This window comes from Archocentrus centrarchus, chromosome 4 (genome assembly GCF_007364275.1).
Source record: "Archocentrus centrarchus isolate MPI-CPG fArcCen1 chromosome 4, fArcCen1, whole genome shotgun sequence".
Lineage (NCBI taxonomy): Eukaryota > Metazoa > Chordata > Actinopteri > Cichliformes > Cichlidae > Archocentrus > Archocentrus centrarchus.
Window position 1 is genome coordinate 26,596,209 of NC_044349.1, and position 572,872 is coordinate 27,169,080.

General features: G+C 40.9%; 25 protein-coding genes and 1 non-coding gene across 42 annotated transcripts; 13 read left to right on the forward strand and 13 right to left on the reverse strand.

Annotated features, from left to right (window-relative positions):
• The first annotated feature begins 4,786 nt into the window (after window positions 1-4,786).
• Window positions 4,787-8,236, forward strand: LOC115779639 (cytochrome P450 2J6-like). The gene is made up of 9 exons (XM_030728403.1): window positions 4,787-5,058; window positions 5,883-6,048; window positions 6,138-6,290; window positions 6,397-6,557; window positions 6,718-6,894; window positions 6,988-7,126; window positions 7,236-7,423; window positions 7,527-7,668; window positions 7,778-8,236. Exons 1-9 carry the CDS (start codon window positions 4,792-4,794, stop codon window positions 7,951-7,953), a joined length of 1,569 nt encoding a protein of 522 aa, XP_030584263.1. The 5' UTR covers window positions 4,787-4,791; the 3' UTR covers window positions 7,954-8,236.
• Window positions 8,237-11,055: 2,819 nt separating this feature from the next.
• LOC115778892 (uncharacterized) lies at window positions 11,056-31,928 on the forward strand. Its single transcript, XM_030727262.1, has 18 exons — window positions 11,056-11,250; window positions 22,217-22,382; window positions 22,473-22,625; window positions 22,737-22,897; window positions 24,611-24,787; window positions 24,877-25,015; window positions 25,857-26,044; window positions 26,130-26,271; window positions 26,369-26,539; window positions 29,069-29,334; window positions 29,644-29,809; window positions 29,916-30,068; window positions 30,142-30,302; window positions 30,501-30,674; window positions 30,755-30,896; window positions 31,008-31,195; window positions 31,469-31,610; window positions 31,690-31,928. Exons 1-18 carry the CDS (start codon window positions 11,065-11,067, stop codon window positions 31,863-31,865), a joined length of 3,051 nt encoding a protein of 1,016 aa, XP_030583122.1. The 5' UTR covers window positions 11,056-11,064; the 3' UTR covers window positions 31,866-31,928.
• Window positions 31,929-33,725: 1,797 nt separating this feature from the next.
• On the reverse strand, window positions 33,726-47,875 carry hook1 (hook microtubule-tethering protein 1). Its single transcript, XM_030727863.1, has 22 exons — window positions 47,722-47,875; window positions 44,995-45,080; window positions 44,098-44,170; window positions 43,161-43,211; window positions 42,642-42,774; window positions 42,347-42,414; window positions 42,034-42,096; window positions 40,718-40,801; window positions 39,158-39,321; window positions 38,919-39,059; window positions 37,743-37,944; window positions 37,484-37,594; window positions 37,284-37,371; window positions 37,132-37,198; window positions 36,910-37,050; window positions 36,693-36,780; window positions 36,184-36,215; window positions 35,993-36,075; window positions 35,790-35,890; window positions 35,601-35,702; window positions 35,277-35,345; window positions 33,726-35,184 (listed from the first exon to the last, which is right to left on the reverse strand). Exons 1-22 carry the CDS (start codon window positions 47,764-47,766, stop codon window positions 35,026-35,028), a joined length of 2,151 nt encoding a protein of 716 aa, XP_030583723.1. The 5' UTR covers window positions 47,767-47,875; the 3' UTR covers window positions 33,726-35,025.
• A 1,914-nt stretch (window positions 47,876-49,789) lies between these two features.
• Window positions 49,790-53,230, forward strand: LOC115779611 (E3 ubiquitin-protein ligase RNF170). The gene is made up of 6 exons (XM_030728374.1): window positions 49,790-49,924; window positions 50,412-50,514; window positions 50,997-51,105; window positions 52,011-52,084; window positions 52,171-52,281; window positions 52,844-53,230. Exons 2-6 carry the CDS (start codon window positions 50,500-50,502, stop codon window positions 53,174-53,176), a joined length of 642 nt encoding a protein of 213 aa, XP_030584234.1. The 5' UTR covers window positions 49,790-49,924; window positions 50,412-50,499; the 3' UTR covers window positions 53,177-53,230.
• A 345-nt stretch (window positions 53,231-53,575) lies between these two features.
• pfas (phosphoribosylformylglycinamidine synthase) lies at window positions 53,576-70,714 on the reverse strand. Of its 3 annotated transcripts, none has more exons than XM_030728372.1 (28): window positions 70,400-70,535; window positions 68,283-68,405; window positions 67,965-68,100; window positions 66,729-66,834; window positions 66,431-66,629; window positions 63,395-63,500; window positions 63,165-63,305; window positions 62,923-63,047; window positions 62,694-62,822; window positions 61,434-61,571; window positions 61,005-61,133; window positions 60,830-60,903; window positions 60,593-60,749; window positions 60,437-60,498; window positions 60,161-60,322; window positions 59,771-60,007; window positions 59,458-59,688; window positions 59,088-59,268; window positions 58,848-58,931; window positions 58,501-58,656; window positions 58,142-58,261; window positions 57,911-58,056; window positions 57,614-57,821; window positions 57,102-57,187; window positions 56,897-57,011; window positions 56,670-56,819; window positions 56,373-56,516; window positions 53,576-54,275 (listed from the first exon to the last, which is right to left on the reverse strand). In XM_030728372.1, the coding sequence occupies exons 2-28, from the start codon at window positions 68,401-68,403 to the stop codon at window positions 53,965-53,967; spliced, it is 3,954 nt and encodes a 1,317-aa protein (XP_030584232.1). In that variant the 5' UTR covers window positions 68,404-68,405; window positions 70,400-70,535; the 3' UTR covers window positions 53,576-53,964. The 3 variants fall into 3 exon arrangements, with proteins under 3 accessions (XP_030584232.1, XP_030584233.1, XP_030584231.1); XM_030728373.1 differs by lacking the exon at window positions 70,400-70,535 and adding an exon at window positions 70,575-70,714 and having other exon boundaries at window positions 53,577-54,275; window positions 56,373-56,513; XM_030728371.1 differs by lacking the exon at window positions 70,400-70,535 and adding an exon at window positions 70,575-70,714 and having other exon boundaries at window positions 53,577-54,275.
• Window positions 70,715-71,745: 1,031 nt separating this feature from the next.
• LOC115778945 (importin-13-like) lies at window positions 71,746-103,764 on the reverse strand. Its single transcript, XM_030727329.1, is given in 24 exon segments — window positions 71,746-73,877; window positions 74,383-74,564; window positions 74,711-74,800; window positions 74,900-74,958; window positions 75,110-75,176; window positions 76,725-76,777; window positions 79,049-79,088; window positions 79,090-79,146; window positions 80,443-80,580; window positions 80,672-80,752; window positions 81,955-82,107; window positions 83,556-83,690; window positions 83,914-83,940; window positions 84,213-84,394; window positions 84,505-84,652; window positions 85,010-85,130; window positions 85,448-85,614; window positions 86,336-86,477; window positions 87,673-87,813; window positions 91,100-91,353; window positions 93,230-93,586; window positions 93,678-93,803; window positions 103,189-103,275; window positions 103,674-103,764. Coding segments are annotated over 23 exon segments (2,886 nt in total). The 5' UTR covers window positions 103,258-103,275; window positions 103,674-103,764; the 3' UTR covers window positions 71,746-73,780.
• A 2,332-nt stretch (window positions 103,765-106,096) lies between these two features.
• LOC115779586 (cell wall integrity and stress response component 4-like) lies at window positions 106,097-118,074 on the forward strand. The gene is made up of 5 exons (XM_030728336.1): window positions 106,097-106,366; window positions 109,391-109,528; window positions 113,430-113,909; window positions 115,029-115,186; window positions 116,288-118,074. The coding sequence occupies exons 1-5, from the start codon at window positions 106,297-106,299 to the stop codon at window positions 116,327-116,329; spliced, it is 888 nt and encodes a 295-aa protein (XP_030584196.1). The 5' UTR covers window positions 106,097-106,296; the 3' UTR covers window positions 116,330-118,074.
• A 65-nt stretch (window positions 118,075-118,139) lies between these two features.
• Window positions 118,140-129,693, reverse strand: LOC115779438 (dynactin subunit 1). 7 transcript variants are annotated; one of them, XM_030728110.1, is made up of 12 exons: window positions 129,646-129,693; window positions 127,706-127,783; window positions 127,181-127,223; window positions 126,825-126,985; window positions 126,635-126,716; window positions 123,937-124,120; window positions 123,679-123,752; window positions 123,466-123,542; window positions 123,250-123,350; window positions 123,076-123,167; window positions 122,857-122,991; window positions 118,140-120,169 (listed from the first exon to the last, which is right to left on the reverse strand). In XM_030728110.1, the coding sequence occupies exons 2-12, from the start codon at window positions 127,769-127,771 to the stop codon at window positions 119,997-119,999; spliced, it is 1,188 nt and encodes a 395-aa protein (XP_030583970.1). In that variant the 5' UTR covers window positions 127,772-127,783; window positions 129,646-129,693; the 3' UTR covers window positions 118,140-119,996. The 7 variants fall into 7 exon arrangements, with proteins under 7 accessions (XP_030583970.1, XP_030583972.1, XP_030583966.1 ...); XM_030728112.1 differs by having other exon boundaries at window positions 127,706-127,778; window positions 129,646-129,669; XM_030728106.1 differs by lacking the exon at window positions 129,646-129,693 and adding an exon at window positions 129,488-129,560.
• LOC115779664 (5S ribosomal RNA) lies at window positions 126,072-126,190 on the reverse strand. Its single transcript, XR_004019915.1, has one exon. It is a non-coding gene; the product is annotated as a 5S ribosomal RNA (ribosomal RNA).
• Window positions 129,694-129,746: 53 nt separating the features above from the next.
• On the forward strand, window positions 129,747-134,821 carry mmachc (metabolism of cobalamin associated C). The gene is made up of 5 exons (XM_030728113.1): window positions 129,747-129,863; window positions 130,278-130,475; window positions 133,050-133,202; window positions 133,300-133,476; window positions 134,010-134,821. The coding sequence occupies exons 1-5, from the start codon at window positions 129,774-129,776 to the stop codon at window positions 134,190-134,192; spliced, it is 801 nt and encodes a 266-aa protein (XP_030583973.1). The 5' UTR covers window positions 129,747-129,773; the 3' UTR covers window positions 134,193-134,821.
• A 28,159-nt stretch (window positions 134,822-162,980) lies between these two features.
• Window positions 162,981-180,336, reverse strand: lrrc52 (leucine rich repeat containing 52). Its single transcript, XM_030728247.1, has 2 exons — window positions 179,593-180,336; window positions 162,981-163,327 (listed from the first exon to the last, which is right to left on the reverse strand). The coding sequence occupies exons 1-2, from the start codon at window positions 180,239-180,241 to the stop codon at window positions 162,981-162,983; spliced, it is 996 nt and encodes a 331-aa protein (XP_030584107.1). The 5' UTR covers window positions 180,242-180,336.
• Window positions 180,337-188,865: 8,529 nt separating this feature from the next.
• echdc2 (enoyl CoA hydratase domain containing 2) lies at window positions 188,866-195,906 on the forward strand. Its single transcript, XM_030726807.1, has 11 exons — window positions 188,866-189,187; window positions 190,376-190,443; window positions 190,538-190,625; window positions 190,716-190,802; window positions 190,891-190,983; window positions 192,978-193,034; window positions 193,143-193,205; window positions 193,304-193,428; window positions 195,009-195,059; window positions 195,137-195,184; window positions 195,406-195,906. The coding sequence occupies exons 1-11, from the start codon at window positions 188,947-188,949 to the stop codon at window positions 195,481-195,483; spliced, it is 999 nt and encodes a 332-aa protein (XP_030582667.1). The 5' UTR covers window positions 188,866-188,946; the 3' UTR covers window positions 195,484-195,906.
• zyg11 (zyg-11 family member, cell cycle regulator) lies at window positions 195,802-207,400 on the reverse strand. Its single transcript, XM_030726806.1, has 18 exons — window positions 206,906-207,400; window positions 206,651-206,816; window positions 206,249-206,460; window positions 205,837-206,154; window positions 205,626-205,739; window positions 205,404-205,520; window positions 205,182-205,322; window positions 204,785-204,961; window positions 201,433-201,497; window positions 201,100-201,199; window positions 200,948-200,998; window positions 200,677-200,838; window positions 200,405-200,452; window positions 200,104-200,301; window positions 199,958-200,010; window positions 198,188-198,285; window positions 197,881-198,081; window positions 195,802-197,804 (listed from the first exon to the last, which is right to left on the reverse strand). The coding sequence occupies exons 1-17, from the start codon at window positions 206,933-206,935 to the stop codon at window positions 197,891-197,893; spliced, it is 2,241 nt and encodes a 746-aa protein (XP_030582666.1). The 5' UTR covers window positions 206,936-207,400; the 3' UTR covers window positions 195,802-197,804; window positions 197,881-197,890.
• Window position 207,401: 1 nt separating this feature from the next.
• On the forward strand, window positions 207,402-211,005 carry coa7 (cytochrome c oxidase assembly factor 7). Its single transcript, XM_030726808.1, has 3 exons — window positions 207,402-207,813; window positions 207,906-208,046; window positions 208,438-211,005. Exons 1-3 carry the CDS (start codon window positions 207,708-207,710, stop codon window positions 208,881-208,883), a joined length of 693 nt encoding a protein of 230 aa, XP_030582668.1. The 5' UTR covers window positions 207,402-207,707; the 3' UTR covers window positions 208,884-211,005.
• Window positions 211,006-211,563: 558 nt separating this feature from the next.
• Window positions 211,564-290,963, forward strand: ralgps2 (Ral GEF with PH domain and SH3 binding motif 2). Of its 6 annotated transcripts, none has more exons than XM_030726677.1 (21): window positions 211,564-211,747; window positions 235,069-235,177; window positions 236,654-236,784; window positions 237,103-237,210; window positions 237,896-237,946; window positions 248,559-248,642; window positions 251,491-251,580; window positions 251,674-251,766; window positions 252,416-252,542; window positions 277,495-277,632; window positions 278,668-278,758; window positions 278,942-279,009; window positions 279,386-279,524; window positions 279,629-279,780; window positions 279,864-279,918; window positions 280,554-280,631; window positions 281,667-281,772; window positions 283,067-283,159; window positions 284,112-284,217; window positions 287,000-287,091; window positions 287,190-290,963. In XM_030726677.1, exons 3-21 carry the CDS (start codon window positions 236,725-236,727, stop codon window positions 287,217-287,219), a joined length of 1,761 nt encoding a protein of 586 aa, XP_030582537.1. In that variant the 5' UTR covers window positions 211,564-211,747; window positions 235,069-235,177; window positions 236,654-236,724; the 3' UTR covers window positions 287,220-290,963. The 6 variants fall into 6 exon arrangements, with proteins under 6 accessions (XP_030582537.1, XP_030582542.1, XP_030582538.1 ...); XM_030726678.1 differs by lacking the exon at window positions 211,564-211,747 and adding an exon at window positions 212,648-212,707; XM_030726679.1 differs by lacking the exon at window positions 211,564-211,747 and adding an exon at window positions 231,110-231,128.
• On the reverse strand, window positions 258,989-275,484 carry angptl1a (angiopoietin-like 1a). Its single transcript, XM_030726683.1, has 6 exons — window positions 275,183-275,484; window positions 264,514-264,761; window positions 263,767-264,387; window positions 260,896-261,089; window positions 259,404-259,674; window positions 258,989-259,317 (listed from the first exon to the last, which is right to left on the reverse strand). Exons 2-6 carry the CDS (start codon window positions 264,701-264,703, stop codon window positions 259,130-259,132), a joined length of 1,464 nt encoding a protein of 487 aa, XP_030582543.1. The 5' UTR covers window positions 264,704-264,761; window positions 275,183-275,484; the 3' UTR covers window positions 258,989-259,129.
• A 2,038-nt stretch (window positions 290,964-293,001) lies between the features above and the next one.
• fam20b (FAM20B glycosaminoglycan xylosylkinase) lies at window positions 293,002-314,815 on the forward strand. Of its 2 annotated transcripts, none has more exons than XM_030728378.1 (9): window positions 293,002-293,169; window positions 294,211-294,568; window positions 295,109-295,356; window positions 295,454-295,540; window positions 295,646-295,755; window positions 305,034-305,205; window positions 309,876-310,067; window positions 313,616-313,675; window positions 313,759-314,815. In XM_030728378.1, exons 2-9 carry the CDS (start codon window positions 294,440-294,442, stop codon window positions 313,988-313,990), a joined length of 1,230 nt encoding a protein of 409 aa, XP_030584238.1. In that variant the 5' UTR covers window positions 293,002-293,169; window positions 294,211-294,439; the 3' UTR covers window positions 313,991-314,815. The 2 variants fall into 2 exon arrangements, with proteins under 2 accessions (XP_030584238.1, XP_030584239.1); XM_030728379.1 differs by lacking the exon at window positions 293,002-293,169 and adding an exon at window positions 293,307-293,974.
• Window positions 314,816-384,329: 69,514 nt separating this feature from the next.
• faslg (Fas ligand (TNF superfamily, member 6)) lies at window positions 384,330-386,388 on the reverse strand. The gene is made up of 4 exons (XM_030728059.1): window positions 386,035-386,388; window positions 385,366-385,411; window positions 385,209-385,271; window positions 384,330-385,119 (listed from the first exon to the last, which is right to left on the reverse strand). The coding sequence occupies exons 1-4, from the start codon at window positions 386,326-386,328 to the stop codon at window positions 384,701-384,703; spliced, it is 822 nt and encodes a 273-aa protein (XP_030583919.1). The 5' UTR covers window positions 386,329-386,388; the 3' UTR covers window positions 384,330-384,700.
• A 1,822-nt stretch (window positions 386,389-388,210) lies between these two features.
• On the reverse strand, window positions 388,211-392,003 carry LOC115779369 (uncharacterized). The gene is made up of 5 exons (XM_030727993.1): window positions 391,873-392,003; window positions 390,034-390,074; window positions 389,886-389,960; window positions 389,618-389,807; window positions 388,211-388,816 (listed from the first exon to the last, which is right to left on the reverse strand). Exons 1-5 carry the CDS (start codon window positions 391,937-391,939, stop codon window positions 388,263-388,265), a joined length of 927 nt encoding a protein of 308 aa, XP_030583853.1. The 5' UTR covers window positions 391,940-392,003; the 3' UTR covers window positions 388,211-388,262.
• Window positions 392,004-403,477: 11,474 nt separating this feature from the next.
• On the reverse strand, window positions 403,478-406,496 carry caiap (CARD- and ANK-containing Inflammasome Adaptor Protein). Its single transcript, XM_030727264.1, has 4 exons — window positions 405,332-406,496; window positions 405,026-405,209; window positions 404,310-404,532; window positions 403,478-404,227 (listed from the first exon to the last, which is right to left on the reverse strand). The coding sequence occupies exons 1-4, from the start codon at window positions 406,494-406,496 to the stop codon at window positions 403,478-403,480; spliced, it is 2,322 nt and encodes a 773-aa protein (XP_030583124.1).
• Window positions 406,497-409,561: 3,065 nt separating this feature from the next.
• Window positions 409,562-411,661, reverse strand: jun (Jun proto-oncogene, AP-1 transcription factor subunit). Of its 2 annotated transcripts, XM_030727245.1 has the most exons (2): window positions 411,463-411,661; window positions 409,562-411,228 (listed from the first exon to the last, which is right to left on the reverse strand). In XM_030727245.1, the coding sequence occupies exon 2, from the start codon at window positions 411,175-411,177 to the stop codon at window positions 410,302-410,304; it is 876 nt and encodes a 291-aa protein (XP_030583105.1). In that variant the 5' UTR covers window positions 411,178-411,228; window positions 411,463-411,661; the 3' UTR covers window positions 409,562-410,301. The 2 variants fall into 2 exon arrangements, with proteins under 2 accessions (XP_030583105.1, XP_030583104.1); XM_030727244.1 differs by having other exon boundaries at window positions 409,562-411,661.
• Window positions 411,662-490,673: 79,012 nt separating this feature from the next.
• Window positions 490,674-496,915, reverse strand: prdx6 (peroxiredoxin 6). Its single transcript, XM_030727779.1, has 5 exons — window positions 496,728-496,915; window positions 494,717-494,873; window positions 493,729-493,872; window positions 491,925-492,071; window positions 490,674-491,307 (listed from the first exon to the last, which is right to left on the reverse strand). Exons 1-5 carry the CDS (start codon window positions 496,817-496,819, stop codon window positions 491,182-491,184), a joined length of 666 nt encoding a protein of 221 aa, XP_030583639.1. The 5' UTR covers window positions 496,820-496,915; the 3' UTR covers window positions 490,674-491,181.
• A 1,782-nt stretch (window positions 496,916-498,697) lies between these two features.
• Window positions 498,698-502,761, forward strand: plpp6 (phospholipid phosphatase 6). Its single transcript, XM_030727778.1, has 2 exons — window positions 498,698-499,356; window positions 501,552-502,761. The coding sequence occupies exons 1-2, from the start codon at window positions 498,864-498,866 to the stop codon at window positions 501,917-501,919; spliced, it is 861 nt and encodes a 286-aa protein (XP_030583638.1). The 5' UTR covers window positions 498,698-498,863; the 3' UTR covers window positions 501,920-502,761.
• An 8,719-nt stretch (window positions 502,762-511,480) lies between these two features.
• LOC115778924 (dimethylaniline monooxygenase [N-oxide-forming] 5-like) lies at window positions 511,481-515,655 on the forward strand. Its single transcript, XM_030727301.1, has 11 exons — window positions 511,481-511,487; window positions 512,151-512,289; window positions 512,409-512,597; window positions 512,727-512,892; window positions 513,038-513,180; window positions 513,260-513,459; window positions 513,597-513,732; window positions 513,818-514,037; window positions 514,136-514,208; window positions 514,811-515,063; window positions 515,145-515,655. Exons 2-11 carry the CDS (start codon window positions 512,158-512,160, stop codon window positions 515,292-515,294), a joined length of 1,662 nt encoding a protein of 553 aa, XP_030583161.1. The 5' UTR covers window positions 511,481-511,487; window positions 512,151-512,157; the 3' UTR covers window positions 515,295-515,655.
• A 2,268-nt stretch (window positions 515,656-517,923) lies between these two features.
• Window positions 517,924-526,329, forward strand: LOC115778969 (dimethylaniline monooxygenase [N-oxide-forming] 5-like). Of its 2 annotated transcripts, none has more exons than XM_030727372.1 (11): window positions 517,924-518,054; window positions 522,475-522,613; window positions 522,760-522,948; window positions 523,053-523,218; window positions 523,303-523,445; window positions 523,650-523,846; window positions 524,352-524,487; window positions 524,585-524,804; window positions 524,983-525,055; window positions 525,241-525,493; window positions 525,591-526,329. In XM_030727372.1, exons 2-11 carry the CDS (start codon window positions 522,482-522,484, stop codon window positions 525,735-525,737), a joined length of 1,656 nt encoding a protein of 551 aa, XP_030583232.1. In that variant the 5' UTR covers window positions 517,924-518,054; window positions 522,475-522,481; the 3' UTR covers window positions 525,738-526,329. The 2 variants fall into 2 exon arrangements, with proteins under 2 accessions (XP_030583232.1, XP_030583233.1); XM_030727373.1 differs by lacking the exon at window positions 517,924-518,054 and adding an exon at window positions 521,395-521,437.
• A 4,961-nt stretch (window positions 526,330-531,290) lies between these two features.
• On the forward strand, window positions 531,291-537,151 carry LOC115779048 (dimethylaniline monooxygenase [N-oxide-forming] 5-like). Its single transcript, XM_030727491.1, has 10 exons — window positions 531,291-531,479; window positions 531,651-531,839; window positions 531,934-532,099; window positions 532,225-532,367; window positions 532,725-532,924; window positions 534,604-534,834; window positions 535,111-535,232; window positions 535,319-535,391; window positions 535,497-535,566; window positions 535,645-537,151. Exons 1-10 carry the CDS (start codon window positions 531,348-531,350, stop codon window positions 535,927-535,929), a joined length of 1,611 nt encoding a protein of 536 aa, XP_030583351.1. The 5' UTR covers window positions 531,291-531,347; the 3' UTR covers window positions 535,930-537,151.
• The last annotated feature ends 35,721 nt before the right edge of the window (window positions 537,152-572,872 follow it).

Consider the following 572,872-nt stretch of genomic DNA (forward strand, 5'->3'; position numbering starts at 1 on the left):
TAATACCCATGCTGATTTGTCAGTAATCAAAGACAGCTCACAATATGATTTTGTGCAATCTATGACATATGTTACAAATGTGATTAGTAGACAGTTTAAAATAATAAATGTATTTGTGAAAATCAAAAGCGGCACTAGCACAGTGGTTTGTTAAAAGCAGAAGCATGATTTCTTGGTGTTGTAGTTGAATTTCCATGCATGTGTCGAGCCTCACCCCCAAACTTCACCATAACAATCAGACTCACTTGTTACATAATCTGACCTTTCTGTCCACATTCTACAGTCTGCAGCCAACATTCTGTTCACTGTATTTATGCTCTCATTACTCCTCACTGCAACAAGTGTTGAAATGTGTAGTTTTTGTTAGTTAATGTAACTTTATTGTGAATAAACATTAAAGCCTGAAGGCATCTTCAATGTAAGAGAGATAACATATAAAGTTCTCAGTGAAATTAGTTTCTATGTCACCTGACCACAAAATCAGCTACTAAAACAGAACACTTTTCAGTTTTGTAATTATTGATCAAATAGTGAATTTAACGCAGGACACAACAAACAAAGTCCAATTCTTTGACAGCTGGCAGAGCATGTACAAGTGGTCAGGCAGCAAGGCAAACAATTCATGCAACTGCGAGGGCAAAAGGACAAAGAAGATAGTCGTTACCTGAGTGGTGGTAATCAAGCTCTCCTTACTGCATTCTGTTTTCTGTGAATTAATATCTGTATTAGTGACTTCCTCCTTCATTTGGATTCCAGATAAACCACTCCATTTCACAAATAAGACTATTTTCACCATAATCATTCCTGCTCCACCTGCCTCAGTCTTCGATAACACAACACAAAGCTCATGGCAGTAAATCCCTGAGTTAACCATGACTCAGGCTCTGCTCTAGTTCTTGTTGTCTCTCAATAAACCTTTTAAAAAATCTTCCTTTGGTGTATAGAGTCTGAATTCAGTCTTTATACAGTCTTTATTTTGCCAACATGACAAGGGAGAGAAGACTTCAAAAACAGCTCAAGTCCATGCACAGATTTTTAGAGCTATGAAAACTGTTGCAGTAGAATAATTAGTAAGCTATATAAAATCACAGCCTAATAACCTAGCCTTAGCCTAAGACTGGGGTTAGGGGAGTAGGGAACTATTTGGTAGTTCCCTCCTACCAAATAGATTATATTTGGTATCTGCATTGCTGCAGTGTTACTTTTCTGGGGAAGTCAACAACAAGGCTTCACTGTAGTCTACTGCTTAGATTTACAGAAGACTGTGACTGAAGCATTGAAGATCAAAGACAGAAAGTTATGTATAACCTTAATTCCACAAAGCTTTGGATACTGTGTAAAATGTAAATAAAGAATGCAATGATTTGCAAATCTCAAAGCGGAAAGGCTAGAAGCACTAAAAAGAAAAAGCTGAAAGAACATTTTGCAACTAATTATGTTAGCTGGTAAGAGGTCAGTAAAGAGCATCTTAGAGAGGCAGAGTTTCTCAGAGGTAAAGATGGGCAGAGGTTCACCAAAAAAAAAACTACATCTACAAATTGTGGAACAATTTCAGAATAATGTTCCATCAATCCATTCACTTCCACTTATCCTGTTCAGGGTTGTTTGGGGGGCTGGAGCCTATCCCAGCTGACGTAGGGCAGGGTACACCATGTACAGGTCACCAGCCTGTCGCGGGGCCAACACAGAGAGACAGACAACATCCACACTCACATGCACACCTATGGGCAATTTAGAGTGGCCAATGAACCTATCCCCAGTAAGTGCATGTCTTTGGACAGTGGGAAGAAACCAGAGTACCTGGAGAAAACCCACACAGACATGGGGAGAACATGCAAACTCCACAGAGACAGAGGGGCCTGGGTCAAGGTGGAATCGAACCCAGGCCTTCCAGATGGTATTCTAACTGTGAGGCAGCAGTGCTGACCACCGCGCTGCCTGTTTTTAAGGCAGAATAATGTCCCTTGGTGTAAAATTGCAAATACTTTGAATTTCTCATCATCTACAGTATATAATATCATCAAAAGATTCTGGGAATCTGGAGAAATCTTTGTGCATAAGAAAAAAGGCAAAAAAAAAAAAAATCAATATTGGATAACCCCCCGCGACCCTGAACAGGATAAGCGGAAGTGGATGGATGGATGGATGGAAACTCATGATCTCCGGCTCATCAGGCAGCACTGCCTTAAAAACGGGCATCATTCTGTCAAGTAAATCATTGCATGGATTCAGGAACACTTCCAGAAATCATTCTCTGGACAGATCTGGACAGTTTGCTGTGCCATCAACAAATGCAGGTTATACTTTTTTCGACCACATCTTTTCCTTCCCTTCGCCTCTCTATTAAGGTGCTTGGACACAGAGCTCTGTGAAGAGCCAGCCTCTTTAGCAATGACCTTTTGTGTCTTGATTGTGTAGCCTACAGAACTAGACTGAGAGACCATTTAAAGGCTTTTGCAGGTGTTTTAAGTTAATTAACTGATTAGAGTGTGGCACCAGGTGACTTCAATATTGAACCTTTTCACAATATTCTAAGAGAGGGAAATGGCAGCAAGGCCAAGAACACTTATCTCTTGCTTGTCTCTGTTTTTGGATGGGTGTTCTGAAATACTCGTTATATGATTGACATGTAACAACAAAAATTTGGTCCTAAATTGATTCTAAATTCTAAATTATTGTACAGCACTTTGGACAACTGTTGTTGTGTTAAATGTGCTATATAAATAAACTTGACTTGAATATTCTTATTTTCTGAGATACTGAATTTGGGGTTTTCATTAGTTGTCAGTTAAAATCATCAAAATTAAAAGAAACATTTGAAATATATCAGTCTGTGTGTAATGAATGAATATAATATACAAGTTTCACTTTTTGAATGGAATTACTGAAATAAATAAACATTTTTCAATATATTCTAATTTTATGACCAGCACCTGTATTGTATGGTCTTTACCTCAGAATATAAAGCACCTTGAGTTATTTTTATTTAACTTTTATTATCAAATTTTTAGCTGTCCACTCAAACACAGAAAACTAGATCTTGCTCTGATGAACACCTTTGAGAAATCATATTTTTATAAGGTACCTTTTCTAAAAAACAAGGAAATATTGTTTTATTATTTTTATGCTTATGTAGAATGGCTATGTCGCACACCTGTAATATGTGATCACCTTAACTGGTTTAATCCTGTGTGTTATCTATAGTTTTCACATGTAATAAACAAGAAGTGCCGTTTGTGCAGATTCTGGAAAAATCATATTTGGGTCAGATTTCAAGGTGATTCCAAAAGGGGGCGTGGCCTGCCAGGTGAGACAGCTCAGGTGCTAAATAGTCAGGTCTCAGTTTCTGGCATGCAGAAGGAAGAGGGAAACTGTTTTTCCTGTTCTTTACAGGTTAAAAGATACACGATCCCAAACATGTTCCATACAATGTAGAGATCAATTCTATGTTGGTTTTTGTCTGGATGTTTGCTTTGTTAATTTATGGCCATAGAAGAGGTTAACTAAACAGAACTATCACTCAACTATCAATGTAGTTCTGGGCTGGACCCAAACTGTTGACAACACGGGAAGGGGGGGGGGGGCACTGGAACAATAAATTAACTCCCTACAAGAAACCCCATTCCCCCAGTTAATACAGCAAATTTGTATATCTGCTGTGATACATGCAGTCATGCACAACCTGTATATCTGAGTTATGCATTGAGTGCAGGATGAATGCATATTATCAGATTCATATTTCAGTTGTGTGATTGTGGATACAACTATCACAGTCCCAGAAGTTCATCATCAGTTTTCTTGCACTTACCTGAATCCAGGTTGCAGGGGGGCTGGAGCCTGTCCCAATTATCACTGGGTGAAAGTCAGGTTACACTTTGGACAGGTTGCCAGTACCACATATGGTTAGTTCTCATAGTTTGGAAAGTATTGTTTTGTTAATAAAAACAGTAAAATGAAAAGAATCATCATTTATTCAGTACAAAGTATTCAGGAACCAACATTCAATGGTCCAAAAACTAACAAGGGACAAATGTGACTACTTCTGAGAGTGGAGAAAAAAATCATTATATTCAAAGTTCCCAGACACGCACAGCGATGACCCCAGTGTTTCACTCTTACTCTCATCGTGAAAAAGTGAAAACACTGTCAGATGACTAAAATGTAGCGAAATAAACAATTGAAGTAATTTTCTTTCTCTCTTTGAAATATTTTTTTATGTGGGTCACGTGTCATCATGCAGCGCTGTGAGTCTGGTTTAAAACAGCATTAGATGTGCATACAAAAACACCCTCAATTAACTCATGCTTGTCAAATACAGAACATGATAAGCAACCCCATAAACTGAGAAAAACCAAATTAAGTTCTGGGCCATCAGCTTATTGTCACAGCTGTTGCTTTAAGTGACAGGAAGTTTTCCTCTTGCTTCTGCAAACCACAAACTGAGAGCTGACTGTTTACCACCTGAGCCGTCTCACGTGGCAGGTCACGTTTTGTGGCACAGGTTGGAGACTGATCCCAGATTAGATTTTATGCAGGAGGAGGACAAAAGCCACTCTTTATTTATGATTTATACATAAAAACTATATATAATGAACAGGATTAAAACCCTTCATGTGACCGTATATTATTATTCCCATACAAAAAAGATATTTTTTTTATAAGCATTAAAAATAAGACTATGCTTTGTAGCCCAGCGTGTTATGCAATTACTGTATCACAAGCACCTTTGAACAGAGAAGTATTAGTACTATGCCATGACCTGTTTGTCCTGAACTGTTGCATCAGAAGAGTATGAACGACTTGTGTATGCAAGGAACAAACACATCTCCAGAGCACAGACAACCAGCTGCTGTTGTTTCTCTTCCTCCAACCATGTGGTTTTCCACCTTTTTGCTGAGCAATGAGGGGGTTTTACTCTCTATTTTTTTGTTCCTTCTGATCACATACTACCTCAAAAACAGGAATCCAAGAAATTTTCCACCAGGACCATTTGCTTTACCCGTTCTTGGGAATCTTCAGATTGTGGACAAGAAACACCCATATATTTATTTTACCAAGGTACTGATTTATACTTATGTATTCTTAAGGGGTTCTAAGCAAAAAGTACAATTTAAAGTACTGCTGTGTTAATTAGCTTTTGTTCTGGATATTCAGATGTGTCATTAGGTAGATTGTTGAATACATTTAGGTTCACAACCCTTCATGATAAGAGTTGCACAATTACTCAGAATAGCTGAACACTATGCAAACAGTTATAGTCTTGCCAAAGAACGAAAATAATAAGTTACTACAATTTTTTTCACTTATTTACTTTAAATAAAGTTTATAAAGAGTACCTTTGTTTTTGTTTCTTTGGTTTGTGTTTTTTTTTTATGCTAAGATCTATAGCAAAAATGGTATATTAGAGTCATCAGAGGGTTAAAAAATTTAATTTAAAGACCTGGGAACTGGGGAGTAATTAAAGAAAAAAGATTTGTTTCTACAGAGAGAGAAATTTTGGAAAAAAAAAATGCAGCCTCTGGGCCTAAATAATGAGGGTGACAGGAAACAGTGGTGGTAAAAATTACATTTCCTGTTGGTGTTGTTTTTAGAAGTTATTTGATGAATAAATAACAGCACAGCGTGTGTGGTACGTCAAAACAGATTGTGCTTCACATTAGATGAGTGAAATTCCACTGTTTTATTACTGTTAATAGGCATATATATGTCAGTCTTCCATCTATAGTGATAGCTTTACCAAAAAAACTTAACAGTCAACCCTCTGTCCAAATACAGTCATACCAAAAAAAATATCTCAAAAATTGTGGATCCCAGAAGTTTAATTATCCGAAGTTCATATGAAATGTGATATATCGTTCATACTTGTGTTGTGTTGTCTGCAGCTGGCTGAAATCTACGGGAATGTGTTCACTTTCTGCTTCGGCAGCAATAAAATAGTAATCGTCTCTGGATACAAAATGGTGAAGGAAGCTCTGGTGACACAAGCTGACAACTTTGTGGATCGACCATACAGTCCCATGACAGACAGGTTTTACTCAGGAACCTCAGGTTTTAAAGTCACCCTCTGTTCACGGCCCGATTCAGTACTAAAATTTTCAATAATTTGTTAACTTCTAAATCTGCATGTTTGTATTTAGATGGTCTGTTCATGAGCAATGGTGAAAAATGGAAAGCACAACGACGCTTTGCTTTGTCTACCTTACGAAACTTTGGCCTGGGCAAAAACCGCATGGAACAGTGTATCTGTGAGGAGATCCGATACCTGCAGGAGGAGATAGAGCAGGAGAAAGGTCCTTTACATTAAGTGGAACATAAGTACATACCCCTGCACAAGCAGTGGCAACACCCAAGAATGACCCTTAACCTTTTATCCAGTTGTCTCTTCTTCTTCGTCAGGTAAACTTTTTAGCCCAGCAGGGCTCTTCAACAATGCTGTGTCTAACATAATTTGCCAGCTTGTGATGGGGAAAAGGTTCGACTACAGTGACCACAACTTCCAGCTGATGCTGAAGGATTTGTCTGAGATTCTTCAGCTGGAGGGTTCCATATGGGGTACGGTAAGTCTAAATAATTGACTTCTTTCAGAACATGACACAGAAAAAACACTGTGGTATGAGTGTGGGATCTGTCTTCTCTAACTACGAGGCTGTCAGCATGATCCTTAATAAAACATAACTGCAAATTTAACAGCCTCTTATCACCTGTTTTTCCAACAAGCTCTATGAATCATTCCCCGGACTGATGAAGCATTTGCCAGGTCCTCATAACAAACTGTTCAGCCATTTCGACGAAGTCAAAGACTTCATCACTCAGGAGCTAAACAGGCACAAGAAGGACCTGGACCGCAACAATCCCCGAGACTACATCGATGCTTTCCTCATCAAAATGGAGAACGTATGTGGAGATTGTATTGCACATATGGCACTCTACAAGTTAACTTTTTCTATCATTTATTTGCAAATGTGTTTTTTCCTTATGGTTGAACAGCTCAAAGAACCTGACTTGGGTTTCACTGAGACCAACCTCGTTATGTGCTCTGCTGATCTTTTCTTGGCTGGAACAGAAACAACCGCCACCACTTTAATGTGGGCTCTGACTTTCCTTATCAGACATCCTGATGTCCAGGGTGGGTGATGTGCTGGGCCTTACAAGGAGCTTTAAAATAGCCAGGACATGCTAGCAGCTCTGAGAGGATATGTCAGTTAAAGCTGAAGTCCTTTAATTCCCTTTCACAGAGAAAGTCCAGGCAGAGATAGACAGCGTGATTGGACAGACCCGCCAACCATCCATGGCTGACAGACCAAATCTGCCGTACACTGATGCTGTCATCCACGAGATTCAGAGAGTGGGAAATATTGTTCCTCTCAATGTACTCAGGATTGCTGCTAAGGATACAACCCTGGATGGTTACTACATACCCAAGGTGCATGTGGTGCACAGCTACTTTAAGAGTTACATGTTTGTTGTGTCAAGTTTTATTGTTAAAGTGCATCTTGTTGTTTTCCTGTCTATCTTGTTTTTTCAAGGGTACCAGTGTGTTGCCCATCCTCACGTCTGTGCTGTTTGACAAGACTGAATGGGAGACTCCAGACACCTTTAACCCAGGACACTTCCTAGATGCCAATGGAAAGTTTGTGAAAAGAGAAGCTTTCCTACCTTTCTCTGCAGGTACAGCTCACAATAACTTTTCTTTTGTCACCACAATTTGACCAAGGGAAAAAAAAACAAAAAACATCCACAGCTTGTAACCCTACATGTGTATTTGTGAACTCCTCAGGAAAGCGTGTGTGTCTTGGTGAAAGCCTCGCCAAGATGGAGATGTTCCTGTTTTTTGTTGGCCTCCTGCAGAAGTTCACTTTCTCTGTTCCTGATGGGGTGGAGCTGAGTACAGAGGGAAGTACTGGAACTATACGTGTTCCTGAACCTTTTAAGGTTTATGCCAAGGCTCGCTGAACTATGCAACATCTCACTGAGTCATTTTCTATTGTACCAATGTATAACGGACAACACTGAGCAAAATTATGTTCGTGAAGGCTGGAGTTTTTGATTTTGAAGAGAAGGTTGTAATTATAATAAATGACCTGTTAATTCTTCACCTACACATTTGATTCAGTGTGATCAAGTTATTTTCACTTAATAATATTCTTTCATTAATGGCATTAACCACAAACTAGACAGAAATCCTATGCAATATGTATTTTATATCAAATGAAGCAATAATGTTTTTTTTATTTGTTATGGGTATGTTATGTGTTAGAAAATTTTTAATAAACTTAATTGCAACTAACAATATCCTGATTTGTGTCATTAATCTTGTTTAAAAAAACTGTTTACACAAGCAAATGTTTTCATTAGTCACGTCTAAACAATGTTAGTGAGTAGACTTCTGGCACTATTTTAACATTTGAAGAAGTTAATGCTCCAATAACATTTGTAATATAAAGAGCAATTATATATTACAGCCTATGACCCTGATGAAGGCCATAACCCAAAGTGATAGTTATTCTTTATACAGCAAATATTGCTGGAGCTTTAACCTTGTCATACTTTATGCTTTTCTTCATATATAGGTGAATATAGGTTAAGTTATTCCAGATATAGCTAAGCCGTTATAACATTTGACCTACTTCCAATCCAGTGCTATTATTAGTATTTATCATTTATGAGCTTGTGTTCTTTTTCATGCATTTTTTTCAAGTGTAAAGCCATACAGTGTAATTTAGGAACTCAAGGGTAAGTAATTGTTACTGTTGGATAAAGAACTCAGGGCTCATTAATACAACAAGGGAGCATGTGGACTACATTTCTCTTTCAGCAGGTCTTTCCTTCAGCAGTGAGAAGGTGTGGAGGAGACCGTGGCTACATTACGCACCTTTGGTTTGGCATGGAGGGCCCCATAAACACATCTTCAGCAGCTCTTTGGAGGTGTCTATTACGGAAGACATCAATAGCCACAAGTCGTATCTGGACTCCAACAACCCATGAGATTACATTGACAGGTTTGTCATAGAAGAGAAATTATGCTGTGTAATAATGCCTAAGTTTAGATTGTATGTATATCTTATTATTCACATCCAGAGTAGGTTTAAACAAGACTAGTTTTTAATGCCATCCAAGGCCACTGCATCAGAAATAGATTAAAATAATTAATAATACCCATTAACAAATTATACAATTAACCTAAAATTAATACAATTAGCCCAAAGGAAAATAGACAAAATAAGTGGACAAACCCATCAGACAAAAAAAAAAATACAAAACTAAATACAATTTTTTTATATAAAGGAGGCAATGCCCCCTTGTGGCACAGAATGGGAACAAAAGGCCCTACTTATTATTTACACATGAAAATTATAGGTATATTCACAGGATTAAGGCATTCAATCATATATTGTTGTCACGCAAATAGATCATTATACATAAGAATAAAAAATTGTAATATTTCTTAGCTATGCAGCAAAATGCACCTTAAACATTATTTCTCTGAAGTGATCATTTGATGCCTCCAGATGCCACATTTGCACAGCTAACTTCTAGTCATATATATGCAACACTGCAGAATGTTTGTGATAGATGACATTTGCCACCACTGCAGTTAATTTACACTGTAGGTATATGGAAGGCCAGCTTGTTATGCAAGCACCATATCGCAAGCACCTTTGTACAGCCAAGGATCCTTTATGAGCTTTATCATGACTGGTCTAATCTCAGCTTCTACATAACAAAGTGATTCAAGCAAGTGTGAAACAGGCTTATAAACCCCCTGGCATCTGCAAGGAAGACGCACAGAATACAGACATTCAACTGCTGTTGTCTTCTTTCACTGTATCAATGTGGTTTTCTAACTTTGTGCTAAGCACCAGGGTAATTATAGTTAACGAAAACGAACGAAATAATGAAAAACTGAAATTGAAAAAACATTGTCGTTAACTGAAATAAATAAAAACTAAAATTAAAAGGAAAAAATGATAACTAACTAAAACTGTATTGTGAGTTTCAAAAACTAACAAAAATTAGAGATAAAATGACCTTCCTTTTCTTGTTTGTCACTTTATTTAAAAGCCTTGTGGATTGATCACTTTCTGCTCTCCGAGTTTAAGCTGGGATCGCTGTTGGGCAGCTGTGTACGTGCTGCGCTCACCGAGCTGGTCCACAAAGTACTGGCAGCGGTCTGCCGAGAAAGCGGCAGAGTCCCATATGGAGTTTCTTTGAGTCCAATAATAGAGAAGTGTCTTGTTGTGAATGATGAAAAATGTATGGAACACGTCTCAGTGAGGAAAAAAACCAATGTCAAAGTCCACCTGAGAAGCGCACACAAGGCAGCTACGGAAACCGCTCTGAACCGACGTAATCTGGCGTTCACCTCCGGAGAAATGTGACTACTCCTCGCTGCCACGCAGCCGCAACATTGTGATGAACCTGTTCCGTCCTTGTGCATTTTCGGCCACTTTATCAGTGACAGAATAACAATCAGGAACAATCAATAAACACCCTTTCAGTTAAGTTTCGCTCGTGAGTCCTGCATTTTTGGGGTCTACCTGCTCCAGCCACACAGCACACCACGACACAAACATATTACAGCCCTCATACAAACAGGTGATTATACCTTTAAATTAAAAATTTCTTACTTTTACAGCACAGGCACCTTATGACATATGATTTCTCCAAGGTCATTCATGTAACTGATGCTTTCAAATACCACAATTATCCAGCTAGATTCTACTCATATATATAAAACTGCAGAATTAATCTGCTAGATTATTTTCAACACCACTGTGCTTTCTGTACATTGTGAGCAGGTGCAAGGACAATGAGCCTGAATAGATTTCATCATGCACACCCAAAGGAACTGCCTTCGGGTGTGCCTTAGAGGACAGGTTGTTGTGCAACGGTAATACAACAACCTTTGTACAGACAAGTACTGAATATCAGATTTTTCATAACTGGTCTGTCCTGAATTTCTGGATAACAACATGATTTAACCAAGACTTATCAAACCATTGGTTTCCGGGAGGAAAACAGACAGAATACAGACATTCAGCTGCCACTGTTTTCTCTTTAATAATGTGGTTTTCTTGCTTTTTGGTGAGCACTGTGGGGATTTTGCTCTGTATTTTTTTGCTTTTTCTGATAACATACTACCTCAAAAACAAGAATGCAAGGATTTTTCCACCTGGACCATTTGCTTTACCCATTCTTGGGAATCTCCAGATTGTGGACAAGAAACACCCAGATATTTATTTTACAGAGGTACTGATTTATACTAAGTATAATAAGTACTGAGTGTCATTTGTTGTACTGTTTTTTTGTTTGGATATATTATGTGCTTATGTGTCTGCACTGCTTCATCATCAGGACTGAAGCTGAGATGTTCATGTTACACTTAAAAACAAGTTATTTCTACTGAAACACTGGAAGAAGGGAATAATCCAAAAACAATTTTGAGCCCATACACAGATCGTCAGGGTTATGAAAACTGTCTATAACAGGAATTACACTCTTTCAGTTCTAAGGTTTGACATAATCAGGACATAATCAAAATAATCAGGTCCTCAGCAGGTCTTAATTAGGTAATTACAACTTCAGATGAACTTAAACAGGTAATTTTCTTTATATGCACAAGCCATGTGTGAAAGATTAAGTCCACCCCAATATTGAATAGTTTATAGAACCACCTTTAACAGCAATAACTTGAAGTATTCACTTTGTGTATCACTATCAGTTTCTCACTTCATTATGGAGGAATTGGTGTGAGATGTTTTTTCTAATATGCTACACTATATTGCCAAAAGAACAACTTTTTACTTTTACTCCCTACATTTTTACACAAACGTCTGTACTTTCTACTCATTACATTTTCAAAACAGCCTCGTTACTTTAGGGTTAATATCTGAGGGAAGTTTTTATTTCCGGTCACCACGTGCCTTCAAACATCAAACCGTACTCAGCCTAAATGGACGAGGGACAGTCATACTGGCGTATCCATCTCTGGGGCTTATCTCATAAAAAGACATGAAAGAGGCAAAAACATAACTTATAGCACTGTACTCAGGGGTTAAACTGGGCTGAGTACAGATGTCTGTAAGTTGCCAGCATCTAGCTAGCGCTGCAGAAGATGAGCAAAAATAAAGGGAGAAGCGGTTGTTGCAGGTAATTTAAAATGCAGCGTTTCTAAATGCTCAAATATCAGCAAACACACAAAGTCCCTGAAGTTTGTAACACAGTTTAGTGCCAGCTGAAAAGGTGTAGCTGCTGTGTTTCCAGGGAGAGAAAAGAGTGAGGGAGAAGTTCACTCAGAGAAGGAAAAAGATGGAAGAAAGAGGGGAGGAGAGGCAGAAAGAGGTGTAGTACGAGTACTGGTACAAGTGTAGTACTCGAGACCGGATTTGGTCTCAAGACCACTTTGTGATGGTCTCGGTCTTGTCATGGACTCGACCGCATTTGTACTCGGTCTCAGTCTCAGACATTGAGGTCTCTGCATTTTATTTCAAGACCAGTCAAGACCACAGCTGTGGAAATATCACTAAACTGCCAGAATATTGTCCAGTTTATTTGTTAATATCCTTACTTTTATTAGATGCAAAACATACTGATTCAAGTCCAAAAAAGATTGCGGTTCTCTGCCTTCTCCCAGGAGCGCACCCAGCTGACACCACGCACGACCTACAGTTAGGTCCCTGCTATTATTGCCACTTGCGCTTGTATCATTTCACTGCAATTTGCAATCTACCACAGGCCACGGGCAGTTTCATGCACAATGTGCACGTTTGATCTTGCCTAGGTCGTGCGTGTGCTCGATTTCCCGGGCTACAGAAAAGAAATGAACCCAAGGAGAAGTAAGAGGAAAAATGATGATCAAATGAAAATTTCAGGTTTCCAATTCAACCAAAAAAAAAAAAAAAATCCCAGCATGAAAGGTAAATAACCTTTATGTATTTTGATACACAAATTGAAAATTGAATGCAAATTTTAGGGCTGCAACAATTCCGCGAGAAACTCAGTTGATTAAAAATCCTCAACGCAAATTTGTTGCTTCGACGTTTCAATGTTTAGTTTTAACTCTGCAGCTCAGGTGTCTCCGTGTAAGCACTGCAACGGATTTCCATCATTTGGAAAAGTTTTTCCACACCTCCACTGCTCTGTGCTGTGTGTGTGTGTGTGTGTGTGTGTGTGCGTTGTGCAGAGAATGTCAGCTATTTTTTTTTCTTACTTTCTTTCAGTCACCAGAATGGATCACTATAACCACAGTTTGCTAGCGATTGTTCCATCCACCGCTGTTTGTTTCACACAGAGAAAAATCTGCAGTTAGGAAGTTAAAATTTGCAGATGAATTGGTAATAAAAACAATTATTTCTTATCCGATTACTTGAGTAACTGATGGAGTAATTGATAGAATGCTTGATTACTAAAGTAATCGATAGTTGCAGCCCTACTTGTCATCAGAAAGCCATAGTCAAACATTAGTTTTCAGCACCAGTGGAGCTATGAAAGGCCTTCAAGGAAAAAAAAAAAAAAAAGTACAGTTCCCAGCGAGATGATGTCACTTCTTGTTGTTAAAAAATGTGATAGTTTACGTTCACAACATGGGGGCCAATATTCGAAATGCTTTTAGCAGCTGCTCGTTAAAACATCTGGATTATGTTTTTGTTGTGAATGCTTTTTACGTGATTTCTGTAAATCCATTAGTGGAAGGAAACGGCACTCAGGGACACATTCAATCCATATTTAAGTGTAACTTCTGGATTATATGCAAAAATTATCATTCTATTGATCTAATAAGGCCTGAATTAGAGTTCCTATGCACATAACTGAAAATCATAACCAAAAATCTGAACCTAACCTGACGTGCACCTCAAGAAATGTACATACACCTCCACAAAGACTGTGATTACTGCCTAGGCTTCAGAGGTGCTTTCCAGTTACATACGTAGGCCCCGTCACTCAATTAACAAGCGGGAGCGCATTTAGCATTAGTTTACAATTAGCATTAACGCCTGGCTGAAAAAACATTTCTGACTAGAACCCTGCAGTTGACAGTGCTAAGACCCTCCTCCTGGCTCTGATTGCGTTTTTGACTGGGAGTGATGCATTTCTGCAGATGGCAATAGTAGCTCAGGGAGGAGGTGGAGGAGCTCGATTTTTTTCCCAGATTATCTGTCTCATACTATACTGTTGCAACATGGTAACAGTTTTGACGAATATGTAAAAAAAAAATGTTACATACTGCAGCTTTAATCTGTATATGAGAAACTTGTGGCTTTAGTTCTTAATGTTGATGATTATTTGCCATTTTTTCAGTTTTACACATTTAGCTTTGTGGTTTTGAAATAGAACCCATTTTTATAAATATTGTTGTTGGTTTAAAAAGAACACAACTTTATGTATTGTTTATGAAAGGCAGAGAAAAGTAAAGACTATTGTGATGAACTATGGATAATTGTTTTACATTTAGTGATAAATGATGGAAGTCACCCAGAAGTATTAAATAAAGATGGATATATTTATTTAATATTTAGGTGTTTTTATGGGAATGTGGCTCTTTCAGATCAATTTGAGAAGTGATTTTGATCATGTTTCACATTTTATTGTGTCATGTAGCATGGGGCACTGGACTTGGTCTCGATACACTCTTTTCTTGGTCTCAGGTTAGGTGGCCTTTACTACAACACTGGTAAGGACTGACTAGACTAACTTTGTGTTCTTTTTCTAATTTCGCTCAGTGTTTCACTATGGGAATCACCTTGGTGTGACCAACCACGGAAGCTCGAATGACACCACGTCTGAAAGCGACAGACCTGTCAAGCCGTGCTCAGCCCCCGCCACACACACACACACACACACACAGTTTACCAGTGTTAGTATGGGGGGGGGGGGGTTGTCATTTCAACACTTTTCGTACCCACAAACTTGGATTCGTGTCCACACAGAAGGGACGAGTTCGTAGTCGAAGAAATTAGAGTTGTATTCACAAGACTTTGCACTCACAGCTTTTAGATTCATACTCACAGAAAAACAATCCTAATCCGCACAGTTTCTCAATTACGAATACGAATGTTAGAATTGTGCACACACTTTTTTGACAGTTAACTTACGCCATAGCTTATCACCTTCACCCTAAGCGCAGGTCAGTTTCAGCTTCTTCTAATATTTCTCTGCCCAGTAAGATGGATCGTCTCACCGCATCCATATATCAAATGATGTACAAATATGCAGCACAGTCAGTGTGATCCCTTAATGCGGTTACACTGCTGTCAGCTTATCAGGCAGAGATTTTAGAGGACATGGGCCGTCAACTGGAGTCGGGGTCTCTGACCCCGGCCCTCTGGGATGAGGTCTGTGTGGTCAACAATCTCATCCTATGCTCCTCCAGGGGAGCAGTCCAAGGTTGTGGGTGTGTAATGGGCCTTGCAGTCTCAGGTGAGCAAGCTTTATGGCTAAACCTGTCAGGCTTGGGAGATACTCAGAAGGCTGAAGTCATGGACACAGCCTATGACCCAACCAAGGGCCTCTTTGGCCCAGCCTTGGAGAAAATGAAAGAGACATGCACTTGCAGAAAGCAGGAGGGAGAAGCTTTTAATCTCTGCTTACCCAGAAAATTGAACCCACAATCCCACCAGATACCCAGGGTAGGCTTCACAGCGGCAGCTGCAGCCGTGAGGGGTAGGCAGAATGGGGCTAAAATTCAGAGGTAAGCAGCAGGACCGCAGTCTTCCCAGCAGCTCAAGGCAGGAAACCCAAGGCTGTGAGGCAAGCACTCCTTTGCAGCAGGAAAACACACATTGCCCGCTCTTTTTCTCCCTGTCAGACCCAGACACCCCACTGGGCACGGACGCTCTGGCCCATACATGGCCAGACACACTGCTGTATGCCTTTCGGCCTCTCAGCCTTATCTCCCCAACCTTAATAAGAGTGAGGGATCAGGGGCTGTGGCAAATTTTAATAGCTCCACGGTGGCCGTCAAAGCGCTAGATAACAGAAATAATTCAGTTTCTGGCGGACAAACCATGGCTGCTCCCCATCCGCTGGGACCTCCTGTCTCAGGCGTGAGGGGAAATATTTCATCCTCACCCAGACCGGGTGGCTCTCTGGGCCTGGCCTGTGAAAGGTCGAATTTGAATGCTGCAGGCCTGCCTCTGAAGGTTATTTACACCATTCAGAATCCAAGAGCTTCCTCTACACGCTCTCTTTACAGTGGTAAATGATGTGTTTTTGAGGAATGGTGCTATGAAACGTAGGTTATCCCTTTTCAGTGCTCTGTGGTGGAGGCGCTGTTTTCTTCAGGATTTGATAGACAGAGGAAAAGCCCTTTCCACAATAAAGGTCTATTTGGCAGCTATTTTGGCCTGCCATGTGGGATTGGGTGATAAACCTGTTGGTCAGCACCCTCTTGTATGTTGCTTCATGAAGGGGGCACGCCATAAGCTCCCAGTCTCAAGGCCACTGGTCCCATTATGGCATATGGCATCATCTTGGATGCACTCTCCCACCACCCCTTCGAGCCGATCGAGGCGGTGGGGCTGAAGTTTCTCTCACTTAAAACTGCTCTATTGTTGGCTCTAACTACAGCCAAGCAAGTTAGTGAGTTACAGGCTTTGTCCATTCACCCCTATTGTTTGCAGTTGGCCCCTGGTCTTACTAAAGCATGCTTGAGGCCGAACCCGGCCTTTGTCCCTAAGGCGCTCGCCTTGCAGCCGGAAGGTTGCTGGTTCAAGCCCCTGTCCCTGCGCTGCGTTGTGTCCTTGGGCAAGACACTTAAACCACATTGCCTAACGGTAGCGCCTGTCTCTGGCTGCATGACCGCAGATGCTCGTCTCTAGAAGAGTGATCTCGAATGATCATTTCATTGTGTGCACAGTGACAATGAGTTGAATCTAACATCTAATTTCACCCCCCTCCTTTGTCCTCTGTAGAGGAGCGCAGGCTTAACACCTTGTGCGGGCCTTGGGAACATATGTGGACAGAACAGCTGGATTCAGAAAGTCAGATCAGCTGTTTGTTTCCTGCCCCCCCCCCCCCCCCCCCCCCCCCCCCCCCCCCCCCACACACACACACACACACACACACACAAGGACAGGCACCAGAGGCTATAACTCTGGCCTATAGCTGAAAGGGCACTCATTCCCCTTCTGGGCTCCGAGCTCATTCTACTAGGGGTATGGCCACATCCTGGGCTTTGTTCAGAGGTGAGTCAGTCCAAGATAGTTGGTCACGCCAAGGTGATTCCCACAGTGAAAAACCTCATTCTGTTATCAAAGAACCAGGGATCATGTTAAGTAACCCAATGTTATTCAGAGTTTGTGTGGCACGACCAAGGTTGGATGGATGGATGTACAGTCAGCAGTGAAAGTAAGCCGGTACGGTCCGGTACTGCGTACCACTAAAAGATTCTCCGGCGGTACTGCATACCGACAAGAGTTGGTGCAGCTGTCTGCTGTAAAGCCGTCATTCAGAACCGGTCACGTCCGTACTTTGAGTCACAATTTGTCCCATTGTGTTTTGGAGCAGTAAAGACCCATGGTTCTTAGCCTAGAAGAGAAGGGTGTGCAGTTTTTGTGTGTGTGCTTCTCTGTATCACCATGTTGAACTAAATCAGCATGGTGAGCACATATTTCGCACTTGCAAAATCTGGGGAATGCCTTTGGTACGTCTCCCATTAGGACCTCAGCTACTTTCAGAGGTGTATGCGGACACACTTTTTTTTTTTTTTTGGGGGGGGGGGGGACAGAAAGAGGGGAGGTGAAGGAGCACAGGGGTACCTAATCAGCGCCGTTCCTCTGTTACTAATCATATCACATGCACAGCTGTTAAATACAGAAAATGCGACTAGAGAAATAATTTGGTCGCATCGTTTTGGCGCCCCCCTCTTGTGCGGGTCCCCTATGCATTGCATATAGTGCATACCCACTTTTAGCACCACTGTCTCCCATCTGAGCTCGGATCTATTCTGTAAGTGCACTCTCTTTCTCCCACTCTTTATATTTTTTTCTATATTTTCCCCACTTACTGGAGCTCATTCTTGCGCTGCCTCCTCACTCTGGGCTGTTATAAGTGTCTGTTTGGGTGTGCGCCCGGTCAACTTGGGCAGGAGCGATAAACAGGAAACGGGGGCTTGGAAGGGACAAACTACCTGCCACTCGTCTTTTGCTTTATTATAGGGCGCCCAGAGATATTCAAGGACTTTCACTCGGAAAGAAAGTCAAGCCCAACTAAGCAACTCCACGTTCAAAAACAAGCCCAAAAAACCGCAACCCGCGACTCACGAGATTTGCAAGCGACTCTAGAAAAGAAGTCCAGTTGCCTTTTTTCAAGCTCCAGAGACTACTATGACCTGGATGACTGAGAATCTACACAGACATATTGCCTTGCACTTTGGGAGGAACACCCTTCAATTGGTGCAGGAGTATGAAAGGGACTCAAGAAAGCTAGCAGACTACAGGAACCACCTTCGTTTCAACTTGAGATGCAGACAGTCCAGACTGGTTCCCAAGAGTTTGCACCTTGGGTCCACAGTAAAAGGACATAGAGCTGATCAAATTCTATGGAGAGCACAGAACCACCTTTTGAGTGAAAGGATAAGACAGGTCCATTTCACCATAGATGCACTCCAGAACAAAATCCACCAGACTCAGCAGAAACTCTCATCCCTCTTACCTCACACCATCGTAGAAGAAGTTTTTACATTTGTGGACAAAGCCCAGCTCGCACAACACATCAAAGGCAAGGAAAGACAACTACGTAAATTTCAAACTCTGCAAACCAAGGCATACCATTCATCTGTTAACAAACAGGACGACACCATAAGCAATGGAAACCAAGAGAAGTGGGTGAAGAACCTATCAGACAGGGTCCTCACCAAACCAGAAGAAAATGTGCTAGCCAAAGGACTCAACTTTGCCATAGCCCCACAACACCTTCCCATAGTAGACCTCATCACAGCAACAGAAACCGCTATAAGAAATAACAAACTATCCCAACCTGAAGCAGAACAGATCAGGATGAAAGTTTCAGCCACCCTCTCCAGTGCAAGACTTCCTCCATCCAACCTCACCATTCAGGAGAAGAAGGCCAACACAGCCCTAAGTAAGGATCAAAACATCACCATACTGCCAGCTGACAAGGGGAGGTGCACGGTTGTTCTGAATTCATCAGATTACCACAACAAAATTACTACACTCCTCAGTGACAACAATACTTATGAAGTCTTGAGACGTGATCCCACAAGCAACTACAAGAAAAAAGTCATTTGCTGCCTGCAACAACTTGAAAAGGAAAAAGCCATTAACCGCCCCACTTACTACCGCCTGTACCCTGGAGAAACTACTCCATGCATTTATGGACTCCCGAAGATCCACAAAGGAGTCCCACTTTGACCCATTATCAGCAGTATAAACTCGGTCACCTACAACATTTCCAAACACCTCGCCACCATCTTATCACCGCTTGTTGGCAGCACACCCCACCACATTGAAAACTCCACAGATTTTACAAACAAGGTCCAGAATCTTGTACTGAATCCAGATGAAACCATGGTGTCCTTTGATGTGGTTTCACTTTTCACTTGCATACCCACAACTGAGGCAGTGGAGACCGCCAGAAGACGACTACAGGAAGACGACTACAGGAAGACGACTCCTTACTGAACAGAACCAGCTTCACCCCAGATCAGATTTGTGCACTTTTAGACCTCTGCCTTACCACAACATATTTTAAATACAATGATGGATTCTACAGACAGAAACATGGATGTGCCATGGGCTCCCCAGTGTCTCCCATTGTAGCCAACCTTTACATGGAGGAAGTGGAAAGTAAAGCTCTTGGTTCTTTCAAAGGGATGGCACCTAGCCACTGGTACAGATATGTAGATGACACCTGGGTCAAAATCAAAACCCAAGAAGTAGAAGCCTTCACTCGTCACATCAACTCAGTGGATAAATACATACGTTTTACCAGGGAGGACACCAGATATAACAAGTTACCATTCCTGGACTGTGCGGTGCTTATCGAGGAAGATGGAAGCCTCAACATTGAAGTTTACCGGAAGCCCACACACACAGACCAGTATCTCCTCTTTGACTCCCACCACCCTCTGGAACACAAACTTGGGGTGATCAGGACCCTACAACACCGGGCGGAAAGTGTTCCCTCTAAGGCAGAAGAGAAACAAAAGGAACACACATACCTCAAAACATGCAGTTACCCCAACTGGGCTTTCATGAAATCAGTTAAGATGCACAGGAATGAAGGCCAAACACAAACTACAAAGAATGGGAAGGACAAGAGGAAGAACATCGTCATCCCTTATGTGTCAGGCTTGTCAGAGAAACTCAGAAGAATTTTCTCCAAGCATGACATCTCAGTATACTTCAAACCAAGTCACACCCTAAGGCAAAAACTGGTTCATCCCAAGGACAAACCCCCCAAACACAAGATCAGCGATGTAGTGTATGCTGTCCAGTGCAGTGAAGAGTGCTCGTACCTCTACATTGGTGAAACTAAACAGCCTCTTCACAAACGAATGGCACAACATAGAAGAGCCACCTCGACAGGACAAGACTCACCTGTACATCTGCATCTGAAGGAGAAAGGGCACTCTTTTGAGGATGCCAATGTTCACATTTTGGACAGGGAAGACATGGTTTGAAAGAGTGAAAGAAGCCATCTATGTCCACTGTGAACAACCATCATCGAACAGAGGAGGTGGATTACGTCACCAACTTTCCCCCGCTTACAGTGCTGTCCTGAGCTCCCTTCCCAGACGTCTCAACCCCCATTCACACCTTTGTTCCAGTGACCTCAATAGGCCACATGAAACAATAGAGCAAAGTCCTAAATTGGTTTCAACTGAAACCACTGATTGAAATGACCCACGCCCCCCTTCCCACCTGGGCACATGTGTTTACGCACATGAACAATAGAGGGTCATAACCACCTCCAGGGGACTACGCCCACAGGGGTTTAAATACCTGGGTCTCTCCACCATTTGGTTAAGAAGCCTTTCGGATGAGAGGTGAAACGTCTTCAAGAAACAAAAAGAAGTCCAGTCGCCTTTTTTCAAGCTCCAGAGACCAGACACATTTTTAGGCGTTTTACACTGACTCTCCACTTCTTGGCACAGTAGAGCAAATGAAGCACCGTGAAGCTTTGACCCATGGGTTCACTGATTGAATGGAAAGCTTCAGTGCTTCATGAAGTGTCATCTCACCATTACTACAGGACACAGACAGGCACACCACTGAGAAGGGACAACACAACAAAGAACAGAGGGAAACTGAGGCGATATATACACAAGGGTTAATGATAGTAATATGCGGATCGATACTGAAATATCATACTTCCGATACCAGACCTTTATGCTTTGAAATCGATTCTCAGACCCAAGTATCGATACTTTCAGTACTTCAGTCATTTGAGATAATGTATCTTATCAAGAACACGTTAGAAAGTAACTAAATTATTGAGATCTTGCCTAAATGAGATGGGATGATGGGAACTACTTTTTCTTCCGCCTGGTAAATGTGTAATGCGTAGCAGCGTGCTGCTACTGCTCGCTCACTCAAACATAGACACAATGGCAAATGGTCACGTATGGATATTTCACCTCCATAAGTAGCCAAGCCGCAAACTATTTGTGGGAAAACAGTGAGAAGTTGTGGTACAGTAACACAACAAACCTCGTTAAACACCCCAGAATACACCACAATACTGAATACGAGGCATACATGATGACGCGAACCAAGGAGGAGAGCCAAACGTCAGGTGCTGCTGTTAGGGCAGGACAGATGGAGTCCTTTGGTGCTGCAGGCAGGTACTATCCAGGTACAGAGAAAGGAAATGTAGAGTTTTAAGAGGCGATAAGCACGGTCGCTGTTTGAGTTGGACAGATTAATTAAGATAGTATAAGTAATTAAATAAACACATGCTTCAACACATAGCTGCATGATTTCAGCTTGGAGTAATATTTGTAACACACATACGTGAGATAAAAAAAAAAAAAAAAAAAAAAAAAAGCCTAGATTTCAAATAAGCTTTCCTGAAGTGTAAGATAACGGAAAGTGGTTTAGTAGGTGTTGAATAATACAGAGCAATTGTGATTAAAAACTGCTATGGTGAAATATGAAAAAATATAAAATATAAAAAAATAACATTTTACCAATAAAATATAGTTCATTTATTATCAATCTACTTTGTGTTATTGTGCTCATTGTGTTGTCTGCAGCTGGCTGAAGTCTACGGGAATGTGTTCAGTTTCTGCTTCGGCTCGGATAAAACCGTAATTGTCTCTGGATACAAGATGGTGAAGGAAGCTCTGGTGACACAAGCTGACATTTTTGCAGATCGACCATACAGTGCCTTGGCCAACAGGTTTTATTCTACATCCTCGGGTATAGAAGTTACTTTCTATTCCTTCTCATTCAGTGCTGAAAATGTTTGTTATAAATTATTAACTTCTGAATCTGCATGTTTGTATTTAGATGGCCTGTTTGCAAGTAATGGTGAAAAATGGAAAGCACAACGACGCTTTGCTTTGTCTACCTTACGAAACTTTGGCCTGGGCAAAAACCGCATGGAACAGTGTATCTGTGAGGAGATCCGATACCTGCAGGAGGAGATAGAGCAGGAGAAAGGTCCTTTACATTAAGTGGAGCATAAGTACAGTACATACCCCTGCACAAGTAGTGGCAACAGCCAAGAGTGACCTTTAACCTTTTTAACAGTTGTCTCTTCTTCTTCTTCAGGTAAACTTTTTAGCCCAGCAGGGCTCTTCAACAATGCTGTGTCTAATATCATATGCCAGCTTGTGATGGGGAAAAGGTTCGACTACAGTGATCACAACTTCCAGCTGATGCTGAAGTATTTGTCTGAGATTCTTCAGCTGGAGGGTTCCATATGGGGTACGGTAAGTCTAAATAATTGACTTCTTTCAGAACATGACACAGAAAAAACACTGTGGTATGAGTGTGGGATCTGTCTTCTCTAACTACACTGCTCAAAAAAATAAAGGGAACACTTAAACAACACAATATAACTCCAAGTAAATCAAACTTCTGTGAAATCAAACTATCCACTTAGGAAGCAACACTGATTGACAATCAATTTCACATGCTGTTGTGCAAATGGAATAGACAACAGGTGAAAATTATTGGCAATTAGCAAGACACACTCAATAAAGGAGTGGTTCTGCAGGTGGGGACCACAGACCACTTCTCAGTACCTATGGTTTCTGGCTGATGTTTTGGTCACTTTTGAATGTTGGTGGTGCTTTCACACTCGTGGTAGCATGAGACGGACTCTACAACCCTCAGGTGGCTCAGGTAGTGCAGCTCATCCAGGATGGCACATCAATACGAGCTGTGGCAAGAAGGTTTGCTGTGTCTGTCAGCGTAGTGTCCAGAGGCTGGAGGTGCTACCAGGAGACAGGCCAGTACACCAGGAGACATGGAGGAGGCCGTAGGAGGGCAACAACCCAGCAGCAGGACCGCTACCTCTGCCTTTGTGCAAGGAGGAACAGGAGGAGCACTGCCAGAGCCCTGCAAAATGACCTCCAGCAGGTCACAAATGTCCATTTGTCTGCACAAACGGTTAGAAACCAACTCCATGAGGATGGTATGAGGGCCCAACGTCCACAGATGGGGGTTGTGCTCACAGCCCAACACCGTGCAGGACACTTGGCATTTGCCAGAGAACACCAGGATTGGCAAATTTGCCACTGGCGCCCTGTGCTCTTCACAGATGAAAGCAGGTTCACACTGAGCACATGTGACAGACATGACAGAGTCTGGAGACACCGTGGAGAGCAATCTGCTGCCTGCAACATCCTTCAGCATGACCGGTTTGGCAGAGGGTCAGTAATGCTGTGGGGTGGCATTTCTTTGGAGGGCCGCACAGCCCTCCATGTGCTCGCCAGAGGTAGCATGATTGCCATTAGGTACTGGGATGAGATCCTCAGATCCCTTGAGAGACCATATGGTGGTGCGGTTGGCCCTGGGTTCCTCCTAATGCAGGACAATGCTAGACCTCATGTGGCTGGAGTGTCAGCAGTTCCTGCAAGATGAAGGCATTGAAGCTATGGACTGGCCCGCCCGTTCCCCAGACCTGAATCCGATTGAGCACATCTGGGACATCATGTCTCACAACATCCACCAACGTCATGTTGCACCACAGACTGTCCAGGAGTTGGCGGATGCTTTAGTCCAGGTCTGGGAGGAGATCCCTCAGGAGACCATCCACCACCTCATCAGGAGCATGCCCAGGCGTTGTAGGGAGGTCATACAGGCATGTGGAGGCCACACACAAAACTGAGCCTCATTTTGACTTGTTTTAAGGACGTTACATCAAAGTTGGATCAGCCTGTAGTGTGTTGTTCCACTTTAATTTTGTGTGTGACTCCAAATCCAGGCCTCCATTGGTTAATAAATTTGATTTCCATTGATGATTTTTGTATGATTTTGTTGTCAGCACATTCAACTTTGTACAGAACAAAGTAATATTTCATTCATTCAAATCTAGGATGTGTTATTTGAGTGTTCCCTTTATTTTTTTGAGCAGTGTACTAGGCTGTCAGCATGATACTTTGAATAAAATGTCTCTTATCATTTGTTTTCCCAACAAGCTCTATGAATCATTTCCCAGAGTGATGAAGCATTTGCCAGGTCCTCATAACAAAATGTTCAGCCATTTTGACCAAGTCAAAGACTTCATCACGCAGGAGATAAACAGGCACAAGAAGGACCTGGACTGCAACAATCCCCGAGACTATATTGATGCTTTTCTTATTAAAGTGGACAATGTATGTGGACACTACATTGCACATATTGCATTCTATAAGTTAACGTTTTCTGTCATTGACAAATTTGTCTTTTCCACATGTTTATACAGCTCAAAGAATCTGACCTGGGCTTCACTGAGACCAACCTGGTTATGTGCTCTGCAGATCTTTTCTTGGCTGGAACGGAAACAACCGCCACCACTTTAATGTGGGCTCTGACTTTCCTTATCAGACATCCTGATATCCAGGGTGGGTGATGTGCTGGGCCTTACAAGGAGCTTTAAAATAGCCAGGACATATTTACTTTTAACCAAATGCTACAGTAACATCAACAAAAACAAAGCACTTTCATTCGGCAAGTCAAGCACTCTCACTCACAGTATTAACTATAATGAATACCTTTATTAGTCCCACAATGGGGAAATTAAAATGTTGGGTTAGCATGCATTCTACGTGGCGTGAGTGATGTCACACTGGATCAGCTAATGGTTGAATGTAAACAGTAACAACAATAGATTGGAATTCCCTCAGCAAGAAGTATGGATGCAATCCAACAGCTATCGGTTCAATATTCGGTCCAAAAGGTTCGGCAACCAGGTATTGTCACACTGTGAACCGAGAAGTATGAGTTCAGCCAAGTTTTTAGGTTTCTTTCTTAATCTTAATCATCCTTTTTTTTTTATTGCCCAAGGACCTCACATTCCCAATGATGACAGCTGGAACAGACAGCAAGGCCAGGAGCTTATCAGCACCCCCTCGTGTATCCTCAGAGTTGTTGCTTGGTTCCAGCTCTGCAGCCCTGTTTTTCCTCCTAGGCTTGTGTTCCATTCAGTAACAGTGGTATACTTAGCGCCAAGAGTTGGTCCTGTGTGTAAACAATGTTACATTGTGAGCAAGGAAAACAAAGTAACAAAGGTGTCAGCAGTTAAGAATAACAGCAACAGAGAACACACACACACGCACGCACACACACAGAGAAAAGCTGTTGCAGCTGGGTGCCACTCAACATGGTACCATGGTAACAGAGAGACATGCAATTCAAGGTGTAGAAATCTGACTGAAGCTGAAGTCCTTTAATTCCCTTTCACAGAGAAAGTCCAGGCAGAGATAGACAGCGTGATTGGACAGACCCGCCAACCTTCCATGGCTGACAGACCAAATCTGCCGTACACTGATGCTGTCATCCACGAGATTCAGAGAATGGGAAATATTGTTCCTCTCAATGGATTCAGGATTGCTGCCAAGGATACAACCCTGGATGGTTACCACATACCCAAGGTGCATGTGATACAAAGCTATTTTGCTGCATAAAGTGTTGTTGAAGTCTACCTTGTTGTGATCCTGTGGATTTTTATTTTTTAAGGGCACAACCTTGATCCCCATACTCACATCTGTGCTGTTTGACAAGACTGAATGGGAAACTCCAGATACCTTCAACCCAGGACACTTCCTAGATGCTGATGGGAAGTTTGTAAAGAGAGAAGCATTCCTACCTTTCTCTGCAGGTACAGCCCACATCATAGCTTGTGTTTTAGCATAACTTAACAAAGAAAAAAAAAAATCATCCACAGCTACACGTGTATGCGTTTGTGAACTCCTCAGGGAAGCGTGTGTGTCTTGGTGAAAGCCTCGCCAAGATGGAGCTGTTCCTGTTTTTTGTTGGCCTCCTGCAGAAGTTCACTTTCTCTGTTCCTGATGGAGTCGAGCTGAGTACAGAGGGAATCACTGGAATTACACGTGTACCTGAACCCTTCGAGGTTTATGCCAAGGCTCGCTGAGTTATGCAACATCTCACTGAGTCATTTTCCATTTAATCATTGTGTAACAGACAAGACTGGGAAAAAATCTATTTATGATCATTTTTTTTTTTTTTATAACATATTTTTTATTGTGCTTTTTTACAAACATTACAACACATCACAACAAAACGAACAAAAATTAACCTAACGACCTAACAACCAAAACTCACAACAACCCCAGGAGGGAAAAAAAAAACAAAAAAAAAACCTCGCTTTTATTAACCATCACATTCCCAGCCATCAGTTACGATATCAGTATCTCCGAGGAAACATAAAACAAGTTCCAAATTTCCCAAAAAATGTCTAACTTATTTTTAAGTGTGTAACTTATCCTTTCCAGGGCCAGATGCAGACACATTCCTTTCAACCACTGAGCAACAGTGCAAATTTTCTCATTTTTCCACATTATGGCTATACATCGTTTGGCCTCAAGTAGACAAATGTTCAGTAATGCTCTCATATTTTTAGATGGGTTGAAATCCTCTCTTAATCCTCTCTTAATATTAGCTAATATTAAGGTGCATTCCCATACACAGTGGAACAACGATCCCTTCAAAAGCTTACATTTAAACAGGTATCAAGGATGTTTACATTAAAACGGTGCAGTCTAGCTGGTGTAATATACAAACGGTTTAGCCATTTATATTGCAGTAACTGTAAGTTCACATTTATAGTTTGAGAATGAACAAAACGACATGCTTTGGACCAGCCTTCCTTTGATATATCCTCCTGCAAATCTATCCGCCAGGAGTGCAGAGGGCTGTCTGACGATTCTAGCGAGTGACTTACAAAGAGATTATATAGCAGAGAGACCTGCCCCCTAGAGTACAACGAGTTCACTACTGTTTCCTCCAAAAGAGAAAGAGGAGGTAAGTCCAAGCTGTGATCCTGACTGCTCCAAATAATTGCAAGTATTTAAAAAAGTGTTTTGGAGGTATTGCAGATAAAGACTTAAGTTCTTTAAATGACATTAAAAGTGAGCTATCATTATAAAGATCGGCTATCTTAGCTATACTCAACATTGCCCAGAGTTTAAATCCTGCATCCGCTTTACCTGGTTGAAATTTATCATTCCCAAAAATGGGAGAAAAACGTGATAATCTGGGACCCTCCCCCAGGTATGCCTCAGTGACAAACCAAACTCTTAAAGTATTCTTAAGAAAAGGATTTTTCATTTGTGTGATTAATTTATTCTTATTTGCAGAATATATATACAAGTTAAGGGGCATATTGATCAAATATGATTCCATTGTGACCCACGAGGGAGGAGATTTATTATCAAAGACATCCCAGCCCTAATCTGTGAAACCCAGTAATACCACTCAAGGTTCGGCAGTTGTAACCCCCCCCCACCCAATCGTAAGGTAAATATAACAAATTTAACATCAGTCTAGGGTGTCTATTGATCCATATAAAGTTTGAAAAATGCTTTTTCACATATGAAAAAAAGGATTGTGGAGGAGGGAGAGGAATGGACTGAAATAAATATAAGAATTTAGGTAATAATGACATCTTCAAAACATTCACCCGACCAATCACAGAGATAGTAAGTTTTGTCCATCTATTCAGCAGATCAGCAGATCCTTTTCATGATAAATGATTTTTTTCTTTTTTCTGTACATTTGATTCAGTGTGTTATTATGTATTTTCACTCAAGGATATTCCTTCATTAATGGCATTAACTACAAAATTTAAAACAATCATACACAAGATTAGAAAAACAAAGCAGTTTTTCCATGTAATTTGAAGTAAATTCATTGTAATAAAGTGTATTCATAACTTTTTTTTGCTGGTCTGTGCTGAGGTGGTCCGTGCCATAAACCTGGTTTAATTCAGTGGTTACATAAGAATGTGTGTGACTGGGGGGAAGGAGGTTTGCAGTAGAAAGTGCTTTTGCTGCTCAGTTAAAGTAGAATAGTGTCATACAAGTACAGTACCAGTGCATTTTACTGCAAATATAGTATTTATTATTTGTGTTTTTATTCAGGTTCTTTCCTCTTATATCCATTTATCTGAGAGCAGTTAATGTATTTTACATAAAGACTTCAGATCAACAATGTCAACATTAAAAAAAAATGTTGGTGCCACCTTCTGGTATCATCCTGTATGAGACACAGATCCACCCAAGTAGACAGTATATATAGATAGAATATATAATAATCCTTTATGAACTTTTTTGATCTTAAAGTAAAATGTTTATAAACCTTAAAATATCACAATCCTTACATAATCTCTTGGCAAATCAAAATTTTGTTATCCCATCATTGTGTTGGGATGTCATTTATTTGGATATTCTGAACAAAAGATGACTTAATGTTTAATTCCATTGCAGCGTCTTGTCTTGGAAACATGTTTCTTGAAGCTGCACTTGTTTTTGCCATGGTCTCTGTGTTTGGCTTGTTTGGGATTTTTATTTTTTCAGCGTCATCTGTGATAATAGACCCAGTGTCATTATATATACCTAAGTTGTGAGTCAGCAGTGTTCCAGCCCATTTCTAACTAGTAAGGAATGATGGAGCAAGAGGTCCTGATCACTCAGTTGATTCTCCTCTCTGGCTCTCCTTCACGATGCGGCTATGTGATTTGTTTCTTTGGCTTAATCTAAAGGGACTGCTGCTTTTTATTTTTGCTGGTCTCCTTGTAGCATATTTTCTACATTTTCTTAAAAAGAAGGATCCACCAGGCTTTCCTCCAGGACCTCCTGCTCTCCCTGTTTTAGGAAATATCTTCAGTATTGATTCTGAACAGCCTCATATTTACCTAACCAAGGTAAGCTGACACCATCAAGGAATTTTCATATTATGCTGTACACATTTCTTAAAAGTCCACTTGAGCAGCCTCAGCGTGACTCAAAGAAATAGCTGTTTAGTTAACATACTCCTAACATACAATCACTCCTTCAGCATGATGAGGTCATTAAGAATAAAGTTAACAAACTGTTCATATTTCACACTTTGCTAAAATAATGTTAAGTCCCTACAGATACAGATCTTAACAGCAGATTGAGCTGAAATATGCGTCTTATCAGAATCACATGTCACACAATAGGCTGCTTATTCTCTACTGCTGCATCCACAGCTTGCTGATTTTTATGGGAATGTGTTCTGCATACGTCTGGGAAGGCACAAAACGGTGTTTGTGTCCGGGTGGAAGATGGTGAAGGAAGCTTTAGTAAAGCAAGCCGACAATTTTGTGGACCGTCCTTACAGCCCAATGGTGACCAGAATTTATTCAGGGAACTCAGGTGAATCACAAAACCTTACGATACACCCTGCAGCACATCACTGCAGAAGGAGTCAAACCACCTTCTGAGCCACACCCGAGTAATGTTTGCTTTCTTTCTCTTTCAGCAGGTCTTTTCTTCAGCAATGGAAAGGTGTGGAGGAGACAGCGACACTTTGCCATTGCTACATTACGCACCTTTGGTCTGGCTAAGGGGTCCGTGGAGCAGAGTATCTGTGATGAAAGTCAATATCTGAAGGACGCAATGGAAAAGGAGAAAGGTTATCAGAAAAGAGATCACAATAACCAAAACACACTCAGTGTACTGTGACTGAAGACATTTCCTTTCTCCAGGTGAGCCGTTTGACCCAGTGCCGCTCTTAAACAACGCCGTTGCCAACATCATCTGCCAGATAGTGTTTGGGAGACGATTTGACTACAGTGACCACAACTTCCAGAACATGCTGAGGAATCTGACTGAGATGGCATATCTGGAAGGCTCCATATGGGCTCTAGTAAGATGCAAATGTAGCCCAAATCCAACCATAAAACCAGAATTAAGATGAACTTTCTTGATACACATTCAAATGAGTGTGTTACTGAGATGACCGGTGCAGATCAAAAATGTAGAATGGTTAATGTGTTACTGGAAGTGTAGAGAATTATGTGAGGTAAACCACCATTGAATACGTTCTTATTTCCTCCCCTAATAGCTGTATGATGCATTCCCAGCACTGATGAAACACCTGCCCGGGCCTCACAATCGCATTTTCAGCAGCTCCAAATCTTTGGAGGCATCTATCAGGGAAGAGATCGAGAAACACAAGCTGGATCTGGACTCTGACAACCCACAAGATTACATTGACAGCTTCCTCATAGAGGAGAAAGTATGGTGTTTACATTTACAAAATAAAATAATTCTGTTTAGTAACTGACTGCATGCTTGACCTCCTGCTTTTCTTGATAGCACAACAGAAACAGTAAACTGGGCTTTGAGGAAGAAAACTTGGTTCTGTGCTGTCTGGATCTGTTCCTGGCTGGCAGTGAAACCACTTCAAAGACTTTGCAGTGGGGACTCATCTATCTTATCAAGAACCCTGACATCCAGGGTAGGTTCAAACTAGACTAATTTTTAATGGTGTCGGCACAGGTCAAGGATTCAAATGATTATATGACACAGATACCTATTAATTAACAATTAAATATAATTTGCCTCCTAGACAAAGTCCAGGCAGAGATAGACAGAGTGATCGGACAGACCCGTCAGCCTACAATGGCAGACAAGCCTAACCTGCCTTATACTGATGCCGTTATCCATGAGATCCAGAGGATGGGAAACATTGTTCCACTTAATGGACTCAGGATGGCCACCAAGGACACAACCCTGGGTGGTTACTTCATACCCAAGGTGCATCTGTTCTACTCTGATTAGAAATAGTCTGCTTTTATATTACATGCTAAATACGTAGGCTATACATCAACAAAATACTTTCTACGGTTATCCGTGTTATTACCCACTTAATGGCATGAGCATTGAGAAAGTGTTTTGCTGTCAACAAGGCTTTGCTTGAGGTGGCAGGCATGCTTCTTTGTCTCTTTTATGAAGATAATGTTAATTTTTATCTTATTTACTCTTATAAATATTGCCTAGTTATATTTGACTGCTGTCTTCTGTGTGCAGGGGACCTCTGTGATGCCTAACCTGACTTCTGTGCTGTTTGATAAGAATGAATGGGAGACTCCAGACACATTCAATCCTGAACATTTCCTAGATGCTGAAGGCAAGTTGGTGAGGAAGGAAGCATTTTTACCTTTCTCTGCAGGTAACCTTTTAACATTTAAAATTGTAATTGCGATATTGGTTAGACAGAGTGATAAATAGAGTCATGTTCATTTTCCCAGGAAGGCGCGTATGTCTTGGTGAGGGCCTGGCAAGGATGGAGCTCTTCCTGTTTTTTGTCAGTTTGTTTCAGAAGTTTCATTTTTCCACCCTGGATGGAGTTGAGCTGAGCACCGAAGGAATCACTGGAGCCACTCGCACACCGTACCCTTTTAAGGTCTACGCCAAGCCCCGCTGAGCCATCCCCAACAGACTATACCAATATCTGTCTCAGAATCTTAAGTGAAAATTACTTATCCAATTCAGGGTCGTGGGGGGGGGGGGGGGGGGGGGGGGGGGGGGTTGGAGCCTATCCCAGCTGGCATATGGCGAGAGGCAGGGTACATCATGGACAGGTCTCCAGACTGTCGCAAGGCTAACACAGAGAGACAGACAACCATTCACACTCACATTCATATCTATGGGCAATTTAGAATCACCAATGCACGGTCATAGGCTCATAACTTGTCCATTACATAGTAATGCAAACGGTGCGTTTCTCTAATGGAGCTCCCAACGGGGGCTGGTTTGTGGCATCAGCACTTCACTGTGGCACCCTCAGATGCCACAACTGATGCCATGGCACTGGTTGTGGCAGTGCTGAGCAGAGGTGTAATTCTATTAAGTAGTGGAGCACAGCCTAATGTGTGCACGTGAACAATAACATGTACACACCCAATTGAGTTGTGGCACCTTTGTAAGGCTATACGAGGTGGAAAGTTTGCAGATATTAGTCAACTATGCTGCTACCTACTTTACCTTTTTTTTTTGCCACAAGAAATAAATCCATGGAAATTTTCCAAGGGCACGAGTTCCTGAAGTAGAAATAAATGTTTCCACATATGAGTAAATGTTTCTTGTGAAAGTGATGAATAAACTGATGTATAGACTGAAATTGTTGCTTTTAAGTTACAGTTGCTTAGTTGTTACAAATAATTCTATTGACATAAAGGCTATGATCAATTTTAAATGCAAATTTGCTTTAAATGACACATTAAGCAGATGCCTGTTACGTGAATGGGATTTTTTAAATGTATTTTGCTGTTTACTTGGATGAATCATAAATAAATTTTGATGTCACCAAGATTTATTTAATCTAAACATGCACACAATCAGTTCACAGCCAAATAAACATGAATATATTATATATATATATATATATATATATATATATATATATATATATATATATATATATATATATATATATAATTTTTTTTTTTTCTGTTAAGAATCAAAGCTCTGAGGTGCTGTCCAATTAGTTTTGCAGCATTTGGTTGAATCTGAGTATAGCCCCATCTCTTCAGAATTGATCCTGCTACTTATACCAGTAGTGACATCAATAAACAGTAGTGATCCATATCCACTTGCAACCATATGTGTCCATGCCATAACATTGCCTCTACCGTGTTTGGCAAATTTACATCGTGAGCCATTTTTCTCACCATCATTCTGTTCCAAGATAATCTTTTTTGAATATTTTTACAGAGCTGTGCAGGCTCTTTTAGATGTTTTCTGGCAAAGTCTAATTCGGCCTTCCTGTTCCTGAGTGTACCTAATGATTTGCACCTTTTGGTAACAGTCTGTATTTTCATTCATGAAGACATCTTTTGATTGTAGATTTTGACCGTGATAAAAACGACCTCCTCAATAGTATTGTTTAATTGGTTAGGTGTGATGAAGTTATTCTGTAAAAAAGCTGGAAAGCAAGATGACCACAACCTTGAGAGGACTGTCAAGAACTTTGGTTCATAAGGAGTGGACTGAGGCTGGTGTCAGTGCATCAAGAGCCACCACGCCATCTGAGCCACAGATGTCAAATTCTCCATATCAAGCCACTCCTGACTTGACCAGGAAAATAAACATAAAACAGTCATCTACAGCTTGTAAACCAGCACGTGTATGGGGTTGCCAACTCCCTGTGAAAACGTTTTGTGGATAATGTTTTCTGTTCGCTTTTTAACGCAACTCATAACATACAGGTTTAGAAAAAGAAAATGTATTTATTCACAAGAAGTCCAAAAGCTTTAAAATGTGGACTTCTTACAGTCCTGAAATTTCATTACGCCCCCCCCCCCCCCCACACACACACACACTTTTCTTCATTTACACACAAATTACACAACTCACAGTTTCTGTGCTGTGCTACACTTGATGACACTTCCTATTTTTACGAGTGACACTGCTTTAATATTAGCATTCCACAAGAATCATTCACTGCAAAGGAAAAATAAATCAAAGCTATCAGCAATAATTCTATTAAAAATGATGGTAACAGGATGCAGTTTTAAAGTTTATCTAACCGTTGTAGCATCGGGCAGCCAGAAACCAACAATCTGAAAGACAAAGTGTGCGCCGCTACAATGCTGATACTAAACAGCCTGAAGACATATTCATGATACAATCCTGCTTACAGTAACAAACATTTTTTTTTTCCAAGTTACAATTTGAAGGTACTGTATGAATGTCTAACCTGATTCTGACATCTGGATCAAAAGCTGGTGTTAAAATCATGTTTACAGCTGTACAAATTTATAGATTACACTCTTGGATAGTCACTGCTCAATAAGATTCAAGATATTCAGTGAACAGAAAGGCCCGTCAGTTTTTACTGCAAGCATGCTGCCAGTACTGAGGTCTCATTACTCCCTGGGAATATAGAAAACATTTCCTGGATTTACTTTAAAAGGCTGATTGCTGTTAATATGATTCAGGATTTTCACAGCTTTACTTTGTTCCATTTTAGTAAAAACTTCAAGTGGCTGATGTTTGATGCTCAAAAAGCAGTTGGTGGCCAGCACCAGATACAGGATTTCTTTTCAAACTGTCTGTTTTTCCTCAGATGCTGCGGTTTGACGACACTGCATACTTTGATTGTTCAGCTTGTACACACGTCAGTCATCTGAAGTTACAAGAACTTGGCTTTAGCATTCACATTCATTAATAACAGTAAGATCAAACTCTAAATAAAATCATTAAGCAGTCATTTACATTTCTCTCAGTCCTGACGGGAGATAAAGGAGCCCAGGCTAAACTGATTATAGCAAGTATTGAGCTGTACGGCAAAGCAGAGACAGGAAATGTGCTTTAGTCTAATCTAGTGTTGGTGCATTGTGCACTGCTTCAGATAGCAGTGGGTTAATGTTCTATGCATGTTCAGGGTTCAGGCTAATGCGTAGTCGTGAACCTCAGGTGGGTGACCTGTCAGGTTGGGTTTGAGAAGCAGCTGCTCACTGATGCCAGTCGGCGTACCCCCTCCCCTTGCTGAGAGCAGATGTGTTTAAGGTCACTTATGGGAGAGAGCGCTATGGACTTTTCCTTAGTTGAATAAGTGGAGACATTTGGCTCTGTGACACGGTCTACTTGGAGGTAGTGGCAGGCACGCTGATTGAAAGCGCCCGGCGAGGGGCATTTGAGACTTGCCGCTGCTGCGTCAAGAAGGACTGCCCGGGGGACAGCATGGAGCCAGTGCGCCCCCCGAGACGCGATTCAATGGCCAACTTCTGAAAGTTCAGACTCTGAGGACAGAGGGAAAACAGAGTATGCTGTAAGAGGCAGGAAGTACATATGTAAAGGATCATCTTGCAATCATCTCACTATTTTACTTTACCTTGTTATACCATGCTGTGACAATTAGCTTCTCCTCATATTCTCTCAGCCTGGCCTGCTCACACTGACGCTACGAGACAAACCAACCAAAATGTCAGTCCATTTAAAAAATAAAAGGCAAAGGGACCAAACTTTATTTGCACACTTTGGAAATGCAGTAAGGGTAAACATTCCTAATATAGGAGAATCTAAAAGAGACTGCCAGATTCTTTCTCCAGAAGTTTTTTCGTGTTTCTTTCATTGTGTCTTAACTTCACTTTCTACGGTTGTATATGTTGACCCAACATACAGTTTCAGTCTGACCAAGTTAAAAATGCAGACTTACTTCCAAACTGAGAACCTGCTTGTCTCGGTCTGCTAACTGGTTCCTCAGAGACTGGATCTCAGCAGTAGCAGGATTCAGCTTTGGGTCCAATGCTCGGATCACCTAGAAGCAGGAACAAAGGAAGGAACAATAGTGAAATACTAATACAGACAACACTCAAAATAACAAAACACAATTAATATTGCTCACATTGCGAGCTTTCTCCAGGTACATCTTGTATCGCTCTTCCATGGCTCTCATGTCATCATCCTTCTTCTTTAGAGCAGCCATGAGCTCATCCACCTTCAGGGCTTTTAAATTAAAAAAAAAAAAAATTATATGAGCCATCACTTTGTGTCTATGGCTGACAGGGTAGCAGGTGTTGCGTGATGATGGCATAATGTGCAACTTACAGGTCTGAGTGTTGTCGGGCTGAAGGTCCTTCAGCAGTTCTTTCTTCTTCATGATTTCATCCTGAGCCTCGTTCAGTTGGACCCTGAGGGAAAGAAAAATGCTGCTTCTTTACCTCCCTCTGCTGGAAAACATGAGTATTCATTTTGCATCCTTCACTTATGAATCAAAGCTCAGACCCATCTGCACTTACATGTGTGCATCAAGTTTCCGCTTCAGGTTTGACTGAAAATGAAAAGTACAAAATTAAATGTGGTTAAGGGGTTTCATTCTGGATGGCAAAATTAAATAAATTGGTTTTCCCCTGACTGACTTTCTCTAAAGTTAGGTCCATAAGTAGTTGGACAGTTACAAAATTATTCTAATTTAGTCTCTCTACACACAACAGTAATTCCTAAACTGTTAATGCTGTACTCTTGTAAAACCCCTTGAATTAAGGCTGGAAATCTGTAGTTCAATCGCATTATGACTGTTTGATTTAAAATCCACTATAGTGTTAGACAGAGCTAAAATTACACAAATTTTCAGAAACATATGGACCTGACTATATGCATGTATCCTTCTATACCAATATCAATCCATCTCAGGCTCAAGCTATTTTCCCTGCCTACCTCGTATAAGTGATAAGACTATGTCAGCAAAGCATAACGGCTGAACATTAACGTTCTCTGTACTGATGCCAGTCCATGTTGGCACACTTACATCATCGGGCTTGGATGCCTGACTCTGCAAAGCCTTCTGGAGGTCCTCAACCTGCTGCTGCAGCTCACTGATCCGCTCTCGGCTCAATCTGGAGATTGACCACAATCCAGAGGAATGAAACGTTAATATGCAGAACAAATTTGTTTGATAAGGAAGTTAAAACACACTAAATCTAACACTATCACATCCGTCAGTGCCTGACGCAAATTCTGTCGACCTGTTTTCAGTGTCCAGTTCGCTGCGTGTCTTGTGTGCTTCTTCCAGCTGCGCCTGCAGAGCAGCAATCTTCTCACGCTCACATTCTTCCTGCTGCACCCTCAACATCTTATTCTCATGCTGCAGCCGGATGAACTTTTCTCTGAACATTTACACATCAGTCACACACCACAGTTTAGCAGAAAAGACAGAAATCTTATGAAATGCAGCAACGAGATACTACCTGTACTCAACGGGCATCAACTCAGCTGCCAGGTTATCGTGACTGGGGCTGCTAGAGGGAAGGATGCCTATATGAAATAAGCATGTGAACTTTAGAATAACGTAGCAACACCGCAATAACTGATGTCAGGCAGGACTTTTCCTATGAGATACCTGCTTGGGAGAGCTGGTGCTGCTGGGCCTGAGTGCATCGAAGCTCCTCGTTGATTTCCTTCAGAGAATCTCTCTCAATGATGATCCTCTAGTGGTGGAGAAGAGATTTTTAAATATAGTGATAGTTAATCACAGCAGTTTTATCACAGCTAGAGGGAAAAATGATTATTTTGTTATTGCTAACAAAAATGCTGCTAAACCTCTTTCTCCTTCATTCCAGTTTCATGCTTCTCCTCCAACTTCTTCATCTCAAAAGCCAGGTTGTCTGCTCGCCTTGTCTCCTCAGACAACTTCCTGTGTAGCTCCTGGACCTAAATAGATAAAAATAAATAGCACCAGACTCACTCTTGCCCAGCAAATGCCAATAAATGTAATCATTACAGATGAATCAGTATTGTGTGAGATTTATAATTAGTATGGCTTCTGGATTCAATTTCGAGCTGTGCTTTGCATATTTACCTGTCTCTTGTATGTCTCGAGCTGTGCACGGGCAGCGTTGGCCTTGCGCAGCTCTTCCTCCAGACTGACAGTGTTTTGCATGTAAGTCATGTTGTTCTCCTCCAGCAGCTTCATCTGCCTCTTCAAATCACCCAGATTCTCCAGCTTACGCTTGTACGTTTCCACCGAAGCCTCCAACATCACCACCCGATCTGAGCAGTTCCTATACGGCGCACCCGCGAACAAAAATAAGAAAACTGGAATGTACAATACTGCAGCACACATACAGACTAGATGTGCACACAACTGGCACTGCACACTTCTAAATTAGCTTTATGATTTCATATTTAATAGTGCAAAAACAAACATTTTCCTGCCCAAGAATAAAGAATATGAAGAACTGTAAAATATATTTGCCATGCATTTGGTCCTTCATTATAATTGTGATGCTTAAGAAAGAAGACTTTTCTACCTTAACCTATATACCCTGGTTTCTAATACAAGCTAGCACATTTCAAAGCAAGGAAGATCCCTCCTGTGTTGAGCTTACATGCTGTCCCAGTGCTTGCATGGTTTTGCTCAGGGAGCTCCAATTAAAAAACAAAACAAAACAGGACACTCTTACAAAAGAGATCCTAAATCCTTTCAGAATGAGTAAATTTGTTGGAACACAATAATCTGTATCAGTGTTACAATGAGTTCACTTTAGCAAAATGACAGCCCTCAGTGTCAAGGTCAGAAACTCAAACATCAGCCAGTTTCACTGACTTCAAGGGTGCAGCCTTCCTGCTCTGACTAGTTTCTCAGCAGGAGGCAACAGAAGTCGGCTGCTTGTGTCTTCTTCTTTTGGCTGCTCCCTTTACGGGTCGCCACAGCGGAGCGGATCATCTGTCTCCATCTTCCTCTATCCCTAGCATCCTCCTCTATCACACCAACCCTCTGCACGTCCTCCTTCACTACATCCATGAATCTTCTTTCTCCCTCCTCTGCACATGTCCAAACCAGTTCAGCCTTGCCTCTCTAGCTTCTCCAGTCTAAGCTGTCCCTCTGATATACTCACTTGTAAGGCTGCTTGTATGTGTACTGCTCCTTAAAATTTACTTTTTAATCTTACTGAATTAATTTTTATCATCTTAACTCTACATAATTTAATACTTTAACACATCAGTCGCAGTACCCTTTATGACAGACACAAACCTCAGCACATCCAGTTCATCTTTGAGAGCCCGTGATTCCTCTGCCAGGCTGGTGAGCTCATCATTTCGGTGCTGAACTTCAATCAGCTGCTTCTCCAACTCCTCACAGTGAATCCGATAGTCATCCTTAGCAGCCTCCAGCCTAGAAAAGAAAAAAAAACAAAAAAAACAACACAAATAATTATTTTTAAACCATAAGTAAGGAGGTGCCTCAGCCCTCTTTAAAGGAAAGTGACAAACCTGAAGTTCTCTTCCTGCAGCGTCTCCAGCTGTTGCTGTAACTGGCTGTGTTTTCTTCCTGAGGGTGTGCTTGGGTCATCAAACGTGTCCAGCTGATTAGCTCGGTCTGTTAGGACGTCATTCTCAGCCAGTAAGCTGTTCCGCTCCTCTTGAAGAACGGCCACCTGTGCGGGAAAAGTAAGGTGACAAAGTCATTCTCACAAGTAGTCCAGTTTTAAAGTTGAGGTGAATTTTGATCAGCAAGGAAAAAAAAAAAACACACACACACACAACATTAAATCTCTTCTTGGTCACTTATTTCATACACAGCAAAATGTCACAGCTCAGCACCACTTCCATGAAAAATTACTCCCAACTGTTAAAGCAAACAGTGCAGTTAATCCATGCCGAAAGCAGAGCACAGACAAAGTGCAGCTTAAGCAAACACATTAATGCACAGTTAGTTTTCATTCTCAAGTCAGCTGTCAGGTTATCAAACATTATTAGTTTGAGAATAACACGTCATTGCTTAAAAACCTGTCCAATAATGTCCTTACAGCTCACCTACAAATGAGACTAAATTAGACAAAAACAACACAAAATACAGGAATTCAACTAAAGCGGTGCCATTTGGTTGAAATAATTATCATTATTATTATGATAATGACCACTGATTGGCCACATCATTATAATCACTGAAGCATTACAGTGCAGTATTCTCCTATTAAACAAAACAAAAACAGAGGTGGTAGGCAGATTAATGTTGTAGTTGACTCGTGTGTATGTGTGGAAACTATTGGAAAAACACACTTTCAGTTTATATACCATCACCAATAACGCAACTGACAAAACTGTTTATATTCTGTAACTCACAGTCTGGTTTATTCTAGCTAACCTGAAGCTATTTATTTTGGCAGCTTGACTCTTTCAAACAACACAGTTATTACCATAATATTCTGTGCTGTCTTTCAGTAACAGAAGACCCAGATACATTTCAAAATGATGTGATGTTGCTTTTCCCAAAAGAATATGACAAAGTGGTTAAATGTCCTTGAGTTAATTACTGGAATGACAGTAAAAATTATTAAGGAAACACTGCATGCCTTGTGTCTGAATCCCATTTGAGCCGTCTGTTAGCTGAGTTAGAGTAAATATTTAAGCAGCTGGTTTAGATGGGTTTAGTTGCAGTCAACAGTCAACCATGTTGGACTTACCTCGCCACGATCAGAGATGAGCAAGACTGGGGACAGAACAAATCAATCTGTCGAGAGTCCAGTTAAACAGTTGATCAGTCCCTATGCTAAAATTAGGCTGCCTGTTCAGCGCTGAATGAGGCCTCGTAGCAGCGGCAGAGCATGGGCTGAATGCCACGGTAGGACAAGCAGAGCCCAGACTCTAAGCTCACGGTCATTCTGCCACAGCAGCTCCACACAATGGACCAAAGCATTACACAATTCCTGTTTATACTGTACATAGGCATGTATGCGTGTAGACAAGCGAGCGCCAGTTAATCAGACTGAAGAATGTTTTTCAGTATAAATTCTCACTGGCACAAGCTGTTTGTATGAGGTCTGCATTCACCTGTAGGTCCAGCTCTTGACAGCGTTGAGTTAGCGCTTCCTTCTCTGCCTGAAGATCAGCGAGGTCCTCAAGAGCTTTTTTCAGCTGGACACATGAATTAGAAGATAATTAAACCAGGATAAACATCTATGATTCTCACATGGATCAGAAACAGCAAAGACTAAAACGGCTAAAACAGACACAAAAACATCAACTTAAGTTCCAAAGTTAATGCATGTAATACTCATAAAACTAATACAAAGCTGCTGACCATCCCTGACCCTTCAGTTCATTTTTCGATTGACGCCGCTGATGCCCCAGAGCGCTACAGCATGGATTTCGTGTTAATAATTGAGCTCTGGCAGTCTCTGCACAGCAGTAACGCTCTTCCTCAAACTAGCAGACCGAAAAATAAACACTCCACATATAGAAGAAAATTGGTTGGACTCCTTTGAAATAACACAATAATAATAATAATAACATAATAAAATTAACTTCAGCTGTGATGCCAACTGCTTGACAAAAGTTACATTAGTAACTTGTGCAGGTTGCACAGTAAAGTAAAGCTCAGCCAAAGCAAATTACTGTAAGCTGAACTACTTTAGTTGGAGAAAATACCATATTAAACACAACTGAAGTTTTAAATAATCAGATCAGCATATGTGCAAGTGATACCTGTGACCCAAAACTGAGGTTGCAAGCTGCTCTAAATGCTCAATTTCATTGCTGTTCCACCCAAACACCCAAAATTTCTTGGCTCTGTATGATGTCAAATTAAACCAGATATGCCTAATATGATCATTTCAGGTCTGGTTTGAGCACAGCAGCTCCATCCACTTGTTGTTCAAATCTTCTTTGCAAGAGGCAGCCAATCAGAAGAAAATTAGGAAGTGCAAACAGAGGATGGACTAATATGTCGCACCAAGGCTGTTAAAGAGATATTAGAATAAAAATTTATTACAGTTCAACCACAAAGCTAGTCTAGAAATAGAGGATTGGCTGTCACTCAGATGGTAGAGAAAGTCATCTACCAATCATAAGGGGGTGACTTGATCCTCAGCAGCTCCAGCCAACATGACAAAAGTATCCTTGGGCAAGATACTGAACCTTGAGTGACCTCCTATGTATCCATCAGAGTGTGAGTGTGTGTGAATGTTAGGAAAAAGCACAACCTGAGTAGAGAGAAGCTATACAAGTCCCAGTCCATTTACCAATTACTGGGATTTTGTTTGAGAAGTATTATATTTGTCATATCCCACTGACTGGACATTAGAAATGCAATTTCCCAGCACACTTTCTTTGAGAATCAGTGGGATATCTGTAGTAATAATACTGACCTGCTGTTCCAAGTCCCCTGACAGCTCTGCTCCAAATGGGGTCTTGGTCTCTTTACTCATGAGCTGAAGAGGAAATTGGAACTCAGTTTATTGCACACACACACTCATTAAAAAGAGCTGCAAAGCCTAAACCTATTTTAGCATATACAAGCACATATTCTGGCCTCCTTCAAAACTGTTGCTGCTGCTGCTGAAATAGTTATTTAAACAGTTATTTAAAATGACAGAACTGCTCAGCAAAGCTTTTTTTTCTGGACATGCTTAATACCTCTAAAGTGACTGAGCAAGAGATGTGGTATTAAAATGGGCTAACCTCCTGGATGGCTGTCATAACAACATGCTGCACAGACTCCTCCAAGGTCATGATGATCCGAATGTATTCTGGCAGTATAATGAGGGAGATGAATCACACAAACATACACACTGTTGTAATACTGTCATAATCTTTGTCACTCTCCTCACTGGTTTCTAATCCAGGCTGCCTCATAAGCTGTGTCTTTGTTAGTGACATGCTAAGACATTTACTTTGTAGATATTTCTACAAATGTATTGTAGTTGGGTCTGATATGAGTACTGAGATCATGTGTAATCCACAAGCAACAACAAACCTTGTTTGCGCTCACATCTGACGGCACAGCCCAGGATAAGCTGCAGCAGCCTCCCCATTTCAATGGGGTCTGACTTCTCTGCCACCAGTGACACATCTGGTAAAGGAAAATCTGAGATTTCCTGGCCCAAGACCTGATGGGGCGCAGAAAATAAACGCTGCACTTAAACTTTTCACTAAGGTGAAGCTTTATTTCCGAAGCTTTATTTTCACACTATCCCCCAGATTTCAACTTTAAAGAATTACTGATTAAAATATGAGCCCATGAGCTACTGTGTTGGCACAATAGATATTAAAAACTGCTTTGTGGCAGTGTTTACCATAGCTTATAGTCTGTGATCTGTGTTTTGATCCCAGCTGCACACTGTATTTTCCTTTAGGCTTTGTGCTGCATGAACAGTGCTTACTACACCTCCCAAAAGTGTAGCAAGCAGAGTCCAAAGCTCAGCTTTCACATGTTGTTGCTACCAATCCCTTAACAAATGTGAAAAAACAAAAACAAGGATTATGTACTTCATACCTCATTATAATAGTCAACTACCATCTGAAGGATCTTCTTCAGGTTGTTCATCTGAGGAAAGATATAAAATATTCTCATTTGTTACATGTATAAAACGGACAAACCACAACAGAAAATAATACATGTTCATGCAGACCAAAAAAAAAACTTTTCAAACACTCACATGAGAATGTCCTTTTTCATGGCAGATATTTTGAGTTGGCATAGTAGGTTAAGTTAATATTAATGACAGCTCTTAAGACCAACATGGGTCATTCCCTCTCAAATCATCAAAGTTTTTAGAACATTTTCTGCTCAACTTAAAAAATTTATGGTCTAAAATTCAGAATTATATAATGATTGCTGCAAAATTTTTCACAAAAGAAAAATAAAAGCCATATTATAAAAAAAAAAAAAAAAAAAAAAAAAAAAAACTTACATTGCAAAAATACTAGTGACAGTTTTACCAATAATGCAAAAAATAATATATGATTTTTTTAACATGAAATTCTTAGTCACAAGTTCTTTTCATTTAACTTTCCTGCTGCATAGAGCAAATACGACAAGCTGTACCACAAAAGCAAAACCTGAATTACAAGACTCCTCCAGGGGAACGTGTGTGCCGGGGGAAGCAGCAGCGGGGAATAAACCATCACAACCAAATCAAAGTAGAGAGAATGGCAGTTTTTTTTTTTCACCCTTACACTTCATGTAGCTGACATATTTGGACAAACACATTTTCACCAGAGGAGTCAGAGCGCAGGGTCAGAGTGCGAGCTTAAACCAGAAGCAGAACCCCTGGAGCATCTTGGAGATCAGTGTCAAGGACAGTTTGGCAGGTTTGGAGCAAACAGAGGATTTAGCACACAGGGGGTTCAGCAAAATAGACATAAAAAAAATAAATAAAGAAAAATCAGAGAGGGCAGTGAGTAGACGGGGGCATGACAGTACTTTGTACCTTTAACCTCCAGTTGTCATCAACATCTGATTTGATACGACTGAGCCAGCCATCAGTGAACCACGCAGGGTCTCTGTAACAGACAAAGGGTAATGATTTTTCTAGTACATGGGGAAGAGCCTGTTTTTTCATTAAAAAGACTGAATTTAAATAAGTGACCATGTGTTTCCATGGAAGAGAGGCTTTGTAATGTTGTTGCACGTTTGACTTTTCGAACAGCTGTCAGGCAAAAGTGGCAAAAACTGTGTCTACATTAGGCACACTGGGGGAAATTAGTGAATCCTAAACTAACCACTTATCTTTCATTTTATGAGTAAGATATTATCTTACTGGAGATTTATGCCACTAAAAAATAATTGGCCAAAACAACAAACAGATAGGGATTGATATACCTGCTGACCACTCAAAGCACTCCCCAAAGCAAGTCCTATTCACATAGCACTATGTTCTATACATTTGCAAATGCTTTATCTAGTTTAAATCTACCCCCATTACCAATTAAAATATCACCAATCAACCTAACATGCTGGATGAAACTTGAGAACTTCAGGGAAAACACACAGCCACAGCGAGAGCATCCAAACTCCATGCTCTCACTTAGAAAGACCCATTTGTAGATGGACAGCAGTTTTCATGATTATATATATATATATATATATATATATATATATATATATATATATATATATATATATATATATATATATATATATATATATATATATATATATATATATATATATATTAGAGGAACTAATAGGGGGCATCAGTGTAAAAAAATTCAAGCTTACTGTCCCAACTGTTTCACGTTTGACCTAATATCTAGTAGTAGTGTACGACATGAAATACTCAAGCTTGACAAAACTGGTTGCAAATAAATAAAGCATGTGCTCTCACATCTGCTGCAGCGCCTGTGACATTGCCGCTCCAGTGGTCAGCTCCTCCAATGTTTGGCAGGGTGCAGGAGTGTTGAAGGTCTGCAGCTGAGAACCAGAAAACATATGAGGACTGACGAACCAAAGGAATAAGCAATAGTGCACCATCAAAGAGTTTGCAAATATTCTGCATGGTGCTGTGAAAAAGTATTTGCCCCTTTGTTGATTTCTTGTATTTTTGCATATTTCTCAAACATACATGTTTCAGATCAACCAAATTTTAACACTGGACAAAGATAACCTGAGTAAATACAAGCTGCAGTTTTTAAATGACGATTTAATTTAAAGGAAAACAGAACCCATCGAAATCTGCCTGGCCCTGTGAGGAAAAGAAACTGTTCCCTAAACCTGATAATTGGTTGTGCCACCCTTGGCAGCCAGAAGTGCAATTAAGCATTTGCATTAACCGGCAATGAGTCTTTGACATCACTGTGGAGGAAATGTGACCCACTCTTTTTTGTAGAATTGTTTTAATTCAGCCACACTGGAGGGTTTTCAAGCATGAACAGCCTGTTCAAGGTCATGCCAAAGCATCTCAATCAGATTTAAGTCTGGACTTTGACTGGACCACACCAAAACCTTCATTTGTTTCTTGTTTTGTTTTTTTTTTTGAGCCATTCAGGGGTGGACTTGCTGGTGTTCTTTGGATCATTGTCCTGCTGTATAACCCCAAATGCACTCGAGCTTTAGGGGACAAAATGATAACCAGACACTCTCCTTCAGGATTTTCTGGTAGAGAGCAGAATTCATGGTTCCATCAATTACAGCAAGTTGTCCAAGTCATGAGCAGGTCATGCTGTCCAGCAGCAAAGCAGCCCCGGACCATCACCCTACCACCACCACGTTTGACTGTTTCTATAATGTTCCTTTTATGATTATGAAATGCTATGTTAGTTTTAAGCCAGATGTAATGTGATGCAAACCTTCCAAAAAGTTCTGCTTTTGTCTCATCAGTCCACAAAATATTTTCCCAAAAGTCTTGGGGATCATCAAGAGGTTTTTTGGTAAATGTGAGATGAGCCTGTGTGTCCTTTTTGGTCACTTTCCTCCTTGGAACTCTCCCATAGACGCCATTTTTGCCCAGTCTCCTCCTTACTGTTGAATCATAAGCACTGAAATTAACTGAGGCAAGCGAGGCCTACAGGAGTCATTTTGGCCACTCCTGGGAAGGTTCACTACTGTTCCGAGTTTTCTCCATTTGTGGATAATGGCTCTCACTGTAGTTCACTGGAATCCCAAAACCTTAGAAATGTCTTTGTAACCCTTTCCAGACTAAAAGGATTACGAAGTCTGTTCTTCAGTTTCTTTAAATCATGGCATAGTATGCTTTGCTTTTTGTGATCTTTTTAGCCTGCTTCTCTTAATCAGACAGGTTCTATTTAAGTGACTTCTTGATTCAACAGGTCTGGCAGTAATCAGGTCTGGGTAGTAAAATTGAACACCTTCAAAAATATGTAGAAAATCACAGTTAATTCATGATTTAATATATAAAATATCATTTAAGAAGTCTGTTTTGTATTTAGTTTGGTTATCCTCTAATATTAAAATGTGTGATGCCCTGAAATGTATGTGGGACAACAATTAAAAAAAAAAAAAAAGTAGTGCTGTGCAATTTAAAAATACAAATTTTTCCTTTGTTTGTTTGTTTTTGTTTGTTTTGTTTCCTTTACATGTGTACTTTTGCCCTTCTCCAAATGCAGAATGTTCCAAAAGTCAAATTACTGAATTAAAAAATCTCAATACTGACTAAAATAATTGTGATTATAATTGTAGCCATAATCGAGCAGCACTAGGACCGAGAAGGAATGATAAATGGATAGAGGGGGAGTGACAAACACACCGGCACAGACCCAAGTAAACACAAAGGCGTCTTAGATGTAAATAATTCAAGCAGCAGCCATGGTGTAAGGTTAATTCTCCCAGTTCAAGATCAATTTCCTCACACAAAAACCGTCCGACTGTGTCCACTATACAATTTAAAAGCTACCAAGCTTGGAGCCAAGTTAGAAAGTTAATAGGAAGTTTTATTTCCTGAATGGGACACCTTTATTTTATTTTTATTCTGCTCTGACACCGGATATGTTCATCTGTTACTTAAGAGACATCGCTTTTCAACAAAGTCATTAATGTGGCTTATGGATCGATACAGCATCCAGGAGTGAGATGAATCCTGCACGACATCTAATTGACCCAGCGCCTATTACTAACCACAGGACAGCCAGCAAAGCGGTTTCCGGAGGGTGCCTTACTACTTGCTGGTGTTTGCCCACATTTAATCACTTACATAACATTAACAAAAATCCAAACCGCGACATTCCACAAATACCTCCTGGTTAATTGGATTAGCAGCTTAAGTCTAACCAGAGCCAAATAAACTGGAGGATATTGTTGTCTTTCCGCCTGATAGGTGAAAACTTTAAATCCAGCTGAAGGCAGGACCCCCCCCCCCCCCCCCCCCCCCCCCATCCCGCCACCCCACCAAGCTACATTTCGTACCTATGGACTCACAGAGACGAACATGAAGCTAATCTCTCTAATAACCTTATTCTGCCATTACACCGCCGGACAAACCGTCCGCTCTCCTTCATTTTCTCTCTGATTATTGTCACTGACACCCCCCCCACCAGCTAAGAACAGGTAAATCAAATCCCTCCCGCGGTTTCGGCGACGCATTCACAAATAGACTCACCCATATTAAGAGACTTTTGACCAGCTCCGTTTTGTTTTCGTCCATTTGCTCCTCTTTAGCTTAAAGCTAAAATATTTTTTCCTCCACCTGTCAGCAAAGCTCTTCCGCTCCGTCCCTCCGCATTTGACCTCACCTGCTGCCAAAAGGTGGATTTCTAACGGCAGATGCGTATTTTGAAGATGAGTGAAGACCTGTCCGCCATAAGTTAGCGTAAGATGTTCGCGAATAGCGCAGCCTCGTAGTTATTTGACATCCAATTGCTTGCTTACAGGCTAGAAGCGAGGGGAGGGGGGCAAGCTAAGCAGAAACCAATCAGTATTGAGATCGACGATGATTGACGGCTGTTATTCCGGGCTCTGGCCAATCAGACAGCACGATTTGGAATTGTGTACGCCTCAATTATCTGGACAAAATTAAAAACATTCTCCATCTGTTCAGTTATTTTCTTTATCCATGAATATTAGGAGATAGAAATAAATGTATTAGAAGAAAGTGGAGCATAGGTAATTTTGTATCTTATATTATAGTATATAGTATGTTACAGTATCCATTTCCTCCAAGTGAGGACGTCATCTCACATGCCATGAATAGTAAAATAATAAAAACCCTGCTCATGTCTACAGCATCGTGACTATAAAATATTTATACAGTGATATGACAACTTTAGGAGAAAACCCCAAAAGGACACTCAGCCTTGCAGACAATGACACATATTTCAAACTATTTGCTGCTTGAAACAAATTACAACAATATAAAAAAAAATGTGACGTGAAACGCTACTGACCAACACACATATGCTTTAATAAATGGCTCAAACTTCCTCAGCCAACTTCTCTGTATTGCAGTTTGATTCAAGTTTGGCTGCTCTGCTTTAAAATACTCTATCATCACACCCAATTAGCTGGGAGAGCTCTAAAATAAATACTACTGGAATGATAATCCCTTGGACACATTTTATTAGCTATACCAGCATTTTCTGTAATCTGCACTGTTCCCAGACAGCCACTAAAACCCTGGCAGCACGCCACGCCAGCTACTCTCTGCAAGTAAATCATTTCTCATGAAAGCAATAAACTTTCTCATGTTATCCATTTATATGCCTTGTGTGAGGCTGTGTTTAATTGATATGAACTCTTCCTTGTGTCACATGTTTTCCTAAGCCACACACCATGGAAAATCGCAAAGAAATCTTAAAGATTGTTGCATCACCCTGCGAGCACCCTAATAATCACAAAGCAAAGCTAAAATGTGAAACAGTTACGTGCTTGAGCTGAGTCTGGACTTTACTCATTAAAATCTCACTGGGTAAGCACCTCATTTAGCTCCTGATATCTGCCACTCTGAGACCTTGACCCTATAGTGACTATTTTTAGATGATTTGATCCACATGGACTCCCCTTTTTTTAGCTTCTAAGGTATGGTGAAGTGCCAGGCCAAATATTTGACAGGATATTTCTGCAACAGCTGCCCTGGAAAACTATGTGAAGGTTGTCACAAATTTTGACACTGCCAGAGAGTTTTTTTTTTTGTTTTTTTTTTAAATGCAAATATTTGCCACAATGAGGCAATGCTACATTAATTTATTACTCTGTTGTTAGTTGTGCAGTGTTTTAACTATCCGCCCATTTGAGGTACAGTTTAAGAATAACATTTAAGACCTCTATCTTGCTTTCACACCACGACTTGGCTTTGGATCAAAGGATCAGTTGAGGTGCCCTTAGTGTAATAATGCTAAAGAAGAATGACACGGACCGAGCTTTGGCTGAGTAAACTCTGGGTAAATGATTCGCAAGTTCAAATCTAACCTACTTAAACAAATTGTGGGAGGAATCTTTTCTGGCTTTGATCTGGTCATGCGACCCAAGCTGGTTCCCTCTGACCAAACTGAAGGGATAAATATGTTGATTTTTTTTTTTTTTTTTGATTTATTTGAGACTAAAGGTTGACAGCTGCCTATTTTAAAGGGAAGTAAGTGAGTTTTGTGCAAAGCGCCAATGTATTGATCTGAGCACATTGCTGTCCCCTTTAAATAGAGAGACTCTGAGACCAGCTGATATTGGAAGATGTAGTTGATCATTAACAGGCAGCTCCAATTTATTTTTCTCAGTGATGCTGTCAGGCAGCACTTCACTTCCTTCTAGGAGACAGTGATTATCTATCTGCCTAACGGCAACATACACCCCTGCTACAGAGTTTAATCCTGGTGAGTCTTTCTTTCTGATGTTTTCTCTAATTGAAGTGAGGGTTTGCACTTACCGAATGGCTAGAGAGGATTTGGGGGAATTTAGTTCAGTGTGTTTTAATCTCACACCCTTCATATGATCTGCAAGAAATCTGTAAACTACGTTTTTACAAAATCATAAAAACTCTGTGGCTGTTGAGGCCATTAGGTGATTTAAGCCATAAAGTGATGCTGAAGTTATTTACCAAATGAAATCTGCAACAGACCTGCAGCCTTCTTTTATTTGAGTATGCATATTAGTTTTATATTTTCATCTGAAAAATTAATTTGACCTGTTAGTGCAGGTTAAACTTTACAAACCATTTAAATAAACGGTCAAACTGCTGAAGTCAGAGAAGAGCTGAGTTCTGCTCTCCTTATCTCAGAAGTCATCAATTAAACCATTAGTTAGATAAATTCGTTTGACAGGTGTGTTTATCTTATGTTGCTGGGTCATGTCACGTTTCAGATCAGACTGAAGCTCCACTGGGTCAGGGTCGCCTGTACGGTGATCAAGATATTTGCTGTGCACACCTGAGCAGTCAACATCAACACATATGAGCTGCCAAAAGGTGAATGTTTCACACAAACACACACTCGCAATAAACCTCATGTTCTGCAGGTGCTGAATTGTTATATTTTCTTGTTTTCAACGGGGTTACACGTCTGTCTGTTGCTATTTATGTCTGTGTGAAGTACTTGGGCGATTACATAAAGAGTTACATTGATTTGGGTTTGGGTTTTTTTTTTTTTAAGTTTACAAAAGAGTTTCTTCTTCTTGGTGGAAACTTCTTTGTTGTAACAATGCTTCTTGGCAATAATACCATTGGAAAGCCTGTTTATTTCCCCTTAAATGAAATGTATTTGTGGGTTGCGCCCATGAAAAACTTATAAGCTTATAAGCAGTTTTTCACTGTTCCATCAGTTTAAGATTTTTTAAAGATTAATAAAATGCACCAGGAACAGAAAATTTAGTGGCTTTAGGATTTTTGAGGGTATTATTCAGTTTCATATATTCTTCTGTCGTTCTTCTCTTCGTCTCTCTTGTTTTTAGGAATTCGTGCAGGCATGTCCATCTTCAAACAGACGAGACTGGCACTGCCCAGTCTGCCTGCAGGCGGCCAGATTCCCAGTCCAGACAAACTGTGGCCATTTGTTCTGTGGTACGAGATCATGCATACAATTACACAGACTGACTAAAATCTTCTCCAACTAGAATTCTTTTATGCACGCACCTGTTCACTCCATCATCAGTGACTAGGGCTCGCACTTGCTCACCTGTTGCATCATGTCTTAGCTTGTGTCATCCATTTACCGATCAGTGTAGCATTAGTGTGCTGTAGCTGAGTTTCAAGCCTCGGGACCCATCTGTTTGTCTTTTAATAATTAACCTTTGCCATGGTCCACCCATTCTGCCTCTAGATAGAGCAGCAAATCAGCAAAAACAGTAAGTTATGGATTCAGAGATAATGTTAGATGAAGGTCTTATTCCCCCAAAAAGGAACACAAAAACTGAATGTCATTTTTCTCGACTTGATAATCCACACTTGGAGCATTAAGGTGGGCAGTGACCCTGAACAGGATAAGTGGAAGAGAATGGATGGATGGAGGACTTACATTTTATTTACAGATTCTCATAAACAATCAGATAATATTCTTTAAAACATTCCAAATTAGGCGAAAGAAAATATGCAGAAATTTTGCATAATTTAGCAAAAATCATATCAGGAAGTGCGTCTCAATTTTTTTCAGGCAAATCTGAGATGGTCAGGTGGGAAGCCTTTGATTAACTCATATGAAATGACCTTATAATTAGATCACTTATGATTAATATTTATGGTGCAAATACACCCATTTTACCTTGATGTTATCGGTTATATATTAAATCGCTAGTTCTATGCCAACACACTTGCTGTCACGTTTACCTTCATAGACTATAAACACCTAATAGTTACCTCTGTGCCTGCACCTCCTACTGACATCTTACTCCAGTCCTACACACCCACAATTATGCAATACTAAATTTTTTATTAAGGTATAAAGTGTTAAAAGCTGTGTGATTCTGCAGCTCCCTGTCTGATCACCTACTGGAGACACGGATCATGGTTAGACGCAATCAGCTGTCCTCTATGCAGACAGAAGGTGCAGTATTTGCGTAGTTGTTTTACTGTATATCATAAATGTATTATGAGTGCGGACATGAAATAAAAATGCCTGTAATCTTGCAGGTCAGCGTGCTCTGCCACCTGTTTAATGAGAGCCGATCAGACCAGCAGTCGAAGGAAGTTCTTGGCGAAATCACAGCCTACAACAAACGTTATTCTGGAGCCCCACGGAGGGTCAGTACTCCCATCTTTAAACTTCAGATGAAACACACAGGGGGGCACGTGACTTTGCTTAACACCTGAAGAAAGGAAAGATGAGAATCCTTTCATTACTTCCTCTAAGGTTTGGTAACAGGAATAGCTCTTATGCAACCTCAAGGAGTTATTGTCCTGTATAACTGACAATAATAGACAAAAGAGTTATCAGGTTAACACCTCACAATGACACACCTACAGTAGGAAATACGTGACCTTTGTATGTGGATTTCTTTTCCTTTGAAAATGTATGAAACCAAATTCCCATATCTCGCCCACATATTCTCGTATGAATAAGCTTAGTGTCGAGGCTAAAGAATTATAACTAGTTTTGATTATAAATGAATGCAGAATAACTTCATTTCTTGCTTCTAAGGGAGACAAATTATAACAGAGCAGCTCATGATAGGAAATCAGTAGAATAGTGTACAAATGCTCACTCAAAAATCTTGCAGATCATGTTTAAATACTCATATCTAAATCAATTTGGTAGATAATCACCTAACTTGTTCTCCTCCTTCCTGCATACCGACTCCTCCAGCTAACGGACTACCTCTGTGACGCCCCCCTGCTTCTGCGGTTACTGGTTCGTGGCCTGGGTACCATTGGAGGACTCGTGTGGCTGTTTCTTTTCAGGGTGGCCCTGTGCTGCGTGGGGACCGTGATGTCCATCTCCTCCTCTCCTCTGGATGCTTCATCAAGTAACCTGGAAACAGACTCCTCCCTCTGCGGACTGCTAGAAGTCTTGGACGACCTGGTGGTGGTCATCCTACTCCTTATCTGCGTTATCAATATCAACCAGCAAATAACACCAGAAAGAGGACACCCTGCAAATGCGGCAACCTCACAGGGAGTGATGGGAGATTCACTTTAGAGAGCACGAGCAGCTGGAGCGTGGCAGCACAAGCTGTCAGACATGGACTTCTATTGAATTTCTCCCTTCTGGCTGGATTAGTGGATGGAAGAATACTGACAACTGCACAGCACGCAACAGTCAAGATCTTGTCTGAGCCTCTCTGAATGCAGACTCAGACTCCAGGTGTGTTTAGTGAACCATTTACTGTTTACAAAATGTGTTATGCAATGTGTTGGTTCAAGTCTTATGATCCTGAGTCCTGAAGCATTTCACTTTTTTGGTTGATATTAGACAAATGGTCAATGTCTGTTAACATGTATCTTTTATATTTTAATATGTATTTTTTTTAGCTTGTAATTTCCCAAGGAAAGATTGAGGGGTCTTTTAGGGCCGTTATGTAAAAATTAAGTTGTTCCGGTAAGCTACAGAACACTTGTCACATTAGTACTGTATTACTGACATACATGTAAATACTTGGCATTGTATGAATTTCAGTTTTTATGGCTAAAATAAACAATATTTATTGTTTTACATGGCTGTTCTTTATCATGTCACCCTACACCTCTTTCTTGTTATTCATTTATTATTAGCAAGTTGTGTTTCAGCAGACCAACACTAACAATGTCAGCAGAGCTGCAGTTATAAAATTCTCATTCAATCCAGAATGGTCTCAGAGTCATAAAGCACAACAGGCAGTAATGGTGCATAAACACCAGAGTAAGTAAAAGTGGGTTACAAAATGTAAACAGACAGTTTCAGTTGACACGCGACGCTGACAGCACTAGAAACATGTTAATGGAATATTGTCATTCTTTGTTGCTGCACCAAGAAGCTGCGTTCTTGAACAAGCGCAGCCAGGGTGAAGGTGTGAGAGAAGGTCTGAAGTCCCGGGGGGCCCAGGGCCACTGCCAGCTCAGGGTGCAGCGCTCCGGGTGGGGCATCATGGCCAGGTGTCTGCCATCCTTGGAGCAGAGTCCCGCGATACCATGCGGGGAGCCGTTAGGGTTGAGAGGGTACTCTTCAGTAGGATGACCCTGGTCGTCAAGGTAACGGAGGGGGGCCAGCCCACCAGAAATAATCCGGTCCCGGGCCTGAGCGCTACGGAATTGCACAAGACCTACAGGAAGGAGAGAGGTTAGGGGAAAAATCAATACTGAGCACAGGTGCTGATTACAGAACAAACTGATCTATGACTTATTAGGTAACAAATGAATCTTTAATCTTATGAAAGTTAAAAATGGACCTACAGTATTGTGCAAAACTCTTGAGCTACATCATTTCTTTATATTTCGCTAGGAAAATGGGAAATAAGTGTAGCAATTTATTGAAATATATTTAAATACACATGGAAATGCAGCATACAAAAGGTAAAAAAAAAAAAAAAAAACAGTTTGTATAATTCTAATGAGCTTCAAAGTCAGTGTTCGGTATGACCGCCTTTATTCTTCATAACAGCCTGAACTCTTTGGCATTTTTCTCATAATTTCTTTAAGTAGTTTCAGCAGTAATTCTCCAGGCTTCTTTGGATGTTGGCTGCCTTTTGTTCTTTTTTCTGTCAAGCTGATCCCACACTGCTTCAATAATTCAATTCAATTTTATTTATATAGCACCAAATGTGTGTTTTTCTATCCAAGTGCTTTTACTGCATAGGCAGTGTGTTTGGGTTCATTGTTGGGAAAAAAAAAACAAAAAACTTAAGGTGCCACCAATCAGAAGCTTTCCAGATGGTATTTCATGGTGGGTCAAAATCTGATCGTACTTTTCTGTATTCATAAGTCTATCAATTTTGACAAGATTGCCAACACCACTGGCTGAAATCTAGCCCCGAACCATAACAGAGCCTCAGACATGTTTTACAGATGAATGTAGACACTCGGTGTTGTACCTCTTCTCTTGACCTTCTCCGTACTGAACCAAAAACTTTCAAACTTTGATTCATCACTCCATCAGACCCGTTGCCACTGATTTTCAGTCCAGCTCTTGTGTAATGCGGCTTAATGTTGGCTTTCCCATCCATAAGAATGGCTTCTTGACAGCCATTCAGACCATTTCTGATGAGGCTTCAGCGAACAGTTGATGGATCAACTGAAGGGTCAGATGCATCTTTCAGGTTCTGTCAGGACTTTACTGGATATCTATTAGCTATTTCTTAAGAACATGACTTTCAGATACTGTTCATCTGCTGTAGAAAGGTTTTTAGGCATGCCATGTCTTCTTTTGTCTTCCATTTGTCCAGTTTCCTCAAAGGACACACATCGCATCATGCTGAGATATGCCTGGTTTTCGGCTAATAGTTCTTTGGGAATCACCTTGTTGGTGTAAAAATACTTTTTCATGCCTGTCAAAATCTGCTCTCTTTGACATTTGGTATTTTTCTAAAGAAATGAGAAGAAGGGCCTAAATATCATCACCTTCTTAAAATAATGGCTTAAGTCATTTTTTTTCCAGGGTTTTCAGAAAAGACAAAAAACTGAACCAAACATTGAAAGTAAGATTTTCATAAAAAAAAAAAAAAAAAATTTACTTAGGCCATTATTTTAAGAGGGTGACGATATACAATTTAAGATTGGTTCATCACCGAAGAGTCAGGTACAAGGGCTGCACTGAGTGAAAACGCAGCCAATCTCCAGAGAAAAACTTTGAAAGACCTTCAGCGTGCCTACAAGAACTACTGCTCAAGACCACTTAAAAAAGTAAATAAATAAATACAAGAAAGTCTTCCTCTTTGGTAGCAAAACATAAGTAAATGAGGGGTGGCTCAAGACTTTTGCACAGCACTGTATTTTGCTAATTCCCAGTTTTATTCTTGGGCTCCACTGGTTATCACGGTTCTAAATAATCCTGCTGTGTCTGCTGTTAAATATCATAGTCAACACAATAATTTAAGATATTTTTGTGTTATTCTTTCAGCTGCAACCTTGTTAGTATTACACAGCTTTGGTAAAGAACAAATAAAAACATAATTCAAACTGCTAAGTAGGTTCATTTGCAAATCCTTTAGGGTCAACAAGTGATTTCAATCTTGCAAAGATGAGGAGTTGTATTTTTTCATAGCTCAGGGGTTAAGATGGTCTCTGAGCACTCTTGTCTTATTAAGTGACTCACAATCTGCCCACTGAACTCCACACAATCTTCTAGTGTCTTTTAAGACTTTCACTGCCAACTCCAAATCCTGCTTAGTAGTTACAGGCCTCTCATGTGCTCCTGACTTTACCTTCTCCATGTGCAACCCAGACTCCCAGCGCTGAGCTCTCCATGCCTCTCAGCCAGATGGATGGGGACTCCTGGATCCCAACGCTGACGAAACGTGACTCAAACCTGCCAGACTGATTATGGCTCAGCACCACTTCAGATTCTGCTGAGAATACAACAAAACAGGACAAGACAAAAACAAATGAGTTAAAAGCCATTATACACATTTCTGTCTCAAATCAGTACGACAATGTTGTGTTTTATCATCATCACACTTAAAAGAAACATTTCCATTGCTTTCTTTGCCTTCTCCTCTTACCAGCTCCTTCCTCGCCTTCTCCCACCCAGCCAAGCAGGGCAAGCAGCTGACAGCCGTTACACACGCCCAGACTCACTGTGTCCTCACGTTGCCGGAAACGATCAAATTCAGCTTTGGCCTTGGGGTTGTAGGCAACAGTAGCTGCCCAACCTTTATGACAAAGTAATAGCATTAACACAGGAAAAAATATCAGTACCTCACAGTGGTTTATGGCCGAGCGCAGTTACCTTTAGCTGATCCCAGGACGTCTGCGTAGCTGAAACCACCAACAAAGACGACCGCTTTGAAAGGCTCCAGGGTTAGGGAGCCAGTGCACAGGTCCTGCATGGTGACATCCCAAACCTGCACACACATTTACAATCTGCGGTAAAATAATGAACACAGACAACACAGTTTAACAAATATCTGGTTCACATGGCTCTCATTAATTACCTCAAAACCTGCCATATACAGAGAAACAGACATCTCTCGATCTCCATTACTGCCCTCCTCTCTGATCACAGCGACACGGGGCTGGCCTGCAGCGGAAAGAACAAAAAGGATTTAGCAGTGCTGTCCAACTGCTAAATAAATATGGTTTCAACCCATTCACCATACAGTGAAGTGAAGAGAAAATAAAGAGGGTGAAACAAGATTATAAAGACATATAAAAGACCACAACAACAGATGAAAATGCATTACCAGTCACTGGCTGGCAGCTACATCATTTCAGAGCTAGCAATCAGAAAAAAATGCTTCGGAGTTCCTGGGGGACTTTCCTCAGTCTCCCCCAGGTAGCCCCCACAACTGTTTTGTATGAAAGTAGCAATTGTCAGACAGACAAAATTATAATTTATAGACAATTAAGCAATCAAAGAATACTTGACTTCACAATAAAAAACATTAATTGCAATTCCGCAGGACACCGAGTCACTGACAGCTGTCTCGATCCTCTTCAGTCTTACCAAGTTGGCGGATGCTGGGCATTTCAGTGGGGTTAAAGGACAGTTTAAAGTATGGCTGTGTCCTCTTGGATAGCCCCTCCTCTTCCTGTTTAACACACAGCTCATTGGCTTGGAGACGCTCCATTTGGAAACTTGTGTCCTCCCACATTACTCTGAGGTCAGGCAGCGGCTCCCTCAGCACCTCCCTTCCATCTACACGGATGCTGACCTGGAAGACAAGTAAGATGAAAGACGGCAGTCATCCCTGAAAAAGAGACAAGAGCTGAGGTAGAGTCCATGCCAAGCTCAACGTCTCACCATAGCTTCTGGTCCAAAGCCACATGTTCTGCCGATATGAAGGCACTGCACACCTGCGTCGCTGTATCTTTGACACACGGTTTCTAAATCTGACTGTGAAACCTCCAGAACCAAACCCAGCTCCTCGCTGAACAACAGCTCCATGACTGTGACAAAAGATCGTAAAGACACAGTTAATATCCTGTATGTGAAATTAACAGGTGAGGAAAGGGAAACGACACATTCACGAACCTCCAGCTCCTTGTGAAGACAACTCAACATCAATCCCACGGTTTCCTGCAAACGCCATCTCCAGCAAGCAGACAAGGAGGCCTCCGTCACTGATGTCATGACCTGCACTCAGCAGACGATCTGAAAGAACAAAAAAAGAAAAAAATACAATCCAAAGTCTTTCAACCGTTTTCAAAGATGACCACTAGGTGGCTCTCTTGTCACTGTGTAGAGCTGTGGCTGTGAACTCAATGGAGTATAAAAAAAAAGAAAAATCAAAAAGAAAAAAAAGCTGAAGAAAAAGTTTACTCACAGCCTAAATCACTGGAAACTTTCCTCCCCTTCAGTGGCAGGGAGATGTTTTTCCTGTGCAAACTAACCGTGAATGAGTTTCTGAGTGGTGTTGAAACAGGCTGTCAATAGTTCTGGCTGGTCCAGGTCAGGAGAGCAGTCTCCCAGCTGGCTGTAGCATTGAGCCAGGGCAGAGCCTCCCAGACGATGATGGCCTGGACTGAGAGGAACCCACAATAACACGCCTGCAGACAGAGGACAAAAGGTCAGAGGCAGGCCGTCTGTTTCTGAGTATGTGGCATGCTTGGAGAGTACGATGTGTGTCGTGTGAGTGAGAGAAACGTGAAAATAAAAGCTCTAAATGATGAAAATTATCTAGCTTCTGTTTCTTCCATTAAAACTACGACAGATTTGAGGCTTGGTGTGTGCATCGTACCTTTGCCATCTGGATCCTCAAGATCAGGCGTCACAGTGGCGGTGATGTCAGGGCAAACGGCATATGCTGAAATAACCAGAGCACCTGAAACAAAAGCCAAGTTTAGATAAAACACACACACGCATGCAAAAGCAAACACACACACACACACACACACACACACACACACACACACACACACACACACACACACGCACACACACACGCACACATACACGCACACGCGCACAGAGAGAGTACCTGGAGCTTTGACCGTCTCTTTCCCAACTCTAGCAGCCATGCTCAGAGAGTCCTTGCCCCCATCAATGGCCACTCCCAGCTGACCCATGACTGCACACATTGCTTTACAGGCTTCCCACAGGCAGGCCCCCTCTCCAGGCAGCTTGGCAGCCCACATCCAGTTACCACTGCACTTCACATCCTGAAACACATAACAGAAAAAAAAAGAAGTAAATAAAAAAGTCTAAAAAAAAAAAAAAAATGCAAATTCTAATCTATCACCTCATCACACAGAGATTAAAAATACACTTTCCATTCTAAACAAATTGAGACATTTTTAATTTTTTGCATATCTGTGATATATTAAACTTTTTCCTGCACATTGGCTCACCTTTAGTGCGGTGACTCTGGCAAAGACCAGATTGGTCAGAGCCTCACCCACAGCCATGCGAGCCCCTGCTGCAGGACACACCAGCCCTTTAATTGGCTGCTCCCCAATGGCTGTTGCAGCTCCCTCTAGGCTGAAAGGTGATAAAGCAACAACAGCCACATTGGCCAATGGGGTGTGAAGAGGGCCGACACACTGTTGCTGGGCAACCAACCCAGTCACAGACCGGTCCACCTGATGGAGAGAAGGAGAGCAGAGAATCGGATAGAGTCTGCACGAGTTCTCTCTGAAAACAGAGACGGGTCTATAGACACACCTTGTTGGTCAGATAGCGTTTGGACGCTACAGCAGGCAAACGTAAAACTCTGTGCAGAGCATCTTTGGGTGTCAGGCCAGCAGGGAGACTCAGAGGTGGATGATTCAGGGCCAGTCGCTCCATCTTAAACTCCTTCTGCGGCATCTTTCCCAGAACCCATTCCAGCTGCAGGTCTACAGGGTAACGCCCCCCATCTGCCTCGTCACCACTTCCTCCCTCATCATCAACCAGCACAATCTGAGTGAGACATTAGAAATAAACTGAGCAGGAATCTTATTCAATGATGTACTTGTGACATTATGACCCAGCCAACAGCAGCTAATCAGTAAGGTGAACTGACTGGTACGATGGATGTGGATGTTTATTGATTCAAGCCAGGCTGAAACACACCTTGCCGTCTCCTGTGATGTTTCCCACAAAGTCAACAGGACACTTCTCCCTTTGACACACCCGCTCCAGGAAGGACCTGTCTGATGGCTGCAGCAGGAGGGCATTGCTCTCCTGATACTCAGCCCCCCACAGCTCCAGCACACTCAACGTAGGGTCACCTTTCTACACAACAAAAGAGAGACAAATGCAAAGGCATTTATGTTATTGGATACAAAAAGAAATACAAGAAATTTCTATGAAAACATGAACAATAAGCCGTGTTCATGTGGTGATTACCTTGAATCTGTCGCAGTATATCACAGCTCCTGCTGGCTCGCTGAGCTCCTTGAGCACATTACCTAAAAATAAAGAGTATAGCTCAATACTTTGGCTCTTGTCTTATTTTTTTAAGCTTTACATAACTCCTTTTAAAAAAAGCCACATTTTTCATACCATTTCCTCCTGCCCCCTGATCATGTATACTGCAGATTGGATTTCCACTGCTTCTTTCCAGGCAAGCCCTGAGAGCACGGTTCATCTTTTGCTCCATCTCAGCATCTCCCCTCTGGACAGCACCCAGATCCCTATCACTGGAATTGTCTCCCTGGACCTACAAGCCGACATTGCATTTAAACACTGAAACACATGCACATCGGTTGAGGTCACTGTGATTAATTGCAGCTCCCATACTTGAACAGAAGAAGCTGCTCCTCCTCCTACACCGATCCTGTACACCGGCCCTCCGATCTTCACCACCTCCATTCCTGATTGACAGCAGAGAGACTCTATGAGTCACTGATCAATATCTGTAAACATAGCCTCTGAATTGATTAACATCATTTCACACAGTGTGTTGAAACATCACCAGGCTGTGGCTCTTCTTTCTTCACATGTATATCTTCAATAGAACCGAGACCACCACTGAACATGATTGGCTTAATCCACTCCCGACGCTCCCCATTAGCCAACCGCATGCCAAAGGAACGGGCAAAGCCTAAAGGAGGGCCGTGGTTTAGATTTTAAAGCAGCGCTGAACCATTACATTAGAAAACAGATTAATTACAGTATTAACAATGCAACGTTTCTGGGATGCAGTCTAAGGCAAAGAGTTTACACAGAGTGAAGAAAGTACAGAGTTAGGAGTTTTATTTACTTCCACAAATAAATTTTCTGCAACAATAAAGATAAAATTACATACATTAGATTGTAGCCTTGTTTATCACTATGTGTTGCTCAGCTGTGAATCTGACTCAGAGTCAAATGTATCAGTATATTTACAGGTATGTCCTCCTACCCGAGAGAACAGGCTCTCCAAACTTGTTGCCGTAGTCTGACGCTCCATCACTGGCCTCGATGGCAACCTGCAGAGGAGGGGCGAAGCTGGAGGGATATTCCCATCCCTCTCCTTTACACTCCCAGGGGAGATCATATCCTACAGAGGAAGAGACATGTTGACTCACGGTCAGTTTGTGTACAACCTGGTTTTCTGATTTTTTTTTTTTTATTAACAAAAACAACTATTTTTTTCCCAGTGTTTGGTATGGTGTGCTTCAGGGTTTAATTATTAGTCCAATATCCATTTTCCATATAGATGCCACCTGTGGGAAAAATCATTCAAGACTTTCAGCCAATGTTATCCATAAGACATCTAGGTTTATCAAACTGAAAGTAAATTACTTTCTTAAAAAGGTCAGTACTCTGCTTCTCCTTATTTTATGTTAACTATACACTGTTAAAATAGTGGATGCTCACATTAAAAATGGCCAAAGGTTCAAATGATGACCTCTCCATATGTGTGAGCCAAAAGTTCAGGCTTCAGGCTGTTCTAAATGCTGTTCTTTCTGCTCTTGGTTCTTCATGATTACATGTAGAGGATAACATTTATATGGTTATGTTAGACACACAGCTCAGCTCCACCCACCAGCTGTTCGAGCCTTCTATTTGTGAGTAGAAGCCAATCAGATGAAAGCTGGCTCACAGGGAGAGGAAAGAGAGCTTTATTTCGGCTTATTTCAGTAAGAGGATGAACTGAGGGGCTGCACTAAGGCAGAGTACAAGATAATAAAGATTATTTGGAATTGTGAATCGTGCAGCGGTACTCTAGAAGAGTCCAATAATAAATATAAAACAGCTCCAGCAATAGTCACAACACATTGTGAACAGAGCAATCTGTGCCATCTGCTGTTTCCATGTTGGGACATTATCAAGTGTGTCTCTGTGTTTTGTTTATTTGCAATTTCAGTTTTAAGTAGAAATAGCCTTAAGAAATATTTCCAGAAATTCCTCCAATTTTGAAGACAGACATTTTTATATACTGCTCTAATTAAATTTTACTTTCCTTAACTGGCAATTGACTCATCAACATCAAATTATAACCAAAACCATTTGAGCCTCCTTACACCGCTTCCCATGGCTTCAAAATGACTTAAAGATATAAATGATTCCATTTAAGGCTCCTCCTTTTCTGTTAGATTACACAAAGTTCTTATCTTTATGATATTATATTATAATGCATATAATTTGTTGACTTTAATTTGTTGTTGGAGTGTTGGACCTGGTATGTGCAGGTTTCCGAAGCAGTATCCCGCGGTGCCGGCGATGACGTGGCCTCCTCGTCCAGCGCTCTGTACATCTCTGATACGACCACCGGTCCCAGTGGTGGCTCCACTGAACGGCGCTACACCTAAGACGTCCGGCCAGATCAGGATTACTCTCAAGAAACAGCACACAAGGTAAAAATAGAAACCTGCATTGTAAGTAAGCACAAAACTGTGTGTCCTAACCAGTTGGGAAGTTGTGTGTCTCTGCAGTGAAGATGACATGTCTTAGTGAGCGGTGGGTCTCATACGGGCTCGCTTGGGATGAGTCTTTTGGGTAAATAAATTCAAGCTCCATGCCTTTGATACCGCTGAACGCGCACACACACACACACACACACACACACACACACACACACACACACACACAGTGAGTCAGTATAGACAGACACACCCACATATGTTCGCCCTGCTGTTACCACTACTACCTGCTGTTGTCACAGAACTTGATGACATTGTTCTGGTTGCTGTGCTGCTGCGTGTCCATTATGAGGCTGAAAAGAGTCTCCTCCTGCTCCTGCCCGTCGATCACCATCCGCCCCCGGAAGAACCAGTGACGACTGTGCTCACTGTGAAGGACGAAGAAAGCCTTATAGAGTATAAATACACAACACACACAGAGCAGTCCTGCCTGTCTGCTCACTGCAGACAACCCCACCTGTTGGACTGGGCCAGGTCAAAACACTCCACACTGGTGGGGTTCCTTTTAATCCTCTGGAACATCGATGTGTAGTAGTCCAGATCCCAGGAGTCAAAGGCCAGGCCTGCATCAAGAACAAAAAACACACACAAGGACCCTGAATATAAAAATAAATAAATAAACAACCACATGGTATCAGCTGATCATTTAAAGAGCAATGAGTAGTTTTCACCCATTTAATATTGATGCAAACTGAGTCATGGTTTTCTAAAAGCTGTACAGCACTTTGGTCAACATGTTGTCCTTTGAATTGTGCTCTATAAATAAATTTGAACAGGTGCAATTAAACCCTCAGGCAACATAAATAAAATAAAAAATAAAAAATCAATCAACACACTCACACGCACTCAAAAACGATCTGCACGCTTCAAAAGACCAGAAACCCAACAACTTTGAGGCGCGTTGACTGGTGCATACATAAATTTGATCACTTCTACAGCACTTAAACTTAAGCAGTACTTAAGATAATTACATTACAAGTATTATTCCAAGTATACACACTGCATAATAAATTGTGTCCCTTCTATTAAACGCCAAAACAGTGAGATTAAAATTGATTTCACAGGGAATTTAAGCAACTTTAGTCATAACAAATTCCACATAGAACCATTTTTAATTATCTCCTCAATTCACCAGCTGAGCATGGGAGAGCCTGCAAAGTATGTGTACTGAAATGATTCTCATCTCTTTGAGCTGCTTGTGAATTTTAATGAAGCCGAGTGAACAAGCAGAGCGTGAACATAAGTACGCACACCACGTCCTGTCACTGTGGCCGGTGTCCGTCTGAAGCCTGTTCATATAAACAGAGCAATAACCGGTCACTGAGCAAAGAGCGCGTCACAGTTCTGGATCATTACACAGTAAATCACTCCATTAGGCAGAACTGACTTGTTCTTATGGATGCACAATTATAGCAAAAATGAAAATAACTGCAAAATAATCACATTTATTGAAGTTGTTTTACAGGGGGTTTCCTTGAACTTTAATTTTCATCTAAATAATATTTAAAGAGGTGGACGGGGACACAGGACAGTGCGGTCACACAATAACAACTGCCTGTTCCTCCCCAGACTACAGGAACTCCTGGCTTGATATGAACTGAACTGTGAGTGAGTTTGGATTACATGGCGTGCAGCTGTTTAGAATAAAGATATGCCTGATTTATAACAAAGCTTATTTATTTATAAATCACACAAAAGGTCAAAGTGTCTTACACCAAGAGAAAAACCAAACAAATAGCACAATAAAACAGAATACAGGTACATGAACACCACAGGATGCCTGTCTGAATGTCTTTAGCTGTTTGCTAAAAGCTACCTCTGAATCAGTAAACAAAAGGAGGGGAAGGGCTCATTTCACCCCAAATATCTGAAATACATTGTGGTGCTTTACCATTCAAAGCTTTAAAGATTAAAAACAGTAATTTTTAAATGGACTCTAAGGCTAACAGGGAGCCAATTAGAGATTTTAACACTGGAAAGAGATGAGATCTCTTCTCAGAATTAGTTAAAAAATGTGCAGCTGTGTTTTTGACATATTACAAACAATTTAAAGATGATTTGCTAAGACGGGTAAACAGGGAGTTGCAATAATCCAAAACAGAAAAGTACGAACAATTTGCACCATTCCACCTTAGAAATGGCACGTGTTAACTTAGCAATGGTCCTTAGAAAAAAAAAGGTACACTTTTTATCTCAGTTATATTGTCATCATAGAAAAATCCTAAATGATATTAATGTCTGATTAATTACTGGGCTCAAGTATTCCTAGGAAACATAACTAACTGCTTTTATTATCCTGTGCAAAAGTTTCAAGCCGCCTCTAATTTCTTTGCATTTTACTTACTTTAATAAGTCCAGCAATTTATTGAAACATGCAAACTTAAAGGGAAGTACAGTAAGCTAATGAGCTTGCAAGCCAATATTTGGCATCACCACCCTTATCCTTCAACCCAGTCTGAACTCTGCTAGAGAAACTCTTGTAATTTCTTTAAGTAGTCTTCAGGAACAGTACTGCAGGCTTCCTGAAGGACATTCAGAGCTCTTATTTGGATGGCCTTTTGTTCTGTTCTGCCAAGATGATCCCTCAGTGCTTCAATAGTGTTGAGGTCCAGACTCTGTGGAGGCCAACCTGAGACCGTTGGTGTTCTGGTGTGTGTTTTTCTATCTACTTTAGGTATCTGTTCACTACATTCACAGTGTGCCTTGAATCACTGTCATGTTAAGGCTGTGGTCAGTCAGGTGTTTTCCAGATGTTACTGCACGGTGGATCATAATCTGATGATACTTTGCGCTAATAATTCTGCAGCCCCAAACCATGGAGCCTCCACCGTGTTTTACAGATGGTTGTAGACACTCACTGTTGTACCTCTCTCCTGACCTTCTCCGCTTCAGTAAACTTATCTGACAACTAATTTACTGCCAAAATAGTTCCAGGATTCTGAGTACTTGAGGAAGTAAAAAGAAAGATGGAAACATTTCGATATTAAATGTATATCTTTGAGCTCAATTCAGCTTTTCTCTTCAAACCCAGAAACATAAAATCTTGGTTTCAAATATCAGTCAGATCAGCTCATTCAGTATATGACCGCCTTCAGTCGACTGAGCCTTTATCTCTTTTGGGTTTTATCACATTAGACACACACAAGCACAAAGCACACACACATGCACGTGCAACATAATCAGCAGCATCACTGCTGTCCTGTGACTTTAACCAGCGAAGTAACAATCTCATGCATCATGTGACATTATTACCAGTGTACTCACAGACAGCTGAAAGACTAAGAAGAAACATGAAGAAAGAAGAGAAGCAGAAGAGAGACAGGACACAGTTCATTAAATGCAATAAAAGACTGATTGAGGGAAGTAAAAGCAGTGGTTAAAAAAAATAAAATAAAAGGATGAAGCTCAATAATGCTCCGTTAATTAAGAAAACCCCATTAGGGAAACTCCATTAAAGTGTTGAAAAAAAAAAAAAAACAACAGCAACACTCACCCAGGTCATCGTTTGCTCTCTCCAAGGCTGCACGGCCCTTCCCCAGGATGTCCACCTCAAACACTGCCTGTGGTTTGGTTTCCACAGTGAAAGAGGTGATGGGATGCTGATAGATACACTCCGTCATGCTGTCATACAGACACTCAATCAGCTTCTTTACATCTCCGCTGAGCTCATTCGCACTCTGTTCGTTCTTGGGCTGAAGAGCAGACACACATTCACGTATGCAGGAAACAAATTAACAAAAGAAAGGGTGCTTTCCTAAACGATTTTTCTGTGTGTCTGTCTGTCTCCACACCTTGATGAGAAACCTGCGCGACAGCTCGACTCGGGTGACATTAGTGAGGCCGGCACTTTGACAGATGGACACAGCGTTAGTGGACCAGGCAGTGGAGAAGTTCAACCTAAAAATACAACAACAACAAATGTCTGAAGGCATTTTCTTAATTTAGACTTTCTCTATTATGAGAAATTAAAAAACAAAAACAAAACAAAAAAAAACTATTTTAATTAAAACTGTACCATATGTTTCCCTATTTACAATTTAAATCAGGCTTGCCTAGAGCATGTGCAGCATTTTTAAAGATTTCCATATTACTTACCTCTGGTCACAGTGAATATCTGCCTAAGATTGTTCAATACAGATACTGTTTATTTTAATGTATATTATATACAACTAAAAACATGTTGGCCAGCACCCTCACAGCCATCCTGGTTTGCAATTTGCCAATCTTAATACTGTTTCCTGTATTTCATGACCATACTCTCGTATTTATATTCAAGTGTTTCAGCCTGTCAGACCTCCACGGCATCTGGTGTGATTATTGATTATCAGTCGGGGATGAATATTAATGCTAACACCTACGCCCATTGATTACCTTAACCAACACAAGCAATATTACAACGTGGTGGCTAAACTGCTTTGATATTTACTGAGATAACATGATCAAACCTTAGCATTGTGGATACTTTATGATCTTTCTTGTTGTATTAATGCTCTCATTTAACATTTCAACCCCAATAACGTTGACAATCCATGAATAGAAAAATGAAGGTTTAGTGCTGAAACATAATCATCAGGGTGATAATGAGTAATTTGTGTCTTGTTTGTGTCGTCACAGACTGACTTCCTTTCTCTACGATCTTGGACTGCAGCCGGTAGTCTTTGTTGTGTTCTGCTGCTGCCTGGAGTCGCTCCAGAACAAAACAAGGACTACCACTGCCAGCTAAACCAAAAACAGTGGAGTGGGCTGCTGGATGGGATCCTCTCTGGTGAAGCAGCTGAATGGTACTGAGGACCTTAACATGTAAGGATTCACAACATTGAAAGGACCAGGACTAGCTGGTTAGCAGTAACTGAACTTCCAAAACAAGAGCAGGAATTGTCTGCAAAATCATCTGCAGATGGCATTGCTCTGTGTGTTGTGCTTTTGTTGATAACAACTGAGCAAAACGACTGTGAGATGCAGCTGAAAGAACCACAAGCTACTACAAATACTACGAATGAACATTCACTAAGAACCAGCAGTAGTACCTGGGTCCGATCTCCACCAGTTTCTCCCCGCTGCCCTCTGTGAGGTTCGATTCCTCAGACAGCGGCTCTGCCTGCAGAGCAGGACGAAACAACCAGAGCAGAACCTCCTTCTGTTCAGCACCGAGACTCTCACAGCCTGCAGCACAGATCAGAAGAAAACAATCACAACAGGGCAAAATATTATAAAATAACGTAAATGTGAAGTTTCAAGTGGGAGACTAGTTTAAACCTTTAAGACTACATGGTGTGAATTCAGTGTCTTTAATCATCTTGCTGTCAACGTCATCGTGAGCAACTCACAAGCTGTTACGCACTCACCTGTCAGTTCCACATTGTAGCACAGCTCGGTCATGACTAACAGATGTGGGTAGAGTTTAGCTGCCCTCTGTAAGGCCCGCCCATTCAGAGCGCCATTACTGTAGAACCTCACGACAGCCATGACTGATGGAGAGACACAGAAATCCAGTTTAAAAACAGATGCTAGTCCCTTCAACAAGCGAGCAATAGGAGGTCAAAGATCATGAATTTTAGGCATCATTTGTCAATAAAATTGATTTAACCTATTACTAACTGTATGTTCCAAAATGATGAGTCACTAAATCAGACACCAAACTTAAAAACTGATGGCTGATAACAAGTAAGCACTCTCAAATCTTCTCACTGAGGTTGACCCTTGTCTCCAGATCGATTTGGGTTAAGACAAACTGATAATGAGATAGCAGTCCACTCATAAGACTGTGAAAGCCCTGCAGCCAACTCCAACACCCCTGCAAGGCCTCAGTGTGTTCAAGGAAGCCTGTGACAGCCATGCCACAGTATATCAATGTAATTTAGGTTAGATACAGCACTTTTCAAAAGCTTTAAGAACTTTAGATGTTTTGATTACAAGCCATTATGTTGAACCAGGATTGGGCTACACTTCATTCTGAACCCAAGGAGGAAAACGAACTGGAGTCATGCATGATGCCATGGCCCACACAGAGTCCTGATCTCATCATCACGGAGCCTGTCAGGGATTTAATGAAGGGATAAAAGACAAAGGAGGGAGTCTGAATCTGCACGTTTTGTGCCAAGTACTCCAACAACCAGCGTGCCAGGGACCTTGAAGGCATAAAAGCAAAGAGGGTTACATCACTAATTCTTACTCTGACTTAGGCTTTTTCTTAAATTAAGGGGAGCATGAGGAAAAGGATAGTTCTCAGCACAATTTGTGTCTTTGTTTGTCTGACATTCAGCAAAATTACACACACACACACACAAAAAAAACTTCTAGAATTTTAAGAAATTTAGTGGAGAGGTGGAGAAAAACTTTGATATGGATCACTATTTTAAATTGGAACACAAAGAATTTACACTGCCAGATAATGCGCCCTCTGAGTGTCTAATTTTCTGCACATTTCATTAAAATAATCAACAGGAACTAATATAATCTCACTTTATTTGCAGTTTTTCACTCCATTGTGTTTGATTCAAAATGAGAAAAATGTTGCATATATTACAGAAAGCCAACGTTTTGAGACTTACCTCATCAATAGCTGGATGTTGAACACACAACCTGGCGGCCAAGATACAGTTTGAAAATTGCACTTAAGTAATTAACCGCTCCAGTTATTCATTTAAAAAGATAACATAAGCATTACTAAACAGGAGACAAATGTCTGGAAACTTAAACTTATTTCTAGATCTGGAGAGGTTGTTTTGAATTATAAACATGTCAGACAACATTGTAGCTAGGTTAGAAAAACTATATGTGAAGCTTTTGTGACCATCCACTGTGATCTGTAATGTATACGTAATGACAGCAGACTCAAAAAATAAAAGGTTTTCCTGTATAAGACATTTTGGCACCTACCAAACAGGTACTGGCCTTCCCTAAAGAAAAGTTACCAGGACTATGATAAAAATAATGTAATTTGTGTACCCAAGTATAAAATAGATTTTCTGTTCACAAATTGTACAGAATTAACCCCAAACTGCATAGATGTCTGTTAAGTAAGGTTACACAATCTCAATCATGAGCGATCAGTCATAATCAATATGTTTGTAGCCACCTCCCCCAAAAGTCAATTTTGATCCAGGAAAAACATCTGGGGCTCATTAAATGAGAAAAATACTCTTATGTGGCTCATGAATTAAAATGAGTGACATCCCTGATGTAAACAGTCCACACTTTGTCTTTATTTCCCTGAGAATAACCAGTCAGAATGAAACAGCTGCTGCACAATAAATGTACAGTTGTGTCTCTCTCTCTCTCTCTCTCTCACACACTCTCACACACACACACACACACACACACACACACAGCGTCCTGATAAATTGATTGTTGCAGGTCACACACTGCACGGTCAGGAGCTTTCTGTTAGTACTTAACAACATGCAACAAACTGCAACCACCTTCAACATAAACACACACACACTTCTTTATCAACACTTACTGTAACGCCACCGCTTTTATCAGTTAGCATATACTCAGTAACAACTCCTTAATAAGTGAGCCGTGCCAAAACTTCAGCAGAATGACAGAGCTGGGAGAGTTTTCCATGTTTCCTGTGTGGAAGCTAAGCGGCTAAGAGGCAGCAGCGTTAGCAGAAAGCACGTTAGCTAACTTACGTGCAGCAGCTTCAGCAGCAGTTCACTCTGTTTAGGATGAAAAGTTGGTCTCCGCGGAAGTCCCGGAGAAACTTCTGCTCCTGCAGGCCGGACTGAAAGTGGTTGGGTTGGCTGAGGTCTGCACACTGACTGGATGAATGGACCTCTGCACCCACGTGTGAGCCGCTTAAACCGCAGGACGCATGCGCAAGTGGGAAAAGCTTTGGAGATTTCCAAATCTTTGGGACGTTCTGAATGCTTAATGTTAAATTTTCCAAGTGGGAAGCAACCATGTCATCATCCCATACATTGTACCATACTTTTTAGCATTTGATATATTTTTCATTTTAATTTACACCACAGTCCTAAAAGACCTAAAAACATGGTTGTTTGGTGCGTTTAGGAGTTAGTTTATTCAAAATAAATTGGACCTAGCTGAAATAGTGGAAGCAGCCATCAGAAGATGGGTACACTGTGGTCATAAAGGGATGGACATGGTCAGTAACAATACTCAGGTAGGCTGTGGTGTATAAATAATGCTCAGTTGTTACTAAAGGGCCCAAAGTATACCAAGAAAATATTCCCCACACATTACACCAGCAGCAGCAGCAGCAGCAGCCTGAGCTGATGATACGAGGCAGGATGGATTCATGCCTTCATGTTGTTTATGCCATGTTCTGACCCCACCATCTGAATATATGTGCAAGTAAACCCTGTGAGCAAAAATCCGCTCTAAATTCTCCAGTTTACAGTGTTTTCATCTTCTCTCAGCTGTGTATGTCAGTGCATGTGGATGCTCTTAACACCGTTACCTCAGGTACACAACTCTGGCTGCGAGTAAAGAAATTGCATCCAGCTGCTGTTTACAGCCATTTAAGTGAAAGAGGCATTAAAGAGAGGGGAGGGTGAACTATGAGGCTTGCACCCAGAACCAAAATGAGATAAGGATTATTTTGAACTGCAGTGCTGCTCCAGTGCAGTCTATATGGATATGGAGTTGTAGATTTGCATAATAGGATCCCTTTAAAAAAAATCTCTCAAGCAGTAAAAACCAATGAAATTTAGTTTCTTGTGTAAAATGTTTTGAAAACGTAAAATGTATGCAGGAGGTTGCAGTTTAATGCAAATGTTGAAGAAAGAGAAAATACTCCCACACACACATAAAAAGTCAAGAGCTGCAGTCTTAGATATATTTAATAAATTAAAGCCAAGGTACAAAAAAAACAAGTACATTTCATACCTCCCTCCCCTCCTCCACCTCCTACAAGCCTTTCTTTAAACTGTGACAAACATTGCTCCTTTTCTCACCTCAGTGTAAGCCCACAGTACAAACTAAGGATCTGTGTTCAACGTCACAGTTCATATCAGACTCTGAAGCAGAACAGCTCACTCCAAAGCCGATTCATGCCTCCGGTCTCACTCCACAAATCACATCTCTCCGCAGCATCTCAAACACCATTTTTCCTCCCGAACCCTACCCCCCCCCTCCCCACAAAACACATACATGCTACATGTCTGCAGGCACCGCGGATAAGACAGAAGGATTAGACTGAGATAGTTTTATCAGAGACCACAAAGTACATTTCAATGCTGAGTGTTATTAGATGTCAGCTGGTCGTGCTGATTCACTAGACAGTGTATTTTACAGCCCTCGCATCACTTCACCAATAATGTCTCAGGCATATCGGAGGAGCACAGAATGTCGGTTTCAAAAACTTTCTCAGAGGTCTTACTTTTTGTTACTCAACTCTCTAATCCTTCTTGGTCCTCTCCAAGGCAGTGACCCAGATGGGTAAAAGGATTCTGGGTAGCTTGTTTGCAAGCAGTTCGTTAAGAGCAGTAGTTGGTGTCAATAACAGATAGATGGATGAGTCTGGGCAATGATTTCTCCACATGAAAACAAGGTTTAATAGGTGGATGTGGTTGCTGGTGAGCAGCAGAGGTGAAAGTGGACGTGCACGGTCAGTTTTAATGAAGAGAGTAGCCTGAATAACAGCGGTATGAAGAAATGAATGGGCTCTTTGTTTAAAAAACGGGAGGAAATTGTGAACTGTAGGTCCGATATAAGTGCACTAAACAAGTGGAAAAAGATATAATCTTTGCGTGCCCACACACACACACACACACACACACTCTCTCTCTCATACATATGAGCACACGCATACACTCAAATAAACATAAGTGTTCAGCAATAACTGTTAATATGCACAACTTGATTAATATTTTTGCACAATTAGTGACTAAGCAGTCCACCGTCAGGATTATTATCCCTCCAAACAGTTTGTTCCCTTCATTTCCACCTTGAGCCGCGTTCTCCTCTTACAGCTACTACAATATATTTTCCTTTCAGCCACTCTAGGCAGCCCTGCTTTACCTAAGGGACTACTGCGTAATCCGCTATCTACAAACCTGAGGAGACTGCAATATGACTGGGTGGAACTGTATGTACATGAGGTACAGCCCTGTACACAGTGGGCTGGGCAAGACTGTCCAAGTTGATGTGGTCTTCAGCTTTCTTTCTTCATTCAAATCCCATAAAAGGCATTTATTAAAACGAACAAACAAAAAAGATTCATAATAATTTGGCAAATGCAGAGACCACAGGGGCAGGAGTAGGACTAAATATTATATCAGTGTCAGTCTTCCTACAGAACGCCCTCTTAAAATTGGTCCATCTCTCCTTCCTTTATAGCAGCAGCAGGACTGAAAACCACTGTCTTAATATATGTGTATACATATACATTTATATAATTAATTTGATTCATTTTGAAAAATAATGTCAAGTAGCTACGTACGATACCACTACCATTTCATATGGATGCTAATCACCAGAAACAACCTAGGAACCACAGGAAGATCTAGAAAGGCAGAACAAGACAGAGACAGAAGGATACATGTGGCAGCGCTCCTCCTCAAAGCTTTTCCAACAAAAATACCTTTAAGTAAGAGCAGAGAGGCAGAGAGGGAGAGAGAGAAACAATCAAGACCGTAACAGAAAAAAAAAACTAGCCTCTCTAGAGCCGTGGATTTAATATCTGTCCATTAATCTGATGGCAGGTCTGCATTGGAATGGTTCCATGTCTTGTTCTGCAGCGGGTTCGGTTACATTACAATCATTTCATTATATCTTCACTGAAGGGGTTGGAGAGAACTGTGTTGTTGTGGCATCCAGCTGTTTTGCACTGAAGACAGAGGTCACGGTTAGGTGAAAGTTCAAGGGTAGAGTTTTAGTACTCAGCTGCGTACTCCGTACCATGGAGGCCTCTGCACAGTAGTGTAAACTCCTTCACTATATCCTTCACCCGCCTCTTGTTCACTCGTTCTCTGCTTAAAAAAAAAAACAGTAGAAAGGGAAGCAGAGAAAGAAACAGTTATGAAGTATATGTAAATCTCTTCTTGGCTGCTGCTTTTTTTTAATCTGTGTACAACCGTGTATAAAACATAATCAGTACAGCCTTCGCTCAATATTTTACAAGCAGAATTATGACAAAAGGCTTAAGTATGCTGCCTCATCTTCCTGGGTTAATCTACACAAAGACCTAAAACTGTCAGAACTGGTTACTATGGGGGAGTTTAAGTCTGTTTTAAAGGCTTGAGAAAAAAGGTCTCTTGGTCAGTGTGATTGCTCTTGAAGTTGCTCTCGTTCATGTTGTGTTCACTTCACATTGTACAGTATTTCAGTTGTATTTATATAATTAATTAATGTGTAATTATATGTGTTAATTAACTGTGTTTCAGTTGTATTTGCTTCATGTGTTCAATCTCAACGAGACTTTTAGCTGATAAATGTAAGGATTATATTATAGATGTATATGTCCAGTGGTGTTACCTGAGAATCTGATGTGAAAAGTTGTCCTTCTGCTCAGTCGTGACCCGTGATGACGGGAATCCTGGAGGCTGCAGTGCCTCTTTCAACCACACGGCGAGGAGAGCGAAGCAATGCTTGTTCAGACAGAACAGCACTTCTGCAAACTGGTCCATCAGACTCCGAGACGCCCCGCCCCCAATGCCCTGGAGAAAGCGGAGGAGGCATTTTTACATCAGGGACTTAATTATGGTAAATGAGGAAGAAGAGTTTGGAGTGTAATAACACAGCAAACTGCAGGATCAGTGAAATGATGAAACATTTCTGTGGTGTGAATTGTGGTGCTTCTCACCTCCAGAACGGCCTGTACCAACAGCTTGCCGTCCTCCTGCACCACTCTGGCTAATGGAGGCACGTCTGAGCAGTGGGGTAACAGTTCAGTCTGAGGCAGGAACACAGAGAGAATCATCACATTTAAAGACAAATGACTCATTTCTAAACATGCCTGTATGGTTTAAGCTGTGTGAGTGTCTGTGCTTACAAAGAACAAGCACGTTGACTTGACAGTCGGAGCCTCGGGAAATTTGAGTGACAGAACTCCTAGAAGAGAGAGACAGAAACTACTGAAGGCTGGTGTCAAACATTTACAATTTGTACTTTATACTAACAAGCACACACTTCGCAGAAACTGCAGCAAAACACACAACAGTGTGCACAGGTGCATGGTTGTCTAACTCATGTGCAAACTTACCACAGTGGAACACTGCTTTCACGTCAAGGCTCTCAGACAAGAACAAATCGGGCTTCCGTTTGAGGGCCTAAGAGGCAGATAAAGACGTTAAATAGAGCATGTTTCTGTCGGCCCGACCCAATCGGTACTGCTTCACCACATTCCACTGCATAAGATCCTTCAAATTACAGGTATCAACAATACCCACTAAGCCTGGTAGCCAGATCTGACAGCAACACAGGCAAGGAGCCAGATCTGCCTACCAGGCTGCAATGCTCTCTCCGTCTGTTTAGGAAGAACTATATGCAAACTCATACAGAGATCCTCCAATGCAGAAGTCAGCAGGTATAACAAACAAATTGCAAAAAATCAAACTTTGAAATCATTTAAAAACTTAAGTCAAACTAAAAGCAATGGTGGTTTTTGGCCTTGTTGCTTCAACTCTATTATATTTCAAACATTACATTTCCTTGTTTTTGGTTGACTGGATTGAATATGCAACAGAAGTGTGTAAGTAATTAACATGTGCAGATAAAGAGAAAGACAACTCATCTCATAATAATGAACTCATTCAGGATGGAGGAGAGGAGAGAGGGAGAGAGGGAAAGGGAGAGATGAAGGTCAGATCTATCCAAAGATAGAAAACAAAGGAAGAAGAATGAAGACGAAAGACAAAAATATAAAACAGGAGAGCCATCAGCCAATTTGTCTGAACTGATTAATATTAGCTGAATATTAATTCATTTGGGCTTTGATTGGCTCTGGGCTGGAATGACTTCAGAGGAGGACTCAGCTCAGAGACTAACCAGTCACCTGAGACCACAATGCTGATACTCATGCTGCTGCAGCATCCTTCCCACGAGCATCGCATCAACTAAAATAATTCCTCTGTGGTTCTGAGTGTGTGTGTGTGGGTTTTGTTTTTTTTTCCACAGGAAGAAATCTGCCCTGATGTTGACTTTAGAGAAAAACGGGGGAAAGATTTTGTCATATTAAAGTGTGTCAAATGACGGGTTTCCATGCAAATGACTTCAAACAAGCCCTCCTGGTCTTTTGTTCTAAAATGGTAATTAGTTAAAGGTTTACGTGATGTGTCATGAGAATTTCAGACATTTGAGGGTATGAAATTCTTCCAGAAAAACCCAGCTGACTGTTAAAAATGCACTGTCATCTTACTGAAACAAGACTTGTAACTTGGCACTTAAACAGAACATCCTGCATATTTGTTAGAGGCCATTAAAAATCTCTGCTAATGTTTTGTTAGTTGATAAGTTGAAAATAGTGTGAGCTGGAAAAAAACAAAACAAGGATTTTGGTTGTTTTTCTTTAATGTACTGAGGATGCCACGCTGATTACGCTGGTTTCTACAGGTAAAATGAAAACTCTACATGAGTTCAGCGCTGCGAATTTGTGGCGAGTTGACTGTTAGAATCAAAAGCGTTTGAGGAGAGACAAATGTCCCGTTTTCAAACATTCCCCTCGTGTGTTACATTCCACTGCCCTGCCTATGTAACAAAGAACAGAAAGGTGTGCAGAGAAAGAGAGAGAGAGAGAAGAGGACAGAGGAACAGGTAGGAACTAGAAAAAGAGAAAGAGAGAAACCCAAAGTGAATGAAATAAGAAACCAAAAACACACCTGAGCTTGGAGTTGCATAAATGAATCAACAATATCAGGATGATCCCTGGGTCCTAAAATATAATAAAGATGAAACTTAAGAAATCATAAGAGAATAAGAATAATATACAAACAGCAACTTAATAGATTCAACAGTCATGTGGAAATAAAAGAGAACTCAAAAATATTTCATTGAAATAATTCACACGTGAGTAAGGAACGAAGGGGAGGGGGGGAGGGGGGGCATATGAAGCTTTGGCAGAGTCTTGGAAGAAGAGACCAACCAAAAACAAAACACAGGCAGAAGACAAAGACATGGGTCTGTTTGGAGAGAGAAACAGAAAGAAGTAACGAGAGAAAAAGAACAACCTAAAAGAACAAAAGTGTGTTTGGAGTGGGAACCCAGGAGGCACCTCTGTTACTGTTACAGCTTGGAGGAAGAAAAAAAAAAAAAAAAAAAAAAGAAAGGCACCAAACCTGAATGAACCCTTTTTTTTTAATCTCCTTCCCATGAGGCGCCGTCGACGTCAACATCGTCAAATAACAAGCAAAACATTTCCTCTCATTTAAACAAGTGCTTCAGAGGAGAAGGTTACTGTAAAGGGTCCATTCAGCACTACTCAATAAGATCCCCTTTGCTTCAAACGAGACCCCACAGCATCAGCAGGAATCACACTTAATGATAAGATAGGTTCATATATATATCACAACCTCCCTTTATGCTGGACACAGACTACAAGACTTTTACAACAGCCGGTGCAGATGCAGCTGATGCAGACGACACATCTCATGTAAAACCTGAAGAATCCAAGAGCCAAAGGCTGACGTTGGATGGACTCCAACAACAATTATTTTTCTTAATAAAGCAAAAACAGATGTAGTGAGCGCCCTGCTACGGCTCGTTCCCAGACTCCAAACAAAGTCTCCTGCTCGATACCCTCCTTCAGCCCTCAACCACACACAACCCCTTGAGAGAAGACAGGGATTATTCAAAGTGCTGCGATAGAGAGCCCAACTCTAATCCTTGCGCAACAGTGACTGCAGTTGTATCGAGCGGGTCGTCCCTGCTATGTTACATGTCAGTCAACTGAAGAAAAACAAAGTCTCTTTGCTGGGACTGTATCCTGTACTGATACTGATGTCTACTGAAGGACACCTGCTCAGAAAAGAAGAGTTTAGAGGACGGAGGAGAGGCAGCCATTACTTAACCAGTCAAAATAGGAAAAGGAGAGGAAGAAGAAGAAGAAAAAAAAGGGGACAACACAAAGGGAAGGGGAGTATCAGACAGACCTGGCAGCAATACTCAAAGCCACGTTTAATGAATGATGACGTCTCACTGATGTCCATTTTATGTTAAATAAATATTGGAACAGTAGCCCCAGGGTCACGCACATAAGGAAACTTCTGATCAATACTTACACAGGTTTGTAAATGTTAAAGAATAAATAAATTAGAAAAAAATAATAGAAGAGACTAGGCTGACGAACAGAAATGTGGCAACATGCTGGCTTTATAAGTTCAGAGAGACAGCAATAATCTAAACATGACTAAGTGGAGAAAAAGGTCTGTTTTATGACTGTGTCCCTCCAACACACCAAACAGACAACTTTGTGGTTCCACTCACATTATTGAGTAATAAGAGCAAATGTCTAAAGGTCGACTGGGAGTCCAGTGACCTCATTTCCTTTTATGCTCCCAGGCTGACCAGTTTAAGCAAAGTCTAGTACAGGGGTTGGGCAACTCCAGGCCTCGAGGGCCGGTGTCCTGCAGGTTTCAGATGTGTCCCTGATCCAACACACCTGAGTCAAATATAGAAGTCATTAGTAGGACTCTGGAGAACTTGACTGCATACTGAGGAGGTAATTCAGCCATTGATTCAGGTGTGTTGGATCAGGGACACATCTAAAAGCTGCAGGACACCGGCCCTCGAGGCCTGGAGTTGCCCACCCTGGTCTAGTATGTGGCACCAGTATTCTTAGCAGAAGCACTAATATAACAACATTAAATATGTTTATTCTTTCAAATTTGTTTACCACCTCTGCTAAACCAAAATATGATTTTGGACCTCTGTGAAATCAGATATGATTAGAAAGAGCAAGTGTGCCACATCCAGGGCAACTTTTTTTAAGGTGCCAGACCAAAAAAAACGATCATAATATATGCTGAAACTCCCAAAATTTAAACTATTTAACTCCTAAGAAAGAGAAAGAATATTTTAAGAATTCACTTAATAAACTGGAGCCAAATATTGTGCAGACTTTCTCTCTTTTTCAGAAAAATTTCTTCCCGATTTTAACAGAAGCAGTTCACATTACTGACACTCCCGCCCCTGCAGGACCCCCTACCTTGCTGGAAGATGGACAGTGTTACCGAAGTAACCAGCCTCAAACAGAGCCTTGATGGGTGGGAAGTGGTCTGTCTCACTGGCAAAGATATGCACCATCTGAACAGCAGGTCCTCATATTAAAAATTATTTTACTTTCATAAACAAACTGGGTATTGAAGGAAACAGAGTGCAATCTGAAGAGAACGCCTTTACAGGAAACAAATTAACCAGATTACTGCTGATTTACACTCACATACACTTTATTAGGTAGACTTTGCTAGTACTGGGTTGGACCCCCTTTTGCTGTCAGTACTGCCTAATTCATAGAGATTTAACAAGGTGCTGCAAACATCTCCTCAAAGATTTTGGTCTATATTGACATCGATGTGCAATTTTGGTGAACCTATGCAAATTTAGCTCAATTTTCAGTTCTTAGCTGACAGGGAAACACCTGCACGATCTGCTTGCTGCTGTAGCCCATCAGCTTCAAGGTTAAATGGATAAATGGCTATTTTCTCTCTTTTTTTGGACCATTCTCTGTAAAACCTCGAGATAGTGGTGTGGGAAAAAAATCCTAGTGGATCAGCAGTTTTTGAAATCCCAGTAGATCACACTAACTCGTCAACTACGCAACATTCAAAGTCCCTTAGATCAGCACACCCCCCCCCCATTATGATGCTCGTTTGAACTTTAGCAGGTCATGTTGACCATGTCTGCATACATGAGAGAGAGAGAGAGAGAGAAAATCAAGCACATTTTCTTATATTTTCTCTTTTCACTGTAACTCAGGGGAGAAAGAAAAGTTCTGTAATAAGTTGGGTTTATTTTTTTTTAATTCTTCCAATATTTCTGGATGTTTCTCATCTGGCTTAGTTAACACGTGTTTACAGAGTGGAAAATGGTGACATTCACACTTTCAGCTGGACTTGGATTTGAGTAATTTGGCTACGCCTCTATGAATAATGTTCTGTCTTCGTTTCACACTGCGGTGAAAGCATCCCTTCAGCTGCCTGAAATTTTCATCATGCACATACACAAATGTAAGAATGGTCATACAAATGGCCAAAAAACCCCAAAACAAATCAGGTTTTCTCAGCTGAAATCTGTCTGTTGCAAAATCCGCCTGCTGAAACCTTTATCTTGAAAAGAAAAAAGAAGCTGCTGCAAACAACATAAAAAGCTGTTTAAAAAGCTTCATGTAAATAAATGCACCAGATTTTTTTTTAATGCAGTACAACCCCACACATCTGTTAGAGGTTATAAATATCACTAAACTATCAGTAACTGCTTCCAATAGCTTTATAATTAGGGTTCTTGCTTTAACCTTCTGAAGGAAGAAAAGGAATGAAAGATACTAATTTATGTTTATGTGTATGCATACAAAGGTGTGTGTGTGTGTGTGTATGTGCGTACCTGTCGGGTGAGGTCAAGGGCTGAAGCCTGGGGAATTGTACTGTACATCTGCCCAAGCATCTCACTCAGCTGAGAAACCATGGGAGCAAAATCATGGAGGAGAGTCTTCACTGACTTCTCAAAGATGGCACACACCGCCTGAAGGACAAGATTAGCTATTGTTGGACAAACTGTTAAAAAAAAAAAAGTAATAGCCTCAGAGTACGTAGTGCACATCTTATCAACTCACCTCTACAACCTGTGAGTCATTGAGCCACTTGCTGAGTACCGTCTGTATGAGAGCAAAAACTTGTTGCAGAACAACCACAACCTGAAACACACAAAGATCAGTAAGTGACAAAAGTTTATTTTGTTTAAAAATAAAATGTATTCAGGAACATTATACATGGATTCAGATTGTTATATATTTAAACAGTAAGATATTTAGAACTCCCATATATCATTCCTTATACGCCTATATGTTAACAATACAAACAATGGCAGTAAGAAACTGTTTTAAATAACTCTCTGTGAAGCTATTGACCTTGAAGGAGAGGTCATAGGTCAGATGTGACATGATATTTAAAATCTTGGTACTTTCTATATGTTGAATCATAGCTTCTAAGTTAAAAGACTTTTTTTCCAATTTTCAACAAACAGATCATCAAGCTGACCCTGAAGACCGTGGTGGATGTAAGCTGAACTTTAATGGATTGTTAACATGACCTCACTCTACACCCCTGCAAAGTTTCATCAGAATTCAATTAAAACTTTTCAAGCTATTGTGTTTACAGACAGAAAGACACGCATGCAAACGCTACCAACAACACAACCTCCTTGGAGGAGGTAATAAGAAAAACTACATTTACATTTAATCATGGATGGATGCCTGTTCAGAATTACTAACCACTAGGGTTCAACAACAGGGCACATTTTTCTGCGGGCCACCCTCACAGCTGATTTATACTTCTGCCAATATTTATAGAGCCTACAGCGTAACCTATGTAAGTAACACTGTTACCAGCATTCATACTTTTAAGTGGGGTTTTATGTGTTAACTACCTTGTGGTTGTGTCCCATTTTTTTTATATGCACTGCCCGCCATAAATAAATAAAAATTATAAATAAATAAATAAATAAAATAAAATGCAGGGACTTTTTTTCTGTCCTGCATCCCCATCCAACCCCCCCCCCCCCCCCCCCCCCCCCCCCCCCGTCTGTACCTACGGCGTAGCTTTAACACAGAAGTATAAATCCTCTGTCAGGAGGCCAGTCAGTGACATCCTGATGGTTTCAGTGGTGGAGACAGGAGGGGGTTGAGTTGTGGAGAATTAAAGTCAGAGCTATGAGTCTCACTACTTTTGATGTCTACTTAACTAGAGTGTGCCATGTTAGAAAGCTGTAAAATGGTACCCTCTCTGTGTTTCAGCTAATGCCTGACAAACACAGATTCAGCCCATTGATGACAACCAGAGAAACTGTTCATTCACACAACACTTCTAATTAAAGCGATGACGGTGTGCTGTGACTGACCGGGTTTGGTCCTGGTGGAGGTGGGACTGTTTTGACAGGTGGTGCTGAGCCTTCCGCTGACTCGTCATCCTGCTTGCTAATGTCAAGCGTAGTGAACAGGTTGGAGAGCAGTCCCAGGATGTGGATGATTGCTAACTTATTAGAAGGATTAGGCTGAAGGAACAACAAAAAAGAGAAACTGATTACTTTTAATTGGGTATTTGCTTGTTTACAACAACAGCATCCAGACTCATTAAGAGTATTAGTGTCAGCCTTGAAATATAACTGCTAAAATATTTAAGACACAAACAAAACAAGACACGCTTCGACACTTTTACTTTTGAACAAGATAAACCGTTTTGAAAATGGATGAAAGGTATCATCAACAATTCAAGAAGGTCAGACGCAGCGCTGTTAAATCCAACACTAATAAATGCAAATGTTCAACAGTTACGCTCATTTTTTTCTTCATTTAATATTTATAATTAAACTGTTACATTACCATATTTTCAGTTACAATTGCAAATTAAAATGCCTGTCAATAAAAAAAGATTATGACCTGTTTTCATACCAGCTTTCTCACAGGTATCACCACAGCACCCATACAAAGATACCCGGCACAAACACACCTCCCCAGGTAAAAACATTAGATGAAGTTTCACAGCCACTGGTTAATCATTGCCTTTCTTTGTGGCGATGTAGCAAAGAGGACAAAGATGTAGCTGCCACACCCTTTAACAGACACATCTTTTATGTCTCCCTCAAATCCTTTGACGGTGTAATGCTAATCCTGCAACAACTGCAACTGAACTGCAGTTCACGGGCAAATGCTACTCAACAGCCCCTGAGTGCAGCCATTAGTTATTTTTTATCCCCATCAGATGTCATGGTCATTCACCCCTGATGTAATGCAACCCGGAGGTCTGCCCACTAGGTGCCACTATTTGTCCGGCACCAGACGCTCCCACCTGATTTCCTAGTCTGATGTAATGCCGATACATCAAAAAGCAAGACAGAAAACAATGAGAAAGGGAGGAATTGAGGACGCATAAGACACGGTGTGGGAGGTGAGACGGGGACAAAAACAAGACACAGAACTGAAAAGCATAATCTAAACTGACATCTCTATTCAGCCCATCCAGGGAGTGTGCTGATGATAAAAGAAGAGATCTGGAGAAAACCTGCTCTGTTCCACAAACATTAAATATCAGACTATTTTTAGATAGGAACAGCTCCATATTTGTACTATCCAACATGACAGTTTATTAGATGTGACATTTAAACAGAGTCATGAATTTTCTTTTGCCTGACTGCATGCTCACACCCATGAAAGCATGACCTACTGTAAGTACATTCATGGAGGCAATTTTTTAATTTTCGGAACTCTGCTTTTATTCTGCTCTAGCGTGTATGTTTGCATGAGTAAGAGAAAGAGTGTCTTTGCTGCTTCCATGTGAGTCACATGCCCATGGTGCAGGGTCAAATCCAATCTGGTCCCGCAGAGATATGTTCCACTGCAGTGACACCACACAGACACAAAGGCCTGTTCCTATTGGCCAGAGTCCAACTGTGCCTGCTCTGTGTTTGTGTGTGCGCTGTTTCACGTCGGTTTGTGTACGTACCGTCTCATCTGCTAGTTTCTCCAGCTGCTGAATGTAGGGGGTTATGAGAGAGTGAAGGTTTCTTAAGATGTCTTCCACAGGGAGAGCGGAGAGCAGGAAGCCGAGAGCCTGCATGAGCCACATGCACTGACTTGTCTGCAAGAGGAAGCAATCGCAGGTTTAACTTCAGCTGAAGCAGGTTTTAAATCATTAAAAAGGTCTATACAGATACAACAAACACATTGTTGCACAACTCATCAACTTCAGACTACAGGCTGCAAACATGTCACATAATCCTTTCACAGCATTACTCATTTAATTGTCACTTCTGAGTGCCAGGACAGAAACAGAGAGTGAACGTTACACAGCAAATACTGACCTTGTGTATCTGCTTTATAAGCACCTCCTTTGACAGGAAAAAAAAAAAAAAAAAAGAAAGAAAGAATGAGGGCTGTATTATTCTGAGAGCTCAACAAAAACATCCATAAATAGCAATAAGAAGTAACTCCAAAATAATACAATTGAAGTGAGTTCAAAGTATAAATGTTATTTCTGGAAAACAAGAACATCACAAAAGTCTGCAACACATCAGATTTTAAAACGAAGAAAGAAGCAGCTGGACTATCAACTTCTTAAATATTGGAACAACTTGTACACAAGCACATAATATCCTCTTACCTGTGAGACAGCTACTATGTTGGTTGCGTATGGTGGTAGGTCATATTTGCATTCCCTACAGATTTTCTTGAGGGTTGACACAGAAGACACAGAAAGGTCTGGGTTTCCTAAAGCTTGTAGCACCAAGGGAAGGACACTGCTAAGCATCACTGGGTGGTCTGCCAACCATTCAGCCAGAGCGCCTACAGTTCCAATACAGAAAAACAAACCATTTGTGTGTTTCTCTTTATGCGCCACACTGTCTATGCACACTAAATTTATTACATTTGTCATACAATCTGTATCATCTTACCTATTGTGAACATCACTGTGTCTGCTAACTGCACGTTGTTGATGTTAATTCTGGGGATGAGACCTATCAAGCCTGGGATAACGTCAGAGTAATTCACATCTATCGTCTCTGCTATGGACTGGAAGCCGTACAGCAAAGCTTCTGTGTGCTGGAGGAGAAAGATGAAGTGTATCAGTGTATGTGTGGACAAAATAAGAAAAATTATGCAATTTCATAAGCTTAAGGCATGAATAAAAAAAAAAACATTATTTTAAAAACAGACTGGAAGGGGAAAAATGACTCAAAGCTGAAATTGAAAATGCTTTGAATGGTTAAGTTTTGCAAATACACATATTCATTCTACTTCTCTTTAGGTTAGATAAGTATGCTGGTGCTAGTCTGGGGGAAAAAAAAAATGATATCTGGCATGACACATTTTCAGTCCAAGCTTCTGTGCAACACTGAAACAAACAGAAAACAGCTCAGATTGCTTCTTTGCTTGTTTATGTGTATATGTCTCACCCACCTGCCATGATGTAGGCTGCTCTGCATTAGTCAACAATCTTCCCAGTTTGTCATACAGGTTACTCAGCAGCTCGGCTCCCAGCATTTCATACACGTACATGAGTGTGTCTGAGATATCCACCCTGAAGGACAGACGTGCACAGACAGACGCTTTAGGGGCGCACGGTCTAGAAACCTTATCTGTTGATCTGTTTACAAGGCAGGCTTTGCCCTCTCAGCTGTCAGATCAGTGAGAGTATATTAGAGAAAAACACGCTCATTTGTTGACCAATCATCATGTCAGTGAGTAATTTATGAAACTCTTAGACCATCACTAAAACACTTGCACAAAACACCAGTGGTACAAATAGATTTGTACAATACAGAGACAAGTTGATGTATACAATTGCGCACACACACACACACACACGTACGCACGCACGCGCACGCACACACCTACCTGTAGATTCGGAATTGCTCTTTTTCATCTGAGGACCAGGATGCGTACTCCTGGTCGGAGGGGAACTGTGCTTTGTGCAGCAGGACATCCACCAGCTGAAAATACACTGGCCTGTAGACCTGCAGATACACGGCCTGCTTGTCTGACTCAAACGACATGATCTCATCCTGAGATGAAAGACATGAAGAAGAATTAGTTTATGGTCTATAACAAAAAAATGACAGAAATACCTTTTTAAATTACACAGCGTTTATTAACGAATCCATTAACCGATACTGGTGTACATTTGAGATTTGACAATAATAAACACAATTATCTAAGCTCTGCAAATACCAATAAACCATGAAATCGATAAGATGGACGATAAAGGCCAACATATTTAGACAAGCTGACATTATTTATTAAAAAATTGGAGACAAAGATCTATGAGAGCCCAACAAAGAGTGTATTTGTGCAACAGGATGTGCTGAAAGAGATACAGACATGAACAAAATTGTTGGTACCCTTCTGTTAAAGAGAGAAAAAAAACCACAGTGATCACTGAAATAACCTGAAACTGTCAATAAAAATTTACTGAAAATTAGCTGTAAAATTAACCTGTGATGAGTCAGTCTGCCTATTTAAAGGGTGAAAAATAATCACTGTGCTGTTTGGTATTTGGTGGGGGTTTCTTTAACAGAAGGGTACCAACAATTTTGTCCATGTCTGTATGTTCTCATGAAGACTGTTTAAAGTGCCTTTCAATTTTTGCTATACTATAGCAGAGGTCGCAAAACTTAATGTATGTATGTATGTATTTTGCATGCCCAGACTGATTATAGACAGACCTTATTTTTTTTATTTATTGTATTACTCTTAACGTGAGTTACAGATTTTAACATCGCTTACTTGTAACGTGTACCAAAAGGTGAGTGTGAGGGAACTGGTGGTCTCGTTGACTGGGTAGTGGCCGGGGATGCCTGTACAAAACATGATCATGTTGACTAACGCCAAGAAGCTCTGCCAGTGATCCACCTGCTCCAACAGAGTCCTGGGGAGAGTGGGAGAGACGAGTGTAAAGGGGAGGGGGGGGAGCGGTATTTGGCAGGTGCACAGTCCAGTTGGTACGCATTTAAACTAGAACACTCCTCTCTTTAGACACAACAACACATGAAATGCTGACAGTGTAAAGTCAGCTTCTTCTTTTACTTTTTTTTACACATACTAGGCTAAGTAAAAAACTTTTCTGTCTTAATTGCTTTTTTTTCATCCAAAGTAGCAAGAAGTTTTTCTCTCAATAACTTTGTAAAGACTTTCAAAGACCATCGTTTTTGTGACTCTAATGCACTGAACACCCACGAAAATGAAAATTAGTCTGCCATTGTTATGGCAGCTGTTTTTGTACACAGGACGTTATAAAAACAAAGTGGTGATGTTATGTCTCAGCTGTCTCCATCTTTCTTTTCTGTTCCCTGCCTTTGTCAGAGATGCACGTCTGCGTGACAGCGCCGAAACAGACACACAAAGCAGTCACCGTGCACACGATGAGGCCTAAATATAAAGAATGAAGCCTGCTCTTTGGTTCCAAAAATTCAGCAATGGGGTGGATGAGGGTGGATGTGTACGCTGTAACCGATCAGTAAATAACATTTCTTATTTCTACAATTCACTGTTGTGTTGTCACCAGCACCGCTCCTGCTCTTCATTTACTTTCTAGTTTGCTTGACCGCCACTAATTGCTTTCTTCTCACTTTCTCCATTCCAGTGCTTCTCTAGCCTTTATCAGTGCTTGCACTTTATCCATTTCTTTTTATTTGTCATCTCTGTTCACTTTAATCTGCTGTTCTTCATCTGGCTCATTCTGGGGTTTTTAAAAAGCCATTTGTTTTGGTTGTCTTCTCAGAATGCAACTAAATTCATGCCCTACCAAAGAATTTTTCAGGGGCATTCAGAAGTTCCTTCCTGTGGGGAGGTACAACCTTTGCCCCAAAAAACATTCCTGAAAGAAGTCCAGCAGGGGTCTTCCCACTGTGTAAACGCATAAAGGTGAAGCCCCCCCCCCAAAAAAAAGGAAAAAAAAAGAACACCTGATAGTTTCTGCAGCCTGTTTTCTTTAGGATTACTTTTAAAATTTCAAGGCCAAGTAATTTTTAAAAAATGTCCATAGCAACAATATTGACCTAAGATAATATATTATTATTTGTTTATTAATATATTTATACTATAACAAACACACACACACACACCTGGAGTGGTTTTCTCCCAATGTGACAGCGATCCGGCAGATACCGTGGCAGGTTTCCATGTCTCCATTCTGAACAGCCTCTCTGAGCTGCTCCTGGAGTGCCAGCACTTGAGGGACCAGTTTCAACAAAGTGTTCACATATCTACAAGCCATAAACACAAACAAATACAAAGAAAATCAAGAATCTGTATTTATGAGGCTGCTACATTTAATAAAAATGAGTTTTTGAAAAAAATACAGTCGATAAGATCACAGGACGCAAGGCCAAAGAATCTCAACCAGTGAATATCAACCTGACTCACTCTGCTCACAGCTAGGTTGATGTATTTATTGCTCCTTTCTAAGACAAGTGTTTATTTCAAATGAATTCTCAGTCCAAGTCAGTCCAACCTCTGATCTAGCACACCCACCGTAAAAATCCCACCAGAAAATCTATTCAAAGCTCATTCTCACAGCTTCACTGCTGTCAAATGTTATCCTGTCTTCTTCCTGCTGTCTCAGCCATTTATAATTTCCTCAATCTGGCTAAAACACACGCATGTGTTGACACACGTACAAGCACACACACACACAGACACACACACACACACACACCCCTCAGATCTGTTCATGTGATCACATCAGACAACATCAGTTCTCCTGTCCTCTTTAATGACAGCAAGAAAAGGAGTGACATTTGGAGATGAAGGGCCCCTGAATGTCAACTACAAGATTATGTGCATGAGTGAATGCTATACATGTAAACAATATAGTGTGTGTGTGTGTGTGTGTGTGTGTGTGTGTGTGTGTCTGTAAGTCCCATTGGGTTTTTGTGGTATACAACCTGTGCTTCATCTTTTACGAGAAAGTCAATACAGAGGTCGGTTCAGGTCAATGAATATTTATCAGTGACAGAGCGAGGTTGTGGGACTACGCCAGCATTTGGAAAAGCACACAAAACTAGAAAAAAAATTCAGCCACAACATCTGTAACTTAGTCTACTTCTCTAGAGCTCTAATCTAGGGCTGCAACTAATTATTTCCATTATCAGCATCTGCCAGTAACGTTTTTTTTTTTTTTTTCCTTTTAATCTTTAAAAAAAAAAAAAAAAAAAAAAATTGCATTCTCAGAAAAATAAGTAACATCAACTTATCAACTCTACAGTATAAATCATGAATCTATAAAAATAGAAAAATCCTCACATGAAATGAGATGGAATGGAATGAGATCTTAGAAAATGTTGGCTTAGAAAGTCAAATAGTTAAAATGGATGGGTGTATTGATGTGCTGATTAACTATTTGTTTCAGTGGTAATTTCATCCCAGCCCAACAGCAGCAGCCACAGGAAAAAGTGTCCAGACCCCCCCCCAAAAAACAAAACAAACAAAGCTGTGATGCAGCTTCTGCTCTGCAGGTTAAATGTATCCCTTACTGCAGTCCTAGGAAGGATTTATTATTTTAATTTGCCTCTGACCCTCTTATGGACTGAGCAGATGCTTCTATGGTCCCGCACTATGAAGTCAAGTCCCCTATTCAGCTGCCCATGCTGATTCAGCCTTTTCTTCATAGAGCTCCACCCTGCAGCGATGTGATATGTATGAATATGGCCTCCATCTAATAATCTCATACCTGTACACCAATTGGTCTACATCCCATGTGTTTGGCTCTCTGAGTAATGCTGTGAGAGCAGCACCGGGAACTGCACTTAACCTAAGTGACGCTGTGTGTGTTTGTGTGTGTGCATGCGTGCGCACGCATGTGTATGTCTTTGTACGTGTGTGCACGTGACTAGTAGAATGCACTCATGCACTCAGGAGATCATTCATTTTTAATAAGGTGCTTTGCAAATGCAGGTCATGCACTTTCAGCTCAAAAAAGAAGGCTTGGTGTGCATGTCATATGATTAATAGGGTAGAATAAATTTGTATGCATTTCCCCATTTCCTTTATAAGATGACATTCTGTAGAGTCCTCTGAGACAGGCTGCTGCAATCTCCTCTCCACTAGCTTATAGTTATCTATCGTCTTCCCTTTAGCTCCTGCCCTTGTGTACACGTTCTGTCTCCTTCGTGACTCCTCCTTCATTCTCTCTCTCTCTCTCTCTCTCTCTCTCTCTCTCTCTCATTCCAACCCCCACCCCCACCCCCACGTTCCTCTCCCCACCTCTGATCCCCTCTGCAATTACTGCAACACTCTGAGACAGGGGAAATGGGTTGCTTGGCAACAGGATGCAGCTGGACCAATAGCATCCCCCCAAATGAGTTGACTGTAATGTGTTTAAACAGAAAGAGAGAACAAGAGACAGGGAGGAGGGCTCAGTGCTGATGAGAGATGAGAAAGGGGAAAGGAAGAGCACAAAGAATCAGAGGTAGAGTGGGAGAAAAGATAAAACAGAATAAACAAAAGCAATTGTAGAGGATGGAAATAAAATGTGGATTTTGACTGTCTTTCAAGGGATAATGGAAAAACCTTATGACGGTCTTATGTTTCCTTTTCTTTCATTCATTAATGCACACACTATAATATTTTATTTAGCTACTCTAGCCTTATTATTAAACAATGGACAAACAAAAACAGCAGACATGTGTCCTACATGATGTCTGGGAGGGGTTATTATCAACTATGAAAAAAGAGAGAGAACGAAAACATACTGACACTGAAAAAGGGGAACAGGAAATAAAATGCAATTTAGAAAAGAAATCATAAGGATCACATCTGTAACAGTCTTTCCTAGGAACCTGGAAACACTTATTTTATGCTGTGTGTTACGTTGAGACTGAATTTGTTCTACCTGTAACTCCACTGCCATTAACTGTCCTCCTACCATCTGGTAGGCATAATGTCGGGGTGTTTAAAGCAAATTGTCAGCAGCAACTTCACACGTCCAACCCCCTCTGTCTCTGTAGCAGTGCAGAGGTATGGAGGATGAAGTCTTTTATCTTTGCACACTTTTCACACCTTCCCCTGCCCTCCCCTGTCTTTTAGCATCCTTTCTTCCCTTTGCATCGTCCCATCTCCCCCACCCTCTCACTCTCTGTCTCCAAGGGGAGGGGTAATGGGTGCCTGCTATGTCTGAATCAACCGGGGCATGATGACATCTCTCCCCAGCTCTGTAACCATAGCAACGCCAGCCAACCGAGAAATGCCGCTCTCCTCCCCCTGGCTGTCAGTTTGCCCTGTATCAATCCCTCCCTCCTTCCTTCCATCCCTCCCTGGTGCCCTTCCAGTGCCCACCCTGTCTGCTCTCAGCCCTAAGCTACTCATTTTTCTTTTTTTTTAATCTCTTTCTCCCTCTGTTTCATTTCAGCTCCAGTGTAATCCAGTGTAATTTCACCAGTTCTCCACAAGCTTTTGTGCAATAGTATCATTATCTTTATTTTTATTTTTTTTTCCTTCAATCAGCCCTTTTCGGGTTACCATAAGTACACATTTGCAAAAACTTGTACACACCTTTGGGAGTCGGGTTGTGAGATAGCATTGACTATTGCCTCTACCGCTGTGTCAAAGAGCTCTGGGTCAGGCAGGGCACTGAAACAGTCGTGCACCAGTCCTTCGCTCTCGCTCAGGGGCACATCTAGCAGCACCCACGATGACAGGCAGCGTAGCACGCGAGCTTTCACGGCTCCCGGGCTGTCCGTCCTCCGCAGAAGTTGTTGCAGTAAGGGACACACCGACCCCCACTCACGACCCAGGGCTCCCCGAACCTAGAGTGATGATGAAAAAAAGAGTTAACACTGCTAAACCTTTGTTCATGTCTGGCATTTGCCTCTGCATACACCAGACACATTTTCATTCTGGTGTCAATAAAATACTGGACATTATTTTGCACTAATATTTTTTAATACTTTACTTTTTGGAATATAATTCATTGTTTTACCACAAACGTCCCCTGTTTCATTTGAACAAATCCAGACAAATGTTAATATTAAACACAAAGCAGTTGTATAATAACTTAAAAATAGCTTTGATGACTGAGTGACAATTTTGGGAACCAGCATTGAAAACGCACAAAAAACACTTTTCATTAGTGTCCATCTTTTCAGAGGATGATAATTTATGCCATTCTCATGTTTGTTTATAGGTGCTTAACCATTAGTGAGGTAGCTGTTACATTCCTTGGCACCAGCTGCATTTGTGACTGTTAGGCACAGCATCTTACAAAAGCCTCGAGTCACCCCTCATTTCTTTGCATTTTACTAGGAAAATGGGAAATAGGTGTGGCGATTTACTGAAACATCTGCAAACATACATGAAAATACAGTATATAAGGCAAAAACAGAGTATGTATCATTCTAATGCTTCAAAGTCAATATTTGCTATGATCACCTTGATTATTCAACACAGCCTGAAACTCTCTTAGCCAAACTTTCTTGTCATTTCTTTAAGGAGTCTTCAGGAATAGTTTTCCAGGCTTCTCAAAAGACATTCGCAGCTCTACTTTGGATATTGTCTTCCCTTTTTGTGCAGTTCTTTGTGAATAATGCTGAGATCCGGGCCCTGTGGAGGCCAGTCCATGAACACTGATAGTGTTCCATTGTGTGTTTATCCATCCAGGCATGCTTCTACTGCATTGGCAGTGTGTTTGGTATCATTGCCGTACTGAAAAATGAAGCAGTTGTCAATCAAATGCTTTCTAAATGGTATTGGATAAAGGATCAAAAATGTTTGCATTCATAATTCCATCAATTTGATAAGATCCCCAATTTCAGATTTGGGTACATCAGTCCATAAGACCTAGTGACACTGATTTTCAGTTTCCCTTCATTAAGAACGGCTTCTTGACAGCCACCCTTCCACTGAGACCATTCCTGATGAGGCTTCAGTGAACAGCAGATGGATCAACTGAAGGGTCAAATGCATCTCTCAGGTCCTGTGTCAGGTCTTTGTTGATTTTTCACTATTTCTTAAGGACATAACTTTCAGATACTGTTCATCTGCTGTAGATAGACTTTGGACCAGGCACTTTTTTTTGGTCCTCTTCTTGTCCAGTTTCCTCAAATTGCACAGCTTTCTAAGATATGTCAAGTTTTGGGCTAACAGAACTTCAGGAATCAACTTGCTGGTGCAAAAATACAATTTTATGCCTGTCAAACTTTTATCTTTGCCATTTTTCATAGATTCAACTAAGGGAATGGAAACAAACGGTGTGTTTAAGTGCTTTAAGACACAATTTAAAATTGGTTCTTTGCCAAGTTTTCCGTTATGTGCAGACATAAAACTGGTGTCATGAGGTTTCATTTTTTCATATGATTAGTTCAGTGTTAAGTGGTTTAACAGACAAACAAGCAAACAAAAGCCAGGTAAAAGCACTGGCAAAAAGGCAGCCAATGTCAAAAAAAAATACCTTCAGAAAGCACTTCCTTGTTGGCCTCATCAGCTATATAAAATATTACAAAAGGCCACCGCTGGCCTGTTTTTAAATTTTGGTAAAACATTTGCTTTCAGCTTCAAAGCTTGCTTTTAATACTATGAAAACACAGAGAGTTTCTGAGTAAAAGATTTGAAAATTTGAAAAGGAATTGTTATTAAGTGACCTGCACTGCACGCAAAGGTAGGAGAAAAAGGTGCTTGGACAGATACCTGTCCTTTTCGGTACTGTGGCAGGCGGCTGGTCTGGAACTCCTCAGGCAGGACAGTGAGCAGTTCCAGCAATGCAAGGCAGCGTGCCCGCCCGTCCACTCCTCCCCCATCCTCCTGAAACACCCGCACCATCTCTGCCACTGCTCCAGGCCAGGCCTCAGGCATGGTGTTGAGTGCCAGAGAGGCCAGTGCCACACACAGCCTTGTGAGCACCATCTTGGAGCCAGAGGAGAAGCAGGCAATCTGGGAGAACAGCTGGCTCTTCAGAGAATCATACTGGTCTGTGGGGATGTCTGACCAGTACCGAGAGATCTTGGTGTGAAGTGCGCTAGCACCAAAGTACTGGATCTCTGGCACCTGTGACAGAAGATAAGATGTATTCAAATGAGAAAAATTTCAGTTTTTGTGCGTATGTGTGTTTATGTGAGAGTGTGTGTGTACCATGTACCTTATCTGGGCTCAAGAGGGCCCAGCAAAACTGCCAGGCCTGAGGCGAAACCTGAGCCTGCATTAGCCATTTCTGGGCCAGATTCTTGTTTTCTATATTAGGATCATAGTACAACTGGTGGAGGGCCTATGAAGACAAAAGAAGAACAGCACTGTGAACAGTGAAACCAATCTATACAGTCTGCAGATGCTTGAACCATGAAGGAGCTGAACAACTTTCTTGTGAGAAATGTTTGCAACTACACTCCTCACAATCACAACAGTGGGTGTCTGCAAACAGACCTGCTGAGAATAGATGCATTCCTTTGAGCGCTTATATGCTGGAAAGAGCCTGACGCCTTGAGAAATGAGAATCTTTTCTCACTTGGCAACACATAAACACAAAATAGACAGGTTACCTCCAAAATCTGAACAGCTGAGAAAGCAATGACCTGCAAACAGCACTCTCAAATGGAGCTCAGAGTAATTTGAGTACTTGAATGCAGAGAGAACAAGAAGGAGTGAGCCAAAGAAATGGGAGATCAGGGATGAGTGCGAGAGAGAGCAATAAAAGAAAGGAAAATCCAGCGTTAATTAAACAGACACCTCTAATCCTGACGGTGCCAGACGAAATGCCGAGGCACTACTCTGCAAAAATGACTTTATTTCTCTCTCTGTCTCACACACAGACGCACTAGCACATGTACATGCTCACTGAACTGAAACAGCTGGCTGCGAGCACATAGTGTCTCAGGGAGGGAAAAAAAACTATTCAGTGAGCTTTTGATCCTTGTCTTTTACCCCTGAAGCCTGCTCACATCACTTCCTCCACCACCAGTCATTCTCTCCTCTTTTCTCTCTGACAGCTGATCTCTCTATTTTTCTTCCTCCAGCCTAAACTGTCCATCTGGTTTCATCCCATCGCTCCGTTTCTCACATTTCTAGGATTTACATTTTCCCCAAAACTACAATGTTGTTTAAAAGAGGAGACTTAACAATACAGCAAAAACATGACAGGTTACAGAGGGCAACACTCAAAAAAAACAAGACCACTAATGTAGTGTCAGTCCTGACTCGAAGCAGAGTTTCAGGTGATGTTCTCTAAATGTCTGTCATCCTCCGCTGCAATTACATGTCTCCACTCACTATACGAGACTGAACACAGCTGCTGGCTGTTAATGAGCTGACTGTTCACAGAGAGTTATGTAGCATCTCTACAGCTACTGTATGTATGAGCAAGAGCTATAGGTGATATATGTATGGGATGTAAGCAGCTTTACTTATTCTTAGCTCGTACTTAACATCCATCTTCAGTTTCAGGAGTTTAAGAGAAACATAAGTGATAAAAGGCGGTGAAACCTTTTCTTTAAGCCATACATATTTTTATCAAAGACCAGTGGTTCTTGATAAATGGAAATATGACAGACATATGAGCAGCTATCAAAGGATATCTGGCATGTGAGCAATGCTTCCCATACATTAAATGATTTGTGGCATTTCAATAAATTCAGCTTCCTTGTACTGATTTTCTATTTTTTTTTTTTTTCTCACCATTTAAATCTTATTTTATTGACGATCAGCACGGAGTGCAATCATTTCACTCAGCACCTCCGTGCCCCTCTCTCATACACGCAAAAACCGACAACAAACCCATCTAAGAGTAGCTCTCCCTCTCCCTGCAAAATATCTGAATCAAATTATGAATGATAAAGCAGGGGAGAAGGAAATTCCAGATACTTACAAAAATCACAATCATGACAAATATCTATGCACAAATGCATCCAAAACTATTGCATTCAGTAAAATCTGATAAGACCCCACTCTTCAATTAAGTTAACAGCAGCAAGGATGTAAGGAGTCTAGCTAGCAGGGATAGCTATTAGTTATAATATAGCAGGGGTTACGAGGTTAAGCAGGTTATACGCAGCTGATGGTGAACTGCTCGTGCAAGAGGAAAATGTTAATGTTAATTCTTAGGAGTTCTACTGAAAAGCAGAAATGATTTGTTTTGTTGTTGTTTACTACATTGTCAGCAACCCTTTACTCCACAACACCACCTGTTCACCCGCTGTGATGCTGACAGGGCCAAGAGTATCGCCTACTGAGTAAAGAGCATCAACAAATGAGTAATAAAGCTCAGAAATCAGTTAGCTTTGAAACAGTTCCCCTGCTTCAAAATGAAAGTGTTTTTGTTTTTTTTTAAGTGTTTTTGGTTGGAGGCCTGAAATAATGAGCTTTAGATGTTCTCACATTTTAGTCTACAACATAACTAAATAGGTAAAAACCCCACTAATTTTTAAACTTGTATGCATCATAGAGTAAGTGTTTGTTAATGAGAGGCTAAATGAAACACAGCCATCATCATCTCTTCAATTAGAGGAGCAGTCATGTGACCATGTTGTAGGTCATTTAAACCCAAATGCTAGAATTTTACCTCTGGCTATTGCTTTGCACTTCAGGTTTATGGAAGATTATCATGCTGAACAACAAAAAATCTAAGTATTAATTTCATTTCAACAGAACAGTTGTTCTAAAATTGAGATAACTGAGAAGTCTGTGAAAAATTCCTATTGACTTTCTGCAGAGTCTGTATGTGTGTCTGTAAAGGAGCATGAAGAAAAGCGAGCACATCAACATTCACAGAACTGGGGTTTGTCCTGTGCTTTGACACAACATTTTCTGCTGCAGAAAACAGATGTTCTGATGGTGTAGATGTTAATAATTAATGTTAATAATATCAGTGTCCAACCCAACAACCCTAGGTTAGCAGCTCAGAGTTTTACTGGCCCATTTATATTTTTACTGGCCTATGGAGAAGAATAACTTTCATTTTTATATTTTTTAAATATTTTTTTATTTCAGTGTTATATTAATCTAAATCTGCAAAATAATGTTTCTAAAGCCTTGAAATAAATATGGTCCAGTACAACCCATGCCCCCCTTTAGACTCGCCCCTGCTTGCTGCAGGTATCACAGCCATATAAAGCAGGACAACTGCCAACAGCCTTCAGCGAGCTGCCTGTTTTAAACATCATATCAGACTAAGTTAAAAACTCATCTCCATATTTTATTTTAACTTCTGCAGCTTTACTGTACATTTTTGCTGTGTAAAACAAACAGCGGTGGATGGGAGCGGATACAAAGTTTGCTTTTCTTCACGTTGGAGCTTGCTGAACAGGTGCTTCGATGAAGGACTCCTGCTCATTTTTTCCCAGGAAAGCATTTAATGGTGATTACAGGAACAAGTGCTGCTGGTCCTGATGCTAGAAAAATGTTTTCTTTCGCTCCACCGGAGCTCACCTTCTTGGTAATGGCTCCACCTCTTTGTGCTTCGCTGTGTGTGTGTGTGTGTGTGTGTGTGTGTGTGTGTGTGTGTGTGTGTGTGTGTGTACAGACTCCAGCTCCACATTAAACTGTGACAGCATCATCCTCTCTTTGCTGTTATGTTGTCAGGCCTTTTGTTGAAAAACCGGGACCTTCACAGGATTAATCTTGTAATACTTTTTATTCACATGCGTGCTCCTAAATAGTTTTCTATTGTAGGTCTATTTTTAGTCGCAAATGTAGATGAAATGCTCACGGTTACACGGTGAGACCTGAGCACTACAGATTTGTGGATTAAACAAAGCATGAAGCAAAAAAATTTGCATTGAGATTGTTTTTTTCATCGAGTTATGAATCGCTGCAGCCATAATTAGAACTATTGTAAATGTGTGAGGGTGCTAGACGCCAAAGTTTAGAGACATTTCTATTAAAAAAAAAGAAATAAAGAAAAAGAAATCAATACCTAACCAAAGTTATAATCTGCATACCCCCCCAATTAGTGAATATCTGATCAGGTGCAGCTTTAACTAATATACCAGTTAAGACATAAAGCCGACATGCTCGGATGGAAGAGTGCATGTCAGTTTAGTCAGTTCCACTCTGCCATTTCTGTAAACTGGGCTGTGATATCGGAGTTAAAAACATCAGTCTGCGTGATCGCAGACGTCTCCTTATCCAATCCCAAACACTGCTGTGCCTAAGTGTCTCCATCCTTCCGAGGTTTATTATCAAAGCACACGATGCTAAACAGTCTGCTCAGTTTGCTCCTTTAATCTGCTCACAAACAACCATTGCTTGTCTTTTTCAATAAATCACGAGACATCTTAAAAATCTTAAACAACTGTAAATATAAAGGAAAAAAAAAAAAGAAGAATAAAACAGAAAACCCACATCCCTAGAAATACCAGCTCTTAATTTTACTTGCAGGTGACAAAAGTAATTTTATCTACAGACAGTGGCAATCCACCTGAACCACCTGGCTTCACCTGATGAAGCGGAGCTCTTGGCAGACACTGTCAAAGGTCATTAGACTCCTTGCCAGTGTTTTTCCAACAGGAAAAGGAGGGGAGAGGGATGCAGGTGAAAAACATGGCTCTATCAGACAGATTCACCATCTACTCACAGGGATTTAGATGAATCCTAACTATCAAACCTAGGAGAAAAGCTATAAAACATTACCTATAATTTGCTAAATAACAAGCAAATCAATGAGGCAGGAGCCATTACACACTAAAAATGATCTTAATAAAATAACAGAAAGTGCACAGCAGCAGAATTGGATCAATAAAGCTAAAACAGAGGCAGCCTTTTTTTTTTTTTTATGTTCTACTAAAGATCATAGAAATCTCTCTTTCCCGGCATGCTTTTAAGGCATAAAAGCAGGAACCCACACACACATGCTTTGGAAACGTCTTTGCACACTGTGTTCACGCACAGCAGGTGATGGCCACAGGTTCAATGTGTTTTCAAGCCATCTGTCTGCAAGTGTCACTGTCACAGCTAACGGTAGTGTATGCAAAAGGCATGATCGCACCACTGACCCACGATGACACTGCGAGAGTCAGAGACATGCAGAGGAATGATGATTAATGAGGGAACAAAGAACAATCGTTTGTGTGCGCGGGTGGTTGTTGGCAGCATACAGCCAAGATAGAAATTAAGAATACTATATTGCCAAGAGTGATTATAGCTCAGTCACATGAATGCTAAAAAAACTCTTGTACCAAATGTCTCAACATGCAAACCCTGTTGCCATAAACCATTTTTTTTTCTGCAAAATTCAGAAGACGGCTGACCTGTAGTTACTGAATCAAAGGGAATATCTTTTATTTACTATAGAGGTGCATCTATCTGACATTTGGACCAAATATTGATTGTGACATCGAGATGATATATTCAGTGCTCTTCTGTTTTAATATGGAATGGAGGAAACTAACAGCAAAACACCTGTGATGCCAAAAGCTTTTGTATGTTTGCAGTTTTTTATTTTATTTATTAACTTAACTCCACACTGTAACTAACTGAGCTGACACAACTAAGAATTCCCCATGACAGCACTTCTCCTGTTGGCTCTTCTCTGCGATTTGTGCTAGCGTCTGAAGTAACACTCGCTTAGAAGCTTGTTTTATTACCCCTTCAGTAACATAACATGCTGTGGCCACCTCCATTAATATTATTTCACTTCATCTAACTAAAGGTGTGCCCCATGGTTCAGTTCTAGGATTGCTGCTATTTATTTTAGATATAAACGATCCTCGGCATAATATCACTCGGCTAACTGGGGACTGTCAGCTGCAATCAGCTTTTAATACGTTGCAGCACAACTTGCATGATTTCAAACTTGCTTTAAATGCTGCTCAAATGTGAAACCAAAACTACAGAACCTTTCATGTATCACTACAGACCAGCGCTCTAAGACTGACTTAGTATCACAAAATAAATACAGTGTTTAAACAATTAAAGGAACACTTTGAATAAAAAACATCAGATATCAATGGGAATAAAATCATGCTGTATATCTATAGTGATATGGACTGGGTAATACGTTAGAAACAAAAGGTTGCCACATTGTTTGTTAAAATGATCAACCTACAGAGGCCTGAATGGGCAGTGAGCACAGGCCCTCAGGGCACGCTCATGAAGTCAGTTTCCAATTGTTTGGTCAGAGACTTTTACACCAGTGGCCTGCTGGAGGTCATTTTTGTAGGGCTCTGGCAGTGCTCATCCTGCTTCTCTTTGCACAAATGAGAACAGGTCCTGCTGGTGGATTAAGGACCTTCTATGGCCTTATCCAGCTCTCCTAGAGTGACCTTCTGTCTTCTGGAATCTCTTCCATGTTCTTGAGACTGTGCTGGGAGACAGAGCAAACCTTCTGGTAATGGCACATATTGCCAGGAGTTAGATCTGAGCAACCTCTGTGGGGTCCACGTATTGCCTCATGCTACCAGTAGCAACACTGAGCCTAGCCAAATGCAAGACTAGTGGAAAAATCAGTCAGAAAAGATGAGGAGGGGAAAAAATGTCAGTGGCCTCCACCTGTAAAACATTCCTGTTTTGGAGACTGTCTGCTACTTAACCAGATCAGATCAATATCCCAGTAGTTTAACTGACTTGATGCTATACTCTGATTAAAAAGTGTCCTTTTAATTTTTTAGCAGGAATGCTTTTTGAATCAAATACTTTCTATGCTTTGAGGCAAGAAAGAGACTTGATGCTTTTTAAGTCAGTGCTGGATTATAGTGAAGTTATTTAAATGTGCATTCTGTCTAATGATTAGCTGAGGATGACTCCTCTCGTAAAAAGAAGTCCGGCTGTCTGGAAGCCTATGGGAAAACGGTCCTTCGCCAACTTTATATTGATTAAAGAACAAAGTTCATTTTGTAAATTCAAGTTATTATTAGAATAAACAAGAAGATTACCCAGGGGAGGCTCTTTGGCCAACAACTTGCCAATAACAAGACAGTGAGCATTCAGATTTGCTTCTTCGTCATGTCCGGTTTCAAACCACCAAGATGGCGTTCATGACACGACTTAATAATTCATGTCTATACTTTGACACTAAAAGATTTCCCAGCCTCTTTCCCAGAGCGAGTAATTCAGCTTATTCATTTAACACTCGTATTAGGACAGTATTCTATATCGGTACAAGGTACAAGTGAAACTCTTCCACTCTCACTACCAAAAAACTATTTAATACATCATGTGTAATTTCTCAGTGACAGATTTTAGGGCGCTGCCATGTTCCATAATTCGTTAGCTGGCTGGCTGAATCATCTCCTCAGCTTTTAAATTTGATAAAACTCCTTAAAAACAGCACCTGCTGCTACATCCATCTCACCCTGACATTACTTCCAGTTACCGAATAGCAGAGGTGCTTTACCAGCCGAGAGCCTGGGAGCTAAACTCTACTAAATGAACCTTGACAGTCTCCTGTGCACAGCATCCTGTGTGGGGTGATTACAGATAGTTACAGTAACAGAAAGTCACCCCTGTTAAAGTTCCCTTGAGCAGAACTTGGACTAACCCAGTGCCATGTTGTGCTTCTTTCCTGAGGTACAGTAGTTGTTTGTCTCGGGGGGGAACTGCAAAATGGCAAAATCCTAAAAGCACATTGTGGCTTTTTGAATTTCCTCTTTAAAAAAAATCCACTTTCTTGGCAGATAGTGACCCCAAAGCTAATTATAGTTGGGCGGAAATGTAAGACAGTGTTCAAACCCCTTTTATTATGCATACAAAGATCCTGACAATGTGATACTTTGTTTCACAGACCCAAGACTGAACAAAGAGCGCTCTATGGAACACATAGAAACACTGGGCCAGGAACCATCATCTCCACAACCATCTATAAAATAAGTGCACACACACTACCCAACACCCACAGCAGCAGAGTGACTATTCTGCTTCTATAATCTCTTTTTTTCCACTTTTAATGACTGCTCTAATAATCTTACAATTTTATCTTTTTATTCATAAGCTCTATGCTGCTGTACTGTATATGTGAGATTACCATTGACAGCAACATCTTAAGCATTAAAGTAAATAACTGATTTAGATGCTAAAAATGAGTTTAGGTAAGCAGGCAGAACCTAAAGACACTTTCCTTCTTATGAGCATCTTACTGATCCAATATCCAATAACCAAAGTATTATCGCCAAATTATCAAGAAAGAATGAGAAAATAGAATAAAAAAAAAAAAACACTTGGTAGTTTCTAAATATAGTTGAGCTTTAGACAAACAATATCTCATTAGTTTTGAAATGCCACTGCACTTTAAACACAGAACTGCTCATATCTTTCAAGGGAAATAATACTTGAGCTGTTATTTGCTATGTTGTATTAGGTAATGACATTACAGATAGTGCTATATGACTTGGAACAGACTGAATGCTGGCACAAGCTGTCACACAATCTGAATAACCACCTTAAACTCTGAAATGCTACCCACACATGACATTTTGTTATTTGCAAAGGCATTAGAGGGATGCTCTTAAACACTTTTTAAAAACTACTGTTTACTAAATGATTAGTACTCTGACACTACTACCTGACTCAGACGGTAAAATAAATCAGTGAATGCTGAATGTAGCACATGTGGTTCACATTATTTTTAATATCAGGCATTGTTTTCGCTTGCGTGCGGTATTTTTGGTAAGCGAGGTTTCACTTCAATATTGCAAAACCAAATTTAAAACAGAAATATGTAACGATGAGCTGCAAAAATATGAGCCTGGATTTTGTTTACGTTCTCTAAAATGTATCTTAAGTCCCAGTTATAGTAATTATACATTTTAGTCACTGCACACAATATATTTTAGTGTTAACTCTAAATTTCAGTAATGTGATTAACATGAAAGGGAGTATTTTTTTTTCTCTATCGGTGCCAATAAAACAATACATTTTCTCCATTTGTAGAAATGAAAGATGAATAAATGAAAACAGATTATCCCAAGGCAGACAGGACCATGCACAGTGTTTGTTATTCTGCCTCCTCCTTTGATTACACCGACAGTATCTATCCAGGCATTTTCCCCACAGGAATCTGCTTCTCTCCCTTCAACCTGCCTCTAATCATTTCTGTGACATCTCCAACCTCTTCTCACCCCCTCCTCTTTCTTTACTGGCACAGTCATAGACATGGACCCCTCCCTGCCTCCCTCCTTCATCTCATCCCTCTATCAGCTTTATCACATCAGCTCTGCTCTACCACAGGGGCACCTTTCTCTCTCACTCTCCATCCTCTCCACTGCCTCCCCACCCATTCCCTTGTGCCCCTGTCAGTGGCCACCAAGGAGGGAGATTTATCACAGCAACCTGGTGCAAACACTGCCATGGACGCACGCACGCACGCACGCACGCACGCACGCACGCACACAGCTAAATATATTCAATCTCATACAGATAAATAAAACCCCAAAGAGCACTTTGGAGAATGAGCATGGTACAACCTGTTATCACCTGATTATTCTTTCTGAACATAGAATTTAGTCGAGGCTAAATTAAGTGAGATCAGGTCCTAAACACAGCAATATCACCCCCCTAAATGAAACCAGCGCTCTAAAATAAATAAATAATAATAATAATAAGTCTTAACCAAAGTAATAATAACCGTCTACAAGGCACACGAAGCGCCGTGCTTTCCCTTCCTCATCTTAACCTGCCGTATCGTTTCCTCTTGTGCTGACAAGGGGTTGACTGATCCAGAAACTTGCCTTCTCCACGTTTTCCACCGTGAAGTCCAGGGCGTCCGGTGAGGCTGCTATTCTCCCCGGTGTCTCCATATCTCCGCTGACACGGAGCTGTCAAACGATCAAACAGGAGCAACACATTCAGCAGCAGCCATCGTTAAAGTTCCCTTGGCAAACTGTGTAATTTCCATAATAATTCCACAACAACAACAGGAATGTTTAGGTTAGCTTTACGGTATCACTAATTATAGTCTTAGGATACATGAGGGGCTAACCGGCAAGCTAACGTTAGCTCTTCTAGCTGTCGCTAACCTTCACTATGTAAGAATCCTACAGCAAGTGCTAGCGTCACTGTGCTAGCGCGAAACTAGCTAAGGTAGCAATGTAACTTGATGCAACCCTAGTGCGAAATACAACCAAGCGAGACGGCTACGCTAGTATTTTTAGAGTGACAGTATTATTAAAACAATCCCATCTCCGGTCTATCTGGTGGACCAGTATTTTCACACCTTTCTGTCCTGCGACGGTCTGAGACGATGCTGGTAGCTCCCCGTCTTCTATCCTTGCTCCGTCACCAGCAGCCTTCTGCTACGTTCAAGCGCTGTGGGAAATATCGCAATCGCAGCGCAACCAATAACAGGGCAAATGAAACAGCGATTTTGTAAAATTCCTATGATGGTGAAGGTGGAGAATATTTCAAAGTTGAAAAAAATGACAGCAAAGAGTGATTCTTGCTAGTATGAACCATTAGTTAGTTATATATCATCAGTCTTACTGAGCTGTCTGTGTCTTCACCGGGTTAAATTAACCAGTTGCTCTTTTAAAACCGTTAACCTTGAATGAGGCATTTCCTCTAGATAGATATAATGCGCTGCAAGTAAATAGTGCGCAATATAGCTCTATATACACATATTTATAGTATAATTATAATAATAGTAATAACACTCAACAGTCACTCACTCGATATACTGAGTGAGGAATTATATTTATTTGTTTTACGTTATTTACGTTTATTACTTTATGTGCAATTAAAATACATTATATATAAAATACTCTCTTGTTTTTCTTTTGTCTTCTTTTTTGAAGAGGATGCCCTGTGAATTTGTTTTGGACAAAATAACTATCACTCGATAACATATATGACGTAGTCTGCAAACAGTAATAAAAAAAAACATCTAATTCAGCTGAAAAAAATTGCAGTTAAAACTGAATCAGGAACTGCAGGACATTAATGATTTAGACGTCTAATCTTATTTAAATCAGTGAATCAGGAGTAGAGTTGTGGACCTCCCGAATTCAGCCCTAAAAAAAATCCTTTTTAATATTCTTCTTTCCACCTCCAAAACAGGTTCATACCTTAATATAATTTTATATGTATATAAAGTGTGAGAAAGTTGGCTTCTAGTTTGGCAGTCTAACTAAAGCAGTCTCTTGCTGAGTTTGGCCGGTTATACAGTTTTTCTCAATTGCCAAGACACATTTCTTGAAACCACCCCTCCATGTCTCTAAACTGTTAACACAAAACTCACTTTTCAAACTACTTTCACAAAACCTCTGACTCTTCCTGCAAAACCAAACTATTGCCTCAAAACAGTTCAAACAGTGCTCAAAAGCAAACAGTGTTGTCAGATCAGACACCGAGTCAATCAAAATGAAAAACACCACTGAACAGTCATTACACACAACATAGAAAAAAAGAAAACACAACGATCAGATCATAAAGTCAAAATGCTTTTTCAAAACAAAACTCCTGTTTAGCAATTGTAGTACACACACACACACACACACACACACACACATATATATATATATATAGACATTAAAAGCTGTTCATCAGCCGAGCTGGATGTGTCCTGCCAAGGAGCTAAACAAATAGAAGGAAAAAGAGAAAAGACACACATGAGGACACATTTCTGGAGCTTGGGTGCATCTACTCTCTCTTCCTCCCTGATTGTTTCTGTCTATAGTGAAACCTCAGTGACCAGGGCTCCTTGTACTGGCTTATACTGGTTTCTTCACATCATTAGACACATGTATGATCAATTTTGAGTTGTTGTGTTTTAAGTTGCGACACCTGTGCTTTCACTGAGTTTCACTTTTGCTACCTGTGCTTACCATTATGCAACCCAAGTGCATCACAGTGCAAAATGTGTTTTAGTGAGTGAAAATATGTTTGCAAGTTGTGCCTAACTAGGTGAAAAGTGCTTAAGGTTCTGTCAAAAGGTGACCATTTCAATAAATGGGTTCAGGGCACTGAGCATTTGGTTTAATGTTTCGGCAATTGAGAAAAACTGGAAGACTTTTCAACTTAAGAGCAACAGCGCCCCCATGTGGATGAAAGAAGACCTCACGGGATGCCCTAAAAAATGATGGAAAAGGCCAGATATCATTATTATTCCACGTTAACATAAGTTTTTAAATTAAATTAAGATATTGTCCAGGTTAATCCTCAGTGTGTCAAAGACTCCACGCTTGTCCCGGTTTAAACGTGGATTTATTGAAGATTTAGAATGCATATGATCAGTCAAAGATTACGAAACCCTTCTATTATTGAAACTGGACTAATACATATACATATACAATATGCAATATTACTAATGCATTACAGACTTTTGAGGAAGTAATTACTTATTAACGCAGTATAAATGAGGAAGAATGAAACAGCAGGCAGAAGAAAAACAAGAAACTATGTTAGAGGTTCGTTGAAGTCATTGCTATGGTGCTTAAAATGTTGACGATTAATAACAATGTAACAGATCTTTAATAAATAATGCTGTCTGATTGCTGCTGGCTGATGTTTGCGTAGCCATTGCCCCACGCGCCGTGCGTCACAAACCCGCTGACTGTTTTGAAACAGGAACACGTGGCACTGGAGAGAGAGAGAGAGAGAGAGAGAGAGAGAACAACACCACTCCTCCCTCAGATTAGTCCCTCCAGCCACGCACACACTGTCAGAGCTGCTGTTTCACCGCAGGGGGTAGGACAGTACAGCGGCCTACGGATTTTAAACTAATCCGTGAAAGTCTGCCGTTCCGACTGTGGGCAAAACAGAGAGTGAAGTTCTGCGAGAAGAAGACGAGAGGAAACGACGGTTGTATAGTCATTTTGTTAGTGTGTCGCCCCAGGACAGAGATGATGGAGACCCAAACTCTGGATTGCCCTTTGTGCGATTCTAGTGATTCACTCGGGATCGCTACACCTGGTAGGAAGCAGTTTGTTTTTGTCTGTTCCAGAAATATAAACGTAGTGCCAGATTACGCACTCTCATCCACACCAAACTTACCTGCTGACTCCTGTGTGTGTTTTAGAGCAGATATTAGTCAGAGATTAGTTATCAGTCATGTCTGTCGGTTTTAAAATCACAAATGTCAAGTAGGTGGAAAATAAGAAATCATTGTTCTTTTTTTTTTTTTTTTTTTTTTTTTTTTACGCAATCGGAAGTGCGGTAGGTGTGTGGTGTGTGTGGTGTTTTTTTTTTTTTTGGTTTCTGTCAGTTGCTTTTAAACAACCAAGTCCAGCTCACACTAGAGTTATTTAAAATTTCCATTGTACAATTTAGCCTCTACTTTTGTTCAAACAAGCCACACTTTATCTTTCAAATCACTTCCTCCCTCTCCCCTTCTTCCTCTTTCTGCTTGCATCACATTAACTTACCTCTCACACATCCTGTATTTCATCGTAACCCATTGCGCCCCCCCCCCCCCCCCCCCCCCCCCCCCCTACCTGTTCCAACCATTTTCTTTCCTCCTCCTGCCTTCTCTTTTCTTTCTGCCATCAGCACCTCTCACATAAAAGGGAAATGAGACTGTTGACATTTGAAAGGATTTTATTGGGGTGAACTGTCCCTTCGGCTCCTCCAGCTGAAATTCAAATGAATGGAAAACAGCACGGCTCCACTGGAGAACATTTATTGGCTGTAAATTAGCAGGAAAGTACATTGTGATAAATGACACCTCTAATTATGTGCAGCAGCACACTGTCATTTTACTGGGTTCCTACTAATTGGCTCACCTCTGCAGTACAGTATGCAGACTTTATGAAGAGATTTTAAGCAGTCATGTGGTACAGGTTCAGTTTTTTACTGTTTGCGTTGGCTATAAGAAAGGGGATGGTGGCAGTTTATTAACATTAACCATAAAAAACCCCCCCTGGGTTTTCATAGCACAGATCCAAACCAATGTTGCACTCATATCGCCTCCTTTTGTAACTTATGAATCATATTTTTTCTCTTCTGGAACACATGAGCTTTAAATAAGAGTAACACAGGTCTAAAGTAACATAGTTTTTGATAGCTGCCATAATTATGCACACAGTATAAAAGATCTAGGTTTAATTTCTATGCTGTCATATTTACTCATGAAAAGAACGACAGATAGAGCATGTTTTTTTGTTTATTTTTGAACTCTTTCAGTTTCACTTAATGAGAAAATCATTTCAGTAGTATTGCCGCAAATATCACCGGAACCACTTGCTGAGAACAGAGGGTTTATGATGGGTCTCAGGCAGACTGTATCGTTGGTGGGTACTTCCAGCGCCGCTAAAGCAGTAGACATCTGCTCACAGAGAAACTTTCGGCTGTTTCTCTCGCTGGCAGGGTCAAACAAGTGAGCAAAAGCGATTTCCCCGGGTACCTGCTGCACTGGCCTGAAAAGATTGTGAGTAAGACCTTGTAATATCTGGAAGGAAGCATGTGCAATAGTGGAAACAGTGACTCTTTTCATGATTTTTACCCTGCACACACATGCACATACAAAAACAGACATTGCCTACTACACAGGCATTTGACCTAGGCAGCTCTCTAATGCAGCTAAAGTGAGGGAACAAGGCCAGTATTATACAGCTAAGCACCTCTGTCTATTTATGAGTGTGTCTGTTTTGGTATCATTTAGTTCACACAGTTCTCTCTTTCTCCGTGTCAGTCTGTGTTGCTCTCTCGCTGTGTTTGCTGATGAGCTGTGTGACTGATTATGGCAGTAATGAAAGGCATCAGGGCAGTGTGTTACGAAACGGTAATGACTTTACATTACATTAGTGGTCTGGTCTTCATCAAACGAGGGTAGAAACAGAAATGGACCCTTGTACAGTCGAGCTAAATATGTCAGGATTGAAGGGGAAGAGAGAGCGAGAAAGACTGAAGGTCTTCATCAGTTCACATGTTTTATATGGTTATATGTATCGTTTTCTGTGTATGTGCAGTAATGTCACTGTGCAATTTACTCAGTGGTTCCCAATTTATCCAACAACGAGGTGACAAGGATACAAGGTGAATCTGACATGACTGATAAGTCGTTTTAAAAAAGAATATTACTGTTATCTTTTTTAAAATTTTTAACACTGGAATGGCTTGTTATGTCCGGCCTCTAAAGATGTTTTATCAGTAATAAAAGGGAACATCACACATTGGTTAAACTAATCACAGCTCAACAGGTCACAAGTAGCTTCACCTTGATTCACTTTAAGGGGTCATGTGCAAAAATGGTTGTGTATTTATGGCTCCTGGTGCAGAAGAAACTCTGGACTTGCAAAACAATACAACATGAAACCTTTAGCCAAACACTAAAAATCGTATCTGATCCAGGGAAGCTGTTCACTCACCGATATTAGGATTTGAATGCTTTGCTAGAAAAAGTACTCAGGAATGACAGTTTTCCCCAGATACATGTTGTGCAAAAGTTTAGCCTCTTAGACTTATAGATTAGTAGTCATAGTGAGAATTCTAAAGTGCACCCTGCAGCAACCGGATGAACAAGGCGTCCTGCAGCAGATGTTACAACCCCCTCAGATCTCTGATATCAAGTCTGGGACCAAAAACATTATGAAAGTTTCATTTCACAGAAGAACCAGGTCACGTTCTCTGAGATGCTGAACAACCTACTTGCCAAAAAAAGCAAGAACTGGTAGAAACTTCAATGAATAGTAACAATGTAGTTTATTTCAAAAGATGTATTCATGACATTATTATTTATTATTGCTTGTTGCCTAAATTGTTTGCACAGCTGTAAGTGTACATGTTTCAGTTTTAATATTCATTGTCTGATTGTTTAAACACTGGCCTGTGTTGACACTGAGTTGTTCCGATGGTTTTGGAACGTGCGCGCTGCCTGTTGCTCCATATGTGCTTGGAATAATGAGCAAATAATCAGTGATTCTAAGGATATTAAAAAGTTGGCAAATTTGCTTCTGATCTTACCTCTTCAGATAACAACCATACTGCTTTCACTTTCAGTGCTGGACCCTGCGCCTGGTTCCACCAATCATTCACTGAGAATCCCCAAGACAGACCCAGGTTCCAATGCCACAGGCATTTTGAACAGTACAACTAGTGCGAACATCACCATCACACCCGAATTGAGGACAAATAATGGTAAGCATGCACCTCCAAATTCCCACCCTCGTGTTCACTTGGAAAACATGATGATAGGCTAAAGTGTTTAGAAGTAGCCTAATGGTGGAAACTTGCAAAGGAAGGTGCTAAGATGTGGTTATTGTTTCTGTCTGTGTGACGTTTGCCAGTACGGGAAGTTTTGTTACACTTCAGAAGAGTTTATAGGAAGCCCAACAGCAGGTGGCTCAGAGTTTAGGAGCTATATTTAACAATGTCCTTATCACTGTTTTCCACGTCCAGAAGTGGGCCACAGAGCTAGTGACAGAGTTTAAGTATTGACTGCGATAGCACAAACCCAACACAGGAAGGAACAGAGAGCTCAGTTCAGACTCTAAAGAAGCAGAGCACAGAACAGGAAAGAAGTCTAAATACAAAGAGGATGTTAAATAGTGAAGAAGAGTTGAACAAAGAAGCTGTGGCTTCCTTAACTATATAAGGTGCAATTTGATTGGGGAATAATGGCAAAATGTAGTTGGAGAAAAGCTGCTGTAGGTGAGAGGTGATTCAGATGGTGTTGACATCAGGAGAGAAGTGATTAAATGCTGTGTGACTTTTCACAAGGCGGTGAGAGGCAGAAGTGAAAGACACACACGAACAGCTCTTTTTCTTTCTCTACCTTTCTCACACACACACGTACACACACACACCTGGTTGAACATGAGGCTTATAGTCAGTGTATTTACTGGCTAGGTACCTTTTTTTAAATACATAATTAATTTTTGTGAAAAATTGCAACTATTATAATTTAGAAGAGTCAGTATCTCTGCAGGATTTAGGCAGGCAGATACCTATGGTTATACATATTTGCCCAGGCTCAGACATGTTTAACCTTTAAGGCTTTTTGCCTTTACCCCAATACACTGGAGGTAAGTGAATTTTCACATTTAGTGCTTGCCAAATGTAGCATTCTCATACATGTAATTATATGCTGCCACTGGGATTCACAATTCATAATTGGTGTGAATATCTTAGCTAAGCTGACAACACACAGCTGTATATGTCCGTAAGGCCAAATGATCAAAATATTCTATCCAGTCAAACTGACTGTATGTCAGCCGCTAATTCAATTCAATTCAATTTATATAGCGTCAAATCACAACATCAGTTGTATCAAGGTGCTTCATTTAGTAAGGTAAAGCTCCTGCAATAATACAGAGAAAACTCCAACAATCAGACGACCCCACTATGAGCAAGCACTTGGTGACAGTGGGAAGGAAAACCTTGCTTGTAACAGGAAGAAACCTCCTCTCTGGCAGAACCAGGCTCAGGGACGAGCAGCTATCTGCTGTGACTGGTTGGGGTGAGGTGAGGTGAGGACACAGGAGACAGGACAAAAGACAAACTGTGGAAGAGAGCCAGAGATTAATAATAACCAATGATTAAATGCTGAGTGGCGAATAAACACAGAGTGAAAAGAGGTGAGTGAAGAAACCGCCAGCAGCCTAGGCCTATTGCAGTGTAACTAAGGGAGAGTTAAGGGTCACCTGATCCAGCCCTAACTGTGAGCTTGATCAAAAAAGGAGAAATTTAGGCTTAATCTTAAAAATAGAGAGGGTGTTTGTCTCCTGAATCCAAAATGGGAGCTGGTTCCACAGAAGAGGGACCTGAAAGCAGATTCTACTTTTAAATACCTCAGGAACTGCAAGTAAGCCAGCAGTCTGAGAGGGAAGTGCTCTGTTGGGGTGATACGGTACTATGAGGTCTTTAAGGTAAAGTGGAGCCTGATTATTCAAGACCTTGTATGTCAGAAGAAGGATTTTAAATTCTATTCTGGATTTAACATCAAGCCAATGAAGAGAAGCCAATGGGAGAAATCTGCTCTCTCTTTCTAGTCCCTGTCAGTACTCTAGCTGCAGCATTTTGGATCAGCTGAAGGCTTTTCAGGGAGCTTTTAGGACAGTCTGGTAATAATGAATTGCAATAGACCAGCCTTGAAGTAACAAATGCATAAACTAGTTTTTCAGTATCACCCTGAGACATGATGTCTATGTAGGTTCTCAGTCAGTGTGAAAAAGGGCGACTGGACTCTTTTTGTTTCTTGAAGACGTTTCAAATTCAGCAAGTTCTTTAAAACGACCCATTCTTTAACAAGTATTCGTAAAGGTAGACTGCATTGACTGCCTGATTTATACACCTGTGTCAGTGGGACTGAAAACACCTGCTCAATACTTTTTTCCATAGTGTGACACTACATGATCTTACAAGTAGCTTAATTTCCCATTTCCAAGGTCACTGCAAAAACATTTGGGATGCCAGTTTGAATTACAGCCCAGAAATATGAGATCATAAGGTAGATAATATGAGGCACGTGCTGACGCAGCGGATGGGGGGAAAGGACAATGGCAGAGTGGGGGCGGGAGACAGACAGAGAGACAGAGAGACAGACAGAGATACAGAGAGAGACAGAGAGAGAGAGAGAGAGAGAGAGAGAGTAGAGAGAGAGATAATATAGATATATAGAGGAGATATATATAGAAGATATAGAGATATATATATATATAGATATATATAGAGATATATATATATATATATAGTATATATGTAGTATATATATATATATATATAATATATATATATATATATATATATATATATATATACATATATATATATATATACATTAAAGTATCAAAAATATTTTGACGGGGAAGCGGTTCTTCCGGTACCGGACGGTCACCAGTGCTAATAGCTGCGCTCGCTAGTAGTATGTCCGGGAGCTGAAGTAGAGAAAAAAATAACAGCTGATTCTCAGCACAGCGAGCACAACACACGAACAAGGCAGAGAAAAATGTAAAAGATCATCAGAGTTAGTACATTTTATCCTGTCCAAAATTGCACCCCAAAGTTCAATCGCTGAAGGTTTCAGAAGACATCCTCTGGAAAATCATGAATAACAATAGAAATAAAAAAATTCTTGGCAGTCTATCTAAAGGGTGTTGAATTATTCGAGTCATGTCAGAGCAGCTAAAAATCAATTTAAACATCTGTTTGTTTGTTTGTTTTTTTAAATAATGGCATTCCTGGTCATCTAAAAATAGATTTTTTTTTTTTTGGAAAGAACTCAGTAAAAAAAAAAAAAGGATTATTTTTTAAAAATATAATTTTACTGTGATGTAGAAAATCCAATTTAACTGCAATGTTTCGCTTGCATTCAAGTAATATTCAATCTTGTTAAGATATTAGATTTACTTCTTTCACAGAAGTAGATGTAATTTCCCAGCGTTTTCAGGAAAAACATATTTGTAGCCATTTTATTCTCCATTATGGATTATGGTAACAGGATTTATCTGCATATCTCTGTCTCCACCCTTAAGCCCTTGGATGATGTTTGTCAAATATGCATTTTATAGTAACAAATTGGGTAATCTTATATTCTCTTACATTATCTATCTTACATTATAGCTATATGTTATTGTTTACTTTAAGGCTCTTTTTGGGAAGCTGTCATTTTACATTATTTCTATGCTAGAGTTTGTTTTTTGACAGACTGATTCCATCCTGTGGCCATCACTGCAACTGAGCTTGTGAAAATTGCTCATAGTTTCTATGTTTGGACCACCTGTAACTCTTAACTGTTTACCATTAAAATTAACTTCCTATGTTAATTAGTAGTAATAGTTATTGTTTATGTCAGTTCATGTAATTTTAAATACTCAACATAATTGGAAATGGCTAGACTTCAAAGTTTTTTTAATTTAAAAATAAATAAAGTAAGCCAAATTAATTTAGGTGTACTGGGAAAAAGTTAAAAATTGAACATTTTAAAACATGTGGAAATGAAACCATACTGTCTGCATGGCTTGATATCACAGTATAAGGTGTTTTTACCTGGTAATATTACATAATTTTGACTATGACATGCTCTCTCTTTCTCTCTCAGTTTCCACAGTAATCACCAATGCCAGTGATGCCACTTCAACAGAATCTGAAAACATCACACATTCGACACTTTCACCTTCTCAGAGCCACCCCACCACACCTGTTCCCACTCATAACGGCACCACACACATGAATCAGACTCCTTCTTTTCTCAGCACATCAGTCACCCCAACCCCTTTGTCAAATCACAGTTTATCACAGCATCAGAATAGTTCAGACAAGCCCTTGCAAGCCACAGCACTCCCTGCTAGTTCTGCCCCAACATCTGAGCCACTGAAGGCTGTATCTGCCACTGTTACCCCCACCACCACCACCACCACCACCAAGTCCAACGCATCCAGTACCAGATCCTCTCAAAACCCCACCACTTCCCAGCTGACAAGAAATACTTCACAGTCCAACAGACAGTCCACGGCCACCCAGCTGACCAGCCAGGCCAATGCCCACACCAACAACTCACTGCCACTGAACGGGAAGGACAGTAAGTGCAAGATACCATCTCTGTATATGAATTTGTTCTTGACTATTCACTCCCAGGATATCAACAGAGCCAGAAGTGAATTGGCTTAACAACAAAGGCGACGCTGTTCTTTGTTTCCAGCACAAGCCGGTTCTTGGCTGTACACACAGAGACACAAACACACACACCACGCACCCCCCGTTTACATCTTCTACAAGCACTGTCACCACCAAGCACTCCACAATCATGGGTTTGTTTGAGAAAGGGACAGAGGCAGTCATGGGACTCCGGCCTCAAGATTTCTGTTTTTCTTCTTTTGTCTGTCTCTCTGCTCCTCTATTTACTAAGTGATTTATATACGAACAGTTTCTCCTTCTTTTTTTCTATATCCACACAGTCCACACAGGGTTTAGAAAACATTCATTTTAACATGTTGAAAGTACTTTTTACCAGACTATAGGAGCAAAGGAAGTGATAACTGATAAACCTTCCTCAGTTGTCCAGGCTGCTTGACTAGTTTAAGTGTAAAATTTTCTCTGCTTGTCTCACACTGTGTGGTTTTATTAGGTGCTTGGCACCTTGCCTCAGTCCATAAGCCAGCGGAACAGGGAGCATTCACGGCTCTGTGGTTGTTGTTACTTTTGACCAAAGGATATAAAAAACCAAAAAAAAACAGCTACATTTACAAAACAGTCTTCCTTAGCAACATTGATATAGAGAAATGCACTGCCAACAACACAGATGCAAAATCCTCCTGCACAGAAATATACAGTAGAGAGAAACAACATAGAAACGTCAGGATACTCTTTGGAATTTTTGAAAAAATCTTAAATTACTACCTTAATAATAAAATGACTTGCTGATTTTGCTTGTTCACCTAAAGCATTATCCTGGCATGTTTAACGTCCTGTTTGACACTTCTGTCCTGAGTTTCATGATGAATGCCCAACAGGCTCATGGAGCATCTATATTTAGTTCCAGTCACAACTTTAAATGACTGCTTAAGAAGCTGTATATTTATAATGTCTAGTCAAAGTGAAATCCCTCCTAAACACTGCAACGCCAGCATGTTTACTCAGCATAGAGTGTGTTAATAGAAAAATGGCCCCTGCTGATGTGTCTCTGGTGTTTCTGGTCTAGCGACGATGGACCGAGGCTCTCTTGCATTAGACCCCCTCCTGGCTGGTCTGGTGTCAGCTTTCATCATTGCTGCTGTCATCATCACTTTGCTCCTCTTCCTCAAACTGCGCCGAAGAGGCAACAGGCCGGAGTTCCACAGGCTGCAGGAACTACCTATGGTGAGCGCACCCATCATAACCAGACAGCACTCTGCGTGTCGGATGTTGTTAAGCACAGATGTGATATCTACTCTTAATTTTTTACTTGGCTTGACTGGAGATTCACTTCTGCTGTTCCAATCCTTTTCACTTCCTAATATTTAACTCGTTAAAACTCACAAGGTTTCCTCAAGCTTCTGCTACAGGCCTAGGGTTATATTTCTAGGGCTTTATTTCTGAGGACAGAGACCACCCATGCTGTGCCTGAATTCTGCTTTAGCCACTTTGCCGATTACAGCCCCTAATGCTCCTATTACTACTGGGACCATTTTGGACTTCACCTTCCACAGGGCTTTTCCATTTGTGCCCTTGGCCCCTGCTGTTTCTCAGTCTTCTTGTGCTCCTTCTTTCTGACGTTACTGTCAGCTGCAGTTGCCACAGCTGCCCTCTTTTGTTCATTGTCAACCACCACTATGTCTGACTGGTTAGCCAGCAGCAGCCTGTCTGTCTAAACTCTAGCAAAGTCCCACAGGACCTTTGGGGGTGTGCCCCATTGTAACCTAGGGACTTCTAGCTCATTCTGGCAACAGATCGTCCTGTGCATTATCCCAGAGACTTTCTGTGTAAGCTGCAATAGCATGCATCTTCCACCATACTTCTGGATTCTGTCTCAGGGGCTTCTTTGCAAAGTCTTCACCTTTTGTTATGTGTGGTACTTACAGCCTGTTCTTGAGCTGCCATGATCTAAGTCTGTGTGCAGTCCTTTAGCCATTGGTTGCATTTCTTCATATCAGACACCTCCTCTCCACCCCCCCAAGGGCTTTGGTCTCCTTCTTCTGCCCCCCAAGATCCCCCAGTTTAGCAGTTTATCTGGGGGGAGCATCTTCCTGATGGATTCGTGGATGCGTCATGTTTTATCCTGGATAGTGGCTCCCACAGTCCTAATTGTATATAATATTTAATATGCACATAAAAGAGTGGTATTAATTTTCTTATCTAAGTCATGACAAGAGAGTTTACAATTTGTTGCTCTATTATAAAGTGGTACCTAGAATCCAGTTGTATTGTGTAAAGAAAGGGCACAAGTGCCAGTATGACTGGATGACAATCTTTTTCTTGTAGGATGACATGGAAGACACACCCTTGTCCATGTACAGCTACTGATGAAGGCACAATAGGATGTTTGGTGTCCAAGTACCCTCGTCCAATAGAGAATCAGGTCGGTGTGGTTCTGCACCAAGCAGAAGGAACCCTGGGTAGGTTTCAGCACGTTTCTGGATTGCTTTAAGTTACCCAGATTACTGGCAAAAGGATCTGATTGAAACTGCAGTGGACAATGAAGACAACATCCATCATGTTCCCTTTTGGAATTTTTTTGTCTGTAATTACAAATTTTTCAGAATTTTCATTCATTTGTTCATTACTGTAAACTTCACATTGTTTGGCCTGTCTGAGGTTGTTGGGGTTGTGTAATATATTTGGATTTCTGTAGAGTTGAAAAGAGTCGTCATAAAGCAGAACATCATCAGATATGATAGTTCACAACTATACAAAGGCTGAGCTCCTCCCACTCGGGGCACTGGTTTCATTTATTTTTCAGCAGTTAAAAGTCTGGCAGAAATAAATGCCGGCAGGCGAGACAATAGAAATAAACAAAATAAACCACCTGATTATAGTGTTAACGAGGTTGCACTTTACTTTTTAAGGAGCGGAGATTAAAAAAAAAGTGTAGGAAAATATTTTTGTGTATTAAAAAAACTTTTGCGTGCATAGGCAGCACAGCTGGGTGAACGTTTGTAGGTGCGTGTGCATGTGTGCAAGTATGATGTTTTGGAAGCATGGTAGATTTTATTTAAAGTTTTTTTTTTGCTGTGTTGTACTATACGTCTTGCTGCCTTTTTGCTTGATTTTGATATGTGCAGTGTTTTCTTTGTTTTAAGTCCAGGAGAGAGTGCCTTACACAGTCCAGGGACAGCTTTTAATGCATACCGCATATATATATTCCACAGAAACTAATTTCCAGGTTTACCAGTCATCCCCTCTTCTCATTTAAACACACACTCAGGGCCAGGTAGCTGCTCTGACTTGCCTGTGTTTGAAGATTAGCCTCGAGCATGCTCTCTATAAGGCGCTCTTTCATACAATGACAGTTGCAGACTGATGTGCGCTAGTGGACTTTCCACACAATTTTTGCATTGTCCTGTGTTTTGTAAATACTACTGATTTGCATCAAGCAAAAAAAAAAAACCAAAAAAAAAAACCCATCCTGGTTCCTGCTTTAGCGTTCAGCAGACACATATGAAACAAAATTCATGGTGTAAACTGAAAATACTTTTGAGTTATCAAGTTCACAAATTTTCCATTGAAAAATGGGTCATTGCTGTACATTTTCTCTGCAAATCTGCAGGAAGATATGGGTGGAAATGTGACATACAGGACAACTGAATCACCCACAATGGCACAAAACACATGTAACTACTCTTCATTTAGGACAAAAAAAAACAAACAAAAAACTTGTCTACTGATACAAGGTAATTACTGACTTAAATCATGCTTAAGAGTCTGAGCTACAGCTGTGTTTGCGGTTAAGCATTTGTGCCACAGATAAAAGGAAAATGGAAGAAAAACTGAGTGTCAGATTCTCTGCTCTTTGGCATAAATTTTACACTTCTAACACACACATCAATCCTCCAAAAAGTAACTCCCTGATTTGGGGTTCGTGTGAGAGTAATGGTTACTGTTTAACCATTAAAAAAAAAAAAAAAACTCTAATTCAGTCATAATTTCTAAGTCCTGTATTGTCCATTTCTTATGTGCTAAACGAATGCCAAGTGCTTTTTCTGAGGCTTTGCTGGCAGATGTGAATTATGTACTGTTGGCAATTTATGATTAAAGGTATTTTGAAACCATCCTCTGATTTCCATTTTTGACCTCTGTTCTGCACCAAAGAAATCGCGAAGGAAAAACAAATCTCTTTGTTTTTTGAACAGACTTTTATTTTTTGGAGACAAAACACAAAACATTTATTTTACAGATCTTCAATAAATGAATCACTGCTCTGCTTAACTGCACAATACTTGGCAAATCTCATAAAATGGCAGTAAAAGGGTCTGATTCATCAGCCGTTATGTGGCCACAATAACAAATAGATGAGTCTTTATTAAATGTCTTACACAACAAAATTAACAGCTATACAATATGTTCTGCTCGGTTTTCTAGAAGGTATTGTATTGCTCACTACAGGCCAGTGGGGCAATCTTGTTACTCAGATGGATGGTGTGTATGTGGTCAATAGTATTGAAGCCTGAATGCATACAACCCACTGAACACATAACCTGCCTGCAGTGCTGCACAGTGGTCTGGGATCCTCGATGGGGGGTGTCTGGAAGTTGAAATATCTAACAGCTTGACACCTAACCTGGCACAGTGTGATTCATGTCAGACACTGTCACATAAAGACACCTTCAACTCTTTTGCTGAGTTGTGAGTATTTGGAGATCTTAGAGGAGATGGACAGGCGCTGGCGCCTTGATAATGGTAATGGCTTTTGATTTCTATTTACCTCCACTTATGCTGCATTACCAGGAACCAATATCCCATCCCTCATCAGATTCCTTCTGGACTGAAGAGTGCATTTATGACGGGATGAAAAACCCATTAAATATCTATTACAGTTGCACACTTAAGACTGTAAAGTAACTTTTGATGCAGAGTCATGACATGATCACCAGAACCCAAGAGTGAGTGTGGTTCTTTAGAAGTGATATATTACTGCCCATGAAGTGATCCAAATGCTAATTTTAAAAATTACCAACTCAATGCATTTTGAGCATATCAGGCTTGAAAACCAGCAGTGTGCTCTTCAAAGCCAAGTGATCAGTTATGTGTGATCGTGGATCCCACTGCTGCTGTGGGCAAAGATGAAAGTCCTGCCCAAACCTTAACAAACATCAAAGTTTCACCTAACCCCAAAAATCTGTAATCATAACAAACCTAAACATAACTATTTTTAATTTTGTCATGCCTAAAAACAAACCTTGTGGTTTCACGGACCAGTCACAGCAGTTCTATCCTTAACTCTAGTAGGACCCATAATTTTCTTCCAGTAGTGCGCATCGTGCGGGCAGAGGGTGTGGCAACAATTAAAACTTTTTATTCTCTTAGTGCCTTACACTGAGGAATAATGCACCTTACAAATGTGCTTCTATACTTGCACAAAGCTCCACAATAGTGAAAGAAAAAGGGGTTTATATTGAAGGTCTTACAAAGAACTATTTAAACAGCTGCCTATCACCTCAACTTGTTCCCAGCATCCAATCAGTCTGTGCATGTGGAGACAGAAGATTTTCAGTCCTAAACTGTACCTGATTACACTAAATAGACTGAGAGGGAAAAAAAAAATGCTTTGATGCGTTAAACAAACACACATGAATGAGAGTGGGTGTTTCAAACAGGACCAGTTTCAAGTCAGTTAAAATACATTTAAAATAGCTTCACACTGTGGGATCTGTCCTGAGTCCAACACTTCTGGTTCTTTCACAAATAACGGTTTCAAAACTGCATTCAAATATTTTCCTAAATAACCAAAAGTTTCCCATAAAAATAATCGTATCCAAACAGCAATAGGTAGAATCATTTAATTACTTGTTGCTTTCCTGTATGCACAGTCAATACTTATTTTTTTGATTTACAAAGTTTTATATTTTATGCTCTTCATTTAATTTCTCATCGAGCTCCACAATGACAAAGCAACAATGCAGTCTGCTGTCTTTTTCTTGGTGAACGCTTCCTCAGTCTTCACCTTTACCAAGAAACTCACCATACACAAAGGTCAAAGCTCATCAAGACTTAAGTCAGATCCTAAATCTGGGTTCACATCATCTTCAAGATCATCATCACCATCATTCTCATCATTGTCATCACCCTCCACATCAGATCCAGGACCAGCAAAGTCACTCCGTCTGGACTGAATACTCAGACGTGCTCGGGGCTTCTGATGAAGAGCTGGCAGACATTAGGAGCAGAGAGGAGCAGTTAATTTTGTGTATGCAGGTACCTCATTGCTGCACTACCATCTGGGATTAGGTTGGAAGAGATTCAAATGTTTTCCCTTAACAACTATGTACTGGCATGAGTGCACGTGCACGTGTGTGTGTGGATACAATCGTCAAATTATTCTGGCTTCATGGTTCCAAATCACTCCGGGAAACATTTCGAGCAGTGATGGTAATCTCTTCCGGGAACATCAACCCGCTGTTACAGTAAGTCTCAGGGGCGAGCGGTGCATGAGCTCACACAGGCACACAGAGTACTAAATTTCTCCAAGAAACGACCGGCTTTGGAGAGACTGTTGGAGAGGAAATGAGAGCTTTAGTGTTTTTTTTCTGCGGACGGAAGAACACAGTAGGGCTACAAACCTGCTGACAGTGACGCTACAGTCACTATCACCAGTAGGTTATATACTCACATATATTTTATATCTAATTTTGAGTTTTTTATTTATTATTTCTATTTAAAACTACTCTGTGTATTCTTTTTTTTTTGTATAACAACACTTCACTGGTGACGGTCACAAGAAGATCAATAATGAAAGATGAAGTTACATCGAGGCTATGGTTAGCTTAGCATAAAGACTGGAAATAAGGTCACCTGAAGCTTGGCTCCTTGCCTTAAACATTAACATGGTGTAATTTTTATGTTTAATCCATACAAAATCATCATGTAAAAATGACTAGTTGTAGTTTTACAATACAGATAAATTAGATTGTAAAATAATAATAAACTATAAATCAAGCTTAGCAGCACTCATGACTAACAAATCCTTTAATAGCTGAAGAGCAAGCATGTGTGTATTCCAGGACGGACACTGGAGTGGTATCAACGTCTTCTTTTAACTCTAGTGAAGAAACTTCTGAGCAGATTTTATTTCCCGAAATATCGGTCTATTCCATTAAAGTCCTTTTCAGTACAAACCCAATTCCGAAAAGTTTGGGACGCTGAGTAAAATGTCAGGTCAGCAACACAACTGGGTATTAAAAAAAAAAGAGCATCTCTGGGAGGCATTGGCTCAACAATCTGCAAAAAAATTGCATCTACAAATTGTGGAACAATTTCAGAATAATGTTCCTCAACATAAACTTGAGAAGACTTTGAATATCTGATCTACAGTACGTAATAACATCAAAAGACTCAGAGATTCTGAAGAAATCTCTGTGCGCAGTTACAAGTTAAAAAAATCTATATTGTAAACTTCAGGACCTCGGGCGGCTCTGCATAAAGAACAGGAAATCGCTGCATGGGCTCAGGAACACTTTCAGAAATCACTGTCTGTGAACACAGTTTGCCGTGCCGTCCACAAATGCAGGTCAAAGCTCTATCATACAAAGAAGAAGACATATGTGAACATGATCCAGAAACATCACCATCTTTTCTGGGCCAAAGCTCATTTAAAATGGACAGACTATAGAGGACAGGGACCATGTGGCTTGTTATCAGTTAAAAAGTCTGCATCTCTGATAGTATGGGGGTGCAATAGTGCCTATGGAATTAGCAATTTGCACATTTGGAAGGGTGCATACAGGTTTTAGAGCAACACACTCCTGTCTTCCTCAGGGAAGGCCTTGCATATTTCAACAAGACAATGCAAAACTGCGTACTGCATCTATTACAACAGCAAGCTATGTAGTAGAAGAGTCTGAGTGCTTAGCAGGCCTGCTTGCAGTCCAGACCTTTCATCAGCTGGAAACAACTGGCATATCATGAAAAGAAAAATATAACAAAGAAGAGCCAGAAGTGTTGATCAGTTAGAGTCTTATATCAGACAAGAACGAGACATCATTCCTCTCCAAAAAGTTGATATTTTTTCTGTGTTCTACTGTTAATAACGCCGGGCGATCGCTGCTGAAGTGCCCGTTTCTTGCCCTCAATAGCGGCGAACAGCTGATTGAGACGTGGCGTATCAGCTCGGAGTCGGTTGATCAAAGGAACGTTGATCAGCTGGCGTATTACCGTAACTCCGCAACCGTTTGTCCTATCGAAAAAATGCAAACGGTTCCTGAAAGCCCAGAAATTGCGCATCACAGCCATATAGGGGCATTACGGTATTTGTTGCCGGAAGTCCGCGAACGGCGGCACTTTTGAAGTATGTCGTGTCACAGTGGACACATTCGGTGTCAAAGGGTGTATGCAGTTCAGACTTGTATTGAAAGTTATACCTAAACTAGGTTCAAACCAGTAAGACTGCCACTCTGACTTTCACAGATTACATGATTTAGACATAAAGCCAGTGCATTTAGATGCTCTCAGATCAGTGGAAAGGAGTGAATGTTTGAAAGTGGCTTATTTCACTGTAAGCAAAACTGGCAAAGACTGTAATGTACTCTCCGCACTGAGTCAGACCTGCTGGGATGAATCAGACCGAAGGTTGAGCCAGATGCATTGGGGAGTGATGGGAGGGGGAACTACTAGTCCCATCTTGCTAAAACCACCATCAGATTGTGCCCATCTGCTTCCCTGCGTAACGTTTTCGATTTGAGCAGGTTTGATTGTCAGAACATGTCTATGTTGCAATACATCTAGGTGAACAAGAAGACTTGCGAAAATAATGCAATGCAAACACGTGGTATTGCTGTGCCTGCAGGTGCACTAGGCTACTGTCCTTGGCTACTGTCCAAAACCATATAAAGTCCTACCAGGGTCATCCAGCCACGAGAGATCATCTGAGCTGACCTCGGCCAGGCTCGGGGTCGGGCTAAGGTCTTCTGAGTCAGAGTCTTCAACTTTAACCTCTCTGTTATGACTGTGGGAGAATGGGAGTGGTGAGGCCCCTAAATGAAATGGAAAAAGAAAAAACCCACAGTTTATCATGCTGTGCATCTGCATTTGACAGAAACAGAAAAGAAGACACCTACTTGATGTGTGTGCTGAAGGCAGAGGTGGTGTTGGTTCACATCCTCGGAGAACAAGACTCCTGACCTCATCCTTCAGTTCTGACACAGTTGATCTGGTATAAGTGATTTATAGCAACATATGTAACACAAGACAAGAAAAAAACCTGGACACACACAGACTGGTCACACATATACCTGATCTGGCGGACTTCTTGCTGTGTGTGAGAATACTGTAAGACCGTCTTTGTCAGTTCAGTGTTGTGAATTCTGTAGCTGTCTGTCAGCTCCTCTACAGTCTGAATAAAATCACATAGAGAAAGGTTAAGGATCTGAAAGAATAAAAACCACAAACCCACAAGCAAACACAGCCTGTGAGTTGCAGTGTGTGTGTGTGTGTGTGTGTGTGTATACCTTGCAGCTGCGTTCGTATAGTCTCCTGGTCTCCCTGGCCTGTGCCTGCTGGAGGAACATGTCCTCCTCCTGCCTCCCTGTCAAAAGGAAAAGAAAGAGCAGCTGTTGCAAGCAAGACGGTGCTTGCTTTTCCTTTATTGACTAATAATGGAAAAGGACATGTGCAGTCCCACTGAATCAATGCCAGGGTGTGTGTTTGTGTGTGTGACTGACTCAGGCGTATTTTCAGTTGGTCCAACTCTCTCCGCAGGTGTTCCAGCTCCTCTCGGCGGAGCTTTGAGCTGAAACTGAGGAGAAAGAGAAAGAGAAAGTAAATAACACTCACACAACTCTTCAAAAGTCAACTCTTTTTGAATTCTGTGTGAGGTGTAAACACTTTAATGTCAATTTAGAGCTGGACCCATCATCATCATCAGATCACTCTGATGATGACCCCCCCCTCCCATTCCCCCAGCTCCACCCCGAATGCACCTCTCCTCCAGGTTGCCTAGCGACGTGGCTCGGGTGATGTGTCCCCGCAGACTGTTCAGCTCACGTCCAACTTCCCTTTTCCACTGCTCCATCCTTCTGTCTGCTCCTGGGCTCTGTCCTCTCCTCGATTCCTCCCTTTGTCTATCCCTCTCTCTCAACTCCTCACGCAGCCTATGAACCTCCTCTGGAAAAGGAGACAGATTTCTATGAGCAGCTAATATTATCTGCTCTACAGCTCCTTACAGCCTTGTGGACAAACCAGAATAATTTATTAATATCTTTAATTATGAATGAATCCTTTCTGGCTACACTTTGCATTTTTTCCAGACTGTTGAGAGAAAGGATGGATAGTGAGTAGAGAGGATACAGGAGGGCCAGCTCTGGCTATATATATGAACTTAGGACAATGGTGAGGCAGTTTTTTTTATATACTATAGACACTTAAGTAAAAGTTAGATTTATTGCTTTCCAAGTAATATAAAAATGAGGCACAATTCAGTCCACAGTAGACCAAGAAAGAAAGTATAACAAATAAAGTTTGCTTGGACTCATCTCTTTCAAGAGGTGCTTTAAGTACTGATGGGTCACAAAATTGAGACCATATTTTCCTGTAAATCCACTTGCTTCCTGCAGCTGCAAGTTAAGCTAAGTGAACCTGTGAACAGCGGAAGTGGATTCAACTGTATTTCATGTAAACTAAAAGAGAGAGAGAGAGAGAGAGAGAGAGAGAGAGAGAGAGGGGTGGGGGGGTGGGGGGGGGGGGGGGGGGGATAGATAGATAAAAACACACACACACACAGTGGGGAAAATAAGTATTTAATAGACTGCCGACTACTGATTTTGCAAGTTTCCCCGCCTACAAAGTATGGAGAGGTCTGTAATTTTTATCGTTGGTACACGTCAACTGTGAGAGACAGAACTGTAAAAAAAAATCCAGAAAATCACATTGTATGATTTTTACGTAATCAATTTGCATTTTATTGCATGAAATAAGTATTTGATCACCTACCAACCAGCAAGAATTCTGGCTCTCACTGACCTGTTATTTTTTTCTTTAAGAAGTCCTACTATTCTGTACTAACTGCCTGTATTAACTGCACTTGTTTGAACTCGTTACCTGTATAAAAGACACCTGTCCACACAATCAATAACACTCCAACCTCTCCACCATGCCCAACACCAAAGAGCTGTCTAAGGACACCAGGGATAAAATTGTAGACTTGCACAAGGCTGGGATGGACAACAGGACAGTAGGCAAGCAACTTGGTGAGAAGGCAACAACTGTTGGCGAGATTATTAGAAAATGGAAGAAACACAAGATGACTGCCAATCTTCCTCAGTCTGGGGCTCCATGCAAGATCTCTCCTCGTGGGGTAAGGATGATTCTGAGAAAGGTCAAGAATCAGCCCAGAACTACATGGGCGGACCTGGTTAATGACCTGAAGAGAGCTGGGACCACAGTCTCAAAGATGACCGTTAGTAACACACTATGCCGTCATGGATTAAAGTCCTGCAGGGCACGCAAGGTCCCCCTGCTCATGCCAGCAAATGTCCAGGCCCGTTTGAAGTTTGCCAATGACCATCTGGATGATACAGAATAGGCATGAGAGAAGGTCATGTGGTCAGATAAGACCAAAAGCTTTTTGGTATCTACTCCACTCGTTGTGTTTGGAGGAAGAAGAAGGATGAGTACAACCCCAAAGAACACCGTCCCAACCATGAAGCATGGGGGTGGACATACTTTGGTGGTGCTTTTCTGCAAAGGGGACAGGACAACTGCACCGTATTGATAGGAGTCATGTATCGTGAGATACAACAACAACCTCCTTCTTACTGAGGTAAATGGACTAGTTCTTATATAGCGCTTTTCTACTCTGAGCACTCAAAGCGCTTATACAACACGTTTACATTTACCCCATTCACACCCATTCATACAAGCACTTCCGTGATTAACTAAGCTAAGTGCTTTTATTATCTAACATTCACACACATTCACACTCCAACGCTTGCGTCGGAGAGCAACTTGGGGTTGAGTATCTTGCCCAAGGATACATTGCCATGCAGCCAGGAATCGAACTGCTGACGTTCCCATCAGTAGTTGACCCGCTCTACCTCCTGAGCTACAGCCACCCCAAAGCTTACAGCACCTGGTATTCCCAGGCGGTCTCCCATACAAGTACTAACTAGGCCCAACCCTGAGTAGCTTCTGAGATCAGACGAGATCAGGTAGGTTCAGGGTGGTATGGCTGTAAGCCATAAGAGCATTGAAGATGGGTTGAGACTGGGTCTTCCAGTATGACAATGACCGAAAACATACAGCCAGGGAAACTAAGGAGTGGCTCCGTAAGAAGCATTTCAAGGTCCTCGAGTGGCCTAGCCAGTCTCCAAACCTGAACTCAACAGAAAATCTTTGGAGGGAGCTGAAACTCAATGTTGCCCAGCGACAACCCCGAAACCTGAAAGATCTGGAGAAGATCTGTTTGGAAGAGTGGGCCAAAATCCACATGCATGCAGTTTTACCAACTTGGCTCTGGGTGCCTCATCTGTGGCCTGACACCTTAGTTTAGATGTGACCACACTAAACACTGTTAAATCTGATAGCAGTTCATTTCTTTTAGTTGGCAAAATGGAGTCATGTGTTTATGAGAGGGTAATGTGATGCAGTATAAAGTGAGTTCACAGCGCAACAAATGGTTACCTTGAAGCATCTGGATGTGACATTGCTGAGAGTGCTTCTCTCTTTCCAAGTCATGGAGCTTCTGGGTGAGGGAATCAATCGCCTTTGAAAGATTTTGGGAAGAGAAATTGTATCACTGCTGAAATCAAACAACATATTAAACATCATAAATATACTGCTAATTGGTTCTCATTGTTAAACAAACACACACCTGACTCTGCATCTGGAGCTGTGACTGGACAGAAGCTATGTCCGCCCACTGGACACCAGGACTGAGAGCTGGGGAAGTCTGTCGGAGAAGGGGGGCTCGAGGAGGAAGAGCAGGAGGATCTGAATCTGAATCACAAGCCCTCTCACGCACTGGAAACAGATCTGAAAAGGAAGAGTGGAGGTTAGCTCACAGATGGCTCAAGCCACATCAAATGGTTCAAACCTCTGTTGCTCCTACACAATTCTGTTAATTCAGGAAGACAGCAAGTCGATTTGACATAAACAACGGCAGGGTAATTTCCACTTTTAGTCATACTGAGAAATTCCTCAGTAATTAAAATTGCTCTATCTACCCACCTTCTCCAGTTTCGAAGAATTTCACCGTTGGGGTCAGCCTCTCCTGTAAAGGATAGGAAATTTTCAAATTCAAAGGGTACTTCCAATATCTCACTACCTCTGCACTGTCTTAATTTGAATCACTGTTAAACTTTAAGAGAGCATTGCTGCCATCTACGGATTGCTATGAGAACTGACCACAAGCCTTGAGTGTATGCCAGTGCTTCTCAAACAATGAGGTGCAGACAAGCATGTGAAAAATATAAAGTAAAACTAAGCTGAATTAATTAGATTTTTCTTTCCACAAACAAGAGTTTACTGATGCTAACGATATGCACCTTTATTTAAATATATTTAAACATGGATCCTTTTTTATTGTCAGTGATTGATAAACATTGTAGGGCATGAACTTTTTTTTTGCCTTCACAAAACTACTGCTCAGGCAGATATAAAACAAACCTGCTTTAATATGAGTCAGCGCTCACAAATAGATACCATTTCCTTCACAACTAACAAATTAGAGGAAGGGTATTTAAATGTACTCACCCTCATCTTTGCAACACTGCCATCTGCTACAGACAGGATCGAGCTAAGCTGATTGTCCCAGTTCATGTCTCAGCTGAACTAGAAAGAGAATACATTAAGGGAAGTTGTCAAATACAACAGTATTCATTATCATTGCTTAACTGATTCTTGATCCATGCGGGAGTATAATGCGAGACAACGCTGTTTTCCCTAACAAAGATGTTAGGTCAAAAACCACTACAGAACAATGATACAACCTTAGACACGTTTTATGGCTGGTAGGTGAGGTAAGAGCTTACACTTTGAGGGAGATTAAATTACAGCAGCCCCGTGCATTTGCACGTTTTTAGTTACAGCGATCAGCTACCACACAGGAATACGTAGCCTGTGGTGTCACAGTATGGCAGCGTATTAGCACATTTCCAGATTTAAAAAGAAGCGGGGATTTTCTTGGCTCAAAACACACATTTACACACACAACCACAACTGGTCTGCATGTAGTTAAAGCAAAGAGTCTTAGCTCTTAGCTGAAGTCTAGGCATTTTCCTGACAGTTTTGGTCACTTTATGAACACAAAAATATTTAAGCTTGAGGGGTTCTCAGTAGAGCTGCTACTTCTCCACATTAAAAGGAGCCAGTTGAGGTGGATCGGGTATTTGACTAGGATCCCTCCTGGGTTCTTCCTAAGTGACCAGGAGGAGGTCCCAGGACAAGCTGAAGAGATTATATCTCTCAGCTGGACTGGGAACACCTCGGTGTCCCCCCAGGCTTCTCTGCTTAGACTGCTCCCCCTAGGACCCAGACCCGGAAAAGTGACAGAAGATAAATGGATGGATGGACAAATTATTTTATTAATAGTATTAAAATGAATTACTATTCTAGTTTCCCTATATTAGAATCATAAGTTTATAGGAAAAAATGGATACTCTCACAGTAAAGAAGTAGATATGAGAATAATTTCATTTATGAAGAAACACTAAAATGCATTGCTTTTGTGCAAAGGAAACACAAGCTTGACCCATTGGATCATCCTCTCTCCACCAGAGGCCACAGATGATCAGGAAATGCCACAAAGTCCATATGAGAAAATAAAATGATGAATCCTGGATAAAATTACAAGCTCTGTAATTTTATCCAGGATTACAAGCATTTCCCCATTGCTAAATTGCAAAGTATAACTGTAGGTATTACACAAAGGTTAATCAATGTGATGCCATGTGGTTCCCTAATATTTTATTCTCTTCTTTTAAAATATACACCTTTATTCAAAGTGCTTCAAGGCATCCTTCTTATCATGTCTTTTGGAAATTAAGATTTTTGTCTCGGTCTATTATCTCCCTTCTCGGTATACAGGTTTTATTTTACCTAGAATGGTCCTAATTTGTAGGTTGTCTGATAAAGTCATGGGCCTACTAAACTGATCTGCAGGTCCGCCAGGAACTCAGAAGATCTCTGTCCGGCTGCCAGGAGCAGAAGCTTGAAAGAGAAGCTCTGGGCAGAGTAGACATTTGCTGAGATAAACAGCAAAATGCACAGCAGACAAACATGATGAAGCACATCAACCGTTAAAAACAATTTTAAAACAGTTGATGCCGCTAATGTCTAACGTTAGCAGTGGATTACGATATTTTTCCTCCCGTCGTGCTTAAGGTGTTTTATTTGTGTCGGCAGAAAAAAATATTTTCGCCTCTAAAACACTCCATAACGTTTGATTTCTTAACCCTACTGCTGTCTCTGAAGACTTAATAGGAATAAAAAAAACCACCTTTCTTTTGCTGCTAACTGGCTAATCGAGCTACTCACAGAAAACCTTGCGACTCCACTTTTAAATCCAGGAGCCCATAACAATAACGTGATTACGTATGACATGAACGCATCGGTCTTCTGGGTATTGTAGTCTAAAGGCATGTGTAATTGATTTTAGCCGCAAAACTACAGAAACAGCCTTGAAGTATACTCACGCAGTAAAATATACAGTACTAAAAAGTTATTCTAGTCATGCACCAGAGACAAGGTTCTTTATTTCTGACATTGACTAGACAAAGAACACCAAATCCCACAATGCAAAGCTCAGTGTTGATACGCAGCAATGGCGGCTTCCAACTTAAACGTGGAAAGTGTAATAGGACTGTTAAATGACCGTTTAACAAAACTGGGATTTGAAGTGTACCCGTTAAAGGTATAATGACACCGTTTTTCTTCGGAGTGTGTAGTTTTTCCACGAAGAGTGCCTTCTGGATTACAATTGACTTCTGACCAGGACTGGCAAGTGAGGAGTTGAGAAAACCAGTTCCTAGCGTATAAATATTTTATTTACATGGGCCGATTAAATCTTTTCTATTTTCAGTTCATATAAATTGTTAGACAGGCTACAATAAGTATAAATTGAAGAGGTGGCGGGATACTTCATATTTACTTACGTACTGTTTCTTGCCCTTATGGGTATGTGTATAGATTATTACATCTCGAATCAAAACTTTTCAGGCAAATCAAACATGGTTGAGCGGAAATGTTCTAAAAATGTGATGCTTTGAGGTGGAATGACCTGTATATGTTTATCTGTACATATGCATCTGGTGCTCCCTGTTTACAGATTGGCTGGTATAACTCTGTGCTGCCTCCCACTCTGCACCTGTCTTACCCCGATGACACCCTGGCTGTGGTGGTCCTCAGCACTCCTGCCATGTTTGAACAAGCCTTCCTGCCCTTCCTGGAGCAAAGGTGTTACCAGGGGCTTTCTGACCCCATAGACCAGTGTGTTAAACAATGCGTCACCTCTGCTGTCTCACAGGTGAGGGGGAAGGTGGAGAGGAGCAGTGAGAAGATTGTTTTAACAAAAACTTGAGACTAAGTGAAAAAATATGAAGTTAACCAAAAATACCAAAGAAAAAAAAATAGAATAATATAGTGTATTCATTAAACTAACTAAAATAAAATATACAGGAAATATCTAGTTTTAGTTTGCTTTTTTTTTTTTTTATTTGTCCATATTTATTGATACATAAGAAGGCACTGAGGCCTGTACTACAAAGCAGAGTCTGGACTTATATAGGTAACTTTAGGGTTAACGCTCACCAAGGTTCCTCGCCATGGTAAAATATGCTGTAGCCCTAACCTACTCTGGAGCAGGTTATGTTCCAGATTAGAGATCAACAGGTGTGATGACCCATCAGTTCTCTGAAAAATTGCATTTGCATTCCCGGAGGATCCCTTGGACTACTGTGCGTGGATAGCTTTTCCATAGCTTCTACACTGCAGCTGCCAGCACACTTATCCGTGTTTGTGATTGGTCACATGCTGGCAACACCACTCCTTACGTGTGAACATGCTCATAGCTGGATTGATAAACCCTGGGTTAATTAGTGATAACCACCCTGATTGCCAGTGTTAAGGTAAACGAATTCAGGTAACTGAAAGATACCCTGGGTATGCTGCGCTTACTTTGTAGTACAGGTCCCAGGTGCGCACGTTTATCAAAACCTGGATGTTTGTGACTGTGCCAAGTGTTTGTTTTGTTGTATTATGATATTGTACTGTTTTTAAATGGCACCCATTACAAGAAAAACTAAAAGTAACACTGAAACTAATAAAAATTAAACTGAAAATTTTATTACAGCAAAATCTAAACTGAACACACTCACTCTGGAAACTAGACTGAACTGAAGTGAAATTTTACACAACAACCTGGTACCTCCTCCTCATGCTGGTCACCAGCTTGGTCACACACTGCTGTGGGCTGGCACCACATTCTTCAACCAGCATTTGTCGCAAGTCAGCCAATATGGTTGTGTTGGTCACTCTGGCACAAACAGCACACCCAAGTGTTCAGTGGGGTTGAGGTCAGGACTGCTGGCCGGCCATTCCATCCTCTCCACTCCCAAATTCTGGAGGTAGTCTCTGATAATCCCCAATCTGATAGGGGTGAGTGTTGTCATCGTGGAGGATAGAGTTAGGTCCCAGACTGTGGTGATATGGGATCGCCACTGTGGGATCTATGGCATTGTCACATCTCGATATCTCTCTGCATTGAGATTGCCTCCAATGATGACAAGCCTGTTTGCCAGCCCTCGGGGTACCAGAAGCTCAATACAAGAGTCAATAATCAAAAAAGCTGTTTGGCATTGGCAGGGAAGATTTGGCAAGTTTTTCATGGGCACAACCCACACATTCAACTCTGCTGCTCAACCCACAAATGCATTTTCCTTATAAATGTGGCTCCATTTAAGGGGAAATAAACGAGCTTTCCAACATATAAGATTTATTGCCAAGAAGCACTGATATAACAAGGAAAGAATCAACCAAACACAAATTTCACAAAACACAAGTTGAATATAAAATTAAAATACTCTCTCAAATGCTTGTGTTTTTCCCCCCCCATATTCATTTTCTCCTTTATTGACTTTCTTTGCAATTTTGCCTTGAAGGCCAGCATCCTGAGGCCTAAACTACAGCGTTCAGTATACCCAGGGTATCTCATCAGGGAAACACAAAGACTTTAGATGCTATTAAAAAACCTTTAGACCCTGCTACTGTCTCTGCACACAGAGAACTGATTGGTCAGTAGGCAAAGATTTCATACCTGGTTATCTCTGATCTGGAACTGGTAGTATGGCTGATGCCATTTTGAGACACTCATTATTCAGATTTGTTGCCATCTGTTTTTTTTTTTTGTTTTTTTTTTTACATTTTTCAGTTGTGCTAATATAATTAGATTTTTTAAAAAATTTTTATCAAAGGGTCTTATCACATGTCACTGACACACAGAAGTGATGGTTTCTGAAAATGGGTCTCTGTATGCCATTATTTCATTTCCAATATTTTGTTCTGATTTCTGAGTTATATGAAATAAAAAAAAATTTAAAAAAACAACTCACATACTAAATATCTAGGTCACTCCTTCATCATTGAATTCTTCTATATATTCAGTCTCAGTTAGTTTCCAGCCAGTCATGCTTACGTGCCTCGTTTAGCTTTGCCTGGCCATACTAGATATGAAAAGTCACATGTTTGATGAGCTCATTGGACTAATGAACAACTCTGTGCAATGATGGACATGAACCTATTGAGCAGTCACCCACGAGGGAGAAGGGTAACAACAATAGTTACATTTTAGCATTAAAAATATCATTCTGATTAAAGAACTTGTGCGTACCGATGGATTAACCATCGCAGAAACATAAAAAATAATTTTGGTAATTACCAATGCTGTTAATTTGGGGCAGCTGTGGCATAAACCTTAAAGCCTCTGACAGTCTCACATCATCATCATGTTGGCTAACTATATTTAGATTGCAACTATAATCATATTCATGACCTTTTCTGTCACATTTAAATGTTTTTTTTTTTACCCGATCCTGCCCTGCAGTGTTTTCCAGGTCAGAAGGTGGATGTGAGGTATGACTATGAGCTGCTGCCCAGCAGGAAACCCAAGTTCTTGGCCCAGACTGCAGCTCACGTATCTGGAGCAGCTTTTTACTACCAAAAGGCCGATGTCACAGACCAGCCCTGGGCTGAAAAAGTAATCATATTCGTGATTGCTATGTTGGTACATTTTAAAAGGCATCCTTTACCTTTCTTGTCTGGTGTGACCCTTGGATCTTTTTACTTGCTTGCAGAAAATGTTTGGAGTGTGTGTGCATCCAAGGTTTGGTGGCTGGTTTGCCATCAGAGCTCTGTTGCTGTTTGGAGATATCACGGCGGGCTTTGAGCTGGTGCAGCCTGTTCCTCCTGACAGTGTGCCGTCCAGAGAGGGCAGGATAAAGCTGCTGGAGGCTTTTAACTTTCACTGGCAGGTAACCTCTTTTAATCATAAAACCTGTGGTACACACGCCATAAATAGACACCACCACACTGTTTCTTGCCAAAATCTTCAGGCAGATAACCTTTAGACAACACATCACCCCTGTGATGGAGGTCTTGTTGTCCTCTGGGATCCTGTCTGAGAAGCTTTCAGTTGTCTGGTTAGTCTGTCTGCACTGTAGGGGTGAGATGAACTCATGTTGTTGTACTGTCTCATATTTCATGATGGTGGTTTTATTTAAACCAAAAGAAAGCAAAAATATTCACATCTGTACAAATAATATAGTTTTCATTTTTAGTATGTAATTAAATGATCAGTTATAGCCTGCAAGATTTTGTGTTTGATGTTATCAACCAATGAGATTCATACTGACGCATGCAAAAAAATATTCATTTTAATTTTTGAGTCTTTGGTTATTTTTTTAAAGCTGAGTTTTAGTTTTTCCACACTTTGGAAAGTTTGGACCATGTTTCGGTGTGCTAGATTAGTGTATAACTGAATGTTCTCACCATTCTGCGCCATCAGGACTGGACTTACCGAGACATTATCAGCCCAGTCCAGACCTACTCTCAGAAACAGAGGGACTACTTCTCCACTCCCCCTGCTCAGCGTCTGACTCTGCTCAGGACTTGGGGCTATCTGCCAAGTGACAGTGACCAACCTGATCCCACCTTGGACACAGAGAGTCAAGAGACTGGACATGGGTGAATTATGGAAGTACTGCCCATCCTTTCTGAGTACAAACCTCTCCTGTTTTTCAACAATTTTAGTTGGTCGAACATTTTTTTAAATTAAAAAATGAGACCAAAGCTGTTCTTTTAAGCGTGATTTTTTTTTTTTTTAACTGAAAGCTACTTTTCCAGTACTTGAATACTTCAATTCTGTGTTTTTTAAAGTTTAACACTACAGAAAGCTTCCTCACAGCACCCCTATGCCTTCTGTTATCAGAAAATAGCTCATAGTGTTGAGTGGACATGTGTCCTCTTCATCAAAAGAGAAGTTAGTTAGTTTAGTTTTTGTTGTATCCTATCAGAATGTAGATGTCCAAATAGCAACAGGAATATTTTGTTTCACATTTTGGATTCGTGTTGGATATTCAAGAAGCCATGTATCACCACCACGTTTACATTTGCATGTACGTGCCGTCATCACAAAAAAGAACACTCATTTTTTGTTTTTCTTCACTACATTTTTGTTTGATTTTACAGCGATGCTGTTGTGCTTGCCAACGAGGGTTTCTCCACCAAGTACTAAGTCATGTTTTGCTTGGGATCAAATACTTATTTCACTCCATGACGTGCAAATCAATTCATAACTTTTATGTAATGTGTTATTTTTTCTGTATCATTGGTTGATATTCTGTCTCTCTCCATTAAAATGAAACTACCATAAAAAATTAGAGACTTAAGACTTAGATAATTATTTCCTCCACTGTATAAGGCAAGATATACTTGTCTTATACTTGGAAATTATTTTCTTACAGCAGTTAAAACAATCTAAAAAATTAAGTTAAACAGAACAAATATGTAACAAATTGCTTAAATGAATAAAATTGTGTTGGTAAATATGATAAAACTAATGTCAAATCAAATAAAGTAATAAAGTATACATTTAAATACAAATATTAAATAACATATGACAATATTTCCAATATTAAAATAGCAAAAACAATGTAAAATGGCTCCTAAATTACAAAAAACATCAGACTGAAATTAAGAAAAGGGAGACATTGTTTTGATGTCTGTAAGGAAATATCACAAACAAATCCAGACTTCCCTCTGAATCCAGGGAATCAGTTCATGTGTGCAGTGCAGGCATTCAGTCTGAGTCCAGGGCTTTGGGACTGCTCTGATTGGTGCTGCCAATATTAAACACATCTGTACTTGTTTCCCAAAACAGTGTATTTGTTACAGGAGCATGTTTCTTCAATAATCAGAACAAGTTTGCTATCCATCCATTTTCTTCCGCTTATCTGGGGCCGGGTTGTGGGGGCAGCAGCCTAAGTAGAGAAGCCCAAACCTTCCTCTCCCCAGCCGCCTCCTCCAGTTCATCCAGGAGGACCTCAAGGCATTCCCAGGCCACCTGAGAGATATAATCTCTCCAGTGTGTCCTGGGTCTGCCCTGGGGGCCTCCTCCCAGTAGGACATGCCAACCAACCTTCGGAGGAAGCTCATTTCTGCCGCTTGTGTCCACGATTTCGTTCTTTAGGTCACTACCAGAAGTTCGTGACCATAGGTGAGGATAGTGACGTAGACTGACCGGTACAGCTTTACTTTCACACTCAGCTCCCTCTCCACAATGACAGACCGGTCCGCATCAGTGCAGACACAGCACCAATCCACCTGTCAGTCTCCTGCTCCCTTCTCCCGTCACTTGTGAACAAGACCCTGAAATACTTGAACTTCTCTACCTGGGGCAGCAACTCACCCCTGAGCCGGAGTGGGCACTCCACCCTTTTCCAGCTGAGGACCATGGCCTCAGACTTAGAGGTGCTGATTCTTATACCAGCAGTTTGTTATTGCTTTGAATTATTTGAGTTTTATAGTTCAAACTGAATGAACCTCCACTGCTGAAATATGATTCTATTTCAACAACGAATATTGCAGCACTAAGTCAGAAATAATTTTTTTTGTTAAAAACAACCAAAGAAACCCATCCAGTCATCTCTCGCCATCATTCATTGTCGCCATTGTATTACCCTTGTCTCTAGTTTACCTGACACTCAGACTGATGCATTATAGATGTGAGCAGCCTCTGCCCCCCTGCCTGGTGACAGACTGACTACCTTTAACTGTGACTAAACGTATTGGCACTGGGTCACCAAACCAACATGGTACTGTGTTCCAGCGAATTCTCATTTTGTCAAGTTTATCTGCTTATATCTATTTTTTTATGTGGGATCAGTACAACAGGCTCCAGTGGGCACCGAGGGGTTAACTGCATCAGCCCTGTGTCAGCAGCAGTTCAGTCCAGGTCACATTTGCACTTACACCTCTAGGTGTCGCTGTTGTTGTGAGGCTGAGGGTTTGTGCTGCTGTTTCTGAAGCATCTGCAAATGTTCATGAAGTCAAGTGCTGACTGCAGATAACCTGCCTCACATTGTGAAGTATACATTTGCACACAGCTCAGTGAAACTCTGACTGTGAATGTATGACTCTTATTTAAGCGGCTGTACTCTCTCTGCCTTTGCTGTTTACTTTCATTATTTGTGACTTTATACTCCACTGAGCCATCTATTGCCTAATTTCCTATTTTATGCTCAATGCAACACCCCATCCACATCTCCCTCACTCTCTTTCGTTCTCATTGCGTCCCTCTCCTCACCCCCCCCCCCCCCCCCCCCCCCATGCTATTCTGTCTATCTGTGTACTGAATCAGCATTTCAGAGCAGTATGCCGCAGGCCTGCAGAGAGCCAGACCACGGAGTTAATTATACTCCCACATATACTCTATCTCTCCTTTCCCCCCCCCCCGCCGCTGTTGCTCCATCCCATCCCACCTCACTCTCCCTTTTTTCTTTTTCTCACTTTCTCTGTGTCACTTTTTCAGTGTGTTAGTGAACTCTTCATTTCTTCGCCCAGCATGCTGTGAGCTTCTATCAACAACTGCAAACATACAAATAGCATCATTTTATTAATGATTTAGATTTTTTTTGAATCTCTAGAAAATAGGTTACTGGTAAAGTCAGTGAAGCAAAGTTACATAACTTAAATTTGACTCTACTGAAATGAGGCACATTTTGCAGATGTTTAGCACAGGAAATATATTTGGCACAAATTTATACACCAAGAATGATGCTCTTCTAGCTTTTTTGTCTTCTTTCCTTCCATCCTCCGTTAGTCTTGAACCCCGGTGCTCATTCTAATGAGGTGGAGAGATGATTTTCTTCAGAAAAAAAATGTGAGAAACCAACTCTCTCGGGGCTCACAGGGTTTGCGGGTTTCTGAGTCCTTCGAGGTGAGCAGTATGCTTCACCTCACTGCAGCTGGCAAAACACCAATATCTGGAGCAGAGCATGTCTGAAATGAAGCAAAAAGACAAGTGAGCAGGAGGGAGATACTCCCGATGATCAAGCTCTCTCTCTCTGTTCAGTATCCTGCAGGAATCCACATTGCAGATCGTGTTGGCAGGCAGAACTGCAGGCAGAGCTGCACCATCAGGCTCTCATGGTCCCTACGTTGTTGCAGAACTACAGAACTGTTGGAAAAATAGAAAAACAATAGTGTTTTTTTTTTTTTAAGATTCACACCAACACACACAAAAGCAGTCAACAAAAATCTGAAACACTGAGATTCTCAGTTTTTGTAAACAGTGCGCTGAAGAGTTTTGGAACAAAGTGGAGGCTTTAAAACCAATAAAATCACTTTAGAATCCATCTGCAAGGAGAGACGATGCCAAAAGTATACTGGATGCTGCTCCTCTAAAAATCCTCTAAAGTCCAAAGATGGAAAAACTCTGGGCTGTAATTTAATGTGTTTGCTGCACAAATGATCTTCATCTGAGATGGTTTTGGGCAGAGATGTAAAAGAGGAGAAAAAAGGGAAAGAAAATGAGTGGTAGTTCACAAGTTGTGGATCAGTGAAGCAGTTTTATCCGCCCACAGACATCAGCTAACAAGAGGAGAGGGGAAAGGCCAGCAGAGCACCAGCAACAGAGGAGGAACTGAAAGCCGAGCGGGGGGGGGGACCAGCATCCAGACAATTTAGTGGAATTTTAAATTGAATGTTTTTGATGGTACTTTGGAATTGAGGTAGAAAATGGAAGCACAGAGTCTTTAAATAACAGAGGTTAAAATTTATGAGAAAAGGGAAAGATCTTAACTATAAGATCTTTCTTCTCTGTTTCCTGCACATCCTGTATTTGCATATTCTGATGAAACAGTCTCATTTTTTTCTCAATGGGTCTGCCTCTCTTTAAGCCGCACTGCCACGATGTGTATGTGTGTGTTTCCAGAGGTTTTAAAAAATTTAAAACTGCCTCCTTATCAGTTTCTTGGCTTAGCATAATTAACTAGTCCTCCGCCTCAGAATTCCCCCTGCAGGGAGTCAGTTGTTGGTTGTGTCGGTGCGGTCCGATGGATGTGGACAGGGAGTGGTCAGCAAGGGAAGAAGGGAACTGACAGAGACAGAGAGTGGAGGTGAGCAAGGCGCAGTTATTTCATTATCAGACACCACCAGGCAATAAGACAAGAAATACACCTTCTCTGCACAACCACAAAACACTCAACACAAGTGTTACTTAAAACATCAGAGCTACTCAGAAAGCAACGAATCATATGTATCCCATCATTAACGAACGTGCTCATTTCTGCATTTTATGTAAACAGTTTTAAAAAATGGAATATTGTTGGATATCTAAGGCTAAAGATGTTGCAACTGCAACAGTCCTGTTTCTTTTTGGAGAACAACATAACAACGTTCACCTGAGAGCCCATCATCTCCACAATAACGCCATCACTGCAACAGCATAGCAGACAGACAGGAGAGGATTAGCCCAAGCTAAGATTCCCCTTACATAATCCACAGTTTTAGATTAACTTCATTTCCCTGAGACTGTGATATATTTCAGCCTTTGAACCACAACATAGGAATGCAGCTTCACAAAAAAACAGGATAGTTATCATTTACACCATAAAGAACATAAATGGTTATGTCTTTTCAGAGTACACACAGCAGCGCTTTACTTCTGGTAAAAGTAGCCTTTATAAATCTTGTATGAACCCACTTTGGCTACTAGTAACACTGATGGGAAAAAAATGTAGATAAAATTTAGTGGCGTAGAAGCACGCATAAAACAGAAAGACTCAATAATGTCCATTACTCAGCAGCCCATATACAGCTATAATAAGCTGTCAGCATAAGCTGCTGGTCATATCAGATCAACTCTGTAGCAGAAACCCTAAATGTATTTTTAAATTAGAGATAGAAATGGGAGCTTTTTATTGGTTATGGATTCAACATTTGCAAAAGGAAGAGTGGGCTGTTTCTTATTCTCCTTGTTTTCCAGTTCTGCTTTAAGGTCTGGGTCAGGGCTTTTTTTAAACTCTTGCCAGTAACGATGAAGTCAAAGCCACTTTTTCCTATTTCTGGTGATTGCATAATCTTAGCTCTATGAGCCATAATCACTTACACTCACTGGCCACTGTTATAGGTAGACTTGTTCACCTTCTTGTATGGAGATGACCTGCTGAAGTTCAAACCAAGCATCAAATGAGGAAGAAATGTGATTTAAGTGACTTTGACTGTGACATGGTTCACTTCACATCCAAGAACAGTGACTGATTCCTTGTTTGTGGGAAGGAAGGAAGACTGCACCCATTCTTTGTTGCAGGGATTCTTGCTCCTTCCTTCCTGCTTACTATTGTATTATTACAATGAGACCTATGAGACCTATGCTTCACATGCCTGGTCTGCTGCTCTCTCTTAATGGCTCACATGGTCCTATGACTATATAAGCTAATTTATAGCCATGCATTAAGTATTACATCACAGCTGCTGATGAACTCTAAATCTGCCACTTCTGAGAGAGGCCTCTTACTGCGCCTCTCTGAAATCCAAGGAGCAATATTTATATTCCTCTTCTTCTGTTTTCTCTTCCTAGATTTGCCAAATATTATTTTTTTTATTTATTGGGGGTGTGGGGGTGGGGTTGTGGAAAAAGCAGTGGTAAATGTTTGATCAGTTCTCCATTATGCCCTCCTGTGTCCACACTCTTGTTGCTTTCTCTCCTCCCAGTTTGTTGTATTGCTTGGCACTGGAAAACAGTTGAGCTCACTCTTAGTTATCATTAACTGTTTTTACCCTTTGAGGAGTCTGTGGATGCAACAACATGGGTTTGAACTGACAGGGAGAACATTTTTCTAGGTCTAAAGCTTAAGTGACAGAATTTATGTCAGCATCAACTCTAAACAGAAAGAACAGCCTGTGTCTACTGAGTTTCATTGTGCACAGGTGCTTTAACCTGGAAGTAAACCCTCATAAAGCACAGAATTATTGCCTAAAGCATTAGGTGGGATACAGTTGTATGTTATATTTAACACCTACTTTCTTAAATCTGGTGTTTTGCATTCTGCATGACATATTATAGGAATACAATGCACACACTGTAAGTACTTGTGTATGTGTCGGTGTGTTGTGAATTATTTTTTATGTAAATTAGCTAGATCCTGAAGCAACATTGCTTCTGAACTGTACGACTGTAATCCTGCATAATTAAATCGATTTTCACGCACATGCACGGAGCAAAGTATGTCATAAATCCCCATAAATGAAGTAAGTGCAGCTCCTGTTCAGTGTTTCTCCTTAAAGTCAGAAAGGTGCTGATGTGGAGCTGCTGGGGGACTGGTGATTTAGTCCGATTGCTGGTTTGGTGTCAGTGAGCAAATGATCACTACTGAGTAAAATATCCCCTGTAATGGAGATGTTCCCTGGTCAAACATCATTCAAGCCAAATGCTTAAATATTCACAGGCTGATGTGGAACTTCATCTGCACCCACTGAGAAAGCAAGAAGAGACTGCAGGCTTTGCTTTCAAACCCTTGAGTACTCGGCGCACCTGTTGTCCGCCATTCAGCATCAATAAGCGTAATGGGAGAACAGCTGAATTCATTAGGCTCAGATTGACCTGCTATGACGAGCAATTTAGTTTCAAACACAGTGATGCACCTGCGGGAGAGAGGAAATTAGCATTTTAAATAGGGACGATTATAGGCCAGGCCACTATGTGCGTGCATGTCCTTGTGTGTAGCCAGACACACAGGCATCTCCACTTTACTCACTTACTTGAGTAACACATCGTCGAGGTTTATACCATCTGAAATATTGACACAGCATAATGCTCTCCTCCCACGCCTGAATGCACTTTTTATAAATAGAGTGCCTGTGCTGAACGCAGCTGGAGAGCACTTCTGAGAGTGCTTGAATCTGACACAACACAGCGAAGCCACTCTGCACTACTCCTACATTTAGCTGGCAGGCCTTACAAAGAAGTTACCAGTTTGAACATTTAAATTACAGATGGCTTTGATGTGAAAGTTACAGCATAACAGCTTTAAAGAGTTATGGACACTGAGTCAGCTTCTGTTAGAGTTAGTACAAGATGTTTACTCGATCGTTTTGTAACTTCAAAATTTTCTGTTAGGTTTTAGGGGTTTTTTTTTTTTGGGGGGGGGGGGGGGGGGGGCTGCTAGTGGAGTGACTGTGGGTGATTGTACTGGTATTTACACAGTGCTTTTGTAATGCTGACCACTTCAATCACATTTTGATTTGGGGTTCACATCCAGATCCTGGGACTGGACCATGACCTTCAGATGAGAGGACAATGGTCCGGACTGAGATGTTTCCTATGAGATAAACTCAGTACCACCATGAGATTCATATACAGAGAAATGCCTCAAGCACTATCAGATTGATTTGCACACAAACTCATGCCACCTACAGACAGACAACTATGATTATTTCATTTATCTCTTTACTTTCCATAAAGTGCCATCATCACATAAAAAATTCAGATTGTCCAGTATTCTTTTATGACTTCTCTAAAAACCTAATGGCATTTCCATCAGCCGCAGCTGTACTGTGTTCAGTACTAAATAGTACTAAATAGCAGCATACTGACGCACTGAGATGTACTTTTAATCTGAACTTGAGGATTAAGTTACAATAAGATTAAGATCATTGTTTAATAACATGTTTTTTAATTGTCTTATGGTATATGATTTTTTTTCCTAGAAAGAAAAAGGCAAAGGCTTAATTTCACAGCATGACACACACTCCCTCTACTTCTGCTTCTTCTCTATACTTCTATGATGCATGTACACAAAATCCCAAAACATGAGAAAAAAGAGCAAAATGATGAAACAGTGAGGCAGGAGAGACAGAAGTAACCCTTACTGACAATTTTCTTGGGAAAACTGTTCCAGTGGTCTGTAAATAAATACAGTAAGATGAACTGTATGATGCTACACTGTGACACTATGACTGCACTGTGTGATCAGGGTTTGGTAACTGGTTAGGAGTCATTGGGAATGTGTAAGGAGATTATGAAAGATTAATACAATCAACCCAGATTACATTAAAAAATATATATACAGACTATAACTACATTGTCACAGACTGTTCATAATCTAGTCCAGGGTGTACCCCACCTCACGCCCTGACAGCTGGAACAGACTCCAGCCTCCTCAAGACTCTGAATTGGAAGAAAATGGATCAACACAAGATTACATTTTAATGATGTTTAAAAGATAACTTTAAATATATTTACTATGATCTGGGGTTTTTTTTTTTTTTTTTTTTTGGTGTGTGTGTGTGTGTACTGAAAGGTGGGAGTGTGGAGAATATAAGACTACAGTAGATGCTACTAAAACTACAATTCACTCCAGCATGCAAATGCTCTCCACTGTGGAGGCACTCACTGTGCTAAATCCATTAGCACTTTTGCCTGCAGTGATGAGTTATCGCTCTCATCGCAAAAGAACTCTTCTTTTCTGTAAAAAGGCCAAGAAGCCAAATTTAACATGACTTAAAATAAATGACAGGAGTTTTGTTATTGTCTCCACCTTATAGGGAGGGATTCTTCTACTTACATATACACTATGTGGACAAAAGTACTGGGACAACACACCTACAGGAGCTGTAATGACATCCCATTCTAAATCCATGGGCATTAATGTGAAGTTGTCCCCCCTTTGCAGCTATAACAGCTTCCACTCTTCTAGGAAAGCTTTCTATGAGATTTTGGAGTGGGTCTGTGGGAATTTTGCCTCTTCATCCAAAAGAGCATTTTTGAGATCAGACACTGATGTTTGTAAGAGGCCCTGGCTCGCAGTCTGTTCTAATTTATCCTAAAAGTGTTCATTTGGGTTGAGGTCAGGGCTCTGTGTGGGTCATTCAGGTTCTTCCACACCAAACTCATCCAGCTTTGCCTTTATGGACCTTGCTTTTTGCACTGGGGAACGGTCATACTGGAACAAAAAAAACCAAAAAAAAAACGGGCCTTCCCCAAACGGTTCCCACAAAGTTGGAAGCACAGCATTATCTAAAATGTGTTTGTAAGGTGAAGCATTAAAACTGATTTTGTGGGGTAGGCTCAAGGCAGCCCCAGAGAAACACCCCATAGCTTTATCCCACCTACACCTGGCACAGTGCAGGCAGGCCGGTACTGTTCTCCTGGTATTTACTAAAGCCAGAATCGCCCTCAGACTGCCAGAGAGAGATGTGATTCGTCACTCCACAAAACATGTTTCCACTGCTCCAGAGTCCGCTTGCAGTATGATTTGCACCACTCCTTGGTGCTTGGTGATGTGAGGCTTACATGTGGCTGTTCCACCGTGCGCGCCCATGAAGATCCTGGCTCAGTTTTTGCACTGTTAATGCCAGAGATTTTGTAACTCTGCAGTTACTGAGTCAGCAGAGGCTTGGCACTATGTGCCTCAGTACTCAGTGACCCCGCTCTGTGACTTTGGTCTGCCGCTTCGTGGCTGTGCTGGTGTGGTTCCTAAATGCTTCCATTTTGCAATAATACCACTTACAGTTGAACATGAAATATCTAAGAGGGAAGAAATTTGAATTTGCTCGTGAAGCTGTCGGGCTTCTTGCGAAGTTCTTTGCTGAAAAAGCCGTAAACATACTTTAGGTTCAGGCTGGCTGAGTCAGGCTTGTTGAAAGATACAAACATCTGTTCTCCCTCCCTCTCTCTCTCTCTCTCTCTGTCTCTCTCTCACACACACACACACACACACACACACACACACACACACACACACACACACACACACACACACACACACACACACACACACACACACACACACACACACACACAGATCATATGTTGGATCAATAGAAAAGCATCTTGTGGAGGACAGGAAATGCAGAATTGCATCTCCTCTTCTTCTTCTTTTCCTTCCTTCTTTCTTCTCTTCTGCTCTCGCTTGTATTGATCCATAAATCGCTGTTTTTAGCTGCAGCCTCCAGTATGATATCTGACCCTGATTTTTTTTTTCTTTCTTTAGATCTTGCTCTTTTGCTTCTTAATTTTTTCCAGGTTCATTACGGCAGATTCGTTAAAAGTCATGCCACCATTTGATGTCAAATATATCCTACAAGAGGTGTAAGAATTTCCAGCTCAGACCTTGGTTTTTGGACCACAGTATTTTTACCCTGGGTCTGATCACTTGATTGAATTGAATGTTTTTCCATTTTATTCACTCTCCAAACTATCTTTAAGCTTTCACCAAAGTCCTATTAGGTAGGGGAAGTAGGTATTAACTCCTCCACATAGATATCACAGCACATGAAGATGGATTTGCAAATACTGTAATAGTGCATATCTTCTTGGGTGATTCTTGAATTACAATATCTTTATGGGGTGAAAGTGTGTTTTCTTCAGGGAGGTTATTAACAGTAAGCTCGTACAAGACAGAATAATCTATTCTTTGTTCTCCTGGGAAGCGATAAACATCACAGTCAAACTCATCAGCACAGCATAGACTTGGACAGAAGGTGAAATTGGGTTGGAGTAAAGGTACTGAGTTCATGATGGTATTCCCTTGATAATAGAAAACTGCTGGTTAATGAGAAAACTTTACATTAGGAGTGTTGCACTGGTGTTTCCCTTGTTCTTTGCTGACAGATGCACAAAAGCATGGACTCACACCACTGTGTTTGCCCATCACAGAGCCATCAGTCTTACCAGCTGAGCTCCAGCGTGCAGTTTCATTAGAGTGGGCTTCTGCTTGGCTATGTTCAGTGTCTCCTGGGAGGAGTCACGCTGCCCCTCTACCTAGAACAGGATCAAGAGGCCATCCATCACACAAGCCCAGCTACTAAAACCAGTGTTCACAAAGTGCTGAGCCAGCAGTTTCTGAGAAAAGGGCATGTGAGAATCTGTCTTTTATTTGTGTTTTGGCAAAAGTGCAAGGTAAGCATAAATGCTTTACATTTCTCTAAGGTTAAACAGGTTAACCTTTCTGGGTGTTATTTTTCATACAGTCAGACCCTTTCAGTGATGAAAAAAAAATAACGTGCAGTTCTGGAAAATGCCTAAGTATATTCATTCAACTGTTGTTCTTAAAATAGTCTTGATTTTGTAATTTCCTCTTTTATTTTGAAGTTGTAACCCTTCCTGCACTGTCAGGTAATTGTTTCTGATGGTTCCTGCCATTTTCCTGGCCCATATGTGCTCAGTGTCCCTCATTGTCTGAGCACTTCACTTCTCATTGACATCATGCAGAGCCAGAGTTGAAAAAAATACTGCATGAAATTGAGTATTTAGAGAAGTGTGGGGCCAACCTTTTAGTTCATAGGTATTACTTGCACATTTGCTGACCTCACTGTGACCTCAATATGAGATTACATCATTGTAATAGCATATATACACTCACCAGCTACTTTGGTACTGTAGATTCATCTGTTCAACTGCTCATTAATGCAGATATCTAATGAGCAACTCAATGCATTTGGGCATATAGACATAAGGACAACCTGCTGAATTTCAAACTGAGCAGCAGAATGGGGGGGAATTAAATAGCTTTGAATGTGGCATGGTTGTTGGTGCCCGGTGGGCTGGTCTGAATGTTTCAGAACCTGCTGATTTCGGAGTTTCCCATACAAACTCTTCAGGGTTTACAGATAATGGTCTGAAAAAAGAGAAAATATCCAGTGAGCGGCAGTTCTCTGGGTGAAAATGCCTACTGGTGGTGGAATAATATTGTGGGGGATATTTTCACTGTATTCAAATGGCCTTCGCAGTCACTAGATCTCAATCCAATGGAGCACCTTTGGGATGTGGTAGAACAGGAGATTTATATCATGGATGTGCAGCTCACAAATCTGCAGCAAATGTGTGATGCCGTCATGACAAAATGGACCAAAATCTCAGAGGAGTGTTTCCAGCACTTTGCTGAAGGCATGCCATGAAGAATTAAGGCAGTTCTGAGAGAAAGGGGGTCCAAACCAGTACTACCTCTGTGTACAGTGAGTGTATAAATTACAGAAAAAAGGAAAAGTAGCGTAGGGCCACTTCAGAGACTTTATTTTTGGACTTCACTTTTGCCTGTTATGTGAAACTGAAAGTATTTTACATTCTTCTTTTTTCTCTAATACATATAAAAAAAATGCATGGGACATTATGCTCTGATTAATTAAATCTGATAGGCAGGCTAATGCATATTACTACTGAATGAGATAAGTTTTCATGGGCTGCACCCTGGTGTGGCTTCCAGTGATGCATGAAGATATTTGCTCAGTAATAAGAAAAAAAATTGGACACACCTTTTCATTCAATGTTTTTATTTATTTATTTTTGTTTGTCCTACACTGAAAATTAATACGGAAGTCATCCAGACTATGAAGGAACACATAAGGAATCATGCAGTAAACTTAAAAGTGTTAAACAAACCAAAATATGTTTTAAATTTTAGATTCTTCAAAGTCGGCACCTTTCGCTTTGATTACAGCTTTGCACACTCTCGGCATTCTCTCAGTCCGCTTCATGAGGTCATCACCTGATATGGTTTTCCAACAGTCTTGAAGGCATTCCCAGAGGTGATTTTGGATTTTGAATAAATCGCCAACAGTGTCACCAGCAAAGCACCCCCATACATCACACTTCTCCTCCATACTTCACGGTGGGAACTACACATGTAGGAACCATCCACTCACCTTTTCTGCGTCTTACAAAGACATGGTGTTTGGAAGCAAAAGTCTCATATTTGGACTCATCAGACCAAAGGACAGATTTCCACTGGTCTAATGTCCATTATCTGTGTTCCTTGGTCCAAGCCATTCTCTTCCTCCTGTTGTTCTTCCTTAGAAGATGTGCAAAGTTGTCATCTAAGCAAGAGGTGCCCACTTTGAAGAATCTAAAATTTAAAACATATTTTGGTTTGTTTAACACTTTTTGTTTACTAAATAATTCCATATGAATTTCTTCATAGTTTGATTGACTTTAGTATTAATCAACAATGCAGACAATTTTTAAATAATGAAAAACCACTGAATTCGAAGGTGTGTCCAAACTTTTGACTGGTACTGTAGTCAACACATCCTTTTCCCCTCTCATCCCTGTGATGCATTCATGGTGCAGATGTAAAGTTGTGGTTGTGGCCCTCATCTGTAGCATCTAGCTGTCTACAGGAGAGGAGTGAGCATAAACAGAGGAACAATTTTTAAGTGCCAGGTAATTTCAAATGCAACTTTTAAAGCAGCTCAATAAATATCACCAAACGGGCAAACTGTTTCTGTGTAGTCTGACACAATGACACATAAGCTGTACATAATGTTTAGTTGAATTATGTTTTTGTTAAACATCTGGAAGAACAAATGAAAGCGTACTGATTTTGTGTTGGCTGCATGAACATAGCAGTCAGCTTAGTGCAGGAAATGCTGGTTAGTATTATGATAAAGTTTACAACAATGCGCCGTGCTGGACTGGTTACATATTACATGTTACAGTTACTAGCTTTCATCGAGGGTGATTAGATCCACTTACTGAATTCTACATTTAATACTAGCTTTATTGTGTCTAGGGGATGGAAATCAGCTTCGTAGCTCATATAATATTCAAGGTTTCTTTATTGTCATTCGCATCACATTTAAATGCAGTGGAACAAAATTCTGTCCTCAGGCCCCAGTGCTGCCCTTGTAATACTCATGACAGTTTCCAAGTATATTAAATATAAAGTAACAATAAATATAAAAATAAAAATAAACACTTTAAGATGTGGAATAATATATTTTTATATTTTGTTGAATTCAGTTGGCTAAATTCACAAAGAGCAGTGAATATTGGAATAGCAGTGCAGGTCAGTTGATTACAGTCTGTACACAAAGAAAAAATCTACTGGAGCTCCCAAAGCAAATTATTATGTGATTTATTTCTAAGTACTTCTGTTCCCCATGCTGGTCTGCTGATCTTAGTGTTCCCCACCTGCCAAATCCCACTTCAACCCCTGATTATAGCCATACTTTATCAAGTAGAAAACCTGATAGAATAAAAGAGATTTTTTTTTTTGTCCTGGCATCAGGACAGTTTGGAAAGTTTCCACACGAACACTTGTTTATGAACAGAAAAACTAAATAAAAGTTTACATGCCTGACAAAGTGAAGTCAACCAGCCATTTGTAGCTTTGAGAGAACAATCTGCTTATTTACGTCTTGGCTAAAGTGTATTTCCACAAAATGCAGAACTAATAAGTGAACTTGTGATTTAGTTTTAAGCTTATACTTACACTACCTTGCAGTGTGTGGATGAGATCATCCTATGCTGGCTCCACGCCCCATTCCCAAACCCTTCGGTTAGAGGACATACTAACATCCACACTCGGGCATGGCTGTTCACATAATGACACCGGGATGCAGCAGATGGCGGGTGTGACCCATGATGCCTGTCGTGTATCTTTCCATGCCAGTGGATTCATTTCAAACATGAAAAACCACTTTGTCTTGATGAGGCATTCTTCTCCACATCGTGGCCCTTTCCTTCATGGAGAGACCCTTTATTACTGTTGTAACATCCATATCCAGGAGGTCTTCTGTGGAGGTCAGGGTGTGCCCAGTTAGACTTACAGTATACACACACATACACCAAACAGACACACACCTTCTCTTCCCCTTTATTATCGTATGCCCTTGCATAAACATTGTTAGGACAAACTAGACATAAAATAACATAGTTTGCATTCATGGAGAGAGCTATTCAGTCTTCCAGAGTTTGTTTGTTTCTTTGAAAAGTCTAAGCCCGACAAAAGAGTACTCAGTTTGTTATGTTAATTTACATTCTATCAGGGGTTTAAATGGTTGTCTCCGCTAATGTTTTAATTTGACATCTCAGCAGAGCAGCAGAATGAAAATTATGACACTTGACTAAGTGAAAAGGGAGAGAGAAGAGGACATAGAGGGAGGGAGAGAGTAAAAGACATGATGAGACCTCATTAAGGCTATAACAAAGTGTGCGTGCACGCTCATGTTCCAGTGTGTGCAAACGCACCGGGCATGATCCAGTCATTTTTGTGTGTGTCTGCGTCAGTGTGCGCAGCTCTGAGGAGCCCCTGGGAGGGTTAAGTAGGGAAACAGAAGAGATTGAGGTGGGGAATTCTCATCAAAAGCTTCCAAATCAGGAAAGGTGTCGACAAGAGCCACCCTGCAAGGGGACAGAGGGGAGCAGAGGCAAAGGAGGGGAGTGTGGGTGTGTGTGTGTGTGTGTGTGTGTGTGGTTGTGGGAAATTCTGCTGAAAGAGAGAGGAGTCAGATGTCTGGCATAAGGGTGGCAGCTATCATAATAGAGAGAAAGGCAGAATGCAAAAGTAGGAGGAATGGGAATGACTTAAGATTACTAATAATAGCAGTGTAAAGACGGAGGAGGTGTATTTATGCAGAAACACGTCACAATGGGAGGGCTCCATCTTAGGGTCATGTTGTTGGGCGGGGGCTTGGTGATGAAGGCAGGGTGAGGTGGTTGAGGTGGGTCCTTGGAGGCCGTCCTGTGGTAATGAGCTGTTAGTCTCAGAGGAAGACGAGCTCTATTAGAGGAACACTGAGCTGCTATTCTGAGCTTTAATCTGGCTGGTTCACCTTCTCATGCCGCTCAGCACAGATACAGGCTCTCCCTTTGACGACCTCCTAAATATAAGGGGATGTTAACTCTGAGATCTTTGAGTTTAGTTTTGAGAATGTATCAGAACTGAGCTTTACACAGCGGGTGTAGAGAGATTTTCCATCAGGATAGCAGCAGGGCAGTAGGTCAAGGTCAGAAAGTCAGATATCTACATTTGCTCATTAATTGTTAAGCAAACTTGGGGGGGAGTGTACGTCTGTAGTTTGCATTTACGTCTTTGTGTGTTCCAGTTTACTCTAGCTTCCCTAGTGTTTTATTGTATTTTGTTGTCAAGTCTTCGTCTCTCTGTTAGTTGTTTCCCTGTTTAGTTGCTTTCTATTGTATTCTGTCAGTCATGCGTCACTGAGGTTTAGTTTTAGGTCCCTTGTCCCTGATTAGTTTCAGCAGTGTTCCCCACCTGTTCCCTCGCCCCTCCTTATCTTGCGTATATATTGTCTGAGTCACTCCTTATCCTTTGTCGTGTTGTCAGTGTTGCTGTGTATTCGCCTTGCTCTGCTTTCCCCGAGTTTCCTAAGCATGTTTTGGCTGTCTGGATTCCTTGTTAGTTTTTGGACTTTGATTTTTCTGGACCGAAAAGCATTAAAGCTTGTTTAGAGTTTATTCTTGTCTCAAGCGTCCTGCATTTGGGTCCATAAAACTTTGTTTTCCACACAGCATTTCATGACAACTGCAGCCTGACACTTAACATGAAGACAGAGGCAGGGGAATACAGAAGGAACCGATATACGAGGGTTGTTACATTCAGTGATTTGAATGTGATGGCTTTTACAGATAGGGAGGATCTAACAAAGGTAGCTGCTGTTGCATTCTGATAAGCGAAGTGCAGTGTTTCATAAATTTAATATTGCATCAGAATTTTGCATCCATTCCTGCTTTTTTTAGTATTTCTCTCATGAGTGAATAATGGACTGCCAAGAACTTCATAAAAGTTTCAATACTTTACGGTGACTCGGGGATAAAAACATAAAATACTGCAAAATATTTAATTGACATATATCCATTTTTTATTCCTATATTTTGATATTATTCAAATATGTTAAAATATAGTGTGAGCTGAGCTTGAAAGCAAAGCTGTTGATTTACTGGTTAATCTACGTCCCTGCCCTCACCTATGGGTCATAATTTCTGGGTAGTGACCGAAAGAATGAGATTGCGGCAGAAATGAGTCTCCTCTGAAGGGTGGCTGGCCTCTCCCTTAGAGATAGGGTGAGGAGTGCAGCCATTCGGGAGGGGCTCAAAGTAGAGCTGCTGCTCCTCCACATCAAAAGGAGTCAGTTGAGGTGGTTCGGTCATCTGACTAGGATCCCTTTTGGGCGCCTCTTGGGTGAGGTGTTCCAGGCATGTCCTACCGGGAGGAGGCCCCGGGGCAGACCCAGGACACGCTGGAGAGATTATATCTCTCAGCTGGCCTGGGAACGCCTTGGGGTCCCTCTGGATGTGCTAGTGGAGGTGGCCGGGGAGAGGGAAGCCCGGGCTTCTCTGCTTAGGCTGCTGCCCCCGTGACCCGGCCCCAGATAAGCGGAAGAAGATGGATGGATGGATGGATGGATGGATGGATCCATCCATTTTTTACCACTTATCAGGGTTCAGGTCTTGGTTGCAGAGGCAGCAGTCTTAGCAAAATGCCCAGACTTCTCTCCCTGCAGCCACCTCCTCCAGGTTTTCTAATAGGGCACCAAGGCATTCTCAAGCCATCAGACACATAATCTCTCCAGCGTGTTCTACCTCAGGGCCTCCTCCCAGTATGATTACAGTTACTGAGGTTTCTTATAAGTGGGCATGCCATTGTGAATTAACAGATATCAAATTTGCTGCTCATTTTATGTGTAATCATTAAACTACAAAAGAGTTTTTAATATTGCAAAAGTGAAATCATTTTCAGAGTCATGGTCATCCATTTAGTCTTTTTCTTGCTGCCTGACTGAACGGTGGATAAAAGGCACAGAAGGAATTTATAAAGGAACTGAATCTGATCCGACACTCATACTTGCAGATCATTTTCCATCTGGTTAGGATGGCATAATCTTTGTAGCTGTAATAGAAAATAAAATAAAGTTGAAATAATGGACTGCCAAGAATGCACCCAGATTGACACAGAACAGGCAAATTGTGTTCTTATTGCAGTCTTATTCTCATTACAAATGGTTAAAAGAGAGAAGTGCACTTTAGCTGATTGAAATGGTTCCTTGCCCTTGTTTTTTTTTTCTTTTTGTTTCTTTGCCACAGTGTGGCGGTGTGACCTGGTGACACACTGATTGAGGCTCCTCGGAGCTGGCAGTAGAGACCAGGCCTGGCATTGTGGCATCAGCATGTCATGTCTGGTGGACCATTTTTTCATAGAAAGCCCACAGCCACAGTGACGCATTGCTAACCAAGCGGAGCTGCAGCACACACTACTCAGACACATATCATCTACGCGCACACACGCATGCATAAACACAGATATTTTACATGATTAGCTGGGTTTGCAGGTTGAACCTTCACACCTACGGATTGTGAAGTAGAGGGATAAACTCTCCACCTGCATCACTCCCTCTGCTTCCCTCAGCTGTGTATCTGTTTTTCCTCCCTCTCCCTATGTTAAGTGCCAAGTGAAGACAGCTCCACTGCAGTATCTGACCCATCCTGGCAGAGGTGACGTTGGATAATAAAACCACTGTACCTGCCAAAAAGACAAGAGGAGATAAAGGAGGGAGGTAAGAACAAAGAGAGTGAGGCAGAGTAGAATTGAAATAAGAGCAAGAAGGAAAAGGGAAAAACTCTGGGGCCACACAGGAGACAGAAAAATTTGAAGAGGCTGACTGATAAACTAAAACAAAAAAGTGTAGTTTAGGGTCGACATTGTTTGAATAAGGTTACAGATACAGCATCGTGCATTTTCTTTTTCTCTCCCACCCCTCAGGCCCTCTGTCACTGCCATCTCCAGTGCCAGGGTGTTGGTGCAGAGGTTAAATCAATCACTCTGCTCTCCTGCTACACATTGTGCTGACATAGGATCTGTACTTTTTTCACATCACTGTAGGACACCCAGGAAAGGAAAAACCCAGGGAAGACACACTTTTAAAAAAGAATGAAAGCACAGCCATTGGTTAAACATCAGTCTAATGATTTAATTAATAATAAAGAAAAAATGTTACTTAATATAAGTTACTGCAGTATTAAATAGCCAGAACCGCTAGTCATACAGTACAGGCAAGTTCTGTGAAGATTTATACAATAGTCTGTGCATTTGAATGTGTGTGTGTGTGTGTGTGTGTGTGTGTGTGTGTGTGTGTGTGTGTGTGTGTGTGTGTGTTGTGGAGTGTGTAAAGCCAAAGATGAGAGACTAGAAAGAGAAGAGCTACTCAGACAACCAAGATAGGTCAGTGATTAACAGGCTGTGTGTGTGTGTGTGTGTGTGTGTGTGTGTGTGTGTGTGTGTGTGTGTGTGTGTGTGTGTGTGTGTGTGTGTGTGTGTGTGTGTGTGTGTGTGTGTTGTGTGTGTGATATAGGTTAGAGACCCTTGGGTAAATTGCTGCTCAGAATTGAGTTTGTTTTTCCGTGTGCGTGTGAGTGCACATTGTGTGTTTCTAATGAATACAAAGTGTGTCATATACCTATAATTATGAAACTGAAATCTGGCCCACCTTTGACCTCTTTCCCGTCTATGCATGTCACATCTGGGTGTGCTAGAAAAAATGTCTGACACACCTGATACTGTTTTTCACTCCATTCCACAGCCTCAAACCTTTTAAATCGCAGCATAAAACATGAACAAGAACTAAGACTAGTTCTGGCTCATCTACAGATTTTTAATCTAATAAATACAGAATTATATAAATACTGTCCTCACTTTAAGTTTTAATTGTACTACACTGACTTTTCTAGCCTGGTGGTGATTATTTTCTCCATTTTTGCTCAAGTACCTATAGATTGTGTGTTTCAAAGACACCCATCTACTGACAGAAAGGTCATGTTTTTCAGAGCTTCTCATTAGCACTGAGCACCTTACGTCTTGTCAGGGGGCCAGTGTTAATGGAAAACTTGTATTTTCAGCTTGAGTTATTTCAATGATTGTTGCTATTCTGACTCATGGCTGCGTTGATACTTGTAGGCTGGAAAATGAAGCCAACACAGAAGTTGCAGCTCCTTAAACGGCCACTTGAGGCAGGCTCTTAAAACGAGTCAATCCCCATTGACCCCCATGTTAAAATGCTCAACTTTACAGCATAAATAAACATGTTTATAGCCTGGTACAAAAAGCAGTTAAGGTCTCTATTGGTAATTTACCCCTTTATGACAACTGTACATTTTCATTCATAATCACCCATATAAATTATATTAAGCATACATTATTATACATTATTAGGGACCTGGTTTCTTTCACTGGTAGGTGTATAGCCACTAGCTATGCCACTATGCCACTATGGATGCAACTTGCTAGTAGGCATGCTAGCATTAACCGGTACCCTCTTGTCTAATTATGGTCATTTCTGGTTCCAAACAACAAAGGCGACAATGGCCACCGTGCTAAAATCACAGCCACAATCCTACAAACCAAATCTGTTTGGGTCAGTAAAGTGGTAACATAGCACTAATAATGTAAAAACTTAAGACCGGGGATCTGTTGCAGCAACGTTGCAAAACAACAATCTAAAATGTCACATTTGATAACATAGTATACAACACAGTTACTTTAGTAAAATACATTGCATTTGCATTTTTCTACTGCAGCATTGCTGAAAGGGCTCTGTGTGGTCTGGTTATTTTGCAACCATAAAACAATGTTGTCATCAGTTAATGTTGCAAATTGCCAGATTATGAGGAAATGTAATCTTGGCATTATGTAATGTGTTTTTAGGGAAACCAGTGGGTGGCATTGTGGTGTATATACGTGTGGGTTCACTTCATTAACTGCTGGTCTGTTATGGGTTATGGGGAAGAACGTCTCTGTAGAACTTTCAAAATTTGCATAACACTAATTTCTTAACCTGGGTCTTATTATGAAAATAAGACCCAGGTTAAGACATTAGAATTTTTCCACTTGTTGCAGTTTTCTTTATAGTACATCTCCCCTTAAAACCATTCAAGGACAAGCAAGCAGAGGGACTCCTGCTGACCCCCACACTCTCCTCTGCTCCCACACAATGTCATCTACTTATGCTATACATGTAAATGTGCATGTGTTCGTATGTTTGTGTGTGTTTGTGTGTATGGTTCTGTGCACTCTTAAAGTAGAGTCACGTTAAAAGTGATGCATAAACAGTTGTTGATTTTGATGTATCACCTCCTCCTGGTCATATTTTAGTATTCCTCACTTGATTTTCATTCCAGAACATAAATGTAGTGCTGCCATCAATGGTCAGTTCAGGGGATATGAAGCAGAATATTAAAACTCAAACTGGTTCAAAAGGGAAAGATCTACAAAGAAAAATGGTCACAATTTCCTCTGGAAGGCTATTTTGTCCTGTGTGTATGTGTGTGTGTGTGTGTGTGTGTGTGTGTGTGTGTGTGTGTGTGTGTGTGTGTGTGTGTGTGTGTGTGTGTGTGTGTGTGTGTGTGCAATGATGGGATGTATTATTGACTTATTGCATTAGATGGTCTCTGGGCTTCATGCTTGCACTCTAACTTCGCCCTCAGAGAAATAACGGGATCAGATCAGACTGAGCACACAAACTCAGGCACACACCCACCCACACACATGCAAACACACACAGTAATGGTTGTGTGAACACAAAATGTTTTGGCTCTTGCCATTGCTGTTGTGCTTCTGGGGTTTTGTGTTCTTAGTATTGTATAAAATTGCCATTTCTGTCTGTCTGTGTGCAAGCCTGTCAGTCTTTCTGTGTCCATTTGTCAGCCCGCAATCCTTCCTGTCTCTCTCATGGAAAGCTTTTAGAAGCGCCAAAGCTGCAAGATCCAGCAGGCACAGTTTTGAGGGCCGTGTGAGGGATTAGGGCTCGCTCTCTGCCAGTGGTGTGAGTGGAGCGGCAGAGCAGTTGGCAGCACAACTGAAGTGAAGGGAGGGGGGTAGTGGAAAGAAAGGGAAAGTGGAAGGGTGGAGTGCTCTGAGCCAAGCAGGTGGGAGCGGGGTGTGAGGACAGATAAACAGGAGAAAGAAAAGTTGTCAGGCAAGAGAGGGCAGAGAAAACATTCATATGTGCATTCACTGAAGTCATCTGTGAGCCTCTGCTTCCTGCTCTAAGCCCCTGACACTATCCCAGTGCCACTGTGTGTATATGTGTGGGGTGCAATCTCTAAATTCTCCAGAGGCACACATGATAGACAGACAGACTGTGTCTAATATACAGGAAATGGAGCCAAATATTACTCAGATTGATGAGAGTGGACCACTTCTATTTTTCACTCAGTGTGCATATGAGAGAGAATTTGAAATTGCTCTTTCCAACCTCACTGAAAGCTATCTGTGAAATCGAGTTCCCACAGGCAACTGCAGCAAACCAGCACACACCTGCATATCAGTATCAGAGATCAACTACACAATTTAGAGTTAGAACCTTCAGGATTTCACTCCTGGTAGATTTAATAACTTGTGCGGTTGAAGTAGTGACAGCTTGAGTAGCTACTATGTCATTAATCTCCATAAATGGAGATCTGCTCACGAATATTATGAATCTGCAGGATTTTGGTGCTGGAAGTTTTCTGGTTTTTGCTTGTAGTCCACTAATAGTGAGAAGGCTTTGACTGCATGCAGGGAAACAGATTGTCTTGAAAGTAGAAAGTATGGCATTTGCTGAAATGAATAATCAGCTATTGTCTGACACTAATTAGTTTTTATTTTGTCACCTTTTTTTGATTTACCTTCATTTATAAAGAACGCCCAGAACAGGAAGTCTTGGAACAGACTGGCTGCTGGCTGCAGTAGAAGCCCAGAATTACTGGCATCGTTTCCAAATACTAATTCATCAGACTAGCCAGTGGGTTCCCTGATTGCTCATTCATAGACCATACACATAATATGGACGTAGCCTCCAAAAGTAAAGCCAATGTGGAAGTGAATTAAACCTGCATTTTTTTCTAAAGGTCAGCAGGAGCGACTTTTATGAGAAAATTAATCTACTTCTTACTCGATTTATGATCTTATTAATTGTCCTGATAGGTTTATGGTCTCAGTTGTAATCTCATGTTGAATACAACATGTTGTTCATTCTCTAAATTATGGTTGAGGAGTAATATAGACAACAAACCAGGGTAAGCTACCATATGACTGACAGTTTGTGACCTTATAAACATGCAGTCCCCTCTGTGAATTCCCACCTTACTGTGGTGTTGTCAGAGGCAATTTGCTCCTCAGTCCTGGGTGAGGGGCCAGATGAAAACCCCTAAGATGACCAAAAGATCAAGGGACCAGTTTACCCTGCCTAGGACAGGGTTACCTGAGTCCCACCCTGGAGCCTGGGGTAAGGGCTCGAGGGTGAGCATGTGGGCCTTAACCCATGAGGCCTAGCTGAGCTTAGCCCAAAGCAACTACATGGGTCTGCCCTACTGTGAGCCCACCACCCACAGGAATGGCTGTAGGGGGTTTGGTTAGTGGTTTCTGAGAAATGCAGCCAGAGAGTGAGTGTGCATCTAGCAAAAACTGCAGAGGAACAGATGTGTTTCTTGGCAGTTAAGAAGTTGGTCAAAGAAGCCAGCCGATATCAGTGCCATACCATCATAAACACTGGATTATGTGCATGCATAATTTCCTCTTAATGCTTCAGAAGCAGACAGGGCATTTCAGTCATTAAATGGTGGAATATGCCACTAAGAATGAAAACAATGTGAGTATACTAAATGGTGATTGCTATAAAAAATGCTAATAATAAAGGATCTTAGCAATGAAACTATGTTATACTGCAAACATCCATCAAAAGTGCACTCAATCCAGGGCTCAGGGTTGACAATCAAAAGATTTCCCCTATTTGCGGTATAAAAAAAATCTTACAATTTTTAACTGAGTAGTTTTTATTCATGTAAGACAAGAATTCAAGTCATTTTTCCAGTATTAACAAGTAAAATCTTAGAAAACTACTTTTCATCCACACTTCATCCTTAAGTTCTTTATTGCTTATGATTAATGATGTACAAAACTAAAGACAAAGAAAAAAAAAAAACATCATACATGATATATCAGCAGGCCTGTCACAATCTAGATCAGAAATCCCCACACACGTACATCGACGACTTTTCTGTCGCCTTCGAGGACATCTGCAATCTGCAGCTTTAACAGCAAGCCGTCACAGCACCTCTAACTTCTAAACAGCCCACTAATGATGTTTCCTCAGGCAGTAATTTGTGAATGTTCCAGATACACAAAAAGAGATGCACCCTCACGCACTGCATGTGTAAAAACATGACAAGAGGAGAGGAGAAGTTAAAAAGAAGCCCTCTTTTTTCTTTCCTTGCTTGGTTTGATCAGCTACACCCAGAACAGAGCCCCCTGCGGTGATTTTCTCAGCAACAATATAAATCTTTTGCAACTCCTTTCCACAAAATCTTGCTTCCTGCACAAATTCAATAGATTCACTACGGCCATTAAACTGAGATTCATGCAAACTGACATCCGATCTTATGCAAAAGTAACTTCATACCAAACATTTTAAACTTCCACTCGCCTCTCAGCTGATTACACAATTTGATGCGGCTCACACGTGTGCACAAACAGAAGCCCTCTTAGATCAGTGATATTTTTACCCTGTCCTGTGCTCTGTCCTGTGACGACTTCACACCAGCATAGCGCCTCACAAACACATGCGCACACACGTACACACCCAGACACTCCTCTCCTCCTTTTGGCACACTGACTGACTCCCCTGTCCTCTGACCTACTGCCGGTAAAAACTCACATTTTCTGTCTGCAAAACAGCTCTATATTTGTCAGCAGCATAAAACTGACAGTCAGCCAGCAAAATAGATGTTCTCATCAAACAGGAAGCGTCGTCCGCAAGTTTAGGCATGCGGCCGCGAGGTCATGCTCTTGTAGGTCAAATGTCTTTTTATGAATGTGATAAAACGTGGATGCCAGCCTTCCACTGGTCCTTTTAAAATCTGCTCTGACAACCTAAAGATTTAGCAGATAAATTATAGGTCCAGGTGTGTCTGTGTGTCTTTGTGTGCCGGCATCATGTGAGAGCTGATGACAGTGTCGGATTGAGAATGGAGGGGAGGATAAGAGGATGTAGTGATGCATGGCAAGAGAGACCAAAGCAGGAGTGTTAATGTTCTCAGGCCTGTGGCTCTGACTTTAGCTGTGCCCTTGAGATTTATTGTGCATCTGTGTGTGTGTGTGTGTGTATATGTTTGTGTGTGTGTGTGTGTGTGTGTGTGTATGTGTGCGCGCGTGCACGCGTGTGAGAAATGAGGAGAGTGAGCACATTCCTGTGACTGAGTGAGGGAGGAAGTGTGTCTGTGAAGATGTGACAGATTTTGATTGAAAGTTAACCTCTCAGTGTGAAAAAAATAAAAAATCTGCATCCACATTAGGATACACTGTTATGATCATAAACCAAGCCACAAAGAAACATAAACATGCACTCATACACACAATCACACAGTGACGCACACGCAAACATACTGCCAAGCCCTCTGGAGATTCATCACTTAAACGTGCCCATTCATCCAGGGCATTTGGATCCACTTAGCCCACAGCATCAATAAAAGCCTGGCTATCAATCAGTCTTTCAACAGAGCTGCTAAATACATCAGTCAGGATGAATTCCTGCTTCAGATGGTGACCCTGCTCTTGCTCAGCCCCACCTCTATCTAAGGTTTTCTTGTCACTGACCACCTATCCATTCTGTGACAGACAGGGTGGAAGCAGTGTAGAATGAAGGAGGAAGGGTTTGGATCAGTCTGTGCTCATGAATCACTCATCCATGCTGCTAACAGAGATGCTCTATGATCGCTCTGCCCCACTTAAACACATACAGTTACGCATACATGAACACACTCACTAATATTACTACTACTCCAGAGGCACGCGTCTAATCTGACAGTTGGATTATAGACTGCAGCCCATCTGCGTACGCGATATGAGGTCAACTAAGTGATATGTCTAGCCACATAAAGCAGAGTCATCAGTGGATATATGACTGAGTCAATCACCCTGGTGCTGTCTTCATGTGCAGTCACCGTGAGCCTGGCCCACTTCTACAACTACAGAGCATGGGAGAAGTTTGGCTTCAGGGCTTTTAAAAGCCATTTTCACACATGAACTCCAGACAATGTCAGCAGAATCAGGTCGGGGCATTGTCCAAAGCTGCCTTTTCTCACAGAGGAAATAATTCTTACTACAAGGAATACTCTGTGTGGATTAGCCTTGGGTGCTACCTTTGTAGAACGTGGAGGAAGCAGCAGATCAACTTGCTCACGGGGAATTCATCGGGTGGATACCTGCACATCACATGAACACGCAAGGGAGCGTGCAATGACTGATGTGACAGGGTCAAACATTTACATTCTCGCCTCTATCAGTTAAAGTTTATAAAAGTTAAGGGCTGCAATGCATGTGTGAAAACAGCTTAAGAAGCGGCTAATGTTGTGGCGGGGTTTATTTTAACCACCAAAAGCATCTTTTCCAAAATATAACTCAGTATTTTTGTTGCCTAAACTGAACCAAACTTTGACTTTAAGCTTAAAATAATAGTTGAATACTTGACTCAAACCGCAGGCTCCTGAGTGAAAGTCCAATACTTTTTCATTCATTACACTATCTCACCTGACTTCCAACAGGCATCCTGCCACAAAGCAAAAGACAAACTCCTCCCACAAGAACAACAGCAGCAGGATGGAGACTACAGGAAGCAACTGCTGCAGTGTGACTCGCAGTGTGGCAAACCATATACACACACACACACAGAAACATGAAGTCAGACATACAGTAAACATGAGATTTGACAGTCACTTAGTGTCACTACACTGTAGGTAGACTTTTTCTGCCCGTCTTTACAGAGAAATGAGTTTTGTGAGCAACTTAACACCAGGCTGAAAGCACCTCAGTCACTTTTCTGCATGGCCACTTGACTGAGGTGGGGTAACAGCACATAAATGAGGCATACAAGGTATTTTGTTTAAAAGACCAGTGAGGTTTCCACTCTACGAAAAAACAGTAGCAAACGAGATTTCTCAGATTTCTGTGAAGCACTGAGAAAACTGAAATAAGTGAAATTAACATTAATGACACATTTGCCAGATTGTTTGGTACTTTTTGGAATGGCTCATCTTATTATTCACTCTTCTTTTTAATGCCACAAAAATAAACCCCACCAACTGTTTATTTCAGTGCACTTAATGCCAGGTTTAAACTACAAAATCTTTTTTTTTTTTGGATCTGTGTTAAATTATGTGATTAAAAAGTCATAATTCTTTCTTGTGACTCAGTAAACTCATGACAAGTCACAACCACGGTCTTTTACAGCCTTTCTGATGCCACTTTAACATCCTTTGACCTAACACTACAAAACCACTTGTGGTTGGGGATTCCTAAATGTGCTACTAATTTGCATTACTGACAGCGTGCTTGTCAGAAATGTGCACCAGCAACCACACACACCAGTGATGTTGTGTTGCACTGCCACGCCATCAAGCACAGTTCTGTATCACAAACCCAAATCAACACAATTTTGATTTTCAGCTGGTGTTAAGTTGCTTTGTAAAGGTACCCTGTGCAGTTTTCTTGTCTTTCAAAGGGAGTTTTTTTTTTTTTTAACAATAAAAAAAAATTAATTTGCATCTATCCTCCAGACTTGAAGAACATTTGCTGATTTAAAAAAAATGCTTAGACACCAGGGTCCATCTTCTAATTTTGCTTCTCTGTCAGTCAGTGGAAAAAAATTAAAACCATAAGCATCATATGTGCCAGTCAGTATAGCACAAAGGACAAACCTCCTCAAGAGAATGTTGCTCCATGGCACCACTGGTAGTTAGACAACTCCACAGGGTGCCTTTTAATGTTAAAAGTAACATGGCAAGCTCACTTGGACCACCTCTTCATTCTTGTACATTCACTTTATTTTCACATTGTCCAATCTGTTATGACCCAAAATGTGTGTTTGCTCTCTGTGGACAGACTCTGTCTATAGGAAACAATAGTGACTGTACACTATTTCAAGTGAGTTGCCTTAAGGCTTTCAGGAAAATCACATTTAAATACTAAAATGTACTAGATCCCCCTTTAACTGCGGAGATAAGGCAAAGCTCTCATTGTGACTACCAATACCTTCTTATGTATTTTGTATGTTTATACTGTGTGTGTTTCTGTGCAGAGTGTGTGTGTGTGTGCGTGTGTGTGTGTGTGCGTGTGTGTGCGTGTGTGTGTGTGTGTGTGTCACTCACATGTCTTGTTACAGTGTTACTTAAGAGTACTTTACACAGTATCCACGTACATCCATCCAGTCAGAGAAACCAGCACTCAGTAGACTATCTGTGCAGAGTGTGTGTGTGTGTGTGTGTGTGTGTGTGTGTGTGTGTGTGTGTGTGTGTGTGTGTGTGTGTGTGGTTATTGCTCTCAATAATCTCAGAGGTCGTTCTGTTCTCCTGAAGTGAAGGCATAGTCATCCTTATTGCTGTCTCTGTCTGTCTCTCTTTCTCTCTTGCAGACACATACAGTCATACTCACACACACATACACACACACACACACACACACGCACTCACACACACACACACACACACACACACACACACACACACACACGCACACACACACACACACATACACACACACACACACTTTCTTATATGTTAAGGAGCATATTGCAGTATCTAAATCTGTAACAAAGAGAGACAGGCAGATCTTAGTTCATAGCAGAGCCTTTGGTCTCAGACTCCTCTCATCACTTCAAGTTGCTCCTCTCACTTTTCTCTCTTCCTCTTCCCATGTTGTTTCACATCAGTCTGTCACACCTGCATTCCAGGCTTGCTCAGATCCCCATTCCCCTGGTTCCCCCCTCCTCCGCCTCCTCCGCCTCCCCCACTTCCACCCATTCCTCCCCTTTCGTCCTCATCATCACTGTCCAGTTCCTCACTCTTCCGCTTGCTGTAGCGTTCGTACAGCACCATGAGCACGCCCATCACCCAGGCCGACACTGTGCCGGCCGAGAAGATGACAAAGCCGATGGCGATGAAGAAGAGGTAGTCCCAGTAGCCCAGGCCTTGGTGGCAATCTGCTCGCAACTGCATGCCAACCTCCGCCAACCGCTGGCCAGCCAGCTCTGGGGGGTTGTGGCAAACTGTCTGGCCCTCATCTGTAGGTGAAGGAGAGTAAGATGAAGAAAGAAGAGAAAGAGCAGAGGAGTAATAAGAGAGGAGATTCATGAGGAAAGACATATAAAAGAAAGCAGTGGCAGAGAATAATCAATGTGTGGTTGAGGATGAAGGGCAGCGTATCAGGAGAGAAAAGGGGGAAAAAAATTTAATTACGTGGAGAAAAAGGTGTGCAAACATCAAAAGCCAGGAACCAAACAGCTTTTAAAAATGCAGTGATAACCTTAGTGATAAAAGATCCCGAGAGAAACTATAGATTTCCTCTGGGTAATGTGGGTCTTTAGTGTCTAGGGCATGGTAACGTTATTATGCTGCACACATACTCACACACACATATGGTAAGAAAGGTGACGAGACTTGACTGCAAGCCTGGGACACATAAATACATCATTATACACCAACAAATCACTGCGCAGTAGCAAAAAGATAAGGAGATGAGTGTTTTCTCTGACAAAACATCTGCTGCTCATAATGGGAAACATGATAATCGGCCGGGGTAACTGTAGACCACACAGAAAGGCAGAAACACTGGCACAAAGAGCACTTTTAAAACAGTAAAAGGTTTATTAATGGCATTTGACATTCAAAAGAGAAGTCAAAGGTTAGGCTAAACTACTGAAGCCAGACAGATTCTGTACTTGTCCTACTCTCCTGCACAAGTTTATTCTGCTACAATGACTTTGCAGCATTAGCATATACAGTACCCTCATGTATATCAATTAATATGAATGTAGCGCTAACAAGAGAAAGGGTGGAGGGGAGGGAGGCTCGCTCTGCATACGTCTAATAGTGTAATCAGAAACAAGAAGAGAGCTGAATACAGTATGTGCTGTTTCCTATCAGTTCATCCGACTTCAGTAGAACTGCTAATTCCCATGCTCCTTCACTCCCACCCTCCCTGCATGCTTAGTTGCATTTGTACTCTACAGAAAGGGCAGGAGTTGTTTTTTTTTATTTCTTTCTGTTTTTCTTTCTTTCTTTCCAAGCTGGGAAAAACGAGAGAGATGAGAGAGCCACAGAAGAGATAGACAGGCAAACTGAGACGGCACTTTTAAAAATGGGAGCAGAGGGAGAACTGAGAGGAAAGATAACGGCACAAAACAAGGACGGATGAAGAAAAATGCAAACAAATGCACAGAGAAAGAATGTGCGCACACACTAAATGGGAAGCACCAGATAGACGGGAGATGAGAGAGGTCTCTGGCAGTCCATTCCTCTGATGGATTATTGCTGTTAACGGTGCTAATTAAACTGCAGTCATCTACCAATGAACCCAAAGGTCTGAACATGGAAATGAGCAATGGGAGAAGAAGGATCGGATATGATCTATACTTCTCAGACTACTTGCCAGGGATTTGCAGGAACAGCAAATCCCTGGCAAGTAGAAGAACTGGAAGGTCTCTGTTGGAAAAAGATTGTTTTGCGCACCCAAATGAACCTCAAACCTTAAGTGTTTTATTCTGCCCAAGATAACCACGAGACAGGTTACCACGAGTCTGGTAGTTAGAAAAGTGCAGTCATTTAGCAAATTGGGTGTTTTGAAAAAAGGTCCTAGAAAGAACTTTCGCAATATATATAAATATATGCAGTAGTTTTATAATGTTTTTGATCAATACAGAAGAAAAGTCGTGCTGATGCTGTTGTGTCATGTCTGCTCGATCCATCGAGTGATGGATTGATGTTCTTTAGTTGCATAAGAGCTGTGATTTTTTCTTACAGTTGTTCATGTCCATATGAGGACAGAGAGTATGAGGTCATTGAGTGTTTAACATCGTAAAACGGGTGGTCAGAGTTGTACAGTTTGGATGAACCCACAGATATACGTAACACTTTTTCTTCCTAATTTTTAACTATCACTCGGAAAAAGGACACACAGAGATTTTCCCTGTTAACATAGGGCGAGAGGCAGGGTGCACCCCGTACAGGTCACCAGCCCGTCGCAGGCAAAATTGGACCTGCGGATGACATTTACTGCTGGAAACGTGAAAGTGAAACAGGCACTTTCCTGAGTTTAATGTAGAAATTCTTTTATGGTTCTCTTTTGTGGAAACTAGTAACCAGAAAGCCCTGGAGAAACCAGGGACAGGGCTCTTTTAACACAGCCAGACAAGACTTTATTGGCTCTTCAATGATTGTTCTCCACTAAGAGAACAAGACTCTTTTGCATTGTTAAAATGAATCATGCACCAGAACACTATGGCCCCTCTGTGGGGAGTTTTTCTGTTTTTTTAAATTATTTTTACATGCCCAACAGTGATCTTTTATGCATTTTACCTTATTTTGTTTAAATATGTTGGAGAAATTGAATTACATTTCATTTCCTTATGTGTCTTTGTTGTTATTTCTCCTCATTTTCTTTGCTTTTCTGCGGCTGTCTCTCTGTCATCTCCTTTCGCTGTTTCTCATGGTCTGGACTGGCTAGCTGATCCGCTAAGTCTCATTACCTTGCCAATCTCGCCTCAAGCCAGGTGTGAGGATTTGCTTTCCTGCATATGTGCAGTGAGATTGTTTTCTTTTCCCTCTTGCAATGTAACATTCATAACTGGGTCCTGGAACAGTGAGGTACAATCAGGGGCTGAACAGACACACAGCAGCATACAGGTCCCTCAGGGTATTTGGGTCTCATTTGTCACTGTTTCATGTGTCTTGTAACAATTCAAACTCTGGTCACAGTTCTTGGCTGCATGCTGCTGGTGCCTGCGCTTCTCTAAAGCGTGATGAAAGTCAGGTTACTGATTGAGTGTGCTCCACTTGTACTGCCGCATGTACCTGAGCAAAGTGAGCAAACAAGAACATAGTCGCACACTAAAATAATCCCTCAAAAGAAAACTCTTTGACTTTAAAACAACACAGGTATGGAAACATGATGCATAGTTTATCAGCCATCTTACTGTCATTTAGTGTTAGATATGAACAGAGGTGGGAAGTAACGAAGTACAAATACTTCGTTACTGTACTTAAGTAGATTTTTCAGGTATCTGTACTTTACTTAAGTATCTATTTTTCTGACTACTTTTTACTTTTACTCCCTACATTTTTACACAAGTATCTGTACTTTCTACTTCTTACATTTTCAAACAGACTCGTTACTTTTTAACACGTCAGAGAGAAGTTTGCATTTCCGGTCAGTGCGCCGTCAAACATCAAACGATCTGAGCCTAAACGGAGGAATAATAACACATAAGAGACAATCGTACTGGTGTATCCTCCATCACCGGGGCTGATCTCGTACAAAGGGATTAAATACGCAAACCCATATAATTAATGTATCATTTATAGCGCTATAATCGGGCCGGACCGAGTCCGTAAGTTGCGCTGCGGCACATAAACAGCTTAATTAGCGCTACTGAAGAGGAGCGAGCATGAAGGGAGTAACGTGTGTCAGGTAAATGCAACGTTTCTAAATGCTCAACAAATATCAGCAAACACACAAAGTGTGTGCAGTTTGTCACACAGTGTGTCTGCTAGCTAAAAGAAGAGCTGCTGTATTTCAGGGAGAGCAAAGAGAGAGAGGTTCACTCAGAGATGGAGAAAGAGGACAGGAGAGGAAGAAGAGAGGTTAGAATTAAAGGTAAGGACTGGAAAACAAACTGAAGTATGCTGACTTTGTGTAATTCAAAGATTGTATGAAAATACTGCAGTTTAGTGTGTAATAAATAGGTTAGCTTGTTGTACTGTATTTACAGTAAAGCTCTGTGTTGGTGCACAGTGTTTGTATTCATGGTCAGAGTTACAGGTTACATCAGTGCAGCAGAGATGAGTCTGAATCAAAGCTGCTGATGCTGAGATCACTGAATCCAGCATTTCTACAGCCTGTATGCTGTCAGTGTAGGGGATGGAGATCAGCTCAGATAGCTGTGAAATACTGGGTTACATCTTTGTGAGTTCAGTTCATCCACACAGAGCAGTAAACCTCAGAGCAGCAGCAGCAGCAGGTCAGCTGATCACAGCCTGCACACCAACATCATTTACTGCAGCTCACAATAGAAATTTGTGATTCTTCTCCCCATGCAGAGCCACTGCTGATCTTAGGGTTCCTCCAGCTTCTGAATCCCACTGTAACCCCTGAGTATCCTCATGTTGGTGTTTAGGTGGAGGCACAGTCACCCTCTACTATGGAGGACACAGAGAACAGAGCTGTGTTTAAATTCCCTTTCACAGTTTGTGTCCTACATAACAGTTTCAAGCTGAGTGCATTCATTAGGATTAAAATTTAGATTGGAATAACATTTGTATTCTCATGTAATATTATTTTATGTTATTACAATAATATATAATGAGGTTCGGTTTGTTTTACACAAAAATAGCAGGTAGAAACATCCTCCAAAGAACTACTTTTACTTTCTTACTTTGAGTACATTTCAGAGCCTGTACTTTTTTACTTTTACTTAAGTAGAGAAGTTGAACCAGTACTTCGACTTTTACTAAAGTATTTTTTAACATAAGTACTTGTACTTCTACTTAAGTACAGAATGTCAGTACTTTTGCCACCTCTGGATATGAACTTAAGAATAATCAGACTGAGGACTTTTTTTTTTCATAAATGTCAGGCAATTTTTAGTCTTTCACTTAAAATGCAAAGTGCCCTGAGACAGCTGTTATGAACTGGCATTATACAAAAGAAAACTGTACTGCATTTCATTAAATTGAGTAAACATAGGAGCTTAATGAGTTAATTCTAGCACAAGACATATAAAGTGCTTATAAAACAGTTACTCCATTTTTTTTTTTTTTTTTAATTTCTAATTTTAATGCAGCGGTACTCAGCTGTCACATTCACTCATCAGCCACTTCATTATTTACACCTCCTCAGATGCTTGTTATGGCTAATCAGCCAATCACATGGCAGCAAGTAGGCATGTAAACACGGTAAGGATGAAGTTCAACCCGAGCATCAGAATGGGGAAGAAAGATGATGTAAGTGAACATGAAACATGAACATGGCATGGTCATTAATACCAGATGGAATCATCTCAAACTGGTTTCTTGAACATGACAGTGAGTTCACCGTAGTCAAACGGCCTCCACATTCACCAGATCTCAGTCTAATTTGGATGGATGATGATTCGTGGATGTAAAGTGGTCAGTGAGTGTAGTCTGTTGTATTTAAACTGAAGTGAGCAGGTTTAGGCTGTAACAAGTTCAGTGTGAACTGTGCAGGTGTTATGTGGAAGGGCTTCTGTCAAAAGCAGACCCAAAGCTTGACATAAAACAGCAAAGGTGTTAATCAGAAATCAAAAGCAACTTTAATGGGAGTTATGGAAGAACATGACAACAAAAATCAATGCAGATTTGAGCAGAGATGGTCCAGCGATTGGAACATTATAAATAAAATAAATAAATAAATAAAAACACAGGGGATCCCCAAAGAGATGAGAGGCAGGCGGGAGATGAACACGAGAAGAATGAGGAATGGCTGAACACACACGGGGAGAGGGGAATAATAAATCACAGGTGGGGGGGGGGGCAAATGAGGAAATAAATTTTAGAATAAAACAGGCAGTAACAGGAATCAACAGTAATAGATCCAGATTATAAAAGAAACCATGACAGCAGGTACACAAAGCGGTTAAACTAACAGGTAATATTGTTTCTTTGTCGTCAAACATTTGAATTTCTGAGTGCAAATTAATTTTTCCTGAACACTTGTGGCTACACTTCAGAGCTAATTCACTGCTGCTTCCAATCCTAGATAAGAGAAAAATAATGTGAGTATTACTGGAGAATACAGGAAAAGGTGGCAGCCTGGATGATTCACTCTGCGTTCAGTCTCTCTTCACCGTCTGTTTCCTTGTCACTCACTGTTTTCTCACTCATCCCATCACTCAGCCATCACTCTGGCAGAACGCACTTGACATTTTCAGTAGCTGTCCCTATTTTTCACAGTCGCTATTTTTCACTAAATATTGCCCTTAATGAGATATACTTTGCAACTTTTTATTGAATGCTGCTGAGATGTTAATACGCTAGTATTTTAGCCCCAGTAATTCTCTCCAGTTCAAACCCCTGTCTAAACTGAAGACACTATTTCATTATATGTCCAATTATAATATTTCGTTTGAGCTAACCCATTTTTATACAGGTGCTGTTTTATTTTAAACACACTTTTTTTTTTTTTTTTTTGGAAAACTTATCTTTTAAATGTATATAAATTAGATTCATCCAGATTCAAAGTTTGTTACTTGCCAACTTGGGCTAAAGTGTGCCCTTCTTTACGTTTACCTCTGCAGTTATCCTGTTCATTGTCTCATTAAAACTCACAAACTTCTCAGTATATGCAGCACTCAAAAATACAATTCTGCAAAATGAGATAAATACCCCAAGAGCTAAACCAGGGGGCATTTTCAGGTTATGCAGTGTGTATGTGCATGTGTGTGAGGAAGGCTCAGAGAGAGAGTGGAGCATAGAGATAAAGAGATGTGTGGATATCTTTTTTGTTCCTGCAGAGGAGTTTGAGTACAGTCTAATTCCAGCAGTTTCAGGACAGTTACTGCAACCTCAAAAAATTGACATTTTGCATGCACCCTGCACTGCAGGGTCCTCATTTCACCACCTTAAACAAGCACTAGCTGGAAAAATCCTGCAGCATGAGAGGGATACAGCAAGGTGTGCACACTTATTATGATTTAGTGTGACCTGAACCAGACATGTTTCATCTTGGCCTGCCCTTAGATTCTGTGATATTGTAGTTGGTAACAGCGTGGTGGTCATCTACCTGTTTTCTCATGCCTATTACTCAGTTATTTCTGGTGTGCATTCCATGATGTCACCATGTTACTGTAATATTACCAAAACTGTGATGAGCAGTCATGTCAGTGTGCTAATGACTGGACACAAAGCCCTGCAGCTCAGTGACACACTCCAGGCCAGCACTTACAAGGACAGAAATACTACTGAGAGAAATAAACACCAGCAGTCAATCAAGTAACACCTTACTTATTTACACAGACAGGTAGATACAAAGACACACACACTCAAGATATGAGAAAGCACTTCTCTAAAAGCCTCAGATGGGGCAGAGCTTTCCAGGAATTGTGAATGGGAACAAAAACTTCCCATTTTATTCAAAAGGGAACGAACAATTAAGCAATCCAGTGAGCGTGAATGGCAGTGTATCTGTGTGCACGTGCGTTTGCAATCAAACATTACAAGTGTGTGTGAGTGTCAGTCGCTGCAACTGGGTGACACAGTCCCCGTGTCGAATCATCAGCTGAGTAGTCTCCAGGCTGAGCAACTGACAGGAAAACGGGCTCATTGCCTCCCAGGAGGTGTTGCTAATGTGGGGATGAGATGCTGCTCAAAAACGCTGTTGACTCGTATATGAACTTCACTCTAACTCATTCCCTCCTCTGTGATGCTCACTCACATAAAAGAGCAATGAGCAGTGCAATAACAACTGTTTTTTTTTTTTTTTCAGAATGCACTATGAATGCACAAAAAAAGAAGAGATGCCTGCAGCTTAAAGGACATTCAGATGCAGGTTTTATTTCAGTATGTTCACACTACGCACACATATATGATCAGATGTTTGAGGTATTACACTGCAGGGGCAGAGAGGCCATCCTGTGAAACAGGAGCAGAGCTATTTATAAGCAGATTAATTGCGCCAGTGCGTATGGTAATTAGTATAGTTTTGGTCTTGTACATGTGGAAGCTGTAGATACAAGCATCCTCTAATACCTTCAATCACAGAGAATGAACTTTAAGCTGCTCTTGAAGTCTGTTTTAGATGTTTTTGTGTATGGAAGCTTGTAAGGAGACCACTATTCAACCAGACACCTTCACTGAAGCCTTTAGCTACACTGCTGATATGTCTCTAACATGCTATTCTTCTGTACTATACATATGACCTCTGACCTCCAGGTGGAGGTAGATCATGAAGAAGAAGATTTGTGGATCAAAAGGCTCCGGAAAACTAAGGTTAGTAAAGTGTTGTTGAAAATGATTTTTTTTGGGTTTTGCAGTACAATCGATCTGATATCACCATGTTGGTGCTGTTCTTACATTATGATAATAACATTGCACCACCACTGCAACTCACCAGTCTTGTTGTGATGCCCAGATTTGCAACTCAGAGGTGTCCCAAAAGTAAAAGTCACACTATTCTTTTTAGCTGTAGTGACCTTATTTTTGATTTTCAGTCAATAAAAACCTTTTGTTTCTGTTTTTAGTGAAGACAAACTTTCTCCCTGTGTATTTTTTTTTTCCATACGTGATATTACAGGAACATGGCGATATCAGATTTTTCTGTGAGTTATAAACAAGACGTAATATGTTCTTGAAGTCTTGAGCCACCCCTCATTTCTTATGAGGCATGTGTGCCTCATGTGTGTGTGAAGAGAAATAGGTGTAGCAATTTATTGAAACTTGGGTAAACACTTTATAATATGGCCCATGACTAAAGCTGTCAGTACCCAGTGATTATGTGTAATTACATGTATTTTACGGGAATGTACGCTGTAAGTAAATTTAAGCTGGCAAACCTCAGCCTTTTCTCCTCGCTCCCTAAGAATGGCTTCTTGACAACCACCCTTCTACTGAGATCATTTCTGATGAGGTTTCAGTAAACAGTAGTTGTATGAAATGAAGGGTCAGATGCATCTCTCAGGTTCTGTGTCAGGTTTTTGCTGGATTTTTTCATATATTTTTTCAGATACTGTCCATCTGCTGTAGTTTTTTTTTTTATAGGTCTGCCACTTCTTCTTTTGTCTTCCACTTGTCCGGTTTCCTCAATTTTTTTGAGCTATGCCAAGTTTTTAGCTAGTAGCTCTTTGGGAATCACCTTATTGGCGAAAAGTACTATTTCATGAATTTCAAACTGTGTTATCTTGGGCATTTTCAGTATTCAGCTAAAGAAATGGGAACAAATTATGTGTTTGTGCAACAGACTGCTGGTAACAAAGTGCCTGAAGATACAATTTAAAACTGTTTCTTTGCTAAGTTGTCTGTTTTGTGTAGACACAACACTGGTTCATCCCATGAGTTAGGTGCCTTTTTTATGCTTGAATGATTCATAGGTCAGAAAAAAGGAAGAAAAAGAAAAACATTTCTCTGAAATTGGTCAGGTACAAGGACTGGATTGAAAATGAGAGAAAAACAGTGAATTCCCAAAGAAAAACTTTGAGACCCTCAGAAAGCTTGGAGAACTGTTAAGATAGTCTGACTTTTTGGAAGGAAAATATTAAAAATGAAGTGTGGAACAGTTACACAAAAACACACATTAAAAAACTTGAAACTCACGTCTTACAAGTTCACCTAAAATGCCTAGATATATTTTGATCTCCAAATTTCTCCAACTGTACTAATCACAAGCCTACAAAATACAACATAAGACATGCTGGGGGCCCTCCCCTCGCAGCGAAGCTTGAATATCTCACCGTTTAGCCAGCTAAATGCATCATACTGGGGAAGGCAAAGAAGACTAAGAATAGTTGACCTTTTCTCCATCACATCCACTAGGGCTGAATAACACACGCCTTCACACTCTTCTCAAATATGGCATTAGTCAGATTACCACCATCCTCCTATCCATCATTTCTCCATATGATCCCTTCTTCCTCTGGCATGGGATGAGTAAAGAGAGAGGGAGAGAGAGTGAAGGTCAGATAGCAGCAGCTCCCTCTCTCTCCTCTTTCCTCTATCAGCCCCTTTTATCAGTGTCCCTCTCTTTATCACCTTCCACTTTTCATTCCCTCTCTAGCACGTTTGCATTTGTTCTCCCCTCATGTCTCCTCTTCAGCCCCATTTCCCTCATCTTCTACATCCTATTTCTCTGAATTTTGCGCTGTCATCTTCACACTCTCCGCTCTCTTTTCCAATTTCAGTCTCTTGGCTTTCATGCTTGGTTTGCCCCACACACACGCATGCACATACATACATACAGCATGTACACACAGTCATGCACAAGAGCTCACACACACCTGTGCTAGCTCCCCTCCGTGCCTCAGGTGATCACATCACAAACACGCCCACACAAGCATCACATCAATCCTAGTTTGGAGCTCACAGAGTAAAATGCACAGAGACATGAAAATGCATAGAGGCTACACTAAAGCGGGAGACCAGTTGAATTTGATATGCTTCTCTGCACCAGATGGGTCTGAGGAACGGTTCCAGCTGATAAATAATGCATCATCTACCTGTATTAAATTGAATCGATGCCTCCTTGTCATAATGAATGTTTTAATGGGTTTGAGTGACAGATCTGGGGCACAGATGATTGGTATGTCCTCGAGAGTCTGTCTGTTTTATTTATTTATTTGTTTTTATTTCTCCTTGCGGTACCCAAACTCCATTTTAATCTCTTTGTCCAATTTAGTATCCCTTCCTGTCCTTTCTCATTTTGTCCTCTCTTCTTTTCCTGCGTTCCTTTAGTTGGTCCCTCTTCTCATCTCATCTAATTTCTCAAGTAATTTAAGATTCCCTTTCATTGAAGGCAAAATCAGGTGCAATTTCTGTGAAACCTAACATCCTTCTTTCACTCTGACATCTTTGAACCAGCTGACCTCTGTTTGTCTTTCTCTTTTTATGAATATTTAACTCTTGCCCCATGCGTGGCCCCCTGCCTTGGCTCTTTGCCTTTGGGCTCTGAGCTGTCCAGGGCGCTGACGAGCAGCCAGAAAATACTTTCTGGAGCCACAACAACACAAACTCTGCCAGCCCGAAAGCAGGACAGGCCACTCAGAGTCTGTGTATTTAGCTGAGACACTTGTCAAATATCACCATACAGTGAGTACAACAAGTCATTTAGCAAGCTGAAATGTTGTTATGACAAGAGAAGGTACATTCCCTGTGTGCTGAGAACTGATAATACAGAAAAGAGGTGAGAGGATGACAGGTAAGCCAGAGTTTCCAAACACATTATGGGATAGACAATATCATATAAACATCTTACAGAAAATGTGTTTTTCTCTTTGATGTATTGTCATTACAAACAAGAGTAGTCTGAGACAGCACACCTCCACCAAGGCTGAAGATTGAATTAAGTCCTTGGATCCAGAAGCACATTTGGATTCATCTCAGTCTGTGATATTTTCTTCAGAGCGGCAAATTCATCCATAATCTTTTGGAAAATCCTGCTAACAAACAAACAGACAAACCAAACCAAGCACATTTCCCCCTTGATGGAGGTAATAAGCAAGCCCTTCATGCAAATTGTGGAGCTTTGACATCAGCTGCTTTGACATATGATTCAAAGCATCATTAGACAGCACATGTCCCCAAAAACACCAAATCATCTGCACCCAGACACACTGTGAAGTGCGACAAAGTGAATGAGTTATTATTATTCTGTGAGAAGTTTGCTTTTAATGTAAGAAATTAAATCCAAGACTGATAAATGTCTCCACACTACAGCGTTTTATGTGCATGATGCAACAAAGTAACTAATTATTATAATTATTATTTCTTTCTTTCCAAAGAAATGGCTTTGTTAAGTGGATGTGGCTAACATATTAGCAAACAAACGCCTCTTTGCACATCCATGTGGCGTTACATGCTTTTTCACCTGATGGGAAATATCAGGCTCTCTGCCTGCTAAAGACTCCAGTTTGTTCTGTTGTCCTACGTTAAAGCTCACTGCTGCAGCTGGAAATGAAACAGCAATCATTTCATAAAAATTACACTCGCCAGCCACTTCATTAGGAACACCCGTTCAACTGATTGCTAATGCAAATACCTAATCGGCAATTACATGGCAGCAACTCAATGCGTCTAGGCTTGAAGACATGGCCAAGAGGACTTGTTGAAGTTCAGATCGAGCATCAGAAGGGGGAAGAGAGGTGGCTCAAGTGACTTTGAATGTAGCATGGTTGTTGGTCTGAGTATTTCAGAAACTGCTGATCTACTGGGGTTTTCCCACACAACCATCTCTGGGGTTTACAGAGAATGGTTGTGTGAGCAGCAGTTCTCTGGGTGAAAATACCTCGTTGATGCCAGAGGTCAGAGGAGAATGGCCAGACTTTTGTTGATAGGAAGGCAACAGTAACTCCAACAACTACTTGTATGCAAAGAGAGCATCTCTGAATGCACAGCACATCAAAACTGGAAGCAGATTGGCTATATCAGCAGAGGAACACACCAGGTAGCACTCCTGTCAAGTAGGAACAGGAAACTGAGGCAACAATTCACATGGGCTCACCAAAAGTGGACAGCAGAAGACTGGAAAAACTTTGTCTGGTCTGATGACTTTCAGTTTCTGCTGTGACATTTAGTTAGAGTCAGAATTTAGTGTAAACAACATGAAAGCATGAATCTGTCCTACTTTGGATCAACCTATCAGGCTGCTGCTGCTGTAATTGTCCGGGGGATATTTTCTTGGCACACTTTGTCTCCCTTAGTAACACCTGAGCATCATTTCACTGCTATAGCAGTCCTGAGTGCTGTTGCTGACCATCTCCATCCCTTTATAACCACAGTGCATCCATCTTTTGATGGCTGCTTCCAGCAAAATACATTACAAAGTTCAAATGATCTCAAACTGGTTTCTTGAACATGACAATAAGCTTATGGTACTCCAATAACCTCCACAGTTAGCAGCTCTCAATCCAGTAGAGCACCTTTGGGATGTGGCGGAATGGGAGATTCACATTATGCAGCAACTGTGTGTTGCTAGTGTGTCAATATGGACCAAAGCCTCAGATGAATTCCAGCACCTTGTTGAATCTGTGTCCCAAAAATTTGACAAAACACAGACAAAAGGGGGTTCAACCCAGCACTAGCAAGGTGTGCCTGGTAAAGTGGCCAGTGAGTGTAATAGTTACCAATTGGTAGTAAAAGCACAGGCAAAGCAGAGGTATAACAGATTCATTTTATTAAAATTGTTTATTTGACAAATCAATGTCAAAAATAAAACTGGAGCTGCAACAAAAAAAGAAAAGTTAAAACCCAAACAAAACCCCAGGAACGAGTTAAAATTACTGTTGAAATTAATCTGTCACCCTTCTGCCTTGCCAGTAATGAGTCTGTGTGCTTTAACTACCAATTGGTGACATAATTAAGGTTTATTAGATTAATATTTCCTGGGGTGCAATTCTCCAGGTGGCATTGTTGGTCTTCTTCCTTCCAGTTCTCCCCCTGCCACTCCTTCAATTTACACTGTAAATATAATATGTGATTAGCTAAAGGTATATTTTCACTTCTCTCTTGTTCAATTTTAGACTCACTCTCTCTCTCTCTCTATATATATATATATATATACAGCAGTGACGTGCAGTCAGGGGAGGCAGGTGAGGCACGGCCTCACCTGTCATCGTGGAAATATAAAATTAAAAAATAAATTAAATGGTTATATTCATTCAGTGATTTGTATTTTAAAGTTCTTTTCCATTTAACTACACCATTTTTAGATTAGTTTTTTCAAAATCGCTGAATTTTCGCATTTGCCGGTCAAATACTAAGAGACGAACGGTGAGGCACCAGCCCGGCGAGCCGCACCACGGATTGCGCAATCCGTGGTGCGGCTCAGTATAGTCATTGCCAATGACTACTAACTGTGCTGGCATGCTATGCAGTGAGACCGGATTACTTTCCCTTTGCATGTGGCTATTAAAATGTTCTAACACTTTTACTATATGAACTAAATTTCCATATTTTAGCTGGTGTATATAATGCACAGTTTTTTTTTGTTGTTTTTTTCATTAACAACTGTATGTGTGTGTAATGCATTCTTGTGTTGAGCGATCATGAAACTGCTGCGAAGAGACACTAGGTGAGGCACGCAGTTCTCGTGCCTCATGGTAGGGGGCGCTGGTGATCCCAGGGACTCTACGACTCCTCGGCGGCAAGCTACCATAAACAGTTAGCAAGGCCAGTTAGTTTTTCCTGTTGCTTGGCCTTATGTTCAGCATGGAAGATTACATAACTCAACTGAAAGAATTTTCTAAACTGGACTTTCAATCGAAGCAGAAGATAATAATTAAAGGAAGACCAACACCGGAGCTAAAAGGTTTGCTTCAGACTATGTTAATGTTAAACAAAACAACTGTTGCCAATCAAATGGTGAATAAGCTATATGTTTGTAAATCTGATGTGATGACGTCAGTGCCTCACCAGTCACGACCCTCACCGCACGTCACTGATATACAGTATATATATATATATATATATATATATATATATATATATATATATATATATATATATATAATTTCCTTTTTTTTGGCAATGGCAGTTCTCTCTCACAGATTGATTTTGTTTAGACTGTGAAAGTCTGTCCTGGCCAGTTCAAGACACGATGAAATTTATGAAATCCAAACGTAAAACCTGACTGCGTGTACCTCAGGCTCATCACATTCTGCCTTTTTTGCTCTTTTCATGACTTTGCTAAAGAAACACATCCACTCTGTCTTTGTGTCCCTTTCCTCAGTCACTCTGTCTCTCTCTTGTTGTCTCTCTTTTTATGGCTGCCAGAGTAAAGTCATGTCAACCTTTGTCAGTGACACATAACCAGCACAAACAAAACGACAATTTGAGTGACTTTCTTAAAAGGGCAGTTGTGTAAATACCTAGAAAAGGCACAATGCCTGCAACAGAAACACAAAAACAATCAAAGCAAACTAAATTTTGCTGATAATCCAGGTACTTGAACATCAACAGCAGCAATATGAAACAGTCCTGGATTAGTTATTGTTTGTGTGAAGATGAACTCTCACGAGCATGCACACTTGCGTGCACCTGATTCATATTCACACTGAAAGGTAGCGACAGCTGGAGTCTCTGTACTTCAGACTCACAGCCCTGCAGTCAGATCAGAAGGCATTCATGACCACAGAAACACAACTACATGTGCTAACACACACACATGCTCATTTGACCCCATTCACTTCGTTGAACTGGTTACATGTTTGTTTATGAGTGCTGTGTGCGTACTTGATTTGTCAGCCTGAGTGATGGCGGGTGTGTGATATGTGTTCCTCAGTGAATAAAGTCCAGAGTCCACTGATCACATTTCTAACTTTCATAGAGTAATCTGATGACAATAACTGTCATTTACTAATTATTAGCTGTTACAGGTGTGAGTGTCTTTAATGCAGAGTAGCTCAGCTGTGTACGTTGGATTGTGTCACTTACAATTCAGACACTCTTCTGCCAGAAGATTTGCTCTGATTGTCTTGTGGATAACAACTTTGGGTACTTGCTGTCTTCAAGCGGCCCTCCTCTCAAGCTCCTTGTCCCTTAATACTCAAGTTTCCCATGGGTCCTGGCCTGAGGGTCTCCCTTAACCTCTAGCTTCCACACTAAGTGGGGTGAGTCACTGTCTCTCACAGACAAATACACACTCTTCACACATGTACATGATGTCCTTAGTAGGACATAGGAGGCCAATTTTTTAGAGCACCATCATTAACCATCTGGACTAAAGGGCCAACAGATACAGCAATGTGAACACACTTTGCTTGTGTGTGTGTGTGTGTGTGTGTGTGTGTGTGTGCGTGCGTGTGTGTGTGTGTGTGTGTGCGTGCGTGTGTGTGTGTGTGTGTGTGTGTGTGTGTGTGTGTGTGTGTGTGTGTGTGTGTGTGCGTGTGTGTGTGTGTGTGTGTGTGTGTGTGTGTGCGTGTGTGTGCGTGTGTGTACAGGTACAAAAGGACACAATCATCCTCTTAGCATTATCTCTGCCTTCAGGCTTCAGATAAACAATGCGGTGACACTGATGGGATGAACACCAGCTGTAAGACAGCAGTTGTCACATTGTCACAAGAGATAACCCAGTTCACCTGCAGTTAAACTTAATTAACCTTGACGAGCAAAGATCGACTGAGCTCGTCCTCTAAGAGAAAGTCAGACGTCCGGTTATTGGTGGTCCTGGGTGTGGGTGGAAATATGTGTGTATACATTTCAGAATAAAAGGAGAGCAACAGTGCAATAAGTGTCCCACAATCAGGAACTAAATCAACCAAGAACCTGCTCATTATCTAAATGAGATGATGTGACAGTAACAAATGATAAGACTTTGGAGCATCTTTGGCTCAAGATCTTAAAAAGAAATGTTTATTTGCCAGGAAAGCACAGTCAGACATGCAGGGATCACCTGGCAAAGGATTGTTGCTTGGAAAAGGAACAGAGTTGACACATGTCTGTGTGGACCAAATTTTAGCAAAGGAAACATTATTCTTTGCTGTCAGTAATACAAGTGTTTAAACATAATCTGAAAGTAAATTATCTTTCTTTCTTTTTTTCTTTTCTTTTTTTTTTGACTGTTTAAAATGACCCCAAATGACCCTGTGTGCATACAGACAACCACCCTCACCTTGGAACTTGTATCCCTCAATCTGCACCCAAAGGCAGAGGTCCTCTGTGTCACAATCGCACTTCCAGGGGTTGCCGCTGAGCCCCAGAGATCTCAGAGCAGGCAGGGCGATCAGGCTGCTGATGTTGAGGACCGTCAGGTTGTTCCGACTCACATCGAGCACCTGCAGAGCCATGTTCTCTGCGAAGGCATCCGGGTGGATCTCCCCCAAACTCGGGTTATCCGTCAGCCGGAGCATCACCAGAGACGCTAGGGGCCCGAAAGTCCGGTCCTCGATCTGCAGCAGGTTGTTGAATGACAAGTCCAGATAAGCGAGTTTCCTCAAGTTTCCGAAGGTGGACTCGGAGATTTCTGTCAGTGAGTTGTTGCTACAATCCAGATAGACCAGATCGGAAAGGTAGTTGAGCTGCAGCGCAGGTAGGTCCCCGATGCGGTTGTTCGAGATGATGAGCTGCCGGGTGGCTAGGGGCAGGTCATTGGGGAATTGGGTAAGATCCTGGCCAGCGCACTGGACCACCAGCTGATCGTCGCACACGCATCTGTCAGGGCAACCGGCAGTGAGAGCCGGTGAAGGGGCCACCCCCATCACGAAGATAAAGAGGAAGAGGAGTCGGAGGGACTGGGCACTGGGCTCAGGCAAGAGACGCATGACGAGGCCGCCCAGAGCGTCATGAACTCGGGCTGAGCTGGACCAGGACTCTCCGGTGCTCTCCGGGCATCCTGCATGGGTGTGAGTAGCTGGCAGAGGGGCGATATGGCTGCGCTGAGTGTCTGACTGTCGCTGCCTGAAATCCTGGCTGCTGTTTATATCCAGGCTCTCTTTTTCTTCTTCTCAGAAAGGCTATCAGTCAGTCATTCACACGCACGCTGGCGCACCACGCACGTCGCCACCAGACATCATTTCAGAAGGTGACCGCTTATCGCTCTGTGGGTAAGACTTGTGCAGCTTATCGGACTTTGTCCCACATGAGGAGACCACAGAACCACTGAATGTTGTCGATCACCCCCTCTTGATCTCATCTTTGTGAATTAGTCGACTCCAGCTGAGAGCATTGCTCTTTTAGTTTCCAAACAAATACCATGACTTACGCAAAATTCCTGAATCCTGGACGCAGACCCCCCGAAATCTTCTCAGTGGAGACGCACTCCGCTCACATGTGTCCTTGATTGTGTTTGTCTGAGTGATGTGCGCCACTGTCCAGTAGACAAGTCGTGTTTTTTTACCTCTGTAGTGCAATGGAAAGTGCGTCCTTTCACTGCGCTGGCACAGCTCTGTGTGACTGTGGCTCACTGCTGCGCTGTAGTGATGCTCTCTCGCTCTGCGCGCCCTCCCTTCCTGACTCTCCATCCGCGCGTATACTGCAGCTCTGCACACACAAAACTCCCGTTTGGGGTGTGTGTATATGTGTGTTGGCTATGGGTAATTTGTAATGATGACGTCAGCAGGTGATGCCCTCTTTAGAAAACCAGACGTCCAGAGAACAAACCGTCCGACCGGCCAGGGAAACTCAAAGAAAAAGGAGAAAGGTGCGTGTCCCTGTCTTCGTGTCCGTGTGTTTGTGTGTGTGCGCATTAAAAAAAAAAAAAAATTCAATCATAATCTTGTCTGAAAGCAGCAGCAGCCTCTTAGCCATGCACAAATTTAACAGGCCTTATCTCATGTGGTCCACTGGCTAATTTCTCCCCCAGCGGCTTGTTGACAACATAATGCATTCAAATTGGATTGTGTGTGCTTAGTTATTAATTTTTTATTTTTTATTTTTTGGCATAGTCAGATTTTAATTTGGTAAGTCAGTGAAGTCACATACTCACTTATCCACATCCACAAACGTCACGTTTTTCTGTCTTACACTTGGAAGGAAGTTGACCGGATGTTGACTGCCGTCTCCCATTAGTGTCATTCAAAAGTTAACTTTTAAATGGAAGATGAATGAGAAAAGGGTGCAATGCAAAGTTGTGGAATATGTCCTAACAGGTGTCAGAAATGTGAATAAATAAGTAAAAAAAAAAAAAAGCATTGAAGTCAGATTAATGAGGTCAAAGATGCATTTCAAGCCTCTTTCTTTAAGGGGTCACATAGAGGTCATTTGTCTTTGAGTAGCAGCAGAGCAGATCTGTGGACTTCATCCGTTCCAGTGAGGTGAATGTGGCTGCAGTTCATCTAAATCACCCTTGCTAAATAGTCCTCAATTAACTGGACTGAATGTATAAAATCATTATTTACATCTTATTTACACCTGCTTCTAGTTTTAAAAAAATTTGTATTTGATTTTACACAAATATATCAGTTAACCCATATCTCTAAATTCAAATGAAGCAATATTAATGTCCTTTAATTTTTCTTACAGAGAAGCCAGTTTCACCCATAAAACAACACCATTGTGCTAATGTGTCAGTTCATAGGTTAAGGGTTTAGGTCAGGATTTCCTCACTTGATGATACCAGTTAGCAGCATAGTTAAATCACAACAGAAGCTTAAATGTGTGTGTATAAGAAGTAGCTGGCAGTGTTTGTTAAAGGGGACTGCTACTATATAAGGAAGCCGCTTGAAATTCTCTGGCACCTCAGATCTGAAATCATGAAGTGAGGAGCATAAAGTGACCCCATCAGAGACTGTTCTTTTTAAAACAGCTTAGAAACAAAAAAACAAAAATGTGTGGCGTGTCCAGCAGGGGCTTGCTACAGTTTTATTGAGGAGCTGTGGAAAGCATCCTTACTTTTCCTCTATCTGTCTGGTTTGGGAATGTGTCTGCAGAGGAGGAGAGGTGGCTGAACATGGTGGTGCAGGCTGCATCCAAAATTACTGGGTGTGAAGTCCCGGATGTTGCTGAAGTTTATAAGAACAGGTTGCACAAGATGAGCCTGTTGATTTTAAAGGACCCTTCCCACCCAGCTAACTGTCTTTTTAACTTTCTCCTCTCACAGTAAAGACTAAGAAGCATCAACACAAAAACAACCAGATTCTGAAACAGTACATACCCACAGGCTGAACACTTTGCTCCTCAACACTTTGCAAATATTTTAAGTAAAACAGCTTGACCTGTTTAATATGCAATAATTCTGCAATAATTATATATGATTTTTTTTTTCACTTTGATGCTGCCAAACCCTTTCAGGAGTTTTAGTATTACTATTTTAGTATTTATTCTGTTTTATGGTCTGGATTCTTTATTCTATGTATTATTCTATTGTTTTTATTCAGGTATTTATTCTATTGTATCACACTGAGTGAGTGTTTCTTCAGTAGGGCGTGAGGCCCTACTGAAACAAATTGCTATCAATAATGTCGACATGGCAATAAAGTATTGAACCTTGAACCCATCAAAAATCTTAAATGGATTTAATTTGGCCTGCTGTGAACATTTTGGGATACACCTCATTCATTTTGGCCTGTCTCATAATCACGCCCATGAAACCAGAGGCTGACAGAGTGGGAGTTTTTCTCTTTAGAAAATCTCTGGTTGAACTTTTATTACAATCAATAAAGAGCCTTCATCTTGTTTTTTTTTTTTTTTTTTAAATATATTGGAAACCTGAACATACTGTAAAATATCTTTGGCTTCAAGTGTTAGATAAGATCATACCACAGATCATCTGGTTAAATGTAAATTTTTAGTTGCCAGTTAATTAGACAAGCATAAATCATAATCATAATTTAATCTTACTTTACAAGCACTGTAACTGTCTTTTTTTTGTGTGGTTTCCCATTGTTTTCAGCCTGTTTTCAAAGCTCCATCTGAGAAATATGTTGAGTGTCATTCATCTGAAAATTTGCATCGTCCAAGAAAGCATATTTACAAATGCCTGTTTATTCTCTTTATGTTGTGGTTTCCAACCAGGAGTCAGGACTGCTCCGAGTGGCTGGAGGTGAATAAATGATCAAAGGGTTGTTGGATAATTGCAAAGACAGAAAATGAAAAAAAAAAAAAAAAGCCCTTTAAGATGATATTTTCCTAAGAAAGCAAAAATCAGTCGAGTAACTTGTGGCAATAGGAGACAAGCGGGCTCTGCTTCACAATAAGAGTTCACACAGATAACAAGCTGTAAAATAGTACAGCTCTGACACCTACATCCTTTCATTTCAGAGCTGTTGTGGTCCAGCATGGTTATCTATCTCCAGTCTGATGTATCATTATTGAAGTAAAGCTCCACCGAGTCCAGAGCAGCCCGGAGAAAAATGAGCCTGTTTGATCAGTGTCGGTTTCTCCCGGCCTGTCTGCTCCCTCTGTCATGGGTTTCTGTCTAAATGGCCCCGCTGGATCGTGTTCGCAGATAACTACCTTGGTAAAGCCTGGCGATCAGAATCATTAATGTGACTTTCCTCTCTGACTGCTCAAAATGGTGTCAGCTTCCAGAGGGCCTTGTGTACATCCATGTTCTTGCACGTGTGCGCGTGAGTTGGGAGAATGTGGTGTCTAGGCTACATGACATTTGATGTCTTGCCTATATGGTCATGTGAGTGCAGCATGTGGTTTGTATCATGCTTGTCTGCGTGGATGTTCCCCGCCTTTGTGGCAGTGCGCCTGTATGGAGTGCGTGAGCGAATCTTTATTTTTTAATAAGGCTGTGTTCAGTGTCAGCTGTCAAATGCCAGACAGGCCGTCTGATCCCCAACCTGAGGAGAGGACCGCCTCTACCATTAGAGGTGTCACTCACCTTTGCTACAGATGCAGCACTTCACGTCTTTTTTTTTTTCTTTGGAGAAATCGCTTGACTAAATAATGACAAGAGAAATGTTTTTTTTTTGTTTTTTTTGTAACAGCAGAATAGACTCAGTTCATGCTGAGCTCTTTCCTGAGACTTTTCTTCAGCGTATAGCCATAACTCCACTCTGCCTTTCTCTTTTTGTGGCTCGGTGTAGTTGTAACTCTTCTCCCATCTTGCCCCATCTCTCAGGCTGTAAGGCTGAGGCTCTTTATTTTCAGGTTATGTCCAAGTCCATCACTTTAATGTAACTAAGCCAAGAGTACAGTCATCCATCAGTCACACAGACTGCCTCTGTACTGGTTGCTATGGCTGGAGAAGATTAAGCATAAAGAGACAGAACATGTGGACATTACATTTTATTTACAGCCTATAATGGCTCAGCATGGTCATAAAAAGGACCAATCTGCAAAAAAGGTCAAAATCATATCTTTATGTACAGTGCTGTCCAGGGAGCATTTACCAAGTTAACATAATTCTATATTACATTAACATATTTGAGTGTTTCACAGTTCAAAGGGTTCCTCATTTATATTTCACTCTGCTTTGGTGCAGCTCCTGAAAAAAAAAATCAATTTCAGTCCCCTTCCCCCTCCCTTTAAAACAACTTTTACTGGCTGTCTCTCATAAACGGGTTTGAATAGCAGACGTGTGAGGCTTGTGCGCTCACAGCCACAGCAGTGTGCCTGAGATGGCCATATTATGAGTATTGGCTCCCAGTGACATTATAAGGAGCCAAGAGTAGAAAAACAAATGAAACTGAGTATTTACAACCTTCAGAAGGCTGAGATTTTGGCTCACAGGCGTTTAGCTGCACATATGCTGACCTTATAATTTGAAATTTGAAAAATTGACACATAATTAACCATTTAAACAGTGAATCTTTGTGCATGATTGTGCAGGTATTTAAATACCTCACTAGTCATTGTGTTCATGGGTTCCCAACATGTGGGCTAACTGTGGCTCAGGAGGTAAAGCGGGGTCGTTTACCCAACAGAAGGTCGGTGGTTCGCTCACCAGCTTCTCCAGTCTGTATGTCAAAGTATCCTTGGGATCAACCCTGAGTTGATCCTGATGCATCCATTGGAGTGTGAGTGTGTGTGTGTGTGTGTGTGTGTGTGTGAGTGCAAATGTTAGACAAGGCTTGTTATAAAAAGTGCGCTGAGTGATCAGTTACAGTAGAAAAGTGCTATATAAGTACCAGTCCATTTATCTGATTTATCCTTGTTGCTGGGCAACGTCTGAGCTGATATGGCATTAGCTGTATGTCTTTCACTCATGTTCAAAGGTAGGGTTGGGTAGCACTGTAAACTGGAGACACTTGCTGGATGCACACCATGACCAGGATTCAAAAACAGTTGTCACTACTCCAGGGAACAACTGGAGCAGATGTTGATGGTAACATTCAAAATGGTCTCAGTGGTAATAGGAGCATTATGAGCCGTAACCCCCAAACTGGAAGAGCAGCTCCAGCAGATTCCAGCCACAACACCAGAGGTCTGTGCAGCCCTAACAACAATTAAGATATTGTGCAGAACCCTCAACCTCCCAGGCCTCTGGTAAACACGGAGCTTGAGTAACACACATATACCAACCTCCCAAATATATTTAAAGAATATTTTATTTTATTTTATTTATTCATTTATTGTTAAATCCAGTGAAAAGATCAAAACTCAGCAATGTCTTAATATTCCTGTTTTTAAACTTCATCTGTGGCGTTCAATCCCAAGTCGCATGATTCTTACTAAAGGCATAAATCTTTATAAATTAAACACATATGCAATCATTTCCCTAAACAGCTGGGCCACGTAGTTTTTTTTAAAGCAAAAAAAAAAAAAAACGAATATATTGTGAATTTCATTGAGACTGATTTCAGCCGTGGGATACTAAACATCCGTGCTCTCGTAAGTGCATAAGGCATCAGGATGAAATATGTGGGACTGAGTAAAAATAGATTAGTGTCCATGTTCATTTTAATAAAGGAGCATGTAGCCAGTGCAGCAGTGTAGCTCAGAGATACAGATGGAAATATCTCAGCAAGTGGGTTGTCATGAAATTTTACACAGACATTTGTAAACCCCAGAAGTGGAATCCATTTACTTTTTTCTCCCCTTTGTCATTTTGTGACTTTTTTTTTTTGTTTTGTTTTGTGGAAAACAGATTTCTTAGTAAAATTATAGAAATTTACCAGACGTTTCCCTTAATGTGGACTTCTTTTACACTTGTGATTTGCATTAGATGAATATCATTGAGTGACAATTTGATGGAATTCCGTTTTATCAACCTGTAGTATCATCAGAGCATATTTATCCACTCCACCCTGCTTCTGTGCTCTTTAGAGGCATCGATGTGCTCATGTAACATCCTTCTCTTCCTCCTCACAAATCAGCTAACACACAAATCAGGATCACCTTTATCTCATCACGCTTCCTTTCATTGCACACATTCATACACACACATACACACACTGACAGATACTTGTGAACAAACAGGGCAGTGTTGCACAATTCCTTTCTTGTATAGTTATGTAAGTAAATTAGGACCTTGTGTGATTTCAAATCCACTTTGTTTTTTTTTATTTGTTTTTATAGGTGCTTGGATGTATTTTAAAAGAATCATAGGTGTTAGTATTACAGTATAGCTGTGTGATGAAGGATCAAATGTAAAGCTCAAATGCCCTGAGCAGATCACTGTACTTACTTACTCTTCTTACTCTTCTCAGACATCTCTGGTAACTGAATGCCACTTATTCCCTCTGACTCATGCCCAACCTCATCACCCATCACCAGGTCCAACTGTCCAAACTCAGCCCTGGGCTTTGATGAAGCTAATGTTGGAGACATGTCTGAGAGGGCAAGCTTACATCCTTAGTGAAATGACATGAATGGAGAAGAAGAGCAACAGGACAGAGTTCACAATCCTCTAATCAGCCCTCTGATACAAGGCTGACCCCTGCAGGAGTGGAGGGGGATCAGTGTGTGGTTGTCATCAAGTAAAGTGAGTTGTTCCCGTGGTGTTTGTTATAAGGCGGGGGGTGTGAATCTGTCTGGTTAAAGCCTGAAAATGTAGGTCTTGGAAATATCCATCAAAGTCACTGAACACAGACCGAATCCGTACTTCTCCGTTATCCTTTTTAGAAACAATAGTGGTGGAATAATCTTGGCCTGCATTTGTCCTCGAGTCTTGGTGTGATGTCCAACCTGTGTATCTTTTCTGGGAACAGACTGTCTGCATCAGTCAGAGTCCATCAGGCTCAGTTTCTGTCACTCACACACCCTCACACTCAAACTGTGAGTGTCATCTTCTATCAGTTTTCCGTCTCAAGGCACACATGAGAAGAGGAAGGCAGACCTGCCAGACATCAAATCTGGACAACCTGTTCTCCTCCAAATCCCTCAGGTAACTTTCCACCTCACTGCAACAGAACCTACAGACTAATACAGATCTCTCTCTCTCTCTCTCACTTTGCCTCTCAAATGAAGCCTTCTCGGCAATTGAACATTTATATTTAAAATGTTTCTTATTTTAACTCCCATTCTTCCTTCCTCTCTTTCATCCTTTCATTTATTCAGTTTGTCTCTGATAAGCTGTGAAATGTATGTGAGTAAAAACGTGTGTGTTTTAGTATGCATCTGTGCAATTATGGGCATAGTTTCAATCTCACTTTACCCACTTCATCCTGCCCACCCTCCTGACCCAACACCCTGCAGCACACGTACGCGCAGCCAACTACACATTGCACCTCTGATTAATTTACATTTCAATTACAAATTAATATGATTCATTGCCCAGAGCCACTGGCATCCATGCTAATTAGGAGGAGTAAACAAAGACAGGCAGCATTTAAATGGACTCTGAAAAGTGCTGTGGCAGACTGGATGTAATCTGATTGATTTGAATGTAATCAGATGTACTTGAAAGTCAAAATAGAAACACAGACCTGACTCTAATCTCAGACCGCTGTGCCATCAGAGCCACTGTCTGGCTGCAGGATTTCATAAGCTGTAAAGACCTGCTCAATAATGCATGGTCAAACTAGCCATGAGAGGTCTGACGGAAAACGTTACCTCAACAAGCTGTGTTGTCTGCCCAAAGACTGGACAGAGACAGGAGGAACGCATGGGTTTGTTATCATTGCGGTGGGGACCTAAATGTCTCTACAGCCACACTGGGGGGGGAATATTTTTTTTAAAAGAGCAGATGCACTTAAGCCAAATCATAACATTCTTAATGTGAGAATTGGTTTAATTTTCAGGCAGTGTGTGTGTGTGTGTGTGTGTCAAGGAGATGAAGAAGTAAAAAAATACCCTTTTGCAACCACATTTTCACTTTTATTCTTCTAGAGGGAAATAATGACTGTAATGAGGAAGCACAAAATTCCACATTGTAAAAAGACGACTAACTTCATTATTTCAGGGTTAAATTATTAGGGAACACCAGCGTATTTCATTACACGCTGACTCTGGTGGGTATTACCTTGATTGCGCCAGTCTGGCATTTCGACCAATGCTGATTTGAAAGCAGGATCATTAGCAACCAAGTCCCTCCTCTTACAGGAAGAAACCAGCATCAAACTTCCTGCAGCTTTACTGCAACTTTGTTGCACTGTCTTTCTGAACCTGGAAGCTGAACAGCAAAGTGAAAGCAAGCATGACAACAATTCTTTGCAGACTGGCAGGGCCGAGGTGCTCATTGTGGCGGTACAGGGCCGTGATTAATCGGGAAATGCAGAGCCGAACTTCCCATGTGATTCCCCGGGAAGAAGCGCGACTCCCGGCCAGTGACGGGCGGCCTCTAACGGGAGACAGTCGCGCTCAAAGCCGCAGGCAGCACACAGAGGCGGCAGCTCCCGTAGAGGTGGATTTAAAGCGGTTAGAGGGGAAAGATGATGGTAGGGACGCTTTTTGCGTTACTCAGCATTGTTGAAATTTCTAATGATAGCACAACCGCTTGCAGACACACACTTTTTGTTTGACAGCCACCCATCTGCTACGCAACCGTGTAGTCTCACTGAATCTCCCGTAAATGTCAAATGTCTGCGCTTACTTGCTGAGAAAGAACCGAGGAGTGATGACAGACTGTATTCCCACAGGTTATGGTATTTCTAGATTACTGTTAAAATGGACTGTTGTGTTGACGGGCATGAATAAATTCTCAGGGGAAATCATGTAAAGGTAATATCAAATTAGCATGTGCACCGAAATCTAAATCAAACAGTACTTTTTAACATAACAAGGAGATTTCATATAAATGATCTGACTATATGGGAGCTCTTCTAGCCAAATTAATCAATAATCAGGTTACATCAACAGCAGTTCTGCTCTATTATTGATTAATAGAATTTTTAAAAAACTGAATAACCTATTGCAGGTTGCCAGAACTGCCTCTATTTTTCAGTATACTGAGACATTTTTTCAGCTGTACTGCAGAAGTATAAAGACAGAAGAAAGTAATCAAATTCTGGCAGTTGAAAAGTTTTTTTTCTCCTTATTTCTTTAATGTTGCAATTTATACGAATTTATACAGTGGTTAATCAATTTCTCATCAGTTGATCAATAGAAAATAGGATAACATTTTCAATGTTATTATTTGAAGTTATGTTTTTAATACATTGTAACTTGTGTTTTTAATGTCTTTCATGTGTATAATTGATGCATTTTAGCATCTTGTGCATATATTTGTCTGTAGTTTTATTGCTTCCGTGTTTATTTTGTGTCATGTATTTTTTGCCTGCATTTCTAATATGCTCATACACGTTTTCACACTTTATATGAATGTTTCACCTGGCTTTTATTATGAATGAAATATTTTTATTTTTCAGGATCTTTCAGGATTTTACGTATTAGGCCAACTAAATGTTGTTGTTCTATCATTATTTTTTCATCTGTTTGTTTACCAGGAAATACCTTCCATGCTAACATAACTGTTGAAAGCCTGTTACATGGCTTGATGTCACAGTGGAAATAAATGGCTAATGTACACACATTTTTACAAAATCGTAAATGGCATTTTTATAATAACTCAGGAAGACTCATTTCTAGTTTTCCTTCTCTTTCTCCTGTTGCTTTCTTTTTCTCAGGGATAGTAGAGGTGTTGATGTGCCGGCACAAGGCAAGAAATGCTCTCGGCAATGTGTTTGTGTCACAGGTGAGTCGAACTCTACATCTTTCTACCACACACGCACATTTAACACATACGCTAACCCACCAACACATGATGACGTGCATGTGTATGTGTGCAGATGAGGGAGGTGGTGTCCACTCTGTCCAGTGACTCAGCGGTGCGTGTGGTTATCTTCAGGAGTTTAGTACCAGACGTTTTCTGTGCAGGTGAGTGATCTCGGGTGCATGTGAAATCTGCCAGAAAATCAAAGTGTGCAATAATGATGTGTGACCGTGTGCGCTCTGATTTATTTGTAGGTGCTGATCTGAAAGAGAGAGCTCTGATGAACAACTCTGAGTCTGATCTGTTTGTTCACGGCCTGCGCTCCCTGATGACTCAAATAGGTAAAATTTGATTGGTCACTCTTTTTCTCACCCTAAATGTGTGTATGCATTGGTCAACTTTCCTCACTTTGTTTCAATGACTTGACAGCATTGTTGCCCACGCCGACCATCGCGGCGATGGATGGAGTTGCGGTGGGAGGTGGACTGGAGTTAGCCTTGGCCTGTGACCTCCGCACTGCTGGTGAGTGACTTCTGAACCTTCACCTGTCGACTCTGAATTGGATCCTTCACGCTTGAGCGGAATATGCTTTCTTCCTTCAGGTGATGTTAATCAGGTTGGAAAGGGGATGTCATGTTCTCTTTGCAGCTGTCACCAATCCAGTCATATCAGATCAGTGGTGGAGGATAGTAGTTTCAACTTAGGGCCATTCCTCTTGATTGACAGCTCCCTCATTGCAGCAGTGTAGACTGTCAGGACTCCCAGAGGGATCAGAATAAATATTCTGAGAGGTCAAAAGATGATGACTAAGTAAGGAAAGAATAAAAAAAAAACATTTCTGATACACAAAATACTGTTTATTTTATGACTTATGACTGGAAATTTTATTTTTATAGGACAGTTTATTTCAAGTGGACTCATTGTGCTATAATTTAAAGAGAAACCAGAAATAAAGGCACACATGAGCCATATGAGGCACATATATACATATGAGACAGCATCATAAAGATGGCAGCAGCTAAATCAATAAAGTGTACACAAAATCCATCAAGCATCCCACAATAACAATAACACCCCACCCCCACATGCAAATATAGGTGTGGTGATATACTGCAACATACCCGTGACATTTAAAAAGTAAGTATTGATATTATGTTTATAATATACATATGATAATATTGTACAGAACTATGTAATTGTTCTTTGTGTAAACAAGGCTCCACCTCCCCACACTTATATTTAAAGTGCAATGAATTTACCAAAGACAGAGAAAAAACAGACATTAAACATTTAAATGACTGCGACAGTAAAATTATTATTATCCATCCTCTATAGATATGTCAGTGAGTTCTTTGGGCCACTATAATTTTGTGGTTTTGTGGAGATTTAACAGGTACACATGCAGACATACATGTGACAAAGTTTGACATGTGACAGAGGTTTTCACAGAACTCTGTGCCGTCTATTTGACTTTATCAGTCTCTCTCAAACCACTGTGTAGGAATTTTGTCCTACTCCCATTGCTTCAGTTCATTGAGGTTTGTGGGATGTGGTTTTAGTTCAGCTACAGGGGAAGAGGTGGAGTTCGGGGGTCAGTGCCAGGTGAGGCTGGCTGACACAGCGGTCACATGTTCTCACTGTCTCCTATTATACAGTAGCACACCAGGACCAGACATGCACACTAGCAGCCAACCGAGAGAGAGCTAGACTGGTAACAGAAAAGGTCAAATGAGAGGTGCAACTGTGGCAGACTCCTGCTTGTACTGTGTAAGTGTGTGTCAGAGAAAAAGCATCAGAGAGCTTATAACGGTGCACGTCCGCAGAGTAAACACGTGGTAGGCTAAACCACAGTTACACAGGCATTCTTTTCTTTTTCAGCCGTACTGTTGTAGATTGCTGCTGTTCTTGGGGTTGTTGTCTTGCTGCATGACCTGGAATGAATTGGAAAAATATCTAAAGTTCAGCATCAATCATCATTATTGAAAACCTAATAATCAATCAAACTATGAAGAAATGTGTCTAAACTGATGCGTGAAAAAAAAAAAATATATATACAATTTCAGCTGTCACAATTAATAAACATGTAATTAAGTGAGAGAATATATTGTAAAATGAAAGAAGGCTTTCTCGACGCTCTTAAAGTAACTTAGGGAAAAATTGGCCTGTGTTACCAGATTTTGAACAGTATTGAATCAATGTAAATGTGCTATAGAAATACACAATGATCAAGCTAAAAACACGCTCCTGAGATGATTTGAATCCATAGCTTTAATGATCTGTTGATGAGCTTGGGGATTAATGAGGCCAGACACATCTGCCCAGCTGTTCGTGTAGATAAATCTCCATGTGATTGGTTATATTGGGTGCAGCAGCTCAGTGATTGGCTGAGCATAGACGAGCTAGGTGAGCAGGTGCTTGTGTCAATTGCTCTGGCAGAGACATCAGTCAGACTTTACGCTCTCCACAGCTTAATGGCACTTGGACCTTCAACTGTCCTCTACGTGTGTGTGTTTCAGCAAATTCGGCACAGATGGGTCTCATTGAGACGACACGGGGGCTGCTCCCAGGAGCAGGTAAGACGGACAGAGGTCACAGAAGTGACCCTGGACTGCAGTGACTGTATGTAAATAGAGAGACAAAGCAGCTGCGATGAGTTGACCTTGAAGTGGTTTGTCCTGCAGGGGGCAGTCAGCGTCTGCCGCGGATGATCGGCATCACTCTGGCCAAAGAGCTCATTTTCACAGGTAGTAATTCAGAAATATTGACGTGTTTTTATTGGTACAGAATGCTTATCAGTGAGCAAGGATTTTCTGTATCTCTGTCTCTCTCTGTCTGTTATCAGGTAGGCGTGTGGGAGGGCAGACAGCTCTGGAGATGGGGCTCATAAACAGAGCTGTAGAACAGAACCAGACAGGAGATGCTGCCTACAGAGAGGCGCTCAGCCTGGCCAGGGAGATACTGCCCCAGGTTAGAGTACAAACACACTGTTTTCATGCTGCTACAGCTCAGACACTGATGCATGTCTCGTCCTCCTTCAGGCAGGGATCAGCTCTCTTACTTCTTCCTCCCTTCCTTCCCCTTCCTCTCAAGCAACACATTTCTTTTTCTTCTTCCTTTCGCCTTTCTTCCATCCAGTTTTTTTTTCTTCCCACCTTCCCACTCGCTCGCTCCCTCTACTTGTCCCTCTCTCCAGGCCTCTGTCGTTCCATATATCTTTCACTCCAGTTCAGATGCCCACAGTCAGTGGGGTTAGAGTGGCAGTCAAGAGGAGAAACAGACCACAAATAGCACCACACACACTTACATTTTCCAACACATTTATGCTCGAGTTGGTGCGGATTGATCGATTGACAGGAGTTGGCACTGAATCAAAGTGAGGTAGCGTATTAAAGGTTGTATATAGTACATATGTATATGTATTTTTATCTTTATGGTGTTTTTGTGTCTTCCTGGAAAAATCCTTATACTTGATTAAACAGAAAGGAGCTTCTACAGTTAAATTTGTGCATTGCTTAAATTGATTTGCCAACAGTTTAATGTTGTGTTTCATAAAGCTTGAGGATTTTCTAATCTTTTTTTTTTTTGTTTGGCTTTGTAACTTTTGAACAAATAGAACAACAACAACAAACAGGGCCGTCGGTGGCAGATTGAAATGTAACAAGTATCAGAGACAAAAAGGTAAAGGAAACTGAGCCCTTATGAGTCACATTTTTGGGTAGATTACTCTAGAGCAGCCAATTACTGCCGTGGCCGGTATCAAAATCCAACCTTTAAATCACACAAGCCTAAAGTGAATACTTCATTTTAGGTTTATGTGATACTGGCCATGACAGTCTTAAAAAAAAGTTGTGATTTACTTGTTGAGGTGGTTTTCCCTTTACCGGCTTTACATCCACAGCAACATTTTAGTTCAGGACTAAAAAAAATAGGTCAGAAAAAAAAAATACTATAACACCAGTTTTTAATCTCATGGCTATTTTATGGATAGTGTTTCCAACTAAAATGATCCTATCCTGGGTAAAGTAAATCGGTCCCTTGTTCTTGTAGTTTTCGTAGCGGTTTCCTGAGATAGGGTGAGGAGCTCAGGCATTTGTGGAGGGGTTCAGTGTAGAGATGCTGCTCCTCCGCATCGAAAGGAGCTCGTTGATTTGGTTCGGGCAGCTGATTAGGATGGGAGGAAACCGCAAGGCAGACCCAGAACATGCTGGAGAAATTACACCTCTTGGCTACCTCCCCAAAAAGTTGGGAGAAAAACTTTGATCGAATTCTATGCTGTGAAGGTTGCAACATCCTCCAAGGATCCTGGAGCTTCAGTTCTTCACAGGCTTTCTGCTATAAATCTGTCTCTAAGCCCAAGTAAAGAAACCCTGATTATAGCACTATGATGTCATCAGGGTAATTGCCAAGGTCTACCAAACCTACTCTCTCGAGTCAGTTTTTCATGTCTCGTTTTGTTTCTTTAACTTTCATGGTGACAGCAAGGACGGTCAGTATATTGTGCCAAATTAATACCATCAGCATCTAACCCTTTCATTTCTGTCGCTTAGGCTCCTATTGCTGTGCGGATGGCAAAAGAGGCAATAAGCAGAGGCGTGGAGGTACATTGTGATTCGTAGATCTTTTTAAAAATGTTTTTACATCAGTGAATTTAAAGACTGCAACGCTCTTTTTCCAGGTCGACATTGGCTCTGGAATGGCAATAGAGAGGATGTGTTATGCTCGAGTAAGTCTTCCAGATCTTGCTTATTGTTTCCATAACACTCACATAACGCTATAATTTGGCATGATTGTTGTGGTTCAGGAATTTTAAGGCAACCCAATACATGGATGATTGCCAGGCTGTTCTCATCAATTAAATTTAATTAGAAGCATTAGGTTGAATTCTAGTTTTTGACGCTCATTTTCTGCTACTCAGATCATCATCTGCTTATCCTCTCTTTATAGGTCATCCCCACACGGGACCGACAGGAGGGTATGGCAGCCTTCATAGAGAAGAGACCTCCGCAGTACACTGGGGAATAAACTCCCTTGAGCCACTGGATTTCTGTCACACCGACATGTGAACGCGGAGGCACACTGCTCTCTATGGCCCGATGTCAGATAAACAATTAACATCCATTGACCGTCTGTGTGCATCCCAGCTGGTGTCAGTACATTAGTTAAGGTCATGTGAGTGGTCAATAATGTCTGTTTGCTTCTGTGATCCTCTGGATCAGACTGACAAGCAAGGAACAGCAGTGTAAGATGGTCATAAATATTTTGAGCATTTATAATTTATCTTAGCTACTTTGTAGGTGACAGGAAACTAAATAAAAAGACAACACATGGGTCATCTCCAGTTTATGGCAATGTACATTCTTTATTTCTAAACTTGGAAATGCAATTCTGAGCAGCAACATGGCACAATCACAGCAGATGTACAGTACCTCGACTTTCTGCACCTTCCAATTGAATTAAAACTCTTGTGAAAAAAGTAAAAACTGGCCTTTAATCCAGGGCGATGTTCAGGGGCTCAACTAAACAATATGACTCTTCTGAAGTGGGGGGGGAAAAAAGGTTTGTCTTCTAAAACTTTATCCTTGTGGTAATTGATTCCCATTAGTCTGGGACACTTGCAGTTATGCTCATAAACAACTGATTTACAGCGAACGATACGGCCACAATTCACTAAGCAGATGAGGTTTGTGTATGCTTTGCTGACAGCTGCTTAAATACCATTTTTGAGCCCATTGTTTTGTATTTATATCAACACACATCTACTAATCTTTTCAGATCTCCTTAACGGTCCCTGGCATTGGTGCTTAAAGGTTTTGCCTCAAATCTTTATGAAGAACAAGAATGTGGCCATTAGCATAAGCTGTTACATCAAGTCTATGGACAGCAGAAGTATAACTGGTAAAATGGCACCCCCCCTGTAGGACACCAGTATCACGTGGGTGCTCACTTTAGAACAGAAAAACCATCTTTAAATATTTTAAATGTTTCCACTCTTGTTGTATAAACATTTTTTCCTCTGTTTACCCCCCCTCCTTTGTTCTTAATCAGATAGAACTGGAAAAAAAAAAAAAAGGAACATACAGTAGAATAATTTTCATGCAACTACTCCTGGACAGTTCCCCCCTCATTCTCTATTATGTACAAATACATACACTCTTTGAGATGCAGATACTTGTACAAGCACATATATGCACACATGCTCTGTGTCTTTAAGACACTCGGACGCATAACAAAGCATACCTATATATAAATATATACACGTTTTTCAGAAGAGAAAACAGATGCGACTCAATACAAATGTACACCTGTCCTTACTATGTTGGCCACATCATTATTGCCATTCATGTCCAGGGAAGTACACTTGGACGTAAACAGACACATCCAACTGTAGCACTCAGCTTATCACGTAAATTCTGCTCTCGAGCTTTCTGCACTGCCGGTTCTGCCACTGAAAGGACTGATTTAGGGCTGCCCAATCTTTAGAAATAAAAAATAAAATGTAAATGAGTTTCTCAGAAAGCCAACTCTATAAGTTAGGTTATCGTGTTTGAACGTTTGGAACATCTGAACCCACTGAACACACCCTCGGCAAGTGTCCTGTCACATCAAATCAAAGGCATTTGCTGATAAAAGACTAAATGAAGAGTAGAGCAGCAGTAGTATTGCAGACCCAGAGGCGTGGGTTTCAGTGAACTGAGCACTGCCGTAAACAAACAAGCAGGCATTCCTAAAATGAACAGTACGAGCGTTCAGACAAACTCCAGCATGCTTGAGCTCAGGGCAGCGGCATGCGTATATGCAGTGAGCTAATCAACCAGTTCAGACAACCAGAGAACTCTGCAACATATGAGGGTAACAGGGGGTTGGCCCTCAGCTGAGCTCTGGGGAATTATTCCCAAACTGAGATCTGTGAGTGTGCACTGACTTGTTTCTGGTAAGAAGTAAAATCAAATTAGAGTCGGATAAGTGTAAGAAGATGGATGGATGCAAATCTTCTTGATGCCAAAGGCTGACCGGAACAAGCCCAAACACAAACTTCATGATTTGAGCTCTAGTGACTGACAGCATATCATAACTTAACTTTTTTTTTTTCTTATTCTAGGATTAGCACACAGAGAAATATTTCTGTTTTTAAAAAACAAACAAACAAAAAAAAAAACAACAACAAGGAAATAAATAAGATAACTGTGTGCAAAGAATTGCAATGTCTCCGTTTTGAGGAATTCTTCTCAGTCCATGTTTGTGTGTGAGACATGCACACACACACGCACAAACACGTGACCACCACCCTCATCCGTGGTGAGACCCAGCTTAATATCCTCTTCTTCACCAGAGACCCTGATTTTCTGAAAGACAAAACGTACGGATGAAAAAATCTCCAACCTCTGTGAGGCTGAGCTAGCTGCTGTTTGTGCCTTTTACCTCCGTGAGGTTACTGCGGTGGTGGGCGGCGACTTGTGTGTGTGTGTAGTGGCTGGCCAGTGCGGGCTCTGTGCCGCTGGAGGCTCTCTAGTATGCTCTCAGCCAGCAGTTTGACGTCTCTGTGGGTCTGTGGGTGTTTATGAACATGCTCCAGCTGCTGCAGACCACCCTCCTCCAACAGCATGCTGCAGTAGCGAGAAGCTGCAGACGTACACATACAATTGTAAATGTAGGGGTTTGGGTAGGTGAGTAAATAAGGTGTCATAGTAACCTAGATTAATGGTTGGTGCATGTATCTGTAGCTCACCATTCTTGCTGCAGACATGTTGCATGGCCCACGCTGCCCACAGCTGGACACCGGGGGTGTGAAAACACTCCAGTAGGGGAAAGAAGGGGTTAAATGATCTAAAGAAGGGAAGACAATGACAATACATTTACTGTCATAGAATGAGAGGTGGCACCTTCAGCTATCATGCCCCTTACCTGTGGAACCAGCTACTCATTTAGCAAGACAGGTACTCTCTATACTTTAAGCTTCAAATGTTCATTTTTGATAAAGCCTATAATTAGGACCGGACCAGGTGACCCTGAATCATCCCTTGGTTATGTTGCTAGGCTCCAGCTGCTGGGAGACTTCCCATGATGAAAGCACTTCTCCATTACATCTCATATTAAATCCCCATTGTATTAAAATACAACTGCTGTATGCCATTAGCCTTTATTTACTCTCATCTGTAGTTTGTGCTTTGCCCTGGTTGTTGTTTATCATCTTCATTAGCTCTTTTTTTCTTATTTCTTCTTCTCTAAACCTAAGAAGTGACTCGGCTGCCCGTCGGCTCAGCTGGAGGTCTTTTACAGTTAAAAGGGAGTGTTTCCCTTCCGGTGCCCACTGTCACCAAAATGCTTTTATTTATTAGGTTGTAGGGTCTAGGCCTTATAATATTTGGTGCCCTGTGATGACAGGAACTGCCTCCAAATATATATTAAAAAAAAAAAAAAAAACTGAACTGAATGTAACATGGTTACGCTAAGGTTTTGAAGATTTGGCTCTCTAAGCCACAGGTGTCAAACTCAAGGCCCACAGGTTACACCCGGCCCGCGAGATAATTTCATATGGCTATTATTAATGGCCTACCACATATACTACACATCCCACTTATCGCTGCAACAGCTGCTGCGCTGGCCTGTGCACTAACCTGTTTTCCTGTGTTACCAATGACACACTGATCAGTGGTCAGCAGATAAAATCATCTCTAAGCACTTTTTACAGCGACATTTAAACTAGCACGCCCCCCCAAAAAAATGGGCTCTGAAAAACAGGGATTTTCAAAACAGGTGGGGGGCAGAGGACCTGATCGCTGACATCGGCGGTAAAGCCGTGTATCTCTTTTCCCAGTCTGTGATGTGTGGGGAACCACAGAGGTGCAATGAGCTGCCTGAGGACATCTGTCAGTTCACGGAAAGCAACTAATAACTGGAATAAGAGAGAAAACTAAACAGCTTGTTGTTGGTTTCTGGACTTTTTGCTGAGATCACATCACAGTTTTTGTTTGAAAAATTTGCAAATTTTCATCAGCTTGAAATATTCTCATTTTTCCTGATGTTATTTTTGAAGAAAAATATAATTTTATATTTTATTTAATGTGTTGAGGAAAAGCTTGCTGTATTCTGGCTATTCAAATTCATATAGCTCATTAAAATATTTTCAGTTTTAGACTGTTGAATAAATGTTAATCCTGTTTGGCTCGTGACTTAGATTTCTGTGACTGAGTTTGACATTATTTCATTAACTTATATATTGACATTAATTTCTGGTATTTTTCTGCATTACCTGACTGTGACAAAACATCAATACAAAGTCTATAAAGTTAAAAAAGTGTAATCGCTACAAACAATAAAACACTTAGATTCACACTGATCACTTTGATGTTTCTACAGTCCTAACTGGCAGAGGTTAGTCACAGGTTGTGAATGATTGTCATCTTGAACAGCTAAATGAGGCAGAAGTCAAATTTGTGGGCATCCTTCATAAAAATGCTCATATTCATATTCCCCTCCATATAATGCTGTATCTCACCTGTAGGCCACCATTTCACACTCAGGTGGGGGCCACTTCATAATGACAGCATGCTGCAGAGACACACAAATGCATCATGTGCAAACCAACATTTCAAACAACTATAATATGCACAGGAGTTCTGTTTAAGTTAAGCTTATTCCTACCAATTGCTCAAGCAGTGAGGACCGAAGGCTGTGGCTGAGCGTCCAGGCCTCTTCTCCTCGTGATGTCAGATGTGCGAGGATGCCTGCGGCAAAGTAGCTGACCTCCACTTCTGGGCTGTGCAGCAGATTCCTGATGTGGTCCAGAAACCCCTGCACCATGAGCTCTACATGCAGCTCCCCAACCTCCGCTATATTGTTCTACACAATCAAAAGGCAAACAAGGCATAATGATTCCTTAATTTTGTTAATCTATTCTACATTCAGTTTGGCCTAGGGATAACAAAAAGAGCAGTAAACTCACCAAAAGCCCGAGAACCTTCTGCTGAATAGAAGATTCATTGGGGAACGACTGCAGATAGAAAGGAATGGGGGGAGAGGCGGAGGTATGGATAAAAACAACAGTGAGTCATCCTGCCCCAGAGGCATGCGTGCTTATACTGAGGAGCACATAATGAAGTGATGATGAATTCCTATAGAAATCTGCTTAAATCTGTCCTGTATTTACTGTTGCCCCCCCCCCCCCCCCCCCCCCCCCCCCCCCCCACACACACACACACACACACTTCTGTGCACCTCTAGAACTTTAATGAACAGGTCTAGCCCCTGGTTCTCGATAAAATGGCGGCAGGTTGTTGGTGATTCATCAGTGAGGTTCCAGAGCGCGCTCAGTGTAAATTTGAGGGTGGCATCCACCACGCCCTGAGTTGCCTTCTGACGCACGATGTGGAGCAGTTGCTGCAGGGCAGAGAGAATGCATTTGTAATGAAAATCTTGCCTTTTTTTTGGTAAACTAGTAAAATGCAGATAAAAGTCATCCACGATAAAAGACAAAACACAAACATACTTTCACGATAAACAGCTCTGCTCCCAGCTGGGCCGTCTGCTCTGTGGATAACTGCAAAAAGAAAAACGTTACAGGATTGAAAAATACCCCACAGATGTCATTTCAGTGTATGGATAACTGCATATGTAGTACTAATACAACACCAAATGTACTTTAGCAGCCAGTATGGAGATTATTGCCACAGCCATCCTCTGCATGTTCTGGTCTTCATGGTTGCAAAGCCACTGCATGACCAGTTTGGCAGCTTCAAACCTTGCAAACAGCAAAAGGAAGCAGAGTGTTTATTTTAAATCCCACCTTTACTAAAAAGGTTATCACACTTTTTTTATTTTGCTGCGTTACTCTCATTTCTGCATGTTTACAGTCTGATTTATTTATTTTTTTCCTTTTTTAAAATGAAATTTAAAATTTGCAAACATTTTTACTGAGGCACCTAATAAGAAAAAGGTTGTCATCATTTACATAACAAACGAGGTGCTTCTCACCTGTTGAATGGAACCTCTTGCAAAATGCGATCACTGCACAGAGACAGCAGGCAGTTCTTCTGCAGCTATAAAAAGAGAAAACAAGCATTACTGTAGAACCTAAAAGCTGTCAGACTGCTGCTCCTCACAGCTTTTTAATCAGTTCTGTTTAGCCACAGAAGGCTGGTAAAGTATAATGCCTGATTTTTCCCCCTCATAGTATTTTCCTGTGCAGGGAAATACCATGAAAAATCATATGTAATAGTGCTGACAGATAAATCATATTTTCACAATCACTGCAACAAGAACAGCTTTAATTCAGTGCAAACTTCTGACCTTGTTTAAAAAGCATATGCTAAATACTTTCTTTATTTTGTGGGCAGAGGCTCTTTAGTGCCCGATATGGGGAAAATACACCATCTATGATAACAAAGCTTCTTTTGGCTACCTCATTTGCAAGGGGTCACCACAGTGTATGGATACACATATTTAATTTGGCTTTGATTATTTTTTTTTTTTTTTGCTGGATGCCTGACAACTGTCCAATGGAAGTGTGTCTTCTCCTGGGGACCTTTTACATATTACGCAAATATGTTTAACACTGTTGTGCTGAATTATTTGTTGTCCTTTCGGAAATTCCATTTGTGTAATGTAGCAACTGTTAGACAAATATAACCACAACAATAAAGACATCGCAATTACAGACATTAAAAGACAACAACAAGAAAGTGCTGCAGTAATGTCACACACAAAAAAAAATAAATAATAAAACTATGTGCAGGGGCCACCCGTGTCATATGGATCCCCTGGATTTGTTCAACAGAGTTACACTACAAGGTATAAAAGACCTCTGGGCGCGAGATGCTTGCAAACACTTTATCTGTAATAACACGGTTCCTTATTGCTAAAATGATACTTGTGATAAATCATTAATTGTGCTTATTAGCTTTACAGTTCCTTTGCTTTTTTTTTTTTAACACTCTTAACATCCAACAGCTCATTGGTGACCCATCAAGGGTTATGGGTACGGTTTGGGTTAGGTTCATACTCAACATGTCACAGAACATTTGCCTTATTTGAAAGGCAACATCTCACAGTTTGGAAATGTGCCTATTCAGCATGTGGCTAAAACCCAACCCTAACCCTGCCCCATCAATGCAACACTGAACAGGGCCATCACACATATTGTACAGGCCGAGTATTATTTGCATTGTTCTCCTTCCTATAAGAATAATATGTGTATTGCTTTAACAAATTATTTTAAAAGTAGAATATCCAGGTGTGCATGTCCCTTCCTATAATGGCTGATTCAAAATGCAGTTGTCTACTTGTGACCAGAGCCCTGCATTTGTTTCCATTACAGGCTGTACTGATTTTGAACTCTTATTACTCAGTAACAAGTTGTAATGCTACAGATTGCACCATTTGTGTGTTTTTTGTTTTGTTTCTCAAAACACAACGGAGCAAAAAAAAAAAAAAAAAAAAAAAAAAAAGGGAAGCTACTTTTTTTCTGGTTGTGGGAAGTTCCTCAAATCTTCCAAATTTTCAGATTGTCACAACACTCGCAGGTGTTACCCAACTAACACAGCGCTCTCCGAAGCTTGCAGGCTCCTGTCACTACAGCCTCAGCACATTAGACTAAATCTGCGCTCACCTTCAAGCTTGATTTTATTACTTTTGTTTTGTACGTCTAGACAACTTAGATGACTGCGTACGTTGCATTTTTGATGTATGCAGAAGCACGAGGATGAATGTAATAATGTATGCACAGATAACAAAACTGTTAAAAATTCATCTGAATGGCTAAAAAAAAAAAACAAAAAAAAAAAACTGTGTATAGCAAAGACTACTTTTAGTTTTGCATCCTTTAAAAACATTTATAATCTATAATTATAATTTTCCCTGTATCAGTGTTGCCAGTTATTCTTTTTTCACTACTTTTTCATCTTCATATGTAGGGCTGCAACTATTGCTTATTTTAGTAGTCGAGCATTCTATCGATTATTCCATCTATTAATCGAGTAATCTGATAAGAAATACTTTTGTCTTATTAAAAGTTCATTTGCATATTTTAACTTCTGCACATTTACTGCAGATTTTTCTGTGTGAAACCAACAGCGGTGGATGGAGCAGCTACAAAGTTCTCTTTCCTTCACGTTGACACCTGTTGATCATGTGGCTGAAAACGTTTCCTTTCCCTCCACCTGAGCTCACCCCCTCAATAACGGCTCCTCCTCTTTGCACTTGCTGTGCGTGCGCAGACAGACTGCAGTAAAACAGCTGTTGTGTTATCAGTGTTTTTGTTGAAAAACTGGGGGCTGCATGCGCTTAATGTTGCAATGATTTGTATTTACACGCGCCCTCCAAAATACGTTTCTACTGTAGGTCTACTTTAAGTCGCTAAAGCATAAAAAAAATATTTTGACAGAGCCCATCGGTCCTGAGCGGGTGACCGGGAGATTTCCCGTCGTTACTGAATGATCGCTAGTGCTCATAGCAGCGCCCGCTAGCAAACTGTGGTTATCCGGTCTTTAAGTCCGACGTCATTTGCGGGTCCAAATGCCCCTAAATAAACAGCAATAGCATAACCAATGACTGTTCACTATTGAAGAAGTTTGTAACATACCTTATCAACTGCAGCCATTTCCGCTTCTCTTTCACATCAGTAAAATCACAGCTGAGTGTGTTTTTTTCAAGTCAGATCGGTTAAAACAACCAGGGACACAGCACTGCGGCATATTGACAGTTTGGACCCGGAAATGGAATTCTATGTCATCACTTAACAACCAATCTGTTCCAGTATCTAACAGCTAAAATACTCAGCCCAGCGAGCACAACACACACATGGGTGTAGAGAGTAGTGGAGGCGTAGGAAAATGTGTCAGCGATGATCCTCTTGGTGTTAAAGGATAATTTTTTCCCAAATTACGGAAATCCATTGCAGCAACAGAGAGCTGTAATGCTGTTAATGTAGAAGAAAGGCTCCGCTTACACGGTGACACCTAAGCACTGCAGAGCTTAAACGAAGCATCGAAGCAACAAATTTGTGTCGAGGATTTTTTATAATTGAATTATTTGAGTTACTCAAGGAATCGTTTCAGCCCTACTTATGTTACAAATTACAAAATTCACACATTTTAAATTAAGAAATCCATTAACGTGTGAAAGGAAAATTGTGTCAGTGACTGTTGTCATAACTTGCAAGGGCAATTTTCTATTGATGGGAAACTGCTCACATACTGCACCAAAAAAAAAAAAAAATTGTTCCCTGTGCTGGTAAACTGTATGAGGCAACTGCATCCTGCTAAATAAAATACCTGTTTTGATTAACGGTTTACTGGAACTGAGCAAGAGCAGCCAGGCATGAAGCTACCTGCTGGTGGTTGGGGAAAGTCCTCATGGCTTCCAGTAGAAGCTGAGTGACGGTGCTCAACAATCGAACCGGCATCCCTGCTGCCAGGTCCTGCTTCGTCAGGTTGAACACACAGGCACTGGCTGCCAGTTGGACATTCAGAGTGGATGGGTGATTCTTCATTCCCAAAACTACCAGCTATTTAAAAAACAGAGAGAGGGGAAAAAATAAAAATCAAGAAACGGGAAGTCATATTATGCCATGAGAACGATGAGGAACTTGAAGTTTGCAGAGATTCAGTGGAGGTATTGTGTTTCATCATGTGCTCTTTAAGATTAAGACATATAACATTGTTTTTTTTTTTTTAAACCTTAAGTAAAATAATAACTTAATAAGTTAAATGATAATGTGAGTTTACCTTTAGGATGTCAGGCCTTGGTTTCTCCATGACATGGGTCAGGCTGAACAGATGAAAGAGAGCTTCTCTCACAAAACCTTCCCTCTCACTGTAGCGCCGCAGTGCCTCGCAGATTTGAGTCTCATTAGCTTCTCCCGTCACCTGTTGGCGCACAGAAGATGCTTTAGCAAACCTGATGTTTTGTACTTTTTGGGTAGTGTTCACATATCAGTCTGCACTTGCCTTTAGATTTCCTTCCCCTGAGAGGAAGTCAGAAAAACCCGCATCTGTGGCCAGAAGTCCCACAAAGGTCATTCCTGGCCGTTCTTCAACAAATGCCTTAACAGCTGCGTCTGTCACCTGCGACATTCACAAACATACGAAATGACTTGACTTTAAAATTAGTGTGCTTTAAGTGCAATTTAATTGAGGAACTCGTACAAACATTAAAGCTGGCGCACGCACCTGTTTCCTCCCCGACACGTCTAGGGAAACAAGGGCGGGCAGTATTCCCGGCTGTCCGAGCAGTTGACGAGCCACATCAGAGGTAAACTGTTTATCGTCACTAATGTCCAGGTGCTGCACATGCAAAGGTTTACACACACACAAAAATGCACAGCTTATGAAACAACAGAGACGAGGTTTTACAAAACAGAGAAACAATCAAACTACTAACCTGCAATACATTCAACTGGCCTATGACTCCCAGCAGCTGAGCAGTGCTCATCTCCAGCCTTTTCAGCTGGTGCAGTGTAAGAGAGCGCAGCCGCTCCTTCAGGCCTAGCAGCGGGCTCAGGTTTGTGACTGATGTATTGGAAAGATCGAGGCTCTCCAGCCGAGGCAGAGAACACACATCAACTAGCCCAGAGTCGTAGAAGTCTACGTTGGCTAGAGAGAGGGAGCGCAAGCCCTGGAGGGCGCTGAAGCGATACCAGATTGGTTCCTCCAGAGAAGACATGGTGAGACCCGTTAGGACAAGTCGCTGGAGGGACTCCTGCAGTGAGAAAAAAAATGCAAGTTTAAATTACTTTCATGCTGAGGAAGGCAAGGATAGCTATCCACACAACCGTGACATGCTTTTACATTACCTGACAATATTTATTGGTGGCCAGCCCCTGCAAGATATCAGGAATGGTTAGGTCTGCATTGACGCGAGCAGCGTCCAGCTCAAGCAGTCTGTGAGGGCACAGGGCTTTCTGGAAGGCCTCTGCAGAGATGCGCGCCGTACGGATGCAGGCACGTCTCAACCGCAAATATTCACAGTTCCGAAATACACCCACTGTGCTGTCGTTCAGCAGACCTAGAGTAGAGTAAATTGTACCAAGATGACTTTACACAACACTGCCTGTTTACCCAGGACATTTCACTTCAAATATTTCCCTAAAGTCACTCAGATGGCATGAGCAAGTTAAGATTTTTCATCTCCATGAGCATGATGATGATATTTGATAAGAGAGAGCTACTCTTGACTCATGAGTGTAAAGGTTTACCTTCAGTGGCCATTTTGGCCAGCAGCTGGTCTGCCAGCTCCTGCGGGAAGAGAACAGCCTCCCTGAAGCAGAAGGAACCATCAGGGCGCTTCACACAGAAACACTCCAGGTTTTGGCTCACGTAGGTGAGGCACAGGTCTGTCAGAGCCGCTGGAGACGCCTCATCCTGAAAACCAAGAGGATGTGTCTTGACGTGGATGCACCGAAGTGCAATTTTTCACAATTGTCAAAGTACATAAATCACCTGAGACTTACCGTGTTTAGGAAACTACAGGCCATTGCCATGGCTTAAAGAGGAAAAATAAAAATCTATTTTTAGCTTATACAATCGAGACTGGTGTCTACTTGACCAGCCTGCTCGTCGTCTTCAGGACCTCTATCGGCTTCAGCTTTCGGTATTCACTTGTGTGAGAGCCCGAGGAGCTGCTAATTAGTCTGACAGTAATCAGCAGAAGGTGACGACGTGGGGAGCACAACGAAGCTTAACGGAGAACCAGCTAGCTAGCTCACTTGTTGTTGCCTCGGTGGTGGAAAATCACCCTGGGAGCAAAAACGTCGAAAGCTTACGGCCGCGGCAGAATTCATGTCGACCATTTACTGAAGCGACCGAAAGGCTAAACCGAAAAACCAGTTCGTCATATAATTACCACGGCGAGCAGTTAAGTCTATTTTTAACTAGACCGATCAGACAGACAGTAAACAAAGGTCATAGCACTGGAAGTACATTAACGAAGGGGGCTGGACTACGGAAGCCCGCAAAGGAGGGTTACAAAACCAGGAAGCGATTATCTGGTGATAAGCATGACCGCGTCCTTCTGCTTTTTAAAGAGAGGCTATTATATGTTTTAGTACATACTGCTTATATAATAACTTTACAGCTAACGGCAACCATCTATATAGACCTTTGCGTTTAGGGAAACCTTTCTCAGCATCGCTCATCAAACTCAGTCATCAAGGTCAAGCAGCAGCGGTGCATGCTTTGAAGAGCTGAGTCTATGCAAGCAGCAGCACGTGTGATTGTCGCAGAGGTAAAAGTCGTTCGTAATAAAGCTGTGATATGGCAGGACTTATAAACTTTGAAGACGAGAAGGAAGTGAAGCAGTTTTTGGATAATTTAGGAGTGGAGTACAGCTTCCAGTGCTACAAGGAGAAAGATCCTGAAGGTAAAAGCTGTTGAGCTGTTCACAGATCAGTGGTGCTGAAACGCATGTTAGTTATGAGTGCCTCATCCTTTACCCTTGTGGCATGCTTTTAGGGTGCCAAAGGCTTGCGGACTACTTGGAAGGGGTGAAGAAGAACTACGAATCTGCAGCACAAGTGCTCAAACATAACTGTGAGACGCATGGACATGGAGAGAGCTGCTATAAACTCGGGGCTTACCATGTCACAGGCAAAGGTAGCTCTTTACTCTCCGTAAATACATTTTCTGAGGTGTTAGTTACGAAACAGTATAATTAAGAACTTTTGATTTTGAGGCACTAATGCTTCATTTGAGTAAACTGTATGTCCACTCCACTACCTTTCAATGTGAAATAGAAATATTGTACTTTTTTATTATTCAAACTAAGATTTTTACAAGAAATACTTAAGAAAGGCTTGGACTAAATAACCCAACTGCTTAGTGGTTCTTTTAGCTCTCATAGTATTTTGTGTTAGCACAACTGTAGCACATTTTACTGCTTGTTATTGGCACGAATGACCTCTAACTGTACTTGTACTAATTTGTTCAAGTAATGTCTTGAACAAAGTTCTCAGTCAGTCCCCTAATGTTTTTCTTTTCCCACCAGGTGGAGTCACTGAGTGTCTGAAAACAGCGTACTCCTGCTTTCTGCGCTCTTGCAACTCTGGAGGAAAGAAGTCTGTAGACGCTTGCCATAACGTTGGTCTGTTAGCCCATGATGGACGAGCTGTGGAAGGAGGACCTGACCTTAAAGCAGCCCGGCAGTACTATGAGAAAGCGTGCGCAGGTGGCTTTGCTCCTTCCTGCTTTAACCTCAGTGCTTTGTTCATTGAGGGCAATGCCAAAGGGCTGGCACGGGATATGACTCTTGCTCTGAAGTACGCTAACAGGGCTTGTGAGCTGGGACATGTGTGGGGCTGCGCCAATGCAAGTCGCATGTACAGACTTGGGGATGGTACGGAGAAGGATGACAAGAGAGCAGAAGAGCTGAAAAATCGAGCGAGGGAGCTGCATGGTTTAGAAAAGGAAAGGCAGCTTAAATTTGGGGAGTAAAACACTTTAAAGTATCATTGTTTTGGTGTACTTCCACATTATTTGAGTTACATTGTTTGTTTCAACAAACACAAGTCGTTCATGGTTTTCAGAGGTTGAAGATGACCATGTTTTAAAAAAGATTGATTAAATTTACTTTTTTTTTTTTTTTTATTTAAAGCCTGTAAATGGTAAAATTCAGGGAGCAGCATTGATTTGTATCAGTACATTCAAAACATTTGCATAGAAAAAAATAGAAATAGTACATTCTTCTCAATTTTCGTGCCATAGCTGATCATTTCTTATGTTTCTATGATTTGTGCTATACGAATGATTAGACATAAGCCTGTAAAGTTAAATCGAAGTTTGCACCAAATATACTCATAAGATAAGTTTGTTTGGCTTTAACAGAATCTTACAGGAATCCAGTATTAAAAATAAACTGCTTCAAAATGTGAAGTACTGTAATACTTGACTCTATTTGTAATTATATGTTTTAAATTAAATTAGAATTCTGTTTCATTGATTTAAAATTATTATTATTATCATTATTAATTACTGTTGAAACAAAATAATTTAAAAGTTTGGGATTAAAAAGATATATCTTATATTAGTCAAATTTAGCTTTTTTTTAATTACAAAACACAGCACCTTTTCCAGTCCAGTAAAAACACAGTATTATTTCACTTTAATTAAATTTTAAATTAAAATTTTATTTCCATTCAAATGAAAGAAAATGTAATTTGACATTTAATTTCAGTGTAGTTTTAGTTGAAATTTTTATCTACAATGCAAAAGTCTACATATAGACCTTATACCACAGTTACTGTAGTTCTGTTTTTTCAAAAAAATTTTCTTTCCAGTTCAATTTAGATTCAGTTAATTTGGAGAGTGAATTTGAAACTACTGTCTAAATAAAGATATTTCCTGCATGTTTATTTTATTTTAGTTATATATGCAAATACCATTTCAGGTCTCTTTTTTTCCAGAGATATAGATTTTACATTTACATCAGTCAAATAATTTTCACAGCTAGTTTTAATGTTGCTTTATACCTTGCTTTATACTAAGCTTATTCTATACTAAGCAGAGATGTCAAACACGTGGACTGGGGGCCAAAAACAGGCCAAGAAAGGGTCTAATCCGGCCCACCAAATGGCCTCGGAAGGTATGAAAACTGCTGAAAAGTCATCAGCAACTCCAGCTGTATCAGTGCTATTCCTGCTGTGGGGATACAAGCCCAGTGAAAGTAGCTTGAATGTGAAAAAACAAACATTGCTGAAATGGTACTTTTTTCCCCTTAATCATCTGTTTTGTAAATGGATGGTTCATTAAATCTGAACTGTGCTGTTACTGGCCAGGGCCACTTCAAATAAAGTTGGACAATATGAGGACCATGAAGTGCAATGAGTCTGACACCTGTGACCAGATCCCAACAACTGAAAAGTGGGGCAAACACTGTGTGTGGGACATGTCAACAATGCTGAGATAGTCTAAAATCTTCATATCTAAATTAAAAATACAATAAATTGTACATGTCATCAGATTGCCATTTAACATATACAGGCCAAATATATTCCCAATGTTGTTGCTAAGTAAATAGAATAAGAATAAAACAAAGCTAAAGTTTGTTCTTTTGGTTTTATGCAATAGTCTTTTTATACTCTCGTATTCTCTTTTATTTCACTGTTATTTCAGCTGCTCTTCTGACTGGTAACAGTTTTTGGGTTTCAGTTTGGATGTATTCATAGATTGGTAGACCTTTTTTAAACCATATGTGACAATTTTGGCAATTTGTATCCAATTAAGGCATACATATACTGTGTCACTTCACAAAAAACAGAAATGAGGTAGAGTATGATTACCATTGTTTATGAAACATTTTTTTTGTCCTAGTTCAGTGTTTATTCTTGCTATTATATCATCTTTGTTATTTTTTTGTCAAAAAAAAGTGTTGCCATTTAGAATATGTTGTATGTAAAAAGAGTAGGTGTAATAAGCCTAAGCTTCAGCCTACACCTTTTCAGTCAATAACTGATTGTCAACATTTATTTATTTGTTTATTTATATAACCTTTTATTTTTTGTTGTTTTGAAAAAAATATTAATAATGACTAGAATACTGAAATAAAATATCAATATCAGCATACTGTCACTTCATTTTCTTTGTGGTAGTTTTCATCATAGTCAACAAAATTTTAAAAGATTGTGACTTTGACTTGTGATTTTCCTGATAAGTTTGGCACTGGACAGGCTAAGGCTTTCCTTCATATACACTGGATAAAGGCCAGAATTTAGAAAAGTCAAAATGCGGGTCATTGTCCCAAGATCTGGGACAAGGAGCAATAACACTGTGCGGACGTGCCACATAAAGAGGGTCACCCTACACCTGGGCTATGGTTCCACTACTGGAGAAAGGGCGGGCACAATGGTGCCTTGCCCACAAGAGGGAGTCAGAGGAGAATACATGAACTTTTAGCCCTTTTCAAACCAAACGGGGCTTCATCCCAAAGCCCGACACTACAATAGAGGACGGGCTGTGCGAATCCCATCTGTCATGCCTTTAACTGACAGTGCATTAACAACCCATATTCAATATAAACAGCGGCAAAGGGTCTCCGTACATAAAGAACTAAACTAAGCCGGACTGCAGAGGATAAAGGACAGACTGGCCCCCTTGCACCCTGGAAGCTCCGCCCGTTAACGGCGTCTCCTCTCCTCCTCAGCCCTCATTCAAAACAGAGCACAGCTGTTGCGAGGCGCATCGTCGTGCCCGGGAGTGCTAGCCTAAAAAACAAAAAAAACACACCACGGTTAGCAGCCTGCTTTCCTCTGATGTACCCGCTGGAATATCAGAAGAAGAAAGAGCAAAAACGGCGCCCTTCGGTGAGTTGCAGAACACGATGGGACAAACTTTGCTATCGTTAGCGACATAATTTGAAAGAAATCCCTTCCCATCCGTCGAGGTAGCTAGCTAACCTAACATTAAGCCTGACGAGCGGTTTGGGTGTGTTTGTTTTAAAATGCAGGATGCTTATCAAAGTAAATCGGCATCCACTGAGAGGAGAGGACGTGGAGATATTGGGGTAAAGCGCGAGTGAGGCTGGTCGTCTTTTTTTGGTCATGCAGACTCTCGTAGCTGGGTGCAATAATGAATTTTAGCCATTATTTTATGTTCTCATCCACCCACGTGAATATACAGGTCGCCCCACCACACACAAACACACACACCAAGAAGCAGCACCGAGGAGTTTGATGTGAGGCTAACAATAAATCATGCGCTTCCTGTGCAAGCTAGTTGACAATAAATGCAACATGCTAATTCATGTGGAAACCTTTGAGAAGTGTGGGGAGAGCTAGGTGGTTAGCAATTGGTGTTTCTTACTTTGTTGACTTTAGTCGCTACACAGTCTGCTCCTGTCTCAGGGGGGCAGGGAGTTTATGTCAACCGGTTTTTTTGCTGCTAGCCCAGCACAGCTTACTTAGCAGACATGGCCCACTGCAGGCTCTCTGCTCGGGATGGCTCATTGGCGGTGAACCCCCTGCACAGCTGCCCTCTGGGGAGTGCTTTGGGCGTGGTGTGGGTTCACCCACGAACAATACCGTGCACAAGCAACGCCTGTCTTGTCCTATCCAAAGCATGTCTTAGTTTAAGAATAACCACAAAAGAAGAACAGAGAGGTTGTTTGGAGTCTAGTAAAAGGGGGCAACCTGGGATTCTCCACTTCACTGATAGAAAACTTTGAAAGAGACCCCCTCCAAAGTTCAGCTGGTAGATGTTTTAAATCAGGCGGGCGCATCTCACCGGCAACATCAACAATCAGCAAACAGCTTTGCATGTTCCAGGTAACTATCTGCCTCTGTTGTAATGTAGTTGTGGATCAAGGCTATCAGTTTGAGCGAGTGATAGGCTTCGCTAGTGCTGTAGATTTAGCTCACAGCTGAGATGTTGACCTTTTTTATGTCAGGTGGTCTAGTAAGACCGAGTTGCCCAGCAAGGCTTTAATTTGGAAGATCAGGAATATCCTGAGATGAGGACAGAATCCACATGCATGTGACCATTAAACAAAGCCTGCCTCTGCTGAAGCCTCCTATCTTTGTCAGTGTCCTCTGTGACCCTTGCTGTTGCTTGCCTCGCTTGCCTGTTTTAAAGGACTCTGAGGAATGTTCCATATGATATTTGGTGTGGCTGTGTGGGACTGCTGTTCTCAACACTTAACATATGACCCAGAGGTTACTAGTTCACACTCATGACTTGCATGCCTTTACAGTGCTGCAGTGTCACGTTATGCAGAAATGACTGATGAGTCTTATTTGGCTTATTTATCCATTGGATTGTATTACGCCACACCAGTTAGAGTTACAGTTAAAGTTGAGCCTTCCCATTTGGAAAACAAATTCTTTCCAAATGCTGGAGATCTTCAGTACTCAAAATGTCAAAGAAGGAATCTGCTTGGAATTCCTTGTGGTTTTTGACTTCATTGCATTTCAGAGAATAAATGTTGAGAATTTTTACAGATCAACTGTGAAAGTTCAGTCTAATGACAGTGGGCTCTATATCTGGGATCCAGTTTAATAACTTTGTTTGAATGAATTGATCCAGGGTAATGTGATCAAGGGCCGGCATTTATTTTTATAAGAAAGAATAAATCATTACAAAAACAATACAAACTAACAAAATCAGTATCTGTACAGCCAACGGCCAAAATGTTTTAATCTTTGGTGTCAGTCCAGAATTTCACAATCAGTGCATCCCTAGGGTTTAGGGACGTAATCCAATAAAATACTACTGTACATGGAGATTTGCATTGGTCCAAAGGAACACAGCTCCCACCTGCATGCCTATTTACAAATGCTGTATTTAATTATCATTGTGTATTTTCTGGGGAGAGGTTAATCATGTTCTTTGTGTTTCATCCTTTCTGTAAACACAAATATGTTACTTTCTGTTTATATATATATATATTTCACTTAATCATATGTGTATTAGCAACCTGTAAGCCAGCGATTTAAACATCAAGTGCTTTTATGGGTCAGTCCACGATAATTGGGACAAATAAAAGTTGAAAATTAGATTTGAGATATTTAGCTGAGAATCTATTTTTCTAATTGTATAGAAGCCAAATTTTCATGGACTGTAATTAAATGTTGATTACAGCACTTTTTAATGTCATAAATTATAATACATTAGCCAAAAGGCAAAAAAAATCACTGTCACGGAGGGGGCAATTGTAAAATGGCTAGAGTATTTCTTTTTTGTTGGAGTCTTCCAAGCATTAGACGTGATGTGAAAGTTCAACTGATCTATGAGTACTGCACTGTCAGGAGCACATACAGTGTAGGAAAATTAAAGTTTTGTATTTGGAAGTTGAAAAAAAATATATAATTTTTGATAGTATGTAGAAGTGGACTAAAGTGTCCTCTCCATGATGTCCCCTCTGTAACACTACATATGGTTACCGTATTTTTCGGACTATAAGCCGCTACTTTTTTCCCACGTTTTGAACCATGCGGCTTATAGCCCGGTGCGGCGTTTCTGTGGATTTTTCTTTAACCACCAGGGGGCTCTTTAGCAGGATATGAATCATGGGACGTCAAAGTTGGAAATCAAAGAAGAAAGCGCCAACAAGTGCTAGCAGCAGGCACAAAAGAGATTTTTTTCAAACTCCCTCATCATGGAAACCACAAAAAGAACTTCCTATGATGCCGCTTTTAAGTTGAGGGCTATCGACCTGGCACTACAGGAGGGAAATAGAGCCGCTGCACGTAAGCTCGGCGTGAACGAATCAATGGTGAATTGACTTGTTATAACTCAAATTTGGGGTTGTCTGTCCCCCTCTGCTGAGTGCCGAGTAATTGTTGAAAACCGAGAGCGGCGGAGATACCAGCGGCTTATAGCCCGGTGCGGCTTATATATGTACGTTTCCAGTTTTTTCCAAAAAATTTGTAGGTGCGGCTTATAGTATGGTGCGCTCTATAGTCCGGAAAATACGGTACATATTCAGCCAGAAGAGGAAAAAAGCAAAAGACACAGCATTAGTTCTTCATAATGTACCTGTTAATTGAAATTTCTAACTTATCTCATGGGAAAATGTAATTAATTTTTGCATCTCATAATTTCAGATTTTTCTTGGTCCCGTTCGTGACATGCTACTCAAACCTGAATATATTTTAATATTTTTGATACACTGTCCTGAAACTCCTTGTACATATAGTTGTTGGGGCTGTTGTCCCTTATAAATAGTCACAGACTATTAACCTTTTATTACTGTAAAAGATACAGCAATTCCAATTTTCAAGTTATCCCCTCCGTGACATGAAAAATAGTGTGGAATGCGCCTTACAGTCAGAGGGAGAAAACAAAGTAAATTCTTCAACTTATCACTCATCGTTCACGTATACTTCCGTTTTCAATCACTGATATTCATCGACTCTGTAATGTAATTTGAATACCAGGTACTTATAGAAACCATCCCTTGGTAACTCTACATGCCACCTCCGCCGTCTGTGCCAGACTAATCCCAGAAATGCCTCATCTACATGGGCCCATCTGTTCAGTACTGCAGCGTAACTGCTCCGTCCAAGGCTTGCAAATGTGATTAGTTGGAGATTACATCTGTGTGAGTGAAATGAAACTCCCCTCTTAGAATTGGAGCCGTGTGTTTACAGGAGAAAGGGATAAGCACTGTAGAGCGTCTGCGTCATCAAGTGCAACCCCTGCTCTTTCTCAGATTGTGTGTGTCTGCTCTACGTTGCATCATGTTCGCTGCTGTTTATGTGTAGCGTTCCTAGATGCAGCCTGCAAGTCTCTGTGTAACAAAATGTAGAGTGCAGCTTTCTGAGTGAATAAACAGTCATCTTGTGGGCTCCTTCTACATATTCTAGGAGCGTTTTGGTCTGCATCTTGCTTTTTTTTTTTTCTCTCTCTCTGACCTCCAACCGGTGCCGTTGCTCAGTTGCCAGGGTAACTTTATGCGTGTGTCTGGCACATCCATTCAGCGCAGATGGAACTGCAAAGTCACATGTCGTCACACTCTTCCTCTGATGCCTCCCCAGCCTTGGCACTATCACTGCAAGTACAAAGCTGGTTGTGTGTGTGTGTTTTCTTTTTTTTTTTTTTTTCTTTGCATGTCGATGCCACAAAGCCACCGAAGATCTGTGTTACTACTGGGAGTTATATAACAGGTCACTGCACTTGACAGGTTGTTTTGAAACACTGATAATAATATATAGTGTTCTTGATAAGGGTTTTTTTTATGCATGAGGTGTTTCAAATGTTACCGGCAGTTAGTTGATGAAGTGGCTGTTGTAGATGTGAGCTTGGCTAGCGCCTGACTAGTTGCTTGTGAGCAAGACGGTGAGAAGAAGATAAGAGATGAGGATAATGCATGCATGCATAAATCTCGGAGGCAGGCACCATGTTTCACTGCGTAGGATTGAGCAACGGGCCTTCTTTTTTTTTCTTTTTTCCTCCTCCTCTTCTTGTACACAACATTTGAGGAAGCAGTGTAAAAGTGTCTTATTGTTTTGAATGTGTTTGCCATGTGGTTCCTGCTTTGTTGTAGTCACGGCTCTTGTTTAGGAGAAGTAGAGGCCGTTGGGGGATGCCGGACACAGGCAGTATTGAAACGGAAACTGGCGGCTGTCTGTATCTCTCTCACACACCCTGCTAAACACACGGTACAATAGTCCGAGCAGCTGCAGGAGGCCTTGAGATTGAACCACTGATGGGAGTGGCTCACACATGAAGGAGTACTCAGAGAGGAGTCTGGTGTCCACCCCTCTCCAGGCTAGTTCCTCACTTCTTAGTTGTGTAACTTTGCTCACTTTCTCTTTCACTATGATTTTGCGTTTTGAGTGGTACATGATGCTATTTTAGTTCTGCCTTGTCAACCTATATTTTGTTCTTCCATCTGGCAGGTAGCGAGACATACAGTGCTTTGTACATTGTACTAGTTTCGTTTATCGACCACACCACCTCCGCTTCCTGCTTCCTTATGCCTTCTTGTAAATATGAGGCTTGTAAACACGTCTATCACTTGATCATTCATTGGTGTTGAGTGTGACTCATTTTATCATTGATTTTGATTTCATGGGCCTGTTACAGATATACCTGTGGCAGGCCAGTGTGCTGTTAAGATTTTTAGTTAAAAAAAACAAAAAAAAAAACAAAACTAAAAATCTTACCAAGAGTCCATTTCTGCACAGTGCAGAAATGGACTCTTGGTAATTTAAAAATCCCATAGCTGGAGCACACTGTGACAGTTGCTTATAGTATGCCTCATTACATTGCTAGAAACTGAATAAACAATGAGCTCATCCCTTTTCCTACTGTGAATAAATAGTATGCTATGAAGATAAGACTTAACAGGCTTCAAGAAGTTTAAACTAGCTGTGCTACTTGTTGACTACCTTTAAACCTTGGAAAATTTTGGGCATGGACAGTAGGACCTATGTGTTATCTTGGTGATTCAGTGTTTGGAGAGTGACATATTTGTGAGATGGACAATGTTAAAATGGGCTAAAACGTCTGCTGAGGGCAGGGTTTGTATTGCCCAGCACCACTTGTTTTATGAGTAATCCAGAATAAATTATTAAAGACAAAATCTGATTTTCAACTTTAAGAAATCAGGTAATCTTTTGCTTGTTGAGCTTTTTACAGTAACAGGAATTTTGACCAGTGCTGAGAATTTTGTGCCTTCTTAAATTGCGGTTTCACTGCAACAGCCATTAAGTGTTGAATACCTTAGAGGATTGTGCTGTTTGTTTGTAACCTGGTCTTCTTGTAGGCCCTTAATGTCTTCAGGTTGCAGCTGAAAACACAGAGAAACCACTGTACACCCGCACTGCATGCATATTTAAATCTCACATTTCTTGAGGTACAGAGACTATTGATTGAACAGCATAATAGTGCAATATTAGTTCTTGTTAGCTATTGTGCTATTTGATTAAGCTGAGATGCTTTTAGCACACTTATGTTTTTAAGTTTGAGGGTGTGTTCAAATTCAGCATCACATCAGTCTCATTTGATTTCTTGTCTTGCAAGTACTGCATGTATTGAATTATCAGCTTGACGTTTTGCCAATTTTTCAGTAAAATATTCCTCATTATTTCCCGTTAGCTACTGTCAGTTGTAATCTACAATATTAGAAATGTGAAGGCCGACCTGGTGAATAAATCAGCATCGCTAATCACACAGGCTTCTGCTGTTTGAGAGAAGCTTTCAGTACCTTTGTGAGTTTACTTCCATAAATACAGGGGATGTACTGATTCTGTAACAGGAACAAAAATTCAGAGTTCAAATGCCACCTGGCACACTTGAGTACACCAGGTGTTGTCCATCATATAGCATGCTAGCAGGGCTGGCCTTGAAATCTGGGCGTACACTGCTCCAGCTTTAATAAACATGTTCAGTGCGCTATTCACTCTACATTACATGCCAGATTCTGCAGCTTTTCTCTCACTGTATAGGTCACATGATTGGCCAACAATAATGCTCACACTGACTGTAAAGACTAAGCTTCTTGTCCAGTGACTATTTCAATAAATGTTTTTCCAATTGACGTGGCACCTCTTGCAGTGTTGACAACAGTTAAATAGTGATTTTATTTATTTAAAACTGATGGATATTTTTTCTTTTTATACCTGTCACTAAATGGTTATAAATATTAATTAATGAGCATATGCAGTAGGAGTGGTGGATATAGCGTCAAAATTATTGTTATTATTTCAAGAAAATTTACAATAATGGTATTTCTGATTACTAGCACTTTGGGCGGGAGATGGAGAACATACATACATACACTGTGATCGTTATAGTATGATGCTATGATACATTATATTGTGACATGATTCTAATCTGACATTCCGTTCTGTATTATGACGTTCTATTGAGTGCTCAATTAAACTGTCAAATGTATAAACATTTAAGATTGTGGGATTTGTAGAAAATATTTTGTAAACACCATATAGATGTTGGCACTCAGTGCTTATGCAAAGTGTTAATGCAAAGTTTCATCAAGATTGCAGCTTGTAGACAGTAGCATTTATGAGTAAATGAAGGGCACTTTCTTTTTACAAAGAGCTACTTTCACTGATGACACGATTCCTAATTTGAAGCGTGAATCTATTGAAACAAGGTACCAGCCGCAGCATTATAGTGCAATAGTAGCGTCACAGCATAAATCAAATGTATGCACAAAAGTAGGCTAAATTAATGGCCAACTGCGTAAAGCCCCGCTTTTCCGCTATGTAACTACATCAGTAATTTCCATCCACTGTGTGCTCTTCCTGTCATACAAAGTGCAGCTAGTGAGTGCAACTAGCAGCGCTTGGTTGAGTCATTTGTTTACATCTGGGTCGCACATCACCGGCTCTTATTGTCTCCTCCTTTGTGACCTGGTTGTGCTTGATGGTGTGTTTTTGTTTTTTTGTTTTTTGTTTTTGCCTCAAGTGGCATAACACATTGTTTCCATCTTTAGCGGGAACAGTTTTCTTGCATATTTTGCTAATTACTGTGCTTTGTCGGAGGTTGTTGAAATAGCTTCATTTTTAGGTACTAAATCGTCATCAGGCTGACATACCTGGGCTGTTTTTGCTGTTGCATGCACTAGGGAACGTAAACGCATGGCGTTGCTATCGTAATAAATTAAATTAAACACATAACATTTGTAGAATTCTTTCATTTATCTTAAAAAATTTTTTATATATATATATATATATAAAAATTATTTATTTCATTTCATTTATTTTCCTTTGAATGTCTTAATTTCACAACCAGTATTCTCAAAACTGATCGGTATGGGTCGGTGTGTCAGGCTGTAGGCTTTTGGGGTCATAAAGGGGTATGGAGCCAATCCCAGCTGTCATATGGCGAGAGGCAGGGTACACCCTGTACAGCCTTTCGCGGGGCTAACACAGAGAGAAAGACAGCCATTCACACTCAGACAGCTTTACACCTATGGGTACTTTAGAATCACCAATTAACCTAACCACAATAACTGCATGTCTCTGAAGAAAAACCCAGAGAAAACCCACGCAAACACGGGGAGAATATGCGAACTCCACACAGTAAAGCCTGGGCCAATGTGGATTTGAACCCAGACCTTCTAGCTGTGAGACAACAGTGCTAACCACCACTCCACCGTGCTGCCCAACATTAAAACAAATAATCTGAATTCAAGTGTTTTGGCTCCCTAAAAGCTTTTGATTGGGAGGGGTCTTTGTTAATATAATTGTGTAAGACAACAGTTATAGACAAAGCTTTTCAGACTGCATTAGTTTAATGCAGTCTGAAAAGCTCTAGTTGTAAAAAGTGTGTGACGAGCGTTTTTATTGATGTGTAAAGTTCCTTCAGCTGGAAGTTACATACTGCACTGGACCAGTATGTGTACTCGGGTGCTTTTAACTAAAGAGAGTAAAGAGTAATGTGGTATTCTGTTCTTCAAATAAAGAACCAGGACTGTGATGTACTACCCCTCAGGCTGAATTGAACATAAACAGACAGATGCCTCACCCTTCCACTTCCTCCTGCATATTGTCCTGATCCACCGGTCTGTATCGGCACTGAAGACAAGTCTTTGTGGTCTCACAATGGAGCCTCGTTCATCTGTCTAAACCTTGAGTGTTTTTGGATTGGGAGCAAAACTGAGAGCTGAGCCACGGCTATGTCATGGAAACTTGTGAACTTGGTCCTGAACCCAGCCAAAGACAATAGATCAGATACATGCAAACATGATTCTAGCTCTCTGGAGCTTTGTTCAATCTTCCTTTTGCTTTATTCTGCTCTCTTTGTTTCTTTTTTTGCTCTTTTCTCCTCATCTGATAGACAGCAGGTTGGCTTTTTGACCTCAAGCACACTGAATATAAGGTCCTGTATCCTCTCCATCTTTTCTGCTCTTTTCCTTTTTTCTTTTTAACTACCCAGCTCCTCTTTGATAAATGAATACAGATGATTCACGCCCTGGGCAGATGTTTCTCTATTATTTGAAAGAATCCATTTAGATTTGTGTGACTGAGATTATCTCTTTCCTTGTGCCTTTGACAGTTTTCCCACAGGTTGGGTCTAGGCTTGCACACAGACTTGCTCACACATGCCTTGAGTTACACATCTTGCATCACTAACTGTCAGTCTGGGTATTCATTCATTCAGGTTATGCAGATCTTTTTTTTTTTAATGTTTGTGTGTTCAATGTAGCTGTATAGATTTTTCATCTTTTTTCACCACAGTTTTTGAATTTATCAGTGAGAGAATAATAATCATCTCAGTATAAGGAACAATAATCATAGCATCAATATAAGGACTCACAAATGTCAGTAGATTTGGTGCTGAAGCCTAGATCAAGCCTTAGGGTTTTGAAACCAGATGTGACGAGAAAAGCGGGCAGGTCTGATTGTAAAATGCAAGCGCCCACTGGATAACTGCTTGTCACTCACAAGCCAGTCAGCATCTTCTAATCAGAAAGTGTTTACAGAAGTCAGAAAGCAGTTTTCTCATGTACTTTTATAGAACCAAAATCTTTTTGCAGCCATGGATTTATGTATGTAGTCTTGTCCTTCTACCTATGGACTCCGAATCCAAAGAAAAAAGTCCTAGAGGGAAATGGAGAATTTATGACAAATTAGTTTGCTCCCATCTCCAAGGCTGCTGGTTTACTGATATGCTGGATCTGCAGCTGGATTTTAGTCAAGATTAAATTGAAACTGGCTTGCTTTTATTTACTTTTACTGTTCTTAAAGCCATAAGGCTGCAGTGTGTTTTATTTATTATTGGAGTAGACTTTCTTAATTTAATAAATTTGCTCAAACACAGATGGGACTCAAATCAAACTTCATAACTTTATAGCTACTGTTTCAAAGACACCCTAAACCACAGGTGTCAAACTCAAGGCCTTACAGTTATATTCGGCCCACGAGATGATCTCATATGACTATGATTAATGGCCTGCCAGTAAATAGCGCTCCCACAACTTATACTACAAATCCCACTATGCACTGCAGCAGCTGCCGTGCGGGCCAAGACCTGTGCACTAACCCATTTTCCGCGTTGTCAACGACATGTTAGCGGTCAGCGGATAAAAATATCGGTCAGCACTTTTTACAGTGACATTTAAGCTAGCCAGTCCCCCAAAAATGGCTAAACTAAAAGTGAACAGATGGGATGCGGAGGACATAGGCGGTGAACCCGTGTATCTCTTTTCCTAGCCTGCAATGTGCAGGGAAAAGACATGTGGGAGAAGATGCAGAGGAAGAGCTGCACAGGTGAGATGACAGTGCATCACTGCATCACACACCAGGAAACACTGTCCTGAAGTTGGAGCGTATCATAAGCACCGTAACACAGACAGAACTTTATATGAGGCAAGGGTTCAAATCTCTGGCAGTTCCGGTCTTTCCTGAAGCAAATACCTTCTGAATGTGGTGAGACGCCTCATCACACAGAGGCGCGATGAGCTGCATGAGGAAATTTGTCAGTTCATAGAAAGTAAGAAAGAAATGAAATAAGAGAGAAAACGAAACAGCTTGATTCTTATTTCTGGACTTTTTGCTGATATCACATCGCAATTTTTTTTTTTTTAATCTGAAAAATTTGCACATTTTCATCAGCTTGAAACATTCTAATTTTTTTCCGATATTATTCTTTGAATAAAAATATAATTTTATATTTTTATTTAATGTGTTGAGGAAAAAGTTCCTGCATTCTGGCCGTTCATATTCATACTTCTGATTAAAATCTTTCCAGTTTTAGACTGTCCAATAAATGTTAATCCTGCTTCCACAAAAATGGCTCTTCTGACAGTAACGGTTGCTGAACCTCGATGGACTTCTTTTGTGTTACAGCTGGAATCTGACAAAGGTGGGAGAGGTGTAAGGATTTACAAGAGAAGTGGGAGGGTGACATTGCCGCTGGAAACAATGTCATTCCTATTTATAGTCAATAGATGAATGTTTAGTACCACATGGATCCTGTCTGTACTTGTCCTCCGAGAGAACAGAGGCTCGAACCAGCAGTGCCTGTGTAACTTGGGCACTTCGTATTATAATTTGTGTGTGTGTGTGTGTGTGTGACAGACAGCTAGCCCCTGGCCATGCTGCTCTGTGTGAGAGAGGAGGATCAGAAAAGTGGTGTGAGGGGCTCATTCAGGGAGAGCTGAGATGAGGGGCTGGGGGAGGGGATTGAAGAGATACAGCTGTTTCTCAAGTCTCAGCTGTTGCTCTTCTTCCATTTGATACAGGCTTGCTTTTCCTCTTTCACCCCCCCCCAAACTAGAAGAAGGACAGTGTTGCATTGTTCTTGCTTGTGAGTAAAAGATAAATCTTTCGTAGCTGCTATCAGATGGGAATGCAAAGTACTTTCCATATTAATAAGAGAGAGACAGCCTTGACCAGATTTGGCAAAATCTGTCTCTGCATCTTGAGTCTCCATCTCTGCAAATAATTTAGATGGCTTCAGTTTGATTTTTCTGCATATCCTCTTCCTCTATGGCTCTTGCCCCCCCCCCCCCCCCCCCCCCCCCCCCACCAGCCAGTGTGTGGGCTCATGTTTTATTTGCCCCTGTGACCTCTGACCTAGTGACCTCCCAGAGTGAACAGCTGTTTGCATGTGTTCATGTCCCTCTATGGACAGATTTAGGTGGACAGTATAGATGCAGTGCTGGTTCTTTCCTCTGCTCAGCACAAATGTCTGAAGTGTGACGCTGTCATCACCCACGTTCCTCCCTCGGTCTTTCTTTCAGTAGCGCTCACTTTTTGTGTTTTAAGTTGTAATTACCCATTTTATGAGGCCCTGGAGATGGGGCAGTGCCATGTTAAGGGGAAGTCATGCGTGCAGCACTTGTAAGAGTTAATCTGTATGAGAAGCCTGCAACCTCAGTCTCAGTTAAGCAAGTTCAAAGTGACTCGAATTCTAGAGAAAAACTTAAACTTGAGTCTGTATTTGAAGCCAAAGCCCTTTCCTCCTTTGTCATACTGAACACTTGGCTTTACAGACTCATTCGCACACAGGATGTAACGCTGACAATAGCCAGCCTGCAGAGTGTTTGTTTTTGAATCGCCTGCAGAATCTGACATTTAATTTTTAGTTGGTGAGCTGCTCTTTTGAGTCAAGAGTCTAAGCAGTTAAGACACAACTAAAAGAGGACCGACTTGTAAGTGCAAGATGAGGTCATTGTTACAGGGATGCTAAAATCTTCTGTTGTTTCTTGGGAATGGCCAGCATCCTCCTCATTATCCTGATAAAGCAGCTCACTGATTATTATTTTTTTTTCTCTCCTCTGGTGTCGTTCTGCCTCATAAAAGTACACCTCAGATTAATTTTTTTCCAAAGTTTGGCTGTGAGGTAGGGCAGCTCGATTATGACAAGAATAATAATGATTTGTGTGCATGTGTACAAATTAAAATCAATCAACTGTTGATGGGGAAGCATTAAGCCTCATGTCCTCTTCTTTAAATGTAAGCAGACTTCTACATCTATGGTTTGTTGATATGTATCTTCCTGGCTAGTTTCCTGTGCAGGGATATAGAGTTTGTCATGTCTAAAAGGAGGTATTGTAATACCAGCTCAGTGGGAGTTTGTGTGTATTCTTGCTCTGACATAATTGTATGGTTTGTCAGGTTGCAGCATGCAGTGTCTCTTAGCTCTGGGGGCCCACCCGGTATCCAGTCCTGGGAAAGGCTGTGTTTTTCTCTTTGTGGTACCATCAGTGTAGCTGTGGAAGAATCCCATTTTGTGCACACATCTGTTTGCTGAACTAACACTGATGTGTGGTAATTCACGATGGTGATCTGATTGCAGGGAAGTCAGTGAAGAGAGTAAAAAATTGCTCATTGGCCATGCCATTCTGGGAAAAAAAAAAAAATCCTGTTATGGTCTTCATTAAATTAACTAAGTAGGAAATATTACCCAGGATTTTATCTGGGCATCAAAATAAAAGCCAAGCAATTTTGCTCACTTACAAGCTTTTGCTGTAAGATTTTTGCTTTAAATGTATTTATTTATTTATAAATTTAGTGGTCACATTAGGCTGGACTTAAAAATTGCAAACGATTGTTTTTCATGTCAAGTAATTTAAATTTTTTCTCAGGTCATTCAGGCTGTACATTTAATGGAACAATTGAGAAACAATTGCATGAATTGTAGTCTCAGTAATAGAATATATATTCCTATCCTTTGGTTCTGATTTTCTCTTGTAGAAATCAGAACCAAAGGTTCTGATCTGTAGCAGGTTCCACAAACTCCCTCAAGTACACACAGCGTACAGAGACTAAGCAAAGCTACCCATTAAACTTCTGTACCAAAGATTTTATGAGATATTTAGGTGGTTAATACAGATTATAAAGGTCACACCTTGCATCCTAAGGCAATTCTTTTCAAATGGTCTTTTGTGCCCTGAAGTTTGGGTGTGCCTTGGGATTTTTATTTTGTATTTTTTGGTCCTATTATTGTGCAGTTAACATTAAAAGAAGGTGGTTGTGATGTAGGAAATTCTTTTCAGCGTGACACGTCATTGGCCCTGATTGATAGCAACGAGAACAACAACCTTTGTGAGGGGGAAATGAAACGTTTGTGTTGCAAACCATCAGTAGAAACAAATACCTAGGAAGGAAAAACTTCAGTGGAAACTATCGAAATAGCTACCTGTCTTATGGCTTCTGCTTTCTGGGTATGTCAACAGCCCTCAGCCTCTTTGCATCATTTGACAGGAGAAGTTGGCTAATACTCGTACAGTACCATGCTGAGGAGGTACTTGGAAACCAAGCATCTCTTTCACATTGAGAAAAAACTTGGCCTATTTTAAGTGTTTGGGATCTGAATCTAAGGCAGCAAGAGCATTTTTTTCCCCCCAACTGTGTGAAAATGCCTGAGATGGTAATACAGGCAACTTTGATGTTACTGGATCATATTATAAACAACAAAAACAAAATGCAGATCCTTCTTATCGACATGTCTGATGGCATAGGCTGCTTTTCACAGGTAGAATCGCAGTAGTTCAAATTTTGGCTTGCCATTTAGTGTGTTTAATAAGCATTATCTTAAGGTGTATATAGTATATCTTCATTTCACTTAAAACCTCTGTGCTGCATGCTCATTTTTTTTTTGTATAAGAAGTTGGATGATCATTGCATCACTTATCTTCTGAAGCATTTACAAGAATTACATAGGTGCACTGGCTGTGCAGGGGTTTGGGCTCTGCTCATGTGTCTCTTGTTTACACATCTACACACACGCATTACCACACATGGGCAGAATATACAGTCTCTTACATAAAGTCGTCATCATTCTTCTGGTATATACAAAATGAAATCTCGCTTCAGCTCTGAAGTGTCTTTTCGTGCCAGGTGGTCTGACACTAAAATGTCTCGGCATTATGCATTTCCAGTGGCAAAGGTGAGCCAGCCTACTTATTGCCACATGTAACTTTTTTTTCCTTTTTTTTTTTCTTTTCTTGAGATGGCTCCTTTCTGCAAAAGCAGTTTATTAACCACATGATTTTATTCAGCTCTAAGACTGCCACCACCGCCCCCACATCATCTCTGTTCTGCCTACTGATGTGTCATCATGTCCTTCAGCAAGAATCTGTGGTGGAATGGCTCTTATTATGATGCATCAGGGTCTGTGCCAGAAAGGTGTGACAAATGTTTTATATATAAATGGAATATTTTAGACGAGGCAACCATGTATATTGGATCTTTCAGCTAATGCTAATGCTGTCCACCCAGCACCCACTAATATACATCCTGTGAGGCAGTGTTGTAAGAGTGGAAATATTTTTGCAGCTACTTTTCTGTGCACAGTGTTGCTGATGAGAGTGGAAAGATACTGTGACACCACCAAACCATCCACCATCCATCAAATCGTATATGATTTAATGGATCGTAATTACAGAAGCTAAGAGGACCCATATTTAAAAAATAAAACAGGAAAGTGAAGTGAACTGAAAAAGTGAAGGTAATGGTGTTAAATTAAATCACTGCTATTAAATCATACAATTTATCTAAGCATGCAGAAGCAGAAACCTTTAACACTTATAAATAATAAATAAAATTACCTCTCACTAGCTGCTTAGCTTTAACAATTTTTTCCCATATGTCAAGTACATTAATATGCTGTATAGCATAATATAAAGATATGGCAAACTTGATTGTGTCCAGGCCTTGCGTCTTTGTTTGGTGTCCATCGGGAGGTTTTACTCATGTGCCAGCCCTCAGAGACTCATAGAGGAAGACATAGAGATCATATCAGTTTCCTCTAAACATTACTGCACTGACTGCTCTGTTGGCCTGTATTGTTACCCTGCCCTTTCCTTGTTAATAGTCCATGCAGGGAATGACCACAGACAGCAGTGCTGTTGCCAGCTTCTCACTTCTTCTACTTCCTCTCTCTCTCCCTGCTTCCTTTCCAATTTTATTCCCCACTCATCTGTCACCAAACTCAGGTCGCCCAGGCCTCAGCAGCAGAGTTAAACTTGGTCTGGGCTGCCTGCCTGCTCCCATTTGGGCCACAAATCAGGCTGAAGTCAGCATACACACACACAGACACTGAGATACGCTCAAACTGTAGGCTCTTGCTCTCCCCACACGTGACAGCCTGCTGCTCTGAGGCCTCGCCACATGCCGCTACTCACAGGCTTGGCACAGTATCATCTTTTTGGTTCATTTGATGGGTAATCAGATACAGTTATAAAGACCAGTTAGGCCTTGTATTTGCTTTTGGTAGCTGTAGTTTTTGTAGTGTTTAATGATTTCAAAGGCTGCTTGTAGCTGTAGGTCAAAGCTAGGTCATTGGAAAACATTAACTGTAGGTGTTATCTACAGTAGGTCTGTGAGAGTCGTACCTACAGAGCGTGCCTGTGTCGCTGGGGGATGTGCAATGAGAAAAGACAGAAGACAGCCTGTCTTTAAAGCCTGACCTCTAATTATCACCCACAGAGCTGTCGAGATCAAGGGAGAAGGGGTGAGCGAGCAAGGGAGGAACGTTTATGCAAAACAAGAAGAAAATAAAAAGCCCACGCTGGCTTAGAACTAGGTTTAGGTGTGTAACTGTGTTTTTAGTGATCTGACTACTTGACATGCATCCCGTCATTTATTTATTTTATTAAAAGCTGTGGGATCAGCCGAACAAAGTATTAATCAGCTGACCTACATTTTAACCACAAAAGATGTTTAACCAGCTGAAAGCCTTTTTGATTGTATTTGTCTGTACAAAACAAAAACATATGCACATGCGTTTGTCATTCAGAAATGATTTCACGTGGCCAGTACAGTAGTCACGATAGCATTTGTTAAAATACACATTTTTTGTGTTGCCGCTGCAAAGACTATGTTGACCGTTTTGTAATATTTGAGTTGAGGCGCTGGTGATGAAAAGATTTGTCTCAAATAAGGTTAAAGGTTAAATGTTTTGAAAAAGTGCAAGTATATTTACTAGTGCAAAGTTGGATCGTCACGTTCTTGTTTCATCTCTTCCTTTTTATTAAACCTTCTTTGTCCTTGGGTGTCTGTCTTTCCACTACATCACGGTCATTTCCTGTCACAAACAGCGCCAGATGCTCATAAAGTGATAGCTCAGTATGGTAGATGGTACAGCACTGTTAATTCACTGGCTGGGGAAAGTCTGCGTAATGTCACTGGGTTCATTGCCTATTGATTTTCTAAAAAGAAATGCTTTTGTTAGATGATATGGCACCGTTAAACTATTTTCTTTTTGTTTGCATTATGTTGCTGGTATAAATCAGATGCATGCGGCCTTCTTGTCTGGAAGAGTGGGTGTATTTGGGATATAGAATTATCTTCTCACTTCCTCTTGTGCCAACTTAATAAAAACTGTATTGACTGATTAACAGGGATACCAGCATGGAGCTCAAAACCATGGAATTACTCAAAGGTTTAACCCTGATCTGTGTGTGTGTGTGTGTGTCAGTGTGTGTGTGTCAGTGTGAGGGGGAGAGAGTTAAAATATAGAAACTCCCTGTTTTAGGAAGCAGAGCCTTGTGCAAAGACTGGCATTTAAAATTTGAGCAAGTAGACATCAAACTTTAATTGTAGTTTGGCAGTTTTTGCTTTCTTTCGTCCTTTAAAAACATCTACTGTGCTCCACTTCTGCTGCTCTAAACTACCGCGGAGCTACACTATCCCTTTATTGACCTTCATGAGAGTCTGAACATCAGCGGCATGTTAAGTGATGGTGTGAAGGGGCTGTTAGTCATGTTCCCTCGACAACACACACACACACACACACGCACACACACACATATATATTACTGTCCCTCCACAGGCATTGTCACCAGTCTCTGCTTAAACAGCCAACCTGCTGAGTGAAAGCGGTGTATATCGAGCTGCTGTGACATGCTGCTGTAATGTGTGTATGTGCAGGTTATTGCAGAGCATGTGCGATCATCCCAGCCCCTCTTAGAGCCAGATCAATACTGTCCCGCTTTCCCCTGGGAGGCTTGATGAGAGCCCAGAGAAAGTGAGGACAACCTTGATTCAGTCTTCCATGGCATTACATTACTGAAGTACCACAGACAAGCTCTCCGGTGATTAACAGGCATCACAAACGCATAACCAAAATGAAAATTAACACTTATTCTGTTTCTGTAAAATGGTAGTGAAGAGGAAACACAATTATGTAAGAAGTCTGGAGGCAAAGCGGAAGACCAGGTTGACACTCTATGCGTAAAGTTGGCTGGAGATGATCTTCGATAGGTGTCGAGCGATGTGGCTTTTTGAAGACCGATTATTAGTAATCATGAAGACTGAGAAAAGATATCTGGAGCAGATATACATTTACAACAAAAAATAAAGAAATTTTGCTGTCAGATTTTGTTATAATATTTGATTATAAAATAGAACTTCAGTTTTTACTTTTAATGCATTAAAACACGTCATAGCAGGAAATCAGTCATTCAAAACCACTATAAATATGTCTTAATGCTGAAGTGCTAATTGTTTATTTTATTTTATTATTTGTCTAAGCATTATGTGCTTTATGTCTTTTGTGTTTGACACACCATATTATGATGTTGCTTTTGTGCACGAAGACTTTCATAAAGATTTAGCCCTTCTTTTCATACAGTAAAGAGACCTGCTATAATATTCGAATGGCAGAAGGTTAATTTGCCTAAGAGTTTGAACTCTGAGAGCATGAATGGTATATATGTGTGTGTGTGTATGTGTGTGTGCTGTGCGTACTAAAGAGAAGGAGGCAACGGTACAGCTTAATGGGCTGTCACATCCCTCAGTGCACACCTCAACACACTGACCCACTTTGGCTCTGACTTTGGTGCATCTGTGGCATGCTTTTCAAATGCATCAAGCCCTGCTTCTGCTAGGCAGAGCAGAAAGCACACGTCTTTACAGTGCATGCATTATACAGGCAGTGACAAAAAGGACCTACTGCAGCTTTATTATAAAGCACGGCAGAGGAGAAGATGATTGTGCTGTGCAGGGGAAAGGCTGGCATTATTACTTGTTTGCTATTAAGACCTCTCCGAGAGAGGGAGACTCGTTTAATGCTGTTACAGAGAGAACAGATTGAGAAGTGATGCTTGGCTTGCAGGGCTGTTAGGTGTCAAAGAAAAGGCCTTAAGTTCTTTAGACAGGGACTGGCAGAGTTGTCACAGCGGCTCTGTTAACACTGAATGCTACACAAGTCTTGTGTGATCCTTTATTCAGTCTCGCGGCTTGTGACCTTTCCCCGATCACGCAGTTTCTGTGTCGGTCCTGCACATACCCATTGCGCTTAAAGGAGACCTGTTGTGCTCATTTTCAACTCCCCATTTTTATTCTTGGACTTCACTAGAGTACCTTTTGTTGTCTAAAACGAGCTTTTCCAGCTCTGTGCCTTTGATAGTTTGTACCTCGCAATGAGAAGAAGAAAATTAATATACATGGAAAAGTAAATAAGACAAATTTTTGAGTGAGAGCAGTTTCATGCATTGAGGTTTATAATGGCAAGTTTTTACTGTTTCCAGGATGTAGGGCCATCTGGGTTGCACTGTTACAGATTTGTCATGGGTATCTTACACAATTCCAGGGGCATATGGGTACAGCAGCAGATGTTGGTTTAAAAAAAAAAATGCTATTATGGCAGTTTTAGAAGCATTGTAACCAGTGTTGATCCATAAAGCCATATTAAATTTCCTGTTTTCCTTTGCTCATGAAATGAGGTTGAGGTGAGGATTAAAGGCGCAGCAGACACAAAGGACATGCTGGACAGAGGTGATGGGAGACCTGTTTTTCAGGGCTGCTGTAGATGGGAATGTAAAAGGTCAGTGCAGGATGTTTAATGTGTTGTCACGTGCGCAAATGTGCATGACTGCTACACACAAAAAAACACTTGCTAATACACATTCTGCCCTTCAGTATTGAGGTAGTCTGGGCTTTTTGTGTGTGAACTGCAGTATGTGAATGTCAAAAGGTAGTCTGGAATACAATGAATACAAGCAGGGAGAGGCAGCCAATTCAGAGCGAAATCCGATTCAGCACCACCTGCTATGCAGTCTTATGAGTCACATTTAGCTTAATGACGATCCTCTCCGACAAGCTCCAACATGAATCATTTCATTTTCTGTCACTCTTCCTCTGTTATTCCTCACTTCCTCCTCTGATTCCGGCTGTCCCCTCTTCAAGGCTTGTCCCTGTGATGCTGAGACATGGTCAGGCCATCTTGTTATTCATCTTGCTTCCCAGACACACACCTGTGCTTTCCAACCGGGTGCATGTTTCTCTGTCAGCTGAGAATATAAACATTCCCAGGTCTTAAACCTCAGAAAGCCAAGTGTTAGGGCACACCTGTGTGGACCAACTGCAGCACATTTCTGCTCAGCTGAGAGTCTGGGGTTCAGGAATCTCAGACATAAGGACATTTAAATCAAGAGCACCAGCTAGTTAGGACTGGATAGGGATGGAATGAGTCAGAAGTGACTGTTTAATAGCAGGAGGTGTGGGTGTCATAAGAAGCTGTAAAACTAGATGTAAACTAGTCCAGGATGGTTAAACTTCAGCAGTTCTAACAAAGAACAAAATGAGTGATGGCAGATGAGCAGAAACCTGCTGTTACCAGGGGCTATTTACACCGCTCAGGGTTGATAATACTTTGACAATAACACGCTGAGTATAGATGCGAGCCTTTGTTAAGGTTATGCACACAGATGCTATTTCTGTCTTCATAGCACAGACACGTCTTTTTTTTTTTTTTTTTTTTGAAGCAGTATTGGGGGTGGGGTGGGGCAAAAAAAAAAGCCTTCATACTGTTTTTTGGAACACTTTATAAGCTTATGTCAGTAAAGGTTTATAGTTTACCTTGGACAGTGGAAATCTTAGTGTAGCATTAGTTGTGCTTGTGAACTTTGTTCTCTCTGGCATGATAACAACTTAGAGGGAATGTAAAGAGCCAGTCTAACACACAAGCTTTGATCTCTTATACTAGTGAGACACCTACTGGCCAATGTGAGTTATGCAGCATCTGGAGGCACAGAAGATGGGATTTAGACTTGATATGTGAAGCTGGCTGCAGACAGTCTGCAATATATTACAAAGATGTCATCAGATCAGGTGATTGGTTAGCTTAAAACTCAAAAACCTGACATGCTTTTTGTTGTTTGGCTTCAAGGTGTGCACCTTTTTTAGCTGATAATACTACTTTGAGTAGGGATTATATAGTACCTTGAATGATGCTACTTTTTAAAATCATTGTCATTATCAAAACAATGTGAGATAAAGAAGCTACCATGTGACTCCTTCAGCCAATCAACTGCCAGATTGCTGTATATACAGAGGTGGATAAAAATGTGATTCTTCCATTAAAGAAAGGAACCACAACGGTCACTGAAATAACTTGAAACTGACAAAAGTAATAAATAAATAAATTAGTGAAAATTAATGAATGAAAGTTAGACATTGCTTTTGAATTGTGGCTCAACAGAATTCGTTTAGAAAAACAAGCTAATGAAACTGGCCTCAACAAAAATGATGCTACCCTTAACTGAACATTTTGTTGAACAACCTGCAATTACCAGAATCAAGAAATGTCTGTAACGCCAGTGAGACTCCTGCACCTGTCCACAGGTATTTTGGCCCACTCTGCATAAGCAAATTGCTCCAGCTGTCTCAGGTTTGAAGGTTGCCTTCAACAGACTGCATGTTTCAGTTCCTTTTACAGATGTTCAATGGGATTTAGATCAGGGCTCATAAAAGGTGACTTCAGAATAGTCCAGTGTTTTGTTCTTAGCCGTTCCTGGGTGGTTTTAGCTCTGTGTTTTGGGTCCTGTTGGAGAACCCTTGACCTGCAACGGAGACAAAGCTTTCTGACACTGGGCATCACATTTTGCTCTAGAATTGCTTGATAGTTGCAAGATTTCATTGTACCCTGCACAGATTCAAGACACCCTGTTCCAGATGCAGCAAAGCGGACCGAGAACATAACCGAGCCTCGTCCCTGTTTCACAGAAGGTACACACAGTAGGTCTGTGAACATAGAGCTGATGTGACTTCCTAAAAAGCTCCAGTTTTGTCTCATCTGTTCAAAGGACATTTGGCATTCCAGTCTGGCTTTTTATTTTTTACGTTCGACAGCGGCGTCCTCCTCGGTCGTCTTCCATTAAGTCCACTTTGGCTCAAACGTCAACAGATGCTATCTGACGCTGATGTACCTTGACCTTGGAGTTCACCTCTAATCTCTTTGGAAGCTGTTCTGGGCTCTTTAGTCAACATTCATATTAGCTGTCGCTTCAATTTGTCATCAGTTTTCCTCTTACATCCAGGAAGGTTGGTTACAGTCCTGTGGACCTCAGACTTCTGAATAATATGAGCAACTGTAGTCGCAGGAACATCAAGCTGCTTGGAGATGGTCTTATACTCTTATAGCTTTAACATGCTTGTCAATAATTCTTTCTGATCACCTGAGACCGCTCTCTCCTTAGCTTTCTGTGGTCCATGTTCAGTGCGGTACACACTGATACCAAACAACACCGTGACTACTTTTCCCCATCTGTGATGCTAATTGCAGGACACACCTTAATTTAACATGTCATTATTGACCAGGCAAGTTTCTTTAAATGTATTTATTTCTTTTTTAAATAATTCTGTTGAACCACAATTCAAAAGCAGTGTCTGATTTTCATTAATTAATTTTCAGGCAGTTTTTATTAATACTTTTTTTTTTTTTCAGTTTCAAGTTATTTCAGTGACCACCAATTTTGTCCACGTTTGTAAATTACACGATTTCTCACACTCTGAAAACCACAAGGCAAACATGTTAAACATGTCTTGTTGATGTGGTTGGAATAATTGTGAAACAAGTGCTACTTATGCTGATTAACACGAGACAAAAAAACCCCCAAAAAAAACAGATTGGTCATGTTGCCTAATCAGGGGTTGCATTTTTTTTTTGGTTCAGCAACTCTACACCAATCCACCAAGCACAATTTTTATACTTATGAAGATGTACTTCTTCTGTCAAACTAAGCATATATCCTGTGCTTACATCCCGAATATCTTTTATACATTTTGTGAACAGTTTTGGTAAAACGGAGACGCAGCACCTGAAAATAAAAACAGCTCATATCTGCGCCTTCCATTCAACACATTCTCCAAAAACAAAAAAAGTCATATCCAGAGGGAGAAATAAAACGGTAAGCACAGCAAACGGGCTGTTCAAATTCATTTTTTAGGTTCTTTAAAAAGACAGACAAAACAAACTGACATTCTGCCTGATCTGAGTCTATCATGTATTATTCATAACATATTCGCATCTGTAATGGAAAATTGGACTTTTTTCCCTTTATTAAAAAAAAAAAAAAAAAAAAAGGAATACTGAGGTGTGTGTGTGTGTGTGTGTGTGTGTGTGTGTGTGTGTGTGTGTGTGTGTGAGCACGCGCACACGCCCGGATGCACTTTTTTTTTTTTTATAATATAATTGTATCTAACTGCCAGGACTTCCTGGTGACCAGGGCTTCTGTTTGCTCAGGAGATGCAGAGCAAAAGTTTCCATTAGAATACGAATTACAGATCCTGCAGTAGCTGCTATTCTGTTCTGTGCTTAAACAAATCAGACCGATTTATTTATTTGGCTTCTACCCTTTCATTTTTTTTTTTTTGGCTGTGTTTGTTACTTATGGCTGCGTGGGTTTTCTTCATGTTCAGAACAGTCATGTTGCCTTTCTTTCCATCTCCTCCTTTTCTTTCTTTTGTTCCTTTCATTCACACAGACAGCGGGGACCAGCCTTAGAGAAAGACAGGACTCCAGAGACAGAGAGAGGGATACAGAACAACAGCCTAACTTCACTTCAAGCATTATGCACATCTGACACCCATCTGGTAAGTGTGGCCTTGTATGTGGAAGAACATTTTGTGTGTGTGTGTTTTAAAAGGGTGTGCAGCTCTGTAGGGTTGCGTGTTACTCATTTTTAGTTATCTGAAGATCAACATCATTACTTATTTTAAACAGTCTGTGAAGGCATAGACTGAGTCTAACACTGTGTATATGTAGATCAATGTTTTATAAACTCAGTGGTTTGTAGATGAGTTGCATATGTATAGAGTCTTTATAAAATACCAGATTATGGCCAGGATCCTTGGATTAAAAAAAACTGTGTATGCTTAAGCTCACATTTTGCTGTAGCCAAAACACACAAATAATATTTTTTTTAATGAATGTCTAAGTTCAACCTAGACAAAAGGACAAGACACACGCTGTTACTGGGCCAGTAAATAAGGTAATTACAGATGTATGATTTTTATATACAACAGACTGACTTGTAAACACAGGCCAGCTATTCCTTCCTGTACGATTGTCAAACAGTGTGATGGTAGCTGAATTGATATACTGGCGTTTACTCTTGTCTTGGCAGAATGCAACTGTAGAAGGAAATTAATGGTTGTTTAAGGACAGACATTTTAAGCTTTAGCAAGCTGAAAAGGCAGATCAGGCAGACAGGCACACACCCCCACAGACATGCAGGCCTGCATTGTACTGAAGGGATGCCTCTGAGGGCCTTCAGTATTCTAAGCAGCTCCTTATTTTTCATTATTGCCTCTCGGTGTGCTTTTGGCTAATAATGGTCTCTGAGGTGTTTTTTTTTTTTTTTTTTTTTGTGCTGAGCAGAGAAGAATATTAAAGCGTACAAGAATATTCATAAGATATCACTTATGTGAAAATTTCACTTTATCTATCTATAGGAGGATTAGGCACATCTCCAGTTTAAACTGATTTCAATTTATGGTTTTCCAGTTGCAGTGATTAATGTGAGGAAAATGCTACAAGTGCTCTTTTAAAGTAGACTTTGAAAATACAACTTCTGTGTAGACTGGATATAAGAGTTTAAAATAATTTAGAGAGAAAACAAAAAAGACCAGAAAGAAAGCAAATGTTTGGTAGGAAATCTGGCCTGGATAGGAGCCAGTGAATTGCACTAGGTCAGGTAAGCTGTTTATGCTTAACAAACCACAAACCCCTTTCACAGATCTTTTCTTAATGCTCAGCTTAAGCTCCTTCTGTCCCATCCTTCCTCGAGCGTAGTAAAGGCAGGCTGTAAATGTGTACATCCATATGGCGTGCACAGGCCTTCTGGACCAACAGCTGAACCTCACAACCCTTTACTCAGGGTTCTTTACACCATAACTAATTTTCTGAGGGTAAATTTTGCTCAGCAATAAGGAGAGTATGTATCAGTCAACCTATTTCAACCAGTTGATGGTCCTTTTGCTGCAATCTGAGGGGTTTGAATGGTGGTAATAATAATCGGGATATCGTGCACAATTTACTCACTGTCGTGAGTGTGTGTTTTTTGTCAGAGGGCCAGGCGGGCTTTGCTGCAGCTGAGGATGATGAATGGTCTCCTGCACTAGAAGTAGATGGTGTGGGAATGATGGACCTCCCTAATGGCCAATCCAGCATCTCCACCACCGGTGCAACAGTCTCTGAGGTAAGGCCACATCCTCTTTATGCTGCAACACTGAAAGTTTTAGTGTGTAATTATCATATATTAGTATTATTCAGCTGATATTAATTCATAACATTTTTATGTGTTCTGTTTAGTTTTGCTTAGTGCTCATTTTGGTTGTTTACAAGCCTGAAAACCTTATATACGTTACATACGTCACCACTCTTCATTTGATAACCTGGTTTTTAGAGGCACAGCCATCACTGTGTGTGTGTGTGTGTGTGTGTGTGTGTGTGTGTGTGTGTGTGTGTGTGTGTGTGTGTCTGTGTGTCTGTGTGTGTGTGTGTGTTTGACTTCCAGAAGAGCAGCAGCTCAGAATCTCTCAGTGATAAAGGATCTTCGGAGCTGAAGAAGAGTTTTGACGCAGTTGTGTTTGATGTACTGAAGGTCACTCCTGAGGAGTATGCAGTAAGTGAAGTTACTGTCTCTTCTTTTTTGATTCATCTGCATATATGAGTGTTTGTAAATGTGTGTGTATAAGCGAAAATATGATGTGCTGACTTAAGACAGGAAGAGATGGGGTGATGGAGGGGGAAATGGGGTCAGAGTTTGCATCAGTAATAATTGATGATGTTTGGCAGTGGCAAGCAGCTGCTGATAGTTCCCCTAGCTGTCTGTGATCCATCTTTTCAGTGTCATCTCTGGAAAAAAGAAACTCTGAACAAAGTTGCATTTCTGTTGAACTAGCTTTACCGCTACAGGATTTTCCCATTAAAAATTCAAAGGAAAAACAGTTTTCTAATGTCTGCAATCTTTTTTTTTTTTAAATTATTATTATTTTTTTAATGCTTTTGCTCATGTCTTGTTGTGAACCGTGCAACCACAAGAGGTCGCTCTCTGCCTTATTTTAATCACTCCCTCATATTAATGATTTTCAAGGTGCTGGCAGTAAAATAAAGGAGTTTTGGGAGCAATGAGCACATGTCACAGACACACTCTAACAGAAGCAGTGTTTCAGTTGTTGAGTTGTTATTACGTTGACCTTCTTTATGACAAAATGGAATTTGGAGGAATTGTGACAAATTTTTGTGAGTATTTTTCAGTTTGAGCAAAACATGTCTCACAATTGTGTTTTTTTTTTTTAATCTTTCAGGGCCAGATTACGCTCATGGATGCTCCTGTGTTCAAAGCCATCCAGCCAGAGGTGAGCAGTCAATGGATCTGTGGAGAGAGAAAAACAATGTTAACAGCATTATAATTATTCAATCTGAGTGGAAGAAATCAAGTGAATTAAGTTACTGACAAGTCACTTTCAATCCTTTGGAGTGCTTTTAGAAATCTTTAAAAACGACTGTCCATATATGTTGTTAAGGGAGTATCTAAGATGGTCAGCTATTTAAACACACTTGCAGCTCTGCCTACTAACAAATCCAAGTAAGAGATTTGTGGCAGTAACAGAAGGGTGTATATATAAGGAGATGACTGAAAGAATGATAAAATAGTTTATCAAACACACAGTCAAAAGGCTGGTGGGAGTATTCAAGTCTGGGGATCTTTTGTTGGACACTTGGACCACATTGACTGCACAAGGAGCAGTAGTGCTCCTATCTTCGGTCGTGCTCCTGCCTCTGGTTTGCATCTCTGTTGTTTGTGATCATTAACCTGCTGCAGTATCATCAATCCCTCTCTGCAAAATGGATCCAGGGAGTGCTGACTATCATGGGCTTTCCTCCTCACATGCCTGACCACAAACTTGTTGAAATTTTATGGAGCACTTAAACTCAGACTGCCAAGCATTTTGGGTCATTGTCAGATCATGCTGGGATAACATCGGTTATTAGGTTTTGTTCAAACTTGAATCCATGGAAATTCGAGTGTGTGCTGTCATCAAGGCAAACGGGGAACAGAACAAGTCTAAAATCAATGTACGGTTTTAGAAACTCATTTTTTTTTTTAAAGCTGATATTATTTTTAATGACACTGAGTAATAAATTCAAAAACAAATGTAGGCACATTAGTTGTGGTGACCACGTTAACGTCTTTGTACAGAAGAAATATCTTCATTGGTGGCCCCAGACTTTTGGACCACATTGTATGTATACTTAACATGGCAAGAGGGAATTGCTCTTTTTCTCTTTGTGTGAAAAGGAAGAGAAAGTGTGTGTGTGTGTGTGTGTGTGTGTGTGTGTGTGTGTGTGTGTGTGTGTGTGTGTGTGTGTGTGTGTGTGTGTGTGTGTGTGGTTTATATCCAACTGCCATGTTTTGCAAAATAAGCCACTGTCATCACAGCTCCCACGCGCTGTCACGTCAGTTATACAGAAAAAGGGCATCTGCATCTCACCTATTTTTGCACACCGTGGTTGTTGTGTAAGTGAGAGCTCATACTACTTCTCTCAGTTCTGTTAGGCCCTTTCCTGACAGCAGGCATGGATAACCCATGTTTAAGGTTGGCCGCAGTGACCTTATAAAAGCTGGATACAGACCACAGCCCAGTGTAATGTGGTTTAGTCTGACTCCTGCTCCTGCATATGTTCAGCATTGCATTTCTCAGCTAATGGCACACTAACTTATCTGGCCTGATATCAGACTGATGTTTTAATTAATGAGGCTTCATATAGTACAGCATGCCCTTTTGAGTCTTGCTGTTTGTGTCTGAGCAATGGGAAAGGGGAAAAAAAAACAGAGTGAAATTCCTTAATAACAGCAGGCCTCGTCTGTCTTGTTTGTTGTGAAGTACCTTGCAGACTGACTTGAAGTGGGAATGAAGGGGAAAGTGAACGAGGGGGGCATTTGGAATGGAGCCATTGCTCTGATTGAGGGAGGGGGGTGCTGAGAAGGTGATGAATGCTGTAGTCTGGAGGGAGAGAAGGAACCCAGAATACCATATGTAGAGTGATCCAGCAGGGTCCCGGCAGGTGGTAGAGTGGACTAGCGAGGCTTTTTCTGCTCTCGCTGTGCTTTTCTTTCAGGACGTTTGCTGAAAAAAGGTACATGGTTAACTGTGAACTGAACTCAGTGAGAGTTTCCAGTGCTGTCAACCTTCTTTCCTCTCCTCACAGACACATGATGGGAGGGGAGGGGGGGGCAGGCGTGTGTGGTTCATGCACTCCTGCCAATTTGCTCTGCTCACTGCCCAAATAGGAAACTGTTAAATAACTTTCTTATTTTTTTCCTTGAGTTGTGCAATAGTAACATTTTTTTGTTTTGTTTTAGTATAAAGATATACACTCCTTTTTAGACACTGTGCTACAACAATGAAGTCAAAATCTACACACAGTAGCTAAATTACAGCTTAATGATTAATGGGGAAAAGCTATGGACATATTGGGGTTTAAAGGCATATTAATGTAGAACAGATTTTTATTTTCCCTGCATCCTTCTGATAGGATGAGAGTGGAATGAAGGTTAAAGTTTTTGTTTCCCTGATATGATATATTGTCATTCTTGTTTTATTGAATGGATTTGAGGGAGTCAACATTGAATTAGATATTGTGGCATTTCTGAGTTGTTGACACATCCCGATGTTGCTCAGATGTTTTGAGTTGATATTTAAGTTTTTGCATAATCAGCAGGTCAAATATTCCTCCAGATTTGTTCCAAGTGTTCTTAGGATGTAGCATTGATGAATATTTTTTACAACATACCGCTATATTATGAATACTATTTGCCTTCACCCATAAAAAAAGCAAAAATGTAACTGATTTAAATGTATCTTTGGAGCTATACACAGCTCCCAGTGTTCCTGATAAGTTTGGATTGCTCCCTGGAAGTCTGTTTTTTTTTTGACCACTTGCATGTGCCCATCTGCATTAAGTGCTGAATGTCATCCAACCTTCAACTTGAATTTCCTTTTTGAGGAAGAGGACCAAGTCACAAAGAGCCAAATTTGGCAAGCAAGGCAGGTGGTGAGGGATGACTGAAAACTCAGAGTTTTTTGTTTTTGCCGTTCGATCTCTTAATGAGCTGTGCCACAGTTCAGGTAATTTGCAGCAAGCGTTGTATCTGAAATGCCTCAGGATGCTAACGGTAGAACTCCACGTTGGCAGTCTTGGACTTGGATGATATTGTAGATTTTTTTTTCACTGAAAACGGCTGTTTTAGCCAGAGACCCAGTTCTCTCATCTCATCTGTCACCACAAGTGATTCTCAATGGGTCAGTTTGACCCTCCCTTTAACTTGATTTTTGCTCCTTGGGTAAGTTCAATGAAAATGTGCAGTTGGTCATAATTGGGTTCCAGGGAGAGCTCTAAATATAGCAGAAACATTGGAAGCGGTTCAAATGTGCACAAGGAGACGACTGTAAATGCTTTGCTTGGTTTTTGCTTTTTATTGACAGTTATTAAACTTTTTGATTGGATCTCCTGTAAATGTCTTTATGCCAGATTTACTATAGATAATCCAAGCTTGTCCATTAGTCTTATAACTGCATAATATAAAAAATAGCAGCTTAAAATTTGAACTGCTCTACTGCTACTGCAGTTAATTCCATAATAACTTCACTAACTACTTGAAATGGCTGAAATGACCATAAACTAGCTGTGATTTGGCCTTTAGGTGTCTGCGTTTAAGCTTTTTATTTTTCCTCTCTCCATAAACACATCATAACTGTCTTAATAATAATAGTGTGTGAGTTTATGCGAGACGGCGAGCCACAGAGAGAAAGTCTGTGTTTTAAATGGTATTTTTTTGCATGCATATATGACACACAAACAGATATTCTGCCATGAGTTTGCAAATTTAGCAGAGACAAGATTATTTTAAAACAGAGGTTCTCATTAATTCAAGTATTTCAGTCATGACTTGAAGCATATGTATGGAGAGGAGCCTGAAAGGTCTAGCCAAGTCCTCTGGAAGAAGAAGAAAAGATAAGTCTGTCACAATATCAATAAAAGATTGCATGGGAACCATAGATGGATACAGGAAAACTGTGCAGAGAGAAAGTAAAATGCCTGGCCAGCCCCTCTAGGTAGGAAGGGTAGTTTTCTCCCTCTATCTTTTTATTGGAAAAGCCTCACAAGAACCAGGTTTAAAAGATCAGAGTTGAACATGTCAGTCCTACACGGCCGAGACAAACACAGAATCTAAACACATCTGCTTCCCATGATACAAAAGTGACAGCTCACAAGCCCCTGCCATACACGAGGGTTGCTGTAATTTACTTCCACTACGTAATGGACCCTCATCACTACAATAGTTTTTTTTTTTTTTGGTCTGGAAAGTGCATAAAGAAACGAACAGAGTTTGAGAGCATTGCCAGTGTCTTTGTGCTCTGTTTGGAAAAGAGGTACAAATGATGAAAACACCAGAAGATATTTTTCGATGGTAAAATAATCTATACTGCGGAGCAGACTGATCTACAACCCCCAAATGAATTTCTGTTATGTTCCTTGGCTGTTGGTTTTCCATTAAAATGACAAGATGGATCACAGAGAGAGGGGGGGGAGGAATGGTTGTGGGGGTCTTGTGGCAAATCTTTTTCTCTCCATCTAAATTCACAAAGCAGTGACTGCTAATGGATTATAGCATTGGCTGGTGTTTACTGAGAGTGACCTGGAATGCATAGCTGCTCACTATAGTGTGGATGATCAGCTGACAAGAGTAAAAAAAATTTTCTTCTCTTTTATTTTTTTCAGTCCCAGCAGGGTATTCCTAATTTCATAATCAGATCTGCAGCTAGATATTATGAAATAAAAGCTAAGGGGGAAAAAAAAGAGTAATTGAGTGATCCAGGGGGGGCTTGAGAGGGAGAGGGTTGCCTTTTGTTTTTAACACAGTCATGACAACAGCCAAGTATGTAATTTTGTGGCTTTTGCTGGCAGGTTGCGCTTCTCAGGGAGCTGCTATCAGATTGCACTTTACGTACCACTGAAAACTGTCAGATTCTCACGCACCCAAGGTAGAACTCCTCCAGGCTGAGGATCATGATGATGATGATGATGATGATGATGACTTTGTAGTTGGATGCAAGTAATGTTTCTCTTTCTTGGCTGAGTGTTTTCCAGCATTGGATGACAGATAAAGAAAGACTTAGTAACATGTTATTTTTCTGTCATACAGTCTGTAACAGAGGCATCAAGTATAGCTTTCTGTAGATCCTCATAGTCTGCACAGGACTAATGTAGGGATTAAACTTTAATTGCTACACAACGAACACCGAGGGGAATCCTTCCTACACTGCAGCCTGTCAAGCATGATGGTCTGGACACGCTGATCATGCTGAAAATTGGAGAAAAGTAATGATTTGGTAGTACAAGCAGAAAAACCACACGGACACATTTTCCATTGTCTAAGATGATTTAGTCCAGCCTCCAGTATGTTCTTAATTATATTTGATGTGTGTTTGTGTGTGTAAGCGTATATCATCTTTAACAAATGAAGTTTGAGATCTTCTTTATAGCAACATGTCTTTTCTGGTTTGACTATAATAACATAAAATACATGTACTAAATTATATAAATAAATGTACTCCTAGAAAAGTAATTCTTTCCATGGTGTGCACAGCCAGGTAATGGAGGCTGCTGCTGGCTTCTGAGTGCCTGCCAAGTCTGTAGTTCATGACTCTGAGACAAAAATGTCTTTTATTGGTCTTCCTCCTTTCTCTTTTCTTGACATCTCCTGTAGTCTGTTGTCTTTTTTTTTTTTTTTGGTCTTTAGAACAGAAATCAACTAGCAAATCAATACATTTGGTATAATTTAGCAGTCCTAAGGTGTGGATCGGTGCACAGACACAATCACAGTCCCAGTGTAGACCTTCCCGTCACTTGCAGTAAATCTTATCTCTACGGTCACCTCTCTTCTTTCATTAAGGTTCGTTGCACAATCTCACTGCCTCCCCCTTTCCCGTCTCTTTCCATTCTGTTTCTCATCTTTTATCAGCTCTTCCTTTCTTGGCCTGTGGCCTTTAACTGTTTCCCGTTGTCTCGACACAGGTTTCCATTAACAAAGTAGACAAAGACAAAAAGGAAGCGCTGCGATGGCTGACATGAGCTCATTGCAGTTGGTGGCCTAGCTGCAGCTGATTATTTTATTTAGCTTTTACTACTTTTCTAGAATACAAGAATACTTACTCTACCTCTCTTTAAACCAAATCACATTGAATTGATTACGTCGTGATTATGTTAATGTCTTTGTTTGGATTATGAAGACCACTCTTTTTACCCTTTTATCAGCCAGAGGTGACATCAGATTTCTTTAACAGCTCTCACTTTAACTATACAGACCCAACAGTGTAAATGTATCCGGCTCCTATCAGCCCCATGGGACTGTGCTTTAATGAAAATGCTGCTCAGCCAGACCAGCATGTGGAAATGACAGGCTGGCTCTGGTTTGGCAAAGCAGACTATTTTTTTTTCTTTTTTCCCCCTTTTACTGCAGTCTTTTACTGCAGCATTTAAAACCCTCTTTACCAGAGGTGCTTTGTCAAAGCCGTTCTCCAAAGACTCAACTGTTGTCAGAGTTTGTATTGCCTGAGTGTGAAATGAGGCTATAAAGGAGCTAGGAAAAATAAAGGAAATAAAATCCTAATGGCCTAATGGTCACATAAGGAAACTGGACTAAGTTGTAACACAACTGAAAAAAACAACAGAGCTTAAATCATTTAAAGTAAGGATTTATTTATTTAATCTTTATTTAACCAGGGGGGGGAAAACCTCTCTTATGAGAGTGTCCTGGCCAAGAAAGGAAGCACTACAATCAGTGGAGTTGCATAAACCACACACACACACACACACACACACACACACACACACACACACACACACACACACACACACACACACACACACACACACAATTTGGGATAGACAGAAGGACCCAAGACAATAGCTTCTTACACTTTTCTGAAGTGTGTAAGTCAGTTATTAGCTATAGTTATTAAGTCGCTGAATGTGAGATGTAGAAGAGAGTAAGTCATCAGGTGCAATTCCTGAATGCTTATGTTGAGATACTAACTCGTCTCAGAGAACTGAACTGTAGTAATATGTAAAAGGCTCAGCGGTTGAGGTTTGGATTTTGCTTTTGAGAACATCACCACTTTAGTTTTGTCAGCATTTAAAACACGTTTTAAATCACACTGGTTAAGCTGCTTAGGCGTAGGTGCTGAGGAGTATGTCACCATATCATCAGCATAAAAACAAAAGCTTGTTGTAGTGATATTAGTACCAAGATTGTTTATATCTAAAATGAATAATAGTGGCCCTAGAACAGCACTCTCCGACACTCCTTTTGTCACACAAAGCAAGCTAGAAGCTTTTACATCTCGAGACCTGCCTGATAAAACTGTGATAAAGGCCTTTATCAGGCAGCTGCTGCTTGTTATCTACTGAAACAATGAAACCATTTATCACTTTTAATGCTTCTGTAGTTGTAATTTTTCCTGAAGTCTGACTGGAAGTCACTTAATATTATTTAGAGGACAGGAAGTTTCAGCTGTTCACTAACAAAGGTTTCCAGGACTTGGAAATGGCTCTATGATAATTTAAAATTGAAGGATCCCCACCTTTAAACTAAGGGAGAACAAAAGCAGAATTCCATATGGTTGGAATTTCACTTGTACCTAAAGGAAAAACAAACAAAACTGTCGGGGCAGTACAATCAGCTTTAAAAAGAAAAGCTCCAACTTATCAGGGCCTGCTGATTTTTCTAGTATCTAAAAGTCTGAGGGATTTGTGCACATCTGACACTGTCACTGGGTTAAAACTACAGGATTTGCCGGCCACAGAATTATTATTAAATGCAGCAGAGGAGTGCTGTTGATTTAGAGTGTCAAACAGTGTACCGGCCATTATAAAATGTTCATTAAAGCAACCAAGCATGTCAGCCTTGTGATGCGAGACTTTGGGGAAAGCTTTTTGCCAGTTTTATCATCAGATAATAGATTTTATTGTCTTCCAAAATTTAAAGGCATTATTGAGATTTTTTTTTTCTTGTTTGGGAATGATCCACAACCTGGATTCGAGAATTCTAGTTTTTATGACTGTTGCAACAACACAGTGTTTACTAACGTCATTTGTGCACTGAAGCAGCTGTGGATTTATGCCGCACATTTATACCCATCGATCCTTATAACCCTCTTTGTAATAGATTTAACCAGTTTTCAGATAAACGCCCAGACATGAATGAAGGTTCAGTGTTTCAGTTTTGTGGCCTTGCTGAGTGATGAACACCAAAGTCTGTCTGTGCTCCTTCTCAGGTGTTCAGCCTACCTGGGTGGGCAAGCGGTGGCTTGAGCACACTAACGCAACCACTTTCCGCTAACTATGGGACGTGTTTGTTTTAGGAATCATCACCAAAGTTATGTGGAAGGAAATGAGGGGAGAATGATTGGCGTGATGGCAGGACAAAGGGAAGATATTATTTGAAAAGGACTGATGTAAAATAAACAATTAGTTCTTTTGGTGAGACAGGGCACTATTTTAGCTGCATCCTGTAACATGGACAGCACACTTAAACATACAGGAGTCTCCACATGGTCTAGTAAGCCTTGTGGGAAGATACTGTGTTAGGTTTTCTACAGTGTTTTACCTTATGGTCTCACCACTGTGCCTTCATCTTTGCTCCGTTGCACTCCTTTTTCCTTTTTCCTTTCCTCATCCTGACTCAGGCAAAACGAATCCCAGGCATTACCTCGCCCACGCACGAGTGTCTGCTTTTAACATCTGTATTTGATATGTTGTATCTTTGCCCCCGCTGGCCACTTTAACTTGGAGACTCACTGTTGAATGAGCACAACTTCTCTTTAAAAGCAGACACTGTGATACGGCCCAGTTCAGGGAGCTGTGAGCAGCTGGATGGAGATTGCTGCTTCCAGACAGTCTAACTGCCTCACAGGGGGTATTGTGTGGAGCTGCAGCCTGTATTCAGCTGCTCATATTGTAGCCTAAGTCAGCCAGGCTGGCAGGGATTAGGAAAGCTTGCACAACATTTTTCCTACTGTTATGTCAGTGTCCCTGGCCTGTGGACAGCCTGCAGGGGCAATATACAGGCCTGGGTTCCTCTTGAAAGATCAGTGTGTGGTCTCCAGCTTTACCTAATCGCCGAGGACATCAGCTGAAAGCCATACTGAGTTCAGCCTGGTATTCAGAAAGAAATCTCTGTATGTTTTTGGAATTATTTTATTTATTTATTTTTTTACAGTTTTCAGTTCACTTTGGTGAAAGAAGGAATGCAGTTACTTTCAGTTCTGGTGCTTCCGAAGCTGCTGCTTCTGCTGAAATTAATTTACAAGCTTTTGACTGAAAATCAGTGAGTGACCATTTCAGTTGTGAAGGAATCTAAAATAATACCAAGAGTGTGGGTGCTGTTTGCTGTTTCTGTTTAAGCCTTTAGGTTTCTGCGTGTTCGTTTCTCGAACAGGAATGACATAACACAAACAGGAATAAGGAGTCCAAATATTAAATTTAATAAAGCCATGTCAAACAGTTTACAGATTAATCTGGGTCAGACTGCATACCATACTCGTGTGAGATGGCATGAAGTACTGGCACTTTCTAATTCAAGTTACAGTTGTCATATATTCAGAGCATATCAGTCTTGATTACATCATTTACAAAACAGAATGTGGAAAACAGATAATTTCAACAACAGGGTGACCTCGAAGTCTCCATTTCTATCATTGTGTAGTCTCTATCAGTGTGGCTCATTGTACAGTCAGAACACAAAGTTCATGATGACACAGAACATTATAAGCTTCTGTATTTTTAATCAGTTAAGTTATTTTCCAGACAAATTTCTCAGGGAAGTAAACGTACGTAAGTAAATGTATGTAGCATATATCATATTCCAACAGTTGCCTAGATTAAAATTACTCATGAGCAACTCTTATGCTAATTACAGCTTCTCAAATGCGTGTGCCTAGTGTTTGTTTTTTTTTTGTTTGTTTTATTTTGTTTAAATATATTTTAAGCAAGCTGGATTTCTCAGCAAAGTGCATTGCATGCATTTTTTTTTTTTTTTAATTAAACCCTCAACATTCAACAAATGCACCTTTGCACCAAAATACTTGCTTAGCACTGTTGCCTCACAGCAAAAAGGTCCTGGGTTCAAATCCACCATCTGGCTGGGGACTGTGGAGTTTGCATGTTCTCCTTGTATATTCTCTCCGGGTACTCAGGCATCCTCCCACAGTCCAAAGACATGCAGTTAGTGGGGTTAGGTTAATTGTTGATTCTAAATTGTGTGTTTGCCCTGCGGCAGGGTGTACCACGCCTTTCACCCTATGGTGAAAGAGAGAGGCTCCAGCCCCCAATTGTTTTATTACCACAACACAGTTGCCATGCTGTGCAGCTACTGGAAATGGCATAAAAGGTGGCTGGAAAAGAGGAACAATAGCTAGATCAATAATAATTAGATGATCACACTTAATTTTTTGCTCATTTCTGCATTCAGGGTCAGTTATAGAAAAGTCATTGTTTAGGATACTAATTATTTTTGAGCTCTGGATTGATATTGGCAAGGATTCAGCCAGCTGTTTTCCATGCTGGGAAATCCCAATAGCAATCCTTCCTCCCACGCATGTAAAAGTCTGTCAGTGGAAAACCCTGACTTTGCTTATGAACATGTTTTTTGTTTTGGGGGTGGGAGCGCAGCAGTCATTCATTAGTCTGGCCGAACCTTTGCCTCGATCTTGTCTTCTGCTGTTTTTTCTTCCTCATCTGTGTTTCCGTCCTGCTACATTGTGCTCTGTACCTCCCCTCACAGGGTGACCTCTGACTAGACTGCTAAATACATTGAGTTAAAAGCTGTTGTGTGCGCACGCGCGCACACAAAATCTGCTACGCGGTGCATAACCTTCATGTTCCCTGATTCTGTGTTTTCAGGAGCTATCAAGCTGTGGCTGGAACAAGAAGGAGAAGCACAGCTCTGCTCCAAATGTTGTGGCCTTTACCTGCAGGTTCAACCAGGTGAGACACTAAAGATTGAACTAAATGGGCAGTAAGTATAAATGATAACTTTCACCAAAAAAAAAAAAAAAAAAGAGAGAGAGGAGAAACAGTCCTGCTCTAGGATTATAGATTTACGAGTCTTGGCCATTGAGGAATGGAGGGAATAAAGCTCTTTTTTTCCAGCACATCCTCTTCTTCCATCCGCCATGTACCAGATCATCACTCTAGCTTTCCCAGAGGTGATTGTTTTTAAGCTTTTTGTCATGGTATCTCTTTATAGTCCTTAATGCCTCCTCCCTGCTAGTCACTACAGAGTTACATAAGTATTGTAAATGGTCCCCAGGTGATGCAGCGTTGAGGAAAAGTAGTTTTTTTTGTCCTTGGTTTTTCCTTCTTTCATGAAGTTATTCATGTGCACTGGCATGATCAACAAACAGGAAGTTGTTGGTAATGATTCAAGGGGTAGCCATGCCCTTTAACTCACGTCTAGTGTTTTTGCCAAATTCCTTCGGGACCCACTTTACTGCCCTTAAGTACAAATATGAGATTATTTAACAGGAATGTGTTGCTGTGAAAACTTCCTCATGTATAGAACATCCCAAACGGTGATTCAGGATGTTAGCTGCACACACTCAGCTGCCGGCAGCCAAGGAAAATGAGCTTTTTGGTAATGGGACCTCGACTGGGAGGACAGCGAGTCCCAGAAAGCCCCTTTTGCTTGAGCTGAAGCCATATTCTCTGGTCCTCCGGCCCTTGTTTTGTTGGCGCTCTACTTTGGGAGCCAGTGAAGCAGAAAAAAATTGGCCAGCTCATTTATACAATATGATGAGTGCACAATAATTGCTCCTTAGTTTTGTGAATCTGAAGGTTAATAAAGATTTTATGGTTATGAACCAAAACAAATTAGACTCAACATCAACATGTTAGTATTTTTTTTTTTTTTTCCTTCCCCCCATCTTGTCTTTACAGCGGAAAAGATGTTGGCACATCAGCGAGTGAATCCTGCTATCATCAGCTGCAGTTCCCCTCATTAGCCAAGTCTTCATCTCCATCCCTTCTCTTTCTCCCTTCAGGCCATTAGTTGGTCGCTCCACATATCAGCTTATGGTTGGATCTGTCTGCTTCCTCTTTATTTATGATTATTGACACCTTGGGGCCTTGTAGCTCCATCTGGAGGCCTTGATACGCTCGTAAACACGGCCCCAAAAACATCAGCTTTTTTTTTTCCTTCTCTTTTTCTCAAGAAAAGCTCTTTAAAGACATGACCCTGTCTGGAAAGCCCTCTCTCAGGCACACATAAACGCTTTGGGAACGCACCTATGTGGAGCGCTGCCGTCATGAGTGATCTCATCATTGTGCAGTTTTTGCGACCAAAGCAGACGTAGACACATGCGCTGTAATGAACCCCATAGGGATAGTGATTTTTGGAGACCTGCTCTGTCCAGATTGACCACAGATATCAAGTTAGACCGCTGAGGAAACTAAATGTGAAGCTACAGCATGTTTTTGCTCCCAGATTGGAATCAAATTTAACATTTGCTGGAAAGTCTTTTCTACTGTACAGACGAGGCAGACGTTAAATGTAACAGCATTTGAGTTTTTCATTTTGAAAGTGGGAGCTACTTCTTTATGAGGGGTCATTTCATATTAAAGTGGTCATATTAGGTCATATTAAAGCGGACGCCAGTGGAGTCGGGGTCCACCATCCGTGTGTCTTGTTCCCATTTTCATCACCCTTCTCCACATTGCTTAATGTGAAACGGTGAAAATTAAAAGCACATGGCTCTGTTTCCTGTCAGTACACTACCTCAGAGTAATGTGTGTTTATAAGACAGGACGGGGTGAAGGAGAATGAATTTATCTGTTCACTCCTCAGCTCCTCACCTCTTCCTAGAAGCAAAAACAAGTCTCGGGGCTGTTTCCAGGAAAAAGCCGGCACAGACAGCTGTAAGTTAGAATTTGCGCACATCAAGGATGTTTAAAAGCACAGGGAAGCTGCCGCACACGCGTACTTAATTGATGGATGGACACACGCGAAGAGCACACCTCATGATCTGTTGCCTTCATGGAGGAATGTTGACCACGTAGCCAAAGCCAGTTAATCAAGTAGGGGATAATGTATAAGTGGGAAAAGTGAGAAGATAAATCAGAAACTGATACAAAAAAAAAAGAGTTTGTGTTAGAAGTAAACATAGGGATGGTCAGTCTTTCTCTCTTATCAGAACATGATGTACAGACAGCTGTGGGGTTTGAAAGCCCTTAGAGCCCTACGGCGTTGAAGCTAACTTCCCCTCCCATTACCTCTCCTCTTCCGTTACTCTTCTCCCTTTTCCTCTTTCCATTCTCTCCCTCCCAGGAGCTTAAACACTGATTGATTCACTGACTTGTCTGTGTCTGCAAGCACATGTAATCAGAACTCTGGCTTGCCAGCGTTCTCCCTAAAGAGACAGGTTTCTGACATCACACTAAGTCTAGCCAACTACTCTAAACACATTCACGTATTCCCTGTCTCCTCCTCCTTTTTTGCAGTTGAAGTATTAGGAGTTATGGTGTGTATCTCTTGTGTATTGGCTGGGTTTTCCTCCGAAAGTCTTGTTTTTCCTTGAGCTAATTTCTAATTGACTCCAAACTAGCGTTCCTGCAGTTTGCCGATTGCTCTGCTTTATCAGTTGAACCCAGAGTTGTCACGAACATCTGCATGTCTTGGCTCTTGACTCAAAATCGGGAGATTTCATGACGCAAACTGCCTTCGTCCTTACTTGAAATCCCCACTTTAATTTAAAGGGATATTGTAACATATGAAAGGTAAAGTTTTCTGTAACACTTCTGGTGAGTCGTAATCCTTGTTTGCGTGCATTTTTTCCAGACGAGTTTCTGGGTGGTACGAGAGATCCTCCATGCGCAGACGTTGAAGATCAGAGCTGAGGTGCTGAGTCTGTATATTCGCACTGCCAAGGTACACTAGTCCACCCACCACATGACTTCATTGTTCTAGCCACACGAATGTTTGAACTTAAACGTATGTTTGATGGACTGTAACTATTCACAGAAACTGTGTGACATGAACAACCTCCATGCAGTCATGGCCGTAGTATCAGCATTACAAAGTGCTCCCATCTTCAGGCTTACCAAAACCTGGGCGGTGAGTATATTTACTCTGCTTTGAAGTCACAGGGTTTATTAGTATTAGCTGTTAATAAGCAGGATTTTCCCCCAGGCCTGTACCAAAACAGTGGACACATAAACTGAGACTAATAAAGAAGTAACATGAACTAAGAAGTAACATGAACTAAGAAGTAACGTGACAGAATGAAGAGTTAAAAAAAAAAAAAAAGAGTGAAGCCTTTAAAACATTGAGCAACTTTTAATTTCACACAAGTTTGTCAAGTAAAGTGAGATGTTAACAAATGCGTTCTCCTTGAACTCTGATATTGAGATGGATGTGTCTTGGGGAAATTCCAAGCATCTGTATACAAACTTCACAAGATCGTTATGGACGGGGAACATTTTGAATTCATTATTCAATTGTAAATCAGTGTCCGCTTTCCAAACATGCCTGTCAGTGTTCTCAGTCAAGATGTAGAAGTTGCATAATGGCATAATGATGTTGTGATGTAATGGTGGAAATTTCTCTGGTCCACAAAACCACAGGAGGTTCTTCTTCTTCTTCTTCTTTTTTAAAATATTTTTGTGGTAAAATCTTTCCATTTACGCCTCTTAGTCCTAACGCATTCCTAACCCATTTTAATGCCCTCTTTTGGTTCTCTCCCCATTCTGCTCTTCCTGTTTAGTTACTGAATCGGAAGGACAAGGCAACGTTTGACCGGCTCGACTACCTGATGACCAAAGAAGACAACTATAAACGCCTGAGAGACTACATCAGCAGCCAGAGCATGGTCTCTTGTATACCATACCTAGGTAACAGACACAAATGTACTTGCATACATACCGAGCAACAACTGCCTCATCTCAACTCTCCCTTCTCAATCAGTCTCTTTGTCTTATATAGGTACAGTACTGTGCAAAAGTCTTGTGCCTCTCCTCATTTCCTCATATTTTGCTTTCAAGGAGTCAGACTTTATTGTAATTTATTTATTTTTCTTTGTGGACTGAAAATGAGTGAGTTGCCAGACAGAGAAGCGTGATTCATCACACCAGAGAACACGTCTCCACTGCTCTAGAGTTCAGTGGCGGAATGCTTTACACCACTGCATCTGACACTTTTCATTGCACTTGGTGATGTCAGGCGTGGTGCAGCTGCTTGGCCATTGAAACCCATTGCATGAAGCTCTTTGCACTGTTCTTGAACTAATCTGAAGGCCACATGAAGTTTGGAGGTCTGTAGCGATTGACTCTGCAGAAAATCGGTGACCTCTGTGCACTGTGTGGCTCAGCATCCGCTCAGTCTGCTCTGTGATTTTACGTGGCCTACCACGTCGTGGCTGAGTTGCTGTTGTTCCCAATCGCTTCCATTTTGTTATAATACCACTAACAATTGACTGTGGAATATTTAGTAGCGAGGAAATTTCAAGACTGGACTTGTTGCACAAATGGCATCCTATCACGGTACCACGCTGGAATTCACCGAGCCATTCTTTCACAAATGTTTGTAGAAGCTGTCTGCATGCCTAGGTGCTGGGATTTATACACCTGTGGCTGTGGAAGTGACTGGAACACCTGAATTTAATGATTTGGATGGTTCAGTGAATACTTTTGGCAATATAGTGTATTAGTCAAAAACTTGGCATCTCTCAGAATGGTGTGCAGTGTGACCTTTAAAAAAAAAAAGGCAACTGGACAAAAGAAGTGGGAGGCTGAGGCCTATAAAAACTACAGCAGATGAACATGAATGTCCTGTCCTCAAGAAATGGGGACAAAATGCAGCAACGGCCTGACACGGGACCTGAGATGAATCTCACCCTTCAGTTGACCCATCTACTGGTTACCAAAGCCTCATCAGAAATGGTCTCAGTGGAAAAGTGCCTGTCAAAGAGCCATTCTTAAGAAAGGGAAGCATGGAGAAAAAGCTGAGGTACGCCAAATTACACAAGAACTGGACGGAAAAATAGTTGCAATCCAAATTTGAAATCTTTCATTCAGATCATCTGTAGTCAGTACAAGGTTGTCAGTAGAGAGGTACAACAGTCCTTCATGTAGGGTGGAGAACTATTCCCAAAGACTGCTTAAAAATGACAAGAAAGCTGGGAGCCTGGGTGGCTTAGTGGTGAAGCCGGCGACCACATAAACACGCCGCGTAGCGGTGCGGGCCGCACGGGTCCGCGTCCCGGCCCGTTGCCGATTTGCCCCGCGTGTCTTCCCCTGTATCTTTCCCCCATTTCCTGTCTCTCTCCACTGTCACAAAGAGCCGCTGTGGCCAAAAATGCAAAAAAAAAAAACAAAACATTTTTTTAAATGACAAGAAAGCTTGCCTAAGTGAGCTCACGCTGTGTTGAAGAATAAAGGTGGTCTTACCAAATATTGATTTTAAAGCTTGTTAGAATTATACAAAATCTGTTTTTGCCTTTATATACTGTATTTCTACTTGTTTGCATGTTTCAGTAAATCACTGTAGCCATTTTCTTAAAAAAATATAAAGAAACGTGGGCAGCTCGAGACTTTTGCTGCAGTACTTGTAACCCAAGGGAAATTTCTAGAAATTGAGAGTAGCAAAAAATGAGCTAAAGATAACTGTTGGTGGTTTAATCTAGAAAAGCTGCTGTGATGCAGGATTTTTGCATTGAAAGCACTTCTATTTCCAGCCATAACTCTTGGATAGCTTAAAAAACAAAAAGTTAGTGGGACGTCCAGATTTCCACTCTGGAAATTTTGCTGACTCAACACAATGCCACATGTTGCACCCAAATTACTCATATGCTGTAAATTAAACACACTTTATTCATGTAGATATAAATTATGGAATAAATGGATAATTAGAAAGTTGCTGTGTTTGCTTGTACATTAGGTCTTCTGTAGTTTATTCCAGCACACTCAAGAATGTGAGTAATGTTCCTGTGTAACGTTTAAAGGCCAGTTTCTGCCAGATTAAACCACCTTATGGCCTCGAGACTCAAATGTGTCAATAGTTTTACATCATCGATGTCAGCTGTGCATTTTTGATGCTTTCTGAGCAATAGATTTTTAAGTAATTCGAATTGCCTGTATTTGACACAAATAATGCACCATATCAGCAAAATGGTTAAAGAAGCAGCATTTCTAAATAGCTTTATAAAACCCTGCAATTGCATAAATGGCATCCCAGTGGCTCACACATTTAGGATTTCATCATCATATCTATAAGAATTTCAACAGGAGACACAAAAGTAAAAATTAAAAGAAATTGTTGGAGGAATCCCTGCTTATGAATGAAGACTCCATTAACATGCCTTGACTTACACTTCTTATCTTTATGGGCTGTTTACGGGCTAAAAAGGTTACTTTTAAAGACAAGCATCTGGGTTTAACAAGGCAAACTTCCTCTGCCTGGCCCTGCTATCTTTATGTCACTGCGACATTCATTTATCAGTCTGTTAGTTGCATTTATTGGTCTTTTTGCTTTTCTAGCTCTCGTTCCTGTCATTTTCAGTAAGTTGTCGGTTTCCTCTGCAGATTTTGTCTCTTTGTACCTCCATCTTTTTTTTTTTTTTTTTCCCTTGGCTCGAGACGCATAACATTTCTGCTCTCTTATGAAACATCAAAGTTCCCTTTAGCAGGAACAAACACATGAATCAGTAGGAAACTTTAAAAAATTGCATTTTTTTTTTTCTTCCTTTGAATATTTATATTCTTTCTTTCTCTGGCTCCACAGTATGATGTCACACAGGAATCCCTTATGAGTTGTGCAAGGAAAATGTTCATGCCCATGTGTGTGGTTTTATTGCTGTACTGTTTGTTCTTGTTTTGACTTCAGGTTGGCTAAATAACTTTTTTTTTTTTTTCTTTTTCTTAAATATACTACCACCATTTCTTTTTTTCCCTCCCTTCTTATAGTCAGCGTCATATCACAGCTAAGTCTGTGTGATTCAGACTTGGACAGTGAAGTGTGCACAAACAAACATAGACACAAACACAAACATTGAGCCCAAGAGTCTGTTTGTCATTAAAGAAACTTTAAACCACCCGTTTCCCCCCACTGTGCTCCATCATGGATGCCTGTAAAACAATGAGACAAATGCAAATCCAAACTCTATGTCCTCATTGTGTACATGTGAATCAGAAGGAAATTTTCCTTTCGGTAAGCTTTTAAATGATGCGTCATTTGCTGCTCTGTGTTGGGGTGGAGGTTCCTTGTACATGTATGTGAGAGTGGGATGGTCTTTCCTTACAGTATGAAATTGTCTGTGATGCTTGTGGATGTGTAACCAACTGGCTGCCTCGGGGCTGGATTGAGCCAAGCTGGCGGGCAAGAGAGAAATTGCCACTTTCGTACTCCTGGAGAGTTCCCTTAATCGTAAATTCTCCCAATTCCTCTGAGGGGGAAAAAAAAAATGGGAATGAATGAGCAGGAGACTGAAAGTCGCAGTGCTTGTTCCCGAGCATTACTCCCAGCTAAGTGTTGGGTGGGTGTGTGTGTGCGTGCTTGCGTGCATGCATGCATGCGTGCACAATGAGTAAATTTGTGCCTGGTCTCTCCTGATGTTCACATGATGACCTCTCTGGTTTCTAAACAATTGAATTTGGGTGTTGGCTTAAATTAAAGTCCCAACTTACAGCGGAGGGCTGAAATTACCAGATGCTTTTTCTATTTATGCACCAGAAGGTTTTGTTTTCTACAAACTTTATTTGTATGCCTTCTGAACATGCTTGTGTCTATGCTCCATTTCCATCTTTTTGTGGGTGTGATGCCTATCAGTGTCGGTAAACGGTCTGGAGAAAGCGCCGTGTGTTGGCTCTACAGTGATGCATTTGTGCTGAACTGTGTGTATGTCCAACAGTCTGATCTGTGACCTACTGTTAGGTTTGGCAGACACAGCTCTCTCCTGTCTAAGCTCACCTTCTTGATCTTTAGTAAATCATGTAGGTACAAAGAGCCCATAGAAACATATGGTTAAACTCTAAGAATAAAGCCATACATATACTTCAAAATATTTCCGGGCCTTTCAACTTGTGTAGCAAAAGCAGTACAACATCAGTAGCAAAACTTTGCCATCAGTGTCTGTGCCACTGCTACACACCTCTGTGCAAGTGCTCATATAGAATTGCATAAGTACTGTACATGTGGAAGAGGATAAAGCACATTTTATTTTGCATCTGATTTTTTTTTTTTTTTTAAATGGTTAAAATGGTTTTTGATTTCAGTTACATGGTTGAACCAACAGCTGCTGGCTGTGATCTGCTCTGTGGCACAAATGAGTGGAAAAATACAGATGACAAATATCCTGTGTATTCATGGAGTTAGTGTTACACTTCTCTCAACAGCACATCATTGATCAAGAGCTTGTTAATATTTATGGTAGTCCCAGTGTAATTTTATTAATGAGATGCTGTAGTATGTATTTTCTGTTTTTGGCCTCTGTCAGTGGAGAGAAATTTTTACAGAATGCCAGAAACAAGCTCAGCGGCGCTCGACTCCAACTCCAGCTTGCTGTTGTTGAGTAGTGGTAGCTGTGGGACACGAGCATCAGTGTTTGGACTAAATAATGTAATGGAAAACAGCAGGTTTAAAGTGTCAAATATCTCATATCACCACCGATTCCTGTAACCTACAGTCCTGCGTGACAGCCTCTTGTACTGCTGTTTTGTTTTTTAAGTTTTAAGAGAAGCTTTAATGTTTAAGGATTGTTCCCCTTCTCCTCTGGCTGTCTTCCTGTTGCCTTTTATCGTCCTTACTTTCTGTCTCCACTTTCATTTCAGTCTAAAGTGGGGATCCACCGATAAATCAGCCGAACATCAATATCTGTCTATTGGTTTGTTGACTTGCCTCCAAATTGGATCATATTTATTGATGCCAGTGGCCACCGTTTATCTTGTTTCATCAATTTTGCTCTGTTCAGAGCTGAAAGACTTAAGCTGGCTTTTGTATCTCTAGCTAAAAATGGGAAATAAATGACAGCAATGAATAGGATAGTTGTTTGTTTTGTTTATTCTTAATGTATCTGCCCAAATTCTTTTAAAGCAACACCATTTAATATCCTCCCTTATCTATCCCTGTCTCTGATATAATCTGACCTACTGCAAAGTTGTCATTTTCTCCTCATAGTTTTCTTTCTTTAAACGTTCCTTTGCTGTAGCCTTCTTCTTTTTTAGAACAGGAATGTGATTTATTTATTTTAATGTGGTCTCCCTCTGTTGTCACAGCTATTCTGCCCACTTTCTTTAATTTGTAAGTTCCACTTACCTTATTCAGTGCTATAACAGCTTTGATCGTGTTTAAATCAGATCTAATAAAGTGGTTCAGTTTAGATGATGGTATCATCCTTTGATATTTGATAGCTGATATTTTACACAGTAATACTTTTACTTTCATGCTGGAAATGATTTCATGACACTGTTACTATTCATCAGAACAAGAATCTTATGGAAAAGTGAGACAGTTTGTTTATAAAAGGATTTAATTCTTCTTGGATGACTGGCAGGACATGTCACAACTTGTCCATCCTAAAGTCAACTAAAGATCCACTCTGGGTTAGTTTTGTCTGATATCTGTGTGTGTGTGTGGCTCTCTGTTCAAGTGTTACTAATGTAGTCTTACACTGGCTAAGAAAAAAGTGTTAAGAATTGTATTGTTACAGGGTTAGATATAATATGACCGTGACTATACGAAATATAAATACACTGATAAATAACAAAGAATGGCAGAGTGACAACACTGTGAACATTTGGCCTGAGTAGAATCACACCCTTTTAAATTAACTTTCACAAATAAAGCCAAAGATATTTACATACTAAAGCCATCTCAGCCATATGCACATTGGATAAGCACATTGTTGCTTGAGTTCTGTTTCTGGGCGGGGGGGGTCGTTCCCCCAAAGGTCCAGAAAAATCCCAGAAACAGTAGACAGTACGTTGATCTCACTGTTTGTCAGGTTTTCTCAGCACTACTTTAGCCTGTATCAATTTTCATGCTACTAAGATTAAATATCCCAGTTTATCCAATGCCCCATTGTATGGGGAACTCCACTTTCAATAAGTCACCGTTAGCTGCTCAGGAGAAATCTCATCTCTGTAGTAAATAACCATTTCCCTTTATTACATACTGAATCTCAAAAAGAGTGAGTAAAATAGGACATAATACTGAATGGCCCCAGGGAGCTTGATAGACTGTCCACACTGATAGGCGGTGGAGAGTAGTTACTTAGGGAAGGCCATGGCATCAGTCTTCATGTCAGCGTAGAGTTAAATAGCCACAGCGCAGACTGCGGGAGTCGTTATTGGCTGTCCATGAACACGTCACTGTCTCTTCCTCAGCTGGGGCAGAGATTCCTGCTTCTGCCTTTACAGTATTTATGGGTAGAGAAAGATAAGGAAGTAGACTGCGGTGCATCTGAGGGGAACCACAATTCAAGGTTTTAGTCAATTGGCCGGATCATGAGGCGGACTGATTTTAGGGAGTAGAAACCACCTCCGTAGTCTGCCCAGAAGATTCCATCCTGAAATTTGCTGCGGTAAACTCCCCCGCTGTACCACACGCCGTTCAGATTGGTCTGTCCGCATGCGTTGTACCACCAGCCACCCTTGTGGAAATGGGCGCAGTTACCTATTGAAGAGAAGAACACAGCCTCAGAAAAGATCAGAGTAACATATGAAGTATTTCAAACTAATATAACTAGTATTTTCACCTACCAGAGAAGGAATCCTTGTCACGATCGAGTGTAGTGAACTGTTTGCCGTTGTGACTGCTGAAGGAGTCACCAGCATTGCCCTGGTAGGTGCCTAGCCTCAGCCGATAACCCTCTTTCTCTGACTCCAGGTGGAAGCTGCTGTACTCGGCGTACACCTTCTTTCCTGTCCAGTCTTCCAGTTCTATCATCAGCTTATAATCTCCCTGTTTCCCAAGATTGTAGATATTTTCCAGTCCGAGCCAGTGTTCGCCATCTATGTTACCGAAGCCTTTCTGCAGGGCACAGGAAGTGCATTATGACAGTATGACCGTTTCGCTTGTGATTTAAAGATCACCACTTTGATTTGTGTAGTACTAATTTGCGTAAGTCGGACACTGTGGTTTAGCTAACTGGTGAATGAATAGATCTTTTATTTCTGTGGTCAGTGAAGGCAAATGGTTTCCAAAGAACACAAACTTTAAAACAGAGTGATGTTATTAAGGTTTCCTGCCAGAGTGCTGTGTTTATAAGAGTTTGGTCCTTGCAATCAAGTGAATTGAAATCAAATCTGTTTCCCATTGAAACGATAATGTGTTAAGGTTGTGATCTGTGGTTTCTCACTCAACAATTGTTGGATAGCAGTGATTTGGCTGCATTTTAGATGGAGAGTTGAATACAGCAAGTGCAGAGCCACAGAGGCTTTTCTGTCCCTAATCCAATCAGCATGAAAGTATTAATATATAATTTTTTGACTCGGGGAAAATACTTGCATTTGCCTACTTCACATACAGAGAAAACGGAGGCCAGTCATTTTGACAGGCAATGTGTTGGTGTCATTTTTAACTTTGTGGTTCATCTCTCACAAGGCTGAGATGTGGGAAGTAAAGACACAGGTCGTTCGTTTCCAGTGGGGTTGAGAGCGGAGCTGCATTTCCCTCTCAGCCCTTCGGGGATCTCTTATTGCATACATTTGTCCCTGGATTCAGTTCTTGGCTGCAGTTTCAGTGTGAGGAAATTCACAAGTGCTTGCTTGGTGACCTCAAAATAAACCACAGAGACTGGTCTGCTGAGGAAAGGGGGAGACTCCAAAAATGTACAAATTTTGATGGCATTGTCCTCTTAACAGCGAGATTTGTGAAAAGATAGAGATATAGTGTCTGTGTTTAGCAGGGTGCACTGTTGTTTCTGTCTAGACTGTTGGGTGGTATTTTTGGTTTGTAGCCTCACCTTCACTTTAATTTTAGCACATGGGCATTAGAGCAACCAGCGTTCATGTTTTACCATTGCCGTGATGAACTGCTGCATAAGCTTCACAATCTTGACTAGCTTCTGGACCCCGTCCTCTAGGCCTCAGCAGTGCTTGGGTTGGGGGAGTAGACTTTTAAAGCAGCCCTAAATGTACCCCTGTTATAGATTTGTATCTTTAAGAGGGAAATTCCAATTCTTGAGCACATCCTATTAAAACCTGTTTTTAAGTTACTGTTTTACCTAATGCTCCTTTTCAGTAAACTTACCTTGTAGTTCTCCCAGTTACGGAAGAAGTTAACAGAGCCATCTTTCCTCCTCTGCAAAACTGTCCATCCTCCATTGTCGAGGCCATGCTCGCACCAGGCTTGGATCAGTCGATCGCTGCCATTTGCCTTAAGTAGGTACATCCCACTGGTGGTGTACCCTGCATCCCGCACCTGGTAACAGTCATTGAAAGGACCTGGTATTGGGAATGATGTAAAAGAGGATGAAGAAAAAAGATTGGTTGAATAATTGATATTGATGCACAGTCTTTTGGGATGTTTTAATCTGCATATAAATTATATTGTTAATGTTCTTCAGTATCCTAAGTATTTGGGATATAATAGGTGCTTTTGAGGTCAAGGTTACACATGATACTAAGATGAGCCTTAACTAGCAGCAAAAATCCATGAACTGCCATATCTTAAACTTACTGAATCTTTTCTTCTTATTAACTTATTATCTGACTTGCACACAGTTGAAGCCCTTTGAAAAAATATACCATACTGAGCTCTGATTTAAATAAGATGTCGCTTCTCTTAATTTACATGCAGAAGTCATAGACAAGATAAAATGGGGAGAGAAAGCTGGGAATGAATGTCTTTGCTCAGACCACCCAAACATCCCACAGTCTGAGGTTACATAAGCTTTCATCTAAACACTAAAATTGTTATTTAATATTCACCTAGATTCCACCTTCAGTCGAAGCTACGAGGTGGTGCTGCACCAGAGCTCAGCTGAAGCACCTGAATCTAAACACAGTATATTTCCTCTCTCTGTGAATATTTATTAAACCAGTGTCAACACAAACTCTGTGTGTTTGTGTGTGTCTGTGTGTGCGTGTCTGTGTGTGTCTGTGAGAGAGAGACAGAGTGTGTCTAGAGGCCTGTGGTAGACAGTTTGAAGCACATAGGTACCCAGTATAATGCATAGTAGTTTGAAAGGGATTCATCCAGACCAAACTGTGGTGAAGCAGTGCATATTTACACTAGTATGAAGCCTACATGGGAGAGCCTAGGATCTGTGGTGGTTTGGGGTTTGCAGTCTTAACTTTTCCTCCCTATTTTAGATCTATCCTGTTTGCTAAAATACTCATCCATATATACTATATAGATATAGGTATATAGAGTTATTCTCATTCTCATCAGTCATGAAGGAGCAGCAGGAATGTAGTTTGTGAAAACAGCAGCTTGTGGATGAGATCAATAAGGATACAATCAGAATGATGTCTGTAGCTCTCAGTTCAGATATCTTGATTTAACTAATAACTAACTAAATTTGCAGTTATAACTTGGTAAGGTAGGTGAGGAATTATACATTGACTTTTACAAGTTCAATTTCTGCAATTTTACCTCCCACGACCACATGCTTTCTTTCACTTCTGTGTTTCCTTGGACCTTTTTTCCTCTCCGAGGAGGCTTTTAAAATATGCCTGTCTACTCTTTGAGCTTCAAAGAAACGTGTCATTATTTGAATGTCAGTGGAGGTGGAAACAGCTCGGTGTTTTAAGAAGGACAGTGTTTCACTGTTTGATGCATGAGAAACCAGACACTTGGGATTCATTCACACTTCAAATTACTGTATAGGCATTAACGCTGACATAGACCTTCATCTTTTCTTTTTGTAATGACAGGGCAGTGACAGTAAGCTGATGCTTTTTTTTTTTAAATAGCTCAGAAACAGAAAAACTGACATAATTTCCTAAATGGTACTCACCTGTATTTTCTTACACTAATTAACTCTACTCATTAACTCCTGTATGTAAAGCCCAGAATAAGTGATATATTGCCATATCATTGGACAACACAATGCAGAAAAGAAAATGCTTGGTGAAGTTTAAAAAATGGCACCTTCACACGGTTTGTTTAGTCAAGGATGTTCAGGCTCCATTGTTTACTAGGGTTTGAAGAAAATGTCAATATAGCAAAATGTCCTATTGTTTTTGCTTCATAGTTACCAAATGAATGAAGGTAAAGGGTGATTTGCAAACTAGCTGTGAAATGTATTGCTTTAAACTTGATGATGATGATGATGATGTAGTTAAACTGTGATCCCATCAAATATACGTTTATATTGGCCCTAAAATTGTCTGGTTCTGACCAGTTATTATTCAGCCAAGCTTTGTTTTACTTTCTCCTTTGTCTGTTTCACCATTTCAGGAGTTGTATAACACCTGTCAACATTCTTCACCATACTTTAATTGCCAGTCAAAATACAACAGCCCGGACCGAGTAGGGGCCATTTCCAAGTAGCAGTCTAACTTGCAAATTAGATTCACATTGGAGATGATCTTTCTCAGATGTCAGGATTGGTCAACCTTTGGAAGAAAAGAAGAAAGGAGCATTGTCTTTTCAGGGGATTTTATCCGATCAGATGTTATTGTGCAGGGGTCTCAGACGTGTTGGACAAGTCCATCAGATGTGTACTTTAACTGTACCTTGCTCCTTTACTTATCAAATAGAAAAAAGCTCTATTCCCATTATACCAAGCCTTCTTAATGCTGTTAAAAGCAGCCTAATCCCCATCCCACTAATTTAGTGCATATGCTTAATGCCGTGCTGCCAATGCAGGCAGCCAAGTGGGATCATAGGAATGTATGATTTCACTGTCTCTGTAGGATGCCAAGCATGAGCCAACTGTGCCTCAGCAGTACCAACTGTTGCGAGAAATTAGGTTTTGAACTGAAATCCCTAGCTAATTATACTTTAGTAGTTGTATGTACAATTGGCACAGTTACTGGGGGAGGGGGGCCTGACAGTTACTTAAGACATCCTGTTTTTGCTCGGTGTCAAACTATTAAGTCATCACATTGCTAACTGTTTCAGAGTCCTGAGTTCTTCCTCCATCTTCCCCTGCCATTTCAAATTTCTACGTACCATCAGAAGTAAGTGTTCCTTGTGGTGGTGGAGGGTCAATCCCAAAGGGGCTTACAGTGGGTGACTTTACGCGTGTTCCACGGGAGAAGGCCCTGTTGTTGTTGTCCCTCTGTATCTCGTTGGTGAAACGGTTGTTAACTGGTATGTTCTGCGGTACCACCTGCACGAGAGGAGGAACTGCGGGCAGCTCACTGCGTCCCAACGTCCTCATACACTGCTCCTCCAGTGCAGATATGAGAATGGACTGGTTGTTGACCACCCCAGCCATTGTGGCAAAACGGGCCTCTAGCTCCCTGTACCTTGAAGCCAGTCGCATCATCTCTGAGGTCACATTAAGGACACGGTTCTCCAGCTGGGCAAACTCCAAGGAGTTGTCTCGCTTCCTGATGATCTCATGTAGCAGCTGCATATAGAGTTGGGTCACCCTGGAGTTCATGTTCCTGCTCTCTTTCCGCAGCAGCTTCATCTCATTCACCAAGTTACCATCCACATCGACCACCAGCTGCAACGTCTCAATCTCACGGCGCTGTTTGTTGAGCACTTCCCGCACATCTGCAATCTCCATACGGGTCACTCTTTCCTTGTCTGGCTCTGGGCCTGTGGTGCTGGCACAGATTGGACCTGATGACATATATGATTTATGAGATTAATAAGAAGTTGTTTTGATGTACTGGAAAGCAAAAAAAGAGACTAATTGAACTATATTGTGCTAAAAGTGTGCTTTTAAGAGTCGGTATCTTTTTCTACCTGTGATTCTCTGCTCGGGTACCAGGAAAGTATAGGAACATTTTTTGGCATCGGGATCCAGAGGAGCTCTTTTAGTCCTGTGGAGTGAAGGCTCTTTGGTCCTCCGGGCTTCCCTGGAGCTCCTACAGTAACATTCCTGCCAGAGGGAAAGGCAGAGCAAAGCGCACAGACTCCACATCAGCCCATGCATTGCTGCTGGTCGGCTGGATGGATAGACGGGCAGCTACTGGTACTCCCTCCAGGCCTCCCTGAAAGAACACAAGACCTTAGGAGCTAAGGAAACCGCCTTTTCTTTGTGAACAACCACCAAAATGAATAAAGAGCACCAGAGGATTTTGATGAACTGGTATTTCAAGCTTTTTTTTTTTTTTTTAATAGCAGCAGACAATCAGTAATTGTTTAGGAAAGTGTCCAGTAGAGAATTTGTCACGTACTTCTCCACTGAATGTTGTTTGTATGGAAAGAGTGAAAGAGAGAACGCATTTTCTGTCCAGCCAACTGGATGAGGTCTGGTTTCTTTCTTAGTTAGTTTCCCTGTCGATAGACACCACATTTTTCTGAGGTTCTCTTGGTTTCCCCCCATTTAGAAGGCCTGATATCTAACTGTTGCTGATGTTTTCTCTTTGTGTCATGTCTATGCATTTAGTTTATCTTCCTTAGTGTTGGAGTGATAGTTGGGAAACCTATGCTCTTGTATAAGACGTTCCCTATTTTTCCCCCCTGCAGGAATCAGTAACCCATTTTAGAAATGAATGAACTTCTCAGCATGTTGATCACAGGTCTCAAGTTCCAGTTTCTGGGCTATACTGTAGATAATGGAGATCCTTAAACCCACTTGGTGATTAGTCAAGTCAAGTTTAATTCTAAAGCACATTTAAAACAACAGCAGTTGACCAAAGTGCTGTACAAATATTATTCCTAAGTTAGTCCAGTACCGATGAGTGATAACTCTGTTTGTTGGGGTTTGCCAACAATCAATCATATCAATAAATATGATCTTAATGGTAACTTAAGGGAGGTACAGGGCTTAGAGTGCTGCCCCTGCAATTTGGACAAGCAGCAGAAAATGGATGGATGGATGGTAACATAAATAAATAAAGGGGGTGTGAGCACTTTAAAGCACAGTCTTTTTTCTCCCCAACAAACACACTTTGATTGCTATGACACAAAATAGCAACATAATGTGTTGTAGTTACCTGACTCTTGCTGTCATGAATAGGCCCAACAACAATGTACCAACCAAGCATTTTTTAAATAATATTGTACCATTCTTCATATCAAGGTTGGTCAGTATAGTGTTTGTCCCAGACCTCTTCCACTCTGATTGTAAGGTTACAGTGATGAGATGGGTTTTACCCATAGTTGAACATTTTTCAGCTCTGTGCAACAGAAAACAATGGTAAGCAAGAAGCACTGGCTGCTGAAAACATGCTCAGCACCTCATGAAACTGTTAATATTTTTGGCTTAAGCGTAAAAACACTTTGCTCCCATTGCACACACTTGAGACAGTACATCAGTCCTCTAAAATCGAATCCAAATTACCGAATGGAAAGCATGTTTGATTGCAGTGAAAATATAAAGACCTGGCTTCTGGCTACTTGAGTATTGGTCGATTCAGTCTGCAGCCTTTTTAGATACGATCTTAGTGTCCCTTATAACAAGTTTGCTTACTTCCACTGGCCTCACCTGAAACACACCAACTACATATTCATTTCAATGCAGTCTTCTTTTGAGACAGTTAAAAGTGCAAAACAGGGGTGTTGGGCAAGTGGTACTATTTATTTTTTATTTGAAATATTTTACCAGCACACATGCAGACAGTCACAGTGATGTGAGAACAAGTCAAAAAACAATACGTGCATTCTTTTTTAAATCATGTTTAACTTGAGAGGTGACTACTGCCTTCCCTGGCTTCATTCTTTTTTTCCCCCCATTGATTTTAGTTCTGTTTCTCATCAGAATACAAATACAAAAAGCACTCAGGCTCATATACTGCTCCATTTAATACCCAACGTGGTCCTGTGCAAGGCCAAGACTGTCTATCCCTCCTAATCCACTCCATCATTTTTCAGTCAGTCTTTGCCACATCATTAAAGGCTATCTCCACCCTGAAACTCAGGCCCTGTGTGTCTCCCATATGACGCCATTGTGGTTCTTCAGGAATTCTGGCAATTATGTCACTTGGAACAATGTTGAAAGGGGACAGGATTACAGCTAGTACTGCAGATCTGCAGTGTGTGTGTGTGTGTGTGTGTGTGTGTGTGTGTGTGCGCACCTTTTGATGGTATGTGTAAGTTCGTGTGTCTGTATGATTGAATACTGTGTGCATGACTTCTCTGAGATGTTATTCATTTTCATGGTTGTGTGTTTTTCCAGCAGCTGGTGTGTCTGACAACATAACCAGGTACTGTATCCTTGCTGACCTCGGTGAGAGCTGCTGCTAATGACTTTAACAGCGGCGTCAGTGCTATCAGTTCTGCAGTGTGTCTTCTCTCCTAGACTGTGGCTGACTTTTTACAGTTATCAGTTCTACAAAGTCTTCATATTCATAAAGTTTAGGGAGCATGAACAGAACTGCGACATCACAGCTCATCCATCAATTATTACCTGCTTTAGCTCCTACCTCTGTTACTGTCTGTCTCAGCTCCTGTCTTCATCTGATTTCCTCCTGGGTGGTGCTTCTGAGTATGAGGGGCCTACTAGTCTTTTTTTTTTCATGGAAACATAACATATCAAAGACATTCCAGGAAATGCTGAGAGGTCACTTGTGTGTTGTAATGGTACAACGTTGACAGTGTTTCACTAGAACAAGCAGTGCCTTTTTCTTTTTTTTTTTTTTTTTTTTTTTTAGGCCCCCCCCCCCCCCCCAACAAAAAAAACAAACAAAAAAAATCAGCTAAATTGCTTTAGGCCTGTGAGAGCTATTAAACAACAAACACAATGCTCACTTGTGGTTTAAAGAATAACATCTACTAATGTACCTTTTTATACTCAGTTTAAAAATAGCCATAGTCTGGGGTAATATGATGCTGATTGGAACTGTGGTTTTCTTTCTGTAGTTTGAGGTATATTTGCAAAGGAGATGGGCAGATTTAATTAAATCATGTTTAGAGCAATCTTTACAGATTTCCTACTTGACCAACGACACTGATTCAGCAGAGGTGGGAGGGGAATTATGCAAGCAACATCTGGTGCTTTGCCGATTCAACAACAAAAGAATTGTGATATAAAAGTCCATGTCAGGCTGTGTTGTGTGTGTGTGTGTGTGTGTATATGTGGCTGTAGCCATTGTGACATTAACCATTGTGGTTTTTGGAGTCAGAAGACAAGAGGGTGTAGGGCCAAGTTATATGCCAAAGGTTGCAAACTTGGTGCACAAACTGCATCCATAGACTGTATGGGTGCATGTCACTGACACAGAAGCCATATTACTTTTAAAATAAATTCTCCAAACAGCACCAAACATGGTCGAGAGATTGAGTTCATGGACTCGTATTAGTGGAGTTGCTACGCAGATAGCCAGGAGCTGTAGCTGTCAAAGTGTCAATGCCCCCTTTCAATTATTATTATTGTTAATGGCCAGTGTTAGCTATACAGGTCAAAACTTTACTTTGTATCCACTGCAAACATACTTTTCTCTGCTATAACAGTGGGTATTTAAACTTGAGAGGCTGCAAAGATTGGTTTGGTTTTGCAGCCAGCCTTAAACGGTCATTTGAGGAAGTGCAGATTTGGCACTTAGTGTCTCCCTCATTCTTCGGCCCTGCGTTGTCACTTGACTAAAACTGGACATGATCGTTTTAGTCAAGTTTACCCATTATTATTTTAACTCAGAATGGAAATGCTATGCATTTCCTCTTTGTGTGTATTTTTTTAATACAAGCCCAGCGTACCAAAATACATTAAACTGTATCCGTTGTTTTATTTCCATGAGTTAATTTGTCCCACATATGTAAACGCTGCAAGATTTGTTTACACTTGACATAAGCAGCAATGAGCCAGGTTCCTAACTTTTAAATATTTATTTAAAATGCAATGCAATTTAAAATGCTTTGTGAGGTGGTCAAAAAAAAAAATAGTAAGTTTAAGATGGAAGAGAATAATGGTGGTAGAAAGTGGGTCGTGGCCCTTTTTTTTCCCCCTTTCTGGCCAGTTGTCATGAACATAACCTGAGGCAATTCCTCTCATACATACCTTTTTATTCTTGACAGAATTCTCTGGCAGTTCCATTTTAATGTGAAAGCCCCATCATCTTCACTTTCCCTTTCTTCCTTTTTTTTTTTTTTCCTCAATGCTTTCCTTCCTCTTTGCTCTCTGTTTGGTGTACCTTCCACTCTTTTCAGCTACAGTTAACTAAAAGCATATGGGAGCCCTAGATTGTAAGCAGTATACCAAATACGAAGAGAAATTGAAGCTAATTTTCTACTTAATGTGAATAGGATTATTATTTTTCTTGTTGGCTCTGCTTGAATAACAAACAGCTTGTTGTTGAAGATCCATTTGAAACCAGTGAAAAACTGACAGATTTTGCAGCAGTCACCTCTGTGTGCCCTTTCCACCCCCCCCCCCCCCCCCCCCCCCCCCCCCTTCAATTTTTAAAATGCCTTTTTGGCAGCAACCCTAGACTCATGAGTCTTCTGTCATGCACTGCTGGGTCTGCACTCCCTTATCTTTCTTACAGTATCTATTTAATTGTCCTCACTCCCCTGTGTGTCTTTCTGTATGTCCCTGTCTGTGCTGTGGGTTAATTTATTTTTATGGCAGTTATTGGAACAATCTAATGGCACATGCTGTATAGCCCACTTCTTTTGCTCTTTTTGTTTTGCCTTGCGCGCACACACACGCGCGCACGCACACGCACACGCACACACACACCCCATTGGGAGGTTTGTAAAGCTTTCCTGTTATAAGATGAACAGCTCTACTAGTTCTTACTGTGTATATTTCCCACATCTCAGAAGAGCCGATTACCTGAAACCTGAGATTTTATCTGGTTTATCTAATAATTGAAGAGCCCGGTGTCTCTTCAGTGAAAAATGTCTGGAATATTTCTCGCACACCAAAAACACACTCACAAAGGTGTTCTCCACACAGGCCCATATTTGAAAGGTTTCTATGCAAAAAAAACAAAGACAAATTAGTGTGAATTGGTGTCAAGCTGAAGAACTGAAGAATTGGTTTTGGCTTGCTATATTTACAATGCCAGCACACGCCCTCTGGAGACAAACTGGCTTTCGTCTGCCTTCGGTGTAGGAGCTGATGTTATAATTATATTCTGCATGTTGCAAGAGAGGAAATGACCAGTGAAGTCATTAAGTAAGACATCTGCTTACTTTACTCCTAGCAAGGAAAAATTGGTTTGTAATATTTGGATAAATGGCTTAATGATTGTTAGTGCTGACCTCAGAAAGACAGCCATATGTCACACTTATGACTTCAGGTTTCACTGTGAATAATGGCAAAAAGCCCCTTAAAATACACATCGATTCGTCACCTGTAAAAAGGGATTATACATATTTATTGTAAACTGCCTGCATGGAAATGTAATTCACTGCACTGTGAATTAAGTGTGTAATTATTGAATGAATGCCAAACAGACAGTGGCAAATTAACAAATTACAAATACAGATGCATCATCATAGGTGCGCTGCTTGATGGAATTAGACTATTTACATAAAATCATGCTCCAGGGCATGCACTAAAATTCTGAGCAGGGCTGGTTGATTGTGATTTTCATGTCAAGATGGCAGAAATGATCCAAGTAAACAGGGTTTATTGTTGCAGCACAGATGGCATGAGTTTCCATGACAAGACAGCCCAGGTGGTCACATGAGTAATTTTCTTTTTTTTTTTTTAAACCGTATTCTCAGCTAGTGGGCAAGTACGTGTTACATAAACAAGGAGCAAAGTACAGGCCTGAATGCTTGAACCCTGCAGTGAGGGGATGCTCTGTGGGGGGGGGGCATTCCTCTGGCATGTTTGGGTTCCTTAGAGTGTATGCTCACTTAAAATCAATACAAGGTTCTGAGGGATTACCTTTATCCTACCAGTATGAGAATGACTGGAATCATCCTGTGGCCTTAGAGGTCACCAGATTTGACCCTTATTGGACATTATGGACCAACTTGTTATACAACACTATTAAAACACTAAACAAGGGAACGACTATGGAGATAATGGCGTTTATCCGTCCTGTAGCATTCCACATATTTGGAGACTCAATTCCATGGTGCCTTGAAGCTGTGCTGGCAGCACATGGCAGCTTAATACCTTTTAATGAAACACTCTGTGACTTTCTGTACACATGTATAGTATCTGTCTGCAACATGTTGGTTTCAGCACTTACGGTGGATTTCTGATTCAAGTCTCTCACTTGATGGATTGCAGTCCAGCCAGTGAAGAAATGACTTGGATAGAATTTATTTATGTTTTCAAAGTCAATGTTTTTCCCAGCCTCCAAATCCTCTGCTTCCACTCCCTCATCTGGTCCTCAGACTTTCCCCACAATAAGTCCAAAATGCCTCCAAACACTTCATCATTGGTCAGAAAAAGAAGGGAAAGTAAAAACAAAATAGGGATCAGTGAAGGAAAGAAGTTTATTCTCATTCAAGGAACAGCGTTGAGGCAGCAACAACTGACGTCATGGTTTAGAGCCTCAGACTGACTTCCTTTTTGCCTGCGTGATGCCACATCCACTGTTTTTTTTTGTCCACAGAGCTGAGTAACATGAGAATTTAGACTTTTTTTGTGCTTGCTGAAACAACAGGTTACAGAAGCATAAGCAGAACAGCCAACAAAAAAAAAAAAAAAAAGTCTAACTGGCTTTTAATGAAGGATGGAATGAAAATGTGAGTGAATAAATTGCTTTAGGTAGATAGCTCAGCATGAGCGGGGATGTAGTAAAAATGCTGACATTATGAAGCAATTAATGAGAAGAAAAACAAAACGGCATTCACACAGGAGTGCTAAAAACAAGGAAAAGCTCATAAAAGCCTCATCAAAACTAAAGAAACCTCCCATAGATTAAATGCCACTTCTACAATGTAATACAAATTACACTGTGGTACAGTAAGTAACTGGAATGTTTTATATCAGTTTATGGTGAAAATTTAAAAGGAAATTTAAGGCAGATGCAAAGAATTACAGCAGGATTTTTTTTCCATCCAAATATTTAAAACCAGAGCTACAAATGGATACTGTAATTTAAAACTCAAGTGTTTTGATTTTAAGTGGATAATAAAAATAAAACCAACCTTCACCAATCCTCTGTTTTTCTAGCTGCTAAGCTGCCTTCCTTGATGATGCTATGTTAGTGAGGCGTGGTCCCCTGAAACCACCCGGGGGCCCTGCAGGACCCCCATCTGTTTTCCTTCTTCTGTAGGGGAAACTGTAAGCATGTGGGCTGAGGCTGACGTTTGGGTCATAGGTCTATTTGTGGGTTTAGGGTGCAGCCCCACCCTTCCTCTACCTTGCTCCTACCCACTCATCCGCCCTGAAATCAATTGGTCTTTGTGAAAAGCTGGTTCCCCCTCTCGCTCTGTGTTCACAAAACACACTTAAATGCACAAACACTCAGTTCTTATGTTAGAGTTCATACAGGGCCATCCTTCTCTGTCCACCTTGCTTTATTAAGCTAAAGACACAACTCTCTAAGACCACCTTCCATTCCTCCATGACACTCTTCTTGTCTCCCTAGTCGCAGAACAAACACCACAAATACCACACACACTTGCAAAGATGTGCACACACAACCATATTAATTTTTGTGCATTAAAAAACCCAACAGATGATGTCATAAACTTACATCTTCCTTTAGTAATGTATTATCTAGGTCAAGGGTGGCCAATTAATTTTCCCAAGGGGCCACATGAGAAACTGGGACTGTTGTGGAGGGCCACACCAATAAGCTCATCTCAGTTCTGCTCTTTATAAGCTTAGTGGTGTGGCCCTCCACAACAGTCCCAGTTTCTCACATGACCTCTTAAGTAGTTTAGTTTCTCACCCATGATCTAGGTTGATAGATTAGCCGTAGCCTCGCCTGTCCAGATGGGCGCTCTCTTGAATTAAACTGATAAATGAATACTTGGATTTGAGCAATCCCTGCTTTTGAAATGTTGTGCAGCAAAACTGAGTTTCAGGAGGGTCAGGGGATAGAGGAGAGCAAGGAGGGGGGAATATTAAAAAAGTAAATACAGAATTTATATAGATGTTTGTTTGGCTGAATGGTGTAAAGTTTCTGATTAAGAACATTCTTTGGCCACTCGTGCATACCTTTGCTTGGTTTTTATTTCTCTTCTGAGTCACACCTAACCTTAAACTCATACCTCAGACGACACATGCTTTCTATTAGCTGAATCAACAAGGAAGAACTCATAAATTTGCACAGTGTATTACACGCTTGTTGTCCACTGGCTCTACTTAGTTACATGCCTCCACTTCGCCTGTCTATTTACCCTGACCTCCTGGCTGACTTCCTCCTCCCTATGGTGACCTGCCTGTTCAGCTGTGTCCAAGCTCTCATTAAGCAGATTCTAAATGAGCCTCACAGTTCAAACAGACTTTCCTGTGACTTTCCTTGACTTTATCCTCCGCTAGTTTAATGGTTTCGTAGTTCCTTGCCCAGTTTAAAAGTTTCTGTGTGGCTCATAATGTCGGTTTGAGTTTTAAGAGATGTAATGTCTCGGACTTGTTGTTCTGTGGTTGGATTTAACCGCATGTGCATAGCAGTGCAGGAGCAGTGTTTTTTTGGATAAGCCCAAGGTCTTAACCAGCATGCGTTATCTTTGTCTGCTTCTATTTTTGTCTGTGTTTTACAGATAAGATCAGCTGAGCCTGTGAAGAGTTGACACACAGGCTCAGGTTAAAAGGCAAGATACGATTGGATGCATGCCCCCTGCCCAAAAGCCGCAGCTAGTTGGTGAGCTATCAGTCTTGTGCTGAGTTAGTCTAGTTTATGAAGGGACTGTTGGGGAGGGCTGCAGGTAACTGGCTCTGACAGACCATGCACTACCTGATTGGCTTGTCAGGGGAGTTTTACAGACTTTAAATAGGATAGACATCAAACAGCTTTTCTGCTGTGATTTAAACTCTGAGGTGAAGGCTAAGAGAATGGTTAGTTTATGCCTGGATTGAAAGTAATGACCCGTTTTTAAAGCCGGTCTCCTGTGCAGTCATGGTTCAGGTAAACCCAAGAGCTGAGTGCCGGTGTTTCAGCACGGAATGTTCTGGATATTTCACAGGCAGCTGCTCATGTCTCCCCTTTATCTTTTTATCTTTTTTTTTTCCCCCTTATTTTTCCAGCTTGAATTATTAGAGGTATCGATATTATGATTTATTACTCTAAGTGGAAACTGAGCAAGCTCATGTGGTGTTTTCTTAGCCTTTTGCCATCCCTCATTTTGCCTTTTACTTCAAACACTGGCTTTTTGAAGGTCTGCATGTCTCTCACGGTCCTTTACAGCATTCACAGATGTGGCTTTTTAGTAAACAGAATGTTTCCACAGATACCACCAACAGACCGGGACGTAAGGGAAAACATTTGAAGATAATTGTAAGTTAATATGGAAGAGCACCATATTGATGTTATTAGTGTTCAAAGCTTTTATCATCATGGCAAGGTTGTGACTGAAGTGTCTTAAGTCCATGGGGTGTATTTGATAGAGGATGTGGTTAGGGTTTACTTACACTGCAGCTTTATCTTTTCCCTTAGCACTACCCTGTAAAGGGGGGCTTGTAAACTCTCTTAGAAACAATCCGTTCACTTTTAAGGATTTCAAAAGGAGCACTAGGGGTGTTTCCTGTGCATCCCAATGTATGGACATGTCGTAAGATGTCACCATGCCATTATGTGTGATGTTACCCTGATTTCCACCAGGTTAAATTAGCTCCATCCCTGCGCCCCTGTTTAGCAGCCGGGCTCAGATGGTGCTGCATTAGGAAACCAAATGCCAAGAAAAAATAAACAGGCCTAGGAGCAGAGCTCAAATCTCTCCATCTGAGCAAATCACTCTCCCTCAAGTGTTTTGCTGGAATGCTCCACTTTTCTTCCTTATCTCTGGCTTTTGCTTTCTCCTCAAGTAGGTTTTAATGTCAATATCACAGGAAGCTTCTGATCTTGGATGTTTCACTATTCTTACATCTAGATGAAGAAACTCATTGACTATTTTTTGTTTTCATTATTTTGGAGCTTTCTGTTAATTAACTTATTACATAAGAGATGTAAATCTGGCTCTACACACCAAAAGTTGCCGTACTTTCCGAATTGATTTGCTTTTGTCCTTTTTTTAACACAACTAGGATCTTAAACTCCCTCTAGATCACTATCTTGGCCTCATATACTTTTACATATGTTAAATGTATACACATGGTACACTTCTCAGCATGCTGTACATGGTGTATCCCAGTCAGACTCCAGAGGAAAGCCAAAGAAGCGTTGCTAAATGTTTCTGTCTGCAGACGCAACCTCCAGTCACGAAACGTTCTAACCTCTCCAACCTCTCAGCCAGAGCTTTCACAGCTGCCCAGCCACACACACACACACGCTTTCTCTCTCTCTCTCACACACACACACACACACACACACACACACACACACACACACACACACACACACACACACACAGTCCAATATCAAAATTGAAAACAGAATAAAACTCAGCCAGCATTTACCTTTTTGTTACCAGTAGTGAGGTGGATGTTTTCCTGCTGTTATGGTTTCACGTGTATATTATATTGTGTCTTCAGCGGGCTGCGGTACACAGGACTCATGTCGCTGTCTGTCACTCTTTGTCCAAGTCTTCAGAGGTTCTTCCCTCTACTCGTTCCTTCTGTTCTGTAGCAGTAAATCACAATGCAAGGCTTTAGTCAAGGCCCTACTTCCCAAAGCTGCACTTCTCCCTGTGGACTTAGCTTTCCTGGGGCTCAGGCTGGGGCATGGTTCAAAAGCTGGCCACTTCAACAGACTGTGCTCTCACCACTGATGCCTTGAGTTTTTCACAAAGCATGGGGGAGACTAGAGGAGGGAGGGGAAGGAGGAAGAGATGGGAGGAGAAGGGGGATGAGGGTGTGGGTGTTGGAGATTGCCTTTTTTTCCCGTTTTTTTCTTTTCTTTTCTTTCCTTTCTTTCCTTCCTCTGTATTTTTTTTTTTTTTTTTTGGAGTTGCCCAGCCTGCCTCTGATGTCACTCTGATTTTTTTTTGGGGGGGGGACGACACAAAAAGAGAATAAAAGAGCTGCCTCATTAAATGTCCCATCCTTAAAAATGACCTTCACGGTTCTTGTATTAGAGAACTAAGCTGAATGATAGGAGATGAGGCCTGTTTGAATTCAAGCAGTTTGCTAAGTCTGGGCCACATGCACGAGCTGCTGTGACCCCCTTCATCCTCAATTACAACTTAAAATTCCCCTCCTTTTGCTTTCCCCTGTAGCAATGAGAAAAGCTGATTGTAATGCTGCTGGGCTTTCTGAGCTCCTTCCTGTCAAGAACAGCTGGATATGTGAGAGTCGGAGACAAAAGCAGGCAAATGGAACTCATTTGTGACACTATTGGTGCAAAATACTCAATCCAGGTGTACTCTAGGCTTATCTGGGCTTTACTTGCTCTTTATCACTATTGTCATTAATTTTAATGTGTTCAGGTATCTGAGATGTGAACATATGTTCTGCATGTTTATGCTGAAATAGTCTAAATAAGCTCTTAAATATCTTGGAGTTGTCTCCCTGAGTTGTGATTGAATTTCTCCCAGCCTTATTTTTCTTAAACACGTTTTGCCACTTGTAAACACGTGCGGAAAAACTGCGTAACCAAACCACAGCTTCTCTGAGCATGCATCTGTCTGGGTGTTCCAGGCAGTATGGATTTGTGCATGACTAACTGCTGTTATCCCTGACATACTCTCAGAAGAGCAGCTATAGCGGGTTAAGCCTTGAGGATTTCTGTCTTCCTCCTCTTCTCCCCATCCCCAGTTTCCAAAGGCTTGTAAACTTTTTCTTCTGTTCTCACTGTCTCCCTCTAATTCTAATCAGCTGCTTTTGCATGTATGTGTTTGTGTGATAGCCCAAAGACGAGGTGTGAACTCCTTTATCTGTTGGATCTCGTCCTGCAGTTGTGTGTTTAGGCTCTGTATCTGCGCTCTTTGTGTGTATTGCACCATTTTCCATGGAGGGGAGGATTGTGGGTTGCGTCTGCTGTGTGATAACTTTTCTTACATCTGCACCCAATCTCGACCCTGGCAGAAATATTCAGCAAGAAAAATGGAAAAAAAGAAAAAGAAAAGAGGGGACTGTAAGGAAATGCACACAGTCGGTTCAACTCTGAAGCTTGTTAATCTCTTTCAGAATGGGGAGAAGCTGCTTCTGGGTTTGTCTCCTAATGTTAATGTTTATTTAATGGGAGACTAAGAATCTGAGCTCTTCTTCAAGTCTGCCAAAAACAGGCACTGAGAGTTGGAAGGGAGAGATGGCCTTGGGTTGGAAAGGCTAAAGAGAAGATCCACTCAGAACACGCATTTAGATCCACTGGGAGAAAATCAGAGGGGGGGAGGAAAAAAAAAAAAAAGTATTTTTTGAAGCTTGGGCAAAGTATATGCAAATGAGTTTTTGCAGGGTTTTCAGTCTTGGCTGTTTTTGCCATATCAAACAAGCAGTCTGCAATTACCATCTGTATTTGACTTCAAGAAACCCACAGCTGCACGACACTTGCATCATGCACCCAAGGAAATCTGGCTCTGTTGTGATGTCCAGCCTTGTTTGTGTCTACATGTTCGCTTTCTAATGAGCTGAGCTCTGTGTGTTCGGTCAGAAAAACTCCCCGTGTTCTCCACTGAGGGTTAAAATAACACCTCCAACAGATGGACGCTGTCCTCATTTGGCTTGCAGGGGGCCTTTGAATCGCTCAAGGATGAGTGCATGAGGGAACAGTGCTGTGATTCTCCCAATTAAATAAACATCTTTTTCTGTCTGTTTTTTTTTTTTCTTTTCAGGAATGTACCTTTCTGATCTGACATACATAGATTCAGCCTACCCCTCCACGGGCAGCATACTGGAGAACGAACAGAGATCAAACCTGATGAACAACATTCTCAGAATCATATCGGACCTGCAGAGATCCTGTACCTATGGTGAGACTCAAACAGCTACACGTTTATGCAGCAGCATGGTGGTGTAGTGGCTGATGAGACGAGGGGACCCATATTTAATCCTGCGAGAAAGCCAGTTGATTAACTTTTGCTCATCCACGTGAAGATGGGCATAGAAACTAAAGATGAGGAAGGAGCCGACAACAGCTAAAGAAAGCAGCATAAGCTTTGTCATTTGATTTCCCCTCAGCATGGAGGCGCTATGAAAGAATATCTACTCTTCATCAATACATCTGTGTGTATTTGTGAAATTAGAAGTTGGATAGAATGTATCTATTCAGCGTCACCAAAAATTTGACATTTAAAGATATTTTAACTTTTAATTTATGAAAAATTGCAGAAAAGTGAAATTAAGACTGGAAGAGTCTTCCTTCCCATAAAGTGGCCATGCAGTATAACACATGTAATCTCTATGAGCAATCCCTGTGAGCCAAAAGCTTTAAATGCTCCGTTTCAGGCAGTTTTTTCTGTTCTTGGCTGTGTGTGATGAAGTGTGGTTATCCCTAATATGGGCATCTCAGGCACACAGCTCTGGTTGTGTTCACAGCAGCTCCAAACTTTTTCCTTTTGGGGTCAGCTGATCAGCAAACATTGGGTTAAAGGCAAGGTGGTCTTAAAGCGAGAAGGGTTAAAACAGATTATTTCACATGGTGATTGGACTCGGGGGCTGCATCCAGTCAGAGTCAGCGAGGAAGTTTCTACATGCAGTGGGTTTAAAAGTCCTGCAGCACACCACCACAGCTTACTGGAAAACAGTTTTTTTTTTTTCTTTAAAAATAAACAGATGCTTCAAATAGGTGTTGGTCATTTAAGCACTTAAAATTAAGACAGCTATTTCCTAGCTGCGCGCAGGCTGCTGCTGCTCTGGAGCTGTGTTTGGTTTAAAGTAATAATGTTATCCTTATTCCAGACACACTTTTTAGCCAAGGTAAAGTATGCTGGCAGCTTATGTTACACAGGATCACATGTACACACGTGTTTTTAATTTCACGTCTGCCTGTATCTTCTCTCTCCCAGATATACCAGTGTTGCCTCATATACAGAAGTATCTCAACTCAGTCAGGTATATCGAGGAGCTGCAGAAGTTTGTGGAGGACGACAATTACAAGTAAGAAGTAAAACAAAAAGCTTTTGCATCACAGTTGTGATTTACAGGAGCAATTTCCTGCCAAGGTGATCGAAATAGATTTTTTTTTTTCCTCCTCCCTATGTTTATTTTCATCTTGATTAATTTGCAGAAGCATATTGCAGGCTATTGGATTTATTGATTTATCAATATTGCATTTTCTAGATTGTCCCAGAAGATTGAGCCAGGCACCAGCACACCACGAGCAAACGCCTCCAAAGAGGACCTTGTCGGTGAGTTTGAATGCACAGCGGCTGCAGACTTAGTCTTACTTAAACTGAACTGTGTGTCCAAAGCGTTTCAAATTTGCGACACTGGGATGTCATTCGAACAAAAATTATATTTTTTGTCTTGTTTCCACATTAATAAACACATTTGGCCAATGTTGTTAAAAAGCAAAATACTTTAATTCATTGTTCCTTTTAAACTGACATTAATATGTTTATTTGTAAAAGGTATGTTTTCACTTTTAATGTGTATTTCAATTGCAAGTTTGGGCTTAAATTTCACTTAAAGTGGAATTTAAAAGTTCTTAAAAAAAATCTTGCACACCCTGTACATACCATCTCTGTACTATGTTACAACATTATTGTTTTGCTCTGTTTACAGGTCAGGAAGCATCAGCATCTCCTCTTTGCGGCCGTAAGTGTACGGTGGCAGCTGATGGAACCAAAGTCCCAGCAACACCTCCATCCCCCAGGAACCTTCTGCCCTATGGACACAGGAAGTGCCACAGTCTGGGCTACAAGTTTGTTTCTGTTATCTTGCATTAAACACAATTTTCCTCCTTGTGTCCTTAAGTTAGAGTGCTGGCACTGCTCTGCTATATCGCTGTGTTCTGTGTTTCCACAGCTTTATTCATAAGACAAGTACAGTCGAGTTTAAAAGTGCTACATTTCCCAATGCTGGCTCTCGCCATCTGTTGGATGACAGCGTGATGGAAAGCCACAGTCCTACCAGGGGACAAGCAGAAAGCTCGACTCTGTCCAGTGGCATTTCACTTGGTAATATTTAAACATCTATCCTTATGAAGTATAGTTTTTATGTTCAGTGGACATTTTTGTGATGTTTTTTTATATGTCTACAGGGAGCAGTGAAGGCTCCGAGCTCAGTGAAGAGATGTCTTGGCCGGCTTTTGAGAGGTAAAAGTTAACGCATCCATGTCCTCAGTGGTTTTTTTTTTTTTTTTTTTTTTTCATCACAGCCACATACAGAAAGCAGATTGTATTTAAAAAAATAAATAAAAAATCCCCAGCCCGGATGTGATCATCTAAATTTTAAAGCTCTGGCTTCAAGGCGCATTTATGCAAAACAATCTGCCATTGAAACTCTCACACGCGCCATGCTTTTAGCCTTGCAGCCAAGGCAGTCATGCCTCATCCCTCCACCGCTGCGCTCAGCCTGTAGCAAAGATGTAAAGATGCTTCTGCTTCCCCAGCAGCCTGAAATGTATTAACTGCTCAACATTTAAATGTAGTAGTCCCCCTGTGCCAAGCTCACCAGATCTTGTAATAAAAACCACTCAGCTCAAGAATCTACTAGCATGAAATCCATCTTAACCTCTTTCAAAGCACACTTCCTTTTTAAACTTTTGAATTACCCTATAAACACACATCCATCAGTAACTTCTCTAACCAAATAACTGCTCGTCTTCTGTCCCTAATCCATGCTATTTAAGCACAAAAACAGGGCAGGGGAAAAAAAAGAGAGCCACACAGCCTTAACACTATCCCGTGCCCCTATTTTGTCCTATCCTATCTTATGCTATTCTGAACAGGACTCGGTTCTATCACTCTCTGGGCCCAGTGATCCGTGTGGCCCGCATCCCCTACAGAGGAGTCCTGAGGCCCAGCAGGTACACGCATCCCGATCTGAGCCAAACCCTCTCCTGCCCTCACTTTTCACCCTTGAGTCCCTGCGAAGGGGCTGCTGTGTGCTGGTGCTTAGAGTATGTGTACTGCTGGGGTAATCTTGTAGTTTGAAATACGTGCGCGTGTCCTGGTGAAATCACGGATCAGGTGAAGGGAAAATTCTTTTGGGGTTATGGTTCTTTATCTTTTGCTGCCTTCTCGAATTTCTTGCATGCCTGTCTCATTCTCACAGATTTATTGAGGTTGAAGTTAAGGTATGGGAGTCTGCACATCAGCCAGCTAAAGCTGAAAGCATTGCCTAAACTGATAAGAAGGCTGAGGATGAATCTTGAAAGATGAGATGCTGCTGCAGTTTATTAAAGACTTAAAAAAAAATCTATATTACCATGTGCTTCAGATATCATTTTTCCAGATCCTGAGATTATAGTCAACCTAGACTTCTTTTTGCGATTAGTTTCCAAAGTATTTCACAGCTTGGAGGTAAAGCAAGTTTCCAAAGTCAGTCACAGTGCTCCATGTGTTACTGGAAATAAACTGTTAAATCCTCATTCCTAAAGCAGAGAGGAACAGACTCTTGAGGAGTATTAACGTCCAGTTATGAACATAAGCATCTCTTGTGGTTAGGGATGGTCTCGCTCTTTCTACCCCTCCTCCCCCCCGGCTTCGCTAGGCTCCTGCACTGAGCTTCCTGCTCTGATCCTCCAGACGGGCACAATCTGCACACCACTTTTCCCATCTTTGCTCTTCTTTGTGCAGATAGCGGTGTTAAGATTTATATCTGTGAAATTCAATTCTGTTGGAGAACAAGAGAGACAAACGTGTAGTTTTAAGAGAAGTTACGTAGGCATGAAGCAAGGGTAAAGGTAGCTTTGCAAATTTCATCTGCCTGTACGATTAGTTTCTCTCCAAATCTGTCTGGTATGTATGTGTGCATGCATGGGGATATGCATGTTTCTTGGGTTTTTTTTATGTATGTTTGTACATTAAAGGTGTAATGTTTGTCTTTGTTACCATTGCAGCTCAGCTGAGTCAGAGGAACTTGCAGTTCACTTGTACCCTGGAGCAGTCACAGTGCAAGGGGTGCTGAGACGCAAGACTGTACTCAAAGAGGGCAAGAAACCAACTGTGAGAACACACACGCACACGTTCACCCAGATAACCATACACGCACATGCCTCCATGTGCTGTCCATACCTGCATGTATTCTATACAGGAACACATGGGAAGCAAATACTCTCAATCACATATGGGACCTCAGAGACTCCTTAACCTGCAGAACATCTTTCTCTGTCTGTTCCACATGTTTCATCAACCCCCACCACCACCACCACCACCACTGAGATTATCTCCTTCCGTTTTGGCTGGAAACAAATGTGGAGCTTTAAGTACTTAAAATAGCTTAAGACAGTCGTCGGTACTGTGGATGATGTAAAAGCCTCTCTCCACACCAGCTGCATTAATTAACGGGTTCACTTGGTCCCAGTTTCTTTCATGTGTTTTCCCTTTATCTCGTCTTCAAGTTTTTGTTGTGATTACAAGCACAAGAAAAGACTTTTAGTTCTCTAAACCACAACATTCAACTCAGTGAGACAAAGCAAACCAAATTACTGCATTCAAAGTATCAGTCAAAAGCTATTCTATTCCAGGGTTTTATTCTGGTTTTTAAAAGTCTAATATGTGGTAAACACACCAAAATGTGTTTTCGATTTTAGATTCTCAGCTTTGATAACAGCATTGCACAATATCGGCAACATCTTGTCCAGCTTCGTGAGGTCATCACCTGAAATGCTTGTTCAAGGAGTTCCCACATATGCTGAGCACTTGTCAGCTGCTGTTCTTTCCTTTTGCAGTCCAGCTCATCCCAGTTTGGCTTTCATGGGTGAATATAACCCTTACAAAGCCCAAAGGTATGTTTTGACTCACCAGCAAAGCCCCCAACCACCTATCAACACCATCGAAGCTGCTCATCAGTGCTTCACAGTGGGAACCACACATGGAAATGCCATCCATTCCCCTTCTCAGCATCTCACAAAAAAGGCAACAGCTGGAACCAAAAATCTAAAATCTGAACCTCTTGGGCCAAAGTCCAGTTTTCCACAAGCATAATGTCCATTCCAAGTATTGGGGATCTGCAGAGAGGTTGGGTCAGTTCCTTTGGCTCTGTATCATTTTCCTTGAGCCATTCCTGTGTATTGACCAGCTAGCAGAGGTCGTTGCCAGTGGAGGTGTGATTAGTCTGCAACAGTTCAAGTCCATGTGATTGCCAAGCATTAGATTTCATTGTAAAAAATGATCAGTGTGATTTGCTTCTTTGTTGGTGGTTTTAATGTTGAGTGTAATATTACCTTTGTGTTACACTGTAGTTTTCACTGACTGGTTGAAGCAGAGTATGTGACCAGATTTCAATTTGTGCCTCTAGGTGGCATCTTGGACCAAATACTGGGTTGCTCTGTGTGGAACCCAGCTCTACTACTACCCTGCCAAGTCCTTGAAGGCCACTGAGCGAAAACATGTAAGGCGCACACATACTCACTCACTCTTAAACACTCTGATGACACATGCATGGGCAGCATTTTTGCAGCAGGTGCTATAAAGGTGTTTTCTTTGAACAGGTGAAGACTACAGATGGAACATAATGTAACGACACTAAGATGTCTAAATGTCTTAGATGTCCTCCATATGAACTGGAGGTGTTGATAGAAGTGAGAGTCGGCGTACCAAACGACCCCAAAGCGCACACTTTATTTTATAAGGAGACGACATATGATAGCAATTACTTACTCAGTCTTAAAAAGTTTAATTACAAAATGAAGTCTGAGAAAAACACTTAATGATTCTTTTTCGTGCACTTTGTACTTGGTATGCACAGGAGGGGGGGGGGAGGAAATGAAACCAAAGAGCTGCAGATTTTTCATGTAATGTTGACATTTAAAAACAAGTATTGTGTGTGTGTGTGTGTGTGTGTGTGTGTGTGTGTGTGTGTGTGTGTGTGTGTGTGGTGTATCAGTTTGACAAGAGCATCTACTGAAACTTAACAGAAGCTCAGAAGAGGCAGAAAAGCAGGAAGAAATGCTGTGTGTGTGTGTGTGTGTGTGTGTGTGTGTGTGTGTGTGTGTGTGTGTGTGTGTGTGTGTGTGTGTGTGTGAGTGTGTGAGGGAGTTGGTTGGATTGTGGTATAGCTGGGGTACAGACGGACAGATGGTAGCACTCATTGAATAATTAGGCCAGTGACATCACTTGCAGTCCTGTGTGTCACTCAGGCTAATGAGAACCTTGTGGAATGAAAATGCAATACTGGGAGTTCACTCTCTCTCTGTCTCTCTCTCTCTCACACACACACACACACACACACACACACACACACACACACACACAAAGCTTGTGTTAATAATTCTTCTGTGTCAGTATGTAAACAGAGACGTTTTGAGAAAGTTGATCATATTTTTTGCTCGTCTTCTTACCAGTTCAAGTCCACGTCCAGTAAGACCGTGTGTGTGGTGGGTCTGATGGCCATGATGGCTGACGATCCTGAGCACCCTGACGTCTTCTTGCTGACCGACTCTGAGCACGGTGAGGCTTTGACAGACACACATGAGGAGAAGAAGCAAAGAGGGAGTGATAAACACCAGCAAGAAGCTGGTCTGTGTCTGAAAAAAGATGCATTAAAATGATAAACTGGGTCAGTGGACTGAACCAGGATTATTCTAGTTAACTAAAACAAACGAAATAATGAAAACATTTTCGTTAACTGAAATAAATAAAAACTATAATTAAAAGGAAAAAAATGATAACTAACTAAAACTGTAATGTGAGTTTCCAAAACTAACTAAAACAAACTGAAATTACAGATAAAATGACCTTTGTTTTTGTTTTTTTTATTCAGAACCCTTGTGGAATAAACTTTTTTCCCGCTCTAGTAGTTTTAAGCTGGGAGCGGCATCGGGCAACTGTGTGCGTGCGTACGTGTGCTCACCATGCTGGTCCGCAAAGTAATGGTGGCGGCCTGCCGAGAAAGCAGCAGAGGCCCATATGGCGTTTCTTTGAGTACAATAGCACAGATAGAAGCGAGTGTCTTCTTGTGGATGATGAAAACATGTGCTCAGCACTTCTCAAGCGGAAAACCACCAACATCAAAGTCCACCTGAGAAGCGCACAATGGCTACAGAAACCGCTCTGATCCTACGACGTAACCTGACGTGCACCTCTGGAGAAACGTGACTGCTTGTCGGGTCCACGCAGCCCGCAACGTTGTGATTAACCTGTTCAGTCTTTGTGTGTTTCTGGCTACTTTTCGCCGCAGTGTTTGAATTTATCAGAGAATAACAACCAGGAGTAATAACCAAAGCATCAATATAAGGAATATCAGTAAATTCCTGGAGGGAGACTGTTGAAACTATCGGAATGGACATGAGGGAAAGAAGAAAGTGGAAAAAACGGGGACAAATGTGTTTGCAGCCCAAAAAACTGAGCACAAAGAGCGAGGACCAAAAAGGTCCAGCCTGCACCGCATATAAAACACCAGCACGCGACCGCAAGGGAATTAACACACATAATCCAGCTACACAAACATAAATGCAGACATGAGTACTACACAACCACTTGTGTAGGTTGTGCCGCAAAGACCCAGCGCTGGAGACTAATTAACAGAAGCAGCTTCTTGTGGTGAATAACATCAGGATGCAGATTTGATCTTTGACTCTTTCTGAGAGTTCAGTTTGTTTTTGTCAAACATGCGTTCTGATGTTATACACCGCATGTAGGTGGTGTTAATCTACCGCACTGATGCTGAAGTTTATTGTAGCGTTTATTTGGAGTTTGTGTTTTTTCTTTGTTTCTCCCTGTTGATGTTCATGTGTGTCCTTAATATTACACACATTTAGAAGGTGATGCTGCTGTCTTGTGAACAGTTGGTTGTTGAATACAATTTTCTAACATTATCTTTTGTTGAGTTTTTATTGCACAATAGTCACTCTTGCACTTTGAATCTTGCAGCTGACAAAGTATGGAAAAACTAAAACTAATACTGAAAGTAACGAAAACTAAACCAGCACTAAGCATTAAACCAAAAATAAAAAGAGCAAAACCGCTCTGAAAATTAGCCAAAACTAACTGAATTAGAGTAAAAAAAAAAAAAGTGAAATCAAACTAAAAGTTAAATGATAATGTAAAATCCAAAACTATAATAACCGTGGACTGAAGGCTGAATAGGTACCAGTTTTAATTTTTGGTTTTGTTTTATTCTTCTGTATTCTGACCAAAAAAAAATCTTCTTTTTTTTTTTTTTATAAATAATTTTAGTGCCGTGAGTGTATCTCATTCCTGCTCTCCTTTATGCGTGGACTGACTGTAATGCTCCGAATGACTCTAAATTTAGCTTGAAAGAATCTAAATAATCAGATAATGTTCATACAGGAATGACAGACATAACCTTAGTGAATACAACATGTTTTCCATCAACTGATGGAAGACTAAAATAAGAAATGTCACAATGTCATTGTGACATTTTGGTTATCGGCAAATATTTTTTTAATCATTTTGATCAAAATTTCACACAGATGCATGCAGACATTCATGGTGTTGCTGAACAGTAAGACTCTGTCGACCTAAAGGGACGTTTCACCCTTAAGTCAAACATACATGTATTTTTTTTTTTTTTGGTTTCTGTGCTGGTGTGTTTGAGTTCCCTCGCTCCTAGTTCTAGTGGAGCTCAATGGCACTCACCTTGTAGTCCTCCAAAGAAAAATAAATTGGAAACTCAGCAGTAATTTTCTTTCTACCAAACTACATCCATCCAGCTTGTGACAGAGCTGCACGTGTTAAGCTTTCTGCATGTCTGGCAGAAAATGGTTCCACATGAGAAATGGCATGTAGTCGAGACATGAAAGTGCTTACAATAAGGTTTGTACATTTCTATGAAGACACTTAGCTGCAGAGATTTTCGGATGTATTTTTTGAGCATGCAAGTCAAGAGCCATCTAGTTCCATTATATTCAAGAGAAGGCAGAAATTTTCGAAAGCCATTATGCAAATTAGGACTATTCACACCAGAATTATCCAGATTAGTAAATGGCTTCAAAGGGCAGAGGAAAAATATTTGATTTTGCTATGAACTGGCCCTTTAAGGCCTGCAGAGTAGTCAAATCTGGCATCCTTAATGTTCACACACAGCTGTTAATAATGTGCACTCACACACACAAATCATCTGACTTTGTCCCAAACTTTTTCACTTTGTTTTGATTTTTATCGGGCGTGCCAAAGTCAAGTGAGGCTTTTAGCCATCTTTCCAGCTTGTTGAGAGAGCAGGTGGAAATGAGAGACCTGGCGCCTCACTCTGTTTGTCTCCATTGCCTAGGTAACACTTACAAGTACCAGGCAGGGAACAGAACGAATGCTTTGCTCTGGTACAAACATCTGAGTGCTGCCTGTCAGAGCAATAGGCAACAGGTATGAAAACACCCACATGCACACAGACATGCACAGAGTTGATCAGTATGTACATTTTGAAAAATCTGACCTTTTTTTTTTTTTTCTTTTTTTCACAGGTGCCAGCCAATCTGATGTCATTTGAGTGACCTATGCTGCAAAGTGCGGCTGAGCAGAGGAGAGAGGGATGAGGAGACAGACGAGGACGACGGGGAAGGAGTACTGACTCAGTAATGGGAGCTTTCACTGCCATGAGCCCTGACCACCGATTCTCCGATTCTTGCCCTGGCCTCACTGCAGCCTCACCTGCCACCACTGCCTTAACCAGAGTACCCTGTGTGTTTGTATGTGACAGTGAATGCAAATCCGTGTGGATGAAAGTGACTGTTTTGGATGTATTGACTACTGAACAAGGACCTGCACCACTGCTCATGTGTCCTGCTTGCTTCTCTTCAGCACCTTCACTGGAGCCAATTTGACGACTTCTCGCTGACAGAATGACAGTTTTTTTGGGGGGGCATAACCCCTCACCCCCTTATTTTTTTTTTTCTCCTTTTTCCCTCCCCAGTGGGTAAACTATTTAACCCCCCCTCTCCCCCCATGCTTGAAAGCAAATTTTCCATCTTTTTAATTCAGCTGCATAAACAATCAGAAAACACACTTAGACTAACTCACTGGACTTTGGACTTTTTGCTTACTTGATTCACACTTTAAGTTGTTGGTCACTTCAATCACTTAAATTGGCTCAAAGTCACATGGTTATTTATATTTATATTTACCATGTAGACACACACACACACACACACACACACACGCCCGCACACACACAAACACACAGAAACCTATATGATTGCATCGTTGCAAAATTAAGGGCTCTTATTCGCAATCAATTCCAGCAGAAACAATTCCCACACTTCCTGAATGTGTCTAGTTTTTATTACGGAACTTACTCCCACCCTTTTGGCCATATACTAAATGTTCAGTATGTGCTGGTGTAGCTGCGCTGGGTGGGAGGTTCACCTTAATCAGAGGAGTCTTGTCTGTATTCCACAGAGGTACGATAATCCCAGAATCTAAGCTAAGACGTGTTCACGGTCGGATAGATAAGAGTTTTACTCGTTTTCCTCCAGTGTTGACTGCTCGCTGTAGCCTGACATCTGCTCAGAAGAGCGACGCTTTGTCCACCAGACTCACACATACACATAAACACTAAAGACTTGAAACTGTGAAAGATTCAAAGAAAGAGAGCAACAGAAACTTGGGGCGATTTATCTCCTCTGGTTTGGAGCAGACACTCAAAGCTACCTGGAGCCATACAGTCTATTTTAAATCTTTGTTTATGATGTTTTGTTCTTTTTTTCTTTCTTTTTTTGGTTCTTTTTTGAGGGGGAGGTGAGGGGAGTGCAGTTCACAGTATTACCATGTAGTAGATGATTGCACAACAACATAGTTTCTGTTACATTTGAATGTCATTTTCTCTTTTTTTTTGCATTTATTTTGAATATTTTATGTACATGTGAATTTTAGTTTTTCTGTTTTTGACCCTCATCCTGGTAACCCTGACCCAGCTCAACTTCAGGCTGTAACAGTTTTGCATCTAATTTTTTTTTTGGAAATGGCATTAGCACCATAGTTATTGTAAGTAGTACAAAGTGATGTTGCCATCAAAATGTTTTTTTTCTACTGGTTTATGAAATGAATGGCAGAGCTGCCGCGTAATTACTTGTATTTACTCATAAGTTTCAGTTGGGAAAAACCGGGGATTTACAGTTTCCACTGTGCATCCCGTATATGTCAGTATACCACAGATTGACTTTTGTGGTTTGTTTTTATAAAAACATGAGCAGAGTGGTGGCGGTGCACACAAAAACAATGAGGTGCTTTTTGCCCAGTAATAGTCAAACATCAAATTTTTACTTTTAATAGCTGTTTACACCGTATGTTTACACAATCCTAGGCCCAATATCACAGTCCTTTCACTGCACATACTGTATTTAATAGTAAGCATACATACTGTTAGTGTGGTCTATTAACAGCAAATTTCAGGCTGTTGATAAAGGATAATGGGATGAACATGTTCCATGCTGATAGCTCCCTAATGGACTTCAGTTTTTCCTGACGTCATCTCCAGGATGACGTCCAGTTCATTGAGTTTCACTTCTTTGTTAACTAAAGGAGATGTGGTAGTGGATAAACCTGTGAAAGAATGAATGAGGGAGCCAAAAATAGGCCTGTGTAATGTGACAGTCAGTGAAAGTATGTGCGCGCATGTGTGTGCCTGTGCATACATCTCTATTTTTATAATAACATTGTAATTCAAGCCAGATTAGGCGATCTCTTGAGACTGCCATCACTGCTGAGCAGTGTGGGTAACCAGCTACCTAATCGCGTGCGGGTGACCTCCAGTTCGCGCTACGGTTCAACGTCGAGTTGTGCGAGCTGTGTGACGTTCTGAAGAAAGGGCGACTCGTGAGGAGCGAGCGAGTGGAACTCATCTGTGTCCGCTGTTGCTGGAGCTGCACACTGAGGAGAGACTTTGTGAAGCAACAAAAATCCCAGAGTGACGTACTGCGGAGGCTAACGAATGTTTGAGTACTGCTGGTTGGCCCAAAGTGACAAAGAGGGGCTGTGAATTAAACGGATAATATGTGAGAGAGCTCGGGATGGGTGGCTGAGAGACGATTGTGTTTAAAGATGCTGGTTATTCTGTCTTAACTGACGTTTTCAGACAGTTTGTCATTTTCAATGTGTCAAATGAGTTCGTACGACAAAGGAAGAATTAAAGCAAAAAAGAAGCAGACACACAAAGAAAGCTCATCTTGATCGTCAACATCCCCTTCACGTTTCTTTTCTTCGTATTCGTTTTATTTGATGATGATTGAGAAGGATGAAAGACAAAGACGTGTGTAGCTGTGGATACCAGAACAGGGTTTTGGGGGGCGTCTTTGAATCTGGGTACAACAGTCTCTCTTTCTGAGAGAAACCCAAATTGTCAAGCATTTTTTTTTCTTTTGTGTGGTTTTCTTCACTGTAATCTGAGTTTACATGTTCGTTCTTTTTTGCTGTACAGCATGTGGTCAAAATAGTGGAAACAGGTGTTTAATTAAGAGATTTGGTTTTCAAGATCAACCACTACTGCTTTCTGTTTTTGGAGAGTGTAATATAGCCACTCTCCCTTTAAGATAATTTTAGGTTTTTTTTAATGAAGAAATTTGATGTCATGCTTGAACATTTTCTTCTCTTCATTATGAACTTGTATAGTTTCCTTTAAACTGACCATACTGTCTGCACATGCACAGCTTGCCCTGTATTAACTGTTGTGAGTGAAACTCATTCTGGATTTTAATGGTCTCACAGTTGAGATGAAGGGTTTGTTGGGAGGATGTTTGTTCTTTTTTGGTTGGCTGGAGAAGTGGATCCAATGTGAATCTGTGCCTCACGTGCACCAGCCAGGCATCATTCTCTGTTTACCAAGGACGGCAACAACAGCATGCCACATTTAAGGCATCCAAGTTGATTGGGGGGGTGCATAAATGACCTTTGCCCTTTACCTGGCTCTGTGTGTTTGTCTGTCTCTGCCTGTGTCGTGACTGTGGCGAGCGCCATGACCTCTCCTCTGAGCGATGTGCTGCCTAGTTTGAAGACTGAGTACCAATAAACACTCTTCCCCCCTTTTTTTTTTTTCTTTTTTAACTCCATATCAGTTTTGTGCTCGTTCTGTTGAAGGTTTTGTGTGTGTGTGTGTGTGTGTGTGTGTGTGTGTGAGTGTGTGTGTGTGTGTGTGTGTGTGTGTGTGTGTGAGACTGTGAAATGAAGCACAGATGTGTGGAGGTGAATGTGAGTCTTGGTCGTATTATATGTCTCAGTACTATTTGACAGTTTCATCCCCCCTTTAAAAAAAAACACAAAAAAAAATGAACATTTGATGAGCACAATGTCTAGTTGTATGGCTTCTTCATAGTAGTGATGCAAACATATATTTTTAAAAGCAATCTAGATTTTTAAGTCTAACAATATCAAAAAAGCAAATCACAGCACTCCAGTTACTCTAATTGGTTTGTTTGAGTTCTTTTCTTAATCATTGCTAGGTTAGAGTCAGATTCACTACACTATAGATGTTGGCTTTGCATTACTAATAGTGCACTGAGGTGTCAGAGACACAAAGTATTAACAACTTGGTTTGTACTTTTAACAGTTAAAGTGTTTTGTCTGTTGGACACAGTTTAAATGTTTTTTTTTTTTTCGTTTAACTTCTCAGGCCTCTTAATAATTCAAATAAAATGATTAAAAGAATCTGTTTTTGATGTGGTCCGTCTTCTTAAACAAATAATTTTCCTATCAAAAAAAAAAAAGCCTTTAGTTTTTGCTCAAACACAAGAATGTGGAGGCGTTGCTGCATATGTTTGCTGATACTGGGATGTAAATGTGGCTGTTAGTCAACTGTCTTCAAAGGTCAAAACCCCTGCAACATTTGCAGCATAAAGAGCAACTTCAGTGCTTGTGCAACACATTTATGCTTGTGGTCTTCATTGGGGGTCATTTCTGATGCATTTTGGCTGCTTCAGATTCACTGTCATCAACTTTCCAAGTAGGATGAAGGTGTGCCAGAAAGCTGTTGCATTTGTATTGCATTATCAATGGTGTAACGTTCTGAAAGTGAGGTATCCGAATACCTAAAATTGTTCCTACCTCTTCTTACTCATTTTGAGCTAACTCTTAAAAACTGTTTATCCCACATGCAAGAAATCTTTACAAATGTTACTGTCAGCGGCGTGCACTAGTTTCCAAGTTGGTTGTCCATACAGGCATCAGAATGAGAGAGACCAAAGCAGCTGTCTAGAGGGGGAAAAAAAAAAGTGACCCTAAAGCATTTCAACTGTGAGCTTTGGTGTTATATTATTAATTCAGCTCAATTCAGTTTTATTTATAGAGCACCAAATCACAACAACAATCACCTTAAGGGGTTTTGTGTTGCAAAGACCCTACAATCAGAGCAAGTGCTTGGCAACAGTGGGAAGGAAAAACTCCCTTTTAACAGGAAAAATCTTCTGGCAGAACCAGGCTGAGAGGGACAGCCATCTGCCGTGACCGGTTGGGGATGAAGGGAAAGAGAAGAGAGTAGTGGGGGAAAGGGCCAGAATTCACACTGTGGAAGAGAGCTGTATACCAATAAAATATACATTTTTTTTTTTCTTTTTTTAAAGATCTACATTAAACCTCAAAGGTGAAAGTTACAAGCACCTGAAACACGGCAAAGCCAGAGCCGTGCACCGGGTCGAAGACTGGAAAAGATCTTTGTAAAACTAAATATTAGGACTGAGGAAAGTACAGTCATATATTTGGCTCTCTGTCAAATATATTTTCCCCTCACTTTCTAAATGAAACCACAGATTCTTGGTAATGACGATTCTCAAAATCTGACCTGACAAATACCTCCTGTGACCTGTAAGAATAGTCCAAAAACTAAGCTGAAACTTGCTCTGAGATCTGAGTGAAAATTAGAACTAAAATTTAAAATATAGAAAAAAAAAACAAAACCGTGAATCAATAATAACTCAGGGTCACAAGTCCAAAAGAGGGTGGGGACTTTTCTAGTGGCTCCCAAACGTTTTTGTGGCTCGGCCCACTTCAGAAGTCAACAAAAGGTCATGTCCCACTCATAATTTTTTTTTTTATCCCCACAAAAATCTTTATAAGACATTAATAATAAGAAAGGAGCCAAAACTGCATTTCAAATCATATTTTTTACCTGGTTGTCCGTACCCCAGTTTGAGTCCCACCTATACATACACGCGTGGCGTTTCGATTTGTGGGGGCGGGCCTCACAGGTTAACACTGCCACCTGGTGGCTACCTGGACACCATGCAGGAGGAGGAAGTGTTTCGGAAGTGGACACAGCAGGGCAGAGAAGGAATCGAAGAAAAGGGCGGAGGAAAGGGAGCTTCCGAGGGGGATTAAAAAAAAAAAAAAAAAAAAAAAAAGACAAATCGCCGTGACTTATAGCACCTAGCCAATTTATTAACATCAACTTTGATATCGCAGGACTGTACGGACAGTTTTGCGCTCCGTTATCTGCAGTGAACGGCGTATGAGCATAAGGTAAGTCCGCTCGGTCTGCAGCCAGCAAGCACAACAGACGACGTACTGTGTGCTGCTAGCGGGCTGCTTTAGCTAACATACACAGCAAGGTGTACAGCGGTTTGCTAAACAGCTAGCTCTGCTCTCATGGATTTGAACGTGCCCTGACAGATGTGGTGACCTGGTAGAAATGAATAACGGGAGCTGTCTCCAGGAGGAAAGTAGTTTTCGGTTATTTTAGGTGGTTTTTATGGTAGTGTTCGCCAGTCATTTTCTCAGTGGCTGCATGAAAGACCGATTGTATGGGAGAAGCTGGTGCCTGCGTGGCTAAACCTGTGTCGACAGAGGTTTTTAGCCGGTGTTTGTAATGTTTTAGATTGCTCACGGCCGGTTTGTTGTCATTATGTCACAGCCTGGTAACATTACGCTCGGATTGTCAGCCACAACGAGAGCAGCGGAGGCAGGTAACAGGCTGCCAGGTGAACGTGGCAGCTGGAATAATTTGACTGCTGTGATTAGTAACGCCTCCTTTCTGTTTAGCTAAAGATGAAGGTTTGCGATTAGATGAGTATCACTGTGGTTTAGGAAACTCCTCTGCGTACAAGGCAGAGCTGCTGTAATGGGTCCACCACCACCACCAGACCCCCCTCTGCACCACAGCAGGACATGTTCATCATTTCTTCACTGAGAAAAGGCAGGGTCAACAACAACAACAGCACCCTTTCCCTTCCTCCTCATGCAGGAGCGGAGGAGATGTGGATCCCTTGTTGTAAATGTGGTCCCCACACCTTCAACAAAGCTCAGCCTGCAACAGCAGCTTCAGTCAGTAAGCTTTGCTGTTGGCACAAAGCTTACTTTTCAGTGTACGCTCACATTTACACAGACCAGACTGTGTCATCGTGATGTAGTTGCACATTCTGGACAGGTTTCAGCTGTGCTGCAGTACTGGGTCATCCTCTGCCCCGAGGGGAACTGAGCCAGAGAGGCAGCAAATCAATCAGTTTTCTCTCCACATATTACAGGCAGTACATCTTTCATCTTTCTTTTCTCTCTCTCTCCTAGTTTTCAGTGATTTTCCTGCTCTCTGCCAGCCGGTGACTGCCTGTTTGCTCAGACCGCAGCTCCAGGAGAAAGGCAGCAAAGCACCCGTCCTTCAGTTGGTCTTACAGCGCAGGCAGGCGGGAAGGTGACGGTGAGCTGCAGGGACCATGCATCAGGGGTGAGGGTTGTTCGCTGTGGGGAAAACGCGCGACGTCAGGCAAGGAGGAGGTCGGGGCCGGTCAGTGTGGAAATGAAGCTCAAACAGCGCATGGTGGTGCTGTGTGCCGTGCTCCTCCTGCTGGGCCTGGCCAAGATCTTCCTGCTGGATGGAGGTGAAGGATCTGCGGCCAGCCGGCGGGACCTCAGAGCGTTTCGCAAGGTCAGGATGCAAGTCTGCTTTTCGTGCATAGTTGTGGTCAGAAGTTTACATACAGTCATCATAGGCATGAACGTCACGGTCTTTTTGGGCTTTTATTGATTTCTTTGAACTTTTCTTTTTCCAGGGTGGAGTCATTCTTGAATTAATTTAGTATTTTCTCCAATTAAATATATCCATACATTTACTTAAATATTTTAATAAGTGGTGCTGAAGGTTCTACAATGTTGGTTCTACAGTGTTTTTCTAACTTTACATGGCCAAGACCTATGAACTTGTCATGAGTAAGTGATGATGATTGTTTTTTTTTTTAAAGTCGTTAAACATGTATGCTTCCACCCTGGAAAAGGAACAATTCAAAGAAATCATTACAAGTTACATTCGTGCCCACTGTGCTGTCCCTGAGATCACTAACAGGATGCACATGACATAACCAGCAGTATCCGATAGCGTTCACAACATGTTTGTTTTGTTTAAGTGCAGGTGTTAATAAAGTTTTTATCTTAGCTTACACGCTGTGTTCTTATTATTCATCCCTACCAGATGGAAGCCGGTCTTTCTCTGTCTCGGGGCGCTCGCCTTACCAACACCCTCCAGTCTCCATGGGAGATAGCAAGCCAGTGGGTGGGCCCCAGAGAGGTGTACCCTGAGGAGACCCCAGAGCTGGCTGCTGTGCTTACTGCCCTGAGCTCCGCCAGGATAGAGCGGGCAGATGTGGGCTACAAGGGCACACAGCTCAAAGCCTTGCTGGTGCTGGATGGAGGACAGAAAGTGGTCTTCAAACCTAAGAGGTCAGACTTTATAAAAATGTGATAAAAACTTACATTTTCTGTCAAAGAGTTATTTATTCTTCTTATTTTTTTTTTTGCCTTTTCCACCCTCCCTCAGATACAATAGAGACTATGTGGTCGAAGGAGAGCCATACGCAGGCTATGACAGACACAACGCAGAAGTAGCCGCTTTTCACCTGGATAGGTGTGTAGCCATTGCTCTTTGAGTTATTTGGCATTTATTTTTAAGCATTCTCTGATCTGTCGGTGGAGTAGCGTTCCTGTTTTGCAATATTCATCCTCTGTGCAGGATCCTTGGGTACAGGAGAGCACCTTTGGTGGTGGGTCGATATGTCAACCTACGAACCGAGATCAAACCTGTGGCCACAGACCAACTGCTCAGCACTTTTCTCATGCAGGGTGAGTATCTGTGGCCTATTGTGTCTCCCCTCATTTATCAGACATCAGAATCTAATTTGTTTTTCTCAGATGTATCAGACAGGAAATGTGGTTAAGGGGTGGACAACTGACAGTTACATAGAACTAATAATCTTCTTTTCAGAGAAATTACGAAAGCTGTGACATTAAGTAAATAACTGTGCTACCCAGATGTTTGTATTCTGGGATTTTCCCGGCCAATAAAAAGTGTAGCATCTAAGTCTCTCTCTCTCTCTATCTCTCTCTCTCTCTCTCTCTCAATAACTCCTGCACCAATAATGGGCAGACTTTATGCTGAATTTCTCCACATTTTTTGGTGTCATTTATTGTCAAGCTGCTGCCTCCTCTCTGTAGGACACGAACACTGCAACAAAGAAGCAACTGTTCAGACACACACAATCTCTCGAGTTTGATATTTCTGTTAGTATTCGCCCATGTAGTAGCTTATCTACACTACATACTGTCTGGTGTTGTTTCAAATTAAAAAAGCAGATTGTGCACATAGACTGTACATAAAAGATGGATGTAACCTGTGCCATCACCCACTGGTTTCTGGACTGATGTTGAAGCCTCATTGTTAGTGTTTTTGCTACATTATCAGCCAATGCCAGCAAGCTTGGTTAACAATCTGCACCCAAAACTGTATATAGATATACTATATTGGCAGAAGTATCGCGCAATTACGGTAATTCAAAGTATGTTTGATCTGACGTCTCAGCTGTGATAGGCTCTGTGTTGACCAGCTGTTCACGGCAAGTAAGGGCAGGTAACGGGTGCTTCAGCAGCGATCGCCCGATGTTAGAGGGTTAAGAGAGCTTCGTGGAATGGGTTTCCATGGCAGAGTCCTGACCTCAACCTGATAGAACACCTTTAGGATGAATTAGAGGAGAGACTGTGAGCCAGGCCTTCAGTGTCTGACCTCACAAATATGCTTCTAGAAGAATGGTCAAAAACTCCTAAAGCTTGTGGAAAGCCTTTCCAGAAGAGTTGAAACTGTCATAGCTGCAAAGGGTGGGCTGATATCAAAATAAACCCTATGGATTAACAATGGGATGTCACTCAAGTTCATGATAGTGTGAAGGCAGACAAGTGAATACCTTTGGCAATGTAGTGTAGCATAGCAGCTTTAGAAGTCTGCTGGTTGCAGCTCCCTGTGCCATCTCAAAGTCAGTGTTTTTGTTTTTTCCAATCAGCATTTGGTTAGACACCTGAAATAATACGATAGCTCTGATTTAGAGATTTTCACATTTTACTCTTCAATATAAAATACAATAAGTAAATACCCCACTCATGAATGTTGACACTCTTGTAGAATGTTTACAGTCCAATGTTAGCTCTTTTTTCTAACAGCATCTTTATTGAGTTTTCCATCTTTAACAACCACGAACATAAGAACAAAACTCACAAACAACTGGCAAAAACAACTTTTTCATACATCAGTCTCTGTAAATCGATATCTTTGATAAAATCCATAAATGGTTCCCATACATACTCAAGCATTTCTACAGGTGCAGGTCATAAAATTAGAATATCATGAAAAAGTTGATTTATTTCAATAATTCCATTCAAAAAGTGAAACTTGTATATTCATTCATTACACACAGACTGATATATTTCAAATGTTTGTTTCTTTTAATTTTGATGATTATAACTGACAACTAATGAAAACCCCAAATTCAGTATCTCAAAAAATTAGAATATTATGAAAAGATTCAATATTGAAGACATCTGGTGCCACACTCTAATCAGCTAATTAACTCAAAACACCTGCAAAGGCCTTTAGATGGTCTCTCAGTCTAGTTCTGTAGGCTACACAATCATGGGGAAGACTGCTGACTTGACAGTTGTCCAAAAGATGACCTTTGACACTTTGCACAAGGAGGGCAAGACACAAAAGGTCATTGCTAAAGAGGCTGGCTGTTCACAGAGCTCTGTGTCCAAGCACATTAATAGAGAGGCAAAGGGAAGGAAAAGATGTGGTAGAAAAAAGTATACAAGCAATAGTATTGAGTAGTGATGGGAAGTTTGGCTCTTTTCAGAGAGCCGGCTCTTTTGGCTTGGCTCCCAAAGAAGAGTCGGCTCTTTCAGCTCCCAAATGGCTCCTCAGATTGTAGTTAAAAAAAAATGTGTAAAATGAATTACTTTTCCTCACCATTCCTGCATGTAGCCTCTATGTAAAGTGCAACTCGCTCTTGCTCTTTCCAGTCTCTGATCAAACTTTGCAGGAGACGCTCCCTCTGTGTTTGATCTGTGTGGACTCACTGTGGGGTGTGTCCCCCCCTGTTGTGCTGAGTGCACACGCAGATTCTGCCACACATCTTAACCAATCACGTGCGGCTTCCACAAAAAAAAAAAAAAAAAAAAAAAAACGGCTCACTATCAGGAGCCAGCTCCCATCGTTCACTTCAAAGAGCTGGATCGTTCGTGACCGACCCATCACTAGTATTGAGTGGTGTACATGCTCATACTTTTCATGGTCATACTTCTCAGTTGGCCAACATTTCTAAAAATCGTTTTTTTGTATTGATCTTGAGTAAATTCATAAGTAAGATGAATTTGGGGTTTTCATTAGTTGCCAGTTAGAATCATCAAAATAAAAAAAAAAAAAAACATTTATCACACATTTATATATCAGTCTGTGTGTAATGAATGAATATAATATACAAGTTTCCCTTTTTGAATGGAATTACTGAAATAACCAAAATATTTACTTTGAAACTCATTAGAATTGTACTGACTCTGTTTTTTGCCTTGTTTACTGTATTTCCATTTATGCTTGCACATATTTTAAATATATGGCTGCACCTATTTCCCATTTTCCTAGCAAAATGGAAAGAAATGAGTGTAGGTATATAAGTAGATGATTTGAGACTCAGTGAATGACTGTGGGTGAAGGTTAAAGTTACTAATGCCTGTTCAGCAAACCTCAGCATGTAGAAAAGTGACATTTTTGTGTTTTACTCAGTCAAAGCACATTTGTCAGGTTAATAGGAATTGTTACAAAAAAGTGAAAATGAAAGCTCTCTGAAGCCTATTTCTTAAAATTTGACATATTACCGTAAACTAGTGACAGACTGAAATAAAAGCCCACTCTCCCCCACAGTGTTAGCCACATTAGCCACGCACCAAGGAGGATGGGGGAAAATGACTGTGTGAGCTTTATCCTTTTGTCAACATAGCTCATTTAGGTCACTTTTTTTAATTTAATATTTTACCTTTATACAGTGACTTCACTGCTGTGAATGCTTTGATACCAAAGATACCAATCACCACTTCTGACGGGAAATTTTCTAAATAAATTCAAAACACGATGCAGAAATTTGCTAATTTGTCATTTAGCTTTAAGATGAAGTAAGAGGCTTCGTTGAGAGGCAACTTTATGCAGAACTAATCATATCGCTACGAGTTCGGCTCGATCCATCGTCGTAATTCCATCCCAAAAGATTTTAATATAATCTTCTGGCTAAATCGTCCACTACTAAATGTGGTGTTGTGGAATGAATAATTTCCCTTTCTTTTGACTCATCTGTCCACTTTCTTTTTCATTGTTGTATAAGTTTTCACTCACTGTAACTCGGTCTCTCGGTCTCACTCACCTTCCCTGTTGTTTTGTGTGGGTGTGTGTGTGTGTGTGTGTGTGTGTGTGTGTGTGTGTGTGTGTGTGTGTGTCAGAGCACTAAACAAGGATACTCCCCTGCTGAGTCCGGTTTGCTGAAGGTGTGGCCCTGCTGATGCCACGTAGTCATGTCAGATCAAATAAGAGATTTGAATTTGTCCCTGCTCTCTTCTTCTCAGAAGATAAGAACCAGTCCAGATGATTGATAGATGGCAGGCGGTTGGCACAAAATCAGACAAGCCTTAAAAATGTTTAGTAAATGCTACCTTTACAAAGAGGAACTCATGAAATTTAACCCAAAGAAGACAGTTTACCAACCTGTGAACTCCATGTGTGGTTTTTATCGCTTCCAGCCTGGGCCGCAGAATTCAGATTTAAAGCCATTTTACAGGTACAGGTGGTGACATGAGGGCCATGATGTCATTGGTTGAAAATGTGGTTATTGTTTACTCGCTAACAAATCATCTGCTGCTATTTCCATTCTGAAGATATATTTTGTTTGTCCAAGTAAGTTTATGGTTTTTCAGTAATGAATTATGTGAGTTACCTCTTAGAGTGCTGTCATTATGGTTAGGTGATATTTTATATGTAATAGACAGCATAGATGTATCTATAATGCAGATCTTTTCAAATCTGTTTATTTGTTTCCTAGATTAAAAATATTTTAAGAATCCTGTCAAATTTGTTAAACTAAGATTGGGCATTTTGGCCACTGTTAGCTTTTATTTTAATCTGCGACTAAACTAACTAAAATATTTTGAAAGTTGTATAAAATAAATATAATAAACATTTAAATTAATAAAACATAAATTTAAACTCAACATATCACATTTTAATACTGAGAAATTGTATTTACTGTTGTCACATGTACAATGTGAGTTACCATATCTTTTTTTTTTTTTTTTTTTTTTTTTAATAAGGACTTGTAGATAGTTTTCAGCGCTAATGGCTCAGATGTTTAGGTTCCCTGTCCTATGCACATGTCATGCCATCACAGATACTGCCCTTGAACTCTGAATTGACCCCTAGCCAGATGTTGCTTTTCCTTTTTATCCCAGGAGGACATGGTGTCCATTTCTTCTAAAGCTCCTATTGGTCAGGCCACTGGACTGTTTTTACGTCACCTCGGTTTATCTTAAATAAGGTCAGACTGAGAGAAGATTTTGGAATTTTTAGCTCTTTATATGTGTGTTCTTTGTGTGGTAAAACTTGCTTTTGTGGTGTTTTGACAGACAGTGGTTTTCAGAAGTGTTTTGAGTGCATGGAGTGAGTTTCAGCACTCAGTAAAGTCCATTTTTAATGCAGTGCCACCCAAAAGATCCCAGCCATACAGGTTTGGCTTTTGGGTTAGTCCCTCATTTACAGAAATGGTTCCAGATGATGTCGTTACACCTATTCAACTGCTTGTTAATGCAACTATCTAATCAGCCAATCACACGGCTGCAGCTCATTGCATTTGAGCATGTAGACGTGGTCACATGCTAACAAGGCACTAGCAGAGTGTCTTTAATTTTGAAAGTCTTTCTTGGATCCTCTTTTTGTATACCCAATCATGCTGCTGTCGGGTTGTTAATTAATTCAACAGCTGTTTTTTTTTTTTATGTTCCAGCTGTTTTGTTACAATGTTCCCAACATTGGAATCAAATTCAAAATGAGCATATATTTAAAAAAATATCAGTTTTCAATATTAGATATGTGTTTTTTCTAAATTACACATTGTGTTGAAACACTTGGGAAATCATTGCAGTCTGTTTATTTCCATTTTATACATTTTATTATTATTTAAATGAGCAATCATCCAACTATCTAGAGTTTGGATCATATGTGAGAATTAGTTTCTTTTAATTTTCTCATGTGAAAAAATTGTAATTTAGTGCCTTGTATGGTTTTTGTCTTTTCCCACATTGAAAAAGGGTTTTTCTTTGTGTTTCTTTACAAGCTTTGCAGACTGCTTATATAGTTGTCTCTGTTATTTAAAGCCACTGCTTTGTGCCAATCAACTCAGTGTGAGTCATCTCTCTAAAAGGCTTTATAATTGTGCATACCTGCATACTCGGGGCAACAGCAGCTACACAAATGTGTCATTTACTTGGCCTGCCCCCACATGCATGTAGTCATGCATGAAGTTTTGCTTTTATTTGTCCAGATTTTTACTTCTTCTGACATCTTTCAGTGGAACTACATTCTGCAGGAAAAACCCACTAATGACTTGAAACAGATTGTCTACAGATTACCAAGTGCATGGTGAGAAAATATTCTTCTTTGATGTGGGTAAACCAAACCTTTAAAGCTACATTTGCAGACATAGAGGCTAATTTAGATTGACTAATGATTATTATCGGAAAGTGTTTCCATGACATTTCTCATTCAATTTTTTTTTTTTTTTTTAACCTCATTTTAAATAATTTTTTTTTTTTTTTTTATTCAAAGATGGTTGATAAAAGAATAAAACAGGGTGACAGTGCAGACATGTTGCTGTATGGAGTCTGGCAGCCCTTGTCTCATATCAGAAATAACTACTGTTGAATGCTTTATCTGTTGTTGCTCATTGAGTCAGTTCACAGACCACCTTACAAGTGGCTTCTCAGTCCCTTAATCTGCTTTCCTGGTAGTTTCTATCCTTCACCATTTAATAATTAGAACTTATGAATACCAGATACTAAAACCAACAGATTCACTTCTTCACTAGACTTAAATGAATGTTTTAAAGGGCTCTGCAGAAGAAATTTCTTTTATGACTCAGCAGAAATTAATCAGTGGCTGTTTTCAGGGTCATGAAATTAGGGTTTTGAAATGATTAGGAAAACTATGCTACGGCTTATGGCACATCGATGTGAATATTTGAAAAGTCATCGCATCAGAAAGTACAGGAGAAAGTTCAGGTCATTATCTATCGATAAGTCAATGTGTACGTGCTGTGGGAAAGCACTTTCTGTGCGGTTCATGTTTCTGTCCTTTCACACTTGATGAGAACTGCCTAAGAATTTTGTCGATTTACTGCAGGCTTCCTACATTTTTTTTTTTTTTTTTTTTTTTTTTTTTTAAATGTGTGTCTTATCTCGTGTCCACAATCTGCAAGCAGGATGTATTTTATAGCACGAAAATTAAATAACTGGGATTCTCATTTTTTTTTTGTTTTTTTTGTTTTGTTTTTTAAGCATCTAGATTTTGTACAGTTAACACAAAGGGAATGAACACAATATTGAGACGTCAAGCTCACTTTAGTTTATGGGCCACACAGAGCCCAATCTCAAGTGGAGAATACCAGTAAAGTCATTACATAATAAATGATCAAAAAAAGAAAACCAACACGTTTTATTTTATATAGTTATTTATTGTTTACTGGAAGAAGTACAACTGCATTCTGAAAACATTCACATTTCCTGAGTCATTTATTTACAAAATAGATCATGAACAGCTTGAGAGATCTTACAAAACATATGCGTCAGTTTGTTCCCACATTCAGCCAATATGCTGTCATTACAAAAAATAAATAAATAAATAAAATATCAGCACAGCTCCTTGGCAACTTGATGTTTCCTTGTGCGAATTGCAGTGAAAAGATTAAGTGCTCTGCTCTCCTATTATTTTTACACTATGCAGAGACATCCAGTGGGCCAAGCTGGACCCTTTGTTAAGCCTGTTCTGGCCAGTGTTAATTTTGACAGCAAATTTTGATTTAGTTTTAGTCATAGTCTTTTGACGGAAATGTAATTTAGTTTTAGTCATAATTTAATCATCTGAATAGTTTTAGTCTAGTTTTAGTCGACGAAATTATCATAAGAATATAGTCGACTAAATCTACAGTCGATTTAGTCGACTAAAATATAAAGGGTGTAAAATGTAAATGCTTTTTCTTCAGTTCCCTTGAATTAGTCATTATACACACTTACACAAAATTACACAAAGTTATGCAATATTATTAATAATATTAACATGAGCATTTCACCTGCTTCCCACTCACCTGATCATTAACACCACCTTACTGCGATAATACGAGCGTTTTACAGCAGGGCACGCTCTGAAAGGTACAGGGCAGTGTTCAGGACTAAGATTAGGAAAGGCTAATCCACCGCGGTGTGGAGATTTCCTCTAAACACAAACGCTAAACTGGGAAAAACACTTAACCCTGCATGACATTAAAATGCTTACCTTTGCATGAAGATCTGGGTGACTGGTTTGCAGATGTTAAAGGTTTTTACCCGAGATAGTCGCCCCACATGGTATATACATCATTTTGTTTGTCACTGCATCAAAGGACAAATGTGTCCATACCTCGGCTCTTCTCTTTCTCCCTGCTGACATTGTTTACATAACTTAGTTCTATCGGAAGGAACGACAAACCGCAGGCTAGGTTGGTTTTCCCGGGTTTAGAGCAAATTTGTGCATCTGTGCATTTGATTGGATGTTTTCCTAACTTGTCCCGCCCTGTCGCAAAATTAAATCAGTTCTGATTGGATTTCGTCCCCGCCAAGCATTTTCGTCTCGTTTTCATTCGTTGACGAAAGTGTCAATTAATTTCGTTATTGTTTTTTATCATTTTAGGTAGTTTTTATTTAGTTATCATCTCGTTATCCTCATGAAAAAAAGGTTCGTCGACGAAAATATTTCGTCAACGAAATTAACACTGGTTCTGGCTTGCAGGACCCATGTTTAACATCCATGATGCCAAGGATATACAGTTATGAGCTTTGATATGTTACAAGATATGATTGTTTGATTTAAAATCTAATATGATTTTCAGCTTTAATTCAAGGGGTTTAACAGAAGTACTATATTAGCTGTTAAAGGAATTATAGCCATTTTTATACATAGCCCCCCATTTTCAGAGCCTCGAAAGTAATTGGGCAATCGACTGACAAGCAGTTTAATGGGCAGGTGAGGTCTGCTCACTCATTCCATGACAAATGTGGCTGATAAAAGATCTGGAGTTGATTTCAAGTGTTGAACTTGCATTTGGTATCTTTTCTCTGGGATTGCCTGAGGCCCAGAGAGATAACTGTGCAAGTGAGGGAGGCCATCATCAGCTGAAATAAATGAATAAACCTGTCATAAAGATAGCAAAAATGTTAGGAGTGGCCAAATCAACAACCAGTGTTGTTCTTAAAAAAAAAAAAAATGACTGCACTGGCCAGTGCGGCAACGTAAAAAGACCCGAAAAACAGAGAAGACAAGTGAAGTGGATGACGACAGAATTTAAGTGTGTAAGGAAAAATCCCTTGAACTCTGCAAGATCTTAGCAGTAGAATATTTATGTCTGTAAGTGACAAATTCCCCTATGGTTCATGGTTTAGCTCTGCTTGTACAAGTTCCAGAAGGTGCCAAACCCGCTAGCTCTGCAGTTTCACAGATGTTTTGATGCTTTGGCATCAAAACATCTGTGAATTGCCTTGAGATCTTCACATCTGAAAGCACAGGAGAAAGTTAAGGTCATGATCTGTTGATGAATATATGTGTGTGTGTGTGTGTGTGCACGCTCACATTTCATAAGAAGTAACCCAATTAACCTAAGAATTCTGTTACGCCCCCCCACATATACAGTTTTTAATCTCTTTGTTTGCATCTCTTTTATCTTTTATGCCAAGACATCGGGGTCAAGTGTATTTGTTTTCACTGCTGTAAGTTTTTCCCCCCATGTCCCCAGGCAATAATACATGTTTCTATGGGAAGTGTTACTACTGTCGGGAGAGCGAGCCGGCGTGTGCAGAGGGGGAGATCATGGAGGGGTCATTAACCCTCTGGCTGCCAGATGTGTGGCCGTTGCAGAAACACAGACACCCGTGGGGACGCACGTACAGAGAGGGGAAACTGGCCAGGTGGGTGTCAAGCGTGAGTCCCAAAAAGCAGCCGCTTAGGGGAAATCCTCTGACTTGAATGAATTCATGTGTATGATGTTTATCAGAGTGAAATGCAATGATTGTTCTGCTGCTGCTGAGTATTAACACCTCTTCCATAATGTAGGTATTTTAGGTCAGCAGTTAAAAAAACAAAACAAACTGTTCTTCTTCTTTAAAAGAATTATGTCGGTTCACCTGCTCTTTTATTCTACAGTTAAACAGGAATGTTTAGATATTAGAGCCATTTTTATTGCCTCATTTGAGTCCCTCATTTCAGAGGCGCATAAGTAATTGCACAAATCAACATAATTTTAAATATAAGGCTTGTTTTTAATGCTTGGATGAAAATCCTTTGCAGCCAGTGACTGCCTGAAGTCTAGATCTCATAGACTTTACCAAATACTGTGTTTTCTCCCTTGTGATGCTCTGCCAGGCCTTTACTGCAGCCACCTTCAGTTGCTACTTTTTGTGTGTATCTCTGCCTTCGATGATGCCTTCAATAACTGAAAAGCACGCTCTGTTGGGTTGAAATTGGGTGACTGATTTGGCCATTAAGGAATATTGAATATCTTTGCTTAGAGAAACTTTGGGTTATTTTTGCAGTATGTTTGGGTCATTATTTGTTTGCACTGTGATGTGCCAATCAGTTAGTTTTGCAGCATTCAGCTGAATGTGTCAGCAGTCACATTATCAAAAAACACTGCTGAACCAGTTCCACTAGCAGCCACAGGTGCCCATACCATAACATTACCTCCACCATGTGAGAAAAGATGATGTGATAGCTTCGTATCTTGAGCTGTTTCTTTCCCTCTCTGTACTTTTATCTTCTCATCATTCTGGTACAAGTTAATCTCGGTTTCATCTGTCCAAAGACTTTTTTTTTTCCAGAGCTTAGCAGGTTCTTTTACATGTTTTCTGGCAAAGTCTAGCTTGGCATTCCTGTTCCTGAGTGTAACCAGTGATTTACACCTTCTTGTAAACCCACAGTATTTCCATTCCTGAAGACATCTCTTGATCGAAGACTCTGACAGTGATACGCCTACCTCCTCGAGAGTGTTGACTTGGTTAGATGTTTCGAAGGGGGTTTTCTTAACAAAAGGAAATAATTCTGCAGTCATGCATTTTAGTTTAGTCTCCTGTGGTTTTTCAGGTCTTGTAGTGTTGCTGAGCTGGCCAGTGCATTCTTTAATTATTGTTTTTGATCACTGTTAGTGGTTGTTTGTAAGAATGCACCATGATTTTACCACTCCCAAAGTTTTGCCATCTCTTTGATGGGTTTATTTTGCTTTTTCAACCTAATGATGGCCTCTTTCACCTCATATTGGCAATTCCAGCAAAATGATACCAAATACAAGTTCAGCTCCACAGCTTTTATGTATTTACTCTGTTTGAATAATGAGGGAAAATGCCTCACCTGGCCAAGAAACAGCTAGTTTATTGTCAGTCAGTTATTTTTTTAACATCTGAAAATGAGGGACTACATGCACTTCAATCACATCTTGACTGTCTAAACTCCGCTGTGGTGGTGTATAGGGATGTTCCTGGAAACTAGTTGATTAGTGTAAAAGACAGAAAACCCTCAGAAACCATTTAAAACTGATCACACTTTCAATGGTTGCTTTAAAGGCCAAGCATCGGCCAGTTAAATATTTTGTTTCTACTTTAGGAACTGTATGAAACCATTAATCACATTCCTTTTAATCAAATCAAGTTTTAAGTGTTGCTGAAATCTATAACATTTTGTGCTCTGTATAGCACTGCAAAGACATGCAATGTCAGATTAGCAGCCCCACACAGTGGCCGGTGCTGTCATAACATCTCTGAACTCTTAATAATACATATAGTTGACTAACAAGACCAGCAACATTTAAACTTCTAGTTGACTAGTCACACACATTCCTAGTGTTGTACAGTACCAGTCAAAAGTCACCCTTTCCAGACTATGAAGGAACATTGTGTAGTAAGGAATCATGTAGTAAACTCAAGTGTTAAACAAACCCAAATATGCTTTGCCTCCATTCTGCAGTCCAACTCATCCCAACCATCTCAGTTGGGTTTAGATCAGGTGATTGTGGAGGGTGGGTCATCTGATGCAACACTCCATCACCCTCTTTCTTGGTCAAAGAGGCTTTACATGGGGTGCCTGGGTGGCTTAGTGGTGAAGCTGGCGACCATGTGCATATGGTGCGGTGTGGGCGGCACAGGTTCAAGTCCCAGCCTGTGGCCAATTTGCCCGCATGTCTTCCCCTGTATCTTGCCCAATTTTCTGTCTGTCTCCACTGCTTATAAAGCCACTGTGGCCAAAAAAAAAAGAGCCCTTACATAGCCTGGAGGTGTGTTTGGGATCATTCTCCTGTTGCAAAGCAAATGATGGTTCCACTAAACGTAAACCAGATGGCATGTCACTGCAGAATGCTGTGGTAGCCATGCTGGTTAAGTGTGCCTTGGATTTTGAATAAATTGCCAACAGTGTCACCAGCAAAGCACCCCCGTGCCATCACACTTCCTCCTCCATCCTTCACGGTGGGAACACATGACGGAACCATCTGCTCACCTTTTCTGCGTCTTACAAAGATATGATGGTGTTTGGAACCAAAAATCTCAAATTTGGACTCATCAGACCAGAGGACAGATTTCCACTGGTCTAATGTCCATTCCTTTAGTTCCTTGGCCAAAGCCATTCTCTGCCTCTTGTTGTTCTTCCTTAGAAGAGGCTTCTTTGCATCTATTTGACCATAAAGTCCAGATTCACAGAGTCTTCTCTGAACAGTTGATATTGAGATGTTTGTACTACTCAAACTCTGTGAAGCATTTATGTGGGCTCTTATCTGGGGTGCTCTTAACTTGCGGTTTCTGAGGCTGGTGACTGATAAACTGATCCTGTGTAACAGAGGAAACTCTTGGTCTTCCTTTCCTGGGGCAGTCCTGATGAGAGCCAGTTTCATCATAACATTTGATGCTCTTTGTGACTGCACTTGAGGATGCTTTCAAAGATCTTGAAGTTTTTTGCATTGACTGACCTTCATTTCTTAAAGTAATGATGGACTGTCGTTTGTCTTTACTTAGTTGAGTATTTTTTGCCGTAATATGGATTAAAACATTACTCAAATAGGGCTGTTCACTGAATACCAGCTCTGCCTCTTTACAACACAACTGGTTTCAAACAAGAACGGCAAGAAATTTTAGAACTGTTGACAAGGTGCAGCTATTAACTGAAAGCCATTCCAGGTGACTATCTCATAAAGCTGACTAAGAAAATTCCAAGCTTTGCAAATACTTTTTGTTTATTAAATAATTCCGTAGTTATTTCTTCATAGTTTGGATGACTTTAGTATTAATACAATGCAGCCAATTTTTAAATAATTAAAAAAACACTGAATTAGAAGGCATGTCCAAACTTTCATAACTGGATCAAACTGCACACTCTTTGAGTCAGTGCGCAGTAAGTCAACTGAATGTGTAAAAGTGTGAAATTTATCTATAGACAAGAAAATGTTTAAATGCAATAGGAAGAATTTAGGATAACAAATGAATAGTGAATAAATAAGATAGTGTTTATTTGTCACATGCGCAATTATACACAGTACAATGCACAGTGAAATGTATTTTGTACCTGCAGCCATATATACATACACACATGTAAATAAGGAGAATAAAAAGTAATTCACACTATATACTATACACTATACACATGGAATTATAGAATATTATATTATTTACATTGTGCAATAATGGTGCAGTTAGGGCTCAGAGTTGAGCAGACAGATGGCTTGTGGGTAAAAACTCTTCTTCAACCTTATATGTTCTTGATTTAATTTGCAGCTAATTCTAATGTAAATATTAACATGTAAAATAAATGAGTGCTACAGACTTCATAGAAATTTCTGCACTTCAATCAGTGTGTGAAACACCACATTTGCCCTTTTTTTTTTTTTTTTTTTAAATCAGTTAACAATTAAAAAAAAGGATCCAACTTGACTTTTAGTCAAAGTTCATCACGTCAGCAACAACACACTCTTATTTAATATCAGTCATTCAGCTTAGTTTCACTCCATTGTTTCCCCCCATGGCTGTCCTTACTCCACCTGTAGTGGCTTTTTACTCGACTCATCGGGGCATCCCCGCAGTTTGCGAATCACTGACCGAGAGAACCTGAAACAGGGAGTTTGCTTTCATTCTGACAGGTAACTCTCACTGGTCTTAAAAATATAAAGTAGCTCCGGGGAATAGCTGAAGAGTCGATTTCACTAAAAAATAAGGGATTGTGTCGCCATCAGATTTTCAATAGCAGAAGTTTGATTGCATTTCCGCAGTTGAACTTCATATTTTAAATGTGTTAAATGGTTCACTTTACCAAAGAAAGTGTTTGACTGGTGTTGTGATGCTGTATTAGTGAGCAAGTTAACAGTGGGAGGACATTAAAATGAACAGGAACCTGGTCTCGTCTTTAGGATCTTTCAGATGCGTCACAGCAGCCTTTTTAATAAAACACTGAAAACACGTGTGCTCTTGTGCTTTCTGTATTTTTTCATGAGGGCTTTGGCTAGGCACTCTGCCTGCTTGACAAGACATGTTTTTGTGCACAAGGTGGCTTTAGACCTGACTTCAGAGGCTTTGAATGTGTGTGTGTGTTTTTTTTTTTCTCCCAGGTGGGAGTATGATGAAAGCTACTGCGAGGCAGTGAAGAAGATGCCCCCATACGATGCAGGGCCAAGGCTGCTAGATGTTATTGACACAGCGATATTTGATTATCTTATTGGAAATGCTGATCGACATCACTATGAGAGTTTTCAGGATGATGGCGGTGCCAGCATGCTTATTCTGCTCGACAATGCCAAGAGGTGAGCGATGTTTTTGATTGTTTGTGTTTTGTTTTTTTTTCTCTTCATGGAAAGGGGAACTTTCCCCTCAAATGAATCTTTACCTTTTCTCTCTATGTAAGAATGAGTTAACCACGTCCAAACTAAACTGGGAACACTGACCGTCTAATAAAGAAAATCTGTCGGGCTAACTGGAAATTGTGTGTAAAATTGCAGCTAATTCTGTCAGAAACACTAACATTTGAAATAAATCAGTGTCTTAGACTTACTGGAAAATTCTGCACTCTATTCATTACCATAGTCTGAACATTTTTCAGACAATCGGTTACATTTTCATTTTCAGTTTGTTTGTTTTGAGATTTTCCAGTCCTTGTCTTTTATTTTATTTTATTTTATTTTTACAAGAATTCACTTATCACCATTGAAGCTACTTTATAACTGACTCATGGTGAACACCCACTTCCATGAAGTGAGGACTTCGAGATGTAAACCCTTCTTTGAAGTTATTTTTGTTTTTGCTGATCAAAACCCAACAGTGGAAAATTTCTTAGCAGCATTTTTCAGTATTGGCAGGATGAGGTTAAGTATGGTAAGAAACAAACCTTTTACTGGGAATAATATATGCCAGCTGAAGTGCTGAGAAATGTCTTTCTTTCTTTCTTTTTTTTAAATTAGGAGCTTAATCTATATTTTTCTCTATAATGGTGATATTCTTTGTGGCTTTTTTTTTTTTTCTTTATATTCTGGCCCAAGTCTTGGATGCTTATCATAAAGCTTTCAAATTTAGCTGGAAGCAGTGGATTCTTGCTCTCTGCCCCATGACCGAACTGTCACTGGCACATTACACAAGGCTCGGGGGGTCTGTTTATTAACCAGAAAGTGAATCAAACTGTTGACAGTTTAAGTATTGTGAAGTGAATCTAGGTGTGGAATAAATTAACTAAAATTTTTTGTGTGTGTATATAGAACTTTGCAGTAGGGTCAGCACTAAAATATAGAGGAGAGGTTGGTGTTTTCATTGTAAATTAAAAGTACACCTTTTAACATCACATGATGTATTATAGTACACCGTGTCATTGTTTAGTTAAACAGTGTTTGAAAACCTCAGTGCACCCCATCATTTGTTTGTAGAACCACTTTTAAGAGGAATACCTTGAAGTCGTTTTCTGTATGACTTGATGAGTCTCTCACCTGGGCCCTTGTGTAGGATTTTTAGCCCACTCATCTTTACCACATTGCATCTGTTTAATGAAGTTTGATGGCATTCATTTATGCACGGCTCTCTTAAGGTTCCAACACAGCATTTCAGTCAGGTTCAGGTCTGGACTTTGGGCCACTGCAGCACCTTGATTCTTTTCTTTTTTTGGCCTTTCTGTTGTAGATTTACTGGGATCATTGTCCTGCTGCATGCTCCAATCTCAGCCAAGCTTTAGCTTTTAGACAGATGACTCTAGAATACTTTGATCCCCCCCCCCCCCCCCCCCCCCCCCCCCCCCCCCCCCCCATTGGTCATGGCAGATGGCTGTCCTTCCCTGATACTGGTTCTGCCAGTTTTTCCTTCCTGCTGTGGTGAAGTACTTTCTCATAAGAGGTTGCTTAATTGTTGGGGTTTTTCCTCTAATACTGTAGGGTCTTTACATTACAGTATAAAGTGCCTTGAGGCAGCTGTTGTTGTGAAGTGGTACTACATAAATAAACTTTAATTGAAAAATGTTGTTTTCCATTTGTGAAGTCTTTCTCCTGTAGAATGATGGACTTCAGATTGTTTGGAAAATGGTTCTAAACCAGTCCCAAACTGATGGGCAGCAACAATTGCTCCTTTAAGATCATTGCTGATGTCTTTTCTCTTTGGCATGGTGTCAACACCCCCCCGAATGCTCCAGGCCTGCAAGCTTCCAAAAGTTCTGCTCTTACACAGGTGGTCACACTTACTGATAATCAGTTAATCAAGTGCATTTGCATATCAGCAGCTGGCTGCTCCTTTCCCTTTAATTCCTCTTAGTTCAGTAAGGTTATACTTAGTTTTGCACACACTGATTCTGCATTTTGTCTTCATTTTTCTTAATGGATGACACAATGTAATATATCCATCCATCCATCCATTCATTCTCTTCCACTTATCCGGGGCCGGGCCGTGGGGGCCAGAGCCTGAGCAGAGAAGCCCAGGCTTCCCTCTCCGGACCGCAAGGCGTTCCCAGGCCAGCCGAGAGATACAATCTCCCTAGCATGTCCCAGGTCTGCCACGGGGCCTCCTCTTGCTGGGACATGCCCAGAACACCTCACCCAAGAGGCGGCCAGGAGGCATCTTAATCAGATGTCCGAGCCACCTCAAGTGGCTCCTGTTCATAATTTTTATTATTGACAGTGGCCGAGTCGCAGCCGAATGTGAAGCGGCTGGCATGAGAATCAGCACCTCTAAGTCTGAGGCCGTGGTCCTCAACCGGAAAAGGTTGGAGTGCCCTCTCCGGCTCAGGGACGAGTTCTTGCCCCAAGTGGGGGAGTTCAAGTATCTCGGGGTCTTGTTCACGAGTGACGGGAGAAGGAAGCAGGAGATCGACAGACGGATCGGGGCTGCTTCTGCAGTGATGCGGACGCTGCACCGGTGTGTCGTGGTGAAGAGGGAGCTTAGTGTAAAAGCGAAGCTGTCGGTTTACCGGTCGAGCTACATTCCTACCCTCACCTATGGTCACGAGCTTTGGGTAGTGACTGAAAGAATAAGATTACGAATACAAGCGGCAGAAATGAGTTTCCTCCGAAGGGTGGCTGGCCTCTCCCTAGAGATAAGGTGAGGAGTGCGGCCATCCGGGAGGGGCTCAGAGTAGAGCTGCTGCTCCTCCACATGTAATATGTCATGTGTTGGTATTCATTTAAGGTTATATTTATATGATTTTATGACCTTTTTAAGGATCAAGTGATTTATTTTATTTTAATTATTATGTCCTGATATGTAAAGAGGTTGAAAGAAGATGTAATTTCATTTAACAGGGTGGCTGAGGGATTTATTTTTTAATGCACTAAATTCATGTTTATTTAAAAAAAAAAAAAAAAAAAAAAAAGACCTTAAAAATATGAAATTGTCTTGTAATTAGTTTCAGCTTTTTTAAAAATTGTAATTTTATCAGTGTGATTAAAGTCAGTTAGATCTTGTAGTACATAATCTACCTGTATATAAAAAATATAGAAGATAGAGTTCTTGTATGTTTAAGGGTCATGTTAGATTTTGACTAGGCTGGACTCAAAAGCAGAGATGTCATTATTCAATTCTACAATTTTTTTTTTTTTTTTTCAAAATTCAAAAGTGCAGCGAACAGCGTGGCATCTCATGTTTTCTCTGACTGTTTTTAGATTTTCCCAAAAATAACTTTGATTGCTAGTCAGCTGTTAACACTACTGTTCTAACAAACACAAATTTGTCTTAGGTTTGGCCTGTTCAGAGAGGAACTCAGAGTGTGTTGAAGATGCGTTGAGTTTAGAAGTGTGTGTGGGTGTGGGTGTGTTTTGATGGGTTTCTCTGAATCATAGAGCAGACGGGCCTGTGGCAAATGCTTTACTTTAGTTTTTGTTTGCAGCTTCGGGAACCCAGCTCTGGATGAGCGAAGCATCCTTGCACCACTCTACCAGTGCTGCATGTAAGTCAGAATACTGTCGTATGTCATTTCCTGCTTGCCAGATTTCTTCCACTATAGTCTTTTTGTTCCTCTGTCCCCTGCAGGGTTCGTGTGTCCACATGGAACAGGTTAAACCTGCTTCGAAGTGGAGCTCTCAGTTCAGCTATGCGGCAGGCTCTGGCATTCGATCCTATCCACCCGGTCCTAGCTGAACCACACTTAGCAGCCCTGGACAGGCGTCTGTCTGGAGTTATAGCAACTATAAAGCAGTGCATGGAGGCACAGGGCCCTGACAACACTCTAATAGAGGACCGAATGAACCTACCACATCCCTAAAAAGAAAGGCAAGGAGAAAGGGAGGTAAAACAGCCAAGACTTCCCAGCATGGACCTAGAGGGAGTGACCAAACAGATCAGCCGTGATGTTAAAGAAGGAATGGCAGAGTGAATAAGTGAATCGACAGGGTGGAATATCCCTGGTCCCTTCCTTGTCACTCTGACTCAAACTTGAGGGGTTCTCTAGAAGGTGCAAAATCGTGGGATTCAAAGAGTTTCAAACGGTGTCACTGTCAACCGTTTAAACTTTCTCTCAGGACTGTTGTGCATTACAGGACATGATGGGCTGTAAGGACCTCTACTTGTATTACTACTGGTTTAGATGACACTCACGCCTTGTGCCAAATCCTCTCTCCTGGTCACGCTTCTCTTTGGCAGTCAGCTAAGGAGAAAGGACGGAGAGGAAGAAGGAGGAGGGAGTGTTAAATTGAGCCACCGATGTGTCATTGTTGGGTCAGGCAGTTTGGAGCTTTACAGTCCAGGAAACTGAAAATGTTCTTCTGTTGAAATAACAGGAATTTTTTTTTGGTTTGTTTTTTACTGATCTTCTTTTTTTCTTTCCTTGAATTGAAAATTAATTCAAAGAAATAGAGAACTGACTTAACTCTGTGTACATAATTAAGTAAGTAGCGGTGTAGAAATATGAGACAAAAGAATATAAATTTGTGAATTATAATATTAAATGATGTTAAGGCCGCCTGTTTGTGGGTGTGGATGAACGACTGCCATATTGTGCCGTGAACAAGAAAGCTACTGACTTGACCGACTTGAAGCATTGTGACACAAAAGGTGCGTGTGTGCGTGTGTTTGTCTTTAACAATAAACTATGGTCTATTTAATTCTGATTTCTCTCATGCAACTTTTTTTCTGTGTTCGCCACTTGAAAGCTCAAATCCTGTGGTCAGATGTGTGGAAGGGACTTTCACTTACTCTTAGTTGTTTGGATATTTTTTTGTTTAGTCAGATTTGACCTGAAATGTGTCACAGGTCATATCTGGAACGCACCAACATTCAGTTTATTATAACTCGTTTTGCTTTTCGTGTTCCCTCGTCTCACTTTCTGTAAACGATTGGTTTGAATCATTCAAATTTGAATCACCTCTCATGTCCTAAATGTAGTTCAAATTTAAGGCAGCAGTTACATATTAGTCAAAAAAAAAGGAACAGTTTGTGTCAGTCTGTCTGATTTTGTGTGCCACAGCTTTGATTAAAGGCTGGTTTCGGTTGATTTCAGCAGATATTGGGTGTGTTAGAGCAAGTGCCATTTGCACACAGTGAGGGGAGAAAGAGGGGAAAATGTTAATGATCGGCGGGGGGGTATTTTCAGTTGTGGTTAGCACATCTGTGAGAAGTGAGTATCATCCAGTTGCCTTATTCTCTGATCCTCTGAAGAGCAGGTGACGTGTCTGACTTTTATTTTGTTTTCAACTTTTCATCTTAAACACAGGCAAGCAAACATTTAATCTCTGTTTGCTGCTTCTTTCAAAAGAAATGTTCCAGGGTGGGGGATGTAAAAGGATGTGTGTAGGCTTCTGATGATCACACTGCTCTTCACAAGCTGTTCTCATCCTTCTGACAGCTGAAATTAAAATACCCAGCCTGTCCAAAAAAAGAAAAAGCTCTCATCCCTCTGCATCTGATATGTGGTGTTGCAGTACTTTTGGTTATGGAGTTCCCCATTTCCACATGTGCTTCTGTTACAGATCATCTTTCACCACTGCAGCTTGTAGTTATCACTTGACATTTACTTCGTCGTCTTTGTTAGTCCTGGCAGTGATGGTGCCATGGCTTACAAGTGTGTCGTCTTAAACCCCTGACTGGTCTGAGTTTTGATGCCTTAGCCGTACCCGCAAAGGCGAACGCATCATTGTGAAACCATGTTGCAGGTGTCCCCCCCCACCCCCCCTCCCTCCCACAGGCAGATGTTCACTGTCAGCTGCCTTCTTGTCTTGATGTCACATCCAGCGTCTTCCGGGTTTGTGAGCGCAACAAGTCAGATGATATAGGACACCTGTTTCGTTTATGCTAAGCAGGTGTTTTACTTGGGACATGCAGCAAAACATTGAAACTTTATGAAAACCACAATGTTTATCATGTTGGGGCATGTCAGGTCATGTCATGTCAGAGATACTGTAGCACAGGAGACACTCAAGTTTCCTGAGGTGGCCTAAATTTTCCACTTCTTTCATCTGTTTAGTTATTTTCCTGCTTGTGCTTCACCAGTTCCTCGCCTACAGTGAACATAAAGTAGACACATGTACAGTAAATAGATGGATGTCTAGTCTCATCTATAGGACTAAGATAATATTAATTTTACAGATACTGCAAACTCGCCACTCAATGTGACACACATTTCAGAAGTCCCAACACCTATTACAGGAATATCAAAACCCTAATGTGTAGGAGATGAAGATAAAGCTGTAAAGTGTGAGTGCTTAGTCACCTAAAGTACCACAAGCATACTGTATATTACTCTTTGAATGAGGCAGCGACGTTAGCTACATAGGATATTTTGCAAGGAAACCACAACATTTTGAAGTCAAACTAAACGAATGACTTCGTGGGGAAACAACACTAAGCAGTAAAACGATGCAGTGGTGAGCTAACCAAGCGGGCTCCAAACCCCTCAGGGTCTCCAGGCACTCTGTGCGGCAGCTAGTTTGTGGTAAATCGACATACACTGAAATAAATACGCTGCTTTTTGACTCATCTACAAGCGCTGTGTAAAAGTCAAAGTGTAGTTTTGATGCTGAGAATAATTCCATTGATATTTTATTGAAACAGTCCAAATTCTTACAGTGATATTTTGGGTTTAGAATTTGTTGGTACCATTCTTCTGTTGTAGCACTGATTGGCTGTCAGATTAAATTAGTGCTAAGACTGAAAACAGGGAAGCAAGTTGTTTCATGATACAAAATCCACCTCAGAATTAACTGTAAAAATGATGCCCAGTCGATGACAGGAACCCACTGGGACTTGCTGGATGAAACTGACCCCTGAATACTCACCAGACTGTGATTGAGAAGGTTAAAAGTCATGTTGGTGCATTTTTATTTTAGCATGGCTCTATATCATTTGAATGTGGAAAACCCTATCAAAGAGCATGAGTTAATTTTAAGACACCAAAAACACAGCAATAGTAGCAGAAGCAACAATAGTTGTCCACCATAGGGGCAACTGGAGGGGCCACAAGCTAGTGTATTCCTAATGCTGGGAGGGTTGTATCAGGAAGTTTGGCCAGATCAAACATGTGGATCATAAAGAATGGGATTTACATAAAAAGATTAATGGATGTAGTGAAGGAAAACATACAGAGGGTTGGTGTGACAGAATAGGAAGCTAAGCAAAGTTTGAGATGGAGCATGATGATCTGCTGTGGCGACCCCTAAAGGGAGCGCCTGAAAGATGATGATGTGCCACGCCCTGCTTTCACTAACAGCACGCTTCCAAGCTTTTAGTAACTTTTATTAGAAGAGATGCTGACTAAAACAACATGAGCTATTATGCTACAGCAACGCATTTGTTGTGCCTTGGCATTGAATCAGCGATGAAGATGATTCAACACCCATCCAAATATGTTCCCCGATGATGGCAAGAAAGTTGTTTAACATGTTGCTCCAACATCTGCTGCTGTTCAGTTTCAGTTGATATCTGATGGCAAATGCCAAGGCATATGATTCACATCCTTTTTATGAAAGCTGTGCTCTATGTTGCTCTCGATGAAACCTTTACTCATTTGGAAGGAAATATTAAATCATAGTATAAAGGTATACATTTTGTATTGATTAGAAGTAACCTTTCTTTTTGGTGGACTGGTATACCCTAAATCAGGGCAGCAAAATGCCTTCCACAACATAAAAGAGCCACAAGATCCCCTTGCTGTACAGGCCAAGGGTTCGGGGTAATTTTTCACCACCTTTTTGTTCTGATTAGCCAGGTTTAAGTGCTGACTGATGTATTTTATTACCTCTGGATAGTTTCACCTTTCCCCCAGCATTTGTGCTAAGCTAAGCAACTGCTTTTATGAGTCTTCTCATCTCTTGAATTTATATCTATATATTATAGGGATGCTGAGGAGACATGTCCCCACCACTTTTCTGAATACCTGCTCCCACTTTTAATTTGATCTCACTGAGCTAATTCTTCTGAAACATGGGATAACTAATTGTTCCGTGTTTAAGAAAACGAGACAAATAATGCTTTCAGTGGCAGTGTTTTACACAGTGCTTGTCCTTATAGGCATCAGAGAGATGGAAAAACGTGCACAATTCAAAATACACGAAAAATAGCATCAAATCTTTACCTTTTCAGGATAGTCTTGGAAATAACAAGCAACTCGGGCACAGCAAAGGCACACCAGTGCACGGGGTTAAAGGTGAAAATTTCAAGAGGCTTAGTAAAAAAAAAAAAGAAGTTCTTAATAGTTTGGGTATAATGTGTGAAAATGCGAAAAAGAAAAAAAGCAAACGTGACAGTCTCTTAAAATAAGGGTTCATGAACTCTATCGGCTTCATCATCGACTGCCTAGTCGTGCAGATGCAGTTATAGGGGTAATAAACTAGACTTTAATTGTAAAGAGAGGTGTTTATTAAGGAGCATTCAGACACGGCGGATCACTACTGGATCACTTGGTTGGTTTCTTAGAATCAAGCCGTTTCTTTACTTCCCCGGCGTGCTCGGATCTCTCTGCACCATCTGATGAATATTATGGGAACGTGTGATTGAAGCGCATATAGTGTGGGAGGATTCGTTTGTGCGCATCGACGCGCAAAAGAGCACACTATCAGCCAATCAGCTCCCGGTGCGCTGGTTTCGCTCCTGCTTCTCGCTCGAGTGTGTGCGCGTGTGCGTGTATCGCCATAGAGTGTATGGCACGAGTGCGCTGCAACCCCCCCACCTACGCGATCGCAGGCAATAAAGTTTAGCCCGTGAGTTATTTCCTTCCAGTCACTCTCCTCCTTTCCTCTTGCCCACTCGCATTAAAAGCCTCGCTGAGCTCCTGCAGGGAGCTCAGAGCACGGATGGAGCAGTGGATGATGGATGCTGAGGGAGGCCGCGTGATCCACCAGCGAAGGCGCACGGGGAAACTGGCTGTGGTGGTCGCCGTGCAGAACGTGGTGGTGGCTGCCTGCCTGATAGCCACTCTTTTCCTTTACTTGGACTTCCAGAAGGATGTGAGTACGCTGTGAGTGGAGAGCTGATGGGCAAGGATGCGCAGACTTGGTTTATATTTATGAACACTTTGGATGCTTTTTTTTTTTAAAGTCTCCAGTTTAATACAGAGTACAGTGTTTTTTTTTTTTCAATCTATGAACAATTTAGATTTTATCTCAGAAGTTGCTCTATTCATCCAGACAATCATCTCAGCTCATACACGATTTAATAAGATCTTGATATCAAACTCCTACTGAAAGCTAGATACAAACACGGGCGCGTTTGTTTTTTGTTTTTTTATTTTCCTAAGATAACTTTGGGTAACGCATGCGCTCAAAGAGAAAGAAGGCTGCAGGAAAAAAAAATGTTAACCTTTGATTTAAAACAAAAAAATTTTTTTTTTAATACAAGTAACAACTAAGACTACTCACAGGGTTGGGAAGATACTATAAAAGCTGCTGCTGCTGCTGCTGCTGTCATAAGTTTCCTCGTGTCTGAGCGTACCACGGAGAGAGAGCAAACTTAAAAAAGTATCTTTTAACCTGGCCAGATCACCATAGCAACGTGCGCCGAACAGACTTCATTGTCATGAAGAGGTCATTTAGTTGCCAAGTCTTTTTCACACAGCTGCAATTGCAGCGGATACAGCACAGATTAGAAAATTGGTCAGTCTGTTTCTCGGCTCTTTATCACCGACAATATTCAGTCGATAACATTTGTCTTTGATCTGCCCTCAGACTGAAGCGCTTTCCGCACGTCTTTCATTAGAGTATACTACAGTGTCACACCCGAGTGCACGGAGAGCCCGTGATGCGCAACTGGATCAAATCTAAAGTTTCTGAACCTTAACGTTCAGCTGTCAACTTGTAAATATACTCATTGCGAGCGCTAAAAGAAAAAAAAAAAAATATATATATATATATACACATAAACTAATCAGTTCACCGGATTAACGATTTTCTGCAGCATCGGTCTCTCAACTTACTTCAAGCAGCGGTGTTGCATTTTGCCCCCGAGAAAATAAGATATATTCGTTTTCTTTCTTTCTTTTTTTTTTTAATCACATCTCCCACTAGGCGGAACTCGTTTAGTCAATTTTGAGCGGAAGAAGAGCGAAATGACGCATCAGGCGCCCCCTTTGTGCGCGGAGCCTGAAGCAGAAAGCCTGAGCTAACGGAGAAAGTTGATAACCGCCGTTTTTCTGCCCCTTATCTCTGACCGGGGTTTTCTTCTTACAGTTTATCAAGCCAGCTAAAACAGACAAAACCTATGTTCAGCCGTGTTGTTAAAACTTCACCGAAGTACATTTTAAAGTCTTGCTTTAATGAAGACCATAAGGGTGTTATTATATTTTAAGCGTCTGCAGCTTTCTTCCTTGGGAGAGACGCTTATTATTTGAGAGGGGATTATTGAATTAAAACGATCTGGTGCGCGTGCCTGCAGCTGCATGCACTTTTGATTTTCAGTCCTAATCTTAAATTTGGAGTAAGATAAAGTCTTCAAAAGTTTGCCTGAGATAACAACTTCCTTAGTGACACTATAAAAACAACAACAAAAAAAAGGGGGGGGGTGGCAACCTGAATAGGCGCGCTTCTTGAGGCTGTCCAGATATTCTTTGACCTGGATGACTTATAATCTATGTAGAAATAGTTGCATGATTTCTGTATAGTGACGATTATATTAATGACTAACATTTGTTCTACTTTTAGGCCATCTTGTTTATTCTTGCTTTCTTACTCTCACTACTGTTTTTAATCAACCGACTGTGAGACTTTCCCTAGTTTCTGTCGTCTATTTTCACATCACATCACTTAACCACTGTATCAAACACGTTCGTGCTTCCTAGAGTGAAACATCAAGGGATTGCAAAACAGAGCTGTGTGACCTTTTAAAAAAAAAACACTGAGCAGCATTTATAGTCTTAGAATGTGATGAGGGGAATGCAGAAAACCTAGTCAAACAATAAGCCTCTAATCTTTGTTTTCTTTCCTTAACAGACTTCAAGTGACACGGTTGCACACATAGAGTTTTATCCCATTACAGGTGAGAAAAATTAAACCTTTAGTTTCTGTGCTGATCTTTCCACCCACATTCATACTGAAAAAGACTACAAAGATTCATATCAAGGAAACAAGTATGCTTTCACCTTTGTTTTTTGTCTCACTCTGCACTCTTGGTCTCACATTGTATTTTCATTTTTCAGTTACCAATGGAAGTGGAAATGTAAATATCACACTGACGTTTCCGGAAATTGCAAGCAACTATAGTATGGACGTGAACAAGGATAAAAGTAAGATCTACATTAAATGCAAAGGGCCCTACATTTGGTATATGGACGTGTGCTTCAAGTCCCTGGGTAAAAGGGAAGTGGCTAAAGGGAGGCTGGAGCTGAAAATGGCTGATACTACTGTCAGTTATGCCACACTGAATACAGCCAGTGAGGTCTGCAGGGGGCACCAAAGTATAGTCTATCTCAGGGCAAACACGGAGTCAAGTGTGCAATTGATCTCCACAGGACAATTCAAGCTCATGAATGTGACTATGGGTCTGAGCTCTCTGCTGGGAAAAAGGTGCGAATTCTGACGAGGGCCAAAGAAACGCTCTCAGAAGACCAAAACCAGAACTGGATGGCGTGAAAAGAGAACTCAGCACTGATCTGTGTTCATCTGCCGAGAGACAACAGACACACTAAGCCTGATTCAAGCTGATGGCGCAACTTGTGTTGACAGACTCTTCTTTTTCATTATTTTTTTTAATCACCTCAGCCAAGGTTGCTGTGAAATTTTGACAGTGTGTACAGCCCTGGACACAAAGAACATGGTGCATTTTGGTAGTGACACAGTGACTTAAAAAACAAAACAAAACAAAAAACACACAAAATAGGTAAAAACAAAGAAACAAAAAGCCAGTTTTCTTCAGCAGGCCCATTTTACATGCACAAACTCAATATTAGTTCCTGTTCTTAAACCACTTTGATTAAGTTTTTAACTGACTGTTATTTTCTTTATTGGCTTATCAGTCACATCATTAATTGTGTGATTCTTAAAGCAAATTGTGTTTGTTTTTTTCCCCTCATGGTGCTTATTACCACTTGCTGCCAAAGAGTTACATTTTCAACACCAAAAACTAGATATTCAGCTTTCTCTTATGTAAGAAGATAAAAAAAAAAAATAAGCTGAAGAGACTGACTTAAACGCCTACCGATAACTGACTTTTAAAGGTTTACATAAAATATAATAAGTAACAGCTTTGTCAAGGCTGAATATTCAGCCGGATGTCCTGGCTTATTTACAGGCTGCTGCTTGTTAACAGGTCTTGAAGTTTCAGCACTCCTCAGGTGTACCCTACTTTTATAGTATATCCCATAATATCCAGTACTTTAGTTTTTATAACTGTTTGTTGTACCAAATGAATGTATTTGTTATTGGTGCATTTATTTCCTGTGAAGCTCCGACCTGAGTCTGTAAACTTTCTGTGTGCCTACAAGACATTCCTCACACATTTTTATATTGCATTGACTGCCAGAATATCAACAAGACCAGAACAGTAACATGTAGGAGAGCCTTTTTGGTCTATGATGTTAGACATTGTCTAATTTAGTTTGTGCTTGTGGTCCTGGAATTTTACTTATTATATAGGTTTGATGCAGCAATCACACTGGCACACAGACTGCTCGGAGTAAAGACTAGAGAGGAGATGAATAGATGAATGTAATGGGAGGTTTGGAGGCTTTGATTGTATATGCACTCACAATGTACACATTCCTTGATGTGTGTGTGTGTGTGTGTGTGTGTGTGTGTGTGTGTGTGTGTGTGTGTGTGTGTGTGTGTGTGTGTGTGTGTGTGTGTTTAAATTATGTATAAAGCACAGACCAAGTGTTGACTGAACCCCTACAAAGTTCATTGTATTTTGGTGTATTAGTTAAGCTATTATATTTAAAATAAAAGCCATATTTTCATGATTGTGTGACACACTGTAAAACATCCGGTACAACGTTATAAGGAATGTCGTATTCAGTATCATGTTTGATTGCACTGGATGGTTTGACGATTTCTTTTTTTTAAATAAAATATTTTATGCAGACTTTAAACAAAAACAGTGTTTACAGTGTTTCAAATGATCCAGTACTGGTTATACTTGGAATGTTTGCAAAACTGAGCTAAAGGAGTCTTCCTGTTTTCACTGGATTTTCTGCTGCATTGATGCAACAATGTACACTTAATCCAGGGATTATAGACAGTGTTTCTACCTCCTGTAAGCTTTGGCCCAGAGCAAATGTTGTGATGAAACTTTAATAAAAAAGAGTTTCCATTTTGCAATAAGCTTCACTTCTTTGTTTTGATCGTTCCGACTCTCACTCTCCCCCTCCCTGTGTGTGTGTGTGTGTGTGTGTGTGTGTGTGTGTGTGTGTGTGTGTGTGTGTGTGTGTGTGTGTGTGTGTGGCTCCTGTGAGAGTAACCGGTTTCATCATCATGACCTGATATGTTCAACCTTGCTCAACCAAAAGTGAAAGTGAATTGCACAAGAAGCCTAACATGACACTGCTTATGTACAGGTATGTACACTTCTGAGCTTTAGGCTGCACTTTGAGTTTCACACTCACTTTAACCCATTAAGCTTAGAGATCTATAGGGCCATGCAGAAGTGTTGAGACACCCCTCGTTTCTTTATGTTTTGCTTCCAATGAGTCAGATTTGTAGTTTTTTTTTAAAGTGGGATTTTAGCATTAGTTCTCCAGGCTTCCTGAAAGTCTTAAAGTTTTTCTTGGCACACTGGCTGCTTTTTCACTCATTAATAGTGCAGTCCATGTACACAACCATTTTCAGAGGAATGTGTTTTTGTTGTTTGCTGAATCACTTAACACTGACCTTTGGATCATTCAAGCATGAAAAAAAGCACCTAACTCAAGGGATGAACCAGTATTTTGTCTACACATGACAGACAGCAAAGAACCAATTTTTAATTGGATCTTTCAGGAATTTACTCCCAGCAGCTTGTTGCAAAATTACATACTTTGTTCCAGATTATTTAGTTGTGTCCACAAATAAATGATGAAATAGCATTTTTGCAATAACAAGGTGAAAAGAGCTATTAGCCACAAACCTGGCATTACTTGGCATACAGTCCAGTATCTGAAAATCATGTCCTTAAGAAATATTAAAATATCTAGCAAAGACCTGACACAAGGCCTGAGCGATACATCTGGCCCTTTGTTGATCCATCTACTGTTGGCTGAAGCCTCATCAGAAATGACCTCAGCAGGGAAAAGGCTGAGGTTTGCAAAATTACACAAGCACTGCACTGAAAATCAGTGACAACAGATCTTATAGGGTGATGAATCCAAATTTGAGATTTTTTGGTTCATAGTGTCATCAGTATGTGTGGCAAAGGTCAGGCGAGAGATACAACAGTGAGCGTCTGCAGCCATCTGTAAGATATTTTGGTGGCTCTGTCATGGTTTGGGCTGCATTCCAGCCAGTGGTGTTGGGGATCTTGCTAAAATTGTTGGAATTACGAATGCAGAAATTCACTTTGGATTTAACAGGACACACCGAAGAGCTTACATGAGACAAATATATCTCTATTATTCATTTTTAGTACTCTCAGTCTTGCTGTGGAACAACTGTAGGCTTTCCTGGGAGTTTTTAGAACAACCTGATAAAAAGAAATAGTCCTGGGAATAACTTAAATTTATTTAAATTTAAATTTATGGCATGTATTCTAATATTGCCTAAGGGAAACATGTGTTAAGTGAAAAGTATTGGCCCCTACATAGAACCTTGGGTAACCCCATAATTAACATTTTGTGTGGGGAAGACTCCCTGTTCACCTAAACAAACTGAACTCTATCAGATGCATCTCTATCAGGTGTTTGCTGTTGCGGCCCCATACAGACAGATTAAACATCGACAGTTAAGGTGCATTTTATATTAGCATTTTTTTCCCACCTCATCTTAATGTGGGGGAATCCTCAGCTTGGCTTTGCTATTACTACCTCATCGTTCATTGCTAATAATAGAACAACAGATTTTCCGTAATTATGTTCTGAAGGAAGGCGGTTGAATGACTGGCAACATTCCAGGATGTTTGTGTGGAAAATTTCCTCACTCACTGCTTTGATGCTATTTGTTTTCAGGAAAAATTAGAATGCTGCAGCAAGTTTAAACATGAACGCTTATGCTTTCGCCCACGTCTATGGGTTTATTTTTAGTTTGAGACTAAGCATGAAAAATCTAAATTATTTATGCAGCACCTTTAACAGTCAGTCAGTCCACGACATGGCTGTAAACATCCTATGAAACTACTTTCTGCACGAGTAAACAAGAATCATAGATTAAAAGGCTGAATAAATCAGCTGATTGAAATCTAACATTATATATTTATTGATCTATATGTATATAAAAAATATAATTGACTAAATTAAACCACTCATAGTGCATATAATCTGGGCTCAATCTGGATCACCTAGATTCTTTTTCATCAAACACTTCTGATGAACCAAAGAAAATTTGCAAGTTGAACTGCAGTTTAGGGACTCACAACTCACCTGTGTTCCTGTTTAAGTTGGTGGCATGTTGTTATAGAACAAGGAAAAGTACCAGAATTCATGCATTCTGGTATGTGCAGAAGTGAAACACACAAATTTATTAGAAACAAAACTATTGAGACTAAAGTCAACTGTCACCATTTGTATGGTTCTTAGGAAACTCCTTTAAGCTTGGTCAACAGGTATTTTCAAACACCAGTAGCACTCAGTTAGGGTTTTTCCTCTCAATGAACTGAAAATTGCTTTCAACAAAGACAGAAACTCGACCAGTATTTATCTTGCTACATGAATATAAAGGTCTCACTAGACAATGTTTATTGTGTCATTTCTGTGTGTGTTAAATTATACATGTGTATGTAGCGAGTTGGATATTATATATTTCTCCTTGGTTTAAAAACCAGTTACAAGACTGCAACTGGTTAACTGTAATTGTAAATTCCCCCCTTGTTTTAATATTTGCATAGACCTGGGGCTTTATTAATTTGAGAACATTTATATTGAAATCAGAACAGTCATTGTGCATCCCACCCTTGTAAACTAAGTGTCAAATCTTCAAATAATCCAGAATTTGACTTTGCTTACAACATTCACAATGGATTGAGAAAGGCCTGTGATCATATGTACTCTGAAGAGTGTTGAGTTTTGTTGCTGTAGCTGCAGACAGACAACCCGAAGGCTGCATTTAAGAGGATTTCTGTCTCAAATGAAACAACTACACTCAGCAAGAACTTTACTGACCACTTCACTAGTCCCGGTTTTGTTTTCCTTTTGGCTCTAAAACACATTCAGTTCTTTGTGTCATGTTTTCCACAAGATGTTGGAAGCTTCCTGTTTCAACTCATCAAAGAGGTTTTCTACAGAAATCAAATCTAGTGATCGGGGGGGGCTGCTTTTACTTTATGGTATGCTGAAGAAGCCAATAGTATATAGTAGTTTTGGCTATAAAGGGATACAATTAACCGACAACAGTAATAAAAGACACTGCAAACCATGTTTCACAATTGCCAAGAAAAGGAATTCCCCATGCAATTACACTGTCACATGCCTGCACTGTTAACTCTTTGTGGGTTGCATGGATGAATGCTTATTCATGCATCTTCAGCAAAAACAAACTCCTTCTAGTTAAGTCTAGGAACACAGCAGTCACCTTGGAGCCAGTCTGGGTGGTTGTTTTGCAGCCAATATATACACTCATTTGCCACTTATATGTTCAGCTTCTTGTTAATGATATCTAATTAGCCAGTCCCAATGCATTTAGGCATGTAGACATGATCAAGGCAGCCTGATGAAATTCAAACCGATCATCAGAATGGGAAATAAAGGTGATTTCAGTGACTTTGAAAATTACATGGTTGTTGATGCCAGACGGGCTGGACTGAGTATTTCAGAAACTGCTGATCTAACTGGATTTTCCAACACATCCACCTGTATGATTACAGAGATTCGACTGAAAAAGCAAAAAGATCCAGTGATCTGCAGAGGTCAGATGAGAGTGGCCAGACGTCTTCAAGCTGGATAGTAAGTCAACAGCAACTCAACCAATGGATGCAGAGGAACCGCTCTGAATGCACAACACCTTGAACATATAGGATAAACAGCAGCAGAAGAGTACACTGGGAAAATCGCTGCCTGGTTTGATGAGTCTACTTTGGAATCTGGCATAAACAGCATGAAACCATCCTGCTTTGTATTAACAGCTCAGGCTGCTGGTAGTGTAATTGTAATGGGGTGGGGGATATTTTCTTGGCACAGTTTTGGGCTGTTACCAGTTGAGTATCATTTAAATACCACAGCCTGCTTGAGAGGGACAATAAATAAATAAATAAATAAAATCAACAACAAACAAATAAATTTATGAGTTTTTGACCCAGCATTTAATTCAATTCAATTCAATTCAATTCAATTCAATTCAATTCAATTCAATTCAATTCAATTCAATTCAATTCAATTCAATTTTATTTTATTTATATAGCACCAAATCACAACAGTCGCCTCAAGGCACTTTGTATTGTGGGTAAAGACCCTAAAATAATTACAGAGAAAACCCAACAGTCAAAAACGACCCCCTGTGAGCAGCACTTGGCGACAGTGGGAAGGAAAAACTCCCTTTTAACAGGAAGAAACCTCCAGCAGAACCAGGCTCAGGGAGGGGCAGTCATCTGCTGTGACCAACTGGGAATGAGGGGAGAGAGACAGGACAAGAGATGTGCTGTGGAAGAGAGCCAGAGATTAATAATAATTAATGATTAAATACAAAGTGATGTATAAACAAAGTAAATAAGGTGAATGAAAAGAAACAGTGCATTATGGGAACCCCCCAGCAGCCTAGGCCTATAGCAGCATAACTAAGGGTTCAAGGTCACCTGATCCAGCCCTAACTATAAGCTTTATCATAAAGGAAAGTTTTAAGCCTAATCTTAAAAATAGAGAGGGTGTCTGTCTCCTGAATCCAAGCTGGAAGCTGGTTCCACAGAAGAGGCGCCTGAAAGCTGAAGGCTCTGCCTCCTATTATACCTCTAAGTATCCTAGGAACCACAAGTAAGCATGCAGTCTGAGAGCGAAGTGCTCTATTTGGGTGATATGGTACTATGAGGTCTTTGAGATAAGATGGGGCCTGATTATTCAAGACCTTGTATGTGAGAAGAAGGATTTTAAATTCTATTCTAGATTTAACATCGAGCCAATGCAGAGAAGCCAACATGGGAGAAATCTGCTCTCTCTTTCTAGTCCCTGTCAGTACTCTAGCTGCAGCATTTTGGATCAACTGAAGGTTTTTCAGGGAGCTCTTAGGACAGCCAGATAATAATGAATTACAATAGTCTAGCCTATAAGTAATAAATGCATGAATTAGCTTTTCAGGATCACTCTGAGAAAGGATGTTTCTAATTTTAGAAATATTATGCAAATGCAAAAAAGCGGTCCTACATATTTGTTTAATATGTGCATTGAAGGACATATCCTGGTTTAGTGTTTTGGACATTTGAAGTCAAGTTTATGGAGGATGAAGGAATTGATACCACTGACTGGCCCCAATGCTCACCTGATCTAAATCCAATAGAACACCTCTGGGACAATATATTTGGTCCATCCGATTCCACCAAGTAGTACGGTGGCATCGGATGGACCAAGAGCTCAGTGATGCCTTGGTTCAGATCTGGGAAGTAGACCCCCCAGCCGTGGTCTCATTAGGAGCATCCTCCGACATTGTCAGGGCCATACAAACTGCTGAGGACCATGTTGAGTTGCTGCAATGACATTGCAGTAAAATGTTCTAGCCTGCTGCGTCCTTTTTTCAATTTGCTTTTCAGGGTGTCTTTGAATTCATTCCTCTGTAGGTTGATAATTTTCACTTCCATTAAACAATGTGGCATCCTCTCATTGCTAACACATTACCCAGTCTATATCATTAGAGATATCCAGTATGGGCCCCATTCAGATCCTCTTTACTGTCTGTCCCCAAATTTTATTTGCACGTTAGACATGGAGGGTTTTGGGGGGGCAGTGTGGGCAAGCACTGATGTCCAACAGTTAGTGCTTGTGGCACAACTGCCCCCTCAATTTTAACTGCACCCTATACACCTCATTTTTTCACAACATAAACACATACACTTACAAGTTGGGCGGGGGGAGGGGGGTGGGTCATCTCACACCCCGATATCTTGCACCTTGTCCGGGGTGGGGGTCGGGTGGTTCCTTGGGGACAGGGCTGGTGGCGTCTTGGGGTCACTGTTGGCCCTGGGGTGGTTTCCGCTCGCCCCATCTTCAGAGGGTGGGTAGCTATGAATGAATGTGTGTCTTTGTATTTGTCACAGTCTTCGTGAGTATGGGTGGGCGAGTGGATGTGTACGTATGGTGTATCTATGTTTATATGTGTGTGGGTGAGTGTGTTTATGCATAAATGTGTACACGGGTGTGCTTGCGGGTGTGTGTGTGTTTGTATGTTTGGCTGGACCTGGGTCTGGGCCTGTGCCTTGCCTCCTGGCCGCTCCTTGCTGGTTGCCTCTCCCCCCCTGCCCCCCTGGGGTGTGGGTACCTCCGGGTTCCTGGGTGGGGCTGGATGTTCTGATGTGGGTGGAGACCTGCTTCCCTGGGGGCTGTGGCGCGGGGCTGCATTGGCTTCTTTGGCGTGGGGGGGCTCTGTGGGGGCTTGGGCGGCCCTCGGGTGCCGGGGGCCCTGGGGCCCTGCTGCCGGTCATGCAGGGGGCTGGCCGCTGGGGGGGGGGGCTGGCTTCTCGTTGCCTCAGATTCTCTGGTGTCCTTGCTCCTTGACTGCGGGGACTCCGTCTGAGACCTCCCTCCCCCGTCTGCTGGGAGGGGTGTACGGTTGTCTTTAGAATGAGTGGCCGCGGGTCTTTGTAGGTCTTGATGGGCTGCTGGTGGCCTGGGCTACCTGGGGTTCTCTTTGCCTGCCTCTAGCTTCTGATGGGCGGTGCTGCGGCTTTCTGCCTTCATTGGTAAGCACATTTCATGACACAAACACATACACCCACATAATAAAACAAATGGTTGGTTTGTGTAACTATGCTTCTTCTTTTATTTTGTTTTCCCCACACAATCTTTAATTTTGCAAATATTGTCAATATCTTATGTTTAACAGGTGACGAACTATTTGGTTTACCTACTTGCTCTCTTTCCTGTTTCTTTTTTCTATTCTTCTCCTTTTTTTTTTTTTTCTCTTCTTCCTCTTTCCCCTTCTCTTTTCTTTCTTTGTTAAAAATAATTCAAATAAAATAAAGGGTCACACAGTAACAAGAGGAGCCTATAGAGAACCTATAGAGCTCATCTTGAAATAGCAAATATGTTTGGCACAACAATGCATTCAGATCACAGTTCTGTTTGCAAGATCTGCCAGACATGACAGGCTTTTTTTTTTAAAAAAAAAGAGAGATATCCAGTATGATTTTTTTCCCTCAATGAGATCTGATGTGTGTTCCTTACATTTTTTTTTTTGAGCAATGTATAACATCTATGGAAAAAGTCAACAGCTCAGGATCTGTCTTTCAAGGCTTTATCTGTCTGACATTGGTGAGCCTTTGCCCACTGCAGCCTTCAGCTGCTCTTTGCTAGCAAAAGCTGAAAGTGATGTGGTCTCCTGTAATCCATCCACCTCAAGGTTTGGTGTGTCTGTGATGCTTTTTTGTTTTTTTTGTTTGTTTGTTTTTTTTTTTTAGCTCAGTGCACTAGTAAACAGTCATAATTTCACTTACAATAGCCTTTCTTTTAGCTCCAAACAGTCTAATCTTCTCCCCAGCCTCTCTCATTATCACAAAGGTTTTTTCCCAATCACATAAATGCCACTCCACTTTTTTTTTTTTTTTTCAAATTGGCACCATTCTGAGAAAGCTCTAGAGATTGTTGTTGAGAAAATCCCAGAATATTAGCAATTTTAGAAAAACTTAAAACAACAAACCAGGCCAAAGTCACTGTGAGCTCAGCAAACACACAAACTCAACAAACTGCATCAGTAGTATAAGGTGTTTCTACAGTCACCACTCTTTTAAAGCAGCAAACTACTATGTAATGCTATGCATGCTTAATTTCTAGCATTTAAATATATTTAAACCTTTGCACACATACAGCTGCAATAAACTGACACCATAAAACATCGTTCAGGTAAATAATTTCACATTGAGTTCAAAGTTCAGCAGGTTTGTGTTGTCTGCAAAAGACACCTGGTTCCATAAATCGAGAACGTGTACAAATAAAATGGATCAAAAATGGCTGACAACACAAAGTAGTACAATAATTCATTGTTGTTTTACAGTGTGCTTTAAATCAAGCAAACAGAATAATGTATTTAAAAATATGCAATTCTTGACCACAGTGTAGTCGAATTACAATAATCATAAAGATTAGACATCTGAGTTAAAAGCGAATACAAAAATTGGAAGAAGTAAGCTCAGACTGCTCAAACTGTTGCTTCTTTTTAAGGCCCCGTTTGTCTGAGCCTCATATGGTTGTACTTCAAAAAATGTTTTGCATATTTCAAGAGAAAATGCTTGAAATCAAATCATACATAACACAGTCTATTAATTATAATTTTGTATTTTCAGCTTAGTGGATGTCACAAAAGCACCATCCGCCAAACCCCTGCGAATCATATCAGTGTGGAAAAACACTCAGCTTGATTTGGTGATAGAGGCTTTTTCTTTTTTTGGTTGTTTGTTTGTTTTCGCTTTGACTACTCAGAACGGTTTTTTATATACGGTAAATTCCAGATACACACAACATGCTCTTTATCTTTTACTGAGCAGCAGGGTTACTTTCATGAGGCTTGCAGGTACCAATGTGGTCTCTAACCACAGATTTGCAGGTACTGAACTCTGAGACCACAGAAAGTATTAAAAACACCTTGTAGAAGCTAAAGGCACTACTTGTAATCATGGAAACACTTTAATGAATTTATCTGAGGGTTTGCTTGTTGCTGTGCATGGTACACTAGCTGATTACATTTGTATCTTGGTACTGTATAACAATTTTGTAATAATGCCACAGGTGATACTTAAAGTTATGTATTAAAACACACTGGCCAGTTAGAGACAGTTTACCCTCCAATATGAACACCAGGGGTATTGATGTTGGGGTGTCATACTTATTTTATATTGTGAGTCACATGCAGCCCAGTTTGATCAGTGAAACTGTAACCTATTAAAAAAAGCACCTTGAAATTGTTCCCCTACCAGTGTTGGTCGTGGAGGGTGGTACAGTAATTGTGGAAGATACTGTTATAATGTAATGCATTAAGCTGTAAGAGTCTTATAACAATTAATCTAATGCAATCGGGTCAAAGAGACTGATTCATATTGTATACATTGACATATACAGAGCTTATTATATTCCCATGAGCTGAATGCAAATGAATACAAATGTTAGTATACTAACATACCAGTGGTCCAAGATGGCAAATAAAGTAAGCATTACACTTTGCAAGATGGTATAATTGTTTATTCAGCCTGCAGCATGATGTGCTTTAGAGCAGTTGCACAGAAAAACTACTTGCATTGCTGTGTAGCAGCAAACAAACTTTCACAGATTGTGTGAACCACAAGTGGCATTGATATGAGGTCAGCTTGTCAAAAGTTAGAGAGGGACAGGAGACTGTTAAAGGTTTCCAGCAGAACAACTCATTTTCTGCTGTCCACCTCTGGGTAGAGATTCATTACAAAACAGAGCCCTCAAACAAAAGTGACATGAAATAAACTTGACTGTGTGGCTAAAATTGGATCATTAGAAAGGGCACAGGGTAAATCCCCATGCAATACATGATCACTCCGTGGTGGTTTCAGGTTAAGAACGGTTTCAGCTACAGGTTTCCCTCCAGGTAACATGCTAACTGAAAAACTGTCAACAGTCACCACCTTGAATATGTGAACTTTGGATACTTGCTGTTTGGTTGTAGCTGTGAACTGTTTATTCTGATATCTTTTTATGTTAAGTTCATCTTTAAGGTCATCTGTTAAGATGCCACAAAAGAAAAAAAAATTAGATTATGATGGTTGGATTACTGTGGTGCACTATAATCTCGTCTCAGTGGGAATGACACGGAACATATCATCTTCTTTTTAAAGCGTATTGTGTTTTTTTTAAAAAAGTGTTTATTAGCAGTTTATTAGTTAAACTATTTTTTAATCATATGTAATCTACTTTGTAACTTGCTTTTTTTTTTTAAACTTCACCATCAGAACCATCAGACATGGATAACTCTCATCTTTACTTTGACAATGAAGAATTTCTTGACCTTCACAGCCTAACCAGCAGCACAAATGACCCATCCAGATAGAAATACGTACACCGTTCTGTAGTTTAATATGCTTGCAATGTAAGGTAAACGATTCTCCATGAGCCCACGTGTAAATGTCAGCAGCATTGAACTCTGGAATGAACTTTTGCTATCTTTAATAATTGAAATATGAGATGGGTGCTGTAACTTGCTGTTTGTTTACATATCATCTTTTGAAAGGGGATGTAAATATTTGTGGTTTGAAACGAATATAAATAAAGAAGCTTGTGCTACATTAGGTTTCTGCCTGATAATTGAGACCATGAAGCAGAGCTACGGTCTTACACGCCTCTCTGCAGCGTTTCTCCTCTTGTCACCTCCCCAAAACTCCATCCCCATAGAGACGGTGCCTGCTCTCAGACCACCAAAAACCAGCAAAAAAAACTGCAAGAAGTCATAAAGAAAGAGCAATGTGGCATCCTCAACTGCACCAAAGAGTAAAACAGTTAAATGTGGATTATTAAACATTAGGTCGCTCCCTTCCAAGTCCCTGTTAGTAAACGATTTATTAAGTGAACAACATATTGATTCATTCTGCTTTACAGAAACCTGGTTACAGCAGAATATGTTAGTTTAACTGAATCAACACCCTGGAGTCACACTAACTGTCAGCACAGGCTGAGGAGGAATAGCAGCAATCTTCCACTCCAGTTTATTAATTAATCAAAGATGCAGGCAAAGTTTTAATTCTCTAGAAACTCTGACTTAGCCTTGTCTACAATAACTGAAGCATTCAAAGATCAGTTTTATTTGTTATTATCTATCGTCCACCTGGTCCTTACTCAGAGTTTCTGTCTGATTTTTCAGACTTTTTTATCTGATTTAGTGCTCAGTTTACATAAAATAATTATAGTGGGTGATTTTAACATCCACGTAGATGCTGAAAATGACAGCCTCAACACTGCATTTAATCTATTATTAGATTCAATTGGCTTATCTCAAAATGTGAATTAACCCACCCACACTTAAACCACACTCTGGATCTTGTTCTGACATATGGCATAGAAACTGAAGACTTAACAGTATTCACTGAAAACCCCCTCCTGTCTGATAATTTAAAAAAAAATAACATTTACATTTACTTTAATGGATTACACAACAGGGGGAATACATTTTATTACAGCAGAAGTCTTTCTGAAAGTGCTGTAACTAAGGATACAATTCCTCCATTATTATGCTCTTCAATGCCACGCGCCAACACAGTGCAGAGCAGCTACCTAAAGTGTGCTCCCACAGAGGTTGATTATCTCATCAATAGTTTTACATGTGCACTTCGTACGACTGTGGATGCTGTGGCTCCTCTGAAAAGGAAAGCCTCAAATCAGAAGTGCCTGACTCCCTGGTATAACACAAATGCACAGCTTAAAGCAGATAACCTATAAGCTGGAGAGGAAATGGCATCTCACTAATTTAGAAGATGTTCATTTAGCCTGGAAAAAGAGTTTGTTGCTCTATAACAAAAAGCATGAAGCTAGGACATCTTACCATTCATCACTGATGAAAGAAAATAAGAACAACCCCAAGTTTCTTTTCAGCACTGTAGCCAGGATGAAAACGAATCAGCGCTCTGCTGAACCTAGTATTCCTTTGACCTTAACTAGTAATGGCTACATTAATTTCTTCACAAATAAAATTTTATGCTTCAATCTTAAATATGATCTGTCTATCTTTATTAATTTGCTACGTGCTACAGGCTTTTAAGGTGGCAGTAATTAAACCAGTACTCAAACAGTCATCACTTGACCCAGCTGTCTCAGCTAATTATAGGCGAATTTCCAACCTTCCTTTTCTCTCCAAAATTCTTGAAAGAGTAGTTGTAAAACAGCTAACTGATCATCTGCAGAGGAACGGTTTATTTGAAGAGTTTCAGTCAGGTTGCAGAATTCATCACAGTACAGAAACAGCATTAGTGAAGGTTACAAATGATATTCTCAGGGCCTCTAACAGTGGACTCATCTCTGTTCTTGTCCTATTAGACCTCAGTGCAACGTTTGATACTGTTGACCATAGATTAGAGCATGCCATAGGTAATAAAGGTGCTGCACTGCAGTGGTTTGAATAATATTTAATAATAGACTCCAATTTGTTCACGTAAATGGGGAGTCTTCTTCACACACTAAAGTTCATTATGGAGTTCCACAGGGTTCTGTGCTAGGACCAATTCTATTTACATTATACATGCTTCCCTTGGGCAGTATTATAAGAAGGCATAGCATATATTTTCATTGCTATGCAGTTGATATCCAACTATCGATGAAGCCAGATGACACAAACCAATTAGTTAAACTGCAAGAGCGTCTTAAAGACATTAAGGCCTGGATGACCTCTAATTTCCTGCTTCTAAATTCAGATAAAACTAAAGTTTTTGTACTCAGTCCTACAAACCTTAGAAACACAGTGTCTAATCAGATACTTACTCTGGATGGTATTACCTTGGCCTTCAGTAACTCTGAGAGGAATCTTGGAGTCACTTTTGACCAGGATATGTCCTTCAATACACATATTAAACAAATTTGTAGGACTTTCTTGCATTTGCGCAATACTTCCAAAATAGAACACCTCTGGGACGTTATGTTTCGATCCATCTGATGCCACCAAGTTGCACCTCAGACTGTCCAGGAGCTCAGTGATGACCTGGTCCAAATTTGGGAGGAGATCCCCCATAACACCATCCGCGCATTAAAAATTAGAAACATCAAAATTAGAAACATCCTTATACATTATAACAAATTCATTACGACATCATGTTTTAGAACATTAAAACATACACATTATAACTAGATCATTTATTCATAAACACATTCTTCAAGACCACATGCTTCTTAACCTCACTGAGGTGGGGGATTGGTGTCATATATAAAAATACCAAAAATAGTCATTTGCCTTATAATGAGCTAAGAGTAGAATGGGAGGCAGAGCCTTCAGCTTTCAGGCCTCGTTTCTGTGGAACCAGCTCTAAGTTTAGATTTGGGAGACAGACACCCTCTCTATTTTTAAGATTAACCTTTCCTTTTTTTTTTTTTTTTTTAATCAAACCTATAGTTAAGGCTGGATCAGATGACCTTGAGCCATCCCCTAGTTATGCTGCTACAAGCCAAGGCTGCTGGGGGGTTCCCATGATGCACTGAGTATTTCTGTTTCATTCACATCTTTTCACTCTGTTTATACACCACTCTATTATTAATCTCTGGCTCTCTGCTACAGCATGTCAATGGTTCTGTCTCTTTCTCCTCAGCCCCAACCGGTCGTGGCAGATGACTGCCCCTCCCTGAGTCTGGTTCTGCCAGAGTTTTTCCATCCCTCTCTGCTTCCCAAGTGCTTGCTGGGGGTTGTTTTGACTGTTGGGTTTCTCCACAATAACTGTGTGGTCTTACAGTATAAAGCACCTTGAGCTGACTGTGTTTGGTGTCATTTGGCACTATATATATAAAATTGAACTGAATGCAACTTAAAAAAGCTTAATATAAACAGCACTGGACTGCACTGGAATGGACTGCACTGGAGGCATGAGGCACCATGTCTCCAGTCCAGTCCAGTCCTGGTTTCTCTCTGAGTTGTCTGCCATTTTATTTTGGGTGTGGTTTCTTTTCCTTCCTGGCCCCTGGCTATCACACCTGCATTTCGTAATCTCATTTACCGCGTGGAGTATATCATCTCCGGCTTGTGCAATCACTCCTTGCCACATTGTTCCATGAGCTCATACAGTGGGAAAGCTCACAGGTCAGCTTCAGTGAATCTTCTCAGTGTTACTCCAACTCCTTCCCTGTTCTGTCTTCTGTGTGCTCACTAGCTGTATACTAGCATCTTACCCAAATGTTTGGCTCCAGCGCCATGGTGTTGTCAGCACTGTACTGCAGACACCAGACTAACTTTTCATTTTCACAAAAAAAATATTTCAAGAAACAACTTTGACACTTATCTATTAATTATCTCCTCTCGCATCTCTGGTGGGAGGGACAAAGACACGGGGAGATGAGTTAAGGAGAAGAACTGAGAATGTGTAGTCTGGGAAATGAGTTAATGGGGGATTGCTTTCTCTCATCGAATGGTATTCTGCTTCACACACAAGCCATGTGCTCTCACAACTCCTACACACAGAGGACTTTAACAACTCTAAACACAACTAGAAAATACTTGCCTCTGTGACCTTACATGACTATAGCACATGTTACCAGAAATGCATGATGTCAGTGTGGTTGGCTGTCTAACCACACAGAGTGATGGACTGGAGCGAGTTTCATTTTCTCGGGTTACTGAAATTCTGCATGTTTCAAAAGATTTAATGGAAAAGTGGCACAAGCAAAACTGGAGAGGAATATAAACCCAACACAACATAACCAGCATGCATGTCAGTTCTTGCAGTAATGGACACATGGATAGTCAAATACTGCAGTATTGAAACCAAATGTAAATCTGTTACACTCATTTTGTGTTTGTGCACGAAAGCATATTTTCTTCATATGAAAATAACTGGGTTTCCCATGAGGGTGATCTGCCATGGAACTACATAATTAGACTGTGTGCGAAACCTGTTATAACTTCTCACCTGACCTGACAATGAAACTAAAGACACACATATGAGATAAGTACACAAGACTGGGATGTGTTATCAGCCAGACAGATAAGGAGTTCTGTGTGTGTGTGCGCGTACGTGCGTGCATGCGTGCGTGCATGCACAGCTTCACTGAAGTCTTAAAGCTTGTGACCCAACCTTACTAGTAGTTGGAATAAAGCCAAAAGTTATAGAATAACACTGCTGATGCAAGAGCTGCTCCTCTCTAAACGTGGGTGGAACAATAACATGATGTGATATAAAAGCACACAGTTTCTCTGATGGAGGAATTTCCTGGTAAATGTGTGAAACACAAAAACTAAAATGCAGAGACTGAGAGAGAGAGAGTGAGAGAGAGTGAGTGAGAGAGAGAAATGGAAATACCATCTTCATGTTTATCTTTGTTTCAGTTAAGCTTTATTTTTTCCAGCTGTAAAACAGGTGACACAAAGGGACAAGACTGTGCATGTATAACCAACATGTGCTTTGTGCAAACTTAATCTTTAATTCTGTAACTTAATTCACTCTACATGCAGTGCAAAGTTATTAGCCAAGCTAACAGCAGACAGGTCTTTACAGAGTTAGTCTTGATGTGAGTCAATTTTTCCAGTACATATTACATATAAATTACTCAGTAATGATCGTTTTATCTTTTCATCATTTCACAGCCCTCTTCTTTCTAATCTTCATGTGACAATGACTAATTCCATCCACATATCATCACATCAGCTCAATAGCATGTACAGAATATATATGTTCATAAAAAGTAAGTGAGCGCTTCGTTAACTGGTCATAAGATATGATCTGAGCTTCATCTTGGTCACAGTTATAGACAGACTGATGTGCCTAGGCAGTAATAAAAGCACAGAAACAGCACAACCCTTAAAAATTTGCAGTCTTGGCTGAAAAGTGAAGTCTTTGAAACAATGGCTGATTGGACCTTCTTTTTCAGACGTGCACAACAGCGCAACACCCAGACAATGTTGTTGCTGTGTGTTTGGGATAATGGAACATTTTAGCCACCATGCTAAATTTGTCCCCATATGTAGAGAATCAACCCTACATCCATTTCCAGTTTTAAGCAAGTCAGAAATTCTGCATATTGGTCACATAAGCAGATGCTTGCTGTGAATATGGATTAGCCAGAGAAGCTCGAAACCAAACCTGAAGTCTTTTCTCTCTCCAATAGTGCCGTCTATACTCACACATTCTATTTTGAGTGCTTAAGGGCATTCACACCGACATCAGTGCACATGCAGTGCACTAGTAGTGTTGGCTGTAAGGTGCTCCAACATTACTACATTACTGTAATCACTTTATATTGTCCTGTAATGCACTAATTCAATTCAATACTGTACTAAATTCAGCGATCACTATTATCTGCAAGATGGGTGAATAAAAAACAATTTAATTTGCTGTCTTGTCGAAGGCTCAGTTTGAGACACTGTCAGACTCACATACTACACAAGTATGTAGAACACATAAAATAAATATGAACTAAGGGACTGATCTGAGACATGGTGTTTGCCTCTTGAATAAACCTTTGCTGATGTCATTATTGTTATTTCTGTGAATTTATTTAGAATAATAATAGAATAGAATGCCTTTATTGTCATTATACAGGATGTACAATGAGATTGGAGAGTGAATATCTGACTGTTATATTCATATGGACAGGCCTAATTCAAGGATTTGTGTGCTATAGTTTTAACAGATTGTGCTTATTCAAATTAGTAACACTGGTGGTCTGATAATTTGAAATTGTAATATTATTTCCCATAAAGCCAATGGATTCTTTTACTTTTGTTTCCAACAATGCATGACTTAAGACATGAAAATTCCACTTAAATACTATCTTCTGGTTCAAGAATGTCAATAATTTAGATTTGAACTGGAACAAGCACAGATCCTTGGCTTGTTTTCAGATTCCACAAAAGAGATATCAGCCACATGCCCGCATCCCGATAAAGTCTGGCAGATACCCAAATAAAGCAGTGGTAGATTAAAAGAGAAGTTTAATTATTAAACCAGTTCTTCTGCGTGGGTGTAGAGGGATTCCCTTGTTCCTTTCTATTTGCTTTTTATTGCATGGGGCGGGAATTAACTGAGCTTGGGATTCCCACTTTCACTGTCTGTGTGTGGGAAGACTAGGACTATATTAGGAACACAGCACCCAGCAGGTAAACACTTCTCATTATGGACAGACAACAGGCAGAACAGGAGGTGACACTGGTGGAAGTCAGGATGGCGACAGACAGCTTGAAAGTCAGTCAGAAAGCCAAAAGTTCACATACCTGGATCAAGTGTGTGTTTGCTTTTGTGGCCGGGCTCGCTGTGGCTCTGCTTGTGGGCATCATCCTTCATTGTTTTGTATTCACACCATCATACAACCAGGTAAGAAACATTTTATATCATTCATAGAAAGTCTTCCATATAAATATTCTCATGATTTGCCCTCCCTTCATGCCCATTCACTTGTATTTATTATTTATCTACAGGTTGCTCCAGCACTGAGTGAAAAAGTCCTCATGGCTTGCAAACTAAAAGGTAAGTGGCATTTTTTAAAATTTCCGCTGCTTCCAAAATTTCTTATCAGGTGTAAATGTCCAGGTGTGCTGATGGTAGATGTTTCCATTTCTCCTGTAGAGACAAATGAGCGGAATAGATATCACATCTTCACAGCAAATAAAGCCGCAACCTATCTAATCTACGGATGGGTGAAGCTCCCAAATGCCACCAAAGACGATTTTGTTCTGGAGCAAATCAGGGAATCATCAATCAGAACCATCCAAAAAAATAAGACTGACACCACAGAAATGTTCCTGTTCAGTAAGGTCAAACTTGCTGACAACACTACAGTGAGCCTCAGCTTCAAGTCTAACTACACAGACAACCTTTTCCATGTCTATGAGCTCTGATTGAGTTTCACAAACTCTTGGCAGTACTGTCAAGAATCTGCAGATGTTCAACAGATCGACATTTGTACAGATTTGTACTCATGAAGTAGTTTCATGTCAAGGGAAGCAGTTTCATGTTTGTGTTGGGGCTGCTCTGGCTAGAGTGGGTGTTTTTGAATGAACTCTCCCTAAAACAAATGTGACTTTTCTCTGGAATGTGATGAGCAGACTAGAGAGTCATTCACAGGCTTGGTCCAGGAGGAATATTATATTTTGACAATACCGCAAATCTTAAAAAATGTCTCGTACCTTTGACAACAACTCATAATGTGATTTTCTTTTGTACGACCCATCATTCAAACACTTCACCGCAAAAATTGTTTTAATCTCACTTTCACAAGAAAAAGTTTCTTTTCTAGTCATCTTCGTTTCTCTGATTGACTACCTTTACCTGTGAAGCTAACCCACCCAGCACAAACTTCGCATTTAAAAGATTGCAAAACAAAGTATTTAAAGGTGTAAAAATCATGTAAAAAGTCAAAGGAAAACAGTTTGACCTTCACTTATCTCTCTGTGAATAGTGCATTGAATGCTGAAATCTTATGTACATATTAAGTTGGCATTGGTCCAGTGTTGTATTCTATTCATATCAGCTGTGTAAGTAAACAGTGTGCACATTGTATAGACTGAAGACCTGTAATTAAACATCACTATAATATTGGTAATGTGGCACTCAGTTTTTACTTGTGGTGTTTTCATGAGAGTTTAAAGGTGCACTGCTCAGAAAAACTGAACACTTTGAAAACACATCAGATCTCATTTGCGGGGGGGGGGGGGGGGGGGGGGGGGAGGTATCATATTTATATCTGTACTGATATAGACTGGGTAATATGTTAGAAATGAAAGGATGTCACATTGATAGAAAGGAAAATTATCCACTTACACAGCTGAATTCAACGTCAGCCTGACACCGTGAAAAAATGATGCTGCAGGCTAGTCCATGTTCATTGCAGCAACTCAGAATGGTACTCAGTAGTTTGTATGCCCCCCCACGTGCTTGTATGGATGCCTTGACAACATCGGGGCATGCTTTTAATGAGATAGCAGATGGTGTTGTGGGGGATCTCCTCCCAAATTTGGACCAGGTCATCACTGAGCTCCTGGACAGTCTGAGGTGCAACTTGGTGGCATCAGATGGATCGAAACATAATGTCCCAGAGGTGTTCTATTCAATTTAGGTCAGGCATGTGCGGGGGCCAGTCAGTGGCATCAATTCCTTCAGCCTCCAGGAACTGCCTGCATACTGGCAAAGGCCCCCTTGCACAAAGGAGTAGATACTGGTTCTGCTGATGGGTTAAAGATCTTCCATAGCCCTTACCATTCATCGCTCTTGAGACTGTGGTGGGAGACACAGCAAACCTGGTAATAGCACGTACTGATGTGCCACTGGGGAGGAGTTGGTCTACCTGTGCAACCTCTGTAGAGGCCAGGTATTGCCTCACGCTACCAGCAGTGACATTAACCCTAGCCAAATGCAAAACTGGTGAAAAAAGCAGTCATAAAAGATGGGGAGAAACGAGGACAAAATGTCAGTGGCCTCCACCTGTAAAACCATTCCTGTTTTGGGGGCTGTCTCGTTGTTATCCCTCTTGTGCACCTGTTGTTTAGTAGCACCAAAGCAGCTGAAACTAATTAACAACCAGGGGTGAAATTAGTTTTAAATTCTTGCCGGTACTATGACAAAAAAGTATATTATTCTTGCTCCAGTACAAAACTTCTGGAAAGAAATAATCACCAAACGTTCTCAAACCTCAATCCCCTTGGCAACCACTGTGTTTTGGAAGTAAATGTGCTCTCGAGTAGCTCTCGTGTAAACCTGGTCACAAGCAGTGTTTTTGAGCTGTGCTGTGTTGTTGAAATTGAGCAGAATAACATGAAACACAATTAGTTAATCTCTCTTTGCTTTTAATTGGGTCATTTTTTAACAAGCAAACAGACATTAAACGTAGCGGTGAACGTTTTCAAGGCTGGCCGTTGATGAAAGCCTCGAGCTCCAAGGGGAGAGAAGCTAGAGAATTGAGGCTCCAGCATAGCACGAACAATTCAGAAACAATTTGAAATGAGACAAAAAAAAAAAAAATGCTATTTATTAACTGATTAATTAGACTGCTCATTGCTAGCGGATCTATTCTGACCCAAAGTGCAGCGGTGACTGGTTCTGAATGATGGCTTTACAGCAGACAGCTGCTCCCCCTCTTCCAGGTACTGCATACGGTGCAGAATCTTTTAGCGGTAACATTTAATTTCTCAGTAGAAACTACACCCAAAACTTCCCATGATACATAGTTTAACACACTTTGTTCGTCTTCAGTTATGGGCAAAAGGAATTCAAATGTACTTACTATTTTTCTTTAATTAAAAATGAATAAGCCATCTGTTCCTTATACACATAGAGGTACTTTTATAATAATTTTCACTCAAATCTGAGTTGGTGACCCGGGAAGGGTTTTGGCTTTTGGTTGAGTTCATATGGAATGACCCACAGGCAGGAACTTGCATGTGCTTTAAATGGTGCACTTTCACACACAATCTGAGTTGGAAATGTGTTGATGTTATTTAAATTTATTCTTTATTTTGAATCATAATCAGGATTAGTGCAGAGATACATGTTTGCTCTTAGATGCTAAAATGAAAATATCTCTAAATAAAGAGATTTGTTAGATACTTACTTATACTGACATGAAGTATCATCTTACAAACTGCAGTAATATTTCATGAGGAAAAGCCTGTTTCATCACGACATTTCATCGTCACATGCCCACACACTTGCTTAACTTCCTCCTTTCTGCTTTTGGGTTTTGTGAATGTTTGCTCAAAGCGGAAATGAAAGTTTTAATGTGGCGATTCAGTTTTGAGCTGTGTTTCATCATCATGATGCAATATCTGAAGTAACACCTCTGATTCTCTTGCCCCAAGCATTCACCCGTACACGTTCAAGTATCTGTGCTTCATCCAGCCAAAACCAAACACATATAGTAATGTTTCTGTTACACTCAGGGGACTTTCAGTCAGTTGAATATTGCTGTATCTTTGGGAACTGTGGGAAATAAGAATGAGGCTTGGGACTTAGAAAGTGACTAACAAAGTTGTACAAAGGAGTTGTTCAAAAACACACATTATGAACTTTTAAAATACCAGGCATGACTTACTAATCTCAATGAATAATGCACTTGAATGTCATAAAATTCTCAACTTTAAATTGGCACTGCTGGGAGTAACTGTGAAATAGGTTCTCAGTTTAGAGCAATTCTGAACACAAGCAGAACAAAGAAACAAAAACACAAAAAGCCCCACAGCAAGTGTTAATATTTCTTGAAATAACAATGCAAAGCATTTGTTTTTTTTTAGGATGCTTTTAAAATCAGAGGTGGGATGTAACAAAGTACTTAAGCACTTTTTAACTATATTTTCACACAAATATCTGTACTTTTACTCCTTACATTTTCAAAACAGGCCCGTTACTTTATCTGAGGGAAGATACGAATTCTCATCACTGTGAGCTTTCAAACATCTAATGGATTTGAGTGTAAACTGAGGGAACAATAACTGATAAAAACCATCCTATAGGTGTATCCATCACTGGGGCTTATAGCATACAGAGAGAAAAGAACAACAACCATACAATTTATGCATCGTTTATAGTGCTATACTCAGGAGTCAAAGTTTAGAGTGGCTGTGTGTTCATGGTCAGTGTTACATAGGGGCAGCTACATTTGTAATTTAAGCTGAATGTTGAAATTCATGATATTTAGATTCCACCTTTCTACCAACCTAGCATAAAGTCAGTATATACAGTACAGTGAGTTTGTAGGGAGGGTGAAAGAGCAGTAAATTGCTTTAAGATGACATGTTTGAACAATTCAGATGATTAATCAAAGCTGAGAGATTACATAAATATTTCTGCTCAGTAATGACAGATTTCAGACAGAACAGGCAGGTCTACTGATGATGCAATTTCAGTTTGTCTGCACTTTATTTTAACACTGAGGTTTCTGTGGGGGTGGGGGGGGGGGGGGGGGGGTTGCAGTTAGTTTAGCCTTTAACATTCCCACACGGGTCATTAAAGCTTTCTAATGGATGCTTAACACTCCATGCTTGAGCCAAGATGTCTTTCAAACTGTTAACTGTCACATTCAGCTGCAAGTAAGGTTTGGTTATAGTCATACTCATTTCCAAATACATTCTTAAATTGATGAAGGTTTTTAAATCACAAACCTCTCCAAAACCCAGAAAATATAATTTTATATCTTTGTGCCAGTGGGGAAAACATTAATGGACATGTGCAGTGGGCCACATGATATGGATGAAATTATTTAGACTAGTGTGCTCATGGAAGCAATTTTTTTTTATTTTTTAATTTCCTGTCCTCATAGTGGAGCTGTGCTGAGAGTGGAGCCATCATCAGATAGTCAAAAAAATAGAGTTGTATAAAAATTCAGGTGTTTTAAAATGAGTGAAACATTTGTGCGAGTGCTGGAACTTAATGAATACCCATCAGAAACACATAGAGTGGAAATTTATCGATGTCTCACATCATCGTGGCCAAATTTTCTCAATGTTGCTTCAGTACATTGAAGTTTGCAGGTGTTCATTTTTGCACACTTCTGTCAGGTTGAGGTCTGGACTTTGGGCCATTGGAGGATGTCCTCCTTTATTTTTTTCAGCCATTCTGTTGTAGATTTGCTGCTGCACTTGGGACCGTTGTCTTGTTTTGTGACCCAGTTTTGGTGAAGTTTGAGCTGTCAGACAGATTTAACTGTGCGATACTTTGGTAGCCAGAATTCATCGTTGACTCAATCACTGCAAGGTGTCCAGGTCCTATGGCTGCAAAACTAGCTCAAATTGCACCACTGAACCACGTGCACCACTGTGTTTGACAGTTGTTATGAGGTGTTTGTGCTGATGTGCTGTGTTTGCTCATTTTATCACGTAGTTTAATAATTTGCTTGCTTTTTGCTAAACACCAGATTAGTTTTATTATGTACTGAACCCTTAGAATTAGAGATAACTTTCTTTTAACTGTGACTATAGCTAGTGGTTTAACAGCTGTATTAAGTTTTAGGGCTAAACAGTTCAGCAGCAAATAACATGAATGTTTGCTTTGCTTATTTTATTATATTATTCTGGTTTGTTCAGATGCAGTTTTACAAACTGAAGCTTTGCTCACATGTTCTTTTTAGAGAGAAGAGGATTTCTTATGGCAACCTTTTGCAATAAGCCATATTTATTCAATCTTTTTCTAATTGTACAGTTATGGATTTTAACATTTAACATGGTAACTGAGGCCTGTGGAGTCTGAGGTGTAGCTCTTGGGGTTTTTTTTTTGCAGTTTCTCTGAACATTGCACAGTCTGACTTTGTGGTGAAATTGTTGGGACGTCCACTCCTGGGAACATTTGCAGCTATTGTGAATGTTTTCCACTTGTGAATATTCCCACTATACAATGATGGACTTTGTATTGTTTGGAAATGGCCTTATAACCCTTCCCAGATTGATGGGTAGCAACATTTGCTTCTCTCAAATCATTGCTGATGTCTTTCCACCTTGGCATCATGTTAACACACACCTGAATGCTCCAAACCTGCAAACTGCCAAAATTTCTGCTTTCATAGAGGTGGTCACATTTGCTGATGATGAATTAAGTGCATGTAATTATCAGCACCTGGCTGCTACTTACTCTCTTATTTCTTATGGAAGCAGTAAGGATGGACTTAGTTTTTCCACGTACATGTTTCTGTATTTTGGTTTAATTTGTTTGAATTTGTTTCAATGTGAGGTATTTTTTTTATATTAAGACCTGCTAAGGACCAAATTATTTTTATAGCCTGATATGTAAATTTTTTTTATTAAAGGTTTTACATTAATAAAGGATTTTTTTTTACTATGACTGTAGCTAGTGGTGTAACAGTTTGATTGAGTTTTAGGGCTAAACAAACAGTTCAGTGGCAAATGATATGAAAAAATTTGCTTTGGTCATTTTATCAACTGATATTTTAAATATCAGGATTACAGGAACTTAATCAAACTGTTAAAAACAAACTGTTGAAAAGAGAGCCAAATAAACTAATCTTCCAAATGTGCTGGGTTAAGTATTGATATGGGGACTAGCTGTAACTAAAATAAGCAACACATTTTCATAACTAAAGGAAGTTACACAGAGACAGCACTTTCTTACCATTTAGAGAGGATGCGAAACAAGGTTAGGTAGTTTCAGGTAATGGTTTCTGTGCAGAAACCATGGCATTTTTTGTGTTTATATAAACTTAACATAAAAAGTAAGGAAATGTGTGTTTAGTCGATTATTTCTTTGATGTTCTTCTTGGCAATAAATCTTATACCATTAGAAAGCCTTTTTAGAGTTGAATATATGGGTTGCCACCAGTGCTAACCAGCTTATTCCGTTATTGACTCTTGTTTTGAGTGTCTGGTTCCCCAGGTGCTGACAGTCAAACATGTCATCATTAAAGGCAATCTCAAGGCAGAGAGATTGCGAGATGAGATGATTCTGCAACCAGTGCCAATCCCAGATCTCCACAATCTGGGACCGAACTGTAACTCTATCCTCGAAGATGACAGCGCTCGCCCACAGGGCAGGGTTTATCAGAAGCTACCTCCAGAATTTGGGGGTGGAGAGGATAGTGACAGGTAAACAGGTTTTTTTATGAAGGAAGACACCTGAAACACTTGATTAAAAAAGTAAGACATTTAATATATTAAAGAATCAGAAAAAATACACACATGCATGTGGGGACTCAGAAGAGACAGGCCTGTGTGTGCGCTCTTTCTCTCTGAGCCCATGTTCCTGTCTAACCATAACATTTTTATACTGACAGTCTCTTATCTATATATAAACAATCTGTGGGTGCTACGAGTTGACCTTCATCACTCAGTCTTTTCCAAGCTGGTTTTCATGACTCAGATTCCTCAGCTGTGGAGTCATAAAGCACATCATCTTCCCGATGTTTTAATTATACGTCCTTGCAGCCCGTCCTCAAGATAAGATAGTCTAGTACCTTCTGATCAGTTGCTCTCTGTCTAATGTATTATTTAATTGTTTATTATTTGGTTGATCCACTGTTTATTAATTAATTTACTGGAGTTTACCTTTAAACATCCCTAACAATAGACTGGCCTCCCTGCAGTCCTGACCTCAACCCCTTTGATCAGCTTGTACTACATCTTCAAAAGAAAGATCATCTCTGTAAAATCCCATATTAAAATGTATAACTTAATAGCTTTAAAAACCATCTTTCCAGACCGGTGCAAAAATGGTTTTACTATCTGTGGACAGATTTAAAATAACTGTGCAGTGGGAGAGTCATTTATTTTAAATGCACCTCATGTCTTTGCACACAGGTGAGGCTTAAACTTAGGGTCGTGGCCGCTCGGACTGTAGGGTCTGCCAGCTAAGATCTCATAGCTGTCAGGCTATGACAGGCTGCACTTTAGCTACAGTGCTGTGAAAAAGCATTTTCCCCCTTTCAAATATTTCAGATCGTCCAACAAATTTTAATATTAGCCAACGATAACCTGTGTAAATACAAAATGATTTCATTTATTAAGGGAAAAAAGCTATGCAAACCTACCTGGCCCTATGTGAAAAAAGTAATTTCCCTCCCTTGGTAAATAATGAATTAACTGTGAGTTCAGTTTCACCAACCACACCCAGGGCTAAATACTGCCAGGCCTGTTGAATCCAGAAATAGAACCTGTCTGATAAAGTGAAGTAGGCTAAAAGATCTCAGAAAGCAACACATCATGCCACAATCTTAAACTTAAGAACAAATGAGAAACAAAGTCATTGACATTTATCAGTCTGGAAAGTTTAACAAGGCCATTTCTAAGGCTTTGGGACTTAAACCTCAGTAAGAGCCATTATCCAGAAACGGGAAAAACTTGGAACAGTGCTGAACCTTCCCAGGAGTGGCCAGCCTATCAAAATTACTTTAGGAGTAATTGGCAACTCATCCAAGAGGTCACAAATGAACTGCAGTTCTTTAGACATCTAAAGAACTGCAGGCTTCAGCTGAGGCCAGTGTTTATGATTCAATGAATCATGAATAAGAAAGAGAATGGGCAAAAATGGCATCCATTGAAGAGTTCCAAGGTGAAGACCACTGCTGACCAAAAAGAACACAAAGGTTCATCTCACATTTTCTTGATGATCCCCATCAAGACTTTTTGGGAAAATTTTCTGTGAACTGATGAGACAAAATTTTTTACTTTTGGAAGGTTTGTGTCCTGTTACATCTGGTGTAAAACTAGCACAGCATTTCATGAGACCAAATATGGTGGATGGTAGTGTGATGGTGTGAGGCTGCTTTCTAGCTTCAGGACCTGGACAACTTGATGGAACCATGAATTCTGCTCTCTACCAGAAAATCCTGAAGGAGAATGTCCGGCCATCAGTTTGGGCCACTGTGTGTAGATTATATAGACCATGTAGAGTATGAGGTAGAGCACCGAAGATGCGAACACTGAACGCAGGCAGGGGTTAACAAAAAAGCAAGCAGTTTCATTAGGCTGAACAAAACACTGGCACTAGGAAACACTAGATTCATATAAACAGATGGTCTGACAAAGACTAAGGGAAAAACAACACTATATATACACACAGAAAGGCAGAATCATAATCAGAAATACTTTATTACAAGAGGAAAATTTCAGCTGTTATATCAACAACCATATAAAAAGAATAAACATTCTAATAATTAAAATAATTTAAAAACCAAAAAGAGAAATTTTCAATATATATATATCAAAATTCTTACAGATACATTAAAGGCAGTGACTGTGACAATAAAACACAGCTGAACTAATCACAGAGGACGAGATAAGGGACGTAAACTTAAAGCAAGGCACAACAGACAAGTAACTATCAAAATAAAACAGGAAGAAAATGGACAAGAAATTCCAAACACAGAGACTGAGACTGATACAGAGAAGGTAGGATAAGCTAATCAATAAATGAAATATAAATAAAGCTATGACCAAGAACTAAAGACTTGGGAACAAATACAGTAAGTAAAAACATGAAGCAAATATAAACACTCAGTGAACTAAGAATGAAACTGAAAATATTTAAATAAACAAAACATGAAAGTCTATAAACTCAAAAACACTGCGTCAAAGACCCGGGACCATGACAAGTTCACTGGATTAGGCTCAAGCGCACTTGGGTTATGCAGCAGGACAATGATTCAAAACACCAAGTCAAACACCAAGTCCACCTCTGAATGGCTCAAAAAAAAAAGAAGAAGAAGAAGAAAAAAAGCGTGGAGTGGCATAGGAGTGGCGGGGCTTGAATCCAGTTGAGATACTTTGGCAAGACCTTAAACAGGCTGCTCATGTTTGAAAACTCTCCACAGAGATGTGAAAGACTTGTTGCAAGTTATCACAAATGCTTGAATTTGCAGTTCTTGCTGCCAAAGGTTGGCAGCAAGAACTGCATTCAAGCCAGTTATTAATTACCATTTATTAGGTCTAGGCGGCAGCTGCTTTTGACACAGGGCCTGGTAGCTTTGGACATTTTTTTTCCTTTAATAAGTGAAATCATCATTTAAAAACTAAACTTTGTATTTACTTGGGTTACCTTTGTCTAATATAAAAAATTGTTTGATCTGAAACATGTGTGACAAATAAATACTAAATAAATAAATAAGAGACTGTGACTGTCACAGTCACTGTATTGACCATCTTGTTTTTGCTGCTGCCTTTTGGAACATTTTTAATGTAATTTTCTGACAAATAACACAGTTTTGTGGTCCAGACCTTTCACGAATCGTATGGTTTAGTTTTGGTGAATGAAATTCTTGTATTTTATTAGTTTGTTACTTAACAGCAATGAATCAGGGTTTTTGCACTGCACCCAGACTACGGTAATAAAAGTTTGATTTCTTATTTGTCTTAGAAATATGTAATGATGCCAAAACCTTTGTTAAACCGGTCTGGTGTTCATAAACCAAAAAAGTACCCAACAACACAAATATTTTAAAAACAAAAATCTTTATTTAGAATTAGGTTAATTAAAAGCTGTAATAAAACATCCTCATTAGATCTTTGACCCAGACTTTAACAAGCAGTCCACACGTTAAAGGCTTTCTGCCTGAGCACAACACAGCATGTGAATGATTCAGGTTACCAAAATCAGCCATAAAGGCCCAACTGTGAACACCACAGGAGAGGGGGACCGCTCAAAACTGTAGATAGTCAGAAGGGGCGGGGGTGAGGGCCACGTAATTAGGCCAGAATTGCTAATTACCATCTTGTTGCTAATTATATGGCTTCTGGGGTCAATCCACAACCAGGGGAGAATTTACTAAAAGCAAATAAACACACAAGACAGACATCAATTAAACATAGAGTGGATAAAAATAACTTAACGTACCCAGTTCATTGACAAATGCATCATTTAAGCAGAAGCAGAAGTCAAAGTGCACTCTGTAAGTAATCTGCCTGCAGCCTGCAGAATTTTATTACACATAATCAGTTCAGGTCAAAGTCTAAAGTTGTTGGATGGCCTGTAGATCTGGAAGTTAATCTTTCCAGTATCTTCTTTCATTCTGTCAAAGGTCATCTTGCACTTCTGCTCCAAGTGTAAAAACTACCACTAATAAGATTGGATGAAGCATTTACACTGTAAGGGCAAAAGGGCCACACCTCTTAATTGCTGAATTCAGGTGTTTTTAGACCCACTGCCACAGGTACTGTATATAAAATCAAACACCTGGCCATGCAGTCTGCCTTCACAAACATGTGTTAAAGAATGGATTGTTTTAAAGAACTCACTGAAATTGAGCACGGTGCCATAATAGGATGCCTGAAGCAGTTCCTGAAGTTTCTTCCCTCCAGGATATTCCATATGGTATTACTGCAAAGTTGAAATATTTAATAAACAAATTGTGGAAACTGTCTTTTGAAAATGCATTTTTGCAAGAAGGAATTTGGTCAGTACAGAGCATGCAGCAGTGCAATGAGGAATTAAAAGAGACAAAACACACAGACCTTACTTATACAAAGCCCCATCCAGTCATCCTATACAGGTCACACACATTTAAGAAAGATATATCCATCCATCCATCCATCCATCCATCCATCCATCCATTCTCTTCCACTTCCGGGGCCGGGTTGCGGGGGCAGCAGCCTAAGCAGAGAAACCCAGGCTTCCCTCTTACCAGCCACCTCCAACAGCTCATCCAGAGGGACCCCAGACCAGCTGAGAGATGTAATCTCTCCAGCGTGTCCTGGGTCTAACCTGGGGCCTCCTTCTGGTGGGACATGCCCAGAACACCTCAGCCAAGAGGCACCCAGGAGGCATCCTAATACAGAATGAGAAATTGAATTAAAATGACCGTGGGTGGCAGTCAGACTGTAACATGCCAGTCCACTGGCACCTCCATGTCAACCCATCTTCAGGGGCATTCACAGGCCAAGTGTCCTTTTTGTTTGCAATAAAAACAGGTGTCAGGATCTGCCACACTCTGGTGAAACTGGAAGTTATTGACATGTTTTCTGCCTCTGCTTTGGCCAGTGAATCCTGCCTTCAACACCATCATCCCTGATCTCCTCCAAGACAAGCTGTCCCAGATGAACGTGCCAGATCCCATCTGCAGGTGGATCATTGACTTCCTGATGAACAGGAAGCAGCACGTGAGGCTGGGGAAGAATGTCTCGGACTCCCGGACCATCAGCACTGGCACTCCTCAGGGCTGTGTCCTCTCTCCTCTGCTCTTCTCCCTGTATACCAACTGCTGCACCTCTGACCACCAGTCTGTCAAGCTTATTAAGTTTGCAGACGACATGACTCTCATCGGACTCATCTCAGACGGGGACGAGTCGGCCTACAGGATGGAGGTCAACGTCTGGTGTCCTGGTGCAGCCACAATAACCTGGTACTGAACGCCCAGAAGACAGTGGAGATTATAGTGGACTTTAGGAAGCACACAGCCCCTCTACCCTCCATCATCCTGACTGACACCCCCATCACCACAGTGGACTCTTTTCGCTTCCTGGGAACTACCATCACCCAGGACCTCAAGTGGGAGCCCACCATCACCTCTGTCGTCAAAAAGGCCCAGCAGAGGATGTACTTCCTGCGGCAGTTGAAGAAATTCAACTTGCCAGCAAGGACCATGGTGCAGTTCTATACTGCCATCATTGAGTCCATCCTCACCTCCTCCATCACTGTGTGGTACGCTGGAGCCACCACTAGGGACAAACAGAGACTACAGCGCGTTGTGCACTCTGCTGAGAAGGTGATTGGCTGTAACCTCCCATCTCTCCAGGACCTGTACACCTCCAGGACACTGGGGCGTGCAGGTCGGATCACAGCCGACCACTCTCACCCTGGGCACAGACTTTTTGACCCTCTCCCCTCAGGCAGGAGGCTACGGTCCATACGGACCAGAACCTCCCGCCATAAGAACAGTTTCTTCCCCTCTGCTGTTGGACTCATGAACAATTACCCTAAGACTGTTACCACCACCCTCCACAAACGCTGATGACCCTATGTCTATGCACCTGTCTGATTGCACTGATGTACATATTAGTGGAATATAGTCTACATTCTTTTATCTTTTAATTAGTCTCTGCACTGTATATTTTGTAAGCTCTAATATCTCTGTATATTTGCAATTTGTATACTTGTATATTGTCTTATAGTTTTTATACTTATTTGTTTTTTTGTTTTTTTTTTTTCTGTAAGCACGAAGTACCGCAGCAATTTCCTAATGCTGTGAACCTGTTCACCCATATGGCAATAAAAACCTTCTGATTCTGATTCTGATTCTGATTCTGATTCAACCTTCATAGGAAATAGGAGTAACCATCTGAAGGAGAGTGAGTGTATCCTGATGGAGGTCTCGCTGTTTCTTTTATCTTTAAATTTAGTTACTGCACTTTCTGAAAGACCTCTGCTGTAATTAAATGTATTCCCCACTGATGTGTAATCTATTATTATAAACTTAGTTATTAAGTTATTAAGAAATAATCAGACAGGAGGGGGTCTGCAGGGAATATTTTTAAGTCTTCACTTTCTATGCCATATATCAGAACAAGATCCAGAGTGTGATTAAAGTGGTGGGTGAGCTCATTTACATTTTGAGAGAAGGCAGTTGAGTCTACTAGATTAAATGCAGTGTTGAGGGTGTAATTTTCAACATCTAAATCATGCACTATAATTATTTTATTTGAACTGAGCACTAAATCAGATAAAAATAAATAAGGTAGGAACTCTAAGGGCCAGGTGGATGATAGATAGCAACAAATGAAACAATTTTTTTGAGTTTTTTTAATTAGAGTGGACAAAGCTAAGAGTCAGACTGTCGTTAATTAATAAGCTGGAGTGGAAGATTGCTGCTACTTCTTCTTCTGTTTTTGTCACGGTCCTGGGCCTTTCCCTGAGTGTTTTGTTCTTTGAAGTCCTGTTTATTTAATGATCATGTTTCATAGCTTGTTTCTGGGTGTGGCTCCTAGTTTATTATAGGTTTTGGATATTCTTGTGTTTCAGGTTAAGCAGGTGTTTGTGCATTACTATATTTATTATGTTGTTTCAGTTTGTCCTTGCTTCCTGTGTTCAGTCCTAATCTCATCTCTGTTTAGTGCTTTGCCATCCCAGCATTTAGGTTGTCTCTTGTATTGTTTGTCTTCTGTTTCTTTCAAGTTCAGATGTTTCAGTCCTGGTCTTTGTGTTTAGTCATTAGTCAGTGTTATTCCAATCTTGTCTGATATATAGGACTCTAGTAGTGTTTCATGATGCTGGAGATGTTTTCAGCTGATGAAAGATCTGGACTGCAGGCAGGCCAGTTCAGCACCTGGACGTTTCTACTATGCAGCCCTGCTGATATAAATGCAGTTTAGCACCGTGTTATTTAAATATGGAAGGCCTTCCCTGAAAAGGTCTGTATGTACCTATTTAACATTGATGGTGCCTTTCCAGGTGTGGAGGCCACCAATTTCATGGGCACTAATGCATGCCCATACCATCAGAGATGCAGGCTTTTGAACTGAGTGCTGATAACAAGCTGGATGGTCCCACTCCTCTTTAGTCTGAGGGACACGGCATCCTTGCTTTCCAAAAAGACTTTTAAATTTCAATTCGTCTGACCACAGAACAGTTTTCTACTTTGCCTCAGTCCATTTTAAATGAGGCCAAGAGAAGTTCTGCACACATATGACTTGTTCTTTGCATGTTAGAGCTTTAAGTTGCATTTGTGGATGGCACAGCAAACTGTGTTCACAAAGAGTGATTTCTGGTCATGCTCCTGAGTGCATGCAGTGATTTCATGCCAAAATGACGCCTGTTTTTAATGCAGTGCTGCCTGAGGGCTCAAAAAGCACAATGATCCAATATTGATTTTCAGCCTTCAATCACAATCTTGAGGATATTATGTACTGCAGATAATGAGATTTCTTCACTATTTTATATTGATTAACATTATTCTGAAATTGTTCCACAAGTTGTAGACACAGCTTTTGCAGATTGTTGAACCTTTGCCCTTTGGTACTCCTGAGAACCTCTGCCTCTCTGAGATGCTCTTTTAATACTCAATCATGTTGCCGACCTGTTGCTAATTAACCTAATTGGTTGCAAACTGTTCCTCCAGCTGTTTCTTGTTAGTACCTCTTACTCTTCCTGCCTTTTGTTGCCTCGCTCCTAACATTTTTTGAGACATGTAAAATTCAAAATGAGCTTGCACTTTTTTTAATGGTAAATTTTCTCAGCTCAAACATGTAATATCAGCGAAGCTGGGAGCAGGACACAGTATGTACACCAACAGTTTAAGCAGCACATTCAGTAAGTATCAAACTACTCAGAACTACTAAGATCAGGACATGTTTGTTCTATCTGGAAAAAGCCTCAGGAAATCTGAGTGGAGACAGTAACATGTGACACTAATTGTCTTTTGGTCTCAGGCAGGATGTATGTGGTGAATATTCTATGACTTTCCTGTCAGGTCATAGAACTGTATGCAGTGGCTTGTGGCTATGAGCAGTTGCAACAGAGAGCTGCAGCCAAGCAGAACACACTCACTCGCCTTTTAAACGATCTTTGTCATGCGTATATTACCATCAATGGCTGTTTTTTTTTTTTTTCTTTTAAAGAATAACAAAATATAAATCTAGGAGAGCTTCACAACTTTGTACTTCTTGATGTGGAAGAATCTGAGTACTCAAAGAACAAGATGTCTGTCATCAGTTCAGTGGATCATTTGATTTCAGCAGGCACAAACTGTAAACAGTAAAATACTGAAAATAAGCGAGTGAATCCAATCTTGTAACCAAATTACTTAGTTTATCATATCGCCTGTCCTGCAAGATATCATTTTTGCTTTCCCACCTCTGAAGGAGGGTTTAAGCTTCTACATGATTGTGGTCATGGTATAAATAGTTCAATGTACTGGTCGTATTAGTGTAGGACTATTTTCCAGCAAGATGCCCTTTGCATTACATTTATTACAACAGTGGAAATATGAGAAAGCAACCTCACCACATCCACTCCCACCTCTGTTAGCTGACATTTCTGGTAATTATGGTCATGGTTTGTAGGTGATCAATGACATCTGACTCCAAACCAAAAGAGAGACAGAACAGATCAAAACCAAAACCTTTTTTGAGTTTCTCATTTAATCTTTTCTGTTTTATATGTATCCACTTTATATGCATTTAATTTGACTTTTTCTGTTTACAGTGGCTGTAAGTGACATAATGCATAAAATGCATTACAATCCAAACATTGTTAGAGAGGTCATAACAGGAAATTATCTTTAGAGTAGGGCTGCAACGATTCATCGATTAACTCGATTAAATCGATTCTAAAAATTTATCGACACAAATTTACTGTGTCGATGCTTCGTTTAAACTCTGCAGCGCTCAGCTGTCTCGGTGTAAGCGGCGCTCCTCACTAGCATTAGCAGCATTAGTGCTGACGTTTTTTTGTGGGTTTATTGGGGGCTGGCAAACCAACATAGAACTGCATTACCGCCACCTACTGGACTGGAGTGTGAATCACTCACGTATACACAAGCACACATTCTAAAAAGCTCTCCGTCGCTGCGATGATTTTATTTAACACAGAGTGGATCATCACTAGAGTTGCCACCTGTCTCGTAAAATACAGAACCCCGTATGTTACGGGACTCCGTGGAATACGGCTCCATAACATGCCGTGTTCCGTACTTTACGGGACGGGTGGCAACTGTCGCTGACATGCATTTCCACGCCTCCACTGCTCTCTGTGTGTCTGTGTGTGTTGTGCTCGCTGAGAATTTCAGCTGCTATTTTTGTCTTTACTTCAGCTGTAGCTACCAGAACTGGTTTGCTAGCGAGCGCGGGCCATTAGCACTAGCGATGGTTCGGTACCGGAAGGCCCGCCCCCCAGGACCGAGGGGCTCCTTCAAAATATTTTTTATACTTTAATCCCTTATTAGTGACTAAATATAGACCTGCAGTAGAAACGTATTGTAGCGTCCCTCAAACAGACCACAGCGAAAGCTTGTGCCAGTTTACTTGCTGTTTATTTGGAACCAAACACAGGCTACTGTAGGCCGTAGCCAACGCCAAAACAACAGAACTGTTCCTAGGAACTACTGCAATGCTCATCAGCCATCTCTCTCTCTCTCTCGCACGCGGGCCCCAGCCCACACTCCCACCCCCCATGCACTCAGCCAATCACCAGCATGTTCTCTTGTAGACTCTCTATTATAGGTAACTAGAATGATTGACAAGCTTTGCAGCCTCTAAGTCATTACACATTTAAGGACACTCAGTTAATCCTATTGCTGCAGTGTAAGAGTGCCTCTGCCTTAACTAAATAGGAATTCTGAACACTATAACGTTAACACATCAAGAACTTATAACTCAGTCTGTTACACTACCCCGGCCCCTCAAAGTCCCTCGCCCACGAGGGGCAGATAAAGTCTCTCAGATGACCAGGCAGCCTGTGAAGTCTCCTAGGGCGAGAGCATCCAGAGGAAGGAGCAGGCAGGGATGGAGAAGGGCCCAGGCAACGAGGCAACAGGGCTGCATCAGAGGGGGCCACTGGCCCAGGAGACACAGGGCTCACGGAATGTGGGTTTGAAACAGGGGAATCAGGCGAGGCCACATTGTTGGTGGGAGGACCTGTAGACTCCGGGTCTGCCTGTGATCCACTAAGTTGCCCCAGGAAAGTAGCTGTGCCCTGATAGGGAGCCAGTCTGTCACGGTGTAGGGCAACCTTCCGTCCCCTTGGGGGTAATTGGACCCTGTACACCACCTCCCCTAAGCGCTCCAGAATCTTACAGGGCCCAATCCAATCACTGTCCAGTTTGGGGCACCTACCCTTCTTCCTCTGGGGACTATACACCCAGACCAATTCTCTAACATTGAAATGTCGGCCCCTGGCGTGTATGTCATAGTTCCTCTTTTGCCTTGCCCCTGCACTCAACAGTTTCCCCCTTGCAAAGTCATGTGCAGACTCCATGCGATCCTGAAGCTTCCTTGCATACTCGGGTCCTGGTGGGACCCCAGCAGTGTCAGGGGGTCTGCCCATCATCATATCTGCAGGAGTCCGAATCTCCCTGCCCAACATCAGTAGGGCAGGGGAACAAGAAGTGGAGTCTTGGGCTGCTGAGCGATAAGCCATGAGGACCAGGGGAATGTGAGCATCCCAGTCTCGCTGGTGTTTAGCCGTTACTATCGCTAGCTGCTCAGCCAGTGTGCGGTTAAATCTTTCAACGAGTCCATCACTCTGTGGATGGAGGGGTGTTGTACGGGTCTTATGAGAGCCCAATTTCTCACACATGGCCGCAAACACACGGGACTCAAAGTTCCTGCCCTGGTCCGTATGGATTGCTTCTGGTGCCCCGAACCTGCTAAACATCCCCTCCACCAGTGCATCCACAATGGTCTCAGCTTCCTGGTCAGGCAGGCTGTATGCCTCTGGCCACTTTGTGAAGTAGTCCATGGCTGTGAGGACATAGCGGTTTCCACTCTCTGTACGGGGAAAAGGACCCAGGACATCAATTCCCACCCTCTCCATGGGGTATCCCGCCGGAAACTGCTGGAGTTGGGCATGAGACCTGGCCACTGGGCCTTTTCGTGCTGTACAGCTGTCGCAGCGGCGGCAGTAGTCCTCCACATCACGCCTATGCTGGCCCCAATAGAAACCCTGCTGGAGGCGGCGAAGCGTCTTGGTGACCCCAAAGTGGCCAGACCCTGGGGCCCCATGCATCGCCTGAAGCACTGTCCCCCGCAGTGTTCGTGGCACTACCAATTGCCACCTCGTTTCTCCTGTGGCCGGCTCTATCCAGCCCCTTTGCAGCATCCCATCGTTCCACCGTAAAGCATCAAACATGGACCAGAGTCCTTTTGTGGCCCGTGATAACATGGCAATCTTCTCCCACTGGGGTTTTTTCTGCTCCTCAACCCACTGGAGTACCGGGCTGATGTCAGCATCCTCCTCCTGTTGGCGCTTCCACTCTTCTGCATCCACAGCAACCAGCCCCCAACTGTAAGACTGTTCCCCCAAACCTGCCACTGCACACCTTACGTCAGGCTGCGATTGGTCCCTCTCCTGAACCTCCTTTCTCTCACAGTAGTGGCATCCATCTGGGTCACAGGGTCTGCGGGATAGTGCATCTGCATTTCCGTGGCGGCCCCCAGGTCTGTGTACCACCTCGAAATCATAAGCCTGCAGTTCCTCGATCCAGCGTGCTAGCTGTCCTTCTGGCTCTTTAAAAGACATAAGCCACTGCAAGGCAGCATGGTCGGTCCTGATGGTGAAATTGAGGCCCCCGAGGTAGTACTTAAAGTGCCGTATGGCGCAGACAACTGCAAGCAACTCCCTCCTGGTGACGCAGTAGCGGCGTTCAGCCTTACTGAAAATCCTGCTGTGGTAGGCAACCACTCTCTCTCCATCTGGTGTCACCTGGGCCAGCACAGCACCTAATCCAACGCTGCTGGCATCAGTATCGAGGACAAAAGGCAGTGTGGGGTCAGGGGGAGAAAGCACCGGGGCCTCAACCAGAGCTTTCTGCAGTGAGGTGAAAGCTGCCTGGCATTCCGCTCTCCACTGGAAAGCCACACCTTTTTGGAGCAGGCGGAACAGTGGTGCGGCTATGCAGGAGAAGCCCCTCACAAACCTTCTATAGTAGGATGCCAAGCCCAGGAAGCTCTTTAAGTCCTGCACGGATCTGGGGGTGGGCCAGTCCCTCACAGCTTGGATCTTATCGTCCATGGTGCCAACCCCCCCGGCTCCCAGTTTGTGGCCCAGGAACGTGACTTCACGACGCACGAAGCAGCATTTCTGTGGGTGGAGTTTTAACCCTGCTGCTGCTACCCTCTCCAAAACCTGCCTAAGGGCCCCCAGGGCACCATGGAAGGAGGTACTGTGGACAAGAATGTCGTCAAGGTACACCACACACTCTCTGCGTGGGATACCAGCAAGCACCTTGTCCATGAGTCTATCAAATGTGGCAGGGGCATTGCAGAGGCCAAAAGGAAGGACTTTAAACTGCCATAAGCCCCCACTGGTGATGAACGCAGTCTTTGGTTTGGCCTCAAGGGCAAGGGGTACCTGCCAATATCCACTGCGCAGGTCCAAGGATGAGAACCATGAAGATCCTGCCACCGTGTCCAGGGTTTCATCAATACGTGGAAGGGGATATGGGTCTTTTTTAGTCACTTTATTCAGTGGTCGGAAATCTATGCAGAACCGCCAATCATCCTTAGACTTCTTCGGAACCATAACAACTGGGGAGGCCCAAGAGCTGGTGGATGGTTCAATGAGCCCAGCCCGTTGCATCTCTTGCAGGGCCTTGTCTGCTGCAGCCTGTCTAGCCAAGGGGAGGCGTCTAGGCCTCATCCGAATGGGTTGTGCATCTCCAGTGTTGATGTCATGTTGAATGAGGTCAGTTCGGCCCACATCACCTTCTGAGAGGGAGAAGCAGTCCTTAAAGTCCAGTAAAAGCTGCCATAGAGCGCCCTGTTCACTGGCAGTCAGTCCATCACAGTTCTTCCTCCACACCTCCCTCACAACTGAAACTCTCACTTCCTGATCAGGTTGTTTAGCAGGGGGGAAAAATGAGCAGAGATTAATGTCGGCTACAGGTGAAGTCGGAGCAGCTGGATCACTGGGGAAGGCAAGGCTGGGGGTCGCGTCCGGTGATGATTTGGCTGTCAGCACAGTAATGGTATGGGCTGCTGGGCAGTCTGGTTGAGGTGGCCGCCGTGACATCTGGATAATGTGTCCGTCCGGGAAGGAGAGCGTTCCTCTATTGGTATCAATAACACAGTCCAGTGCCCCAAGAATGTCCAGTCCCAGAATACAGTCCTCAAGGTTTGCTACCCACACCAAGCAGCGGACTGACTTCCTCCCAACACCCAGGGTTAACAATGCCTCCCCCAACATGGGGGCCCGCTCCCCTGTTACTGTCTGGAGCTTCACTGTAGTAGGAAGGACAGTTGTTCCATTTCTGACAACATCAGGTCTCACCAGGGTCGCTGAAGACCCTGTGTCCACTAGGGCTGAGCAGCATAGTCCATCAACCTCAACTGGGGCATACCAGCAGTTCCCAACCCAAGTCCGGCCTAATGAAACAAGCTGCTCTGACAGCCCATCGCTAGCCCCAGCGGATTGTCGCCCGTAGTCCACATACTGAGCTGTTCCTCCATGCACGGAGGACCGGGACACAGCTCCAGGGTCCCGCATTGTCCCGGTTATGCGGACCATTCCCCATTTCCCTGGTCCCTGGGGGTGCGGGGGCAGTCTCGGGCTAGGTGGCCCGGCTGTCCGCATCCCCAGCAGACCCCAGGCCGCCTCCTCGACCGTTGTTCTTTCTGTAGTGTGACAGCCCTCACCAGCTGGGTCAGTTCCTCTGCCCACGCAGGTTTAGCAGTGCCTGGCCCCATCCCGCTCGTGGTTCCCGCAGGTGATGGTCTTCCCAGTTCGGTTAGGGAATTATTGCTCCCAGCACACAACAGCTCCCTCTCCATGGCTAGTTCCAGGGCCTCTTGGAGAGACCTGGGATGAGCCAACAGTGTCTGGGTTCGCAGGTGGTCCGGCTGCAGAGCTTGGAGGAAGTGGTCCCGGGCTAGTTCGCACTGAATGGCAGGGGGCATATGGGCATAGGTCCGGTGAACCAGTCCCTCGATATCATTAGCCAGGTCTCGAATTTGCTCTCCTGGCCGCCGTCGCCGGCTGCACAGTTCAGAGCGGAGCAAGCTTGGAGTGGAGCACGAACCAAACCGCCTCTTCAAAGCCCCGACCAGAGCCTCGTAATCACTCCTATCCTCTGGGCTCAACAGCAACAGGCTTGACAGGGCATCACCAGTAAGGCACATAGCTAACTGGAGGGCTTTCTCTTCAGTGGACCACCTCCCAGCCCGCGCCAACAATTCAAACTGTGCATGAAAGGCTTCCCAGTCGGCCTTGCCATCATACCTAGGGGTCTTCATAGAGGCGCAGAAGGGGTTCCCACGCGCATGCATGTCACTCTCAGTACTCCCAACAGCTGTCCCACAGGCGGCACGGTGGACACCCGAGCGATTAGAGCATGAAAAGCCAGCTTCATTAGCCATATTGGCAGTCATTTGCCTCACCTGCTCTCTGTGCTCTGCAAACATCCAGTCCCCAGCTGAGCTGGAATGTCTGCGTGCATCTGTGTCAGTTTCCCGCTTAATCTTGGAGCAGTCTACTGGAAGCATTGTTGTTACTAGCCACCAAGCTCTGCAGCCCACACAGTAAGAAAAAGGCGGGAAAAGGGAAAAAAAAATCCAAAGGCGAGCTTTCCGTTTACTTCTGACACCAGTTGTAGCGTCCCTCAAACAGACCACAGCGAAAGCTTGTGCCAGTTTACTTGCTGTTTATTTGGAACCAAACACAGGCTACTGTAGGCCGTAGCCAACGCCAAAACAACAGAACTGTTCCTAGGAACTACTGCAATGCTCATCAGCCGTCTCTCTCTCTCTCTCGCACGCGGGCCCCAGCCCACACTCCCACCCCCCATGCACTCAGCCAATCACCAGCATGTTCTCTTGTAGACTCTCTATTATAGGTAACTAGAATGATTGACAAGCTTTGCAGCCTCTAAGTCATTACACATTTAAGGACACTCAGTTAATCCTATTGCTGCAGTGTAAGAGTGCCTCTGCCTTAACTAAATAGGAATTCTGAACACTATAACGTTAACACATCAAGAACTTATAACTCAGTCTGTTACAGTATTTTCGAGAATGCTTGTGAATACAAAGCATTACACCATTACTCACACATGCGCCATGGCTCCCGCAGCCACTAGTTTTTCAAAACACTCATAGCAGGCAGCGGTTTTAACTGCGCAAGCGCAAAGAGGCGAAGCTGTGACGGTGAGCTCAAGTAGTGAAAAAGGAAACGTTTTTCCAGCGTCCAAAACAGCAGCTTTTTCTTTTAGTAACCACCATTAAATCTGTGAAACAGCTGGAGGTCCTTCATCAAGCACCTGATCAGCAAGTGTTAAGGTGAAGAAAAGAGAACTTTGTAGCTGCTCCATTCACCGCTGTTTGTTCACATGGCGAGAAACTGCATTACGGAAGTTAAAATATGCAGATAAACTGTTAATAAAAAAAAGTATTTCTTATCCGATTACTCGATTAATCGCTGGAATAATCGATAGAATACTCGATTACTAAAATAATCGTTTTATGCAGCCCTACTTTAGAGCACCTTGCTTTACAAGCATTTGACATCATTGTTTAGCTGTTAGCCAGAACTAAGCTCGGGGAGGGAGTTTATCTGCCATAAAAAGAGAAATACTGTTATCGTATACATACAAGAAAAAGTGAAAATACTGTTTATTCACACTATAGCATAGTTTACTGAACTGGTTATAATTAAATTGTTTAAACATGGCATCAATGCAGTAACCCCTGCACCCTGCTAGTTTATGCATGGGAAGCCACAATCATCAGCAGTTTGTTGCATTAGTAAAATAGTAGCGTAGCCTTTCTCCATAAGGGAATGCTATTTCAGTTGGAAAAATAGTGCTAAAATAATTACACACAATAATTACACACACAAGTCAGTTCCCAATAAAAAGAAACACAGCCTTTGTGAGAGTAAATCTTGAAAAACAGAGAATTGTTCGGTAATGTATATTATTTTGTTTGGACCATACACTGTAAATAAAAGATGGATGTAGCATGTGGGTCCAACAGTGAAGCCCCTTGACCTACATTCATACTAATGGCCAGTAGGGGGCGACACCTCAGGTTGCAAAAAGATGTCTACTTGTATAGAAATCTATGGGAAAACTGCCCTTGGCTTCCATTATCTTCTGTCTTACTAAACTTTTCCCTGTGATCTTACTGAAAACATTTTGTAAATTAGTCACAAATGAGGATAAAGAAGATTTTGCTTGTCTTGTGGTTGACAGGTTACTCCCATATGAGCAAATGTTGTCCCTCACTTTCTTGAGATCCACCGCTCGCTCATCATGTCCATTTTTTAAACACCAAGATGGTGATGGCACTTGAAGGACAAAAGGACTTCATTAACCAGTGGACGGCATCATGGTAGCTATGGCCATTTTTACATACAGTCTGTGGTTTGTACATTTTCTCTTGATCTCTTATCACTTGAACTTGTTCAGTTCCCTCCTTCAGATGACATTAGCATTTCCGCCACAGACGTTGACTCTTGAGCTGGTGGTTCATATCTTGAGTTCAGGAAATCCACATAGTTTTTTTTCTGCTCAACTCTGCCACATTTTGGTTTAAAAGTGACAGAGGAGGAAATCTGGGTGCTGGTTGGGGATTTTCTTTTTTTTTTTTTGCTAACCATTAATCAAGATTTCCTTTTTTCTGAGAATCAAAACTTAAAAGAAAGTGATCAGTATCCGTCTTGTGTCCACTCTACTATCATTTTATTTTTGGTCATAAAAACAAAGCAAAACAAAACAAACAAACATGTAGATGAGACACATAGTGAGCTGTTTGTGATACATACACACAAATTAATTCACTGTCTGATCCTTTTGCTTCTCTTAAGTCTTGGTGGATTCAAATAGATTTTTCATAAAGAGGATATGACAGTTCTTGAGAAAATTTATAAAATTAACAGAAAAAAACAGTTTAAGATAATAAAGTATACCTCCTGATGGACTGTAAGTGAAAGGCTGCTCGATGGTTTACATGATATGCAAGATGACATTTAGGTTTTGCTGAATGTGCATATTAAGAAGTTCAATCGAAACATTATCTGGGGCTAGTATATATAAAAAACATTTTTCCCTTCTCATGTATTTGGGAAAGTCTGTGGTATGATGCTGTACGTCACAAAACCAATTGTTTTTCCACCTATACCACAGTCCATCAGGTTGCCCCTGAGATCAACTGTAACCCCCCCCAATCGTCTGTGTGTGTGTGTGTGTGTGTGTGTGTGTGTGTGTGTGTGTGTGTGTGTGTGTGTGTGTGTGTGTGTTTTGTATATGTAGAGCACGCCTACAGTCTCTCCACCATCATCCATTTCCTCTATTTTTTCCTCAGCCGGGGGAGGTGATGCTGGAACACAGTATGTCTACCATTATCAGAGGTCTTTATTTCCGTTGTGACACATAAACATCCCCTTTCTGACACCAAAGATCACACCACACAGGTCAGCTGACTTCCTCTGTAACTGCCTGGTGCTGAGGGCAGGTAAACAAATTGTCCATTCAGATACTGTCACTTCACCTATTTATGTTGAAGATTAGGTATAGCTGATAAGATCACAACATGCTTATTTTTTTTTCAAACTTACAGACATGAGATTATATTATATTGTTCAAAATAGTGTGACCACTAAAGTCAAAAATAGATTTTTATTTATTTATTTGTTTATGTCTTCAGTAATTTATTTTTGGCACCACGGGTCCGTTCTGGGACCACTGTGTTTCCATGTGCATGTGCATGGAAACACAGTGGATGCTCATCGACTGTGGACAGGTAAATGATGAGCCCTTTACAGTATGTGATTTGAGTATAAAAAATTAGTAATTCATTTTTGGTTTTCAAAAGAATGCTCTATAAATATATTTTTGAGGGTTACATGTTGTTAATCTGATTGTTGTTATTTCTTTTGTCTTTTTGTTTTATTCTACTTGGAAGGTAGGATAGCTTTAATGATAAGATCATAGGCAAGGTACATATATATAAGCATTGCTTCAGCCTGCACAATTGATAGTTGGCTGAGCCTTCAGCTGATATGGGCTTGTCCTGAGATCTAGGGTTTAATCCCGGGATCCGGGATTCCCGGGAAATGCGATCAGAACAATTTCCCGTTTCCCGGGAAACGTTAGACGGGAAACCGGGAAAAAAGTCGCGCGCGTCGATTTGACTTTCAGAAAGAAAAGAAAGCTTCAGAATGTTAAATTTAAAGGAAATATTGAGAGAAGGGTTCGTTTAATGCGAAAAGCATTACTCTTCATTTCAGGCACGTTCAGCCTCCGTTTAAGGCTTCAGCCTTCATCTCAAGCGTTTTAATAGAGGTATTACACAGTTGTACTTTTTTCCTCTTTAATTTGTTGAAATCGTAGGCAATGTGTTTACCCTAAGGTATTTTGTATTATATAATTTCATATTATTATATATTGTTATATTGCATTATATAGCCTATAAAATATGCCTGCCCTGAACAATAAAGAAATATCTGTTTAACTTCGAGTGTTTCTTTTCCTCGTTTGCAGCCGCTTACTAACAATCATGAATTAGGATACGGGCCTAATGTGTGAAGATATTATCATGAAATAGATTGCTTTAACATATTTCGCTTTTAAAATGGAGTTGAGTAAAATGTATATTTTTTAGGCTATAATGATTGGCCAGTTTTTCAATAGACGATTCACAGCGAACCTACTTTAACCCTCAGACACGGTGTTATAAATTTGCTGTTGCCAGAATGGCAATGACCAAGTCGTAGTGCATTACTCAAGGCCCTGTGTTATGCCATATTATAGTGTAGTACGGTAGTTAACTTTTCAATGACTATTACAGCGTTCCACTGGTGGAGATATAGCGCAACAGATGTCGCCACGACAGCGTGGCTGAGCCTTTATCAATGCTGTGGAGATGAACCGTATTGTTTTGTACCAGCAGTTGTAAAATATCTTGGTATAATTCCATGTACAATGGAGGAATATTCGAATTATATTTGTTAAGGGAGTGTTGAGGAACGATACAACACCGCATAGCTCGAGCACTCGAATGCCGAGATGTAGGTTTTATTGCGTTAATCAAGCCGACGTTACCCCCTACTGGGCATAACAGGACATAGCTGGAAAGCTACCTCTACAATATCAGAATAGGTTAAGGCCGACACAGGCTACAGAAGGCCTAATTAAAATAAAAAAAATAAATAAACTTTTTCCCGGGATTCCCGGGAAATGGCTCGTCATTTCCCGGGATTTGATTCATGTCATTTTCGGGAAAAATATTAAACCCTACTGAGATCAGCTGATCTCAGCCTGACTTTGTGGCCTGCCTGATGGCTGTACTCAACTCAATGAGATGACTATTCTCTGAAAGCTCAGGGACAGAGCAATGCTTGCCTGCAAGAATAGTATCCTGTGGTTTGAAATTGCATTACAGTCACATTTGCCTCAAAGGCTAATCTTTATTCCTTAAATGCAGAGAGCTTTGAAAGGTATGTAGACACAGCAGTCCAAGTAGAGAGGCAGTGCTGAGGCTGTAATGAATAAAAGATCAGTGATTTAGGTGCAGATACAGGGAATTTCCATTAGTGTGTCACAGCATGTAATTGGTAATTCGTGCTGTCACTTCCGAGTCTGCATTTCCTTTTATCAATGCGTCTGTCTGAATGGAAGAAACCATTGACTCTAAGTAAGAGATCATGGAGATGTCACCAGTCAATTATGTGATGTCACCAATCATTTTATGAACTTCCAGTTTTGAGCCTCAACTTTAGGTTTATGGATCAGCTTTAAGATTACTTATTGATTGATTGATTTTAAGTCAGAAATGGCCATATTTAGAGAAGATGGAGTGCTAAATTATCAGCCAGCAAGCTTGGTTAGCAAGGTGCAAGGTGCACCTTGTCTCCATTGACACTGTCAGTGATCTTGGAGTTGTTTTTGAACAAGATATATCCTTCAATGCACATATTAAACAAATCTGTAGGACTACCTTCATTTATTTGCACAGTACTGCTAAAATTAGAAATATCCTGTCTCAGGGTGATACTGAAAAACTAGTTCATTCGTTTATTACTTCTAGGCTGGATTATTGTAATTCATCATTATCTGGTCACCCTAAAAATTCCCTGAAAAGCCTTCAGTTGATCCAGAATGCCTTGGTGAGAGGACTAACTGGGACTGGAAAGATACCTCATTAGCTTCTCTTCACTGACTCCCCATTAAATTCAAAATTTAATATAAAATACTTCTAATCACATACAAAATCCTGAATATTCAGGCCCTGTCATATCTTAAAGATCTTATAGTATCTATATCCTAACAGAGCACTTTACTCTCACACTGCTGGCTTACTAGTGGTTCCTAGAGTTTTCAAAAGTAGAATGGGAGGGAGAGCCTTCAGCTATAAGGCCCCTCTACTATAGAACCAGTTCCCAGTTTGGATTTGAGGGACATAAATACTTGTTACTTTTGAGATTAGGTTTAAAGCTTTCCTTTATGATAAAGCTTATAGTTAGGGCTGGATCCTCCTTTAGTCATGTTCCAGGCCTAGGCTTTTGAGCGCTTCCCATGATGCAATGAATGTTTCTTCACTCACTTCTATTTATACACCACTACTGTATTTAATCATTACCAATGATTAATCGCTGGCTCTCTCTCTTATAATTTGTCTTTTGCCCTGTTTCTCTCTCTGCTCTTTTCTCTTTCTCTTCACTTGGCTCATAGGGGGTCATGTGATTGTTTTCAGTGGAGTCTGCCCACTTTAACCCAGTGAGAAAAGCTGGGGTCCTACATGTGCTCAGACGCCAAATGTGGACATTTATTTTAAAGACCTTGTCAGGGGACCGATCATACTCATGTGCAGTTCCACATTTTCTCTTTTAGACTTTTTTAGAGAATTTGCTTTTTCTGATTCACAGTTCAAACTAATAACTGATCTTAAACTTGTGTGTAGTGCAGCACCTCAGTTCATCCACTGCCTGAAACAAGCAGTTTTATTGCTTTGAGGGTACCCCCATTTAAAGCTGTGAGGCTACTGTGCTCATGGCTATCTATCTATCTGTCTGTCTGTCTGTAAGCATGGACATCCTACTATTAGTTGCAACATGCTCACATTCAACTATTTTTTATCACAGCAATACAAAAAAGTGTAGAAAGCTGCGAACCCCTCCATATTGAGGGGAGTCCCTGGATTCTTTCCTTCATTGGCTAACATGTTATTTTTTATTTAGGCCTTTTCCCCAGCAGACCTGTCTTGTTCTGAAGGCAAAACACAGGTTCTACTATTAAAATCCTAAAAGGGAAGAAAGTAAGCTACTATGAATTTTATTATAACTGGATGACAGTGTTGCTCTATAATTGTTTTGATATATTGATATATCAATGCTGAGTTCACATCTTGCTCCTGTGACCCCCAGATGCCCAAACAAGATCTGTCACTATATCTCATTCCTGATGATGTGCATGCAGGATTTTACACAGGATGCTCTTCCTGATGCAACCCTCCCCGTTTATCTGGGCTTGGGAGCAGCACTAGGAATAAAAGCAGAGGCAAGACAGAAATTGTTTGTGAAAGAGGAGACAGGTGGAAAGGTAAAGATGCAAGGAGTAGAGATAGTGATGGCAGATGAATTTAAATACCTGGGATCAACCATCCAGAGCAATGGACAGTGCACAAGATAAGTGAAGAAGAGAGTGCAGGCACGGTGGAGTGGGTGGAGACAAGCGTTAAAACTGATATGTGACAGAAGAATAGCAGCAAAAGTGAAAGGGAAGGTTCACAAGATGGTAGTGAGCTGTGATGTTTGGTTTGGAGACAGTGGCTCTGACAAAAACAAACAAACAAACAAAAAAAAACAGGACGCAGAGCTGAAGATAAGATTTTCATTTGGCGCGAAGAGAATGGACAAGATTAGAAACAAATATATTGGAGGGACAGCTCAGGTTGATCGATTTGGAGACAAAATAAGAGATGAAAGGCTGAGATGCCTTGGACATGTGCAGAGGAGGGATAGCGAATATACTAGATAAAGGATGTTGAAGATGAAGCTGCCAGTCAGGAGGAAAAGCAGAAGATCGCGGTGGAGGTTCATGCATGTAGTGAAGCAGGATATGCAGACGGTTGGCGTGACAGAGGAGCATGCAAGAGATAGGGTGAGATGGAGGCAGACGATCAGCTGTGGCAACTGCCAAAGGGATCAGCTCAAAGAAGATCTGCTACTATATCACCACTGGTGTCAAAGCTGAACCATGCTCTTCATAAATCCTTCTACGAAAGGTTGCAAAGGCAGTATCATTTGCTTTTTTACCCCTCTTTGCTGCATCGCTGCTCTTTCCCAGGCACTCGATTTGCATTTATAGCAAAGCATGCTTTCTGCTTTTACTTTTTGCAGAACCTTGCATCTTGTGTGATTAATGTTTAAGATATCTTTATCACAGTTGCAATCTTGCATGTACTGACTTAAATTTTAAAAAGAGGGTTTTTTTTTGTGTGTGTGTTCTTGCTTTCCAGTGAGCTTGTCCATAAAGTAAAAACTGCTTAGTTATTTGCAGAAATGATTGTTTGTTTAATCAAATGATCTGCAGCCTACATTTCTGGTAAACTCATACTTTCCATTTCATTCACACAGGGAGAAGATGGGCACATTTCTTGGACAATACACCCACACTTTTTGCTATTGTGCTCCCAAAACAGCAAAGTGTGATGGCTGTGGGGAGTGGAGAGCAGTGTGGAACAGGTTTCTGCTGCTGGCTGAGTCATTGTGAACCTATGTATGCATCAGAAAGGACAGTATCAGAGGGACACTGAAGGGGGAGAGAGAGACACAGAGAGAGAGAGAGAGAGAGAGCGGCCTAGATAAACATCTCATACCTTTCTATAGAAAATCAGAAAGTGTGCATGTGGCAGGGGCAAGATCAAACTGCAAAGTGGATGCTGTCATAGATAGAATGGAGACTGAAATTGAGATACAAAGAAAAAAAAGAAGGGAGAGGGAGAGGAAGAAGCACAGACAGAGAATCAGAGACAAAGAGACAGATAGATTTCCCTACATATGGACAGGGGAGTCCCCAAGGCCTTGCTATGGTGAAGATATGTCCCACCTCCACAGTGGGCTAGAGACTTTATCTTGTATCTTGAGTGGGTTTTTGTCAAAAGTGTTTATGTCTGGCCATTTAGCGTCACCTTTCCTAAACAGACTCATAGAGCTTTAAGATGGTATGGGGAATCCCCCCTGCAGCTCTCTGCCAGTATCTGTGAAGTTCTCCAGCCTGCATTAAGCCTCATAGACATGTTATAGGCATTTGTGAGCAATTTATAGAGATTAAAGGCATACTGTACAATTCCAGGAACCCTTCTGCTGACTAAAATAATCAAAACTGGTGGACCCCCTTAGAGCTGTTGTTAATACATTGTCAGAAGAAAAGGTGCAGTCCCTGTAGATATTGGATGCCACTCTTCAGCTTGTTTTTTTTTTTTTTTTGTTTGTTTGTTTTTTTGGGAGAACGCTGTAGTCTCAGTTTCAGACAGGCAGTTCGATTCACTCTATGAGTGTTATCTTGATAATAAGTGAAGGTAAGTTTGAAAGAATCAGATGAGATCACATTGAAATGGTGTTTTGGTAACTGCTGTGTTAAACAGTGGCACATACACAGAATGATGAAGATGAATTTTTGTGGAAACTGCTAATCCTGCACATTATAAAGCAAACTTAAATATAAGCACCGGCTTGACTTGCATAATTGTGACTGCATGGGGATTTTATCTTTTATCATTCACAATGTTGGCCTCCAAGCTTAAGTAAATAAGTCAAATTAATTTACTTCAATTTATCACAGATAAAAATCACAAAGTGCTTCATAACAAAAGACAAAAAATAAAAGTATAACAGATAACAATATAAAGCAACCAAATACAGCATAAAGAACAAGTTAATTAAAAGCTTGTCTGAATAAAAATGTCTTTAGCTGCTTTTTAAAAGAGTCAGTGGAGTCTGTACAGCGTAAAGACAGTGGAAGAGAATTCAACAACCTTGGTGCCACTACCCGAAAAGCCCGATCCCCACGAGTTTTGAACCGAGTGCGTGGGACCAACAGCAACCTTTGACCTGATGATCTAAGAGCTCGGGATGAAGAATATGGTTTCAGCAGGTCAGAGATATCCTGGGGAGCTTGGTTATGTAAGGCCCTAAAAGTTAAAAGTAAAATTTTAAAATTAAATCTAAAATTTACTGGCAACCAGTGAAGAAAAGCCAAAACTGGAGTGATATGATGTTGGTGCCAGTTACAAGTCTTGCTGCAGCATTCTGCACAGTTTGAAGGCGATCTTAATGATCTCTTGAGACTTTTCTGCAAGTCAGCATGTTCTACAATTACCCCAAAGTCAAAGATCTGTATGTGCATGGTTAAGTTCAGGTGTATTACCATTAACAACAGAAATAGGAAGGCTTAATGTCCCCTTAAGCAAAAAAGACTGCATTTACTATCTGATGTAAGAGCCCTATGTAACACTGTATACAGCACCTGAAAGACAAAGAAGGAATGCATCGCTGCACTTCATCGAAAGTTTGTATCATACTGGAACAAGCAGCGCAGAAGGAGACTGAAGAGCATTTTTCATTTTCAACTCTTCTGTTCTTGCCATCATTGCAGACTTAACCTTTCAAACATTAGGAAATAGAGCTGGTGTCAGGGATTTGACAAATAGACCAAATTAAGTTCTGCAAGGCCAAATAATAACACAGACGGTTTTCAGCAGTTCATCTTTCAGGTTTCGAAAGTGTCGTTATCCTTACCAGCGTAATAGTTTCTTAGATTTCTCTGAAAGTAATCTAGGACCAAAAAAGGTTTCTAGTGTTTAATTATGCCAGCTGGATAACCAGAAGTAAAAACCACTGGATAATAACAATGTAATATTGTATAATGTAATGTCTAATGTATCGTTAGAACGCCGGTTTGTGCTGAGAAACAATGAGTCCTGCATTCATGCGGATGTTACTTCAACATGTGACACCCGTTTGAACACATTAAGGTTAATAAGTTAAAAATTGTAGGTGACTAGAGCTAAAAACTGGTGTGAAAAAACATTTTAGTTAAATAAAATGTAGTATATATAGTGAATATTGAGTATTTACAAAGCTAACTAAAAGAATATTAAAAGGAAGGAAATGCCCTTATTATTTTTTATTTGGTCAAATTTGTCAGCACAGTCTGCCTGTTGAGATGTTAAGGTTTGGGATGTCTACGTGACTGTGAGTTATTTCTGCAATAACACAGAGGTTAACTATATTTAAATCAAGAATAAGACCACAACAGTGGAACGGTTGTATTCAGATCAGATGTCATATTGCTTTTACTTTTTAAGATCACAGAAACCAGCAATTATATTGTCTATTATGTGACTCAGTGTTTGACTGTCAAAACAGAAAGCCGATGTGGCTAAGTTTTTGTTTACTCGTCAGTAAAAAACTGTCTTAAATGTAATTACTGGTATACCTCAAATGAAACTTAATGGGGAAAACAGAGGTAGTAGTAGCAGTTTTGACTTTACTTACTCTTTATGTTAACACAGACACACAGGGACAGTGTAAAATATTTTCACACATAAACTCACACACACTTTCACATACCTTGGAAACATTACATATCTATTGTACAGCGACAGTGAGGATCTCACACCTGTTCTGATCTCTTCTCATGACAGTCAGTTTGTATTTTTTTGAAAAAAAAAAGCTTTTTGGAAGAAGAAAAATTAAATCTGTAAGTTAATTATGAAAGGAAAGGAAGGAGACTGCTTTGTTAGAATAAAAGCAGAAGATGGATGGATGGATGGATGATGTGAAACAGCTACCCTCTAACAAGAACCCCCAAAGCCCACTGATTAATATTTTGCATCCCCAGTTTGATCCCAGTAGGAGACATAAATTCCTTGGGGTTGTTTCAGGAAGGGCATCTGGCATAAAAAATATCCCAGCTCAAATATGTGGAGCTACCTGCTGTGGTGATCACTTGCAAATAAGCGAGCAGCTGAAAGTAGCATCTTCTTTTTTTTGGCCAGGTATCTTTAAAGTTCCATTTTGGTGTTTTCCAGGTAACTCTGAAAGTCTGTGTTTTAATCACTTAAAGCATTAGTGTTTTTGTTATCTTTGCTAGTTCCTGAAATACTGAACTGCTCCTTTAATGCTATTTCACAGTTACTCTGTTTGCTGCTTTAAATATAGCTTATAATAGGAGGGCTTCTAACGTTACCCTGTTCTAGCAGTGAGAATAGAAACTGCAGGCATTTTGTATCAGGTATGGCAGTAAAACACATTACAGTTGTGAGTGGCATGGTGCTGCGGCGGTTATCACACCAAGCAGGCTCCTGCTTTCACCATCCTGGGTGTCTGGGGCCTTTCCATGTGCATCTGCATATTCTGCTTGTTCTGCTTCTGTGGGTCTCCTTTGGGTACTCCAGCTTCCTCCTGAAGTCTGGAGAGAGAGATTTTTGGTTCATCAGTGATTTGAGGAATTGACTGCAGATGTGAGTGTGTGTGGTTGTTTCTATTTCTCTTTAGACTGGCAACCCTTCCAGGTTATTTAAGCTTTGCAGACATGTGACCACTAACCATGTGATGTTAACTGGTCTGCCATTTTAGACCTGTGACAATCACGGTGACAATGTACAGTCAAGTGAATAAGGCCCCAGTTATACAGTATGGCTTCTTGTGATTGGTATGTGTATTATTAATGACCAAATTGCTTTGGTCATGCTATTATATTGCTGTGGTCGAAGTTTGAAAGGAAGTGACATATTTGTCAAATACTGTCCAGCTATTCTCTGAACTGTAGTGAAACTGTGTGACACAAACCGGAAATAGAGACCATTTGTCTTGAAAGTGCAAGTTGCGCCTTTTGAAACACCTTCTCCGTTTCCCGTGTTGCACTTTTTCAAGTTTTTCTAAAGCTTGGCTAGTAGTTAGCGAGAAATACAGAGAACAGTGGCCATTTGCTAGCAACTGAAGCAATAATCACGAGATCTCGGTGCAGCATCTTCTTTGAATCCCATTTCACCCAGCGAGAGCCAGAAACCTCCAGGAAGCACTGCCAACTAGTTGAGAGAATGCACATTTTTTCATAGTAACTGGTGGTTGCATTACACCCAATATGGCAGACAAGTCTCGCACATTGTGCACATGACATCACATGAGAAAATCTCAACATCTCACCTATGTATGTGCCACCCACACACACACACACACACACACACACACACACACACACACACACACACACACACACACACACACACACACACACACACACACACACACACTTATGCCAGACAACTTCTTACCAGCATTTGCGCAATATCTCTAAAATTAGAAACATCCTTTCTCAGACTGATGCTGAAAAGCTAATTCATGCATTTATTACTTCTAGGCTGGACTATTGATATTCATTATTATCAGGCTGTCCTAAAATCTTAGAAACATGGTGTCTTAATCAGGATGGCATTACCTTGGCCTCCAATAACACTGTAAGGAATCTTACAGTTAATGTCCTTCAATGCACATATTAAACAAAGTTTGGACACACATAGTAAATCGTGAATTAACCAGTCAAAGTTTGGACACACTTACCAGTTTGTGTCCAAACTTTGACTGAAACTGTATGTAGGACCGCTTTTTTGCATTTGCGCAATATCTCTAAAATTAGCAACATCCTGTCTCAGAGTGATGCTGAAAAGCTAATTCATGCATTTATTACTTCTAGGCTGGACTATTGTAATTCATTATTATCAGGCTGTCCTAAAAGCTCCCTGAAAAGCCTTCAGTTGATCCAAAATGCTGCAGCTAGAGTACTGACAGGGACTAGAAAGAGAGAGCAGATTTCTCCCATATTGGCTTCTCTTCATTGGCTCCCTGTTAAATCTAGAATAGAATTTAAAATTCTTCTCCTCACATACAAGGTCTTGAATAATCAGGCCCCATCTTATCTTAAAGACCTCATAGTACCATATCACCCCAACAGAGCACTTCGCTCTCAGACTGCTGGCTTACTTGTGGTTCGTAGGATAATCAAGAGTAGAATGGGAGGCAGAGTCTTCAGCTTTCAGGCCCCTTCTGTGGAACCAGCTCCCAGCTTGGATTCAGGAGACAGACACCCTCTCTATTTTTAAGATTAGGCTTAAAACTTTCCTTTATGATAAAGCTTAAAGTTAGGGCTGGATCAGGTGACCCTGAACACTCCCTTAGTTATGCTGCTATAGGCCTAGGCTGCTGGGGGGTTCCCATAATGCACTTAGTGTTTCTTTTCATTCACCTCTTTTACTCTGTTTATATCCCCACTCTGCATTTAATCAGTAGTTATTATTAATCTCTGGCTCTCTTCCACAGCATGTCTTTTGTCCTGTCTCTCTCCCCTCAGCCCCAACCGGTCACAGCAGATGACTGCCCCTCCCTGAGCCTGGTTGTGCCGCAGGTTTCTTCCTGTTAAAAGGGAGTTTTTCCTTCCCACTGTCACCAAATATTTGCTCATAGGTTGTTCTGACTGTTGGCTTTTCTCTGTAATTATTGTAGGGTCTTTACCTTACAATATAAAGTGCCTTTAGGTGACTGTTTGTTGTGATTTGGCGCTATATAAATAAAATTGAATTGAATATACAAAATACCTTTTGGTTGTTTTTCTTTTGGCCAAATATCTTTAAAGTTCCATTTTGAGATTTTAAATGTAACCATTAAAGTTTATTTTAACCTCTTAAAGTATTTTGTTATATTTGTTATTTTGTTAAACATCAAACTGTTCCTTTAATGTTATTTCACGGGGCTAATAGTTAAGCTCCACCTGTCTCTGTTTTAAACTTACAATAGGAGGGCAACAGTTGTAGCAGCCAGAACAGAAAGTATGCCGGTGTTATGCCAAAAAGTGATCGTCTGCCAAAAAGTGATTTCCTGTAACTGCCAGAAAATGATTGCCTGTATTTAAACTGTTGTAAATTACTTGCTGATCTATAATCTGTGGGAAATATATCAAACATATCTCTCGTGAATGATATCAAGTCATTTTGAGCAAGAAACAACATTTCTGTTACAAGATAGAAGCTGGCAGTGACTTTTATATAGTCTTTATTTATCAGGGTAAAAACTGTAATTTATCTTAAAATGTCTTATTAAAGAGAAATCTGTCCAAGAGGGCAGCAGGAAACCCAACAAATATAACATTACACTCTATAAAGATATTTTAAGTGACCAAAGAGGACTGGATTTATTATAATGTATAATAATGAGTCATAAACATACTTGAAAAACAGGTCGTTTCTTAATTTTATATATAAGCCCTTCATAAATCATACTGACTACACCCTATTCACCAATATAAGCAAAGACATTATACATAAAAGCACATAGAAACATCAGAAATCACTTTATGGCAGATGATCACTTTTTGGCACAACACCTGTGTCACCCACCTATGTGTGGATGACACGGTAGTGCAGTAGTTAGCGTACAAAGAAGATTCCTGCTTTCATCATCCTGGTTATCTGGGGCCTTTCACTGTGGACTCTGCATGTTCTTCGTGTGCCTGTGTGGATTTCCAGCTTCCAAAGACAGAAATAGATGTTTGGTTAGTCAGTGATTCTAACTGACCCCACAGGTGTGGATTTGAGTGTGTGTGGTTGATTTATGCTTCTGTGTTAGGTTGATGTAGCCCACCTATTGCCCTATGACAGCCGCAAGAGGTGGTTCATTTTTTGTAGCATAGTTTTAACTTCAGTTTGAACCGAGCTTTATTTTGACCAGTATTTTTCTGGATGCACATGTGTCTGTTTAAACACCCACACTAATGATGTCAAGAACCAAGCTTGGAAAGTTCCAATGCAAATGCCAGACACTTATCTTAAAATCAGTATCCCACGACTGAAAAATTAAGAAGATTCAAATACCAAGGGGCAGTTCATGTATAATAATGATTTGATAGGTGGCATTCTGACATCAGTTTGTGTTGTGAAGGTGGTTCTTATTTCTGCAACTGCAAAACTGTATGTGTAGATAACTGCACTGCCTGACTGTGGTAGGACGAGTGTTATACGATGATATTTTGGCGCCCTCTAGTGGTAGAAGCTGCATTTAACGTAAAGTAAATAACCATATGGACAAAAGTTGTGCGTGGTAGTGCGTAAAAGTCATTTTTGCTAACTGCAGAGTTCCAAACCTCCTCTGGCATTAAAAGCACAAGTGTGCGTGGGAGGTTTCCATGACCGAGGAGCTCCTGTGGGTGTAATGTGTAGGTGATTCAGTACTTTTGTCCACATCACCACAAGAATATATAGATAATATTATACTGCCCCAGGAAGCTGGAGTACGTGGAGAAAATGCAAGCCCGAGGAGAACGTCCACTGGCTTAAAATCCAGGAACCTTCTCACTGTGAGGAGGGAGTGCTCACCATTGCCTTGTTTTTTTTTGTTTTGTTCAGTGGCGGCGCCAGAGGGGCGCTAGGGGGTGCTATAGCTCCCCCTGGAAAAGTCATAGCACCCCCGTAGCACCCCCCAAGAAAAAAGCCTGTGTCTGTGTGTGTTAAGAACTGAAAGAACAAATGATCCTTCATAGCACCCTCAGTAAAATGCTTAGCCCCTCCTTAGCACCTGCAGAAAAATATTTCTGGACCCGCCACTGGTTTTGTTTAAAAAAAAAAAAAAGAGAACTGTATTAATTATTTCTTTTTCCACAAAAGGTCATGTAGTTTAAAAAGGACGTTGCTTTTCTTGCACTGTTGGTTTTAAGTTTGGTGGCCTCGTAGTTTCATGGAAATAATCTGCCCACCTGTGGTTGAAGATGCATTACAAACTGTCACGGTGTGTTTTTGATAGTGCCAGTAGAGGGCGCTAAAATACTGCTGTTTGGATTTAATATGAACGCTCCTCTATTTGGCACCATGTTCAGGAGTAGTGTAGTAGTGTAGGGATCTGCACAAGCGTTAGTATTAGTATTTGCCCCAGACTGGAAAGACACTAGTGAGAAAAAGTAAAGTGAGATTTAACCTTTCAGTTAATGGCTTTGGCCAAGTGATGGTGCCACACACACACAGCTGGATGGATGTCTGACTTATTGTAACACAACTGGATGGCAGAAGTTTGGATCAGCTGTATGTCTGTTAAACAAGATGTAGCCTTTTTTCTTGAAGTCTTAATTTACTATTAACTTAATTCCCAGCTGCTCCCGTTAGGGGTCGCCACAGCAGATCATCTCCTTCCATCTCACCCTGTCCCAAGCATCCTCTTCTGTCACACCAATCTCAGCCTTCCCTTTAACTTTGTCAGCCTGATCATGTCTACACCTATCGATAGATATAGCTAGATCTACAGTGGGAAAAATAAGTATTCAACACATCACCAATTTTCTAAGTAAATGTATTTCTGAAGGTGATATTGACACGAAATTCTCACCAGATGTCAGTAAAAACCCATCCAATCCACACGCGCAAAGAAATCAAACCATGGATGTCCATAAACGAAGTTGTGTGTAATAATGAGAAATGACAAGGAAAAAGTACTGAACATGCTTACTGTAATTTATTCAATACTTCCTACAAAAACCTTTGTTGGTGCCAACAGCTTCAAGACATCTCCTGTATGGAGAAACTAGTTGCTCAGGTGTTATTTTGGCCCATTCTTACACACACACACACACACACACACACACACACACACACACACACACACACACACACACACACACACACACACACACACTTCAGATCCTGAAGGGGCTCCTATGAACTCTTAGTTTTAGTTCATTTCATAGATTTTCAATTGGATTCAGGTCAGGTGATTGGCTGGGCCAGTCTAGCAGCTTTATTTTGTTTTGCTGGAACCAGTTGAGAGCTTCCCTGTTTAGGATCATTGTCTTGCGGAAAAATCCACCCTCATTTCGTCTTCACCATCCTGGTAGATGGAGGATTTTTCTTTTTAATGCAAGAACGTCTCAATACATTTTCCCATTCATCCTTCAATTATATGAAGTGCAGCAGTGCTGTATGCTGGAAAACGGCCTCACAACACGATGTTCCCACCTTCAAACTTCACTGTCTAAATGTTGTTCAGCAAACTTTAAATGTGCTTTTTAAATGCTTTTTTTCTTCCCTTCAGCACTGGAGTCTTGCGTGGCGAGCGTGCATAAGGGCCATCACAGTTGAGTGCATTACTTATTGTTTTCCTTGAAACAACTGTATCTGCTGATTCCAGGTCTTTCTGTAGCTCTCCAAGTTGCCCTTGACTCTTGGACAACTTTTCTGATAATTCTTTTCACTCCTCTGTCTGAAATCTTGTGGAAAGCAACTGGCTGTGGCCGATTTATGGTGAAACAATGTTCTTACCACTTCCGGATTATGGCCCCAACAGTGCTCACTCCTGCAACCAATGCCATCCGTATGTTTTTGCAACAATAAGGTTACATCCGTCTTGCAAGAGCTCACTGGTTTTACCCATCATAAGCCGTTTCTTGTGTGACACCTTTTATAGGCCATCAGTTGGGGCTGAACCAGCTAATATTGCTTTCTAATTACTGATAGATTTCAGCTGGTGTCCTGACTGTCCATGCCTTTTCGCACCTCCGTTTCTTCATGTAGTAAAATACTTTTTCCCTGTCATTTCTCATTATTATACAGAACCTAATTTATGGACCTCTATGGTTTCAATTCTTTGCATGTGTGGTTGGATGGGTTGTTACTGACATCTGATGTCAATATCACCCTTAGAAACATATTTACTGGTCACATGTAATACTTAGTTCACCTGCTCTATCTATAGGTAGATATAAATCTATAGATAGATAGATAAGCTGCCTTTTTCAGACATCCAATGACCTCCAAAAGCTTCAGTTTCCACAACTATTAGATGGTGAATCACAATCACGCTGCAGGGAACCTCTTTCACTTTCATTTTCCTTATCAGCTAATGTAGAAGCCCTTTCTTTCTTATACTTGTGGCGTGTTTAGTCCAATCACTGGCTGCTACACCACCCAACAGAGAAAGTAACTTTAATCTTTTGAACAACCGAAAAGACGAATTCCTCCAGGCCTACCTTTGATGACTGCAGCTCCATGCAAATTCAATCTGTCAACGGCACGTGCTGCCAGAATGACTGGTTTGTCCAAGTGCTGCTTGAGGCTTCAGATGAAAACTTTTGTTATGACCTTTTCTGCTGATGACTCTTAGACTGACAACCTGTTTGTGCATCAAAGCTGGAGCATGTCTCACGAGTAAGCTAAACCTTCCTGCAGCTGCTTTGAAGTCATACGTGGTTTTGCCGTCTCTTTGCCGAGTAGATGTGAAACTTTATAAGATTTCTTTGATCTCTCTCAGTCTGTTTCTTAGAGGAGCCCATTGCTGATGCTGATCTGTCTTTCAAGTCCTAACAAGCAAATTAAGACACATTTCTGGGACATTACATACTACAACTTCCCTCACATAAACAGCCCGATTATGATTTGATGAAAAGCTATTATTATTTTTTTTGTCTGATTGCTGCAGGGGATGTGCTATTTCATTTCGCCTAAATCTGGATGCTACTGTGCAAACATTAAATAAAACTTGTAGTTCATCAAATATCTGACATGTGGCGCTAAAGGTGAGGTCAAGAAAGTGGTCCGCACTTTGAAGCAGGTTCTTACATTTTGGAAATGGGAAACTGGCGACACACATGGTGAGGTGGTGAACTGAAGCTTCAATGAAGCAATTTTAAGTGATGTTATAAGGAAGGGATTTCTCACACTTTGCAATTCACTTCATGAATAAAGTCTCGGATCTTTTATTCTTTATCACTAGCACAGATTATAGGCTATCTACAGCTTGGAAACCGAGAGTTTCATACATGAAAAAGATTCTCGACATCACACCCACATGGATTTGTTGAGTGTGCCAGCCCAAAACCACACACGCTGTGAGAAAAACTCCACTAATCTGAAGAGTTGGGAACCTGCCGGCAGGGATTAATGAGCTTGATGGTGACAGAGTGCGATGCTTGGTGTAATGCTCAGTGCTCCACCTCGAACTGGTGTTAGATAGGGTTAAAGTAATGCTCTGTGTGGGGTGATTTTTTTCCCCTGTTTGACATTTCTCTGGTGTCAAGCTTGGTTGGAAAAGGGTGGTGACCTTTTTTTTTTTTTTTTTTTTATTTGGGGGGGGGGGGGTTTTAATGTTTTTAAAAATAAATGAATGGCACTCTAAAGTGAACCCTTCCTAATGTGATGTAAAGCCTCAAGATAACATTTACAGCCCTTTATACTCTGAGATGTATTTATGCAAGTAATTAGTTCAGTTAATAAGAAGCTGTTCTGTGAGCTGGATAATCACATGGCTCTTAAATATTTTTGCAGTTCAAAATTCATTTCATTACCAGCTTTGGTAAAACATTTGGCAACGGAGAAATGAACTTTGACCTCTTGCATTTGTATTTGGAAAGAATCGCTCCACCACCAGTATATACTGTAGAGTGACAGTAAGATTTCCTAATATCAAAAATACAGCAGAAACTCAATATGGGTGGCAAAATTTTTTTTGAACTTTTTGTGGCCATCGACTTAAACTGGTTTTAAAAAAATGCTTGTGACAGCGTCGCTGGCGGTATCAAAAGCCACGGCGGATGTTTTGCAAAGGCAGTGAGTTACCACATACGCAGGTTTTTCTAATTTATCTTTAGCTTATCTTTTAGTTCCATCATGTGACTTGGTTTTATATGCATTCGGTAACAAACATTCTTCTGATACCCACTGTTTGATCTAGTTTTCGAACACACAGAGCTCTGATTGAATGTGTCTAATAACATATATTTTCATTTATTGCAAGGGGTTACACTGAATTGCACAAAGTTAGACATAAAAATCTTGGCTGCAGGGGGACCAAAGTAGTAAAATGAGATTGTACTCTAAAAGCTATAATATAGATTTTATTTATAAAGCTGGGCAGACATGTTGCTGTACAGAGATTAGTTCTGTGTGTCATCAAGACAGTATAGGTCTGGGTAAGAGGGTTCATGACACATGACTCTGTTAAGCCATGTGTCATAAACACATGACTCTGTTCATATGTCATGAACACTCATGAAATGAAACGGACACAGATGCATCTTTTCACACTCGGCTGTGATGTTCTACAAAGGCTGAGAGGGTTTCACAGTCCAAAGTGAGACTCTGAGTATTGCTTTCAGCAGCCAGTATCGTGATGATTATAAACAGTGAATATTGGAACAAGATGAAACCGCAAGCCTCGACAGAGGCTGCACCAGACTTAATTATGCCGCTGAGTAAAACTAGGAACACCCTCAGATATGTGGTCTTAATAACGTTTTCTCAACAACTCAGTGAAGCTACATCTCGAGGTGAGGCCTCAGGAAGGTGGAACAGATGACACTGAATTTGTTTAGCACAGAAAATTCATCAAATGTGCTGCACTCACTCAACTATACACTTCATTTATGGACAGGACAAAAAAAATATGGTGTATAACAAATATCAACACTCTCCATTTGTTTTTTGCTCTTACTGATGATTAAAAACTGAAGACAGTACCACTGAGATACTTGAAGTTTGGAGTTCAGTCCAAACGGGCTGAAACAAACCAGAAAAAGTTTCAGTGGATCATTCAGCTGTCATTCACAGATGTACAAATGTACTTTAAGCACAAAGCCTTTCACAAAACTCAACATGCATGCATGCACGACCCTCCCGATTGTCATACAGGAAGGAAACACGTCAAACCTGTTTCAGTTTTGTCCCTTCGTTTGTGCCCAGGCTGCTTTTTCTCACATCTACTAAATGTGTGTTTGTGGTGTACAGAAAAAGAACAGCGCAATGGGGGTGCTAAACTGAAAAAAAAAAAAAAAAGGTCTGCAAAAATGCAAGTACACTTGCAGTGTGAGCACTAAATCTATAAAACTGTGAATTAAGGATTTCACTGAAAATCTCCTGAAGTGCAGGAACTGCAGCTGAATCTGAGTGGAATATATGGAAATGAAGCTCATGATCAGTAGTAAATTCATGTTGGTGTCTTCATACTTTCCAGTGGTCATGATCAAAACTTATGTGGGTGTTCCTCATCAGACAGACTACTCACACACTAGATTGCAAATGGAAACCCTTCATTTATTAACATTTCTTTTGATTTTTTCAACATTCCTATTGACATAAAACAGGAGCATCTCTGTATATGCTTTAAAACAACATTGGTTTCAAGGCCATATATTTAGGCACCATAACCGACAGATAAACACCAAAAATAAATATTAAAAACAATGCTACGACTAAATCAACAATTTAGTGTTAAGTGACACTCTTATTATCTACACAATACTTAAAAAAATAATAAAAATGTCGCCGCCTCTTTTAAGCTGCCAATCAAGAGTGTGCGCAGTAGTTCCCTGCATTTTTAACAGCACAGAGAAGATTATGCTGTGAGGGTGGTTATTGTGTATGATAGACATTCAATGTATCTCTTGGGTAAAGTAATGAGTAAGTTTCACTCCTGATATTCTGACCTGTTTTGAGCTGTTTGCATTCAGTGGTGTAGAATTTCTGCACAATACACAAAACCCAACACCACAAACTCTTCAGATCTTGTACAGACCAAAGAAGTTGCCATAATGTGAGTGACTAAGATAAATCGGGTGGGAAACATTCACATAAACCCTGTCATATTTATTCAGGCGCTGGACTGAGCCGAGGTAATTCTCTGTGGTCCAGGAGTACCTCGGCTGCTGAGGACAGAAACCCGCTCTGTGGGCCTTCATCAGGGTCAGAGGTGGGGCATGTCCTGTTCTCCTCACAAACACAGTGTGATCAAATGAGGACGTGAGGGAGCAGTGCTTAAAGATCAGCTCGACTCTTGAGTAAATGTGGTAGATTCCGGTCTCATTGACCTGCAGAGCACCATCTGCAGTCAGATAAGCTACTGCTCCAGAAGTGAAGGCCTGACCTATCTTCGAATCCCATCTCAGAGTCTCACGGAATTCACTCTTTTCAATCCGCCCTGCCAAATGAAAGATCTGATGTTAAGAAGTGTGGAGTTTGGAAAATCATAGAGCATGCCTTAAATGAAAAAAAAAAAACAACAAATACCGATCACGTGAGCTGCAGCTCTTTTGCTTTCATCTTGTCCGTTGAATCCATAATTATCGAGACCTGAAACATCACACAGATTAGAGTCACATTATCTTTTCTTCTCCTTTCATGAGAATACATGCTTAATGATGAGACATATTTAACGGAGACCTACCGATTTGCTTCTGGGGTACTTTAACCTCAGCCACATGTTCGCTCACCTTTAGTAAAACGAAAGAGACACAGAAATCTCAATACCACATCATAGAGACACTTATGTCTCAGTGCTTCCTTCTAAAAGCTTGCTCAGAGCAGAGAGAGGATATCCTGTCTCACTGGACTGGTGACCACAGATGGAACAATGAAGCCCTTGCTTTTAAATGTCAAAGCAGAGCTTAAGTACATCGTCTCTTTCAACGGTACCAAACTGAACAGTTAATTAATTAGTAAACCTTGCAGCTCTGCTAAACTTTCCAACAGGTCTTCCATTCTCCCACCTTACACCTCCCATCACTCCTCCTCAAAGCAAGGGTAACAGAAGTGACACCTTTTCTCACTTATACTGTGTGGCACCCATTAACACATCTGAAACACCAAAACCACACGTAAAGAAATGTTTCTAAAGTTCTTTGCAAATGTCACTTCTCACTTCACTGCTTTTGTCTTTTCTATGAGGGTCATCACATAAATAATTTACCTCCATATGTCTTTAAAATGCTGCCACAGTTAAAGAATCCACCTTTTTCAACCCCAAAGCACACTACCGCAGTCATTGTTTGCTTATTAGTTCACTGTAAGGTCATCAGATTTGTCCCATTTTTGAATTTTCCATATTATTCCTTACCTCTCCACTCCCGTCTCTTAGTTGATTCTCTATCTTGACAATCTTAAAGGCTTGAAATCCCAGGGCTGCAAACACAAGCAGGAACAGAAACAGCACGAGCAATGCCAGACCGGGGCTGACTCCCATGCAGCCCTTGCTCTTCCCACGGCTCCTGACTCTCTCCTGGGAAGGAGGGAAGGACCAGCAGGGCACAAGACTTGGAGGCTGAGCAGAGTGCTGTGGTCCTCCTCCTCCATCCACAAGGAACACCTGTGGAAACGGATAGTTCTGCTCATAGTTCACGGTGCAGGCCATTTCGTTGATGTGACAGATGTGTGCATCTATGTCCTCTGCACAAAGGAGGTGTGTGCTTCTGTGTGAGCACCTCTGACTTAAAAGAACCAAAGTTCAGCTGTCAAGGCATTCACCACCCACAACTCCCTCCCACGCATGCAATGAAGACTGCATGTTATTTTAGCATGAGATTATAGAAATTATCAACCCAACCATCTGTTTATTTCCTTTGGGTTGCTTTTTTTTTTTTTTGCATAGCTACATAACTTTTTTTTTTACTTTTCACATATTTTATATACTAAGGAGAACTATATGTGTGTTGTGCAAGAGAGTCTGAGAAGACAGGAAATTAGAGGCTTCGACTGACCCTCACCTCACTAACCACCTGTAAGTCACACCAGAAGGAGACTTTTTTCAGATTCCACGAAATGACAGACTGAGCAACTACAATCACCTGCCCTGCATGTTAGAATAAGTGTAAAATCTTGGTGTCTGGGTGACATAAGATTAATTTTGCTTTTCCTTGCTGACCTTTCAGGTGTGTCTAACTGAAACTTGAAATCTGAACCACAGAGAAATGTCACAAAATCTGAGCTGTGTTAAAGGATAATCTCATTCGGTGTATCATCATAATCAAACAGTATTTTCTTTTCATTGTCTTAATGAGACACAGCCTGTTAGTAAACAGTGATACAGCAGTTTCAATAGCACACAGAGTATTCTTGGTGGGATGATGTTGCTGCCACATGAAAAGAACGTATGTATCTGCGCTGGCTTTCCTGCCGTCTGCTTGTGAAAAGCTGGTAGCAAGCGACCCAGCGATACTTCACAGAGGTGAGAATCAACCCCAACCAATACCTCAGAGATGGGCTTACAGGAAAGCTGAAAACACACTCACCGCTTCCCTCCCTGCTCAGTACATCATTAATAGGGTTGTGGTCTTACTGACATTTTGGGTTCGTTTCTTAGGATATGAAGCGCTGCTGTGGGTGCAAAAGTTTCCACAAACGAATCTTTCAATCAAGAAAGTCTGCTTACTTGCATAAATCACCCTTATTAGTGGGCTTTTGGTTAAAAAAATAGGACAAAGGTATCTTTCGAGTTTCGACCTTGCAGCTGAGGGGGCTGCAGCAGTGCAGCTGCATTCAGACGAACATCGAGGCAAACTGTTCTGTAATGATTTACATCAGCTGTGAATTTAGGCAATCACGTATACTGTGTTAGGTCACGTCCTCTTTTTGTCTTGGGTTTGGAAATTTCAAAGCAAGCCCTCAGTCCTGTCCACAAAAGTTTCATTTCTCCCCGTTAATGCAGAGACAATGGGAAATCCATCTTGCAGTGTGCAATATGCTCCAACTAAACTGGCAACTACGTCATGCTTAACCATAAACTGCACAGACAGCATGCACTCTACAAGCTGATGTGTCTGTTTCCCAGAAGTGTCATGCTGAAAGCAGTCCTCACGGCAGCAGTAGCAACAGCTTTAGCAGTAGAGAATAGGTTAGGTGGGAGGGTGGGGTTTTGGGGTCTAACCAGGCCGTCTATGCCGTTGCTGCTCTAGTTAATATAACCAGAAAAGGTAGACTAAAATGAATCATTGAGTCAGCAAGCAAGTCTATCAATTAGCTGGCTTCTCACACAGTCTTCTTCTCTTGTTGCATAATGGAAGTCGATGTGGTCAGGATGACTGACTACGCAAATGACATATTGCCTGAAAATGACAATGAAATTCTTCACCTGAAATCAATGACCTCCTTGCTCATCACTTTTGGAAACATACAGCAGGTTTTGTAACTTTGCCCCATCACACTTTAGTTTCCATAAATATTGCTATTGCCATGAAATTAATGCGAATATAAACTTTGGACAGATGTGTTGAATAAACACAGGACATGAAAGAGGTTTCAATAAATCATTCACTGTATTGCAAAATGTATACTATCAAAAAAAATATATCATGTATCGCAGTCCTCATCAGAAGAAGAATAACAGTCTAGTCCCAAGACATGACCAGTCCTCGCCTCCACTGCCCTGGCGTTGGATGATTTCCCAGGTATTCTCTCTGCTGCTTCACAGTCTGAGATATTCTCTAGGAAGGCAGCTTTTTGCCCGCCAAATACCCCGTTATTTTTCTCCCCGTCTCGGCTTTGCTGTGAAAATATTTTTCTCGATAGGGAATTATTAAGATTTGGCAATCCACCCTGCAGTATCCTGGCAAGGCTCTGTGTTTGAGAGGAACTAGGCTGAACTGGCGTTCCTCTGAACGATGCTGCAGCCACCGCCAGCCGTGTTTGGTCGAATGAAAGCGGCTGGTCTTGGACTGCACAGACGGCCTCTGAGGTTTCTGAGACCAGGTTAGTGGGTACAAGACTCTGAAGTGTGGTTTTTGAAAAGCTGAGAAGTTCTTCAGTGGATGAATACGTGGAACATCCTGTCAAACTGCTAATAAAGTCACTTTCACTTTGCTGACTGCCACCGTCTTGTGATTCACAGAGCCGAGGGTTTTTCACTGTAAACAAAAGTAAAGACACATGATAGATACATCAGCTGCTGGGCTCTTTAAGGAACAACAAACCAAAGCAAGGAACAGCAATAAAAAGTTATGCAGTTATACCTGGCAGAGAGGGGTTTTGACCAAAAGAAGAATTATTTTCGCTGGGCTGAGACTCTGTAGGAAGCACAGTGCATCTCCACTGCAAATCTACTAAAAGATGTTAACCTGGCCAGCGCGCATGGTATTGTTAGCCACTTAACTTTTAGAAATTACTCGATAACCACACAGCCAGGCTCAGGGGTTTCAGGTTAATGTAGTCCAAATGCTGGTGCCAAGTCCAGATAATTGGGAGGGATATGTCAGGAAGTGCATCCGGCATAAAATCTTTGCCAAATCAAGCATGCGGATGCATCTGCTGTGGCAGCCCCTGTGGAAAGGGATCAGCCAAAAGTACCCTTTATCCCATAGGCACAGTAATGGTCTGTTTCCATTAAGATAGTGGTTACAAGTTATGGATGACAATAAAACAGTAATGTTAACGTGTGAGCTAAGCAGCAAACGCTATTAGCCCTGGCCCTCTGTAACATTATAATGGATGGTAGCAATTTAACAGGATAACACAATTATTTGTGTCTAAAACTGTTAAGTTTTTATCTTAAAGTTGCAGATTGAAGCTGAGAAAAGTCCAGCATTAAGCAAGTGGTGGCAGCCTACCCTGCCAACTCTGACTTTTTTCTCAAAAATCAAAAAGAGAAGCTAACTATAAAAAAAGAAGACGCTATTAGTTTCACTCTAAGCAGGAGATTAACCACTAACCGATGTCTGGAGGGTCTTGTGCGTCTGCTCTTCTTTTGCAGTATGCTCGAGGAGTCCATGGCTTGTGTTTACATGATGGATCAAGAACTCGAAGTTTGGCAATGAAGCTTTTGTACTCTTTTTCTAAAGCTTCAATGTGCAACTGGAACTCTGCTATCTTTCTCTCTGGGTAATGAGAAAGCTGGGATTGCTGAGAAAACAAAAAGAATTCAGTAATGATCAAACACTAATAAAGTCAGCAGGATCCTGGTTTATTGCAAACACTTACCTGTAGATAGTACTCTATTTCATTCTTGATGCTGGGGATCCACTTTTTCACAGAGGAAGTTGAATTAAGAGTAGACTGTGGAAGAAAACCATTTGATGAAATGCACAAATGAAGGGAATTACAGAGACAATTTGTTGACAATTTTTACCAGCTTGGGTCGACGCTCGTGAATATCTTTGAGGCGTCCCTCTGTAAAAGAAAATATGACAAAATCCTTCAAGAACAGGAGTGGGTGACTTTTATTCCCCCAGGGGCAATACAAAGTTAGATAAAGTAAGCAAAGGACCACACAATGAATAACTGAATCGACACAAGGTCACAGGTCGCAATGAAACCGACAAAATTAATTAATAAAAAAAATATCAAGCTAAATGCAGTATCACCATTTAATCTACATTTTGTCAGCTGTTTTAGATGCACAACTGTATATGTCTTAGATGCATATGTCACTTGCTGGTTCAGTAGTACAACAGACTCTTTCACCTTGAGTTTCTCAGCATTATGCTACTTCTCATTGTTTTGTTTTCCTTATAGGCTGCTATAAACCAGATTGATCGCAGGCCGTGTTTTACCTCTCTGTATTTTAGCAAGTCTAACCACTTGGCAGCTATCCTGGTAATGCCTCAATAGGTTTGGCATTGATCATGCAAATATCCTGTGTTTTATATGAATGCAACTTTCCCCACTCTTTTGTTACAGTAAGTTAAAAAGTGTAATTATATATGGAATATATATGGCAATTATATAAAGGGTCACCAAATCTATGAAAAATTCCCAGCCTGATGAAAAAAATTCCTGGATAATGATACACGCCTTAATAGAAAAGCGAACAAATTTTTAACTTTTTACTGTTATTAGGTTAAACACAAAAAAATATTTTTACAATGAAGTCAGGGGCATTTTCAAGCCTTTTCTGATCAGAGCTTTCAGTGGAGTCATTTTCAAATAGCTATATCATGCAATATTTTTAGGTCAAATATCTGTTACTATGACTGCAGGCTTTCAGAACTGTAGCTGAAGTTTAGCATAAAATTATGAGAGCTTGAATTTGCTTGAAAATTTGAAAGTATGGCCTGCACTGCCATATTTGAAGGCCTGTAGAAAGAACAATTTCAAAGATACGGGGGTGAAATTTGTAACATACCATACCATGAAACTACTCAAGACAGATTAATGGCCTTGAAGATCAGAGGCATTAGAGCCAGGAAATGGAAAAAAAATGTGCAAATTCAATGTGATATTTGATTTAAAAAAAATAAATCATCATCTTAATATCTTTAAAGTTGTTAGATAATCTTTTCTCTAGATATAGATACTTGAAAATAGCTTCCCAGAAAACTAATAAAGTTAGGGGCTTGAAAATGCCTCTTAATATTTTTCCTCAGGGAAATCAGTGATGGTCAGGCTGGAAGGATTTGGTCAGTTGACAAAGAATAACCCTAAAGTTTGTGTTTATGGACTTATGCAATAGTCGCTTTACATTTGTTTATTCCTGCTTTCTATCACAACAAGAGGCAGAAGTGTAAACTGTTATTTCAGCTGCTTTTCTGCTTCAGGAGGGATCTCTTATGGAGTCACATGTTACTTGTGAGACTCACACGGGTTAAAGCCTGTATATTAATCCTAGTGAATGTGTGGGACGGGGAGAAAGGGGAGGACAATAAGAAAGCTGTGCCACACTACTTTTTGGTTGAGCTTTCCATAATGTTTATTTTTCCCTATCCACAGGCTTAAACTATGCAAACATCCTTGGTTGCGCTTTGGGGAAGAAAACTATCACTACAGTGTGTAAATTACGAGATTTAAATATCAGTATATGGTAATTGTGAAAGTACTATGAAAGTAACCGTCTGTTTCATTGCATTAGCAGGTGAAAGTTAGCATAACCGCAGTTAGCTGGCAGAACTAGCTGACCTCAAAGCGACGTGTTTTTATCAGCTGAATCTTAAATAAAATGGGGCTTGTGCTACATTTATTAACTGCTCACCTTCTCTCTCCTTCTGAAGCCACAGTCTGTTCAGTCTGCCCTGCTGTTTCTCCTCATTTCTTGCCATTTTTACTTCACGCGTAAAGACCGCCGCGACTGAAGCAAAACAATATCACGTGACATACCATAGCCGTCATGTGATCTCAACCAACATAACGCGAGATCAGCGCTTGCGGTCAAAATAAAAAAATTAAGTATGCTGGAAAAGTGTTTGTGTTCTTGTTTGTGGGTGAAGCACGAAGCAATTTTTAAATGTAATATACGGGTTAACACGTGCTGAACCACGTGCGTTTGTTTTTATTATCAAGTAAGGTTACACAGCTGGATCAGTTTTCCTTAAAGACAAATCCAAGACATTGTTAAACATTGAATTTATTCTCTATTCAGAATCATATAATTATTCTTGGATCATCGCTTTAATGCAGCTGGTGATGAGTTTAATTAAACTGTACTGCTGGGTAGCTTTAACTATAATAATACAGTATGTGGATCTGCAAAATACGTAAATTACCATTTACACCATTTAATGCTATTGTGTAAAAATATTTTCATCCAAAATATGGTAGAGTAGAAAGTAACATAAATCCCTTGGTGGTTGTGCCAGGAATGGCATCTGGTGTAAAAATCATTCAAGTCAAATATGCAAGCTACCTGCTGTGGTGACCCCCTGTGAATAAGGGAGCAGCTGAAAGTAGCTTTAGAAACAGAAAGCAGCATGAGATAAAAATACTGAAATAAAGTATATAAGTTGCCTAGCCTAGTCAAGCACAACAGCTACTGCAATATGGGGGTAACAAAATACATCCTCATGCAAAACTAAACTTAGCAATCTTTAAATTTTTTATTTACACATTTCTTCACAAGTCCTGACATGATGATGATTCTGTTATTGTAGGCAATTAAAGAAAAAGTATTTTTTTTAATCATGTACCAGCCTAGCCCACATAGTACAGTGTAAGTACAGACTTTCTGACAAGCAGGTTAATTAAGTTAATTCAGTGTTAAATTAGTATTTTATAGCTTTTCATTGTAATTTTAATGCAATTTAAAATATGAAGCCCAAAGAGATGTTAGTGAAAATGGTGGCCATCATTAGGCTGAAAAACCCAAATAAGCCTATTAGAGAGAGAAAAACTTCAGAAGCAGCTAAGTCAACAATCTGATGCATTGTTTAAAAGAATGACTACACTGACCAGCTCAGCAACACCAGAAGGACAGAAAGACAGCAGAAGACAATTAAAGTGCGTGATGACAAAATTATTTCCATGAAAAACAGCTGAGTCAAAAACACTCTTGAAGAGGCGGGTGTAAAACTGTCAAAAAATACAATCAAGAGACACCTTCATAAATTCAAACACAGAGGGTTTACAACAAGATGCAAACCACTGATTACACTCAAGATCAGGAAGGTCAGATTTGACTTTGCCGTGAAAACATCTTAAAGAATCTGCACAGTTCAGGAAGAAAAAAAATCTTTGGAAGCCAAGATGAAACCAAGGTTAACTTGTACCAGAATGATGGGAAGACAAAAGTAAGGATGCAAATGGCTAATGACCCAAAGCACACTGCAAAAACAACCCAAGAGTTTCAAAAAGTAAATAAATACAATATTCTTCAGTTGTCAAGTCAGTCAACTGATCTCAACCCAGCAGAGCATGCCTTACAGCTATTAAATATAAAACTGAAAGCAGAAAGACCCACAAACAAGCAGCAACTAAAGGTGGCTGCAGTAAAGGTCTAGTGGAGCAACTCAATTTGGTGATGGGTTCTAGACTTCAGGCAGACACTGAAAGGTTTTTCATCCAAGTATTAAAAAGAGTCTTTATACTTATGTTCATGTTAGTTTGTCCCATAAATTTTGAATCTCTGAAAAGAAAAAGATGTAAATAAAAATGGCTGAAGTGAAAAGCTATAAAATACAAATTCAACACTATGATTTAACTTAAGATATTATGTCTAATTTGTTTGTCATGAAATAACAGGGGAACAGGCCTCACCTGGCCATGAAACTGCTAGTCAATAGTTCCATTAATTTTGAACTTCTGAAAATGGGTGACTGTGTATAAAAATGGCTGCAATTCTTAAATAGATCATGCAAATATTTTGCAAAACTCACTGAATTAAAGATGAAAGTTTGCACTTCTATCACATATTGATTGCTTGATTTACAACCCACTTTGATGGTGTGCAGAGACAAAACTACAAAAAACATTTTGTCCCAGACATTATGGAAAACACTGTAAAAACCTGTAAATCACAAACTAAATTTGCTGTTTTTTTATGTAAATTGATTGACAGAGGGCCGTATTTAGTCACAGGCATATAGTTTGATTATAAATTTGTTGAAAAGGAGCAGTATCAGACAGCTTTATCACATGGGGTGAGGAAATACAGGAAATAAAAGCAGAATTTGTGCATTCCTTAATTATGATTATGGAGTCAGTCCATTAAAAAGACTTTCCCATTCTAAAGATATGTAGATATGTACTTGTTGAGACTATCACAGCTGAAACCTGACACTAACTTCAAGCAAACGTCACGATAGTCTAGTGTCAAAGACTGGCTGTGTGGAAAGCAGATTGTCGACCCAAATGTAGAACTCAGGAAACAGCGATGAACTCAAAAACCAGCTTTAGTGATGTAAATGCTCAAAAATCCAACAGCTGGGCCGGAGCAAGGAATCCAGATACAAGGAATCATCAGGGAAACACAAACAAGGACAAAGGGGGACTGAGACAATATATACACACAGGACAATGAAGGGGGGGGGCATTTAAGAACTAGAGGCACATATGACCAAAACTCGGAAGCACAGAGAAATATAAAATAACCCCATTACCAGAAAATGACAAATACAAAGCTCAAACATAAATCACTTCTCAAAAACAAAAGAACTGATCATTTATAGAAAACTCAGAACCCTGGGTCCAAGACCTAGGGACCATGACATTTATTCTTTTTTTGGAGACAGAACAGTGGATTTTGTCTCCTCCATAATTTGTTTTAGACTATACTTTTGTTTTTGTGACATGTAAAATAAGAGAGATGTCATTTGATTCTACCCAGCGCTACCCAGGGATGGCTGAGAAATGGAAGCACAAATAAAAAGGCCTTTAAACTTCTCCACAGTTTCATTGTTTCAGTTCCAGTTTTTTTTTTTTTCCACAACAGTTGATTAGTGCACCACAATTTCACTACAGTGAAAAGAAATATTTTATTCATTTATTTTTATGGCACATCTCACAGTGGAATGGTTCACAGCTGAGTGTGAAGGAGCTGGCATGAGAGTCAGCACCTCTAAGTCCGAAGCTATGGTCCTCAGCTGGAAAAGGGTGGAGTGCCCAGGACACACTGGAGAGATTATATCTCTCGGCTGGCCCGGGAACTGGACAAGTAGAGGCCAAAAAGGAAGTGGCAGACCTAAAAATAAAAACTAAAAATAAAACTATTTATAGCAGTATCTGAAAGTCATGTTCTTAAGATACACAGCAGGGGGAATACTCCAGCATAAACCTGACACAGGCCCTTAAACATATATCTGACCCTTCAGTTGATCCATCTACTCTTTGCCAAAGCCTCATCATGATCTCAGTGGACAGGTGGCTGTCAAGAAGCCATTCTTGAAGAAGGGAAACAGGGAGAAAATACTGAGGTATGCCAAATTACACAATAACTGGACTGAAAATCAGTGGAAATAGGCCCTATGGGGTGATTAATTCAAAAGGGAAACTTTTGGTACAAATCATCATTAGTATATATGAAGGAAGCCAGGAAAAAGGTACAACAGTTAGTGTCTGTGGCCAAAATTGATGGAATTATTGATGCAGAAACACACCATCACATTTGATCCATCTGCAATACTATCTGGAGAGCATCTGATTGACAAGAGCTTCATTTTTCAGCATAATGATTTCAAACACATTGCCAATGCAGTAAAAGCATACCTGGATAGAAGACATACAACAGAGCCTCCCCAGAGCCTAGATTTTTACATGATGGAAGCAGTGTGGGATCTTGACAGAGAACCGAAAAAAAGGCAGCCAACATCCAAAGTAGAGCTTTGTCCTTCAAGAAGCCTGGAGAACTATTCTGGAAGACTACTGAAAGGAATTACAATGACCCTTCCCTAAGAGAGTTCAGGCAGTGTTGAAGAACTTTGTTTTTGCCTTGTATACTGTATTTGCAGTGCATAATCTATTAGTTAAAAAACAAAACAAGTAAAAAAAACAATTATACTAGATTAAAAGCTGAAAAATATATCTAGTTGCATTAAGAAAATGAACTTGATCTACTTGAACTACTTAAAAAATCAACTCATCCCAGGCAAATGTCCCCCTCTTTCATGCCACATTTGACACATTTCCTCAGAATCCTGATATAATTTGTTCTATTTCTATTATTTAGCACCAAAACATGCAATATTTGTTTCTGATGAATATTTTCGCATCCAATACTTTGGTCTGTGATGGAAAAATACGTTTTACACGCGGTAATAGTTGTTACTGCGAAAACTCGTTGAATTATTATCGTGACGGAATTTCTGATTCATATAAGAGCAGTGGAAAAGTAATAGTGGGCATGATAAGAAAGAAATGCAAATTTTTCCTGTCACAAAACCTCAAAAAAATCCCACCATAGCCCACTTGGGTCTTCAGTGGTTTCGCTGCCAGAACTACATTCACACAGGAAGAGTGAAATGACGTAAATACAGATTCTAATCATCAGGTGGTAATCATCTAAATGATTCTGCAACTTTACAGATCTTTTGGTAAAGTATTTAAATGCATGTAGTTCTGTGTATGTAAACCTTAACCCAAATAACCTACAAATCAATTACTTTCAACAACAGCCTGAAGTAGCACATGAAAAAAACTTACATATCCTTCCTGCTTTTTATAGTGGGCCAATTCAGTAGTGATCAGGGAACTTTATGCTGCAAGTTAAACATGTTATATAGAGCAAAACCCCGTATTTTGTCTTCCATGGCTGGATGGGGTGAGAAGCAAAAAACCCCCAAGATGTTTATAGAAAAACACCAAACATTACTAGACATGCATTTGTGCCATATAAACATAATATTCTCTGGCATGGGCTTGCAAGAATCTTTGACTTGTTTGACACCCATCCATGCAAAATTCTTTGAAAGGCAAGATGTTACAACCTGTTTCCATCCATCCATCCATCCATCCATTTTCTACCACTTATCTGGGTTTGGGTTGTTGGGGTAGCAGTATAAGCAGAGAATCCAATCCAATCCAATCCAATCCAATTTATTTATAAAGCACATTTAAAACAACAGGGTTGAAAAAATAAAATAAAATGAATACACCAAACACATGCACAAGCACACATCAAAAAGAAATCATAAAATAATACAACAGCCCAAAAAATAGGTCTCACTCCGATTTGAAGGCCAAAGAATAAAAATTTTTTTTAAGACGCACTTTAAAAACATGCAGAGTGGAGGCTGATCTAACATGGGGGAAAGGACTCCTTCCATAGTTTAGGGGCTATGGCTGCGAAAGCTCGGTGCCCCCAGAAGCCAGACTTCCCTCACCCCGGCCAACTCTTCCGGCTTATCGGGAGAACACCGAGTCGTTCCCAAGCCAGCCAAGATATAATCTTTCTGGCGAGACCTGGGTTTGCCCTTGAACCTCCTCCCGGTAAGACATGCCCAAAACACCTTGTCTAAATCCAGATAAAACTGAAGTTATTGTATTTGGCCCTACAAATCTTAGAAACATGGTGTCTAACCAGATACTTAATCAGGATGGCATTACCTTGGCCTCCAGTAATACTGTAAGGAAGTTTGGACACACATAGTAAATCGTGAATTAACCAGTCAAAGTTTGGACACACTTACCAGTTTGTGTCCAAACTTTGACTGGTACTGTATGTAGGACTGCTTTTTTGCATTTGCACAAAATCTCTAAAATTAGAAACATCCTGTCTAGGCGTGATGCTGAAAAGCTTATTCATGCATTTATTACTTCTAGGCTGGACTATTGTAATTCATTATTGTTCATTCATTACTGTCCTAAAAGCTCCCCAAAAAGCCCTCACCTGATCCAAAAGGCTGCAGCTAGAGTACTGACGGGGACTAGAAAGAGAGACCATATTTCTCTAATATTGGCTTCTCTTCATTGGTTCCCTTTTAAATCCAGAACTTACAGTGGTGTGAAAAAGTGTTTGCCCCCTGCCTCATTTCCTGTTTTTTTGCATGTTTGTCACACTTAAGTGTTTCGGAACATCAAACCAATTTAAACAATAGTCAAGGACAACACACGTAAACACAAAATGCAAGTTGTAAATGAAGGTGTTTATTAGTAAAGGTGAAAAAAAAATCCAAACCATCATGGCCCTGTGTGAAAAAGTGATTGCCCCCCTTGTTAAAACATACTATAACTGTGGTTTTTCACACCTGAGTTCAATTTCCCTAGCCACACCTAGGCCTGATTTTTGCCACACCTGTTCCCAATCAAGACATCACTTAAATAGGAGCTGCCTGACACAGTAAGGTCCACCAGAAGATTCTTGAAAGCTACACATCATGCCGAGATCCAAAGAAATTCAGGAGCAATTGAGAAAGAAAGTAACTGAGATCTATCAGTCTGGAAAGGGTTATAAAGCCATTTCCAAAGCTTTGGGAATCCAGCAAACCACAGTGAGAGCCATTATCCACAAATGGCGAAGACATGGAACAGTGGTGAACCTTCCCAGGAGTGGCCGGCCGCCCAAAATTACCCCAAGGGCGCAGCGACGACTCATCCAAGAGGTCACAAAAGACCCCACAACAACGTCCAAAGAACTGCAGGCCTCACTTGCCTCAGTTAAGGTCAGCGTTCATGCCTCCACCATCAGAAAAAGACTGAGCAAAAATGGCCTGCATGGTTCCAAGAAGAAAACCACTGCTGAGCAAAAAGAACATTAAAGCTCGTCTCAATTTTTCCAAAACGCATCTTGATGATCCCCAAGACTTTTGGGACAACATTCTGTGGACCGATGAGACAAAAGTGGAACTCTTTGGAAGGTGTGTGTCCCATTACATCTGGCGTAAAAGGAACACTGCATTTCAGAAAAAGAACATTATACCAACAGTAAAATATGGTGGTGGTAGTGTGATGGTCTGGGGCTGTTTTGCTGCGTCAGGACCTGGAAGACTTGCTGTGATAAATGGAACTATGAATTCTGCTGTCTACCAAGAGATCCTGAGGGAGAATGTCAGACCATCTGTTCGTGTACTCAAGCTTAAATGTACTTGGGTTCTGCAGCAGGACAATGATCCTAAACACACCAGCAAGTCCACCACTGAATGGCTGAAGAAAAACAAAATGAAGACTTTGGAGTGGCCTAGCCAAAGTCCTGACCTGAATCCTATTGAGATGTTGTGGTATGACCTTAAAAAGGCCGTTCATGCTCGAAAACCCTCTAATGTAACTGAATTAGGACAATTCTGCAAAGATGAGTGGGCCAAAATTCCTCCAGAACGCTGTAAAAGCCTCATTGCAAGTTATCGCAGACGCTTGGTTGCAGTTGTTGCTGCTAAGGGTGGCCCAACCAGTTATTAGGTTTAGGGGGCAATCACTTTTTCACACAGGGCCATGATGGTTTGGATTTTTTTTCACCTTTACTAATAAACACCTTCATTTACAACTTGCATTTTGTGTTTACTTGTGTTGTCCTTGACTATTGTTTAAATTGGTTTGATGTTCCGAAACACTTAAGTGTGACAAACATGCAAAAAAACAGGAAATGAGGCAGGGGGCAAACACTTTTTCACACCACTGTAATTTAAAATTCTTCTTCTCACATACAAGGTCTTGAATAGTCAGGCCCCACCTATCTCATAGTACTGTATCACCCCAGTAGAGCACTTCGCTCTCAGACTGCTGGCTTACTTGTGGTTTCTAGAATACTTAAGTGTAGAATGGGAGGCAGAGCCTTCAGCATTCAGGCCCCTCTTCTGTGGAACCAGCTTGATTGTTGGGTTTTCTCTGTAATTACTGAAGGATCTTTACCTTACAGTATAAAGCACCTTGAGGAGACTGTGTTTTGCGATTTGGCGCTATGTAAATAGAATAGAATGAATAGGAGCCATCTTAGTTAGATGCCTGAACCACCTCAACTGGTTTGATGTGGAGGTGCAGCAGCTCTACACCGAGTGTGACCTCTATCGCTCTATCTCCAAGGGAGAGCCTAACCACCCTTCAAAGGAAACTCATTTCTGACGCTTGTGTCTGTGACCTAATTTTTTCAGTCACCCAGAGCTTATGACCATAGGCAGTAATGTAGGGTAGCAACATACGCTCAGCTCACTTGATTCTATTTTTATTGAGCTCAAGCGTATGAGTGTACTTACTTTTCCATGACTGATCTTTCTTTTCTTTTCTTTTCAAAAATTAAAACAGCTACAAAATACTATTTAGGTCATTCTACAAAAAAAATCAACCGGTCATCCACCTGATCCCCTGAGAATCAGATGTGTGGGTCTTGATCCTTTTTTCTTTTTGCTCTATAATGTTCCTATGCTTAATGAAGATATGCAAAGTTTTACCTTCATACTACAAAGTACATGAAGTATACATTTTGAGTTTTTGAATTTGTGTTAATTTTACCAAAATTTTGAGACCTTCTAACTTCATAAGGAGAGCACTGTGAAAAAGTATTTGCTCCCTTCCTGATTTCTTCTTCTTTCTTTGTTCTTATTTTTGTCGCACTTACATGTATCAGATCATCAAACAGATTTTAATATCAGACAAAGACAACCCAAGTACATACAAATTACAATTTTTAAATGATGAATTCATAAAGGAAAAAACTATGTGAAAAAGTAATTGTCCCCCTTTGTTAAACTGTGAATTAACCACATTTTTTTAAAAAGCTGAGTTCAATTTGACCAGCTACATCCAGGCCTGATTAATATTAGACCAGTTGAATCACAAAATCACTTAAACAGAACTTGTATGACAAAGTGAAGTAGGCTAAAAGATCTAAAAAAAAAAAAGCAAAGCACATTATGCTACAATCTAAAGAAACTCAAAAACATATGAAAAAGAAAATCATTGATATCTCTTAGTCAGCCATTTCTAAGGCTTTGGGGCTCCAGAGAACCACAGTGAGAGCCATCATCTACAAATGGAGAAAACTTGGAACAATGGTGAACCTTCCCAGGAATGGCCAGCCTGTTAAAACTACTTGAAGCGTAATCAACACCTCATCCAAGAGGTCACAAAAGAACCCAGAACAACCTCTAAAGAACTGCAGGTGTCACTTGCCTAAGTTAAGGTCAGTCTTCGTGATGAGTGTTACCTTTGGTGTGAAACTAACACAGCATTTTATAAAAAGAATAGAAAAACATGGTAGTGGTAGTGTGATGGCCTGGGGCTGCCTTGCTGCTTCATGACCTGTACGACTTGTCGTAACTGATGGAACCATGAATTCTGCTCTTTCCCAGAAAATCCTGAAGGAGAATGCCTGGTCATCAGTTTGTATCTTAAAGCACAAGCGCACTTGGGTGCAGCAGAACAATGATCCAAAAAACACCAACAAGTCCACCTCAGAATGACTAAAAAAAAGTGGAGTGGCCCTGTCAAAGTCAGGGCTTAAATCTGTTTAGGATGCGTTGGCATGATTTTAAACAGGTCATTTATGCTTGAAAAGTGGGCCAAATGTCTGCCACAGTGACATGAAAGACTCATTGCCAGTTATCTCAAAAACTTGATTACAGTTCTTGCTGTAAAGGGTAGCACAATCAGTTGTTAGGTTCAGGGGACAATTACGCTTTCAGGATTTTTTCAGGTTTAGATAGCATTTTTTCCTTTACAAATTAAATCATCATTTGATCTAAAACATGTAAGTGTAACAAATATGCAAAAAAAGAAGAAGAAATCAGGAATAGGGAAAATCACAGCACTGTATCATGGTTTAAGAAGCATAACTGTACCAATGTTATTATATGATAGAGAGTAGAAATGCTTTGATAACCTGGATGTTTTATCTGCTTTCTGGTTTTTCACTAGAGAAAAGAAACAGTACATAGTGGGTAAACCTTCAAGGGTCATATTACCATATGGGGTAGGTGTTTGGCCAAGTTATAGCATATGAAAGATCTCCTTTTTATGTGGATGTTTAAAAACACCTAGAAGGAATCTTACATCATTTGATATTTTTATGGTGCATAGTTTAAGTAGACCACTTTCATCTACAGATGTGAAGTGTTTACTTGTCCAAATAAAAAATACATGCAGGAATGCAGATAAATGCAGGAAGAAAGTTGCTGAAAAAGTTGTTGTGTGCTTTTTTTCTAATTTAGGATGTGGTTAGATGTTGCTGTGCTTGGTTTTCAACCCAGAGCTCTAGGTGTGCATAAAATAACCTTTATCAAATGATCTGCAGAGGTGCACGCTATACCAGATGCTATCAACATAGCTTTCCTGTTTGGTTGTTAGAGTGACTAATGCTAAAACCACTGGTGGGCCAAGAGGGGTAACAATGTGATTTTTAAAAAAATGTTTCACCACAAAAAAAAAGAGCATCGGTTCAGTTGAAGATGTATTAAGTAAGAGTCAACTTTGATGGTGCTATGGGGAAAGTCACAGTAGATTGTAGCATTTTAATTGACAGGTTAAGGACATGGGTGGGCATCTCTATGTCAGCCTTAGATTGGTTTTTATCTTATCTCTCAGACAGAGGTTTCTCAGTTGCTGCTGATAGTTTTGTATCTTCATCTGCCACTTTATCCTGCCGTGTGCTCCAAGGTTCTGTTTTGGGACCTATTTTGTTTACACTGTATTTATTACCTCTCAGAGACATTTTGGGCCCCTTTAAAGAGGTCTTGTATCATTGTTAAGTAGATAACATCCAAGTGGACATTTCCTTTTGTCCACAGAATATTAAAAAAAAAAAATCTGTTCTTTGGGACTGTGTTGATGCAATAAAGAACTGGACTGCTAATTATGCTTCACTCAACACTGGGAAAACAGAAGTTCTTGTTTGTGCTCCTGACAGCTTTGTGTCCACTGTGATCAGTAGTCTTGGTTCATTATCATCACCGGTTCAATCAAATGTTCGAAATTTAGGTGTTACATTTGAGTAAGCTCTTAGTTTCAACAAGCATGCTAATAGCCTTGTGCGATCCTGCTTTTTTCATTTGCAAAATATTGCCGTCTCAATCGAATGGTGTCCAAATCTGAATTGAAAATGATTATTCATGCTTTTGTCTCCTCACGATTGGATGCAGCTGTGAGGCAACTTACATGTAATAGATCACCTAAGTGGTCTCACATGACATCCTCACACTGTCTCCCCATAAAGTCCAGACTTTATGACTTGGTGATCAGTTTCAGAGCTCTGCATGGTCAAAATGCCTGCTTACATTACTGTGCATTTGAGGTTGTGGCTCCTAAACTCTGGAATGTTCTACCATCTCACCTGAGAACTGTGGACTCTACTAAATCTTTTAAAAAGCAGCTCAAGACTTATTTGTACAGGCTTTCATTTAACTAGTGGTTGTGCTCCTGAAAATGTGAATCAATGAAGTTCGATCAATCAGTCATTAAGGTGATAATGAATTTTCAATTTGTGTTACTTTCTTCTTCAAAGCCCTCTACTTCACAAGAAACATCTTTCTCTTGAGTAAAGTTGCAATGGTCTTATGTTCTGCTGTGTGTTCACTCTCTGCCATCTGCAATGGTGTCTTCCCCGTATTATTTTTAGCCTGCAGATTTGCTTTATTCCTCTGTCCCATATCCCCAGCTTGGCCCCAGCTTACAAGTATTTTCACAACCTTGTGGTGTCCACCACGTGCAGCACAGTGCAGAGGTGTGTCTTTGCAGTGATCTGTAGCATTTATCTTTGCCCCAGCCTCCAGGAGCAGCACAGCTGCACTAGCATGCCCCTTCTCAGCTGCAGCATGAAGTGGTGTTTTCCTCCACACATTCCTGTCTTCAGTTCCCTTGTTGGTGAGTGACTGAAGAAGGGCTGAAACCATGCTTGCATGCCCGCCAGCTGCTGCGTAATGCAAAGGCGTGGAGCCATCCATGTCTCTAGCTCCCGCTTTTGCCTTGTAGGACAACAGTGACATCACCACGTCTACATTTCCCTCCATTGCAGCCAAGTGCAGGGGAGTTATTTTCTCATTATCAGTAATGTTTGGGTTGGCTTTGGCTGACAGAAGCAAATCCACCACGCAGCTATTTCCCTGCGAAGAGGCTGCCCAGTGCAGCGCTGTCCTCCCCAGCCGGTCTTTGACTCCAGGTTCTGCCTTGTTCTGAAGAAGCTGGATCACCGTGTCTGTGTGACCCTGCCAGCTGGCTACATGCAGAGGGGCCAGACCATCCTGGCCTACTGCATCTACCTATAGTAATGACACACAACTTTGCATAAATGAACTGAAAATCTGTAGAAATGACAACAGCTGTTAATGCTTTGACAATTACCTGTGCTCCATGTTTTAGCAACAGACCAATGATGTCAGGCCTGTTACACTGAACTGCTAGGTGGAGAGGGGTATAGCCTTTAGCTCCCTTAATGTTTGGGTCCAGTCCTTTTTCCAGCAGTGTCTGCACTATGGGTATGCTACCACTGTGGGCAGCCAAGTGCAATGCTGAGGAGAGGTCGGATAAGGTAGCATCCAGTTTTGCATTTTTCGCTATGAGAACACTGAAATGAAAAAGTACAGTAAAGAAAAGGGACACTTAAAGTATCTGCATATAATCTGCACAAAATTCAATTCAATTTTATCTATATAGCACCAAATCACAACAAACAGTTGTCTCGAGGAGCTTAAAATATGTACAAGACAGTAAATGGTGGACATATATAAAATTCTAAACAGAAACTATCACACGATGCCTACAACAAAATAATTGTTTGATGTTTTGTTTAAAACTGGAAAACATGTTTTTTGAAAACTAAGAGCCTGGTCAAATGTAACACCTAAATTTCAGACATTTGATTAAACCAATGATGATAATGAACCAAGGTTATTGATCTATTGATCACAGTGCCAACAAAGAAACTGGAGACAAGAAAAGGGAGAAAACCTTTGGGGAAGTGCTCTCGGTACGCTATATTTATATTTACTGGATTCCTTGTGTGTGAATATCTAGAGGGACTTCTTCATTATCACTCAATTCATGTTGAAAGACGTCACCTGAAGACTTCTTTGTGTCCCAGCTCCGTTGACAATAGGAGAGGCGTATATCTGTGATTGTCACGCACGTTCACATCCGCTCCGCTGTTTATCAGTGACCTCACTGCTCCATCAAGGTTCTTTCTAACAGCTGCAAAGAGAGCAGAGCCCAGGGCTTTTTTGCTCAGGGCTCCTCTGGCATTAGCTGTTTGAGAACAATTGACTGTGAGCTTGCATATTTTGCAGGTTTATGCTGTATTTGTGTGTAATTAACATCTCAAAAAAGAACCAATAAATTAACATAAAATGCAAACTGGAAAGACTCACCAAGCAACAGCTGGAGAACTGATTCTTGATAGAGATTAATGGCTTCATTTATGATATCATAGTCAACTTTAGCTCCTGCTTTAAGAAGAACAATTATTGTTTTCTCATTGTTATTCTTGACTGCATAAAACAGAGCTGTTTTTTTATGGCTGTTTAAGGCATTAACAGCGGCTCCGCTCTGCAGCAGCAACTCAGCCAGCCTCCAGTTATCCTCCATGGCAGCCATGTGCAGAAACATGGTCTGTCTGTGACTCTCAGACTGCTTGGCCTCCTCCTCCACCAAGAGTTTTACAGAATTCAGGTGTTCATTTTCTGCTGCCAGGTGGATGGGACTTTTGCCTTTCAAATCCAGAATATGTATAGGAGCCCCAGCCTTCATTAAGGCTGTCATGATCTCAGTGCGCCCCCTCCTGGCTGCTCTGTGAAGAGCTGTGTGGCCTGTATCATTCTGCTGGTCCAGTCTGGCTCCTTTACGAATCAAGAACTCAGCGATGGATAAATGCCCATTTTCTGCAGCTACATGTAATAGAGTCTCATTGGAGGAATTGGCAGTGTTGATATCACTGTCTTTTAACAGCTCTTCCAGTAATAAGAGATCCCCTTTTCTAGCAGCCATGTAACTGAGGCTTTCTGACTCACTTTGTGCCAGCATATTCTCTGATTTTTCAAGTACCGTGGTTCTTTTTCCATTCTTTTTAATGTTAGAGCTCTTTTTGAGGTTAGTTTGAGTTGTCTGCATTGAAATTTGATCTGTTTTTTTATCCCTCCACTCCCAGTCTCTCTCCAGCAAATACCCAATCAGTTGTCTCCTGTTATCTTGAATATGCGTAGTCACACTCCCCACATAGGTCTTGATTCGCTGGTAGAGTTCAGGTTCTGCCAGCATAAGACACGGGTGGAAGAATTTCCGACATGCTCGTTCACCTCTGGCCTCCAGGATGTCCAGGACCCTGGAGTTCTGATCTTTATGTGTCCTGATGGACAAAACAATCGATCTCTTTGCTGCTGTCATGATCCCTTCTGCAACGAGGAGATCCAGGAGATCCTCAGTATGTGAGATGCCATAAACCAGATCCCTCCTCTTTGTCCGGATCACGTCCACTGCATAAGGGTTCTTGCTGTTTGATGTTACGTGGCTTTCAAAACCCCTGAGATTACTCCACATTTTAAATTTGCTGCTAAATGAACAGTTCCTCCTTCAGCCCTTGTGCTCTGCAGGTCATTATTAGAATTGGTTGTTCTGATTTGTGTTTGTTTATTTTATACCATATTGCTAAGTGAAACACCACACCCTAGCAACTGAAGCCTTTCACCATACAGATCCGGCTGGCTCAGACTGCCCTTTGTGCAATTATGTCATCAACTATTTTTCATTATATGCAGTGAATTGTTTTATATAGTAATAGCACATCCATCTTCAATCACTGTGAAATTACTTATGTCATCTGAATTACTGAAAGGTGACAACAATAACCGCTGCATAAAAATAGCATTGCTTTTGTGTGTGTGAGAGAGATACAGTAGATGGGGATGTGTGGGGAGAAGAAAGACAAGCCATTCTCCTTAATGGCTGAATCACTCAGCCTAAAGATTAAAATCAGTTTGACATATAATAATGAAAACATTTGATTTCCATTTGCCATTTGTTAAAGAGATAAAGACCTATTAATAACTTTCATAAGTAAAATTAGCAGTAGGCCTAATGCACTCTAAAAAAACATCCCCCAGTCCAAGTAGAATGAGACTTTATATAACTACTATTATTAGTGTATATTGTAATTTATTTCATTTTATAGATTAGATGTATGAATTAGAGGCTAAGAGTGTGACTAAGGGAGTAGCTGAAAGTAGCCTTCAGATGCCCGAAGAAGCCGTTTGGATGAGAGGTGAAACATTTTCAAGAAACTTGAAGAAGTCCAGTTGCCTTTTTTTTTTTTCAAGCTCCAGAGATTACTGAGATGACTGAGAACCTACACAGACACATTTCTGGCAATGGCACATATTGATGTGCCGGCCTGGAGGAGTTTGACTACCTGTGCAACCTCTGTAGGGTCCAGGTATTGCCTCATGCGACTAGTAGTGACACTGACCCCAGCCAAATGCAAAACTAGTGAAAAAAACAGTCAAAAAAGATGAGGAGGGAAAAAAATGCCAGTGGCCTCCACCTGTAAAGCCATTCCTGCTTTGGAAGTTATCTCTAGTGCACCTCCTGTTAATTTAATTAACACCAAAGCAGCTGAAACTGATCAACAAACACCACCACCACCACCCCCACCCCCGGCTACTTAACTGACCAGATCAATATCCCAGAAGTTTATTTGACTTGATGCTATACTCTGATTTAAGTATTCCTTTCATTTTTTTGAGCAATGTACATTTCCCTTTTAAATGTAGTTTGGGTTTGTAGAAGTATATAAAGCTGTTATTAACTTGTATTATAATTTATGTGGGCTATTAGTGAACTATTCTATAGACTACTGTGGAGTTTTTTAAAGAACGTTTATTTGTTATTATGGTGATCTCCCTTATGTTTGACATTTAGAAGCCTCCTTTCTTCTTTTGATGTCTTTTCATTGATTTGGCTTGTTTAATTAAGTCCAATCTCTTCTTACTTCTCAGACTGAGAAGTAAGAAGAGATTGCTTCTCAGGGTTCACTGTATTATGCAAAGAGGAGATTATGGAGTCAGTCGATTCACTTCCCGTAATACACGCCTCCTCGGCAGTGACGCTGGTCTTCCGAGCGTTCCCTCTCCTTATATGGCAGGAAAGGGCACTGCTTTCCGGAATGATGTCACAGTGCTCCAAGTTTGAGAAATCAGAGCGGATTTGTGGAGAAATCGGGATTCCCATAGAAAATCAAAGGCGAAGGTGATTACTGATTATATTATGATCATATTCCTTGTTTGTTTGTTTGTTTGCTTGAATAAATAGCAAACAAAAAATAAAATCACATGATAAAGCCTAGAAAGGAAAGGAAAAATAGAATATTCTGTAAGCTTTAAGCCTCACGGTGTATCGTGGACTTCACCAGGTTTTTAGTTAACAACCCGTTCTTTGTGAGGTCTGTATTAATATAAACACAAAGTAAAAGTCACTGATGAACCGATATAAAGTACAACTGATCCATGAAGATTTCGAGATAACAGCGCTTCGGTCCATGTCTCCGGTAATTTACCTTAGTGTATTTTGCCCTCTAGTGTTTCAGTGAGAGCAGCACACGTTGGCGTCCTGTAATGTTTGAAGGCTCAGTACATAATAAGCTGTAGGCCATACCTGAGCTGTCCGGGCACATGCACCTGCTGTGTAAGCACGAATGAAAGCGCACTGTAATTTCTGGTTTTAGTAAGAATATTGAGATAAACCTTTATTTTTTTTTATTTTTTGCCAACTTCATTACATGCAGGTAAGCTGCTGTGCTGTAAACAAATTATGAGAATATCCGCCTTGAGATAGATACTAAGCTCCAAGCTTGTATTTTTGGCTTTCTTTGTTTTTGTTTTTATTGTGGTTGGAAACATCACCACAAACGTGATTCCCTTTTATTATTGTTATTGTTTGTTCCTTTAGCTGCTAGTGAAAGAAAGTATACTATAAGATGACTATGTAATAAAAGGACTCACTATATACACATATACAATCCCCCAGATCACAGTGGTCTTTATAGCTTTAATTGTATTAATGATGTGTGCCATACAGAGGTTTGGATTACTGAACCTAAGACTTGTTTTTTCTTTGTTCATTTTAAACTTAGAACAGGACAGGCTGCAGTGTTGAAGAACTGAATGGTGCAATAGCAGGGAAAAGGTTACTTATTAAATCAGTGCCAGATGTCTTAGTTAAAGGTTGCTCACCTCAGCCTATTGTGATTGTTACATGTAAAAAAAAAAAAAAGTTACTGATTGCTCAAAGCAATGGGAGATTTTGTAGGGTAGTTACTCTTCTTCTAGGCCTGTGTGAGCTGAGACACAAAGTGGAGATCTCAAACTCTACAACCCCAATTTGCAGAATTGGCCTCCATCAGGAGTAAGTGAGCCTGGTCTGTCAGCTCAAACAATCACTCAGCTTCAATCAATACCAGCGCTAATGGAATTTAGCTTGAGGTACTCTGAACTAGCAATTCTTACAACATGTTGCAACATGTTTTATTGTTTGAGTTCTTCAGTGGCACACCCACTTTTCTTTTTTTTTTTTAAATGTCAGGCTCTTACAAGTACACAGAGGCAGAGATGTTTCATTTTATCTGGTTTATTTTCTTAAATATTGATTAATTTCTTAAGTGCTCAGAAAACAAACATAAAAAATTATACAGTATTTTATTACAAATGGTAAACATAAGTACTCCAAGTTGATCTTATATACATATAACAATGAGTGAAACCCCATTAACAACTTTAGAAAAAAACAAGTAAATCTTGAAGCTTTTCTAACTGAATTTCTTACAATTAAGAAAAAATGTACTTTGTACTGTAACTCATAAGTCAGGCAGCATTTGTTGCAACCTTTCAGCCATTTAGAGTTGACCAACACACCCAAAATTGAAGCCATTAATTATGGCTACAGCAAGAAAAGTCTGTATTGCATGTGTGTATGTGTTTTGTTTTAAATCCGCTAATACTGAACTTTCCCTCTGATGGTCATGATGAAGTCCATGCAGGGCTGGATGTAAATCAAGAAAACTTCAGTCCTGTCAAGAAAAACAGCATGAAACAGAAACAGAAGGTTTTCTGCTTGTTGCTATGTCCCTTCTGGTTCATGGCTATTGTCACAGTCCCGAGCCCATCTCTAGGACGCGCCACTGGGGAGCGCGTGGCACTCAGTTACTTTGGTACGGCCCCCGGTCCCGCCAGTGTCGCGCCACATCATCCCAAATCCCGACACGATTTCGAGAGGCGCAGACACTCACTGTCACAGGAAGCGTCCTATTCTTTCAACTATAGTCTTTTCTCTCTCCGCCGCCGCTGACACCACCTCAGAAGGTCTGAAGTTGCTGCGTTAACATGAGCTGGCACCCGCTGTTTACGTGGTTCATCACCTTCTGCTTCAGCTGGGCCACCTGCTCGCGCAACATGTTGGCGGTGGATGCGAGCTCGGAGTTCTGTGACTTTAGGGTCTTCACTTTATCCTCCAGCCTCGAGATCCTCTCCAGCTTCCTTTTCCGGCATTTGGAGGCAGCGATGCGGTTCCTCATCCGCTTTCTCTCAGCCTTGATGCGCTCCTGGCTCTCCATGTCGATTGGGGAGAGAGGGGGGGTCTCCCCTGGCATCTCGGGCACGGTCTGGGGCTCTTCTTTGAGCGCAGTGAGCCGGGGGAGCTGGGCGGAGGAAGGCTGGCCGTAGATGGGAAGCTGAGGCGGGGCAGCAGGGAAAGACATAGTGGGGGCTGAGGTGGTGTAGTTTGGTGCCGATACGGTGCTGATGGCCGGGTTGAAAGTGTTCAAGTCCTCATAAACCGGCGACTCAGAGCGCATGGCAGCGTTGTTATTGTACACTGTGGCACCGGCAACAGATGAAACAGGCGGCAGGGCAGAGTTGACACTTGTCGGTGGAGTCGAGGTGACACTCACGTTTGCTGGGGCCGGCATGTTCTGGTGGTGGAGCTCAGCCAGGGCGCGCACAAATCCCTCCGCGAACCCCTCCTGCTCGTCAGTGACATTCTTGGGGCACAGGAACTGGGTCGGGGTCGGCGTGGTGGTGATGAGCCCGTTGCTGGACTGGATGATGAGCCTCTCCAGCTCCGGAGAGGCCAGCTTCAGCAAACCCACGTCGGGGGAGGTGAGGATGTCACCGGCTTTGGCGCGGAGGTGAGGTTTCAGAGCGCTCGCTGGGTCGGAGAGGTTCAGTGTCATGTTGTGTTTCAGCGCTTTGGGATTGCTGTATCCGTAGCCGGCGTTCTCGTGCTGGGAGAAAGCGTTGAGTGAGTCGTCATAGAAAGTAGTTTCCATCTTGGTATACATAGAAGAAAACCAAAAACAAACGTAGCTACACAGTCTTCTACAAAAACAACTTTCCGTCCCCCCCTTTTCTTCTTCCTGGTTACTGATGAAAACACTGGTTTCCAAACGTCCTCTCTGTGCGTAAAAACTTCCAAACTTTGAGTGCGCACTTTTCTTGACACAGGAATCAGAACTTACTTCTTTCACCAAGCGATGATCGGCTGTTCTGTGTTGAGTTGAAACAGTTCACAAAGCTTTTGCCAAAGTATCCAGACTTATATTGAGTCCGTGAATGAAAAGCGCCGAGACTCTAACTTTTCCTGTCAGGCACTGAGCGTCTCCGGTGCGCTCTCTGCCTGTATATGTGTATACTCTGAGCTGTCCAGCGTGGAGGCAAACCTTATCTGCTGCCGCTGCCTCTCTAAAAATAACCATGATGTCATGACGGGGCTCTCCCATTGGCTGGAGGGCGTGTCCCGGAGGCGGGGCTAACCTCGCCGATAAGGCGCGTTGCCTAGACGACCACCACCCAGAAGATTCTTAATCTCGCGGTGGATTGTGGGATGAGGTAATGCTGTAAAGGAGAACGTAAGCGCGCTGCATTGTGGGATGACGTATTGTTTTTGAATATTCGGTTACCCGCTTTACTGTCAGTGGCGGGACAGCCGCTGAGCAGGGCAGCACATCCAGACCTCAGTCTCTCTTATTGCGGTCATTTTGGTGTGAAACAGCCCAAATACTAACTTTTACTGTTACTTTTGTTTATTACACTTTTTATTTGCTTAAAGGTTCTGTGCTCAAAGAAGTCTTTAATTTAATTAGAATCAGGATACAGTAAAAGGAAATCACAGTATATGATGAATTTCATTGTCTATTCTATTCTTCTCTATTTTATTCCATTCTCAGGTTAAGCTTTTCAAAATTTCTGTGACTTTAAAATAGGTCAGATCCTGGCAGTTGGGATATTTTAATTCATAACTCAAACTACTTGAAATGAAATACTCATCTTTTGATATAGGCTAAGGAGCATGTGTGCACTCAGTAATATCTATATTTTACTAATAATGACAAGATTATAGTGCTAAATGTAATACATAAAGTCAAGAGTGTTTCAGCTGCCACCTGACTCCTCTAATATTTTGTGACAGGCCTACATTGGCTGCTTGTTCTCTCTGAATTCGTCAAGCCATTTTATTTTGCTTTATTTAATTTGTGTGATTTTATTTTTTAAAGCTGCTTTATTTCATTATATTCAGTTATTTCTATTGTGTTATATAGGTTTTACTTTACTTTTATTGTATTATATTGATTTTTACCAACTGAGCTTTTTGTTGTATTTTAGTTTACTGTTTTCTTTTTAATTCAGCTATTTTGTTTACATTTCATTTCAGTGAAACAGAAAAATCTGAAATTATATATAAATTATAATTTATTTTTCCATGTGCGTGCACATTTATGAGGGAAAGTCTTCATGACATTTTACTTCTTGGTCTGTGAATATTATGGTGGTCTCTGGTTGGTGGTCCCATATAATTGGTCTTATATAGCACAAAGACACTCCTTGCATTTAGCTGTGACCCTAGTGTGTACAGTATATGCTGACGGAGTTAAAATTTGGCTCCTAGGGAGGTTAATATAAACACAGACACAGTGAGAAACGCATTAAACCTCACCTAATGTGAAGTGCAGTAGAGTGACATTTAAAGTCAACTGCCTGTTGATTCAGTCATCAAGAGACATGTTTTAATCTATTCTCGTGCTTCTGCTACGATGCCATATTTAAGACCTTTTATTTCTGCTACAACTACAAGTTGTTAAAAATGGGTCTACAGATGTCTGTTTGTCCTCATAAAGAGCAAGTATATGTCCTATTATCCATGTCAGGGTGTGTAATTAGTGTAGTACAGTCCATTGTCCCATGGCCCTTGGTCAGAAATCACTGCTGGTTTAATGGCAGGAGGTTAACTGGTGTTTCTTATGTGTCTCCCCCACACTCCCACTGTCTGGGTCATCTACTGCCCTGCCAGCTTTACTGCCCACTCTCTCCAGCACATCCAGTCTAAATATGTCCCCCTTGTGTGACAAGTAAATCAGTCCCCTGGCGCTGGCTGGCTCAGAGAGGCACCTAAGGAGGCTGAACCGGATCATAAAAAACCGCCACCGTCTGACTTTTTATGGCTGCTAATGTTGTCTTTATGTACTGTTGTATCTGTCAAACTCTGGTTATTAATAAACTCAGATATAATCTGATCTAACTGGTTGACTTAGCTGATCTTATCTTGTTTCAGTTACAAGAGAAATCGGAAGCAGAATAAGCTTTTTAGATGCTTGCTAACGATGTTCAACCAGTACATTCTGAAATATTTATCCTTTTTGCTCATTCATCTATTCATGACCTCTTTTCATCTAAATTAAAGCACATGAAGAAAAAAATCATAGGTGGTCTAGTGCCCGCCAGATAGCAGGGATCCACATGTATGGCTTCACCCATTGTCCTGAACAGACGAATGAAGTTAAGGCAAAACATATGATGTCATTTAAAGTTATTATCTCATTTAAATTAAAGTGCTTTTAAGAGTCAAATCCCATGGCAAAAGTCAGACCTTGGTGAATTTTGTTTTATATACTTTCAAATGGTGTTTAATACAGAACCCTTAAATGCTTCAATATGACTGGAGCCTGAATGAATGAATTGGGCCTGCTTTTCCTCCCTGCTCACCATGCGTAAAGTTATAAAAGGGTAACCACAGCATGGTCGTTTGCCAAAGTGATTTTCTGTGTAGGAACGTATGGGAAAAGTAGCATGTAGGAACCCTACTGTTTTACCCTGAGAGTAAGATATCACGTAGCTGGCTGGTCCAGGACCTGGACATTTAGTCAGCTGTGGACTTCTTCAAAGGGGTGCAGACATCAAGTAGACATAATGGTAACCATAAAAATTATAATGTTTGAAAAAGTCAAAACTGGTAAGAAAAAAAAAGAGTATATTTATGGCAAGCTGTAATTTTTTTGTAGTCATTGTCACATTTAGTATATTTAAAGATTTTGGCCCACACTTTCCTCATAAGATTTTCCCTATGATAAATTTAAGAGGTCATCAATATTTTTAGACAAAACAGAAAATAGGATGTCATTGTAATATTTAATCCAGATGTGAAAACAAAACATTTTGCAGTAACAAACACGTTGTTTTCTATACAACACAAACGCCAGAGACACTTTCCTGGCTGCTTCTGTAGTTTGTTTTCAAGATAAAGAATCAACACTGTCTCATAAACATGTTTTGTTTTGTTTTTTTTTTTTTTTTTGTCTTTCTTATTGCTGTGTTCCTGCTCAGCTGCATCCTGCCCTGAAGTGGTGCAGTCGTGCTTTCTAAGCTGCCTCGTCTTTCCTCCGGCTAACTAACCCCTGCTGCTTGCTCAACTTTTTTGTCCTTCCTCTCTTGCTTTTCATTCGCATTTGCACCCCTACATTCTTATGGTACCTCTGCACTATTTTTCCCTCTGGACTGGATCACAGATGTCCTCCTCACATATTCCCCCCCACACTCTGCTTTTCTCTTATCATCCTCATCCTCCTCTCTCACTCTTTCTCTCGTCTTAGTCCTATCAGTGGCCAACCAGGCAACAGGATTTCCCCTGTGATGGAAACAGGCTGCGGCCTAATTGTATTGTTTCAGCAGCTCTTTTCAGTAAAATCTCAGACTGCTCTCTGTGTTTGTGTTGGTATCAGTACCTTAAACTGGAACACTGGCCAAAGCACCGCACAGTGCGAAAGAAAAGCACAAGTGTAAAACCAATGAAACATTTCAGAAACTTTTGCTCTTTACGTCAAACTGAACGTCCCTTGAGATTTGCAGGGTGAGTGAGAGGCAGCCTGTTGAAGCTTTTGAGACAGTGCACACTCACAATGGTCTTACCCTGTGAGAACAATTGTTGTTTCAGCTGTTATGTGACAGAAAAAAGCACCCAGCTGTGTCGATTGTGTGTGTCCTGCTGGACTGTAAGCATACATGTACATGTCTGGGTCTGGATTTAAATAATGTATTCACATACTGAGACCATTATAACACCTGAACAACACATTCTGAGTACAGTAAAAGTGTTTAACAACAGTTACAAAGGAGATAAAGCAATTGATAAACACACATTTGAAATGCGCAGCTAAAAGTTAAAGCTGAATGGTTGAAAGATGTCGCTGAAAGTAGTGGATAAAAGGAAGCGCTAACAAAAAAAGTAATGGATTAAGGTTTAACGCATCCAGCGTCTGTCATTCCATGTGGTAGCACACTTCAAAGTTAACCATATATAGTACTGATAGTACCTAAAAATGCTGCAGAATACTATTACATTTAGACTTAGATTTAGTGGCATGAAAAGTCTGGGCAACTTTGGGTCAAATTTCTGTTAAAACCAGCATTCTATAAAATGTTGCTTCAGCCCTTCTGCTTTCCTGGCTTCAGTTATTTTAATTTTACTACGCAGCTGCTTAGAGGAGTCCATGCATATTAATATTTCAAACACAGTTCCTTAGGGGGGTTTTGAGGGTCATGCGAAAGCTTCAGTTTTCTTTTCTTGAGAAAGTAATTTATTTGATTATAAGGTATATTTAGAATACGTATGTTGCTTTAGAAACCATTCAATTCAGCTTTTGCCTCCAGAATTTGCTGTTATTTAATCTAATCATGCTACAAGTCCAAAAGATGATCCATGCCCCCCCCAGTGCTCAACATTTGAAAATGTGTTGCTTTTATGAATTTCTGCATCCTCCTCTCTTTGTCTTGACTCAAAACATGGCTTTGCTCAATGCTTCAGGCTTGTTTAGAAATTCATTTGCAGACCTCTGGATGGAGAATTTTGGCTCGAGGATGCAGGAAAGTTTTTCTTCTGGTGACGCTTCCATGAAGCCCATATTCTATTTGTGCAGGTGTTGCTACTCAGCAGAATAGTGCACCACCACCACCACCACAGAGTCTGCTAAATGTTCCTGAACGTCTTTTTGCAGTTAAATGAGCGTTTTGACTTTTTTTTTTGTCAACTTGACCTCCACTGTTGGCTATAACTATTTCTTTGTTGCATTATGAACGGAGGAACCAGCATCCTATAAAATGTTGCACCAACCCTTCTGCTTTGCTGGCTTCGATTATTTTAATTTTGCTAAGCAGCTGCTTAGAGGAGTCTGTGGATGCTGATAGTTAGGGCAGACACAGTGTATAGTTGAGGATACACAGTATTTGGAAAGCTTTGAACTTTGCTTCGCGTGGACTTTTCTAATGATAACTGTGAACAAATCATGGTCCAGACAAGCAAAGTTTTAGACCTTGCTAGACCTCATCTGAGAACTCAAATTTTCTCAGGACACCTACATTTTTCTCAGTGTTCTTTTCCCTTTTCCCCTGCTATTCACCAAAAATAATGTTGAAAAGAAGGGTTGAATTCTAACTTTATGTCACTTGCAATAAGGTTAATCTTTTATTTGCTTTACTATTCAACACAAATTCTAATTAGGGTTGCCAGATTTTTGAATGTTACATTCATCTAAATGAGCACATTTGGAATGTAAATCATCTCGAGCTCGTTAAAACATGTTGTTTGGTTACTGCTGTCTGTCAGTAGGATTAGTGAGTCACTGATTGGGGGTGGACAAACTTCACTACAAACTTAGAATTAAGATAATGATTAAAGCAAACTGAGCCTCTGAGACAAAAACAATGACACGGTGCATCATCCATAACAATTTTTTGTTAAAACTGCATTTTATTCCACACCTCATCCTCTCTTTTGTTTTCCTCTGCACCTTTATCCTACAAAAGATCTCCACTCTCCCCTTTTGCCTTTGTACCATTAATTGTAGAATTACGTGTAGTGCACGCACACATTCACAAAGTCCCATTTTCACACATGCTCATGGCTCTCGCACTATCACACTATCTTACACGATAAGATAGTGCGGCGGCAGTTTTGATAATGAAAAGTGCTAAATGACAAATGTCCCTCTTTCCTTTTTAGATTTACAACATGGTGTAAAGGAAGGAATCATTGTGTTTGATTATTACACACACTCTGAATCTCCCTGATTGATGTCTCTTTGTTCCGCCCTCCACCAAATGTACAGGGACTGTTTGATGCCGGACTGTGACAGGGATTTTTAAGGTGCCGTTTTAATTAATTTGGTCATAAAATCAACACAATTCCCAGCAGCCTCTCTGGCACCCTCACGCTCAAAGGACTTTATTAGCTTTGACAATTAATCGTCACTAACTACCCTGACTAATCACATCTTGGATTTATTGGTCAGAATCATATGGAATATCGATTGGCTCTCCCTCATTTTGACCCATTCAGAGGACTGTAACTCACTCACAAAGGTGCAGTGACATCATTGGGTGAGGCTGGGCACACTGCAGGTCCTCAGAGTTTACTTTTCCTTTACAGTTACTCTTTTATTGTGGTCAAAGCAAGCCACAACTCTAGTGAAAGGGTTACATAGACTGGGATTTGTATGTTTGTAGGGGTGCTTGTCTGTATTCATTTTTATTTGTTATCTCAGAGTAATTCAATCTATGAGAGTGAGCCTGGGCCTCATTATGTAAATTAAATAACCTCATCTAAAAAGAAAGGCAGAGTGAGCCACAGCAGGACTCTCTCAATCTCTCTCCAACACACACTTGCACACACAGACAGACAGAGAAAAAAAAAAAAAGGTCTTTTTGGTACTGTATTATTAGGTTGTGTGCAAATGTTCAGTGTGTGTGTGCCTGTGTGTGTATACTCTTGGGGATCTGTATGAGTCCTCAGCTGGCTCTGTTTGGCCTGTAACAGGGAGGCGAGTGTGTGAGTGTGTCACCAGGGAAAATGATCGATAGCTATTAAAACCCACCAGTGCCTCAGTCCAGATGGAACACTATTAGTGTGTGTCCATGCCTATGTCCGTGTCTGTGTGTGCGCCTGTGTAGCCATGATCAGGCACTGTGTTTGTACAGGTGGGACACTATAAGGCAGCAATACTAACCTGTTCCACTCCATTTACCTCTGCAAGCTGGGGAACCTTACCCAACCGCACAAGGTGCGTGTGTGTTTTTGTTTTAGTATGTCTCCAACTGCATTTGTGTGTTGTTTGTGTGTACAAGTGTGACTGGGAGGTTGTCAGCATGTGTTTGGACTTGCTGGTTATTCTAGCCTGGCTTTTCAGAGGAAATGAAAAAAAAGTAGAGGGAAGGAGGAGGGAGACGAAGGCAGAGGGTGGGAGAAAGTGACAGGACTGAGCGATTGTTTTAAGTCGAGCAGCAGTTTCAGCCTGCGGGTCAAAGAAGGAAGAATGAATATTTGTCATTTTTTGTATTTACTGATGAGGGAAGAACACAAATACTGGCTTGTCAGAAAGACTCAGAGCACAGTGAATGCTTTCCTCAAATTATATTCAAGCTTTACTGGATACATATGAGTGTACGTGAGCTCTATCTTACAGAATGGTCTCATATGAAACAGGAGATGTGCGAAAAAGAGACTCCCTTCTCTCTGTTTTCATCTTCTCTCTCTATCTCTCGCTGATGCACACATGTGCAGGGCAGCACATAAACACACTCGAGCACATAAAGATCTTTCTCAAAACCCTCCTCTGAGACAGCTATGAAACCCGATGACAGATCAATATTGAGTGGTATTATGATTTTAGGGGAGGAGGCTCTGACTTTGATGGCTGTTTGGCTGTTAATGATGGATTTTATACAATTTTATGCTGTATTAACTCTGTAGCAAATACGTCACTCATATTGGCTTACATGTGTGCATTAAAATGACATTCTAGACCACCAATTTAAATTTATTTTAAACAGAGACATAAGGCAGAGTCTTGAACTGAAGTCTACCAAAGAATTCTGCAACCGCAAAGATAGTAAGAAGCATAACCTCCAGGGGGGAAAGCTTTTTAAGAGCTTTTGGAGGCAAAGTCAGCATTGAAATTAAAGTTATTTAGCTTATGCTTCAAAATAGATGTGCCTGGAGGGATTTAAAGGTGGATGGCAAGTATCTATTCTGTAACCTTTAGTCCTGCAGTAAACAGCCACCAGTGTGGCAACAAAAAAGACAATTACAGCAAATGATAAAACGCAGTTGCTTCCAATTTGCAATCAGCTGCACACACATGATGCAAATTTCTTGTTCTACTACATCCCAAATGTGCTCTATTGGATTGAGATCTGGTGACTGTGGAGGCCATTTGAGTACAGTGAACACATTGACATGTTTAAGAAAACAGTTTGAGATGATTTGAGCTTTATGACATGGTGTATCTGCTGGAAGCAGCCATCAGAAGATGGGTACACTGGGGTTATAAAGGAATGGACATGGTCAGCAGCAATACTCAGGTAGGCAGTGGTGTTTAAACAATGCTTAATTGGTGCTAAGGGACCCAAAGTGCATCAAGAAAATATCCTACACTATTGCACCACCAGCAGCAGCCTGAACTGCTGATACAAGGCACGATGGATCCATGTTTTCATGTTGTTTATGCTAAATTCTGACCCTAACATCTGAATGTTGCATCAGAAAATCACAACTCATCTGACCAAACAATGTTATTCCAGTCTTCTGTTGTTTGACTATGGTGAGCCCATGCAAATTGTAGCCTAAATTTCCCGAGGTGACACCTGGTGTGGTCTTCTGCTGCTGTAGGCCGTCTGTTTAAAGGTTCAGCTGTGCATTCAGAGATGGTCTTCTGCCTGCTTTGGTTGGTAAAAAGTAGTTATTTGAGTTACTTTTGCTTTGCTATCCGCTTAATCAGTGTGGCCATTCTCCTCTGACCTCTGGCATCACCCAGAGAACTGCTGCTCGCCGGATAGCTTCTCTTTTCCAGACCACTCTCTGTAGACCCTCAGGTTGGTTGTCCAGGAACCCCAGTAGGTCAGCAGTTACTCAGGCCTGTCTGGCACCCACAACTATGCCACAATCAAAGTAATTTAAATCACCTTTCTTCCCCATTATGATGCTCAGTTTGAAGTTCAGCAGGTTGTTTTGATAATGTCTACATGCCTAAATACATTGAGTTGGTGTCATGTGAGTAGCTGATTAAATATTTTAATTAACAAGTAGTTGAAAAGTTGTACTGAATAAAGTGGCCGGTGAGTATATATGTTTACAACCAGGTACATAAAATGTTTCGATGTCCATCGTTAATTTCCCTGTTTATGAACCCTTATATAGCTCTTCCATTAACATTACATTAACTCTTAAGGTTATGCATGATACGGGTACGGGGTGCGGGGTAAGGGTACGCTTCCATGAAGCCCATATTCTAGTGTCACTTTAAGTGACACTGGGTACTGACACTGACTTCTATGGTCAGTAACAGTTTACTCTCTATAAAGAGATTCTGCATGTGAGTATGTAGACTCTGTAGGCAAGGGACAAGATTTCTGCAGCGGAAGCTTCCTGCTTTCGGTAGCTTTGGTTGAATGAATTGCATTCACTAAAATGCACAGATAGCCACTGGCTATCAAGTGATGACAATTTATTTTTTTAATAGATTTCTTAAAATGTATTTGTATTCCTAAACAATAATGAATGAAAATCCATATGTTGGTTAGGATATCCACTGGCTATACCAAAATTGGTCAACAGACTAGACAGTGGGTCCCCAGATTGCCAGCTGACTGGTACCACAACTATTTAAATTTCAAGTTACAGAACTGGACTTCTTGACCATATTTGGTACCTTTTGGAGTATTTTTAACCAACAGACCACCCAAGATGTTGTTCCTACAGTGAATGGATAGCTGATAATTAAAAGAAAAGACAACAAGATGATACCAGCCATAATGGTTTCATCTTGTATATACAGTCTACCATGTTACCGGATTGAGGCTGTAACAGTGAAACCTCAAAGTTGATTTACTGCATGGCTTTTTGTTCAATTTTTCATTTTTCAGAGGCAGAGTGTGTGTGTGTGTGTGTGTGTGTGTGTGTGTGTGTGTGTGTGTGTGTGTGTGTGTGTGTGTGTGTGTGTGTGTGTGTGTGTGTGTGTGTTTTCTCTCAATGTTACACAGAATCGCTTTAAATATTTTCCAGGAATCTATAACCTGAAATGGCACAACAATGAAAGGGTAAGCATGTTGTCTGCCAAAAGAACATGAAAATAATTTTTGTTTTATTCTTTTTTGCTTTAACTTTCCATAGTGTGTCCCAATACTGGAGCATACTGCACCCAGTAGACCAAAGTGTCTATCACCCAGTACATTTCCTTATTTGATCAGCTTACTGTGTATATAATCAGATACTGTATGGTGACAACAGAGAACTCCATAGAGAGCTATGGGATTTTCTTCCTTTGTGCATGCGTGTGTGTATGTGTGAGAAGTTGTTTATTTACTCTAAGCAAAATAATAACACTGACACCCTCTTAATAATCAAACCTTTCACTTGCTCTTTCTTTTAAGATGTGTGTGTGTGTTTGAGGCTAGGTTGGGGGGAAGCTGAGGGGAGGAAGCAGCACCACATACTGTAGAGTGACAATAGTTTGTTCTGTTTCCCATGTGTTACTGCAGTTGCTGCTGTGTCTGCAGGTACCTGTAACTGTCACCTCTGCGTGGTTGTGTGCACATGTTGGCACGTGGACCTACATTTCACACTGTAAAGTCAACAATGAAACTCACAGGCTTTTTATTGTTCAGCCCTCTTGTGTGTTTTTTAGAACAACTTTTTGTTCCCTATCACAGTCCTCTTTCCTTTTCTCTGGGTGTTTCCTCTCTTTCTCTAGACTCGCTGGTATCGTTGTAGGGGTTTGCTAATAAACATGTTGGTTGTCCTGTTGCCGTGCCGACAGCGCAACAAATATTTGGAACTATGTGGCACCTTCCACCAACATTCCAGAATCTGCTGTTTTGGAAAGCTCTTCTGTCAGTCGTCTTTCTCTCCTCTGTCCTCTCTCTCTGTGTGTTACTCTTCACTGCCTCCTCCTTCTCACTCTCGGCCTCCCCTTAGATAAATGGACTCTTTGTCTCCTGGTAAAATGAACTTGAGAACAGTAGTTGGGACAAGTGGTTTTGTCTAACAGCAGGAGCACACACTATGACTGGGCACCAGCGCACATCAGGAACATCAATCGCTTTGTTATTATCTGCGTCTGTACTGTACAATTTATATTCTGGACATTTAGCATAATCTGAGTGTGACAGTTAGACCAGATATATACCAGATAGAATATGGATATACAAGGTCAGGTTATTCTTGATTTGACTTTGGGGAAATGTGGAGTGTAAAATATTTTATGCATGTAGTTAAATACAACTGCTCTGCATGGGATTAAGATTAGAAGAAGAAAAAAAATAACTCTGTACATTTATTACAAGTACTGTTGTTAAAGGAAATGCTCATTTCAAAGACATTTTTTTTTTTTGTAACCTTGGAGTCTACTAGAACAGAAATAAACCATTTTTAGCTCCAGCCAGCTTTGTTCTGATTGGCTTCCCCTCGCAAACAAAATATTAGAGCGGCAGGTGGGTGGAGCTTCTGTGCTTACAGCTTAAAGAATTGAGTCTGAGATGACACTTTTAGAAATATCTGCTCTCACTAAAATGGAGAAATTTATTTGAAGAGTTTCAGTCAGGTTTCAGAAATCATCACAGTACAGAAACAGCATTAGTGAAGGTTAAAAATGATCTTCTCACAGCCTCTGACAGTGGACTCATCTCTGTTCTTGTCCTGTTGGACCTCAGTGCAGCTTTGATACTGTTGATCATAACATTTTATTACAGAGATTAGACCATGCTACTAAAGGTACTAAAGGTACTGCACTGCAGTGGTTTGAATCATATTTATCTAATAGACTCCAATTTGTTCATGTAAATGGGGAGTCTTCTTCACACACTGAGGTTAATTATGGAGTTCCACAGGGTTCTGTGCTAGGACCAATTCTATTTACAATATACATGCTTCCCTTAGGCAGTATTATTAGAAAGCATTACATCAATTTTCACTGTTATGCAGATGATACCCAACTTTATTTATTGATGAAGCCAGATGACACACATCATTTAGTTAAACTGCAGAAATGTCTTAAAGACATAAAGGCCTGGATGACCTCTGATTTCTGGCTTCTAAATTAGATAAAACTGAAGTTCTTGTACTCTGCCCCACAAATCTTAGAAACATGGTGTCTAACCAGATACTTACTCTGGATGGCATTACTTTGGCCTCCAGTAACACTGTGAGAAATCTTGGAGTCATTTTTGACCAGGATATGTCCTTCAATGCACATATTAAACAAACATGTAGGACCGCTTTTTTGCATTTGTGCAGTATTTCTAAAATTAGAAACATCCTTTCTCAGACTGATACTGAAAAGCTAATTCATACATTTATTACTCATAGGCTGGATTGTAGTAATTCATTATTATCAGGCTGTCCTAAAAGCTCCCTGAAAAACCTTCAGCTGATCCAAAATGCTGCAGCTAGAGTACTGACAGGGACTAGAAAGAGAGAGCAGATTTCTCCCATATTGGCTTCTCTTCATTGGCTCCCTGTTAAATCTAGAATAGAATTTAAAATTCTTCTCCTCACATACAAGGTCTTGAATAATCAGGTCCCATCTTATCTCAAAGACCTCATAGTACCATATGACCCCAATAGAGCACTTCACTCTCAGACTGCTGGCTTACTTGTGGTTCCTAGGATACTTAAGAGTAGAATGGGAGGCAGAGCCTTCAGCTTTCAGGCGCCTCTTCTGTGGAACCAGCTTCCAGCTTGGATTCGGGAGACAGACACCCTCTCTATTTTTAAGATTAGGCTTAAAACTTTCCTTTATGATAAAGCTTCTAGTTAGGGCTGGATCAGGTGACCCTGAACCATCCCTTAGTTATGCTGCTATAGGCCTAGGCTGATTGGGGGGTTCCCATAATGTTTCTTTTCATTCACCTTATTTACTTTGTTTAAACTACACTCTGTATTTAATCATTAATTATTATTAATCTCTGTCTCTCTTCCACAGCACGTCTTTTGTCCTGTCTCCTCTCCTCTCAGCCCAACAATCACAGCAGATGGCTGCCCCTCCCTGAGCCTGGTTCTGCTGGAAGTTTCTTCCTGTTAAAAGGGAGTTTTTCCTTCCCACTGTCGACAAGTGCTTGCTCATAGGGGGTCGTTTTGACTGTCCTCTGTATTATTGTAGGGTCTTTACCCACAATACAAAGCACCTTGAGGCGACTGTTTGTTGTGATTTGGCGCTATATAAATTAAAGTGAATTGAATTGATGTCAATGAAAAGCTTTCTGAAACAGAATATTTAGAGCAGCCTGATGCCTGAAGTTTTGACTCACAGGGAACCCTTACACTGACCTCACTATTTAAAACTTAAAAATATTTTAGGATCACTTTTAATTACCCTTTTAAAGTACTTGAATGCTGTTTTTCAGTTTTATACTGCTTATTTTTTGTACATTTTAACAAACAGTGTAACAATAAAAACCTCATGAAGTTGAAAATGTTTCTAAGGCTATAACATTGCCATTGGATCCACCTTTGTAGAGTTGGAAATGCAAGCAAGTGGAATGCAGTGACTTCAAGCAATGTAAGATAAGTGACAGATGAGAACTACCCCCAACTGACATGCTGCTTCGATTTCATTTCATGTTTTCCTTCCTGTTCACTCCTTTCAAATTTAAATCGGGGAAGGTTGGCTCTTTAGTTAATCATTGCATTACCTAGTAGAGTTATTGCTGGGTTGCTGGAAGGCAATCAATTCCCTGTGCATGAAATCTGAAACTTCTTACAAGTGGTACACAGCTGGGCCCTGAGAGTGTACCCGGCTGAGGATTTAGATGCAATCTTGGATGCTCACATTATGCACTCATGTCTGATCAGTTTGAGGAGTGCATGCTATCACTTGCACGTAGGAACATTTGTAGCTGTTGTAATGGGCAGTAATGCTGCATGCTGATAGAGGCCGGGTGCAGTGGAATTCTGAGAGATTCCAGTTTGTCTGGTCCATCTTGTACAATTCATCTTCAGGTTTTACACCATGATGTGACAAGTGTGAGGTAGATGTATTTTGCTAAAATGTGCAGAAAAAACAGACTGTTCTTGTAAATTGAGCTTTTTAGCATCCTGTGACTGCTCAGGTTGCAGAATTTCTGGGATCAGTGCTGGTACAGTGTCTGATTTTCTTTGGCTGTTGTTTGTTCATTCTTGTTTTTGTTTTTTTTTTAACTTAAATCTGTGGTAGCCAATAATCTATGTGTCTCTGACTAAACTGTGTCTGCAAACTAATCCAGCAGGAAAATGAAAAAGCTTAATGTCTAACTACTTCTTACAAAGTTGTGAGAGGAGATAATGATCCTGCAATATGCAGCATCTGTGCACATTTGTGTGTGTATTTGTGTATACCTACTTAATAGTTTGATGCAGTTGTGATCACTGGCTAATTCTGTGGAATGCACTTCCATCCTCTCAACCAATCAATCTGTATTTGCTCAGTGTAGACCGGGGCACTCTGGCCGTGAGAAATCCTTCACAAATCACCTCTCTACTTTAGCACACTTACATGTGTGTGCCTTTTAGTGAATGTTTCTCTTTACAGTGTGTGTGTGTGTGTGTGTGTGTGTGTGTGTGTGTGTGTGTGTGTGTGTGTGTGTGTGTGTGCAGTCAGACTGGTTTGTCAGAGGGAAATAGAAAAAAGTCTCAGCCGAAACTAACTCCGGTGAATTCACATGTACGCACATACTGTCCATGTTTCACATGCTAACACACGCTGGTGATTGAGTGAGCAGTTGAATTCCTGTCTGCACTTAAAGTTCTCCTTCTATCTCAGAGGGTTAAGGGCTATAGCTCTTATCACATACTGGAACTGTGAGTGCACATGCATGTGTGTGACTGTGTGCATGTTTGTTCAACCCTGTGCATATGTGTGTGTGTGTGCATGTTTGAGAAAACACAGACTGACCCATGGGACTGCTGCCGCTGTATGTTTTGGCTCTGTCAGGCAGACCATTACTATGGCGTCGAAGGTCAGGTGGTCTGGCAAAAAAGGCCCAGATATATTTCTGTGTTTGGATCAGGCATGCTGGCCTGATGAATAATCTTGCTGGGAAGTAGATGTGCAATTTCTTAGTTCCCAGTGGGGTTTGTGGGATTGTCAAGACCAGGCTGTATGTCTTTTTGCTGCTGAAGCGTAAATTGGTGATAAGACAGCCCGCCCTGGAAGTTAAGGTTATAAACTTATGTCTTGTGAAGGTATCCTTTGACCATCACTTTGATCAATTATCTGTGTCAAGGAGATTAGAATCAGCTGTAGAAACTCTGGTGGTGCACATTCAATTTTGAAACATTGTGTATTTTTTTTCTCATTGATCCTTCAGCTGTTGTTGCCTTTGTACCCCATGTTTGCTGCTCTTCAGATATGAAATAACACGAACATTGTGCTTTTGAGTTTATAAGTAATGGGACTATAAGTTTCATTGTTTGTTTTTTACATGTAATATTTAACTTTTTTCATAAAATCAGCTCAAACTGCAAATGTGGTATGTTTTCATTACTATGCAGCATTTAGCTTATCAGTGTTTTCTTGGCATTTCTTATCAGATCCTTGTTAATAGGTAAACTTAAGGCTATTGAACACATGAAACAATACAGCAAACAAAACCAAATATAATAGTAATAGTATTACTATTATAATAGTATAATAGTAATAGTAATAGTAATACTAATACGAACACGCACACTAACACAAACTGGCCTACTAATAGTCAGACTAATTCTAATAGCAGTACTTACTAACTCTACAAATAGACACATTTCAGTCATATTGCGAAATAGAATAATGAGAGCACTATTTTCATTCAAACCTATAGTTTTTTTGTTTTTTGGCAGATGGTACAAATTCATGCTGGGAACCATCGAGCTTTACCCAAGTCAACATGCAGTCAGGCTAATATTTCTTCTTCTTCGCTCTCTCTTTTTGTTCTTTTCCCAGTTCTTCTGTCTTTCTGGCAGGTGTTGTTATGCTGTTTTAATAATGAATGTTCAGAGGCCTCCATTTCTCTCTTTGTTGTTTCTCTCTTTTTAAATCCAGGTCAACAACCATGTAAATCCTGGATGTCGGCGGTCTCAGTGTTTCTTTGCTACACTGGATGCCTCACAGGTTTCAGCACGCAAAGGTAAAAGGGCAGACATTATCATAACACATTTCTTGAACTTAAATAAGCTTCTGAAGAGATTTGGAAGCTGCACTCGATGTTATCTTTTAATTTGAAAAAGATGTTCACTTTTCTAAGTGATATCTGCTGATCTGAAACGGCTCGTGTTTGCCACTGTAACTTATTAAACTAATAGCTGGACGTTTTGATGAAACAAACATTTTCACTGTTCTGAGTTAAATGAGTTGTTTGCCTTCAGGTTTTGTGTTAGATTAGCTAACGGGTTGCTGGCAGTAGCTTCATAATTACTGTACAGACATAAAAGTGCTTTCAGTATTTGCATCTAACACTCTGCCAGAAAGTGAAAGACTAATCCTTGAAACACTGAATAATTCATAAAGCACATTCAAATAATAAGAGCATGTCACACATGTCAAAGATTTATTAATTTTTTTATCACATTTTGTGTACACTTAACACACTCATGACAAGAAAATAAACTAAAACTTCATAGTTTAGACCAGTGGTTCTCAAACTGTGGGATGCGACCCACTGGTGGGACGCAGGGTCATGACATGACAGGTGGGGTGTGAGCAACCTGGGAGAAAGGTTATGTAGAGCAAATGGTGAACATCTGATTAATTCTCATATTCTAACGTTAGCATATGTTAGCAGGTTTGTTAGCAGGTACGGTAGTAATGCAGCTAGCGAAATTCTCCAGTGTCACCATCTTTTTGTGTACATAGAGCCCCCCCACCCCCCACCCCCCACCCGTCCTGGACCTCACTTCTCTTGGGGCATGAAAGGATTTCACCCAGCGAAGTTGGACGTATGGGAAAAGTTTTTTAGACCATGATTCTATTCTTTCTGTTCGACCATGTGCAGACTGGATGTCAGAGGTTGCAGCTGAAAATAAATGCTGTATTTAAGTTTTGTCAGGACATCTCAGCTCCTATTTGTGAAAGCATTAGAGCAGGTAGTTGTACGTAAAATGCACCTGATTTACTTTAATTGCAAAATTGTGACTGGTCTGTCAAGCCCACATACTTAAATGGTATTTCCACACTGATGTGCATTAAAATGGGCAGTGGAGGAAGTCATTTTGGTGTAATAGCAACAAATGAGTGGGCTAACTGGCAGTAATTACCCATTGTGCATGTATGTGTGTCAGAGTGGGTGAGTCTTTGACAGGTTGTAGAGACACCAATGATAACACAGCTGTGTCTTATTCCCATGGGTCTGGGAGTGATTAAATTGGAACTGAATAGCCCCCTTTTTATTATTGCTTTTCCAGTTCCTTCTACATATTTGTCTTAAATTTTAGCTGTGTTTATGCTCGTGTTCTTCCTATTGTTCTCTGTCTGTCTTGCATGTGGGATGGAGAAATGGAGAAACAGATGGAGGTGGAGAGAATGGACAGACGTCACTGTCAGTCGATGTAGGAACAATCAGACACTCACACACTTTCATTCAGCTCATCACAAGTGCTGTCTTTAAACGTCTGGTGCCGTGCAGTGGGCGCGTGACGTTATAGGGGAGTAGGATTCCACTGTTTGCTTTTGACGTACGTCCGCCCTCAGCCATGCATGTGTGCATGTTTTTGTTGACGTGGTTGTGTGAGGGGACGTATTTGTATGTGTGGTTTTGCAGAGCGGAGAAGTGAAACCAGCGAAGCCTCAGAGCAGGCACCAGCCTCCCTCCTTCAACCAGAATGTGAAATTCACAGATCGAAAGAGCTCCGTGTCACGTACAGCCGCCTCACAAACCTGCAGTATCTGTTGGTGAGCACCTATTATTTTGCAGCAACAATTACAATCTTGCACCAACAGCGGATGTTATAATCACACTAAAATAAAGTTTATGGATTATATCTTGACAGTGACAGGGAGTTATTTCATATGAAGAACATAAAACGTGAGGAATGCACTGCTACCCAGAGGGCCAACTTGTTTGGACAGTAAACCATCACAGTGACATTTTACAGCTGTATGCCAGTTTGGGGCATCATTTTGCCATAACACTTAATAGCCGCGACTGCACCATCTTGGACATGTGCTGTAGGTGATTTATATAAACAAATCCCTGACACAAGGACAGGCCCCAGTAAAGCATGGTTCTGCCTTTCGAGAGCTGCAGGAAGGACTTACAATGAAACTACTCAGGCTGCTTCCTTTCTGTGCAGAGGCTCTAAAAGAGAGGCAAAGGGCCAAGTTCTCCTCCCCTTGCCTGAGGTGGAGTTTTTATAGTGTACTGCTTGCGAGTTTGGGAACATACAGAACAAATAGCATGATGGGCTGTTGACTGATTGATTGATGACTGTTTGTCAAGGTGTTGCAAAAACTGTTCAGGTGTGACATTAATGCACATTTAAAACAGACCATGTTATTATATGGCTGTTTTGTTTTATTTCCTGTGTACAAACTGTTTACTGAATTTTTTTTTTTGCATGCACCTGGTTATATAGTCAAAAATAAGGCAAGGTGGTGATGCACACACTTGAGTCATTGTGCTTGTGCACCTGAAAGCTATATTTATTTTCACTGTTGCTGTAAATGCAAGATCTGTTTTGTGCTTCAGTCCTGAGAGCAACTTCCTGAGGTTCGCTCCAAGCTTCCTGTCTGAGAAGTCAGAGGTTATCTGCAAATACCACCCCTTTCAGCCCACACAGGTCCATGCAGATGTTTCCTCAGATGATTATGGATCATTCACGCACACATGTGCACACATGTGCTAGGATTTAAAAAAGGCTGCAAGAAGCATACACGATACCCAAAAAACAGATATGTTTCTGCAAAGCTGCTGCAACCTATCTTGCAAGGGGGGATGCTTATCTGTATCTCATGTGTTCCCTAACTTCTCTTTTTTACTTCAGTTTGAGTTTGTGTGTGTTTAGAATGGGGTGCAGCTGTAGTCTCAGTTCCAGGACAGGAACTACATGCTCCAAACATATGTTTGCATCAGTGTGTCTCTGTCTGTTTTCTTGAACATCTGCTCCTTGTTGGCTTTGTTTTCCCTATCCTACAAGGCTCACCCCTGCACTGGGTGCCTGACTCCCAAACTGTCTTAGTAGTTTTCTATGAAAAAGAGAGCAATACAAAGATGGAGTGAGCAACAGAGGTAGAAATAAACTGAGATGCAAGTTTGTGCAGCAATTTTTAGTAAAGTTTAAGTGTTTCTATTTCATTATCAGGTTATTAAAGTTGGTTTCTAAAAGCTGTAGTCTGCCATTCAGCCTTTTTTTTCTCTTCATACTTTATTCAGTGCACTTGCACTTTGTGTCCATAATAGCAGATGTTGGGTTGATGTCCAGGTGTTTTATGTTTACCACTCTCCAATCACATTTAAAAAAAAAAAAAAAATCTTTCATACAGTAAACATTTACAGAGGTGTCTCCACTCTTCTACTGGACAAGAACAGTCATGACAAAAGAAACACTGACATGATACAGACAGCGGAATAGTGCAGAATGTGAAAGACATAAATCCAGTGTCATCTGCACATTTATATTCTTGTTTCTAAGAGCTAATGCTGTCCTTAATTTTATCGGTTTATAAGACAAACACAGTGTACTAAAGTGCATGCTTGCACATGCAAATAAGTATGCAGGCTCTTCATAGTTTCTGTACTGGTTTGAGTAAAACCTTGCTTTGTGTTTGCTTAACAACAGTCAGTTGTGAGCAGTCAGACTACAAAACATAAAGGAAGTCTTCAGATCTTCTTTTGCACTAACTCCAGAAATCATTTGTTTCACTCTCTGCTGACTCCCCTCTTGTTTCATATCTGTGGTTTACCCAGATATGAAACAAGAGGGAAGTAACTATTATTGATTTCTATGTTGCATTTCACTGACAGACATAATAATTGTATCTGTGCTGCTCCCTCACACACAATTACGGAAGGAAGCATCAGCTATCAATTTTAAGCAAAGCAGCAATGAGATACTAATAATAAGACCATAAATAATTGTCTCAGCACTTCACCTGGCTTTTTCTAGCGTAATAGTTTGTTAGAACAGTCAGAATTAATAGAGTGCATGCCATCACAGAGATACAGAGCACCCATTCATATGAGTGGGTGTGTCCAAACTTTATAGTTTCTGTAAAGTATTGCTTGTAAATATGGCTTTATAGCTGGCAATGCTCGTTTGATGGTCACCACTGTGGTCCAGATATGATGTTTCTTAACACTCATATTAATTTTGGTAATTCCCTGACCTTTCGTGAGTCTCCTATAATGAGTTGTAGGTGCAGCAGATTAGGATGATTAAGGATAGGGCTAGGAATGTATTAATCAGTAAAGAGAGTGTGCTGTGAAAGTGGAAACAATACTTTGAGGAGCAGATGAATGAAAAAAGAGAGAGAGGGAGATGGATGGAGGACAGTTAGTAAATCAGGAAGTGCAGAGGATTAGAAGCAAGGAAGTGAGGGCAGCTATGAAGAGGATGAAGAGTTGAAAGGCACTTGGTCCAGCGGATGACACATCTTGTGGAGGTGTCTAGGAGAGAGGGAAAATGCTGAAGCTAGGTTAAGGAGAGAGGTGTCAGTCAGTGAGTAGCAGTGTGGCCTCATGCTGAGAAAGAGCACTACAGATGCACTTTTTGCTTTGAGAGTGTTGATGGAGAAATACAGAGAAGGTCAGAAGGAGCTTCGCTGTGTCTTTGTGGATCTAGAGAAAGCATGTGATAGGGTGCCAAGAGGGTAACTGTGGTACTGCATCAGGAAGTCAGGAGTGGCAGAGAAGTTTGTGAGGGTGGTGTAGGACATGTGTGAGGACAACGAGGCAGTAGTGAGGTGTGCTGTAGGCGTGACAGATGGGTTGAAGGTGGGGCTGGAATTACATCGGGGATCGGCTCTGAGGCACTTCTTGTTTGCTATGGTGATGTACAGATTGACAGATGAGGTCAAGCAGGAGTTTCCGTGGACTGTGGACTATGTAGGGAGCATCTTATCTTCCCCAGCTGCACCTTTGTAGCCTACATGTATAGTACAAATAAATACTTGGGTGCCTATACAGATATGATTGTGAACATGGTAAAATTTATACCTTAATAGTATTTTAACATTAGCGCAAAGGGGACTTTGTCAAAGAACAGTTTCATGGCAGACTGGGACTATTTTTCTTGTTCTGCGAATGTAACAGTCATTATTTTCACAAGAATAAGACACTGCATCAGTCATTTCAGGAAAATGACATTTTAACATTCAAGCGCTCTCTACCAGCTGTAGGACTTATTACTATTTATAGCATAACAAAGTTAGTGTAAAGAGGTTGACGTGGCTGCATGAGTCAGCAAAACAGCAACTTTTAATATGCAAGGTTGTCATCCGCATTGACGGTTAACATTTTCGTGTACATAAAGCATAACTACAAAATTTCCAAACTTCACAAAACTGCTATTTAGTACCACACCCCAAGTCATTTTTGTGCCTAGCCAAATCTTAAACACCACTGTTATACTTTTCAACAGTGAGTTGTTCTGCTGATAGCAGCATCAGAAAAATATTGACTTATTTATTGCAAAAAAATAGATGGAACCCATAATCGATATGTTAAGGTACAAAGTATATGTAAAGCAAACAGGGTGTCAGGCCAAAAGGTCAGCAGAAAAAAAAAAAAAGCTAAAGGACTGGCAAGCAGAGTGACAGCAGCTAATATTCCAGTGAGTGACAATGCTGAACCTCATGTTGCTGAACTTGACTGCTGGCCCAGATTCTGGCATGAAAGTGTGATCCTCAGCTTGACGACATCACACAGTGCTGCCAAATACAGGGGATTCCCTCCCTTTCCTACTCTCCTCTTCTCTGCTCCCTTTTCACTTTGTCTTGTGTCCACCTGTTCTGTTTAATGTGTGGCTGATGGATGGGCAGCCATAGATCAGAGTTTATTACTTCCACAGGCATGGACCCAACTCACCTCCTCCTACTCCTGCCTTCCTCCTCTTGGCTTCGACAGAAAGCACACTTCTGCATCGTACCTTTTTCTGAGTTTCTCTCCTCTTTTTGCTCTCAGCTCTTCAGCACTTCTGTCATTCCTCTCATCACCCTTCCAGGTGATGACATTCGTCTCTCGAGTCGGACATGCCGCTTTGTGTGAAGTCCAGGCGCTTAATCCTTCACTTTTATCCAGTTAGCCCCTGTTAGCCCTGTGACATGCTTGGCTGGGGACATGGAGCCAGGGTGTGAGACCATCAGACAGACAGCTGCTGCTTTTAGGGTGGCAGCCCAACCTCTTGCAAGCTTCACTCCAAAATACAAAGGCTTTATTATATATATAACCAGACGAGGACCTTAGATTGATTACCTAACCTATAATCATAACCTTACGCCTCATATCTGAATAGCTAAACCTGCTCTGTCATTCTTATCCTGCCTCCATAAAGACATATAAAGTGTATGCAGTATTAAAACATGAACATAGAGACTGTACATGCATAACATGAGTATTTTGGATTTGTTAGTTTCATATGTTTCTTCAAATGAATCTTTATTTGTTCCATCTTACCTCACACTGAGACCCAGCCTAGACAGTAGTGGTGCATCTATTAGAGGAAACAACTCAGTCAACACAATTCAGGTCATAGAAAATGGGAATGTTTTGGCAGCAGTGACTGGAAATGAATGATAAGTGATGACTTTCCTTCTCACATTTTTGCTGGTAACATCTGCCTCCTTATGACAGGAAATAGCCAGACGTTTAACATGAAAGCTTCCTGGAAGAAAAGTACCCAGCATAGTGAGATGTTTGTTTATGGTTGAAAATAAGAGTCGGTGCTAGTAAGCAAGACTACATACAAGGATACAGAAAACACACACACACACACACACGCACGCACGCACGCACGCACAGTAAAGCACATTTGCTTGTTCCACTTAGTGGTTCTGAGAAGGAGCTTTGCTCCCCATAAAGTACTGAGTCATGAGTATGGCCTAGAATTCAATCATCACTTTCCCTCTGCTTTCTGAGCTTGATTCCCATCAGACACACACACACACACACACACACACACACACACACACACACACACACACACACACACACACACACACACACACACACACACACACACACACACAGTGTCTTTTTCCTATCAAAACCAACTATTGTCCGGTGCTGTTCGGTGGCTAATGAATTTTTGTGCCCACCAAGCAATGCACTTCTTTACTCTCACATAAAACACAAGGCCAAAGTGGGTTTGTGGATGCCCTTGGGTATATCCATAATTAAATAAAAAGGCTGATTTCATAGTAATTGCTCAAAGTACAAGACCCATCGCATAAGCTGGCTGTCTTCCATTTTGTTTATTGTTTTAAATGGATACAGTGGAAAGGAATAGAGGGATTAAATCTAGAGATTAGATGTAAAGATGTAAGTAAAGCTTTAGAGGTGCAGGAAAAGTGCTGAGTAGTTAAATAACAGGAAGACAGGCAAATTATTAAAGGGCAGGCTGGGTCATATTTATTTATTAGTAGAGATATCACCAGGGACAGATAATTTAGTCACTTGCATAACATGCAACCTACCAACTTAATTACCTGAAATCCAATTTGTCTTAATTTCTTAAAACCTATTTTGTGTACAGAACAGGACAAAAAAAACAAAAATACTGCTGGATTTTTTGTTTGTGTCAAATATGGTTTGAGCTGCTGAAAAAAGTGGAGTTGAAAGAAGGCGTAGAGAAAGGAAAGCATGAAGATGGAATGATAGAAGACGGCGGCGTTTTTCAGTTTTAGGGGAGGCGGAGTGGGTGAGATGCAGAGATGGTGGAGTGAAAGTAGGGGAAGTCCCTGAGGGAGGCTTATCTGTCCACATATGTAATGAAAAGATAGTGATTCATGTACCCGCCTAATGTAGTGTATTGATGAACAGCTAATAGCTGCTCTCTTTGTTCCCTCTCTCTCTCTCTCTCTCTCACTCCCACTAATCACTTGTGTTTGCTGAGAGGTTACAGGCTTTGTTGAGGTCTCCCTGCCTGGAGGCAAACCAGAGACTTACAACTCCGTGGCTTGTGGACCACCCCGTCCCACAGTGGTATGCACTCTATCCATCTCTATCCCCAGTTCTGTATCAGAGGTCAGGAGTCAGGAGCTGGAAGCTGATTGGATGTTGTTGTGGTAAGGGAATACTGCACCACTAAGTGCTGCAAAAACACCAACTGTCTCTGATATTACTGCCCACAGGCCTTTAGCCTGCCCGTGATGAATGTGCGTGAATGTGTGTGTGTGTGTGTTTGTGTGTGGAGGTCAAGAAGGGACAAGGACCAGATTTTGCAGATTTTGGTCTTGAACTAGACCTTCTGGACTCTCCCTCCACCTGGAAATTAACAGGATCCATGTGAATCTGTGCCTGTGCATATGAGACTAAAAAAAAAATCCCCATTGGTGGATACCAGATATTTTTTGCCATTAAGTTGTAGTTAGAGCTTTAAACAGACAGGCAGCAACAGCTGGATACATATATGCATTAAGACCGTTTGTTTCCAGGCTCTGTTAAGTCAGGGGAATGCAGGCAATGTCTCCAGTACAGATTTTGATGACCCAGCTGTGGCCGCATCAACTAACAGGGCCGGCGTGATGGTGTAAAGAGGAAGAATGTAGAATGTTAAAGGAAAAAAAAGGGTTTGTAAACAATCTATTCATAGCATTTCTACCTGAGTAAAACATCTTAGCAGACTTCTTGAAGTGCCACCTAATGTTTTGCTTCACATTGCTATGTGGTTCCTGGGATGTTAGGCGTTAAATGGTTGCAAGTCAGTTGTGGTTGCTGAAGGCTTACTTGAGTTGCCAAAGTACTACAAAGATTTACAGCACTTTCCTGTTTTTAGCTGCAGAATGTCTGGAGTGAGAAAGACGCCGCAGAAAATGTTAAACTGATCATAATTGGTATGTGTAATGTGTGCGTGTCAATACGCATGATGAAGAAAAGAATCTGAACAAAAAGTACCCTCTCGCCCCTCTTGTCTCTACAACTGATCAAGTTTTGAGGTTTTGAGGTTTGCAACAGCATGTATCAGCGTGTAAATGAAAGCATCAACACACTGATGACACGTGACATGACATTTATAGAGTGCGTACATAGATTTTAAGATGTGACTCAGAGTTTGGTAGATAGATGAATGACACACACTTGTGCGCACAGAATCAGTGTTTTTTTTTTCCAACAGAGGTTGCAGAATGAAAGAATTCTCTGGTAATTATGGGTCTATTCTCATCACTCTTCATCCGAAGGCTAAAGCGCTCTGTTGGCATTCCCTTCTCCTCTTTAATTTGATTGAAAAGACCCTGGTTTAGCTGGAAAACGTACATTTACATACACATTTGCATGCAAGTGATTAAAACAAAAACACAAACACATGCAAGCACACTGTGCAGCTGTTCTATAATATTTTTTTTTACAAGCGCACAATGCTCTCTTGGCAGCATCTTGGCTCTTCAAAGTTCAAGCACCTTATAGTTGATATTCTGGGTTAATGCCAGACTGACTCACTGCTCTCTCTCTCTCGTGCTGTCTCTTAACACACACACCCGTATGCAGCCCTAAAGCTTTGATTGTTCAGTGCCCTTGCCAAATGTTTCACTGCAACGGGGAACTGACTGCAGCCATTTCTCATGTAAGCTATGCTCTTTCTCTCACCTCCTCTCCACTCCTCTGTCTCAGTACTCCCTGTGCACACAATAAATAATCACAAAGTGATCCTCAGTAATTAGCTGGCATAGGTGTGAGAGGGCTATCACGATGAGGAAATGCCCACAGGAGTGAAACGATATTGAGGGAGGGAGCGGAGAATAAAAGGGTAGACATAGGAGAGACAAAGATTAAAAGGTGATGGAGACATGCAGGAACAGCCAAATGAACCCAGTGACCCCTCTTTTCACCCTAGTGCTTTCCATTTCTGTCGTTCTTCTATTTTGGCAGCAGCAAGATATCTCCATCCATGCCTGGCTCTGATCATACTTGCTGAGCCTCACCTTGTGTACCAAACATTGGTCCAGTCCAGAAGAGCAGCGTGAGCCAGCCCCGCCCAGCAGCTCACCCAGCCCTGCAGGAGGCAAAGCATGAAACCACTGCTGCTCACATGAAGCAAGCGCTGGAAAACTTTTATAGCTCAATATTAAACCTCTCCCCTCAACTCTTTTTTCCCTTCTCTTGTGAAGCAGTCACATTCTTTCTTCACGTGCCCGAGCTCTCCTGCCCTTTTATTGCAGCACTGTCGCTGCTATCTTATTTTTCTCTCTATCTGTTTCCCTTTCCTTGCTTTCTTTCTCCATCTTCACCCCTCACACCCACTTCACCACAACCTCCACCATTTTGCTGCCTCTCTGTCTCGCTGGCTTGCTATAACAGAATCATGAGCTTAGCGAGCCGTCAGCACTGAGATCCTCTACAATGCAAAGCAGATGTGTGAGACACACACTCACACACACACACACACACACACACACACACACACACACACACACACACACACACACACACACACACACACACACACACGTGGAAGAGCGGCCTAGAGGATTTTGGGCCAGAGGGTGGAGAGAGAAGTAAGCAGAAACAGCTCTGTTGCTAGGATATTGCAAAATAAAACAGACTCTGACTCTACAGTCTCCAGCTAAAACAGGCGGTTTGTTTCACACACACACTACTAACTGTCACGGGTAGAAAACAATGTTTTGGAAGAGGCCTGGGAAAATGAACGGGTTGAGCCTGGAGTCTCTTATAAAAGTTGTCGTGTCAGATGTCTTGTACAATCCCAATTCCAAAAAAGTTGGGATGCTGTGTAAAATGTAAATAAAAACAGAATGCTATGATTTGCAAATATCATAAACCCATATTTTATTCACAATAGAACACCAAAAACGAATCAGTTGTTTAAACTGAGAAAATATTGGCTAATTATGAATTTGATGATAGCAACATGTCTCAAAAAAGTTGGGACAAGGCCATGTTTAGCACTGTGTAGAATCCCGTCTTCTTTCAACAACAGTCTGTAAAGATCTGGGAACTGAGGAGACAGTCCTGGATCTTGTTTGTCATATTTTTTGTTTCATGCTGTGCCAGATGTTTTCAATTGGTGGAAGGTTTGGACTGCAGCAGGCCAGTTCAGCACCTGGACTCTTCTACCATGAAGCCATGCTGTTGTAATAAACAGGGTTCTAGCCGGTGATTGATCAGCTGGTGCTGCGTCGGACTGTGAATTTCACCGGTTCGCTATTGGAACTGATCGCTATCACCACAATTGGCAAGTATGCACAGCTATTATATTACCACTGATGCTCAGCTCAGGGTTTGTTCGCAATCAAGTAAAAAACAGTTGGCTTTGGCATTTTACTGCTGCTTATGAGCCACTGTAGCAGGTAAGAATCTGGGAGTGTGTGTGTGCAAAGTTTTGTGTGGATGTGGATGGTTGAGGAGTTTAGGTTTGGCGCTGCACACAGGTGTGTATGAGTGTGTTGTGTTTAACAGATTCAGCTGTTTTGGTTGGATGCTCATTTCAGCTAAATGCCTGCTGTCTTCTTCATGGGGAGCATGGTAGAGCAGTGTGTGAGACGGAGGAAAGTAGAGGTCAGTGGCTGTGTGTTCTCTGACAGCTTGTCTGTCCCATTCATTCTAGCTGTTGCCTTTATATTTATATTTCTTTTCCTGTGTTTTCTGCAACAGGAGGAGATATATAACATAAGAAAAATGTTTTGCCCAGGAAGTGAGGGAATATATGTGGGCAGAGTAAGTAGCTACTTAAATTCAGACAGTGATCAGGGACAGCACCTGGAACACAATGACACAGAGCACACAACAAAACAAAAACACAAGCGAAACAGTGACAAAGCACAATGACCACCACAAATATAGCAGCTACATACCAAGGTTATGTGTTTCATTTGTATCGCAATAAAACACAATTGGAGAAAGTCAAATCATGTGTAAAACAAAAAGGTCAAAACATGAAATTAACCACAATCTCCCAGCTGCAACTTGTGCCACTATCAACCCTCCAGCCTTCACTTTGGGGGCCTTTATCGCTTGGCAGTCAATAATGGTGAGACAGAGGCAGCATATGACAGAACAGGGATGAGAGGCAGTGCATGTATGGTATTCCTTTTAGATTTTTTTCTTTGTCCTAACCTTCCTCAAACAAAAAGTCTGCAGGAATGTTATTTCCCTGTTCTTTAGAACAGGTACTATCTTCTCAGAAATCTGATGGTGTAAGTACTGTGTTTCTCTTTCTCTCTCATACACACACATGCACACACTCCACACCAAGGACATTACACAGACTTACATTCACTTCCTGGAGAGTCTAACCTTAACGGTAACTACTGCTTGTCTAGCCACTGCCCTTACCCTAACCTTAAAAAAGCTTAAAACCTGAAAATGTACCTACCTAAGCTATGGGGACTTGTTTTTTGTTGTCATAAGAAACAAGTGCAGCCAAATGGTGAATGTGTAAACAGAATTATGTCCCCAAAACACTGAAGCAAACTGGTCCACACACACACACACACACACACACACACACACACACACACACACACACACACACACACACACACACACAAAGCCAAGGGGAATTCCTGGGACTAATGTTTAACAGGGAGAAACTGGACTGCGCCATCAATTTTAACTTTTTTTCTGCAGACTCTGTGGTTTACTCTAGATAGCCTGGCCAAGCTTTGCAGATAAGATGACTCTCAGCCTGCTTGTGGGAAAGATGAAAGCATTCTCTTAAAAGCTGACTTCTCTTTCTGCCAACTACCACCCCCCACTCTAAGTGTGGCCTGTGTGAATGTGTGTGAAAGTGCAAGACTATGTAAGCGTCATTTAAAGTTTGAGAACATGGAGACAAAGTTTGTCATGTCATGCTATTGCACCTTTGAATTTGGATACATGTCAGTGCAAAGTAATTAAGTAGTACCCATCAGGCACTACAATCACAGAGACACCTAAATGATCCCAGAATACTCATTCTGAGGTACAATACCTGCTTTCAGACCAAACCATTGAGGGGACTACGCGGGGCTAAGAATCCAATAGGAAGGTTACCTGGGAATTTAATACCTTCTAAGCCTTTTTTTCCTGTTTGTATTCACAGTAGTAGGAAATGTGTAGTGATGTCATAGCCATCTAACCAGCGGTCAGTAATGCATCACTACCCCTTGTTCTGGTTCTATATCTAAGTCCTGTTTTAGCGTCTTCATTTTTTCATTATGTTGTTTCACTGGGGTGTGGACTCTTAGATGCAATTTGAATGCAACTGTTAGCAAAAATCTTTGCATTTCTCTCTAATGATCAAAATTGTGTTATTTTTATTCAATAACATATAGACTCAGTAAAGCCTGGATTTCATATTTATGTGTTTTGTTCGATTTTTAGGGGGCATGTTAATAGCTGTAATTTACACAAATTGATGACAGCGTAAGTCATTTTAAAGGTTTTGAGAAATTAGTACTTTTATGATTGATGCACTGAAAGCTGCACGAAAATTTGTTTGTAATTGTAACCATTTTGATCTTGATCTTTAAGTATATATAATCTGGACATTATGTTCACTCCTTAGTAATGTGTGAACATTGTATTTGTGTGTTTGTGTTGTAAATGCTACAATTTGTGCTGCCCTTTTGACCAGGTCACTTTTGAAGAAGAGATTTTTGATCTCAGTAAGCTTTTTGCATGACTGACTGTACACCTACAGCTCTCAAAGTCCCTCTTATGCTGGTAAAGCACCTATTTCACACTAAGCGCTTAAAATAGGACCCCAAGAATTGTGATGGTCCCCATTTGCTGCAGTGTGGACACAGAAAAAAAGGTGGTACTACCTCAACAGTAACTAGAACCAATAAAAGTTTCTGCAGTCCCAAAGTGACCAATAACAACCCCAAATGCTCACAACAACTTTGCCTGCTGTTATAAAAGCAAATGCATTTTATTAATTGCTGAACATTAGCTTTATTATTTTTTCACTCACTTTACTTAAAGCAGCTAAAACCTTTGCAGTGCACTATATGTCAAGTGCTCTTTACTTTCTAGTGGCAAATCAACACCCATTAAAAAAAATCTTTCCATATTTGTGCCATTTTGGAGATTAAATACATAATCTGTCATAAGTGATGAAAACCTGTGTGCTTAGTCGCATGAAGCGAGACATTTTCAGTCTGACTTGGCAACAGCGTTGGATTTTTATAGCTGGACATCATCATGTTTTCCATTTTTGCTCCCATAGTGACTTTTGCCAGTTAGTTGTACAGGTAAGTAATTTGTATTTGCTAAATTTCTGAATCCCACAGTCTTTAAAACACATTATGTCACAGTTTAACACAACCTACACTCGACAAGTGTGTTATGAATTTATCTTTATTTACCTCAGTGTGAGTTTTCACACATATTTATGACCAACAGGAATGAGCTGAATGAAATGTAATGGTTAATCTGTGACTTGTCCTAGCAACCAGCCACCACACGTATACTCTATGCACATGCACATGCACTCTCTCATATCCACCCATGCACAAACACACCTACAATGATGAATCCACTGAGTAACTGTAGATTACAGGGCTGTCAAACTGGCTGCTGAAAGGAGGCAATTAGAGGAGAGGGCGTCTTGCTAATGGGCTGCCTGACCCTGGACACACACTAACACACCTACACACATGCAGATACTGAATTTCTCCACTACCATCTTGCCCCAAACAAAGGCAGAGTACTGTTAAACATAGAGGCCTAGAGGACTACACACACACACACACACGCACACAGACAAACCTAAACCTAGAGTGCAGGATATGCAGAGACATGCACCACACTAAGCCCTGACTAACAGGTATGAAAAAGATTCCACTGAAAAAAAAACACTAGAATGCTTCACTGTTTCCCAGGATCTCCCAGCTATTAATAAACACTGTGTCTGTTGTGTGTATTTGTGTGGGTTTGTAAGACTATATATATATATATATATATATATATATATATGTTCTGTGTGTGTGTGTAGGTGTGTGTGTGCGTGTGTGTACAAATGGGGGTGTTGCCACACATTTTAGGCACACAGAGGATTCATTGTGATACGGTTGTGTCCCTCAAGGCACAGGAATCTGGCACATTGTCTTTATCGGAAACTCAAACTATTCACAACTCTTGACTTGTTTTGATCCTTTCAGAAGATTCCATTTCCTGCGGTCGTTTGGGGAGTGACTGAAGAAAAGCCTCTGGAAGGAAAAGTCTCATTATGGCTTCAGTGTGAGTTGGAAGACTTCACTTGAAGGTCGGTGCCAGCCACGCTGCTGTAGTTTCCTTCCATGTGAGAACACTGGAAATTAAAAAAAAAAAAAAAATGACAGTGAGATAAAAAGAACTGGGATGGGCAAATGTAATCCTTTCAGAGGCCTACACCTGTCAGTGAAATTTAAACGTTGGAATGATTTTTTTTTTAGTTTTTTTAATATATTGATTGATTTACTTTTTCCCCTCTGAAATGTCAGGACACAGTAGTGTTAATAAAGTCTAAATCAACTGTTTGGGGGTTTTCCTGAGCCTTCATGTGCTTCCTTTTCCACTTCTTTTCTAATCCCTGACCTCGCCCTGCTTGTTGGTCCGACTTCAGTTTTCCACTGCTATGAATCCAGAGTTGAGGAGTTGGGCCCTCACATCACCTTAGGTTAAGACTGAAAGCCTCACACACTTGTGTCGTTCTACTGTTTTTACTAGTCTGCTTGTGCATCCATACAGCACCCGTGTGTCTGTTTGTCAGTTAGCAAGGATATTTGTGTGCTTTTGAATGTGAGGTAATGTCTGAAGGAACCACTCTGCCCACTGCCAGAGTGCCACTGCTCCAGAAATACAAGCAATATGACATCAACTGATGCAAATTTCATGCACAGTGTGAATTAAGGAACTGGAGCATAGTAAGGAAAACAGAGTGTGTGGGTCTGAAGGAGCAAGAAAAGCCCAGAGCTACATTGCTGTATTTTGTATTTTGCCAGAAGTATATCAACACATATCTTGTGCGCATATTTTTATTTCATTTTTTTGTACATCTCCTTTTTCAGTAATATTGAAGGCTAGGCTGAAGATTGTGTCATAATATTTACTGCCAAGATATGAGCGTAGTAGGAGTCTCATCCATTTTCTTGACCTTTTATTGAATTCAGGGTTGTGAGGGGGCTGGAGCCTATCCCCCGCTGACAGTGAGTGAGATGCGGGGTACACACTGAACAGTTGGCCAATCCATCGCAGGGCAAAGATAGAGAGGCAGAAAATCATTCACACTCACATCCACACTTATGGCCTATTTAAAATCACCAATTAGTTTAACATGCACGTCTTTGCACTGTAGAAAGAAGCCAGAGTACCCAGAGTGGATTTGTGTAAATGCAATGCCTCGGTCTGCCAGCAGATTTGAACCCAGTGATGCAAACCACTGCGCTACCCTGCCACCCAACTTTGAACAAGAATACGAATATGCCAAAATTCTACTCTAAGTACACCTACTACTGTATGTTCAATTCCAGCTTACTCTTGGACTCTACTAGAGTAGAGTAGCTGTACTACTACTAGAGTAGCTCTTTGCATGAGACAGTTTCAAAATAATTTATCTTATATTTGACCTTGGTGCAGCTGCACATTTCATTCACTGCATGAAACAAGCCATTTAACTCCCCTCAGTACTCTCTTTAATCCAACTTTCTTCTGATTGGTTGCCCTGTGCAAACAGAAGGTTTGAGCATCAGGTGGATGTGGCTGCTGTGCCCATCATCACAACTGTTAAAATGCATACATATCATGTATCCACACACAAGCACACACCCTGTCTGTTGTGGATGAACATGTTCAATAAAGGTGATTCTCTGAGCCAGCTCCCTGACAGATATCAGACTGCGCTTTTTAGCTCAGATGAAAATTTCTTCTTCTTCTTTTCTGTATGAAAAATGTTCTTTATACATACATGTACAATGTATGTATGCAGATGAATGCTGGGTTTGTGTCAGGAAGAAAGAGCAAGAGAGAGACAGAGAGAACGAGGGAGAGGTTATTTGTGCATGACAGAGGCTAGGCTGTATCTGTAGCGTGTGACACACAGTGCTCTCTCTGCAGCAGCTAGGCCACAGTTTAGGGACGTGCGCCAAGGGACAGAATAGCTTGTCTGTTTCCTGCCTCTTACTGAACATTGATTGACAGCAGGGCTCCTTTGTGTCTATGTTTGTCACTTATGACGCTCTGTGTGTTTTTGTGTATCAAACTGACAGGCTGGGAGAAACATGTGTGAAGGCAAGTCTAAGGAAGATGGGTTCTCCACAGAGAAAAGACACCCTTTCGTCAAATTGTCACCTATTCAGTGGTGTATTTATATTCTCATTTTGTTCACAATATCACACCCATGTAACTAAACTCATATGCACAAGCGCACAGTTCACACGCATGTTCACATACCAGTCAGCTTCCCATTTAAATAAACAATTTCTCCACAGAACATGCTGCAGTTTGCTTACTCAGTGTCAAATTACACAGATGAACGCACATGCACACACATGCACAATCACTCATCTGGGTCTAAGCTGCCATTTCTCTCGAGTGTCACGTTCTGAAGAGCAGAAAGAGATGCTTCACCTCTGACCTCACCGCAGTCCTTCGAGATTGTGAAGACTGCAGACGCACGTATATCTGAGATTTCAGCATTCTGAAAGAGGAAGGACAGAGATCGATGTAGGCAGGGTTAGGGTGTGACTGTGGAGGTCAGACCATCTGCAGAGGAGATAAAGCACAGAGATTACAAAAATATATTTGCATACAGTAAAAAATGCACAGAGTAAAGGATGTTGCTGGAAAAAAAAGCAGAAGCTAAAACTGGCGCGATAGGACCCCGTTTACCACATGATTTGTAATGCAGAAGAGTCTGTACAACTCTGTTAGAGTATTTCCATACATTTTGTCCTTTCTGAGGTTGAGCACATACCTTAAAAAAAGAGTCTTAATTACTAAAAATGACTGAATGCTTATGCACTGGTTGACCCCAAACTGGAGTTGTTATGAATAACTTTTAAAATGAATCAACCCCTATGGACTCCCATGTTAAAATGCTGAACTTAACAGCCTACAAAACTTGTTCGCTGCCTGATACAAAAACAGGTTTGGCATCTATGGGTTACCTCCCCCCTCCCACCCCCACCCTTCATAACAAGTGTACAGCGGGTGATTGTTATAATTGGCCTTTCCGCCGCGTTTTTGCTGCTGGTGCATTAAGTAGCATTTTTAATGGCATTGTCTAACAAATAATGTGGCCTGTTGTGAAGTAACGCCTATCCAAGAAGTTCTGCTTCAGTTTTGGTGAGTGAAGTTTTAGTATTTTATTTGTTTATTTATTTAGCACTAATTAGCAGGGATCTGCTTGTGCACTGCACCCATGCAGATTATGGATTCAGCTGCTCAAGTTGGGTAGCGTTTGCTGAATGCTCAGTACTCCATCCTCTCATCCAAACATGTCTCCAGCCAAAACACTAATGTTGAAGCTTCAGTTTCTGGACTTGAGAAACAAATGGGTAATGTGCTTAAATATTGCTCTTCATTCCCCCATTATCCCACAAAATCCACCATGCAAGGCAATGGGATTAAACCATAAAGCCTGTTATTAATGGATAACCCACTCCGCCGGTGCAGCAATGACCACCAAATGAAAGCTACAGCGTAACTGCAAAACTGAAACTAGATCTAGCATTCAGGCTGATTCAAGCTTCAAGTCTTCTACAACATTCCTGTGGCATTTTTATTATTTTTTAAAAAAAATTTTCTATTCTCAGGGGGAATCATTAAAAACTCACCAGTATTCAGTGGACAACTTGATACACATCTAATTGTGTAAGAAGGATTGATGGGCACATGAGTTTTTCTTTCAAGACCAATATGCATAAACAAACTCATTCATTCAGATGAATGAAAAGAACCAAGTAGGAAAATAAAAACATCATTTTTTAGAGAAGATACATCTCTTTGGATATTAGTTCAGTCTTGTTGTTTATGCACTCAGTCACATTGTTTGTGAGGAGGCAATGCATGGGTGAAAATGGTTAAAAAGTATCAAAAGCAGAATAAGAAGAAAACGTTTGTTGAGGGCTGTGTGTGGTTTTTGAGTTGTTCATCAACAAGACTGGGTGAAGAAGAGATGAGAGTAGAGAAAAGAAATGAAGCAAGGAAGCTATAAACAACAGAAACTGGACACATCATCAAGAGTAACTGATAGTCACCCCCACCCTCTCAGCAGCCCCGCCTGTTCCCTGCAGTGAGCCCCCAGAAATTCACTGGAGGACTAAACAGGAATCCCCCACAGCCCCATGACAGACTGACTGACTCTGCATGGTCTACATCACACATACACACACACTGAATCACTCGTATACACACACAGACACGCATATACACACATGAATTCACACACAAGCTTACAGACAGCACAGAAATAGCCCCAGTCTGGGGTATTACCATACACACTATCTCCCCCAAACATCACCCCATCCACTTGTATCACTCTGCAGGGCTATATGTCTTTGCCACCTGCAGTCATCATTGTGAAATAGGTGGTAAATGTATATGTGTATATATATACACACCTAGTCATATTTATTTAACTGTTTTCACTCTCCACTCTTTTTCCTGTCACTGATCTCACCTACTTTCTTTCTTTTAATTTTGTTTGCCTGTGTTTCTGTTTTCATTTCTCTTTCACTTTCAGTCAGAAACACACATATATTAACACGCAACTCTACTCAAATAATGTATTTTGTGCTTCCTGAAAGCATTGTTCACACATCAGTTTTCATTCTCCCAGCCCTCCCACATTTCACAGTGATACTAAGTGATGCATAGATGTCAGATTGACAGAAAGTACAGATCGTAGGAAAGGTCAGGAGTTCCTCAGCCTCTAGTTCCTGACATTGCAACACCTCCCACAGCAGCACCAGTGTGCTTTGGTTTGCCTCGGTGTTTAGTGAAGCGCATGCCGCACCTACTGGGGGGGCTTTCTTTCACCCTTTCCCCTCAAAATTTACATGGCACTTACAATCAGGGTTTTCCCTCAAACAGAGAACACCACATAGAGTGACACATGAGGGAATTGTATGTATATTACAAGTGATTGATCAGTGATTGTATATAGGCACTGCTGTATTTGAAAATTAAAGCTCACTCGCAAAGTCAGAAACTGGAGAAACAAGTTTAAATTGCCAAAGGGTATGACATAACTGAGAATCCTCACGGATGCTGAAGTTATTTGGGGGAAACACCTACAGAAAATTTCTAAGAGTACATTTTCTGGTTTAGGAATCAAAACTTCAACAGAATACAGATTATAGGAAGCTGCCCAAACAAAAAAGGATTGTGTTCAGTTGGTTGCTTCTGTGTGCAGTCATGCCAGTCTCAATCCGTCTAACTCACAGTCCCATCGATAACTATTTTATAGTGCCTTTAACTGAGTGAAATAGAGTTTGAGGTGAGTTATTTAAAAACCTCTTCGATGTGGTCTGTGAGCAGCTAAGCCTCAGATGTACAGATCTGCTTGGATTTGAATATTTTCTTAAATGGATTGTCTTGTGCCACTTTTGCTCCTTTTGATTTATCGAGGCAAGTCATTTCATGCCTCCAAAAAGGGGCCGAAGCATCTTCATCAGTGACATTCAGATGATTCAGAGGTTTTGAGCGGTAGTGGTGCTCAAGCACTGAAGAGCTTTTCATAAAGTTGTGTTATGTCAACAGCAAGGTTTGCTGCTATGTTTAGCCGCTATTTAACGGCGCTAACAAAAAGGCCAGATGGCATCATCAGAACATGGCTTTTGGGTTTTGAATTTAAAGGAATAATCTGGGATTTTGTGTGTGTGTGTGTGTGTGTGTGTGTGTGTGTGTGTGTGTGTGGGGGGGGGGGGGGGGGGGGGGGGGGGGGGGGGGGGGGCTCATTTAACATATAACCATGTGTAAAATTACACAGTTCGACATTTTATAGCGGGGTTATGTGCTGTACAAATTCTTGGCAGGAAATGAAACATACTTAAGTAGTAGTGACACTTTTGAAAAGAGCTAGACTAGCTGTTTCCCTTCATTTCCAGTTCTTATGCTAACTACTACATGAGCTTGGTGTGAAAAAGTCTTAGTATTGAACAGTTATTGCTTGCATGAAGAACAAAGTGTGAGCAGCACAGTGCGCTGCTCATTTCTTTGCTGACTGCAGGGTGTGGATTTTTCTAACTTTGGAAAGAGCCAGAATAGCTTTTCACCCCAGTTTTTAGTCTTAATGCTAAGCTATACTAATGACTGCTGTCCTATGCTTCATATCTATTCTTTAGATACTGTAGGCCACCAGTTAGTTATCAATATTCTTATTAAAGTCTCGGCAAGAAAGGAAAGAAATGTGTTTACCTTATGTGTAATATTTAATTTAATATTTTAATTTAATATTTAAAACAAAGATCAAGCGGCATGAGAAGGACTTAAATTAAAGAAGAATCGATTGTCATATTCAACAAACTGTGCTACACTGACAAGTCCATCAAGTGGGGTACGATGTGAATGGCTGGGTGCTGTTTTCCTGTACTCAGTACTCAATAGGCCTGTACTGGACCACATACAAACAACTTAAAAGAAATGAGTGGCGTTTCCACTTCAGGCTGACGTTCAGTTCAGCACGAGGCTGTGGGCAGATTTGCTTTGTCATGATGGCTGCCCAAGACACACGATCCCCTCCGCAGCACACACTCTGCTGGTTTCTGTATCAGGTCAAGCTTGTTGTCAAGTATGCCATCTATTTCCAGTTTGCCGACCATGACAGCTAGTTCTAAACCAGGGTTATGTGATTTGGGCTGCCCAAGCTGATGAGGAGGAGGATGAGGAAGATGAGTGTGGGGTTTCCTGGGAAGCTCCCAGCCAGACCATCTGTTGCCATCAGTCTATCACCCTCCCACCACTTCCCTCCCACTCTGCCATCATACTGCTTTTTACCCTACTTCTCTGTCAGTGTCTTAGAGATGGCTCTTTGTGGCGAGCAGCAGCGCTCCACTGAATAATTCAAAGAGCCGGCACGAACAGACAGTGAATTAAGTCCCTGTAGAAGTGGAGGCAAAGCGATGAAACAGCAGGAGTACAGGGGGGATTTTATCCCATTAGAAAAGAGGAGGTGAGGGGAAATTTGATGGGAGGAGAAGGGTGGGGGGGGTGCAGGTGGGTGGTGGGCATATTCAATTAGGGAGGTAGCTGCAGTCAAAAGTGAAAGAAGAAAGAGAGGTGAGACATGAGAGGTGAGGAGAAAGCAAGTGAGCAAATGAATGGGCACATGTCAGGTGACTGTGGGGAGATCCCTGAGCAGAGCTGGTCACCTGACTGACTGGAAATGCAACCTGCTGCCTGAGGACGATTCCCAGAAGTTAAGCCACAGCAAGCCACGTCCTTGTTGTTAACGCAGACTGCAGTATATAGCAGGAGTGCTGTCAGTGATGTGACATTAATACACAACAACATGGTATAGGGTTTTGTTTTTTTTTAACATACAGAAATATTTAGATATATAACATCAAAATAAAACTTGTGTATTGTTCAGTCAACCGTGGCAGTAGAAAAAAAAGACAAGGTGCCCCTCAGATGTCTGCCTTTGTTTAAGTGCTGGCAGCTGTGATGAAAAGAGGAATTTTAGCGAAACAAAGTTGTGTATTTAAACGTCAAAGGTGCTGGGAGAGTGGAGTGTGACTGATCACAGCCTAAACTGAACTGGGGTAATTCTCTTTTTATTTCTTCGGCTGCTGCTGCTGGACTTTTAGGCCAGCTGGCTCACACCCACACAGTCACACTCAAATGCACAATTTCGCACAACAAAACAGCCAGAATGTGATTTAAAGTTCAGTATGCTTATCGTTTAGAAAGTCAGGGGGATTTGATCAGTTGTCTTTCTTAGAATATACTCTAAATTTTCATTAAACACACTCTGAGTAGAAGTTTATTGCCAAACCTAAATATGTTAAATAAGATAGTACAACAGTAGTGAATGACTCATCAGTTATGTGGGTGTTTGATCAAGATAGTTTGATCAATGCAGTTTCTTTCATTTGAAAAAGTTTTGTGGTTTAAGCTGTTCTCACACACATATTTGTTAGTTTTATATTGAAATGATAAAATCACTATTGAACAAAACTGTCTCTTTCAGGTCTATTAGTTTCTTAATCAATGTCACGCTAATTGCCATGTTCATTAGATCAGAAGATCAGCAGGTACAACTCACAACAGCAAACCACAAGATGTTTTAATTAAAAGGAAATGAAGTAAGTAGAATTAAAAGGTCAAAAAGGTAAAAAAAAAAAAACCCTAAAATTATTTTTTCAAAATATTGTTTCCACAGTTAAGAAGGAACTTTCACACAAAGAACCCTTCGCATTCGCAAAACTGACTCTTTCAGGGCTCAATAAAAAAGTGATACAAAGTGTTTTAAAACACAAATTTGATGAATTACTTGCAGTTGCCTTGTCATGCCATACTTCCTCTGAAGTACAATGATGAGTAAGATGTTAGTAATAGGGGTCCGAAAGAGGTATAGATGATAACTTTTGCTTCTCGGGAATTAACATGTAGCATGTTCTGCCCCAACTTTTGCTCACACCCGATTCGCGCCATAGTCGAGCAGAATTTAACGCTCTGTGCATTCTGGGAGTGTGACTAAATAAACACATTTTAACCATAACTGCATAGTTCGTTGATAGACTTTATGGCCCGTCTCTGTGGCCAATGCCTGCAGGCATTGTAGCACTAGATGAAAAATGCGCTTGCTATGAAAAGATGTTAAATACTTTCCATGCGTGCATACTGGTTTGTATACCCTGGAGGATGCCTGCACACTAGTTTATACGTCCCTGATGGGAATCTAGTGTTTGCTTTAGTTCCGGGTGGTTTGCACTCTGGGTCTGCGGGTTGGTGTTTTCATGCCAGTAGCATCAGAAACAGGACAAGGCAGAATTTCTTTGTTTTTAAAAGGAAGCTCTGTAGCTGCTGTTGCTCATCTCCATGATGTTTCTGTAAAGGAAGGAGAGTGATCAAAAAGTAATCACTGGTTCTAAGTAAATGTAGGTGAGGTACATATTCTTAGAAGCTAACTGAAATACACGTAACTAATGTAGTTTCAGAGCGCCCACTCCCGTTTCAGAGCATCACTGAGAAACACAGTTTTGTTATGAACTAATGTAGGGCGACATCAGTGAAATAATAATAATAATAAACAGCTCTATTGAGACAATAAATAATCAGACAGAGATCTCTCATTTGGAGAGGTTTTTTTTTTCAGTTTTGCATGTGCTTTCCTCTGCCTCAACCTCCACCTTGATTCATCTCTCTCCCTCTTTCTTCCTCTGTAACATAACTGAAGTGAGTCTCTGCTCTCCTATGTAACCCAACGCTCGTCTCCCACAGCACTGAAGTGTCGTTTGGGCCACAGCTTAAGTACTTTGTGTGCTCTGTGCTGCGCTCTAACTCTTACAGATCAGCAGAAGCCCAGATTAGACAAATGAATAATTCAGCTGATTGCTTTAAATGCAGTTTGTGGTATAAGACAGTATTAAATCCCATTACATTTCTGACCCTGTTTATTTCACTGTTGTGACCCGAGGATCCTGTCATTACCAGCAAGATGAATTGGATCAAAGCTGTTCAAAGCAAGTGCCACTCCAAAATATCAGTATTTCTCTTTCTTTCTTTCTTTATCTCCTTAGAGGTTTGCTCATACATTCAGATGAATGTGTGGTTTTTATATCAGCAATATTGGTATTCTGTGATAAAATAGTGAAAATTAGTCTAAAGTTTGTTAAAGAATGAGGGAAACTGCAGCAAACATTCTGGTATTAAGATCTTCTGACCTTCAGTCTGAGCTGTGGAACATCTTCTCCCTTTTTCTTTCTTCTTCCTCCTTTGGGTGCTCCTGTTAAGGGCCACCACATCCCTTTCTGTCACCCTAACATTCTGCACGCTCTCTCTCACTACATCCATAAACCTTCTCTGTGGTCTTACAATCCTATCTTTCCCTATCTTTGCTGCTTCTGAACACACCTTTCCCCTTGCCATCCCTTTTGTCTTCACCCAATCGTAGTAAAATTTCCACTGGCAGCCTGCTTGTCAACAACACCAGAGGTTGTTGACAAGATTTTACACCAAATGCACTTTATGACGCAACCCTTCCAATTAATCCTTGCTTGGAAACAGCACTAGGAGTACACTGGCTTGTGGATTTGTTTGATCTATGCAACATAATGTAAATTAAGATGAGGTTGATGCCATCACCAGTTAGTGATCATTAATAAATTATGAAGCAGGTGATGTTTAGTGAAGTGGATATTACAGTTTAGCATTGATGCTCTCCAAGCAGATATGCACAATAAAACAATAATGTTTTTACTCTTTATTTGTTTCTACTATCTGTCTCTCTGTATCTGGGTGAGATTAAACTGATGATCTCATGCTGTGGGTGATACAGCATTACCGCAGGTGAGTCATCAGGCGATGCCGTGGGCCTCTTACTGGAACTAAGACATGTTCAGATGGTCTTCTCTGCAGCATTTATCAACTGTTGTACTTAGTGCTGCATCATCTCCCTGTCCTCCCTCCCTCCACCTCCACCTCATCACACAGCACATCTCACATTCCTCCACTCACTTGCTGTCCTTCACTCTCATCTCTTTTCAGTCCCAATAATATGTATGTTGTTGTGTCTTAGCTGTCTCAGCTAATTATAGACCAATCTCCAACATTCCTTTTATCTCAGAAAGAATCTTGAAAGAGTAATTGTTAAACAGCTATCCGATCATCTCCAGAGGAATGGTTTATTTGAAGAGTTTCAGTCAGGTTTCAGAATTCACCGCAGTACAGAAACAGCATTAGTGAAACGATCTTCTTATGACCTCTGACGGTTGACTCATCTCTGTGCTTGTCCTGTTAGACCTGCTGATCATAATATTTTATTACAAAGATTAGAGCATGCCATAGGTATTAAAGGTACTGTGTTGCAGTGGTTTGAGTCATATTTATCTAATAGACTCCAATTAGTTCATGTAAATGGGGAGTCCTCTTCACACACTAAGGTTAATTATGGAGTTCCACAGGGTTCTGTGCTAGGACCAATTCTATTTGCACTATGCATGCTTCCCTTAAGCAGTATTATTAGCATTGTATACATTTTCATTTTATCTATCCATGAAGCCAGATGGTACACATCAATTACCTGGATCACCTCTAATTTCCTGCTTCTAAATTCAGATAAAACTGAAGTTATTGTACTCAGCCCTACAAACTTTAGAAACATGGTGTCAAACCAGATACTTACTCTAGATGGCATTACTTTGGCCTCCAGTAACACTATGAGAAATCTTGGAGTCATTTTTGACCAGGATATGTCCTTCAATGCACATATTAAACAAATATGTAGCACCGCTTTTTTGCATTTATGCAATATTTCTAAAATTAGAAACATCCTGTCTCAGAGTGATGCTGAAAAGCTAATTCATGCATTTATTACGTCTCGGCTGGACTATTGTAATTAATTACTATCAGGTTGTCCTAAAAACTCCCTGAAAAGCCTTCAGTTGATCCAAAATGCTGCAGCTAGAGTACTGACAGGGACTAGAAAGAGAGAGCAGATTTCTCCCATATTGGCTTCACTTCATTGGCTCCCTGTTAAATCTAGAATAGAATTTAAAATCCTTCTCCTCACATACAAGGTCTTGAATAATCAGTGCCCATCTTATCTTAAAGACCTCATAGTATCATATAACCCAAGAAGAGCACGTTGCTCCCAGCTTTCAGACACCTCTTCTGTGGAACCAGCTCCCAATTTGGATTCAGGAGACAGACACCCTCTCTATTTTTAAGATTAGGTTAAAAACTTTTCTTTTGATCAAGCTTATAGTTAGGGCTGGATCAGGTGACCCTGAACCATCCCTTAGTTAGGCTACTGTAGGCCTAGGCTTCTGGGGGGGACAAAACCCCTGAGACGCAGACAGGGGTTTTGTCCTGTCTCTCTCCCCTCAGCCCCAACTGGTCACAGCAGATGACTGCCCCTCCCTGAGCCTGGTTCTGCTGGAGGTTTCTTCCTGTTAAAGGGAGTTTTTCCTTCCCACTGTTGCCAAGTGCTGCTCACAGGGGATCATTTTGACTGTTGGGTTTTCTCTGTAATTGTTGTATGGTTTTTACTTTACAATATAAAGCACCTTGAGATGACTGTTAGTTGTGATTTGGCGCTGTATAAATAAAATTTAATTGAATTTAATTGAATTGAATTGAATTGAATTGAATTGAATTGAATTGAATTGAATTGAATTGAATTGAATTGATGTAGCAATACCAAGTGACAGCAACATCAGGAAGAAGGAAGACAAGAAGCTCGAGAACTACCAAGGGCTGAGAGAAGTGATAGAAAAGATGTTGAAGGTGAAGTCAACAGTGGTAATCAGAACACTCGGGCCAGCGGCCCCCAAACTGGGAGAGTGGCTCCAACAGATTCCAGGAACAACATTTGAGATTTCCATCCAGAAAAGCGCAGTCCTAGGAACAGCTAAGGTACTGCACAGGACTCTCAAGCTCTCAGGCCTTTGGTAGAGGACCCGAGCTTGAAGAACAAACAAAGACCACCTTAACTAGTGAACTTTTACACTTTTGTGTAACCAGGATGGCTATTTCTCTATATTTCCAGCCATTATGCTACTCTAATTGAACCAGCTGTTGGCAATACCTTCATATTTACAAAGCAGGCATCACATTTCAGTTAGAAATAATTAGACACAAATGTCAAGCAATTCCCATTGCACTAAAAGCCAATAAATAAATCAAAAGTTTTTTTTTCCCCCAAAAAAAATCTTTATGCAAAGCCGACTCCTCCATCATCAGTTCATTTCTCCTTTCTTTGTCCTTTGCCTCTTTTCATCTGGCTCTATGTCACCCTGCCTTCTATTTGCATTTCCACTGCTGCTTGTGTTTTATGCCCTCCATCACAGAGCAGTAAACACAAGAGCCACAGAGACGGCTGGTTTGTTTTTTTAATTAGGTAAATGGGCCTAGGTCTGCGGGACCAGACAGAGAAATCACTCTTTGGACTCCAGAACTGTCATACCGATTTCTTAAATTAATGAGCTTCAACTCAATGTTATTAAAATCTTGCTGTGCAGTGGATTATGCATACAAACCCACTGCTTTATTGCTTTTCTTTCTCAAACTCCTACAAGGTGAATGGTCTGGTTTCCAAGGATCGAAAAATGTTGATGTCAAAGGGAGAATTCACCCACATAGTGGGTGACCTCAAACCTCATTCCTGACAGGTTGCAGTCTTGAGCTTCCACACCCATACCTGCCTGGGTTCAGCTAGTGCAGAGGTGGCCCTGCCCATCTTTCCAGGGAGGATCCCTTCAGACACAACAACAAACACACACTCAGACGGAGCAGTATTAGCTGTTGTTATTATTGGAGATAATTATGTCGGATAATTACATCTATTAGGTATGCTGTGTCTTTTTGGCCACTCCAATGTCAATATTTTTTCAATTTAAGTCTTGAGTGCGCAGAAGCCCCATGGGAAAATACTGAGTGGTGGTTGTAGAGGGGGCTTGACAGGACCACAAAATGAATGAGTTGCATGCACTTTTTTTTTTAAAACATTTTTCAAGGTATATATTCAATAACACAATCATGTCATGTCAAAAAATCACTAAGCACAATAACATTTTTTTTAAAAAACATGAAAACAACTGATATTAAGTTTACTCCAGTAAAACCATCATATAGATGTATTTTATGTCAACCTATTGGCTTTTAACTGTCGTAGGTTAGTAGAATGTCAGGTCTATGTCAACAGTCCTTGTTTTCTTGTCGTACATGAGTATTTCTGACTTTTGAGCGACTGTTTCACTCACAGAGGGCTTTTGTGTGCTGCAGGTGTTGAGGTATATGAGGCTGTGCTGAGGAGTGTTTTATTCCTATGGGCCCCATGAGACCCCAATGCCTGCTCCAAGAGAAAGACCAGAAGCTGTTTCAGCTTCCTCTACTGTTGTTTTGCATGGAATACAACTTCAAACACTGCACGTCAAAGCACACTTGTACACACACACACACACACACACACAAAACACATGAATACGGTATGTTTTCAATACACAAACAGCCCACAAAATTAAAGCCTTATTTTGGTGGGGTTTCTAAAATAAAGACATGACTATGCATTATTTTGTGGAGAGACAGAAAGCCTCGAACCGCAGTTTTTTTTTTTTTTCTTTTTATTAAAACTGAGCTTTTTGTATGGTTCAAATATTCTGTGTTTTTTCAGTAATGGAAGAAGTGTTAAGATTGGTTACTAAATTTGCAGTTCTGTAAATTCTACTTCATTATTTTATTTTTACATGTTCAGTGGTTGCTAAATTCATAAACATGCTTCCTTTTAAATATAATAATCATATGTATTGCATGTGAAATCTCAGTCTTAATGTTAATAATTACTGTTGTTAAAACTATAAGAGTGCGCCCCTATCACAAAATCAGATATGAAACAGTTTTTAAATTTTAGAAGCAATGTTAAAGCTAAATTTTTCTTTATTAAGGTTTACTGTGTGAAATGGATACCTGACCATTTTTTTACTTTCAAGATAAAACACATTTAGAATGTAATTGTTAGAAGATAAAACTCCAGAAGAATAATTTGTGCTAAATATAATAGAGAAAATCTGAGTCCAGCTTTAACTGATGATATATGGTGATATACATTACACTGTTTAATATTAGACTGTAGCAGTAAACGGAGTGCAGTAAACTGGTACTGTGGAGCAGGAGAGCGGTGAGCTCCCAGAATGGATTTTGTTAGCGTCTCTAAAGCCCCTGGAGCCACAACACTGACCTTTCCTGTTATGGAAATGTACCGTTGGCTGTTCTAGGCCCACAGCCACACGCTGGCTGTTTGAATGGTCACACAGGCCCCCTTCTGCTGCCTGCCTCTTTCCTGAGAACTGCTTTTACTGTTTGTGCTGCTGTGAGCGCGAGTTCATAGAGCATTGTTCAACATAATGGGCACAACTTGTTCCTTTTTCATGTTATTCTGTCTTTATTTTGGCAGCCTTTTACTCTACTGTGTGGCACAATTGTGTGGAATTTTACTTTGAACAACCCAATAAATAAAGTCTGCTCCTTTTTCTGTGTGTGTTGGATCTAAACCAGCTGATACGTGACTCAAAACCAAAAAGATTCAATCTTGTAGAGTGTTTAATGATCATGTTGCAGTTAACTACAAGTCGCTTGCAGTCACAGAGCCTCCCTCCCTCCACCCAGTCGCTACAAATATGGGCTAAACTAGGGCAAATGAAGTGACATGTTTTCCTTTGCAGTAAAAACATAGCTGTGTTAATACTTGCATACAGCAGAGATGCAGCGCTATGCTCTGTCCACCATTATCTGAACTTTCCACATGTGATATGATTACAAACCAATTTGCTCCTTGACAGTCTGACCCAAGAAAAACACCTCCTTTATTAAAACAAAACAAATTACCCAATTTAGCCCCAAAGACGCAGAACTGAATGGTTTAACAGCCTTTAGTACATCACATGGATGGATTTTTATAAGCAAATGGTGGTTTTGGGAGTAAATCAGAGCACCCTGAACACGATCCATATCATGGCGTATCTTAGCAGTCCACCAAAAAGCTGCAGCATATCTGCAGCACTTCAAGTTACTACAAAGCTAGTGGAAGCAAACAAATATTTTTAGACTGTATAATATCGCAGCTGTATACTTCACATCATTTAAAAATGAAACAAATTGCATTCGATGGAATTATACAATGTTGGATTACATACAAAACAAGCTACCTTGTAAAATAAATGATAATTGATTGATGTGGCTTAAATTAGAGAGATCTGCAGCAGTCTTTCCAACAGATTCTGTATAAATGGGATTTTAAAGACAACGGTTTTGGCTAGAGCGCTTTAACCACAAGAAAGCTTCCTCAAGCAATGAGGATTAAACACTGTGATATAAACAATGATCAGCCTTTCTGTGCTTGTAAAAATAGATTTACTGAACATCTTGCCAGCAGGAATTTGTGGTAAATTGGACTTGATATTTCCTAGAAATCCCATGCAGCTCTGTTTAGGCTTGTGACGTGTACCATTGTGAGGGTGTTTTTTTTTTTTTTTTCCCAGCAAGCCCCCAGAGAATGGTAATGCCAGCATTGGTGGGACATTAGAGTAGCATTGTGTGGACTAGTTAGCTTGAAGCCCAGATAGTTTCTGATTTCTCAGAAAAAGTAAGCATGGGTTGGTAATTGCTAAGTTTCTGAGATGTCCTTTCAGTTTTGTTTTTTATAGCTTTGGCTGTTGCTCATACACAATGAGACCTTTTTAAAATATTGTTAGGCTAGCTCAGCTGGAGATGTTTCATTAAAAAATTGGTTTCAGCTCTGGGCTTCAGCAGAAATCTGCCGTACACTGTACATTTTTTTTTTTATGGTTGCAATTTTCGGATCACAGTTTCCCCAGGTGTTTGCAGATGAGTCCTTATGTGACAAAACTCTTTCATGCATGACAGTGGTCTTCTGTAGAAACTCAAGAAGTCTCGGGGTTATCTCCCCTCGCCACACAATTTCTCTGTATTAAACAGGGTTAGCCCCTTCTATCTTTATCTCCTAAAGACGGTAAGCTCTGTAAATGGAAGGAAGAGCAGTGGCTCCAGCTCTAGATACAGTGTTTTCCTGTTCTTCTGTGTGGTGCAATGGACTGTTTTCTCACTTCCATATGCAAAATCATTCTTCTGCTTTTGTATGCTTGAGAGGATATTTGCTTTCTGCATGCCTTCTCTCAGTGTTGAGGTTTCTCCTTCATTCACGTTCTATTCCTCTAACCACAGATGTCCCACTTTGACTGTGCTGCATTTTCTTTTTGCACATGTTTAGGATGCAAGAGGATGATCACCAAAAGTGTAAACACCGGAGAACACAACCAAAACTTACAATTCCGAGCCAATATTTTTGAAGTACTAACACCTTTAAATGAATAGTGCTGAATGTTTTGCTATTATCACATTTTTTCTATCAGAGAAGAATCAGTCACTGATGACCAGCTCTGTCCCCCCAAAATTAGGTTTACATACAACTAACATGCAACTTTATATACAACTCATTTGCAACATGACATTTGACCATCTGAGTAACTACATGTCCTCCTGCCAAACAAGCTGTAGCATGACTTGCATAACAGTCTTTTTTGTGCCTTATCCAAATCTGCTTTTTTTTTAATTGAATTTTTTTTATTTATTTTTTTTTATTGTCTTGTGTGACTCTTGTGTGACTGTCATCAAGCATAATAGTCTAACACACAAAATGCCTTTTTTAACCTTAAAAGAAACCAAATTAATCTTGGTTACTTTTTACCCATTTTGTTAAACTTGAGTGAGATTTGGCTGTTATTAGACTACATAATTTTTTGTAAATTGTATTGTAAAAGAATTATTAGGCAAGCTGCAAAAATGTTGATACTTAAAATAGTTTCACATATTTATTTATTTAGGTCTGGATTACCAAACTTGCCATTTTTACCTTTACCTTGTGCTATGTTTTTTTCAGTTTTCTAAACCAAGCTGCACACTGAACTCCCACCGACCACACACACACCACAACTGACAGCATTACCTCTGAATATAAACCAGTAAACAAATGATTATCCATCCATTCTCTTCCACTTAACCTGGGGGGCTGGAGCCTATCCCAGCTGTCATGGGGCGAAAGGCAGGTTGGCAGCCTGTCAAAGAGCCAGACAACCATTCACACCTATGGGCAATTTAGAGTGACCAGTTAACCTAACTCCACTAACTGCATGTCTCTGGACTGTGGGAGGAAACCAGATTACCCGGAGAAAACCTAAGCAGACACGGAGAGAACATGCAAACTCCACACAGAAAGGCCCGGACCAAAGTGGATTCAAACCCAGAGCTTCTAGCTGTGAGGCAGCAGTGCTAACCACCACGCCACCATGCTGCCCAAGCAAATAATTAATATTAATTAAATAAATACATAGATAAGAATTCATTAATGCAATGTAATTGCAAAAGGTAATCTTAATGTATAAATGTCATTTTTAGTTTTTTGGAGAATAAACCAATAAACTCTTGGAAAAAAATTATTTTAGCATGCTGTTTTTCTGTACATGAAGCGCTTGCTTCCTTTTTCTATGATGATCTTCAGCATTCTTTGTGCTTCATGCAGCCTGAAATGAGTGAAGATAATGATCTATTGAGTAATAGCACTTTGAGTTTAGTTTGTTTATTTGCCAGACAACAAAACATTAATGTACTAATCTGTTCATGTGACCGCCTGTAGCCGTGCTACTGGCACAGTAGGGCTGTATTTGTGCACAGCAGTGGTTTAAGCTAAAAGCTCAGATGATGATGTTTTTCAGGCATGAATTTTACCATGTTCACTATATTAGGTTAGTCCACCACAATAAGATTTACTAATTAGCAGTGCTCGCAAGGTATAACCAAAGCTAGTACAAATGGCATTAGCTTTGCAAGTAACTGTTTAAAGACTAAACTCTTGAACATATTCAAAGTTTTAAGTCGGTTCTGGCCCCTAAAGTGATCACCAAAAGTAATTCATGACCCTAAAAAAAGTTTGTGCCAATCCATTAATTATTTTTTCAGTCTGGTGAAGCTGAAACCAGCATGACTAAAGCATGGCTAAAAGTAAGGCAATTATTTCTTTATTTTCTTTAATGGTGCTCAGCAGCATGGTTGTAAAAGCAATACAGACTTCTGTCTCACTGCTTTTAAATGATAGACTCAGCCAAATATAGCACACATCTGTTGCCAGCGGTCACATCTTAATGTTCGTTAAGAATATCAGACGCATTGGTGTTGGACACAATTTATTTATGAGTTGAATTTAGCAAGGGCTCAGGATTATTTGAAAAATGACCCGTTGCATTCTCTGGCAACAAAATACCCAGCTGACTTGGCTATACAAGGATTTCAAGCAAATGATACTTTGTTTTTCCAGTATTTATTACAACCACTGTGACAACTCCAGGCCAACAGTAAGCAGGAATCTGTCTTTCGAGGAGCTGGCCTACTTACATCAAGAACACAAAAGTCTAAATCTGTTCTTTCAGCACTTCTCACCATCACAGTAAGACAGACAAGGTTCCAGCGCTGGTGCCAGCTCTAATAACATTTGTGCTCGTTTAACGACTTAGTGTATGTGCATGTGTGTGCAAGTGTCTGTTTCAGCACGGATGAATTTTTGGACAAGAGAATGAGAGTGTTAGGGATTTTCTGTGAGCAGCATGGTTGGCTGAAAAGAGAGATGAAGCAGATGCTATTTCTCAGTTAAGATAAACCGTAGACTGTGCCACGAAGCAACAGCCGCCTTTGGCACGGGACTAAGTGTGCATGTGTGTGTACGTGTGTAGTGTGCAGTGTGAGACTAATTACAAATGTATTAGCTGTGCCCTTATAAAGTAAAGATGGGAGTGGGATATAGTGTTCTCACACTGAAATGCTATATTAAACAAACACCAAGCAGTGGGTGGTGAAGCAGTATGCATGTGGAGAAATGGCGTCTATCTCTGTGTGAGGCCTTTACTGGCTTCACAAGCTGGAACACCACAGTCCTCTTGATGTAAAAATAGACTTTACATAGTTTAGTTTTTACATGCTTTCTATAGACAGCCAAAATAATCCAGGCTCAATCATCATTAAGGAGGATGGTACATCTTGAATGTGCTGTTTGCATGAATATGGAAGACAGTTTTACTGCATTTTTTAACCTAAGGATACAATTCAGAATTTTTCATTCCTGGTCGATTTGGTTTCTTGTGGTAAATTGACTATGGTTTCATCACAAGGAGTTTATCGCAACTATTACTGCAGGAGAGTAAAACAGTTTAACAGTAATCATATACCTCAGATAAGGTTACAAGGATCACAAAAAAAGTCACAAAACAAATTACAAGTTTTGTGAGTTCTTTTCCCCATTGGGATTTTTTTGAGAATTCATTTGTATGTCTGTGTATATGTGTATCATGAACTGTGCCACCCACCAGAGAGTTTATAGCTTAAGGCCTCAGTCACACAGGCCCAGAGACCACTCAGTGATTCCTGGCAACCCCCAGTTGGTAGGGAATTCCCCAACCAGTTGGCGAGTGGTTGCTGGAGGTTTTTGGTTGTTGCTGGGTGAATGTGGTCGCAAAGGGAATGCGGCACCAAAAACCTGCTCGTGATTAGCATTGGTTCACATGGAAGATCCAAAACCTGAAAAAAGTGCAAAGCAAACCAGAAATGGAGAATATTTGCCTTCAAAGTAAAACGTGTGCCTTACTATTGACACCAACAACTGCAACTTTTACTTTGAAGGTAAATGGTTTCCCTTTCCACTTTGCAGTTTCACTACAGCTCAGTGAGCAGTTGAGTGTTTGCAGACAGGTCAGCGTCTCCCATGCAACTGTGGGTGACTTGCAGCATTCTGCTAGTGTCCAAAGAAAACACACAACCAATTTCACTGTAACAGAAAGCTATCTCATGCACCCGTTCACCAACCAGTCAGGGAAGTTTTCTCTGGTGACTAGTGGTTACCAGGGGGTCATTGCTCAGTCTCTAGGCCTGCACGAAGTGGGTTTTAGCAATGGATTTCAAAGCAATGTTTGTAGAGACAGGAATGATCAAGAAATCAAGAAATCAAGACTCTCTTGCAGTGACAGTTCAAAGTTTCAAGTAATACACGGTGAGTAATAATACAAATTACCTGTTAATACATGTAATTCACACTGCATTAAAATAATATTTTAAACATGTAAATAATTAGACATTCATGATTTTTTTTTTTTTTTTTTTGGCTTCATGTTCACACTTAGTTTGATGTGTATTGTTGTGTAAGGTGTTTAAGATCAGACTGAGTTTTACAACAGGAAGGTCAGAGTGCTGCTCTTTTCCCTTCTTCCTTCCCTCAATACTTTCTCTTCTTTCCTCTTGCCTCCCTTAAGGTCACAGCTGAGCATGTGTGTAGCTCACTCCATCAGCTCTAAGCAAGTGGCCCAGATTGACCCCAGTGGTATGATCCAGCACCAACACACACACACGTGCGCACACACACATACTTGCTTAAATATGCACACTCAGCACTACAGCTTAAAACAAACTAGAAGGCACACACAGAGGCGTGTGCATAAGACACACACACTGTTTATTATGTCTGTCTGTGTTGCATTGTGTTGTGTGAATCAGACTCTATGCATCTGATAAAGTTTCACTCCTCTTTTATATAAATTAAGAACACATGGACAGTAAATTATCGGGTAGGATGGACTACTTAAAAGAAGCTAGAGAGGTTTAATTAGACATCCCATTCTGTTAATGGCAACATCCTACCATATTAAAATCTGAAGTACAGTATTTTTTAGAAGCTGGCCAGTTTTTAAAACCAATGGACAAAACTTAAGTACACTTTTACATCCCTGGTCAGCTGGCTGAAAATGAACAAATGAACAGCTGTGCATCTCAATGTAAAAACTTTATGTCTTAAAGAAACAGTTCAGTGCTTAATCTTATTAATTATCATACTAAACCTCAGCTGTTGTGCAGTTTCTTGGCTGAAAGCAGTCATTGTACAGTTTTTACTGATTGCCTATGATGATTGCATAAAACCACAAATTGTTGTTTTAATACTTGCCTTTAATAAATTTAAAATAGGCTCCATAATTAGATCATTAGCTTTGGAATTCCTGGTGGATTTTGGTACATTTGGACAGAGTCAAGCTAGGCCCAGTGTTTCTGCTACACAAAAAGAAAAAGTCAGAAATGAGCATGCAGCCATTAGAGTAGTAATGATATGATTCATATCAAACAAGAAGCTCTTCACAAATGTCAACCTTTGTGTGCACGTGGCTTTCTAGTGGAAACCTTTGTTGATATGCTTTGTACAATTTAAAAAAAAAAAAAAAAATTGCTCTTCCAGTTTAAATTTCACACAGTTTGGTCTACTTTAATGAGGCTGTGATAAAGTTTTGATGTCTGACTTTGAAACCTGAAATTGCTGATGAAAAATGAACCAAAGAGGAAAAATGATCCATAAGTTGACATAAGTGACCAGAAACAGTTTGCTCTGTTCAGACTCTCTAGTGACTGAGCATGCAGCTGTTTTCTGTGACTGGAACCAGCTTTACTATATTCTTACCCAGAGCGAGACAATGGATTGGCTGATTCTTAACATTGGCGCATTTATGCTGTTCTGCGAGTATCCGTGTGTTAAAATGTGTAGGGCTCTTTGCAGATGTAAGGCTGGCCGTTTGCCAGCCATAAGGCAGGCATGATGTCATTACCAGTCAGACCAGGGAGCTGCAGTAATCTGTGACATGGTGCCTTTCAAGGAGAGAGCCAAGCATCTAGTATGTGCTTGTGTTTTAACACTATTACTGAATAGTGTGTGAGTATGCATATATGTATAATTCACACTCCTTGTGCTCTTCTCTCTCTCTGGTCATCAAACGATGACCCTCAGAAATACTTTTTGAGTATATACTTTTCATGTGTGAGAGTATTTATGTGTCACTCTTGGGAAGGAAACATGAGTCTGTCTTGTGGTTTTTTTCTCTTGTCTATTTCAGGTTTATGACTGTAAAGAGGGACAAGCAGACGTCTAACAGGATGGCATAACTTGGCAGGAGGCAGTGACAGTCAGACAGTCTAATCCAATTGGTCCTTTTATTGAATGGAAACAACAAAATTCACCAAGATGCTTTTTCTTTTTTCTTGTTCACTTACAGACTGGTGTTTCTTTGTGATGTATGGAGCCTGTCTGATGCTTTTCCATGTCCTATTTGTTTATGCTTGGCCAGTGACGGGGGAGGCTTAGAGCCAGAAAGAGGAATCATTGAAGTGCCTGCCAGTGTTTATGTTTGTGTCTGGGTTTCAATCTCTCTCTTTTTCCTCATACCCACAGCAGCACGCCGCTTCGTTCTCATCACTACACTCTCTTGCTTGCTCGCTCTCCATCTTTTCGCTTTCACCCTACCTGGCTCGTCTGTTCCAACTCTGGAAGCACAATTCAAGTCAGCCCAACTTTCCCTACGCCATGCTGTCTCTCTATACACCTGCCAACCTTTGCTCTCCTGCCTGTGTTTGTGCTCCAGTCTGGGTCTTGGCGTGGTCCGTCTGGATGCTGAGGAGGAGAAAAACCCATCAGGTGGGGCGCACATGGGAGGAGCTTTTGAGCCACAAAGAAAGAGCGCCTGTGGTACTGGGTTCAGGATTTTCCATTGGAACCCAGACGTCTGTGCAAGCTTTATCTGGAGGAAGTTTGCTTCAAATGCACATGCTGTGCAATAACACAGACTACTATTCAAAGGAGAAGATGTGTGTGTGTTCATGTATACTCTTTCTTTCTTTCTTTCTTTCTTTCTTTCTTTCTTTCTTTCTTTCTTTCTTTCTTTCTTTCTTTCTTTCTTTCTTTCTTTCTTTCTTTCTTTCTTTCTTTCTTTCTTTCTCCCAGAGACTGTACCTGCTCCCAGACCACCAAATATCAAACCTTTCAGTGAATTTTTATCCAAAAAGAAAACTCAGATAAAACTGAAGTTCTAGTGCTTGACCCTACAAACTTTAGAAACATGGTGTCTAACCAGATACTCTGGATGGCATTACCTTGGCCTCCAGTAACACTGTGAGAAACCTTGGAGTCATTTTTGACCAGGACTAAGGCACATATTTAACAAATATGTAGGACTTGTATTTTGCATTTGGGCAATATTTCTAAAATTAGAAACATCCTTTCTCAGAGTGATACTCAAAAGCTAATTCATGCATTTATTACTTCTAGGCTGGACTATTGTAATTCATTATTATCAGGCTGTCCTAAAAGCTCCCTGAAAAGCCTTCAGCTGATCCAAAATGCTGCAGCTAGAGTACTGACAGGGACTAGAAAGAGAGAGCAGATTTCTCCCATATTGGCTTAAGATAGATAAGATAAGATAGTGTTTATTTGTCACATGCACAGTTATACACAGTACAATGCACAGTGAAATGTATTTTGTACCTGCAACCATATATACACACACATATAAATAAGAAGAATAAAAATAAAAAAAAGTAATTCACACTATACACTATACTCTATATACTATACACTATACACACTTTTTAAATTATAATATTTACATTGTGCAATAATGGTCCAGTTAGGGCTCAGAGTTGAGCAGACGGATGGCTTGTGGGTAAAAACTCTTCTTCAACCTTTTCTTCTTCAACCTTCTCTTCATTGGCTCCCTGTTAAATCTAGAATAGAATTTAAAATTCTTCTTCTAACATACAAGGTCTTGAATAATCAGGCCCCATCTTATCTTAAAGACCTCATAGTACCATATCACCCTAATAGAGAACTTCACTCTCAGACAGCTGGCTTACTTGTGCTTCCTGGGATACTTAAGAGTAGAATGGGAGGGATCCAATTTGGATATGGGAGACAGACATCCTCTCTATTTTAAGCTTAAGCTTAAAACTTACCATTTTGAGCAAGCTTATAGTTAGGGCTGGATCAGGTGACCCTGAACCCTCCCTTAGTTATGCTGCAATAGGCCAAGGCTGCTGGGGAATTCCCATTATACACTGCTTTTGCTGGAGGTTTCTTCCTGTTAACAATGAGTTTTTCCTTCCTACTGTCACCAAGTGCTTGCTCATAGGGGTCATTTTGATTGTTTGGTTTTCTCTGTAATTATTATATGGTCTTTACCTTACAATATAAAGCATCTTGAAACGATTGTTTGTTGCTATATAAAATGGAATCTTTCTTTCTTTCTTTCTTGCCAGTGCATGTTTTCATGATTGTGGACAAATTCAATCAGCACTTCAGGTTTCACGTGTCAGCAGAGTGCTCTGTTTTCAGAAGCTAGGTTTCAGATGACAGCCCAGTCCCATGTCTGCATCTCTTTCCAACCAAACACATTAACACCCATACTGCTGCTCCAATACAGCCTCTCACCTCTGAAATATGACGTTAACCCCACAGTGTCTTTAACTCATTTTACCCCATTTTAGCACTTCAGCGGTACCCCCAGGTCAGACATACAAAACCACTAGCCTGCCTGTTACCACTCAAACTGGGAGGCATAATATACCACCTCCACCCAAGTGTGCATGAGTGAGTGGACTAAAAGCATTAAATGCTGAAAAGTATTATGCAATATATTAAAATGTGTGGTGCACTCATATAACCCCTTTTTAACGTCAGAGGATCTTTTTGTTATTCATACACCATGGGCGTAAGAGCTATGATGCAAGTTCCACTATCATCTGAAGTCATTCAGTGTCTTGCCCTGGGACACACTAGCTTTTGGGGGGAGGGGGGCACCAACCAATGGCAAAATCCAACACCCAACACAGATAACTGAAATATTCTTAAAGCAGCATCTGTACCAAGATGTACGTTTGGTGTTTTGAATTACCACAAGCAAAGCGCAGCGAGGTATATTATTTCCAAATTAGGCTACTTGCTTCTGCTCTATTCAAGTAAATGTCACAAATTTGTGCCCACACATACAGTAAGGGAGGACTGCTGTTTTCCCAGAAGACAAACAGTCAAAATGGCCGGTCATTTAACACAGGGCCACCAAGCTTGTTAGTTAAACTGACTTTTACTGGAAGTAAAAGTTTGTATTTTCAGTATGACTCCTCTTTGTGAAACTGCAATCCCAGCTCACTTTGTTTACAGAGTGTTTGTTTTTATCATTTTCTAGGTGAAACTGATCTCACTTCATGTTTACAAAGTTGCATCACATAATTTCCCGTTTTGCATATTTAAATATCAGGCACTATCAACATACTGTTATAGGCAGTCATAACGTTAAAGCTTCTCTGGGCATTTGTGTTGCTAGTTTACTTGAAATTAAGGGAAAGTTTCTACTAACCCCAGCTCTTTCTTAGTTGGAATTTTTCTGAAGTTTATGATTGAGAAAAATGTAAACATGTGAAGAAACCTTTGACCTTTGGGTTTGCACTTTCTGTCCACCTCTGCACCAGCTGCAGAGCTCTAAATCTCTGTGCTCTGCAACTATGACTGCTGAGGTTTAACTTATGCATACATCTGTATCCTCTAACTTACCACACCTTTTCTGATCAGCCTGAGGGATTCCCAGCTAGTTTATGGTTAGTTTAAACCTCCCCTACATCGCTGTCACCTCCCACCACCCTTTGTGGTTTCTTTTGCCTACACTGTGGTGAGCGTGTCGCTGCTTCTGAGTCAGTTAAGCGCAAAGGTAGAAACATGCTGTGGTTAGCTGATCTTTATGGAATCCATAAGGAGACCCCCATCTTGGCTACACATAACTGCACAAGGACACAAATGCACAATCTGTACTTAATCTCTCATTTATGCAGAAGTGAAACTAAGCTGAGTAGCAGACTGGTTTGTTTTTGTAAATATAAGATAATTATAATCATTTTACAACATGACAAAAATATCATGCAAATATGGTGTAAATATTACAACTACAATGAGAATTTATAGTTACTTTGCACTTTGTAAGGCCTCGGTCACAAAGGCCTAGAGACTGGTCAGTGAACTCCTGGCAACCTCCAGTCGCTAGGGAAAACATGTATTCCCTGATCGGCTGGCGAGTGCTTGCTGGCTGTCAGCAGGTGATATCAGTCGCAAAGTGGGTGCTGCACCAAAGTCAAACCAAAAAGTCGCCTGTAGTTTGCATGGAAGACACTGACACAGACTTGTCTGTAAATAATCATAATGTGGTGAAACTTGAAAAAGTGTGACACAAACCAGAAACAAAGAACGCTGGCCTTCAAAGTAAAATGTGTGCCTCACAGCTACAACCAAAATTTTTCAAAAGTTACTTTCAAGGCGAGTGCTCGCCGGTTTCCGGTTTGCATCACATTTTTCACACTTTCACTGCCACTTGGTGAGTACTTTGCAATTGTTTGCAGATAAATCAGTGACCTCCATGCAAACTATGGGTGACAAGCGACCCGCTAGCAACCAAAGCAATCACAAGGAGGATTTTGGTGCAGCACCGTACACCTGTTTGTGACCAATTTCACAACAGCCAGCAAACTTCAGCAATCACTTGACAACCAATCACAGAATGTACACTATTCCCAGGCAATGGGTGATTAGCACTGTTTCTAGGTGAACAGGGCTTTAGCATCTGATTTTACAGCGAGTGCCAGAAACCTCCAGCAGCCACTTGTGAGTGGGAGTTGGAATAATATGTGTTTAATATGCAGCATGCTTGCAATACCAACTGTAAAACTGGTTTTACCAACTAAGTTAAATATAGAGCTGTAGTCCCAGATCTCAGCAAATTATAATGAACCAGAATTGTAGTGTAAATGATCTATAACTGGTTGTAATTGGGGTTTTTTTTGTTTATTTGTTTGTTTTCAGAATTGACCTGCTGACAGCTGAGTATTCAATGAGATACCACATTTTATTTGAATGTCACGTTGTGCTGCACAGGGCATTGAGGCACAACTCAGCAGAACATTACAAATGCCAGTGACATGGACCCACGCTGTGTGGGTGGGCAGACTGCTGTTCATCACTGTCTCAGCTGTGGGGGGAAACTTCAGAGGAAAAAGGAAAGCCCTCATTTCACAAATTTCATGTATGTGTGTGCGTGTATGAGCAAGCATTGACGGTTGACAGGCAGCGTTGAGGTTGAGGAGTCGATGGTCTTAATCACACCCACGCATCCTCTTTTTCAAACCTGATGCTGCTTTACTTGATTTCACCAGCTTTAGCTCCCTCTTCATCTTCCTCACTGCATTTCACTCACTTTGTTCTTCACCACACTTAGAAAGAGATTGAATTTCAGAGATGTATTACATTTCCATCCATCAAACATGATCCTTCAAGTGATAGACACCATTTATCATGTAGTTTAAGAGGAACCATTTGAAAATTATAGGGTTGCTTCTTTTTGTTGTTGCTGCTATTTGTTTTTCTTATATACTGGTTACAAGTTGCCATCCAGCAGCATTTACTGATTCTGCAATAGGAATATGAACCACTCCCACTAGCAAGCAATGGAATCACTGCCAATACTAAAAACCAGTTTTCTTGCCAACATATTTTAGTTAATTGAAAGTGCAGTTTCACTATTGTGCGAGGAACCTAACCTTACTGGAAGTCACAACTTTATATGATCATGGGCTCACTCACAGCAAAAGAGGCATGGCCATCTAGCATAGAGGTGATACGGTACTGCACTTTAGCCAGCAGAGGATATGGGGACTTATCATCAAGCTGTGAAGACGCTGTTGTTCTCAGCAAGCGGCTGTCTTGGTCGATAATTAGGTCAGCACAGCCCTCCTGGGACTGGAGGGCAGAGGGGACACTGTAGAAACCCCTCAGCTCCATCACAGCCAGATGAAAAGAAAACAGTTCCAGTACAGGTTCCACATGTTGGGGCGAAGGGTAAAAATGTGTTTTAGATTTTCCTTCTTCCCTTGCCTCTCTGGTCTTGTTTGATTCTGAGCTGCAAGGGGATAACCTCCTAAGCGCTCCTATAACACCTCGCTATCCTGGCGTTTAGGTTTTTTTCCCTACACTATATGAGTTTGTGTGCGTACTGCAATGTGGTCAAGCATATCTATTTCTTCCTTCCTTTGGCTTTTAGCTAATCCACTTCTCTAGGCTTCCTTCCCAGAACAGTGAGACCTTTCTAAAGAAAACAGAGCTGAGCAGCACCTTGGAAATCCCACCACCTTTCTCATTAAAGATGAGGATGAAAACGAAGTTGATTTTCCTGATTCAATTTAAGCCCGTGAAACTGGACCTCAGCCACGGCACTTCAAGAGAGGAATGAAGGAGAGACAGCTGAAGGGTGGGGGGGTGGGGTGGGGGGGTTTACAGGTTACTGTATGGGGAGCATTTTTCAATAACTGTGTATGTGGCAGGCTGATGGGTCAGTTATGTCAGCTAATAGTAACACTATGAAACTCTTTTTGCTGAGAAATTACACTTGGTGTAATTATAAAGACCAAAACCAGGAAAAATCAACTTTTTATAATTTTTATAAATATATTTTTTATATTTATATTTTATATTGGCAAGCTGATTATCTGTGAGAATAGAAAAAGAAGTTAGGTGGTAATTGCTGCACTTACATTTGAATGAAGCTAACTGCATTCAAATGTAAGCTTGACTTTAACAAGTCAAGAAGTAATGTGAAGAAGATGGCCTTAAATTTAGAGATAAAGACAGATACATTTGCGTGTGTGGTTGCACCCCACATGTGCACGTGCAAGCACGTGCATGTGGTTGAGAACAACATAATGACCCACCAGCAGAACTGCACGCCAGGCAAATGACAGACCTACACAGATAAAGACTGTTCTTATGTTCATGTAATTCAAACAATAATCTACTGTGGGCTCATTGATATCCTGCCAAGCTGAGTATCTTCTCTATAATCACAGTTGTCACGTTTGGACAGAAGAATGGAGCAAAGATTCCTGTCCTCTACCAGGCTCCTGCTTTCTTTATGCCTTCCATTAATACCTTTATAACAGGAATACTCAGTCTGTATATCTGTGACACTTGAGATAAAATATATAAATTCATCACTTGTGAAACTCAGGCTTACCTAAACATCTTAATATACATATAATGTGGGCTTCAGCTGGCCCCAGTTGAATCCTGGCTACATTTTTTTTTTTCATTCAGAAGGCCAACAGAACCACTTATGCAAGTGCGAGGTTTTACAGATTTTAAAGTTTTCCTCTGACATGAGTGTGAGTGTCCACTCTGCAGTATATTTGTCTCTGTCAGAGGCCCTTCAGCAACAACAAGGATCAAAACCCATAAAGTAATCCAGGAAACCAAACATGCTCAAACTGACCAAAGTCTACAGTGTCTACTGGCAGAGGAAATCAGTAAAAGTGTTTTTCTAGGGAGATATTTTTGTCCCGCTTTGGAAAAACGACAGTTGAAAATGGGAGAAAACGAATCATGGGCACTTGAGAATTATGCAGAGGTGGAGTTTTTAAAAAAAAGACTGTTTCTTTTGAAAGCTTTAGTAGTTCAAAATACCCACTGGGCAGTTACGTCTCCTGGTTTTTTCTGAGCCAGGTGCCACTATCTGGTTCTTGTGAATCACATGTGGCATCTGTTTACTGAAACAAGGACTTACTCATCAAATTAAAAAAGGGATCTCGCCACTTACTATCAATAAAATCAAAAGTGAATGCTAATTTGAGTGAAATTAAGCTCAGTTAAATTGAACGTAAAAGCACAATTAAATCTTGTGCCACATAACCTTTGTTACGTTACCTCAGGACATGAGAGGGAGTTAAAGTAATGGCTGACTGTAGTTCCCCTCAGAATACGGTTTTCAAACTACACTGAAAGTATGTTTTCACAACGCGAATCTGAGACTTTTTTGTCTCATCTCACACCGCCAGCTGTGTTTTTGTTGTCCTTCCCTCAGTTTCTATCATTCTCTTCGTATCAGAATAAGTGTTGACAGGGTCTTTCAAACATTTTGAAGCCTTCTTTTTCTTTAGACTCTTTCACTATTGTTCACTCTGCACTGAACTGTCAAAGTCTTTATGCCCACACAATGCATATGTAGACTATATTTAAGCCTTCACATGCTGTAAAGAGTCCAGCAACACTCCAGTCTTTACTCTATATTGTATTGCGTGTGTGTGTGTGCGGGCATGTGTGTGTCATGTAAAATAAACAACTGTGTCACTAATTGAGCAAAATATATGGAGCAGATGTCCACACTGGATTTAAACCAATGGTCAACAACTGCATATCTGCTTGAAAACTCATCCTCCTCACACTCCCCCACTCCCTTAACTCTAGTGCTCTACAGTTCCCCTACAGTCTCTCTGGGGAGCTACTGCAGGCAGTCTGGCTCCAGTGTTCCTTACTACGACCCAGGGGGTCTGCGCGGAGGGCATACCCAAACTGATTCCCTCCTGGTGGCACAGGTACACTAATCGTGCTGGAATCAGTGGAGAAAGGAGGTCATGTGTGGTCATAAACACGGTACAGAGTTAATGAGTCACACTAAATCCTGCATCTTGGCTGACATTCTGCATTGTTCGGTGGAAATTTATGCAGGGAAGTTATTGTGGAAAAAGAGGAGGAAAATGTCTCTCCCCAACTTGTTGACTCATTATCTATGTGCACTCTCTTTGTCTCTCTTAAATCTTTTCCTAAATGTGACCTTCTGTAAAAAGAACCTTATCTGAACTCAGAAGAGAGTGAGAGTTATGTAACAAAGATTGCATTTCTTGTATTGTTAATGCAACAAAAGGCCACAAATCTAGCAGTCTCTCATTTTAATGCATCTTAATCAAAATCTGGCTCCATGAAATCCTTTAATATTTGAACACTGTAGAGAGTTCAAAAGCTTTTAAAGTAGCACAAAGATTATGTCACGTATTTTCTTTTGTGCTATCTTATGCTTTGTTTTTCTTCTGTACCTAAAGATAAAGACTACATGAGGTCTGAGACAAAAATAATAATAATAATAATAATTTTTTTATGTGTAGATACTTTGTGTAGCATTTGATAGACTTTATTTTTACACAGGCTTAACAAAGGGTATCTTGACAATCTTTTGTACATTGATTACACTTCAAAAGGAGATTTCTAATGTTTTATTCTTGCTGATTTTAGGGCTCTAGAAATTCTATTTTTTTTAATGGATTGCCAAAAAAAGGTTGTGCAGATATATAACCATGTGCAATCAGTTTTAACAGGACTCGATGTAGTCCTATGTAAAACTAAGCACACCCCATTATTTATTATTTGAGATAATAATTTTCTCTATGACTTTATCAGTCTCTCTTACAAGATTGCTTCAGTTCATTGATATTTGTAGGGATTCATTTATTCAGAACTCTGTTAAGGTCCTGCTACAGCATTTCATTCAGGTTGAGGTCTGTACTTTGGGCCACTGTGACACCTCGATCCTTTTCTGTTTCAGCCATTTGCTGCTGTGCTTGGAGTCATTTTCCTGTTGCATGACTCGGTTTCATCCAAGCTGTTAGACAGATGGCATCAAAATTTGATTCTGGAACACTTTGGCATACAGAGGAGTTCATGGTCAACTCAATGACTGCAAGGTGTCCAGGTCATCCGGCTGCAAACAAGCCCAAATCATCATCTCTCCATCACCGTGCTTGACAGTTGGTATGAGGTGTGCTGATTTGTTGTGTTTGGTTTTCTCCAAACATGGTGCTGTGCATCGTGCCAAACATCTCCACTTTAGTCTCGTCAAATAGAGGCTTGGACCCAGAATCATGTTATTGCAGGTTTTGTATGACATTGCTTACCAATACAGGCCTACATGAAGAGATTGATATAAATAGTTTAGTATGTTTTGTCATTTTGCAGTCCTCACTAATTATCATCTATAAATGTGAACGCTATAAAAGCTATGATGCATTTGAATATTTCTAAATAATAAAAAAATAATAAATGATAAAACAATATTTCTATAGTTATATATTGCATGTAAACATACAAATACACCTTGTACTTCTTGTAAATTGTATTAATAAAATTGCAACACCTGGCACACTGATTCGATAATTATGAATGATAACTACTTTACCAATGAGTGATCAGTCTCCTCTGCAGACTTCTGTTTTCTTCTCACTGTGAGTGATTCATTTGTGAATTCCCCATTTGGAGACTCACAGGCCACTTAGAGCCTGTTGACCTCTGACCTCTGGGAGGGGTTAAGTATGGGAATGAGAGGGTCACTGAGAATTCAAGGGTTAATTGTCGTCCCTCTCAGAAGCAATCGCCAACATCACCCACACTTGATACCCTCCCACTGCCTCCAAGCAGACACACATACATGCACACAAACACATATTTGACAGCAGCAGCTCAGCTTTCTATCCTCTGCAGTGTCTCATCGTATCCTGGCCTGCAGGCAAACAATTCCCCTTTCTGTAGACAGATAGATGTTCTTCTTGTTTCCTGCTACATATTTAGCATACCAAAGAGAACTAGAAGGTCAGGCCTTGCCCAGGCCTCTCCCTTAAGGACTTCGTCTGGACTGTACCCCAGGGGTCACCCAAATACACAGCCACACCACAGTTTCAGGCGTGCATCCCCCGCTTTGTCTGGAAACAGCGGGGACCGTCTTGTAGTCTGTTACAGTCAATGGTTTTGGCCACTGTGAATAACAACACTAAGCTGAGCCGCTGAACTGAATCTTTCAGCTGTGTTTGTCTTGGTGTGGCCTTTTGGAGCATTTTTAATGGAATTATCTTACACATCATGTCGTTAGCTGTGACCATTACAGCGACCATCCAAAAAAGCTCATGTTTCAGTTTTACTGAGTAAATTTTCTAATATTTCATTAGTCTGTTACTTATCAGTAAGCACTTAGTAATAATTAGAAGTAACTGTGCTTGCACATTGCAGTTTATGGATTCAGCTTACTAGCATTAGGTGATAACTTCACTCCACCATCTCATCCAATCATAGTCACTTCTGACTCCAAAAAACCCCCCAAAATAATAATTTTGATGCTTTATAATCAAGAGTTCAGAAGAAAGTGGGTAATGTCAAGGTGGCTACATCCATCTTTTATGTTCTGCCTATGGTTACAGCCTAGGACACTCAGGAATGTAACCTTATTTGGAATGGAATTTTCTTATTTCTTTTTTAAATCATGCTTAATTCTTTTAACAGTTGCGCTATGTCATTTTATTCCAGCTGTTTATTTGAAGGGCACTGTGGGGCTACAGGCACATGTGTGTGAAGACTAACAGGCGTGTGTGGTCGTGTAAAGCAAAATAGATGTGATTAGAGGATTGGATGGAGTGCAGCAGGGTAAGAGGGTGAGATGCAGAGACAGAGAAAAGCCAGGTTGGAGTAGAAGGGTAATTGGCTAGGATGAAAAATGAGAGTCTTTGACCTTTTGTTACCTCCAGGGATGGCTGATAGCATGACAGCCCATCCCATCGCCCATCTTTGTGCCACTCCCTCACCCATAAAGATCTTTAACTACAGGGATGGAGGACAGGAGGGATGGAGGTAAAAACAGGCGGAGGAGCTCAGGGGGAGTCGCTGGGCTGCTCTGGGGTGTGGTGGTCTTTTATTGCATGTGTGTGTTTGTGTGTGAGTGTGTGTGTGCGTGCGTGCGTGCGCATGCGGCAGGGTCTCAGCTGTCTTTGCCTCCATTAGTCCCTAATAGGGCTGTCACTCTGGGCTTTTAACTCTGCTTGTTAGCATGGCAGACGACCAGCAAACCCACTGCCGATCGCTTTCTGCTCACCCACTTCCAATTCCACAGATGTCTCCATTAGAATTCCTCTCTATCGAGTGCACTGCTCTTCGTGTATAAATAAAAGTTTGTTTACATTATGAGGCCTACCTGAATTCCAACACCTGTGAGGGAAGATTTTCTACAGCGCTGCTTTCTTTAGAGCAGATTGACAACTACTCCGTAATCTGATGTGCCGTACAGTTTAAGCAGGAATTCCCCAGTGCCCTCAGTGTGACCTGCTGTGTCTGTGTGCAGCATGGTGACAGGTGTGTCTGTTAATTAAAGCTCTGAGGTAATAACAGGGCAGCAATTGAAGCCTGGCTATAAAGAGCAGAGGCCCAGGGGATGGAGATTTTCTGGCACGAGTTTACTTGTAGACTGAAAAATCCTCATTGTTGAAGAATGGTGATGAATGTGGTGAATAAAGCGGTACACGTGTTGTTTTAAATTTGATTAAGTTAAATCTACGTGTGTTGTTTCAGAAACTGCTGGTCAAAGTACCCCTCAGATCTGACCAGTTTATACCAATATTGATTATATGATTATTTATTAATCTAGGTAAAAGTCTCATTTCTTTTTCAAAAGCGACATGGGCAAATAACCACAAGCAATTTTTGTGTCCACATCAACTAAACTTAAAAGAAGCATTTTTTGTGGTTTAGGCTGTCACAGGAAGTGAAACCTGTCAGCTGTCAACGTGAGAGTCACATATAGAATAACAGTGACCGGATGAGCTAATAGTTTGTGCTCCTCAGAAAAAGTGGGCAAAGAGCTTATATGCATATATATATATATATATATATATATATATATATATATATATATATATATATATATATATATATATATATATATATATATATATATATATATATATATATATATATATATATATATATATATATTCCCTGAAACCCCTTCATATATATATGAAGGGGTTTCAGGGAAAGAGCAGGAACAGGGAAGGATTGAACTTATAAGAGCAAGCAGCTGTGAGGAGGTGCAGTTTGTCCTTGTTAAACTCACAGCCATATGGCCGGCATCTGAGCTGGTTTTAGAGGTGATTTTTATAGCTGCTTTTATAGCTTGGCAAGCTCACACTGCTCCAATGAGAAAGTGCCTGCCTACCTGCCAGTGGACGACCATTCAGCTGATGGAGAGGAATAAACATGAATAATGTCCTGAACTTTAGTCTACATTTGGAATATTAAAAAGCACTGAGATTCCTGGTCTTGAAAAGAGATTAGTGAGGATAATTAGGATATGCTGTTGGTGGCTTCTCGCATGTCCTTCCCCTTTTGTCTTTCCTTTTCTTTGTTACATTACTTTGTCCCCTGCTCTATCCATCATTCATCCCTTCAGGCCTTTTTTGCCTTTTCACGATGAAATGTGTCCATTTGAAATGAAAACAAACAGTGCTGATTTCAGTCCCCTCTTTCTCGAACCTCACGGATTTGCTACAATAGCTGTATGCGCACTGAAGACCTCTTTAAAGGTGACTTTGTTGAGTGGGAATGGGTCACAATTTAGGTTTCACCAACCAGCAAGGAAAATATTTTACTCTCCACTGGTTCTCCATCACATGCACCCCATTACTTGGCCACTGCAATCAGTGATAAATGCTTAACAAACAATTATGCGTGATACTAACAACAGTGATTACTGGAATTTTTTAAGATATGCACATGCACTTGTCTGTGCACAGAAACAATTTCTTACTTTAGCATTGTTACATGTTTTTTTTTTTCTTTGTTAAATACTTAGAGAAGCTCATTTCATTCTAAGAAAAACCACTCTATGGGAACCTGCCCTCAATCAGACTCACACATACATTATATCTGCCATGAAGCTAATTTCGTTTCATCTTTTCCCACAAAGTTCATTAGGTTCTGCTGCCGTTGTTGTTTGAGTTGCCAAGCCTTTCCACCAAATTGCATTTCTCAGGCATTTCTTTCAGCGTTTGAACTTGAAATATGAGGGGGATCAGGTTTCTACTGTGGAGGTTTAGTGAGTGTGTGTGTTTGTGTGCGTGTGTGTGTGTGTATGTGTGGTTAAACGGAGGTTTCTCGTCTGCTGAGAGACTCCTGTGTGGACCGACAGATGCTCCACACACGGGTTGAGATTTTGCACTCAAAAATCTTTTATTGTAGAATTTTATCAGAACTTTTTTGCTGTTGTCAGTTTGGCACACCCAAAATGGTATGAAACTAAAAGGGTCGTCAAAGACTGCATACGGTGCCAAACCAAATGACCCATCACATATTTTTAATTATCAAGAAAGTTATCTGGGTACTCACCAAAATTTTATGATCTTTTCCTTTGGCTAGATCTTTCTCTCACTTAAGTTTCCAGAATTGGTAATTTTTTAGTAATTTTGCTGACAGACAAAAAAAAAAAGTTCTATCTTGTGAAAATAACTTAGCTGAAAACACTGTTATTTGAATATTGATATGAAGCATGTGATTAAAGCATCATACAAGTTTTCTTGAAGCAATAAAGAGACTGCATCAGATGAGGAGACTAACCTCCAAAAAACATTTTTTTTTCTACATGGTTTCCATCATCTTGATCTTTATATACAATCTGCGGGTTTTACTGAACTAACACAGTTTATGCAACAAATTGTTTATCTCTATCAACTTGTACTAGTCATTGTAAATGGCAATATCCACTTATGTTTCCAATTATATGGAAAATTCTGTTCAACTTTGTGTTACATTTGCTGCATTTAAAAGGATGTTGAATTCTATCTGAACATTTCGGTTCACACTGAGCTGCATGAGAAAGCTGAAACATTTTAAATATGTCAACTGTGGAGGCACAAAGCAAATCCTCCACTGTACAAGGTACAGTCTTAGATAAACTCTCCTATCTTTGATCTTTACTGAAGACATCGGTCACAATTGATCATCAGAGTTCCATCCACCAACCTGCACGAGATCAAAGTGAAACTCACACTGACGCACATGTTGGCTGTGGAGGTGACTGAGAAGACTAATCGCTTATCTCTGTGTTCAGGTAACCACATCTGTGGGTGCTGTGTTCATGTTTACACCATGATGACAGAGTCTCAGCTAACCACACTGCCTCGCTCCAACTCTCTCTCTCTCTCTTTCTTTCATCGTGACATTGTGTTGTGGAGGACGCATGGATCACGGCCAGAAAGCAGTAACACCCCCCCCCCCCCCCCCCCCCCCCCCTCTCTCTCTTCTCCCACCCTCCCTCCTCCTGCTTGCTGTCACATCAAACCTGACCTTCAGAAACTAACTGCAGGCCTACTTTAAACGTGAGTTGCAGTTTGGGCAAAAAAATAAATAAAAGGCGACGTAGGAGGGAGATGGCAATAGGAACGCAACAATTAAACTGGAGGAGAAAAAGATGGTTAAAAAGATTTCATTTGACTTAATTCGTGCATCTATGCGGAGGCAGAGAAAAGGACAACAGGGAGGAATTGCAAAGAAGGGTGGTACAAAGCTGAAATCTGAACTCCTGCCAAACTATTGTAAGAGTAACTGCTCCGCCTGCAGCTGTCCTGGTAATCTTTCCCACAGCTTATTTCCCCTCCACATCTGTCCTCATTCCTCCTTTCCTCTCCTCTGATGAGGATCCGATCACCAAAACAAAGAAGCTTTCTTGGTGCTATAGGAAATCTTGCCACACACAAACATAAGGGCAGAAATATAAAAGTGGGTTTTCCAAAGAAAGAGAGAGACAAGGTTGAAATAACTCCCAAGTTGATGCACTTGGGTTGAAATGGAGGAGAAAGGAGGGGATGTTAAATGGAAAATGGCTGTGTGCCAGATGGCAAAGTGCCCCTTCAGCTGTCTTCTTGTTTTATACCTACTCTTCCATCACAAACATTGCTGAGGACAAGCTTTGGTTTATGTGTGCGCGTGTGCAAGCGTACCTGCAATAACTTGTTCTGTTTACCACACACTGTAAAAGGCCTTGTTTCACAGACAGTTCAGAAGTGTCTGTTTTGGACTGAGGACAGAGAGACATGTAATTTAGAGTGCACTCTTATTTCCTGTCAGAGACCCATAAAGAGAGATGATAGCACACTCATGAACGTGTGCCTGTCACAGACCTCTTGGTGAATCTGTTACCGTGTGTGTGTGTGTGTGTGTGTGTGTGTGTGTGCGTGCGTGTGTGTGTGTGTGTGTGTGTGTGTGTGTGTGCATGCCTGTAAGTATGCTCATCAGGCAAACTCCTCTCTTCCCTGTGTGCATTCAAAGAAGTGTATTGTCTGCTCTTATCTGTGCATCTGTGCAGAAGGCGGCGTGGAGGAGGAGCTGCACTGGTGTAGTTAACCCTCCCACCCCCCAACCCCTACCCTTCTTGTTGCCTCCCTGCTTTTAAGCTGTGTGATATATTCACCTTTTAGCACTGACAAAACAGACATACAGTGCATCCTACTGAATGATGAATGTTACTATTGATGGTGAAGCTGGGGTCATTGCAGTCTTCTAGACGACTTCAAGTAACGAGGCACAGAAAGATGGGGGAAAAGGGGGGGGGGGTGAACAGAGAAATATCATATATGTAAATGTTTCTTTACTAAGTGACTGGATGAGGACAATGAGAGGAAATAAAATATAAGACCTTCACTGTCACTGCTTCTCAAACTAGGTGACCACATATAAGTCATTTTTGAGAAATACGTTAAAATCATATTCCTCACATAACATTCCTGACATAACAATGCAAAATCTCTCACAACAAAGTCGTTCTTCCCTGCAGTGAACAGACTCCCAAAGTTTACGCCAGTAGCACTGACGGCTAATGGTAGTCCCACAATTTCAAAAGACTCTTTTAGTCTTTAATTTTTAAATTGGCAAAATGACAGCATGCAATTATAGACTGTATATCAAAGGTGGTCAAAGCCACTTTCCAGTCTCATTTTACAGCCTCAACTTTAAAATTGAAAGGCCAAATAAGTACCCCCTTGCTGACCATTAGAAATTATGAAGGCTTAAGATACCTGCATTAGATTCACTTTTCAAGCCCAGAAGCTGTGTCCATCTTTTACATATGGTCTGTGAATAGGATACATGTGAAATGCATGAGCTAGGCATAGAATATGCATTCACTAATATTTAAGGGAAGAAATTAGATATGGTTTGTTGAGAGGGTGAAGGTTGTCACAGAACACATTAATCTGCCAGCTAATCCACCTAGCTTATTGTAGTAACACTAGCATAGCCTCCCGGGCAAATGATGAAGAGTTTATTCCTGTTTGGTGGTGAAAAAGTAACTGATGGCTTTCTCTTTCTTTCTCTTCTCTCTAACTGAAAAAAAATGTTTCTCAGCCCTTGTCAGCATGTTTAACCTGTAGCCTGTTTCCTCATGTAGGATCGACAACATACTTTATTAATAAGGGACCATTACGAGCAGTGGTTGAGATTAGAACTGAATGAATGCATACAGTTAAATTGCAAGCTGCAAAAGAAAAGAAAAGTTGAAAGATGCCTAAAAAGGAACAGCAGAAGTGGGAGGAAAATTCCCTGTGGGGTCTTAAATATGGAACGCTGAACATTTTGCAAGTATGGAGTCTTCTGATCTACTGTGGACAAAAGTTGATAACATATTTATTATACTTACTTGATTATCCTTTAAAAGGATTTGTTACAGCATTTTATCTATATAGCATTTTATAGCAAATTATCATTAGTGCATTAATACAGTCAAGTAGAGCAACAGATGTTAAGACATTCAAAAAGCACAAGTGCATAAAAAAACTACTTATTCTCAGTATGAGGGTTCCTGTGATTAGTTAACTTCCATAAGTATTTAAATGTTAAGCACTTTGAGTTGGCAAACTTGAGTCTCACAGCACAGTGTGGTAGTATTGGTATATAATGCTATTCACTCTGGTACAGTATAAGTATTGTTTCTGCTTAGTTCCCAGCAGAGTAGTAACAACAGTGAATACAATAAAACAAAAAGCTCTCTTTAAAAAGGTCTCTGTTTGCTGTTAAATCCTGGAGAAGAGATCTGCAGCTTTTGCCCAGTGTGTTCTGTAAATGGTATCAAGTAGATTTTAGTTGCTATTTTGGAAAGTTAAGATAAGAAACATGCTCAAAATTCCCCAGCATCCACTGTACCCCACCATGCCTGATTCACTGTGCCCTGACATGAGAAAGCCTGGCTGGGTACGGGCCAGCTGGAGCAGCCCTGAGCTCCTCTGAGAAACCGAGTTACAAAGACTCACTGTGCTGAAGTGGCACAGAAAACTTCTCCCTGGCAGCGGCTCTGAGAGTTAACCAATGCTGGGCAACACTTGAAAAGGGATTTTCTGTCTGCCTTTCACCTCCACCCTCCTTGCTCTGCTTTCACACTGGCACTGGCTTTTCTGTCTGTTACCGTCAATCTGCTCCCCAGTTCTTTTCAGGTGGATGTATTTGATAGGTTGAATGACTCATCCCGTCTTTCTCTTTCTGTCTGTCATCTTTCTCTTTCCTTTCCTTTTTTGTCTCTTTCTCTTTCATTTTTCCCCATCTCTCCGGATCAGTGTGATTGGTTATTTATCCAGCAGCCAGTGCAGAGGATTATAGTTTCCAAAATAGCTTGCCCTTTTGCACATTACTCCATCAGCAGCATTGTTTTTCAAAAGAGAGTCGGAGTGATTATTCTGCCCTGTTTGTATAAGTGTTTTAGGCAAAATCCCCTGACAACAAGACTGTGATGTCATCACCGTGAGATTTTTAGACCAAGATCAGCCTCACTGAGGTGGAAACATGGCCCTAATCCCACTGTAAGTGGCCTAAAATCCAGTCCAGGTGACAACTGAGCAGACAGAGAAAGTAAGGCCTCTGGGAAATCCCTTCCTATTCGGAGATCTGAACCCCCACCCCCGCCCTCCTGGTGCCGCTACCTTGAACTTAAGCTGTTTACAAAAAATTCCCCACTAAAAGAATCTGTGAGGGAGCCGAAGCCTTACCTGATGCAAGGTAGAACACTGCCTGTCTGTCTCTTACATGTCTACAGGAGTTTGTTTAATCACGTTTCCCTTTTGTGAAAAATGTGTGTAACCCCAAAAGTTATCTGTGACATTTAACAGGATTTTAGATTTTTCAAATATTTTAGTTTTGTCATTCAGGAGTTCCACAGAAAGCCAAAGAATGTTTTGTACTGAGCTTTGAGTCTAATCCCTTTATCCCTGCTGGTTACCGCAATGCTGCTGTCCTAAACGCGCTAATGCAAATACTACACTGCATCATGAATAAGACTAAGACCTTTGAGAGAACCGTAAATACCCATTGGTTACTCAGACAAGTCACATTTTATTTTCTGTAATCCAAGAACAAACTGCAAATATTTGACTTTCAGTTTTTTGTTCAGCATCAGATAAGCTCAGATGCTACAACATGTGGTGATTCTCAACTTCACTCCCCAGAAGTTGAGCAAAGTTAAGAATCGTTGTACTGCTAATTGCATGTAGGTTTTTCAAAAGCTCAGTCGTAACATTTTAATGCCATTGTGGGCTGGCTACTTATTTGGTTTCTTGCCAAGAGTTAGATAAAAGCAGCTATCCCAGCACAGTAGTAGAAGAATACAGCTATGTGCATCTCTTCTTCTTCTCCTTCTTCTTGCTCCCTTTAGGGGTCACCACAGCAGCTCATCTGCCTCACCCTGTCCCTGTCCCTTCCTCTGTCGCACCATGTGCATCTCTACAGCTCATTAATTTTTACCCTGTTTTATTTCCACAAGAAAGAGTCTAAAGACTATAATTTGCCAGTTAGTGGAGTCACTTGGCCAAAACCAGGCACTCTGCTGGTTGCATGGCAGACAAAGTTGCATCAATCTTTCTGTCTAATTCATGGCAAGACCACAAAATATATTAATAATTTTGCCCAGACTTTTGAAGAAGAAGTGTTTGGCTTAAAATCCCTCACAGATATGAGTTTGTTGTGGCCGCAGTTGTTCCTTTCTTTGTGCCAGCAGTTATTAATGTTAAATATAATTCAATATGGGCTAAAAGTAATTTGCTGACCAGAAATGAGAAAGATGAACTTTGTGAGTGTTCACATTTGTATGTGCAAAGTTCACTTGGTCATGTGACATGTTTGTGTTCAGTGGCACCCTCAGGTGAACTATACCCACACCCATATGGACATCAGTAAAGGGCAGCTCCTGACTTGTGACCCCTGTAAAGGTTTGAGGCAGGCTAGAGGGGATGAGTAGCTGACTTTGCTGACCTGTTTAGGATATTTGGAGCTAAGGTTGACCTCAGAATCATGGCCACTGGGTCAGACCAAGGTGTGAAGCCAATGACCTGACATCTAAGCTGTCATTTCTTTGTCTTTTTTGTTTCCAGTAGAAAAAACTCAGACAAGAAATTGAAGTCACTCCAGCTTATTCTCCCTTCCCTGTTTCCACCTTCTCAAATCCCCAAGCTGACCTATGTAAATAAACGTGTGTACAGGCGGTCGACTCACTTCTCCTCCTCACCATATCCTACTTAAATAAACATGTGGGGGGGAAGTGAGGGGTTAATAAGGCCAAGTTTAGGGAAAAGAAGGAGAATGGGGGGAGTGATGGAGGCATGGAAGGAGGGGTGGAAGGTGAGGGAGAGCCAGGGGAGCTCATTATACTAAGTCAGAGGAGATGTAAATGCACGCACACACATTCTGATGCACACCTCCAAACCTTTTTAACACACACACAGAGACTTGTTACTCTCCATGTGTAACATATGCTGGCTTAAAGCCCCATTAACACACAGGTTTTATAAGTGCGCTTACTGAAAGCAGTAACCCAAAAACCTCACCGGCAGCCGGTGAGGTGAAGGCCACAAGCTACAATACAACAATATTCTGCTTTCCAGGATATTAAACTGAGTATAGAAAAGATCTAGTGTCTCAAACTCTCTGGAGTTTAAGAGACCCGTTTCTTCAGAAACAGGCAGGTATATCTGTGTTACAATACGAACATAGTTTTCCTTTTAGCCCTTCTCTGAATCTTTCTAGGTTGGCGCTGTTTATTTACAAGTGCTTGTTTTATGATCATCGCTTTAATTGATAGTTAACTATGTCTCTACTCTCCCACTGTTGGATGAACATAAACAAGTACTAAAGCAAAACATGTGTTACTCAGTTCTGTGTGTGCGTGCATGCATATGACCTGGGGTGTGAGAGCCAGGAAAGCCAGACTGGTTTCATTATGCTCCAAACTAGCCCATTATGGTTCGGGGAGAATTGTCCAAACCCTTAACAGTTGCTATGGTATTACCATCTCAGCTCTCCTTCTTCAACCCTCCTCACTCCTCTTCTTGTTCCTCACCTCTGTCTCCACCATTTCTTTGCTCCTCCCCCTCCCCCTCATCTTCCTCCTCCTCTCTGTCCACCACATGACACACACAAACGTGCAAAACTGCCACGCACACAAGCTCATGCACGTGAACACACACACAGACACACACAGAGAGGAACGTGGCATTTGCTCTCTCTTCCCCCAGCGATAAAGTTTCACAGCCACCTTCCCTCTGCCCTCTCAGATTGACTGCTTAAAGAAAAATAAACCAGTGGAAAGGAACACAGCAGGTTTTGGAATTGTAGTTCTCTGTCTATCGTTCCGCTTTATTTTCATCAAATATTCTTGTTGCTAGAGCATTTTTGGCTCCCTGCTTGCTTTTCCTGTGATGTCCAATTCAGGTTTCTTTGAAGAGGAACAACAACAGGAGGAGTCACTCTGTCAGAGCCCGATCAGTGGTCAGTTTTCACCGGGTCAAGATGATTTTATTACGCTGGTTGTCAGACTCTGTTTGCTTGGAAAATATTTTCACTATCAGAAATGTAACCAATTTTATAGTTTTAGTTCTTACTGTTAATACTCTTAATGACAGAGACCATCTAGGGCAAATCACAAACTCTATAGAAAAGATAAATGTTGCCTCTTAGTCGCCCACTGGGTTGTTAAGTCTTGTTATGACCCTCAAGCAAGATAACTTTCCCCATGTTGGCTTTTTGGTGCCAGAAATAACTGTATTTGGATTTGGTGTATCACTCAGGCACAAATGCCTGCTAATTAGTGTCAAATTACATACAGATACAAATACTATAATTTCACTCACCAAAAATGGCACCAGCACCGCACACATGGTTGAGAGGACCAGTTTGGTGGCTCAGTTTAACTGAGTTGAGGCCCTAATTTTGCAACTTTCAAGCCCTAATAGAATTGAAACTGCTTCAGTTGCAATGAATGGGGAAAATGTCAGCAGAGATCAAATCCATTTCTTATACAAGGCTGGAAAGATGTTTATTTGCTGTTCTCAAGTTATTTGAGAATCATTTTTCACTTTTCCATGTTTGCTTTATCTTTCAGGCCACCCGGCAACCTCACCCGTTTTTGCATTAAGGCAAGATGTAGCTGAGTGACCAACTGTATGTTTTTGCCAACAGATTTGGTATCAGTTTCTTCATCTAACTCGAACCAACAAATGAGTATGTTTCAGAAAAGTCCAAGCCACTCATTTAGGAGAGAAGTGGGAGAAACTGCACTTTCAATAATTACAGTGTAGATGTCTCTGTTGCAAAGCATTTTAATGACTTAAAGAGGCCTGTGTTTTGTGGCAGGGCTGGTGGTCTGGTCTTATTGGGTTGTGTTTGATGTCTCGTCTTAATGTCCCCTACATTAAGATCCTGCACACATACACAAGGCACACTCTATTATGTGAGCAACCATTTACCTTGTCGCCATGATGAAGCTCTTGGCGCTCTGCTGAAACTGTTTTAAAGCCCAGACACCCTTAGCCATTACTCAGGTGATGTGCCAGCAGCCGGTGATCAATGTGTCTCTAATAGTGGGAACGAGGGAGGGCAAAAAATGAGAGAAAAGCAGCAATATTGATAGAGAGAGACAAAGACAAGCACATAGAGGGATTGCACTTTTACCTTCTCATTTATCACCCTCTTCATTCAGAGCACTAGCTGGCCCTGACCTGCTCTGCAGTAATAGCCTGTCTGGATGCTGTATTTACGAGGTGCCATCAAAACAATTGCATTTATCTCGGCACCCGGATCATACACTTTCATCACTTTCATCATTATGTCCTCACCTCCGTGCGTGCAGCTGTGTGTGTGTGTGTACGTATCTGCCAAAAGACCCAATGACCCATGCTTTAGCAGGAGTGAGGAAAGCTTAAGGGTGACTGTCAACTGTCAACCTTAAGTTAATACTTCTTAAAGTTCAGCCAAATCCTGAGGTCATCGCTCGCGTTTCTGTTTCTCTGTCTGACCTTCAATCTGTTCATCTAGCTTGCATCCTATCAGTAAGTCATACTTGGGAGGTTGGTACAGAGAAATGCCCGTGAGATTTACAGCTTTTAGAATGTAAACACTGTGAATCATAAAGAGCACCGAAGATCACTGATGGAGAAAGAAACAAAGTGAGAGATCTGAGTGGGCAGTGTTTGGTCTGTGCATGGGAAAGGGAAGCTGAAGAAGCAAAAACTTTGATAAGCAGGGCTGAGTGAAATGGGGGAGGTGATATTGTGCAAGTGTGTGTGTATGTGTGTGTGTGTGTGTGTGTGTGTGGGAGATGTGGAGAGCAGAGCTGGTGAGAGTGCCAGGCGATGTGTGGGGGGGGGGGGGGGGGGGGGGGGGCGAGGGCGCGTCTGGAAAGTATCAAGCCACAGCTTTGCATATGTGTGAGTACACGTGCATGTGTGGTGTGTTGTGTAGCCCCTCTGGTCTCTGGCTTGTTAACCTGCAGGTCACGGGCAGCTTCAGGTGATGAAGTCAATGCCTGGCACACAAGACGAGAACAATGAGCTCTTCCATAGTAAGCACATGTTCATGAATAAGAATACATACATAGAAACATGCATGTGTTCCTGGTTCTGTTAATACTCTTTATATCAAAGGGCTGCAACACCTTTAAAAGACTTTACAGACTGAACTCGAGGACTGATTCCACTCTCATGAAAAATATTAACCTGTAACACGCAGCTGTAGATTCATATGTAACATGTATGTATGTGAGGAGCATCAGTCCACTCATCTTGTCGAGAAAGCAAATACACACATTGCTCCGAATGTCAAACTATTCCTCTCTCAGTTTTCACACTATGATTTTAACCTACCCTGTACAAGCACAAAGCTTATCTGTATGCTATTTTGATGACTTCTCCAGAAAACCAGCATCTGAAGCATCTAAGAGGAAAACATCTTATTTTCAGACTGAAGGCCACTCCTTTCGGGGCAGTCTGTATGTCTTTGATCAGCAGTACTGTGTGTGAGTGTGTGTGTGTGTGTGTGTGTGTTACACAGAAAGAAAGAGGCCAGCAGCTGGTATTGTGTGTGCTTTACCCCGTGAGACCTGGTTGGGGCTGGTGTTGTATTACATACGCTGGTGTTGCTGAGGCGAGGTGGGGTGGGGTGAGTTGGTTCGATAGCCAAGAAGCGAGGGGTGACAGATGAACAGAGCAATGGAGGGTGAGTGGTGAGGAGGTGGATACTGGGCAATTATGCCCAGGCACCCAAAGCCGTTTTCATGCTCTGGCATTGGCTATTGTAGTCTGGAATTTGAGAAATCCATTTGATCAGCACGGTGTGTCTGTGTGGGTGTTATTTTGGGTGGCTCCTGAGGACAAAACAGCCATCAGAGAAGGGAAAGGGAGAACAGACAGAGGAGACAGAGTGCAAGGTTTACCTGATGAATACACGAACCTTCATCACACATCTGAAAGCTTAGGCCGCAGCCCAAGATTTGGCATTTTTGTCCACAAGAATGTAGCACTACTTCTAACACTGCAAACAATATGCAGACTTTTAGAAAATTGTTTGTCAAGGTGATGGAAAAGAAAAAAAGAATAACATTCCAGTTCACATTGTGTGGATGACAGGAGTGGAAAGTAGGAGGTCCATGAGATATTTTATCTGGCCCTGCACACTCTCTGCCTCCCTCCGCACTCAAAGGGAATCCCATCTTTTCTCTTTGACCTCAGCATTCCTCAGACTCGGAGTGAATGCAAGGTCAGTGTGTGTGCATGTGTGAGAGAGACAAGCGCTCACCTTCAGACTACTTAAAGTAATTAATACGATCTTCAGCCATGCAGTTTTGAGGGTTGAATAACCCAAAGAGAAAGCCTGCACCTCAGTCCTGGCTTTAGTTACTTAGGCCAAACTACTGAGTATGATTCCTTCATCTGCCTCTGGAAGCTTTGTGACATTTTATAGTTTCATGTACACATACGATTTTGTCTCTTTAAGGTAATTCAAGTTAAATACATTATTATTGATCCCCCAAAAATGGTTGATATAAATTAATCTGACAGCCCCCATTATTTGTATTCAAATTTCTTTTCACAGTAAAAGATCTCCCATAACTGAATCACTATTGTGGGCAAAACCTCCCCATTCAAATTAGTGCAAAAAAAAAAAAAAAGTACAGATGTATTAAAAGCCTCCTTTTACTAATTTATATATGACGTTCTTATATTGTTAGTACTGTTGCATAGCAGGGTATCGCATTAACAAGAGCCAAGGCCTTCCAAAGACTAATAAGACAGAGGGCTGTGAGATGAATAACGAGGAAAGAAAAGGTTTTGTTACACAAAACTATATTTATTCATTTTATTTTTTTTTGCTTTTCTCTAATATTTCAGTTGTTTTGGTGGAAATAAAGGACAGGCTTACCTCTACAGGCTTCAATTATTGAAATGAAACTATCAGGGAGTTGAGAGGGGGAACGTCTCTTTGGAGAAACTGCTAAAAACTTGAACTTGAAACTCTGAAATGTGAAGGGCCCCAACGCCACACCTTTTATGTTTACTCTTTGAGGTTTGAAAGCACAAGTGTATTATTTCTGCTTTGTAATTCTAAACCTTAAAGTACAAAATATTGGATAGATGATGTAAAGGACTGATCTTAATGTACCCCTGAGCATTTTACTATGCTAAATGCAAGGGTTTTTCTTTTAAGATATTTAGAAAGCTGGAGCATAACCTGTAATGCTGAGGCAGCACAATGAAAACAAAGAAGCGTGAGAAAGTTTTGAAAGTCTGCATACTATGAGAAATACAACTTCACTGAAAGTAGAGATCACCTTTACTATTGATGTGTTCTCTCATCTTTTTAATGTGTGGAAATATAAATAGTCATTTCTATACATGTGGTACCACTCCCTATCACTGCAGTTGTTGAGAACAGGTTGGCACGTTCTCCAAAAGCTGAGAGGATACCATTTACCATGTAGTGCCACCTACTGACAGGAAGCACCACTGCAGCAAAAGAGGCGTAGTAATTATTTCCAGTTCAGGTTGCACAAGGACACCTAGTGGTGTCCTTGTGCAACCTGAATCACAGAAGAGTAACTTGTTACAAAATGCATTTTGTTACCAAACAGTTAAACACTGTGGGAAAGGCTCAGAAGCAAAGAAAGCATGTAAAATGTTTGTTTATTTGGGGGTAAACAAGGCAAGTCTGGCTTCAGCACTGGAACTGTTGCATGACTAAAAACAAGTCATCAATCTGGGTAAGTGGACTGATTCATGTGAATTATTAACCAAAGATTTCCAAATCAAAGAGCAGCGTGTGTTCAAATTTGGGTGTAGCGCAGGTATTTCTTCCCAGAAGGCACTTCTTCGGTTGTCACCCCATTAGGAAACAGAGATGCAGCTTCAGCGTCAGAGAGCGAGGGAATGACCATGACTTTGTCACCAGGCTGAAAAAGATGCAAGAACCGGGAAGGGTATTTTAGACACAGAGTAGAGGCCTATGATTACACTCATGCAGCCATACCGTATGGGTGCTGTACTGGGTGACATTTAGATCATGTTAAAATGCTTAACGAAATTTAGCAGGCAGTTATTTTTGCTTAAAATTGGTCATTGCTTAAGACCAAGAAAAGTCAGACACAAGGGTAAGTCCACTGGGGGAAATAAAAGATAACATGCTCTTAGAGGTTCTCTTCAGAGGCAGATTTTGAGCCAACTAGTCTGGAGAGACTCACTCTGCTTTCAGCCTTAATGCTAAGCTAATCTAAGCCAACTGCCTGACTCATTTAAAAGGGACATAAGAGTTAATATTTCCCAACTATTTCTTTAAAACATTTCTATAAAGAAAACAAAAATAGCATCAACTCTACAGAGGTCTGTTCATACGTTATATTTGCCACATACTGAACGTGAGTTTTTACTTGTAATATTATTTGCAGTCTAGTTAAATTATGCACATTTGGTGTGGATAACTTCTTACTAAAAGTTGCTGCTCAGTGTGCAGTTGGTGATATGTGGATTCTCTTTATCACCTCGCCTGCTGACAGACACTTCAACTACGTACCTTCCAGTCAACCGGCGTGGCAACCTTCTTCTGTGCAGTCAGCTGCAGAGAGTCTATAACTCTGAGCAGCTCATCAAAGTTTCTTCCTGTGGTAGCAGGGTATAGGATGGACAGCTTCAGCTTCTTGTCAGGGCCGATCACAAATACCTAAACCGGATTGAGATAACACAGCTTAAACATAACATCCCGATATACTTCTTTTAGATTTAGATGAGCATGTCCAAAAAAAGCTAAACAGTAAAAACAAAGGTTTGAAGGTCTGGATATTTAATACACTGCTGAGAACGGTCCAAAAATTTTATTTTTTTTTTTTAAATCCAGTAGTTCTCTGGGTGGAAATGCCTTGTTGGTGCCAGGGGTCAGAGGAGAATGGCCAAACTGCTTTGAGCTGATAAGGCAACAGTAATTCACATAACTACTCATCACAACCAATGTGAGTGAGGCGAATCCTCACACAGGCTCACCAGAGCTGCTAGACAACAGAAAATTGGGAAAAAACAATTCCTGGTTTGATGAGTCACAAATTCTGGTGTAACATTCAGACATAAGGGTCAGAATTTGGCCTAAACAACATGAAAACGTGGATCCATTCTGCCCTGTATCAACAGTTCAGGGTGGTGGTCTAACAGTGTGAGGGACGCCCATCTTCTGATGGCTGCTTCCAGCAGGATAGCGCACCGTGCCACAAAGCTCAAGTCTCAAACTGGTTTCTTGAACATGGCAATGAGTTTACTGTGCTCAGATGGCCTATACAGTTACCTTTGGGATGTGGCAGAATGGGAGGTTCACATCGTGAATGTGCAGCAACTGTGTGATGCAATCATGTCATTATGGACCAAAATCAGGACCTTGTTGAATCTATGGCAAGAAGAATTAGGGCAGCTCTAAAGGCAAAAGGTAGTGCTGTTACATCTGGTGCTAAAGCCCCGAGGCCTGTGCCGAGCAAAAGGGGGGGGCGTGTCCAAACGAAGCCTGTGTCGAGGCCCGTTTCATTTTTCAGAATAGTACGTGACAAAAGCCAAACGAGGCCCCGTTTCCTGAAAACACGTGACTGCCTCATTATGTGATTCGAGTTGCTGAAAAAGCAGCGGGAAATAGAGGAAGAGTTCTGGGTGATCTGAGGTGAGTCTGATCCATTTGTTATAGCAGCATGATCAGAAGCACCTGTATCCTCACCTGTACACATTAGCACTTCAGTTTCATTGCGCCCCTGCTGCTTCAGTCTTCTGAGAGAGAGTGTTTTCTAAGGCTGGGGAAGTTATACCAAAAAGTGGGAATTGCCTGAGCCCCAACACTGTCAACAGTTTTTTATTCGTAAATTTAAAAAAAAAAAAAAAAAAAAAAAAAAAAAAAAAATCAATAAAGTACCCCCACCTCCATCCATGCACTTCCTGTAACTGTTTATCCACAAACACACCACACACTGTCTATATACAATATTTTATTCATATACCACAACTGATCTATTGATACTTAGATATACCACGATCAGCATAGACTTATTTAATCTGGTTTTACAATACCTCAAATGAGGATTTTGACATAATAAGTGCATAATTATACTAAAAGATCCGCCAGTCGGCATGTAAGATAACAGCAGAAATGCTGTACATTAAGTGTCCAGCAGATGTCAGTATTCCTAAATGAGCTGTTAAACGGGGTTTCGTGTAATCAGGCTTTTTTTTTTTTTTTCACAAAAAAATAAATAAATAAAAATCTGCATGCAGTTATTGTTTGATCATTTAAAATAATTGTTTATTACTATGATTTAGTGGTGTATGTGTAAAGGTCGATGGTTTCTCACACAGCGAGCAGTCAGGGGTAGTCCATCTTTGTCTTTCTCATCAGGGTCCAGCATACCCAGCTGGACTGACAGCTCCCTCTTGTCATCGGCGATGATGGGGAAGGGCAGGTCGCTCTCAGCCTTTTTGCTGACAGCCATCACATCCTATACAGAGGGAAGGGACACAATCAACTTTTACATGGCCCTTAGTGGACGTTTTCATCCTCTGTTAATAATTCTCTCCATCCTGGCAGCTGTCTCTCCATTATTGCAGCACAGGTTTGATGAATGACCAGACATCCCGGTGCGTGATCTTTAACCACTGCAAGAGCAGCAGTAGCATGCTACATGAAGGCCAAAAGTGTATTCTCTGACTATGACTGTAGTACCATCACTGTTAAATTAAAGAATGTTAAAATATTATGAAGGGACAAAAAAAAAAATTATTATTCTTTTAAAAAGCATAGTTTACATTTCTTTTTTGGCAGCAGGTGGGAGAGTTTAATCAGTGGACCAATCACTGGACTTTGTGAAGGGGCGTTACTGTAACGTGACAACTTTAGTGAATACCTTTTGTTCAGGTTGGGGATTAATCGATAAATGCCTGTCCTCTGAATTTCCTCCAAATACCACATACGCAAACAAACAACACATTACAATGTAATAATTTATCAGGAATAAATGTAAAACAAATATACAATTACACTTGTAAACGTTTAAATTATATCAAGAATTATATTTAAGTCAAAATGAAATAGATTTATTTGTAGCTGTTGCTCAAAGCAGCTATTTACACAAACATTTGTTGAACCCTTATATTAGTCTAGTATATTAGTTTTATACTGATTATGTTACTACAGATCCTGTCTACAGTCTCACACTTCAGTTCCAGGATGAAGGTCAGAAGTTTGCTTTCACATTTACACAGCGCATATAGACTCTCTCCCCACCGGATGGTTTTATTATACAAAAAGATTTCATTAACTTTTACAGTTTGTGTAGTCCTAACCTTGCTCCAGCTGTGGTGATCAGCTACACTGTCAATGGACAAGGCAATCATCTTTACACCTCGCTTCTTGAACTCATCGCTGATCGTGGCAGCACAGGCTAGCTCAGTAGTGCAGACAGGCGTGAAGTCCCTCGGGTGGGAGAACAGGATACCCCACCTGCAGGTGAAGAGAGACAACAGTCTAACTCCACAAGACCTCTGGAAAGTCATTTTCTAGGTATGAATCCCTGATGTAAAAAATATATTTTTTTAGTCATCCAGCAATCTGAATTTATTCACTCCTGTTTATAACAGGCACTGTTATAAACAGTCAAGTCTTTATGAACAGGGTGTGTTAGATAAATTGAGTCAAGTTCAAGATACCACAAGCTGAAAATACTTGTACAACAATAATGATTAAATGCTCCATGCTTCCACCACCCTGTGCATTTAACATGCTTTATAAGGAGGCTCTCTGTTCTCTTTCTTGCCTCATGTCTGAGGACAGTGATTTCCAAACAGTCTACAGTCTGAATATGACGGAGGGAATAAGACATTAAATCCACCGAGGGCGCACAGGAAGAACATTCCTGTTGATGGTTTTAAAGTGACAAATCCTTTTGGAATCATGTGAGTTTTTTGGCCTCGTAGGATTTGGATGAATTGGTCCTTCAGTGTGTTGTGATCACATGGGTTAGAAGCATTGTGATCAGCTGATTATTGAGTGACCAAACTTTCTGTGACTAGCAAGCTGTGAATGTGGCTGAGCAAAGTTTGTTCGCTCTCTTGGGATTAGAATTTGCACTGGAAGGAACAATCTCAATGAGAAAAGAAAAAAGCTAGAAAACTAGGACACAGATTTAACAGATGGCTGCCTCTCATCATCCAGCAATATATTTCCAGAAGAAAATTAAGGTAGTATTATGTAGTCACCATAACTGGGTGGTGTCTTCATGTTGATAAAAGTTTGAAATGTCAGCAGGTTACCCTGTTGATAATGCAAAATGTCAGAACTTTAGTATAGAAGCATGACTGTTTTCATTTTTTACTCAAATATCCTGCTTTCTTTGGCTGAAATGCAGAGGTTTGATTTACTGTGATATAAAAAAGTGAAAAACATCCCCACACAGAGTTTGCCTCTTAAATTATCATTGCAAATTATCTTTATGGGTATTTACTAATCATTTAACAACTAATTGCTTCCGTTATTTCAGACATTTTTATCCAAGTACTGCTGAAAAACTGTCCTTTGGTTTTAGTTAGTGTTTGTGTTTAAAGCACGTCATTTTTTTTTTTTATGGGGGGAAAACAAACCCCAAAGGAAGTTGCATCATGTTATTAGGACATCACATAGCAAAGCTGTGCACGTTTCCACTCTGGAGTCCAGGTTCCTGTGTGTGCATGTAATATTATACAAGCACACACAAGACTATTCTCTCTGCTCTTTTAAACAAGCCGACTCTATTAGTGCTGGACGTTTGGGGATGTGAAGAGTTCACAGCAACAAACACAACAGTTAAACCTCAAAGGAGAAGAGACCAGAGAGCGAGCGAGAGAAACACACACACACACACACACACACACACACACACACACACACACACACACACACACACACACACACACACACACACACACACAGCATCAACCGTTTCACAGTGATTGCAGTAACTAATGAAATGCTTCCTGCCGTAGTTTTTTTTTTTTTTTTAATTCAGCAGCTCTTAACCGCGCACAAAAAAAGATGTAACTACAACTGTTAAATTTTAGTTCAAATCTATATTATTCTACTGCATCTAATCCAACGCGTCATGCTTGTGTAACGCCACCTGCGTCAGCCGCCAGGTATCGCGTGACAGGTTGGATGCTATAAAAATTTAAAAAAAAAAATCAGCTTTTAATAAAGAAGATTAATAACGCTATCAAGTTGCCACGATTCAACCACACGCTGCACTGCAGCTCCATGTGCCAAACCCCGCATAAAACAACTAAGTTACACTGTGACGTCTGCACACTAAGGCTGAGAACTCACGAGTTTCCCAGGAAGTCGTGGAACTTGATCCTGCCGATGGTGGTGTCGGCCTCGAAATTTGGGAACTCGTCTCCAAGCAGAAGTCCAGGCATTATCAGCTCTGCTCTTCAGCTCAAACGCCAGAGAAACTACAGGAAAATACGCCTTCTACGCCTGTTTGTCTGCTGCTTCTGCTTCTTTTGGGTTTAACGGCGAACTAGCTTAGAGGTGCCGCCACCTTTTGGACTGGAGTGTTGATCAGGAACTGGACACATGCTGAACAGATTCAGGTTAATTGCAGTGCGCACACTGTCCAGTTGGGTGCTTGCCTATCAAATAGAGTGGTTTTTTTAAAGACCTGTGTCCTATCCTGAGACAGGTGATTATTACTTCTTCTTTTTGTCTCCCTTCTCACCACCATCATGTCTTTGAATGTTATATAGATACCTTCCTGGTATCTATATAACATTCAAAGACACGGTGTCCCGGTGCTCCTGCCACATTCTTTGGATCTGACTGTTAATCATGCTTTTAATTTCAGCTTTGCTCAACGGTATCTGTAAATCGGCTGGTTGTAATTTCAGAGATTGTTTTGCCACCTACATGTGCTGGAACCCAAAGAAAACCAGTATTTACACTATACATTTTATACATAACATCTAATCTGTGTGATTTCCCAGATCTTATACTCATTAGTGCTGATAATCTATCAGAAGCATTAAGTATATTTCTTTGATTATGACCTTCTGCCCACTGTAAACTCTGCATTATGGCCACCAGCTCTATTGTGTATATAGACAAAATATCTGTTGTTCTCTTCTAAATAGTTACTCCAAGTTGTGGGATGAAGACTGTTGCACTAGTGCATCCAGACCCCAGATCTTTTGACCCATCTGTAAATATTAGGACTTTGTCTGTATACTGTAACTGTGCTATATGGCTACTCAACAAGTGCTTATTTGGACTTTCCTTTTATTGCCCTTTGTATGTACTCCACAGATGGTATGACAAACACCCAAGGAGGAAGAGATGAATAAGGGACTGCTGGACAATACTTTATATTCTGCAAGCCTAGCTGTTCAGCCTTTATATTTGAAACGCATCCAGAGGTCATAAAGTTGGTTTTATTGTGCTCCCAGCACTCTTGCAAGATGGCCTTTGCAGGGTGAGTCTCATTATGCACCTGTACATTGACCCGGTGTCTAAGCAAAAGCTTAACTCTTCATTTCCACCTGCACAGCTACTGGTGGGAATGTTTTAAATGCACCATTGCAAATTCTGAGGGCTCTGGCTTGCTCTGCATTAAGTCTCCTGGTTTCCTTCTTTTTGCTCTATGTCCCTCTGTAAGCGCTCTTCTGTACTGTCAGCACTATACCTGAATGGACCCGGACAGGCTATGAAGTCCTGCGTGGCTCACCGATCAACCAGAGGAGAGTCGTAAAAACACGTGTTGTTTTGTTTTTTAATCACTGAATAAATTTATCTAAACAAAGAATAACGGGACGAGCAGAGTAGAAAGAAAATAAACAAATAAAACGTTTAATGAAAAGCTAGTATTTGGAAAATGAATGAAATAATACTGTACCCGTAAAAAACTGACCTAAATAAATAGGCTCTGTCATTTTGCTAAAATTCTCGAGCACCGGGCTTCCTCCGTCGACACAGCAAGCAAATGCTGTGATCCTTTCAATAACAAAAAACTAGAACAAAAACGGCCGCTATGAGTTCATGACACTGAAACTCATTTTTAAAAAAGTTTTCGAACTATAAAAACTGAATTTAAACGAGCAGACTCACTCTAAGTAAACTAACTTGAAAACATATAATAAATAAAAAATAATAAGGGTAAATATTAAAAACTAATCAGTGTGGTTTCAATAAAAATCAAATACATGCAAACGTAAAACGTAAAATTCATGCATATGTAATTTTTAAATGGAAAATATACTTACTAGCCTACACAACTTCCCAGGTTGCTTTGCGAAAAGCATAATAAACATGGCGGTTCAGCTTATCGTTTCCGGACGTGATAAGAATTGTGAAACGTACAATAGATGAGCTAAAGAAGCGACAACCTGCACAGTACTGCAGAAATTTTTGAACTGCGGTGCATCTAGGCTATATATAACTGTCTACGCCGGTGAGTTAACAGACACCATGCCCTCTCCTAAAGCTAAAAACCCCGGTCGCAGCGGAGGAAGCCCGGTGCTCGGGAGCTCCAACGGCCGCTATGAGTTCATGTCTCTGACAAAGCCATTGAACCGGTCTTCACCGCCACACCTGCTCCAGCGGCAGGGCTCCGACCCGACTACCGCACGCCTTCGAGCCTCTGAAAGCCCCACTCGGCGCCGGGGCTCCGGCTCCTCCACGGGCTCGGCGAGCGGTCAGGGACCACCTGAAGAGGATGGTATACGGCTTAATCCCTCCCTCATCCGCGTAGCGCTCAGCTCCCTGCTGGCCATCGACCTGTGGCTGTCCAAGCGGCTGGGGGTGTGTGCTTGTGAGGACTCGTCCTGGGGCAGTGTGCGCCCCTTAATGAAGCTGCTAGAGATATCTGGACATGGCATCCCGTGGCTGGCTGGTACCGTCTACTGTCTGTACAAGAGCGACAGTGCTGCAGGACAAGAAGTCATGCTCAACCTTTTCATGGGTAAAACTCTATATTTGTGTGTCGTTTCTTCCGTGTCGTTTCTTTCTCCAGTATGGCACATAATGACAGAGAAAATATCTTTCAGTGTTCCACTGAGCTGGGTTTAGCTACAGTATCAGTCTGTGACAGAGCTCCCTGCTCCTCCCTGCTCCTGATTTACCACGCACAGCTCTTCTGTCAGGACTCGCTTAAGCAATAGAAGAGCTGGTCCCACCTCTCATAACCAGAGTGATTATCAGACTCATGTTACTTTCCTTAATCGGTGTTGGCAGACTCTCACCTGTAGATGTCACCTGTTACACCTATTCTGCTTTCTATGATATTCTGCACCCATATCCTTTCCATGCTTAGTTTACAGGTCTGCTTGGGGAAAAATGTATGATAGCTATGTAAAATGACTGAAGTACCAAAGTGGGCTGGCTGTTCTGTGCCTCCAGTGAGAAGCCACAGGAAAAAAATACATGTGACAGAGATGTTTTCAGAAAGCAAAGTGAAGACTGGAATATTCTACAGTGAAACCAGACGTGGCAAAGACTTGTATTTGGATTGTAGATTGATTTATAAACAGCTCTTTATTTACTGAGTTTGCGCAGTGCCGCAATATGTTTTCAGAGACTTAGTTGGATTAACCAGTTAATATAAGCCCACAGTGTCATTAGAGACTGCTTAGTTATTACTTGCTTATTACTTAGTTATTGTTGTTTTACGTGCTATAAATATAGACTTTATCATTATTATTTGTTGTTCTGATAGAATATTTTCCTTTTGATGTTAATTTATTGCGTGGAGTATTACCTTGGTAACATCATAAGAAGAAGAATCGTGGTTCAGAATGTTTCATGGTCTTCTAAACTAAATATCTGAATAAGGTTTTCCCTGATTAGACTTAATGTACCAAGTAGATTAGGTCTAATCAGGCTATCAGATAAAGAGTTCGGTTTATCTCCAAAATCTTTCAGTGTTAATATTTACTTGTCAACCCTTTCAAATGCATGATGTCAGTCAGTAAACACTAACTGTTCTGGTTAATATCTGAATTAAATCAACAGGAGTCTTTAGGAAGTACTACCCTAAGTAGTTATGAGCAGGTGAATATTGGTAAAATCCCAGCTCTCCATCCAATATGTGCCTGGAAAAGAAACTACCTCTTACTACTATTATATGGGTCAAAGTACTGCATTCACTTCAAAAGAACAGCTTCTCACTCTGGTTTTTAACCTCAGCTTTTAACAGCAGCAGATAATAATGTAACCACTTAGTAGTCATCAGTAATGATTAATGAAATGTACAGCTGAAAGCCTTTCATTTGATTCCTAGCAGCGATTGGCTCAGTGCCGCAGGAGTGTTGCATTAAATTTTCAGCACTGCAGCCCAGGAGAGCATAAAGCTGTTAATAAGAAAGCTTTTCATTCGTTCAGTGCAGAGACACATCTTAAAAATTGCAGACATTCCTTTAATAAATGCTGCTGTTGTAAGGAGATTTCTTTCACTTCCATCATACTTTTCCAGTGAGGTTTTTTTTTTTTCAAAAGGGCATGTAACTCTTGACATTGATACTCTTTTCTTTAACAGTAAGTGTAATTGGCTTTTACAGATGCATCAGTTAGAAAATCCTGCTTAAACAGGAACCAGATTTAACCAGACTGTAGACCATTGAAGGCCTTTGATAGGTCAGACATCCATCCAGAAAATCAAAGGTTTAAGCAATAACTTTAATAATGATCATTTTATTTAATCTATCTAATCTTCAAGGTCCTGGTATTCGTGCTGACACTGTCACAAATCATTGCATACTCGGATACATGAATACAATAGAGCTGTGGGTAATGTTTTTCCACAGCACCTGTGCTTTCATTGCTGTGGGAAAAGATCCATACCAGGATCCAGGAACTGACACAGATCAAACATCTAATCCGCTTTGAGAAAGAGAATACTGGCATGCATCGGTACTGTTCACTTTCTTGCTACTACCACCAGATGGTGCCAACGTAAAGATTAGATCATTTGACATTGTTTGTTCAAGCCATATTTTTTTCTAGTCATGATGTAAATCTAAACAGAGGCTACAAAATTGACCTCCATTGTTTTCAGTACATTTAATTATGCCTCTGCTCTTACCGTGTTTTCATTAATGTGGTTGCACTGCTGTGGTTTCACATTTTATAGCATATCTCCTTTATCGTCTTCCCGTGTAGGCCTGCTGCTGGACCTGCTCTTGGTTGGCATTGTTAAGGCAGTGGTGCGTCGGCGTCGGCCAGCGCATAACCGTATGGACATGTTTGCCACCTTTTCAGTTGACCGCTACTCCTTCCCCTCCGGACATGCCACGCGTGCTGCCATGTGTGGTCGCTTCCTGCTGGCTCACCTCGTGCTGGCTGCCCCTTTGAGGGTCCTCGTCTTTCTGTGGGTGGGCCTGGTAGGGTTGAGCCGCGTGATGCTGGGGAGGCACAATGTGACTGATGTGATGTTTGGGTTCTGGATGGGTTATTGCCAGTACAACTTGGTGGAGATGCTGTGGCTCTCCCCTCAAACACTGCAAGGGCTGCTGGGACAGTCAGCTTAAAGTTAAGGACCAAAGGAGATGGTAGTTTATATTTGAGTTAAGCAGCACTTACACGCCTTTTTTTTTTCCTTTAACGCTAATGTATACTTCCAGAATTAAAAGCAGCGCCATTCCTACTTATAGAATCATTTCCCAGATCCATTCAGTTCATAACAAAACAGTATTCACAGAAGAGAAATATGAATAATGTACAACATAAAGTTCTGTTAAAAGAAATACTGTTTTGATATGAATTTTTTTTAATTCCTCTAAATATTAAGGATAATCCTTGTTTACATCCCATTTATTGGAGATTACCCTCACACTGATTACCCTCAGTGGCTTGATTCATATATAGTATGAAATCTATTGTTTCTTAGCTGTAGCAAGTGTTTGGATACAGAACATTATGTAAACTGCAACTACACTTTTGCTACTAAGGAATTATAAGTGAGCTTTCAGTTCAACTAAAATATAATTTCCCATTACAGAAGAAAAGTAAAATAATTAACTAGAACTGTCAGGGCCGATGATCTGTCATACAGTTTTAAGGAAAGTGATCCACACACACAGCAAAATGTATTGGTTCTCCCATTACCCATGCACCAACTTTACACATAGGCTGCATTCAGTCTCAACAAAATCTAGCAAAAAATTTGTGAAACTGAGATGTGTTGAACATGCCGTTGTGTTACCGCAGTATGGCACGAATGGTAGCATATTCAATGTGCATGAGTGTATTTTAATCCTAGAACACTAAGTCTGTGTAGGTTCTCAGTCATCCAGGTCATAGTCGTCTCTGGAGCTTGAAAAAGGGGCGACTGGACTTCTTTTTGTTTCTTGAAGATGTTTCACGTCTCATCTGAAAGGCTTCTTCAGTTCTCCAACCAAAAGGTGGAGAGACCCAGGTATTTAAACCCCAGTAGGTGTACTCCCCTAGAGGTGGTTGTGACCCACTATTGTTCAAGTGCATAATCACATGTGCCAAGGTGTGAAAGGAGGCGTGGGTCATTACAATCAGTGGTTTCGGATGAAACCAATTTGGGACTTTGCCCCATTGTATCAAGTGACCTATTGAGGTCACCTGAACAAAGGTGTGAATGGGGGTTGATGGCTTCTGTTACTCCTCTTTCAAACCATCTGTTTTCCCGGTCCAAAATGTGAACGTTGGCATCGGCACTCTTGAGGATGCCAACGTTCACATTTTGGACCGAGAAGACAGATGGTTTGAAAGAGGAGTAAAAGAAGCATCTATGTCCACTGTAAACAACGTCACCAACTTTCCCCTGTTTACAGTCCGATCCTGAGCTCCCTCCCCAGGTGCCTCAACCCCCATTCACACCTTTGTTCAGGTGACCTCAATAGGTCACTTGGTACAATGGGGCAAAGTCCCAAATTGGTTTAATCCGAAACCACTGATTGTAATGACCCACGCCTCCTTTCACACCTTGGCACATGTGATTATGCACATGAACAATAGAGGGTCACGACCATCTCCAGGGGATGAGAGGTGAAACGTCTTCAAGAAACAGGTCCAGTCCAGTCGCCCTTTTTTCACACTCCAGAGACCTAGAACACTAACATGAGTTTTGTAACACTGTCACTCTCACGATCACGTGGGTGAAAATAACCCAACGTTTGTATTCTAGGGTTAAAGTTTTTGCATAGCTTTGACAACATTTCAGCAAAAAAGGTCATTGAACTGAGAAATGAAGAAACCTGCTACCAGCTTATTCCCCCCAGGTTTCAGCATGTTTGTTTATCGAACAGGAATGAGACAACATAACGGAATAAGGAGTCCAATTATTAAATTTAATTAAAGCCATTTCAAACAGTTTTGCATATTAATCTGGGTCAGGCTGCACGCCATGCCCGTAGGTATGAGATGAAGTGCCGACACACAGTTTCATATAGTCACAGCTTATCAATCTTGGTTACATCATATACAAAACAAAATGTGGAAAACAGAGAATTTCAACAACAGGGTGACCTCGAAGTCTCCATTTCTATCATTGTGTAGTCCCCATCAGGGGCTGCCGAGAGAGAGCACTTGCGTTTGTTATGGATAATCTGTTAGTTAGAGACATACCCTGAACGAACTGTTCTTGGCTGAAACCAAACATTATGTACTTGTGTATTTTAATCAGTTATGTTTATTTTCCAGTCTAAGACAAATTTCTCAGGCAAGTAAATTTACATAAGGTAAGGGGACACATATACCATGAAACTCATTTCCTTCAGAAACCATGGCCAAACTGTGCACAAAGGTACGATGTAGTATTTACCAAATATACCCTTAAAAAACGAACAAGAAAAAAACAGAACTTAGTTCAGTTTATATGAAATTAATCACACATGCTGTTTTTTTTAATGTTTTTTCCTGTCACATTGCTGTCATATTGCTGTTAGATGTTAAACAAAAACTGAAGGGGGGACTCAAAGACAAAACTCATTTTGTTCGTTTGCACTGTGAGTAAAGAAAATGGTAGTGGTAGTTTTGTTGAACACAAAAACATTTGTTCCAACTGTTTTCTAGTACAAAATGAAGGTGGTGGTGGTGGTGCACCTTTACAGTCAAGCTCGAGCTCATTTCATTATTATAACACCACTTATGAGTTCTGAGGAAGGGTATCTCTAATTTTAACACTTTATATCTGAATTTGTGCTTGGTATAATACCTAAATGTAAGAAGCATGTGTAAACATCTGAAATTGATTTAATTATACCTCAAGCTGATACATCATGGCTCTGACTAAAAAGAGAGTCATGAGCTCTGCTAAGACCTATGAAGATAACAGTCATGACCTTGTGAAATTTTCATCTTTACGCTAATCATGTTTGCAAGGATGGCAATAATTCAAGTCTCACAGACAAGTACAGAGACCCTAATATGTAGACATGGAGTGGCAGGTTCTGCATTATCATGCTGTAAGACTGACCAACAGCACTGACAACCCATTCTGTGCCTCAGTGGAGGAAAATTAATGTTAATACTGAACTTTGGAAAAGTAATTTCAGATTTCATGCTTTCATTAATCAATGCAGAACCAGACACCCAAAAATAGTAAAAATGAATTACAGGAAGTAATAAAAAAAATTGCTATCTGTGAGATGATTTGAGCATTTCTGCATTTGGCATAGCTGTTAACAAAGTGGGATTTGTTTAAACACATGCATTAAGCAGACAGCGCACATATAGATAACATGCCTACCTGCCTTAAACTGCCCCCCACCCCCCGCTACAAATTCTAGGAGCTAATGATGATATTAGCCTGAAATGTTCACAGAGGGCTTTTATTCTTCTTTACGTGACTACTGATCTGATAGGAAGACATAACATTGTTTTAAGGAGATACACCCAAACCCTCATAAAGATTAATTTCACTCACACATTTGTCTGTTTCACTTTTTGCCTTTTACACTATCTCTCTTTCATTAATAATCAACCAAACAACACATGTGACTGATATCTTATCATCTCTGATGGATTACGTGCACTTAACCATAATGTTATCAGGTTATCTACAGAAATCACTTACAGAAATTTGCAAACACAGTCTATAGTTTCTAGATTTGTACTGTATATGTGTATAAAAGGACAGTTAATAAAAAAAAAAAAACCCATCAAATATTAGATACAGAGTTGTTTTCCTCCATTTAAATGGAACCATATGGGACCTGCCCAAAAAAAAAAAGTCCGTTCACCAGGAAAATCAAATATTGGCTGCAGAGTTTTTTTCCTTCTTTTGAATGAAACCATATGGGACATGCCAAAAAACAAAATCTGCAGTAATGCCTCTTGGACATGGTTACTCATGAAAAAGGAATCCTCAGATTTTGTTTTAAGCAGTTAATGCAGGAACAGGAACTAGTTCTCGTGTCCAGCTCATGAGTATGTGAAAATACAATTTTTAGGTATTTTAAATTGTGTAGCAAGGTTGGAGTCTTGGTAAAACACTGTACAAAACATCTGTCTTTATTAGGAAGTAAGGCAGCATAATAAACAGACTTGAGTCTCTAGTAGTACAGAAGTACCAACTGTATAGTGCCATCTTCATTGTAAAGTAAAATTTATTGAAAAACTGCAGATTAAAAAAAAATATAACTTGGTTCAATGTGAAAGTGAATGTAAAGGATTCACATGTGCTCTTTTGTAAATGTTATGTATATTGCATGGTTAGGTTTTAGGTCATATTTACATGTTCTTGGACATTAAACACAACTGTAATTGAAGGAAAAAATAATCCATAGTTTTGATGAACACAAAGTGCATTTTTCTGTCCATTTTTGGGTACAAAACTAAGCCCTTTACTGCATTACAGAAGCAAATATGAAGCCTACTGTGACACTTTAATATTAACACGTTACATCTGAGTTTAAAGAAGTGGTATTACACCTATAACTTGGGCATGGGATGCATGCATAAACACCTAGAATGTAATGAATTATTCCTCAAGTTCATACATGATGAAAAGGAAAAACTCAGTCCGAGAAAATCCCGCCTAAAATAATTCCTACACTGTGAAATCATTCCTAACAATACTACATTTTTTTAGTGTTCTAACCATGTTGTGAAAGAATGGCAATAATCGAGATGGGTAAATAGAAAAATAATAAGTAGATATTTTTAAATGACACAATGTATTGGCGTCTTGTGCCAAAGCACTAAGTAGTTATTTTATTGGCATCAAGTTTAGGTGATGCCAAGTTTAGGTTTACAATTGTATTTGTTATGCAGTGATTATGGTGTGCTGCAAGGAGTTCATGGATCAATGATCAGAAAGTCATTTGTGACTTACTTCATGGCACATGTATTAAGATGCATGAGTAAATGAAATCTGGTCTCTGTGTAGTTTGGTGGAAATGCACTTTGCTAAAAATAATGTAATTATTTCTCATTTTTAGCTGCAAAAATGAGTAATATAGAATATAACTAGCCTTTCAAGAGTTAATATTTGATAATGACATAACTTTTTGACCTTCTGAACCAGGCTTGTATTTCAACATTTAGTCAAAATACAACAATGTGGGTCATCGTACTTCAGGTCTGAGTGTCTGAGTATGTCTGGGATAATGTTCATCCACACTGACCCAATGACTTCACCTGGACACAAGTTTGTCTTTCAGTGCACATATTACTGTATTTCCTAGAAGTAGTTTGATGTTTAATCCATATTCATGCACTGCTACATTCAGTAGGTGGTTAAATACCTGGTTTTGTTCAAACATTAACATTAAAACTTTAAATGACGTAAGTGGTTAAGATGTTGTAACTTACATGTCTTTGATGCTGGCATTGTCACGTAGGCTGTTGACCCCTTACATGAGAATACTGGGGGGGGGGGACCATTTTGTGTCCTTAAAGCTGCTGGCTGCGCCACATGTGTGCCAAATGTGACTAAGACATTTTTTTTTTCCTAAGGATACACCAACTTGGCTGGATAGCCGTATTAGCTATTATCTGCGCTGTTGACAGCCACTGATGACAAACGTTGATATTTAATCTGAAACCAGTGGGTTAATTTTGCACTCCCTTAATATTCAAAGGTGTGTTATTAAGAGCTGAAAGTAAAACTTTCAAGTGTTTCTTTCCCAGCACAAAAAAGGGAAAAACACACAAAAATAGAACAAACAAACTAATTATTAGCGTTAGCTGCCAGTCAAATTGGTGTTTCAAATATTGGTATTGACTTATAACAACTGTTGCATCCTTATTAAGTTGCACTTAGGTGAGTTAAAAGAGCATTTTAAGTCCTTTTTGGTTAGTTAATAATTGTATAAAGGAAAAAGGTAGTTGGGATTAGTACTGCTAAAAAAAACAATATTTGCCCCCTTCCCAATTTTTTTCGTTTTTTTTTTTTTTTGCATATTCTGCAAACATCAGATCATCAGATAACTTTAATGTTGGTCAATGATAATACAAGAAAACTGTTAAAAAATAAAATTTTAAGTTATGAATTAATTTATTAAGGAAGAAAAAAATATCCAAACCTACCCTGTGTAAAAAAGTAATTGCACCTCCTTGTTAAATCATGAATTAACTGTGATGTTTTGGAAAGCTGAGTTCAATTTCACTAGCCACACCCAGGTCTGATTATTGCCAGACCTGTTGAATCAAAAAATCCCATAAATTGAACCTGTCTGACGAAGCAAAGTAGATCTCAAAAAAGCAGCACATCATGCCACCATCTAAAGAAACTCAAAAACAGACGAGAAACAACTGACATCTGTCAGTCTGGCAAAGATTACAAAGCGACTCCAGTTGAGCCGTTGTCCACAAATGGAGAACACTTGAACAGTGGTGAACCTTCCTGGGAGTGGTCAGCCTACCAAAATTACCTCAAGAGAGCATCGACAGCGTGTCCGAGAGGTAACAAAAGAACCTAGAACAACATCTAAAGAACTGCAGGCTTCATTTGCCTCAGTTAAAGTCAGTGTTCATGATTCAGCAGTAACAAAGAGAATGAGCAAAAATGGCATCCATGGGAGAGTTCTAAGGAGAAAACCACAGAATACAAAGGCTTATGTAACATTTGCCAAAAAAACATCTTGGCGATCCCCAAGACTTTTGGCAAAACAGTGAGTAGACTGACGAGACAAAAGTTGAACTTCTTGGAAGGTTTGCGTCCCGTTACGTCTGGTATAAAACGCAGCAACAAAACCGTTGTACAAGCAGTCAAACATGGCGGTGGTAGTGCAATGGTCTGGGGCTGCTTTGCTGCTTCAGGAACTCAACGACTTGCTGTATTTGATGGAACCATTACTTCTGCTCTCTATCAGAAAGTCCTGAAGGAGAATGTCCAACCATCAGTTCATGCCCTGAGGCTCAAGTGCACTTGGTGTCATGTGATCTGAAACATACCAGCAAGTCCACCTCTGAATGGCTAAAAAAAAACAACGTGAAGGTTTTGCAGTGGCACTTAAATCTGATTGAGATGCCTCGGCATGACCTTAAACAAATCCAAATCCAAATTTATTTATAAAGCACATTTAAAAGTTAACCAACGTGCTGTACATAGGAAAAATAAAATAAATACACCAAACACACACATCTAAAATATAAAAAAAAACAATGCAAAAGCTCAGAGAGATAGCTCTCACTCCGATTTAAAGGCCAAGGAATAAAAATAAGTTTTAAGACACACTTTAAAAACATGCAGAGTAGAAGCTGAGCTAACATAAAGGGGAAACTCGTTCCATAGTTTAGTGGCTATGGCTGAGAAAGCTCTTGACCTTAGAAAGGAGCCTGAGTTGGTAAAAGCCTGATCTCACCACAGAGTTTATGTTTCTCCAGCTTTAGATCACAGTCTGTTTTCACACCAAGGTTATTTACCATGAGCCTCACATAAGGATCAAGTGGGCCCAGGTCCAATTTCGCAGTACTGCTCGAACTACTGGGTCTAAGGATCATGACCTCAGTCTTGCTTTCATTAAAATGTAAAAAATTTAAAGCTATACAGGCTTTAATGTCATTAAGACATTCAATTAATATTTTCAGAGAGCTACCATCATTTCCTCTCAGGGGGCAGATAGATTTGGGAATCGTCAGCGTAGAAGTGAAAGGAGATGCCATATTTTTTCAAAATCAATCCTAGGGGAAGTAGATATAAAGAAAAAAGGATTGGCACCAAAACAGAACCCTGCGGAACTCCACATAAAAGCTGGGCAGATGAAGAATTTGAGCCTCCAGAACTGACTCTAAAACTTCTCTCAGACAGGATTGACTTAAACCGCTTCAAAGCTATACCTTTTACCCCCACACCGTGCTCAAGGCGAGAAATGAGAATGCTGTGGTCAACAGTGTCAAAGGCAGCTGTGAGATCTAAAAGCATTAAAATAACATAATCCCCAGAGTCTGTAGCCAATAAAACATCATTAAAAACTCTTAAAAGAGCTGATTCTGTGCTGTGAAATGCCTTAAAACCAGACTGAAACACCTCAAGGATTTTATGCAAATCTAAAAAAGGTTGGAACTGCAGGAGAACCACTTTCTCTAAAATCTTAGAAATAAATGGGACCGTTTATTGATTGAAAACCCTCCAATGTGGCTGAATTAATACAATTCTGCAAAGTAGAGTGGGCCAAAATTTGTCCATATCAACAGTTATCACAAATGCTTGATTGCAGTTCTTGCTGTCAAGGTGGTACAACCAGTTATTAGGTTTAAGGGGGCAATTACAGTACTTTGTTCACAGGGCCAGGTAGGTTTGGATAGTTTTTGTTTTTGGCTTAAATGAAATCATCACTTAAAACTGCATTTAAAAAAAAAAAAAAATTATTCAGGTTATCTTTGTCTAATATTCAAATTTGTTTGATCTGAAACATGTATGAGTGACAGATATGAAGAAAAAAAAAAAAGAAGAATAAGAAGAAATCAGGAAGGGGGCAAATACTTTTTCACAGCATTGTTATTCCATGAGTTTTACTGCCGTGTTTCATGACTACTGTCAGAAGGGAGCAAATGCTTAAAGGAGTTGCATAATAACTTGCTTTTTTTTTTACACACACACCTTAGCAATACCAGAAACTATAATTTATTATTCTGAAGGTGCATCAGTTTTGGTTTTTATTCTGTTTTATATGTGTTTGACAAAAAGAATGTTTTGTGTCCGTCTAGTTTTTGTAGATAGTTTACTTCCCTCTCTGGGGGATTTTTGACTGTGACCGTTTTTGTAGATTGTGCTGGTTTGGTCTAAACCAGAGCCAGATACCTGCTATGAACTCAGCAATCTGTTCCCATTGGCAAATGTTTCATTGACCTTTCGCAGTCTGTGCTGCCTCTGCAATAAGTGACCAATGATCTTCCCAGTGTGATTGAGTAAGGCTTCAGCTCCAAGGATTTTCATTTCATGACCCTTTTGTTGCAAATCTAAATATGCTGGATGGTGAATTCTGTGACCAAATTATTTTTATGATTGATTTTTTTTGTTTGTTTGTTTGTTTGTTTTACATGTAAACAAAAATATTTATCACAGTGATTATGGGCACTACGTATAAGGTTTTGCACATTTCTCATACCCTGTACTCTCACAGATGACAAACTTTGTGAACAAAATTGCATTTTTTTAAATTCAGCTCTCCATTCCTCAAACATGAAGCCAGCTTCTACATCTTACCACACTCAATTTTGCCTGCTAAATACTATGAATGTGTATATATCACTTGTATAGACCTTAAAATGTACCTTTTATGTATGTCTGTATGGTTGTGTGATTATACTATATTCAATGGATTTGAATTTGCTGTTAAATAATTCCAAATAATTTGATTGTAAATATTTCTAATTAAATGGAGAACAAATCTGAAACTGTCTCGTTTCATCTACAATAGATGGATACATTGTTACTCAGGTACACACTCTTCTTCCCCCTTAGCTTGGAAAACACAAGCTGAACTTTAGTCAAAGTAAAACCCATTTTGATTTTGGCAAATATGTTTCAGCTTGGTAGCCTCCTTTTTTGGACAAGGTTGGGTAAAGGAAAAAAAAAAGTGTGTGCGGTGTGTAGTTACCCTCTCTGTATAAAAGTCTTTGTTCAGTTGGTGCTCGCCCCATTTGACAGGCACACAAAATCACCACAGGAAGATCAAGGTAAGGAAAAATAATGCACTTTATGCTATATAGGGCTTCTATGTCAGTATCATTTCTAAATTACCAATATTTATAAGGGTGTCGTGGGATCAAACCGGTGAAAGATAACTTGTGAACAGTTGAATTTAAGCTGGCTGATTGTTTGCTTTTGTTTGTTTTTGCACTATTAGGATCACCATGGTCCAATAATATAAAGGAAATCATTTCAAAGTTTGAGGGCTTTCAAAGAGCAAAAACCTTTTGCTTTTCTTTCTCTTTCTATGAAGTAAGAATCTTTCATGACAGATTCTGAGATTAAGAGTTGATTGAGTTCAGTCATGCAAAATATGGCTAAATCATTAATTGTTTTAAACTGTTGACAGTCAGAAGTAACCTCAAAGAAATCTGAGGGGCAAAGCGATCACCACGCGAGCTTCCTTTCTTGCTCTGATAAAAGTCTGTGGAGCATTTTAAATGAGCTGGAAATGAGTCTAAGTTTCCTCCTTAAATAGGAAAATATTTCATAACTATTTTATTTTTTTCCCCTTTTTTCATCTTGTCAGTTGAATATAATACAAGTTGCAGCATTAAACCTTTAAGTAGAACACTAGAAACATTCACTGAGTGGAATTCAAAGTTGCACAGCTCCAATTTATATGTACATTTTCCAATGTCTGGTTTCAGGTCCATCATGGTGCACAGAGTAGCAGTGATTGGTGCAGGCCCCTCTGGTCTGTCCTGCATAAAGGCTTGTTTGGACGAGGGCATGGAGCCAACCTGCTTTGAGAGCAGTGATGACATGGGTGGACTGTGGAAATTCAAGGCAAGTCCCCATTTAAGAAGGCAAATGTGTTTGATGGGGATTTTTGCAGTGATGCCCCAAACTGTCCATGTGAAACAGAATGAGATGGTTTGTTGTCTTTTAAAACTGTTTCTCTGCAGGAAGTGTCAGAGCCCAACAGGGCCAGTATCTACCGGTCACTTACAATCAATATCTCAAAAGAGATGATGTGCTACAGTGACTTCCCCATTCCCGCTGATTATCCCAACTACATGCACCACTCTAAAATCCTGAAATACTTCCGAATGTATGCGGACCACTTTAAACTCCTAAAGCACATTCGCTTCCAGGTAATAATGATAATAATAATTTTTTTTAAAAAGACAGACAGAATCAAAGAAAAGAACATTGTTCAAAAACATTTTGGTGACATTTAAAAGATATCTGAAAACCTGAATCTACCTACATTTATGTTTTAGACCTCAGTGAAGAGTGTGAGACAGACACCGGATTATTCTCGCACCGGTCGGTGGGAAGTGGTGACTGAAAATAAAGACGGACAGGAGGAGAAGTATGTCTTTGATGCAGTTATCTGCTGCTCTGGTCACTACACCTACCCTAACCTCCCACTCAAAGATTTCCCAGGTAACATGTTTTGCACACATACTGACTAAGCATTGGATTAAAATGGACAATCTTTTTTAAAATCTACTCTGAATAATAACTGCCTTGTTTTTTATGCCTCTTTGTGTGTTAGAATCTTTTTCCATATGAAAATGTTATGTTGCAGGAATTGAGACATTTGAAGGAAAATACCTCCACAGCTGGGACTACAAAGGACCTGAAGATATGTACGGAAAAAGAGTGGTGGTAATTGGGATCGGTAACTCCGGAGGTGATATCGCTGTTGAGACCAGTAGAGTTGCAGAGCAGGTTGTTCTGTTCTTGTTTTCCTTTGATTAACAAAAAACAAAATCATTTTTGACTTTTGCTGAGTTCTGTCGTTCTGCAGGTGTACATGAGCACTCGTCGTGGTGCCTGGGTCATCCGTCAAGTTTCCGACAATGGTGTGCCAGTCGACATGAAGTACACCACGCGCTTCATTCACATCCTGTTCCAGCTATTCCCGATTAACTTCTTCAACTGGTTTGGTGAGAGGAAACTCAACGCCATGTATGACCACACCATGTATGCCCTAAAACCCAAACACAGGTGGGTGCTGTCAAGCCCACATAAATTGGGCCAAGGCAAATTAGATCAATCACAGTGAATCACTTCCCCATTTTATATAACAAACACTGTACTGACAGACGCGGGATCCTTACTCTAAATTTTCTGCTTCCTCATAGGCTCTTCAGTCAGATCCCAGTGATCAACGATGACTTACCGATGAAGATTCTCTCTGGGGCAGTCATAATCAAACCAAACGTGAAGGAAATCCATGGCTCCACTGTGGTGTTTGATGATGGCAGTACTGTGGAAAAGGTCAGAGAAGTGTCTAATACGACATTCTCAGAGGTCTGTGTTCACTATAAACTCAGTTTAATCCCATCTCGTTTTGGTGTCACAGGTGGACACCCTTGTGTTTGCCACAGGATACAATTACGGCTTTCCCTACTTGCCAAAAAATGCCATGTACCTGTCTGGGCACCGTGTGGGTCTGTACAAGCATGTATTTCCCCCAACCCTCGAGCATCCCACTCTGGCTGTTGTGGGTTTCATTCATGCCCTTGGAGCTATTATGCCTCAGGGTGAAATGCAGGCCCGATGGGTCGCACGTGTTTTCAAAGGTAAGGTAGTCAGTTTAATACCTGATGTTAGCATACATACTGTTTAAGCACAGGTGAGTCCATTTACTTCCGTTTCCTCCTTTTTTTTTGCCATCTAGGACTTAAAAAGCTACCATCAAACGACACCATGGTCAAGGCTATTGAAAAGGATACGAAGAACATTGAAAAAAGGTAAATATTTATTTGTCTTATTAAATCCTGCAGCCTTTGTTTTAACGTGATCCCTTCTTCTTCTGTTATATTCCTGTGGTATGCATGAAAATTAAAATTATATAATAATTATATTTTCACTAAGTTATTCTGAGTAACATTAAACAAGAAGCAGTGAGTAGTGAGGAATTCACAGCAACAAAGAAGCCGGATCTTATTTATATGGGGGGGGCCCGTTGCATCATATTACACTGTTGCCGGGCAGAAGTTAAGCTATCCTACATAGGTCAAACACAGTTCAAATAGCAGATGGGGCAAGACAGTCTGTTCGGAGAGGGAGGCAGAGGCAGAAAACAGGACCCTGTTTCAGTTGAGGAGGTTCTGCATGCCTGCAATTCGTCAAGGAGTTAAGCATAACAAATGTCATAAGAGAAAGAAAGCTGAATCTTTGGATAAAACAATATAATCTTCAACAGCTGGTAATTCTCTTTGGGTTCTGCATACAAAAGATGTTTTAAAAACTTACGTTTGGCCAGAAGGCAACAAAACGTAGCATTTTGGGCACTTTTAGAGTCTCTGGAAGCAATCTAGCAACACTTTTTTTCTTTTTATTCTCTCCACAGTTACATCGTGTCAAAGCTGACCCCCCTGCATGTGGATTTTGTTTCCTACATGGATGACATAGCTGGAGAGATTGGTGTGCGGCCAAGTCTCCTCTGGCTCTTCTTCACAGACTACCCGCTGTTTAAGAGAGTTTTTTGGGGGCCCGTTTCTGCCTACCAATACCGGCTGATGGGACCAGGGAAGTGGGAGGGGGCCCGCAGGGCAATCTTCACCCAGTTTGACCGCATGTTCCAGCCTCTAAAAACCAGAAAGGTCCGCTTCTGCAGTCTGTGTTGCAGTTCCACATGATGAAGTAAGTTATGCCAATTAAACATTTCACTTTGCCTTTTCCAGTTGGAAGTGGAAGAGCCGTCCACCACTCGCCGCCTGTTTAAACTGAGCTTCACTCTTATGACTGGAGGAGCTGCCATCTACTACTTTCATACTCGCAACCCAGATGTTATCCCCACCCTGCTGTCCAACATGCGCCCACAAAAAGTCTGAAAAAGCCGCACACAATGAGAACTCTGAAGCACCATCCATCCATTCTCTTCCGCTTATCCTGTTCAGGGTTGGGGGGGGGTGCTATCCCAGCTGCCATAGAGAGGCAGGGTACACCCTGTACAGGTCGCCAGCCTGTCGCAGAGCCAACACAGAAAGACAGACAACCATTCACAATCACATTCACAATTTAGAATCACCAATTAACCTAACCCCACTAACTAACTCTGAAACATACCAAATAAAATACAATGCCATATCTACTGTGTTTGCATCTCTTTAAAATATCTAGTTCAGTATACTCCTGTTTGTACTTATGTGAATGATTAAAAGAGCGACCGTCTAAGCTGCTGATTGGTGCTGGTGTATTATTCCATTTTTTAAGTCTATTTAAATGCATAAATTGGTCAATTTTTAAAAAAAAATGTAATTTAGAGGAAAAGTAATAAAGTGACACATTTAGCTGCAACACCTTTACAGTACATTTCCTGCACTACATGAAGCTCACATCAGTTCTTACACAGGACCTTAGGCTGACATAAATGACGATTGTAGATTAGTTGTATGAACATGAATGACAGATAAGCTAGTCTTTTATTATTTTACTCTTCTTTATTATTTATTTTATTGACACATTTCCTGGATTATTAAATCTCAAGAACAATAACAGTTAAAGACTTATTCATATATTTCAGGTCATCGTGACCTTAGAGTGAGTCCTGTGTGAATAAAACAGTATACGATACATAATGATCTGAATGGCATCTTCTTTGCAGCTCTGGTGAAAATTATACAAAAAAGAAAACACCTCCTGAGTCCCAAGTTCCTAATGTTGCAGTATGGCATTAAATGGCTGACACCAGAACATTTTGATAGTATAATGAAAGTAAGGATTTATTAAAATTACATAAGTATACAGTATAGTCGGCACTACTCAGTCATCTATTAACAGATAAATCTTTGCCTCTGAGTGAGCTCCCTATAATTATAACATGATGTCATACAAAACATGAGCTCTTCTGGTTTTTAACTAGTTTTGAACTAGTGCAGGGCAAAAGATCAGCTAGAGCAGACAGTAACTGAACCTCACAACCGCTGAAAGGAAATGTTGATTTAAAGAAAAACTGTCCTCACTCCGTGCTGGTGAAAAACCTTTTTGACCACTGGGTCATCTGAAAAATTTCCATGCCCTTCACCACACTGAACAGGAGTCTGTAAAAGTGTAACCTCTTCAGCTGAACAAAAAGGCACAGCTGGCAATTGGGCATGAAGAACATCTGTAGATATATTTTAAAATCACACAAATTATTCAGACTCCCCAGCATGTTATGTTGTGCATTATGACAAATTAATATTAAGATATTTTTTGGCAAAATAAAATCATAAAAACAGGTTTGCCTAGCATATCAGTTTAACAGTGCACTCTGGACTAAGCCTGAAACCATACCATACCTGAAACCAAGGAAAGTTTTAATGTGAAGAACTTATAAGTGTATTCCAGACTTGTCCCAGAATTCAAAGCTTTTATTGCTTCATAATATTGTTGTATTTTTTTTTTATTTATTTATTTTTTGTGTGTATAATACTGATGAAATAGTGAAGTCAGCAATCTAATAAAATGAACTGTGTTGTTTTGCATTATTATTACACTGAACTTATACTGAACATCAGATTTGGTTTCACTGCCAGAGTGGAAATTTCCATCGGGCTGGGCAAAGTCTGGCCCTCTCTGTCGGTGTTGCTTTTCTGTCCTCGGTGCACTTTTTTTCCCTGTACTATTATCTCTCTGCTACCTTATATGCTCCCTTTGATTTTCTGATATGCTCGCAGCTTATTCTTTTTTTCTTTTTTTTTTTAAACAGCACAATATGCTGTAAAAACAACCAAAACTAGCTTCCCCTTCCAGGATATCTGGCCGCACGACCTAAGCTTAATGCGTGAAAGAATTCAGGCGAGATGAAATCATCTCTCTGGCATTAGGACACCCAGCCGGAACTCGAAGAAGTTACTAAGAGGGCATCGGGGACATTTTTCTTAGCCCGTGAACCTTTGACTCCGATTTTTACACTGGGTTATGGCTTCTGTTAATCCATTATACTTTGCGATTTAAAGCATCTTTGATCTATGTCCAAATTAAACTGGGCGCACAGTCGTGGAGGCAGCTGGCTGTCAATCATTTACTTATTTGACGGCGTGCACGTGCGTTCACGCCACGCAGGGCATCACTCACAGTTTTATTAGCCTCTGAGCAAACAGTGTTTTCTTTGTTGCATTACTTTTACAACTAGATCTCATTTTTTGCTACCTTTTTGAAAAAGCAATCAAACTCTATGCTAAATTAAACCGTCCAATTAACTTTTTGCCTAATGGGGTCGTGCATCCAGTCCACAGCTACAAAGGCTTCTGGGTTAAAGGCGTCGTTGGCTGCCAGTTACGCACACGAGGTGATAACTGCTTTATCGAGTCATCCGAACTAAGACCGCCCCCATTAGCGTATGCTATAGAATTATTTTATTAATAACTTTTTCGTAAATGTTTTGTTTAAAGGAAAAAAAATCATTTAAGGTCAAATAGAACACATTTATAGAGCAATACCTCCTTTCTAATCGATCTTGGAGAAAACGTTTGGTGGTCTCATCCCTGTGTTGGGGAGGGGGAAAGCGTGCCGTCGTCCGCTGTCTCAGTAGGAGTATAAAAGTCGGTGATCTGATGATACTCTTCCCTTTTTCCAGACACAGAGCCAACAAACACACAAGAATTAAGGTAAGAAAAAAAGCTGACATCCTTGGATTTTTTTTTTCTACAAACACACACATGCGCGCTTTTTTTGTGTGTGTAGGACAAGTAAATTTATATTTTCTTTACATTTCTAACCCCTGAAGTTCCTGCATTTTCAGGGGTTGATTCCCACATGTGCACTAAAACAATAACTGCATGATACTAGTAGCTGAAAAGTGATTAAAAAATGAAAAAGAAAACTACCCAAATATTAAGTTTGTCTTTGCATTTTTGCATTGCTGTACTGCATGGTTGCAATAAAGAGATAATCTGTCAAATGCAGAGCTGCAGAAATGAATGGTGAAAGATACAGAATAGGTTAGACATTCACAGCAAAAATAAGGTTTCAACAGACAGCCCACTGAAACAATTGCAAAGTAAATTGGTTGAGCAAAGGGTCATCCAAAGGGTCATTCCAAAGTTTCAGTGCAATTAGAGCTAAATCACCTTTGGCCTTCAAACGGCTTCTAAGAATTGACAAAGTTTTATGACAGAAGTGGGGACTAAGGGTCACTGTGCAGTATCCTGGGAGTTCAAAAATATATATAGGGCTAAACCTATCTGCATTTAATATGTTATTAGCAATATGGTGCAATGATGGGACAGTTGGTTCTGCATACTGGTTGCACTCTAAAGCACCTAAAGTCTTTTGAGAACTTAATAAAATATTCAGATATTGTAGGCTACTACAGTTCACAGTCTCTGTGAAATGAAGCCTTATTTTATGCTTTTCAAGATGAGCACAAAAAAAATGCAAAACCAAAAACAAACCTTTTATACTCCACTTTTCCATTCTATAGCAGTACACACAATGACACTTATCTAGTGACCAAAAGATTGTATTTTCAAAGACAATATTATATACTAGTGCCTCATGACTACCCTAGTCACATGTCATAGCATAGCATGTGACAAATGTAAACAACTAGCCCCGTGCATCACGTCTCTCCAGAATCTCATCCATCCTAGGGACATTCAACTGCCTTAGTGACCTCACACCCAGTGAGAGGTGAGTTTTTTCCCTTGTTTCCAGACTCCACTTCCTCTATGGAAGGCGTGTTTTGAGGAAATGTTGAGCAGATAAACCAACATATCAAGTTAAAATCCTTCTCACATACAAGGTCTTGAATAATTAGGCCCCATCTTAAAGATCTCATAGTAGGGGTCATTGGGGGTGGCTGTGGCTCAGGAGGTAGAGCGGGTCACCTACTAATCAGCCACTCCGGGCTGCGTGCCAAAGTATCCTTGGGCAAGATACTGAACCCCAAGTTGCTCTCTGACACAACTGTCAGAGTGTGAATGTGTGTCAGTGGTGGACAGTAAGCACTTAGCAACAGATGGAAGTGCTTATATGAATGGGTGAATGCAAATGTGTTGTATAAGCGCTTTGAGTGCTCAGAGGAGAAAAGTGCTACATAAGAACTAGACTATTTACCATTTACCGTAGTACCGTATCACCCCAGTAGAGCAATTCCCTCTGGCTACACTCCCATGATGCACTGTGTGTCTTCTTCACTCACCTCTTTTCACGCTCTGTTTATACATCACTCTGCATTTAATTATTAGTTCTTATTAATCTCTGGCTCTCTCCCTCTTCTCACCCCCAGCCTGTCATGACAGATGGCTGCCCCTCCCTGAGCCTGCTTCTGCTGGAGGTTTCTTCCTGTTAAAAGGGAGTTTTTACAATATAAAGCACCTTGAGGCGACTATTGTTGTTATTTGGTGCTAATAAAATAATATATATAAATAAAATTGAATTGAATGGAACTGAAGAGCCCAGGGACAAGACAGACAGGCAGCAGGGGCAGCAATAAAGATGGAACCCTTCTGAAAGTTGTTGCTAGTGGAGGCAGGGTCTCTCAGGATAGCTTGGCATGAGCAACAAAGCTTTCATTGATGAAATGTAGAACACAGGCTGGTTCAGGCACAAGACTTGCAGAGGTTGTAATTGGCTCTGGCACTGAGAAGTAGGTTACTAAGCAATCAGTGGAGGCTGAGTTGGTTGTATCAGCCACAGAAGCAAATGATTTTATACACTGACGGCTAATTGAGAATGAGACACAGGTGAAAATATTCAAAATGATCACAAAGGAGGAAATGAAAGTAATGGAAGGCATGAAGGAAAAGCAACTTTCAAAGTAAAACAGGAAATAACCAAAGGATTAATACTAACAGACACAACGCTCACAAGACTCATACTGGACGTGATGAGAGGCAGGGGGATCAGGCATTAACAGAAAGACACGAACAGGCAGAGGGAACTGAAACTACTACACAGAATAAAAATCAACACATGAACCACAACACACAACTTTAAAATGAGACTTATCACTTGAATAACCATGAAGTTAAAAACAGCAAAAGACTCAATAATATCACAAGAACTAAGACTCACAAAACTACTGGAATAATGGAGAAATCAAAACAGGAATCCAGATTTTCAACAAAAAGGACTGTGAAACTGGGGATATTTAAGTGCTGCAAAGGCTGTTTGGCAAGCCTGTACTGCCATTACAAAGATTTTGCATCTGCAATGTGTTTTTGTTTACTTTCAAAAAGAAAGAGAGAAGCCAAAGCTAAAGCCAATAGATACTAACAAAACACAGACAGTCTCAAATCTATGAATACTTTCAAGCACAAAATGGATTGGTATATGGGCTGATGAGAAAACGCTGAGATTTGTGTTTCAAAGCTGAAAAACAATGAAGGAATGACTTTAGGAATATGTGCAGATGCCTCTGATTAAGTACAATGCTGTGAAACTCTGAAACTGCTGGAAGAACTTGTGTTTGGGTTGAAGGTCTCTGGTGTGTCTAAGCCTTACTTTTCATGTGTTTACTTTTTCTCTATCCTCACAACATGAACACAGACATGATAAAATGCATTTTAAGTTAGTTTATAGATTGAATAATCAAATTCAGAGAACAATTTTCAGATTGATTCTGAGCTTAACTCCTGGGTAAGATATATTTTAAGTGAAATAAGTCAAGGTACCAGGTTAAACTGCACTCTGTACCGTGCAAGTTTTGCAAAAAAAGAAAGCACTTACTGATCTTATTGATCAAGAAGAGTTCTCGTAATACCTTTAGATTCAGTTTTAAGTAATGTTTTAAGATAGGTATTCTAATTACACTGCGCATAGTTTTGTATTCAACTTGATATTCTTAATGGTTCTAAATACCATCACAACAACAATCCAGAAAAATTAAGTGTATTTCTTCATTTATTGACTTGCTTTGGGGACTTTTGAGCTGATCAATCATCAGCCTGTCATGTTTGTCTCTTTGTTAAAAACTGGCCGAGTATTTAAACAGAATGGAGGACATGATCATCCATTTTATCTCTCTCTCTCTCTCCACACAGAGGAGGTAAGGTTGACACAGATGATCATGTTTATGGTGATATGATTTTTTTTTAAATGTAATGTTTAAGTTAAAGACTGCTCTAAGATGTACAGTTTCATTATTAATATATATTATCTACCTGTAATAGAAATTATCTCAGCTGTAAAATGTAAAATATGTAGAGTCAAATACCTAATATGACAAATAGGTGTGCAGCTGTATAGGCTATACAACACATGTGACTTAGACTAACAACTGAGCACTGCAGAACAGAATCACAGCTGTTCTATGAAGCCAGACTTTTCATGGATAGCTATGAGGACCATAGTCACATATAATTGTGTGACACAGAAAGTCATGCATGCAAGCAGCCAGTAAGGATTCACTTCTTCTTTGCAAAAGCTTTTAGTATTGTGATTACTGCATAGTATTTTTTAAAAACTATCATTAACTATTAATGATCAATTAATTATCATTAACTATCACAATTAATTTCAGTGAATTACTAGAAACTTTGAATGTATCAGTTCAGTCAGGAGCACTTCAGTCATAATAGGATCATTATTTCATCAGCATTAATTGTATAGCCTATATGATGGTGTGGCTATGATCTAGGACCTCCTCCCTCTTCCAGGCACATTCATAAAAAGCTTGAGGAGAGCAGCAGCAAGGCTACCCCTCACAGAACAGAGGCAGTATCATTGACAATGGAGATGACATTCATTAAGTCAGAAATGGCATGAAATGAAGGAACTGGGGTGGAGGTGGGTTTGCAAAGTGGCTTGCAGAGGAAGCAGTATGCAGTCTAAAATGGGTTAAGTAGCATGCATCTTAGGAGATTTCACAATAGATTGCACAGAATGTCATCAGGTGAGCTGTCAGCAGATGTGGACTTGATTAAAATAAGCTGATGTGCTAGAATTGCTGGCTGAACTGGATTCAGTGTTCAACTTCACTGCAGCTTCTCACTCTTCCTCTATCAGAACAGACTATGTGGTGTCTTGTGTTAACTTTAATTATCACTTTTTCCCTCTTTTGCCGCTTTATTTTTCCTGTTGCAGATCCATCATGGTTCACAAAGTAGCCGTGATCGGGGCAGGACCCTGTGGTCTGACCAGCATAAAGGCTTGTCTGGACGAGGGCATGGAGCCAACCTGCTTTGAAAGCAGTGATGACATGGGTGGACTGTGGAAATTCAAGGCAAGACTTTGCTGTAGAAAAAGATCCATTATTGACTGTGACTATTTTGACATTTGTAGGCCTTTCGTATAACATTAAATGTTCAGAATTAAGCTATTTTTTTTATTTTTTTTTAACATCTATCATCTGGAACTCCTTCTTTGCAGGAAGTGTCGGAACCAAACAGAGCTAGTATCTATCGTTCCCTTACTATCAATGTGTGGAAGGAGATGATGTGCTACAGTGACTTCCCAATCCCTGCAGACTACCCCAACTACATGCACCACTCTAAAATCCTGAAATACTTCAGGATGTATGCAGACCACTTTAAAGTCCTGCAACACATTCGTTTCCAGGTAACAAAACACAAAGAGTGTTTAATTAAATGTTATTTTATTATACTGTATATTACTATTCATGCGTGTAAACTGACCCATTATTTATATTTATTGTATCTTAGACCAAAGTAAAGAGTGTGAGACAGAGACCTGACTTTTCTCGCAGTGGTCAGTGGGATGTGGTGACTGAGACTAGAGACGGGCAGGAGGAGAGACACATCTTTGATGCCATTATCTGCTGCACTGGCCACTTCAACTATCCCAATATGCCACTCAAAGACTTCCCAGGTGAGTGAATGTCTCTATCCCCCTATGTGGAATGACACAAGGTAGAACATGACAGCATAGAAATACCACTCTGTTATCTGAAAGGAATTGAGACATTTGAAGGAAAATACTTCCATAGCTGGGACTACAAGGGGCCTGAAGACATGCATGGGAAAAGAATTGTGGTGATCGGCATTGGCAACTCAGGGGGTGACATTGCTGCAGAGGGCAGCAGAGTTGCAGAGCAGGTTAGGAAATCTCTGATTGCTCATCTTTCTTCCTGACATCTTAGTAACTCCATTTTTGTCTAAAAATGTGACCACATTGTTTGATGCTTTTTTTGTGTCCTCATTCCTCAAGTTTTGTGTCTTAAAGTAAAGAGCTTCCTTCATCACGGGGGACAGGATAGTTTCACATCAGTGTCACTCACTTCTTTTTCTTTCATCTTGCAGGTGTATCTGAGCACTCGCAGTGGTGCTTGGGTCATTCGTCAGGTTTCTGACAACGGTCTTCCAGTGGATCGGTTCAACACGCGCTTTGTCCACATCATGTTCAGGCTGTTGCCATTGAGTGTACTCAACTGGTTTGGTGAAAAGAAACTCAACTCACTGTATGATCACACCATGTATGGCCTCAAACCCAAACACAGGTGGGATATGTAAATTTTTCTCTAACTTAGTGGTTTTTCTGTATGAAATCTAGCCATTTTGTGGCAGTGGTGCAGTGGGTAGGCGCTTGCCTTGCAGCCGGAAGGTTGCTGGTTCAAGCCCCTGTCTCTGTGCTACGTTGTGTCCTTGGGCAAGACACTTAAACCACATTGCCTAACGGTAGCGCCTGTCTCTGGCTGCATGACCGCAGGTCCTCGTCTCTAGATGAGTGATCTGGAACGATCATTTCATTGTGTGCATAGTGACAATGAGTTGAATCTAACATATAAATTGTCTTCTTGTCAAACAGTTTTGTGCATCACACTTTGCATTATATTATAAGATTTTTCTGACTAAATTGGTCATCAAACCCAAGTTGCCCTAAAGCTGTGTATCTGCTATAAAGTGAAGACTATTTAAATAATCCTTCGACTGTTAGTAGTTATCAAAATATATTATTATTTATGAATTGTACATGTCTTTCCTCTGCTGCCCTCACCTCATCAGGCTCTTCAGCCAGATCCCAGTGATCAATGATGATCTGCCCTTCCGGATTTTGTCTGGGTCGGTCATCGTCAAACCAAACATAAAAGAGATCAGTGGTTCCACTGTGGTGTTTGATGATGGCACTACTGCAGAAAATGTCAGAGAACTAAATTATCTAATGTGCTTTAAATATTTCAGCTCTTCTTATCATTAACAATAATTTCAGCTCTTCTTTCTTGGCCTCTTTATTATAGGTGGACTTGATTGTGTTCGCCACAGGATACAACTACGATTTCCCCTACTTGCCAAAAAGTGCCATGTACAAGTCTGGGCATCGTGTTGGCCTGTACAAGCATGTCTTCCCTCCAAACCTGGAACAGCCTACCTTAGCTATTGTGGGTTTTATACATTCTGATGGAGCCATCATGCCTCAGGCTGAAATGCAGGCCCGTTTTGTCACTCGTGTCTTCAAAGGTGAGGCTACATTTCCAGTAAAAAGGCAGGTTGTGGAGCAAACTGACATAAAATCATTTACAGTAAAATATTAAATAGATGGCCTTTTGCTAATGATATCACAGAACATATTTGTACCCATATCCAGGTTGTCACCTTTGATTATGTTTACGCCAGCTGTCTCTCTTTTACTCTTCAGGACTTAAGAAACTGCCCTCAAACCAGGCCATGATCAAAGCTGTTGAGAGGGACACCAAGAAGATTGCAAAAAAGTATCAAAAATTATTTGCCATCATTAACATTATAATGAGAATATTTTTTTGCAAATCATAACCAACAAAAAATCTGCTAGCTACATTTCACGCATATCATTATAGATAATTTAAACCTTTCAACATGCTAGGATGTCAGAAGGCTACAAATTAACATATTTACTTCCAACTTATCCTTCCTACAGCTACGTTGTGTCAAAGTTGACACCCCTGCAGGTGGACTTTGTTGAGTACATGGACGACTTAGCAAAGGACATCGGAGTGCGGCCAAATCTCTTGTGGCTCTTCCTCACAGACTACCCACTGTTTAAGAAGGTTATGTGGGGGCCTGTCACAGCCTACCAGTACCGGCTGATGGGACCAGGGAAGTGGGAGGGGGCCCGCAGGGCAATCTTCACCCAGTATGACCGCATGTACCAGCCTCTAAAAACCAGACAGGTTTGAAAACACTTTTATTTTGCTTTGCTTAGTTTTAGAAATAATTCATGCTCAAAGTAACATGCATTCTAATACTCTTTGCATATGTCTCCTCCAGCTTGATGCACAGCGGGGTTCGACCACTGTCTTCCTGCTCAAGCTTAGCTTGACATTCATGGCTGGAGGAGCTGGGATCTACTACATCCACCAAAACCCAACCACCGTTTCCACCTTCCTGTCCAAACTGCGTCCACAATCATTGTGAACGAATGAGAAGCCCAGTGGCTCATCTTGCACCTTCTTTGATACTTAGTGTTTCAAAATAATTTGATAATAACAGTGAAGCTATTAACAGAGAAAACCAGTCAATAATTCCCACTGTTGCATAGCATTAATAGCTTTACAATAACACAACACTGATAACAATGACACCAGCTTGACTTGGATTTTGACAAGCTGTGTGAAATACCACCTTAAAAAGATTTTTTGCTGTCATATACTGACTCATTTAAGTACTGTAACCATTTTGAGGGTAACATGCCATTAGGATCATATGATGACCTTCCATTTCTTTCATATAGTAAAAGGTTATACACTGTTTAAGATACTACAATAGTTTATCACGTTTTCTGCCAACAGTATATTACATGATTACATATTTTAAAAGCTGCACTGAATAATTTATAAATATACAGTATGTGCGCTGAGTTGTTGGTCAGTCTATTATTAATTTCTACTTTATATTTATAATGTGTCTTGATCTTGTTTCCAATGTGACTCCAGGGTAAGGGGTTTAGCAGTATCAGCCTATCTATTTACTTGTTCTCATATCAAATGAGATAAAAATAAAAGATGCAGACAAGTTACTGTAATTTTGTCATTAAACCACCTTAGAAATTTTTGATTGACCGAAGAAAAAAAGCTTTTTCCCCACAACTAATTTTGATGACTTTTAAAATATTTTGTGTGTGTGTGTGTGTGTGTGTGTGTGTGTGTGTGTGTGTGTGTGTGTGTGTGTGTGTGTGAGACACAGCACTGGATAAGTGCCTATCCATGAAAATGATTTTCTACAAGAACAATAGCAGATCAATGATAAATCACTATATTACGCTGTAGTTAAATGATATATTTATCTAAATAATTAGTTCATTGGGCTGCATGGTGGCATGGTGGTTAGCACTGCTCCCTCACAGCTGGAATAACATCTAGATTGGAATCTGGGTTCAATTCCACCATAGCCCAGGCCTCTCGCTGTATGGAGTTTGCATGTTCCCCCCATGTCTGCGTGGTTTCCTCCATGCAGTTACTGGGGTTAGGTTAACTGGTCACTCTAAACTGCTCATAGGTGTGAATGTGAAAGGTTGTCTGTCTCTCTGTGTTAGCTCTGTGACAGGCTGGCGACCTGTACAGGGTGTACCCTGCCTCTCAAACTATGGCAGCTGGGATAGGCTCCAGCCTTCCCCGCGACCCTGAACAGGATAAGCGGAAGAGAATGGATGGATGGATGGATGAATTAGTTCATTGGTCATGAAGACACGTCTTCAGTCGTCTGACCACTGGGTGGCCTTGTTCTACAAAGAATCCATTACTCTTACAGGAACAATCATGAAGATACTGCATCTGCACAGTATCTAGATTTTCATACTCAGGATGTAGTTTGACACAAAATGATTTTGTTAATAACAGTGTAAATGATGACAGGCTGGCGACCTGTACAGGGTGTACCCTGCCTCTCGCCCTATGTCAGCTGGGACAGGCTCCAGCCCCCCCGTGACCCTGAACAGGATAGGCGGAAGTGAATGGATGGATGGATGGATGGATGGACAGTGTAAATGAATATCATTTTAATCTTTTCAGCTGTGCACAAATTCTTAAAGCTCTTAAACAGCTTCATGTCAAGCACAACAGGGCTTCAGGCTATCATGCTCAAAGTCAGAGGGCTTTGGAGCATTTCCATCAGATGCTGAGTGTAATATGCCCTGTTGTGGGCATATTGCACTCAGTTGGGGGGAGATTGGGAGCAAGGGTTACCATGGCTGATGTTGGCAGCTAGGGAGGTCATGCAGGAGAGCACTGGGTTCAGTCCTAATGACCTGGTGTTTGGCCATACGTGCGTGGGCCATTGGCTTTACTGCATAATCAGTGGAAAGAAGCCAAACCACCTAGAAACCTTATTGACTATGTCAATGGATTTAGGTATAGACTGTTTGCAGCAGGGGAGATGGCAATGGAAAATCTCGCCTTGGTTCAAAATAAAATGAAGAGGCTATTTGATCAAGGTGCCGAGCGCTGACAATTCGTGGCTGGCAACCAGGTATTGGCCCTGTTGCCTGTGGAAAGCTTGCCTTTCCAGGCAAAGTTTACAGGACCCCATGAGGTACTTGAACAAATATCTGAACAAAATTACATCATAGCCACCCCTAAGTGTAGGAAACCAACCCAGTTATGCCATGTGAACTTATTAAAACCTTATTATTCCTGGTTGTCTGGTTCTTCTGACACTGAAAATCAGGCAGGTCATGTGGTTCTAGTATGTTCAGGGAGGAGAGTGTCAGTAGTCTCAGTTCGTCAGACTGTGGCACCCGAGCTGGAGGACAGTTTACCCTGCCCTGACTCTGCTGTAGAAGGATGTTTAAGAAATTCAGTCACTTTGTAAGCTACAGGTTTTGTTAGGACATCTGCTTGAGTCAAAGCAGGTGGATTTGCCCAAATTGATTAAGGAATTCCCATGCTTATTTGGTGATACACCCACTCAGGCCCATGTTATAGAGCATGGCATTGATTTTGGTCAAACACAGCCAATTAGACAAAGGTTCTACTGTGTCAAACCTGAAAAACGTAAACATCTGGAGGCTGAAGTGAGGTACATGTTAAGCAATGGAATTGCTGAGCCATCATCATCAAGCTGGGCGTCACCTTGCCTTTTAGTCCCAAAACCAGACAGTACCCCTAGGTTTTGTACTGACGTCCGCAAGGTGAACACAGTTACTAAGCCAGATTCCTTCCCATTGCTATGTATAGAAGATTTTATTGACCAGGCAGGCCATGCCAAGTATGTTAGTAAATTTGATTTACTGAAGGGATATTGGCAGGTCCCATTGTCTGCACATGCACAGGAAATCTCTGCATTCATTACACCAAATGGCTTCATGCAATGTCATGCCTTTTGGACTGTGCAATGCCCCAGCAACATTTCAAAGGCTCATAACTAAAGTACTGGGGGATCTGGAAGGATGTACGGTCTACCTATGATGTTGTGGTTTGGTCTGATATGTGGTCCTCACATTTACAGCATATCTGGGCTCTGTTCAGCCGTTTGGCAGATGCCAATCTCACAATCAACCTAGCCAAATGTGAGTTTGCCAAGGCAACCGTGACGTATCTGGGGAGGGTGGTTGGACAAGGTACAATTCACCCAGTGCGAGACAAGGTGAAAGCTGTGGAACAGTATCCTACGCCTACCACGAAAAAGGAGCTGATAACTTGGGCTTTTTAAATCCTTTTTAACACAGGATTAAAAGTTTGGGGTAATATATGAGACATTGTTCCTGCTGACAGATTACTGGCTGGGCCAAAAAGAGAGTGATCACATTACTCCACCGTTAGCAGCTTTCAGCTGGCTCCCTGGGCACGACAGAATCCAGTATAAAGTGGCACTCTTTGTATTTAAAGTCTCAAATGGTCTTGCACCTGTATATGTGGTAAATATGCTGCATCCATATACTCTCACAAAATCATAACTATCTGCTTCCCAGTCATTCTTGATAATCTCATTTTCAAAGCATATTTCAGAAGGGGGTCGTGCACCAAGACTCTGGAATGATCTCGCAAGTGACCTCAGACTAGCATCAACTGTGACTGATTTAAACCTAAGCTAAAGACATGCCTGTTTTGTCAGGCTTTTGGAAACTGCTGAGCTCTAGAGCTGGCGGATTGATTATTGTTGTAGTATAATTTTTAAAAATCCATTTCTTTGTTTTAATTCATCCATCCATCCATCCATCCATCCATTCGCTCATTTTATTTATTTATTTTACTGTAAAGCACTGATTTTATATGTGCTATATATGTAAAATATATTTACTTATTCTATATGCATACAGTATGATTCTATACGCATACAGCATGGTCCTGAAGCAGGACATGTATTTGTACTTGTTGATATTATATCATATTTACAGATAGGCCAAGCCTATATTTGAGTTGTGTTTTTATATTTATCCTTTGCTTGTTCTCGGACCCTTAAACACCACCAGGAGCTACAGTCGAAATAAACTGTTTTACACACAGCTAAACATTAATATAAGAGAATAACAGTTACAATCCATCAGATTCTCCTGTGGATTAATGATAGAGGTATAATACTAATGAGTCTGTTAGTTTACACAATCTGCATTTTTATCAGCTTTTCTTCCAATCTTATACAGTATTGGGCTAGACATTATTAATATAGTAGATCCATTCCAGTCTTACTGACCAAAGTATAAATTTTATTTGTGGTACTGCTACTTAACTCCAGGGTAAAAAGAAAGTAAACTCCAGAACTTAACTCCTTACAATACACAAGTCAAGAATAAAAAGTGTATTAAAAAGGAGTTTGGCCCTTCTGCTTCAGTGATATCACTGAATTTATCTGTTTACATGAAAGAGCACACAAACCACACTAACAGACACTGGGTCTAAAGAGTCTAAGATCTTTTCAGCAGAAAGAGCACAGCAAGTTTAGAGACTGCGGTCAGAACCGCGATGCTGCTGCTGTGAGTTGCTGTCAGAGTTTTTAAACAGAAGATGTCGTGGAGGAGCCAATCAGCAGCAGACACATCAACAGGCAAGCCCAAGGACCAAGCCATTCAGAGCAGGGTCACTGACTTGCTCAATGCCTCTGATACAGAGGGAAGCCTGCAGAGGGATCCGCAAAGATCCTCAGATTCAAAGATAGCACACAGTCCTACAAAAGATTTGGTTAAGAACACAGGAAAAGAAATATGTCAAATACTATGGCCATATGTATATGATACAAAATAAATGCAGAAATAAACAACTGACAGTGATAATCTGATTAATAATCAAATACGGAATCATAGATCTTTCCTCCCTGCAGCTGTCAGACTTTTTAACCAGCACTGCTCCAACACACAGAAGTGGTCTACTGTGTTCACTATTACTAACACTGTACAATATACCTCAATTCAAATACGTTTGGTATTTATTTAGTTCAATAAACAGGTGCAAAATAATAATTGATTTTGTAATATAATCTTCATATAGTATGTTCTGTCCTCCATTATGTACATATTATTTATACTGGTACAAATTTATTCTAAAGATTTTATCCTTCTTTCTACTTTACCTCTTACACTTATATTTTTTTTTATTTTACCTCTTTTACTGTTTCTCCTCTGTACGACACCTTTACCGCTGCTACACTGAATTTCCCCATCATGGGACTAATAAAGGGATTTCTTATCTTAAATACATCATTATGTTATGGAACAGGACATTGCAAAACAAAGACAAAGGAGACCCGTTTTGCAGCCTCAGATACAGAAAACCAAGTCTTCTGTCTCTTTAAGTAAAAAGCACATCTTTTACTCTTTCCAGCATTCCTGTAAATAATATTTGAAGAAGAGGGTTAAAGTCCCTCCTGGGGAGTACTGTTTAACTGATTGCACAACAACAGTTCAGGAAGTTCACGCACTGTTTAACATTCAACAGCAGATAAACAGGACTGGCAAGCATAGAAAAGGAGAAGGTGACAACACCTGGCATGTCTTTCAAATTTTGACAACACTGTTGTGCCTGTGGTATATAACCCTTGTGTTCAGACAAAAGCATTTCTGATTCATAGTGTCTTCCCCTACACAAGTGTTCAGTAATGGTTCAAAGTGTGGCAATAATTGGAGCAGGCAGTTCTGGTCTGACCTGTATCAAGACCTGTGTGGATGAGGGGCTCGAGCCCGTCTGCTTTGAAAGCAGTGATGATATTGGTGGTCTGTGGAATTTTAAGGTGAGTGGGGGCACAATTTGAGAGCATCCAAAATACAAAGCTTGATTATAGTTCTTGCTGTTGCTGAATCCTGCATTTATGATAGAAAGAAGGTGTAGCTTGTCCACAACAATTACTAACACTGCATTAAACTAATAACATGTTTGCACTCGTTTTCATCTGTGTCACCAGGAGACACCTGAGCCAGAGCGATCCGGCATCTACCGCTCCTTGGTGGTAAAAACCTCCAAAGAAATGATGTGTTTCAGTGACTTTCCCATGCCTGCTGACTATCCAAACTACATGCATAACTCCCAGCTTCTGCAGTACCTCAGGCTCTATGCTGAACATTTTGACCTGCTCAGATACATTAAGTTTCAGGTAAATGATATCTCATCAGATAACATCTTCTATGACATCAGTGTTCTGGATATTGATGCACGTTTTTTTGTGAATGTTGCTGTGCACACCTCAGACCACAGTGAAGCGTGTTTCACAAAGGCCAGATTTCTCTCTGTCCGGTCAGTGGGACATAGTGACCATAAACAGCAATGGAGAGGAAGAACGGCACATCTTTGATGCCGTTCTGGTGTGCTCAGGTCACTACACCCATCCAGTCTTACCGTTGACTGACTTTCAAGGTAAACAAATGGGTATCACAGAGCAATATTATTTAAATCACCATGATAAAATAATCTTTAAATAACCACATTCATGGAAAAAAAATGTTTTCCTTATAGCTGTTGCACAATCTGTATTCCTCCAGGGCATGAAACTTTTTCTGGCAGGTGTCTTCACAGCTGGGAATATAAAGATGCAGATGTCTTCAGAGGAAAGAGGGTGGTGGTGGTTGGCATTGGCAATTCTGGAGGAGATATTGCTGTGGAGATTAGCAGATCTGCCAAGAAGGTAAAAAAAGGAAATGGGACTGGTTCTTACATAGCGCTTTTCTACTCTATGTTGAGCACTCAAAGCTCTTTACACAATAGCCCTCATTCACCCATTCACACATGCACTCTTTTCTAAGTGTAAGTGCTTTCTATCTACAGTAACATTCACACACATTCATACTCCAAGATACTGAACCCTAAGAGCAACTTGGGGCTCAGTATCTTGCCCAAAGATACTTTGGCATGCAGACTGGAGCAGCCAAGGATTGAATCATCAACTTTATGATTAGTGGGTTCTATGAAGTTCTGTTTGTCAGTGAAGGACAGGACTGAGTGAAATTATAAAATGTCTACTGTACTGCATTTGCATTGACAGACCTTTCTCAGTACACGCCAAGGGGCCTGGGTAGTTGGCAAGATGTCCACCAGTGGTCTTCCTATCGACATGGCAGGAATTAAGAGGATCAACAATGTCCTCACCTGGCTGCTACCCAACACTTTGGTCAACTGGGCAGTAGAGAGAGCACTGAACAAAAAATATGACCACAGATTGTACGGTCTAAAACCAAAACACAGGTGACGTATAGCTTTTCAAACTGACTGTTGTCTCTTCCTTTGGTGAACATCTTTTGATTTCCTGTCACATGTCTTTAATCATGTCTTTTAATATTGTTTTCATATATAAAAAATGGTTTATGAACTCCCTAAGATGAATAATTGAACGCTAGCATTAAGTCTGTGTTGTGTTTGTCATTTTATTTAAAAGCCTTGTGGATTGATGTAAAATAATTATTTTTCCACTCTAGCAGTTATAGCTGTGTGTGTGTCTGCTCACCGCGTTGGTCACAAAGTAATGGCAGCAGTCTCTGCAGAGAAAGTGGTAGAGTCCCAAATGGGGTTTCTTTCAGTATGAAAGCCACCTGAGAAGCACGCACAAGGCAGCTACAAAAACCACTCTGAACCTACGCAGTAACCTACGATGTAAATTATGTGCACATCTCAGAATTGTAACTATAGGTCGGGTGTACGCAGCCCGCAACAATTGTGATTAACCTGTTCAGCCCTGCTGAGTCCGCTTGTGTATTTCTGGCTACTTTTTGTAGCAGTGTTTAAATTTATCAGTGAGAGAACAATCAGGAATAATAATCAAAACATCAATATAAGGACTCACAAATGTCAGCAAATTCCTGGAGCGAGACTGCTGAAACTATCGGAGTGGAGGGAATGAACAAAGTGGAAAAACAGAGGGACAAATATGTTTGCAGTCAAAAAACTGACCACAAAGAGCGAGGACCAAAAAGTCTCAGCCAGCACCGCATATAAAACACTTGCACACGACCACAAGGTAATAACACACATGATCCAGCTACACAAGAATAAATGTGGCAACGGCATCGACCACTTGCATAGGTTGTGTACACAGGCTCTGCAAAAACCCTGCAAGTCTAATTAGTGAGCATCTAACCAAGCTAGCTCTCTGAGCAGCTCCGACAGAGAACCAGCATCATGTGGTGGATAACATCAGGATGCAGCTGGATTTGAGCTTTGATTCCTTCAAAGAGTTCAGTTTGTTTTTGTCAAACATTCACTGCATTTTTATGTTATACACCACATGTAGGTTAATCTACTGCACTGACGCTGAGTTTATCGGGTTTTGGAATTTATGTTTTTCTTTATGTTTCTCCCTGTTGATGTTGATGTGTGACCTTAATATTACACACATTTGGCAGTAATGCTGCTATCTTGGCTGTCTAATACAGTTTTAAACGGTATCATTTGTCGATTTTTTATTGCACAATAGTCACTCTTGCACCTTGAATCTCGCACCTGACAAAGTATGAAAAACTAATACTAAAGCCAAGTATTAAACCAAAAGTAAAAACTAATAAAAATGAGCAAAACCACTCTGAAAACTAACTAAAACTAACTGAATTAGAGAAAAAAGTTACAATGAAATAAAACTAAACTATAATGTAAAATCCAAAACTGTAATAACCCTGCTGTCAGCTTTAAAAGCTCAAACTGAAGCCACCATACTCTCACAGACATTTTAGAAAGGTCAGACAATTCTCTCAAGCCTGAAGCACAATTATAATTTTCATTGCTGACTACCAAAGACAAAAAATATTCAGCATTATTTATGTTGTTTCTTGTCTGGCACGAGTCTTTATTCAGTTTTATTCATCAGTACCAGCATGGTATGAGCTTACAATTAGACAGAGGCTTCACTACTTTGCCATTTCCTTCTTTCACAGACCTATGGATAGAAAGCTTTTGATCGATGATGATCTCCCTGGCCAAATCCTTCAGGGGGCACTAGCCATGAAGCACAATCTGAAAGGGTTCAAGGACTCAGGAGTTGTATTTGAAGATGGCACAGTGGAGGAGAACATTGATGCTGTGGTGTTTTGCACAGGTTATGTTGCAAAGTTCCCATTCCTGCCCTCAACTCTGTCAGGACCCAATGAAGAGGTGACACTGTACAAGTAAGTTCACAGTGGATAGATTAAACTGTAAAGTGAGTAGATTAAAGTGTGAATCATACAACATTTTCTTTTTCTTTTGTGCTGCTGGACCGCTGTATGCAAAATGTAATCATTAAGACATTCAATCATTTTAAGTAACCTTTTTAATAAAACTAAAATGGCATCTAGAATTTTTATTTTTTTTTTAACTGTAATGACAAATCTAGCAACTTTTATTGTGCCTTAATATTAAAAATTTTTAAGTACAACCGCACAGTTTTATTTTTCATGTTTTAGGAGACTGTTTCCTCCTTCCCTGCAACATCCCACACTGGCCATCATGGGACTTTTCCAATTAAAAGGTTCAGTCATGCCTACAGTGGAAATGCAGGCACGGTGGGCTGTTAGGGTCTTTTTAGGTAAACTCTTCATACACACACACACACACACACAAGCTCTTGCTTTACAGGGTAAGGCAAAAATTAGCGGATGTGTCATCTTTAAGGTCTGAGTCGTCTTCCATCGAAGGAGAAAATGCTGGATGTCATTGAGTCTGAAAGGAGGAAAAACATGCAAAGGTAGAGACCATTTTCAAAATGACATTCCTTAAACAGCCCTGGCAGATTACTCATTCCCATTAAGTCCTGTTAATGAAACCTAAAAATATTTCCTTTGTTTCTCAGCTATCCCTGTCCAAAAAAGGCTGCTCTACAGGTAGATTACATCTCATATCTGGATTTTATGGCTGGGGAGGTTAGTTCACCTGAACAATATATCAAATTTTGAACAATAATTCAAAGACAAAATCTTCACGGCAGATTCTATTCATAGGTAGGTGTTCGACCAAAACTCCTGAGACTTTTTCTGAGCGATCCTATGCTCTGGGCAAAGGTCTTCTTTGGTCCCTGCACTCCTTTTCAGTATCGTCTCAGTGGACCTGGAAACTGGCCCGGTGCCAGACAAGCTATCCTCACTCAGTGGGAGCGAGTTGCTCAGCCATTCAGAACTAGAGAAGTACCAGAGAAGACCAGCAGATTTGCTTTGTGCTCTCTATTGCTGCTCATATTTGCAGGAACTGTGATCATGGCTGTGCTTCTGTCCAGAAACAAGATCTGAAAGGTGCTACAGGGTGATGAGCCTGCAGAGGAGGACAGAGGGACCTGAGGCCACTGAGGCTCACAGATGCCAAAAAACTGAATCACAAAAAAAAAAAAGTTTTAACATCATGCACATCGCAGTACAGTTGGAACAAGATAAACGATTATTACGTGGTTCAAATAAACTTGGATCGGTTAAAGCGTGAAAGCAAAAGCAAGTCAATAGAGACAAAAGATAACTGAATATGATTTTTTATTAAATGTTTAATGATACATAACAATACATCACATGAATTCTGATTAACTTTTCTGTAACATCACTCCTTAATATGTCAAATGGCCTGCAGTTCATAACAAGCTCCACGGGGTGTAGATGCATCACCAAATGCAGATCTTAATGTAGATGCACCATCAAATATCTTTGTTTACTTAAGCAATTTTTTTTTAATTATATTTTTGAGTTTCTATTAAAGACACAAATAAATTTTTAAATTAGGAATCAGTTTCTTACAGAGTGAGAAGAAATTTGGGGCTGACAGAAATGCAAACTGTCATTTCTACATGTAAACCTACTCATATAAGGTGTTATGTAAAGGATGGCATGCACTGTAACACTGAAGGATGAAAACTCATTTTTGCAAAAAGATATTATCGCATTTAGTATTGAAGATGATGGCTGAGCGTAACATTTAACATATTAGTCTAAAAATGCATAAATGTATAATTGTCTATCTGCAACTCTTCTTGTGTAACACTCGTCAAAAAAGGCTCTTGCGCCCTCTAGTAGCAGTATGAGAAAAAGACACTGTGGGGTTAGAATAAGGTCACAGAGGAGTATAGCATCATTTGGGCTTTGCACCAGGGATTAGACCTCCAAAAATATGACCACCACTTACATTAGCAACTTACAGTTTGAGACTGACGAGAAGAAAGGTTGTTAAGAAAAAAACGAGCACACGCATTTGAGGTAACTAGAATCAGTTTCACGACTTGTCCTGTGTTTTGTGGGCAAATCCAGGCTGAGGCCTTTCTGTGTGGAGATTGTATGTTCTCTCTATGCCTGCGTGTGTTCTCCCTGGATACTCTGGCTTTCTCCCACAGACCAAAAACATGCACGGAGTTAATTGGTGATTCTAATTTGGCCATAGGTGTGAATGTGAGGTGAAGGATTTCTGTGCCTCAGATTGCAAATCTGTCCAAGACCTGTTGTGCCTAAAAGTGATCGCCTGCCAAAAAGTGATTTCCGATGTTTCTATATGTCTTTAATGTATAATATTGTTGCTTATATTGTTAAATAGACTGCAGTCAGCAGGGCTTATAAATTAAATAAAGACATTGAAAATATCTTTATGAGTCTGCATTATTGTGTCTACATTATCATCAATCCAGTCCTTTTCAGCCACTTCAATATCTTTAAAGAACTGTGATGTTATTTTTGTTGCAATTTCTGCTGCCCCCTTGGCCAGATCACTCTTAAAAGACATGTTTAATGTCACTGACAGTTTTTACTTGGATAAATGAAGGATATATAAAAGTCACAGCCAAAAAATTGATTGTAGCATCTATCCTGTGACAGGAAAGCAAACATTTTTTGGCAAATACCGGAAATCACTCCTTGCTCTGTGACATCTGGGATAGCAAACACTGCAGTGTTCGATTTGGTAAGGTTCCTGCAAATACTTTCATTAACCCTGAACAGGGTTTTAGATTTTACATTATCGTTTAGTTTTAGTTAGTATTTACTTTTTTTCTCTAATTCAGTTAGTTTTAATTAGTTTTCAGAATGGTTTTGCTCGTTTTTATTTTTGATTTATTGCTTAGTTTTAGTTTAGTTTCGTTAGTTTCAGTATTAGTTTCAGTTTTTCATACTTTGTCAGGTGCAAGATTTAAGGTTTAAGTAACTGTTGTGTAATAAAAACTCAACAAAAGAAATTTATTCAACAACCAACTGTTCACCAGACAGCAGCATTGCATGCTAAATGTGTGTAATATTAAGGACACACATGAGCATTGAAGGAATTTAAATAACAAGAGTGTGTGCTGCTTAAGCCTTTACTTTTCTGCGTGTTCAAGGAATGACACAAAACAACGGAATAAGGAAATAAGGAAATGTTCACTGGTTCAGTGCACAGGTAAAGTTATATATGCAGCCTTCTTTCAGCCTTCAGCATAGCCTGCTCATTGTTCAAACCACAGCAGTCAGCACTCATCCCTGGAGATGCATCCCTGCACCTCTTTAGACATCAGCTATTCACATATGGCCGTCATCCTGGTTAGTTTCCTGTTAAAGGCGCATAATGTCTCTGGTATGATCTCAGGTACCTGTGGAAAAAGTCCAGTGAAGAAAGTTCCAATTTTTCCCTGTCCATTAAACAAAATACCATGAACTGCAGGTCGTGTGGGTCAATAATTAAATTTGCACAAACTAAGTCAGGACATCAAAATGCCCATAACTATTCTAAGGAACTATTTATTCAATGGCTTTTAGTTATAAATCTTTTACTTTGTTAATCAGCCTGAGAAAATGAGCTTACAATTTTAGTATACCACTAATTTACTAAGTAAGTGGATTCAATCCACCAAAAGTGAACCTGACTTAATGCACCTAGAGTTAAATGTCAGATTAAGCAAAAAGCTAATATGAGCTTGTCTGTGAGTGAGTGAGTGAGTGAGTGAGTGGGTGAGTGAGTGTGTGTAAGCTGCTCCTTCATTGCAAGTGTTTGTGTGTGTTTTTTTTTTTTTTATAAGTTCAGTGTCAGCTGTCTCATTTTTCATCCCATTGTAAAGTTAACTTTTGCATTTTGGTCTCAAACTCATCAAGAAATTCAAAATACAAAATTTATGTCCTTAAATTAAAATTTGACACACCTTCTATGTAAGCTAGAGTGGAACAAAAAGAACACAAGAAAACAAAAAACAAAATATGGGACGAATCTCAAAATATCTAAAAATAATTATTTTAAAGTTCTCTAGTTTTAAATAGCTCTTGGATAACTTTGTCTGTACCTGTAAAATTACTGTTCAATTCTGACTCCTTTGGCATGAAAATCTGGGGAAATGAAATATCTTAGAGAGACAATCAAAATAATTTCAAAGTATTATACTGGACTCAAAATTATATTTATTCTGTAAGGGTCTGTACCCCCAAAAAACATAATTATGGCAGACAAAATAAGGCTTCATAAACCTCAAGTTACTAAATTGTGAAGGGTGAAAAATGTATAACCTTGACCTAAAATAACATCAGCTGTTGTTACCACTTTGGCAGTGAAATAAGAGTGGCTTTAACTTTTTATTTTTTCACTGTGTAAATCTAAGACCCCTGCAGTGGGATTTTCACCACAAAATAAATAAAAATGTTATGGACAAAGTCTTTAGTCAAATGGGTCAGAGGTCATACTCACAACACCATTGTTTGTTGACCTTACATGCAGCTCACTACAGACTTGTCATCTTCGGTCGTCTAAACTGAAATCAGGGAGTGTCCCCCTGAGGCCTCATGGGAATTTATAAGAGAACAATAGCTAGTGTTGGAGGAAGCATTAAACAAATTATACTCTTGAAACCACAAAATTCTGGCCCCTGTAGGGGTGGCACTACAGTAGTAGTTATGAGTCATACTATTGACTCATAGCATAACTGAAATTAAAACATTGAAATCAATTGCTTTCTGCCTGGGAGTCCTTTGACCCTCTAATATGCTCTGGTTCTTCACTGAGAGCCTGTGACTGGTCACACCTGTTGTTATCAACCCCCACGTCAAAGAGGTCTCCTATTGATGACCCTCCTTCTGGGCTCAGACTTGTACACAAAGATTATCGGTCAAGAGCTCTCAGGTCACCTGTTTGTGAGATGTTGGCCTCCTCCTCCTCCTCCTCCTTGAGCACCAGGAGCCTTTTTTTTTTTTTTTTTTTTATGAGTCTGTGGAGCTGTCAGTCTGTTCAGGAGATCTTGGCATGAGCTTGAACACCTTGTAATGCACTAGAATTTCTTTGTTGGTAGCTGATCAGTCCAGTCTCCAGTGATGTTCAGGCTTCCTGTTAGAATAAAACTGAGAGATTTTCATTAGTTAAATCTTCAATTTTCTGCTGGTCTATCTCCCTCCTTTTGAGACTTAACTCTGTCTGTCTCAACAATTTACCTTAATTGAGCTTATTAATCTAAAGGGCATACTGATTTTTATATTATTAGCTTCTGGGATTTTTCCTTAAATGCTTGATTCAATATCAAATTGTTTAGACATTGAAAATTCAAATGTTCTCTGCTTTTCTCTTATAATCTTAACTTTAAACAAATCTACCAAATGAAGAAATGTAAATGCACAAAAGTGTAAATTGGTAACTTGTATTTTATCCTACATGGGCAAACAAATACGTTTTTTAGTTCTCCATGTTTTACTTTGTAGCTGAGCAGCAGCTCAAGGTTTGGCACTTTGTTTTGGGTCTCACATTCGGCTGTTTCAGAAAGTATTTAGATGCACTGTTTTTTTTTTCTAACATTTCTTTTATGGTTTTACTAAAACTGAGCTTCTCACATAGACTTTTTGTTGAAATTTAACAACAATCCTCTGGAAAAAATAACCTCTAATAATTTGCAAGAAATACTTCAACCTGGGATTTTCAAGGCATCTATTATACTGGCTTTGTTTATTTATTTGTTATTTTTAAAGCAATAAACTCCTGACTCCCTTTTTTGTGCTTTATCAGGGGGTTTTGTCTTTTTATCCATCTGTGTTTGGCTTATCTCTCATATGTATCAGAAGCGAAACCTTCCTTCTGAGAATTTTTGACCAGCATACCTTTATCAACAACCATATCAGTTCAAATTAAAGAAAAGAAAAAAAAAGAGAAAAAAACTTAGGGCTATAACTCTCATCCACACACACACACACACACACACACAGCAATGCTAAAAACCTTGGCACCATTCTCTTTTCCTTTTTTTCTTTTTCTGTCCTACACATACTGACACACACACACAGCTATGACATTGCAAAACAGCTAATATGACCGCTGGAAAATGGTCCTATTCCTCTAAACTCTATTCCTATTTAAACAACAAATATTTTGTCCTTTTTTCCTATTTCTCTCTCCCTCTCTGTGTTACTGTTACACTTACACACACAGATACACAGACCATTGCACACACACACATACTTAACGAAGCAACCATTTTTCTTTTCTCTCTCTCTGAAACACACATGCCAATACAAATACACAGCAGTACTCAGAGTCACACACACGGAGGCCTCCTTACACACAAACACAAACACACATTCAAGCATCCATCAGTTTCTCTCAATATTCATTATTGTTATAGACGTTTCTGACTGCAAACATATTTGTCCCTGTTTTTTCACTTTCTTCATTCCCTCACATCCATTCCGACAGTTTTAGCAGTCTCCCTCCAGGACTTTGCTGACATTTGTGAGTCCTTATATTGATTGTTCATGATTGTTATTCTCTCACTGATAAAGTGGCCGGAAACGCACAAGGACGGAGCGGGTTCATCGCATAGTTGCGGCTGCGTGGCAGCGAGGAGTAGTCACATTTCTCCGGAGGTGAACGCCAGATTCCGTCGGTTCACAGCGGTTTCCGTAGCTGCCTTGTGTGCGCTTCTCAGGTGGACTTTGATGTTGCTGTTTTTTCCTCACTGACACGTGTTCCATACATTTTTCATCATTCACAACAAGACACTCTTCCATCTGTATTATTGGACTCAAAGAAACTCCATATGAGACTCTGCCGCTTTCTCAGCAGACCGCTGCCATTACTTTGCGGACCAGTGTGGGGAGATAAACTATTTAGCATTATGTGTATTAGTTACATTTGCTAGTAGGATTTATATTTGTTAGTTTTATTTGTATTTAGCAGTGTATACTTATTAGTGGTCTGGAATAGATGTTTTCCTTCTCAGTGTGCAGGCTGGTCATTCCTTAGGTGTGGTTGTCGTAGAAATCAGTGTAGGAATTGTAAAAAAGGTCAAAGGGTAAATTCTTTAGAAGAAGTGGAGGATGAGGCATATAAGCAGAGGACGGACGGTGAGAAGGTTAGACTGGATGAGGCAGAGGGACAGGGAGGTAAGGTCTGATCCGGTCTCTCAGATATATCTGATTAAATATGTTTTATGTCATATACTTACTTTACTTTACTTTATTACATTTAGCACACGCCTTTATCCAAAGCGACTTACAATGATGACACAATAATACCAAAAGCAAAAACAAAAATAAAACATTAAAAGAGATAAACCTTAAAAAACAATGGCACATTAAAAATGTATGTCTATACACATCAAAAGTAATTCTCTTAGTTAGTGCAGGTATTCTCCAAAAAGCTCAGTTTTTAGGAGTTTTTTAAAAACGTCAAGGGACTCAGCTGCTCTGGTGGAGGTAGGCAGCTTGTTCCACCATCTGGGAACTATGGAGCAGAACAGTCTGGATTGCTTTGGGTGGATGCTGGGTAAAGCAAGGCGACATTCAGTGGAGGAGCGCAAAGGCCAAGATGGAACATAGGCCTTTAGGAGCAAGTGCAAGTAGTAGACCGCCTGTTCTGTCATTACCTTATAGGCAATTGTGCAGGCTTTATATTTGATGCGAGCAGCAACCGGAAGCCAATGAAGCTCAATGAGCAGTGGGGAGACGTGCCCATTTTGGAAGATTGAAGACCAGACGTGCTGCTGCATTCTGGATCATCTGTAATGGCTTAATAGCACAGGCTGGAAGGCCCGTTAGCACTGCATTACAATAATCAAGGCGCGAGATGACCACAGCCTGCACCAAGAGCTGAGAAGCATGTTGCGTTAGAAACGGTCTAATTTGTCTGATGTTATATAGGGCAAAGCGACAGGATCGAGCAACAGAGGCCACTTGGTGTGTAAATGATAACTGGTCGTCAAACATGACTCCCAGATTCCTGGCATCCTTCGCCGGAGAAAGTCTAGGCAGCTGTCTGGCCTTGGTAAGGCTGCTTATTACGGGAACGCGGGAAAGGTACAGACTCAAACTCAGACTCTGTATATCTGGAGCCGATTCTGAGGGGTAAGATCTTGGAGATGTATGTATCTGTTTCTGCACGGCGAAGGAACGAACCAAGAAGATTCGGATGAATTGGATTTTTCGCCACAGAGAGGTGCCAGTAAGACTGAAGGCTTTCAACAATTTAATCAGTACAGTCTGTACCAAAACAAGTCGTAGAATCAGGAATTCGACTCCCTGGCGGCCTTGGACTGCCGCTTGTCAAATTGTCTCCGCGTTGTAAACAGATGCTCTACGCCCCCGCCGTCCTGTCTTCTTCTGACCTGTGTTGGACTGCTCTCCCTGACCTAGCCGCTGATGAACTCTACATCTTATCAAAACTGTTAGCTGAGGAGGGACTTTGAGTCAGCCCCACAGTAGCCCGAGCCCCCCCCCATCTGCCTCCGCTGGCTCCTCGGTCCCCTAGTGCTCCCATGCTATATGTTTCTGCTCTGTCACAGAGGTTTTTGTAACCTTATACTGTGTATGTGCATATGTATACAAAGTATGAGATGATTTTTTTCCTATATGTTTTCACTATTGTTTCTGTCTTTTTAATGGCAGCGCCTCCAGAAGGGGGGCAGCATGGCCACAGTTCACCTATCTCCCCATGTTTGTTCTGTTTGTCTTCTTGGATGGGTGTTCTGTTAACTGTAATTTCCCCATTGTGATATCAATAAAGTATCATCATCATCATCATCATCATCATCATCATCATCATCATCATCATCATCAAAGGCTGCTGACAAGTCCAGCAGAATGAGAGCTGAGGACTGTCCAGCAGCTCTGGCAGTTTTTAAGGCTTTGGTCCAGACAGCAGCGCCGTCTCAGTGGAGTGTCCCTTTTTAAAACCGGATTGGTTTTGGTCAAGGTCCTTATTCTGGGAGAGAAAGCCTAAGATCTGCTTATACACTGCCCTTTCTATGCATTTAGAAAGGAAAGGTAGTAGCGAGACCGGTCGATAGTTGTCGACCAGGGCAGGGTCGAGAGAAGGTTTTTTAAATAGAGGTGTCACCTGGGCCTGTTTGAAAGTAAGCAGAAATTCACCGGTGGATAGGGAAGTATTAATTACATGCGTGATGACTGGAATAATTGTAGGTGCGATGGTTTGTAGAAGGTCAGTGGGAATCGGATCCAGAGGACATGTAGTAGGACGGCTACGTGTTAGAAGGGCCAGTGCTTCTTTCTCAGAGAAAGGAGTAAATAAAGTGAATGTACTTTCCTTGAATGATGAAGACGGAGGAGCAGAGACAATGGGTAGATCTGTGAACTGACTGCTGATGGCCACCACTTTCCCAGAAAGTGGCGGCTGTAAGACACGTAGGCAGAGGAGGAGGTGGAGGATTCAACAGTCGGACATGATGCCCTTTTTATGCCATTTCCTTTCAGCAGCCCGGAGTTTGGAACATAGCTTCCGGAGGGACTCGTTTTTTAGCCACGGCTGTGGCTTGCTAGTGTGGATGATACGAGATCTCAAAGGACAGAAACTGTCCAAACAGGAGCTCAGTGTGGAGCAGAGTGTATCTGTGGCATTGTTCATGCTGAGAGAGGAGACTGAGCCTAATGAAGACATAGTAGTGGCAACCAGTGATGAGTACTGATCTACAGAGAGGTTTCTGAGATTGTGACGGAAGGTGACCATAGCTGGAACAGCAATAGGTTTTCTAGAAATGCGGATACTGAACTGAATAAAAAAGTGATCTGAGAGATGAAGCGGAGTGACCTTTAGTGATTCTGTATCACAATGACGTGTGAAAATTAAGTCCAGGTTTTTACCGGCTTTATGAGTTGGAGGACTGGGGACTAGCTCTAAATCAAAAGAGTGCATAAGAGATTTAAAGTCAGTAGAGCCAGGGCTGTCAAGGTGAAGGTTCATGTCACCTAGAATGAGCATGGGACACTCATTCTTCGGAATGGAGGACAATAACATGTCTAGTTCATTTATGAATTCACCTAGATGTCCAGGAGGACGATAGATGACAATAATACCAAGTTTAACTGGAGCGCTAACCAATACGGCATGGTATTCAAATTAGGTACATATAGTTGACGATAGTAAAGTAGTGTATTGTAAGCCATTAGCAATTAGCAAGCCTGTCCCCCCGCCTCGTCCGGATGGACGAGATGTGTGGCTGAAAGAATAGGTATTAGAGAGAACTGCCGGAGTAGCAGTATTTTCAGGCTTGATCCAAGTTTCAGTCAGAGCCAGGATTTGTAGAGATAAATTATTAGCATGAGCTGAGATAAAGTCCGCGTTGTTCACGGCTGATTGACAATTCCATAGCCCCACAGAAAGGGTAGTAGTAGTGGATGAGGTCAGTGTTATCGGCCTGAGATTAGCATGATTTTGATGCCTGTAGATTGATCTGTGCTTTCTGACCGACCCGGCGATAACGGGAATGTAATGATAGCACATACTGGACGGCAGACGGTAGCTGATGCGGGGCTTGTTAGTAGCTGCCGCGGGGCCCGGTGGCTTCCGCTGCCGCGGGGCCCGGTGGTGGCTGTACTGATGGTGAAGATGATTTTTCTTTCTGAGTCTCTTCAGCCTCTTTGGTCCTTTTTGGACCTTTTCTCGGTCCTGTGGGAATAATTAATGCTTAATTAAGGCTCTCACTGCGGAATTGTATCACTTCCTGTTCCTGTTTCGGAGCACAGTCGTGTTTCGCAGTCTGTTAGCTGTTAAATCTGTATAACTCGATCTATCTGGATAACATATTTCAGTGTAATTTTCACCTACTTTATCTAGCACACTCTTTGCTGAATCACCTGTATTCACATTATTCACTTTATTTGTTTTTAGAAATTCACTAGTTTAGCTCACCTAGTAGCTTAGCTCTTAGCCGACTCACTAGCAGCATGGCTTCTTCTCCTGTCTCTCCTGCACTTTCCTGCTCTGGGTGTCACATGTTTAGTTACTCCTCGGCCTCCTTTAGCAGTAACGGTACTTGTAATAAATGTAGTCTGTTTGTAGCTCTGGAGGCCAGGCTTTCTGAATTGGAGACTCGGATCCGAAAATCCTGTATCTAGCCAGGCCCCTGTAGTGGGTGCGGACCATGGTAGCTTAGCCGCCGTTAGCTCCCCCCCAGCGGATCCCGAGCAGCAGGGAAAACAGGCCAGCTGGGTCACTGTGAGGAGGAAGCGTAGTCCTAAGCAGAAGCCCCGGGTACACCACCAACCTGTTCACGTCTCTAATGTTTTTCTCCACTCAGCGACACACCCGCCGAGGAACAAACTCTGGTTATTGGCGACTCTGTTTTGAGAAACGTGAAGCTAGAGACACCAGCGACCATAGTCAAATGTCTTCCAGGGGCCAGAGCAGGCGACATTCATGGAAATTTGAAACTGCTGGCTAAGGCTAATCGTAGATTTGGTAAGATCGTTATTCACGTCGGCAGTAATGACACCCGGTTACGCCAATCGGAGGTCACTAAAATTAATATTGACTCGGTGTGTAACTTTGAAAAAACAATGTCGGACTCTGTAGTTTTCTCTGGGCCCCTCCCCAATCAGACCAGGAGCAACATGTTTAGCCGCATGTTCTCCTTGAATCGCTGGCTGTCTGAGTGGTGTCCAAAAAATGACGTGGGCTTCATAGATAATTGGCAAAGTTTCTGGGGAAAACCTGGTCTTGTTAGGAGAGACGGCATCCATCCCACTTTGGATGGAGCAGCTCTCATTTCTAGAAATCTGGCCAAATTTATTAACCCTAAAACCTGACTACCCAGGGTTGAGACCAGGAAGCAAAGTTGCAGTCTTATCGGCCTCTCTGCAGCTTCTCTCCTCCTGCCATCCCCCCAAAACCCCATCCCCATAGAGTCGGTGCCTGCTCCCAGACCACCAAAAAACAAAGCTAAAATCAGCAAAAAACTATTTAAGCATAAAAATTCAAAAACAATAAATAATACAGCTTCATCAACTGCACCAAAAAATAAAACAATTAAATGTGGATTATTAATTAGGTCTCTCGCTTCCAAGTCACTATTAGTAAATGACTTAATAATTGATCAACATATTGATTTATTCTGCCTTACAGAAACCTGGTTACAGCAGGATGAATATGTTAGTTTAAATGAATCAACACCCCCGAGTCACAGTAACTGTCAGAATGCTCGAAGCACAGGTCGAGGAGGAGGATTAGCTGCAATCTTCCATTCCAGCTTATTAATTAATCAAAGACCCAGACAAAGTTTTCATTCTTTTGAAAGCCTGACTCTTAGTCTTGTCCATCCTAATTGGGAAAATCAAAAACCTGTTTTATTTATTATTATATTTCGTCCACCTGGTCCTTACTCAAGAGTTTCTGCCTGATTTCTCAGACTTTTTATCTGATTTAGTGCTCAGTTCAGATAAAATAATTATAGTGGGTGATTTTATCATCCATGTAGATGCTGAAAATGACAGCCTCAACACTGCATTTAATCTATTGTTAGATTCAATTGGCTTCTCTCAAAATGTAAAGGAGCCCACCCACCACTTTAATCATACTCTGGATCTTGTCCTGACATATGGCATAGAAACCGAAGACTTAACAGTATTCCCTGAAAGCCCCCTCCTGTCTGATCATTTCTTAATAACATTTACATTTACTTTAATGGATTACACAGCAGTGGGGAATAGGTTTTATTGCAGTAGAAGTCTTTCTGAAAGTGCTGTAACTAAGTTTAAGGATCTAATTCCTTCATTGTTATGCTCTTCAGCGCCATGTGTGCCAATTTTCATTGTTATGCAGATGATACTCAGCTTTACCTATCAATAAAGCCGGATGACACACATCAATTAATTAAACTGCAGGAATGTCTTAAAGACATTAAGGACTGGATGACCTCTAATTTCCTGCTTCTAAATTCAGATAAAGCTGAAATTCTTGTACTCTGCCCCACAAATCTTAGAAACATGGTGTCTAACCAGATACTTACTCTGGATGGCATTACTTTGGCCTCCAGTAACACTGTGAGAAATCTTGGAGTCATTTTTGACCAGGATATGTCCTTCAACGCACATATTAAACAAATATGTAGGACCGCTTATATTTGCATATTGCAATATTTCTAAAATTAGAAACATCCTTTCTCAGAGTGATGCTGAAAAGCTAATTCATGCATTTATTACTTCTTGGCTGGACTATTGTAATTTATTATCATCAGGCTGTCCTAAAAGCTCCCTTAAAAGCCTTCAGTTGATCCAAAATGCTGCAGCTAGAGTACTGACAGGGACTAGAAAGAGAGAGCAGATTTCTCCCATATTGGCTTCTCTTCATTGGCTCCCTGTTAAATCTAGAATAGAATTTAAAATCCTTCTCCTCACATACAAGGTCTTGAATAATCAGGCCCCATCTTATCTCAAAGACCTCATAGTACCGTATCACCCCAGCAGAGAACTTCGCTCTCAGACTGCATGCTTACTTGTGGTTCCTAGGATACTTAAGAGTAGAATGGGAGGCAGAGCCTTCAGCTTTCAGGCCCCTCTTCTGTGGAACCAGCTCCAAGCTTGGATTCGGGAGACAGACACCCTCTCTATTTTTAAGATTAGACTTAAAACTTTCCTTTTTGATCAAGCTTATAGTTAGGGCTAGATCAGGTGACCCTGAACCATCCCTTAGTTATGCTGCTATAGGCCTAGTCTGCTGGGGGGTTCGCATAATGCACTGTTTCTTTTCATTCACCTTATTTAATTTGTTTATACTCCACTCTGCATTTAATCATTAATTGTCATTAATCTCTGGTTCTCTTCCACAGCATGTCTTTTTTCTCTCCCCTCAGCCCAACCAATCACAGCAGATGACTGCCCCTCCCTGAGCCTGGTTCTGCTGGAGGTTTTTCCTTCCCACTGTCGCCAAGTGCTTGCTCATAGGGGGTCATTTTGAGTTTGGGTTTTCTCTGTATTACTGTAGGGTCTTTACCCACAATACAAAGTGCCTTGAGGCAACTGTTTGTTGTGATTTGGCGCTATATAAAAACTGAATTGAACTGAATTGAATAGAATTGAAGAAATGTTTATATTATGACGTGAGTATTTGCATGACCTGTGTGTTTCTTTTTGCCATCAACAAACCTGGGTGGGATCACTAAATTGGAAATTTTAAACAAAGTAAAGATTCTTAAAGTAGGACTGGAAAACAGATCCGAACACCAGCTAGGTGAGCACAGCAAGCACGCACACAGCTGCCCAACGGCGTTCCCAAATTAAACTCGGAGAGCGGAAAAATTATCAATGCACAAGGCTTTTAAATAAAATGACAAACAGGAAAAGGAAGGTCATTTTATCTATAATTTTAGTTAGTTTTTTAAACTCACAATACAGTTTTAGTTCTCGTTTTTTCATTTTCGTTTTTATTTATTTCAGTTAACGACAATGTTTTTTCAATTTCAGTTTTCTTTATTTCATTCGTTTTCGTTAACTATAATAACCCTGACCCTGAAGAATAGCACTAATTATGACTATGTTCTATTTTGCGAGCTTATGGACTAGTTGCAGAAGCTTACAGGCATGTTTTCATGATTTCTCTAAAAATGGCAAGAAAACTGATGTGGAATTTGATCAAGTGAAAATTTTGTCTGATTGTTAGTGAAAGATTCATAGTACAGACTAAAGATCATACATACATACATACTGGGTCCCTGCTGTTAACCCAAAGCAGAAGCCATGCTGTTTTGATGGTTTTGTAGCTACATAATGTCAAAGTCTGACTCTGAAAAGTTGATCCTGTTTCAGCATTTTTGCCTTCATTGTGGTGATGCCCTATTATGGAGATGACAAAAGTTCTGTCTTTGGGCACTGCTGTATACAAATTTTTAAGACATTTTTTGAACAACCCTGCTGGTAAAAATGGCTTCCCTGAACCTGCTGTGACAGAAAACCGTGTTTCCTGTTTATGGAGAATATTCCAAGCACTGTGGTGTGTTCTGTTTGTGTTGTTATTCATGCAGAGTCTCAAAAAGTTAAAACTGCTGACCTCTCACATGCATTTATGGTTGAGCTCCCCGAAATGGCTAACCCAGAGTTAGTTATTGATTCAGCTACAAGTCCAAAAGGGCAGGTGGTGAAAGCAAGGAGATGGAGTCATCTATCTTTTCTAAGGTTCAGTTGACGTTTTGTAACCCCAGTGTGTCTAAGCGAGGCTTAGATTAATGTTTTGCAGAGTTAATCTTAAAGAAGACCTCTCAACTATGTTGCTATTTACTTGGAAGTTGACACTCTCATGCACTCCCACTCCCACTGAATCAGAATCAGAATCTTTATTGTCATTGTACACAGAAGTTGCACAACGAAATTTAAAATGCATTCCTTTCTAGGTGCCTCAGACAATAAATAATAAAATAATAAAAATATGAGTGATAAAAATGATTACTAAAATACAGTGCACAATAGTAAATTAAGATGAATCTAGCCCCAATACACACACCAACGCACGCACACAGTCAGCACTACCACCCCACATCACTGTCCAAACCACACAGAGTTCAGTTCAATGATAGCCCTGGCATAAAAGCTGTTCCTCAGTCTGTTTGTTCTGGCCTTCATTGTCCTGAAACGTCTGCCTGATGGCAGTAGCTGAAACAAGGAGTGTCCAGGGTGTGAGGGGTCCTGGAGGATGTTCTGTGCCCTCCTCTGGCAGCGGGCATTGAACAGTTCCTGGAGGGAGGGCAGGGGACAGCCTATGATCTTTTGAGCCGTGTTGATGATTCGCTGGAGTGTTTTCCTGTCTGCTGCTGTGCAGCTGTTGAACCACACGCACAGACAGTAGGTCAGGATGCTCTCTACACAGCAACGGTAGAAGGACACCAGCAGATTCTGGGTCAGATAGTTGCTCCTAAGAACCCTCAGGAAATGCAGTCTCTGTTGGGCCTTCCTGACAATGCTGGTCGTATTGATACTCCAGGTCAAATCATCCTGCAGATGTACTCCCAGGAACCTAAAATCTGAAACCAGCTCCACTTCATCCCCCTCGATGAACAGAGGTTGAATGACATGTGTTGTCCTCCTAAAGTCTACTACCATCTCCTTTGTCTTAGTGGTGTTCAGGATCAAGTTATTCTCACTGCACCACCTTGACAGCCGCTGCACCTCGTCCCGGTATGCTGACTCATCCCCGCCTGATATGAGCCCCACCACAGTGGTGTCATCCGCAAACTTAATGATGCAGTTACTGGCATGTATGGAGGTGCAGTCATGTGTGTAGAGGGTGAAGAGTAGGGGACTCAGCACACAGCCCTGTGGAGAGCCGGTGCTGAGGCTGATGGCTGAAGAGAGGTGGGGACCTACTCTTACCCTCTGGGAACGGTCTGTCAGGAAGTCCTTGATCCAAAGACAGGTGGAGCGTGGTATCCCCAGATCTGACAGTTTAGTCACCAGTCTGCCAGGAAGGATGGTGTTAAACGCCGAGCTGAAGTCCACAAAGAGCAGCCGAGCGTAGTTCCCCCCCTGCTCCAGGTGAGAGAACGCAGAGTGGAGGGCCGTGGCAATGGCGTCCTCTGTGGACCGGTTGGCTCTGTAGGCAAACTGGTGGGGGTCTAGTCTGGGAGAGAGACTGGAGATGACGTGAGCCCGGACAAGCTTTTCAAAGCACTTCATAACAATTGGTGTGAGTGCTACTGGCCTGTAGTCATTCAAACCTCTGATAGTGTTCTTCTTGGGGATGGGGACGATAATGGAGGACTTCAGGCAGGAAGGGACAGCAGCCTGGCTCAGGGACTGGTTAAAAATGCTGGTAAAAATACCAGCCAGCTGAGCCGCACAGACCTTCAGTATCCGTCCAGAGACACCATCGGGCCCCACAGCTTTCCTGGGGTTCACAGTTTCCAGCATACGCCTCACCTCTTGCTCTTGCAGCCTGAGGATGCTGCTGCTGCCTGCTGAGGGATGTTGGATGGCTGTCTCTGATTGCTGTACCTCAAAGCGTGCAAAGAAGCTGTTCAGCTCCTCTGCCAGATTGATGTTACGCTGATCAACTAACAGGCTGGGTTTGTAGTTCAAAATATGCCGAACCCCTTGCCACACCTGCCTGAAGTCGTGGCTCTGGAAACAGTCCTCAATCCTCCTCTTATACACAGCCTTGGCCTCCCTGATGCCCCTCTTCAGGTTGGCTCTGGCAGCGCTGTAAAGCGCCCCATCACCAGCTCTGAAGGCGATGTTCCTTTCTCTGAGTAAGCTCTGCACCTTTCCATTCATCCATGGCTTTCTATTTGGAAAAACCCGGATATTCTTGTCCACAGTTACAGTGTCGGTGCAGAACTTGATGTAGTCCACTGATTCTGTCTGGAATTCAAATTACTGCTACTGCTCAAAGATACCAACTTTAGCTCATGACAGTCTTTTGTTTGGACACTTGAGTGTTAGTAAGACATAATTGCACACTAAAACATTTCCTTTGGCCTTGATTGAAGTCAGATGTTGAGTATTTTCATACATGTCATGGACACCATTTAACCACGAGATGATGTGGTCCTGATTTCATCGGGTGGTGGCCTCCAGCTTGCAGCAGAGTGGTTTGCAGCTGACTGTGAAGCGGCAAGTATGAGACTTAGCACCTCTATGTCTTAGTCCATGGTCCTCAACTGGAAGAAGGTGGAGAGCCCACTCCAGGTCAGGGATGAAGTGCTGCCCCAAGTGAAGGAGTTTTGTTCACAAGTGAGGGGAGACTGACACATGGATTGGGGCTGCGTCTGCAGTGATGTGGATAGTGCACTGGTCCATTGTGGTAAAGAGAGCTGAGAGTGAAAGCAAAGCTGTCGATTTACCAGTCTATGTTATTACCCTCACCTATGATCAGGAGCTTTGAGTAGTGACCAAATGAACAAGACTGTGGATACAAGCGGCGGATATGAGCTTCCTCCAACAGGTGGCTGGCCTCTCCCTTAGAAATAGGGTGAAGATCGCTATCATTAGCACTAGCAAGTCGACGTTTGGGGACAAAAAAGTTAACTTAACATCAGATTTTGTGTTGACTACGAGAATGTTAAACCTGAAGCTAAAGGTAGGGTAAGCTTACTATGGCCCAACATTGTCCCAAACTACAACCTGCACATCTGTCATCAAAAAGGTCTGGAAAACCTTTTCTTGCAGATGTCCTTTCAGGTGTTCATGAGGTGTCATCTTTATGGGGAGGAGTGCTACATCCTGTTTTATTTTAATGGTTCCTCTTTCCATCCCCATCCTGATTAGCCAACATTTGGGATGGCTTGCCAGCTGGCCTCCATAGGCTGGCCATTTGTTCACTCCTCTCTCTCTCTCTTCATCTTGATGCAGGGACCTTTGAGGTGCTTGGAATCCTTTTCACTTATTTATCTAGTCCACACAGGGCTGGACTGGTAATCGTGCCCACCGGGCATTTGCATCCTCAGGGCCGATGCTGTTGGATTTTTTTTTTTTTCCAGAGACCAGCCCACAATTCAGAGGGGGGCGGCCCATTGGCCCATCTTCAATATAGACAGTGGATGGAACCAATCAGGATATAGGATGAAAGCGGCCCCACCCTTTCTCTGCGTGGGGCCCTGTAACTCCCGCTAGTAGTTACAGTGTTGAGTACGTGTGTTAAAGGAGAGGGATCATGAAGAAACCGAAGCGGCAGAAAAGAGGTGCAGAGAAGTTACGTGTGATGAAATAGAAGTGTGTCGCTGTAGATGCTACAAAATGTGTCAAGATCACAGACATGTTCGCTGCTGTAGCCTCCACATCCTCTGTAACAGCAATGCTCCAGCAACAGCAGGCTATAGGCAGAGCCGGCCCGAGGCATAGGCGACATATGCGGCTGACCACCAGGGGGCCCCCAAGCTCACCCACATTTGTCATGAAACTTTTTTGGTTTGTTTTAATTTTTTACAAATGCCAATTTCCTAAAAGAAAGAAGAGACTATTCTAACTGTACAGATTTGTACACTTGTAACAACACTAATTTAATGAGTAAGCTACACTCTAATATTTCTTTCTCAGAGTGATGCTGAAAAGCTAATTCGTGCATTTATTACTTCTAGGTTGGACTATAGTGATTCATTGTTATCAGGCTGTCCTAAAAGCTCTCTGAAAAAACCTTTAGCTGCAGTTTGGATCAGCAGGAGTACTGACAGGGATTAGAAAGAGAGAGCAGATTTCTCCCATATTGGCTTCTCTTCATTGGCTCATAGTACCGTATCACCCCAACAGAGCAATTTGCTCTCACACTGCTGGCTTACTTGTGGTTCCTAGGCAGAGGTGGCAAAAGTACTGACATTCTGTACTTAAGTAGAAGTACAAGTACTTGTGTTAAAAAATACTTTGGTAAAAGTCGAAGTACTGGTTCAAGTTCTTTACTTAAGTAAAAGTAAAAAAGTACAGGCTCTGAAATTTACTCAAAGTAAGAAAGTAAAAGTAGCTCTTTGGAGGACGTTTCTACCTGCTATTTTTGTGTAAAGCTAACTGAACTGAACTTATTATATATTATTGTAATAATATAAAATAATACATGAGAACACAAACGTTATTCCAATCTAAATTTTAATTCTAATGAATGCTCTCAGCTTGAATCACAAACTGTGAAAGGGAATTTAAACACAGCTCTGTTCTCTGTGTCCTCCATAGTAGAGGGTGACTGTGCCTCCACCTAAACACAAACATGAGGATACTCAGGGGTTACAGTGGGATTCAGAAGGTGGAGGAACCCTAAGATCAGCTGTAGTGGCTCTGCATGGGGAGAAGAATCACAACTTTCTATTGTAGCTGCAGTAAATGATGTTGGTGTGCAGGCTGTGATCAGCTGACCTGCTGCTGCTGCTCTGAGGTTTACTGCTCTGTGTGGATAAACTGAACTCACAAAGATGTAACCCAGTATTTCACAGCTATCTGAGCTGATCTCCATCCCCTACACTGACAGCATACAGGCTGTAGAAATGTTGGATTCAGTGAATGAATCTCAGCATCAGCAGCTTTGATTCAAACTCATCTCTGCTGCACTGATGTAACCTGTAACTGTGACCATGAACACAAAGTGCACCAACACAGAGCTTTACTGTAAATACAGTACAACAAGATAACCTGTTTATTACGTACTAAACTGCAGTATTTTCATACAATCTTTGAATTACACAAAGTCAGTATACTTCAGTTTATTTTCCAGTCCTTACCTTTAATTCTAGCCTCTCTTCTTCCTCTCCTGTCCTCTTTCTCCATCTCTGAGTGAACTTCTCTCTCTTTGCTCTCCCTGAAATGCAGCAGCTCTTCTTTTAGCTAGCAGACACACTGTGTGACAAACTGCACACACTTTGTGTGTTTGCTGATATTTGTTGAGCTTTTAAAAACGTTGCATTTACCTGACACACGTTACTCCCTTCATGCTCGCTCCTCTTCAGTAGCGCTAGCTAAGCTGTTTATGTCCCGCGAGCATAACTTACGGATTCGGTCCGGCCCGCTGTGACCCCTGATTATAGCACTAAAAATGAGACATTAATTATATGGGTTTGTGTATTTAATCCCTTTGTACCCGATAAGCCCCGGTGATGGAGGATACACCAGTACGATTGTCTCTTATCTGTTATTATTCCTCCGTTTAGGCTCAGATCGCTTGATGACTGACGGCGCACTGACCGGAAACGCAAACTTCTCCCTGACGTGTTAAAAAGTAACGAGTCTGTTTTGAAAATGTAAGAAGTAGAAAGTACCAATACTTGTGTAAAAATGTAGGGAGTAAAAGTAAAAAGTACTCAGAAAAAAAAAAACTCAAGTAAAGTACAGATACCTAAAAAATCTACTTAAGTACAGTAACGAAGTATTTGTACTTCGTTACTTCCCACCTCTGTTCCTAGGATACGTAAGAGTAGAATGGGAGGCAGAGCCTTCAGCTTTCATGCCTCTCTTCTGTGGAACCAGCTCCCACCTTGGATTCAGGAGACAGACACCCTCTCTATTTTTAAGATTAGGATGACTGTTGGGTTTTCCCTGTAATTATTTTTCTTTACCTTGCATAGGGTCCCTTCAAGGCTTGGGCCGGCTCTGCTGTAGGTGAGGACAGCAGCAGCGGACAGGGAGAGTAGCAGCCAGAGATGCAGGCTTTGGAAACCGAGGGACAGAGTGAGCGGGAAAGTGTAGTACGAAGCAAGTAGTAACGTTAGGATAATACAGGGACTTTGAGGTGATGGAGGTAACATTATCTCTGTTACATAAGAATGATGAGCAATGGCAATTGATTGGTATCATTAATATTGGTATTTGCATACTTCCCAAAATCTGGCAGCCACGGCACTTTAATCTGATAAAATAGCAAACGGTCAAGGCCAAGAAGTGTTGGATCAGCAGCAAGTGTCCATTTTAGGCTACATCATAGCATTTTAGATATTTAGGTTAAAGGTGTGTTGAAAGGCTGCATAGTAATTTGAATTTGTGGTTAAACATGTTTTAAAAAGCACTCAAACAGGTGAAGTAACAGATTTTTAAAAAAGCTAAATGATAAGTAAATGCTTTGTAAATTAAGCATTACTAAAGTAAGTTTAAAAAAAGTATGAAAGTATTATTAGCAAAAGGTATGCTCACATGGAATAAGAGTAAGACAGTGTCAAATGCTATTAAGACATAGTTGCGAGCCGGTCTAAGCCAAAAATGCCAGGGCCGATTTTTTGTCCCAGTCCAACCCTGACCGTGAACTACTTATTGATATGGGATCATCAGTTTCTATCATTAAAGAGACACTGTACAACAGATATTTTTCTAAGAGTCACCTAACTGCACCTCAAGTGAAACTAGTTACTTACTTGAAGGAGGACATTCCTGAGATAGATGTTTGGAAGCTATGGTTACCCTTGACAACAATACTGCCCCTGCTTGTTTGTTTGTGGTGCAAGAAGGATCTGCATTACTGGGAATGGACTTAATAAAAGCCCTGAAATGGACAGTTAACCATGATTCAATCCATGACCCACCTCCTGGACATGTCGCTTCTGCTACACCTGTGTTGGTAACAAAGACAGACTCTGCTCCTATTGGCTGTGTTGCTGGGTTCGTGCACAAAGTTAAGGTACGTGAGGATGCAGTCCCAGTCAAGCAAAAATTCCGACGTCTTCCTTTTGCCATTCGAGAAGCAGTCAGAGCTGGAGCTGCTTCTTAGGGAGGGCATTATTGAACAGATTGATGCTTCTACCTGGATTTCTCCTATTGTGGTCACGACAAGAAAAGAAGGCAGACCAAGACTATGTGTTGACTTGAGAGAACCTAATAAAGCTATTGTTGTGAAAGCTCTTTATTTTGAACAAATAACTCTTAAAACCGACCATTAAAACTCGTAAAAGACAACCTGTGATTGAGTGCACTAACAAGTGCAATGGTCTAGTTTCCTGTATTAACAAAAACACAAAAACATCAATCACAAAAGAATCCCCAAAATAATACACATCAACAAAATAAAATGTACACAATACTAACTCCAGGTGCGTTGTTTTGAGGCCTACCCACAAATGCACCCCTGAAAATAATCCTCAAATCTACAAGAAACAAAAGAAACAGTTTAATCAAAATTCAACAAAAAGAAACATGAAATAAATAAACAGGAAAAAGTAACCAAAAAGAAATACCATAAACAGTCAAAAAAATACATGGTCTACATCCCTTCAGGCCTGCAAAGTCATCTGCAAAGTCTCCTTTTGCCTCACCAACCAGCCTGGGAACATGGCCAAACCAAATAAACATTACAATATCCCCAAAAGAATTAACACACCTACACAAACAGGATACACCTGACCTAAGCTTCACGTAAACAGTTGCCATAATACAGGCAAATTTACCTCAAAAAGGCTTTCTCCAGAAACCTCAGATGTGGCCTTCTGCTTGAGCTTAGACGGGAGGAGTGAAAAACAACTTCCTACTTCCCACAGAAGTATTTATAGCCTCCCTCCACCTTCTACTACGACCTTCACAACCCCAAGAAAATCCCCAGGAAAACCCACATTGCCCACTAGTGGCCAAAAAAGGGAAGACGTCCTCCACCCCATTTTGCCACCCAGCTACACTCTCCCTTGCTAAAAAGTCAACGTCCCCAGTGACTTAACTCATACTCTTAACTTCACTCATGGCTTCCCTAAAGAAACCAGTACCCACACTCGTCAGCAACTGGGACAGTACCTCAGGACTAATTGAGATAGCGCTACAAGATGACCTAGGGAGGTGATAAGGATTAAAGTGAACTCCTGCAGTTCATCTTTGACTCCGACGGGGTGCTGGAACGGTGCGGACTTCCCGACACTGTCTGAAAAGCTATCACTGGTCTGTAAAATGGCATCAAACATAGATGAAACAGTGGTAGTCCCCACCTCGTCCTGGAGGACAGTCACTACACACTCAGATCCTAATTCCTTCTCACTACTGTGGTGCAAACTGGGATATGAAATTTCTTCCACAACCACATACTCAGGGTCTGAATTGGGGTGTTCAACAGACACTCAGGGCCTAAAATTAGTCCAGTGGACCCTTTTAATGGGGCCACTCTCAACTGGCTCCACTGCATGCATGCTACCCCACACCTCAACCACTCTATACACAGTTGATCCCCAAGCATCTTGGATCTTATTTCTACCTTGAGGCCACTGGTGGAGGTAAACTAACTGACCCACTTCTACCGTCTACCGTCTTATGTCTGCATACAGTGCCTTGCGAAAGTATTCGGCCCCTTGAACTTTTCAACCTTTTGCCACATTTCAGGCTTTAAACATAAAGATATAAAATTTTAATTTTTTGTGAAGAATCAACAAGTGGGACACAATCGTGAAGTGGAATGAAATTTATTGGATGTGTCAAACTTTTTTAACAAATAAAAAACTGAAAATTATGCAATATTATTTGGCCCCCTTGCGTTAATACTTTGTAGCGCCACCTTTTGCTGCAATTACAGCTGCAAGTCGCTTGGGGTATGTCTCTATCAGTTTTGCACATCGAGAGACTGAAATTCTTGCCCATTCTTCCTTGCAAAACAGCTCGAGCTCAGTGAGGTTGGATGAAGAGCGTTTGTGAACAGCAGTCTTCAGCTCTTTCCACAGATTCTCGATTGGATTCAGGTCTGGATTTTGACTCGGCCATTCCAACACCTGGATACATTTATTTGTGAACCATTCCATTGTAGATTTGGCTTTATGTTTTGGATCATTGTCTTGTTGGAAGATAAATCTCCGTCCCAGTCTCAGGTCTCTTACAGACTCCAACAGGTTTTCTTCCAGAATGGTCCTGTATTTGGCCCCATCCATCTTCCCATCAATTTTGACCATCTTCCCTGTCCCTGCTGATGAAAAGCAGGCCCAAACCATGATGCTGCCAAACCAAAAACTCCTAAATGACTGAATCATGGGGTCTGCATTTTGGAGCTGGCAAAGCTCCTCTTTGGAATAGCCTGGCAGAGTAGGTATGTTACTCTGCATACTGAAATCAGCACTCGGCCCCGCAGCCGCAGCCTAGACCTGCTGAACCTGGCAACATTTAACACCCGCACTCACCAAATCTGGGTCCAAAACAGTTCCCCTCTGAATGGTGTTGCAGATCGATATACAGTCGTCCAACTCCTGATCATCCCCACTCGGCTGGGGCTCCCCTGCTAATGACTGCCTAGAGAGGGCATCAGCTGCAGCAATATTCCTGCCTGGGCAGTACTGTACATCAAAATCAAATGCAGCCAACTGTGCAACCCACCATTGTTCAATAGCCCCCAACTTAACTGTGTTCAGATGGCATAAAAGATTATTATCAGTTAGCACTGTAAATTTAGAGCCTCTAACCTCTAAATTTTTCTGACACAGCCCACTTTAATGCCAAGAGCTCCAACTTCATGCTGCTGTAATTCCGATCATTTTTCTCTGCATTTATCAACCTCCTACTGGCATATGCTATCACCCGTTTCTTACCCCCTGAAACTGACAGAGAACAGCCCCCAGCCCCGCACAATTGGCATCTGTCTCCACCATAAACGGAAGAGAGAAATCAGCATAAGCAAGCAGTGGAGAGCTAGTAAGCTTCTCTCTCAATAACTCAAAAGACTTCTGACATTTCAATGTCCACTGAGTCTCAAGAAATTTCCTTGACTGGGTGGAACCAGTTCCTTTACCAGAGGTATTAACCAAATCATACAAAGGGCCAGCTATTTGAGAAAAACCTGAAATGAACCACCTATAGTAGCTACAAAAACCCCAAAAAGACCGGAGATCTTTTACCAATTTCAGCACTGGCCAATTCTGTACGGCAGCCACCTTATCAGGGTCCGCACTTATCCCCTCAGCTGAAACCTGGTGCCCTAGAAACTGAACAGTGGACTGTAGAAACTGACACTTGTCCACTTTCACCTTTAAACCTGTCTCTCTGAGCCTCTGCAAAACTTTCTGAAGCTGGCTCAAAAGTTCTTCAAAGGTGCGCAAATACACCAAGATGTCATCCAAATACACCAGAATGATCTGAAACACCAGATCACTCATGGTAGCCTGCATGAGCCTCTGAAACATTGCGGGCCCATTACAAACACCAAACGGCAACCTGGTATACTCAAACAACCCAAAAGGGGTTGTAAAAACTGTCTTGTGCTGGTTGTTTTCATGCACCGCCACCTAGTGGTAACTGACAGGTAAACAGGTTTTCTATGAAGGAAGACACCTGAAACACTTTAATTAAAAAAGTAAGACATTTAATATATTAAATAATCAGAAAAAATACACACATGGCCATGTGGGGACTCAGAGTAAGAGTGTGCACTCTCTCTCTCTCCGAGCCCATGTTCCTGTCTAACCAAAACATCTTTATACAGCCTGTTATCTAAACATAAACAATCTCTGGGCGCTATGAGTTGACCTTCATCTTTCAGTCTTGTCCAAGCTGGTTTTTCATGACCCAGATTCCTCTCAGTCATAGGCACATCTTCTTCCTGATGTTCTAGTTTTATCAATACAGTGAAATCTTGTCCAAATTAATGACAGAACATGGTGACGTTGGTGATGTTTTAATTGTACGGTCGGTGGCTGGTCCTCAAGATAAGATGCACTGAAACAGAGAAGTTAGTCTACTACTTTCTGATCAGTTGCTCTCTGTCTAATGTATTATTTAATTGTTTATTATTTGGTTGATCCACTGTTTATTAATTAATTTAATTAATAAACATTTAATTTGGAATGTTTCAGTATTCCAAATTTTGAAAAAAGGAAAAATTTTAAAAATATTTGTCCTTTATTCATTGAGTAAAAAATAATCCCTAACATAACCACTGGCCAAATCAATGGTAGAAAATAATGCAGCGCCATGCAGAGCATCAAAACACTCATCTATCTGAGGTAGAGGAAGCGCATCATGCCTCGTCTTGGCGTTCAACTCCCCATAGTCCACACATAACCTCAAACTACCATCAGCTTTCCGCACGAGCACAATAGGTGATGCATAAGCACTCGTACTCTCCTTGATCTTTCCTTTCTTCAGCAGTTGAGCTATGTGTTCCCTAACCTCCTGATACAGTGTAGGGGATATGTGTCTATACGGTTGCGTTACTGGGACATCATCAACAAGATTTATTTCATGCTTGATCTTGTCCGCACAACCCAAATCCTCATCCTGAAATGCAAAAACATCAGGAAACTGAGACAGAAGGGAAATGAATTTAGACCGCTCTTCAGGGGAAACTTCCAGATTTAACTGCTCCAACCATGAACGCATCTTAGCATCCGACTCTCTAGCTTCATTGCCCACCATCGACACCTCCTCATGACAAGCAGAGATGCGATTAAAACACACTTCAGGTGTGTCTTCCACACATTCGACTGCACTCAACACTCCAAGTCACGTCCTTGACTGCAACCGTAAGTCTTCTTGGGAGAAATTTACTACCTGGACTGGAAACACCGACTTCCCAGCTTCGACTAAGGTGGGAATTACACATAAACCAACAGGTAATGGTGTATTAGGGGGCTCCAAAAGCAACAAACCTTGATCACCTTGGCCCAGCTTCAAACCTTTAGCGTATATAGTGGCAACAGAGGCTGCTGGAACATGCACAGTGGTTCTCCCAGCCACCCTGGCTACGGAGGTCCCCTCCACTATGGCTACGTTCACACTGCAGCCTGAAGTGACCCAATTCCGATATTTTGTGAAATCCGATTTTTCACCATCCCCACTGTCAAACACCACCATGTTTGACAGTGGGGATGGTGTGTTCAGGGTGATGAGCTGTATTGCTTTTACGCCAAACATAATGTTACATGTAGCGAGCGCGATCAATGTTTGTGGAAGTCACACGTTTTCCTTCCCGCATCTGCGTAACGGGACGCAGAATAGTGATGTTTGTCGAGTATCAATGACGTGCAGGTCGGATGAATACGACCTGGCCGTACACACTCAGGTCGCATCTGAAAAGATCAGCTATGTATCGGATTTAGGACCACATATCCAAGTGGCCTGGGTCGCATTTGAAAAAAATCCGATCTGTGCTGTTCAGACTGGCATGAAAAGATTGGATACAGGTCGCATGAGGGCGAAAAAATCGGATTTGGGTCTCTTCAGGCTGCAGTGTGAACGTAGCCTATGTCATACACTTGCGCTTTCTGAAAAGCCTCTCTCCAAACCACATCAAATTCGGTCACACGATTTGCATCAAAACTAGTGATTGCAAGTTCCCTGCATCTTTTTATTGCATTCATACTAGGGTTTAATATTTTTCCCGAAAATGACATGAATCAAATCCCGGGAAAAGACGAGCCATTTCCCGGGAATCCCGGGAAAAAGTTTTGTTTTTTTTTTTAAATTAGGCCTTCTGTAGCCTGTGTCGGGCTTAACCTATTTTGATATTGTAGAGGTAGCTTTCCAGCTATGTCCTGTTATGCCCAGTAGGGGACAAGGTTGGCTTGATTAATGCAATAAAACCTACATCTCGGGATTCGAGTGCTCGAGCTATGCGGTGTTGTATCGTTACTCAACACTCCCTTAACAAATATAATTCGAATATTCCTGCATTGTACATGATTGTTAGTAAGCGGCTGCAAACAAGGAAAAGAAACACTCGAAGTTAAACAGATATTTCTTTATTGTTCAGGGCAGGCATATTTTATAGGCTATATAATGTAATATAACAATATATAATAATATAAAATTATATAATACAAAATACCTTAGGCTAACCACATTGCCTACGATTTCAACAAATTAAAGAGGAAAAAAGTACAACTGTGTAATTGTTGCCCTCTTAGAAAGACAGGATTCCATCTTCAGTTCAGCAACTTTTTTTATTCCCGATTCTCTGAATGATTCCACAAAGCAGGCACAAACATGAGCACAGATGAACGAGAGAAAGTAACAAAAACATTCACCAGAGGTCGCGCCGCTCACCAACCTCGCGATAGTTGATGACATCACATCCTGAACTCTGACCCCATAGTAGCAACATTAATCACAGTAATATTTGGCATAACATCAAAATAAAATAGAAACGTAAAATATTTACCTATTGTTTAAATCTGTTACTGCCAGCTAAATAATTGAAAATACAAATAAGATTAAAAGGGATCTTTCAAGGTCGCAACACCCTCCCCCACTAAAAAAATGTTGCAGAACATTTTCTTAATTTCTTAACTGAACATTTGATGCAAAGGTACATAAACAGGTAAGTATCATACACATCACATTTTTTCTCTTTTACAGGATGATGAGGCTGTGCTATCTTAACAGTCCATTCTTCATTTTTTTTTTCCTTTCTAATGGTCTCTCATGGCCACAATACAGGATCAAATGTCTACAGTCCATAAGTATTGTAAGGTGCATAGTCCATAGAAGCATTGGTGGGCCCCCCAAATCTTCACAAATGGGACAAGGAAATTACCATTTACACCCAGAACTGTGTATTCACACATTTCATAGCCATGTGTTCTGCATGCCTATCAGTAAGTGTACACATTACTAGTTCTCACTTTACAGTATGTACCACACTACTGCCTTAACTCCAACATGTTAGCTTAGTTCCCCATTTTCTGTACTTATTATTGAAATAAATGTTCAGAAAACCTGTTTTTATATTCTGTGATGCATTTGAATGACCACATCCCCGTGAACTATAACTGTATAACAAATCACAAATAAACTAACTTGTAGTTGTCTTGTATATGTGTGTGTGAGCCTCTATTCAATGTAAAAAGGATACATGGATTATGGTCTGGTTAGCAGGCCATGGCTGGTTCTGGAGGACTCCCTCATACTAACAGGGCAGGTTTCCAGCGGCTGAAAGGTCGGCTGCCCCAGCTGGTCATAGGTGTAGACACGCCTGGGCTGTCGGACTCTTTTAGGCCTTTCTCTCCCTGTTTCAGCATCACTCTGTTCATCCTCAAGTTCCATAGATGGCACTTCATGTTGTTCCTCCTCATGTTCCTCTTCAGAGTGCTCCTCAGGTATGAACACCTCCTCAGGTTCACCTCTGAGCATTTCACTCCGGGGGCAAAACTCTTTTGCTTCTATATTGAGGGGTGGGTTTGCCCGCCTCACTGCTGCCCACGTGTGATTTTCCTCATCACTGGAACTGCTTGCATCAGTGGGGTAAGTGTGCTTGGCTTTATGCTGTCTCCTTGTTCTCTGCTTTGTTTTGTCTCCATTGCTTTTCTCTTTCAGGCTGGGCTCCTCTTGCGCCTCAACCAGGTAAGGACACGGCAGGAGTAGGTTTCGGTGTAACACCCGTTGTCTTCCTGTTCCTTGCAATGGCTCAACTACATACACAGGGCTATCAGGTCCTTTCCTTCCCTTGACAACATAAATCAGGTCTTCCCAGTAGCTGCGTAGTTTTCCAGTGCCACCTCTAGGCGTCAGGTTTCTCACCAGGACATGGTCACCTGACCCCAGGGTAGAACTCCATGCGTTCTGATCAGGGTTATAATAGTTTTGGATTTTACATTATAGTTTAGTTTTAGTTAGTTTTTACTTTTTTTTCTCTAATTCAGTTAGTTTTAATTAGTTTTCAGAGTGGTTTTGCTCGTTTTTATTAGTTTTTATTTTTGGTTTAATGCTTAGTTTTAGTTAGTTCCAGTATTAGTTTTAGTATTTTCATACTTAATCAGGTACCCTTTAAAGATACCCTTTAAAGAAATAAATTCAGCAACCAACTGTTCACAGACAGCAGAACTACATGCTAAATGTGTGTAATATTGAGGACACACATGAACATCAACAGGGAGAAACTGCTAACAATATGAACTCCAAAACTCGATAAATTCTACAATAAACTCCCAATAAAGTTCAGCCTCAGTGCAGCAGATTAACAACAGCTACATGTGGTGTTTGACAAAAACAAACTCCTTGAAGGAGTCAAAGCTCAAATCCAGCTGCATCCTGATGTTCTCTCCACCTGATGCTGCTTCTGTTTTGGAGCTAGCTTGGTTAGATGCTCGCTGATTAGACTTGCAGGGTCTTTGCGGCCTATGTAGCCTACGGAAGTGTCCGACCTCATGTCCGCATTTATGCATGTATAGCTGGATTGCGTGTGTTAATTACCTTGTGGTTGTGTGCTGGGGGTTTTTTGGTCCTCGCTCTTTGTGCTCAGTTTTTAGGGTGCAAACATATTTGTCCCTGTTTTTTCACTTTCTTCATTCCTTCACGTCCATTCCCATAGTTTCAGCAGCTCCCTCCAGGAATTTGCTGACATTTGTGAGTCCTTATATTGATGCTTTGATTATTAGTCCTGATTGTTATTATCTGACTGATAAAGTAGCCGGAAACGCACAAGGACTAAACACAACGTTGTGGGCTGCGTTGACCCGACGAGTAGTCACGTTTCTCTGGAGGTGGAGGCCGGGTTGCCTTGTAGGATGAGAGCGGTTTCCGTAGCTGCCTTGTGTGCGCTTCTCAGGTCTACTTTGATGTTGGTGTTTTTTTTCCTGACTAAGAAGTGTTCCGTACATCATCCACAACATCATCCACAACAAGACACTCGCTGCTATCTGTGCTATCATAGTAAAAAAAAAAAAAAAACACCACATGGGACTCTCTGAGGAGCAACGCGGTGTGCGCACGCACGCACATGCGCACCCATTTGCCCGACGGCGTTCCGAGCTTAAACTCGGAGAGAGGAAAAAAATGATTTCATATCAATCCACAAGACTTTTGAAAAAATAACAATATCTATAATTTCAGTTAGTTTTAGTTAGTTTTGTAAACTCACAATTCAGTTTTAGTTAGTTGTCGTTTCTTCCTTTTAATTTTAGTTTTTATTTATTTCAGTTAACGACAATGTTTTTTCAATTTCAGTTTTCGTTATTTCGTTCGTTTTCGTTAACTATAATAACCCTGGTTCTGATTGTAGGTTTTCTGTCCTTTTCGTGCATTTGTTTTCATATTCTGCATCGCAATCGCATAGGCCTCCTGCATGGCTTCTCTCCACTTCTCTGCATAGCCAGTCTGTGACTGGTTTCTTTCCCTTCCCTTCCTGGGGAACATCAGGTTCATTGGTAGTGTTGGTTCACGACCAAAGAGAAGAAAGAATGGAGAAAACCCTGTTGCCTCATGCACAGTTGAGTTATAAGCATGAACCACTTTGTTCAGGTGCTCCTTCCACCTTGCCTTCTGAGACTCTTCCAGTGTGCGCAGCATTCCTAGCAGCGTCCTATTGAAGCGCTCTGCAGGATTAGCCTGGGGGTGATATGGAGAAGTGCGGGAGTGGCGGATACCACAGTAGCTTTGGAGTTTGTGAAAGACAGTGTTTTCAAACTCTTTTCCCTGGTCGTGGTGTATCTTGGATGGGAAACCAAAACGCATGATAAAGTCATCAAAAAGCTTTTTGGCTGCAGTCTTCCCAGACTTGTCTCTCGTTGCATACGCCTGTGCATATTTTGTAAAATGATCAACAACGACCAGTATGTATTCTTCACCTCCCTTACACCTGTCCAGATGTAAGTAGTCAATGCAGATCATCTCAAACGGTGCGGAGGTCTCTATACTCTGTATAGCTGTTCTGGTTATTCTGTGAGGCTTCTTTCTCTTTATGCAGCAACACACATTTGTGACATAGTGCTCCATCTCCTGTCTCATCTTAGGCCAGAAGAAGCGTTCTCTTGCCAGTGCTACCATTTTATCTGCACCTAAGTGTCCCATCTCCTCATGCAGGAGTTTGTACACAACTGGCTTCAGACAATCAGGAACAAGTAGCTGTTTTCGTGGCGCCGTCTCCCTTCTGAGGATACCATCACCATCCATGTGTAGGCGGGGCCACTCTCTGAGAAGCTGTCTGACACCTTCATTCTCTGCCAGTTTGTCTTTATGTTTCATGTGGGCGTGTGTCCTTTTTAAGGCCACCACTCTGTTTATGATGAGGTCTGTGTTTCTAGCTGTTCTCATGTCCTCTGCTGCAAGAGGCTGAAGTGGCTCAGTGATGCTGCACCCTTCTGACAGCACATCTTCGTTACAGGTAACAGCTGATATCCAATTCACCTCACCTATTTTGTCCAGGTGCGGAGCTTTCGTGATGCATTCAGCAGCTTCCTGTGGGAATTCCTCCGTACATTCTTGGATGAGCTCCTCGATGGGCTTTGGTCTGCGTGACAAGAAGTCTGCATCTCTATTTGCTGTTCCAGGCCTGTATTTCTTTTTTTTTTTTTTTTTTTAAAGCCTGTCATGTCTGGTAGATCTTGCAAGCAGAACTGTGATCTGAATGCGTTGTTGTGCCAAACATATTTGCTATTTCAAGATGAGCTCTATAGGTTCTCAATAGGCTCTTCTTGTTGATGTTTTAACCCTTTATTTTATTTATCTGAGTTATTTTTTCACATACAATGTAACAGCCAGAGCTGACAGGCTGAAGAAAAGGAAAATAAAGAGAAGAAAAAAGGAGAGAGAAAGGGAGCAAAAAAAAAAAAAAAAAGGGGAAAGAGCACAAGTCTATTAATCAGATACTTCATCACTTTAACATATAAAAAATACTATCAATACTTGCAAAAATAAGTTTGTGTGTGAAAAACAAAACTAACAAAGCATGTTACGCACACCAACAATTTTGTTGAGTTGTGATTGAGTGGGCGTTTGTGTCTGTGTCATGTTTGTGTCTGTGTCATGGAACGTACTTACCAATGAGGGCAAAACGCTGCAGCTCCACCCATCAGAAGCTAGAGGCAGGTATGGAAAGCCCCCGGAAACCCAGGCCACCAGCAGCCCACCAAGAGCCAGGAAGACCCTCGGCCACTCAGTCCAAAGACAACCGCACGCCTACCCCAGCAGACGGGAGAGGGTGGTCTCAGACGGAGCCCCCCCAGTCGAGGAGCAAGGGCTCCAGGGAACCCAAGGCGATGAGAAGCCAGCCCCCCCCCAGCGGCCAGCCCCCTGCACCGGCCGGCGGCAGGGCCCCCGGGCCCACGGCACCCAAGGACCGCCCGACCCTCCACAGAGCCCCCCCCCACGCCGAAGAAGCCAACGCAGCCCCGCACCGCACCCCCAAGGGGGGCAGGCCAGCACCCACGCCAGAACATCCAGCCCCACCCAGGAACCCCGAGGCACCCCCATCCCAGGGGGGTAGGGGGGAGGAGGCAACCAGCAAGGAGCGGCCAGGAGGCAAGGCACAAGGCCCAGACCCAGGTCCAGCCATACATACAAACACACCCAGACACCCGTGTACACATTTATGCACAGATACTCATACATGCCCATACATACTTACCCACACACAGATATGCCATACATACACATTCACTCACCCACCCATACTCACGGAGACGGTGACAAATACACAAAGACACACATTCATCCATAGCTACCCACCCTCTGAAGGCGGGGCAAGTGGAAACCACCCCAGGGCCAACAGCGACCCCAGGACGCCACCAGCCCGGTCCCCAAGGACCCACCCGACCCCTACCCTGGGCGAGACGCAAGAAATCGGGGTGTAAGATGACCCATCCACCCCTCCTCCTCCCCAACTTGTAGGTCTATGTGTTAATGTTTGTGAGTGAATGAGGTGTATAGGGTGCAGTTAAAATTGAGGGGACAGTTATGCCACAAGCACCAACTGTTGGTCGTCAGTGCTTGCCCACACTGCCCCCCCAAAACCCTCCATGTCTAAAGTGCAAATAAAATTTGGGGACAGACAGTGACGAGGATCCGAGTGGGGCCACCTCAGCGGCCCCACCTCATCAACCTCTGAGTAACATGCCTGCCCCAAAGGTCCTATGTGTATCAGGTTGTAAGTGTGTATGTGTTGTGAGTTATAATGACTAAAGTGCAATTAAAACGGAGAGGCAAGTGGTGGTGCAGCTCTCCACGTGGCCTCTCCATCCTACATCTGTGAGTGATGTGTATTCTGTGTGTGTGTGTGTGTGTTTGTGTATGGGGAGGGGGGCATATGACCAGGAAGAATCCTGGAAGAAGAGAGCCAGCTGTCCGCTGGCTCAATAGGCACCCCGACCTCCCACACCCCAGCACAGGGCAGGGGGAGGTGAGCCCGGGGCCGCGGTGACAGCATCCCGGAGCACTGCAGCACCCGAGGTTGGCGCCCTCGCCCCCACTGCAGAGGGCGGCCCGCTCCCCCTAGATGCCCATTCACTCAACAATAGACACAAACAGGCGACAGGACATACTGGCCTGGGCATGGAAATGCAGTGCCCAGTCCCCCCCAACCACCCCACCGCGGCCCCATCCCCCACCCCACCCCCCCGCAATGCAGGCACCCCAGGGCCCCAAAAGCGTAGACCGGACATCCCGACGTCAGGCCAACCCACCCCACCCGGTGGCGCGGCCGGGACAGCAGAGGCCCCCCCCCGCGCCAGGGGGGACCCACCGGGAGCCGGCGCGGCCCCAGTGTCGGGGCCCCAGACCCCAGCCCCCAAGCCACACAGGGAAGACCAGCCAACCGACCGAGGGCCGGCACCACCCCCCCAAGCACCCCGCCCACACCCCAGGACCGAAGGCAGCATCATCCAAGCCCCCACCCCCATCAACCAGGACAGGCACACAGACATCACCAGAAGGTCGCCCCAGGACCCCAGTCTCAGGAGGCTACCAGCTACCTAGGCATCCGGAGTCCTCACCCACCCCCCCACAAAGCACATCAGGAGCAGAGCCCGCAGCCCACCACCCCCACTAAGTAATGGAGCTGAGCAGTGGGAACCAAAGAGAGTCAAATTCCTCCAATTTGTTTTTAGAAGAAGCAGACATTCTCTCTAAACTAACATGATCTACTAATAAATTTCTGTACTGAGTAATACATAGTTTATTTTTTGTCTTCCAGTTCATGAGGATCATCTTCTTAGCGATGCACAAGGCAGTAAGAACTATGTGTGATATATTTAACTCCATAATTAATTCACTGACATCACCTAAGATGCATAGTCTGGGGGAAGTTGGGATACGACAGCTAAACCATGTGGATAGATCTTCACAAATCCTCTGCCAAAATCTCTGAACTGGTACACAAGACCACAGAGCGTGTAGATGATTATCCTCTGAATTGCTTGTACAGTGGGTGCATATGTTTGAGTGTGTAAGGCCCATTTGGAACATCCTTTGTCCAGTGTAGTATGTTCTATGGAGAATCTTATATTGTACAAGTTGTATTTGGGGTCTTTTAGTCATTTTGAAGATATTTAAACATATTTCTGTCCATAAATTTTGATCCAGGTTGACAGAAAGATCACGCTCCCATTTTGCAATTGGGAGGGAAACTGAATCATCAGTTTTTATTAATAATTTATATAATTTTGATAACAATTTTGGGGTACAGAGGTTAAGAAATTCTGTTACCCAAGTAGGCATTTCTAGATTCAATTGATTAAGGTTAAATCTTCCCTGTAGGACGGACTTAAGTTGTTGATATTCCAGAAATCTACCGTTGCCAATTCTATATTTTGATGCAAGTTCTTGGAACGTGATAAGATTTCCATCTTGGATAATATGTTCTAAGTTATTTATACCCTTATCACACCATAACGGAAAATTCAGCATTTTCTTTTTCTGACAAATATCTGGATTGTTCCAAATGGGTGTTAGTTTACAGGGGATAAGTGAAGACTTAGTTATTTTTAAAAATTCCCACCAGGCTGTCAGAGAGGTATTTATACTAAGGACTTTATAGCAGTTATGATGTTTAATACTGGAACTAATGAAAGGTAGATCTGAGATTTTTATTTTTCCACAAAACGCCTGTTCTAGATCCAGCCATGGGTTGTCTAATGAATTGGATTTGATCCACTTTGAAATATACTGCAATCTACTGCTTAAGAAATAGTAATAAAAGTTTGGTAATTCTAGACCGCCACTGTGTTTTGGCTTTTGTAAAGTTTTTAAGCTTATTCTTGACGGTTTGTTTTTCCATAAAAATTTTGAGATGTTTGAATCTAGTGACTTAAACCAAGGAAGAGTAGGTTTATTAGGGATCAATGAAAATAGATAATTAATTTTTGGTAAAACCATCATTTTAATGGCAGCAACTCTCCCCATGAGTGATATAGGTAAACTGTTCCAACGTGTGAGATCATCCTCTATTGTTTTTAATAAGGGGATATGATTTAATCGTACCAAGTCTGAGAGCCTGGCGGAAAAATTTATGCCTAAATATCTAATATTTCCTGACTTTAGTGGGGTCCTAGAGGTTCTCTGGAAATTACAATTCAGAGGCAAAACTGTTGATTTACTCCAACTGATAGAGTAATCAGATATAGATGAGAACTTATCTATCAGTGTGATAGTCTTCAAAAGAGAGCCTTGTGAATTCCCAAGGAAAAGTAATACATCATCAGCATAAAGGCTAAGTTTATGGTCCATATTTTCAGTTGAATCCCTTTAATATTTACATTTTGACGGATTGCTGCTGCTAGTGGCTCAATGAAAATTACAAAAAGAGAGGGAGAGAGTGGGCAGCCCTGCCTGGTGCCCCTCTGCAGACTGAAACTTTGGGAAATGAGATCATTTGTCCTAACACGTGCATTCGGAGAGCTGTCCAAATTTTTGTAGAACTGCTAGTAAGAATTTCCAATTTACCCGATCAAATGCCTTTTCTGCATCTAAAGACACGATTGTCGTCTCTAATTTGTTAATAGAACAATAGTCTATTATATTTATCAGTCGACGTGTATTATTGGCTGAGTGCCGACCCTTGATAAAGCCTGTTTGATCTGGATGTACAATACATGGGGTAATACTGTCTAATCTTTTGGCAAGGGCTTTGCAAATTATATTAAGATCTACATTAATGAGAGAGATTGGCCTGTAGCTGGATGGGAGTGTGGGGTCTTTGCCTGGTTTAAGAAGCAGGCTAATGTTAGCAGAGTTTAAGGTTGGAGATAAGATGTGATCATTCTGAATCTGAGTTACCATTCTGAAAAAATGGGAGCTAGCTCAGACCAAAATTCTTTATAAAACTCGGCTGGAAAACCTTCTGGGCCTGGGGCTTTATTATTTGGGAGATGCTGTAGGGCTTCACTAAGTTCAGACAATGAAAGAGGTAAATCCAGAGCTGCAGCCTGGCTGTCATTTAGTTTTGGTAGATTTATATTATTAAGAAATTCTTCAATTTCAGTATTAGATGGGTTAATCTGTGGTGAATATAAGGCTTCATAGAAGTCTTTGAAAGAGTTATTTATTTGTTGTGGGTCATGAGTAATAATACCAGTCGAGTCTTTAATAGAAAAATAGCTGTTTTTTCTTTATTCAGTTTTAATTGGTTGGCCAGGAATTTTCCAGATTTATTTCCATGCTCAAAGTTTTCCAAACGCAGCCTCTGCAACATAAATTGTGTCCTTTTATCAATTATTTCATTTACCTCCAGTTTCAGATTTCTCAGGCTGATAATTGTATGTTCTTGTGGTGAAGCGGATCAGGCAGTTTCTAAAGATTTAATTTTTTGTTCTAATTCTAACACAAGTGCTTTTTCTTTATTTTCCTATGCGAGCAGTAAGATATTATTTTGCCCTGCATTACTGCCTTTCCTGCTTCCCAAAGAACACATGGTGATATTTCTGGAATATCATTATATTCTAAGTATGCTGACCACTCCTTTTTGAAATAATTAATAAAATCTTCT

What these genes read in the sequence shown, in the direction of transcription:
- LOC115779639 (XM_030728403.1), top strand. Translation starts at nt 4,792, where the DNA reads ATGAACGACTTGTGTATGCAAGGAACAAACACATCTCCAGAGCACAGA. An exon ending in AGGGTTCCATATGGGGTACG is followed by an intron (nt 6,558 to 6,717) that starts GTAAGTCTAAAT and finishes TTTTCCAACAAG; the next exon opens with CTCTATGAATCATTCCCCGG. An exon ending in ATGGTTACTACATACCCAAG is followed by an intron (nt 7,424 to 7,526) that starts GTGCATGTGGTG and finishes TGTTTTTTCAAG; the next exon opens with GGTACCAGTGTGTTGCCCAT.
- LOC115778892 (XM_030727262.1), top strand. Translation starts at nt 11,065, where the DNA reads ATGTGGTTTTCTTGCTTTTTGGTGAGCACTGTGGGGATTTTGCTCTGT. An exon ending in CGCAATGGAAAAGGAGAAAG is followed by an intron (nt 30,069 to 30,141) that starts GTTATCAGAAAA and finishes TCCTTTCTCCAG; the next exon opens with GTGAGCCGTTTGACCCAGTG. An exon ending in AAGGCTCCATATGGGCTCTA is followed by an intron (nt 30,303 to 30,500) that starts GTAAGATGCAAA and finishes CTCCCCTAATAG; the next exon opens with CTGTATGATGCATTCCCAGC.
- hook1 (XM_030727863.1), bottom strand. Translation starts at nt 47,766, where the DNA reads ATGGACGAAAACAAAACGGAGCTGGTCAAAAGTCTCTTAATATGG. An exon ending in TCAAAAGTCTCTTAATATGG is followed by an intron (nt 45,081 to 47,721) that starts GTGAGTCTATTT and finishes TCTGGTTCTCAG; the next exon opens with CTGCAGACCTTCAACACTCC. An exon ending in CAGATGTGAGCGCAAACAAG is followed by an intron (nt 42,415 to 42,641) that starts GTTTGTTGTTGC and finishes TTATACTGCCAG; the next exon opens with AATACATTCGGATCATCATG.
- LOC115779611 (XM_030728374.1), top strand. An exon ending in CTGTGGCCATTTGTTCTGTG is followed by an intron (nt 51,106 to 52,010) that starts GTACGAGATCAT and finishes GTGATTCTGCAG; the next exon opens with CTCCCTGTCTGATCACCTAC. An exon ending in ATTCTGGAGCCCCACGGAGG is followed by an intron (nt 52,282 to 52,843) that starts GTCAGTACTCCC and finishes CGACTCCTCCAG; the next exon opens with CTAACGGACTACCTCTGTGA.
- pfas (XM_030728372.1), bottom strand. Translation starts at nt 68,403, where the DNA reads ATGGCTGTCGTGAGGTTCTACAGTAATGGCGCTCTGAATGGGCGGGCC. An exon ending in CGCGCAGGTTTCTCATCAAG is followed by an intron (nt 66,630 to 66,728) that starts GTGTGGAGACAG and finishes TCTGCTCTTCAG; the next exon opens with CCCAAGAACGAACAGAGTGC. An exon ending in CGGAAACCTGCACATACCAG is followed by an intron (nt 61,572 to 62,693) that starts GTCCAACACTCC and finishes CTTCCTCTGTAG; the next exon opens with GATATGATCTCCCCTGGGAG.
- LOC115779586 (XM_030728336.1), top strand. Translation starts at nt 106,297, where the DNA reads ATGATGGAGACCCAAACTCTGGATTGCCCTTTGTGCGATTCTAGTGAT. An exon ending in CGAATTGAGGACAAATAATG is followed by an intron (nt 109,529 to 113,429) that starts GTAAGCATGCAC and finishes TTTCTCTCTCAG; the next exon opens with TTTCCACAGTAATCACCAAT. An exon ending in GCCACTGAACGGGAAGGACA is followed by an intron (nt 113,910 to 115,028) that starts GTAAGTGCAAGA and finishes TTTCTGGTCTAG; the next exon opens with CGACGATGGACCGAGGCTCT.
- LOC115779438 (XM_030728110.1), bottom strand. Translation starts at nt 127,771, where the DNA reads ATGAACTGGGACAATCAGCTTAGCTCGATCCTGTCTGTAGCAGATGGC. An exon ending in GCAGTGTTGCAAAGATGAGG is followed by an intron (nt 127,224 to 127,705) that starts GTGAGTACATTT and finishes TATCCTTTACAG; the next exon opens with GAGAGGCTGACCCCAACGGT. An exon ending in CCAACTGAAAATACGCCTGA is followed by an intron (nt 123,543 to 123,678) that starts GTCAGTCACACA and finishes TCCTTTTGACAG; the next exon opens with GGAGGCAGGAGGAGGACATG.
- mmachc (XM_030728113.1), top strand. Translation starts at nt 129,774, where the DNA reads ATGGCGGCTTCCAACTTAAACGTGGAAAGTGTAATAGGACTGTTAAAT. An exon ending in TTGAAGTGTACCCGTTAAAG is followed by an intron (nt 129,864 to 130,277) that starts GTATAATGACAC and finishes CCCTGTTTACAG; the next exon opens with ATTGGCTGGTATAACTCTGT. An exon ending in CTTTTAACTTTCACTGGCAG is followed by an intron (nt 133,477 to 134,009) that starts GTAACCTCTTTT and finishes CTGCGCCATCAG; the next exon opens with GACTGGACTTACCGAGACAT.
- lrrc52 (XM_030728247.1), bottom strand. Translation starts at nt 180,241, where the DNA reads ATGCGTCTCTTGCCTGAGCCCAGTGCCCAGTCCCTCCGACTCCTCTTC. An exon ending in TGAGGGATACAAGTTCCAAG is followed by an intron (nt 163,328 to 179,592) that starts GTGAGGGTGGTT and finishes CTTCACCTACAG; the next exon opens with ATGAGGGCCAGACAGTTTGC.
- echdc2 (XM_030726807.1), top strand. Translation starts at nt 188,947, where the DNA reads ATGACAACAATTCTTTGCAGACTGGCAGGGCCGAGGTGCTCATTGTGG. An exon ending in GCAATGTGTTTGTGTCACAG is followed by an intron (nt 190,444 to 190,537) that starts GTGAGTCGAACT and finishes GTATGTGTGCAG; the next exon opens with ATGAGGGAGGTGGTGTCCAC. An exon ending in CAATAAGCAGAGGCGTGGAG is followed by an intron (nt 195,060 to 195,136) that starts GTACATTGTGAT and finishes CTCTTTTTCCAG; the next exon opens with GTCGACATTGGCTCTGGAAT.
- zyg11 (XM_030726806.1), bottom strand. Translation starts at nt 206,935, where the DNA reads ATGGCAATGGCCTGTAGTTTCCTAAACACG. An exon ending in CCTGTAGTTTCCTAAACACG is followed by an intron (nt 206,817 to 206,905) that starts GTAAGTCTCAGG and finishes CTTGGTTTTCAG; the next exon opens with GATGAGGCGTCTCCAGCGGC. An exon ending in CAAGGCCTGACATCCTAAAG is followed by an intron (nt 204,962 to 205,181) that starts GTAAACTCACAT and finishes TTTTTTAAATAG; the next exon opens with CTGGTAGTTTTGGGAATGAA.
- coa7 (XM_030726808.1), top strand. Translation starts at nt 207,708, where the DNA reads ATGGCAGGACTTATAAACTTTGAAGACGAGAAGGAAGTGAAGCAGTTT. An exon ending in CAAGGAGAAAGATCCTGAAG is followed by an intron (nt 207,814 to 207,905) that starts GTAAAAGCTGTT and finishes GCATGCTTTTAG; the next exon opens with GGTGCCAAAGGCTTGCGGAC. An exon ending in TTACCATGTCACAGGCAAAG is followed by an intron (nt 208,047 to 208,437) that starts GTAGCTCTTTAC and finishes TTTTCCCACCAG; the next exon opens with GTGGAGTCACTGAGTGTCTG.
- ralgps2 (XM_030726677.1), top strand. Translation starts at nt 236,725, where the DNA reads ATGATGGACCTCCCTAATGGCCAATCCAGCATCTCCACCACCGGTGCA. An exon ending in TGTATATTCGCACTGCCAAG is followed by an intron (nt 251,581 to 251,673) that starts GTACACTAGTCC and finishes AACTATTCACAG; the next exon opens with AAACTGTGTGACATGAACAA. An exon ending in GTCAGAGCAATAGGCAACAG is followed by an intron (nt 287,092 to 287,189) that starts GTATGAAAACAC and finishes TTTTTTTCACAG; the next exon opens with GTGCCAGCCAATCTGATGTC.
- angptl1a (XM_030726683.1), bottom strand. Translation starts at nt 264,703, where the DNA reads ATGCATGGGCTGATGTGGAGTCTGTGCGCTTTGCTCTGCCTTTCCCTC. An exon ending in AGGAACACTTACTTCTGATG is followed by an intron (nt 261,090 to 263,766) that starts GTACGTAGAAAT and finishes TCCCAATACCAG; the next exon opens with GTCCTTTCAATGACTGTTAC. An exon ending in GTAACTGGGAGAACTACAAG is followed by an intron (nt 259,675 to 260,895) that starts GTAAGTTTACTG and finishes TGTGCCCTGCAG; the next exon opens with AAAGGCTTCGGTAACATAGA.
- fam20b (XM_030728378.1), top strand. Translation starts at nt 294,440, where the DNA reads ATGAAGCTCAAACAGCGCATGGTGGTGCTGTGTGCCGTGCTCCTCCTG. An exon ending in GCCGCTTTTCACCTGGATAG is followed by an intron (nt 295,541 to 295,645) that starts GTGTGTAGCCAT and finishes TCCTCTGTGCAG; the next exon opens with GATCCTTGGGTACAGGAGAG. An exon ending in CTGCTCGACAATGCCAAGAG is followed by an intron (nt 310,068 to 313,615) that starts GTGAGCGATGTT and finishes TTTTGTTTGCAG; the next exon opens with CTTCGGGAACCCAGCTCTGG.
- faslg (XM_030728059.1), bottom strand. Translation starts at nt 386,328, where the DNA reads ATGGCCTGCACCGTGAACTATGAGCAGAACTATCCGTTTCCACAGGTG. An exon ending in TAAGAGACGGGAGTGGAGAG is followed by an intron (nt 385,412 to 386,034) that starts GTAAGGAATAAT and finishes GTTTTACTAAAG; the next exon opens with GTGAGCGAACATGTGGCTGA. An exon ending in AGCTGCAGCTCACGTGATCG is followed by an intron (nt 385,120 to 385,208) that starts GTATTTGTTGTT and finishes TTCATTTGGCAG; the next exon opens with GGCGGATTGAAAAGAGTGAA.
- LOC115779369 (XM_030727993.1), bottom strand. Translation starts at nt 391,939, where the DNA reads ATGGCAAGAAATGAGGAGAAACAGCAGGGCAGACTGAACAGACTGTGG. An exon ending in GCTTCAGAAGGAGAGAGAAG is followed by an intron (nt 390,075 to 391,872) that starts GTGAGCAGTTAA and finishes TTTCTTTTACAG; the next exon opens with AGGGACGCCTCAAAGATATT. An exon ending in ACGAGCGTCGACCCAAGCTG is followed by an intron (nt 389,961 to 390,033) that starts GTAAAAATTGTC and finishes TTTCTTCCACAG; the next exon opens with TCTACTCTTAATTCAACTTC.
- caiap (XM_030727264.1), bottom strand. Translation starts at nt 406,496, where the DNA reads ATGTGGAGTAATCTCAGGGGTTTTGAAAGCCACGTAACATCAAACAGC. An exon ending in GGACACAAAGAAGTCTTCAG is followed by an intron (nt 404,533 to 405,025) that starts GTGACGTCTTTC and finishes TTTTCATTTCAG; the next exon opens with TGTTCTCATAGCGAAAAATG. An exon ending in TGCTAAAACATGGAGCACAG is followed by an intron (nt 404,228 to 404,309) that starts GTAATTGTCAAA and finishes TCATTACTATAG; the next exon opens with GTAGATGCAGTAGGCCAGGA.
- jun (XM_030727244.1), bottom strand. Translation starts at nt 411,285, where the DNA reads ATGTATACCAAGATGGAAACTACTTTCTATGACGACTCACTCAACGCT.
- prdx6 (XM_030727779.1), bottom strand. Translation starts at nt 496,819, where the DNA reads ATGCCTGGACTTCTGCTTGGAGACGAGTTCCCAAATTTCGAGGCCGAC. An exon ending in ATCACCACAGCTGGAGCAAG is followed by an intron (nt 493,873 to 494,716) that starts GTTAGGACTACA and finishes CCCTCTGTATAG; the next exon opens with GATGTGATGGCTGTCAGCAA. An exon ending in TACCCCTGACTGCTCGCTGT is followed by an intron (nt 492,072 to 493,728) that starts GTGAGAAACCAT and finishes AATCCGGTTTAG; the next exon opens with GTATTTGTGATCGGCCCTGA.
- plpp6 (XM_030727778.1), top strand. Translation starts at nt 498,864, where the DNA reads ATGCCCTCTCCTAAAGCTAAAAACCCCGGTCGCAGCGGAGGAAGCCCG. An exon ending in CATGCTCAACCTTTTCATGG is followed by an intron (nt 499,357 to 501,551) that starts GTAAAACTCTAT and finishes CTTCCCGTGTAG; the next exon opens with GCCTGCTGCTGGACCTGCTC.
- LOC115778924 (XM_030727301.1), top strand. Translation starts at nt 512,158, where the DNA reads ATGGTGCACAGAGTAGCAGTGATTGGTGCAGGCCCCTCTGGTCTGTCC. An exon ending in GTGGACTGTGGAAATTCAAG is followed by an intron (nt 512,290 to 512,408) that starts GCAAGTCCCCAT and finishes GTTTCTCTGCAG; the next exon opens with GAAGTGTCAGAGCCCAACAG. An exon ending in AGCCTCTAAAAACCAGAAAG is followed by an intron (nt 515,064 to 515,144) that starts GTCCGCTTCTGC and finishes TGCCTTTTCCAG; the next exon opens with TTGGAAGTGGAAGAGCCGTC.
- LOC115778969 (XM_030727372.1), top strand. Translation starts at nt 522,482, where the DNA reads ATGGTTCACAAAGTAGCCGTGATCGGGGCAGGACCCTGTGGTCTGACC. An exon ending in GCCACTCAAAGACTTCCCAG is followed by an intron (nt 523,219 to 523,302) that starts GTGAGTGAATGT and finishes GTTATCTGAAAG; the next exon opens with GAATTGAGACATTTGAAGGA. An exon ending in AGCCTCTAAAAACCAGACAG is followed by an intron (nt 525,494 to 525,590) that starts GTTTGAAAACAC and finishes TGTCTCCTCCAG; the next exon opens with CTTGATGCACAGCGGGGTTC.
- LOC115779048 (XM_030727491.1), top strand. Translation starts at nt 531,348, where the DNA reads ATGGTTCAAAGTGTGGCAATAATTGGAGCAGGCAGTTCTGGTCTGACC. An exon ending in GTGGTCTGTGGAATTTTAAG is followed by an intron (nt 531,480 to 531,650) that starts GTGAGTGGGGGC and finishes CTGTGTCACCAG; the next exon opens with GAGACACCTGAGCCAGAGCG. An exon ending in ACCGTTGACTGACTTTCAAG is followed by an intron (nt 532,100 to 532,224) that starts GTAAACAAATGG and finishes GTATTCCTCCAG; the next exon opens with GGCATGAAACTTTTTCTGGC.